At 43.1% G+C, this 526,937-nt stretch overlaps 8 protein-coding genes across 17 annotated transcripts; 4 read left to right on the top strand and 4 right to left on the bottom strand.

The window, feature by feature from the left end:
- Positions 1 to 27,283: 27,283 nt before the first annotated feature.
- PNLIP (pancreatic triacylglycerol lipase) lies at positions 27,284 to 52,091 on the top strand. The gene is made up of 13 exons (XM_073241664.1): positions 27,284 to 27,385; positions 30,718 to 30,763; positions 31,930 to 32,084; positions 36,714 to 36,836; positions 38,752 to 38,886; positions 39,616 to 39,727; positions 40,528 to 40,647; positions 40,764 to 40,883; positions 44,689 to 44,807; positions 46,781 to 46,910; positions 48,007 to 48,115; positions 48,667 to 48,831; positions 51,968 to 52,091. The coding sequence occupies exons 1-13, from the start codon at positions 27,284 to 27,286 to the stop codon at positions 52,029 to 52,031; spliced, it is 1,500 nt and encodes a 499-aa protein (XP_073097765.1). The 3' UTR covers positions 52,032 to 52,091.
- Positions 52,092 to 63,852: 11,761 nt separating this feature from the next.
- Positions 63,853 to 77,556, top strand: PNLIPRP1 (pancreatic lipase related protein 1). Its single transcript, XM_017674977.3, has 12 exons — positions 63,853 to 63,901; positions 64,450 to 64,604; positions 65,106 to 65,231; positions 66,813 to 66,947; positions 68,281 to 68,389; positions 69,898 to 70,017; positions 70,108 to 70,227; positions 71,715 to 71,833; positions 72,685 to 72,814; positions 74,681 to 74,789; positions 75,379 to 75,546; positions 77,392 to 77,556. Exons 1-12 carry the CDS (start codon positions 63,853 to 63,855, stop codon positions 77,453 to 77,455), a joined length of 1,404 nt encoding a protein of 467 aa, XP_017530466.2. The 3' UTR covers positions 77,456 to 77,556.
- Positions 77,557 to 84,232: 6,676 nt separating this feature from the next.
- Positions 84,233 to 104,695, top strand: LOC108406333 (pancreatic lipase-related protein 2-like). The gene is made up of 13 exons (XM_073240341.1): positions 84,233 to 84,292; positions 84,616 to 84,664; positions 87,219 to 87,373; positions 88,884 to 89,009; positions 90,722 to 90,856; positions 91,513 to 91,624; positions 93,052 to 93,171; positions 94,492 to 94,611; positions 96,967 to 97,085; positions 98,894 to 99,023; positions 101,042 to 101,153; positions 102,041 to 102,208; positions 104,561 to 104,695. The coding sequence occupies exons 2-13, from the start codon at positions 84,616 to 84,618 to the stop codon at positions 104,622 to 104,624; spliced, it is 1,410 nt and encodes a 469-aa protein (XP_073096442.1). The 5' UTR covers positions 84,233 to 84,292; the 3' UTR covers positions 104,625 to 104,695.
- A 9,612-nt stretch (positions 104,696 to 114,307) lies between these two features.
- Positions 114,308 to 122,330, bottom strand: SPMIP5 (sperm microtubule inner protein 5). Its single transcript, XM_017674972.3, has 6 exons — positions 121,016 to 122,330; positions 119,672 to 119,737; positions 117,131 to 117,349; positions 115,472 to 115,658; positions 114,884 to 114,984; positions 114,308 to 114,764 (listed from the first exon to the last, which is right to left on the bottom strand). The coding sequence occupies exons 2-6, from the start codon at positions 119,724 to 119,726 to the stop codon at positions 114,619 to 114,621; spliced, it is 708 nt and encodes a 235-aa protein (XP_017530461.3). The 5' UTR covers positions 119,727 to 119,737; positions 121,016 to 122,330; the 3' UTR covers positions 114,308 to 114,618.
- A 130-nt stretch (positions 122,331 to 122,460) lies between these two features.
- Positions 122,461 to 281,087, bottom strand: HSPA12A (heat shock protein family A (Hsp70) member 12A). Of its 4 annotated transcripts, none has more exons than XM_073240334.1 (13): positions 280,961 to 281,087; positions 267,384 to 267,471; positions 155,259 to 155,344; positions 153,670 to 153,797; positions 149,943 to 150,129; positions 147,823 to 147,927; positions 143,342 to 143,458; positions 136,022 to 136,193; positions 132,256 to 132,342; positions 131,540 to 131,644; positions 130,525 to 130,783; positions 127,540 to 127,643; positions 122,461 to 126,636 (listed from the first exon to the last, which is right to left on the bottom strand). In XM_073240334.1, the coding sequence occupies exons 2-13, from the start codon at positions 267,469 to 267,471 to the stop codon at positions 125,999 to 126,001; spliced, it is 2,076 nt and encodes a 691-aa protein (XP_073096435.1). In that variant the 5' UTR covers positions 280,961 to 281,087; the 3' UTR covers positions 122,461 to 125,998. The 4 variants fall into 4 exon arrangements, with proteins under 4 accessions (XP_073096435.1, XP_073096434.1, XP_073096437.1 ...); XM_073240333.1 differs by having other exon boundaries at positions 280,882 to 281,021; XM_073240336.1 differs by lacking the exon at positions 280,961 to 281,087 and adding an exon at positions 280,530 to 280,805.
- ENO4 (enolase 4) lies at positions 280,883 to 305,038 on the top strand. Of its 5 annotated transcripts, none has more exons than XM_073240339.1 (13): positions 280,883 to 281,044; positions 285,112 to 285,240; positions 287,331 to 287,521; positions 289,247 to 289,392; positions 291,023 to 291,192; positions 291,289 to 291,420; positions 292,729 to 292,782; positions 295,817 to 295,873; positions 298,032 to 298,196; positions 300,301 to 300,426; positions 301,708 to 301,903; positions 303,442 to 303,509; positions 304,028 to 305,038. In XM_073240339.1, the coding sequence occupies exons 1-13, from the start codon at positions 280,883 to 280,885 to the stop codon at positions 304,187 to 304,189; spliced, it is 1,758 nt and encodes a 585-aa protein (XP_073096440.1). In that variant the 3' UTR covers positions 304,190 to 305,038. The 5 variants fall into 5 exon arrangements, with proteins under 5 accessions (XP_073096440.1, XP_017514629.3, XP_017514630.3 ...); XM_017659140.3 differs by having other exon boundaries at positions 298,029 to 298,196; XM_017659141.3 differs by lacking the exon at positions 285,112 to 285,240 and having other exon boundaries at positions 298,029 to 298,196.
- Positions 305,039 to 305,169: 131 nt separating this feature from the next.
- SHTN1 (shootin 1) lies at positions 305,170 to 404,040 on the bottom strand. 3 transcript variants are annotated; one of them, XM_037011091.2, is made up of 17 exons: positions 403,661 to 404,027; positions 389,502 to 389,554; positions 380,078 to 380,138; positions 373,626 to 373,720; positions 368,276 to 368,444; positions 366,424 to 366,521; positions 363,858 to 363,939; positions 360,453 to 360,547; positions 357,333 to 357,479; positions 355,037 to 355,190; positions 352,987 to 353,086; positions 347,785 to 347,867; positions 342,177 to 342,286; positions 338,922 to 338,975; positions 333,785 to 333,905; positions 329,289 to 329,475; positions 305,170 to 312,145 (listed from the first exon to the last, which is right to left on the bottom strand). In XM_037011091.2, exons 1-17 carry the CDS (start codon positions 403,716 to 403,718, stop codon positions 311,932 to 311,934), a joined length of 1,881 nt encoding a protein of 626 aa, XP_036866986.2. In that variant the 5' UTR covers positions 403,719 to 404,027; the 3' UTR covers positions 305,170 to 311,931. The 3 variants fall into 3 exon arrangements, with proteins under 3 accessions (XP_036866986.2, XP_073096438.1, XP_036866988.1); XM_073240337.1 differs by lacking the exon at positions 373,626 to 373,720 and having other exon boundaries at positions 403,661 to 404,040; XM_037011093.2 differs by lacking the exons at positions 329,289 to 329,475; positions 333,785 to 333,905 and having other exon boundaries at positions 311,996 to 312,145; positions 403,661 to 404,034.
- A 90,574-nt stretch (positions 404,041 to 494,614) lies between these two features.
- On the bottom strand, positions 494,615 to 501,015 carry VAX1 (ventral anterior homeobox 1). Its single transcript, XM_037011680.2, has 3 exons — positions 500,039 to 501,015; positions 498,725 to 498,912; positions 494,615 to 496,850 (listed from the first exon to the last, which is right to left on the bottom strand). The coding sequence occupies exons 1-3, from the start codon at positions 500,277 to 500,279 to the stop codon at positions 496,275 to 496,277; spliced, it is 1,005 nt and encodes a 334-aa protein (XP_036867575.1). The 5' UTR covers positions 500,280 to 501,015; the 3' UTR covers positions 494,615 to 496,274.
- Between the last annotated feature and the right edge of the window lie 25,922 nt (positions 501,016 to 526,937).

The following is a 526,937-nucleotide window of genomic DNA, read 5'->3' as shown; positions in this document are numbered from 1 at the left end:
GTATTAGCTTATTTACTCAACTATTATGACCTTTGCCCTCTGCACATTGATCTCCTATGGAAGCAATAACAAGAGAGAAAAACCAGAAGGTTTTCACTTCTCAGTTCTGTGATTACCGTGTGTATTACTGTAAGTGATCCCATTTTGGAATTCAGTATACTTCATTTTTCCAATAGGTACAGACCTGGAGGAATACAACTGACATTTCACTCATCCCGTACACACATCCATCTATACATCAAGAATCTGTTGACTGTGAACTGTGGCCAGAGGAGCAATAATTTCCTTGAGGGTCCCAGGTGGAAAGCACCCAGGCCATGACCAGTAGATTTAGGATGATACCAACAGAGCATGGCAAATCCACTCATCTCAGGCTCATCTCTGACACTGTCCAGTGGCCCTAACTGAGGCAACTGCAGAACAATGCCCACTGATCACAAAGACAGAAGCAATTATGAAACTTGAGTCCACCATTTAAGAATAACCACAGCAAAAAAAACACTTAAAATACCTTAAGTCTAGGGGTGGGTGAGTGTGTGGAGGAAAGTGCTGCTTACATACTATTATTTCCTAACTTTTAATTCAAAGAGCAGCAGGCTATGCTTCTGGATACTGTTCACTCATACGAGACAAGACTCTCAAGCTCTTTGTTTCAATAAGAGCTGTATCCAAATCATTATGCCACATGCTGTAAGTGTGAGAAAACCACAAGTGTGAGAAAAGGGAAGTGTTGGTGATTTCCTTCTGGCTTAAAAATAAAAAGGTATGTGTATTTATAGCTTCTAGAGAACAAAAAGGAATTTCAACTTTATTGCCACAACAAAACATTTTTAAGTAAACCAGTCAGAATTAGACCTTTACAGGATGAGGATTCCTTTCACTGGACATTACATCTATATCTGAAGTTCCAGTATTCTATTAACAACATTTTTATTATGCATAATACCATTTGCTTTTGAAGGTAAAGCTAACAGGGAAAATGCAGCATTTTCTGTCTTATTTACGAAGGTTTCTTTTACCAGCACTTAAAATGCCTCATGGATTTTCAATGCCAGAAACGAATTCCTTTGGTTATCAAAGAGGAAGAGGCCCAAAGAGTCCAAAACACACAACTTGGAAAAAGAAAAATACAGAAGACAAATGGTATGTGGGACACATACTCTTTTATATCAACAATGCAGGTGACATTTTCTGAAGTATCAGAAACAGGAATACATTTCTTTTTGACATTCCACAATATCTCAAAATTTAATGCTGTGAATAGAACATGGAATTGTGAATTAGAGGATCTCAGGTCTGGTCCTGATTCCAGAATCAATTAATAAAATTGACTCAGGCAAATAATTTCTCCTCTTTGAGCTTCAGTGTGTCCACCTATGTAAAGCAAAAATGCTATTTTTGATTTCTGGGGTTGTTTTCTCATTCTGAAATCCTTTGGTTAATTAGGTGAGGGTATGTATGTATGTCCGAACGAATGGGTAGATAGCCAATTTAAATCAAATAAAATTGGTATTTTCTTGAGTGGCCATCATTCTCCCCAACCATCTAAAGCTCTAATTAGCTCCGTATTTGCATGTTTTTATGTGTGCACTAATTATACCTGTTAGTTCATGTTTCCTAAAGTTTGATTTGCTTTTTTATTGTGAAAGTCTTTCTTACTTGAGTTGATATATTTCCTAAGGTGCCCTCTAGAGAAGAATGAGCGTATCGTGCTGTCCAGTGACAACTTAGTAACAAACCACCGCACACCACTGTATGCATTTTTGATAAATCAGACCTCTATGCTATGTGCTACATGGTGAAACTTTTAGTTCTGAAGATCTCAATATCTCACTCTGATTAAAATTTTGGTTTGGAACCAATCTTGAAATTTAAGAATAATATGTATAAAGGTGGCATACCATTAAAAAAACCTCCTGACATCAATTGTTGCTCTTATAGTAACAGTGTACCCTGAGCTGTGTAAAACACGGAGGACACTTCACTGTGTTACCAAGAGCCTGAATCACAATCAGTAAAGAAAGCAGCTTGCAGTGCCAGACTCTGCTGGTGTCCTGTGTATACCCCCTAGTATGTTTCAGCTGGGACAAGGGCTGTCCCTGTGGAATGGAGAAGGTAAGCATTGACTGTAATAATGAAACTCTGGCTTCACAGAATATTTAGGGTGTGGAGCAGAAATGGCATACTGTGGCTGTTGCAGGATCTCTCAGAAGGTTTCATGAGATCTTACAGGTCTTACCAACTAACCTCTGTTTCAATTTAATGGCTGTTGATGTAATAATCAATAGATATTTCTTTCCAGAGACTGAACTTTACTCTTGGTTGAACAGCAAACCAACAGAGTGTAAGGAAAGCCTTTAAGCCATCTCCACACACCAATTTAACACAATTAACTGTCAGTTTTGTTTCTCACAGAGTGACAGAATTAACCAAGCAACAAAGTTGGTTTTTAACACATTCTACCAGTTAATTGATTTCAATTTTAATATATCAATATTCCAATTCATCCAAAATATCACATTGATTGTGTGTATAGAGAGTATTGTGAAGCAAATAAAAAGCTAGAAAGAGATATGACAACATAAATGTCATGGGGTGAAATAATTACCCTGATTAGTATTTTATAGGGTAACTTTTGATGTGTAACTTTCTGTAACTATTCTTCATATTTAATTTGGATCATGCCTCATAGCAAATGGACAGCAGACAGTTCTATGACAAATGATTTCAAAGTTAAATGGCCTTCCATTTTTATGTAGCTATGGAAAAATTCCATGACTAATGAATCTTTGGAGTGTTGCTATTGCTTGCATTGAATGGGGTGAAACCCTGCCATCTCTTTGTAGCGCTTGGCATCTGAGTGACTCATTTGCAGACGCTCTCTAAATCTTTAATCCTGACACTTTATGTCCTCTCCTTCTGTTGTTATTCTCTTGACAGTAGACTGGGCTCTCACACTGCTGGAGAGACTTAGAAGGAGGATAAATGGGGCCAGTGGGTGATTCACGGATTGGTAAAGAGAGTGGGAGCTGGAAAACATGACTAAATGTACACAGTTGTAACTCAGGCCACTGTATAGGGATGAAGCCCACTTCCCCAGCTTGCTGCCCCTGGTAACCACTGTTCTACTCTCTGCTTCTCTGTATTTGATTTTTTTAGATTCCAAATATAGGGGAGATTGTACAGTTTGTTTTTTCCTTTCGCTTATTTCACTGAGCAAATTATTTAGTTTACTTAATTATTTAGTAGGAAAGGCAGAGAAATGGGAAATAGACAACCCCACTTGAGCAGAAGATGTGTAGAAGCATTTGGGAAATCTTCTGCAGACATGGTATGGCAGCATATAGGGAAGCCCCAAGATATGGGTCTAAAATGAACTGTAATGCTCCAAAACACAAAGACATGCCTGTTTTCTTTCATTGATTAGATCAGCACAGAGCCAGGAAATTCATGAGTAAAATCTAGGGTCTGATTTTTTCTACCTGTTATCAGTGTTATCTGGAAGCAATGATTGCCAAAGTCATTCTCCAGGTGGCCTGTGCACATTGGCTTGAGATTGGAGCCGTGAGCATGTTGACTAGATGGCTATCCCTGCATGTTGCTGTGTACCTTGCCGTCAAATGGCAATATTTGCTAAAAAAAAAAAAAAATTGCATACATATCTTGAGAAAGAATATGCCTTTTATATTTTAATTTATGGATTAACTTTTCTAAAATATTAACAAGAAAGGGGGATAAATATATACATCTACATGACTACAGTTAAAAAATGAAAAGATAAACTTTTTTTAATTTAATGATTACCAGTGGTGATGAGGGGAATAGGATAGAGAGAACAGAGACAAAACTTAAATGAATGCACTTTATTTTGTAGATCTGACTTTGGAATATAAGTATTTCCCATGATTATGAAACAAAATAAATTAATAGGAAAGCAGTCCTCAAATGTGGAATGCAAAGTGAAATAAATGAATTTCAGTGTGTATCTAGTTGACTCATGGAATCTCCCAAAGAAAAACCACACCAAGTGATATTATAATAGCCATTTTACCTATGTTCCCTGTGGCATAACCCTAAAGATAAGAAGAACTTTAAAAAAAAACACACCAATTGTTTTAAGTATCATACTGTTCTTGGTAGTGAGGAATGTTGTTATTTGAGACTGGTATGTATGAATCATGGGATAAAATGAAAAAGTAATGAATTTGGTGACATTGTTGGCATAGGGAAATGATACACAGATGCAGGATTAATAAGACCAAGTAAAAACCTGTAGTATTCAATCAGAATTGGAAGTCCCAATGTGAACTCATAATCTATTTGAGCTTTTCTTTTAAGAAAACACTTTTTTTAAAACCAGTTTTTAAAAGGCCAAGAAACAATGACCAAACCTGCAGGGATGAGCTCCTCTAGCACCTGGATTTTGGCCTTTAAATGCATTTGCCACTCAAAAGAAACAAGACTCCTTGGAGCAATAGTTGATTGCAAGTGAAATAGAAGCTGGAGCATCTTGTCAGACCTAAAAGCATAGAAATTGTCAGGGGTTATTAAGGTCACGGCAGAAAGATGAAGGAGCCAGTGACAATGGGGCTCTTAACCGGTTATGGATGGAACAATATGAGCATCGATGAACAATAGTAATACAATAGGTTAAAACATTTGGAATCCATGAGTTCAAAATGACACACATGCATTCACACACACACGCACGCACACAAACACTTCATTGTTCCTCATTACTTTGAAAATTGACAAATAAATGAGAAATCAATAATTTATCCTGCCTTTCCTATGTTATCTGTAACTGAGTAGATAAATAATTACTAAAGAAGCAAGTAATAGTAGTTAGACAAATTTCTCCTTATAGAAATATTCCAGCTAAAATAGGAAAAACGAATGACATAATTAAAATACCATTATTTTCAAACCCTAATGAATTAAAGCATCTAGGTAATGGTTAGCAATAGCTGCTAGAACCACAAAAAGAAAGACAACCAGATATCTGGATATGAGAGTCTAAAAATACACGACCTCACATTACTGTGTAGAATCCCTAAGTGGCAGTTTTGACAAACAGCTTCCCCGGCATCATGCTGGGAAGGATTCAGATTTTAGTTCCCTCCAGAAGATTTTATCACTGTTGCCCAAGCTTGTGTGAATCCAAGTCATCAGAGTACATTAAATACTGGGTGCAAATACTGTCCCTGAGTGTATGATCCAATAGTTCTCAGTTGAGGAATTAATTTTTTAAAGTTCCAAAAGCATTTCTGAGGTTCAGCCAGGGATGGAAACCATTGCGTTGTGTCACTTGTTATCCCCAAAGCCTCATCTAGTATCCTGCATGGAGCAGGCTGCAGACAGGTGGAGCCCTGGGATTTTTGAGAATTCATCAAAAGGCAAGGATCCTTAATCACTCCACCTCATTGCTGGTACCTTGAATTCCACCATCAGCACTTAAAGCACTCAGTTTTTTATTGTCAAAATAACTAAAGATGGAAGTGGAAAATACATGGCCAACTTGATGCCATATTTCACTCCCAACCCAGAGCCCCACTACTCATTGATCAGCATTCTCTTTCCCACTGAAAGCGGATGTGACTTCAGAATCCTTCTCACTCCAATGCTCCAGGCAGTCCCTACCAGTTAACTGTTGTTGACACACAACTCAAAAATGATTTGTCATCCTTAGCTCAAAGGCATGGCTGTTACCCTTTGTGCACTTGAAGTAGGCAGAAAGGACAACTTGTTTGCATCTACTTCTTCCCATGCATAGGGGTCTAAGAGTACATGACAAAGTGAGGGAAGTCACAAGTAATTCATGTGTCTGAGGCTAGTAGCAGAAAATGTGCTCATTCCTTCATCAAGTATCCACAGAGTTGACATGTCCAGGTCCCAGGCTGGGCAGCTGGGTTCAAAGGAGGAAATCCAGCCATGGTCCCCTCTCCATGGAGTCATGTGTTCCATGCTTCTTAGAGGGGATTCTGTCAGGGGGTGAGCATGTGCCTTGGTATTTCCAGAGGAATAAAGGGATGAAACAATTTTGCTCGTATACATTTACAAATACGAAATGTAACATCTGCTATTATTTCCAGGGAAGTCCTGCTTACTTCTTAACAATTGTAGCCTGCGCTGTGAGGATGGAACCTGCCCTTTGGCCTCAGCTGGCATTTTACTTAACAGAAGCAATTCTCAGATTTTCACATCACTTATGGGTTTATTCTTCAGTTGAACTTGTTAATTTGTATGATTTGTTACTTCTGTGTTTGTTATGACTCCAGTCTCACTAAAAAGAATCAATGGTTCAAAAGTTGTTCATTGAGATGGGAGATCAGAGATGACAATAGTAGCAAATACTGTAGCACAGAATAATATAATAAACCTAAAACCAGCTCAGGGTCAAGTGAATCTGGAAGGATGAGAGGAACAAATTGGACAGCAAACTTTTTCCATTTTCCTTCAGGTCCCTAGTATATAAATAATTCTCCAAAAGTGGCATAAAGTTTTTGACATTCTCATGACACTTTTTAGCAAAAATACAGTGACCTCTTTGTTAATATTGAATATTTTTTTAAATAAGCAGAAAAGAATACCTTCTAGTATGAGGTGTATTAATAGGATATGAACTCAAGAATAGGAACAACCATCAGTGTTGCCCCTCTTACAGCAAGAACAGGTGCAAGTGAGAATATCACACAGGAGACGGTAAAGACAGTCTCAAAGTCAGTGACAAATATTTTTGAGAGAGCACAGAATGAGCTTTGGTGAAATTCCATGATCTGATGAAATTATTGGATGTGCACAGTATTACAGGGGAGGGAAAAGATCTCTTTCCTTTACTCTTTAAGTTCTCATCTGGGACCCCTGTAACAAAAGACAGATTAACAAGAAGAAAGGGTACAGATTTACTTAATACAAGGTTTATATGACCCAGGAGTCTTCATATGGAAATAAAGACTCAAAGAAACAGTTGAACCTGAGTGTTTTTTTTTTTTTAGAGGGCATCTCTCATATTTATTGATCAAATGGTTGTTAACAGTTAACAACAGTAAAATTCTGTACAGGGGACTCAATGCACAATCATTAATCCACCCCACGCCTAATTCTCATCAGTCTCCGATCTTCTGAAGCACAACGAGCAAGTTCTTACATGGTGAACAAATTCTTACATAGTGAATAAGTTCTTACATGGTGAACAGTACAAGGGCAGTCATCACAGAAACTTTTGGTTTTGATCACGCATTATGAACTATAAACAATCAGGTCAGATATGAATATTCGTTTGATTTTTATACTTGATTTATATGTGAATCCCATATTTCTCCCTTATTATTATTATTATTATTATTATTTTTAATAAAACACTGAAGTGGTAGGTAGATGCAAGATAAAGGTAGAAAACATAGTTTAGTGTGAACCTGAGTGTTTTAATGTTAGGTTTGATGAGGAATGGAAAGCTGTGGAAATTTGCAAAAGAGCACAGAGTATGAGCTAAGGGTAGTAAACTGGCAGAGACATTAAGTTCTGTTCTTTAGAATCATCTCTGTGTCCCTTTGTCATCAGAGGTAAGGATGCTCACTCCTCACAAGGGGGCTTATGACCTGCTCCAGGGGAAGGCCAGAAAGTCCCTCTGCACCTACTGTTTCTCAAACCCCTTCAGTTAGAAATAGCCAGTATGCCAAGGGCCAAAATGTAGGGTGGTGAGTCCTGAACCCTGCATCACAGCACACCGTGTGGAATCGCCACCACTGTGTGCGCTACAGGCCTATGACTGTAAAACCGCCCATGCGTAAAGCAGTGTGAAGAGTGTTTGATGGCCTTCCTCTTTCCTTACTGATGAAAACCCAGGCTGCAGGACGAAAAATTGCCATCTCGCTCAACGACCGAGTTGTGGGCAGTAGGATAAACTGGACAAAGTGTACTGGCATTCAGTACAAACCGTTACAGCTGTGTTTGCCCCAAATAAGCTGTGACTCACAAAAAACAAACAGGGCCCCAGAATAATGCGTGGCTGAATTCCCAAAGAGCACTTGGTCAACCAAACGCCTCTGACCCTGACACAGTGTTGAAAAAGTGGTAGGTAACATCTTGACTGTGACAGTGTGGGCCATGGAATAGGTATTCCGCCTGCTGCTTGAAGAGAAGGGGAAAGAGTTTTCACATGAAGGGGAAAAACAATTTTCATTACCCATTTTCAATACCCTGATGATGTCGAATGAGGTACCTCAGCAATATGCTCATTTTCTTAAATAGCCTGAACCTCTCATTCCTTGGATAAAACACAAATTTTAATGCTGACGATAAAATTGTAGAATTTCTAAACACAAGCTACAGTGAAAAACTGCTTGATCTCCAAGATTTCATTCTTTCCCATCACTTGATTAATTCCCTCTTCCATCCCCTGTGTCCCCTCTCCTGCCACGAATTAGGCACATTTTTAAGAAGAAAGAAGAAACCTCCTTAGCATCTTCTACTTACAATGTTAAGAATCACCGGATTCTCAGTATTTTTCATTCTCTCTGTAAAACATGCCAACTGACATCTACAGCACAATGACAAGTATGTCCCTGTACTTCTGTGTGATTGCAAAGATATTGCCAGTTGTACAGACTTAAGATAGGTGTGCAGCTTAATGAAACATTGTGCCATTATCATTACAAATGATGGTAACTCATCATTGTGCTGATATAAAAGTTCACACCAGCATCTCAGTGGGGAGCTTTAAAACCACTGACATCCGGGCCACCCTCCAGTTCAGTTAGACCAGCATCCCCAGAGATGAGTCTTACACATCAGTATATTCTTTAAAGATGCCCGAGTAATTCCAATGTGCAGCCAAGGTTAAGAAACCAAGATTGATCACAAAACTATCTCAGGGAACAGAAGGAGCAATTTGGCACATATTATTAGTTTAGGTTTTTATTTTTTAGACCACAGCTCACAGCTCACAACAACCAAGTTAGCTTCACTGGTTCTGAGAACATTTATCCCTTTCCTTTTTGATCCCCTTTACTAAGTAGTGGCATTTGGCAAGTCTTATGATTACCATTTTTGTGCTCTAGGGTGCAGCTTAGCTTTATAAAACTGCAGCTGATTTTTGAGAGACTGTGAAAGCAGGCCCTTCCCTGGCGCCCAGGAAGTCCTGAATGTGTACGATATTTGTAATGGCCAACTAGATGGAGAATACGTAAAAGAGGTTGATGGAGAAAACAGCACGGTGGGGCTGCGCTGGAAGAGAGGACCTACGGGCAAGATTTTGTGCCCAGGTGAGAATTAGTGCAGATGCCCACCTGACGCCTGCGTAGCTGCAAGGAGCATCGGTAAGGGGGGGCTCGCGGCTGCTTCAGCTTGGGCATAGGGGAGATTTGCCAGAAGCTGAGCGACGTCAGCCCTGCGTCTCCAGGGCTATAGGGACCCCACTGCCCAGCATTCTCAGAATCTCATCAGTGGGGAGACGTGTACATATGGGAAGATATAGGAACAGCTATTGGTGTTTCTGCAAGTCCTCAGTTTCTCAGACTTTCAAACTCATGCTTATGTATTCATTCACCGAACATTTGCCTGAGGCAGGAGCTCACTTGGCATGTTTGAAAAACAGCACAAGGTGCAGTGTGGTCAGAGCCAGATATGAGCAGACAGTGAGAGGAAATGACCCCCGGGAGCAGAGACCAGCTGTGTTAGACAACATAGTAAGAACTTGCAATTCATTCCAAGGAAGTTGGAAAGCCAGTGGAAGATTTGGAGCATTTCCCATAAGTCAACTCCCTAAAGCTTTTGCAGAAGCTGTTGGCTAAAGACATGTGCCAATTTTTGTGAATAGGCTCACCCTTAACAAACTCATGTAAATCTGGTGACCTTGCTAATCATGTGTGTTTCTCCTTTAAATTCCTGTGTTCTATTTAATGAGCCAGTTCTTCTGAAGGATAACTTCTTTACGACTTCTTTGAATGTAAATATGTTCTTTTCTTTCCTAATGCTTTGGTTTCTGAGTCATTCTTTCACACAACCCACGGGCCTTAGTAGGATCCCTGGGCTTAAAAGGCACAGATTCGCGGGAGCTGCTATCACTCCTGTCAGCAGCTTGGCCTGTGGGGACCTGAGCTAGGCAAGGGTGTCATTGCTGGGCTCTCTTGAGAGGTGATGCTCTTCTAGAAGAGGGGTGCTGATGGCAAGTCCTAGAAGCCCTGCGGTATGTGAGTGCCCTCTGTGTACCAGCCCCCTGGACAAATTCAGCCTCACAGAAATGGTGTCTGGGGGCCCAGGCAGCACTGGATAAATCGGGACTAGGATTTGGGATTTCACTTGGCCTCAGGCTGTTGGGAATCACAATTCCTGTGGGTATGGTAAATAACCACGGTTATACTGGAGTGCTCTAACAAATCATCAACTTCAGGTAATTTAGACATAGCAAGTAGAAAGGGATTTCTTTATATAATATAGAATTTATAATATAGCTCCTTTCAAGATACTAGAGTTATGTGCAAATGTTATTCAGAAATATTCATAAGGATTGCCATTAAGGATGTTTGCAGCCCAGATTTTTTTTTTTGAAATTTTAATGGATTTTAGGGAGAAATTAGTGAATAATGAAATACTGAAATACTCTAAACTCCTTCTGTGCTGGGAAATAAGTGGCACTCTAGAGGTTTGAATAAATCATTACAACTAATAACATTTCCTGGTATGGTCTATACTGAATGTGCACCAAGAAAATAGAATTTGTACAGATTTAGATTTATACAGTCAAATAAGGTCAGTCTATATAAAAGAATGCTCTTTACCCAACATTTGGGCAACATAAATTTAGATTATTCATTATGTAACTGCATGTGCAGTGGGTGCCCTTTGTAGATTTCCTATGAAATTGGGGAACAGAAAGCTTACATTGCTAGTAATGCTTATTATTGCCAGTAAGGGAGGGCATGCAGAATTTGTTCCTAGGCAATTTGATTCAAAATCTGTAACTTTTGGTCATTACAAGCCCTTTTTTTTCTTGTCAAAATGATATTTCCTCTTTCATTACTATATTTGATTACATTTTATTTATTTTGTATTTGATGTATAATTTTCAATTTTCACTATTGTATTTTATATATGTTTTTAATTTCTGAATATCCTGTTCGTATGCTTAGCCTATTTTATCTGTATGGATTTCTTTTTCTTTTTTGATTTGTAAAAAGTCTTTGTATATCAGGAATATTATTTTTTTTGTCTGACATACATATTGCAAATATATTCCCTGGGTTGTGATTTGTATTTTGTCTTTGTTTTTATACTTGGAGAGGTTTTTAATTGTTATGCACTGTCAGATTTGGTGTAAGAAATGAGGTTAGGATTAGCTTTACTTTTTAAAAAAAATAGCTGATTATCCAAAACTCAAAATTTCCCGCTGATGCAATGACACTTTTATATTAGATTATATTTCTATAGCTACTTAGGTTTAAAGCTACATTTTCTACTCTGTTCTATTTGTCTGTCTATTTTAGTTTCTCACCTTAGCAGTATTGATATTCTGGGACCAGATTATTCTCTATGTGGGGTCAGAGTATTGACAGGGGTAGGAGGGTGGGTCGTCCTGTATATTGGAGGGAGTCTAGCAGTGTCCCTGACCTCTACCATCAGATTGAGGGGAACACCCACCCTTCAGTTCTGATGATCAAAAATGTCTCAGACACCCCAAATGTCTTTAAGGGGCAACACTGTCTCAGGTTGAGAACCCTGGTCTTTTTCTATCCCAGTACTTCATTATTTTAATGACCTCGGCTTTTTATAGTGTATTTTAGTATCAGCTAGAGCAAGTCACCCTCTTTTTTCACAATTTCCCAGTTTAGAGTTCAAGAACTTACAATTGATGAAAATGAAAAAAATCCTGATATGAATAATTATACATCAATTAAATTATTACATTAAAACAAATTCTGTCTGGATTTTATTGGGCTTGTGTTTAACCCAAATATAATCTCATAAGAACTGACATCCTTCATGATATACAGCTGTCCTCTTCGAAACATACCTCCATTGAGATGGTGTTTTTATGATCCTGTAGTAGAGTCCTAGAGCTTTCTTTGTAAAAGTAGTCTGGCCTCGTGGTTATGATCACCAGCTCTGGTTCAAATCCTGACTCTCCTGTGTTCTGTGAATGACTTTGGGAAACTATTGAACCTTTCTGAAGCTAAGTTTCCTCAATTACAAAATGATTATAATAATAACATTGCAAACCCATATTTCGTTTTGAGGATTGCTTGATAATATAAATAATCCCTCACCCTCAACAGGTATTTGTTTAGTTATTAGTGGAATTCCTAGATATTTTGTGTGTTAATGTTTTTGTGAGTAAAATCTCTTCTTTCATGATATTAATTGTTTCCATAGAAAGGCTCTATTGATTTTTTTGCATCAAAGTTTTTTAATTGACCACCTTATGGAATTTGCTTATCATTTTCAATGGTTTTTCATAAATACAATGATAACATCTGGAAATAAGGGAATATTGCCTCCTCCTCCTCAGTTGATACAGTTTGTTATTGATTTGTTCATTATTTAGCACTTCAGAACAATTTAAGTTATAATAAGTAACAAACATCCATGTTTCATCTAGTGTAAATGAACATTCTCCTAGCTTTTCACTTTTAAGCTTTGGCTTCTGAGAAGTATGATTGGTATGTTGAGGAAGTAGCTTTAGATTCTTGATGACCATCTGTATTATTTACCTAAAAATCTGTTGAGATGGTAGATTTCATGAAGTGTTCTCACCACAATAAAATAAAAATTATATTAAAAATAAATATGGAGTAATGGACAAAGAGACCAAATGAACCAAACACGCAGACCCTGCAAATATGGCAACGATACGTCATGGAATTGGCAGATGCAGAGTACTGGGAACGGGTTGGATTTTTCAAGACATAGTGCTTGGACAGTTGGTTCTGCATAAGAACTTGGACCCCCTATGCTATACTGTTCTTTAAAAAAATCTTTAACTTCTAGGTGAGTTAAAGATTTACATGTAAACGAAAGAACTATAAAAATAAATAGAAGACAATATCAAAATTCGTTATAACTTCTGCATTTAAAAGGATTTCTTTAAAGATACTAAAATATAGATACCGTAAAGGAAAAAAGAAAAAAAATGTAACTAGAATCAAGAATTTCTGTTCATGAAAAGAAAAATAAAGTAAAAATGCCACAATCCCACAACTGGGAAGATACATTGCAATACATATAATTCACAATTTTCTATATTCAAAATACATAAGGGACGCTTACAAATATGGAAGAAAATAACCCAATAAAAAATGGTCAAGAGACACATCACAGAGGAAGAACTCAAGGACCAAAGAAAAGAAGGTCAGTGTCATTGATTCTCAAGGAAATGCTAATTGAAACCATTGCCAACAGATTGGCAAAAATGTGAGAGTGGTAACACAGGTTATCGCGAGGATTGGGAGCAACCAGAATAGGTACACAGTGCTGACGAAAATGTAAGTTGGGACAACCTCTTTGGAAATAATTTGACACAATCCATAAAGACTAAGAACAAAAGCTCCTACAAGCTATTGAGTCCACTCCTAGATCTGTAATCTAAAAAAGGTACATGATTGCACAGAGTAGTGATAAGAATGTCATACAATTTTTGCAATACCAAAGCTAGATACAATCCAAATGTCACTGAACAGCAAAACAGATAAGTTGACTGTGGTGTAGTCCAAATGGAATACTATACAGTGGTGAAAACTGAACCAAATCTTTACATGATATGGATGAACTTCAGAAACAGAATGTTGAGTGGAAAACCCAGAAGAATGCATATTGTATGATTTGTAGAAAGTCAAAAATATGCAAGACTAAACACTATATCATTGGGGATACAAATGCATATTTTGTTTCAAGGACACAAAATGTTAAGAAAAGCATGGGGGTGATAAAGAGTTTAGTTTCATGCCCACTGTTGATGGGAGAGGGAAGAGGATGGAACAGAGGAGGGTCATGCAGGGAATTTGTTCTATGCCTTCAACTGAGTGGCAGATACCAGGGTATTTGCTCATACAGGCATTCAACACATACTTATTCAGAGCCCTCCATGTATCAGGAGAGATGGCAGCAAACAGATCAGACATTCTGCCCTTTGGAGCTGAGTTCTGGTGCTTAGAGACAGATGACAAATATAATTCATAAGTAATACGTTGTATAGTGATAAATGCTAAGGCTTTTAAGCATGAAGCACAGAGGGAGACTAGGAAGTATTGACTGGGGTGGTACTGGAAGTTTTTAGAGGGTGGTCATGGAAAGGCTTCCTGTGGAAGCAGCGTTCGGGTGAAGCTCTGAAGGAAATTGGGTACAGCCCCATTGGCTGTGCCGGGAGGAGAGTGGCAGGCAGAGGAAGGACAATGGCCCGAGATGGGAGTGGTCAGCTCTGCTGGAGAACAGGAAGAAGTAGGGCTGCTGGAGCCCGGGCCAGGAGAGGCAAGAAGAAGGCAAGGTTGGAGTTGTCACGAAGGAATGGATCACTATGAAGTCACAGTTTTATTCTGAGGGAGACGTGGCACTATTGGGAGGTTTTGAGCTAAGGATTAAAGATACTGTATCATGATTCCTTATACCATACACATATTTTATAAGCATTCTTCTGTGACAATTCAATACAAACTTTTAAAAAACTGATTTAAGGAATAAAGTGAGTCTCACTCAACTTTATTCCCATGGATTTATAGAAGGGGCAATAAGTGAACAAACAATTCAAATGTTTCAATTAGTAAATAAACTTGGGAGCACCATTATAAACAGCAAACGCTGCTGTCATAAGGGATTCAATGTTGTGTTTTCTAAATAGTGACCAACTACACAGATGCTTGGCAAAACTCACCGTTGTGACAAGCCCAGACTTAGTCTCTGGCTGTCACTGAAGGGTTAGCTTGATGTTCACATGACCAAATGCTTGAAGAATTAAGACTTTGGATCTTAGAAGTTTGTGTTCTCTGATGTGTTAACCCAGTTTTGAGATAATGAGAGCTCATTAAAATGCCAGTGCAAGACTTCACAGCAGCTGGTGTGACTAAGGCCATCATACAAGATGATTTACTCTTCCTCTATTCAAAACTAATCTGACTTTTTCAGAACTAGTTCTTTTCTCTGTCTTGTGTCATTATCAGCAGGCCACTCACCAAGCCTCTTGATCATTCGTTATACACAAAGATCTCTGTGCATTGCTTTCTCTTTTCTGCACCTGCTTTCTTCTCTGAGTACTGAATCATCTTTTGTAGGGTCACATATTCCGGACTTAATGGCACTGACTCTTTTTAGCATACCATGGGGCCCTGCTCCTGGCCTCACAGAGCTTATAAACTGGTATACCAGACAGACACTGTACCTATAATCTCCAATTCTCCTCTCAAGATCTTTTCTATTTTTTTTCCTAGATGGAATTTTCTAAATTGAATCTCAGCTTAGTGTCTCTCTTAATTTCATCTGGACACCTGTAACTTATTTTCCCTTTATGCTTTAACCACAGCTCCTTCAGTTAGCTCACTTTTTCTTCTGCATTATTGCTGAGAGGTAAATTGGCCAGACACACTTTATTCTAAGTCAAAATAACACCCATTTTTCTAGAATGACTGAATTAACTTGTTGGGTTAGCAATGAAGAATTAGCTTTAATTTTCTGTTTCTGAATTTGCTGTGGGTTAGACAAGCTATACATAGAAAAAAAAAGGTGAGCAGGTAACTTTTAGTGTTTATTTGCTGGACTCCCTTAACAAGTTCTATGGAACAAAGTCCTTTCAACCACAACCTGTATATATTCAGAATTGTAGAATAAAAAAGAACTACATTAAAATAGCAATTCATTTAAGCACTGGTTGCCCAGATTTAAAGATAAATTTTATGTGACCATTTATGACCTTCCCTTAGTTGTTATTGATGTAAACTTTTCAGTGGTTAAAATTGGAAACATATCCTTGGAGCCTTCTCTTTTTTCTTATCTTCTTTCCAGGCAAATGGATACATTTACCTTTGAAAGGGGCTTTATACTCTAAAATGATATATGGAACCTCCTAAAACTGTCTGGTAAATTGGAAAAATGTGCCTCATTCAATTAGATATTACAAATGCTTTTTTAAATACATAAAATTTATTTTATACCTATCTATATGTAGATTAAGTCTAAATACATCACGCTGTGAGTTTTCTCAGTCACAGTCACTTAAAAAATCACTGTTAAATATCTTTAAGAGTTTTCTAGGTATAATTTACAAACAGTAAAATGCACAAATCTTAAATGTATGGCTTGATGCATTTTTATATATTCTGCGTCATCTCTGTCCAGATAAAAATGTAAAACATTTCCATGACCCTAGAGGGGATCCTTCTGGCCCTTTCCAGTCAGCCTTGCCCTCGTCCAAAGTAACCACTTTTCTGACTTTATCACAATTACATAGTTTTTCCTGTACTTGACCTTTATATAATATTATTGCATTAGAAATGTTCTAAAGTTTTTCAAAATTGGGTTATTAAATAGAATTACCATATGATCCAGCAATTCCACTTCTGGGTATATACCCCAAGAAATTGAGAGCAGAACACAGGAACAGAGTCAATAATAGGGTGGTTAAATAAACTTTGGTATGTTGATACAATGAATGACACACCATGTTAAGAAAGGAGGAGCTATTACTGCATTCACTAACATGAATTATTCTCACAGACATAATACTGAGTGAAAAAAGAATGTGTACCATATGATTCCATCTATATGAAGCTCAAAAACAGATAATAGTAATCAGAGGCAATCTAGCTCAGAATAATGACTCTTCGCAGTAATTTAAGTCTAAGGAAGTCTTCCTGGTTCTGGAATACTCTTTATCTCAAGTTGACTAATGGTTACGTATGCGTATACATGTAACTTATTATCTATGCACTTTATTTTACATAAGCCCTTAAGGAAAAAAATAATAAAAATTTAAAAATATAGATAATTTCAGAGAGTGATATTTGAATGTTTGGTGATCTTTAGAATCAGTAAGCCCAAGTATCATTTATAAATTTAATTTTAATTGATATATTACATTGGTATTGTTCTCGTTCTCCCATGGAATAAATATATTCTGTAATAATTTTCTTTTTTATATTGAATGGGGATTTTAGGGATGTTTGCCTGATAGGGCTATCTTTAAAATCAACTTTGTTATAAACTTTATGACTTAAAATAAATTGCACCTATTTTAATGTGTATAATTAAGCAAGTTCTGACAATTTTATAAGCTGATGAAACCACCACCATAATCAAGATATACTCCCCAAGGTTTCCTCTTGCCCCTTTGCAGACCATTCTTCCCTCCACCCCAGCTTCAGGCAACCAGCAGTTTTCTTTTTTGTGCAAAATGACTCATTTATATTTTCTAGAATATTAGATCAATGGAATAAGACAGTATGTATTCTTTTGTTTCTGGCTTCTTTCACTCAGCATGATTATTTTGAGATTTGTCCATGTTGTTGCATTTTTCAGTAGGGCTACTCTTTTATACTGGGGAGTATTACTGCACTGTATGGATATGCCACATTTTGTTAATCCATGTATCTGTTGATGGACATTTGGGTTTTTCCAGATTTGGCTCCTAGAAAGAAAGGTGCTATGAACTTTCGTATACAGATCATCTTGTAGACACATGTTTTATTTTCCTTGGGTAAATTCCCAGGAGTAGGATGGCTGGGTCACATGCTAAGTGTGGTAAGGGTTAGTGAACATGTGGAGTGGCATACCCAGAGAGGCCGTGGAAGCTGCATGCCCTTTGCCCATACCTTGCTCTATGCATCTCTTCCACCTGGCTGTTACCTGGCCTGGCAGTTGGTTGAGGCAGTCCCAGGAAACAGATACAAATGCTACAGCACAGGGACCAGCAGCTATGGGTGATGACCACTCCTACAGTGCCCAGCACTTGAGGGACCCTCAGTGCATGGTCACACAATTAGCAGGTAGCAGAGCCAAGATTTTGATCCAGATTTTGCATGATTCTAGAAGCTCCAGGGAGGCAATAGTAGCCTGAGTGGAGGGTGAGAATCTCTGCTAACCACCTCACAGGACCACAATTTGGAGCTGCTCAGATGGTTTGGCTTGGCCACTGGATTTGGGGCAGGTGCACTCAGGACCAAGGGCCAAGGCAGGAGGGGATCTCAGCACCTGCCTATAGGGAGGCAGAGCAAAGGGAAAGTTCATATCTTTACTTCGTGTCTTTATTGCTGGGCATTTCTAATGGGCATATTCATGTATTACTTCTAGAATCAAAAAGAAAAAACTGACCAATATTTTTCCTAAGTGGTTACATCTTATGACATTACTACCAGCAGTATATTTTCAGTTTCTCCATATTCTTATCACACTAAGTATTGTCAGTCTTTTAAATTTCAGCCAATTCAATGGGTGCAGTGGTGTCATATTGTGATCTTAATTTACATTTCCCTGTTTATACTAATAGGTTCAAGAGTATAAAGGAAATTTTGTCATAGTAAATAAGCATGGGAGAAATCTCAATACAGAAATAAAGAGTATAAAAAAGAATCAATTAGGAGTTCTGGCTTGAAAACATAAAATATGTGAAATTTGAAATTCCACAGGTAGACTAAGTAGAACATTGATGATGACAGAGAACTTACAGATAGATCAACAGAAATGACCCAATCTTAAAAACAGAGAAAAAGATTGAAAAAATAAAGAATAGAATCTCAGGGATCTGTGGAACAATCAGAAAGCCTAACATACTTATAATTGGAATCCTGGAAAACCAGGAGACACAGATGGTACAGATATTTGAAGAAATAATGACTGAAAATTCCCAAATTTGGTGGAAGACATGAATTTACAGATTCAACAAGCTCAGCAAACCCTGAGGGGTAAATCAAAGAAAACCACACCTGGGTACAATATAAACAAACTGCTGAAAAGCAAAGATAAAAATAAACTCTTGTAAGCAGCCAGAGAAAAACAATACCCTATTTATGATTTAAGTGGCTGCTCGCTTCTCATCAAAAACCATAAAAGCCAGAAGAAAATACAATATCCTTAAAGTGCTAAAGGAAAAGAGTCATCAAACCAGATACCTATATCCAGCAAAATGTCCTTCCAGAATGAAGAGAAACAAAGACATTTTCAGATCAAAAAAACAAAGCAAATGTGTGCCCACCACCTTGCCCTGTGAGACCTGCCCAAGGAAGTTCTTCAGGCTGCGGGACATCATTCCAGAGGGAAACTTGGAGGGAAGCTTATTGGAGATGGGAAGTACATAGGCAAATAAAAATGATGATCTTTCTACTCTAAATTTTTTTTAAACTTGGTGATTTGATTTTTAACATTGTCTTGTTCAAAGTGTAATGTCATATAGATGTAATAGGTACGATGACTAGAATATAAAGGATGGTGAGAGGCAGGAAATGAACCAGCACAGTTTCCAAGTTCTTAACATTTTATAAAAAGTGGTACAATATTAACTCAGTGAAGACCATGAAAGTTAAAGATACACACACACATATATATATATAATATCCCTAGAGCAGCCACTGAAAACATCATGCATAGAAATATAGTTAAAAAACCAATAGAGAGAAGATGTAATACATATACACAATAGAATATTATTCAGCCATAAAAAGAAAACAAATTCTACCATTTGCAGCAACATGAATGGAGCTAGAGGGTATTATGCTCAATGAAATAAGCCAGGTGGAGAAAGACAAGTACCAAATGATTTCACTCATCTGTGGAGTATAAGAACAAAGAAAAACTGAAGGAACAAAGCAGCAGCAGAATCACAGAACCCAAGAATGGACTAACAATTACCAAGGGGAGAGGGACTGGGGAGGATGGGTGGGAAGGGAGGGAAAAGGGGGAAAATGGGGCATTACGATTAGCACACATAATGTAGGGTGGGTCACGGGGAAGGCAGTATAGCACAGGGAAGACAAGTAATGATTCTATAGCATCTCACTACGCTGATGGACAGTGACTGTAATGGGGTATGTGGGGGGGACTTGATAACAGGGGGAATCTAGTAACCATAATGTTGTTCAAGTAATTGTACATTAATGATACCAAAATTTAAAAATTTTTAAAAAGGACCAATAGAGAGATTAAAAGGAGATAGTAGAATGTGCAGTCAATGAATTTTCATGATCAGAAATAGCCACAGCAAAACCCAAGGGAAAGCCTGAGACATTATTTAAGGCCAGAGACGTGTGACAGCAGAGGCACAGTTCCGTCTGCAGCGATGAGAGACACAGCATCACTGCACATACAGCCCAAAAGGCATGGGGTGTGCAGACTCTTCCCAGGACTTGAGAACCACAAGGATGGTTATTTATTCTAGAGAGGTAAATGCAGATAGATAGATATTGACAGAGAGAGAGAATATTGCTACATTAGAAAATGGTGGGAAAGGCATGAAACTGGGCTGGGGGTGGGGGTGGGGGGCTGAAATCTGGTCTAAGGGGCTATAACTGGTGCTTTGCCCCTGGGCAAATTATTTCCTGTCTTTAAGCCTTGATGTCTCCCATTTTGGCAAAATCGAGAATGCTAAATATTATTTCTAAGATTGCTTCCTTTTTAAAGAATCTTTGGAATGAGGTTAGAGTATATATAAATTAATTATTTTGTTAGTTTTCTTAAAGTTTCCATCCAGTAGTAACACTGTGAATTCTTTTTTTTAATTTTGTTTGTGACATTCCCCTCTGATCATAGACTCCCCGGCTTATAAAACCCTAATTGAATATCTGTATGTTTTCATGTGAAATAACTTTTCAATGATGTACAGTAATGTTAGACTTTTTATTTATTTTTAATGTTTTTTGCATCATGAAAAACCTTTTTCACATCCCTTCAATATATTTAGTTTAGGGGCCCTCTAGTGGAAATATGTGCATATAGCACTGTAACAGTTACTGCTTACAGATTTAATAGCCCATAATACTGTTTGGTACATTAAACAATAAAATATCTGTGCCTGTATTACAGTAAGATTCTCAAGATTCAAGTTCACAGGTTAAACTTCTAGTTTGAGTCAATATTAAAATATATGAGACTATATATAGATTATAACATTAAAATTTTTTTCTATCCCAATTATTGCTTATTGCTATTAGGTTAACAGTGTAGTTGAGAATTTATAAAATAGAGGAAATTGTATTTTATGCCCTAAAGTGTATTAAAGAGAAGACACTTGGGCTCTAAATTATTTACCTCTTTCCTAGAGAGTTCCTGCGTTTTTCAGGTGAAAGAAATGAACACATCTGTGTGTGTGCTACAGAGGAAATACACTAAGGAAATGCAGTCAGGCCGCACAGGTGGTGCTGGGAACCTATGTGCATCTTCTGCGGCTGTTGGTTAGGTGATGGTCTCCAGGTTCCATAGGAACCCGCACACTCTGCTCTCCAGAGTTTGTTTGAAAGCAATTGCATCAGCGTGATCATCAGTACAGATGCTCCTCTTCGGAGCTTTGGCTTTCCTCTTAATTGAACAGAAAAGTACTGTAAATGATAACAATTTTTAAGCTTCATTCAGAAACCAGTTTGACCTCATTTGATAGTCAATCTGCTTTAAAAATACAAACCTATCTAAAGCAATTTAAGTAAGCATTTAAACTGGTCTTTAAACTGAATTTCATCTGCGATTAGTTTCAATTTTAACAAATTGATAGAATTCATCCAAAACATCAAATTGGTTGTGCTGAAGCAAACTCATGGGACAAATGAAAAGGTAAAATTCTTTAGCAGAAAGAGAGGAAAATCTCTTAGGCTTGACTTTCATGGGGTTAAGTAGTGACTTTCAATATTAGTTTTTAAAGTATTTTTTGTATTAACAAGTTCCTAAAATGACTCATCATTACATTTAGTTCCCTCTTCATAGTAGAGCAGCAAGATAATGACCCATGAGAACTACTTTAAGAGTTAGATGTACCCTATGTTCTTATATAACTTTGGAAAAGGTTGGCTAATGAATACTGGGAATGCTTTCGTATCTTCCCTTGAGTGAGCCTACATCCCACTATTTCTCTGAAGGTGTTATTGTTACGATATCTTGACAAATCAAAGTGCTAGAGTCTGTTCACATACATTACTTTATTACTGACTCATTCTGGCATATTCTGAAACAATTTATTCTCCAAAAGGGGGTGCTCATCTTCTGAGGTTCACATCACTGAGACCCCCAGGCTCCCACTCTCCTGGGGAGCCAGGGAGGACGGATGCGGCCATCAGGCAATCACAGCTTGTCTATCCTGCAGAGAGATAGGCAACACATTAAAGAGGGAACTTCGAACCATTACGCATTGGCCTGGGGGGGCCATTTCCAAGAGTTCTTAGTTCTGGACCACATGATTAGAAATCCACAACCATGTACATTCAGTTGCCCACTCCAATGTCCCAGTTTCACAAGTGGAATTAAACTTGTGTAGCTCAAAACTGCATAACAAACAACAGCCAGGTTCAACTGCAATCACTCACTGATGCAGATATGCCAGCCTGACCCCAGGTGATTTCCCAGCAATAGTAATGGAACGAGGTCAGACTCTCCAGTTCATGTTCGCTGCTAAACGTCAGGTGGGCTGCATCTCAAGCCAGGCAGGATATCCGAGGCCAGGATGTTCATGTTACCTTGGCTCACAATGTCAGCTTTGTAGATTCAATCACATGGATGCTACTGCGGTGTTCCTCCTGTAATCCCCAAACGGATGAGGGGCATTTCAGGAAACACCAATCATCTCCCTGTGATTTCCTCTCTGTGTGGCTTTCCTAAAAGTCATCAGTTCCTCAGGAAATTCAGTTGTATTCAAATATCCTAGAAGAGATATTTGGTATTCAGGGTTTCCAGCATGTTTATTTGCTGGAGAGAAGTTTTCCATCATAGCCGAGCTGCCTTTATGGGGCCAGCATCTCTCGCCATTTGGCAAAATCATAGTAATTCCTTGGGGAGCAGCTAGTCCTCAGAGTCAGACGTCTTCAGTATTTGTGGCATCAGGCATCCTTCAGTATTTGTAGCAGGTACCACTTATTGAGCTCACTTTGTGCCAGGGACTGTGCTAAGACTTTGCATGTTCCCCACAATAACTCTGCAGTGACGTTATCATTATTGTCCCCATTTTACAGAGGAAAAAAACAGGGCTAGAGAAGTAGAAGCAAATTCTGTGAATTTCTTCCATAACATAAATGGCAGTCTAACAAGTTTCACTTCTGAAAGTGGTGACAAGATGGAGCTTCTCTTGTCCTATACTTAGACCCTTTAAAGAGCTGATGCTTATGTGCACATTCATTCTAATGATATTAACACGATGTGTAAATACTGCTGAGAAGGCAGAAATATGAAGGACCATTAATGCTGTATTTGCAGATGCAATTCCCATAATCTCCAAATGCATGGGCAACTCAACCCCAGTTCCAAGGGTAGTTGTGAGGAACTTGGTGTTCCTATGGCCAGGATCCTCACCTGAACCTAAACTACTTGGTGATGTAACTGGCCTGCTACTAGGCTACTGATTCCATACCTGTAGGCAATAAGCTATTATTGACTGAGTCACTATATAAAGAGCTCAGCCCAGTGCTCTGGGCAGAGGCAGAGGCTAAGGAAAATTGCAGATCTGCAGGCTGTTGGATGCAGATGTAATTCTAGTGCTTGACCTATCGCTGGGAGAACAAGTCAGGTAATAAACCCTTTCACCCCAAGAACATTCCATTGTCATTTCTTAGTCTCACTGAATCCATAGTGAACTTTCCCAGGGCTGAAACCCATTGGCAAGACAGTAATCATCTATTATTCTTTGCTTGGCAATCTATTACCTTTACTTTCTCCCTTTTAAAGTATATCAGGTTTTGGAATGAATCAAACGGGGCCATCCTGATCAGCATTTCTCAAACTGGAACATGCAAAACCTCCTGCAGATCCTGTTAAGTGCAGGTTTGGACTCAGCAGTGCAGGTGGCTTTTGCCTTCCTAACTAGTGAGCTCCCAGGTCATGCCGAAGCTGCTGTTTTATGAACCTCACTCTGAGCAGCAGGAATCTAGATTTCTTACAAATGGAGGAAAAGAAAATATATGTGAAAATCATTTTCCCCAAACTTCCGCAGACAGAGACCAAGTTTGGGAATGGTAAAACCATTATGTGTCTAGGGATATTTCCCTGGGAAAATGTTATGTTTTTCCAAGCTTGCTAAATATTTGATAGTATCTAGTTCTTATCTTTTTAATGCAAAAGAACTTCAAATATCATTCCAGAGATTTCCAGTGTACTGTGAGGGTTCTATTAGGGCAAGGGAAGATGAGAAACCTGTTGGAAAATTGTTTGTTAGACATAATTAATTCAGAATATCATTTAATGAGTCACTCACCTAAATGGAATCAATCATTTTCTCTAAATTTTCCACACCTTTTTCTATTTGAAATAGCTCTTAGCAACTAAAAAATGAATCATGAACTATCCTTCATGACTGTAATTATGTCTTTCAGTGGGGTTCTGATTCAATTGACAATCTATCCCATTGTTATATCCTGATCGGGATACTCACAAGAAAACAGTAAGTGTCATAAATGTGCAGTTGTCTGGTTTCACAAGACAATTTATGGTATGTAAACAGTTAACAAGTGGTTATTCTAGGAGCATCCTCAACCCAGATAGCTTTGTAGGATATCCTTGACCTTCCTGTAACGTTTAATCAAAAAAAGTATTTGTCATGACATGGCAGTGACTGAGGAATGATATCACCCATAAAATATGGGATATTATTTCCAGTAATTTTTATGACTCCTGCAATTTTCTCCTATATTTAAGAAAAACATTTCATAACTGCTTATCCAGGAAAGGATGTTTGAGAGAAAATGTAATTTAAGTTAACTTTAAACTGTATTTAATTTAACTTTAATTATCCAAATGACTGCATCATCTAAAATATTTACTTTTCCTTTACATGTTTAGTATTTACTAGACAAAGTTTTAGTCCTCATAGAAAAGATAGCATGTAAATTAGCTTAATTATTTGGTGGTGTGTTCACTGTAATTTTCTGTATGCACTATTAATTACTTGTCAATTATTTCTTAGGATCAATTTTTAAAATATAAAACTCAGGCTTGATTCTATGTATCATTCACAATTAAAATATCAAACTGTGTTAGGTATTAATCAGGTGAGATCTGGCTTAGAAGAAGGAAATGCATTGAGCTTAATTAGATGAAATAAAACAGTAAATTCTGCAAAGCCTTATAGAAACACAAATAAAATAGGAAAAGTTCATCAGAATAACTTTTAATAAGAATCATATCTATTAAGGCAGAGGCTTGAACATGAAGACAGTCAGTGCCCATTTGGACTGGCTGCCTGATAGAGTCCTCGGCTGCTCCTGCAATCAAGGCATCCAGGTGTCTCTTACAGGACCATGACCGGGATATAGGGCCTGGAGACCCCCGACAAGACAGTCCCTGGAAAATGTTATGTTTTTCCAAACTTGCTAAGTATTGGATATTACCTAGTACAACTTAGTATTCATGCAAAGACTCAAGTGGACCTCTGTGGCAATTTCTGAAACCCATCTTTGTAGCTTCCTCCTCTCTAGTACTCTCCCCTGTAAATTCTAATTCCTTCAGCCCCCCTGAACCCTGATCTCTACATCCTCAGCAAAATCAGTCTGCCTTGCTCAGCTTGGAATCTCCCTTCCTGTGTGGAGCTCCAGAAGGCCTCCAGGCATATAGCTGGACTGATGGGAGGCCTTCCTTTTCTCACTCGTCTTGCACTGCCCATTAGTCAATCTTTGAAAATCACTGCTTCAGTTATTCTGGCAAGTCTCTTAAATACTTATGGTAGAAGTTCATGTATGATACCTGCTGTTCTATCACCGCTACAAGTAGAATTTCTCAACTTGAACAATTTTTAAAATAGACTTTGCTACTTCCCTACAAGGTTGGTTATGAGATGCACGTGGTGGGACAGCCTCTGGCTTTGCCTACGTCTCTGAGGATCCTCATTATTTATAACTGACCCCCAAAACATTTTAGATATGGCACAAAAGAAATGGGTACACGTTATTAATCTTCCTTTCTTTCTTCCTCCCTCCCTCTCTCCCTCTCTGGCTCCCTTTGGCTCCCAGCTCCCAGGATCCAAGCTGTGATTGAGTCTTTGAATTTTGCTTTCTCCTTCTACTCAATGACATCTGGAAAATTTTGTTCCATTCTTTAAGTACCCTACAGTTGGATCCCATTCAAACCCCTTGAGAATTTGTGTCTTAAAAGGAGTTCAGAGTGGCTGGAATATAAGCCAAATAGGCAGGAAACAAGGTTAGAAACCTCAGAGGAGCCAAGATCTGTAAAGCCTTATTAGTAATTTTAAGAAGAGTAAATTTGACCTAGAACTGTACTATCTAATACAACAGGCACCAGCCACGTGTCACCACCAATCACTTGAAATCTGGCTTGTGCCAAATGTTGAAATAATAGTGTTTTGGATATTTTACATCAAATAAATTATTAAAATATACCTACTTCACCAATTTTTACTTTTTTTACTGTGACTGTATATTCCTACTGGGCACTGATCTAGAAAACACAGGGCAAGGGAAGGGCCCTCACATCTTAAGAACAATACATGGCCAGTTTGCATTTTAAACCTGACTGTGAGGCAGGGTATAAAGGACAGCCAAGAAAGTGGACAGTCTCAGGCAAGAAAAGCAATTAGAAGACTACTGTGATGGTCTGGGAATGAAATGACGATCAAATCCAATGTCATAGAAGTTATATTTCTATTTGATAAAATTGCCATTTGCTGGGAACCAAAATACGAATAAAACAGTTTGTCCAAAAAATGTATGTATGTGACATTGTTTCAGAAAGCAGCCAGTCTCACACACATATATACACACACATATTAACATGTCCTGCTATACCCACGACTGACCATTTTTTAGATCATCATCTCTGGACTATCACAGCCTGGGAGGACATGGCTCCTGTGGATTCACACAAACAAGTAATCTGGGGCTAGTGAAAAGAATTTGTCCCCCGAGACTTAGCTCTGCTATTTACCAGGTGTATGACCCTGGGCAGTTTGCTTAAACCCTCTGAGTCTCACTGTCTTGATAAGAAAAATAGCTAAATTTTCTACAGGTTCTGTGGGAGGTTAAATGCAGAAACTTAAAAAGTATATAATACCAAATCATTAATACTATAAAATTTTAGGGATCCTTGTTATTCTCTTCTACCAAATAAACCATCTTCATGCATAATGGAGGAGGCTTGACTATAATTTCACTTCCTGGGTGTGGGTGAACTAATGGTCCTCACGTTTGGTGGGATGGTTGCTCTGGAATGCATGGGTCAGCCACCGCCCTGGGACCCCTGCAAGCTTCTGCTCAGGGAAGTTTGGCATCCTCAGGTGAGCCCATTCTCCCTCCCACTCGTGGCCCTGACAATAGGCTGAACTGGATAAGAGAGGACGGGACGGCCTCTCTGAAGGTTAAGTAAATGATACCTTGTTTGGCTAACATGCTGGTTATCTGGCCACACAGGTGTCTCAGGGCCTTTCTTTCCCTCACCTGGGTTTGATATCACAAAGTTGCCAGAATCGGAGCCTAAACATATGTCAATATTTAACTCCTCTGCAAACATAGCTCCTGGATTAGAAACTTCCAAGTTTGGCATTTTTATTTTTAATTGTCCAAGGTTTCAGAGTCAAAGTTGAGTCATTGTTACCTAATGCTCTACTGAGTTCAGGAGAGGTGGAATTGTTTTTCAGTGAGGGCCCTCTTCCAAAGCCATGAGGCACTCCAGAGGAAGACTGCCATGCCTGTGTCACCCTTCACAGGCTCACCTTCTGCCCCCACAGTGAGGCTGGTGGAGAGTGGGGTTTGGTGGTAGCTCTGACCCACCTACCTGGAGTATTGGAGACTTTTCCTATGTATCCAGCACTCTGACCTGTTCCAACTACACATAAATTGCCTCTGGGGGCCCAGGCAACACTGGGTGATTTTTCACTAAATTCTGAGTTATCACATGGCCTCAGATGACTTGTGAAACTAGTCACCCTCAGGGACTGAACTGAAAAACACCCGTTAAGATTAAAATGCTGCAAAATGAAGTGAAGAACTGAGCAATTGCTTTTTGTAATTCAGGAAGTGGCAGGAAAGGGGACTTTTAAAACCAGTAATTAGGAAAAAAGAAAAAAGTCTGTTAAAAAGTGTTAATTGTATGCATAAGTACCACCCAAATCTCATGATAAATTTACAACCCAAGACTCAGTGTCGGCTACCTGAATTATTCTTGGAAGTAGGAGAAACCATTGTATAATAAAATGACCTCTGTTGCTTAAAGTAATGCTGGTTGCTATGACCCTGAAAGATCGGTGCTTTAAAACAGTAGGACTTTACTTCTTGCTCACATGTTCAAAATGGGTGTTTGTGATTCATGGGTAGATTTCCTCTGAGCAGGGGACCCAGGTATCTTCCATCTTGTGACTCTGCCGGCTTCAACACATGGCCTACAAGGCAACTGTACCTCTCTCTGCATCAAGCCAAGGAAGGGGAGGCACATGGAGATCGTGTGTGCGTGTTTATGAACAGGGCTGGAACTAGTGTACTTCTATGCACTCATATCTCATTGGTCAGTAACTGATCATGTGGCCTATCTCCCTGTAAGGGAGATTGGATAATAAAGTCCAATTCTATTCTATGTACAAGGAGGGCAACAATTGCCACATATTCCATAAACAGACATTCTTAAATAGCATGTTAGTGGCTTGAAGTGAAACAATGTGGTTTATAAAATTTTACAACCAGGTTTATAACCAGGGTTCAGCAAGATTGAATGTAGGGGGAAATCATTCATCCAGAGCTGACATGATAGACTGCTGATCACATGCAATTCCGTTAGCTTTTATAACACTTGGGGAAATTAAGCCTTCCCAAAACACTCTAAAATTTGAACCTATTTCAGTTTATAAAATAATTCCCCACAGACTCTGTGTCTGTTTCACAATTTGGTGAATTTTGGTCCTAATTCTATAGCCTATATTGAACAAAGGTCACTCTAATGATGGATTAAATTTTTGTACTACCTAAAACGCCAACTTAGAAATTTTGTGCAAATTATTTATCAATTCACACAGAATGTATTTTACTTCATAGTAATCCCCAGAGTGAGCACTGGCATTTTTTTTTTTTTTTGGTTTGTTTGCTTGTTGCTTGTTTTAAGTTAAAAAAAAAAGTCTTCGGAAAATCACAGTTCTTTATTGTGAGATTGTGTAGGCAGCTGTTATTGTAGCAATTATGCAAAATAATTGCTTTGCATATTCGTTCCTTCATTTGCGTGTTCACTCATTGAACGGGGATGTGTTAAGAGCCTGCTGATACCAAGTGGGAGAGATGCTGAGGTGCGACAAGGCAGAGTTCATGCCTCTCAGAGTTTATGATTCACACCTGATTATGATGGATGTCAAATGAGGGAAGTCCTCTGGGGAGGTGTTATTAGCGGTGAGAGGTAAACCAGCCTACTCATGGTTGGAGAGTCCCTGAGGAGGGGATCCAAGGCTGAGACGTGGGGGATTCGGTGAGAACTCGCCGTGGCTGCGTCCGTGGAATTCCTTTTGCCTTCTTTACCATTTCCCTTGCCCAGCTTCCTTGAACTTCTCTCATTCACAAATAATGTTGTTACTTACCCTTTTCTATACCTGTAGATTTGTCAGGGAGCTGAGGTATTATTTGACCATGTTTGACTTACAAACATCGCAATTTCATATAATTCAACCTGTATCTGGGACACTGTCAGGCTGAAAGACTCCAGTCTCTTAAAATCATGGTATCCCATTACAGCCTTTTTAAAATTTACTTTAAGCAATCACTCATCAACTGGAAACATCCCAGTCCTTTTCTATCAAATACTTCTCTTTCAGATTATTTTACCAGTCCATTTTTTTCAAGTTGAATTTTATTTTTCTCTCTTATTCACCATTTCATTTGGTGGTGGGGTCACTGATTCCACCCCTCTGCTCTTGGAAGTACCCCCAGTTCCTTTCATCAGTTCATTTATCCTCTTGTCTATGTTACTGCTCAGAAATGGACTAGTTCTATGGACTGTCAAAGTAAAATATCAACTGATTTCCTAAAAGGAACGAATGCTCTTGAAGAATTGCCTCCATTTCGTGTTTTTGAGGGTAAGACAAGGTTATACAAAACCTGCATGAGCTAGCAAGCTTTGAGTATTTATTTTCAAGACTGCTGCTATCCAAGCTTTGAGTATTTATTTCAAGACCTGCATAAGGGAATTGTAAACCAGCAAATGGACAGACTAGGACCTTCACCACAAAGAAATTATGGTGATTCTGAACATTGAAATAATCACATTAAAAAAGAACTGTTTGTATCTACCCTTTTCTCATCTTCCCACAAGTACTGTGGAAAATTTTACTGACTATCAATCTTGGTTTATTTATGATTAAAGTTAGAATACATTCTTGGAACCTCCTCTCTTTTCACACCATTTTTCATGGACCTTCTCAAAGAGATAAGGTTAACCTATAAAAGGGACTTTCAGGTGCTCTCTGGTTGTGCGCAGAACCTGACGGATCTGCCACGGTGAGTCTGGAACATGTTTCCAAGTCTAATTTATTAGAATTTACCCATTTTCCCCTCAAAGGCTTAACTGAGCTTGAATTGTGCCAGTATTTTTAAAATGTAGTTAGCCAGACTCAATCATGTTTTTAATTTTATTTAGATGCTGCTAATCTGGACACTTTCGCTGCTGCTGGGAGCGGTAGCAGGTAAGACAAAACGTGTACGTAGTGCTGAAAGAGATTCATTGCTCAACACTTTCATGAAGGGCTAAGGCCACGATGGCTAAATTCAAGCCACTCTGAGAATAAGGAGCAGGGTGAGAACGATGCAGGAATAAGAGCACAGACCCTGGAGTAGGGTTGCCAGATAAAATCCAAGATGCCTAGTTCAATTTGAATTTCAGATAAATAGCAAATATTTCAGGTAAACAACAAATACATGTCATATTTAAACTAAAATATATTCATTGTTCATCTGAAACCCAAATGTAACTCGCAGTTTTCTTTGCTACATCTGGCAACTCTAACTTGGAGTCAAGGGTGAGGTATGAACCCCGGATCCACCAGCCTAAGCAAAATTACCCTATGCAAAATTCTCAGCTTCTCTGTGCTTCACTGTCTCCCCTGTGAGATGGCCATATAAAGCCACCCCTTCAACATAGGATAATCATGAGACTTAGGTAAGACATCTCATGTAAATCATCTTGTCTAGCACCTGGCACATAGAAAGATTTCGAGAATGTGGGCCCCCACAACAGCTACTACTGTGATTTTTCTAGATTTTATCCTCCTGAAGAACCCTTCTTTTGTGTTGCTCTTTTGTGGGTTAACACTCAAGCACAGAGTTGTGTCCATCATGAATTCACTATTTGATTACTTGAGAGCAGTGTCTTCATCAGGGGAATACAGGAGGCCCGCAGAACAAGTCAGAGACCTAAATACTCAGCCAGGTGGAGATACTAAGTTGTGGCGTGTGTGATGAAACAAATTCTCCACCCAAAGCCCAAAGCTGAAAGATGGCTACAAGGAGTTGAGGGCTTCAGCCCTCTCTACCAGGGCCCAGGACCTAAGGCTGCTCCTTTCTTGGGCACCAGTGGCCCAGGCATCTGAGTTGAGAGGCTAAAACACAAGGCTGGACAGAGACCCAAGGAGAGTGAGGTGGTCCTAAGTGGTAGAAAGAAGTGGCAGCCTTTAGCTGGGATGTTTACCTATTAAAGCTGTTCTGTGAGTGTGCAGATAGGAAGATGTTTGGGGATATGCAGGAAGAAAATATGCCACAAAATGTAATTTAACTCCTATTTTGGCAAAGGGACCATTTAAAAAAAGCACTGTGGTTAAGCTAATATTTTTGACACACTTCTGGGTGATTGCAGGAAAAGAGGTTTGCTTCCCAAGACTTGGCTGCTTCAGTGATGATTCCCCGTGGGCAGGAACTGTGGAAAGACCCCTCAAAATATTGCCGTGGTCTCCAAAAGATGTCAACACCCACTTCCTCCTATACACTAACGAGAACCCAAACGACTTTGAAGTAAGGGCACTCACTGTTTTCAGAACTAAGTTCCATCTGTCTTGCATAGTAGGATACTTAATTTCAAGTGTTCTTAAGAGAACAAGTCTGACAGTGAAATTTGTATCTTTGTAGACTTTTAAGTCAGTGAGCTTAAGTATTATTTTATTTAACTTGTTTATGAAAGGTCCATTAACTTAAGATTATCTTTTTCTCATTTTCATTTAGATTCACTTTATTGTTTTTTCATTAAAGCATAATTGATGTACAATGTAATACTTTCAGGTATATAACAGTGATTTGATATTTATATACATTACAAAATGGTCACCACAATAAGTCTAGTTACCATCTGTCACCATACTAAGTTATTACATTATTATTAACTATATTCCCTATGCTATACATTATATCCCTGCATCTTACTTATTTTATTATAGAAGATTGTACTTCTTAATCCTCTTCGCCTATCTTGCCATCCTCCTGTCCTGCTCCTACCTGGCAACTATCAGTTTGTTCTCTATATCTACGAATCTGTTTCTATTCTGTTTTGTTTTTTAGATTCCATATGTAAGTGAAATCATATGGCCTTTCTCTTTCATCTAGGTTCATCTTTGTTATCATAAATAGCAAATTTTCATCTTTTTTAAGGTAGCATTCCATTGTGTATGTCTGTACATCTTCTTTATCCATTCATCTATCAATTGGACATTTAGGTTGTTTTCATATTTTGCTATTGTAAATAATGCTGAGATGAACATAGGGGTGCACATCTTTCCAAATTAGTGTTGTCATTTTTTGAATAAATAGCCAAAAGTGGAATTACTAGATAATATGATAGTTCTATTTTTAAGGACCATTCCATACTGTTTTCCATAGTTGCTGTGCCAATTTGCATTCCCATCAACAGTGCAAGAGGGTTTCCTTTTCTCCACATTTTCACCAACTCTTATTATTTCTTCTCTTTTTGACAGGAGCCATCTGGCAGGTGTGAGATGGTTTCTTATTGTGATTTTGGTTTGTATTTCCCTGATGGTTTAATGCTGTTGAGCTTCTTTTCATGTTGACCATCTGTATGTCTTCTTTGGGAAAATATCTATTCAAGTCCTTTGTCTATTTTTTAATTGGATTGTTTGTCTGTTTTTATATTGAGTTGTATGGTTCTTTATATATCTTAGATGTTAACCCCTTATCAGATACATCATTTGTAAATATCTTCTCCCATTCAGTAGGTTGCCTTTTATTTTGTTCATGGTTGCCTTCATTGCGCAAAACCATTTTAGTTTGATATAGTCTCATTTGTTTATTTTTTCTTTTGTTGTCCCTCGCTTAGGAGACAGATCGCAAAATAAATTGCTAAGGCAAATGTCAAGAAGCTTACTGCCAATGCTTTCTTCTGGAAGTTTCATAGTTTCAAGTTTTACATTTTGTTTTTAATCCATTTTGAATTTATTTTTTGTGTATGGTATAAGAAAGTAGTCCAGTTTTCATTCTTTTGTATATAGCTGTCCAGTTTTCCTAAAACTCTTTATTGAAGAGACCTTATTTTCCACATTGCATATTCTTGTCACCTTTGTCATAAATTAGTTGACCAAATAAGCATGAGTTTATTTCTGGGCTCTGTATTCTGTTCCACTGATCTTTGCATCTGTTTTTTGTGCCAGTACCAAACTTGTTTGATACCTATAGCTTTATAGTATAGTTTGAAATTCAGGAGCGCAATACCTCTAGCTTTGTTTTCTTATCAAGACTGCTTGGGCTATTCAGAGTCTTTTGTGGTTACATACAAATTTTAGGATTCTTTGTTCTAGTTTTATTTTAAAAATGCCATTGGCATTTTGATAGAGATTATACTGAATCTGTAGATTGCTTTGGGTAGCATGGACAATTGAACAGTATTAACTTTCGAATCCATGAGTTTATCTCCCCATTCAGTTGTATCTTCTTCAATTTTCTTCATCAATGTCTTATAGTTTTCAGAGTACAGGTCTTACACCTCCTTCATTCAGTTTATTCCTAGGTATTTTATTCTGTTTGATGCGGTTGTAAATGGGACTGTTCCTTAGTTTATCTTTCTGATAGTTCATTATTAATGTATAGAAACACAAATTTATATATATTGATTTTGTATCATTCAACTTTACTGATTTCATTATTAGTTTTAATAGTTTTTGGTGGATGCTTTAGAGTTTTCTATATATAGTATCATATCATCTGCAAATAGCAACAGGTTTACTTCTTCCTTTCCAATTTAGATAGCTTTTATTTCTTTTTCTTGCCTAACTGCTGTGGCTAGGACTTCCAATACTATGTTGAAACCAGGCATCCTTGTCTTATTTCTGATCTTAGAAGAAAAACTTTCAATATTTCACCATTGAGTATGATTTTAACTGTGGATTTGTCATATATAGCCTTTATTATGTTTAGGTAAGTTCCTTCTATACCCATTTTTTTGAGAATTTTTACTATAAGTGGATGTTGAATTTTTTGTCAAATGCTTTTTCTGCATCTATTGAGATGATCATCTGACTTTTATCCTTCATTTTGTTAATATGGTATATGACATTGATTAGTGGTTGTTGAAACATCCTTGCATCTGTGGAGTAACTCCCATTTGGTCATGGCGTGTAATCCTTTTAATATATTGTTGAATTCGGTTTGCTGAAATTCTGTTGGGGATTTTTGTGACTACATTTATCATGGATATTGTCCTATAATTTTCTGTTTCTATAGTTTCTATCTGGTTTGAGTATCAGGGTAATATTGGCCTCATAGAATGAGTTTGGAAATGTTCCTTCCTTTTAAAGTTTTTGGAATAGTTTGAGGAGGATAGTTATTAACTCTTAAATGTTTGGTACAGTTCACCTGTGAAGCCATCTGGGTCTGGAATTTTGTTTTGTTTGGAGTTTTTTCATTACTGTTTCAGTCTCCTTACCAGTAATCAGTCTGTTCAGATTTTCTTTTTCTTGCTGATTTGATCTTAGAAGATTGTATGTTTCAAGGAATTTATCCATTTCTTCCAGGTTGTTTAATATGTTGCATATAATCATTCATACTTGTCTTTTATGATCCTTTATATTTCTGTGGTATTGGTTATAACTTCTTTTTCACTTCTGATTTTATTTATTTGGACCCCTTCTTTTTTCTCGATGAGTTAGGCTAAAGGTTCATCAATTTTGTTTATCGTTTCAAAGAACCAGCTCTTAGTTTCATTGATCTTTTCTTTTTCTTACTTTCTTTTATAGTGTCTAATTCATTTATTTCTACTCTGATGCTTCTAATTTCCTTCTTTCTACTAACTTTGGGCTTTGTTTGTTCTTCTTTTTATATTTCTTTTAGGTGTAAGGTTAGATTGTTTACTTGAACTTTTCCTTGTTTTGTTTCTTGAGGTGGGCCTGTACAGCTATAAATGTCCCTATTAAAACTGCTTTTGCTGTGTCTCATAAATTTTTTAAAAATTTCCATTTTCATTTGCCTCAAGGCTTTTTAAAATTTTTTCTTTGGTTTCTTCATTGACTCTTTGGTTGTTAATAACTTGTTGTTTAGTCTCCATGTATTTGTGTTTTTTCCAGTTGTCTTCTTGTAATTGATTTTTAGTTTTATACTGATATGGTCAGAAAAGGTGCTTGATATGATTTCAATCCCCTTAAATTTATTGAGACCTATTTTGTAGCCTAAAGTGATCTATCTGGAAAATGTCCATGTATGCTTGAGAAGAGTGTGTATCCTGCTGTTTTGGGATGAGATACTATGCATACATGTATTATAGCCATCTGGTCTATTGTGTCATTTATGGCCAATGTTTCCTTATTAGTTTTTTGTCGGGATGCTCCATCCTTTAATGTGAGTTGTTAAAGTCCCCTACTATTATTGTGTTACTATTAATTACTGTTTTGTGTCCATTAACATTTGCTTCATATATTTAGGTGTTCCTATGTTGGGTGCATAAATATTTACAAGTATATTATATCTCCTTGTTGGATTGATACCTTCATCGTTTTGTAATGCCCTTCTTTGTCTCTTATTACAGCCTTTGTTTTAAAGTCTAATTTGTCTGATATAAGTATTTCTACCCCACCTTTCTTTTCATTTCCATTTCCATTTTTCCATCCCTCATTTTCAGTCTGTGTGTGTCTTTATATCTGAATTGAGTCTCTTATAGGCAGTATATAGATGGGTTCTGCTTTTTTTATCCATTCAGCCACCCATTGATTGGAACTTAATATTGTTCTTATCCTACTTCTTTGATGCACTTAATCAATATTCTAAATATGTATATATATAATATATGTATACAGTTATGTATAATCTTCCAGTATTAGATATAATTTCCCAGCATTTTGTATATATATAAAATACACATGCACACATATACAAAATCTTCCATTGTACGGCAATAAGACCTCTACCACCAATATTATAGCAGATATATTTTTCTGAGTAGAGCAGCTGCAAAATGTTATGACATCTGGAAAATAGCAACTTGGCGATGACTTCAAATTGCTTGGTTATAACAGGAGAATCCTTACTCACAAAGATCCTGAGTCTCAGAAGTCTTCTCCTATCTACCACCTCCCTCCATCTACTAAAAGTTCTATTGAAACTTGACTATAAGAAACTTGCCATTAAACAATTTTCTCCCTAAAATAGGAAATCGTTGCAGATCCATCAACTATCATGGCCTCCAACTTCAAAACGGATAGAAAAACCCGCTTTATTATTCATGGATTCATAGACAAAGGAGAAGAAAGCTGGCTTGCCAATATGTGCAAGGTGAGATATGGTCATTTCATAAGAGAAGGTTGTTTCTGGACTGATAATTAACACAGAGAAAGGCATAGACTTCTCAATCAGGACAGATGCCAGCTGCCATGACACTGGAGGAGCCTCTGATCCTACTAGACCTGAGTTCCCAGGGGAGGGGATAGAAGGGACCTGGGACAAGGCAGAAATTTGGCAGGCATTTGGTGACTCTGGGTAGTGATTACTTAGTAACTGTTACAGATATATTTTAATATTTTAGTGACATATGTTGCAACATTAGTTGTACTTTCAATAACTTTTCATTAGGTTTTAATTTCTATGTGATAAACAGAAATAACTCATTTTGCCTAAACTGATTATTTTCCTTTGATTTTCACTTGCTGCTCTTTGATCTCATATGATAGCAATATCTGGGAAAACAGGGGAAGTTGTCATTTCTAGCTTCTATTGTTGCAACAGTGGTGACCCTGTATTCTTTAATTTGCCTGGGGCTGCATGCCCTGTGATAATGAAGAATTAGAAGACAGAAAATCAAATCAAGCAAATTTTCCTAGTAAATTTTGCTAGTGCTTAAGGAACATTATCATTGATTCATTTAATAATCAAGCTTCTGTGGCCAGCTTGGCACAAAGATGCAGTTTTTCTTCAGGGGTCTGCAGGTCCTCCTAAACCTATATAATTTCAAACCTGTCTATGCCCCAAGCCAAAGACTGAATTGAATCAACTCCAAAAAGTATCCACTGATCCTGAAGACAGCCAAAATTAACAGGCTAGCCTCTTCACTTCACAAATTTAGAAATAATCAATAAAACCATTGTTTATCTTCTAAAATAATTTAGAGCTGATGATTATTGTGTGGAGGGTAGTAATAGATTTCTTTCCAACAGTGCAAGAAAAATATAAATGATTCTTAGCTCAAAAGAAATGTAAACTTTCAGATATGTGTGTACAATTTATTTCTGAGGTTCTGAGGTCCCAAAAGCAGGTGGATTTTCCTTGCATTTGATTAGCTTTGACAGCATTGTTGCATTATGATGGAGAAAGGAGTAGATTCAACCAAAAGGTTAAAGGTCCTAGACTCTAGTTCCGTCTCTATCCTTAGCCACAACATTAGCAAATCATTACCTTTCTTTGGATTCTTCTATCTGTAAAATGAAAGAGTTGGGGATGATTTCTAAGATTGCTTCATTTTCCTCAAATTCTTCTCAGAAAAAAGTGGGGTTACATATGAGCACACAAACAAACAAAATTCCTTCCAGATCTAACATTCATGAAACTATCATTGACCTGCATCATACAAGGCTTTCAGTAAATGTCTTGTTGTTTATGCTATTATGTAAAATAGCTCTTCAATAACATATAATGAAACATGTTCATCCAGAAACACAGATTAGTTTTTCATCATAGAAAAGTTTCCTCATTTACCTTCAATATATTTATTTAATGGTATCCTAGCATAGTGTCTCAGTCATTCATTCATTCAATAAATATTTATTGAGCACCTACTATTTGCCATAAACTGTTCCAGGCACTGAGGATCCAGGAATGAATAAGACAGTCAATGTCCTGGTGTACATTTCAGTAAGGAATGATGTAGTCTTGTGATATTTATGATGCTCTAATGAGACAACACATTATACCACATTGTATACATTTTTCTCTGAAACAAATGTCTATGCATCTGTTGCAGTAGAAATCCCAAGAATCCAGTTCCCCTTATGGTTTATAGTTTGGAGCCAATGTTAGCCTTTAAAATGGATTCCATACCCATAACAGTTAGAAGTTTTGTTAATTGCTTTGGGTTAAAAGCAAGCATGATATTGTATAGGTCAAGGAGGGAATTTATCCTGGTCCTCACATGTGTTCATTGGTAATTAATAAAGATCCTGAATTATTTACTTGTTTATTGTGTCTCTTCCACCAGAACTTTTTTCAGGTAGAAAGCGTGAACTGCTTCTGTGTGGACTGGAAAAGTGGCTCCCGAACTGGATACACACAGGCCTCACAAAACATCCGAATTGTGGGGGCAGAAGTGGCATACTTTGTTGAAGTTCTTCAGGTAAATACCTCTGGGTTATATATATACCTGTGCACAATGCCCTCTGAATTCTCTTTTAAAAAAACAATCTATAGATATGATAATTGCTAAAAACATTTCTCTACCAAGATTTTGTTGAAAAGAAAAATACAAAAAAAAAATCTAGATTTGGGTTTCATCAATATGCCAATAAAAATCAATCAGCTAGGGTTTTTTTTAAGTGTTTTTATTCAAGCCACCAGATAGGTATCAAATTAAAATTCAATTTATTGGATTTCACCAGTATTTCTTTTCATTTACCGGCTATTAAACATGATAGTATCAACCTCAAGATTAAACTAGATTTCTTAAATTTTTATTGTTTATTTTCTTAAGAGAAGCACAATGATAACAAACTAACCTAATCTGGAAACTAAAAACTTAGAAAATGTTAACCAGAATGTGGTTAAATAATTGCTTTCATTATTATTTCCTAATCCAACTCCTTTTTCACTACCTCTGGGCAACAATTCTTCCTATCCATCAAGGGCTCCCTCTACATAATAAAGCAGCAAAAGAGAGCTCTACTTCCACCAGTTTAAACTTTAAGTCATCACCAGTATCTATTATAATTGAAAAAAAAATCCATGAAAATCAATCGCTTTGAAGGGGACCCATGTCTTCTTAAAACTCAAGTTTTCTGAGGTTCCCCTTCTGTGCCCAACCAGAATTTTATTTGAAAACATTCTGAAGAAGTTTTGTTTCCAACAGTCAGCCTTTGGGTACTCGCCCTCCGATGTCCACGTCATCGGCCATAGCCTGGGCGCCCACGCTGCTGGGGAGGCGGGAAGGAGGACCAACGGGACGATTGGACGGATCTCAGGTTGGTCACAACAATAAAAGCTACGAGATTGGACTAAATGCAGCCTACATGGGGTCTAAAAGGCTGGCAACTTGGCATAGCCTGCCTTTTACCTGAGAAGACCTGTTTTTATATACTCTGAATTGGGCCACATGATCAGAAATCAGTGTGTTCTGAGGCCTTGTGGGTTTTTTTTAACCGATATCGATCTCTGGTCTACAGAACTCTGTTTAATATGGAAATAGTGAGTGTGACTAGAATGTGAATCTGGAGGACTTATTCATATCTATTTTCCCTTTGTCAGGCATCCACAAAGGACAAGTTTCATGAATAGAATAAATAGCATAAACAACAGAATAAATAATAAATAGAATTCAACCCAAAGAGCTCCAAATTATATAATTAATTATATTCTGCTTCAGTAATGATGAATAATGAGCCCAATCGTCATCAACCACAACCCAAGAGTCGTGGTGGGCAGGTGAGCAGGCTCCCCTGGGTGCCAGTTCTGCACACTGCTAATTAGATAAAAACTATCATTTTACAAATCTCAGACTGCTTAAATATTTTATTGTTGGATACTCAGGCCCTAAAACAACCCTGTAACAAATTTCATGATTTGAGAAAATTCACTTTAGTGCAAACAGTAAAGTAGACACAGATTTCCCTTCAGAAGATGATAAGGTAGGGAAGAACTAGCTTGTCTTTTCCCATGCATCGTTCATGATCACAACCAAGGCCTGCACCCAGGTACGTAACTAAGGAAGAAGGGCAAATGGGCACGTACACTGGTAGATATTAACATGACACATCTTATTTAGGGTTGGATCCAGCTGAACCTTGCTTTGAGGGCACACCTGAATTAGTCCGACTGGACCCCAGTGATGCCATGTTTGTGGATGTGATTCACACAGACAGTCTCCCTATAATCCCCTACATGGGTGAGTCCCTCGATTCATCCTCCTAGAGTGATTTTTGAGTCTATACATTAGAATGCTCTAGAGTGTACTGGGTATATACATTAACATCAACTTTCCCGTATTTTAAAATTCCTCAGGGTTTGGAATGAGTCAAACCGTGGGCCACCTAGATTTCTTTCCAAATGGAGGAGAAGAAATGCCTGGATGTAAAAAGAACCTTGTCTCTCAGATTGTTGACATAAATGGAATCTGGGAAGGTAAAACTCTTATGTGCATGAAGAGATTTTCTGGGAGGAAAATTTGTAAAAGGAAAAGAGGGCTCATGAATTCCACAGTCTGAGCAGTTTTATTGCTAAACCTGAGAGGGACCTGCCTATTCTGGAGAGCAGAACAAAGAAGGCGTCTCTTACAGGCTAAGACTCTTTTTATGGCTGGGTTTTTTGGCGAGCTTTTCAGGGGATGGGTCAGGGAAAAAGTGGGCTGTGGCTTGCTGACGTGTCCTCTGGAGGATGCATGTAGCCTAAGTAAGATGAAACCTAGGTATTTCTGAGGTGGCTTATTCAAAAGGTGGTATTCACATCCAGATTCTATCATTCCTGGCTTTAAAGAGTATAGGAAGACAGGTTACCATTCCTTTCTTGGCTATTTCCTGCTGAGAGGGTGATGAAGGGGGTTTTCTGATATTTTGAAGCAGGAAGGCCATTTGGAGGTGTTCTCGAGTAGTTGCCCCAGAGATGGCCACCATTCAGTCCTGTAAAAACCTTTGGAATAGGTTAATTAAGCAAGGAAGGAAAAGAAGAAGGAGGGTGATAAAGGCTAATAGGGCCCAGAGAGGTAGAAGGTAGCTGAGGGTTGTAGAAGCTGAGAGTGTAAGACTTGGACTCAGGCCAGAGAGAGAAGGATTAGAGCCCAGGGGCTGAGAAGTTCAGAGAGCTTGTGTGAGGGGTGTACTTGCAGGGGCTGGTGGAGGGCCATTTTGGGGGGCTTCAGGGATAAGGAGTATAGCCGATGCTAGGAACTGTAAGCAGAGAGGCCAGCTTTTTATCACAAGGTCCAGTCGTTTGGACAAATAGGCAACAGGCTGGTGGGAGTCCCCAGCTGATTGTGCTAGTTAGTAGCTCTAATAGTTGTGCCTTTTTGCTGGTTAAGAACAGAAAGAAAGGTTTATTAGGTTTAGGTAGAGTCAAAGCAGGTGCCTTGCGGAGCACTCGCTTAAGGGCCTCCGTAGATGTGTCCGGTTGCCTGGAGGGGAGAGAAGTCAAGGGAGGGGCTGACTTCCCTAGTGGGCAATCCATTGTCCAGGGACAGCATTGTCCACCATTCAGACATTACTTTGTAGGAGGCTTGGGATTAGGAAACACTTTTGCCCAGTGGCCCAGATTGCCACAGTGAAAACAGTTGCTAGTTGGTTTGGGGGTGGAGCTTTTGCAGGCTCATCAGCAGGAGGTCGATTTAGGGGGGCCAGAGTCTGATTTCCCACTTTAGCCTGTTTTCCTTCCTGAGTATTTTGTTCCTCATCCTGGTTGTTGATAACTTTAAAGGCAAGGACTTACAAGCTCTCTTGGGATGTTTGGGGTCTATTTTCTATTCTTTGGAGCCTTTTACGAATATCTGGGTAAGACTGGGAAATGAAGTGGAGGTGTAGGAGAGTAAGACCCTCAGAACAGTTGGGGCTGGTGTTTGTGTATTTGATCACCACCTCTGAAAGGGGGTTAATAAAGAGGGCTGGGTTTTCATCTGCCCTCTGGGTAATTTCCCTGAGGTGCTTCTAGCTGACCTGTTTATTTTTATTTCTTTCCATTCCTGCCAGTAGGCAAGTGATCACGTGATCACAAGTTGCCCTACCAGTGGGTATGTCCACCGGGGATTTTGGGGCTCAGCCCTGGGGATCACTTGAGCTGCCAGGCCATGATTAGCAGGGTGCTGGCGGTGCAACTCATCAGCATGATTTTCTGCCACACGCCAAATGTGTTTCCTCTTGTCATTCATGTGGGTGGATGAGAGGATGAGGTAAATGTCCCCCTAAGTGAGGTGGCCCATTTGAGTGACTCTTTCCTGAATTTATTGGGATTTTTCTGAGGAGGACCCCATCTTTTGTTCAGTACGCTTCAGATCATTAATTGAAAAGGAGACGTGAACACGCACAGGCCCTTCAATGCATGCTGCCCCACGGAGGGGCAGGAGAGGGCGGGAGCAGTCTGGGAGGTGCTGGGTGGGAGTGAGGGTGCGAGAGCGTGTCTGGGGGGGAAAAGGGGGTTTGTAGAGGGGGGTGGGGTAGGAGGCAGATGCACAGTGGGTGGGAAGGGAGGGGTGGGAGGTTGTGCTCAGGGCGCCCACGGTGGGGAGGGACTTGGACTTTGCTGCGGCGGCTGGGGAGGGCGGGGAGGCTAAGGCAGAGGGTTGTCAGCCGGGCTGAGCTCATCAGCGGAGGAGGGGAGAGGGGGTACGGGCACGAGGTTGTCAGGGCAGGGGCAGGGGGGTTGTTCCGGGAGAAGGATTTGAAGGGGGGAGAGGGAGGAACAAAGGGAGGGCTGCTCGTGGAGGGTGAGTAAGGCTTGGACCCGGGGGCCTCTGACCACCTGCCAGTCCCCTGGAGGAAGTCACCAAGGTCTCGGGGAGTTCAGAAATCGAAGGTGCTCATGCCCTCAGCTGGCCGGTGGGACCCGTTATGGAGCTTGTATTGGGGCCACACGGAAGTGGAGTGAAAGATCAGTTTTTGTTTGTTTGTTTAATGTCTCCTTGTAATCCCAATTGGGGAAAAGATGACATAGGAGACAGCTGAGGGTGTGTCGCCTGGTGTTTTGAGGGAGAGTTGCCCATTGTGGGTGACTGAGTTGGGAAACAGGCCGCCAGGACGTCTCCCTGCCGCCAGCTTCCCACCCGAGTCCATGGCCTCCTGGAGCCCGATGAGACTGTCCTGCCACTGGAAGGAAGCATCCCCCCACTTAGAGCGCAGGACACCCCCTTTTGTTGTGGTGTTCGCAAATGGAGAACAGAGAGGAAGGGAAAGGGGAAAAGGGATGGTGGTTGACTTTCCCTGGGCACAGGAGAAAGCCAATGAGGCCAGAATCTTACCCTCCTAAGAATAGGGATGGATTAGTACCTGGTGGTGGATGTGTAGCTTGATGTCTGGCAAGACGGTTCCTGGTCTCTAGTTCACAAGGTGTGTCTTGGGTGAGGGAGGGAAGGGAAATGGGGCGACACCCAGGGGGCTCTCAGGATCTAGAGTTTGCCACGACGAGCGGCCACTGCCCACTGCTTCCCAGGTTGCAAAAGAGCTTCTGCTCTCAGCTCCCGCACCCGGGTTTCGGCACCAAATAAAAGGAAAAGAAGGGACACAAACTCCACAGTCCAAGCAGGTTTACTGCTAAACCTGAGAGGGACCCCTCTGTTCTGGAGAGCAGAACAAAGAAGGCATCTCTTACAGGCTAAGTGGCTTTTTATGGCTAGGTTTTTTGGCAGGCTTTTGAGGAGATGAGTAGGGGAGAGGTGGGCTGTGGCTTGCTGATGTGTCCTCGGTAAAATGCTTGTAGCCTAAGTAAAATGAAACCCAGGTCTCGCTGAGGTGGTGGGTGGGCTTATTCAAAATGGCCGTACTCCTGCCCAGGCTCTATCAATTTGTATTTCACTAAATTTGCTAAATATTTTGGTATTGTACAAGTCTTACACTTTTCTACAACAAAGGACCTTTAATTGTATCCCCAAAATACAGGCTTTACATTTGGGGTTAGTGGGCATAAAGAGCTATAAGTAAGAAAATGTATTTATAGTCAACTTTCCAAATTCAGGGAATGTTTTACTAAGTTACACTTTTATCTATATAGACCAATTTTTTCCTTCTAAAGTTATTTTTCCATTTCATTTAACTATAGCATAACTATTTGAATGCTAAATCAGTATTGATTCCATCACAACTCATAGATACACTTTATAAATGACTGTTCTGTGACTGCCATGAGTTTATACTAATTAGAGAAATCTAGTCAACAACTACATTCTGAGAATGACATTAACTTAGAAAAATAAACTCTTGCTGATGCATAATCATGTCTGATTTCAAAGGAACACGCGACTTTGTGGCCTGTAATCACTTAAGAAGCTACAAGTATTACTCGGACAGCATCCTCAACCCCAGTGGCTTTGCTGGATTCTCCTGTGCCTCTTACAAGGTTTTCTCTGCAGTAAGTAGACTCCACCTTGCACCTAAAGAGCTTTGTAGCCATTGCTTCTCATGACTGGTATGGTTCACTGTGCATGACAGGGGTTCAGTGAATGTCACTATATTATCCCATATTATTTATACTTGTAATCCTAGATATTTATTTTCATAATGATAAGGCATTGGAGAACTTCAGAGAAATGGGCTAACAAACTGAAGTGTCCCATGTCTACCTTATTCTTTATCACTTCTGTACGTATCAGGTAAATGTTTAAACTTGTTTTAGAAATAATCCTAAGCAAAAAATTTAGTCTGTGGTAATCTGAGCTATGACTATGGGATCCTAATGAATATGGAAAACTTTTCTTAAATGTTGATGTTATAAAAGTATATAATTATGGGCATGTGGTTGGAATCTTTAAATGTGATCTTGCGTAGGACGTATCTATTATCTGTGAGTTTTTAAATTGCTTTTCCTTTCACTGTAAATTTTTTCAAATAAAAATGTATGACCTATGTCACTTAATGAAATTTTAAGTGACATACCACATGAAGTCATAATTACTAAGAAGATACACTTTAGTGATGGAGATACAAATCCTGGTTTCACTGTTAAATAGTTGCATGATTTGGGCAAGATACCTAACTACTCTAAGGCAGTTTTTTCATGTCTAAATATAAATAGTAATGGTAGACTCCATAGATTTGGTGGGAGAATTTAGTGAGATGACACATTCTGATCACTTAGCCTAGAATTTAAAATATTATCATAAGCATTCAACAAATTTTGGCTATTATGTGTGTGTAGAGGTGGCTGTATATTTTATTCACGGTACAGCTTGTATATACAAGACCCCTTCCCCCTTCTTTGGTCTAACTTTGTTTTTATTTTCTTCTCAAATTCCCCTTCTCTCTGCAGTGGGCAGAACCAACAGAGAAGCTTTAGGTTTCATCCAGTTAAAATTTAATCTGATCCAGTAATATCGATAGTCCTTTGAGGTGATGCTCAGCCACTTTTGTAAGAAAAAAATCCTTAGTTTTGCAGATTGCTCAGGCTTTGGACCCCTCATCAGCCTCTCCTGATGCTGGTATTGGGTACGGTTATCATGGTGGTGGCCAGTGTGTGTGCAGGGCAGAGGGGAGGCCTTGGGGGTCCACCTTATTGACGGGCACACAGCTGGCATCTGCAGATCACGTGTGGGCACATCTGCTCTTCTGGCTCAGGCAGTGCCCTCAGAGAGCTTTGGCCATTTCTTCCAGCTCAGTCTCCTCTTAGCTTTTGCTGAATGCAGACCCATAGACTCAGCCGGGTCTCCATGTGGTCCACTGACCCAGGGGTCCCCCACTTGTCTCCACCATCGGGCAGCCTTGCCCCTCCACAGTGGGAATCCTGATGTTTGCGCTTGTCCCTCTGACCCTCCCTCTCTCTCTCTCCTTCCCACAGTTCCTTGACCCCAAAAGAGAGAACATTTTTCCTACAAGATATCATTTCCTCCACGCCCTCATGGCTAAACCTTAATGGCCAACTGGGGCATTTTTGCTCCACATTGGGGAGATTCTGAGATTAGAACGCTTCTGACTTTAATATGCTAATTAGGAGCTAAAGAAATTCAGTTTTTGAGTGTGTGGTCCTCCTAATGGGTCCTATTTTGCATAGCAGAAGCTGATTACCACCTCCTGTTCTACCTTTTGCAATCTTTCTAAAATAAATTCTAACCATCTGCAGGCAATAAATGTCCTGGGTGAGCTGGGGCTTTGTGTGATTTTTATTAGTGTTTCTGTTAGTATTATATTATTTAACAGTGAAATTGCTGATTTATCATTGTAAATAGTGAGTTGCATTTTTAACCTTTGCTGAGACTCTGTTAAAGTCCTCTTTTACCATCAGAACAGATTTGACTTTAGAATGTGGGAATTGCAACAACGCGTGGAAAAAGATGACACACCAATAAAGAAAGAACATCCTCATTCCTGATTTATTTATTTTTTCCCCAGAACAAGTGCTTCCCCTGTTCAAGTGAAGGCTGCCCACAGATGGGTTTTTATGCTGATAGATTTCCTGGGAAAACAAATGGTGTGGGCCAGAAATTCTATTTAAACACTGGCGAGGCCAGCGATTTTGCACGTAAGTCTATTTTATTTGCTTTAAGTTCTTAATGTTACGTATTTTATCATGTCAAGTGAAAATGTGTAAAATTGCTTGTCTATACAGAAGTTTTAAACGCCCCTCCCCAAAATAGAAAAATACTCAAATGCCATGCTCAATGTGACTCTGGTTAACTGAGACCGCAGAATGGAGTTTGGAGCTTGAGCTATCAATGATACAGAAATTAATTTCTTCATGTTTGATTCTGGTGCTGAATTCAGGAGGCTTTTTCTGCTCCAACCTCTTCACATTCAGTCCAAAGTTTCAATGAACAAAATTCTGAAGTTCTGTGCAAGCAGAAAAGTAATCTCAGAGATAGAGATGGCAGAGGTTGTGGGATTGGAAAGGGAATGGCAGATTTAAGATATTTAGGATTGTAGACTCCACGGATGATGGGAATTTACCTAGAGGAAGCAGGGGTGGTGAGGCATGGAGACAGGCTCCAGGTTTCTTTTCTGGGTTATAGAGGACAGAAACTATTTGGGTGGAAGTCAGTGGGGTTAGCTGCATTGTAAAAACTAAAGCCAAATTTTAGCCCCTCCCCAGTTGGGTCCAGGAGAGCTCTAAATAGCAAAAACTGGTAATTATTGGCTAGTGTCATAAAATGGTTACCATAAAAAGTTAATATATTTCCAGTGGCAATGGGAAGTGAATTACATAGAGTTTTTAAAATAAACATGGACTATAGAACAAAAAATGGCACTATTCTAAAATTTGATGATCTGTGAAAATGAAAGAAACTGATGGAAATGCCACACTGCTGATTTTCCACAACCTTTTAATATGAAGATCTTATAGCATTAAAAAAATTATCAGGTGGAAATTGAAAGCAAAGTATCACTTAGCCCCTTGGCCTGAAGTCTACTGACTTGGGGAAGATTCTGTGCTCCTTCCCTCCCCCAGTGCCTGTCCTCACAACATCAGATAAATGAATATCTATGACTGTTTGATTAGAAGAACTACTCAAACCATATATAAATTATTCAAAATCCAACAGTAGTAGAAACCAAGTTAGCCCGTGTCCAGTGTATCTCCTCTACAAGCTGACATTTTGCAAATATTTTCCCCCACGCAGGTTGGAGGTATAAGGTAACTGTGACACTGTCCGGAAGGAAGGTCACAGGACATGTGCTAGTTTCTTTGTTTGGAAATAAAGGAAACTCTAAGCAGTATGAAATTTTCGAGTGAGTAAAATATTATAAGCTTCCTAAATGTTGGAATACTTTGTGCATATACTGTATGTTGTGATTATAACACTGTATTCATTACCAGAGTTATAGTCCTATTACATGCCATTAAAAAGAAGAGATGTTTTACTCCTACACCTTACTACATTTCAGAATTCTATTTCTATATTTTTTCTCTGCTCTTTCCTGAGAAAACCACTGATGTTTACTTTGGTTTATAATCAGTAAATAATTATTCTGACCACTATGAAAGGTGATAGAACAATGTCATCATTGATTAAGTTGTGAAGGACTGTAACCAAGCCATGTTTAAAGTGTCATAGAAGTAAAGATGACTTTAAAGTAATATGAGTTATTGATGGCAAGTGAATTACCACTAAGTTGGCATATATGTCTACATTTATTTAATACATTAGAATGGTAAATGTATGTCTAGTAAGCTGATTGATAGTACATTGTAAGCTCGTTTTAGAAACACATATATATGTACATATTTATATGTACATTTATGTATGTTCATTTCTGTTTTTATTAACTCAACTCCCAAGGGGCACTCTGAAATCAGGCAATACTTATTCCAATGAATTTGACTCAGATGTGGATGTTGGAGATGTACAGAAGGTTAAATTTATTTGGTACAACTATGTGATCAACCCAACCCTGCCCAGAGTGGGAGCATCTCAGGTCAAGGTGGAAAGAAATGATGGAAAAGAGTAAGTAATAGAAATACAAAGAATCTGAAGTATTGAGCCATATTTATAATTCTGTTCCCACTGAATGTCTACTTGTTAAGAGCCCTGCAGGGGGTCTCTCGCACTCCATCAACAGTTACTTCCTAATACCTGACCTTTTGTTAACTTAGGAAAACAGCCTTGATAGATGTGTAGATGAGTTTCCTGATACAAGTGACCCGTTAAAATGCAAATCTGGTTTCATGATTCTAGGGTGAAAAGAATGATTTCATTTAGCAGCTGTGCCTTGTGCTATATATGTGCTTAATTTGTCTCTCTCTCTCCCCAAACTTCCTGGGTTTGCCAAACTGCTACTTAAATTATCAGGAAAACATTCATCAGAGAATACAAATAGGCTGTTCTGCTCTTAGTGAGCAAGACAAAGGTCAACCCTTGGTTTGAACCATTCCTGAAGTGTGTGTGAGCCAAAGGATATTTACCATAGTGAGGTACCAGAAAAAGTGAGCAGATGATGCTGAAAATCATACCAATACCAATATTAGCTCGTGTGTTTTGAGTATAAAGGCAAAGCGTATGCTTCTCCTGCCATCATGTCAATCTGCAAAAGCCCAGAGAGGGGCCTTTTGCTTCTGGCAAAGATGGGGCGGCAGAGACCAGATTTATCTTCCCAGCTGGAACTACCAAAAATTCACACAAAATCGATAAAATAGCAATTTTCAGGACACCTGACTTCAAGCAATAAAGGAAAGTGATCCTTGAGAGACAAGAAACCAATAAGGTGGACCTTTACCACTGTTCCCAACTTACTGCCTTGAAAGTTTCCAGGATGTCACACAAGGAGGAATAATTCAGGTAGAGCCCAGTGGGCTCCCCGAGTGGAGGAAACAGAGCTAAGAATCCAGAAAATCCTAAGCAACTAGACTTCACAGGACAGAGAACTAGAGACGAGGGAGGTAGAGAATCTCAGAGATCTGGAAAATCTCTTGACTTTTCATCAGCATGCTGATCACATATGCATGAGGAAAGCAGCCAAGGCTAGTGGAACATCCATGGAACAATTAGCAAGAACAGGGCCCAGTTCTCTTGCTGGGCTGGGAAGAGTGCCCGTTTCTTCTCACCAGGCTGGAAAAGCTCATCATTAAAGAAACGCTGGGTAGAGTGTTTAGGAAGGTCTTCCTGCAGCAGTGGGAAATAATTAGCCTAGATCGACCAGGACCTGACAGGATCAAACTCTTTCCAAATACCTGCACCCTAGAACAGAGCTTGAGGAAATTTGTAGGAATACAAAATTATCCCGCAGCTAACAAGCTAAAATCCACACTATATGATATTAAATAAATGTCCCATCATATTTCTCATCAACATAAATGAGAAGGCAGTAGAACAACATCTTTAAATTCCTGAAAAGGAAAAATTATTAACCTAGAATTCTATACCCACACAAATATATTTCAATGACGAAAATGAAATACTTTTCAGACATACCAAAACTGAAAGAATTCATTACCAGCAGGTAAAAATTATGAGAAATCTTAAAGGAAGTCTTCAGGAAGAGGAAAATGTTACCGATTGGAAATGAATCTACAGAAAGGACTTAAAGCACAGGAAATTGTAACTACATTGAAAATACATGAGATTTTTAAATATTATAATTCAAATCTCTAAAAAACTTGACTATTGAAAAAATAATGGCAATTTTGGGGGGATAACATGTATATAAGTAAAATATATGATAACAATGCCATAAAGGCAGGCCAGAAGCAGAACATACTATTGTGACGTTCTTACACCGTATTCACGGAAGTATATCACTTGAAAATAAAATGTGGTAAGTTAAAAATAGATGGCAAAAATTCTAAAACAACCACTCAAATAATAAAACAAAAAGCTATTGCTAATAATCCAGCGAAAGAGATGAAGTGAAACTTTAAACAAAGACAAAAGAAAGGGGGAAGAACACAGGGGACAAACAGCAAGAGAATAGACTTACCCCTACCATGTCAACAATCACATGGAGTGAAAGTGATTTAAATACAACACTTAGAAGGCAGAAATTGCCAAATTAGGTTTTAAAAAAGCAATACCAACTGCATGCTGCCTACATAAAATGTACTTTAAATATACAAGCACAAATAGATTAAAAGTGAAAGGACAGAAAAAAGATATACCCATTAGTTATTAGGAAAATACAAATTAAAACCACAATGAGATACTACTATAAACCTATTTAAGTGGCTAAAATTTAAAAATTTGACAATACCAAGTACTGGTGAGGATGTGAAGAATCTTGAATTCTCATACATTGTTTATGGGAATATAAAATAATATACTTTGGAAAACACTTTGGCAGTGTCCTAGAAAATCAAATGTACATCTACCTATAATTCATCCATTCCCCTCTTAGGTATTTGCCCCCCAAAAAGGAAGTGAAAATGTTGGGGTAATGAATATGTTTGCTCTTTTGATTGTTGTGATGGGACGTAGGTATTATTATTATCCCATTTTACAGATAACTGAATGAAGGTGTGGTGCCAGAATTTATATGCTGGAAATTTGACTCCAGCAAATTCTTACCTACTACATAACAAATTCAGTTCACTTTTATTCATATATAAATATTGTGTGCTCTTTATTTCTTGTGTCCCTTTTCAATATTAATTTTTAAACTTTAATTTGCCATTGGCAAGTGTGGAAGCTGCGAGACCACAGGGAGGGAAATGACGATGAGCCGAGCATGACCTGTAGACTTTTTGTGTGTCAAGCACTTTACATGTGCTTATATATTTTATTACAGAAAATTAGCTCCCAAGCAAACTAAGTATTGCTCAGTATTAAAACATCAGAATTTTCACTCTGGCTGATTTCTTATCATGCTGCTGACCCTAATCTTACTCAGTTACCTTGGTTGACAATGTGCCAAGTTTTCAGTAAGTGCTTTTAGGATGTGACAAATGAACCCTCCCTGTCCTTTGGGGTGTCCAGTGACACCTCCTCACTCGGCAACTGGACAGCCATTAAACAAAATTGGGAAGGAGATTTCAGTCCCTTACACAGAAGATGTCTTCCCTTGGCCAGTAGCTGATCTCAGGCACAGCGTGTGGCTCTTGGACATGCTCAGCACACCACCCTCTACTAGAACTGACTTTTCTCTTCACAGGTTCAACTTCTGTAGTCAAGAAACCGTGAGAGAAAATGTTCTGCTCACTCTCAGCCTATGTTAGGAGCCACTGATACATGACCGTGGAGTCTTACTACTAATAAAGTCTCGTGGTTAAGCAATCTGTTCTTTTGTCTTCATAGCCATTTTTTTCAATGGAATGTTTTGTTAAGGTGATTAAAATCCAAAATTCAGAGTTGGTCTGGAGAACCACAAATAACTGCTGTGTTTTGTTATATATTATGTGGCATTTGAGCTTAGGAATATTGTGTACTTGATACTGGCATCATGGCCATTCCTGGCATAACTGATGTCATTTGACCACCTAAGGCCAGACTTCCAGGTCCAAAAGGACCCCCTCCAGTGCACACTCATGGCAGATACCAATCCTTTGCCAAGTTTTCCATCGTCTTTAAGTTCTATGTCTGATCCTAATCAGACATCTCAGGAGAGTTGACACATAAGGAGATGAGGACTGGGCAGATCTGATGCTTCCTAACTGACCTCCCTGTTCCCAATGGGGCTCCCCCAGATCCCTCTGCAGACTTCTCTGCAGACCTCTCTGCAGCCTCTGCGATCTTTCTAAATCACAGATCAAAGATCCTCCCAATGGTCCTCAGGACAGAATCCACATTGCTTAGTGAGCCTTGCAAGGCCCCTAAAGGCTTGGTAGGACTCTAGCATCATCTCCAACCACATTTCATCTGGAACTCTACATAATGGCACTGTTCCCACCAAAGGCCTTGATCTCTGATGCTGCCGGACCTTTGCACAAACTCTTCTTCTCCCTCAGATGTTCCTTTGCTTGTCTTTCTCTCTAACTCCTACTGGTTCTTAAATCTCTGTAGACATCACTTCTTTCAGGAAGTCTTTGTTCACTTCTGTTACACATACCGCTTAAAATTGGATTCGAAGCTACCCCACTACATTCCTGCTGCTCCCAGGACTTCCTCCATCTTAGCACTGATCTCTCCATATTGCAGCTGCTTGTTTACTTGTCTGTATATCCTGTTTGTAAATTATTTCAGGGGTTTGCATGTTACATGTGGCTGCTACTACATGTAGCAGTAGTAGTAGTAGCAGAAGAAATAAATATTTTCTGGATGACCATCTACCTGATGGAAAGAATGAATGATTCCACTGGAGTCAGATATTTTACATTAGACTATGTCCAATCATTAATATCCTAAAAGACAAAGGGACATCTTTGCTAAGTCTGAAAGGTTGTGTGGGGATTTGTCAAGAAGACATGGTGGAAAGAGCACTTCAGAGAGAGATGGGACAGAGTCACAGAGGCAAGAAAATGCTTCTCACTCCATGTTTCCCCAAAGTATATGCAGGTTGATCAACACATGAAGATTTGTTCTAAGGATGATCAATCTATATTAATCAGGGTGCTTTCACCTGCATGAACCAGAAGCTCTAATTCGGACTGGCTTAAACAACACAGAAATATATTGGCTCACATGATTGGAAAGTCCAGAAGTGGGAGAAGCTTCAGGTTATTGATCCAGAAACTCAATGGCTTCTTCAAGAGCCACTTTCTTTCTGTTCGCATGTTCTGTTGTATGATGACGGTTTTATACCAAGGCTGGGTTCCCTTCCTGTTGTGCCTGTTTACCACAACTGGGACTAGAGACCTCCTCTTTCACATCAAAGAAAGTACATCTCCCTTCCTATCTTTCCAAAGAACATCCCTGAGATTCCCTCTGATTGGCCTGTGGCATGGGAAGTGGAATGTGCTGATTGGCTGAAGCCAGTAAGGGCGCACTCCTGGATAAAGCAGGAGGCCAGCACCCACAGCGTCCTGTGGAGCAGGAATGAGTATCCGTACGAGCAGGAGGAGTCAAGGATGACTTCTGGAGCTCTGGCCAGAGCAACAGAAAGGATGCAGACCCACTGACTGGGATGGGGAATGCTGTGGGAGGAGCAGGCTTGTTTCTATTATGCCATATTTGAGATACCAGACGTCAAACTGGTGATATCAAGTAGGCAGTAGGACATATGAGCACAGAGTTCAGGGTAGAGGTCTTGGATAAACATGTAAACTTTGACGTCCTCAATGTATAGATGGTATTTTCTAAAACCCTATATTTCTCTGTAAATAGATTAGCACAATGCTTAATGCATATTAAGTGCTTAATAAATGTTTACAAATAAATTACTATGAATACCTCATGGAACTTTCTTATAGCATCCTAATAATCATGAATAGTGAATGATAAAAATATGAGTATGAGGATTATCTGCAAATTTACTCAAGTAATAAGAAGGATCAAAGAGGTTTATAAGAATTTGGTCTTTAAAAATGCATCTGTTAAAAACCTTTTTGTTAAAACGGCATCCATTTTCATGGGCAGTTTGCAGGTTGCTTTAATAGTTTTAAATGAATTATTTACTTAAATTACCTATTTCTCACAGTAGATTTTTACGAAATATTCTTATTTCTAGAACCCTAAATCAAATGTTTTCTTCCCTTAAGACAGGAGCTCTATTCAGTTTGAAAGGATAGGCCAGTCCAAACATAAGTGATCTGCTTTCCACATGTGATTTTTTTTGCTGAACTTCATTCCTTTTTTCTGAGTCTGGATGTTAAGAGCTCACTGCGTTCGACTCTGTGACAGCCTGCTCCTCTGAAAGGGACTTTCAGGAAGCGACTGCCTGCCTCTCATGTTTTCATTTTTGTTTTTCCTAACACATGCATTTTGCTTATAGTGTGCCATCACTCTTCTAAGAACTTTCTACATAGTTACACATTTGATTCTGACAATACTCTATAAAATAGGGGCCTTGCCATCCCCATCTTCAGGAGAAGCAGCTGAAGTGCAGAGAACTTTCCCAAGGTCCCAGGTTATTTGCTGGTCATTCTAGGTTTTCCCAAGGACATCTGGAGGTGAAATTTTCCATGTGTCCCTTTTGGTCCTGGGCTCCTCAGTGGCCTTTGGCCAACCCCACCGTTCCTCTTCTGGGATGCTAGGATTCATCCCTATTTTGTGTAATAGCTGCTGAAGTTCAAGGCTCTGCAAAGGTATTTCTTCTCCCAAATCCTCCTATCACTCATGTGCATGTGCACACATGTGCACACACACACACACATGCACACACACATTATAGCCAAAGGAAAGCTGGCAGAAATATAAAAAGCTAACTTCACAAAGGGTAACAAGTAAAAAATTAACATGTTTTTGCCCACTGTTTACATAGTTGTAAAACTCCGCTGCCTTGCACTTCCAAAAACACCTTGAAACTAATGTATGGTACAATGATAAGTATTTACAAGAACGTTCAATGCAAATAATAGTGTGAATGTTTGCCTAAATGGTGACAGACTGGGAGGATGCTATGTAGTGGGTAAATTACCAGGTACCTGGTGTCTGGTACGGGACGTCACTTCTTAAACCTTAAACCTTAAATGTTGAGCAGACCCAACTTGTCGCACTGTACACAATAGTGCTGCCTCAAGGGCTCAGAGAGTTGTCAGAATTTCCTGCCTCATGGCAGCTGCAGCTCTGACCTTCTGCTCTTCCAGGACCCTCACTGGGGAGCACCTCCTAAGGCTGTTGTATTCTCTCTGCTCTCATCTTGATTTTCCCCTCCCCTAATTTATACAGGCCACTTAAGTGGTGGTAAATTCTGGAAGGTTTGGAGAGATGGAAGCAGGTTACTTCTGAAGCAGTATGAGTGATCTGCCCCTGGGAACCTCTCACTGGTCCCTTTTCTGCAGACCCCATGTCCACCCCACTGCTGGGCATGCCCTCTCGACCCCTCCGGACTCTTCAATTTCTGCCCTACTCCCAAACTCCTTATCCTACCTTCTGCAGAGAGTCTTGGCTTTATCTTGATTTCTGGTCTTGGGGACGGCAGAGTTTGGGCCTCATCTCCTCCTGCCAAAGAGGCCCATGGGACATTTTTCTAAACAAAGGCAGTTCCTTTCCTAAAAGAAATAATGATTTCCTACCTCTTCTACTTAAATACCACTTGAATCCAAACTGATTCACTTATCCCTCCTTAAAAGATTCAAAATAATTCTTTTTAGTTTGAGACACAAAGACAACAGCAACAAAAATTACCTTCAGAGAAGGGAATCCACTCTAGGGTATGAATTGCACACATTTACAGCCAAGGGTCACCTCAGCATATGCACACTTGTATGCATGTATCACTCATGTAATAAATAATAATTGGGCCTACTCTAGGCTACTTATGAAGTTTATTACCAACTTCTGGGCTCTAAGATACAGATGAGACTTTAGCCAGAGACAGCTGGACATTGTTTGCAATTCTAAACAGAACTTTTCTTTCTCAACTGCTTGGCCTTGTCTATTTCTATGTCTATGTCAGTTGGGTCCTCTTTAAAGCAGATGACAAGATGGGATCAAATGCACAAAATATTTATTCAGGGAAATGTCTGTGAAGAATAAAAGGGGAGAAAGCAGGAGTAAGTGGTGAGAACCTTTCTTTAGACCATGATGCAGGTCCAACACTCTTGAGAGGAGGAGGGGATGGAAATATTAGGTAGGAAGACTCTCAGACCTCATCAGCAGTCTGACAAAGGTTCGGCCAGATTTGATGGGAAGTCGCCACGTGAGGGTGACCCTTTGCAGGAATCCTACTTCAGGCAGGAGTGGATGGGCTCTGGTACCCACGCCATGCTGTCTCGGCTGGGGGAAGCCAGCAGAAGCGTGGCCTCTGTGTGAGTGCCATGGTGGTTCCAAGGGATGGAAGCTGGGCTGCCAGTCAGCTCTGCTTTTGCAGCAGATTCTCCTCTGTGACTACTTCAGTGTCCCATTTTGTGCCTTTTTTGGGTTTCTCTGGAAGTGATGCTATCTTGATCACTTCCTCATTGGAACTATATTTAAATATGTTATTTAATTCAACAAAAATTCACTACATTCCAGATAATGCTCTTGGTGCTAAGAATGTAAAATAAATAAGATTCATTCCTTGCCCTCCAGGAGGTGGTGCTGAGGCTAGACAAAGAAAGCTATCAAACAGTGCCAGGAAGTATGAGTCATCTGAGGGGATAAGGAGCTGGCATTTTGTTTGGACAGAGAGGTAGAGGAAAGGGGTAGGATGGAGAAAGGCTTCATAGAGGGGTCACACTGGAGCTGAGCCCTGGGAAATAAGTGGAGATGGAGGGGTCACCAGGGGGACGCATGGTGGAAGGAGGGGAGAGAAAGCCAAGGGGCATGTCCCACAGCACGTCTCCTGGCCCACCTCTGCTTTCAGCTGCAGGTTGGAGCAAGCTCAGACCCAAACTCTGTATGAGTCAGCTCAGCCCCATAACAAAATACCACAGACTGGGTGGCTTAAACAACGGAAGTTCATTACCTGGAAGGTCAGGGTTCTGGTGAGGACCTTTTCTGGCTCTCAGAGGCTGCCTTCTCTCTGCCTTCTGTCACATGGCCTTGCCTCCATGTGCACGTGTGGACAGAGTAAGAGTGAGCTCTAGGTGTCTTTTCTTAAAAGGACACTAATTCCATTGGGTCAGGGCCACCTTATGACCTCATTGAACCTTAATTACTTCCTTAGAGGCCATATCGCCAAATACAGTCACATGGGGGTCTGGGCTTCAACATATGAGCCAGGGCAGGGGACAGAGGGACAAACATTCAATCCAAGACAAACCAATCTTGTATCCTTGCCAGCAAACCTGTCATTCTCTGCTTCTGCTTCAGGGCCTTCTCCAAAGCCATCGGCAGACGCAACTGAGGCCTGAAAGCAGAGGGAAATCAGTGCCTCCAGGGGAAAACCAGATGAGTGGAGGGGGTAGGGGCAGGGTCGGTAGCACCCCGGTCTCCCAGCCCAGGGGCAGTTCCTATCCTTTCTGTCTTCAGCATCTGCTCTTGTTTCAGATTCTGTATTCAAGGGGGCTCAAGATAAGACCAGACGGTGGGCATTCCAGGAGAGGAGACCGCTGGTTTAGAGGTATGGGGCCTGCATATGGAGTGTTTGGCCAACTCCAGTTTGTTAGGGCTTGTGGGCAGTACTCAGAAAGAGGGGTTGTAGGAGCTGGGATTCAAATGGTCTTGATTAAGCATTCATTCACTCAGCAAGCATGTGCTGAGCACCTAGAGTGTGAGGCACTCTGCTAGGCACTGAGCACACACAGTAAACAACACTTTTAAAGGAATCCCCTGTTGACTGGCACTGAGCCACTAACTGTGCACTTTTGTACAAATTAGACAGACTCAGCTGAATTAGGATAATGATTTTATTACTGTGAAACCACGTACCTCTTGCAGTGGCTGCCCAGCTCACAACTTCACCTCCATCCTTTGGGTGCACGGGGGTGGGTCCCTTTAATCAGGCCTGCCCAGTAGACCCACATCCCATTGCTAATTAACTCAGGGACAGCTCTTGATCTAACTAAGCCATAGCTTGATAATTAAGAATTCTGAGCTGAGATGCACAAAGCCTACAGCAGAATCAGGTTCAAGGCCTAAGGGATCAGAGGACCACCTGCCAAGATCTCCAGGGTCCCATTTCTTAGGTGTCCCTGGGTCCCATGGTTCAACAGCTTCATGGATTCTGTGAGATGCCCCAGTATTCTTACAATAAATCTCTCCTTTCTTTTTTAAATTTAGCTGGCCAGAATTGATTTCTGTTGCTTACAACCCAAAGAACCATAACTAACATACCTCTTAAAAAGTGACCTATGTAAATAGCTAATGTCTCTATTTCACTGTTGTTTCAGGGCTGGGCTGGGGAGAATTGCCAACATACACAAGAATTTCTGATAATGGAGTTATCAAAACATAGAAACTAGGGCAGCAACCTCCATCAACATGTTACATATACATGTAATACCTTATGTCATTTAAATTTTACTCATAGAAATGTATCCCAGGTTATACCATAGCAAAGGTGTAATATTCATTAAGGCATTGTATTTAATAATGAAAGATTAGAAACAACCAAAAATTCATCAATAGATGGCTGATTAAGTATATATCCCAAAATAAGAATACTGTGCAGCTGGTAAAAATATTGGAGCAGATCTATATATGCCCTGAAGAGGAATGATTTCCAAGACAATTTTTCAAGATCAGATTGCACAATAGTGTGTAGAATGTGCTAACCATATATATAGAAATATATATATATATATATGTGTATATATATATATATATATATATACACACACACACACATACATATTAAGGTATCATTGATATACAATCTTATGAAGGTTTCACATAAGCAACATTGTGGTTACAACACTCACCTATATTATCAAGTCCCCCCCATAAACACCCCCTTGCAGTCACTGTCCATCAGCATACTGATGCTATAAAGTCACTATTAGTCTTCTCCATGCTACACTGCCATCCCCATGACCCATCTACATTATGTGTGCTAATCATAATGTCCCTTAATCCTTTTCTCCCTCCCTCCCCAGCCATCCTCCCAACCCCATCTCTTTGGTAATGGCTAGTCCCTTCTTAAAGTCTGTGATTCCGCTGCTGTTTTGTTTCTTCAGTTTTGCTTTGCTGTCATACTCCACAAATGAGTGAAATCATTTGGTACTTGTCTTTTTCCACCTGCTTATTTCACTGAGCATAATGCCCTCTAGCTCCATCCATGTTGTTGCAAGTGGTAGGATTTGTTTTCTTCTTATGGTTGAATAATATTCCATTGTGTATATGTACCACATCTTCTTTATCCATTCATCTACGGATGGACACTTAGGTTGCTTCCATTTCTTGGCTATTGTAAATAGTGCTGCGATAAACATAGGGGTGCATATGTGTTTTTGAATCAGGGATCTTGTTTTCTTTGGGTAAATTCCTAGGAGTGAAATTCCTGGATCAAATGGTATTTCTATTTTGAGCTTTTTGAGGAACCTTCATATTGTGGAAAGCCAACTTTCCACAATGGCTAAACTAATTTACCTTCCTACCAGCAGTGTAGGAGGGTCCCCCTTTCTCCACATCCTCGCCAACATTTGTTGTCGTTTGTCTTTTGGATGGTGGCCATCCTAACTGGTGTGAGGAAATTTCTCATTGTGGTTTTAATTTGCATTTCCCTGATAATTAACAATGTGGAACCTCTTTTCATGTGCCTGTTGGCCATCTGAATTTCTTCTTTGGAGAAGTGTCTGTTCATATCCTCTGCCCATTTTTTAATCAGGTTATTTGCTTTTTGGGTGTTGAGGCTTATGAGTTCTTTATATATTTTGGATGTTAATCCCTTATCAGATAAGTCATTTATGAATACATTCTCCTATACTATAGGATGCCTTTTTGTTCTGCTGATGGTGTCCTTTGCTGTAAAGAAGCTTTTAGTTTGACATAGTCCTGTTTGTTCATTTTTGTTTTTTTTCCCTTGCCTGAGGAAATGTGTTCAGGAAAAAGTTGCTCATGTTTATATTCAACAGATTTTTGCCTATGTTTTCTTCTAAGAGTTTTATGGTTTCATGACTTACATTCAGGTCTTTGATCCATTTCGAGTTTACTTTTGTGTATGGAGTTAAACAATAATCCAGTTTCATTCTCTTACTTGTAGCTATCTAGTTTTGCCAACACCAGTTGTTGAAGAGGCTGTCATTTCCCCATTGTATATCCATGGCTCCTTTATCATATATTAATTGGCCATATACTTGTGGGTTTCTATCTGGGCTCTCTATTCTGTTCCATTGATCTATGGGTCTGTTCTTGTGCCAGTACCAAATTGTCTTGATTACTGTGGCTTTGTAGTAGAGCTTGAAATTGGGGAGCATGATCCCCCTAGCTTTGTTTCTCCTTGTTAGGATTGCTTTGGCTATTTAGGGTCTTTTGTGGCTCCATATGAATTTAGAAGTATTTATTTGAGTTCACTGAAGAATGCTGTTGGTATTTTGATCAGGATTACACTGAATCTGTATATTGCTTTAGACAGGATGGCCATTTTGACAATATCAATTCTTCTTCTCCATGAGTATGGTGTATATTTCCATTTATTGGTGTCTTCTTTAATTTCTCTCATGAGTGTCTTGTAGTTTTCAGGGTATAGGTCTTTCACCTCTTTGGTTAGGTTTATTCCTAGGTATTTTATTCTTTTGATGCAATTGTGAATGGAATTGTTTTCCTCCATTTATATTTTTAAATAAAAGAATATATACACACATAAAGTGTAGAATATCTCTGGAAAAACACACAAGCTGCTAGTAAGAGAATATTTTTAAGTTGGATGTGTAGAGGCATATATTACCTATTTACATGAATGAATAAATACAAGTGAAATAAAATTTTTTTACAGAAAACTACCCTTTGAATACCTATTTCCTTATCCTATAGCATCTGGAGCCCACACTCACTCTCACCACCCAACCCATGTGATTCCTGCAGATGAACCCCTCCTGCCCTGCGGGGATATTTCCACATTAACTTTGGTTACCTTTAGGTGGTTTCAACCATTGAACCCCTGAGGCATGGGCCTTTCCCTTCTGGTGGGCATGAAGCCCACAGATGAACTTGGCAATGAGGTGAGCTGAGAGGGAAATAGTCACGGGGTCCTGACCCCTGGGCAAACTGTAACAGACCATGTAATGGTTCTTTCTCCTAAATGTAATCAGATGTTCACATTCTCCCTGCTTATCTAAAGAACGGTATCTCTTTCTCTTAAAACTGTGCTCGCTCACCTTTTCCAACCCTGAAATTCACTCTCAGAATAAGTATAAAATGCCAATTAACTCCACTCATGTGTATGTTCATCCTTTCATGAATTCATAACCGCTTCAGTGGCAGATATTTTTCCAGAAGCTGGGGGTACGGCCGTGACCCAAAAAGATGGGGTCTCTGTCTTCATGGAATTCCATTCCACAGTAGGAGAAGCATGACTGCAAACAAATAGGCAGATAAACAAGATAGATAATTGTAACTTGTGGCAAGTGATCTGAAGGAAACAAATAAGGTGCTAGGGAGCAGGGGTCTTCAGTCAGCAGGAGTCTGGTGGTGAAGGGGCTTCAAGGGTGGTCAGCAGTGGCTCACTGAAGAAGGAACATTGAAGCTAATTGTTGAATGACAAGAAGCAATCAGCACAGTGGAGGCCTAGGGAAGAGTTTCAGACCATGAGAATAGTAAATGCAAAGGCCTTGAGGTGGGAAAAGACTTGGCATATTCAATGGAGGCCACGTGTCCATGTGCAGAGAAAAATGTTGACTCAGGAAGCAAACAGGTCGAAGAGGCAGACGTGTGACATGTTCCAACAATTTACCTATTTGTTCATTGTATTATCATAAATCTCTTCCTGTGTCTGCACTGCAGTGTCGAAGAAATGCATGAATACCTTTTGTTGTACTACAGTCTTTGTAAAGTGCTCTAGGACCTTCTTAGACCATGTGAGCAGACTTGCAAAGCTTAAATGCCTGATCACATAAGTCAACCAGATGGCTCAAGTCTGGCAGTTTAGGAAGAAATTTATTTTCTATTTTGACTTATTGTATGTAAGTATCTCCCCTTATTCTATATGATCAGCAAGTTACATTGATAATTTACTCAAAATAACTGAATGTTCAACAATTCCTTGTTTTATTCTGTATAGTCCAGATTCAAATCCCGTCTTATCACTCATTAGCTCTGTGACTTTATAGTCAATTTATTTATCTCTGTGCCTCAGTTTCCACAGCTAAAAGGAAGCAAAGAATGGTATTTACCTCATGGGGTTTTTGTAAGACTTCAATCAGGTAATACATGTACAGTGTTCTGACTGTACCTAATAAGCCTCAATAACTACTGGCTGCTGTTCTTTATTACTTCAAGCAAAGTCCTTTCCACTTTCTAAACAGGGTGACACTTCAGCCTGTACCCCAGTGGTTAGGTTATTCGGGAGTGTGAACTTTGACATGTAGGCTTATTTAACTTGGGAGTAGGGCCAGCCACCTGTGGTATTTGTCATGTGGAGGCTTATCTGCCTGTTGTGTGAACTGACCAAGCTGCTCACAGATGCACAGGTCTGTGGTTAATTCATGATGGCATCACATGGGCCTAGTCTCGTAGGACAGGTGTGCGAACTTCAGAAGGCCTGGGGAAACTCAACAGACGTGACATGGTCTGGTGACAAGACATGGTCTGGTGATGTGGGGTTTTAGGCACTCCTGAACCCAGCTATTCAAAATTATAGTGGGTAATGTAACAGTTGCTGTTGCTCTAAACCATTATGCTTTATGTTGGTTCATTACCTACTTGAAGATACCTGTAACAGGTAGTTTATGGGAATTGTGGGCAGAGACTATTGGGCTGTTGAATGTCCCCAGAGCTCATGTGCTTGGTCGCTACTAGACTGCCAGAGAGAGAGAGAGAGAGACAGAGAGAGAGACAGAGACAGAGAGAGAAGACACACACAGAGAGACAGAGAGAAGAGGTTTTTGCTTCCCTTTGCTTTCAGCTATTCGGGGGCATTTCCATCTATTCTGCGTGAGAACTATTACCCTCCATCGCGAGAGTTTGCCACTGCATCCTTCCTGGGAGGCATAAACTACTTGGTAATGAAATAGAGAACTGGAAAGTGGAGGCCACTTGGCTCATAATTACATGCACAGGTACACAGGGGCATTTCACCCCCTTTTAATCAAGCCTTCTTTCATCTCCCAGACTTGGGAAGATTTGACCCTATTATTAATCTTGTTTTATGTGTTTGTGCAGATTAAAATATTAAGTGCACACAGCATGTCCTATCTTCACCTGGTGTTTCCTTGGAGCAGCTTCCAAATGATAAGGCTCCACTATAAAAGTCAGCCTGGGCACTTGATCCAGAGGGAAGGGATGCCTGGGACGCCCGACAGGGTAAGTTGCCGTTGCTGGTCTCCCACCAGCCGTGAAGCAGACAGCCTTGAATTCCTGAGAGGCTTTGCTCATTGCTCTGCTCATGTTTGGTGAGGCTGAGCATGTCTGAATTTATTGTAGATGGTGACCATCTGGACAATTGCCTTTTTTCTGCTTGGAGCAGTCCAAGGTAGGAAACACACCTGCCCCTCAGGAAGGGCTTAAATGCAGCATCTGCACCCTGGCCAGAGAAAGCCTCAGCTGAGGTAGGACTTCCAGCAGCTCCAGACAACTCCAAGGTTCCAGAGAGAGGCAGTCAGAGTTCACACTCCGCCCTGGGGAGGAGGCAGTTGGAGGGAATCCACTTCAGAGCATCTCCCATGGCCTACCTTTGTGCCCAGGATACCCTAGGCCAGATTTCACTAGGTAAAGCATTAAACAGCTGCCAGGGTTAACATGCTGACCAGTGCCCATGAACACACTGCTCAGATAAATACCTGAGGAGCTGGGGATGGAATACGGAACTTTTAAGTCTTGATGGTGGTTCTGAGCAGAAGCACAGATGCTGTCTCTGAGGGATTAGGTGGGGCAGGTCCCAGATCATCCCGTAGGCACAAGGCAGGCAGGTGGGGTTTCCCCATCGTCTTCAGACTGTCCCCAGGCAGGGGAGGGAAGGCCTGGCGTCCCAGAGCCCAGTTCGGGAGCTCAGCCCCCAGCAGAGTCCCCCCATCTCTACAGGAAAGGAAGTGTGCTATGGTGACATCGGGTGCTTTTCCGATGCTGAGCCTTGGGCAGGGACTGCCATCAGGCCCCTGAAAATTCTCCCCTGGAGCCCGGAGAAGATCGGCACCCGCTTCCAGCTCTACACCAATAAGAACCCCAACACCTTCCAAGTGAGACCTCTGTTCATGTTAATGTCATGGTAACTGGGTGAGGGGCTGTGCCCACCGGCAAACCAGGAGTTCCTTACCTCTGTACCCTCTTCTTCCGCTGTGCTCCATCCCTCCCCATCCCTCCAGCTACCCCCAGGCCTGGCCAGACCTGGAAAGAGTAGGTCTTCAGTAAAATGTTGGCTTGGATGAATGAATGGTTCGCATCTGTTAGAACCTCTGGTGGTGTGTGTGATTCTGGTCTGGGGCAAAGAGCTTACTGTCTAACAACAACCCTATGGAAGATAAGACTGTGAGCACGATCCAGACCCCAAGGGGGACATGATTCCTGATGTGGGGAGGTGGGACAGGGAAAGGGGAGTCAGGGTGGGCTTCACAGAAGAGGTGGCTTTTGTGCAAAGCTTTAAAGGGTCATGGCATAGGAACAGGCAAAGATGGAGAAGGGAGAAACAGGCCGGAGTGGCCGAGTTATAAAAACGTGTTCCCTTTCTGCATTTGTCACAGATTCTCCTTCCCACTGATCTGTCAACAATTGAGGCATCAAATTTCCAAATGGACAAGAAGACACGCTTCATCATCCATGGCTTCATAGACAAGGGAGATGATAACTGGCTGCTGGAAATGTGCCAGGTAGGGCCGGCTGCAGTGACTGTGGACTGCTCTGTAGACCACTGCCACAGCTGGCCACTAAGTCTCTAGGTCCTGTAAGCAAACACAGTAAATGAGCTCAGAAACAGGGAATCCATACATATGGGGCACCTTTAAGCAATGCCTCTCTTAATGAAAATAAAATATCACTTTCACATTTCTGGGCTACAACTATAGCCTGAAGTAATGACGTTCACTATGTGAACAAACAATTCCACCCTCTCATCTCTGGTTAAATCAAGACCAAAGATTGTCCACTTCCATTTACAGTTTGTATTCACTGTAAATGAGGGGTTATGTTCTTTTTATTCAAGTCTTTCCCACATCCCTGAGAGTCAGAGATATATTGTTCTGACCATTTATTTGAGAAATGGAGAACGATGATTGACAGGGTGACTAGCAGGCCAGAATAGAAAATGCCGAAAGTACATGTAAGAAAACCTCTGTTGGTCAGACGGACAGACGACAGAAGAACGCACTCGCGTGTACACACACAGGCACAGGTACACGAACACAAATATGCACACAATATACCATCACCCTTTTTATAATGTGTGCACTGATTGAACCTATTTTTGTGACACCTAAAGATGCCTTAGCAGCCTGTCTTCCACGCACACTAACTCTGACCTATAATGTCAACAAGAAGTTATAAAGCCAGAAAATAAAAGTCATTCTACATTTGTCCTTAGTGTACTGGGCATCTAACTCTTCATATTTCTGTCCCATCGTTAATAAGTATCTTAATGTATAAACAGTAAGATACAGTTTATACCCTAAATTCTCCAGGTCTTAAAAGATTCCTCAAGGTAGATTCAAAAAGTCCTGAGAAAAAACTCAGTATCTCCAAATGTGTGATCACACATATTAGCATCACATATGTGAGGTGATTCTAAGTGGATTTTAAATTTGTAGTATCATTTAAACTTATGTTGCTCATATATGTTGCTCAGCAGAACTTTTAAAGATACATTAGTTCCTTTGACATCCACAAGAAGTTTTCTTTAAGAATTCTTCAATCTCTTTTAAATCAATGCAGTTTTATTTTTCAAATGTCTCCAGTGTGTGTTTCTTCCATAAAATAATGTGTTACATCCTAATTGTAAAAATAGTGACACTTCCTTAGGAAATGACCAGCAGACAAGGTGAAAAGCCCAGTAATTCAAAGGACCCCTAACCGTCAAACCCACGGAGTCATGCAGACTCTGGCCACCAGAGGACGCAGTTGAGACCTTTTGTTTTCAAAGTAGGGCTCTTTTAATGATGCGACCTCACCTCATCAACCTTGGTGAATTTGGTTAGAGAAAACCAGAGTGTGGCCTGCTTTTAATTAATCTACAAGCTAGAGAGGACATCGATTTGTCTTTCTTACAGCATTCATCCCAAGGGATAACTCCTGACAACACGATTCCCACCTAAGTCTAGTTTAGGTCAGGGCCCCAGCTAGGAAAAGGCAGAAGGACAGGCAGCAGTAACTGTTAGAAACCATTTCTGAGCCCCGGCTGCATGTGGTTGCCCGTCGTTCCCTGACAACGCCCTGGTGTCTTGTCTCTCCGACACCAGAACATGTTCAAGGTGGAGGAGGTGAACTGCATCTGTGTGGACTGGAGGAAGGGTGCCCAAACCACCTACACGCAAGCCGCCAACAACGTGCGGGTGGTGGGCGCCCAGGTGGCCCAGATGCTCGGCATGCTATCGGTGAGTCCTGGCAGGCTGGGCTGCTGACCAGACAAGCAGCACCCACCGTCTATGTTGGGGAAAGAGGCGGCTGGGAGTTACATGCTTAAGGAGAAATAGAAAGACTTGATATTTTTCTCAGTCTTACTCCTAAACCTCTGAAATCTGCCTGAATAATAACACGCCAGTGGAGGAAAAAACAGTAATAGCTGATACTTAGGAGGTGGGGAATTTTATTATTGTCTTCAGTTGACATTTAAGAAAACTTGAGGCCCAAAAAGATTGACTAGTTTGCCCAAAAGATCATAGAACAGGTAGATACAAGAGTTATGTTTGGGCCCAAGATCATCTGCTCCAGGGCCCCCCACTATGCTAGGAGGGCTCCGAGTCAGGCAGACTGCAGCACCTCCAGGGAGAGATGACTGAAACCAAAGGGCAGCACATGGAGTTGGCCCGTGCCAGCTCCACTGACCTGTTAATGTTAGGGCATGTCTTCTGCTGCAGTCAGTTCAGCTGTTCTGCCTACCTTCATCTTTCTTTTTAGGTAATTCAATAAGACTTTAATTTTTAAAATTTAAGTCACTAATTCTTTGTGACTATTTTCTACACCAGACCAAGACCCCAGCCATTTCTGCCTTATAGCTAAAGGGTCTATGCAAGAACAGAGTGGCTCTAACCACTCGGCGTCACTGAGTTTTTACTAGGCCCTGTGGACCAGTAAATGAGTACATGCGGGTCAACACCTCTGAGACCAACATGTGCAAACACGTCATCCCTCTATGTCTTTTATTTGCTCATCCAATATTCTGGGGGACAGTGTCAGGAGCTCTGCTAGGAGGTGGAGAGGATGGTTGAGGTCCCAGGTCCTGGAAAAGCCTGTGGTGAAGGCTTACAATGATGATAGAGTGTGATTAGCCTTCTGATGGGGGGACTCCAGACTTTATGGGAGCACCTCATGGGGCAGTTATTCCACACCGGAGGGCTGGGAGGGTTACGGATGTCTCCCAGGACATGGAATCTAAGTTGGGAGCTAACGGCTGGGCTGTGTCACCGTGAGCTGGGCAAGTGGCTGGGGAGATGAGCAACAACAGGAAAGGTTATCCAAACTAGACCCAGAGGCAGGAGAATTCAAATGTATTTGAGGGCCTGAAATTTCCACAAAGGGTTTGGCTAGACTAGTCTAGGAAAATAGGTGTTGAGTCAAGAAAGCTCTGAAGCCCTCGAAATGAGTTAGGGCTTGATCCTGAGTGTGGTGGGAGCCTTGGACGGTTTTCAGAGAGGAGTAATATGTTAGGTTTGCATGTTACAAAAACCACAACCCAAAAACGTCCTGAAAATAGTCTTCCCTCTCCAGAAAAACCACAGCTACTCACCTTCCCAAGTCCACCTCATTGGCCACAGCCTGGGAGCCCATGTGGCTGGAGAAGCAGGGCGCAAGACCCCAGGCCTGGGCAGGATTACAGGTAACACCAATAGCCCCCGAACATGGTGCAAGTCTGCATCCCAGCTAGGAGCTGCCCAAAGGAGTCTGTCCTCTCAGAGGTGGCAGAGCTAGTTAGAGCCTTCCAGAACATTTCAGGAAGCCCATTTTTGTGGCAGGGGAGGTGGTGGCTTGGTGACTTTGTTTCCCTTTGCTTCTCTTTGCTTCTTCTACTCTGTGCCTGTCCCCCTTCTCTGGAGCCAAGTTCCCTGGCAATGTGGGCCTCTCAGCAGGCCTGAGCACCCAGGAAATGCAGAGGAAGGCTAGCATGATCTTGAGCAAACATAATTAAGGCAAGTCCATATTGTCAATCCTTTTCGACCTGTTGTTCAAATCAGAGGCAGAACAGAACATGAAAATTATGCTCCCATTGTCTCTGCTGGTAGAAAGCTAGCAACCATCAAGTCAAAAGTATCCTTTTAACCCAAGCAAAGCCTTTAACTTAAAATAGCATGTTCTGTATCTATAAAATACATTCATAATAATGTACTACTGCGATCATTATTATACGCATAAATTGAAAGCCTACCTATCCCAAACGCTGCACAAAGTGCTTTATGCTGTCTCATTTCATCTTGAGAACTGAAGAAACAGGCTCAGGGAGGTGAGGAACTTGCTCAGGATCCCACAGCAAACCAGTGAACTGAGATTCAAACCCAGTTCTGCTGTCATTTGGCTCAAGCAAGTCTCTGCCCCATAAGAACTCCCTGTATTATTTTCAAAAGACAATTACATTTATGCCATTCAGCTGCTCTGACCAAACCTTCAAAAAATTATCGACAAATCCAGGAGCCCTGATAAGAAGGAAATATAATCGGGATGAAGCATTAATAATAAATGTTTTACTTATATACCCAGGACAATATGCAAGGCACTGTGCTAAGTGCTATATATCATCTCATTTTAATCTCATTCTAACCATGTTATTAGCCCAATTTTATAAATGGGGAAATAGAGGCACAAAAAAATATGTCAACTGATTTACCCAAGGTCATGCAACTTGCCCAAGAAATACCTGAATAGGGATTTGGAGTCAGGCAGCCTAGTCCCAGAATCTGTTCTCAATTATTATATAATACTACTGTACCCCTTATTCTTAAAACTTGGGAAAAGAAAGAGAATGTTGGAAGATATAATAAAGAATATATGTAAAGAATATAAAAGATAGAATCTGATATGGAAAAAATCCTTGCTCAAACAAAATCTACATCTCTTTGCTCATCTATCCTTCTTTCTCTGTGCCACTGAAGCCCTCTTATAATAAGTCCCCAAGATGCTGCAGCCATGAGCAGGCACAGTTATGTTTTAACCAGGAGAGCCATGCATTGAGACTCTGTGTCCCATATTTCAATATCCAGGGCCATGGCACTGTACAACTGTAGGGGATGGTGTCCCTTGAATTGGGCAACACACAGCCTGGGCAACTACACCTTGTCCTGCTGTCACCTACAGCCAGACCTGGTGTTCTTCAGCACTGCCTGTCTCTCTTAGGGTTGGATCCTGTAGAAGCAAGTTTCCAGGGTGCTCCTGAAGAGGTTCGACTGGATCCCTCTGATGCTGACTTTGTTGATGTGATACACACGGATGCAGCTCCCCTGATCCCATTCGTGGGTAAGCCCCAAGATACTGCAGCCATGAGCAGGTACAGTTATGTTTTAACCAGGAGAGCCATGCATATCATTGCTGTTCCAAACATTTCAGGGTTTGGATCGAGCCAACTGATGGGTCACCTCGACTTCTTCCCGAACGGAGGAGAGGAGATGCCAGGATGCAAGAAGAATCTCCTGTCACAGATTGTGGACCTCGATGGCATCTGGGAAGGTAAAGCCAGAGCAGAGCCAGCATCACTCCCCTGGGGTGAGCAGAGTCTTCCCACAGCAAATCTTAAATATAAAAGCACATGGCTCTTCAAAAATATACAATTTTCCCTTCTAGACCTTATTTTTGAAAAATTGAGTTATATATTATTTGTTGTATCCACTCTCCTGATTTTGAACTTCCCTAAAACACTGTTGTGGATGCCCTGGAACATACAAGAAACAGGGAATTTAACCATTGCTTAAAGCCATAACTTCAACAATCAACTGGTAGCTACCTAACGAAGAAAAGAAATACCATAAAAGTAAGCATCCCAGCTCTATGCAAGAGAATATCCCTGCCGATTTTTCCTTGGGAATCAGTGATATGGCTCAAGCTTATGTAGCTGGCCTCAATTCTGCAGCCAAAATGAGAATGTGCCCAGTCATTTCCATGGCTAAACCATTTGCATAAGAATCCCCACTCTATGTTGGGTCAGCAGTGAGACTAGATCACAGCTAAGGACAATCAGAGTGGAAACTGTGCTATTCGAGGTGGTTGTTCCTTATCATTCCTTGAGCATTCCTGAGACAAAGGGCCTCCTTCAGATACAGCTTTCATTCTGTATCTAATAAGGTCAAAGGATCTTGGGTAGATGACCATTCCAGCCAAACTCATCATTTGGCACCACACAGGTTAAAACCTTTTGTGGTCTGACCACATCTACTAAGTAAACATTTTTATTGAATTTGGTCAAAATGGCTCAGTGAGTATGGATGCCATCAAAGCAAACAGTAAGGATGTGGACTTAGTGTTTGTCTTGGACAGCCTCATGAGGGTTTGCATAGACAGGGTAGCCGAAACTCTCCATCAGCAATGACCAAGCAGACCTGGCCAGGTCAGGAAGGGGTGCCGTGACATCTGTCACTAGGCAGGGGTTGTGATGGTCGGGAGCAAGATACTATAAGTGAGGGAGCCACTGGAAGCTATTCAAGCCCCCCCACCCCCCCTTTTTATTGACTAATCACAGGAAAATGTCCTTGTCCTGGTTCTGTTTTGTCTTGTCTGGGAGGTCATGTCACATCTGTTGTGTTTTTAAACACCTCCAGCCTGGTGCCTGGGTTACTGGGTGGAACAGAGGTTAGAGGCATGGGCTCAAGCCCTGGATGGCCTTGAGTTTAATTCCAGCACTGTCATTTCCCAGCTGTAACCTGTGAACCTGAGGCTGTACTCCATAGATCTTAGGGATGGTGTGGGACCCTCCTCCTAGGAAAGGCGAGGGTTACAAGGACAACATATGTAACGTGCTCAGAGCATTGCCTGGCACAGCATTGCCTGGCACACAGAAGGCCCCCTCTGTAGGTTAACTGTCTTTATTGTGCCTGGATTTACAACTCATCTTTTATTTCTGAAAATGTCCCACTTTGGAACCAACCCACTTGGAGAGAGAGGCAGAGAAGCTGTCACAGCCCCCTGACCGCCTGTGCCCACTTCCTCATCTGCTTCCCCAGGAACCCGGGACTTTGTGGCTTGCAATCACCTGAGAAGCTACAAGTATTACTCGGAGAGCATCCTGACCCCCGATGGGTTTGCAGCGTACCCCTGTGCCTCCTACAAGGCCTTCGAGTCTGTAAGCTGTTGTCCCACTGTGGGAATGTTGTCTGGCTGTTTGGGATTTGCAGTACCTCTCACTGGTTTCTGACCATCCAGACTTGTTTGCGTTGCCCCTCCGAGTTCACGGTCCTGTGAAGTGAAGAATGAGAACACTTCAGGCAGGAGGTGGCTAAAAGTCTAGAGGAGTCACTTGTGTGAAGCAGATTGGAGAACGGGAGAGAAAAGCATCAGATCAGTGATCTAGCAAGTCTTCCTGAGGAGGCCATGTTTGGATCTGGCTTGGAAAATCAAAGAGTTCAGAAGGAAGAGAAGGAGTACACATTTCTGACAAGGGCAGGGCAAGAACAGAAAGTATGTGAGAGAAGAATTCACCCACCTGAGAGAAGGGCAGGTGGATGCCAGGCTGGGCAAAAGCCCCTGGCAGCAAGAGGAGAGATGGGAGAAGTGGTAGGTGGGAGCCAGTGCACGGCTCACCCCAGCTCCACACTCAGTGACAGCATGTTGGCAGCCTGAAGTTGGCCACAGTCAGTATTTATACCACGGAAGCTGGTCAATGGTAATCAGGGCTTTTGGTCCCCGAGTCAGCTGTAACTCGTGTACCGGCGCATCACTCTGTGGAAGGCATAACTGCGCTAACCTGGTGCCCAGACATGGGTACTTTCTAAAGGTCTCCAAGTAATTCTAATGTCATGTACATCAGGCTTGGGAGCCCTGTCCTGGAGGAAGGTGATTTAGAGATCAGCTATGCCAATCCCCTTCCTGATAGAAATGGGGAAATTCAGACTGTAGGAAAATTGCTCCCCTAGATGGGTGGATCATAAAAAGACAAATTCACACCTTACCACCTGATCAGTCTCTTCTCATTAGAACAAGTGCTTCCCCTGTCCGGCTGAAGGATGCCCACAGATGGGCCACTATGCTGATAAATTTGCTGCCAAGAAAAGTGAAGAGGAGCAGAGATTCTTCTTGAACACAGGAGATTCCAGCAATTTTGCTCGTAAGTTGCCTTTCGGCTTTCTTGCCCAGGTAAAGAAAAGTTTCTGTTACACATGACGGGCTTGTCCCTAACCAGCAATATTTGTGGGCACATTTTGATTATCTTAGTGAAAAGACACATTCACCCAAATGATCCCATTAAAGACTCAACTGAGGATTTGGAGAGTTTTTATTTCTTCCATTTTATTTCTATGGCATGAAATGAGTGGAAGCAGATAGCATAATAATGGGATAATAATGGGGTAATAGCAATTTGCATTTCCCTGTGGCTATCTACCCTGAATTTTTACAACTCCACAGTTCATTGTTCTTTTCATTTTTAAGATTATGTCACATGAATCTGTTCTAGTCATTCAACAAAAATTTATTTGGTAACAGTTCTTTGCTGGGCAGGGCTGCTTACAACTTCAATCCCCTCTTTCCCCACCCCTGTCCATGCATCCCTGATGCCCGAGGGCTGCCTTTCTGGGAGAGGGTGGGTAGGAGTCAGAAAGGGGTGATTTCTCTCAAAAAATCTGCTGAATGGACTGGGACACAGTGTAGAGACGGGGCATGATTGGAGCACATCATGCCAACCTGCCCTATGTTAGCTCCCTAAGATGTTGCACTGCAAGAAAGAGACTGTGTTTAATGGAAATGCATAAAATTGTACATGTCTTATATTGTTTTTGCAGTCATGTCTGTTGATGTATCAGTTCTGTGAGTTTTGAAAGATAGTCATGCCTATCATCTTCACAATAAAGATAAGGAAACTTTCCATCACGACATACATTTTTTTAAAAAGACATTGACTCATCAATCCTCCCACTGAGGTAGTGATGCATGAAATACTTGCCCATATTTTAAAAGAACAAATTAAACATTCCAAAATCATATATTCATTCCCTCAACCCACGTTTATTTGGGGGGCACACACTGTGCTAGACACCGGAGGTGCAGGAATGGACAAGACACTCTACGCATGAAATTGACAGCTCAGCAGAGAAGATGAAACTGAGCAGGCAGTGTCACTGTGCTGGGCTTGCCAGGTTGCTACTGTGGAACTGGGATGGAGGCCCTGGGCCTGGCCAGAGGAAGGGACAGTGACAACATCTCTGAGGATGTGGAGGACAAGCAGGAGTTTAGACAAAAGATGTGCATGTGTTTATGTATGTATGTGTGTGCGTGTGTATGTATGTGAATTTTGGATGTGTGTATTTGTATACATGTGTGAGTACATATGTGAGTGTGTGGTTACACGTGTGCAGGTTTGTGTATATGTGCGTGTGCTCATGGGGCACTGAGACAGCTCTCCAGGTGTAAATCTGGGGAGTAACTGAGCCCTGCATCCAGTGTCTGGGTGCTGCCTGGGGCACTGGGGAGCAGAGATAAGACACAGACCCTGCCCTTGAGGAGCTCCCAGGACAGCACCCCTCAGCTACCTTTCCTAACATGGGGACAAGCTCTTGTTCTTTCTCTTTGCACTTTATCCCATAGTACTGCCAGTCTAGGGCAGAGTCGTCCAACAGACTTTTCTGCAATGATGGAAATGTTCCTTGCTGACCAATGTGTTCCAGTAGCCACATGTGGCAATTTAGCACTCAAAATATGGCTAGTAAAACAGAGAAATTAATTTTTAACTGTATTTAATTTTAATTTTAATTTAAGCCACCACATGTGGCTAGTGGCCCCTTTACTAGGCAGTGCAAGTTAAGAGGGGAACCCAGCTAGATACATGCATATTTCTCTTTATAGCCTAGCTTATGTTGTTGATCAACAGGTAGAATTTCTTATCCTTTGGTCTCTTAGTGTAAGGGGCAGAAACCTGAGATACGGGTCAAATATTTTGTGCATAAATAAATGGAACTCGTTTCTATCTCTTGTGCAGGCTGGAGATACGGAGTTTCTGTAACATTGTCTGGAAGAACAGTAACTGGTGAGGTAAAAGTTGCTTTGTTTGGAGATAAAGGAAACACTCACCAATTTGACATCTTCAGGTAAATTTACTTTTCTTGCACCACATCTCACTTGATGATATATACAGCCTTGAATTCAAATCCATGCTGAAATTCTTATCTTCTTTTTATCAGTGGATTTTAAATTATTTACATGATGCAGTGAACTTAATTTCAGATCTCTACTAACAATTTTTCTTTTCTCTATTATAAATCATGGCATTTAGATCTTTCTCTTTGAACAGATCGGATTTTTAAAACAAATCCAATACAACATCAGATAAATGTTTTATGATTAGCATAGTAACTAACACACACTTGTATTAAACTAAGTGGACAGCTTGTTACTATACAAATGATTCTGCCAGAAAAAAAATGTGAAGGAATTATATAGATTTCTATAAGAAAATTTTGAGAACAAATTAACTTGAGTTTAAGGAAACAATATTTAAACAATAGTTTGAGAATGCCCACATACATAAGCTGGCTTTTCCATTTCTCCATCCTTTACTTGAAAACAAGTTTGGAAAAATAATCTCAGTAATCTAGAGCAGAAGAGAGTGGCATGGCCTTATATAGTCATTATAACTTGTTTCTATACATGACACTGTTTCTATTTCTTTATTTCAAGGGGGATAATCATACCAGGCTCCACCCATTCCAATGAGTTTGACGCAGAGATTGATATTGGGACAATTGAGAAAGTCAAGTTTCTTTGGAATAACCATGTGGTAAACCCAACCTTGCCCAAAGTGGGTGCTTCCAAGATCACTGTGCAAATGGGAGAGGAGAGAAGAGTGTATGTATCTTTGCTGGCTTGTGCCTACGTATGGCTGTAGAAATTCACGTTTGTAATGAAAACTCACCTCAGAAAGTCAGTGTTGGCTCAGCCAGAAAAGCCAAGACAACATACCATCTGGGGCCCTTTCTTCCCAGGCAAACAAACAATAGAGAATGTAAAACATTTCCACTGGGGTTCACAGCACTGCCTGTGAGGGGTACAGAAGATATGACCCTGCCTTCAAGGAAAACTAAGGAGGGAAAATGAGAAAGACCAGCAAGAAAGAATTTCTGAAGGGCATGAGGTTATAAGCATGGGCTAGAAGGTGGCTACCATTTAAAGAGGGGAAAATAGGAGAAATTTCAGGATAAAAAAAGGAAAAAGAAAGTGATTTCAGCAAAAGGTATAAAATCTGACATAGGACAGGAGAGAGTGAAGTATCAGTAGTTGCAGAACCTTCATCCTGACTAGTAGTGGCTTTGCTGCAGCACTTGCAAGGATGTAGAGTAGTGACTGGAGGTGGCAAGGAAACTGTCCTCCAGAATTGGACCCCAAGTCTGGCCATCAGAACACTCCTGCTGTGGCTTTGTTGGGAAGGGGATCCTGGGCTCTTAGTCAGTGACTGCCTTGAGGTTTGGGAGGTTAGGTGGGGTCACTAAACTTGGGTGTCAGGGAATGTCCCTTCTCCAGGCAGGAAGGATGGGTGGGCAGACTTCACAGCCACATCTCATGAGACTGCACCACCTCTGTGAGGTCCTTTCTATCCCTGTGAACCAGGGTGGGCAGAAGAGCTGGCCCAGCCGAGTGGTCATGCAAACAATGGGCCTCTCAGCTAGGGCACAGCATGGGGGAGGCCGGGTTGGGGGAGCCCTGTGCATGCTGGAGGTGTGGCCAAGTCCTCCCATGCCTGGGCCATGAGGCATCTCTTGGGTTGAGGGATCTGGACTGGGAAGGGCTCAGCAGGGGCAGCGGGCTCATGGGTAAGGGGGAGAGGGAGGGCGGGCAGGGCCCAAAGTGCAGCGAACTTGGGTGAGGCTGAGAACCCCATGCTCTTGGAATAACCCTAATGATCACCATTTATAGCTGCATTGCCTTTATTATTAATTATAAAGCTTTTTTTTATTTATTCTTATGAGAGGTTGCATTATTGACATGAGATTCTCAGATAACCTCGGGAAGGAGCCATGCCTTTTACAGATGCAGACACCAGGGTGACCAGCCCCATGTCACCCCGAAGGCAGGGAGGGGGAACCAGGGAATGTCAGGTCTACTGATGCCAGGTCTGAAGGCATCGTCAAGGGAGGTTTGAACTGTGACCCTGCCATGGAAGATGGCATCAGACAGTCCTGTGGCTGCATCTTGGTGCTTCACTTACTTGCTGAGAGCCCAGTTGCATCAGCTTTCTCTCCTGCCATGTAGGACTCAGAATACCTCCTCACACTTGTGTTGTGAGGATGAAGTTGGCACAAGTGGATCACTTAGCATCCTTTCCTGCAGCTGTTAAGAGCTCCATATATTATGGCTACTTTAATGCTGCATCCGTCCCGAGGGTGCCTGAGCCAAGAGTGAGCCATCTGTAAACTGATCTATGTGTTTATGGAGGGCCAGGAGCCCACAGTGCTGTTAGCCAGAAGAGCCAGAGACCAGGGGCCATCTGAGCAGCAACCAGCCTTGTCCCAGGGCCCGGCCACCAGTCACACCGGAAGCCCCGAGACTCTCATTTCTCCAGTAACTGGTTGAACCTATAACCCTAGGGCTTCCCACGTCCCTTTGAATTGGAAGTCAACAACTATTTGTTCTTAATAACGCAACTCTCCATGCAGAGATGCCCAGCACTCTGAAAGCCTTCATTTTTCTCCCCAGGTATGACTTCTGCAGCGACAGCACCGTGAAGGAGGATGTCCTGCTCACCCTCATGCCCTGTTAAAGCCCAGGCGCAGAGCAGCCTCTGGGGCACATCAGTAAAACCCACTGGTGCATCTGTCTACTCCCAGCGTCTGTCTCTGTGTCAGCAGGCCCCTGTGGGGACATTAAAAGTGGAATGTTTAAACATGTCCCGAGCATTTCCATGTATTTGGGTTTCCTGCCATTGAACTCATATCACACACCCTTTTCTCCCAACTTCTTTGATCCTCATGCCCGCTGTCTTCCCCTCACCTGAAGGGGTGCATGGGACAGCAGAACTGGAGTGTGGGTGCCCAGGAGCCTCCACAGAGCCATTAGCCCCACCCTCAACCAGTGGGATGTGGACTCCAAAAACACCTCCAAACACCGGCGGTGTGCTGGGCACCAGGGCAAGAGGGCAGCAGCCTTCAACTCAGTCTTACAGGCGAGCACGGAAGTAGAGAGCCCAGCACCTCAGTAAAAGCTGCTACATCTCATAGGTTCAAAAAGCAAGGCATGTCCCAGGACAGGGTGCCCCGGAGGTGGGAGGAGCAAGACGGGGAAGGAGCCACGGCGTGGCCTATTGGTTCTAGGCTCAGGCTTGCAGGAAGGTAGCCTACTGAGAGTGCAGGCTGGGAGGCCAGCTAGGAGGAGGGGACCTGCAGCTATCCAGGCAAGAGGGTATGAGGACCCTACGAGGGCAGCGAGCAGAACCAAGGCTGGGAGTGGTTGGCGGTGATGAGAGCCTTTCTCCCTGGTTGAGGACAGCCTGCTCGCTTGACACGTACAGCCAATGACTTGGGGGAAATTACTGTAAAGCAGGAAGGAAACTGAGAAAAGTTTGGAGGGAGGAAGCCGGTGGTGTATGGGGCAGCAGGCCTTCCCAAGGCTCTTGGCCTCCCCACAAGTGCGTAGCTAGGGCACTGCCCTGAGCTTTGGGGACCTGGGGTGACCTGGATCCTGACTGCAGGTGCAGAGGAGGCAGCTGATGGAAACCCCAGCTCTAGAGGGACCAGGCCCAGAGTGGTTACGGATCAGCTACCTCCTGACACTGCTGGGGAGACCAAGCTCAGCCCCACAGACCACCATGCAAACAAACATCCCGGGGCAATGTGGAGTTTGAGGCCCATTGTAGGTGGACAGGTACACCTGCCTTGTCTATGTGGCCCTGGCCAAATCTGCTCAAACTTCCAGATTTCAGGGGCTGCATGGGGCCAGTTTGATTGGACTTTGTTTTTTATTAGTTTTTAAGATAGCAAAGGTTGTATATTGTTCAGAATGCATAAGGATACAGTCTTTGGAGTAATGAAAATATGCCATATTCACATTCAGTTTATTAACATGAGATTCAGAGGGACAGACATTAAGTCTGCTGAGACACCGAGGAGCAGGCACTGAGTTAGCAATCAGGATTCTAGGCAAGCCTGGTGACCTTGGGCAATGGGTTTCCATCTCTCTGGGTCTCAGGTTTTTCATCATAAAATGGAAGCAGCAGCCCAGCCCTACTTCTGGTAGTGCTGGTATTGCTGTCTTAAGGCTCTAAGAAGAGAATCAACGGAAGGCTCTGTCCTTAAGTCAGTGTGCTGTAAGGTGAGTGGGGCAACCTAGGGAACATGGCCACAATCTCACCAAGGACCCAAAGCTGGCAGAAGGCTGTGGGCACACAGAGTGTTGGGTCCCTGGACCCATAGCAGTGCTTACTAATGGTGGCTTAACGCCCACCCAACCCAGGCCCTGCCTACATACCCCAAGGTGCATGAGGCTGGCCCTGCCCCCGGGGGCATCCGAGGGCCCAAGGAATTAGCCCAGGCACTTTCCGGGAGTGCTCAGGCTGCTCCATCCTGTCTGCAAACCAGAATCAACTGGAAACTAAAAAAAAACGGGAATGCAAAAGGGAGGGAATCCCAGTCCTCATGTGACCGATCCAAGAATGATCCTAGGCACAGGCTTTTGTTAACAGCCCCCAGGTGACACAGGTGCAGCCTGGTGAAGCTCTGCCCTGACACAGCCTTTCCATGATTCTCCAACAGAAGCCTTTGCTCAGCTCCCAGGACCCCAGGCATACTCTTCCCTGAGACTTCATTAACTGTGTGTCTTCATTTAGGTGATGATCTATTGTCTTAACCAGTTATAGAGACAAAGTGTCCTTCTTGTTGTGGCCATTTGCAGCATGATGTGCAATAAGATGAGGTTCATAGGAAGTCCGAAGGCTGTGAGACCCAGCAGGGATGACGTCCATGGGGGTGCTTGGGCCTGAGAAACCCTGCAGAGTAGGACCTGGGACTGAAAGTGTGGAAGAGACAGCCAGTGTCACAGGGTTTAAGAGCAGAGAGAGCTTACCTCCCCAGGACCAGGAAAAAAGGGGCAGGTGCAGCCTGAGAGGAGCAATGGGAATGGAGGAGGAAAGAGCCTGGGGATGGGGTGGGAGGCCCTCAGCAGGGATGAAATGAAAAAGCTTGGAAGCGGGGAGCGGCAGGTTCATTCCAGAACTGGGAGTCCTTCCATCTGAGCAACTGTAGGGTGGGAAGGCAGTTGGGGGCAGGCAAAGTAAAACGGACCAGAGGCTAGTGGGGGCCACCTCAGTCGCTGCGGGCTGCCATCACACAGCACCACAGACTGGTGGCCTGAACAGCAGAACTTGCAGTTCTCGAGGCTGGAAGCCCATGGTGCCCAGGGCTGGTTCCTGCTGAGGGCTGTGAATGTGTTCATGCCTCCCTCCATCTGGAAGGTGCTGGCAATCTTTGGCAATATTTGGCTTCTAAAAGCATCACCCCAGTCTCTTCCTTCATGTGTCCATGGCCTTCCCCCTGTATGTCTGAGTCTTTTTGCCCAAATTTCCCCTTTTTATAAGGACACCAGTCATGTTGGACTGGGACTGCCCTAATGACCTCACTTTACCTCTGTAAAGACCCAGTCTCCACATGAGGTCATGCTTTGAGGTCCCAGGCATTAGGACCCCAACATATCTTTTGGAAGGACACAATTCAACCCATAACAGTGGCCAACCATGCACACTCAGCTTAGGGGTTTGAACTCCACCTGAATTCTGTCCACCCGATACCCCGAGTTACTCTCATTAGGCGAAGCCCAAATCACACAGCCCACATGCAAGCCCTCCTCAACGTGCCTTCTCTCTGCAGCACTTCTGATCATTTGTTATTATGTACTTATTTGCAGGCGATCATGGCCTGTGCCCATGGGACCATCAGGCCCACAGGGGCAGGAAGGACAGTTCTGTACCCTGTGGCTCCTCAAGGCTGGGAAAGCGTTCAGCACACTGAAGCCGCATAAAAGTGAGCGTGAACCAACACACGGACCGTGCATCCGAGGGCGCGGAGGAGCCGCAGGATTAAAGCCGGGAGGAAGCGGCGGGAGGCTGCCCTGAAGGGGGTGATGCCCGGCCAGGAGGGAGGCCGCGCCAGCTACCGGAGGACAAGGGCAAAGGGAATAGAGGGGAGGGAGTGGATAAAAGAGGTGTGGAAGGAGAGGAACAAATACGTTTCAACAGGCCTAAAGTGCAGGAGGAAGGGGACCCAAGCCCCACCCCACCAGCCCCAGCGCCGACCCCAGAGCTACCTGGCAGCTGCTGCACCAGCTGGCCGGTCTCCCAGAGCCCTGACCTTGCTGCCTGCCAGCATGTGGCCGGTGAATGTCTTTTCCCACAGGTGCTGGCCTTCCCCTCCTTCCCAGGGCAGACCCTGGCAGGGCCTCAAGCCCCCCGAGATGAGAGAGGCTTTACTAAACTTTTGGCAAAAGACTAGTCACAGGATGCGTCAGCTGCTGTGAGGAGAAGTGGCAAAACAAATACCACGGAACTGCGGGATCCACAGCCCCTTCCTAATAAGGACAGAAATCCTCCTTAGGGTGCAGAGTCAGGAAAGGGTGGCGCCTACCACCTAACTAGTCCCCCCAGCGGACCCCTGGGCTCTGAACCTCTATGACAGCTCTCTCTCAGGGCCAGTCCAGGGGCCAGCTGCAGCGTTCAGAGCCCCCGTGGCCCACTCTAAGGGCTTCTCAAAGGGACTATCTGTGGACAGGGTTAAGGGGATCCAGGGTGCTGAAGCACCCAGGGATTAGCGGCAGCTGGAAGCTCTGATTTCTGTGTGGTCTGAAGCATCAAGAGAGGGGGCTGTTCTGAGAATCTGGACAGAGCTGGGAGGGTGGGAATGAGCTGCTTTAGCAGAGCTGCAGCCTTCATGAGAAAGGTGCAGACACTGCCCGACCACAGCACAGAAGGGAGGCGGCCCGGGAAGAAATCCTCCAGCCTCTCCTCTTCCCACAGTCTGATCTCCCGTTGGTGCCTCCCATTGGCTCAATCCAATGAGAAGGCCAAGGTCAAGTAGCCCACGGAGGCCGTCCATGGAGAGCAGATTCCAGGGCACAGAGCAGGAAGGAGAAGGCAGGAAGGACCTGGAAATAATCCAGCCCCTCAACCCAATGAGCCATTAGCTTCCAATGTCCCATTCTTTCATCCTACAGATGTTTGTTGATCACCTAGTATCTGCCAGGCACTGTGCTAGGTTCTGCAGACATAGAAATGACTCTTCAGACCCTGATCCTGCCACCAGGACAAGACCTCAACAAATAGTCACTGAAATACAATTACCAATTGGGATACATTCTACAAAGGAATAAAAAAGGATGGCGGTAAATGCCAAGAAGGTCTGGTTCCTCTTTGGATATTGACAAAGGCTTTTTTGAAGGTATAATAGTTAAGTGGAGTCCTGAGAGATACCTGGGACTGAGAGAGAAAAAGTGAGGATAGCATATTCAGGAAAAGGAAAGAGAATGTGCAAAAACCCCAAGATGGGCACTTTCAAGAAACTGAACATGGCTGGTGTGCCTGGAGCTGGAGCTTAGTGAGCGAGCCTCAAGGGGAGGAAGGGGGAGGCCGGCAGGGTCCAGGCAGCACTGCACCCTAGGGACTGTGGTAGCGAGTTTGGGTTTTCCCAAGAATGGTGGCCAGCCACTGGCACCATAGCACAGGTCTTGGGCTTCCATTCAGCCTAATGTTGTCATTCCAGGCTTCTCAGTGGAATGAGTCTTTGACCTGACCTCATCTCTCAGCTCCTCTCCGCCCCCTGACCTCCAAAGCAAACAAGCCATGTGCCATCGTAGACAGGCACCTCCACTGAGCAGCAAGCCTTTAGATCTCCCACCCCTGCCCTGCTCTGCAGTAACCACAGGGAAACCAGATGGGTCTTGGTTCCTGTTTCTGAAGGGATTTTTGAACAGGAAGCACTACAGCTTGATGTCAGCTTGGCACCTCCTGGGGCAACACTGGACTTCGGGGTCATTGAAGCATAGGCAACCCCATTCGGGTTTCATCACTTTCCTGTTCCACAAACCTTGGCTGTTCTCAAGACTGTTGGACGTAGGAAAGTTCCTTCCTTAGCATTCCTGTGGTCCACACTACTCACCTCCAGCCTTGGAGTTCTCAGGAGGGAGTTTCACATTTTTCTATACTTGAAAGCTTCAGGGAACTGCTGGGAACCTCAGTGCTTCTGGGATTGGCCAAAGGCAGGAGGAGAATGTGGAGCACCCAGAACCCTCGCCAACTGCCAGTGCGAGTTCATACAGGGGCAAAGCGTTTGGCAGCATCTCCTAAAGCTAAGCATATACCATGCATACTGCAGGACCCTGCAATTCTACTCTCGGCTATGAACCTAAGAGAAATGAGTGTGTATGTTTATCAGAAGACCTGTACTGGGCTAGAATGTTCCTAGCAGTATTGTTCCTAAGAGTCCCATGCTAGAAAGAAGCCACAATGTCTGCCAACACAGAATGGAAAGCCAACTGTGATATATTCACACAGAAATATAACAGTGTACAGGGCAATAAAAAGGACTCATACATGTAACAACATGGTCGAGTCTCAAAAATGTTTTGTATGAGAGAAGCAGGACACTAAGGAGCATGCCCTGCGTCATTCCATTTATATGCAATTCTAGAACAGACCAGACTATTCTATGGTGACAGCAATCAGAGTATTGCTGTGGGATGGTGGCAGAAACATCATAAGAGAAGCCTCTGGCTGCTAGAAATGTTTCATATCTTCATCAAAGGTGTATACATAAGTATACATTTGTCAAAAGTCATTACACTGTACTAAGTTTCAACTTTAGATTTATGTAGTTCAGTGCATCTAAATTGTATGTCAATTTTTTTAAAATGGCAGGACGGCACCTGGCTATTGCCTGAAGTTCTTCTCTCAGCAGTGAGGGAAGAAAACACCTCCAACCTTATCTCCAGGTCAAGGTACAGTTGATGCAGCTCAGAAATGCTTTTAAAACAGACTACATTTTTTTTTCTAAACAAAGCTATATTTGAACAATGTACAAATTCTTTTGAAGTTTCTGATCATCGGGCTGCCCTCTCTTATTCTGTGCCCAGGTGCTGTGGAGGACCGTTCGTCGCCACCCCAACACAGACGAGCCGTGTGTCTTCATAGACAGGCACCTCCACAGAACAGCAGGCCTTTAGACCTCCATTCCTGCCCCGCAGGAGCCACAGGGCAACCAGAAGGTTTCGATTCCTGTTTCTGGAGGGATTTTGAACGGGAAGCACTATAGCTTGGTGCCTTTCTGTTATCACTTGGGGAACACAACCTTTTGACAACTGAACCCATACATTTAGATGAACAGAGCCCTTCCCATCCCCAGAGTCAGCTTTCCTTTCCTTGAATCTCATGTTATAAACAGTCCCGCTCCCTCGGCTGAGCTGTATGTGTTTATGATAACCTAGGTTCAAAGCCTGCATGTGTAGGGCCTTATCTGTCCTTTCCCCCCCCTTTCCTGTAAGGAGTCCAAAGGATAAAGCCTGGTTATAAAAGACTGTGGCCAACCTACTGGGCGGTGAGTGGAATCTCTGGTGCCACACGGTAAGTCACAGCCCCTACTCAGGCAGGGAGCTTGGTGGGGCTGGGGCTGCCCAAGGGAGGTGGCCCAGAAGGGCGGAAGCCCCTGTAGTGGGAACACCCCGAGTCTGGGTCCTGGAGCGGTGCTGCCCGGTGCCCTCTGTGTGAGGAGGCTGTAGCCTCAGGGCCCCTGCCTCGAGGGAGAGCCCCCTGGGGCCCAGGGCCTGGGCCGCTGCTTCACTCCCCGTCCCATGTGCGCCAGGGCCCCCTGCCCTTTCTGGGGTCTGCTACCAGCCTCATACCTGTGCACATTGGGTGTCTGTATGTCTGTGTTTTCATCCCCACAGATGCTGCCCACGTGGACCATCGGCCTTCTCCTGCTGGCCACAGTCAGAGGTGAGAATGCTCCCACCATCCCTTCGGGGAGAAGGCGACTGTGTGTAGGCTGGCTTTTGGGGGAAGCAGCTGGGGAGCTAGGGACAGCAGCACCACTATCACCACGGTGATTAATGCATTATCATTATTTCAAGAAAAACAACAATCGTCAGCATTCAGGGAGGGCTGGCTCTGGGGCAGACCCAAGGCAGCATGCTCCGGGTAACCCCTGGGCTGAGTCCCTTTCCTCCCGCTAAGGCCCTGGTGGCAGTGAGGCATGAGGCAGGTGGCAGGTGGCAGGCAGGCGGCTGCGGCAGCTGGAGGGGAGGGGCACTCCTGGCAGCCCGCAGCGTCCTCAGTCCCTCGAGTGGACAAGTGCCCATCTGCTGACTGAGGGCGCATGGATGTGTCCCCCCGAGAACCCTGCTGCCAGGTGAGCCTGCCCTCGTGCCCATGGCCCCCTCTCCCTCCCCTCACAGTTACGATCTCTATCTCCCCAGCTCCAATCTGTCCTGCTCTGGCTTCTGTCAGATACCAGGTCCAGATCCCAGGCCTACCTGTCCTAAATTGGAAATGACCTCCTTTGCCACCAAAGCCCCTGGAGCCCACAGCCCGCTCACTTCCTACCCCTCACCTCCTTGCAGGTGCACTCAGGAGCCTCTTTCCCTTTCTGCCTCACCTCCTCCCATCAGTCAGAAGCCCTCCCTACCTGGCCTGGCCCCCCACACCTCTCGGAGCACACCTTCTCTGAGAGCTGACGTGGTCTGCTCAGGCCCCTGCTGGGGTTTTCTTCTGCATTTCAGCCCCTCCTTCTCGTCTTCTAGACTCGTCCTCAGCCCATTCTTGGCCCTCCTTTCCATCCTGGCCACGGAGCAAGACCCAGCTCCCAACAGCAGGGGCTGGGGTGGGTCCGGCTGCTCCTCAGGCTGCCTGACCCTTCTTGGCCTCCTGGGCTGGTCTACTATCTCCTCCTGCCCCAAGCAGGGCATCTCCCAGAGGTCACTCGCAAATGATGTCCTCATCTTTCTCTTCCTCTGGGTTTCCCCTCACCCAGCCTTTGGCTGCCCATCCTCCCGAGGTCCAGGCAGCTCCACGGGGGCCTCCCACTATGCCTCGGACTCACTTGTCCCAAACCAGGCTCGGACACCACCCCCTACCTCATCTTCCCACGTTTGCCTTAATTTCCACTGTCCTCTGAGGTTAGAATGCCCATTACCTCTCCAGGCTCAGGGCCCCCGCACTGCCCCACCCTGGACCCCTGACTCTGCCAGCTCTCCTGCCTCAGGGCCACCTGCACTGGCTCCCCCAAACACCACAGAACTCAGTGCCATGCTCCGCCCACCAGCCCAACACCTTCCGGTGTTCCCCACCAACCACCTAATAGCCCAGCTGCCTGAACCTGGCTTGAAGCCCCTGCATTTATTTACCACTAGAAGCAGGCATTGCTCTGGCCGCCAGCAGCCCCTCCTCTTGGACTCTTCCCTCCCTGCAAGAGCTCCTCTTTTTCAGGGCAGAGCTTTGCTGGATTTGTCTCCATGCCTCCTCAGTGCCTAGCTTTATTCCCAATAAACTTCTCAGGTTCAAACCTCTGTCACTGGCTGTGACCTTAAGCAGCCTACTTTGTCTTATTGTGCCTCGGTTTCCTCATCTATAAAATGGAGGTAATACTAATTCCTTACTCAGGCTTAAATGGGATGATGCTGGTGAAATGCTAGCATGATATCTGGCATGTAGCAAACATATATTAACTATTACCAGTTTTTAATGAATGACTAGCCTTTGGCACCATCAGTTTAGGATTTAAGGAAGCCAGAGAGAGAAGACTCACCATAATTCTCTGGATTTGATTAACACCCTCAGTGGCCATTTCTTGTGAAAATGTTTATGTTGTAGACTAGACAAAGGACCTCAGACTTAGATGTGGTTATGTGAGTCATCAGTTGCATGTATTGAGCCTCTACTATATACAGTATGATGCAAAATAAATCAATCCTGTTCTTAAGAAACTTATTTTTCAAAGAACAACAGAGAAAATCAGAAGTGGCAGAGACTAGTTGGAGAAAATAAGTGTGTAAAAGGATGGTATGAAGACCTGTGAGTTGGACAAATACCCACAAATGCCAACTGTGTGCATGGCCTGTGCTGGAGGTATGGAGACATCCAGAGGAGTCAGGAAGCATCTGTGCTATAGAATTTGTAGACACTTGATAAATATTTGATGCTATATGAATATATGTGAAAGACCATCTGGAAGAAGTACCTTTAAGGCAGAAGGTTCCCAGGAATTCTCAGCAATTCCCACATGGCCTGATGATTAGGATTAAACATGCAGTTCCTGGGGCTCCACCCCAAACCCAATGAATCAGAATCTCTGAGGGAAGGGCCTGAGAATGTATATATGTGATACACACCTTCACCAGGCAATTCTCAGCATCACACAGTGTGGGGAATGCTGAGCAGCAAAAATAAAGACCAGCAATGTCTAGGCTGCACCCTGCAGAGCCCCTTGTGGCTGAGATGCTCTGCTCCTTCTCAGAGTTTCACAAGTACCCTGTCTGTTGCTCTTCCTGCCCAGGAAAGGAGATCTGCTACAGGCCCCTTGGCTGCTTTTCTGATGAAAAACCATGGGCCGGGATCCTTCAGCGTCCTTTGAAGTTATTTCCCTGGGCCCCCAAAGACATTGACACCCACTTTCTTCTGTACACAAACGAGAATCCCAACAACTTCCAAGTAAGAGCAGGCATGGAATGACTGCGGTGGGTGGGTTTGGGAGCCCATATAAAGGCCTTCACATGGTTGTTCAAGGAAAATGCACTGCTTTGGAACTTTCAGGGTTATACTCCCTCACCAATGTTAGACCCAGAGCCATCTGAGCTTCGGGATCATAAAGCCCTAAAAGTGTCTGATGAAATCTATGGATACCTTACACTGTGAAAATGTTTATGTTGTAGAATAGACAAAGGACCCTTAGAGTTAGACATTCACACACTCTCATGTATAGAACTTCAGGGGCTTCCCAGCATTGCAATCCTGTTCCTGAGAGGAAGCAGGGATGAGCAGCTTTTATAAAGAACCCCAGGACTGGTGTGTCCCCAGGAGGGTCTGTCTTCTTCCTGCTCCCAGCATTGGAAGGAGAGAAGCTCCCCTGGGGTAGGTGGAGGATGTAAATCCTTCCAAGAAGACAGGTGCAGGACAGGGGACTTTTAACCACAAAAGAGAAAGGGTGGGACCCTCAGAGCAATACTGAGTTCCCAGAAGGACGGCCCAGGAGAAGCAGGACCGGCTTACTCGGGATGCCTCACCGTGACGGGGAGGACTCTCAGAACTCAGGCAGCTCGCAGCTCTGACACCTGGCAGAGTTTAGAGAGCCAGGTGTCTGTCCACAGGTCCCCTAGGTCACCCACTGTGGGATTCTGAGCCGGGGGACAAACTCCCCACTCAGGGCCCTGAGAGTCAGCTTGGATGTGGTTATTGTACTGCTTTTACTTTGGGATCTTTCTTCAGGAATCCTGCCCATGGGGCAGGTGGAAAGGGGCCTGAACAGGGCATTTAGGAGTCTGTTCATAAAACTTACAAGCTTGAGCTGCCTCTCACAGCTCCAGTAAGTGGAATCTCCCCCCAGGCCTGGTGTTTCTAGCCCGGCAGCTCTTCATCTTCTCTGGGCCAGGGACCTCCTCAGCCATCGGGGGAGGCCTACGGGCTCATTCCCAGGATTTTTTTAAATGCATAAAATAAAATACAAAGGAAACTGATTCTACTGGCAAACAGTTAACAGAACATTAAAAAATATAAATATGTAATATTGTAATATATGTACAGCTTTAATTATCTCATAAGTAACAAGACCTAGCAGTTGGTTTAATAACTACTATAATTTAAAATAGCAGTGAGTATAAATCATTTTTAAAATATCTACAACAACTGTAACATGACATGAAAATATCTGTGACTTCTATTGGTAACAGAGTATTGTTAAGACTACAGAGGATTGTTGCCTAATTGCATAAACAGAAATGCTAGATGTCAATCGGGTTAACGAAAATGGACAGTCCATGCATGAACTCGGACCTCTGAATTCTATCCTCAAACCGCAGGACAGGAATATGCCTGGTCTAGCCTGCAGTTGAATTCCAATTGCATGAGAGTTGAACCTGTGCCCTCAGTCTTACTGAAATTGCCTCTAACAGGTTAGTGGCCTAAAAAAGCCAACATTCAAATTCATCTTCTTTAATGAAACCAGCTGATCACTCCCACTGACCTAGCCACTGTCGATGCTTCCAATTTCCAAATGAACCGCAAGACGCGCTTCATCATCCACGGCTTCATAGACAAGGGCGAGGAGAGCTGGCTGTCCGACATGTGCAAGGTAGGGGCCCACACTCCTCACCTGGCCACTTCCTGGTGAGACCAGTGCCCAGAACACAGATTCAAACACTGCAGCCCCAGTGCCCCTGAGACTGGGAAAGGAATCCTCCAGGGAGAGAAGGGTCCTTCCTAAAACCACCAAGGAAAACCTGGGTTCTCAGGGGCATCATGGTGAAATCTCCCAACCCACTAACTCCTAGTGAACCATCTCCTCCTGAAGCTGGAGAGACCCAAAGTCTAATAAAAAAGTCCCAGGAGTGGAGAGTATAGCAAATTACCTGGAATTTGTCTCTGATAGTTTTAATAAAACCCCAGTGTAACATATAAACAAACTATCCTCTAAAGCACTGCTATCCAATAGAATGTTCTGTGATGATGGAAATGTTCTGGATTCCCACTGTCCAAATCAGGAGCCACTAGCTCCCCTGTGCTTATTGAGCACTTGAAATGTAGCTAATGTGACCAAATTACTGAATTTTAAATTCTATTTAATTTTAGCTCATTTTAAATAGCCACATATGGCTGGTGGTGACAGTATTGGGTGGAACAGTGCTAACGTTACCATGTAATAAATTATATTCATAACATCCATTTCCCGAGCATTTTCTATAAGCCTGACACAGGGCTAATCATTTCACAGTCTTTTTTCCATTTAACCCTCCCAGCGATGCTATGAGTTATTGTTCTCATTTTATAGATGAGGAAATTAAGGCATAAACAAATTTGATACTTGCCCAAAATTGCATCCAGAGGTAGAATGCAAACCCAGGTCTCTGTCCATAAGACACTACAATCCCATGTGTCTACAGGTTTAGCCTTTAGGAGGTAACATGGGCACAGTTCTTAGGGATTTAGTCTGCACTGGGATTGGGTGTTCATACATGCCCCCTGGGTCCCAGAGGAGGCCATGTAGACCTGGAGATGGGAGGGCAGTCCACCACGATGCTCTGGCCTCCTTACCTCAAACCCAGATGAACACAGAAATGAACAAAGAATATGGTGTGGTTTTCCTGGAAGTTTAGTTTTTCCTCTCAGGGGACCAGTATCTGTGTTTGGCCACAGATTGTGGTCACACCACTGGATATAAAGAGGCGTGTTCCAAAGAGTTGTATCCTACCTCAGTCTAAATGTTATCTTATTAAACTTGTTCCCTAATACCTTTTATCTCCCACCAAAGCATTGTTGGGAACATAAAAGCAGCACCCCTGTGGCTTCGGCTGTCTAGTGCAGGGGTCAGCAAACTTTTCTTGTAAAGGATCAGTTAATAAATATTTCAGCGTTTGTGCCTAATTTGAGTTATATGATTTCAACTCAATTCTGTTGCAGCTCTTAAACAGAGATAGACAATATGTAAACATGGGGTTGGCTGTGTTCTAATAAAACTTTATTTATAGAAGCAGTGGGCTTGGCCTTTGGATAATAGTTTGCTAACCCCTGACCTACTAAGTGAGCTTTTTGGTCTGACTGTGTTAGTAATCATCTGTGAGACCATAGACAAGTCACTTAATCCATTCCAGGCCTCAGTTTCTACATCTGTTAAATGGGACTAAGCATACCAAATTCATAGTGATGTGGTGAGGATTGGGACAAGAGTGAGGAATATTAAAGCTTTGACACAAACTAGGTGCTTTATGCATACAAATTCCTATCTCTGGAGTGTGCAACTTCTGGCTGTTAATAAATCAATTTCTCCCTCTTGTTTTTCTTCACCAGAAAATGTTTCAAGTGGAGGAGGTGAACTGCATCTGTGTGGATTGGCAACATGGGGCCCGGACAGAATACACCCAAGCTGTCCAAAACATTCGGGTCGTGGGAGCAGAGATAGCTGTCTTAATCCAAGGGCTGTTGGTAAAACCCTGCCAGGGCCACACCCGTGGGGACGCGGCACAGAGGGGGCAGGGAGGCACTGCCTTGCACCCAGAGGCAGCCTGGGTACCCTTGGTGGAGGGGCAAGGCCTGGAAGCCTGGAAGCCTGGAAGCCCAAGAAGGGCCTTTTCCAAAGAAACCTGCAACCTTCGGCCCTCCAGGATTGTCCTGATGATCTTTAGTTGAAGGAGCTGGAGCAAACTAGTTAGCCTCTTTGAGCCTCAGTTTCCCCTTTTGAAATAAGCCTTCCTTGCAGTCTTTTGTGGGAATTCCAGAGCAGGCTGGGCTGCCCAGCAGTCATCAGTTCAGAGAATAAGCCTTTGTTTTCAGATCGTCTAGGAGGGAAGGACCTTTATAGCCTCTGGAAGGGTCCAATCTGGAGAATCCTGGGGCCCTGCCCATCACCCACGCTTTCCCAGACAGGCCCAACCCCTGCCAGGGTCGCGGGGAGGTTGTGCGGCAGCGGGGTGCGCGTGGGAGCAGGCAGCGCGCTCGTGCAGTCCGCGCCGAGGCGGCCTGCAGTTGACGCGGTGGCCGCTGGTCAGCACTGTTGCCCCGCGCACGAGCCGGCTCAGGGGACTCGCGAGCCGCTGCGCCCCCACCCCGGCCTGTGACCCTGACGCGCCATCCCTCTGCAGACCGCGCTGGGCTACCGCCCCGAGGACGTGCACCTCATCGGCCACAGCCTGGGCGCGCACGCAGCCGGCGAGGCGGGCAGGAGGCTGGGGGGCCGCGTGGGCAGGATCACAGGTATCCGGGCGCGGGCACTCGGCGCGGGGCAGTCGCGGCGCGGGCGCCGGAAACCGACACGTGCACTTCCCACGGCCAAGGGCGCCCCTACTGGTCCTCTGCGAACTGAGTTTAGTTGGTACCTAGACTCGAAGCAAAAAAAATCAATCATCCATGTATTTTCATTTGTAGTAGAAAATGCATGACTGTAAATAAAAATACATTTATATTTTTTAAAGGTAAATATAACCAGTACATTAAATCTATGACTTCAGGGTTAGTGGTGCTAGAGCATAGCAAATAAAATAAATAACTGATTAAAAAATAATAATAATTTGTCACACAAATATTTATGCTGTGCCAGACAAAGGCAGAAAATGAGAGTAGCTAGCTGAGACCTGCTGCATAGGAGGTGCTCAGTAAATAATGAATGAGTGAATGAATCACTAAGTAAAATGAAAACACACAAGACAGACAAAGACTATTATTTTGTACAGGCAAATCAGTATGGAACTTCGGCAAATAGTTTAATTTAACATTTAATGAATGTCTCCTTTGCTCAGGGTACTGTGCTAGACATTGAGTGAAGGAGAAGAGACTTAGAGTTCATGTTTGCATAGAATTTTTCAGTTTGCAGTCGTGTCTCTGCACGGGGTTCTCATAATAACCCTACAAGAGAGGCAGGTGTTATTCCCACTTTCTGGATGAGGAAACTGGAGCTCAGAAAGGACAGGCATTTGACCTTGAGCAGAACCTGGGCTAGCACATAGGTCACTGAGTCCCGTGTGTCATGCTCCTTCCACCCTCCGCCTGTCTTTGAGGCTGAACTGGGCACAGCCCATGCTTCAGGAGGCAGACAACTAAGGAGGTACATAAAATTCAAAGCAGAATTAATAAATGCAAAATAATCTTATACAATGTGGTTGGCATGAGCTGAGAAAGGAGAGGCTAAATTTTCCCTGAGGAGGGGGTGCTTGAGTCAGGTCTTGAAGGGGAAGGGTTTAGATCAGAGGGGACTGGGGAACCGAGCAGCAGGCTGGGGAAGGCATAAGCAAAGACACAGAGGAATAGACAGTGTGGGGGCTCAGGGACTGGGAGGAGCTGGGCGAGGCCAGGGAGCTTGCAGTCTCGGAGAGCAGTGGCCAGGTAGCAACATCTGTGAGAGGGAAAAGGCACAAGGGAGATGAGGTGACAAAGGTGCCACCCAGGGGCTGCAGGAGGCCACACCTGGGGACTTCTAGATGTGCTTTGACAGACAATGACCGCACTTCCAGCCTTTTTGTCCCAGCCTCCTTCTCCCAGAGGACCAGAAGCTGCAGACCCAATTCCCTAAACCTGCTGGGGCCTCGGGTCCTTTGCCCAGGAATCCCCGTGGCTTCTGTGGGCCCAGAGTTCGGATCCTGTTTTGTCTTAGAGTGTGGCCTCTCTGTTCACCTCCCCCCTTTCAGGACTGGATCCAGCGGAGCCGTGCTTCCAGGGCACACCTGAGTTGGTTCGGCTGGACCCATCTGATGCCATGTTTGTGGATGTGATTCACACAGACTCTGCTCCCATAATCCCCTTCCTAGGTGAGTTCCTCACTCCGCACCCCCTGCTTTTGGTGAGCAGCTATCACTGATGAGTGCAGGTCTCCAGGGGTCATCCCCAACCTCCTTCCCTCCTCCCAGCATAAAACACACACACTGCAGCAGTGGTATTCAAAATGGTTAACCTCAGGAATAGCCTGGACACCAATCAGCGTCAAATAAACACCCAGTACAGTGCCAGTGGTCTCATCTGGCAGCCCCAGGAGGACAAACCCCCCTCGATAGCCCATGGAAGGCTGTCACTCAGTCTTCAAACCCTGCATCCTTCCCTAGTCTGCCACTATGCAGAGGGGCAGGTGTATTGATAATTCATGTTTGACCTATACTTGCAAAATGCAAAGTTAATTTTTGATTATTTTTCTTACTTCTTTTCTCAAAGCTTTGTTAGTTTGTTTTGTTAGCAATTAAATATATCCCCTTATGGATGGTCAAAAGGATATTTTTCAATGTTCAATATTCTTTCTTCAATATTTCCTCATATAACCAACTACTCATGAAATGTGCCAATAAAGGGTATGTTTTGTGACAATGATGATGATGATAGATAATATACCATTTATTGAGTGTTTACCAGGTGCTGCATTGGACATATTGTGCACATCAGCTCATTAATTATTGTAACAACCCTAAAAACTGGGTATTGTTATTATTGCCATTTCATAGCTAAGTAAACTGAGGCTCAACTGAGGCCCAAGATCATGGAGTCTGTAAGTAGAGCAAGAATGTGATTAACAGGTCTGTGTGCTCCAAAAGCCAAACCTCCTGGCCGCTAGGCTATGGTTCTCAATATAACAACATAATTTATGTGGTCATGATGTTATATTGAGACCACATAAATTACGTGTGTAATCTAATTTGATTATATTTATATAATTAAAAATATATTTTTATGTTTTTAATGTAAAATTTATATTAAATCAAAATTTATAAATGAATAAAATAATTAAAATTGCACCAGTCCTGCTATATGTCTACTGGGACATAATGGTGTCAAGGCATATGGTTCAGGACCTCCTCAAGGACAGACAGACAGACAGACACACATACAAGTACTCATGTATGCATGCCCCCAGAGCCCATCTTTCCCTCAGCAGTTCAGTTCTGCTCTCTCCTCTCTTTTTGTCTTGCCAAGGGCTCATCTCTGAGAACTTTCCGCAGAGCCAGAGGCAGGGCGGCTGTGCAGAGGGGAACTGCTAAGAAGGTTCTCCCTCCTGTTGGAAAGAGTTGAACACTCTGTGGCCATGACCCAACTTTTGGGTCATCCACATACCTCCCTGCTCACCTGTGCTTCCAATGTTTCAGGTTTTGGAATGAGCCAAAAGGTGGGCCATCTGGATTTCTATCCAAACGGAGGAAAGCAAATGCCTGGATGTCAGAAAAATATCCTTTCAACCATCGTTGATATAAACGGACTTTGGGAAGGTATGTAAATGAGAGAAGCAACAGCCGCTGCTGCACCTGGGGAGAAAGCAGCACATGTGGTCTGGCCTTCAGGACGCTGATCCTGCCACCCCTTTCGGAGTGCCTACTCTGTGCCAGGCATTTTCACAACAGTGTCATGAGACCGTTACTCTGAGTAGCCCTGTTTTACAGATGAGGAAAGTGGGTCAGCGAAGTTATTAAACTTGTCTAAGGCAACCCTAGATTTAAGCCCAATTTCTGGCTGCAAAGCCCTGAGCCCACAGCAGGGACCAGCCGCCACCCCCTAGCAGGATGCTGAGACGTGAGCTGGATGGACACACTGGCACGCAGGCAGCTCAGGCTTTGGCGCCATCCTTCCTTCAGCACCGGCTCCTTGAAGCACCGCAGGGCACAGCCAAGATTTGAACGGCTTTGGCCTTCTTGCCATTTGCTGTTATCAGGTGCGAGGACTCAGGAAGGGAACTGAGCTGAGAAGGCAAAGGAGGCTGTGCTCTATGCATCTCGGGAGCATGTGCTTGGAGCGGGAGGCCTGAGGGTCTGGGGGATGAGCCTTGTGCCGGCTTCCGTTTATCTGGGAGGAAAGTACACCAGATATTTAGGTGACCTAAACCCCATCTCCATTAGCTGCTCTTGCTCTGGCCTTTGGCTGTTACTGTCACCCCTCCCCTGAGACCAGGCTTCTCTCTCCTCCCTGAAAATGGAGGCTGTCAGGCAGATCATTTCATTTTAATATTAATTTTTCTGAGCTGGGAGTTCCCAGAGGCCAGGATCTATGTCATGGGCATCCCAGATCTGCCAGTACCCTAATCAGGGCCTAGCCTCAGTACAATCCACACTTCAGTGAGCTGCACAGCCTTCAGTGGCATTTTAATATTCTATGTGCTGATGTTAAAGAGCAGAGCTGATCAAGCTGCTGCCAACGTCTACCAACAGTACAGGAAGCTTCTGACCTCCTCCCTGTGGGCCCCACGTAACTCCAGGGAAGACTTGCCTGTCACAATCAGGGCTGCTCCCTCCCAGAAGCGACGAACAGGGCACACATAATAGAAAGGAGACCAGATTTAATTAAAGAGGACTGTGTTTCTATTGTGTGGAGATCCCAGTCACCCCAATGCTGGGCATGGAGGAACAGTGAAATCCCCTCGCTTCTCCATTATGGGATCCCTGGGCAGCAATTTTGGATGAAAGAAACAATTAAACTCAAAACAGGTTCTGTTGTCCAATAATGAGCTTTGGTGCGGGACATGCAGAATCAGCTGCAGGAAGTGGCTGGGCTCCGGGGTGCAGCGGAGCTGGGAGCCGTGGAGAGCTAATCCCTGGGCACAAAGGGAAATGTTCCTTTCTCCAGAGGTGGTGGCAAAAGCCCATTAGCCCCCAGAAGGGGTCCCCAGATACGTCCCAGGTCACTGCAGATCGCCACATGGAAGTTTTATACAAGTAGCTGGAGAAGTGAGAAAACAATATTCTAAACAAGAGAACTTTTTAATTTAAAGAAAAAGACGGCAAATCAAATGCAGTGAAAGAGTGGCCAGAGGCTATGGGACCTTGTTCTCCACTGCTTTTACCTTGTGCCTAGAATAGTAAGAAGGAGGAATTTCACAGCCTGAGACCCCAGGCACAGAAAAGCCTGGTTGATGCAAAAGGCCTGTCCAGTGCGGCCTGAGGGGCTCCAGCTGCAGCCCACAGGCAGAAGGCAACCCACAACAGCACGCGATTAGCCTTCACAGTGATTGTCTTAAAAGTAAGAATGTATTACTGTCATTTAAGAATGTTAATATTTTCATGTAAAAGTCAAGATGCTGGCTTCTCATAAAAAATCAGAGCAAGTAATCTAGGCTTCTAATGTGCAACAGCTGTCTGAATGGCATAGAATCCCTTTTAAAAGATATTGCCACCCTCTCTCCTTCCCAGTGTGTACGTGTGCGTGTGCATGTGCGTGTGTGTGTGTGTGTGTGTGTGTTACTTCCTACCTCAAGGCCCCCTGCCTCCTCATTCATTTCTGTCACATGCCTGGTCCCTGTACGATTGGACAAGTGTGCTTATTAGAACTTGTCACTCCACAACACTTGTCTAGCCCTGCGTAGGGCCTCCTCAGGGAATGGACACAGTGGTATGGATGGGTATGGAAAGCCATTCCAGCTGACTGCACCACTAAATTACCTGTTTGCCCTAGATTTCTTGCTTGCCCCAAAGTATGTCAAAACCAATAATGGGAAATTTGAATTGTGACCAAGGTTCTCTGGGGTGCCAACACCCACCTGTGAAATACAGAGATGATTCCTCCCTTAGTCAGAATGGTTCATGCTTCCAAAGGGAAAAGCTTCCTGGGAGCCTCTGTGGCCTTTGTTTCCCCAGGAACCCGGGACTTTGTGGCCTGCAATCACCTGAGAAGCTACAAGTATTACTCAAGCAGTATCCTCAATCCCGACGGCTTCCTGGGCTACCCGTGTGCCTCCTACCAGGAGTTTCAGGAGGTAGGTCACACCGGGGCCCTGGGAAGATGCTGGTGGTGGCCCTGGTGGTGGTGGTGGCTGACCCTGTGGCGTGGGACAGAACAGAGCTGTGGCCCCATGACTAACATGGTCACTGGGAATACCAAGCCTCACAGAGCCGCCTTCTTCAACGAACAGGGTGCACTGGAGGGGGACAGCACAGACCTGACTGTGCAGGGCCCTCCCTAGATCCCCAACTTTTCACTCTGGAAAATTCCCAACCTACACAGAAGTCGAAGAAGAATACAGTAAATACTCATACGCCTGTCACCTACAAGCACTAGTTGTTTACACTTCATACGTGTGCATATGTATAATTTTTTCTACATGATGCGAAAGCAAATCCAAGACATTACAACACTTTGCTCATAAGTACTTCAGCATTCATCTCCCAGAGCAAGACCATTCTCCTACAGGACAACATTCAGGAGCTTGAACATTAACACACTAAGATTTTCTGATATAAAGTCCATATTCACACTTCTCCATATATATACATAATGTCCTCTAGAGTTGCATCTTTCTCCTTTCTTTCTCCCTCCCTTTCTCCCCGCCTCCTTCTCTACCATCTTTTTTTTACATTGCATTTATTGTCTTGTCTCTTTAGCTCCCTTTAATCTGAAATAGTTCCCTGTTTCCTCTTGGTCCTGCAGCCATTGTCAGTTGTATGGATTCCAGACAAGGTGTTTGGTAGAATATGCCACAGTCTGACCTTGTTTGATTATTTCTTTGTGATTCACTGGGTGGTACTGAGTTCTTCTCAGTGTGTCACAACCAGAGGCATTCATTTAGTGATACTCTGTGCCATTATTTGATGACATATAGTTTGACGACTTGGTTTTAAGGTTAAAAATCTGCCCAATGTCTTCGTTGTAAAACTACCATTTCCCCTAAGTAATCTGTGAGGTGATATTGTTCCCTAACAACAAACTTGAATGGACTGAATGTTTTGCTTGTAGTAATTATTGTATCAGGGGTTACAAAACTTTGAAGTTTCAAGATAGTTTTTTCTCAAAAGTAAAAATAAAAACATGTTTATACTCACATGTTTTCCCTTCAGAACTGATTTTTGACCTTGACATTTTGGGGTTGAACTCAGGTTAGGACATCATATTCCATCTGCATGGTCTGTGAGCATTCATTGTGAAGCTGTGGCTGTGCCAGCTATTGTTAGGGCGTGGATAATACCACGCCCAGCCTCCAGCATTCGTCTTGTGCTTTCCAAAGCTCTGCATACCATGCAAGATGGATGTGGTGAGGGCAAAGAATAGAGGGCCAGTGAGGCTGTGGCATAAGGTGCTAGTCTAATTCTGAAGGGACCCGATTAATGAGCTACCTTTGGGGAGCTTCAAATAGGGATGGATTATATAATTCACATGAAAGCAAAGATGGTCACAGATGTTCTCTTCCTCTGATCTTTTGACATAACTTGTGATCTGTCCCATTTACTCCTTCCAAGAGATGTTTTGCATCTCCCTTCCATATTTTAATATTACTGCTTCCTGGATATGACTTGTCCTCCCAGCTATACTCCAACTTTTCCAGGTACACTGCAGTTCTGAGCACAATTTTGAGGATGGATAGTAGATAGAAGCATGCATAGATCAGTGGATGGGTAGGAGAAGGGGGGATGGCTAGTTGGATAGGTAGGCAGATGGGAGGATGAACTGAGAATGGATGGGTTCATGGATAGATAGCGAGGAGGATGGGTGGGAAGATGAATTGCTTGATTGAGTGCATGAGTGAATCTGAGGCCTATTGCTAACAAACAAATTACATTTTTTCACTAGAGTAGCTGTTTCCCTTGTCCAGCTGAAGGATGCCCCAAAATGGGGCACTATGCTGACCAATTTCAGGGCAATACTAGTGCGGTGGGACAAACCTTTTTCTTGGACACAGGAGACAGTGGTAACTTTACTCGTAAGTTTCCATCTTACTCACTTAAAAGTTCTTGCAAATAATTTTCAAAGGTGGGCCAGCCTAATTAGTCCTTGGTAACAATAGACAGAAACTCAACTTCAACCAGCCTAAGCTCTAGTAGAAGGACCAAAGAATGCCATTTGTCTTGGGTCTCATGTTCACCCTTTCAACCAATAATCCTGACCAGTGGAGTTAAGTACAATGACTGGCCCAGGCTGGGTCACATGTCCACCCACCCCTGTGGCAGAAAGGTTGGATCCATTAAGAAGAGGGCAAAGTAGGGCAAGGTCATTGTAAGTCAAGAAGTCACTCCTGTGATTATATATCATACTAGTCACCCTACACATAGTTGCATGTGCACACATACACACACCACATCTGTGTTGTTGTTTTGCCTGGCTTCTCATTGAAAAAGTACAAGAGAGTAAAATCATCAAGATTCATTTGTTGTCAGCAATAATACATTGTGGCTGAATAACAGAGCAGTTATTTTTCAAGGCAGTTTTAAATCCTATCCTGAAAGATAGCAGTTTGGCAATAACCATAAGCCTTAGACACATATTCCTTTAACCCAGCCATTCCACTCAGAAGGTAGCTGACATGTGTGCATAAGGATGCCTACTTAAGGGTGTTCGTTGCAGCACTATTTTTAACGCCAAAAGCTTGTGGTGCAGAAAAATCCCTAGTGTCCACCTACTGGTGGACAACCAAGTACTGTATGTAACCATTAAAAAGAAGGAGGTGGCTCTGGGTACTGAGGAGAGAAAATCTCTATGGCGTAGTCAGTGAAAAGGCAAATGGCAAAAGAAAACACAATATATCATACCTCAGCCAGGATCCCAACAGCAAAGAGAACGCATTCAAGTGGTTCAGATGACGAGGCTTCATGGAAGGGCCTCCTCTGAGAGGTGCGGGCAGGCTGAAAGGAACAAGCAAGGGATGCTGAGGCCCCCAGAGTCAGGGGGCTGCAGGGCTCCCTGAATGGCCCACTATCCAAAGCGGTGAGAGTTACGGCCAGACACCTGGTACTTAAGCAAAGAGGGAGTAGGAGAGAACCTACCGCCACTTCTCTCCTCCTACCTTCTGACCTCCTGCCCAAGCCTCTTACTGGCTGAAACTGACGGAAAGCCAGCAGCAAATATGGGGCAGGGGGACCTTCTAGAACACAGGACAGAACAGAGAAGGGGGTAAATCCATCTAGGGTGGGAATGTGTGGAAAAAATAGGGAATAACTTATGGGAGGAGAAAAACCTAGATATTCTCTTATATGCATATATATGTATGTGTAAATACTCAGAGACAGCTCTAGATGAGGGTTTCTCAATCATATAATTTCTTGTTGTGGGGGCTGCCCTGTGCATTGCAGGAACTTTAGCAGACCCTCGGGCTCTACCTACTAGATGCCAGTAGCATACTGCTCACCCCTGTGTTGTGACAATCAGAAATGTGTCCAGACATTGCTAAATATCCCCAGGGGTGCAAAATCCCCACTGAGTGAGAACCATTGGACCTGATTAAGCATATAGAGGCCAAACTGGTTATCAAGGAAGAACCTGGGGTGAAGGGCAGGTAGATGGTGTCTGATAAAAGGGGATTTAAATTTCATCTGGGTTGTTTCATCTATTGAGAATAGTCCATTGCATGCAAAAATACCAAAAACCTAGAAGAGAGCATTAGGTAATTTATGCAAATGTTGGAGGTTGGAGCCACAGATATTTCCCACTCCCTGTGGCCTTTCTGGTGTAGCGATGTGTACCACCTTCATCTATTAGGGCACATGATTTGTATTGACAAGGGATTGTGCTGAACGATAATATTTACTTCCTGCTGTGTCCCTCACCCCAACCTAGAACCCAAATTCCTGGGACCCCAACTTCATTGAAGGAAACCATTAGTCATGTTCCCCTTACTTCACACCCATGGGAGATTTAGAGCTCGGAGCAAGAATGCTTCAGTGGGGTCATTTTATTTTTTCCAACAAGATGAGCTAATTTAACTGATTGCATGTCTTTGGACAGGTTGGAGATACAGGGTATCGGTCACACTGGCTGGAAAAAAGAAAGTGAGTGGGTACATCAGGATTGCTTTATATGGAAGTAATGGAAACTCAAAACAATATGAAATTTTCAAGTAAGTTTGATAGCAAAGGGAAATGGTCATACTTTCCATAATAGCTTTTCCTAAAAGACTGGGTATAAACTACTTTATAAATCTAGCCATCTCTTATACAGAACCATTGAATCCTAGAATGTCAGAGCTGGAAGTCTTAGCATCTTGTTCAATGTCCCCATTTTAGATATGAGAAGAGTGAACCCAGAGAGGAGAAACTCACTATTTAAAGTGAGATGTGTGCTAACTCCTTTTGGAATGTCCGTCATTGTTTTCTGACTTAGTTTTATGAATTATCAAATTCTCCTTTGGCAAGGAGCATTTATACAGCAAGTCCTTCCCCTCCAACACACACACTCCAAACCCCACATATAATACACATGAAGGTGGAGGCCAGCTTCTTGTCTGTATCTTCATTTACCTGTTGCTGGGCACATGAGGTGCTTGGTAAATATGTGTGGGATGAATGCATAACTGTGATGTAAAATTATATGTTGTTTTTTGCACTAACTTCTACATAATAATTTTCATTGGAAATTAAATTGACAAATTCCTATGCTACATATGAGATGTTAACGAATGGCCTCTGTTGAACTACATTCATCTTTAAATATAAAACATTGCATTAATTAGCCCTGCAGTGAACTTATAGGGTTAATATGCGACCCCAAATATTTTACTTCCCTCTGGGGACAAACTAAGACAATGGAAATCTAGAGTCCAATACTTTTTAAAGGTGTGTTCATCACAAATATGTTAATGTTTCAGCAGCCCCTGATGTATATGAAGTCATTCAAGGTATTTGTAGAAAACCAACAATAGTAGCCATTGTTTAAAAAGACAATAGATTGTTATCATCTTATATATTCATTTATCCAGCTGATAGAGCATTTTGTGTCTGTTTTCAGAGGATCCCTCCAACCACATGCAAGTCATGTGCTTGATATTGATGTGGACCTCAATGTTGGAAAAATCCAGAAGGTTAAGTTCCTTTGGAACAACCATGTGATAAATCTTCTCCGACCCAAACTGGGGGCTTCCCAAATCACAGTACAAAGTGGTGAAGATGGGATTGAGTATGTACCTTTTATTCCATTTGAATTTTATTATCTGTGTTTACCTATCAATCCACCTATGCATTTATACATGCATCCAGTCACCCACCTGCCCATTCATGTATCCATTGACCCATCCACTCATACATTTCTTTCTGCCCATCCACTTAACCACTTACCTATCCACTTACCCACCCATCCATCCATCTGGAGATCTGTCTCCTCACCCTTCTGGCCATCTGTGCATCCATCCATTCATCCACCCAACTATTCATCTCAGCTCTCCATCTATCCATCTGATTTACTTTGAAAGATCAAACATCATTTTCCTTAAGCCAAATTCAACTTGGCAGGAGCAAAACATTAATTGTAAGGCATTGATTCAAGAAGCAAGCAAATATGAGGCTTTTATCTCCAACACTAAAGAAGACATCTAGCAGTACTTTTAGGAAAGTGCTGAGTCAATTTCAGGTGGGGCACAGTTATTCATATAAACTGGTTTATTTGGAGACTGGCATGAGAAGGGTATAGACTATGCTGAGATCTAGCTCCTAATGGCAAGCTCTTCTCATTCTGAGGGAACAAAATAAATCTTACTTGGCTGGAGTTGGAGAGGGCATATGTGTTTAAAGCATTGGAAGAAAGAAAGCCACCTTAAAAGAAGATCATCAGAAAATAACGGGATGTTAGACTCTGACAGAAAGTTAGACTCTCAACTGCTCTCATTTTAGGATGAGGACTGCGAGATAGGGAAAGTCAGGTGACTTGTTTAAGGCCATGTAAGGAAGCTCGAGGGAAGATTATTGGACTTCAAAATGTTTTCAAAAATACACCAAGACCTTGCACAGCTGTATTACCTAACTGGGCTGGCTGTAAACAGTAATATTCTCAATTCCTTGGCACATTGTTGGAAGAGGGGTTAGATGTCACGGTGGCTGGGCTATTACTTTGTATAATCAAGAGCACAAGCGTGGAGCACAGCATGGAGTTGGACCCAGTCTTCTGATAGCCAATCCAGTCCTCTTTCCACTGTGCCCATCCAGCTCACACAGCTGGACGTGGCACGGAAGAGTCAGTGAGAGTCAGTGGAATGCACTGTGGGACAGTCTGTATTCCACATCACGTGGTGGGGGTGGAGGGGAGCTACTGTTTTCAAGCACAGTGCAGCTCACATGCCACAGTCCCCACCCCACATTAGGGCTCCCTCTTCAAGGAGCTGCATCCTGAAGCCGAGCCCTGAGGGAGGGCTGGCTCGGCGGACTACCCTCCTTTAGCCAAAGACACCCCAAAGGAAGGAGGAAGCTGCAGTGCCCGGCGTCTCGCAGCGAGGTGGTTGCTCCAACCTGACCAGGCTCCACCCTATCAGGAGTGATGACCCTCGGTGATCTTCTTCCTCCTAAACACCCTTATTGATATATTCCCATACCATACAATTCACCCATTTAAAGTGTGCGCTTCAGTGCCTTAGTGTATCAGAGAGCTGTGCAACCATCATCACAACCAATTTCAGAACATTTCATCATCCCAGAAAGAAACCCCACACCTATTAGCCATCACCCACAATCCCACTATCCCTTTCCTTAGCCCTAAGTGACCACCAATCTTTCTGTCTCTGTAGATTTTCCTACTCTGGACATTTCACACAAATGGAATCATACAGCATGATGTCCTTTGTGTCTGGCTTTTTCCACCTAGCATATGTTTTCGAGTTCCATCCATGTTGTAGCAGGTGTTAACACTTCTTTCCTTTTTACTGCTAAATATTCTATTGTACAGATGGACCACATTTTGTTTCTCCATTTACCAGTTGATGGACATTCGGGTTGTTTCCACCTTGGGCAATGATGAAAAATGCTTCCATGAACACTTGTATTCAAGTCTCTGTGTGGACATATTTTTCATTTCTCTTGGTTATATGCCTAGAAGGGGAATTGCTAGGTCATGTGATAAGTCTATGTTTAATCTTTAGAGGAAATGCTGGACTATTTTCCAAAGTGGCTGCCAGAAGCAGTGTAAAAAGAACCCTCCATGATCTTAACTCTATAGGGAAGGTCCCCTCTGGGCAGGCGGGGCACCCGGGGTGCTTAGAATTCATTGCCAGGCCCAAAGCTGCGGCCCCTCAGAGCCTCCCTTGGTTTGGAAAATCCTTGGTCTGACAGGGTGATTCTCTCAGCTCATTTAAGAAGCCATGGGAGGGGAGGATGTGCTTTGCATGCTTTTGCTTAGTAAGAATCACCTGGCTCTGCCTGGTGTAGTTGAACCTTTCAGTCAAAGAGACCTGAATTCCAGGGGGCTGGCAAATGCTCCTCTTTCATCTGAGGTCACATTTCCACAAGCAAACGAGCCTCATACAGAAAATGTTTTCCTCCACAGGTATAATTTTTGTAGCAGTGATACTGTCCAAGAAGATGTTTTACAATCTCTTTACCCTTGTTAAAAATGCAGTGCCCTCTTGTATCTTTCTGCTAATAAACTTTTTAATACCCTCAGTTTGACATGAAGTGTTAGTTTGACATTCTCCATGTTTTGGGGTCACATTTCAGAAATGATTTTTGGGACTACAGCCAAGTTTGGCCAGAAGCAATGCCTGAAATCCCCACTGGTCCACCTCTACCACCATCTCTCTCCTTCAGGGCACGTTGTGTGAGCTGTTCTGATGTATTTTATTTCCTTAGACAATGAAGTTCTGTCTCATTTGATTAAGTTGTCATTACTTCCATGAGTCACCCACTTTCCACATTGCCGCGTAGGAAGCAGACACCGTGTCAGAGCAGACTATGGCATGAGTCAGACGGAGTAATTATCAATTGGGTTAAAATCTGCCTGTGCCATGGAGGAAGAGGGGCTTAATAAAAAAGTTAATGCATGTACATGGGATGAAATGTAAGTGATCCAGAAATGTATCCTCACACAGGGTAAATCTCCTTGCAGCCTCACTCCCTCAGTATCTTGGTTCCTTCTGCCAGAGACAACTAGCGTCCTTTCCAGGAATATTCAGCATGCCCAGCTCACATACCCCCGCCCCACCCCATCCCTTTTTTTCAAACAAGTGGTAGCATGTAGCACACACTATTCTCACCTTGCTTTTTGCATTATCATTCGTTCTTCATTCAGCTTCATAAATTCCACTGAGGGATGAATGTGGTGTGGCTGTCTCTGCTATTGGACATGTTTCCCCAGACATTCCTATTATGAATATTCAGGCGCCTAGTATACTATTGCAACATTTTTACATTATACAATTATATATGTCCACATGAATGTTTATTTTGATCAGGATTGCCAAATTGCCCCTAGTCACAAACATACCCATTTTCATTCCAGCTGGCAACACAGCAGGTTGAATCATACAAAACTGCCACTCTTGTAGGCCAAAAAAAGCCAAATATAGTTAATTTCAGGAACTGACATTCACTTCACGTCAATGAATTATGATTCATTGTAACAGGAGAGCGCTTCACACCTTCACCAGCATGGTGAACTATCTAACCTTTTGCCAGTTTGGTAGGTAAAAGTGCTTTTCCTTAAACTGTAATTTGCATTTGTTTCATTATGACTGAGGTAAACATCTTTTCAGTGTTTAATGGTCTTTGTATTTCTTTCTCTGTGATTGTCCAAATTGTTTGGTAATTCTAGGCATCTTCTTGATATAATTTTTACTCTAAAGAGCTCTTTAAAATTAAGAAAATTGGAATATTTTGTCAACTGCAAATATTTTCCTATTTATCCCTTTCCCTGGTAGGAAATGGGAGGTCAGTCAGTGGGCTCAGGGCAGCCTTTCCCAGAGCCTATGCCCAGCCAGCCTGGGCCCCCGTGCCTGCATGGACGTTTCTGCAGACACCATAATCCTGGGGGATGCCCAGAGGGCTCTCGCCACCTGAACTCACAGTGAGTCAAGGCCAGGTGGGGCGGCCAGGCCCACGTTTCCCGATTTCCTTCCTGAGCCACATATTGGCCTGCATGGTCTCCATTCAAGGCCAATGAGCAGGCAGAGTCTGTGCCCAGACCTTGGGGGCTCAGTGCCACCCCAGGCAGAGCAGATGGGGCTGTGCAGTGCGTGGCCCTTCCAGCCTGACCTTCTGCCCATGCACGGCCTCCCAGAGCCCTGCCCACCTGCACTCCTGTTCCTGAAGCCCCCATGAGTAAGCAGGCTGGTGACAGGGACAGGGTGTTGCTTTTGGGGTCTGGGGCATGATGGTGTAGGGTGTGCCACTTGGACGGAGATTGGGGTGTTCACCTCTCAATGCTTAGCATCCAGAAATAGCTTCATTTAGGATTCCATGAATGGTGCCGTAATCACGGGGGCTAGTGCTGGGGATCACACTGTAGGTAATTCATTCCTGGGGCCGAAGAGGAAGGCAGAAGGGGCCGTCCCTTCCCAGGATAGGGGTGCTCATATCTTTTAACTGAGCAAATGTCACCTTGGTATTTTCCTTTCATTCTCCTTTTCTCTCTGTATTTTCTGACTTCTTTTTCTTGAAGCCTTATTACAGCATATAAAATCCGGACCTGGTGCTGTGAAATAGGTCCATGTCTGAGACCTACTAGAGTTCCTAGATCTTAGTCATACTACAAATTATACAGCAGGTTCTCAGCCCTGGCTGCATATAAAGGGGGCTTTAAAAGAAAACCTCATGTCCAAGCCATACCCCAAACCAATCAATTTCTGGGGTGGGGCCCAACACAGGTACTTTTTAAAGCTCCCCAGGAGATGACAGACAGAGCTGAGAACTACTGTGTATGTCTGTTTCCTTCTAAAAAGGAGATGGCACTGTCTTTCTCATCTTTTACACTTATTACTTCTCTGAGTGTGATGTGGGGCTCCGCAGGCAGGCAGAACCGGCCTTGAATCCCAGCTTCTTCTCTGTTTTCTTCTGCTCCTCTTGCACGGGTGGCTGCGATGATTAAAGATCAACTATGCAAAATGCTTAGCACAATGCGTGGCACAGATAAATATCCAATAAGTGAAGCAGGAAGGGCAGGCAGGCCTGGCTTATTCTTTAAGAGTAACAGAGATAAAATGACCAAGATTACAGACAACTGCAGCCTTACAGAAAGGTATTTGAAGTGAATGCAACTAAGGATTAGTATTCAGAATCCTCAAAGAAAAGGACAGCCCCATAGAATGATGGACAAAGGGGGCTGAGCAGGCAGGGAACAGGGGGAACCTGAATAATAAATGCTTGAGATTCACCTTCACTGGGAGAGTAGATAAAAGCAGCAACATGACATTGCACCCATCAGATTGTCCAAAATATAACCTGGAAGATGGAAAAGAATGCACTAGAGTCCATATGTATCCACATGGGAAGATCCCCCAAAACTCCTGTTGAGGACAAAAGCAAATGTCAGGATACAACAGACCATTTATGTACATTTTTAGTCACAAAATACTACTACCCACTGCATCTGGGGCACAAAATATCAAAACATGGATATGTAGAATCCTTTATCAGTAATGTCATGTATTTTGGGTTACAATTGGATTTGAAGCAAATATGACAGTAGGTTAATCTTTGTGGTGTTTGTCAAATGTTATTTTTTTGTAGTTTTAATTTTTATCCAAATTTAAGAGAAAAAGAAGAGAGAGAGAGAGGTTTATAGTATTTTGGAGTTTAGAACCTACGGCTGACAGAAGTTGTCACTAGTGAAAGGTGACTGGGTGGGTTTCTGTGACCCCAAGATGGTCCCACATCTGCATTTGGATTCAAATCCTGATTTACCTGCCACTGTTCCTGAGACGCATAAAGAGCCTCCCTCCTCTTTATCTTGGGGACCTGTGTCTGTCACACCAGAACCCTCCATCTTCGGTCTCTGACAAGCCTTGCACTTGTCTCCAGTGTCATGCTGTCATCCCTGTACCAAATGGCACTACCAGTGAGGTCCAAACCCCAGACCTGAACAGCTCCCCGCTGTGGAGCCAGTCGAGACCACAGCTGGGTAGACAGCTTTATTTCTTAGCATTTACCTGCCCAGGCACAAACCACATAATTCCACAAAGGTCTCACTGAATCAAGATGTTAGTGGTAACAAAGGTGTGATACAAAGCCCTCTGTTAACAACCAGGAGTCTTCATCTTGTCTTCTCAACCTCCATAGGGAAAAATAATGAATACTTTACAAAGCTATTTCATGAAACGTTATGTTAAATGCACAACAAATTACTTTTTCTTTTACTAGCTTTTAATGCTAATAGTGCCACTTATTCCTGACCTTCAGAAATATGAGATATTTTAAATGACAACATAAAAAGAGTTCTTGTTTGAAAACGCAAGCTACTTCAGACTGCATATTATTACTTATAAGTATAGTGTGTGCCAGCATCACTCATTTGAGCGTCCCATTTGTATCTAACTGGTATATATTTCAGATGACATTTATTGTTCTCCTGCATACGTGTCAAATTCCTTAATGATGACTCTGACAAAGGGGTAGAGCTTGGTATATATAAATTACATCTGCTACCGTATAATCAGTGTTATCTATTAGAATGCTATTTGTGACAAATCATGTTCAAAATAAAAATTGAATTGATTTTTCTGTTATTTTAATATTCCGCCGCTCACAGCAAGCCTTTGATTGAATCTTAAACACTTTAATGCTCTATTTTTGTTTGAGGCAGATCAGAAATGGAGTTTGCACTATTCACAAAGCTAAAACAATTTGTAAAATAACAAAATCGAAATTCAAAAAGCATCTTTATTTTCAAGCCAAGGGAATAAATTTGGTAAAGCTATCGTTACAGAGTACACAATTTAACAACGAAAGCCTCACACGCACATTTAATTTCTATGCATCCATTTTCATCTAAATTAGATTTTAACTTTAATGCACGGTATGAAAAGCCTCTTCGAGGCCTTTGTTTCTACCTTTTCTCTCAAGCAATTGCAGGCTTTCTCCTGGTTGATCTGAGCTCCAAAACACTCACCTTTTGGATGGTGGGTTTGAGCTATGTTCTCAGTGCTCTGGGAGCACAGAAGTTTTGTTTCCCAGATCCTCCAAAGGGAACCCTCACGGGGGTACCCACTTGACCCAGATTACTTACATAATAAATCACTTATGACTAGACCCTGGTTAGCATCATCTCCTCGGATGAACTTGTGGTTTAGGGCAGGGATTGGTGAATGTAGGCCCCCTGTTTTTGTGCAGCCTTCCAACTAAGAATGTTTTTCACATTCTTGAATGGTTTTCTTAAAATTCAAAAGAAGAATACTATCTCATGATACATGAGAATTATAGAAAATTAAAATGTTAGTGTCTATAAATAAGGCTTTATGGGAACATAGCCACACTCATTCATTTACATATTGTGTATAGCTGCTTTCTCACTAAAATGGCAGAATTGAATATTTGAGACAGAGACCAGTTGACCCACAAAGTCTAAAAAATGGACTCTCTGGCATTTTACAGAAAAAGCTTTCAACCCCGGTTTAGCAGAAAGGGCCTAGGTAATTTATGTCCTTTTCAAAGTGTTGGCAACTTCAGGGCAGGAGGCTGAGATGGCACTCAAATAAGATGGCCGCATTTGTGACACTAAATCTCATAGAGAGGTTTTATAGACACATTGGCTGAAAGGGCCTCAAAATGTTCATAAGGAGATAAAAATGACAACCCCAAGCATCACAACACTGCAGATATGATAGGCGTGGACACAGATTATAAAGTCAGTCAGAAATGCCCTTTGACAAACAGCTTGAAAAATGACTTAGAGCACTCACTAAAATTGTGTTGTGGTTAAGCAAATGGAAGTGGCTTTAAGTAAAAGGGCATTGGGCAAGGGGTCTCCTGCCCAGGGACAGGGTCATTACCCAGACGTGAAGACAGGGTCTGGGGCTGTAGAAGGCTGAAGGAGAGGTCTGGGAGGGTTGCGCATCGTGTAACCTTCAAGAGAACGCATGCCAAAAATGAGGCCTGAAAAACTTGGGTGTCCAGCTCCTCCAGGTCTCCGAGAGCCTGGTGCCCCTGTTAGATGGTACCCCAGGTGGCCACGAAAGGTGAGGTGCATGCTCCCTCTCAGCCTTCGGAGAATCCAGACAATACCCGTTTGAATCCAAACATGAATGTGGGCTTTTGCTGGGGGCGCATCAACTTCCCTTAGGGGGCCACCCGTGTGGGCATCTCATCCATAACTCACAGGTATGCTGTGTGCATGCCAGGCTGGGCATGGGGGCACTTGAGATATTTGTGAGGACAAAGGAAGGAAGGTAATGCACTTAGGGAACCCACATGCCTTTTGGGTAAGAAGGAGCCAAGAGCCCATGTGCGGTGGGACAGGAGGCTGATGAGGAAGGCCCAGGGCAGGGCAGGGAGCCCAGGCCTCTCCGCTGAGCCTCTTAACTTTTGTCTTTGTGTTGGTGTTTTCTAGTGCCAAAAGCTTGGTCAAAAGGAATCAGAGGCCTCTGAGTTTTAAGCCAGCAAAATGCCATGCCGTACACTTGGTGTGCATTATCCCATTTGATCCTCTCAAATAACCTTACAAGGAAGGTATTCTTATTATTGCTTTTTTAACAGAAAACTGCATCAACTTGGAGTCATTACATTTCTCACTCAAGGACCCTCCTCAGTTATATGGCACAACCCAAACTAAGAATCCCCAAAGCCCAGCTCTCAACATCCTTTGCCCCATTCCACGGGCTCTGCCACTCCTATCATACTTCGTGTTTCTCATTTATCCTCTGACCATTTTTCTTTCAAAGTGATTTGATGTTGAAACCATGACTCTGATTCAAAACCAGGTTTGTGTTACCATGACAACATCCACAGAGGAGGCCCATAGGACATTTTGGTGTGGCATGAAGGTCAAGCGGGCAGAGCCGGGCCTCAGGCTGCCTAGGTTCAAATCCTGGCTTCGTCCTTTACTGTGATCCTGTGCAAATTACCCAACCTGTTCTGCCTCAGTTTCCTCATCTGTAAAATGAAAATATTTATGCTAAACAATATGCTAACTAAATGACACTAATTAAATAAGCTATTCCAGGTAAAGGGCTTAGGCCAGAGCCTGACACAAACATGTTTATAAACTCCCGGTGCTATTTTTATTTTCAGCCAATCAGATGTGCTCTGCCTGCCTCAGGAGAACCCCTGCAGGAAAGCTGCAGCCATGGAATGAGCCCTTCATTAGGAGCCAGGAGCCCTGGGTTCTGAACACTTTCCTGTTAACAACCCACTGTGTGGGCTCAGAGATGTCACACCCGCCCCAGCCCATGTCAGCAATTTTCCCTGGTCCCTTTACCTCAGAGGAAATTGAGAATAGTAATATTTACGGAGCACATGTGGGCCACATTTACCTGCCTAATCTCTTAATCTCCAAACCCCTGCTAGTGGGTAGGTGCTTTTCTTATCTTCATTTTACAAAACACGAATTTGAGGCTCCGAGAGGTTAAGGTCAGACTTTCTACCAGAGTCACACAGGTAGAAAACCTCCGAGTTGAGATCTGACCTCAGGGTGTCTGACTCCAGGCCACATGCTTCACAGCAGTGCTGGGGCAGAGTTACAGCCACGATGGAGATACTGTTTGGAGCCAGCCAGTCACCACTCCGAGGAACAGGGAGAAAAGACAGGAAACTGGGTATCCCCTCCTAACATTCGGCCTCTAGGGGAACTGTCAATCTCACACAGAAGGAGAAAGAAATGACCCCAAAGGAGCATTTTAATTGCCATGGAAGTCAAACTATCCCAACAAAAGGCCCCATTGTCATGAGAAACACACAAACCCTCGCCCTCTGTTTCTTCGGCATTTCCAGACCCAGGGAATTTTGTCTTATCAGGTAATGGGATTGTTTTTAGTGGCAAGCATGAGCTCATTACAGATGCAGTTTGTGCTAATAATGATAATTTGCCGTGTAGTAAAATCACCTCTCTACCTCCCCTCGACAGACAATGCTCCAGAAATTATAGGCTAGGGGGCAACAGAAAGGATGAAGATTAAGGGAAGGAATTGCAATTCGGAACTGCTTCAACAAAAGGAGTTAACAGATTGGCACCTTGAACGGGGTGATCTTAATCATGAAGTTGTAGAAGAATTAGATCTTATTTAACAATTTTTTAAATTGCCTTTATTCAATTTTGTAATTTCTGTCCTTGGGTTGTTTTTGGTTTTTGTTTTACAGCTCAAGCCATTTTTTAAAGGTTCGTACCAAACAAATCAGTCAGTGACTTAAGTATTGATTGATACACAATCTGATCCCGTGAATGAGATGAGATGAGGGCTCCTTGGGAGGAATGTTCCAGTCCTGGCACCCCTTAATTTCATGGGCAAAAATCTCAAAAACCTTGAGTTCAGAGGAGTTGTCTACATCTCTCTGGGCTTTAGAGAGGGGGCCAGGCAGACACCACTTCCACATCGTTCTTTGAGGGGCCAGCAGAGGTGCAGCAGGCTGGACCACACTGCCTTAGGCAGGTGAGGGATCTATCGCCCATCTCCTGGTTTCCGAGTTGGGACTGTGGGGTCATTCTCCCAGGGGTTTTAAGAAAACTGGAAAAAATCCTGACTATTCACTGAGCTTTGCCCCAGTCTTTTGCAGAGAATGACAACTACCCTTGGTTGAGATGTAGATTTTTTTTCTTTAAACGTACAATCTCTAAAAGATTAAAATATCTAAAATAAAGATTTTTAGAGAACACTTTTTCCTGATTATGAAAGCAATACCTGTTGGCTGTGGAAAACTGGAAAAAACATAAGAAAATAATAATTAAGGGCACCATTACCCCCAATAACCACTGTTAGCATTATGGGTTAGCTCCCTCCACCCCCACCTTTCTTTTAAACAAAAAACAGATTACAGTGTGTGTACGTGTACACAGGAGTTTGCTGTCACTGTACAGTTTTATAGCCTGTATTTTTCATGCACAGTATCATAAATATTTTCCCTCCTATCACATTATTTTTTAATAATGGAATGTACTAGAATCTCAGGTCCAGTGGGTTTGGGTTGCAGCTGCATTTTGTTCTTGTCTATTTCTATGCCAGGGACCCTCTGGCTGGCAGGTGAAACCTATGAGCTCTTCTCAGAATCACATTTTAAATGCATAAAGTAAAACACAAGATTACAAAGGAAATTAATTATGTTGAAATAGTATCAAAATATAAGAACAAAAACAATATGTTAAAGAGAGTAGATATAGTAGCTCTAGTAACTATGATAATTATAAAGTAGCAATCAACATTAACATTATTTTGAGCTGTTTGCAACACATGTCTTATGATGTGGAGTGATGTGTAATTTCTATCAGGCGAAGGTGACAGGTCTGGCTGGGGTCTGTGGCCTATACTCATACATGAAGGAAATACTAAATTTGACTTTTACTAAAAACAAAGATGTAATATTTTTTCCCATCAAAGTTCTTTTTCTCATAAGAGTCAAAGATCTGACTCCTGATTTCCACTCACAGAGCCCTGGGGATGCAGGAAGCCCAGGTAACAATTCCCACCTTGGGGAAAATACCCACAAACGCTTGCTGCATCTTTTGGCTCTGCGCATCTTGGACTGTTTGATGCCAATGGCCTCATGACCCCCTGGGCTGCTTTTGCTTTCTTCTGAGTGCCAATGACTCAGAGTGAGATCAGAAAGAGGGCCTGTCGGCGGTAAGAAGAGGTCAGCCAGTGTTATGGGTTGAATTGTGTCCCCATCAAAAGATGTGTCAACATCCCAATCCCCAGAGTGTGACCTCTTTGGGGATAGGATCACTTCAGGGGTATTAGCAAAGTTGAGGTGAGCTCATCCCAGAGAAGACTGGGCCCTCATCCAATGAGACTGGTATCTTGGACGGCCCCGTGGAGACACAAAGACACCAAGAAGTGCCATTTGATGATAAAGACCAAGACTGAAGTATGTTCCAAGGAACACCAAGGAGTGCCAGCAGACCACGAGCTGGACAGAGGCAAGGAGGGATTCCCCGTTCCGGTTTCAGAGGGAGCATGGTCCTGCTCACATCTTGAGTGTGGACTTCCCATCTCCAGAGCTATGAAACAATACATTTTTGTTGTCTTATGCCGCCCAGGTGGAGGTGCTATAACAGCAGCCCTGTGAAAGTCAACCCTCTGGGGTCTGCCAGCTGGGCTCTCCTGAGATCTGGGGCCCCGAACCACCAGGGCTGGGTGCTCATGGCATCTGTGGTGCCAGTGTTGGGAACTGTCACCTGGTTCTTCCCAAGGTCAATGTAACTTGGAAACCCCCTCAACAGAAACCTTCAGCATGATGTGAAGTATCCTCTTTATTCTCACATGACAATAAAAAGTCTTTATCATTAATGACATGCTACTGCCAACCAGTGAGGGTGCAGGCGGCAGTTGAAAGGATTCTTATTCTATGAAATTTCCCTAGTGCTCGTCAAGGTGTGGCGGGGGGGTTGGTGGGGGCTAATCCTCATGTCAGAACCGCGAGCTTTTGAGCGCCCTTATAGTTCCCTTCTCCTTGGCGTGCTCCCCACTTCTAGCCTTCCGTATACTTTGCTGAGTTCAGTGGTTCTAGATAACTCTTCCTGTTGCATGACACATTTGGCCTCTGAGCATAGCCACACATCAGTGGAGGCCTGGGGTCCTCTATCATGGGTCTTCCAAGGGCAGGACAGCTACCACCTGGAAAAGAAACCATGCCCAGGAATTGCAGGCAGATGGCCCAGATATGTGGAGAAGCAACTGCAAACACCATCCTCTTTCTAAAAATAGTAGGAAGGAAAGAAAGAGTTGTCCAGTACCTGGAATAGAGAAATCCGGATATTTTGGCAGCAGCCCTTTGTGCTGCAAAACTTTTGGAGAAGGGGCAGGAGGAGGTTGTGTAGACCTAACTCCGTATATTCTAAAGTAAGAACAAAAATCCTAGAGTTACTCCTTTGGTTAATAATGAAAAGAAGAAGAAATATAACCCATGCAGGTTCCTTGTGAACGTGGTATGTTTATTTCTAATCCTTACAATTTATCCTAAAGGTAAAGATTATCATCTCCATTTTACAGAAGGGAAAACTGAGGTCAAAGAGCCACCCTATACAGTGCCCAGCCATCTCCCTCCATAAGCACCCTTGGGCCCTATGTTGCTGCCAGGACAGGTGGCTCCATTAGATTTTACTCCCAGCCTCGCCCTACAAACCAGCAAAGACCACAAGCAGGGCATCTGGAGAAAGCTGGGCACAAGTAATGAGAGAGGGTGGCCACCTCCTGGGAAGGCCCTGCGATTATAAGCAAGGCCCCTCCTGTCAAACAAATCAGACACGAAACAACCCCAGTGCTGGGAGGGAGACCTGGGAACCCTCTGGCCCAAGATCTGCCTTTCCCCGTGCCAGACTTACTCCTCACACGGCTTCAGGTGCGCTCTCTTGGCCCGCTCCGTGATGTCCAGGAAGTCTCTGTAGCAGTTTCTGGCCATGACTGTGTACCGTGTGGCACAGCCTAACTCAGTGACCCTGGCCCTCGGCAGGTAGCCTGCCCAGCCAGGGATCGGGGGCTCCTGGAGAGGTCTCTTGACGTCTTTGCATTCTATAAAAAAAACACCATGCTGCCTGAGGGCTTTGAGGAGCCACATAGTGGGCAGTGCTCCCAGTTAGCTGGCACCCAGCAGTGAGCCCCGGCGAACCCCTAGGCTTCTAGGGGTACTAAGGGCAGCTAGGACGGGCTGGCTGATTCTGTGTGCCGGGCACCTTGGTCAGCGCTTTACATACAGTCTCTCTTTTACTTTCTCACAAACTGCATGAAGACGGCACCATTCTTACTGGAGGAGACGGATAACTTAAAGAGACTGAAAGAGACTCGGCCAAAGTCACATGGCAAGGAAGCGGGAGGGCCGCGATTCAAACCTGAGTCTGTCTGATTCTCAAGTTCTTCCTCTTAAACGGATCGATCCTGCTCCTTTCTCTGAGTAATAAAAAAAGGCTTCACAAGTTGTTCTTTCCCTGTTTGCATAAGAAAATCGAGAGCAGCGTCCAGGTCAGGAGAAAGCACATGAGATTCAACACTGGGGAACCACCATCAGGTCATGAACACCTCTGGCTGGCTGGCTGGCTGCCCGTGGGCAATTTCTAACTTGTGAGATGGAAGATTCTGCCCCACCTGCCTCCTTCAGATGCTGTAAGACTCCAAGTAGGCCACTGAGTTCCAGAACCTCAGAGCCTGAAGGCGCCATGGAGAACATCTAGTCCATCCTTCCCTAACCTGCATGAAGGAACTATAGCCCAGAGAGGGGATGTGAGCTGCCCTAGGTCACACAGCAAACAGGCACAGAGCTGGGCTAAATCCCCAATTCTTAGGCAGATGTTCTTTGCAATGGCTTGGAAACTGTTAAAGCACCAACAAGTGAGTCAGTGTGTGGCCTCGAATAGTCCCCAAACCATTACAGCAATAATAATAAAGGCAATCAGTCCATTACTTTTCCTATAGGCCTTTAGACCTTAAAAATAATCTAGGGCAAATTGTTGTGATTAACAACATTATATAATCATATCATCTGTTGTTTTTGTCATTATTGTGGTTGTTACTAAGGGTAAAACTCTTTCTCATCCAACTGGTACCTGGAGGAGCTGGTTTCAAACCCAGGTGACTTCAGGCAAGGGACAATACTTCTTTCAAAGCTTCATTTCTGCTATCTCTTAATAGGGATTAATAGCTTCCACCTCATAGGATTGTTGTGGGTGGTTAATGAACTAATGGTGCTCAGCACAGAGAAAGCTTCTAAAATGTGAAACTTATTGAGACAGCTGCCAGTGTCTGAACATTTGTGGTGTCCTGCTAGGGGTCATAGTTCCCAGCACCCTCTTCCCTGACCAGGACTCTGTCCCTCTCCCCCTGGAAATGTTTCTTTTTACATTTTAAGAAACCAAGCCTTTCCGCTTCACACTGCCTCCTGGGGATTTGCAGCTGTGCTGGGGTGTGTGCTCTCTGCGGCAGTTCAGTGGGCCTGCCAGGCCCTGCCCTTGGGCCCGGGGACAAAGGGGATGTGTGCCCAGAGCCAGTACCCAGCTCCATGGGGTGGTACTGCTGGTGGTACTGGTGCAGGGCCTGCAAGACCATCTCCTCGGAGCAGGTGGGCTTTAGTTTCTGGGCAGTGGCCACGGAGCAGCGGAGTTCCTCCAGCCGGTCTTTATATCGCTGTGTGTTCTCCTGGAAGGTTTTCAGACAGTGGGACATGTCATCCTCGACGGAGGTTCCCTCACAGCTAAGGTACGGCACGAAGCCTGCAAAAGCCAACGGAATCAGAGCCTTCAGAGCAAGGGATTTGGAGCCTGCCTAAATGCCCCACTGTGTCAGCCCCGCCTTTGACATTTCTTCTTCAGCCAGCAGCACTGCATTTTCCCAAAGGCCATTAATACAAGCAGTGGTGTTGCTCTCAATGCAGCTCGGCCCTCCCAAGGCCGCAAAAATGACCTTGGAGCTGGGGAGGGAAGGCCCGTTTCAACAAAGGCAATGACAGTAATATTCTGGCATAGCAAAGCCCCTGATGTCAGCCTGCACAGAAGATGGGGAAGGCATTTAATGGACCAAAATGATAGTCTGAGGAGTAATTGAAATTATCCATCTTTTCAGAAAAAAACGCTTATTTTCCTTGACACTTCCCAAATGCAATTTGGGATCTTTCTCGTTGGACTATCAGGAAATTGCAGGCTTATTAAAAGCAGAGACCTATTACACAAAAAAGTAAATTCATTATCTGCAAGACCACCCCTGGAACAATTTTTCACCATTTCCCACAAAATAACATATAATCATTACAATTAGTATGGGTAAAACACAACTATTTATTTAAACTGAATGCTGAATCCTTTGTACTGTAATATTGTCAGAAAAAAACATTTTTAAAAAGAACAAGTGAGGAAAAACTGCTTAAGGACTTGGTTTTAAACTGCAAAATAAATAAATAACTCTCGATATTGGAGCCCACATTTTGTCTTTGTCCCTAGGTGAAGAAAACCTGACTTAAGAGTTGAAAGCAGAATTCCCTATCTCCTGTTCCCTGCAAGAAGCTGCCTCAGGAAGAACCTAATTACTATTGTAGGATATATATGTGATCTTCAAGTTCTCCTACCATCCAGTCTCCCCAACTCTTGGGCAATTAAAAGATTCCATAATGTCGATGGTGAAACTGTAGAAACCTAGGGACTCTGCCACAGTGATTTATCCTCCATCAGGCCTAATTTGATCTGCATAGATTTTATATAATTATGTATATGCATACATACAGGAATACAAGTTCTTTTCATTGAGTCCTGCTAAGGGCCAAGACATTTTAAGTAGGTTTTGTATGTTGGCTCCTTTAAGCCAAACAGCAATCTGATGAGGAATCTATTGTTATCCCATGTAGTGGACTGAACTATGTTCCCCTAATAGGTACATCCAAGTCCTAACCACTGGTACCTGTGAATGTGACTGTATCTGGAAATAGGGTCTTTGCAGATATAATGAAGGTTTTGGAAATGAGATCATCCTAGATTTAGGGAGGGCCCTAAATCCAATCCCTGTGTCCTTATAAGAGGAAGGAGAGGGAGGTTTGCAAAACAAATACACAGATACTAGACAGAAGACCACGTGGAGTCATGCGAAGATGGAGGTAGAGACTGGAGTGACACAGCACAGCTGACAAACACCAGGAGCTGGGAGAGGCAAGGATCCTACCCTAGAGGCTTCAGAGGGAGCATGGCCCTGCAGACACCCTGATTTCAGACTTCTAGCCTCCAGAACTGTGAGAGACTGAAGATCTGCTGTTTTAAACAGCAGCCCTAGGACACTAACACACCCCTTTCAGATTTAAGTAACTTACTTACAATCACATACATAGTGGCCAAGCAAGGACCGAAGCTTCCGTTTATTAGAATCCAAAACCTGCCCTCTTAGCCAGTAGGACCAGGGTGAGGCTGGGCAATCTTGGAATATTCCTCATACACCTCCCCTCCTAGGAATACCTGCATGTGAGAGCTGAGATCCTCTGGGGACCACTGGGTTTGTCATAGTAATGTGACTTAGTAGTTCTCAGTAGCCCAGAAGCTTGAGCAGAAGGCTTTAGGTAGGGTGACCAATTATCCTGGTTTGCCAAGGACTGAGGTATGCCTGGGATGTAGGACTTTCCACATCAGTGCTAAAACCAGAACCATTCCAGGCAAAGCAAGGCAGTTGGTCACCCTTCCCTTGAGAGACACAGGATGGTACAGGACCATAAGAGCGGCCCTAGTGCAAGACTAGAGAAAGCCCAACTTGGGAAGGACAGTGCCTCGGCTCATTCATTGTGTCTATTCCCACAGCACTGTGTCTAGCCAGGTCCAAATACATTCCACGGACATTAAGTGCTTCCTGCATATGAGGCCATGTCCTATCTCTCCATTTATCAGAACCCAGTTATCAGCCATCTTCAGCCATGGAGTACTTTCAACAAGTGTCTTATAAGCTAAAGGGCCCGTACTGGTTCAATCAGTGAAGACAGCCATGGACAATGGCCCAAGGCAGGGACAGTGACCAAGAGCATGTCTCTCTAGCCAGGCACGTCTGCAGGGCACGTCACCACTTACCACTATAACCTGGTGTGATTGGCAGGTGTCTCATGAACGTCTTGGAAGATTCCATGTTTTCACTCTCTGTTAACAAAAGGAAGAAGGAATGAACTTGTCTCGTCAAACGTCCCTGCCTCAAGAACTCCCTGTGTATGAGCTAGTGCCCTAGGGAGAACAGTGACCTTGCCAAGGGGCTGGGGCAGACAGGCAGCACCACATCTTTTTTTTATTTTTTTTTATTTTTTAGGCTATATTCTTAGGAGCATACAAGTTCAATATTTTTTATCTCATAGATCTTTTTTTTTTATTAAGGTATGATTGATATACACTCTTATGAAGGTTTGACATGAAAAAACAATGTGGTTACTATATTCACCCTTATTATCAAGTCCCCACCCATACTCCAATGCAGTCACTGTCCATCAGTGTAGCAAGATGCCACAGATCCACTGCAGGCAGCACCACATCTTATACAAGACCAGTAGACATAGCTGGTTTCGGTTATAAAATCAGTGCCTGGTAGCAAGGGTGTTCACCTTTTACATGAACTTAGAACAGGGGTGCATTCTCCCCTCCCCTGGGGCTTTCTGTCCATCTGTCCAACAAGCAATAGTGAATTGTATACACACTATGGCCACCAGCTACAGCAGAGGAATATATAAAGATGAGAAGCTCTAGGAGCCCCCAGGTAAGGCTCATGAACCTCGGGGAAGGGGAGAGATGGAGTATCCTCACCCCAGAGCCCTTCTTTACCAGGTGGCTGGAATCAGGGTACAGTGATGATTTTTGCTGTCGCCACCACCACCCTCAAGACATCTGGCAATGTCGGGAGACAGTTTTGTGGTCCCAGCTGAGGGATGGGGAGCTACTGGCATCTAGTGAATAGAGGCAAGGGTGCTGCAATGCACAAGATAGCCCCTCAACAAAGAATTAGGGTAAGTTCTGGCTGGAAGGGATTGGAAGTCTCAAAAGGCTGGCATGGAGTTCAAGATGAGTGAGTAGAGGCAGGGGGTGCCGAATGGGGGGCCATGGTGTCTCCTGAGCTGTACCCCTTCCCCCTTCCAGATAGCCTACGGGGCCGGGTCCTGTGTATGGCATCTATTGATGCTGCCATGTCCGACCCTGCCAACCCGGTTCATCTCTCAAAGGGCTTCCCTGGAGGCCAGGGCGGGTGGCCTCAGGTGTGGAGGGGAGGTCCATAGTCAGGATTTGGTCAGCAACGATGGGAATTTTTAACACAGTTCAGACATTTACAGAACGCTCGCTGTGACGGGGCTGAAGGCGCTTCTGCGTTCTTGTTACATCCTCACAGCCGCCCTAAGGGTTAGCGCTTATTCGAGTCCCCATAAATGAGGCACAGACCGGCTAAGTGATTTGTTTGAGGGTTCTAACATCCAAGGAAGTCCGAGCAGATGACCTCCCGCTCCGAGGGCAGGATATGTAGCCCAGGTGCGCACCGGGGCCTGCAGACCCCTCCCGCCGGCCAGCCCAGAGGGAGGAGGTGAGTGGAGGGACCCAGCCAGGAGTCAGGGACGGCCGCGCAGCCCTTGCCTCATCCGCTGCAGCGGCGCTCACCTGGCCCGGCCTCTGCGGCCTCCCGGCCTTTGTGTGCTCACCGCGCAGCGTACGGGGCGGGGCCGGCAGATGGCCCCGCCCCCTCCTCAGCCTGCCGCGCGCTGCGGGGGCCAAGTGGACATGGCGATGCTCACCCTGCTCCAGCTCGGCATGGACCTGGGCGTGAAAGCCAGGGATTTGTCCAGCACATCTCGGCCTGTGAAGTCGGTTTAAATAGCTGCACATGGTCTCCGCGGCCGGGCGCTCTTGTCGGTGGGGGAACAGCCGGGCCAAGGGAAGGCCCTTGCCACGTCCCAGCCGCCTTTCCCACTGTAGAGGCTGCAGTTGGGCCCGGCGGGAGAGGCCTTGGCCATGACAGTTTGGGCCTCCCCCACCGCTGCCCCTAGTCTTGTTCCTTATCAGGAAAGACCGTACTTCCAGAAGGCCTGGATGGTGAGGGGGCAGGAAGGGGTGATGTGCCACAATGACAGCGGGGTGCCAGGGAAGTGGGGCCAAGGTCCTTTCTAACCAGCCTCAGTTTTGGGGGTCAAAGTGGGGGCCTAAGCCTTCCTCTCGCTGGATTGAAACCAGGATGCCCAGAGGGTAGGAGTGGCCTCCACAGGCTGCTGGGCCCAGCTGTTTCCTGCACAGAGAGAAGCCTACACCTGCCTGCCGACACCGCTTTCCCACGTTTGTTTTCCTGCACCTCCCAGCCTCCCCCACCTCTGCTCTCCTGGGAACTGAAACCAGCTGAAGGCTGATGGATCTACCCACTTGGGAAGAATCTATTACCTCCCTCTGGGTCCTAGGACCCCACCTCGGACTACGCAGAAGCTTCTAGGGCCAACTCAGGAGGGTGACCCAGACATAGAGCTGTAATACACCCAGGACTCTAGATGCAGCAGCCAGCTTGGTACGCCTACCAGGAGACCAGGGGGCCAGGCACCAGTCCCCGCCTTCTACTTTTTTCCAAAGGACTTTCATTTTAAGGACGTGGGCCACCCTGGCTCATGTCTTCTCTCCGGCCTGCCTGCTTCCTTTAGCTTGGTGGGCATCGATGCAGCCTGGGTTCCCAGTGAACAAAGGAGCCAGTCTTATTGGAATGAACTTTAATAAAGCCTGCAACACCTAGGAAAAGGCCCAAAAATCAATCTCCACCTGAGATGGGATGGAGAGGGAGGTCAGTAATGATGGATCTGTAATTCCACTGACAAAGTCAGAGTGCAGAAAAAGAAGTCTGGGCCACACTGAGATCCAGAGTTTTGCTTTATTAGACATCTGTGAAGACAGAGTTTGCGGGTACAATCTTGTCAAGTTGTGAATGGCTGAAAAGTTCTGTGAAGTGTGAATTGATCTTGTAGTGAACAAGACCCCAATGGCTGATAGTTTAGAATATAGTTCCATATTCCAAGCAGATGAGAAGTGTGACATTATGGCCAACAACTTTTATACTAGTCATTCACTTAAGCCATTTCCCAGCATAAATATGCAGCTTAATCACAGCTATTTCATCTCTACAATGTGAAATTCGATCTTCAACTAATAATGCATTTTGACTCCTGTTTATATTGATGCATGCGATTCTTTGCCACCCTGGCAATTAACCAGACCTGGACTCTAAAAGCTAAACTTGATTTAAATAACATTCTAAGGGTAGGGTGGACTCTAAAATCTGGACTCATCTTAGCCATCACTGTAAAAAGTCTTGTCTGTCTCTTCTTTCTTCTTGCCTGTCTTGTATGTCTGTGGCTTGCCTGTCACTCAGCACTTAGTAATAGCTGCTGTGGACAGAAAGGCAGCAACAAAAGAAATCCTGAGATAGTTCTGCTTCCAAGAAACATGAACATCAGATAGTACATGCCAGCGGCAACTGAGTAATGGGTCAAGACAACAGGCCTTTTAGAAACTATCTAAGGTTATAAAATGTGTCCAGATGAAATTATCCAGGGCTCTCATTCCAGAATATTTCCAGGAGGGAGGAGGTGGGATGGATTGGGGGATTCCCTTTAATAAGTTCAACTAATGGGGCAGCATCTCTGGGGCCAGGATTAAGTCCAGTAAAATTATCACCCCCTCTCCATCATCTATGTGCCAACATTGCAGATTTCAACCAGCTCGTTTCAGAGAAATAGATGAGACATCCTCAGTGCAAGGTGGGAAAGGTCCTACATTAGCCAAAAAAAGGACTTGACTGTGCCACTCACACACTTACCCGTGTACTGACACACCACAAGTGGTGGTCCACACTTTGCCCTCAGGGTGATGGCTCTGCCCCACAAGCAGAGGGTGATAACCCTACAGGGACACCGAGTCTTCATAGGTCTGTCTCTGCAGTCACACTGCTAACAGAACTAGAATGTTCAGCTCTCAAGGACTGGACAGGAGAATTGATACATTATTATGCTCCTTTAAATATAACTTGGGACCCTTTGGGAAGGAGGTGCACATAGAAGGGTCTAATGAAGCTGTTGATCCAGGTGGTCCATTTGTTCAGAATATTCTGACCCTAGTCTATTGCTTAGTCTTGCATACATAGTCTATAGCTTAGCATTGGTACAAATCGATTAGTAAGACAATTAAGAAATGAAACCATGAACAATTAAAGGCAGCAATGTCATCAACAAGATTCAAAGAGCATTTTCCTTTTTTTCTTTCCAACAAGAAAAGCGTATTGTAGAAATAAAGATTCTGTACAATATTCTAATAGTGTATGTACATAAAATTATATTACTTATAACTAAATTGAAAAGTCTTATTTGCAGAATATGGCTGGCAACACCAAAGACAGACCCCATAACGTGTAGCTTTTGAAGCAGAGCAGGCAGCAAGAGAACCCTGGCAAACACACCCTTGTGCCTGGGTGTGAGATCTGGCCACCGAGTCATGTGACTAGCATTCTCTAGTTGTGTGGTTTATTCATGTTCCACATTCAAGGAGGGCATTCTGCAGCAGGCGAAGTGAGAAAGAAGACATGTTAAAATGAACTTGGAAATGCCATTTAAAATCTGCATATGGGCTATGGTAATGGTTTCTGCCTCCAGCTTGCATTCAAAGTGAGTTCGCTCATCCTCCCTCATTCATTATTCATGCTTCCAGGGATTTAAATCGGAATGAATTCCAGCACGTGGAAAAGACAGCTTTGAAAAGATCAGGTGGGTTGCACGTCAGATTCTTTATTCTTTTTCCTCAGATGGTTCCTGAATGTTGAAGACGACCGGCTTTGCAGGTGGGGATGGGAGTGGAGAATGCAGACACAGGGTCCTCAGCCCCATCCTCAGAATACGGCCTTTGAATTTTTTTTCTCTCCAGGCCCTTCCTGTGGGGGCTGAAAGCACCATCCCCGTGCCTGGTGGAGCCCCAGCCCCGTCACAAGAAAGGAAGGAGTGGGATCAGGGCTCTTCACTTGTAAACCCTCCCCCAGGGGACCCCGAAGAGGAAGGCCAGAGGCTGCAAGCTCCCGTCTGTGCTTCATCTTTCAACAAAACCTAAAGTTAGATCTCAAATCTCAGTGGGACTACAGTCCCCTGTGGCACCTACTAAAAATGCAGATTCTGGTTCCTCTCTCCAAGACTTGACTTCATTTCCTAAAGGGGAAGAGATGGGACCCAGAAACCCGTATTTAAGAAGCATCCAGGCAGTTCCCATCCTGATGATGCTCAAATCTGCTCTGAAAAACCGTGGCTGAATTTATCAAGTACAGATCTATGAATTCCTTTTAAATAGACTTTAAAAGCTGATGATTTTAGTGAAACATTTCCAAGAACAGCTTCTCTGCCTGTGTATCTATCACCGATGTATTATTTTCAAAATGTGGGACTACATGGACCAGACTCTCAGGGAGATGAGGGTGGTCAGGGAGGAGAAAGTTAAAATTTTAAATACATATGCTTGTTAAGGTGAAGGATTGTTCCGGACTCCTGGGCTTGGTGATGTGAACAAAGCCAACTGCAACCTCATTTCTTCACAGAATCCCCCTAAGGTTAACTAGAATCCCTTATGAATTCAGAAATCAGGATTTGGCACTTGGGGAATTATGTCACAGCATATAATTTGAGATATGTCAGCATTGATTTAATAGCCATTTCCCTCGAATCAAGTTTTTCCCTGCTGAGAAGTTGAGGGGTCAGCTACCCCACTCACATAAATCCTAGTGGATAAGCCGAGGCTACCATTTTTCTTCACTAAACCTATTTGGACTTTAAATTATGAGAACCTAAAATAGTGCCCAGTGTAGGCAGTCTTCTCCCACCGGCTACAAACACTCCCCATTCCCACTGAATCACCACTTTTAATCACATGATGATGAAAAGGAATTAACTGCAGATGGGTGGCATTTTGTATTGACTGCCATCCAAAAGATGTAAAAAGGAAAGCCTCAAAGAGATGAAGAATCCCTCCCGGCTCAAGGATCTTATTTCAAATCTAGAAAGATAGCAATAGCATCCGAAGTTCACTAAATGGAGATCTGCTCGGAGCAGGCTCAGCCACTGCTGCAGATATGCATGGATCCCCTTGCTGGGTGGATGTTTCACCACTGTGTGCCTACGAAAACTAGCTGCTTTTCTAGATCTTTTCTTATCCCCAAACCTGGATCTCAAGTTCCGACAGTTTTTCTGACTCCAGTGTGCCCTCAAAAATTCCAAATTATTTCTATCCCTGGTTGTTCTCATCTTCCCTGCTGAAATTCAGGTGGGCAGAGGCAAGGGTCAAGGACAGGGAAAGAACAGTCAGGGTTGAGGTCAGCGGATGCAGGTGAGCTGGGTCCGAGGGAGCAGGTGGCGGGGTGGCTGGTTAGTAATTTAAGAAGTCAATCCCAACCTTGACACTCTTGGAGGTGGCTATATCGATGGCCATGGCCTTGATCTCGGTGTCCCCGAACTGCATGAGGGTCTGGATCTCCCTCCGGGCGGGCACGGCCGTGCCGCTGGTCCCCGTGAGATCCAGGCGGAGCGTGCCGCACTTCTTCACCCCAGGGTCAGTGATGAAGCTCACGTTGTCATGCTCAGAGCTGTAGATGTTGATGACAATGACCAGCTGGGAGGGCTTGGCCGGGGTGTAGCTACGCTTGACCAGCTCGCCCAGGGCCACCGACTGGTCAGCAGAGATGAACTTGTCGAAGACATCGGTGCACCAGCGAGTGCCGTCCTTCACCAGCAGCTTCTCAGGCGGGTGCCTGCCCTCCACGTAGCGGTTCAGCACACCCACCCCATAGGTCAGTGGGGACCGGCGCACCTTGATGACAGCAGGGTCCAGGCCGAAGAGGACAGCACCCTTGAGGATGGTGAGGCCCACGTCCTGGGGGATGATGATGCGGCACGTGTTGCCGAAGGCAGCCTGCACGGCCTGCTGCAGGAGGGGCGCTTCCGCAAAGCCACCCACCAGGAAGAGGAACTTGACAGTGGACACTTCGGGCTTCTGAAACAGGTCCCCTGGAAGAGAAGAGGAGGGACAGCTTCCAGTCACCAAAAGTCAGCAGCCAAGGGGGACAGAGTGGCCGAGAATGTGGAGAATGGACAGAACCACTGGGCCAACCGGAGGACAGGCTTAGTCTGAGCTGGTTGAACAGAATTCTTGTAGAGCTGGTCATCTTTAGAAAGGGGGCTTGCACATGGATATGCTCAGGAATAAAAAGCAAAGCTACTGCTAAATAGACACCATTCGAACAGAGAGGTGGTGGTCATTTAAGTAGTGATTTGTTAGGCACAAATGCATCTGGCACTCTCCGAACCTGTGGTCCTATTAAGTGGGTCAAGGCAGGCTGTCATCAGTATCATTCTTTGGTTTTCATAAAGATCCCATCCCTCTCCTAGGGCTTCTGATTTGGTTAGCAAGGGGTGGTAAGTGGATGTGAGGCCTGGATACTGAAGAAGGTCCCCAGTGAGTCTACTGGGTGTCCCTGGGTGGGGGCCACCGAGATAGCAGGACAACCGCATGGCCAGAGGCTGTCTGCCCCCTGTGCCCACACAACAGCTCCTTCTCCCCAGCAAGGGCTACGGTTCTGATAAAGGAAAGACAGTGTATTCCCTAGGGCCTCGAGAAAAATACTGCTGTAGAGTCTTAGCTGTCTGACTTCCAAAGGCAAATGGAATGCCTGAGTGCAGACAGGCTCCCAGCTGCTTGAAGGACCTGGTGGGAGGGTTCCAGAGCCTGTGCCCCACAGCCTCCCTCGAGTGAGCCTCCTACGTGCCCAGGCCCTGCCTACTCCTACAGGGGCTCTGGCCTGTGGCTCCCAGCTGGGACCCCCTGCACCCCACTGGCTGGTGATGCTGGAACAGTCAGTCCCCATTCTTGGCTCTACCCCGCTGAGTGGCCGAGCCCTGGCTGGTACTTACGGAGATGCTCGATGATGCTGTCAATGGTCGGCTTAAAAAGGGCATTCATCGCGTCTGGACTCATCCTCAGCATCCCCTGCGAGGACCACTTCACAAAATCCACACTGTGGGGCGTGGCACAGAGAGAAACAAGTGCTGAGTGTATGAATGATTCCTAGGCTAGTCTGCACAGACGGGGGTCCCGGCAGAGCAGCTGTCACATCACAGGGGGGCAGAGAGAGTTAGGAAAGTCCTTGGACATACCCTGAACTGCCAGGATCTGGACCCTTAGCAGCTCAAAAGCTAAGACATAAGCTCTCCAGTTCTCCTTGCTTTTGGTTGTGGCCCACCCTTCCCCTGGAACAGTGGAAGCTACAGTCTAGTACAAAGGATAGGGACATAAATACAGAGATCTCTGTCGGTTGGATGACCACATTTTGAATCCAGCAATAGGTGGAATCGAGTCTATTAAAGGTACACACAATCATCACCTGCACTGCCACTGAAGGGTAGCAACCTGCGTGCTCAGGAGCATCTCCTTCAGGCTTGGCGGGCACCTGCCCCATGGCAGTGTTGAGCCTAATCCTACCAGATGCCTCTCATTATCTCTGTCAAAAGTGTGGCGCGTCCAAAGCACTGGACAGGGAGTCGGGATTGCTGGGCTCCAGCCTGGCCTCCCTCATGCAGTAGCTGTGGGACTTTGGCGAGTTGGCCTACATTTTTCTCTGAGCTCTGGTCTTCTCATCTGGAAATCAGGAATAATGCCAGTTGCCTTGCCCCCTCACAGGGGTTGTTGTGAAGATCAAATTAAGTACCCTGCCCATGAGAACACTTTGGAAACTTTCTGACACTAAAGGAATGCTAGGGACTGTTTCGGCAATGCATGCCCCACCTGTTCTAAAGTTCAAAGGGACCAAGCCAATGGTTTTTCAGTTCCTGAAGCAAAGCACATACCAGCTGCTTCCCAGCATCACATTCTCAATGCTGCCACGTCTCCCCAGCCAGGAATTCTTTCCGTGGCCAAGGCCAAAGGACAATGCGGTGTGGTGTGGTATGAAGTGACCCAATGGCCGGCTGCAGCCAGGGGACCCAGTAGGAGAGCCGGCAGCCCCCAGCATTGTGCAGGTAGGACTTGGGATTTACTTGGAGTAGGTGCCTTTGTAGCGGACCAACAGGGTAGAGAAAACATCTAGCCTAGTAGGAGTTCAGCTAGGACCCTGTTCCAAGGTCAAGAAGACCTGGAATCAAATCCACTTTGTTTCCCACTAAAGGAAAGGGCTTCTTAGAGGAAGTGCCAATTGCAGGATTAGGGTAGGGAATACGCCAGATGAGCCTAGAGCATCTTCACATACCAGAAGGCCTAGGCTGTCAAAGACCTCAAATGTCACGTCAGTGAGACTCAGCAGCCAACGTGAAGAAGCTCCTACTGCCAAGATGAGTCAATTTGAGTATCAATAAGGATATAACTGCCATGGTTAAAATGTACCAAAATGCTTAAATCCAAGAATACTTAATGTGCCCCCATATAAGAAAAAAATTCATTTGTCTCTTTGCAGCGTGCTAGGAAATCAACAATTTTAACAAAAGATGTATAAATGGAGAGAAAGGACCAAGTGTTTGTCATGGCTTTCCAATATGGACTGGACTTCGGGAAAGTCAAACCTTTGAGGAGAAAAGTTTCTCTCTACAGAAATATTCTAGCTACTTAAGGAAGGAGTGATAGAATAATGGGAGAATCACGGGGCCACCCTTAGGTTCATGGACCCAGGCAGTGTGCATCTGTGGCCACTGATATCACAAAAGAAGTGACAAACAAGCACTATGTGTGCCCTAGTCTGATGCAATAGGAAATACTACCAACCATGAAGCAGATTTGCCAAAAACTCAAATTTAAATCTGATTGAACCTCTGGCTAAATCTCCCAATTTGTAAAAAGTACCAGGGGACAGAAGAACACATTGTGTGGGTAAGCAGTGAGCAAAGCCCAGACAGTAGGAAATTCTGGGACAAACAATCTGCTTTGTCACCTAATAAATTACAAAGAAAACACAGGAGGGGGAACCCTATTTATTAAGTGGGACTTAACAGGCAAATCAGATCACTGCTATGTATGGCTGCCAATTGGATCTAATGCAAAAAAAATGAGACAATTGGAAAAACTTTAATGTTAAATAGATATTTGATGGTATTGAAGAATTACTAATTTTAAGTGTGATAATAGTACTATAGTTATGATTTTAAGTTTATCACCTTTACAGATACATACCAACATATTTATGGATTAGATGATGATCTGAAATTTGCTTTAAAATAATTGGGAGAGGGTAGATGAGGGTTCAGACTGGCAGGAATGACCGTTTTTGAAGCTGGATAATGATGTTCACTTTACATAGTAAATGTCTGGAATTTTCCACTATAAAAAAGTTTTTAACACATCTATGATTTTTGCCTATTACTTTAAAAACTCAACTTGAAAACATCTTCCAAATATATTCTTGTGCAACAAGTTGGACTACAAACACTTGCCTGCAGCCAAGGACTCATAGTAGCAGGAAACTTAAGACTCCCATGGGATTTCATTCCACAAAACTATTTACTGAGTACCTACTCTGTATATACCAGGTTCTGTTGTAGACACCAGGGATATAACAGAGGCCAAAACAGGCAAAATTCCCTGCTTTCATAAAGTTTCTATTTTTTTAGTCCCTAGTAACAGTTAACACATTGGTAGGGGACCAACAGGGTAGAGACTTTCCAGGTCCCAGGCATTGTGCTAAGCACCTAACAGATATGAATCCATTTCATTTCCACAACAACCTTTTGAGGTAAATGGAATTATCCCATTTTCCAGATGAAAAAATGGGGGAACAGAGAAGTTGAATCACTTACCCAAGGTCACACAGCGAGTGTGTAGCCTTGGAAATCAGAATCTACCCTAGCCCCCTGCTTCCTATCAACATGATCCATTCCCTAGAATGACCTGGGCCAGAGATGAGTCCGACTCACTTGCTCTTCCTCAAGGCGTGCTCCACGCTGTGACCACGGAACTTCTTGTAGTAGTCGATGAAGGAGAAGGGCAGGGTGATGTTCAGCGGGTTAGTTCGGTCCGGGGCAGCTGCCCTCTTGCGAGACTCAAACGCAATCATTAAGTCAACCCAGGCCGCAGGACGCTTGATTTTGAATTGCTCAATAAAATCCTCTCCAAATATTTTACACAGAAGTTTTTCGAATTCATAGTCTACTCCTAAGGATCCATAGGGTCCACCTGAATCAGAATGTGAACCCACCATGTTAAAAACCATCAGAAACGGAGTCCAAACTCTGAGAAACAGCCTATCCTGTGCTCATCTCCGAAACAGAAAGTACCACAAACTTGGACCCACTTAGCAAGCAGACTGCAGCTCTCTGTTTTTACTTACATTTTAAAACTCTGTAGGTTCTCACTCCACGCAAAGACACTTGGTCCTACAGAAATCACCTGACAACAATCTATTTAAAATCAATTACATTTTAAATAAAATCAGCACATTTAACTAATGAGAAATATCACGGTATTCCTACCCAAGAAATTCAAGAACAGGAGCTGTAAAACAGCAGGTGGTACCTGGTCCCTATCACTGAGTCTTCACTCTTCATCCCCACCCCCACCAGCTTCAGAAAGAGCCTGCTCTTTGGTTTGGCAATCTTGATTCAAGACCAAGACCTCATTAGAAAGCTTAACCATAGCATCAAATCGTAGGTGACATCAGGTTACAATCACATCCTTCCAGAACTTTCAGAAACAAACTCCCTTGGCCAGGATCTGAAACAGGCTCACTTTATGCCAAAACCCCAGTCATGATTGGTTGGCGTTTTAAAGAACATTTAACAGCATTTTGTTCTCTAAAATCATGCAGGCTTTGGTATCCTGTCCCGCCAACATTCCCACATGCTGGTGGCACTGAGAAAATGAACTGCTGAGAGAAATCTGAAAGGAGAGACACAGCTCAGGTATGAGAAAATTAGTCATGCAGAGGCTCACCTGTTGCTTTATACAGTTCTTTAAGGTGTCCCTCTGGTAACCGTATCTGGTGGACTGTCAGGTCTACGGTGCCACCGCCACTGTCCACAACCACATACTTGTCACCTGGTATAAAACAGCCATCCTTTACATGGAGCGCTATGGTCACCAGCGGTCCTGAAATAAGCTGGTGGGTGAGGACTTGGTATACCTCACTGAGCACCACCAACACGTATTAGGACAATGGTTTTGCTAACTATCTGCACAGTGAGTTACTCATGACTAAGTAAATGTGGTAAAGTCTACCCTGGGGTGATGGTCAACGTGGATGATAAAGAACCCAGATGGGTGAATCTTTAAAACTAACGCATCCATATCTCACACCCCATACCCCGCACATACCAGCAGACAACTTCCTGCCAAGTTAACAGTGCCATGAAATGACCTGATGTTTAATCCAAGGCTTATTCTGGAACAGCTGGATTCCAGTTTCTACCTTTCTTCTGAAATGTCTCTATGATCATATAACATGCAAAATTACAGCTCCCCAAAGAGCTCTCCTTGGGTGAGTGGTCTTTAAAACCAACTGATTTTGAGCATTTTCCAAAAGGACAAAAGGACAAATAGGGATGAATTTTTGCCAACAGCACACACACACACACACACACACACACACACACACACACACACACACACACACAAATCCAGCAAGGGCAAAGGGCATTCAAGGACACTACCTTCCTCCAGCTCAGACCAGATTTCTCCTATGACATTTTCCACCAAAAAGGTCCGACTCTGCCGATTGCGCCGTACGTGTTCCTTAGCTAGTGGCCAACAGAAAAAAAATGATGATGGGTAAGAAAGCATGAAAAAGCGGGCAGTCATCTGCAGTCAGTGGAGGCAGTAGCTTGAGGTTTAGGGACAGAGGAACATTTAGTGATGGTTGATCAAAATGGTTACACAAATAGAACATTGGGACTTACAAAGCCAGCTGTTCCAGGGCAATCAGCTGTTTCCACCAGCCTTCATCTATGCATCTGATGGCAGCTTTGACCTGTGCCCTGGCTTGATAAAGCTCACCCTGATGACAGTCCTTTCCCCCAGTGGCATTTTTGGGGAATTGGGTTAATGAAAGAGGCCAATTTCCTGGCTTTGCTGTCCCAGAGAGGAAGCTGTCTGCCAAGCAGCCTGCAGTGTGCTTGGTTAAATAACTTCACAGCAAGAAACGCTGTCTGATTCAAGGAATGTAGGGTATGTTTTCCTAATCTGGATCCTGGATAAACTGGACGGAAGTCACTTCCTGATCCTGCTGAAGCCAATATGCTCTTCAGCCACAAGGGGGCGCGTCACCTACTAGGCGGTGCAGCTGAACCTAGCAAGCTAAGGGCACCTTTTTCGTGAACACTGTGGGACCAACAGGCCAGGGCTCAAGGTACTTAGTAGCTGTGATGTTTGCATTGGGTAACTTTCTCTCTCGCAGGCTTCCAGACAGCCCTGTGGGGCGGACAGGGCACAAGTCATCATTGTTATGTTCAGATGAGGAAACCAGGTCAAGCGAGGTTGAGGGCTTTGCAATTTCCATGACTCTGTCTTGCAGCCTGAGATTAACCCTCCAACCACAGACCCGCATGCCTCTTAGATTTAAGGATTTACAGTGAGGCCTGAAAAAGCAAAATGCGAATGTTAAAAGATGGGGAAGTGCTATCTGGGAAACAGCAGGGCATAGCCAAGATGGCAATCAGGGCAAATCACTCAACACCTCTGGGCCTCAGTCTCCTCATCCACAAAATGGAGATAATAATGCTTGGCCAAAGTCCCTCATAGGCAGAGTAGGGACTGGTTCTCTGACTTATCCTCAGTAACCAGTGTGGCACCCGACACACAGGAGGTGATAATGAAGGAAAGGCACCAGGTATGAGGTCTGGTGCCCAGCAAACGATCCCTACAGTGAACAACTAGAGCAACCCCTGCTTTCATGAATGAAGGTCCTGTCTACTACTCTGCTGCCCCAACCCACAACCTGACTCCTCACCAATTTTTTTTATCCCTAAGCTGGTGCTGCTGACTTTGAATTGCCCTACAAATCTGTGGGTTGCTGGTTATCCAATAAAAGAGCTATGACCCTCTAGCCTCTTTCAGCAAGGAGCACAGTGTTTACAAAACATCTTCCCCGGCAAACACTGGCCAGCTCGAAGCTCTTCAGGCCCCGGGTTACAGTGGAGAGGACGTCTCCTGAGTGGAGTTCTTGTAGGCCTGGGAGGGAGCCTCCAACTCAGGCCTTCTCTTCTGTTTCCAGCACCAGCTCCAGACGAACTTACACTGCACACCTTGTAGGGGGCATCTGGTTTGCTTGTATAACCAAGGTGGCTAACAGAATGGCACTCAAAAAAAAACAGCCAAGCAAGGCAATTAAAACATATTCTGAGCTCTCAAAAAATTATCCCATTTTTCAGGCAAATTAAGCCGAAGATTGTGAATAATGTATCCTTTACTGATCTCATTAAATACTTTTGTTGTAAAATAATACTGACAGCAGACCCCATGGGGCTGGGGGCAGTGTGCCAGCCCCACCCACCTCAGTAGTGTTCCCCTGGGGCACCCAGCATGGAGAAGCAGCAGAGGGCTGAGAAGGGCCTGGGGGGTCTCAGCACTGATGCCAGCCTGGGTACTTCTGATGAAGCGCTCTGCTGGGCCTCCCTAGATGGCACCCCCTCCTTCTCAGAGAGAGGTTCTAACCGAAATCAAAGCTGAGACAGAGCCACTGCCTTGCTGCCCCCGAGGGACTACAGGGCCATGGCTCAGCACATTCAGGCAGCCAACCATGAGGATTTCAAAAACCAGAAAGACTCTCTGAGCACATGAGACAACAGCAAATCCCACAAGGCACAGGACGCAGATGCGGAGCAGTGCTGGGTAGACACGTTATGTTCCAAGAAGGGAAACCCAAAACAGCTCTCGAGGAAGGCAAGCACCCAAAAACACCATTTCCCCCTCAAATGTGAGGGTTATCCTTAAGGAGTGCTAAGAAGAGCTGTACTAGAATTAGCTAATTCTGACATGAAATTTTGTTTATGAACCGCTAAGAACCAGCACGTGGGCTGCGGAGCCCAGTCATTTTTTCCAACTAAAACAATGAAAAAGGAAATTTAAATAAATACATCGTCCTGAGTGTTTCAGCGTGAATGCGTCTGATAGGGCTGCCCAGGCTGGCCTCGGCATGCTTTGGTGGGGGCCGAGCATTACTAGAAAAAAAGCAAAGGAAGCCCTCAGATTTAAAGAGAAGCCTGCTTCCATCCACCCCGAGCAAGTCAGATCTTATGTGCTCATTGATGCACAGCCCTGGCAGCTGTCCTGTGGCTGAGGTTGTCACTGTCCTGTGGCTGAGGTTCCAGACTCCTCAATCTTGGGATGAAAATGCAGAGTGGTGGCCTCTGGGGCCGAGCTACCCTGTAAAGAGGAAGAGGCGAGTTCTGGAGGGGACAGGCCAGTACTGCCTGCAGAGGGGTGTGTACCCACAAGAGGGTAAGCCTGGGCCCTGGCACCTAAGGGGTACAGAGACAGGTTATAGGTGTAGAGACCCAGGAAAACTTGGGAACAAAGCTGTAAGGGAATGACAAGTGACAGTCCTCGATAATGTCATCCCTCTCCTCCTCCTGGGCCTGGGCCTTCCAGGGCCAGATGCGGGTGGGCCTGGGACATAGGTCTCTGCCCTTGAGGCCCTCAGCTGGGAAGGGAGCACAGGGCTCAGAGCTGTGGGCACAGCACCACCCTCACAGCGCTCTGATTAGCCCCCATGCCCACTCACCTCGGTGTATTTGACTCTGACCTAGGGTGTCTGCAAATTCCCTGGCCCTGGACAGACCCACAGAGCACTGAGTCCCAGGGAAAACAGTCCTAGGGAACCAGACTGAACCAACTTGCATACAAGTAAATATGAAAGAGAAGTTCCTTGAAATACCCATCCTAGGTTTCCCTAGGCAGGTGCTCCTTCCCACAGCTGAGCATCAACCCGGTCAGGAAAAGTGAGCAATTTTCATCTGTATTTTAAACTCTCGCCAGGTTTAAGGCTAAGATACATAATGAGCTCATCACACACACAGTGGCCCCAATGAGTGAGTCAGCAATAAATCAACAGTCTTAATGGAAGAATTAATAACAAGCGAGTGGGATTAGATTAAGAATCAGTTAATAGACAAGAAAAATTAAGAGCCTAGTAAAATGCAAGGCCAAGAACTGTTTTCAGGCCACCCTCGGGTTTTTGGAAAGAATCACCTCCCCTTTGCTTAGGTATGTGGGTGGCTGATGAACCATTGCTGAGTTAATGGAGGTCTCTGGGGGGGCCAGGGAGGGGGCTGAGTACAGAGGTGCTTAAAGCCAAGCCCTCTGGGAGTATCTTGGTTCTTCAGTATAGTACTAAGTGTCTTTAAACAATCAGAGGCTGAGAAACATGCAGCGGGCAGGAGGGGAGGGAGGAGGGAGGGGGAGAGAGAGAGCAGGAGGTACCCTGTGCAAACCCAGCTCCTACTGTGTCACTGGAGCTGTACCCGTTGACCGCGGACTTGCTGCTCAGCTCGATCATCTGGGGCAGCCGCAGCTTTCGGCAGTAGATGGAGGCCGCCTCAGGCTCCAAGGCAATGATGAGCTGCTCCGAGTTATCAGGGGAGGCCAGGCCTGCCTGCAAGACAGAAGCCGAGGCTGGGACCCAGGCTTCCTGGGCAGGACCGCTCCGAGGACACCCGTACCTTGGGCTGACACCTCCACAGAAGAGACACTCACGCTCTGTTTGTTTGGGAAATTCCCTCTACAGCTCTGCAGAGCTTAAAATTGAGGTGATGGGTGCTGGGCCCCAAGCCAGGGGCTCACTGCGGAGTGGCACCAAAAAAAGCACCTAAGCACCATTGAGCAACGTGGGGCTCTCTGGGCCATGGGGCCTCTTGTACTGGGAGCTTGCTTAGCCCAGAACTGAGTAACATGAAGGAGGACGGGCCCCAAAACTTTGAAAACCACCACAGGATGGAAGAGGCATCGCTGAGCCTCAGCCCTGCAAGCATCCGATCTTGCTGTACGGGGATCTGGGCGCTCAGTGCCAGCACAGCAGGAGGGCTCCAGGCTCCGGAGCTCCAGCGGACAGGCCCTCCCAGAATCCCATACATAGCCCCACGTTTTATAGAGTGTGCGTCAAAAGGCAGCTGGCAATGATCTTACTCAAGCGTTGATCCCTTTAATAGCAGAATAGCCTCTGCTCTGCAACATCTGGCTTTTCCAGTTAGAGCCTCTCCAGGCCTTGAAACGGCCAGCCAGGAGGCCCCAGGACTGCCTTTCTGGGAGTGCTCAGAGGAACAAGCCTGCCTTGGCTTCTAACAACAGGTCCCTGCCCACCTCTCGTGGCCTTGAAATGGAGCAAAAGGTCTCGCTTGCTTATTGAAGCTGTTCACGCCCATGGGGTTTCCTTGGTTGCCAGCACGATGGAAAACAGAGACACACTCCACCCCTTGGGGGCTTTTGTCCAGCTCCTCCACTTTGTGCAGAAAGAAACCAAGGCTTGGAGAGGGAGGGTGGCCAACTAACTGTCCCAGGCGTCCTGACGTGGTCTCTGTCTCAGCACCAACACTGGGACCGTCTTAGGCTCAAAGCTCCAGTCTGTAAGTGGCAGAGCCTGGCCAGGCCCAGGACCTGAGCCTCGCAGACCAGCTCTTTAACTGGTTCTCACCCTCCTGTTCTCAGCAACCTCAGTTACTGGGCTGAGGCCCAGGCCTTTGGAACAAACTCCCTGGGTGCCTCCATTGCTCACTCAACTGGTTTAAAGGTACAAACTCTTTAAGCACTTACTCTGGGATGGTACTAAGTGGTACACTGCCTGTATTTGCAGTTAGGTCTCTGTGATACCCACACCCAAAATGGACCAATTAGGTATGTTTTAAAGAGAAATACTTAGCATGTGGATGACTAAAAATCTCCATTTCGCCAATACTGAATGCCTCACAGGGAGCAGTGGAGCCCCTTCTAGAAGACTGACTTTACAAAACCAGACAGAACCCCACATGTGCCTACATAATCCACAGGAAAGCCCCCTCCTTACTGCCTTGTACCCATGGCCGCAGTCAACCACAGGGGCAGCATTTATGCCCATAAGCTCCGTCCCTAGGCTGAAGAAGCCAGGTCTATGCTTCACACACATCACTCAACAGGCTACTGACTCAGATGCTTGACAAGATAGCCCACTATTCCCTAGTCAAGGGCTTGATGGGCCTCACTTTCCCCCAGGGTCACACGCGATGCCCTCGGCATAAAGATGACTGAGGTGTGGAGTGCCCAGTGAAAGAGGACATGGGTTACACAGCTGTGTGCCACCCGGAAATAGGGAACCACTAAACCTTAATCTCCAGGATCCCAGAAGAAGAAATACAAAATAAAACCAAGAGGAGCTCCCTTTGAAAGGACAGCTTCACGGATTGACTTTTCCATCTTCTTGGGTTTGTAAAGTCAGGAACCTCCTAGAACAGGCCTGGTCTCCACACATCAGAGCGAGGAGGGGGAAAGACGAGAAAGCTGGGCCGAAATGTTTCTGACTTTCCCCCAAAGTTCAGAATGGAATAAACCTGGGAGATTGGGCGGGAGACAATACCAGGGGCACCCAGGCACACAGCGTGAAGGAGGACAGGCAGAGGCTCTGCCCACTCAAAAGGCACATTGCTGTCATTGTGTCCCCCTGGGATGTCAACCTGCCAGGCAGTCCCCACCTGGCCAGGAAGAGCAACACAGGACCAGGTGGGACAGGGGGTCGTGAGGGGGGAAAGAAGAACAGAAAACAAATGCCCTCATTCTTCTGTACACCTTCCCTATAATTCTGAGCAGGAATTCTGATTTAGATGTGAAACCCACACAGAAAATCAAACCAAGAAGTCCAGAGGAGTGAACAGCCTTGAGCATAACTGAGCATAATTACAGAATATGCGATGTCCACGTGTACCTGGTGTGTGACTCACACAATCCAGGGCCCCCACTGGGGCACTCCCACATCCTGAAGCTGTAAAAGGCACACCAGTCCACGGAGTCTGCCCCAAACAGCATGGGCTGAAGCCCTCAGGGAAAGCCTTTCATCTGTCCCTCCCCAGCTGGGCCAGACTCCCTCCTCAGCCAAAGCTTCAGCGCACTTCCACAGGGGGCCCCCCTGTCACTCAGGAGAGGATGCGGAGCTCGGATGAAGAGGACCCCAAACCAGAGAAGAAAAAAGCAGTCAGTGAGGAGCCCAGCAATGCCTGGGAGGCCAAGATAAAACAACCATACTCCCTTGCCTGGAGCAGCCCTCACCTGCTCCCCAGTGAGGTTGAGGGGCCGTGTCCCCACCAGCAAACTCCCACGCAGGCCACAGTGGGGCAGCTGGCTCTTCACAGATCCCATCTCCCCAGGCGAGGTCCCAGAGCTGCCGTGGCCTCCAAGAAAAGGAGGAAATGCAAGAGAATCCACCAGACTCTCAAAAGTCCAGATGTCTTTATCTCGGAGCAGGAGGATCAGGCCCGGAAGTGTAAGCTTTGTTTCTACATAAACACTTGAGCCATTCTCAGCAGAAGTCCTCTGGCCTGGCAGCTGTCAGGAGACCTGGGGGTCTAGTGGCTTGGGATCAGGCCAGGGTCAACCGGAGCTGAAGGGCATCCTCTGTTTTTGCTAATTCCACCTCTGGAGCTAAAACCTCAGGGCTACCGTTCCCTCCGTCTGCTGGGACCCCGGCAAGCACTTAGCACTTAGCATATTCTGTCTCCAGATGGATGGATGTGGACATGTCTAGCCTGTCCTGCAAGATGGTATGCTTTCTAACGGCAGCAGTCAGGGCTTCTTGCCTGGTAGCACATAATAGGTGCTCAGAGGGTAGCTGCAGAATGAATGAATCAGCCATCCCTCCAGCCAGCCTTATTTTGCGATTTCCTGGCCCTCTTCTCTGAGGAACTGAAGAGGTGCCTTCTGCAGACGTGACCAGGGGATTCTACAAACAGAAAGAGTCTGAAGCTGGGGTGCACTAAACCCACTTGACTCGAAGTCTGGGCCGGCAGGTGCACCATCACAGTAGTTTTTACAAGGCTGCTTCCTGGTCACAAGCTCCACTCGGGAGGAGCAGGCGGGTGAGAAATCCACACTCTGGGGAAGCCGGGATTCAGACATGGGCATTTACACTGACAACGCAGCTCGTGAGCCCTGCCGTTAGCCAGGAAATCCCGCCAGGGACTGTGTCCACAGCTGTGAAAAATGGCCAGACCGGCTGAGAGCTCCGCTGGCCTGGTGCCAAGCGGCAAAGGTCTACAGCTGGTTCTGGGTGTCATGTCACAGAGTGGGGGTGGGGGCAGGGGGTTTCCTGATGTGATCATTTTTACTGCAGTTTGTTCTGAAAGGGAGGCAAATAGAAGCTGCGACTCTGTCTTAGATGAGATCATGGTAACAGGGAGCATCATTTGTTTAACAGGTTTCTGGAACCTACTAGAGTTACACATTTTAGGCAAAATGCCTCCAGAAATAAACTGGATTATTACTGACGCCCATCATGCCTAGCTGTGCTGCCCTCAAGACTGAGTAGAACCCTCTGCCATTCTAGGTCTCTTCTGAAGGCCTCAGAAGTGGGATCAGCTACTCTTTCTGCAACCATCTTTTCACTGAATGCTCTTTCAGGGTCTAAAGGCATCTTAAGCCTGTAAATTACAAAAGAGAGATTTAACCCAATTTTCCAAGAAGCTCTGGACACAAGAGGAGCTTTGGGGGGGGCTTCCCAGGTGAAACTGTATCCGTGTAAAGTGCTCTGTGGCCCTCTGGCAGTGAACCACAGGCCCCGGAGCCAAGGTCCCAGCACCACACAGTCTAGGCCTGCTCCTCACATGCAAGGTGCTGCCCCTCTGCCTCTGGGCCTCTCCTTCCTCCCCCAGGCTGTGGCAGGATGAAGCTCAGGCCCCACAGGAGTGGGCCGTGAACTTGGGCTCAGGGGTACCCCGCAGGCCTGGAAGGAAGAACTCCATTTCCCACATGAAAGTAGGGTGGACATGACCAGTTTCCTGGCTGAGCACCGTCCTGCCTCATCCTTCCAGCTCTTCCGCCTGATGCCAGGCTGACAGGCAGCACTTTGGGTGAAAAGGCTGGTGGGTCCTCTCAGACCTCAGAAGCTGGCTGGCCCAAGAAGTGTGGGTTTTGGTCATGTTCTGTTTTAGTCAGGCTTCTCCAGAGAAACAGAGCAAATAGGATGTATGTATATAGAGATTTATTATAAGAAATTGGCTCACATGATGATGGAGACTGACAAGTGCCCACATCCTACAGCTGGTTCTGGATGTCGCGTCATGGAGTGGGGGAAGGGGCATCAGTAAGCTGGAGAAACAGGGGTGCTGGTGACATAGTCCCCTTGCTGGCAGGCTCAAGCCCTGGGAAGAGCAGGTGACTCAGAGTTCAAAGGCAGGAAAAACTGGTGGCTCAGTAAGAAGCAGGCAGGAGGAAATCTCTCTTATTTTATGGAGGTTCATCCTCTTAATTCTAGTCAGGGCTACAGCTGATTGGATGAGATCCTCCCTCTGTAGGGAGAACAATCTACTTTACTCATTGACGGATTTAAATGTCAATCTCATCCAAAAACACCCCCACAGCAATACTCAGAATGATGTTTGACCAAATACCTGCAGAGACCACAGGGAAGTTGGCACACCTGTGTCCTTAACATGCTCTCTGCCCCCTTCCCAGAATTTCTACAGCCTTCAGTGAACCACTCAGCAGTAAGCTACTCGAGAGCCTGTCTTAGTCACACGGGAGATGAAGCCCACCACAGTCCTGGCCCCCAGAAGGCCCCCAGTATAGGTTTGTTGAGTGAATAAATGAGTGAGTAAACAAAGAGTGACAAAATGGTCCCTGCTGTCCTTAAATCCATTCAGCGACTGTAAACTAAACACAGGTATCAAATCAGAATTACAATGAGCCAAAAATCAAGCTGCCTAAACACTGCACCAGGCAAAAGTTACCTGGCATGAGAGGACAGGCCCGTCTGCATCATGTCTCTGGGCTCCAGAAAGCAAACTCCCCATGTCCATCAAGGCTGGTCACATCTGCCCTGCTGACGAGCTGCTGGCCCTTCTATTTTCTGAGGTGCCATTTTGGTTCTGCCAAACCCCAGAGGATGCCTCCCCACAAGCCTGGTTTCCTCCTTTGCCCCTGCAGTGTAGGGGGGGCCTCCCCTTCCCCACAGCCCCACCACCTGCACAGGCAGTCCCTGGAAGAGCCGCCGGGGGCCCCAGCAGCCCTGACAAATCTACCAGCCACAGCATCTCTTATTTTTTTCAGGCTAAAAATAAGAACTGGCCTTTTTCCAGGTCACACATTTGTTGCTGAAGTGTTCCTGTGGGCTGGAAAACCATGAATCTTGAGTCCCCTTCCTGCGGAAAACTCAGAACACTGGGCTGTGCCGTCTTTGACGGCTGGGTCCTGGCAGCCTGTCTCTGGACACTGCCTGAGGGCCGATGCTACGGAGAAGCTGCAGGGTGCCCAGGGCTTCTGTGGACGGCTGAACTGCATTTGTGCTTCTTCCTTTTTGAAGGAATTGCCTCTTTCTGTAACTCCCACCCTCTTCCTTCATCTCTATAAAAACAAATCTATTTTTGGCAGATACATGGACGAAGCCAGATTCTCACGCTGAACAGAGGAATGGGAGAGAAGAGGCAGCCTGGGGCGGGGAAGAAGGGGAAGGGGGAGAGCGAGGGGAGGAGACACTGCCCTTCCTTCAACTCCACCTGCCACCTGGAGTAAAGCCCCAAGTGTCAACTACAGGTCACGATCAAGGTGCCCAGGGCCATTTATGTCCCAGTGCTCAAGGCTGATTCAGTGGGAGCTTTGAAAGACAAGGGTCATACCTGTGGCCACAAACTCAACGTCAGCCCCTGGGAGAAGTGGCTGTCTCCTGAGAGGTCTGGGCAGGGGAAGTGTGTGACTTTCCCCAGCCCAGCTCAGGTGGAAGGCTCTGAAAACTGACTCTCCGCACACAGGGAACACAGGGAGTTGACCAGGCCCCAGGGGTGGGCTTTCATTATAAATGGAAATGTATAAAGCCAGGAAAATAACTGAGCCCAGGGGATTAAGTATGACAGGAGTCAGCTCTGTCCTGGGGACCAGACGGCGGGTCAGTACAGCCGGCCCTTCCTACCACGAAGTCAGACCCTCACGGACACCCCACTGTGGCACAAGCTGAGGCCAACGGCGTGAAGGCTGGAGGCCCTGAGTGGTACCAGCAGTGCCTCCCAGCACCGACGAGGGATGGGCTGGCCATCCGCACTGAAATGCTCTGTCTCTGTGGCGCCATGCTGACTGGCACCCCCCCTGAGCCTGCCACTGCCCTCATCCAGGTATCTGCCACCACGCAGGTCTGGCAGCCCTCACCCCTCTCTAGGTGACTGTAGGTGCTCCTGCGTTGCTCCTCAAGTGAACTGTGCAGAGGAAAATCCCGTTTCCTTGTTTTCCCAGCTGCCTATGTGCTTCTTTCAACCTCTACGCCAAGCAGGTCTGCTTGCTTCATGGCCACTGGACTTGTCTTTATTCCTTTATTATTCATACACTCAAGGAAGCCTCTCCTTGAGGTTCGTACTTCCATTCACCCATGCAGAAATGTCGCTGAAGCCCAGTTTGCAATCCTAGCCCCAGGGAATCTGCAGCGCAACATGGCTGGAAATGTATAAAGCCAGGAAAATAACTGAGCCCAGCCCCTCCCCTCACCAGGCTGACTTCCATTCCTCACTCACAAGAAAGCCTCCTTTGTCCCCTTGCCTGAGAGGGACCCTGGCTGCCTCCCACCCTCACCCCTGTACTCACCTGGTAGGCAGCTTGTCTCATGAACTGCTTGGCGGGCTGTTTCCAGATGGCAGGCACTGTAATGACCCATCTGACATCGGAATTCTCGAACTCCGAGCCTGCCTGGTCGCTAAGCTCCTAAAGCCAGGGAGAAGGCATGAGGTCAACTGGAAATAGCTGGCCCCCCTGTGGCTTCCCTGAGAATTCAGGCTTCCTGGCCATGACCTCCTGGAGTGCCTATTCCACAGCCTAGGGATCTTACCAGTGTCAGGGAGCAAGTAAACAGGGAGTATGACTGCAGGCGGGAGGCAGGCAGACCAGTCACACTCCTAGTCATATGACCTTGGGCAAGAGACAACTTCTCAGGTCTATTTTCTTACCTGTACAATAGGGATAATAACACCTAGCTCAGGTGCTGGGAGGATTTATATGTTTCTCAGAGTCACATTTACTGAGAGCTTACTCTGTGTCCACCTTGTTAAGCATTTTGCATACCTATCTCCACGAATCCATTTAAGAATCCTGTTAGCAAGGGATTACAGTTGTGTCCCTTTTCTACAGAGAGGAGACTAAGGCCTCGGTATGTTCAGTAACTTTGTGGACGATTGCATAGCCAAAAAGTGGCAGAAATGAAATTTGAACCCGGACCCAGGTCTTTCTTGACTCTGAAGACCAAGGTCCTGACCAAATTGTTCCATGTGGTCTTGTATCCTGTACAGTGCCCGGCCCACAGTAATAATGCCCGGCAACTGGGGGCACTTGTTGTCTGAGCTGTCACTGTCATCTACCTCACCGCAAGCCCAGCACATCTGGGCAGTTTTCCCGGCAGGATGGGAAGGATATGAACACACAGAACCTAGGCAAGACCCCTGCTGCCTGTAAATTTGGTTAAGGCTAAACGACATCAGCGGGAACCCCGTGGCTAAAGGGATGGGCGGAGGCATCAGAGGTTTCCACCCGGTCCCCACAAACAAAACATGTCTCTAGACTGGTTCTCAGACTCAGTATACCCATCTGTACAAGGAGGAGAATAACACTAAACCCCAGGCATCAGATTAAATAACAACACCCAGGGAATGTCTGGTCCAGAGGAGACGGGATAAATGCAGTTCCTTCCTCCCCACCTGCTCCTGTTCCTACCAGACAAACCTAAGATCAAACCTCAACTCATACTAACCCGCTTCTGCATCAGAGTCAGCTCTGGAGACGTGTTTCAGAAGGTAAACAAGGTGGGTAACTTTTTTTCTGAACGGTATCTAATTTTCTCTATTGTTCCAAACCGCTGTCTCAGGACTGACGCACCCTCTCACTGAACTAACTTCCTCTTTGATCAACAAACTTGTTTTTGCCTTTTAAAATTTCTTTCATTTTTCACTGTGAAAAAAATATACGTAACATAAAATTTACCATCATAACCATTTTTAAGTACAGTTCAGTTGTGTTAAGTACAGGCAGTAAACTTTTTTTCTTAAACATGTTTTAAAAATATCTCTGCTTTAGGCCAATGTGAAACAATCATTTTTCTGCTTTTGTTTTTGGTTTTTTATCATGCTTGATTTTTTTTTGCAGGTCAGCACTGGGCTTCAAAAGCAGATAAGCATGTGACATGTGTTGGGAAGGGTGACAAACAAGATGCCCACTATCATCCAGGCTGTTTCAAACTCTCTAAACAGGAAAAGGCTCAAAACATGAATGATGGGCCTCCTTGGCCATAGGTAAAGTTGTTTACATAAGCTGTTTGTTCACCCGTGGATGGAGAACAGCTTGGAAGGGAAATGAACCTGATACTAATGGAACATCTCCTTGTGTTGGGCACTTGCGCTTGTTTCATCATGAATGACAAGACTGCTGCACTGTGTGATTTCTGAGCTATTCTGCCTTGGTACACATTGTACCGGAGCTCACTCTGGTCCAGCATGCAATAACCCCCACCCTGAATCCACTGGTCCCTCAAATTCCAGCCAGCTCTCCTGGGAAGGCCCAGTTCCTATAAATCTCCTCAAACAGCTTTTCCTCCTGGAATTTCTTTCCAACATGTTCCTGCTGGATATGTTGATAGCAAGTTCCCAGAGCCTCCGGCTGAGCTGACAGGTCCACAAGCCCTGCCCACCCACACCCCTGCCTGACCTGCTCCCTCCACTGCCTCCCTCTTGGCCAACTTAAATCACTCTCCAGTGTCAGGGGCTTTCTCAAGTCCTGCATTTTCCCCGAGTCCCCATGGCTCCACCTCTTCATCCACAGGCCTCCCTCGGCTCCTTTATCTGTCGCAGACTTGCCCCACGTGGGGCAGGCAGACAGGCCTGGGCCACCAGGTGCTGAGCCTGTCTCTTCTGGGACCCTTGCTCTTCAGGCTGACAGAGTTCCACCTCTCTGCGGCCTCATCTGCTGCTCTGCCGCCGCCTGGAAGGAGCAAAGGTGCTTCCCCACCCTCCGGGCCCCAGCCGGCCTTGCTCCCGTCCCGTTCTGCCTTTGGCTGGTCACTGTCTTCCGAAGCAAACCCAGCCGCCATCTCCCTCCTGATTCCTTCCCTACAGTCTTCTCCCCCCTCCGTTTCTGGTGGACGAATTTTTCTCCAGGATCTACTTCCCTTTCCCCAATTCCCTCTTTTTGGTTTGCATGTTCCCCATAAGACCCCACCATTCTCCGAGCCTGGAGCTGCCCCCCAGACAAAGCTGCGTCAGGATCGGAGTCAGCTGCTTCCCCACAGCTTTCCTCCATCTCCTGGGACCTGAGGACCACATGGTCTCCCTCCCGCTAAGGCTATCTCTGTGGCCATGGCACGCTCCTACTAGAAATCCTTCGATGGCTCCCTATCACCCAAGAAGAGGTTCCTTAGCTTGGCATTTGAGGCTCTGCAAGATCTCATCCCGGATGGCCACTCCTGCTCTATCCCCCAGCTTCACCGTTCTCCCACTCCAAATGGCCTGTTTCCTACAGCTGTTTGCTATGTTTTCTTTCCCCTGAACTGTCCTTGTGTCATTCCACCAGCTTGAAACACCCTCCCTTCCAGATGCTGCCTGTGAGAAACCCCCAATCCACCTCCTCCAGGGAGCCTTCCCTGCTGCTTCCCATTGAGCAGAATCTCTGCCTTCACTGCACATGGAACACCTGCAGTGTTACCCCTCATGACACCGACCCACTGACTGCATACTCCTTGGTACTGTGTTTATTTCTACACTGCCAGAACTTGTATAGGATCAGTGCATTAAAAAGTATTCCACCAAAAAAAAGGTACTTGAATGGGTGAACACACTATCATGTTCTCGCTTCTTTGTCCCCCTCCAACCCTATTTCTAGAATTCACTACATTTCTTCTAGTGATCGCATAATTCCAAATGCTTCTGAAGTTCCCAATTCTTTTTGTATAAAGCTCAGTACATAGGGCTCTTTAATCATCTAATTTACACCAATTCATCACCATGCCCTTGGTGGGGGACACTGAGCAGACAGCTCTATTCCACTTAGATATCAGTCTTCTGCATTCTGAGTCCTCCTCGCACAAATCTTTTCAAGGGTGATGCAAGGAGGCCTCACTCACACAGCTTTTCCATGGGGTCTGGGAGGGCACAGAGGAAGGGGGTGGGCAGAGCAACCATTTACCAAGAGTTCACTGTGCCTGCACCAGAGGAGGCCCTTCATGTCTGATCCAGTATCAAATGACTCACAGGGTGCATAACCATTCCCTGCCACCTTCAGGATAGGAAGGAGGGGACCGGAGTGATTAAGCTCCTTGCCCAAGATCACGTAGCTCCTGCTTTTCTTTCTTTCATTTTTTCACTGAGATATAATTCACATACCCTAAGATTCGTCTTTTGAAAGTGTACAATTCAGTGGGTTTTAGTGTATCTCTGAGGTTGGGTGACTATCGGATGATCTGATTTCACCCCCCAGAAAGAAACCCATGTCCTGAGCAGTCACTTCTCCCTCCGCCTCCCCCAGCCCCTGGCAATCACTAGTCTACTTCCTGTCTCTATGGATTTGCCTGTTCCAGACGTTTCATACAAATGCAATCACATGGTACGTGGCCCTTTGCACCTTACTTCTCTACTTAGCATGGTGTTTTCAAGGTTCATCCGTGCTTTAGTCAGTATTCCATTCCTTTTTATGGCCAAGTAATACGGTATTCCATCACATGGTAGACCCTATTTTGTTACACATTCATCCACTGATGGACAGTTGGGTTATTTACATTTTTTAGTTATTATGAATAGTGCTGCTATTCACATACACGTACAAGGCTTTGCATGAATATGTTTTCTTTTCTCTTCAGTATACACTGAGGAGGGGAATGGCTGGGTCATCCAGTCAACTCTGTGTTCAGCCTTTTCAGGAACTGCCAGGCTGTTTTCCACAGCAGCGGCACAATTTCGCACTCCAGGGTGCACGAGGGTGCAGCCTGCTTTCTGAGTGCAAATCCCACACCTCCTCCCTCGAGGCTGTGCCTGCTCCCCTTGCTGCCACACACACCTCCCCCTACCTCACAGCCCCGGCATGTGTCCTACCTTCAGCGCCTGCTCCTTGAAGTACTGCAGGGCATAAGCAAAGACTTCCAGGGCTTTGACTTTCTTGCCATTTGCTGCTGTCAGGTCTGTCTCCATGGTGAGGTCCTGGAGCGGGGAGAGGATGCAAACGCTAAAACCACACCAAGGAGAGACATGCCTTCCGGCTTGGGGAGCTGCTCGGTGGACACGTGGAGAACCCTGGGAGCTCTATTTGTGTTTCCCAAAGTCTGAGGGGCAGACTAGAGGGACATGTCCTCCAGAACGGGCAGCACTGTCCCCTTACCGCGGAGGAAGCCTGGCAGCTCCCTCTCACCCTCTCTTCTCTCTCCTGGATCCTCAGGGAGTGGAGGTTTCAGGGTAGCGGCGGAGCCCAGGGAGGAAAGAAAGGCAGCAGTCCGAGTGCCAGTGCAACGGACGTACTATCTCCACACACGGACACACACGGTCACCCTCAGGAGCCCCCAGTGAAGGCCTAAACAGTCAGGGCACCTGGCCGCTGGGCACAATGCTGAACAGACAGAAAGCGTTCATCCCCATGAGCTGCCAACCACGTCACCAAAATATAAGAGCCCCTATTTCAAGGCCTGCGCTGCCCAACCTACGAGGAACGCAGCTCCTGTCGCCCCTTCTTCAGCAAGAAGCTAAAGCAGCTGCTGAGTGCGGTCCTTGGGGTCCCTGCAGGATGCTGTGTGAGAGGCTGGGTGGACGGGCGTCACTACAAAGTGACGAGAAAAGTCCCACAGGGGGGGATGGCAGAGAGTAGGGACAGACATCAGGAGGAAGCCCCACGCCTTCCAGAACCAGCAGGCTCATTACTGCATCGGGCTGCTAACCCAGCCTTGTGGAGCCTGCCAGTGGTCCTGGTCCATCTGCGCAAGCCCACTCCTCCTGACCAGCAACCTCCCCAGTACTCAGCAAAGATACCCCAGCTTTTGGGTACAGACTCCCAGGCTCAGAAAGGTGGTCAAGCACCAGGAAGCTATGGGCTCGGAATTGAAAAAACTCAATTTGACAAAATTCCTGCCCTTCCCCCTGCACAAGGCTGCTCCTGCGCGTTGGATCCTTCTAGGTGAAATGGGAAGGATGTGTTTCTAGCAGAGAGGCAGCCAGAGCAAGGAGCACAGAGCCTCAGGAGGCAGGGGGCTGGCTGCTCCGTCGCCCGTTAACACTTGTTTTCTCATCTGCAGACACTAATAGTAGACAAATGGAAGCAAGAATAATAGGAGTTAGCAAGTGACTGGAACCTGCAAAGAGCCAGCATGGTTCCAGGAGCTTTGTGTGTCCTCATCCCTTTAATTCTCATAACAGCCCTAGGAAGAAGGCACTGCTGGTGAGTCCATTTTACAGATGAGGTAAAACGAGGCACAGAGAAGTTAAGGGGGGATTAAGTATCTCGAAGGTGGCAGAGGCAGGATTTCAGCCCAGCCCATCTGGCCCCAGGCTCCGTGATCTTAAACCCGATCACTGTCCTGCATGTCTGAGTACTGATGGGGAAGGAAAATGTACAGGATAAAATGCTTAAACTGAAAGAATTCTATCCTATGGCCCAAGCGTTTCCCTGAAGCTTGGGGGAGGGGGCCTAGCTGCCTGAGGCATCTTACAGGACACAGTGGCGTGCTGGTAACCCAGCCGCTGTGGGAGTTGGGCCTCCAGTTATCGAGCACTACATTTCCTGAGCTGCCTCTTCCCTACACAGAGGGGTAGCAGGCCGGGTGTTACTAACAAAGTGCCTGAGGCCGCCAAGTACTGCCAACCCCCAAGTCCCTCCTTCAGGATCCCCTGATCCCCCAACAATCCAGCAACTGAAGGGCATCTCCAGGCATGGTAGGGAGCCCCCAGCCCTCCGGGCCTGTGCTCCAGCTACCATCCACTCCGATCAGCTTCCCAGGCACACAAATTGTGAAATATTCTGGATATCTCGCTGCCCAGAAAGTTCTGTGTATTCCACAAGAGTGTTGTGTACTCTAGGTTGTTTCTAAAATCAAGGTCAATGGATGTTCATTTCTGCTTGGGAGAAACCTGAGGGTCCCATGGGTTGGAAAGAGCCTCCCACCCAAAGCTGGAGGAACCCGGGTCTCCCAGGTGGAGGCTGTGGGGCCAGGGGTCGGGGGCTCGCTTACTCCAGTGACATGCAGCTTCATCTTGAACTTCTCCAGGTACAGCCACTGCTTGGCCTCGGTGGGATCCAGGTCATGGTAAAAGTCTCTGGCTGCATACCCAAAACTGTGGAATTTCCTCTCCGGAGTCAACAGAATGGTGGTCGGAGTCTTCTGGTTGGACACCCCCGGGTCGCCCCCTTCCCATCGCCTGCCACCAAGAAAAGGGAGAGGTTATGGGACCCTCTTCATCATCCCAGTTCAGGCAGCACCTACTGTGTGTGCATGACTGTTTTAGACATGGTGCCCATCATTAGTAGCTGCTACAGGCACAGCCTGGCTCAGCTGGCTGACCAAGTACTGACTACAGACGCCACCTCAGTTAGAAAGAAAAAAAGGGGCAAGTGCCAGGTTCTTGTTCAGTAACAAGGTCTGCTTTGTTTTTTTCACTCAACTTTTACTAGGCATCTAGTGTGTACTGGGTGCTAGTGACACAGAGGTGAAACATTTATGTCTCTGCCTTGAAATAACTCACAACAGTATAGGGAATGTTTTGGGTGTTGAGGAGGGTGGGTCTGGTTTTCTAATTTGCAAGCATTCAATAGCAGATGTACAGATGGCTTGAATCTTCTCTGAAACATTGTAGGGCATGAACAAATGCATAAATACCTGCCATATCAGGTGGAAATGTGGGGCCAGGGAAATGCCCCAGGGGCCAGAGAAGGCAGGCGTGCCATCTGGTAGGGCAGAGAGAATGCAGGGTCCGGCACTGCAGACTGCTCAGAGGTGGGCAAGCACAGGGCAAGTCAGGGGAATGCTAAGTGATTGTGTGGGTTAGAGAGAGAGTGTGTAATGAGAAGTATGTGAATAGGAAGTGTGAGAAATGAAGACTGGGAAGGTGGTTGGAGGCAGGCTGAAGGGAACACTGAGGAGTCAGAGTTAATCAGTGAGTAATGGGGAGCCACTGAAGGTTTAGTGCAGGAACATGACCATCAGAGCTGCTCTTGGCCAGAGCAAACTGGACTAAAGGGAAGGAGACAGAAGGCCAGGAGGCTGAGGAAGAGGCTGAGTCTGGAAGCAGAGGTGAGGGAGCTCAAACAAGGGTAGAGAGCCATGGCAAGGGGGGCACTGAGGGCGGACAGACTGTCCAGAGGGGGAACGGATCCAAATGGCCGTGGGGGTCCAGGAGGAGCCAAGCACCCCAGAGGGGGGAGCTGGGAGCCTAGAGGAGAGAGCACACTTTACACAGACCAGGAGCTGGCCAAGAAGGAGGCTGCAGGGAAAGTGGGGGCTCCAGGTGACTGTGCTGACCCTGAACCCCTGGGGAGGTGGGTAAAGGAGACCCCCTGGAGTTCATGGAGCAGATCCAGGCAGGAAGCAGACTGGGGCGCCTCCATACTGGGGTGACAGACACAGCAACAAGATGAGCTGGGAGCACTGCTGGGAACTCGGGGAGGCAGGGGACGCAGTCCTGCATGACTCTATGCTGAAGGGGGGCCAGAAGAGGGCAGAGGTGGGTACAGACAGGCAGGCAGCATACACAGTGGGAGGGACGACGGAGCAGCGCAGGGGCAGGCTGAGCCCCAGAGGCGTCCTTCCTTCTCTCAGATAGAAAGGAGAAAAGGAAGGACTGCGGAGAGGTCAGGCCGCCTGCTGGCTCTCCGTCCCTTGGGGCCGAAGCACAGAAGCCAGGGCTATCTACCAGACCTGGCACCTCCGCTGGCTCCCATCCTGCCAGCAGCCAGGCCGCCCCTAGGAGCGGCCTCCAGTGGAAACAGGCACAAGAGGAAGCGCGCCTCTCACCCTGGGGCGGTGGCTGTGCTCCTGGCTGAGCTTACAACCTGCTCCCAACACTGCCTATGAAGCCGCAGTAGGGCCATCATGGTCCAGACGGAGAGCCAGCCTCCACGTAGATTTGCTGTGTGGGTGGGTCTGGAACCATCCCTGGCGGGTTTCTCAGTCAGGCTCATCAGGATGAGGCTTCTACCCAGGGAGCAAAAGTCCCCGCAGTGACCCCACTGAGACACAGGGACCATCGCCACCCCAGGCAGACACCGGGCGCCGGGCCTCGGGGAGGGCTCCACATACCACCTTCCACAAATGGGCTTCCCATCACTACTCACACTGACATTTTTAACAGGTAATGAACCTCTGAGTTTTTTCTTTCAAATTTTTATTCCTTCATCCTCTTTAAATACAAAAAAATTAAACTTTCTTATTCATAACTTTGTCAGTTTGTCTCATGGCTACATTAATATGTTCTGATTGAAGTAAAATCCAGGTAGACCCTGCCTCCAAAATCTCTATAATAGTATAGAGGCCCCGAACTCTGCCAAAGCTTTGTGATGATTCTTCCCGAAAAACCTAAAGTGATTTCTGTCTTTAATTTTATTTTTTTTCTATTTTCACTGCATGACTATCCCTTCAAAATAACATTTCTTAGAACAACCACGTAGAAGCTCATAAACATTGACTTTAGCTTTTAATAGCATGCTGTTCTCCATCTGGGATTCCACCCTGGGGGACGGCAGAGCGGACCCTCACAGCATCTGACTGACCGAGGCAGAATCCCCATGGCAACTGAACGCCGAGGGCTGTGCCGTCAGCAGCGTTCTCTATGAGAACCGTCTTTCCGTTATCTCCTGATGAGATGCCACCCCCAGGTCTCTGGAGCCCCTTGGGACATCTGGTTTTCCAGAGGAAAGGCAGGGCCTAAGCCAAGACTGGGGTGGGGATGACTTGTATTATGACTTATGTTTTAAACAGCACTCCACCAAAATGCATAAGCTCTTACTCGAGAAGTGGTGACTAAATTCCACGATTACCAGCTAAAGGCAGAGCCAATCACAATGTATCTTCAGAGCCATCCTTGAATTTGGAAAATCAAGGTGATAAATCTCTGGCTCCCAAAGCTTTGCAGGGCCACAGACTCTGCAGGAAGGCCACGTGCCAGACTGGGGTAGCTGGTACTGGTGCCAGGATAGACCAGAGCCCTCACAGACAGTCAATCCCCCGTGAGTGGGGTGGACACGAGGGCCTGCCTGGCTGCTGTGTGCGTGGGGTGAGGGCACGGCAATGTCCCGGGCACAGACAGTGCCCCAGGAGGCACAAGGCCCTTCAGGGGGACCCTTGAGGTCCACTTGGCTGAAATTCACTCCACTCTGGTTCTCCTCAGGCATGTGCTTCTTGTTTCTGGTTCCTGTCATCTCATGACTTTTTCTTCACTTGGAAGAACTAATCATTTCCCTGCTTACATTTTACTAAGTGCTGATCACTTGACAGGAGATCTCATTTCATCTGCACACATACGCTGTGAGGCAGGTGCTGACAATATCCCGATGTCACAGATGAAAACACTGAAGTTTAGAAGGTTCAGCAATTGCCTAAGGTCACCAGGTAAGTGGCCGAGGCGGCGCCTGGGTCTCCTCCTTCCTGTGAGTCAGCGCCTCTCACGCAGGCTGCATGCTGGAATCACCAGGGGCCAAGTTTTACACAAACTGTCCAGGCCCTTCCCCAGACCAACTAAATCAGAACTAAAACAACGCTTTTACAGACCAGGAACCTGGAACCCAGACACCAGAAGTGCTTGCCCAAAGTGGCACCATGAGTTTGGGCTGAGCTGGGCCAGAATCCAGCACCCACCTACTGTCATTCACCTGCTCATTGAAAACCCCCCCTCTCTTTTCCCAAGGCTGCCCTGGTCTCCACAGGTACCATGACTGGTGCCAGCACAGCCCCACCCAGAACTCACCTCATCACGTGGATGCACTCCGGCTCCTTGGTGAAGCTGTAGGCATAGCCACTGGACGTGGTCCCAAAGTCAATGGCCACCACCACGAGGAACATCTGCTGCTCTGAGACATTCGTGTTGGCATCGTTCTAGAGATACACCAAGTCAGGTACAGGGGATCAGGGGGTGGCCTAGCCTAGCTCCAGAAAGAGGCCCCCTGGTGGTTCCATCCTGCCAGCTGTACACCCACCATAGACAGAAGGACATTCCGCATTCTGGCTTGAGCCTGCCACATGGGGAGTCCTCTCAAGAGGGCAGGCCAGCCCCACCCCAACCTGAGCAGCTCAGGGACAAGTGGAGGTGCTTCCTGAGTGCAGGGCCAGGCTGACCGGCAAGGGCACCTGCCCACGGCTTGCCTCCCTCGCCCTTTGTTAACTGTGCCAGAAGTTGGCTAATTCAAGGCCAGAGCCCAGTGGCTCCTGAGGTGGCACAATCTTCTCCCCACTCCCCTTCCTAAGCCTCTGTGCAAACCAGACACGGCCCAGAGCGCTTTGCCAACCACGCCTCGTGTTCCTCCCAGGTAACCACCCCACCTGCTCAGGCGTGGCATGCATGGGAGTAGGGCTCAGCATACGTGGGACCCCACCTAGTCTGGTCCTGCCATGGGCAGTCACATGACCTTAGTAAATCCTGTCCCTCCAGGGCCCAGAGCTTTCATCAGCCATCAAGTGAAAGAGTCCGACCATTCCAGGTTTTCAAACCTTTTTTTCTTAAGCAGTATACACTTTGTATTTTAACATCTACAAAATGTCAAATTATTAACCAATACATTTCAGATTGGAAGTGTACTGGTGAGAGCACAGCAGGAGTTGGAGACCACAGGACCTGGCCATAGGTGACCAAGCCCCCCGATTTCCCCAGGACTGAGAGAGTTCCAGGATGCAGGGCTTTCCATCTAAAATCCAGACAGTTCCAGTAAAACCAGAACAAACTGGTGCCCCTACCTGGTGATGTCCCTGAAGTTCTCCTCAGCATGGTCTTCTTTGTGGTTCTGAGCAGCTCCTACCAATGCCACCCTTTCCTCCGAGTACTCTGCTCTGGTTGGCTGTGTGTAGGTCCCTCAAGTGGCTGCCCCACAGTATCTATCTTTTTGGCTCTGGGTGGGAGCAAATGCCCACACTCCAGCCCCCCTCACTGCTCAGGTGTCTCCCTGGCAAGCTGTTGCAGAAGCAATTATAGCCCCTGGCTTTGGGACACAGACATTCAGGGCAGTCAAAAGCCACTGATTCACCTGGCCAGATGTGGCTGCTTCCTTCTAAGAGGATGCCTCACAGTCTCTGAGTGGCAAATCTTTAAAGGGCTGCTCCCACCCTGCCTGTTCATGATATCCTCCCAGGTCCAGGGGCTCCAGAAGCCTCGGCCACACCACAGAAAACTTTTTCAGGCCCAGAGTGGGGACGGGGCTCAGTAGGCTCACGTGGCTAGTACCAGAACAATTTAATGTCCACCTATGAGTGTGCGGAGCTGCCCAGCAGCCTGCCACGTGAGAGCAGACCCCGGAAGCAACTGTAATCAGTACCCACACCCACACATAGATATACATTTCTTACCACAATATGGGAGGGGGACAGGGGCGTTATTCCTGTGTCCCCCAGACTCCGGGCTGGAGATGAATATGCAGATGTGGCGGCCGTCTCTGAAAGGAAAGACAAAGTACATGCCTTAGAAGTGGTCTGGGCTGACCCCGGGGCAGAAGGACGGCTGAGTGGCTTTGCTCCTTCAGGTACTACTGCCTCTGGAAAGCTGGCTAGTGTGGGACTAGACTGATCCTCACCCATAAAGGTAGGGCGTCTGTTCCAGCACCCCAACATAGTTGGTATTCAAACCTTGACAAAATGAGATGCTTTTCTCCCAGTGACCACCAGGCCTCTCGCTATGTGCCATCCAACTGGCACTTAGCGGAGAAGCTGCCCAATCCCTGACTGCCTCAACTCCTGGCTTGTGCCCTCCGTGGAACCAGCTCTTAATCTGGACACCACCATGGACTAGAGGACCCTGTAGCCTCCTGAGATGATGTGCAATTTTCTGCATGCATTCTCCTGGAAGAGAATCCACCACCCTCAGGTTCCCAAGGTGGTGTGGGACCCCCAAAGAAAACAACCCCTATCATAGGACTATAGTACAGGAGTGCAACTTCCAGGAAGAACTTTGCTTAGTGGGGGCATCACCTCTTCCCTTCTGTAGCATGAGGCCCCACCAGAACATGGGGAACTCGTCTCTCTTCAGTGATACTGAAGGTTTTTGACATTCAGGAAGAAAAACCACAGCAGAAGGACAGGTACATGAGCATTCCAGGGCCCCATTTCCTGGACCCTGCAGATAGGGCCCCACAACAGACCCAAGATCAAACTGGAGAAGAAGCAATAGGAAAGCAGCATGAGTATCATTTTGTCAGTTGCCCTGCTGCCCCTGCAATCATTTAGGCCCAGACGTTTGTTCTGAAACCTCCCCAGAGCTCAGAGGCTCGCTCCCAGGAATGAGCGCCCACGGAGAAGTCGCACTGTCCCTGGGCAGTGCTGGAAGCTCCACACTGCTCTCCCTGCCCGCTGTCCAGGACCGGCAGGGCCGGCAGAGCAGCTGAGTGAAGACTGCCGGCTCCCACTGCAGACTCCCACCGTGGACACGATGGCCAGATTCTGGGCACCTACAGATCCCAGATGCCATGTGGGGTGCTGTGCAAATACTGCTCCATTTAATACATAGCCTAATGCCTCATAGGGGAAAAAAAAAATGGGTCATTTGCCAAAACAATACTTGTGGTCAGGGTAACACAGGGAGTGTGAGGGGTCTGAGAAAGACCTGCCTGCTTCTAGGGGAGCACCAGGAGAGGCTCCACCTGCCTCTGCTGCCAAATCACTTTGGTTAATCCCACGCGCTTACTGATTTTTTTTCTTCCTGCTTGGTGAGAACGCAAGCAGCATCATTACAGTGGGTGCCAAACGGGCTGAGGGGAAGAAATGAATCATGAAAGACTGAATGTGAAGCTTCAATCTGCACAGCCTCTCTGTAGGCTCACGGCCTCTCCTCCTGATGGGCCTCAATTCCAACCTCTGGGAGAAAGATGCAGAAGTAAGTAAGTACAGAGACAAATATCAATGTGCCGGCAAAGGGCTTAACACATTTCTTCAGAGAAGAAAAACAGATGGTCAATAAGCATGTGAAAAGATGCTTAACATCATTAGTCATTAAGAAATGCAAATCAAAACCACAATGAAATCCTGCTTCACACCCACTAGGATGGCTATAATAAAAATGTATACATATGGAAATAACAAATGTTATTTCCAAGGATGGGAAGAAATTGGAACGCTTGTATATTATATATCTGGTGGGAATGCAAAATGGCACAGCTCCTGTGGAAACAGTTTGGTGGCTCCCCAAAACATCAAATGTAGAGTTACCATATGACCCAGCAATTCTACTCCTAGGATTTACCTATAGGAACTGAAAACAGGGATTCAAACAGATTCTTATCTGTGTGCATTCACTGAAGCATTACTCACATTGACCAACAAGTGGATACAACCCAAGTATCCATCAACAAAGGAACAGATAAGCAAAACGTGGTATATCTATAGTAGTGAATATTTTTCAGCCATAAAAAGAAATGAAATTCTTATACATGCTCTAACATGCATGAACCTAGAAAACATGATGCTAAGTGAAATAAGCTGGACACAAAAAGACAAATATTACATAATTCCACTTACATGAAATACCTAGAATGGGCAAATGCATCTAGACAGGAAGTAGATGAAGGTTGCCAGGGGCTGGAGGGAGGGACAAATTGGGATGGATGACAAAATGCTTTAGAAATAGATAGTGGTGATGGTTGCATAACATTGTGAATGTAATTAATGCCATTGATTTATACACTTAAAAATGCTTAAAGTGGCAATTTTTATGTTATATATACTTGACCACATTAAAAAAAATTTTTATTAAAAAAAAACACTTGCTCATCTGAGAGGGGAAACAATTCCTGATTTCTACTAGCACCCATGACTCGGTGCTCTTGAAAAGAGAATGGAACAGAAGCCCAGCTCCTGAATCAGCCTATTAACCTCCACCTTTACTAATCTCCCAAAACAAGGGCACCCCCATCCATAAAAGCAGGGAGAATTTGGCCTCTCTCTGCGAGGGGCCAAGCCAGAAAATCCCTTGTACCCCTCTGCCTAAGGCCCTTTGGGAAGCTGCAGAAAGATACCATCTGCACAAGGAGCCACCTTCTCTCCACCTGCTACCTGGAAGGCCTGCAGCCATGTGTCCACATTGGCACAGAAGGTCTTGGAAGAAACCAAATGTCTAATTGCCCAGAAAATCTGGTGTTGGCAATTAGCAAACAAGCTATTATCTGTAGACAAACCATCCACCCCGCTGTCTGCTTGGTTCTAATTATCCCATCACTCAGCCCTTCTCAGAGAACGACCCACTGACTTGAAAAATAGCATGTGATGGGCCACACATTGAACACATGCCTTGGGTCCCCAGAGAACCTGAGGATATTTCAGGGCAAGAACCAAGGCTTTTTTTCAGTTCTTCCTGTGTCTCCCTATCCCCACCACCACCCTTGCTGATCACTCAGCTAAGCCTTAAGCAATTAAGCTTCATGGACTTTATCTATCAGAAATTAAAATGCAACTACATTTGCAATGGTTTTAAACTGATCTGCATAAAATGTATGGAAGGGTAACATTTTTACAGATATATGCATATCATCACGCCTACATCTACAGCTCTATATATCCCAAATCAAAGATAATTCACCAGTTAATGTGCATCAGTGCAGCACGGTAAGAGACAAAACCTGCAGTGACAACTTTGTTCTCAAGTTAATATTTCTTTATTTAGGATGATAAAGTTGAACTCAAAAATTCTTGGGGAAAAGAATGTGGAAACGCCTATTTTAGCTCCTTTGGGGTGTGTGAAGTTTCTGGTGTGCTAATAGTCCCATCCAAGCTTAGAGCTTTCATTCAATAGGTAAATAATTAGGAATAAACACAAAGGGGTCAATGGAATATTTTCTACTGGTTTATGGATATTTGACAGATCTAAGCTAATAGCCACCAGAAGACAGTTGATACGTGGAATGTCTATATGTACAAAGTATATGTTGTGTGTCCTAGCTACCAGTTATATACACAGTCCATTATCCACAATAAGAACAGTGACTGTCATTAACTGTGGCCCTGTTTATGGTTCTCTGTAAAGCCAGTACAATACCATCTGCCCATGACTGCTCCTATCTACATGATGTGCCAGTTCAGCACACCCAGAGTGACTTGGGCACGTGGGGAACAGAAAAGAAAGCCAAAGCTAAAAGCCCAACGAGAATAGAGATTTTGAGAGTGCCGACTTTGGGAGAGAAAAAAGAAGCTGTAATGAAAGGGAAATTGAGACCCATCTGTGGAGACAGGGAGAGAAGACTGATTAAAAGAGATTAAAGAAAAATGCTTTACTAGAAACGGTAATCAAGGGCAGAGCTGAGGGATCTGGGAGTTTTCAGAAATACCTCCTACACTGCTCCAACTAGATGAAACATCTTCCATTTCAACACTAAGTTACCATGAAATGCAGTAATGCAGAGGGATTTGATGATTTCACATTACAGAATCCAAAAAACACTGTCCATGTCAAGAATGTAACTATCAGCCACAGAACTACGGTGAAGCCAAGCCGATGAGAAAGAGACCCTGAAGCTTCTAGTAAACCAACAGAAAATAATCATCAGGTCTCCTTTGCTATTCGTTTTAGATAATGTAATGTCCCTTCTGTCTTGTATATTTCCTGTGCAATCTTTTTAGTTGAGTGAATATAGAAGTAAGTCGGTATGGGTGTTTCTAGGTTCATTCTAATCTAAATGAATCACCTTCCAAAATATTCTTCAATCAGATCACTTTTAAAATGAATTCTGCAGCACAAAGGGGTATATAAATGAAAACATTTTTGCAGCAAAATAGAGGATATGAATAAGTAAAAGTTGACTCAACCCACAAGTCACCTGCCACGGGATAAGTAGGATCCCAAACCAGATAGTTGAGGAGGAACTAGTTTAACTTGTTAGGTTAATACTCATCACTTGGCTTAGTGACGTAAGAATCGAAATGCGGGATTCATCAGGGTTCCTGCTAAAAATGCAAGACATGTAAAATGCAGACACATTTTTATTTCCTCCTGGCTCTAATGGCCTTAATCAAAGCAGACGTTCTTAAAATAAAAAATAGCCTTGATAAGAGAACGTCAAAGCTGGCCATAATTCATGAGCTCACTTATTGCTCTTCCCTGCTGGAGACATTAGTCAGCAAATGGCCATGAGCAGAATCGTAGACTTTCTGAGATACATAAAATCAATCCTGCTCCATAAATACAACATTTTTTTTTTGTATTAGAGGAAGACAAAACACTGGGCTGATTTTATTTTACAAGGCTCTGGGCTCATGAGAAATGACAGGGAGCTTCAACAACGGTGACTCCCCAGCTTTTCCAAACATACATTCCTACTAGCTTTCAGATTTATGTATCTATCAAATAAATGCTCAATTTCAAAAGGATTTTTAAGGTCTGGTCCTTGTGATTTAAAAGATGCAATATATATTTTTCATTTCTTTTCTCCTCCTGGCTGTGATATAACAGGTATTTGCTGACAATTGCCTAAAACACAGGCTTTTTTGTAAAAAGCTCTCCCTTTCTCTCTCTCCTTATACACACTCCCTACAGTGTCATCTCTGAAAATTGATCAGCTCAAGGTCATGTGTAGGTTACTGGGAAAGATCTTTTCCGAAGGAAAATAAAAAATTTTATTACCCTGTAACAGGCTTCACGGCTAGCTGAACTAATGCATTATTACTGTAAGTTGAGCTTCCATTTCAGTAAATAATTTATGGATTTTTTTTTAAATCACCATGGTTGATGTCCAGAGTAAATGGAAATTTTATTGGCATGAGCCAGGAGACCCTTCTGGTTACAAAGAATATAGAGTATAAAATATCTGTTCTCCAAACGCTAAATAATAATTATGGAAATGAGCATTCACAGCGGTAGAAACCACGGCAGCAGGCACAGGCTGAGTGGAGGTGGTGCAACTTCAGGTTTCTTCCCTGTTTGTTTAGGAGATGTGATACCCCAGTGAGAGAGAACTGGGGCAGCCCGAGATAGTGAGACCCCCCCAGATCCCCAGACCATGAGTTGGGGTGGTTTACAGTCCCTCTCCTAACCACAGGTTTGCATGCCCAGGTGTGGCCGGGCAGCTGCTGGAGGCGGTGAGGATGTGCTTTCTTAGACCAATAGGTCTTCCTACTAATTTTCATGAATTACATTCAGAAACCTCACAGCCCCTGCCCACTGGAACCCAGCATTTGGAGGGGCTCCACCAGATCACCCCACATACAATATTAGGATACTTTCGTCCACCTGGCTTCTCCACAGATGCTAAGCTTATCTGGGTAGAGGCACATCTTACTTCATCTGATTTCCCAGCTCCAGACATGCCACAAACACTCAGTAAATTGTGGGGTGTGTGGATGGATGGTCATATGGATGGGTGGGTGGACGGACTGACAGAAGGATGGAGAGATGGATGGGTGAATGGACGGATGGGTGGATGTTTTCATGTGTGCCCAAAAATAAACTCAGTGACTATCCACAGAACTTGGAAGGCCACTGAGGTCTTTTTCAACTGAGGCATCAACACCCCAAATCAGGGTATTAGTAATACATGTGCTGAGTTACCTCCAACAGTGTGAGATCGGCTCTCAAATCTCCCAGACCTGCCTCCTCCTCAGATGTCCCCTTCAATCAGAAGAACCGCCCCGGCTCCCAGATGGGAGATACCCCAGGCGCCTCCCTACCTTGTCTTTACATTCCCAAGTCCTATCATACCTGTGAGACATCCTCAGCATCTCTGCAACTTTACCACTACAACCTTGGTCCTGATCCTGCTGACCCTTAGCAGGACTCTCCACTCCAGGTCTGCCCCTCCAAGTCATGCTCCCCTGTAGTAGGAGCCACCTGGTCATGCTAGGTCTGCTCATATTCCTCCACCACTGTTAGAGCCCTTGATTCCCATCCCCCGCAGGATGAGGTCTAGCACACAGCTGGCGCTGGGGCCTTCTCATGCCTACCCTGCCTCCCTCTGTGGTCTCACCTCTCTCCATCGCCCCATCCATGGCCACACCAAACCTTTTCAGGCCCTGGAACATCTGCGCTTGACCCAGCTTCCAGGCCTTCACACATACTGTCCGGAGATCACCCCATTTCTGCCCCATCCTCCAGGGACACCCCCCACCTCCAAAAGTTAGGCCCTCTAGAGGAGTCATCTGCTTCCCTGGTACAGAGTAAAGAACTTGTCTGTGGGCACCTGGGATCAACTGGTAAAACCCAGTCGGGGAGAAATGCTACAGGACTAGAGCCAGGTTTCTCCAAGAAATAAGTTACAAGAAAAACATATAGGAAAAAAGGAAGGAAACCTATAGATCAGGTTCTCAAACTTTGATGTGCATCAGAATCACCAAGGTTTGTTAAAAACAATTGCTGCCCCTACCCCCAAAGTTTCTACTCCAGAAAGTCTGGGACTGCTGATAATCTGCATTTTTAATAAGTTCCTAGGTCATCCTGATGGGCCCAGAGACCAACTGCTATAGCTTAAGAGACAATAGCAACTCACAGCAATGCGGGGACCTCTACTGGATCGCAATTCAAATTAACAAAAAAATGTCTGTCTTCCTAGCTCCAGGAAGGCAAGATGGTATTTTCCTTATGCTATATAATCAATCAGAGCACCTGGCTCATACATGGTAGGTGCCACAAACATATTTGTTAAATGAATAAGCAAACTAGTACGAATATGAGCTCATTTAAATCCATGCATGTGGACTTGGAAGGTTTAGGAATATTCAAACCTGGGCCTCAGAGTGGGTGAGGGGTGCATATTCAGCTGGCTTCTCTGGGGCTGAGGCTGTTGAAATGGATTTAAATGGCCCTGGAAGGAGTCTGGATTTCATGGACCCTTGTAGACAGTAAATCAAGGGTCTGCCACCAATTAAGTAGCTCCCACTCTGGGGTGGGCTCCAGCCCAGCCTCAGATAGTGTCATCTGCAAACCCAGGGCCTTAAAGGAGGCAGAAGGTGTTCCCAGCTCACTAATGGCCCCTCCACGTTCTGAGAGGTGGGTCTCTTTAAGGACAAGGACACACCCATTTTGCTTTGTTCCTCAAAAGGGCTGGGCTCCCAAAGCCACGTGGAAGGGACCAGAAGTCTCAGTGAAGGCCTTGGCATCTTCACACACCTCCCTGCCCCCAGGAATGGTGAACTGAAAGATCAATGTCGGATGTCACGCTGCCACCCTTTGTACTAAAAGAGCAAGTTCTGAGGTCTCCAAAAAGTGGGGAGGGGTGTCCTGTGGGGGGGGTCCAGGATGTAGGCACAGTGTCCTCCATGCTCAAGCCCTGGTTGGCCTTGGCTTGGGGCAGGCAGATGTGGCAGACAGGGCAGCCAGCTTGAGCCACGGGGCCAAAGGGCATGTCTCCAAAGAATAAGGGCAGCTTAGGAACAGGAGTAAAGCAAGAGTTGGCTCTTTAGCTCATTCTTGGAGGAACACAAGGAAATAAATGGCTCCTGCTGACGATGCTGAATATGGGTGCATGGCGGAGGTGGAGAATGCAGAGGTGGCCTGGGGCAGCTGCCTCCCCTCTCTCTGGGCACATCTTCTTCCTCCGTGAAGCGGAAATGTACGTTCTCAGGGCCTCTACCACTGTTTCCATCAACAAAGAAGGTAATACACAAGAAAACCTCTGAAATAAATAACGGCCCCCAATTCCTTATGGAGTCAGATATTCACATACAGCTTTTACTTTAGGCTCTTTTGCAGGTTTATTCAAACTCGAATTATTAATTTGAAATTATTCAAAATGTACCAGCCCAGAAAGCTATCACAGTTAGCACTCACTGAATGTGAGTTTCACGTCAAGCTAAGAGGAGTGCGAGGCACTGTCATTATTCCCACTCTGTGGGTGAGAAAAGTAGGCTTAAAAGGTGAAGCAAGCAGCCCGCACTGTCAGGGTGCTGCCCAGCTGGACCCAGGGGCGCCTTGACTCTGAGACTGCACCCCATACTCTGCTCAGTGCCAGGTCCTGGGCGGGTACCGTGTGAAGTGACACGAGAGATGTCAACATGAATCCCCATTTCACAGATGAGCAGGGGGAGTGGGGGGAGGTCAGGAGGTCACTCACAGGGCACTGGCGAGCCCTAGCCGGCTGTCTCTGCCTCCAAGCTCGTAAGACCATGTGGCTCGTGCTTTCCTGGGCTCCGAAGCTGAAGAGAACTCTCCATTTTGAAAGCTCTAATGTGTCAAATTCAAAGATCAGGCTGAGGGGGGAGCTGCTGATAACACAGAGGTTAGAGGCACAAGTTCAGTGTCAGCAAAGTTCGGGCTCCAATCCTAGCAGGTCACTTCCCAGATGCACACCTGTGGGAGAGCTACTTAACAACTCAGAGCCTCTACTTTCTCACCTAGAAAATGGGATCCCCACCATTCACGATGATGCTGATACATTTTACAGGATCACGATGAAGAAATATGAAATAATGCCTATTAACACCCAGTGCACGTCAAACACTCATTAAATTATAGATGGTATCTATTATCATTACCACCATCATTATCAAATCGGTCCGACCCGTCCTGCTGAGAAAATGGCTCTATGCTTATACCAGGGAGCAGGTAGAGCCCCAATGTATGCAAGGCCAGCAAATGCATTTCCTTTATATTGAGCTTGTCCAGGCTTGTTAATTAAGAATAAAAAAATCCCACCAGACAGAAACTTGGCAAATGGAACCTTCAGGAAAACTCGTAGTGATGGGAAACATGAAGGCTGGTGCTGCCTAGGTGGGGGAAACTGGCCTGACTTTGCTACTCAGGCCATCTGAACACCCAGGGGCACTTCCAGAATGACAAAGGAGAGCTTGGGAAGCCCAAGGCCCTCCTCACCAGGCAACTGAACACAGGCCTTCCTGTCCTCTACAATGAAGCACATCTTAAAAACCAACTGGATAAATGAAGAGCTCTCTCCCACTGCAAGGAAAGAGATTCCGTCTGCCTGGGCCCCTACAAGGCCCTGGTTCAGATTTCCCAATTTCTATCGTGAACAGCCTTGGTACAGCTCGATCCACAGAGGCCACCATATAGCTGGTGCTGACTGTCCTACCAAAGCTAAGGACAGGGGCAATGTCACTCCACACTGCTGGTCTCACACTGAGCAGACTCCTTCACCTCCAAACACTCACCATCTGTCTCTGGGGAGGAGACAGGGAGAGGCAGAACTGGAGGTGAGGGTTGGGGAGACAGCTGATTCACCCCACTTCAGCTGAACCTTCCTGATGAGGGAGAGCTGTGTCACTCCAGGCAGGAAGGGGTGCCATTAGCCCACATGTACCCCAGGCTGGGGAACCTGGGTACAAACCTGCCATGCTTTGCCAGTTCCCTAAAAGCTCAGATTTGTGCACATTAAGACCCCTCTGCAGAGTGTCTTAACAGAAGAGATGTCCCAAAACAGTCATGCAGTTTGCACACTACACAAAGGTGCCCACCTTGGGGGAACATCTCCCAAGCTGGGCTGCATCCATGGGTAAGGGCACCATTTTCTTACCACAAAGGTGCCATCTGAAGCCATGAAATGAGGGGCTGTATAACCTAGAGTTTGCACTTTTTCCCAATTTTTTCCCAAAGAGCAGATCTTTCTCTAATGCATCCAAAAGCATCATTAAGGTAGCCTTTGCACTTAATAGTCAAGAAAGAAAAAGAAATGCCTGGTAAGGTACTGAGTTCTCCATCACCAGAGGAGTTCAAGCATAAGCCAGGCAACTGCTCAGCTGTAGAAGAGCATCAAGGGGTCAGAAAAACTGGGAATAGGTGGGACCTAGACTGCATAGATTCATTCACTCAACCAAGACTACTATCTGTCAAGTAGATTCATTCATTCCACCACAGACTATCTGCCAGGAGCTAGGGAGGCTGTGTCGGGTTATGCACAGGGCCAATAGACCCAGGAGCTACTGGTTCAAATCCCAGCTCAGTTACTGACCAGCCTTGGTGGATACTGCTGCATATACCCCAAATCCACTTCTCCCTTCTTAATTAAACCTCAAGTCTTCCATGGCTGGCAGGGGCAGGGGTTGATCTTCCCCCAGACCCAGGGGGGATCCTGAGTAGTTGAAGCCAGTCATGGCAAACCCCTTCCCCTGGCCAAGATGGAGATGGGAATGGGATTGTGACCCACAGTTTTGGCTAATGGGGCATGAAAGGAAATCAGCTGAGAGCTTCTGGGAAGAAACAGCCTGACTACTTAAGCAAGAGCCTGGTTCAGAAGGGATGTAGGCTCATAGGGTGTGAAACAGCATAGGGCATGTGGGCACCTTCTTGCCACAAGCCTGAGACAAAGCCACCCTGAGTGAAACTCCATCTGTCCTTGAGGGGGTCCGTGAGCTGCCAAACCCACCTGCCTTGGAGCCTGCTGGACCTCTGGACTTGCCATTCTGAGTTATTGTTAACTTCACTTTCTGGGAACATGATAAAATCTAGTTTTCCATGCTTTGCAGCTAAACACTGATTCACAGCTGTGCAACCTTGAACATGTTACTAAACTTCTCTGTGGCTCAGTTTTCCTTCTGTATTAAATAGGGATAATAATAACTCTTACCTCTTAGAATTAATGAGGATTAAATAAAATAATGCAGGCAAAGGTCTTTTGTCTCTCTGTATTCTTACAAACACCCCCATGAGGTAAGAAATAGTTAATTATCAGACCCATTTAACAGCAGAGGAAACCAAGGCACAGAGAGGTTAAGCATCTTTTTGAAATCATACAGGAATAAGTGCTGTCTCCAGTGGCTGAGCTCCTTCCCTCCACCACATTCCAGCCCTGAGGTTCCAGGACTCTGTGACTGGCCCAAGTCCATCTCACCAGCAACTTGTAGCACAGAGCCATGAAAAATTAGAGTTCTAGAGGGAATGGAAATGTGGAGTAACTGCTAATGGGCATGGGTTTCTTTTTAGGGTGATAAAAATGTTCTGGAATTTGCTAGTGGAGATGGTTGCACAACCTTGTATACTAAAAACTACTGGCTTGTATACATTAAAATGGTGAATTTTATAAGTGAATTATGTCTCATAAAAAAACCAAAGACCTGAAGGAAACCGCCGTATAAGGAAAACTGTCCCACCTGCCCTCAGAGGGCAGCTCTCCTCCCTGGGGTGGACGTCGGCCACTCCCACCCCCTCCCCCGAGGCCACTGCTTCCTCCCGCCTCCCTCCCCAGGACAGAGGCCAACCTCTGCCAGGCCATTTGCAGCAGTTCTCCCAGGACATGTCCAGTGGTGAAGCCAACCCCCAACTCTCCAACCAGGCCAGGGGCAACAGCTGGCACTGGCATCTGTCCAGATACCCTGCTCTTTGGGAGCACAAGAAGGTGGGCACACAGCGGGGTCAGTGCCGCAGTCCTCAGCTGTGTTTTCACTTTCCCCAGATGCTCTGAAGCTGCTGAATGCCCAGCTCCACCCTTACAAAGAGCTGCAGACGGAGGACTGCCTGGTGCTTCCCCCTCAGACAAGCAGCTTCAGGTATTCTGGACTAAATGCTAGGAGATGCCCAGTAACCTGCCACCAGAACTAGCCCTCAGCAGAAGTCACAGCCCCTCTTGTTGGGAGGGCAAACTGCATAAGCATTATTTCCTCTGTGTAAGGCCACTTGCTTGGCCTCAAAAGGGCCCCTGGGAGGCCATGCGAGCACAACTCACTGCTGCCTGGATGGGAACTTCTGAGGAGGCCAAGCAAGTGGGGGGCTGCCTGGGATGCTGGACACCCCTGGGAACCAAATGTCCTCTCAGCACAGGTGGCTCTGGCACCCGTACACACAACATTCCTCACATGGTGGGCAAAGGCTTCTATGTTAGCAGGAAGGAGAGAAAGTCCTTATGGAGACTTTTTAGGTTTAAAATCCCTCATTCTTACTTCTTTTACACAAAACCTTCAATGATGGATTGACATTCTTAAAAAGAAAGGATTAGAAAAGTCCGTCAAGACATTGATTAACCTTAGATTTTGCTAAGTATGCATGGCAAAATTTCAAGAATAACTACCTTGAAAGGGGTTGAAATTTCTACTGCCAGAGCACAAAAGGAGATGAAAAACAAAGAAAAGTAAAGAATAACTCCCTGAGTTCCCCAAGGACCAAATTCACTCCCAGTCTATTCCCCAGGAAGACAAAGCCCATGTAGAGGCACTTCCTGGGGAATGATGGGTTTACTTCCTCGGGCTACTCCTCAGAGCAGGTAAGAAAATACCAAGCCAGGGGATCCAGAGGGCCCCGCAGAGCATCCTGTGGCCCACCTAAGGCCAAGCAGCTGGGATGACGCTGGCCACACACACACACACTTAATATGCCATATGAATCCTAGGAAATAATACACGTTCTGTGATTAGGGTTCACAGGAAAGACACACAGATGCCCTAGCTGCCAAAATGCCCACACATCCTGACGCATGCATGTCATGCATGCATGAGTGGCCTTCAGTCCCCTCAGCCTCCAGGACCCCTTGTTTCAGCTCCAGCAGTGCTCAGGTAGGCAAGAACCAAGGGCCAGGGAATTGGACTTGGCACCCTTGCGGCCATGCATAGAGGGCCAAGTGCCCAAGCTCAGGGTTAGGAAGGATGTCTGAAGCATTCAGAAGCCCAGGTGATCTGTCTGTGGCTTTTTATTACCGCTGTCCCATAGGCCTGTCCCTCCCAGGATGTGGGCCTGCTGCTTCATTAAGTCTAACCATGTGTACAGCAGCTTCTCCAGCCTCATTGTTATCTTTAACAGCTCTGTCTGGGACTCAATTAATCAACAGCCATCTCCTCTGCAAAGCACAATGCTCCAGACAGAATGGCCAGCCTGACTCCCTGCAGGCGCACCCCCACTGAGCCCAGAATGTCCGAGTGCAGGGCAGCGACCTGCCCTCCAGGAGGTGACCACAGGAATGCCTGAGACTCGGACACGCGGGAGCTGGTCCCCGGGACACCCGCACAGGCCTGTTCTCCCCACACTCACCTCCCTGCCTCTCTTCACAGGCCTGGTCTAGGGAGGCCCTGACTATGTGGACACTACTCTGGGGACACTCCGGGTTGGTGGATGAGAGGACCCCTGGAGGCCAGCACGCAGTGGGGAAGCGGGCAGCTGGCCACAGGCAGTCACTTCAGCGATACCTGTGCAGTGCCTGAGTGGGTGAACTGGGGCCAATGGGGAAGTAGCCCTCATTGCCACCCCAGGTGTCTGTCCACACCCTCCTACGCCCTCTCCCCAGTGGGGCTGCCATTAGTCTGGTCTGGCTGACAGGCATCACATGTGTATTTAATTCAGGAGAGTCCAGCTGTGAGTTCTTCAGGCCAAAACAAACTGGGTGATTTTCATTTAAATATTGGAATTAAGAACACTGTAAAATTCTGTTTTACACTCTTTATTACACACAGTGTAAGTGGCTTTACTTAGGTAAATCCCCTAAGGGGGACTAAGGATAGGGGAGACGGCCCCAGGATGGTGATGATTGACTGGCATCTCGAAGGGCAAGCTTGCTGAGTGAACAAGTTGGGGAGGGAACCCCAGGCAGGGGGAACAGCATGAGCAAAGGCAGAGGGGTACACAGACCTTCCCAGGGGGCCCTGTGTTCTGCCTCCTGGGTGCTCCCCTGGGTCACATTCCAACCACCAATTTCATCAGGTCACTTCCAGCCTCCAAAGCAGCTACTGTGGCTCTCCTTTGCCCTTCATATCTTATCTAACTCGGTAACCAATCAGATATCTCCGTTAGCCCCTCACCACTGTCCCCCCATCATTACTGACCCCACACAGCCCCCTACACCAGCTGGGCTGTGTTCTCTGCCATCTGGGAAGCCATCTGCCATCCCCTAGGCCTGTCTCGAGTACCGACCTGTGGGGTGAAAAGGCCCCGCTGTCCTTCCTGTGGGAGGAACTGCCCTCCCAGCTGCCCTCCAACCAGGCACAGCCCTGAGCCTTTAGCCCAGGCATTGGCAGATGGGATCAAAGACCCAGGGTTAGTTGGGCCTGAGGAGGACTCCTGCCCCCACTCTTACCAGCTCTGTCACAGACAGGACTGTGTCTGGGGCCTCCATTTCCACAGCTGCTACCAGGCTAACGACTGCTCCCCCTCCCAGGGCCATGGGAGACTCCAAGGGAAGACCTTTAAGAAAACTCCAGCACTGAACTGGGGGCAGAGTACGTGCTCAAGAAGCTCAGGTTCACCAGCTATTCCAAGACCCAGAGCACAAGTGCTGGTCGAGGTTTTCCACCTGAATATCCGCCTGAGAGCCTCTAAGCCCCCTGCCCTGGACCAGAGACGATTCCCCCACCATCACATGTGCACCCCCAGAAACCACCACTGTGGCAAGCTGGGTGTTCATCAGCCCCAGGCCCTGACATTCCACATTTGTACCCAAGCTGAACTTACTCCGATCCTATGACCCAACAACTCCACCACTAGGATTCTACCCAACAGACATGAGTGTACATACACATCCAAAAGAGATTTGTTCCAGAATGTTCAGTTTTTTTCACAATCACCAAAAACTGGAAACAGTCCAAACATCCACCAACACGAGAATGGATAAAGAAAGTGTGCTACAGCTGTACAGTGAACTACTACCCGGCAATAAAAAGGGCACAAAATGCCGCACACCTGACCACATGAACACCCCAAGAGCACTGTGTTGAATAAAAGGCCCTGGACATGAAAGATGACGCACATATAATTCTACTCACGTGAAGCTCAAGAACAGGCACATCTAAGGTGCAAGATGTCAGAACAATGGTCACCTCACGGGGTGGCTCTATAAATGGAGGCTAATACCCCTGGCCCCTCAGTTTTGCAAGAGCCCATTAGCTTTGGCTCATGCCTGGCAAGTCTGCAAGGCTGAACACCAAGGGGTTAACAGGACCTGCCTCTACGTGTGGAGGCAGCTGCCTTTACTTCCTTTGGATTACATTTTCCATGATGACCAGTAATGCTTTTGGTCAGGGGAACCAAAACTATCTTTGTTTTTATCCAGTACCTCCCAGAACAGAGTGGGAAGAGACGAGATGGCTGGGTGGGGTACGGGGTGTGAGGCTGCCTTTCACCATCACTTCCTGTGGCCTTACTGGGTGTCCTGCTGCCTGGCAGTGGCGCCGGTCCTTGCCTGCTCCCCAGTCTCCTGCACCAGGACCCCCAGCCTCCATCAGCTCCCAGCGGCCATCCAGCCCCCTCACCCTGAGGGCCAAAACTCTGCCCTGCAAATCTCCCCAGAGCCCCTCTGGGGTAGGCTTTCTTTCTCAGCTCCTTCCTATAGATGAGGAAACAGAAACTCAGGGAGATTTCCAAGTCTGTCCAAGGCCTCATGCTGGGTACACTGCAGGGCTGAGCTCCTCCTGCGATGCCACAATGCCTCCCAGAGAGAGCAGAGACCAGGGACCCCCCTGGGAAGGGGACGTGGACTGCCTTGGCCTCTCAGCTTCCTCCAGGCCCAGGACAGGAGTTACACTTCATGTGAGTTGCTTTGGGCTTCAACCCCCAAAAGGCCCCAAATGGCCCCTGCCTGAAGTTTTTCCTCGGTGCCAAGACAGAAATCCCGCCACCCTGCAGGACTGAGGGTCTCTGCTTGGGTCCCAGGTCCCATCAATGGGCTCTAACCTTTCCCACCAGCCCTGCTCACGGCTTTAATTATTTACATCTGGTCACAGTCCTGGCGTTCGGTTGCCAAATTTGGGAACAAGCCCGGAGCTGACAGCGTGCATGGAGCAACCGTGTACCCCTACTGGGTGCTGGGCCCTGAGGGTTCAGGGGAGGGTCAAAGCCTTGTGGGGAGGGGTGTGGGGAGGGAGGAGCTCTGCTGGCGGGAGGAGGTGAGAGGCCACTGTCTCCCAGACTGCTCCTGGGTGAGGCACAGCGGGGGTGGGTGGCCCTCTGCCGTGGCCACTGTATTTCTCTATTTTGCAGCTTATTTCAGCCTCGCTGCGAATATTTCATTAGAATGTGACTCCGCCTACTCCCCATACACACATAGACTTTTGAGGGGCAATCTCAACAGGACCCCAGCTGCATCCTCCAGCATGTTTGCATTCTATCTTAAGGCCTTACTCTACCCAAATACATGCCCATTTCATAATGTAATCCACTGAGGAAGTCTGTTTTCCATATGAATATTAACACACAAAGTTCAGAGTAAAAAAATAAGTAAGACAAAGCACATTCTGACATTCCGACTGCTCCTTCATAAATCCCATCCTTCCAGAACCTCAGGCTCTGTCCCCCAGCATGTCTCACCAGCAAATGTTCAGGGAAGGCCCGAGCAGTCCGGTGTCGGGGCAGAATCACTGTCCATGACCAGCCAAGTCCTTGTGGATTCACGTCTGAATGAACCATATGAACCCCAAGGGAAGCCCTACCAGAAGCTTCTAACATCTCTTAGCCTCCCCCTTCCTCTGTCTGTCTCCATCTTTCCCTCTCCTCCATCTCTTGCACCCACTCTTTTTCTCCCCACGCATGTACATATACGAATACTTATGTGTGCACACATATAAACACAGACACACACACACACACACACACACACACCCCCAGCAGTCTCTCCGGACACAGGTCTGGCAGACCCAGAAAACCCCAGCAGATCAGGTCTTTGCTGAGTTTCGGCCCATCTGATCACCACTCTCCTTGTGAATGACCCCCAGAAGCTCACTGACCTAAGGCAGACAATCCCCTGCTTCCCCAGGCCCCCGCAGGACTGCCCCTGTTACGACCAGGCCCACCCAAGCTCAGTGATGCCACCCTGAGGTCCCTCTCCACAGCCTCCCCCAGCATTCCAACCCAGACAGGCAGTCTTAGCTTGCTCGAAGGGACGGAACGGCCCCATTCTGTCACTAGGCCACTGTGTGCTCTTAAGGTCACTGCCACTTTCTAGGATTCTAGGATTCTTTTTCTTCATCTGGAAAATGCAGAGCTTGGCTCACAGAGTGCTGAAAACTCCCACGAGTACCCTCCAGCTTTAACCATTTCTCACTCTGATCATCGAAGTCATACTAATTAAGTGCAAATAGCTGATAAAGACTCAAAGCTACCGAGGAAATCCTCCCTTGGATTTCCACTAATTCCATAGTTCCGCGATGCCCCTCAATTTACCAAGCAGTAAAATCCACCCCCCAAATCTACCCTATGTGGGTCTGACATAGTGTTGTCAAAAATTTTTATTTTGCCAAGGACAGACGATAGAACTTTTAAAATTAAGTTTACCATCTACTATTTTATTCAGTTCATTTTTAAAAATGGAAAATAGGACTGTATCAGTTATCCATTGCTATTAAAAAAGTAAATGTTTTAACTCCAAAATTTAGCAGCTTAAAATAACAGCCACTTGTTTGCACAGGATTCTGCAGTTTCAGTTTTTCTCACCTGGGCTAACTAACTCAGGCAGCTAGAATCATCTGGAAATCTGAGTGGATAGATGGTCCAAGACAGTCTCCCTCCCTGTGTCTGACGCCTGCCTGGGCAGTCGGGTGGGGAGCCTCAGTTCCCTGCCATGCAGTGTCTCCAACAGGACAGCCTGGATTTCTCCTGCACTGCAGTGTGACAAGCAGGCAAGTCCCAAGGCACAGGTGCTCATCAATCCTCTGCTGGCTTCACATTGGCTGACATCCTATTGGTCAAAACATGGCCAAGCCCCAGGCAGAGGCTATCTCAAGCCCAAAGGCTGGCTCTTGGGAACAGCATTTATCAATTATCACTTTCTTTCCAATGAGCCAGAGTGGCTCCAGAATCCTTCTCAGCACAGCACTCCAGACTCCTCCCAACCAGTTAAGAGATGACACTCAAAATTTAAGCACACCTGCCATCACTTCCTGCAGTGGGTTCTCTTCAGAGCAGGAGTTGCTTTGTAACAAGGACATTGGCGGAAGTCTTAACAGCAAGGCACAGGACAGCATCCTGAGTCTGCATGAGTAAAAGCCTTCCTCCTGCTGGAACTCCAGGCACCGCGGCAGGTGTGGGGAGCCTTCCTGTCCTTAGTCCACAGCCACTGGGACCCCGTTAACACTCTCCTGTGCCAAGCGATGTGCTTCCTGGGTCAATGGAGCTGACATGCCCGCACAGACCAGCAGGCACTTGGGGCCAAGCCTCATTAGCGCCCACTGTCTGGATACTTCACACAAACGAGGGCTGTCTCAGCCTCAGTGCGAGCGGGCACCATCAGCCTCTGCCCAGCAGCACTGCCAGTCTAGGGGCTGACCGTGCTAACCTGCAGCCTCTGCCCTCCCCTTCCCTGTCTATAAGGGCCGGTGGGGAAGGGCCACTGAAGTCCCACCCCTGCCCTGGCAGATAAGAGCCCCAGGGTACAGGCTGGGGTTCTGTCAACAAGAGGGCCCTGGGGTGACAGGGCAAGGTCAGGGCCTCGGGGGCCTCACCATCTGAGGCAGGGCCCCCTAAACAAGAAGGATCCTATATGCAAGATTTCTAGAGGACAAAATTCCCCCACCTTGGAAATGTTCTATGTACTGACATGGTGATTACTGTATACATTTACCAAACCTCATCAAATTGTACACCAAAAAAGTGTGTGTTTTACCATATGTAAATTATACCTCAATAAACTTGACTTTAAAAAATCTTCTCACACTATACCTGCTTAGTCAGTTCCACCCTCTTATATGACTTTTCTGAGTACCTAGTATGTGCCATGCAGGCACTTTAAATCATAAAGATGCCTGACATTGTGCATGTTTTGTATGCAGGGAAAACCCTTCACATACTTGACCTCAGTCTAGGGGCTCTAAATCTAGGACCACCCTGTGGGATGTTATTACCCACACTTTACATACATGGGGGCTCAGAGAGGTTGAGTAACCTGCTCGGTTAAAAGTCATATGACCAGCAAGTATGGGAGCTGGGACTTTCTCAAATTAGCTAAGCCTATTTGACTCCACCAAATCCCCATCCCACACTAGCTACCAGGCATCTTGTGTTGGGTGCTTTATATACTTAATTGAAGCCTAGAGAGGCTGAATGACTGGCTTGAGGTCACACAGCTAGTAAGAGGTGACACCAGGATTTGAACCAAGTACTGTCTTATTCCAAAGCCCCTTCGGCCTTATTCCCTCAAAGGAGACCTGGGGTCCCCCACTCCCCAGTCTACCTGCTAGGCCCTCTCCTCAGGGATTGTCTGGCTCCAGGTGATCCCTCTTCCCTCCTGTACTAGCAGGCATCCTGGCTAAGATACCAGAGGGCCCACTGCCAAGGGATGTACTGTCACTGTTATCCTCAAAGACATCTTGTCAGGGCTGGTCCAAGACTGGGAGACCCGGACCTCCGGGCTAAGGGCCTTCCGAGTGCACCTGTGAAGGCCAGGAACCTGGCTAATGCAGGACTGGGCCCCGCCCCTGCTCTCCCAGGCCAGGGCAAGCACCACCCCACCCTCCCAGCTCCCCAGGATTTTCTGCAGGAGAAGCTGAGGGAGCTGGTGCAGGCGGTAAGGGTCTGCCCTGAACCTTGTTCCCACGGTCTGCTCTGATGTGCCACAAGTGGGCCTCTACAGAGAAGAGGATGTAGTGACACATCCTCAACAGGCCCTCCCACAGCTGCTCACTCAGGTCTCCCTGGAGGTTCCTCTGCTTAGACAGGGCAGGTGCTAAAGCAAATGCATCCAATAATGTATGTGGCAGAATCAGACAAATGACATGTCCCTTCTCCTGCACTCTGACTGTCGGCTCAGGGAAACCACAGCTTGAGCTGATGTCCATTGTCCCTTCAAATGGGGCCTGCTGGCCAGTGCCATGTGGTCTGACCCTGGCCCAGCATGCATCAGAACACCCTAGGGTTCCTCCCTGCTGTATTTTCACAGGAGGAACCCGGTAGTCAGTTACCCATATGGTGTGACAGACTTAATATGGGAGAAAGAAAGTCTCTCCAAGAAAGAACAGGAGAGTAACACTTCCAGCAGGTTGGACAGCTGTTCTCCATTCAGATGTCCATCCTCACCTGGGAACCAGCTACCCGGCATGACTCAGTTCGGTCGGGAGTGCTGGAACTGTCTGCAGGAGACAATTCTGCTCTGACCACAGGGCAAGCCTCCCTAGAGTCCCCCTCCCAGTGAGGTGACCCTGTCTCCTGGCCAGGGTTAACTCTTCCAGGGTCAGGTAGCTGGACCATGGACCTCCTCTGCGAATCAGATTTGGAAGGGAAAGACAGACTGGGAAGCCCATGAAGTGGGCCTGCAGGGAGAGAAGATGCGGGACCAGCAGGGCAAAGCAGAAGTAAGAAATGGGGGTTGAGGGGAACGCCAGGCTCCTGGTACCTATGTTCCTTGACCTGGCAGCAGGCCTAAGCTCCAGAAGCCATCCTAGGATCCTCTCCATAAAATCTCCTTTTTGGTTTCCTCTAGCTAGAAAAGGTCTAGTTACCTGCAACCAAAAGTCCTACATAATACTCTTTTTAAACAAGCACTCTGCCAAGGGCCAGGGCACAAAAGATGGGCAAGCACCAGGGTCAACAGAGGCGAATGTAAGAAAGCAGAAGGGAAAGGAGGCTGTGCATGAGGGCCTACCGTCTGGTACAGACTGGCTCACCACCTCATTTCTCTGAGGTAAGCGTTACTTCTTCAAACACTTGTAAAGTGTAACTCCTGCCGGGAGGTACAAGTCATTAATTAATTCATGGCACAGAGCTGTAGATCCATGTGCCCTCTCTAACTGACTGGTAGTGGCAGGCTGGACTGCTGTGTTGAGAAGGATTCGGAGGTCGTCTCTGGGCTTGGCTGGGAAGTGTGTAGAGGGAGTCAGCCTTCCTGGATTCTTACCTGGCTTTGCCAAGTGGTTGGGGGACAGTCTCCTCAGCCTCCCTGACCTCAGTTTTGCACATCTGTGAAATGAGCGGGAGTCCCAGCCCAGATATTTGACAAATCCGATCTTACTTGACTGCAGGTACCACCTACAAGTTCTGTTTTTCTCAGTAACTTTCATCTTCTCTGAGAACAGGACTTCTGACATTTGTGCTGCGAACAGTTTCCTACCCCAGTCGGCAGACATGGTCCCACAAGAAGAGGAAAATAAAAGAAGGGAGTGGCCAGATGAATTCAGCCTTTAGCTCAGGGGTACCTGGAAGGCACGGAGAGGGGCAAGCCTGAGCTCCAGCAGGTGGGAGCCCTGACACTCGGATCCAGTGTGTCCTACCTAAATGGGAACCAGGAGCGTGGGCACGGGCACCACTGTGTCCAGTCACTGAGAACCCAACCAGACCAAAGGGTGTGATTTACACAACATGGAGGGCAACAAGGGAGATCACAACATTGCCAGTTTATGGGAAATGGAGGCCACGTCCCTCTGAGATCTTAGGGTGCTAAGTGATTGGATACAACAGGAGCCCCATCCTACAGAACTTGCTACTTCCAGGAGCCTGTTTTCTGACAGTAACACTGGAACATAGTAGGCAAAAGTACCCCCAAACACATGCTAAACCCCTGAGAACTAAAAGCTAAGGTGCCCAGAAATGGCCTGAAGATGAGAGGTGACCGGAGGCTCCTCCTGTCAGCTGAGCCATTGGAGGTAAATAATTTTAAATGGATGCATCCTACAGCAAACAGAAATACAAGTGTTTCTGCTATAATGTAGTGTATTCTCCTCAAAATCTTCACATTCTGCAAAACCACACACTAAAAATAATAGGATTCGTGGGAAAAGTAAGGTTGGGGCATATCACTCAACACCTAGGGAACCTTGGTATCTAATCCTTTCCAAAAACAGCAGGGGCCTTCGTGACATCCCTGGGAATAGCTGGCTCAGTAAGCCGCAGGCCCCTGGGGCCCTAACCACTGAATAAATCATTGGCTGGTACTCCTCCTTTGAGATGAAGGGCCTGGGGCAATCACTTCTGATAGAGACCTTTCTCATCAAGATTAAAGCCCTATCCAGGGTGCCACCTGCACCCACTGTTTTCTTGCAGGGACAAAGCCTTCCAGCTCCTCACCCGCCCCCTCAGCTTCCCCATTCAGCCTGAGGTCAGGGGAGGGTGGAGGGAGACACCAATCAACCACAACCTGCAGGAGAGGGAGGCGCATCCATAGATCCTCAGCTTTTTCCTTAGGTCTTCGCATTAATGCTTTTTAATCACGAGAAAACACATCCTTATCTATCAAAACATGACACACCGGGGAAAACTGCCAATAAGCCAACACGACTTCCACGTATGCCAATATCATTCCACCACTTATCAATCATGGAAACACATGTAGACCAACAAACACATCATTTTAAGTGTAAGAATACTGGAAGTTGCTTTTAAGATTATTTGACGATGAGTAACATCTAACTTACCATGGGCTGATTTCTCGACATTACACACTCACTTGACCTCAGATTTCTTCACATTCTTAAGAAGGTCTAAGCGAGTAAATCTGACTTGCAAGGTGTTTGAAAGCATAATACAATTGTTTAATGTTGGTACTTTTGTCATTTTAGTCAAGTTGACTCTGTTAGATTAAAAATAGCGACAAATGCTTTGCAGTACCTCCCACTAAGAGGTGGGTTCTACTTCTCCACCCCTCATATCTGGGCTGGCCTTGTAACTTGCTTCGACATCTACAACGCAGCAGAAGTGATACTATACCACTTCTCAGGAAGGCCTCATGAGAGCTTGCAGCCTCCCTCATCCTCCTGAGACCACCACGTAAAGATGCCCCATGTAGAGAAAGACGCCCTGGCCAATAGCCAACATCAACCTCCAGGCTCATAAGTGAAGCCATCAGATGGCTAGGGTCACCTGAGTGAACCCAGGCAGGACCTGCAAAGGACCACCTGGTGGACACCAGCCCAAAGAATCACAGGCAAATAAAATGGCTACTGTTCTAAGCCATCAAATTCTGGAAAGGTTTGTTACATAGCAAAAGCAAATACAGTGTGAGATTTTGTATACATTTCACTAATTCTCTCATAATTTAATAGTTTTCCCTACTCGAAGCCAATAAAGCTTTCATTAGGCCTTGATGATTCCATAGTTCTGTGAGAAGGAGCTAAACCACCCCAAAATGTGGCAGTGTCTCCAAAGACCCTACTAGGATTGATGAAAAGCCAAAGGCTGACCGACAACCCCAGTGCTGGGAAGGCACCATGCTCCAGGCGAGAGGGACCCCACGAACTGAAGAGGGACAGTTCCCAATCCACAGACAGCTCCTGAGGACACCAAAGGCACTCAAACACTCCTAAATCCAGGCAAGACCCCGATCTTCCTGGCTGCAGTAGGCTGAATAAAGCCCCCCAGTATGACCACTATGTCCTAATTCCCAGAACCTGTGAATATGTTACCTTACATGAGGGAAGGGGTTGTACAGAGGTGATTAAGGACCCCGAGATGGGGAGACTATTCTGATTATCCAGGTGGGCCTCATAAGAGATCCTCATACCAGAAAACTACAAGAGGGAGGCAGGGTGGCAGTCAGAGGGGAGTTGGGACACTATGAGCAGAGGCTGAAGACAGAACAAGGGGCCACAAGCCAAGGAATGCAGGTGACCCCTAAAAGCTGGAAAAGGAAAGGAAACGAGTCCTGCCCTATAGCCTCCAGAAGGGACACAGCTCTGCCCACACCTTGATTTCGGCTCAGTTAGACCCACTTGGGATTTACTTCCAACCTCCAGACTATAAAATAATAAATTTCTGTTGTTTTATGCCACTGAGTTTATGGTAATTTTATGATGGCAACTAATATACCTGATGATTCCTCCTGCCTATAACAATGTAACTTAAGACAATTATTCATAATCACAGTAACAGCTAATAATAATAGCTACCATTAATTCAGTGTCTACTTTGTGGCTGGACTTGTTCTAAGTGATTTTCCTGTATAACTCATTTAGTCCTCACAAAAACCATATGAAGAAGACTGTTATAATCCATATTTTACAGATGAGAAAACTGAGCCTGCAAGAGGTTAAGTAACTTGCCAGAAGCACAGAGCAGGCAAATGACACAGCCCAGAGATGACGCCAGGCATCAGGCTCCGGATCCCACATTCAACCACTACCTCTTCCAAATCAAACCAATGATGATGATAATCAACTGCAGCCACTCCCTGAGCACCATCCAGGCACCAGGCTCATGCTTAGCATGTATATTCTCTCGCTTAATTCTCATAGCAGCCCTCCACTGGAGAAGGATTATTAATCATCCTTGTTTATAACAGAAGAAATAGAGGGACAGCAATGAGACACCCAGATGTTAAACACATCGGCACCCAGAAGTGTCTGAGCAGAAAGCCCAGGTTTAACCACACACCGTACTGCCTCTAGTCATTCCACTTGAGGCCCAGATGGCTGGGAACAGGATGGAGTAAGGAGCACAACCACATGATTTATCTTCCAAACTGGTATCCTGAAAGTGAAAGGAGTCACTAGTAATAATGTCACGGGGACAAGAGGTGTTAAACCAGAACTGTCCTGGCAAACCAGGCTGCATTACCACCTTAAAGGTAAAGGGACTAACAGTGGAGCCCACGCTCTGCAGCTCAGGGCTCCCCAGAAGGGCACTGGGGAGCAGCCATCAGTCCACCTGACGTCCACAGCTGCCAGTCCATGGCCAAGGCTGGAGGAGATGGTGTGGTCCTGGCAGAGCTCAGAGCAGTGTCTGCAAAGCTCCAGATCTGGGGCCTCAGCACAGCAGATGGAGTCTGTCAAGTGATGGACTGGGAGTCCATCTGACGGCCAAGGTATGGCAGCCCTGGATAGAGTCCCAGGAGGCAAAGAGACCTTGAACCCCACTGGTGCTCCAGTGAAGGAACCCAGGAGGAACTCAGAACCACAGCAAAGGGCCAAGTGGGAGTCAAATAGGGCTAGCTGTGGGGTCCTGGGCCAGCCCTTCTGCCCTCTGAGCCTCCTGGGTGAAATGCAGTTGCTAACTGCCATACCTATGTCCACAGGATTCATAAAATAAATAATAATAGCAGACAACAGCAAATGAGCCAGGAGGTGTACTCAGCACTTGAAAGGAGTGATAGGAGTAAACAAAAGCCACTGTAAGGCAGGTGCTCTTGATTATTCCCACTTTACAGATGAGGAAACTGAAGTGGAGAATGCAGTGCACTAAATAACTTGCCCCAAATCCCATGACTGGTAAGTGGTAAAACAAGGATTGGAATGCAAGCTGACTGGCCCTATAAAATCCCACTGGAACATTCCCTCTTCCCCACCTGGCCAACCTAAAGCAGCACATAGGGTCCCCCTGATGGAGGCCCATTCCCCTGGAGGGCCAGAGAAATGGTCCCAGGGCTGGGTGCTAATTCTCACCAATTGCAAGACCTATTGGCAGGCTTTGCAAATACATCTCCAGGCCCCACTTCCTGGAAGGGTCTAATCCCAGGAGGTCTAGGAATGAGAATTATAACATCTTCCCCAGCTGATTCCTAAAGCTTTTCCCATCCTGCTCAAGTCCCTCTTGAGCCTGATTTCAAACAAAGAGAAAATCTCAGCCTGGTGCTCCTGTGTCCTGACTTCCTCTAAAACTCTCTGGCCTCCCTCTGTATCCAGGGTGCGGCCTCAGCACAAACCTTCTGCCTACAACAGCACCAGCCTAAAAGGCACTGGCCTTGTTTGGGCTGCACACATTTTTGCTGTGGTTACCTTCTGTTTGTGGCCAGCAACATAAATAGGCTTCCTATTTATGGAATTGATATAAATTAAGACTCTTAAAATAAATGCATTAAAAAAAACAGATCCATTTTTAAAATAATTAAGAAATCACATTTTGGGTGGTCAGTATATATGGTGGAATCAGGAAGGCAAACCCCCAGTGGCTGAAGATTGAGAACTAGTTCCCCAAGGATAAGATGTGCCTGTGGAGGCTCTCCTGGCAGCCCTGAGCTCTGTTTTAGCATCACCCCCATGAGCTTTGCCACCCTGGAGAGTGTACTTAAGTCCCCTGAGCCTCAGCTTCCCCTTGTGTGAAATCTCCCACTTCGTGGAATGTTTATGAAGATTAAATGAGACAACAGAGATGAAACATTTAACACACAGCTGGTGCTTAAGAATTCTGCTGACTCAGCCAGTCCAGCAGGGGAGTGAGGGGTGTCTCCCGCTTCCTGCCCACCCCCCACCGTGTGCTGAGGTTCTGAGTCTGAAATCTAGATGTGTGATAACTCACTGATTCTCAAAGAGGTCCTGATGTAATAGTTCTGGGATAAGATCTGGGCATCAGGACTTTCAAAAAGTTCTCCAAGTGATTTGTGCCAGGCAGCCTGGTTTGAGAATCACTGAGGATGTCTAGTGGCCAAAAAAGTTTAGCTTCTGACACATATACTCCAGGACCAGCTGGTTCCAGCCCTCATTCCTGCTTCCTACCAGTGGAATCTGCAGAGAGGGGAGGAAAGGTACTCAAGGCAGCTGACTGTGTTTGCCAGGAAGGGCCAGTTCATCACTTCCCGGGGTCTTGCTTCAGAGGGGAGTACTGAAGGTCTCGAGGCTTTAGGACCAGAATATACTCCTCGCTCAGTCCCAAGTAAGAAAAATCAAAGCAGTATTTGCCCTCCTAAAGCCTCCAAAGTAAGCAGACCAGCTGGACCTGCCACCATGCCACACAAGACAATGGCAATCCTGGAAGTATCTGGTGAGCAGAAGCAGTAAGGCCATCTCTCCCATCCCCCTATGGAGAAAGAACTCAATTAATCGAACTGTTTCCTGCCCATCTGCTACTCATTATCTCCAGTTCCCATGACAGACGTAGGCAGGTATCATGTACCCCTTTCAGGAGAGGAAAGTTCAGGTAGAGTTGACAAGCAGTCTTTGGGCTCCAAAGCCACTTTGCTCCTTTACCCTCTGCACCTGTTTCTGCACATCTTGTAGAAGAGCAGGATGGGGAGTCATTTGCAGTAAGAGGAATGCAGCCAGGATTTGCAGAGCCTGCCACGGTGCGGTCAGTGTCATTTCTGAGCAATGCCTCCACTTGGTGGCCTCCTTGGCTCATCCTGCTCATGCCCAGATCTCACAGTGCCTGCAGGTGGGACACACTCACTCCCTGCCACATGCTGCTCATTCATTAAAGCCCCTGGTTCCTCCCTGCCACTCTAATTATGCACAGCAATAATACAGAAGCTTTCTGTCTTACCAGAGGCCTATTTATGCAATGAGAGAGCATTTCGCCCCCACAAGACTAAGCTGTCACTCAAAGCCTCTTGGAATCAGTTGCATCTCTTCAGGGATTGACTGAGCCCTGCCAGGAACCCCCCACACTAACTCCCACCCACTCCTGAGCACCCACATTTCTAGAAGCACCACTCCACTGTGGGGTGGGCAGGAGGTGGATGCCATTCTACACCGCTGTGTTTCCCTCGGGGGCTGCTGCTGAGATTCATCCATACATCACAGGACATTTACGGAGCACCCACTCTGTGCCCATGGAGATGAAAGACCCAGACCCTGCCCTTGTTGGGAGAAGAGGCATTAAGAGAAAGAACACAAGTGTTTAGGCTTCATGACAGATTCGTACCCCAACTGCAGTGTTCACTAGTTGGGTGATTTGATTCTTTGGCTGAGCAAGTTACCAAATTTCTTAAAAGCCTCAACTACCTCACTGGCAAAATGGGTAATAATACCAACCCCATAGGGTTGCTGACAGAGTCAATGGGACAAACACATGTAAAATTGGTACATAAGCACTCAAGGAACACCAGTTGGGATTACCAGCAGTTAGTACTGAAGGCTTTGGAGCCATGCAGGCAACATCTCACCCAGATGAATGAGTCCAGGAATGCTTCCAGAGAAGTGACACCTGAATGGAGTTCTCAAGGATGACTAGGGGTTCACTAGAGAAAGGGGGGATGCTTCCACCGAGGGACTGCATGGGGGCAAAGGAGAACACGGGGCCCTGGGAAGCAAGGCACTGTGTGGGGAGCATGCACAGGGGGTACGTAGGGGTGACACTGGCAAGAAGCATCTGACAAGACAGGTACAGAGCTGGAAGTGGATCCCTCGGCCAGAGCCCTAGCCAGTGATACCAGAGCAGCACTTCAACCTTTCTTGGTTCCTTAGAGCCACAGATCAGTGCCCTTCTACTTCCATCTGTAGTTTGGTGGCCACAGGGAACTGGGGTGGCCACACTGTATTAGTCATGTGCTCATTCATTCAGACACTCAGTAAAATTCCCTGAGGGTCAACAAAATGCTAGGCATATGTCAGTAGAAGCTGTACAGCTTGATCAGCCCCTAACCCCCACTCTGCCCGTTTCCAGCAATACCATGCTGGCCTGGCAGCTTTCTCCTCGGTGAAATGGGGTAACAGGGCTCTTTTCATAGAGTTGTTCATTAAGTAACAAATGCAGTCAGGGCTAAATAAGGTAATTTGATATACTCAGATTGCAGCATAAATTAAGCCCTCAATAAATGTCAGTGTTTAAAATTTTTATTTTTATTATGATTAACTGCCAGGATGTTAAGAATCCCATCTCCAAAGCTCAGAGCAATGCCTTAGAGTTACCTCAACCCAGGCAAAAGCCTCTGCCTGCTGTTCTTCTCCTTACCACCCCCACTAGCAAATTCCTAGGTTCCCACTGCCTACACCTACCCTTGACTCTGTCACCCAGGTATCTAGTCCAGCCTGAACCACCCCATGTCCCCCAACTCCTGTTTGTCTCATGCTTCTAGGCTCCATGTGTCAACCTGCTCAGGCCTTGGAGGGAGCAGGGCTGACCATATCAGCTTAGCCTTTGCTGTCCAAAGCTCTAAAGATGAAAGGATTTTGTTAATTAACTAATTCAAACATTCTATTCAGGAAATTTGCAAACAAATGGAAAATAAGCGAAATGGTGATGAACCTTCACGTAGCCATCACCAAGCTTCAACAGCTTCCCAACATGCTGCCAATCTTGTTTCATGGGCAACTTCACCCACTACCCACCCCACCCCCACTTGACTTGTTGGGGAAAATGTTCTGGCCAGCCTTTCTGGCACACCCCGGCACCAGGGGCTCCCACTGCTCACAAGTGCCCTACAATTTGATGCCTGTGGCACTCATCCTTTTGCACCAAAATTATCCTCGAAATGATCCCTGGAAGTGCAACCAGTTTTATGTTCCTAATAGAATGGTAATCATTGGCCACACCCACGGGGGCTTTAGAAGATGGTGGTGGAAGGTCTGGAGCCCTGGAATCAGAGGGCCTGAGTCTGAATCAATACTTCCTAGATGTGTGACCTTGGATGGGTCATTGCCCCTATGTTTGGATTTCCGACCCAGTAAAAGGGGAATGCAGTTACCAGGTTTGTTGTGAGGCTTTAAAAAGTAAAATAATGCATGTTTATTGCCCAGCACAGAATGCACAATGAGGAAACCGTAGAAATAGCTGTGCTAGGTGGTGGGTGAGCAGGCTCTGCTCTATGAGATAATAATAACTCCCATTTTATAGGTGAAGGGGTGGGAACCCAGAAAGAAGCAGTGAGTTGCCAGAGACAGCCTGCTCTGTGTCCCAAGTCCATGTGCTGAGATTCTCACAGGTTGCCCTGAAATGCCAACCATTGGAAGTGAAGAAACTCTAGAACAGACAGGTGAGTGGTGGCAGGTGGCCCAGCACATTCCCATCCTGAGGAGAGATAATCACAATAGTAGGGGGGGGAGGCGAGAGAAGGGGGTGCGGATGCATTCAATTTTAGAAGACAATATGGTGAGGAGGGGCGCCCATCGCTGCTCACTCTTCTGAGCTAACAATCCTATGGCCAACCTTGCATTTGAAACAGCCATCACCTATTTATCCCAGCATGAGAGGCGACAGACTGGTTCACTAACTTGAGCTTCAGCAACTCTTGGAACTCCCACATCCCTCCCTATCCTAAATTGTTCTCCCCACCCACCCACCCCCATTTTAAAGGAAAAGGATGAAAAAAAAAGAGAATCCAGTTGCTGAGTGATGTTCAGACAAGGTCAGCGGCCAACCGATGCCCAGTGTTTGCCAGCCGGGGAAGGTCATCGATGGGGGCAGATTTGGGATACGTGTCTGAGCAGGGCCTGGATTCTCAACCTGGGCTCTCCAGCGTCCCTGCCGAGAGTGAGCCCGTCAGGATCTCCTCTCCGCGCACTCCCCCACCACTGCAGTACCGTGTGGGGAGGCACCTCCCAGATCCGCAGGAACAATGGGCTGGGGAGGGGGCAGGTGCCGCTCGGAGCTCAGCAGAGGGCGGGGACCGCGACCACAAACAGCAAGACCGCGAGCACACCGCCCGTGGTGGCTGCGCTGCCACCTGACTCAGTTTCCCCAGCTTTGAGGGCCCAGCAGAGCCGAGCGCTCCTTTCCTGGATGCATTTCCCATACGTCCCGGGCATTTTAATTTCGTCCTCGCCAGGCGGCTAGCCCAGTAGCTCCCGGGAGGACGCCGGCCACGCTTCCCTCCAGCGACTGCTCTTGCCAAGGCTTTGCAGGTCAGAGACGAGCTGCGCCTCCATGCGCCCAACTTTCCCCACGTGGGACTCACAATCCCGGCCAGCCTGTCCCCTCCGCTGGCGAAGCATGATTTATAGTCCTGGCTGCAAGAGTTGCTCCTACTCTTTCCCCCGCTCCCGAGTCTTCTCTTGCTCCTCACCCGGTTCCCTCCAACCCCCATTTGAGCCCTAACCATGTTCCCCAAAGACAGCGGCCCTCACACATTTGCAAAATGCGAGCGTCGGTCCTCCGCTTGAGAGCCACTTTCGCCTCTCCAGCCCCGGGAAGGAATGGACAAGTCGAGCCCCCGCCGCCTCGGCCCTTCTCAGCCCAGAGATTCCCTGGGGATGGGCGGGGAGGACAGTGGGTTACAGCTCCGCTCGGGGCTGCAGCCCCAACTCTCCGCGCGTATGTCCGATCTCGGTGGGGTGAGGGCACAGATCCAAATCTTTGACTGGCCCCCAGGCTCACCCCCTGCCTCGCTGAGTCACGGAAATGAGCCGCTGGGGATCCGGGGCCACCCGGCGACCGGCCCTTCATCCTGCAACCGCTGGAGTCCCCGCACAGCGCCCAGGGGATGGGCATGGGGGTGGTTCTCTCCCGCACTCACCCCGGGCCCCCAAAAGGCGCCACCACGCGGCGGGGACGACCAGGGTGCCCGGTTAGGGGCTGCGGTTCCCGCCGCAGTGTCCGCACCCCGGCCAAGAGCGGAGCACGTGACCCGCGGGCTGCCTCCGGCTCCCTGGATCTCCAGCCGGACCGCGGCGCTCACTGGGGCCCCACCCGTTAGGGAAAGATGGGGCGGGGGCACCCAGTTTTTCCCTCGGCCCGCAAGGGAGCTACGGGACGCCAGGCCAAGCGCGCTCCCTGCCTCCCCCGCCCAGCCGCAGCCGCGAGATCCGCGCCCTGCGCTCACCTCGGGGCCCTGTGTCGCCGCCGCCGGCCTCCTTGTCCGCCATGGTAGCGCAGCCCCGGCCCGCGAGAGGAGCCCCCGGCGCAGCGCCCGTGCCCGTGCAGGTCCCTTTCGGCGTCTGCGGCGGCACTCGGACCGGGTCTGAACCGCCGGGCAGCGGGAGAACCGCTCTGACGCCGCTGCCGCCGCCGCAGCCCGGGCTCCTCCCCGTGCTCCTCCCGGACCCGCCCCGCTCCCGGCCCCGCCCCGCGGAGCAGCGCTGGCTGGGAGAGGCCGGGCCGGCAGGCGCGGCGTGGGGCCGGGCGGGAGAGCCCCGCGGCGGCCCGGCCGACCCCCTCTCCCGGGCGTGCCCCGGAGCCGGCCGCGGCGGGGGCAGCGCTGCCGGGGCTCCGCGCTCGCCAGCCGGCCGGACGCAGGCGCTTGCGGGGTGCGGCGCTCGGCGAGTGGCGGGGGCTGGGTTTCAGGTGTCCCCACCCCGCTGGGCTTCCGCTCTTTGGAATGACGGGGGACTGAAGTCTTGCGGTGAGCACCGCGCACAACACCCCCGCTCTCTCGGGGACGCCCGCTCCAGTCCGCACCAGTTTATTTCTCTCCCCCAGGGTCCCAAGAGCAGCCAAGGGCCTCTGCAAAGGTGGAGCCCGGGGTGGGGGCTCCAGGACTCAGCCGCAGACTCGGAACTGCACGGCGGCCGCGCTCTGGACGCCGCCGAGGGAGTCGGCCTCCAGCCTGCTCGGGAAGCGAGCACACCCCGGGGGCCCGAGTTACCGTGGAGTCCTGCACCTTCCATACACGGGCTCCCGCCCAGGCGCTCGTCAAAAGTCTGAGAATAACAACATAAATAATGCAGAGCCTTGGTGGTCAATGATTCATCCTCCCTGTCCCCCGGCTCCACTACACACACACACACACACACACACACACACACACACACACACACGCACACACGCACACACACACACACACACACACACACACACACACACACACACACACACACACACACACACACACACACACACACACACACACACACACACACACACACACACACACACACACACGCACACACGCACACGCGCGCGCACAACAGGGGTGGTGATAAGAGTCCAGTGCATTACTGGGTCCTTCCCGTGTGCCTGGTACCATGCTAAGTATTTTTAAGAACTTTAATTTTTCCGTATAACTCTAAAGAGGCTGGAACCAGTGGTTCCCATTTTGCAGATAAGGAAACTGAGGTTTGAGAGATTTAAGTGATGATCCCCAGAACACACAGAGCAAGTAGTTGATGAGCTGGGATCCCCTCAGCTATCCCTCATGCCCTTGAGATGGGCCAGGGCTCCCAAAGGACACCTATGCGAAGCTTCTTAGTGCAGCCTAATTAGGGAAGAGGGGAGTAGGCAGAGGGCTGCATGGAGAACCCAGAGACCAGGTTTTTCTCAGAAAGTGATGGCATGGTGATGAGTTAAAAGGATGACTGTCCTCTATCCACCTGCATTAAAAATCCCAAATATGCGATCTCTGGCTTTGTGTGAGACCACAGTTACTTAACCTCCCTGAGTCTCAGTATCCTCATCTGTAAAATGGGTACATGGTGAACCCACTTCAAAAGACCAAAGAGGATTAGATGAGATGATATATGCAGCCTGCTTTGCTTGGGGTTGGCATATGGTAAGCAGTACAAAAAGTATGAGATATTATTGTCACAGGCACCTTTTCCATAGTGGACAATGGCCAATTATGCAGGACAGTGGGCAGTGTGGGCACATGGCAGGGTGGCAGGGGTTGGGGGGCACTCAGAGTGGAGAGCAGTGTTTTCCCACAGAGTGTCATCTCTCTACCATGGCTTGCTCACAGAGACAACACCCCACCATCTCAAAGGCAGACTCAAGAGATGGCCTGGAGGCCAGGAGGATATGGTACCACATGCAGGCTGGACAAAAGGTTGAGGCAGTTGTCCAGGTGATAGACTAGCAGAGCAGGCTCAGAATGAAGAGCAGAAAGGGCGACCCTAGCCTCGCATCAACCCTGCAGCTGCCTTCCCAGTGCTACTCATGCATCCCGGCTGAGTGAATCGGCCAGGCAGAGGCTACATAGATTGGAACAGCGGAAGGCAGGGACGGCCACCAATGCTGTGTAAACGGAGCACCAGTGTCACATGGATACATGCCTGGGCAGTGACAGCAGAAAGAGTGATCTGTTAAACACAATTCTGACCGAGTCCTTCCTGTGCCCAATACCATGCCAGGCTTCCCTTAAATACAGGAAAAAGCCCTGACTCTTCAGTGCCCCATGCAACACCTTTGACAATAGGGGGCCCCAGTCTTCCTCTTCTGCAGTCTTTCTCCCAAGAAGCCTTCCTTCCACCAGCCTTCCTCGGCCACGGTTACGGGCTGCCTCCATCTCTATGTCTGGCTTCCCTTGGCTTCCCTCCTGCCTGCCACATTGAGGCATCCTTCAGGGCCCCTCAGTCCCAGGCAGTGGCACTAGCCCAGGGAAACCAAGCCCTGGACCCCAGGCCAGCCTTGCATGGTACATGCTCACTCACCTCTCTATATTGTGCTCCTCCTCCACACTCTGTTGCCCCGGCAGCTCAGCGCTCAGGAAGCTCCCCTGTCTAACTGGGGGACACCCACCTCCACACCCAGGGCTGGGCCTTCCTCCAGGGCGCCAAACCCCCTTAGAGTCTGCCCAGGGTTCTCCCAGGCCCTTCCCATTCAAGGAGCTCATCCTCTCCTGCCCTCCCTCCTGGGGGCAGCACCCACGGGCCGCCAAGCCACCCACCTGGGCATCACTTTCACCCCTCCCTCTGTGTCTGCCCGAGGTCATTCCATCTCCAAGTCAAGTACTGCCCAGTTGACCTTGGAAATCTCCTCTCTCCGTCCCCACACCATCCTCATCCTGGCCCCATCATCTCTCACTGCCTACACGTCCCCTGGGCCGCCTTACGGTCTCCTGGCTCCAGTGCTACCCCCTCAGTCCATTCCCTGTGAATCTGGTCTGCCCTGCCCACCTCTCCAGCTCCCCCTCTCCTCCATGACAACTTTCAATGCCCCCTCTCACCCCTGCCTCCCTTATGCTTGGATTTCAAACACCCTGAAATGTGCTTGATGTTTGGAACATCTTCTAGTCCCCTCACACTGGTTGCTCCAGCCACATATCCCCAGGTCTCCAAAGGGCCAATGTTCTGCAGGGAGCCACTTGCCACTCGTTCTGCCGGGTAAACTTCTCTCCTTCTCCAGGTCTCCACTTAGGTGTCACTCCTTCCAGGAAACCAGCCAGCCCTCCAAGACACCATGAGGTCACCTCTGTCCCCCTCGCCTGACTACACACACTCCTATCATAGCACTTATCGCAACTCAGGTTTCAGAATTGTTAGATGTACGGATGACAATATCGAGGCCTAGAATGCTCACCCAGCTAAGAAGCTGCACAGCTGAGACTTGAACTCTGAAACTACAATTCAGGTCTTTCCAGCTTCAGGTTGCCTATCTCCCCTTCTAGCTACAAGCTCCCCAAGGAGGTTTGGCCATGTCCACATCTATAGCCCACAGACTCTGGCACAATGCCTGGAACAGATAACTAAATATTGAAGACAGCCCCTCAGCTTCAGGCCCTCACCTTTCTCATCCTCTTAGGGATCCTCTTCACCCACTAGCCCACAGACACCTCCCAATCCACAGCCTCCCTTTTTGTTCTTCAGCCCCAAGCAAAGACACACCATCCCGCTCCAATACTGATTCATGCAAACAGAAGCCAGAGCCCAGGCAGCCTGGACACCCTGTCCTCTGCACCAATCGCGAACTGCGGAAAGGGCTGCATGCTGGAAAGGGTGGAGAGTGGGGGCAGCAGGAGGCTGCTGAGTCCTTCAGCCCTCAGCTCATATGAAACCACGGAACATTTGCTGATACATCTATTGCTGAGAGTACTGCCCCTGGGGGCACATCAGGACGGGGAGAGGAGAAAGCAGAGAAGAACACGGGGTCACATGGGGTCAGCCAGACCAGGGCTCCAATCTGGGCTGAGCCATTCCCTGCCCCCTTCAGGTGATTTGGGGAGACACATCTCTGGGCCTATTTCTTCATCTGTAAAAGAGGCTAATAACTATAGGTATGCTAATTATGGGAGATAATATATGTAAATAGCACAGAGCCAGGCTACATATGCCGCAGTAAATGGGACTTACCATTTAATTTGCAAATTTGGACCACAAAAATACCTGTTCCTTATGTATCATAAATTACAGAATGGATCTAGGCAAAATTTTCTTGGCTAGTGAAAGACACACAAAAGAAATGGGTAAGTGGCTATTTTTTCGCGTTTACCAAAAAAATTTGTTTTAAGTTTGAGAAACACTGATACTAATTCAAATCTGAGCTTTTATGTTGGAAGCTTCCAGTAAAAACTGCTTTGGACTTCACGATTTGCCACCAGAATTTTGCCTATAAACTAAATATCATCAAAGTGTCTCCTTTATAACAGGACCAAGATTCAGTTGAGCTAAGGCAACATAAAACTTACAGAGCAAAGCAGGCAGATGTCAGGGTCCTTGACCTCAGACCTCTAGTACATTTTAAAAATCCAATCTCAGAGCCGAAATACAGTGTCCAGTTTATACATCCTTTTCCTTTGGATTTCCACCCCATCTGGCGTGAATCAGTCTCTCCATTAACATTCCAAAACATATTTCACATATACAACGTGGGCTGCTGCATCACTCTTCAAGGAGAAAAATGCAAGGGCCAGAGGAAATCACTTCTCAAAATATTGGGCCTGAAATGTAAACTTCAGAAATGCCTGCTCAGGTAATGAAGGGTTATCCAAATATTTTTTGTAAGTATTTCAAACAGTAGAGCAAGCGTTTATGGTTACTTTCTTAATACTCTCAGAAATGCTCGAACTTTGGACCTACAAGCTTCTGGTACTTATTAAGATGGGACATTCTGAAAGCCACATCTCAGGGAGAACAGTGTAAAGTTAGACGAGGCTCAGAAGGAAAACTGAAATGACTGCATTGCCAGGAAAGCTTTCGGAACGACTGCAATGAACTATAAACTTTTAGGAGACAGAAGGTTTCACATTACAGAGAAAACTCCTTGCATCTTCTGTAGTTCGCAGGCCAGTGGTTGGCTCACAGCAGGTGTTCAATAGTGTTTACTGAAGAAATGAATGAATGTTCAACTAAATAAGTAATGGAGCAGGAACTGTGGGCCAGAGAAGTTAAATCTGTTGTTCAAAGTCACGATTGGTGACAGGGCTGGGCCGAAACCCAGCCCCCTGACTCCTTGCTCAGTTCAACACCTAACACCCACCCTGCAAAAGGCCTGGCGAAGAGGACCCGTGCTAACTGTGATTGATTGCTGATGACTAACAGAGACACCGGAGGATGTGCGAAGGTCCTTTCTAATTCTGCAGAGGTGAGTGTGGTAATGATAAACAATGTCTGCCCCCTGTAGGGAGGGCGAACTGAGGCATCTGTGTCCTGATGCTGACCTCCAGGATCCCTCCTCTCTAACTTTCTAGAATTCTGTAATGGGCAAGAGAGCATTCTGCACTGTGCAAAGATACATCTGAGTGGATCCAGCCACCTGCGGCCTCAATGCCAGGAAAAGCCTTGTAAAAACAAATCTCCCCTGATTGTGTTTTGCAAAGTCACCCACAATCCTAGAGTTACCTATCTAGATGTTTCTGTCCCATTGCAGGAACATTTGCACATCCTAGACAGAGGTGGGCTGGTATGCCCTCTTGGTCTGCATGGCTGTGTGTTTTCTTCCTGATGGCAGGCCCATCGTCACAGTATTTGCCTGGAGAAGAGTGGAGTACAGCCCCAGGCTGGGGGAAAGGGGGTCTGTCCTTGGGTCACCAGGTGTCTGGGCTCAGCCCTGTGGGAGCTTGTCCCTGGGCCTCACCTGTAAAGTGGAGAGGGGCCTGTAAGTCTCCCCTAAGAGCCCATGACAAGATGTCCTTCAGTCTGGCAACCACAGACCCAGGAAGAACTGCGAAGGCCCTGAACCATGAGATCCATTGACTCCTTCCACAGATACTTACAGAGGTTTTACTACATAGCAGGCACCACTCGAAGCCAGAAGAGGAGAGAAACAGCCAAAATTTATACTCTGGGCCAGCAAGACTCTACCTTTATTCTGGGGAAAAGAGTGTCCCTCACCATAGAATTCCAGGATCTCAGCACCCTGAAGCCCAGCCAAGGACCCTCAGACCCCGGATGGAGAACCAAACTTCAAAGTCCCCATCACTTAACAACCAAACGTAGCAGTGGTATTCCTGCTGGGTGCACTGGGCAGAGGAGGCCAGGCCATGGCAGGAGCGGCTTGTGATGGCAGGAGCAGGGGAGGGTCTTTGAGGACTTTGGGATTCAGGAAAAAGAAATTGCCTGTGGCTATAAAACATCTTCCAAGTCCTGTCTTCTCCCCGTCTCCCTTTGTTTTTGACCCCTGTTGGCCTTTCTCCTCACTGACAAATGTGGGATGAGCGTCACTTCTCCCCAGGGCCACCACTGCCGTCTCCCAGCAGCTTCAGGCTCCCTGGCCCTCCAGCTGCTCCCCCTGCGCCCCCTTCAGTTCAGTCTCCTGCAGCTGCCTGACGGATGGCTCGGAAGTCTGCAGAGATCCTCTTTCCCTCTGTCTGTAACCCCTCCAAAGCCTTCCCACTGGAAATTGGGTCAAACCCAAACCTGATTCCCTGGAACACTCTACCACTATTCTAGGGTAAAGGGTGTTGCTCACCACACAGTTTCAGGGTCTCAGCATCCTGAAGCCCAGCCAAGGACCCTGAGACCCCGGATGAAGAACCAAACTTCCTGCAGGATGTGACGCCATCTATCCTGACAGGCTCATCCTGGTCACACCCCTGTCCCATCCCCCAACTCCTGGACCTCCACTAACCCATATGATACATTTACAACAATTAGAACAAGGCACTGCTTCCTCAAGGCACTTGACTTCCAACTGCCAGAAAACCAGCATATACTGACTCAGCTGAAATAACAGTCATTCCACGTGCCAGAAAATGGAGGTAAAAAAGACACATAGAGCCACAATGCCTAAGCTGCCCCCAGGGTTGAACAGTTCACAACCTGACCAACTGCACCCAGTACCTTGTTCCTACTTCGCCTTCTCCGATTCTTTGGCAGGCCTGGCTCTTCCCACCTCACCCTGGGCTGACCTCTGTCCCCACTTCCGCCTCTACTGTGTATCATCACTGTAAAGGTCAGCTCTCCAGGGAGGCCCTCTCTGGCCCCACTTGTGGTTCCATGTCATAGCAGGCCACCCCAAGTTGTGTCCGTGGCACAAACTTATTTGGAACTCATATTTCTTACATGTTTATTATGAGCCTCCCCAACAAAACTGTAACTCCCTGTGGGCAGTAGTAACAATGAACATTTATTAAACACTTGCTGTGTGCTAGACATGGCTCTAGGCACTTTACTTCTGTTGTCCCATTCCATCCTCTGAGTAATGTAATACTATTATTGTCCCCACTTTACAGACAGGGAAACTGAGGCCCGCCATGGTTACTCAAGGAGTAAGTGGCACAGTCAGAATTTGCATGTAGGCAGCCTGATCTCAGTAGCATGCCCAGGTCTACCCTGCCTCCCACGGAGTGCTGTGCAGGGCTGTGTCCCTGCACTTGTGCATAGCAGGGCCTCGAGAAATGTGTTGAATGAATGAACAAATCATCAAGTTGGAATGTAGAGTTACAGTTGACAAAACACTCTCCCATCTCTTTTCTCACTTGAATCGTAAAGCACTTGGAGGGATACACCACCATTCCCAACTTTTTTAAGATGAGAAAACTGAAGGCCTGGGGAGATCATGAGCAGCCTTGGTCTGAGGTCATAATTCTAAGGAGCTGCTTTAAGCCACTCATTTCTTTTAAATCTTGTATTTTATTTAAAAATTGCACATTTTGCATTCTACCCCATGATATATCTGCATTCATCTTCTTAACAAAAACAAATATCTAAAAATTTCTATACCTGTTCTTAAAATACCTTATTGTAGAAAATGTCAAGCATCCACAAAAGTAGGGAGATAGAATGAACCCCCAAGTACCCATCACCCAAGTTACTTGATTTTTAAAAACCAACCTTTAAGGAAATTGGCTCTCCCAGGAAGAAATCACAGTAGCTTTCATTTATGCTGTACTTGTAAAAATGTTCATGTAATCTTCAGAGCCCTCCCTCTGGGAAGTACAAAGCAATGTTGGCCTATACGTGAGATGCGGACATTGAGGGAAGCAAGGCCAAGTCACTTACTGGATGTCTTGGAGATAGAAGGGACAGAGCCAGGAGCACCCAGGGCTGGCCAGCTTAACCACCTGGAGGCGAGGTACATGCTTTAAAGCAAGTCAAGGAAATGGGTCCACACCCTCTTTCTTTTACACCTACAGTTTGCCTTAAACTCACGCCATTTCCAAAGGCATTCCACTGCCAGTCAGCCAAGACACCTGGTCAACCATCCATCCTCTCCCTTATGTGCTTTCATTCATTCTCCCATTCCATCAGACATGTGCAAGCCCCTCACTGTGCTGGGACACAAAGTTTAGCTAGACATGCGCTCAGCCCTCAAGGAGCTTCAGGGCTCCTTGGAAAGGAGAAACAGACAGGCACAACCAAAATTCAAGGCAGACCTTGACCAGTACCCAGGCACGCAAAATTTACAAGGAAAATGCTCTGAGCCTCGCCTACCCTTTGTCTCTTCCATCAGGAAGCAAGGCCCTGCAGGGCAGGGGCCAAGGAGCAGAAAGATTAAGTGGTATGCAGTTGGGAGTTGGATTATACTTGGGTTTAAATCCTAGCTCCAACCCTTCCTAGCTGTGTGTGCTTGAGTAAGTCACCTACCCTCTCTGATTGACTTGTAAAAGAGGGTTGCTAAAACCCCATGTACTAGAGTCATTGGAGCATTCATTATATAATGCTTAACCTAGTTTCTTCAACAAAGGAAGCTTTCCATCAATGTTGGCCATTACAATTGGTGATTACTCATAACCCACTCTCTGTAATGAGTCCCAGCTTGCCCGAGCAAGGCAGAAGCTTTGTAAAAGGGCGGACACATTTCCCAGGAGGAAGTTTTCCTTAATCCACCTCTCCTCAGAACATCTATAAATTGAGAAAATAAATAAAACTTTCCCTACTCAGCTAGCCAAGGGATGTCAGCCACGTGCAAGAAGAACAATCTGGTGGTCACTGGGGCAAGGACAAAGACACCCTGTAGCCTCCCAGGCCTGCTCTGGTATGCTGGCACACATTCCATGGTCCTGAAGGGCAAACCTACAGACAACAGGCCTGGGGTGGCCAGATCAACAGCTTCAGGCTCAGGCTGTCCTGGGTCTCACCCAGCCTCTCTCCAGGACCTCCTCCTAGGTTGATAAGACCAAGAAGGCCCTAGAAGGACACCTGGCACACAACATGCATTTTGCTAATAGCGGTTACACTATGTCTGTAGTGGGACAAGCACCAGACCTGGTCTCATGACCCCTGCCTCCGAGACCAGCCCTGCCACATATTTGCTGTGTAGCCTTGGAAAAGTTGCCAAGCCTCTCTGATGCCCAGTCTTCCCATTTGTACAATGCAGATAAAAATCATACTTATTCCTCCTAGTTCATCCTGCCTGCCACAGACCTGGAGTGGAATCCAGCTTTATCTTCTCCATTTGTGATCATAATTACTCTAAGCCTTATTTCCTCATCTATCAAATGGGAGTAATTGTTGCACCCACCTCCCAGGGCTGCTGGGAAGAATTAAATGAGGCAATGTGTGTACAATGCTTGGCCTGGGGGCTGGCACATAAGTGCTCAATGGTGGGAAATGGACGCTCCTTAAGAATGACTGTGACACCAGTTTCATCATCATTATTATCAGCCCCCTTCTGCTTTTGCTTATTTTATGCTGGACAGTAAACCAAGCGCTTGCCTTGGGTACGCACTTCAGCTTCCCAGGTCCCCACGTGCAATTTAGTAACCCACAGCTATGCAGATAACAGCCCCAAAATGCTCCACCAAAGGCTGTCCCATGGCAGCAGGGAGGTGGGAGGGGAGAGAAGGAAATTGACTCCTCACATAGCAAGCCTGCTCCTGGATGGTCTTCACCTGTAAAATGGGGAGAAAACACCCGTCCTGAACCCCTGGCTCACCCTGAGGACGGAACGTGCTCAGGTCTAGGTAAAGGTAAAAGAGAGCTCTTCATTTTATACCCCGCTCCAAAAGGTTTGTCGTTTTCTTCATTTCCTATTTTTCTGGTGTCCTGATAAAGTTCTAAGGCTGGATGGAGCAAGGAGAGAAGTTTTTAAAAAATAAAAATATTGAACTTAAGAAAGTTTCGTTTCTGCTTTTTTAGAAACAAAGCAAATCTAAGAGAAGAAGAGAATAGATGAGGAGATAGGTTGCATTACATTTGATCCAACAGGCATGTGAGTGTGTGTCTGTATATATGTGTGTTTCTCAAAGTCCAGAGCTAAATATGAAATACAGTCATAAAGAAATATCTCCAAGCAGAAAACAGTTAAACAAGCACACATGAAAAATTATTTATCTCATCAGCAATTTATACATGTATGTATGCAACTGAACATTTAATAAACATGGGGTAAATTGTAAAACAGGAAACAGTAATATTTAGTGGTGATGAAATTGTGTTAAAGCCTATACTTTCATACACAGATAGGTACTGCCATCATAAACTAAGTAGTTTCACACTTTGGAAAATCATATAGTAACATTAAAAACTCTAATCAATTAATCATTCTCTTAGAAACTTATTCTACATCAAAAGAGAACAACTACATTTATGCATGCATTTAAAAATGTTATTTCATGCAAGGGGCACAATTCAATAAAATAAAAAATATAAATATGAAGGTGGGGTAGCAATATGGAAAAATGTGCTGATATACTATTAAGTGAAAAAGAACAGAAAAAGTGTGCATACATGATGATTATAGGCCACTAAAATTATGCCTGCATATGATTGAAAACTGGCATGCAGAAAAATCAAACAATGTGCTAACGTAGAGGGATAATGAGGGAGGCTTTGGAACTTTCCAGATTCTCTTTAAGGATTTATTCCTTTTTATTTTTTTCTATCTGCCTATTTCCCTGAACTCTGCCTGGAGATGGTCCCTCACTTCCTGAGGAGGGCGGGGAGCTGTGTCCAGCCTCCACCAATGCTCCTACACCTGCCACGTGATTTGGTTCCTAAATGGTGTTGTTGTTTCTTGAAACTGCAGCTCTCAAAACAAGCCGGTGGCATGCATGTGAGACCAGAAGGCAAACAAACTCCAGCAAATACTTCATTAGAGCAAACACACTCAGCTCTGGGCTGGGGCCAAGGAATTTCACATTTGGACACGGAATGTCCATCCCCACAAAAGGCCTTCTGAGGTCCCACAAGTGAGCTCAGAATGTTTGCCGGTCCCAGCTTACTTGCCACGGCACCAGTGTGCACCCTGGGCACCAGCCATTCAGGGTGGGGCACACATTACCCAGGGGTCCTAAGGCTGGTGGCTGCCTCTCAGTGAGATCTAGCTCACGTGCCCCTTGGAGACTGGTGAATGCTCAGACTTTGCAACCCATCTTGAGGGATTCACAGATCTATACGGTGGGGGTTCATCCACTCATTCACTCATGTGTGCACTAAAACAAGCCTGTATGAAGGGCTTATTATGTACCAGGCAGGAGGATAAATACAAGGGTAGGGAAACATAGCCCCTTCCCTGAAGGAGAGCATGGTGTCTGGAGGCAAGCGGAAAACAACAAAATGCAATTCCAGTGAACTGCGGTTGGGCGGATCCAGGTATAAAGCTGTGCTGGTATCAGAAGCTAATGTCTATTGAGCACTGATAGACTTCAGGCACGGTACTGGCCCTCTCCCTGGAGGATACAGTTCATCACGGACTACTGTGGGTTGTGTCTAATCTACTTCATCTCCCAAAAACCCTAGACAAAGCTAATAGTATTACCCTATTACAGGTGAGGGAACTGAGGCACAGGATCAATTCAGTAACTTTCTCAAGGCTAGCCAGTAGAGCAGTCAGGCCTGTGTTCCCTGAGCTGAGTTAGCAGCAGGAGTCCCCGCGTGGCCTGCCCAGGCTCAGCCTCAGACGGGGACCTGCTCACTTAGGGCACAGCTGAATGTACCTGCGTGGACAGCCAGGCAACGCCCCCGGGCCACCTGGCCTCCCTCCAAACATTCCTCAACAGCAAAGAGCGGCAGGAGGCTCCCCAGCCTCAGGCTTACCAAGTCCACACTTGGACAAGTGGGGCTGGACAAACACAAAGTCCCACTGAGAGGCAGAATGTCTTCTAGGCTGAAACCAGAAAGAGAGTTAAAATACCAGAATATCGTAGTTAAAAGCACAGGTCTGGGGTTGATTTTTGCTGTGTGACTGGACACTTCTTGGTACCTCAGTTTGTTCTTCTGTAAAATGGGGATAATAACTGCACCTATTTTATAGGAATGTTATGAAGATTAAATGAGTTAACACATGCATAGAACAAATGGCTGACACATAATAAGTGCCAATAAATGTCAGGTACTATTGGTTATTGGCTGAGTGATCATTTAACATATCCAGATAAATGCATAACATATCAGTCTATTTATCTATAATAGCTACACATATATTTAAAAGACTAAAAGGACAGACACTACCATATTAATAGTGGTAACAGCTCTATACAATAAGACTATGAGTGATTTAAAAATGTTTAATTATAACCCCCCACCTCTTCAACAGATAATGTATTATTCTTTTATAATCAGAATAAAGTCAATAGATGAATCTTTAAAATTAAATCAACAGATGTGGATAGGCAGTTTAGATCCAGAGGATGGGGTTGCAAAGGCATGTTTTAATGCTAGGTGCCTAATGCCCTTCAGGGAAGGGGATTCCTCAATCTGTAGAGTCAGCATCTTTGGAAACTTTCAAGTCATCCTTCAAATCAACACCTGTGTCCCACCTTCTGAGAACACTGCTAACTCTGCCCACCTCGTCCCACATTTGGTCTCCTTCTCTGCACAAGTCCAGGCCTCCTCAAGGCAAAGCCTTATGACTTTTGCTGACTAAGGCTCACCTACTACGTGCCAAGCCCTGGGACAGCTAGGAGGCGGCAAGGATGGAATTCAAACCCAGATCTTCTCACTTCAAGTCCGGGGCTTATCCTACTAGACAGGTCATGATACAGAGAAGTTAGGAGTTACTGGAATACGGTCAGGGGTCAGGGAGGGGGTTTCTATTTTCTGGTTAGAATCCTTGCCTGTGAATAATTTGGGTGTTACCTAAGCGTAACTGCGTTGCTGTATACATGTGATCATGTGTGTGTTAGAGAGAAAGAAAAAGAGAATATGCTTTAAAAATGTTTTTCAAAGATGCTAAGAATAGATAGCAACACACGCAGCTTGCTTGCTCAGGTTTTTTCAGAGAATCAGAGAAAAGGAATTTAAAGAAGGAAAATTAAGAGCATAGACTCAGGTAAGTAGAAAATAGAAAGATCTGACCCACAGAAAGCCTTGGGATGGAGGCCCAGCTGATTCTAGAGCCTTGATTCCTGACAGAATCCTGGAAGTCAAGGTCAGAAGGAATGTTAGAGGTAATCTTGTAGAATCTTCTATTCCATGGAGAAATCCTTTCTGCTGCCTCCCAGACACCCAGCTTGCTTGAAGGCATCTCCAGATGGAAACTCAGCCCCTCAAGAGGTAGCACATCCCCCCAACTCAGAGTGGCATCAGCAAGCACTTCTCGTAGCTGAAATGTCTTCCCCATAAAGTCATCCTTTGGCCCGAGTTCTAAACTCTGGAGTAAGGAAGAATAAATCTGCCCTTTTCTCCAAGAGCATTTCTGTTTCAGTTGTGATACCTCCAGCTGCAAATACATAATAAAAAATCTTGACTCAATAACAAGCAATTTGGAGGTGGCACTGTGTCCATCTCTCTGGCGTTGCCCTGTTCCACTGTGGCTTGACCTCAGGAGAGCAGCAAGGTGGCTGCTGCAGTTCCCTGTACCTTATTTAGCCCTTAGGTATCAGCAGTGTCCAGAGGAAGAAAACAGTATGTCTTCCTGTGGGTCTTTTTTCCCAGAATTCCCCTAGCCAACCTCTCACTTCTCAATGGGCAGAACTAGGTCACATGACCACTCTGAAGTCTGAATCGGTCATGGGCAAGGACAAGGGAGTACCTTCATTGGTGGCTCAGGTAGACCTGGGTTTACTCCTGAGTTCCTTCTATAAGGAAGAGCAAAACCAGGGCTCTTCCAGAAAGGAATAAGGGGAAAGCACATATTGAGTCAACAACAGTGGCTTTGACAGCATTCAGTACTCTGCAGGGCCGTAGACACTTCCTGAGGTAGACATCAGTGGTTTGTGCCTGCCCGGGATCCACTCCCCTTCTTCTGTGGCAGCACCTTATTTTGATCTGAGGAATTACCTCTCCTTGAGACTCTCACTCCAAGATCCTGTCCTCTCCAAGACCTGGTTGATCAGCTTCTCTGGTGATTCTATGAGCTGCCCTCTATCCTTCTAGCACATTCCTTTTCATAGATTCAGCAGCCAGGCTCAATCTCTGTTGCTTGCAGCTAAAGACTTCTAAGCAGCTCATTAGATGCAGGGACCCTGAGAGCTCCACAGTCCACTCTGCTGGGCTGGCAGCAAACTAGGGCAGTGCAGAGACCCTGGAGTTTAGAACCCAGGATCTGGAGAATCTGCATCCTCAGCAATCCTCTGACTGTGTGTTCTTGTGCAAGTCACTCAACATCTCTGATCAGTCAGGCCCTGACATTTTGATCCCAGCAAGAATTGGCAAAACAAACATACAAACAACAAAAGAATGTGCTCATCCAACTGAAGAGATCTCACTGCAGCCAGGAGTCTTAATAATAAGCCACAAATCACCATCTACCTGCCCAATGAATTATCAAATTTCAAACCATATTACCTCAGTTTTCTCATTTGAAAAATGAGGATATTAATAGCATCACATAAGGTCTTTTGGACGATGACATAAAGTTATTATTTGTCAAAGTGCTTTCTACTTTGTTAAATGCCACCAAATGCAAGGGGTCAAAATTCCCAATATCTGCTGGAACCCTTTGCTTATTTATTCAACACATAGCAACCAAATATATGATATGGAATTATAAGGTGTGTGTAGTCTTCTCCTATCCCTCCTTCTAAAAGGATGCTTCTCTGTGCATAACTAGTGCTTGGGTTTCTATGATATTAATGGAGATAAAGGATAAAACACATGCCCATGCACACAACAGGAGGAGCCGGAGGCCAGCTGATGCATGTGGGAAAGAGAAGTATAAGTCTCACCAGAGTGAAAAAGGTAAAAGAAAAGTGGGGAGGAAAGCAGCCTTGACCTAAAAGGTGGAGATTGAAGGGGGGAAAAAAGAACAGATGTTAAGAAGAAAGTGTGCACTTCTGGAGAGGAGAGACATGTTGGAACAGGCTGCCATGGATATGAGAAAATGAGAATGGTGGGGAGGTAGGCAATGACAAGAAAATAAAGAATATTTTAAACTTTTCTTAAATGTTATGAATATCCCCCTTTGCATTTGCCTAAGAGACAGAAGGAAAATTTTAATTTGCTTTCAATTATTTTGGGATGTTTCACTGCTACTTCTCTGAAAACAACATTGTGCTAAGACTGTCCTGTGTGGTGGCCCAGGTTTGTACGGATTATATATACACATATACTCACCGAGCTCCTTGCATGTGCCAGACACGGTGCCAGACCCTGAAGACACATGACCCTTGCCCTCATGGAGCTGGAGGTACAGCACAAGCGACCTGCCCTGCCCGCTGCTGCATTCGCCCATCCTGCTGGTCGCTGGACCCCACAGAAGTCCACAGTCACTCCCATCACCCCACGGGGCTTGTCCTCAGGGGGTGCCCCTGTCAGCCTTCCCACGATTACTCTCCCAATTGTTCCCCTGTTTCCTGTCCCAGTTCCCACCCTCAGTCCATTTTCTACACTGCTGCCAAAATGCAAGTCTGATGATGGCTTGATCCTATATTAAATCTCTAAGTCTTGACGTCCCCATCACCCCTTATAGGATGAAGTCATAATGCCCACGCTCACAGGAAAGACTTGCAGGGCCTGGGTCAGACCTGACAAATGACCCCTCCTGCCCACATCCTCTGCGTCTCATATTCCTGCATTTCCACACTGTCTGGAAAACCCACCATGGTCCTCTTTTTCATCTCTTGCTTCTTCACACTCAGCTGAGCTTCACTCCCCCTCCCTGGGAATTGACCACCTTGCCCCCATTTCAGAGGAAGCTGATCTTTATCCTCAAAGACATTTCCCTCCTTATAGTCAGCAGTGATTTGCACATTCTTCCCCTGATACCCAACTGCCACCATCTTAGGGACAGTAGTGCATTACGGTTAACTCCCAGCAGAGCTCCAGGCATGGAGCAAGTGCACAAAGTTTTGCTGCTGATGGTGACAAAGATGACAAGGGACAGAAGGAGACATCCTGCATTGGGAGGCAGCAGTGCTACCAACTTAGTTATTCAAACTGCATTTATGCATGGTGGAAACTTGCTGCGTTTGAATGGATCTATTTTTTTCTATCTAATGCAACATGTGAGCCATGAGAAGTCAACGACTTTTTAATGAATATTTTAAAGTATTTTCAAGTGACACTAATGAAACATGATCATTTTCAAACAACAAAATAACAAAAAATATAAAGAAGAAAATTTAACTTTTCTGGGAAAACACCACCCAGAGATCTATTACTCACATTCTGACAATGGTCTCTGCAGACCTCTTTCCTATGCACATATTACATCTGACTGTATAGCGTGATATGATCCGGTCTCTCCATGCCCACAGGGCCCCAGCTTCCCAGAACCTGGGTGGAGCTGCCCCCCAACAGGGTGGGGCTAGGGGTCCCTCCACTTGGGGTTTTGGCCCTGGGCAAAGACAAAGCTGGCCCCAGTCCCAAGTTGGGGCCATCTCCAGGCAGACACAAAGGGGTCATTTTTCTTTTCCTCATGTACAAAGTGTGTTCTGGACTGGGTGTTTTTCTGAGTTATGAGATTCAATTCAATTGGAAAAGATCATCTGAGGTTTCCCAAGAAAGTCAAATTTAAAGACAGCATACTGAAGCTTTATTTTTGTCCAAAATAATCATGAATTATGAAAGCCATTGGCTGGAAGCTGGGGAACAGCAGGCTTTTGTGGAGAAAGAAAAAGCGTGGGTAAGATATAGATGCTAATAGGATTGTTGAAAAGACACTGAAAGGACCATTGAGTTATGGGAGGGGCTCTGCAATGAGCCTTTCTCTCTTCCCTGTGTCGTCCAGTGGGGCAATTACATAAGGAAATCTGTGACGGGGCGGCGCGGAGGGGGGATGTAAGTGAGTTAATGTTTGGATTTGCCCAATACCAGGCTGAATTCCACAGGGCCCACCAGGGTCCTCGGTTAGGCTGCCAAAGGAATGATGAATTCTTTTATAACCCACTTTGGGGAAAGTCCATCGATTGGTACGACCCTATGGAAGCCATAACTACATAAGGATTTACACTTTGACTCAGCAGTCCCACATCTAGGACTCTACCTAAAAACATGAAATAATGATGCAAAAGGTGGGATTATTTGTAACTGCAAAATACTGGAAACAACACAGATGATCATTCAAAACTAGTTGGATATCAACCACAATACATACACTCAATGAAGTTCTATGGAGCCATAGAAATGAATGAGGAAAATCCTTATGAAATGACATGAGCAATTTCCAGAATTTATACTATTAGGTAAAATAAGCAAAAAACAAAAGACTATAAAATGTGCCCTACATTTTGTGTAAGATAAGGAGAAATATATACATATATGTATACTTAGCTTTACAAAAAGAAACAGAAACAATAAATTAGAAGCTAACAAAAATGGAGGGACATGGTGAAAGGGAGGGAAATGCAATTAAGACAAGTATGAATTTGTCTTTTACACAGTTTCAATTTGGAGTCTTTCATATATCCAAAAATAAAATTAAATCCAAAGCACTTTTTAAAAGCAAGCCCTAAATCTGACATAAATAGAAGCAAATGAACCTTACTGTGCATCATGTGAGTGACAGGCATGGTGTAACTGCACAGAGAAAGTCATGAATTCAGGTAATTTTGGACACAGTATTCTGACTGTGTATCTTTAATATGACATTTTCTAACAATAAAAAGAAGGTCAGAGACATCCTGAACTTAACTGAGGAGGTTTGTTGTTGGCAAAGGAAACTATTTTGTGTGTGTGTGTGTGTGTGTGTGTGTGTGTGTGTGTGTGTGTGTGTGTGTATTGCAGGCTAGAACAAATAAGTAAATTTTTTATGCTGTGGGGACCACGGTTTTGACTGTGGAAAGGGGAGATACAAATACGAAATGGGAGGTAAAAAAAAAACTTGTTTTTGGATTTGAATTAGATATATTAGCATGTGCTCATGGTTTTCGTTTTTTTTTTTTGGATATTTCACTTCCTTTTTTTTTTAGATAATTATTTTTTATTGAAGGGTAGTTGACACACAGTATTACATTAGTTTCAGGTGTACAACACAGTGATTGAACATTTATATACATGATAATTCTAGGTACCAGCTATCACCATACCAAGTTGTTACAATATTTTGACTATATTCCTTATGCTATACATTACATCCCGGTTACTTATTTATTTATTTTACAATTGGAAGTGTGTACTTTTTTTTTTTTTTTGTGAGGGCATCTCTCCTATTTATTGATCAAATGGTTGTTAACAACAATAAAATTCTGTATAGGGGACTCAATGCTCAGTGTATAATCATTAATCTACCCCAAGCCTAATTTTCGTCAGTCTCCAATCTTCTGAAGCATAACGAATAAGTTCTTACATGGAGAACAAATTCTTCCATAGTGAATAAGTTACATGGTGAACAGTACAAGGGCAGTCATCACAGAAACTTTCGGTTTTGATCATGCATTATGAACTATAAACAGTCAGTTCAAATATGAATATTCATTTGATTTTTATACTTGATTTATATGTGGATACCACATTTCTCTCTTTATTATTATTTTTAATAAAATGCTGAAGTGGTAGGTAGATGCAAGATAAAGGTAGAAAACATAGTTTAGTGTTGTAAGAGAATGGTTTTTAAAAATAAATAGTTCCTAATTGTATTCATGAAAAGGACCTAGATGCAATGACACTCCACTCCCCAGAGGGAACCTGGGCTCCTTGGAGAAATAGCATGAAATTCACCATGTCCCTCCATTTCCCTTGTCTCTATCTTCAGATAAGGCTGAGAGAGGAAATATCTTGCGGGGAGGAAATAAAGATGTGCTCAAAGGTCAAAGACAAAAAGTCAAAAGAACACAGGAGCCAGTTTGAAGGAGTTCCCATTGGCCAAATTTGGGGCAATATGAACCAAAAAAAGAGAAAAAGAATGAAATTTACTATGATACATTGAATTTTAGATCTAGGATTCTGTAATTATATTAATAAAACAAAGATGTTTACAGAAGGAAAAGGGGAAATGAAATTAAGGACATTTATTGGTGTTTATTGTACTATTCTTGTAGTTTATCTGTAGGGTAAAGAATTCTCAAAAATAAAAGGTGAAGGGACCACTACAAAAAATTAGAGTAGTTACGTGAGATGCTGGATGTGTTTAACTTTATGGTGGAAATCATTTTGCCATATATAAGTTGTACACCTTAAACTTACACAGTGTTATACGTCAATTATATTTCAGTAAACCGGGGGGGGCGTTAATAAAATACTTATTTTTTTAAGTTGAAAAAAAAGAAACACAAACATAGTGAAGAACAAACCAGTTCAAAGATACTGATAAATGGACCAGGAGCCAATTGTTCGCAGTGGGGTAATAGCGCCCCCTAGGGAGGGTTTACACTGCAAAGTGCATTACACAGAATGTGCTCCAAGGAAGACTTCACTCCCTTCCAGAAAGCTCCTCCCGGCGCTCCTGTCCAGGCCCAGCATCTGACGTCCTGTAGTGACAGAAGAGCTTTCTGTATGTCTATGCTTCAGATAAGGCTGCCCCCGTGCCAAGGGCCCTCACGTGACTCCTGATCCCTTCGCAGAGGCATTCACGGTATAGGGCAAAGCTTCCCCAGTGGTCTTAGTGCCTGGAAATGACATGACAAATTAACCCAGATTGTCATTTCCTCCCCATGATTCAATCAGCTTGGCCTGCTCTGGAGAATCCCCTTGTTTTAATCATATTCTCTTCAAAATCACTCTTGCTAGGAGTAAGGGATGCCATTCAGGAATCCTTGGTTCAAATTCTCTCTCACCTATTCTGTTCTTATAATGTAATAAACTAACAGTTTTGTTGAGAGATTTCCTTTAAATTATATGCCAGGAGCTTAAAAAAGAAAAAGCTGACACTGGCACACCCAGGTCCCCCAGGGCAATGCTGGGTTGGCAACCTCAAGTTATCCCAGAAAGGTCCATCAGGCTGGTAGCCAGCCCTGCCCTGGTGGAGACCGGAGAGCTGCAGTGTGCCGGGGGCTGAAGGAGGGACACCGGCTGAGGTGTGCCCCCAGCTCGTGACCCTGAGATAGGCAACAGTGGGGAGGGGAGGGATGCGGCTGGATGCGGGGAGCCCTCGCCTGATCAAGCAAGTCCTGACGAGTCTTTTCCACAGCTTTTCCTCTCCTGATCTACCTGGAGGGTGACTCACCTGGAACACACAGGCCCTGCAAGGGCAGCAGAGGCAAGCAGAAGCCGGAAGCCTGGGACTGGCTGGCTGCACAGGCTGGAAGGAGCAAGAGGGCCAGATGGAAGGAGGCTGATGCGCCATCTCCCCTCCCTGGGTCCAGGTCCTAGGGACCCTTCCCTTACCTCGTACCCCTCCCCCATCAGTGATGGCAGAGATCAGCCCCCAAGACAGGGCGGACAGGAGCAAGAGCTGCTCCACCTGTCCCATCACCCCCTGGGCTCCCGTCTGTTAAGGAAGGGACACCGGCCAGCTCGGGGGTATTCCCTGCAGCTCCTCCTCCCTCGCCCTGCGGCAGCCTCTCTTGGCTCTGTGTTTCCTAATTGCACCTCCTTTCTCAGGGAATGGCTGCCTCTTCTGATCTCTTGTACCCCCAACGTCTCACAGGAAGGGCTACCAAAGCAGCTGGTAGAGACAGTTTGTCAGTCCTTGAAAAGTTAAGCCTAGAATTAAATGACCCAGCCATCCCACTTCTGGGTGTATATCCGAGATCATTGGAAACCTATCTCCACACAGTAACTAGCACATGAAAGTTCATAGCAGCATTATTCATAATAGCCAAAAGGTGTAAACAACCCAAAACTCCATCAGCTGATGAATGGATAAACATAGATGTAGTTTATCCACACAATGGAGTGGGATTCAGCAATAAAAAAGGAGCGAAGTTCTGACCATGCTGCAACAGGGATGAACCTTGAAAACATTATGCTGAATGAAAGAAATCAGACACCAAAGGGCAAATATCATACGATTCTATTTATATGAAACATCCAGGTAGGCAGGTCCATAGAGACAGAAAGCAGCTCAGGGGTTGCGAGGGGCCGGGAGGAGGAGGGATATGAGTGACGGCCAGTAGGTGTGGGGTTTCCCTTTGGGATGGTGGCCGTGTTCGGAAATTAGATTGGATGATGGTTGTACAGCCTAGTGAATATACTAAAACCCCAGTGAATTGTACCCTTTAAATTGGTGAATTTTGTATTATGTTAATTATGTCCCAATTTCTTTTTTAAAGCAGGCTGCTGGGGCCACCCTGACTTTGACTCCAGCGCAGCTTCACATTCCCTGCAAGCTTGTTCCTCTGAATCGTCTAAAATTCCTGGGCCGTCCTCTGCTTCTCAGGGGCTCATGCTCCTCTCTGCGCTGGCCCAACTTACAGGGTGTTGTCCTATCCTTGTCTGCCCCAAATACACCTGCTGTTTGGGGAGCAGACTTTCAGGAATGAGGGGGTGCCAGCCAGCACAGCACACGGACACATATAAATCAGACCGTTCAACATCCCTGTCTTTGTAAGTCCCTTGCCCCGCCACCAGCAGTGTTTCCTTCCTGACCAACCACTCTGCTGGCCTCCCCTTCCTCCAACCACCAGCCTTCCTGCGGGGCAAAACCCTGTGCTGGACCTCGAGGACCTCCTCTTTGCAATCAGAGAAGCCTAAGGTGTGGCCTTAGTGGTCACATCTTAAAGAAAGCCTTTTCCTCCTGAAATGGGGGTTTAGAGAAAGTCAACTCACTCGGTTACCAAGAGGGGAGGGGTGGTCTCCACCATAGACTCTGTGCTCCCCCACCATGGGGCTGGGGCTTAGGACGGCCAGTGCACCCAGCAACTTGCCCTTGGAAGCCAGGTCTCCTTGTCCGACTGTTACTTTTACTCAGAATGATGCTGTCAGTAAGGTCTGCACCCCCCTCCCCCCAAGTTTGCTTGGCTGAGGGCAGCTGTGCAATCAATCCCCTCATCTAAGCCCAGGACTGAGAAGCTTTTCATGGCTTTGAGACATGCTAATTAGATTTAGGCAGTAGAGCTCAATAAATTAGAGCAAAGCAGCTATTGATTTAGTTATCAACTCTCCTGGTGATGCAAGAAGCAGGGCTCCAAAGAAGAGAGGGAGAGAAAAACGAAACACCTCAGAAGCACAGCCACTCATCAAAGGTTTGTTTTTTTAGCAATTTTTTGTTTTAAGAAAATGTTGTCTGGGGGAAGACACCTTAACAGGTGCAGGCCTCAGCTCCTTGGGCTCAAAATCCATCCCCTCTCAAGTACTCTCCCCCAGTGCCAGCATCCAAGAGAGAGGGTATTCTGACACTAGGCTCATTCTGGCCATTCCCCTGCCTTGTTGAGGAGCTCAGCATCGACCTCTTTTCTATCTAGTTCAGAGAGTAGTGAACAAGCAGAGAGGGGCCACCATTTTATTCATTAAGTGTGGCCTCAGTGCCAGGCAACACGCCTACTCCAGCCCATCCTCCAATGACGGAAGAGGCGTGGTGTGATTCCATTTTGTGGATGAGACTGAGGCTCAGAAGGGTTGCTAACATGTCCGTAGTCACACAGCTGCCAGAAACAGAGCAGGGACCCACGGCTCTCACGTGATCACCCTGAGTTTGGCTTATGTGGACCCCTGTAAGCCCTCCTGGTGGACTTCAAAGCAAGTCCTCATATGAAAAGCTTCCTGTGGAACCTTCACCAGAGGCAGAAGGTGCAGCCACAGGGGGGGTCCCCATCCAGAGGCTGGCCAGGCCCCATGCAGACAGCACCTTGCTGGACCAATCAGATGCCTTCTTGGGTCTGTGAGTTTGTCCAGGATGCAGGGAAAGCAAGTGTGATGGCTCTAAGCTGGGAGGCACTCAGGTTGTGAGGGTGAAGTGGGGGTGGGCGTGTCAGGAGGCAGACCCACGAGGCAAGGGGGTGGAGGGTGACTGAGGCCAGGTAGGAGGAATCAGATGGGGGAGAGAGTCGCTGAAACCACAACACGGCCCTCCCCCAGGGCAGTGACCGGAGTGCCAGAGGGTCCTGTTTTCCTAGAGGCCCACCTGGCTGCCCGGTTGTCACCAGAACCTCTGGTCTCTCCAACTCCCTGCTCCCTAGGGACCCCCACCCCACCCCCACAGCCCTCTGTTTGAGAACAAGGAGCACTTCTCAACAGGCATACTCCCCCTCAGTAAACTTCTCCGAATTTACTTAAGACCATAAAAAAGCTTCAACAGTCTAAAAGCCTGTTCAAGGACATCTTCAGGTCGCTCACAAATCTCTCTGAGGGAGGTTTTTACTCTTAAAGAGAAGAACAACCTCTCTGCCATGTCTCTGTGTGTGCTGCAACAGGGGCCTTCAAGCGTGTTCAAGAGGCCTCGGTTTGCAAACCTCGGGGCTGTGGCTCCTGGCGAGTGGGTTGCAGGAAGAGTGAGCCCTGGCCACGTGAAGGCAGGTGCAGACAGCGGCTGTGCGGGCTTGGGACAACCTAGAGATGCCCCAGTTTCTACAGCTCCAGGCCACTGATTTCGCCCCTGCAGAGGGCCTGGATGGGCTGCCCTCCCAACACACTCAACGGAAGCCTGTTCGTAGAGAAAATAAAACTCGGAAGCACATACAAAGCACGCCACAGGCTGAGAGGCCAAGCGGGGGGAGAGGAGGAGGGAAGCCCTGACGGCCATTTGGGGCACAGGCCGGAACGGGTAACCTAGGGGTAAGCCCAGCAGTGAGGTCGGTGTCAGGCCTGCTGGGGGCAAACCTGCTCCAAGAGCTGAAACGGAACCCAAGAGAGCCCAGGGCAGAGCTGGGGTCTGGATCGTTCTCGGGGCCTGGACAGAGGATGTTTCCAGAATGAGTAAATCCTAAGGGATGGGTTTGTAATTGTGAAATCCCATCCCATCCGGTCATGGGGAACGTCGTGGGGAAGCCCAGGCTGCGAGCATGTTTGACGGGGGCTTTCAGGAAGGGAGGAGGGAGGAGGGAGGAGGGAGGACAAGGAGGGAGGAGGGAGGAGGGAGGAGGGAGGAGGGAGGGAGGCAGCCTGGCAGTTCCTCTCCGCAGTGCTCAGGGGTTTCTCTCCAGCCAAAGCAACGTGCCCCGAGGGTCAGGGCCCAAGCCAGGAGGGCTGCCTCGGGGAGGGTGATGATGGTGAAAAGTGGCTGCCCCTGGGAGCCTCGGGGACCAGAGTCACAGAGAAGGGAGGTCAGAGCGGGCGGCTGTCCCCTCGCGCCTACCCTGATGCCAGCTCTAGTCCAGGCAGCCGCCCCAGGGCCTGCGCCCTCCCAGTCCCCCATTCCCCGGTAGTTCTGTCTTCCACACTGTCCGGGTCAGCTACACTCGATGAACTTGGATGGACAATGTGGGAGAGCACAGAACCAGGACAGGCTGGGATCTACCACTGGGCAAACAGGGAACCAGAGTGGGAACAGGAGGAGTGGTGAGGACCGTGGTGACGCCATCATGAAGCAAGCTGACTGGGGGCATCTGTGGCGTGTCCAGGTGGAGATGTCCAGACAGGGGGTCTGGAGACCAGCAGCATGGGGACAGGGAGGGCCTGTGAGGTCTCTGAGTGGAGAGGCAGTCTTGGAGCCTGAGTATGGGAGAGACAAGGGCCCAGGAGAGCCCCAGGGCCCCAGTACTTAAGTGGTGGCAAATAAGATGCCCACAGAGTTTACCCACTTGCCCCAGTGGCCAGGCAACAGGACCATGGAACCAGCGGGGGCTGGCTCTGCTGGCGGAAAGTGCAGACCAGCATTTACGGAGAACAAACTGGGTGCTGGGTCCAGACCTGGTGCTTTGTCTACATGCAGGCACGTTCAGGAGATGTTTGTTCCGGCTCTTCTGCAGACCCAGAGAAGTTAAATGACAGCAAGAAAGTAGGAAAGTAGAATGTTTATGGCCCCCTCAAAAGCCACCTGTTGAAGTGCTGCCCCCAGTGGGTGAAATCAGTAGCTGGGGCCCTGGAAGGTGATTAGGCCATGAGGGTCGAGCCCTCCTGTGGGATTAGTGGCCTGCTAAGAGGAGACAGGAGAGAGAGCTTATTCCTCCTCTCTACTCCCCTCTCTACCACCCCATGTGAGGACCGAAGAGGAAGGAGGCATCTGCGGGCCAGGGGGAGCATTCCCACCAGACCCTGATGCGGACACCTGACCTTAGACTTGAGCCTCAGAACTGAGAGAAATAAACGTTTGTTGTTTAAGCCCCCCAGGCAGTGGTACCTTTGTTACAGCAGTGCCAGCTGGCTGAGACAGAGCCAGGAGCTGTTGGGGCACCCAGCCGGATTAGAAGAAGGCAGGGGCCGGTACCCCAGACACCTGCAGCCCCAGACGCTTCTGCTGACTCTACTAGGAATGAGCCAGCCTCCCCTGCATCCTCCTTCCTTCTGTTTCTTTTCCCTGCAGAGCGGCTGAAGGTCCCAGCAAGGCAACAGCAGGCCCACCCAGGCCCAGGTGTTCCCCCATCTCCCCTTGAGAGGCCCAGGAGGAACCTCCATGCCCACATGAGGCTCTGCAAAGGCACAAGGGAGGCTCATTCTGCTGAGCAGCGGAGGAGCTACAAAGGCGCGCACACAGCGTTTCACCTCTCAGAACCCTCTGCTCTGGCTAGGACCCGCAGGCAGCATCAGCCCAGCAGGCAAGGGACAGGGGCCTGGGCGCTGCGTCTGGCCCACAGCCAGCCTGCAGAGAGAGAGCGGCCTTCCCCACTCCCACAAGGCGAGAAGGGAGTGAAGGACAGCCGGCCAGGCACGGTTCCACCGCCCTCTGTGGACTCCCTGCCCCTCTTTATAATAAGTTAACCAACTGGCCACCTTCCCACCTCCTCATTCACTGGCCAGCCCGCCAAGCCCCCGGGGGCGGTCTCAGCCAAGAGTCCCCAGCTGCAGGCTGGCAAAGTCATTCTCACTGACTGGCTCCAGGAATGGATTCAGCTCAGCTAACAGTTATTAAGCTCTGGCTGGGCCCAGGCCCTGGACCAGGCAAAGCAGCAAAACAGGCCCCCTGGGGAGTCTGCAGTAGGTGAGATGATGATGATGGTGGTCATTATCATTGTGAAGGAGCAGAGGACTAGGTGCCGCAGACCTAACTGCAAATTATGACTCTACTACCAGTTTGCTGAGTGACCTTGGGCAGATCACTTACCCTCTCTGACCTTGAGCGCCGTTAGCTGTCATGCGGTGGAGGGGGGGCACAGAGGGAGCATAGTATCTGCCATAGAGCACGCTGTGAGGATCCCAGATATACTGGCCCAGGGCCTAGGTCAGTGATTCTCAACATGTGGTCCCTGGACCAGCAACATAAACAGCTCTTGGGAATTTACTAGAAATGCACATTTTCAGGCCTCGCTATGGACCTACTAAATCCAGAAACTGTGTAACGCTCAGTGTCATGCTCCTGTTAGCCTGGGAGAAAGGCCGACGGCCCTGTATCTCCAAAGACGAGGCCCTGCGAGGACCTGCCTCTGGAGGCAGGCAGTGGCCCAGCTGTATCCCCCAGCAGGAGGGCAGGTATTGAGAAGGAGGTCTTCCGCGTGCCCTCAGCTCCTGCCACCAGAAAACCCAGGGGCCTGTCTAGTAAGCTCCTCCCCCAGGACCTGAGCCTCGTCCATAGGCACTGATTGTGCTCTGCAGGCCGCTGGGGCCTTGACCATCACCTCCCTGGCCTCCGAGCCTGCAGGCCGCACTTTTGCCTCATGGCCTCCTGCCTGCACCCAAGCTGGGGCTTTGTGTTAGGGACACCGCCCAAGGCCCACATCTTGCTGCTGCCCCAACATTCCCACCTCCCTCCCTCAGGGGTCTTGGGTCTCCCCAGCCCCTCAGGCAGCTTTTTACCACTGATCCTTCCAGGCTCCTCCCCCTTGACACAACCCCCAGGCCAACTCCTCCCCAGCACTGTTACAAATGTTTGGGGGACCCCAGCATTCCCTGCTCCCTCCCTTCCATGTGGGCTCTGCTGACTCACCCTTCATTAGTGTCCTCCCAGAACCTGGCGCAGGTGCCCCCAGAGGGCTGGGCCTGAAGCCAGAAACAGCAGTTGCTGCCAGATTCAGCGCACTCACGGTGATCAAGAATGGGAGAGTCCTTTGCCTCAGCCCTCACACTTGCAAAGGGGGTCATGGCCCCGCTTTACAGACAAGTGGACTGAGGCTCAGGACAGGAAGTGATGTGCCCAGGGTCGCACAGCGTCACAGAGCCAGCAAGAGGGAGGCCTGGGGTTTAAACTCCTTCTTGTGTAACTCTGATGGGAGTCTTTATGACTGGAATCAGTCAGTATTTCTTGCAGAAATGAGACACCTAATATAGACTGGGAAGCTGTTTCTGTGTTAGGTCATCCCTTCCCCAGACCTCAGAACAAGTTCCCTTCCACCAGCCGCCTTGTGACACTGGACTTTCAGAGTGCCTGGTGTGAGGTGACAGCAGGACGTCCCTTCGCGGCATCCCAGGGATCCTCAGGGCTCCTGGGGTGAGCCCAGGCCTCCCTCAGTACTTCGGAAGACACTGAGCCATTTCACTTGCATGTTAAGGAAAAGTCTGAGCCCAGGCCAGAGCTCTTGGAGACACCTGGAGTTCATGAGCAATAGGGAGATTTCAAGATTCACCAAGGGAATGGCCTGGCGGACCCTGCAGCCCCCGGGCCTCTCTGTCTGTGGCATCTTGGGCCAAGCTCTCAAGATGGCAGAGCCCTCTCCCACCACATGAGGGCCCCGGGGCTTGCGGCTGTACCTGGTACTGGTCCCAGAGCAGAGCCAGCCTCTGTGCTGACTAGATGCGGGCAGCTGAGTGCCCTAAAGGAAGGAAAGTAGTCTTAGGGTGGCGTGGGGGAGGGGTTCCATGGGGACATGTTCTCCTTTGGGTCCTCTCTGGCCTCTAGTTTGGTCCGATTCCACTGGTCTGGGTGCTGCTGAACTGACTGGCCCACGTGGCCTTGGAGCACCTCCAGTACCCACTGCTGCTAACCTCAGACTCTACCATGGCCATCTCAGTGCTGCTTGGGGGACACCAGAAACTCCTGGGTCTTCTGTAGGGGACACATGCCTGCACGTGGGAACACTGCCCTGGGGCCATCTGCTTGGACTCCTGCCCTTCCCCAGCCTCTGGGCTTCTCTCAGGGTTTCTGATGTCTCGCTCCCCCGGCTCTTGGCTGTATCCTCACACAGGTTCATCACCTCCAAACCTCTCCCAGCAGGACAGAATGACTTCCCCTTTGCCTTCCTGTCTCCTGGGAACTTCACTTCCATGAATGCTGATTTCTTTCTATTTATGCCTTATAGGAAAACTCTACAATCAAAGCCAGAGGTCCTATTTATACTACACTACACTTCCTATTTAGAAGGAAGCTTTGGAATTTAGAAAATCTTTTCATTTCTTAACAAAACCTGGCTTTGGAGACTACCGTTTTGCCAAAGAGACCAAACAAAATAAAAAGTGAAATTTGATTGTCAAAGTTGAGCAATGAATTTATTATGTTAGCAGAAACCTATCCATTGTCTGAAGCACTTAAACCCATTGATTCAATGGCTGCCACAGAGCATCAGGAGAGGGAATTTAAAATACAGCAGTTTATTTTTTAGAATTGTCATCTCCAAATACAATGCTTAAAACTATAAAGTGGTACAATGTGGATTTAATGTAAGCTTATTAGAATTATGAACAGGATTTCGGAGTATATATGTATATTACAGATATCTTTAAGTATTACAATTCAGGGCAACGATGCTTCATAGAAATTGAAAGGATGGTAATAGGAACCTGGATTGGGTTCAAGAATGGGAGATATGGACAACCTGGACCCAGTTCAAGTTTGCTTTTAATTTGATTTACTCCCGAACCATCAAAAAAGCTATGTAAAGGATAAATGGGAGCCAAGAAAGCCTGTGGGTGGACCGTTGCTACATGTATTCCTGAGTTGCACTCTGACACCCAAGTGGTAGGAGACGCCAGCCAGTCTGGAGGAGCAGGGGCGCAGGGCTGCGGACGGCCCCTTTTATTCCTGCCTGTCAGTCACCGCTTGGTTGTTAAATCCACTCTCCCTGCCTCTGAGCCCGCACTGCAGTCTTTTACATTTCTGTCTTCTTGGGAAATTGCCTCAGGCAGCTCGGGAATAGCCCACCACCCTGACAACCAAAAGCTCCTAAGTAACAATTTAAAAAAATCATTTAAAACAATATATTTTTAAATAGTTCTTGCCTTTCTTTTCCCAACTCTTCATCTTGCAAACATTAGAAGGGGTCCTCGGATGGGTAGAGCTGCAGTGCAGCGGCCTGCCCCTTCTCCTTCCATCTGCATCAAACCTCTTCACCCTCCACCTGACCGGAGGAACCCCCCAGGCGGGCTTCCCCCTGCCCACACTGGGTGTGGGCATTTGCCCCGGGAGGGTGTGCACTCAGAAGTGGTAGATGCCGAACAACTGGCTCTCCAGGAACTGATTTGTGCAGTGCATGCAGATTCCTGTGGTGTAAACACTCCCACCATGGCCACGTTTCAGCTATCCACGTGCTGTGACCCTATGCAGAGTTGGGAAGAGATGTGCCCTATTCTGCAGTATTTCCATCATAGAGACACAGCAGATAAAAATAACTTGGAGTGCATAGATAATAGGAGAATGATTAGAGAGGCTCTGTTTTTGTTATTACCTTTGGTTTTAATATAACTTATTCAATTGTAATATTCTATCACTTGATTTTCATTAATGGCTGTGTCTAACAACTGACTCACAGAATTTCCTGTAAATCTAACAACTGGCTCTCAGGAGCTGCTACAGGCCAGGGGACCCCGGCCTCAATCAGCTGTTGCTTTTCTGTGCAACATCACAAATCAGCAGGTCATGGATGAATGTCTGGGGGCTTACAGACAGCTACAGTGGTAATCTGCCAGCAGTGAAGGTCCAGCCCAATGTAGATCTCAAGCCCATCCAGGTACCCAAAGCAAGCATGGGAATATGAGAGAAGGACAGACAACCCCCCATGGAGGAAACAGGCAAGGTGGAGCCTCCCATGAGTCTTGAGGGAGGGACAGAATTCCCTGACAGGGATGGGATTTGGAGGGGGGCACCCCAGGGCCATGGGCCCCTCCTGAGAGAATTACATCCCTGCTTCACTGCACTCAGGTGTGGACACATGACTGGCTCTGCCCAGTGAGATGTGAGGGGCACTCAGGGTGGCACCATGTTCTTGCTTCCCTTGCCTGGAGACCAGAAAGGTCCCAGGTAGAGGCTGCTCCGTCAGCCTCGGTTCCCAGATAAAAATGACCTGGAGCAGAATTGCACCCAGCCCACAGCAGAATCTGGGGGTCGTTGGTTCCCAAAGAATTATTTAGTCTATCCTGACTGACAGAGAGGCAGATGGGAGAGCGTGGGCGAGGTTCCAGAAGTCAGACAGAGCAGGTGTGTGTGCAGAACAGCACGGAGCCCGCTGTGGAGGGGGAAAGGGGTGGTGTGTGCAGGCCACGGAAGAGGAGAGAGCAAGGAGAGACAGGAGCAGAAGGTGGGGCAGGGACGGATCCGAAGGGCTCTGAGCGTGGCCTTCTCACAGCCCCCTGCCCCTACACACATGCCCACTTAGGCCACTTCGACAGCCGGTTCCCTGAGGACAGGCTCGGTGCTGGCCTGCCCTCCAGGAGCTTAGAGTCTTTGGAGAGAAGGCCGCCTACTAGTTAGAGAAGGGCAGAGACCACAACAAGCTGCTTCAGTACCAACTCGTTCTCATCCACAGGGTGGGGAGCACGTCGGCAGCAGAGCCTGCCCAGCACAGGGCATCCGGGAAGACCAGGAGTCCCTTGCATATCTGCAAAGTGCTGTCACACACGGGCTCTTCCAGCCTCCACATACGCTTAGCCTGCATGACTGAGAATGCAGATTTAGCAGCTCCCCTTGGGGAGAAGGCCCCTCACTCCAGAGCCCCATTCTCAACCGTCCCTATTCACGGGCCCTTTGGTCACCTGGGGAAACCAATGCATCCCTTCCTCATAATAATGTTTTTAAATGCATAAAATAAATCATACAGGAGTACAAAATAACTTAATTATTCATCAGCATGATTTTCAAAATACTTTTCAAAATTGTGATATAGCAATGTATGTGCTTAACACATTAAATACCAAAGATCTAGTAGAAATTCATAACAACTGTACTCTTGATGTAGGTATTTCAAAATACCCACAAAAAAGTAATGGAAGAATATCTGTGACTTCTGTGGGTGACAGGCCACAGGCATCACCGGCCCTGGGTGGTTTGTCATCTACATTCCTAACAGAAGAAGTGTGAAATTTCAACTACAAGCTAGTGAAAATAAGGATGTAAATTTTTCTGCTCTAAGTTCCCTGCCCTTTGACTCCTGGACTCACGAAGAGCTCCTGCTCTGGGCTACCCTCTGCTCCCGCTCTCCTGACCCACTCAGTGCCTCAGTGTCCCCATCAGGCCCTGTTATCATGAATGCTGCTGGGTCACCCTCAGTGACTGCACACACACCTGCTCAGGAGCGCTCCTGGCTCGCTTTCTACAGTTTGCCCTTACTGATTCTTATTGCTGCAAAATGTCCCAGTAAGGCTGGTGGAGGTGGCCCCAGAGACCCGTGGTCATGGGCCCAGGGTGGGGCCAAGGAGACACCAAGGGGCCTGGCCCTCCCACAGCCTCTGTCTGTTCCCCGAAGTCCCTTCCTCTGCCAGCCTGTGGCCATTGCTTAATTGTTGCTAAAAGGATCAAATTCAAAGCACTCAGCCTCTCTCCTGCCTTTCTTTCTCACCTCATCCAGGTTTCAATCAATCTCCCAGCCGTCACCACACAGAGGGCCCAGGGGTGCCCCAGGCTCTGCCTCCCCAGAGGCCCATCCGCCCCCGGAGCTGGGCCTGCCCACAGCCTTCAGGCCCTCGGGTCCGGGCATCAACCCAGCTCCACACAGAAGGGATTTCTTAACACAAGTCTCAAAACATGCAAACAGTAAAAGAATTCTAACATCCTATTATGTTAAAATTGGAACATAACATTCATCAAAAGACACCATCCAGACAGAACAGGGAAGTCCCACATGGGGAGATGACGTCCATTACACTTATTAAGTGACAGAAGACTGGTATAGGGTGAAAACACCCAGAAATCAATTTTAAAGGGAAAATGCATTAAAAATAATAGGGAAAAACAGTGACCAGGCCCTTCACAAAAGAGGCTGCACAAAGGGCAAAGAGACGTTTGTAGAGATGCTCAAGCTCAGGTGTGATCAGGAAAATGTAAAGTGAGGTCATAATAAGATGTAACTATACCCACCAGGTTGGCAAACATTTAGAAATGTGAGGACCCCAAAGGTTGGTGAAGCTGTGGGTGAGCATCAGGAGCCCTTAGGTACAACTGGTAAGAGGATACTTGGTCCAACCACTTTGGAGAGAAATTTGGCAATCTTTAAAAAGCTGAAGATACAGGAAGGCTGATAGCAGCACTGTTCAAAACAATGCAAACCCAGAAAAAAACAAGGTATCCTTTGGGGAATGGATAATGAATTGTGGTGTAGCCATGCAGTGGAATATTACACAGCAAGGCAAAGGAACTAGCGGCACACAGGTCCACACAGCAGCACGGGTGACTCTCAGGATTGTAATGCTGAGCAAAAGAAAACCCAAGCAAAATAAACATGTAGTTCAGATGAGGCTCATTCACATGCTGTCAACTATTTTTTAGAAAACAAGGGACTGAGTGACACAACATGCAGGATGGTGGCTACGTGGTGGCAGTGGGGGCAGGGGGACCACCAAGGCCTGGACAAGCAGCATCACAGGCATCAGAAATGCCCCACTTCTTGTGTGGGGTGGTGGGCTCGCAGTGTTTGTTTCAACAAGTCCCTGAGTGTCTGAATCCCGGGCATGTGCCGGGCTGCCTAGGAACTCCAGGAAGACACAGGCCCATCAGTGAGCAGTTGGTACTAGAAACCTCAGAAGCAGCCCTAGAGAGGCAGAGCGCAGGATGGGTTCCTGCGAGGGAGAGGGAACCGCCTAACGGTGGCTGCCTGTGGATGCCAGTTCCTGCATGGCTTGCCCATGAACTCCACACCAGCAATGTGCAGAGTAGATACCAATCATGCCCAGCGCCCAGGTAAGCAGACTAAGGCTCAGAAAGGCTGAGTCACTTCTCAAGGAAGCCCAGCTGGCAGGTGTTGAGGACGAGACATTCCAGCCCCGGCCCACCTGACTGCAAAGGTGCTGCTCCTCCACATGACCCATGTGGTGCTGTGGGGGGCGGGGGGGTCTCCACGTGGGAGGTGGCTGTGGAGACAGGTCTGGAAGGATGTGGAGGAGCCAACAGGCAGAGAAGGGGATGCAGGGAGCATATACCAGTGGGGGAGGCATGGCTTGAGCCCCTAGCTGTGGAGGGGTCAGCAGCAGGGTTCCGGGCACAGTGAGGTGGGGGGTAGGAACAGGGTCTGACTCAGGTGGCCCAGAATGTGGCCCAGGGGCTGTGCATGGTCATGTCAAATGTTGAGTGAATCAGGGTGGATGGACTCGCCCAAGCACAGGCTGCAGGTGGAAAAAGAGCCACAACCTGTCAAATAGAGCAGCCGCAATAGCCCCCTACCCAGTCTCCATTCTGCCCTCACCCAATCCATTCTTTCCCACCAGCCAGGGTGCGCTCTGGAAAATACAAATTGGAGCACATTATTCCAGATTAAAAACCTCCAGTGGTTTCTTAGTGAATAATAAAGCAAGATACAGAACAATGTGTATGGCATACCAGCATTTATGGTCTTTAAAATTATATAATTACATGTATATGTGTTTTTACTTATATAGCCATAAGATCTCTCTGGAAGGACCCAGAGGGACCTGGTTACAGGTAGGGACACCAGGCGGCTGAGTGGGGCAAAAGACTGGCCCTTGCTTGCCAATCCCGTCTCTTCTTCCTGGGCACACACAAAATGCACATTTCCCAGCTTGCAGATGATCCACTTAGTAGTGAGTCCCCAACATGTTCCTTCCCTGGGATCTTTGAGTTGAGATGAGATAAAAAGACGTTAACGTGGATGGACTCTCTCTAGGTAGGGCTGAACCTGTAATACCTCACCAGGGACTGCTGGGGGGCCTGGGAGCTGAGCACATGTCTGCAAGGGGGTGGGGAAGAGAGGCGCCCAGAGAGGAAAGGGCGCAGGGGCAGGCCCTGCTGCAGTCCTCTCTGTGGGCATCGAGGGGCTCATGGGTTCACAGAGCCAGCCCCCCACCTGGCTTAGCCTGATCTGGGAGGAGGCTGTTACTCATAATCAGGATGGTCCACTGTCAAGTAAAGGCCCCGGATGCTGGGTTCCAGAGGAGCCATTCCCTGGCCTCTGGCAGAGATGTCCTGAAAATGGCCATCATGCCCGTCTCAGCATTGGCTTTGGGGCTTGACTTCTCCATTTCTCTCCCAGACTCCCTTCTTCCCCCATCCTACCCCTCCCATCATTAGGATGTGCATAGCCTAGGGCAGAGGTCTGGGGCGACTTGGGGTCCTTGGGCAGTGACTGATATCCTGCCAGGGTCCTGCAGAGGTGGCTGGCATGGGCACACACTGTGAGCCTGGGCACCAGGGCAATCCCAGCTCCCGGAAGGGCCCTTGGTGCCATCCCATCATGCCAGCACCTGCTCATCCCTGTGGCTCAGCTCTGGACCTGTCCCCAGAAGCCAGCCACCTTTCCCCTCAGTCTGTGCTCCCATCTGAGTTAACCAGTACCCAGCTCTGCACCAGGTAACCCCTGTCCCTGCAGCCCCCGTCACACAGCATCACAATCATCTGCCACTGTGAGCTGAGGGCTGCACAAATCCCCACGGAATTTAGGAAGTTCCCCTCAGAGGCGGGTGTCAGGGAAGCCCCCCATGGAGGAGCCGGGTATTCTGCAGGTGGATGGGGGGATCCTGGCGGCTTGTGGCAGATCTCAGCAGGTGAGGGCACAAGGGTCAGGTCTAGGGGAAGCTTCAGGGAGAGCACCCAAGACTTGGGGGCAGAGGGGGAGGCTGGAAAGGGCCGGGAAGCACGCAGCCCTTCACCTGAGGCGCAGGGTCCCAGGAGGCCCGAGGACAAGCTCAGGGGGCCAGCATGCGTGCATATTCCTCTGGATGAAAGATCCGATGCTTTTGTCGGAATCTCAAGGCGCTCTTTGATACAAGAAAGGTCTAAATAATTGTTCTCAAAGAAAAATGTTCATCCTCCTTTATAACTAAAGAAATGTACATCTCAGGCAAAGAAATATTTTTCACCTATCACAGTGATGTCATCCCTGCCTGCCCATTAGAAGGTCCTAGGGAAATTTTTTTAATGCCAAGGTGTAGCTTCCTTCCGCCCAAACTCTGCCCTCCCTCCCACCAAAACTGTCCAATTCTGATTTAATCAGCGGGGTGTATGGGATAGGCATTTTAGAAAGGTACTGGCAAGCCCCCCGATGGTAAAGGGCACTCATCCTGGAGTTGTATCTCGTGCATTGGATGGGAGTATAGACTGGTTCAGAAGGTCTTTGGAGAGCAGTTTGGCAAGGAATATGAAAGCTACAAAGTGCCTGCCCCCTCTGGCCAGCCATTCTACTTCTAGGCATCGAGTCTATAGCGGATCTCACACCTGTGCTTAAAGCTGTGCACACAGAATACTAGTCACCATCCCCTGCTCCTGATAGCAAGAGACTAAAAGATCCAAACGTTGGCCCCCAGGACGGCTAAATCCAGCCTGGTGCAGCCACACAATAGAATACTCTGTAGCCAGCAAAAAGTATCTGACAGCTTCCATGAACCCACAGGAAGAATTTCTACCATCCAGAAGCTCTGGAAAGATACATATTGCTAAAACCTCTTAGCGGTTATTGCATTAGCAGGGAAAACTGAGAGGCTAGGATGGGAGGAGAGGAGACCTGGTTTTCACCCACTTTCTGTTTGTATTGCCTGAAAATGTCATGAATATGTATTGCTTTTTCAAAAAAATTTAAGAAGGTGAAAGGGAGAAGGAAGAAAGTGAAGGCCAGGCAGTGTCTGGCACAGGGACTAAGCTGCAAAGCGCTGGGGTCACGGTGTGGATGGGACTCCCCTGGAGGGGCTCCAAATCCGCCACAGCGTCGTGGGAGCGGGAGGGGGGAGGGGGGCCCTGTCAGCTCCCACCTCTCCTCACCCCCGCTCAGGTCGCGAGCCCTGGAGGCAGAAGTCGGGTCGGTTGGGCCCGGAGTGGATGTGGGGGGTGCGTTGGCCTGGCCTAAGAGTGAGAGGACGGCTGTGGGGGCATCCTGGGACGGGGGCAGTGCCGACAGATCCCTCCCTTGTGCCACCTCCACCCAACCCCATTAACGGACAAATATGTGTCATGGAGCAAACTGGAAGCCACAGGACGTACATCTCATCTCTGCTCTGGCCGTGCAGAGATGACATCCTGCAAAATTCTAGAACCTGGCGAGCCGCACGGCGCGGTGGCTCTGTGCGCAATGTTCTGCAAACACCGCCCTCTTGTGGTGCGACCGGTGAACTGCGCTCAGGTCCACAATCCTAGGGCTTGTGTGTTCGGAACTGGAGGAGAAAGTACAATGTAATTCCGAAGGGAAAAGAAGTACTCGATAAGAAAAGTACAGATCCAAAGGCAAAATTCATATTTTAAGTACAGTGCATGAATCAGCTCCCAATGAACTCTTCTCCAAGTATAAAATCGCTTTTTTCCCAAAAAAATATATATTCATATTCTAAAGAAGATTACTAAAAAGCACTAGGAGAAGAAACGTTTTCTATCAGTAGGTTGTGGTCAATAACACCTGTGTAGCACTTTAGTGGGCATTCCTTGAAACTCTCTATAAACATATACACACAGAGGTATGTCCAGGTTTGCAAGAAACACAATTTTGTAGCCTAATGTTTTTTTCTCTCCATAATACATTGCCGGTATCTGCACAATACACACATGCTACATCATTACTTTTAATGTTGTAAATTGCAAAAAGTATACTTGTGAAAATATACCCACAGAGTAACACAAATAGAATATGTTTATATGAAAATATCCATTAATAACAGATTAACTGACTCAATCATGGTATATCTACCCAGTGGATACTATGCAGTGTTAATCTAATGTACTGATGTGGCTATATGTCAAAGTTACATTGCAAAATAATAGTTGTAGAATTATCCTATTTTAGCTTAAAAAGGATATTTGTACATTTATGTATTTAAGAAATACGTGTATATATATATATAGATAGATATAGATAAATAGAGATATATACCCTGTACTTGAGGAGAAATTGTTGCATGAAGGATACTCAAAAAACTCTTCTTAGAAAATATGATTGGGAAAACAAGCATGAATGAAAATCGACCTTTCATTCAAAAGAAAAAAAAGTTTCTTTTCTCTATTGTATGATTTTTAAAAATACATCATCTTGAGGATATTATTCTAAAGTCCGGAGGTATCATGACTTAATTAAAATGATCCCTTATTGATAAACACTTTAGGTCCACAATTTTCCTACTAAGAACCACCTTGCACATGAATTATTTACTGTGCACTTGTCTGATTATCTCTCTGGGTAAATTCCTGGGTGTGGAATTGCGGGTCAGTTTTTAAATATGCAGTATCCATGATACTGACTATCAACACATCATGGTGGATTTGACATGACTGCTCTCTGCCTGACTGGGTCTTTGAAGTGCCTAATGTCTGTTTCCAGGCGGGGACAGCGTGGGCCCTGTCCTTGCTTTGTATTTCTAAAGGCTCTATTTCACCATGAGTCAGGCTCACGGGATCTTTCAGCCCAGATGTCCCATAATGTCTTGATTCCATGCACTGCTACACTTCCACAGCTGCTGTCATCCTTGCCTGCCTCAGTTTACTCTCCCCATGGCAGCCAGAGGGAGCCTTTCCTATCAGACCCTGCTCACACCCCACCAGAGGCTTTATTACACACTGGAAATCAATCCACAGTCTTGACCAGAGACCCTAAGTCCCTGCATGGTATGGCCCTTGTGACCTTCCCAACCTTGTTTCTTCCTCTTCTCCTGCCCTTACTCAGCTCGGGCAACACCGGCTAGCTTGTTGTTCCTAACGCTCCCACACACCAACCCCAGGGCCACTGCACTTGCTCTTCCCGCAGTCTGGAATACTGATGCTCTAAATAGCTACAAGCCTCTTTCCCTTGCTTCGTTCATGTCTCAGCTCAGAGAAGCCCTCCCAACCACCCTTCCTTAAGAGGCACCGCTCCCTTCCCACAGTCTTCACAGCCAATTTCCTTGTCCTTCTGAGCCCTGAGATTGTATTAAGTTATTTGTGCCCATTTGCCTGGGGTGTTCGGCCCTCACTAAGTTATAAGCTCCATGAGAGCAGAAGGCTGTCTTGATTGTTCTGTGTCCCCAGCACCCAGGACAGGGTCTGGCACACATAGGCTTCAATAAGGACATGCTGCTTGAATGAATGAGAAGCTCGTAACACACGGATGCCCAAGCTTGAATAGCCTAGATAGGCCGTTTCTCTCAACTGCTCCCGAAGGAGGTCAGGTGTATTTAAATCATCCTTTCTATCTCTGTGGAGCTTTATCAGGAAAATCTGACAGAACCTTTTTAATGCAACAATTTGGGAGAAAAATTGCAAATGGGTTATTATTCAGGAAAAATACCTTTCCTCCAAACCACAGCAGCACATCTACCATACTTACTTGCTCCTTTAGAGAATAATAGAAAGGTTAATATCGCCCCGTCAGAGGAAAGGAGCCAATTAGCGCGACTGTGATTCAGAAGAATAATAGAGGTTAATTGCTTGGAGTCCACACGTCTGAAATGCCTAATGCTATATCATTATTTTTTAGCTACATATTATTCATTTCATACACTTAAGTATTCCACCTTATTACTAATTAGTAATTCCTTATCCTTACATTTTACCCAATTCAGGCTGTCATCATAGGGCCCTTCGCAGCCCCCATTTTCCCCAAGATGTAACGGAATCATGGAGAAACTGGTGGCATTGCCTATTCGCTGCCTTCTGTTCGCCTCCAACCCCCACCAGTGTCCGCCGGGCTCGCCTCTCCTTGTTCCCTGCCTGGGTGTTCCTCGGCACCTCCCACGTCCCGGGCACTGCGCTAAGCTTCTTAGGTGGGCAAAAGCCGCAAATTGTTCCTGCTCAGGTGACCTCATTCTTTCAAAATGACCCACAATTTGGCACCTTGGACATGTTAACTCAACAGATCAGTATTGCCTGAGGATGTAGTAATAATAGTAACAATAATAATGATGATGGCTGGAAATACTTTTTGAACATTTTTATGTCTCTGGCACTGCGCTCTTGCATTTTACGGCATGATTTTAATCCATAGGAAGCTATGTATGTCCATACACATCTATCACTTAAGAAAATGAATGGAGCGAGCACACCCCAGCTCATTCTGCAGCTAGTCGGCCTGGGAGAGCTTACGCCAAAGCCCTTTTCTCGTTCAGTTTGCTCTCTACCATGGTGGGCGGGTGAAGTTGCCCCTGTCCTGTTCCCTATCTTATCCCAAGGGGCTCCCGGGTGTCTAGAAAAGTTTCAGGGCACCCCCTCTCCCTTCTGCCTGCTCTACCTGGGATTGAAACCATGCTCTTCCCATCTCCTTGTCATAGAGATGTTGGTGAGAATATGGTGGATACAAAACAAGCCAGAACCCCAGCCCTGACTTGGACTCGCTGGATGGTAGAAATTCTGCTCTAAGAAGTGACAATATTTTCAGGGTCGTCTCTGAAAGCAGAACAGCATGATGAGCTACGTGAGGTAGCTGCCCGTGTTTCTCCCCTTCTTTGGGGGTAGAAATATTTCTGTTAAAATGAGCTGAGAGGCGTGGTTTCTCTTTTTCTGGAATTAACAGACACAGACTATAAATCAAGTATGTTTACTAAAAAACAAACACGGGAATATGTGCAGGACACATGAAACTATAACAAAGACCAAATAGATTGGAAAAAGAACCAAATCGAATTTATAGAACTGAAAATTACAATAATTAAAGCTAAAACCTCTCGGATAAGAGAATCGGTAATTACACATAGCTCTAAAGAAATTATCCATCCAGAATACAGATTCTAAGAAATTATCCATCAAGCACAAGAATTGGAAAATATCAAAGGAGGTTAAGAGAACAACAGGGAGAGTGAAAAGCTCTATAAGGAAAAGAGAATGAATGTGGTGGGGGCAGTATATGAAGAGCTAAGAGCTAAGAACCTTTCAGAACTGATGAAGCTACCAACCCCTGGGTTTAAAAAGCCCAATAAATCAAAGGCAGGAAAAATAAAAAGAAATTCATGCCCTCATAATCGTGGCAAAACTGCTGAATACCAAAGACAACGGGAAGATTTTTAAGTGCAGTCAGAAAGAAAAGACAGAAGGTTTTCAATAGAATAATCTGATAACTGACTTCCTATCAGCAAGAACCAAAGTTAGAAGAATGGAATGATACATTTGATGTGCTTAGAGAAAAATAACTATCCACCTAGATTTCTATGCCCAGGGGAAATATATTTCAAGAACAAGATGAAATATAGGTGTTTTCAAATCAATAAAAAAATTAGGAAAATTTGCCACCAGCAAAACTAAAGGAAACTCTAAAAGATGAGTTACAGACAGAAGGAAAAGAATTCCAGTTTGGAGATCTAAGAGGTAGGAAGGAAGGAAATGCACAGAAATTTAAACAAATATTGACTGTATAAAACAACAATGATAATGTCTTAATAGAGTTTAAGAAAAATAAATATAATTAAAAGATACCACAACAGCATGCTAATCAGGAAAGGGAGAATGAAATAAAGTGTTCTGAGATCCCTGTATTGTGTGTAAGGAAGGTAAAGTTATTCCTTACCTTTAGAATTTGATAAATTAAGTGGGTACTTGTAATTTCTAGGGTAACCACTAAACTAATAGAAACAGGGCATATAACCTTCAACCTAAAAGAAGGGGGGAAAGTGAAATAAGAAAAAATAATCCAAAAGATAGCAAGACAAACAGAGGAAAAGAAAAAACAGAAAGCATAAAATGAGATGGGAGGCATTAATTCTAATATATCAGTGATTACAATAAATGTAAAGGGTTCAAATGCTCCTGGTAAAAGAAAAATGTTATCAGATAAGATTTTTTTTTTAATCCAATGATTTGCTGTTTACAAGAATCACAACAAAAACTTAAGGATGTAGCAAGTAGGAAGTAAAACAGTGGAAAAAAGATACACAAGGTGAGAAACAGAACATTAACAAACATGACTATGTATTCCACCATAAAGCATGTGTGAATAAATGTCAAAGAAGTGAAAGCTTACCGATCATGTTATCTGATCATAATCTGTAAACCAGAACTGAATAGTGAAAAGATAATTATTTTTTCAATCCATGTTTGGAATTAAGAAATATACTTTTAAATAACTATTTGGTCAAAGATGTGAGAATCAGAATTAAAATATTTAGAGTTGAACAATTAAAGAAAACCCTCCCACCCAAACTTACAGGCTATAGCTAGAACAGTAAAGAGAAATGTATAACCTTAATTGTTTTTTTTTTAAGTAAAAAAGAAGGCTGAAGATTAATGAGCTAAGCATCCATCTCAGAAGTTAGATTTTAAAAAAGCAAAATAAATCCAAATATTCTTTAAGCAGGTCTCTAAGGAACACAGTTCACCCTCAATCCAAAAATGCCGAATGTTCTTCTTTCACCCTGGAGGGGCCTGGTGGGACTGTTTCCCTCTCTCCCCAGTCTAGGGAGTTCCTTCCACTTCTGAAGTAGTGTTTCCCCCAAACATGCTAGGCTGTCTGCTGGTGGTATAGAAGAGGATTTCCGATGATACCTAGGCAGAGTCATTTCAATAGATTAAAAAAAAATAGTTTCCTCCTCCTTAAGGCAGGGAATGTCATTTTCCATTTAGAACAGGAAAATAGGGTTTCTTTTAAAATAAATGTATTTAGTAAGAAGATGAAATTCAAAAGAAAATATTAAATACATAAGAGCATAGCATTATTTGGCAAAAATATTCTCATTTCTAAACTGGGAATAATAATTCGTGCACTACAGCACTATTATGAGGATTGAATAAATTATACACATATAAAATAATGCTTTATGAATTAATATAACACTTGGAAGGCATCTGAACAGTCCCTGGCACTTAATAAGACTGCATTAAGTTAGAACTTAAGATGACATAACTAAATATTAGTTATCATAATAACAATGATTATTATTTGAATGCTTAAAATTTGAGAAACAGTAATCTAAGCTTCCAAAGATAAATCTCAGACAAATGACAAACCCCACAGGGCAGAGTACAAGGCGAGAAGCTGGCCTTTGTGGTTCCCTGCGCCCAGCCCTGCCTCTTCTCCCGGGAGGGCCGGCCACTCCGGGAGTCTGGGCCCCAGGCCGGCCCCCCAGGCTTTGGGCCTGCCGCCTCCTCACCGTCCTGTCACAACCAAGCTGGCCCTGAACTGACACAGATACCAAGAGTCTAGCATCAGCTGATGGGGCTTAGAATGTTGCCCCTTCTTCAAAATCTTTGTTCAGAAGGGTGGAGACCTTTAACACTAAAAGAGAAACCACCCACCAACTGTGGCCTTTACCGCATCCCAGCTGCGGTGTGGGACAGGGATTTTAGGGGGAGCCACCCAGTCTTGGGGCCACTCCTAGAAAGGACACCTTCAGACCAGCTTTCCCTCTGCTTGCGGTGGAGAACACGCTCCCAGAGCTGAGAGTCATTGGCCTTTATGATCTGACAAAAAGATCACATTTGACAAAGTGATATTTTGGGGTGTTTGAGGGGTTTTTACACTAGGAAAATTTCCAATTTTTCATTTTCAAACTCTGTATTGTTTCCCTCTCTCTTCAAAGATGATTGAAAGACTTTCTTGGGGGGGGGGTTCTACACTTCAATGATTTTATTTTCCCTGAATGAAATTGGGGTCTATTCTTGAAGTCCTGGAAGGAAACCCCACCGAAGTGACACCCACCAGGGCAGCGTGCATTTGCCGTTTCCCGCACACAAGCGGGCGGCTGACAGCACTGACTTTCTGCAGCCACCAGGGGGAGCTCCAGCTCTCCCTTTGGAGCCCCAGAATTTCGCTCCAGCCGCTCCTTGTCATTTGGTTAGCAGAATGGCCCATGGGACACTAATAAACACATACGGGACCTGTCTGTGTAGACCCCAGCTAATTCTACTCCTTGGCTGGTGCGCGGGTCTGACATTGCCTCTCTGAAAGCTGCTTCCTCATTTGGGCCCCTTAGGTTGTGGGTCACGCACTGGCCCTGGCCCCGAGGGCCTTACAGTCTGACTTGGGGGGAGGAAGGCTCCTCGGATCCCTAGCCAGACACTTGGGTTCCATAGGCTCACTTGTCAAATGTGTGCTACGAAGGAACCATCTGTGGTTTGTGAGAAGGGTAAGTGTACCAGTCACACACATACACCACGCTGCACACTCGAGGTGCTAAGGAGGGAAAAATCTGCCAGCGCCCTCTAAGGAATGGTCCTAGGGAACACATCCCGAGGACCAGGGGGACAGCCGACTTTAGGCAGAAGCCCCGACAGAAGGACAGTCCCAGCAGAGGGCATAGTTTGGGCGAAGACAGTGGCACTTTGGGTAGTTTTGATGTTTGTAGAGGGAGGGATGGCGGAGGCAGGGCCCAGATCATGCAGGACCTCCCAAGCCAGGCTGAAGTGTTTGGTTCTCATGCTGCCTTCAGGGGCTTCAGCAGAGGAGTGACATGAGCAGGCCTCTCGTCTGCAGGGTAGAGGGTAGAGGAGCAGGGCAGCGAGAGAAGGGAAGAGGCAGGAAGCTGCTTAGGAGGCCGCTGCAATTGTCTGGAAGCACAGCTAAGATTCCATGGACACTAGGGTGACCAACCATCCCATGTCCCCAGGACTGAGGGGGCTCCCAGGACTCCAGATGTTCCGTTGTCAACCTGGAAAGTCCTGAGCAAAGTGGCACAAGTTGGCCACCCTCGTGGCCACTACCCATGAACCAGCTGTGCCCTCTCCCAGCCTCTCCCAACCTTGAGATCACAGTTCATATCAGCAATTTTCAAATGAATTTTAGAAACAGAATAGCATCTTTAAACAAAATCTTACATGGAAACTTGTACAGAAAGCACACAAAGGTAGAGCCAGTGGCGTTGAAGTGGGGGGCGGGATGGGAAGGCGGTGGGGGATGGTTCTGCCCGCCGCCTCCGGCTCCTGGTTCACCACTGGGACAGCAGCATTTCACAGCCCCTGCCTCCGGGTCAGAGGGGCCCAACCAGCTTTATGACTCTACATCCACTTATTGAACTGAACACCCCACTGAACTCAAATCAATGTTTTGATCCAATTGCAGACTAAAGATTCAAATTTAAACCCACTCCAAAATTGGTCAGCTTCTTCAAACTGGAAGGAAATCCATATTGTTTCCCCAGTTATTGCTTGCAGTATAATCCAATCTGCCTATGAACTGACCTTGACCCAAATGGTCATTTCCTTCCACCTGACTCCCTGGCAATACACTGCTCAGCCAGACATCCACGCCATTCTCTCCAGCCTGGGCATCAGCAGGGAATGTGGCAGACAGGGCCAGTGGGCAGGGTGCCCACACACTGCTGGCACTGGCTGAGCCACATGCCATCTTGGGGGGCTGAACTGCCTCCTCCCACAACCTGGGTGGAAGCCTCCACCTCTCACCCATTTGTGCTCTGCCTACCCACACCCTGCCTCCAATGTGTCTAAGGATGTTTCACTATCCCCAGTTTGAAAGCATCTGGGTTCCTGGCCATGCATTTGACAGGGTTTGCCCTAACCCTCAGTCCCAGGCCACTGGTCATCTCTGTGCCTTGATGGGTCTCCAGCCCCTATCACAGAGCCAAGGGCACAGGTCTCAGCACAGTCTGAGACTTTTTCGGGTCACCCTCCCACCTGTTCAGAGCCATCCCCTGACAACGGGGGCTTCTGGTGCTTCACTAGACAGGATGTTGGGGTCCATGTTGTGGACTGAACATTGGCATTTGGAAGCAGGAAATGTGAGTTCAGGTTCTAGCTTCCCACGTAATGCTGGATGACCTGAGCAACACACACACCTAGGTCCTTGCTCTGTTCTTACAAGGCCCGAAATGGAAAGAGGATTAGAAACTCCTTCTGGAGTCTTATCAAGCCCCTTAGCTTTCAGAAATCTCAGAATGTGCTGCCCTGTCCTCCAGCGGTGGCCCTGCTGGGCCCACACCTGCACGGTGATCGTCTGTCTCTCCACAAGGGCAAGGACTGACCTTTCACCCCCGCCTCCAAATGCTGAATATGGAGCAAGTGCTCAGCATGTGTTTAATGAATGATGCACTTCCTTTTATTCAGAAATATTTAGGGAGAACTTATTATGAGCTGGGCACTGTTCCGGGTGCCAGATACACAGCAGTAAAAGGAACAGATAAAAATCTCTCCCTACGTAGCACTTTATGTATCCTGTGGGCAAATGAGTAAGTGGGTGGTGAAGGCTTTTCATTGCCGTGGTGTTGTTTGTTTTCCAGGGTATCCATTAGGAAATCCGCTTCCTCCTGCACTAATGCCATCTCCCTCCCCAAGGTCCACAATGGAAGAGGATGAAATAGAAACCCACTTCTCCCAGAAAATGAAAACAAGGGGGGGCTGATACCCGTGGGCAACCAGATTTTTTGCTAACAGAAGGTTCCAGGGTAAAGCTACGGATGGCTGTGACTCAGTCCTGACTAAATACATTCCCCCAGCAACAAGCTGGTTTTGAAAGGAAGCAAAAGCATTATGTGGAGGCCCCAGCCCTCCCACCCACTCACCCTCCAGCTCCGAGAGCGAATGACCCCCACCCCAGCTGCTCCTTCATGGGGCAGCTGGCAACACCTAAGGGTCATCACAAAAGGGTTAGACTGGGTGAGTGCTATGGTCCTCTCCAGCTCCTAAGATCCTGCTCTGTCCTGAGAGCTGGGATCTTGGCTCAGCATGAAACCCTGGCACTCACTCAGGGGAACTGAGGCCAGCTTTTCAGGCACAGGGAGATAACTTCCCAGCACTGCCTAGCTTTGCAACAACCTCCCCTGCACACACTAGGTGCCCCAGAGTGTTTCTTATCCTTTTTCTCAAGAATACCACTGGATATCAAGAAACTCAAAGATGCCTCACACCCCACCTCCAAGACTGACTTCTTCACTGGAGGACGTGGGGTAATTTACATGGCAGCAGGCACCTTGGCCCACCCTCTGGGCCACTCTCGGCCACCCTGGGCTAAGTGGGGCCCATCACCTACCAGCTCACACATCTGCACCCTTGCTTTCTCCATTCAAATGGAAGCCCTCGTGAAGATCCTACCTGAATGCCCAAAACAAGAGCACCATCAAAATACGCAGCCTTGAAAATTCTTCATTTCACTCCTAAGGTACCAGAACCTCAGTGGTTGGGGGAAGAGGGGTGCTTCAAAAATCCCATTTCCTTGCCCAGGACACTGCCTGCCTGCAATTTTCTCTGACTCCCTCTGTCTCTTTGTCTGTTTCAGAGAAATAAGAATCACAGTTAAATTCTACCATATAAACAAGCTATGTTTTAAAGTTCTGTAAAACCTACAATTTTAGAAAGGCTTGATGTGGTTGACACTAAATTGATTTCAACACGTCCTATTTCCAGACTAATGCTGGGTTCCTTTCATCAAGAACAAGCCTACTCATAATGGCTTGATTCTAAGTGAATAGATGCAGCATAAATACCTAGGAAGCACAGGCACTCACATTAATTTTCTTCCTTTTTTTTAACTAAAATGAGATGGCGTGTTTTACTTCCCAGAGATTAATTTCCCATAAAGTTTTCATGCACACCCCATCTAAGGTTTTCAGGTTTGAGAACTCATGCTGCAAACTGAAAATCCACTTCGGCATTTTCATTTTAACAGGCAACAGAAAGCCGATGCTTGCCAAGGTGAGGGGGTTGTCCTGGGTGTTAGAGCCTCTGTCACAAGGTCACTCGAGAGAATGCCAGAAAAAGTGAGCTCCCAGCATCTGGTCATCTCACACTGAAAACTGGACAGCCTGTTGCACTGTCCAGATTCTATCTTTACCACCCTCACAGTAACTCAGAAGAACACAACTGCAACAACAGCAAATTGCAGAGGAAAACTGCTTACTTCTTAAACAAACTTAATATATATTAAGTCTAAAAGATTTGTAGTGAATCTATACATGTGATAAAATTTCATAGAAAGGTTCACCAAATGAAAACAGAAGGGTGGGGAGGAGATTCAAGGTGGCGGTGTGAGAGGTGAGACAGAAAACTCCTCCCCAAACCACTACAGTAAGAAAATATAGTTAATACAACTAACCCTAAACCAGCAAAAAGAGGGAAGGTTGAACCAGACTGCATACAGTTGTCATGAACAGAGCAGACCTCACAAAGCACGGCAGCAATGCCACTCCCCTATGACCCCCAACCTCACTCTGGGGGCTGAGCAGCTCCAGAGACTAGAGCTTCTGGGCACTAGAGGGCACCACAGAGAAATATGAAACATCAAAGGAACCTGGTCCAGACCAAAATCTCTCAAACCCCAGAAAAAGGGCCAAATGAAACTGAACTGACCAATCTTCCTGAAAGAGAGTTCAAAAATAAAAATCATAAACATGCTCATACAGGTAGAGAAAAATATTCAAGAACTCAGGAACGAACTTAAGACAGAGATTCAATCATTAAGAAATTCCATATCTGAAATGAAACATACAATGGAGGGATTTAAAAGCAGATTAGATGTAGTAGAAGAGATGGTAAATGGGATAGAAATTAGAGAAAAGGAATACAAAGAAGCTGAGGCACAGAGAGAAAAAAGAATCTCTAAGAATGAAAGAATATTGAGAGAACTGTATGAACAATCCAAAAGGAACAATATTCACATCATAGGGATACCAGAAGAAGAAGAGAGAGAAAAGGGGATAGAAAGTGTTATTGAGAAGGTAGTTGCTAAAAACTTCCCCAATATGGGGAAGGTGATAGTCTCTCGAGCCATGGAGGTGCACAGATCTCCCAACACAAGGGACCCAAGGAAGACAACATCAAGACATATAATAAATAAAATGGCAAAGATCAAGGATAAAGACAAACTTTTAAAAGCAGCTAGAGAGAGAAAAAAGATCACACACAAAGGAAAACCCATTAGGCTATCATCAGATTTCTTAACAGAAACCTTATAGGCCAGAAGGGAGTGGCATGATATATTTAATGCAATGAAGCAGAAGGCCCTTGAACCAAGAATACTCTACCAGGCAAGGTTATCATTTAAATTTGAAGGACGGATTAAACAATTTTCAGATAAGCAAAAGCTGAGAGGACTTACCTCCCACAAACTGTCTCTACAGTGCATTTTGGAGGGACTGCTATAGATGGAAGTATTCCTAAGGCTAAAAAGATGTCACCCAAGGGATAGACAAAGAGTACAGAATATGATACCTAACATATAAAGAATGGAGGAGAAAGAAAAAAGAGGAAAAAAAAGAATCTTTAGGTTGTGCTTGTAATAGCATATGAAGTGAGTTAAATTAGATTGTTAGATAGTAAGGGAATTACCCTTGAACCTTTGGTAACCACAGATATGAAGCCTGAAATGGCAATAAGTACATACCTATCAATCATTACCCTAAATGTAAATGGTCTGAATGCACCAATCAAAAGACATAGAGTCACTGAATGGATAAAAAAGAAGACCCATCTATATGCTGCCTACAAAAGACTCACTTCAAACCCAAAGACATACACAGACTGAAAGTAAAAGGATGGAAAAATATATTTCATGGAACTAATAGGGAGGAAAAAGCAGAAGTTGCAGTACTTGTATCAGACAAAATAGACTTCAAAACAAAGAAAGTAGCAAGAGACAAAGAAGGACATTACATAATGATAAAGGGGTCAGTCTAACAAGAGGATAAAACTATTATAAACATCTATGCATCCAACACAAGATCACCTACATATGTGAAACAAATACTAACAGAATTAAAGGGGGAAATAAAATGCAATGCATTATTTTAGGAGACTTCAACACACCACTCACTCCAAAGAACAGATCAACCAGACAGAAAATAAGTCGAGACAGAGGCACTGAACAATGTATTAGAACAGATGGACCTAATGGACATTTACAGAACACTCCATCCAAAAGCAACAGGATACACATTCGTCTCAAGTGCACATGGAACATTTCAAGAATAGATCATGTACTAGGTCACTAAAAGAGCCTCAGTAAATTCAAAATGATTAAAATCATACTAACTATCTTCTCAGATCACAAAGGTATGAAACTAGAAATAAATTACACAAAGAAAACAAAAAAGCCCACAAACACATGGAGGCTTAATAACATGCTCTTAAACAATCAAAGGAACAATGACCAAATAAAAACAGAGATCAAGCAATATATGGAGACAAATGACAACGATAATTCAATGCCGCAAAATGTGTGGGATGCAGTGAAGGCCATGCTAAGAGGGAAGTATATTGTAATACAGGCCTACCTCAGGAAAGAAAAACAACCCCAAATGAACAACCTAAACTCACAATTAATGAAACTAGAAAAGGAAGAACAAATGAGGCCCAAAGCCAGTAGAAGGAGGGACATGATAAAGATTAAAGCATCAATAAATAAAATTGAGAAGAATAAAACAATAGAAAGAATCAAATTTCCTCTGCAATTTTCCTCTGCAAAGCTGGTTCTTTGAGAAAATAAACAAAATAGATAAACCCCTAGACAGACTTATCAAGAAAAAAAGAGAGTCTACACACATAAACAGAATCAGAAATGAGAAAGGAAAAATCACTACAGACACCACAGAAATACAAAGAATTATGAGAGAATACTATGAAAAAATACATGGTAACAAACTGGATAACCTAGAAGAAATGGACAAATTTCTAGAAAAATACAACCTTCCAAGGCTGATCCAGGAAGAAACAGAAAATCTGAATAGACCAATTACCAGCAAGGAAGTTGAATTGGTAATCAAAAAACTACCTAAGAACAAAATGTCTCTGCCAGATGGTTTCACTGCTGAATTTTATCAAACATTTAGTGAAGACCTAATACCCATCCTCCTTGAAGTTTTCCAAAAAGCAGAAGAGAAGGAAATACTCCCAAACTCATTCTATGAAGCCAACATCACTCTAATACCAAAAGCAGGCAAAGACACCACACAAAAAAGAAAATTACAGATCAATCCCTGATGAATATCGATGCAAAAATACTCAACAAAATATCAGCAAACCAAATTCAAAAATACATAAAAAAGATCATCCATTATGATCAAGTGGGATTCATCCCAGGGATGCAAGGATGGTACAACATTTGAAAATCCATCAGCATCATCCACCACATCAACAAAAAAGACAAAAACCATATCATCAACTCCATAGATGCTGAAATAGCATTTGGCAAAATTGAACATCCATTCATGATAAAAACTCTCAACAAAATGGGTATAGAGGGCAAGTACCTCAACATAATAAAGGCCATATATGACAAACCCACAGCCAACATTATACGTAACAGTGAGAAACTGAAAGCTTTTCCTTTAAGATCAGGAATAAGACAAGAATGCCCACTCTCCCCACTTTAATTCAACATAGTTCTGGCAGTCCTAGCCATGGCAATCAGACAACACAAAGAAATAAAAGGCATCCAGATTGGCAAGGAAGAAGTTAAACTGTCCCTGTTTGCAGATGACATGATATTGTACACAAAAAAACCTAAAGATTCACTCCAAAACTACTAGATCTAATATCCGAATTCAGCAAACTTGCAGGTTACAAAATTAATACACAGAAATCAGTTGCATTCCTATACACTAACAATGAACTAGCAGAAAGAGAAATCAGGAAAACAATGCCATTCACAATTGCTTCAAAAAGAATAAAATACCTAGGAATAAACCTAACCAAGGAAGTGAAATACCTACTCTGAAAACTATAAGACACTCATGAGGGAAATTAAAGAAGACACCAATAAATGGAAACACATCCCATGCTCATGGATAGGAAGAATTAATATTGTCAAAATGGCCATTCTGCCTAAAGCAATCTACAGATTCAGTGCAATCCCATTCAAAATACCAATAGCATTCTTCAGTGAACTAGAGGAAATAGTTCTAAAATTCATATGGAACCACAAAAGACCCCAAATAGCCAAAGCAATGAGAAGGCAGAATAAAGTGGGAGGAATTACATTCCCTGACTTCAAGCTCTACTATAAAGCTACAGTAATCAAGACAATTTAGTACTGGCACAGTAACAGACCCATAGACCAATGGAACACACTAGAGAGCCCAGATATAAACTCAAGCATATGTGGTCAATTAATACATGATAAAGGAGTCATGGACATACAATGGGGGAAATGACAGCCTCTTCAACAGCTGGTGTTGGTAAAACTGGACAGCTACATGTAAGAGAATAAAACTGGATCATTGTCTAACCCCATTAACAAAAGTAAACTCAAAATGGATTAAAGACCTGAATGTAAGTCATGAAACCATAAAACTCTTAGAAAAAAACATAGTCAAAAATCTCTTGGACATAAATATGAGCAACTTCTTCATGAACATATCTCTCTGGACAAGGGAAACAAAAGCAAAAATGAACAAGTGGGACTACATAAAACTAAAAAGCTTCTGTACAGAAAAGGACACCATCAGTAAGACAAAAAGACATCCTACAGTATGGGAGAATATATTCATAAATGACATATCCGATAAGGGGTTGACATCCAAATTATATAAAGAGCTAACACACCTCAACAAATGAAAAACAAATAAGCCAATTAAAATATGGGCAGAGGAGCTGAAAAGACACTTCTCCAAGGAAGAAATTCAGATGGCCAACAGGCACATGAAAAGATGCTCCACATTGCTAATCATCAGAGAAATGCAAATTAAAACCACAATGAGATATCACCTCATACCAGTTAGGATGGCCAACATCCAAAAGACAAACAACAACAAATGCTGACGAGGATGTGGAGAAAGAGGAACACTGCTAACTGCTGGCGGGAATGTAAATTAGTCCAACCATTGTGGAAAGCAGTATGGAGGTTCATCAAAAAACTAAAAATAGAAATACCATTTGACCCAGGGATTCCACTCCTAGGAATTTACCATAAGAATGCAGGAGCCCAATTTGAAAAAGGCACATGCACCCCTATGTTTATCACAGCACTATTTACAATAGCCAAGAAATGGAAGCAACCTAAGTGTCCATCAGTAGATAAATGGATAAAGATGTGGTACATATACACAATGGAATATTATTCAGCCATAAGAAGAAAACAAATCCTACTATTCACAACAATATAGATGGAGCTAGAGGGTTTTATGCTCAGTGAAATAAGCCTGTGGAGAAAGACAAGTATCAAATGATTTTACTCCTCTGTGGAGTATAAGAACAAAGAAAAAACTGAAGGAACAAAAAAGCAGCAGACTCACAGAACCCAAAAGTGGACTAAAACTTACCAAAGGGAAAGGGACTGGGGAGGATGGTTGGAAAGGGGGCATTATGATTAGCACACATAATGTAGGTGGGGAGGACATGGAGAAGGCCGTATAAAACAGAGAAGACAAGTAATGATTCTATAGCATCTTACTACACTGATGGACAGTGACTGTAATGGGCTATGTGGTTGGGACTTGATAATAGGGGGAGTCTAGTAACTATAATGTTGTTCATGTAATGGTATATTAATGATATCAAAAAAAAAGAAAAAGAAAACAGAAGCGTGCATGTAAAAAGTGGTAAAATCCACTAAAGCTTAGTTCATAGTATTGCACCAATGTCAATTTCCTGGTTTTGATAACTCTACTGTGGTTATGTGAGAGGCTAACTTTGGAGTGAGGTGGGAGATGGGTACACTGGCTAGTCTGATTTTGTGTACATAATATGTACAACCAGTGGTCATACTAGGTTTGCCATTTATATGTGAGTCTAGAATTATTTCAAAATAAAAATGTTTAAAAACTCATGTGAGGCAGATAGAGCAGAAAAGCCATGTTAGTTACACTGGTGAGGGTATAAATTGGCAAAGTCTTTCAGGAGAATAATCTGGCAATGTCCATCTAAAAGTAAAATGCACTAGCCCAGCAATTCCACGTCTAGTAATCCAGTTTACAAAACTACTTGCATGTGTACATATAGAATGATCTCTGCAGAACTTTTGTAATAGAAAAAAAATGGAGACAAACTGAATTTCCATGATTGGGGAAATAATAAGTCCATGTGGGATGCCCATGCCATGGCATACTGCACGATCAGAAAGAGAACAAGGCAGACCAACACAAGGATGCCTGCACCACACTGCTAAGGACAAAATGTGCCCACAAAATAACATGGGTATGGAGCGGAAGATCCTATTTACTTAAACTCTGGTTTATGTGCATATGCTTTATATGCTTGTATAAGCATGGAAAATATCAGAAATGATCCACTCTAAACAGTTCATAGTGGTTGCTTCTGGGATGGCCAGGTCTTAGGAGGGGTGACGAAGGGTCACTTTCCCTTTGAAATGTACTTACAGTGAGAATGTATTACTTTTAAAACTGGGACAACAGAAACATAAAAGAAAGAAAAGGAGGCAAATTGGGAGGCCATTGGAAGAGCACAAAGACCTGACTTGGGAATCCAGGAATGGCTCAGTCATAAAGCCACAAGGGTGATGGCTTAGTGTGAGTGGCCTGGGGAACTGGAGGCAGGAATTTGAGCAGAAATTTAGGAGCTGTTGTGTGATCTGTCAATTATGTTTTTCTATTCCCTTTATGTGTCCCTGGCAGCAGCTGCTCCTTCAGTCTGGGTCCCAGAATGAAGAAGACACACAGAGAGAGGCACGGCCAACTGACACCACCGTATAACACAGGTGAGAACTAAACCTTCATGCAGTAAGCCATTGGGATGTGAGGATGTTTGTTACGCAGCCTTACCTCATGAAAGCTAGTACATCAGGAAAGAGGCACCAAAAAAAGTGAGGAGACTGGTCAAGAGCTGGTGAATATTTATTGAAGCCGTATTGTGTAAAGAACCTATACTTGAGGTAAGGGGCAAAGGGGTGAGCACACACAGCGTGAGAAGCATGCACGCTATAGAGAAACAGAACATGCCACCCCAAATATGCTACATTGGCATAAGCATTATGCCATCCCCTTTAAATCCAAGGTTCCAAGAAAATACCCACCACCTAGAGATTCTGTGTGGTGCCTTTGTTACTGGGTTATGTACCTTCCACACCATACAGTATATGTACTGGGGAAATAACTCTCATACAGGCAAATATTACACATATACTTGCTCAGAATTCATGGGTCAGTGCAGGGTGGAACCAGCTGGCAGTGGGATGGGAAGAGGTGTACTGGGGAGGGCGGGGGAACCTGGAGGCCGAGGCTCAGGTAGCCTTTCTGCACCAGGGCTTCTGCCCACATGCACTCACTGAGCTGAATCAGGGCATTCTAATAAAGCACAAGAACAGTCACCAACGCTTTAATCACCGTCTCCTCTTTAAATCCAAGGTTCCAAGAAAATACCCACCACCTAGAGATTCTGTGTGGTGCCTTTGTTACTGGGTTATGTACCTTCCCCACCACACATGTAGAGAGGCTCTCAGATGATATGATCCACGTCTCTTGGAAATGATAGAAGTGTGGACTGTATTTCCAGAAACCAGCTGTTTCCCTTTTGAACAAAGTGTAATCTTGGGATGAAATGCATTCTCTTAAAGGAGACAAAGGAATATGAGCCAGACGAAGGGTATGAAGACCAAATTTTCCTGTTGTCTCCTCTTCTTCTGGGTTACCATGATTCATTCATAATATGCCTCATACAAATAGGTGGCTTGTAATTTTCTCCTCCAAATCTGGACATTTCTGTTTAAAACCTTACCCCCAAACCCCTTTTCAAGCATGACACGAGTGAGCCATTATTAGGTCCAACTCCCACCCGCACGTGTGGCCGCCTTGCTGTGTGTTAGCCTCCCCGAGAGGGCCGGGCACCCAGAGAGGTTTGCCTTCTTCCCTCCCTCCTTCCCTCCTTTCTTTCCTCTTCCCTCCAGAAATGGGCAGCGCACCTTTTTCTTTCAAACCAGTTATTGTTCTTATTTTCCCCTAGGCGTTCCTAAGACCGGCTTCCTGAAGATGTGAACTCACTTGCTTGTCAGTTCGTTGTTTCGGCTGCTGTGGACACAAAACCCGTGAACACCCACGCGCTGAGTTCTGCCAGGGCCACCCAGGTGAGGAGGGCTGAGGCCGAGCTTGCCGGGAAGCTGTGAAAGTGGATCTTAGGCCAAGGTGACATCAGACTCCTCTGTTCTCGCTTTAATGGGTGGCACCTTGGGAGAGCAGAGCCGGGGGTGTCCTGCAGGTCCCACATTTCCAGAAGGGGGCTGGAGAACCTTCATCCTGCCCTGGATGTGCCCTGAGCCCCTGGGATTCCCAGCCAACTGGTCTCACCACCCTCCCCCCTCCACACACACTTCCTACTCCTCCCCGCTGCACCCCCGGCCACCGCCCCTGCCCAGGCCCCAGCAGGACCCCTCAGCTGAGGCACCAGGCGCATTTGTGGGGAGAATGTTCCTGCGCGTTCCTCTGCAACAAAAGCAAGTGTATGTGTAGGTGTTCTGTGTTTTTACAAACTCACCTCCTTGGTTGTTATAAGATTAAAACAATTTTCTCCCTCAGTAAATGCTTCCCTTCAAAATCACTGGAGGTACATAATTCGCCAGCCCATTTGCAGCTTCTATTTTCTTGGGGCTACAAGGAAATCATGATTGTGGGGCCTGTTTCCTTCTAAGAGGCCAGGGTTGAGCAAGTGATGTCCAAGAAGAAGCGATGTTTCAATGACAGCGCCAATCAATGTTTCATTTATTTTGAAGTTCAAAGAGGATAGGTGAGCATCATAGGTCCTTTGGGAAGGCAGCGATAGTGGGTTTTGAGGTGAATTACTCTTTCAACCTCAGTAAATTTAATGGACACTTTCATTAAAACTGCAGGGAATTTTAAGGTAGTTCTGTTCCTATTTTAAAACTATAGTTGCAGTTTTTCTCTTAATACCTGGATCATTTTTGCTGCTGAGAAATTGGAACGTTTTAGAGACACGGCACATTTTATTTTCCTTAACAACACTGGGAATTTTACGCACACCTGAGGACACAGAAACATTACTGAAATACAACAGATTTCAAGGAAAATGTACACAAAAGGAGAAAATGAAAAGGCTGGCCCAGCTGATGTCAGGGGGATATCAACTTGCATGTGTCCTTAAGAAAATAAATTTACCTGTCACTGATCAATGAAGCAGTTTGCTACTGTGCTATTGTAAAAGCATTCCTACTGACTGCAAACAGCTCCATTTGGGTGACTGTTTACATAATTACACAGAAAAACATTGCAATCTTTTGGACTTAATACATGTTTTAACAAGCACTTCGACTATGGTGTAAGCTTCAGTAATCAAATCAAGTCTTTTCAATTAAAACACAATTACAAAAGGTGTCAAAGAGTCACTGTTACGCTTTGTCACATGAAAAGAGTCAAGAAACACTTTGCTGGAAATCTGAGCTAATCCAAGATGCCTGAGTTTAAAAGCCACATCAGGCCACCAGGGAGGGTGCCCAGGCTGTGGGCCTCGGGTCCTCCATGAGAGATGCAGACCATCCCCCTTTGAATGACCATTTCTGTGACTGACTGGAGGCAGAAGAAGAAGATCCTTGGTGACCTAGAGAGCTTCTAGGTGCCTGCGGCTCTGACTTTGACTCCCAGATGCTAGCAAGCATATCATGGGCCAGAAGTGGAGGGAACAAGGTTGTCAGAGAGGTGTCCACCTCGCCTTGACATTAGTGACAGCGTAGTGGGATTCTAGGGGTAGAAACTATTTTAGACATTGTCTGATCTCATGGCTTCATTTCAGGGAGGTAAAACGGAGGCTCGCAGAACATGCTTTTCCAAAGGCCGTAGTGTTCATCATTCTGTGAAACAAAATCAAAGGTGGATCCCCCTCTACTCCAAGGAGCCCTAGCTCATGGGGCCAAGGGCGGCCTTTAGAAGAGATGGCTCAGTTCCACCTGACACCCCAGTAACAAAGTCAGATGCAGAAGGTTGGCGCAGTGGCTGGAATGGTGCCCCTGCCTCCACTGCCACCAAAAAAAAAAAAAAAAAGTAAATATCCACATCAAATGCCTGGAACCTGTGAATGTTACCATATTTGGACAAAAAAGGGTCTTTGCAGATGTAATTAAGGATCTAGAGATGAGATCATCCTAGATGATCTGGGTGGGTCCTAAATCCAATGAGGATGTGTCCTCACAGGAGACACACACAGAGGACAGGACAGTGGAGGCAGAGATGGCAGTGGTGCAGACACAAGTGTGCTCCTGGAGCCGCAGGAGGCCAGAGCAGGCAAGGGAGGGTTCCTCCCGGACCCCCAGGACGGCGGTGGCCTTGTCTATGCACCTTGATTTTGAACTTCTGGCCACCAGAACTGTGAGAGAATAACTTTCTGTTGTTTGAAGCCACTCAGTACATGTTCATTTGTTACAGCAGCCACAGAAAACTAATAGAGCTGGCGAAGCGCAATGGCCACGTGCCTGCGGTGCTCTCTGCCCATGAAGGCTGTTACAGACTGAACGTTTGCACCCTCCAAAAGTCCACATGCTGAAGCCCTAATCCCCAGTGGGATGGTATTTGGAGATGGGGATTTGGGGATGTGATCAGCTTTGGATGAGGTCCCAAGGGTGGGCCCCTATGATGGGACTGGGGCCCTTATCAGCAGATGGGAGAGACTGGAGCTCTTTTTCCGCCACGTGAGACTCGGTGAGAAGTCAGCCATCTGCAGCGAGGAAGAGGGTTCTAACAGAACCAGACCCTGCTGGTCCCTGGTCTCTTACAGCCTCCAGAGCTGTGAGAAATGGGTTTCTGTTGGTGGTAAGCCACTCAGTTTATGGTACTGTGTTATAGCAGCCAAGCTAAGACAGAGGCTGACTGATATACTACATCAGTGGGTCCTTTTGGCTTCTGGCTGGGCTCAGAGGGGAGGAGGGTGAGAAAGGAAGTCTCTGGTTCCCCTCCACGGGGTCACTGGGACTGCCTGTGCCCCTCGACTTAATGGTCACAGCTCCTCTTAAGGAAGCCCTCCTGGGAGGACTCTGCCTCTGGGTCCCAGTACTGGCTCCCCTCTGCTGCCCCTGCAGGCACAGGACTGGGTCATCTCTGCTGCTCCAAGCCTTGGTCCTGCCTAAAACTGCCCATACCTTTGCAAACAGCCCCTTTATCAAAACATCCCCAAGTTAATAAGCTGAGCATGCCGTGTGTGTGCTGCCAAGACCCTGATTAATACGGTCTCTTTAAGTAGAGACACTTCTAGGTTCTTGTATGGCACTTTATTCTAGCACGTCAGTGGCTTGTCACCATTGCTCTGTGACATGGGGTGGTGGGTGTGGCTGGGCCACCACGTTGCCCATGAGGAAAGTGAGACTCCCAGTGGCCAAGTGAATCAATGACGGTTACGCTACAAGTTTGGGGCAGAACAAGGATTACAATGCAGCCCGTAAGCCCCATTGCTGGCTCCCTTCTACTCGAAGTTGGTAGGCTTGGGGTGGCACCTCCGTGGTCCTCAGGCTGCCAGGGGCTCCCCAGTCACTGCATGGCAGACATCATTAATCAATGACGACACCCTTTCAGACTGAGTCCAGACTTTGTCCTGGGATTCCTCCCAGCACAGCTTTCCGGGAAGCCATAAATCTGTCAGAATTGGTGGGCAAGTGTGTCCTTCCTGCTACAGTCTAATAGGTGTTCCTATACCTCTGGCCTTGGTGGGGGAGGGGGAAGGGAGCAGCCAGGAAATCGAAGAGCATTTTTAGGAAGTTTAGGTGCACGCTGGGCAATGTAACTTCCTCCTCTGTCAGCCACCCCTAGAAACCTTCAGTAAAAATACACATAATTATGATTCTTTTGAGGTCTGATTTTGTGTTTTGGGATGTAACATGGTATGAGGCTGATTTCCAAGCTGAGCATAATGACGGCCCATGAGCATAACAGAGGTGCTCGCTAGTCTGTTGGTCAAGAGACCTGTGGGATTTCAACACAGCATTTCCCTAAACCTGTTTATTTGCAGAACCCCTTTTTTTCATGGTTCAACTGACTCATGTCCAGTGGACATCCTAGTCCACACAGCAGTTTCTGGTGTAATTATGACAAGATCCACAATTATTCTGCCACCTTTCTTTATTCTAATCATGGTTTAAGAATCCCTCCTTTGGAGGGCAGATGGCCTTTCAGTCTCAGGTTTCTTGACTTCGGCAGCTTTGAGGCCCAGCACTCTCCTGCACAATGCGTATTTATGGGCCCCTCCTCCCCCTTCCAATGTTATGTTCAGACTTTCCTGCAGCTACATGGGGTTAGGGCTTGGTGGCACCCCCCTCCAGGCACTGTTAGGTGCTGTTCCCCCAGCAGCTGGCAGGGAGGGGGAGGCAGGTCCAGAGGGATAGTTGTGGTAGGGTGGGGAGATTCCAGCAAAACCCACCACTGGGGCTATTCGTAATTGTAGCTCTCTGCTGATGGGGTTCCGTCATGCCCCCTCACACACAGAGGGAGGCACCTCCCATCTTCATTAAGGCAAAAGCTCTGGATCATGCACACCTGGATTCAGAGCCTATCCGCTTCTTTCTAGCTAGAGTTCAGTCAACTTTCTAAATTTCTCCAAGGCTCAGTTTCCTCCTTTATAAAAATTGGGGCAAAACTAGCATTGAGTCTAAGGTGAAGATTACATGGAGAAGCCTAGTGGAGTGAGCAGCCCTCTGTTGCCTGGCACATAGCAAGCGCTCATGATGATGACAACTGATGACAACTGATGACGAGATGGTGTGGTGGTGATGGTGATGCCGAGTTTAGCAACACACTTCAGCAATGCGGTAGACCACCTGCAGAAGAAACGGTCTCACTTCTGGGATTCAGGTGTGGTCATGGTTCAGGTATTTGCTGTGCTGAGTCTAATATGGCTCTGTGCTCTCTGGTCCCCCTTCCAGCCTACCCCTGCCCCTGTCCCTGCTTTGCAGGACCTCTCTCAGGCTAAAAAGGGATGCGTAAAGAGAGGTGTAAAGACACCCTGACAGATGCTTCCTCTTGAGCGTAAACAGAACTGGGAGAGCGTGGAAAAGGGCGACCATCAGAGAGACCACGGCAGCCACCTAAAACCCATCATGGCAGGAACCTTGGGTCTAAGGGCAGAGGGTCCCTGGGCTGGGATGCAGGTTGGTTTGTGGAAGGCTGTGTGGACAAGAGAAGTGGAAAGCAACGGAAGCCCACGGGGAAACTTGGAAGAATGTGAGCCACACTTAACAAACAAAACCTCAGGCCCAGTGGAAGCAGATCACCCGTCAGGAGGCATCACAGGGGGTATCTTCTTTTGCTTTATTTTCCCCTGGTTTGTACTCTCGCTTCCTTCCTTAACCGCGAGTCTCCAGTTTTACCTTCCAAGGTGGCAAATGCAGAGCTGGCGGGAAGCGCTCCTGAAACCTCGGCTGCAGCAGCCGCTGCTGCACTTTGAAGCTTTCCCAAGGACCCGAGCCGCTGCCCTGTTCTGCCAGCGCTGGCATTTGACTGACCTTTTGCCATTATAAACAGCATCAACCCCCTCACTGACTCCATGTTAATCCTCCCTGATTTAGAAAAGGATTTTTCCTTTCCTTTCCTTCCACCACCTCCCCTTCCCTTTTAGCTCTGAAGGTAAAGTTATGTTTCAAAACATGTCTTGCATTTGTATATGCTGTTTTTATAATCACTGCACTTTCATATTCATTATTTCATTTGGAAAAATTAAAGATGAATGCCTCAGAGGACCTGCAGAGTTAATACAGTGGTTCCCAAAGTGTGACTCCCAGCCAGCAGCATCTACATTACTTGGGACCTTGTTAGAAATGCAGAATTCCTGGCACCACTCCAGACCTACTGAAACTGTCTGGGTGGGGCTTGCAATCTGTTTTTACAAGGCTTCCAGATGCTTCTGATGCATGCTCAAGTCTGAGAACCACTGCTCTAGTCAAATTTCCTCTATAGCCGCTCCCAATTAAACAGGTTAGAAAACTGAGACCCATGGTACTATGGTCAAGGTCATTCACTCATTCATTCAACAGGTATTCGACATTGTGCTAGGGGATTAGGAATACATTAATAAAAAAGACAAATGTGGTCCTGCCTCCATGGGATTTACTTTCTACTAAGAAAAAAGAACAAATATAATCATAGGTTGTGGTTAGTGCCATGAGGGAAATAAACATAAGGATAAGACTGAAATTAACTGGGGAAGAGCTATCAGAGATGAGGTGGTCATGGAAGGCTCCCTGGAGGAGGTGACATTTGAGCTGGATCTGAAGGGTGAACAGGAGCTGGCCAATGAACAACAGAGGACAGAAGTCACAGCTTATGCAAAAAGACCTTGGAAAGAGAAAGCACTTGGCCTTTTCCAGGAACAGAAAGGCTGGTATGGCTAGAGCTTGGTGATGAGGAGGAGACTGGCTGAAGCAGGACCAGAAACAGAGAAAAAGTGAGAGAAAGGGAGGCTGAGCCATGTAGGGTCCCAGGGTCCTCACAGCCAGTTCCCATAAGAGTCAGCCCAGGGCTCCTGGCCTTCTGGCCACCTCTGCTGGGTTCCTTCTGCTATCTGCATTGAGAGCCCACCTGCCAGAAGGGGCTAACGCCTGAATCACTGGTTCAAGCTCTGCTTGGATCCTGCAGGACTAGGGAGCTCATGCCCTCCCTCACACCTGAAGCAAGGTAGCTTGTCTGGCTCTGGAAGGTCCTAACTGACCTTCCTTTATATCAAGCCCAGCTCTGATTCCTCTTTCCTTTAGGTATTTACAGAAGGTATCAGACTTGCTCTCCTGACCCCTCATCTCCTCTTTGTCCAGGCTGAACATCCTCACATCTATTACGGGTGGTATGGCAGCTCTGGAATCAAATTGCTGCACCCAAGTCTGGCTCTGTCACTTAAGCAGGACCTCTGGGCCTCAGTTTCCTTATATGCGAAATAGGTATAATAGTATAACCCCTACTTTGTAGGTTCGTTGTGATGTTTACATGGCATAAACAATGTAAAGGGTTTCAGCAGGCATCAGTGAGGGTCAGCTCCTATTACAGCTCCTCCTGGGGTCTGCTTTCCATTCACGGCACCACCTCCCTAGATGGCTATCTCTCCCTAGGTGGGTGCCATTGATCAGCAGTTACCCCATTGTGGCCAGGCCAAGCCAGAATGCACTGGGACCCCTCAATGCCCTCCCAATTGGCATTTGCCTTCTGGAATAAACCAGAGTAAGAGTGGTAGAGAGGGCCTGTCACTATACTCCTGGAAAAGGAGCCCTTTTTTCTTAGGCCCTGCACATGTGACACTAGCACACATTGTATATTCACCCCTGAGCCTTAGTAAAAATATATAATCCTTAAGCCGGTCAGGAAATCTAATCGTGTCCCCTGGCATCAAGAATAAAAGGGAGCAGCTTCTGCTCCTGCCAGAGGGACTGGCTTGTGGCAGACTGTCTCACCCACTGACACCAGCAAGGACAGCTGAAATCAAACACAAACTCTCTGAATAAAGGCGCCAGAGAGGTGCTGAGACAACCAGGGCTTGAGTGGACAAAAATTGCAGAAAGGAGGGAGTTGTGTCTCCAGAGGGGCTGACATGCTACTGCCACTTTTTATTGTAGGAAATTTGCCTGTTCTGGACATGAAACAAGAGGCTGATGGCCCTGTGAAGGACCAGACAATAGACTACGAAGAGGAGAAGAAACAAGAAAAGCTTGGGGCAGTCTTACTGGAGGAACAAAAATGAGGTGTTTGTCGGGGTTGGGATCCCTCTGAAAAGGAAGGACAGATAAGTTATCCCAACAAGCTTTCTACTCTCTCCCTTGAGACATTTACCAGGTTCTAAAACTGTGCAGAACAGGAGGAGGCTAAGAAGCTAAGCAAGATGCTTTGAAAAGCAGAGTGGAGTTTTCAGCTGTTTTAGGATACTAAGAAAATCAAGATTAAAGTCAAGGCTAAGGGAAACACCTGGGGAGTTGGAGACTATCTACCAACAAGTGTACAGGGCTGAGACCCTCAGCATTATAAAGACCAGCTCCCACCTTGCCACGAAGGAAAGTGGTCCATCCAGAGCTTCTCCACATTTTATACATCATCTCTGACTTATAACTAAAAATTACCAGACATACCATAAAACTCTTAGAAGATACAGGCAAACATCTCCTGAATATAAACATGAGCATCCTGAATGCATCTCCTCGAGCAAGGGAAACAAAAGCAAAAATGAACACATGGGACTACATCAAACTAAAAAGCTTCTGTACAGCAAAGGGCACCATCAACAGAACAAAAAGGCATCCTACAGTATGAGAGATTATATTTGTAAATGACATGTCTGACAAGGGGTTAACATCCAAAAATATAAAGAATTCACATGCCTCAACACCCAAAAAGCAAATAACCTGATTAAAAAATGGGTGGAGGATATGAACAGACAATTCTCCAAACAAGAAATTCAGATGGCCAACAGGCACATGAAAAGATGCTCCACATCACTAATTATCAGAGAAATGCAAATAAAAACCACAATGAGATATCACCTCACACCAGTTAGGATGGCCAGTATTGAAAAGACTAAGAATAACAAATGCTGGTGAGGATGCGGAGAAAGGGGAATCTTCCTACACTTTTGGTGGGAATGTATCCAGTTCAACCATTGTGGAAAGCAAAAAACAAAAACTAAAAATACCATTTGACCCAGGAATTCCACTCCTAGGAATTTACCCAAAGAAAACAACTTCTCAGATTCAAAAAGACATATGCACCCCTATGTTTATTGCAGCACTATTTACAATAGCCAAGATATGGAAGCAACCTAAGTGTCCATCTATAGATGAATGGATAAAGATGTGGTACATATACACAATGGAATACTATTCAGCCATAAGAAAGAAACAAGTCATACCATTTGCAACAACATGGATGGAGCTAGAGGATATTATGCTCAGTGAAATGAACCAGGCAGAGAAAGACAAGTACCAAATGATTTCCCTCATGGAGTATAACAATGAAGCAAAACTGAAGGAAAAAAAGCACCACAGACTCAGAGACTCCAAGAAGGGACTAGTGGTTACCAAAGGGGAGGAGTGTGGGAGGACAGGTGGGGAGGGAGAGAGAAGGGGATTGAGGGGTTTTATGACTGGCACACATGGTGTGGGGGGATCATGGGGAAGACAGTGTAACACAGAGAAGGCAAATAGTGACTCTGTGGCATCTTACTACACTGATGGGCAGTGACTGCAATGAGGTATGGGGGACGGGACAAGATAATACGGGCGAATGTAATGACCACATTGTTTTATCATGTGAAACCTTCATACGAGTGTATATCAATAATACCTTAATAAAAAAATCCCCCCCAAAATTACCAGACATGTCTGTTAATAGAACTAAATAACCAAAATCTGAAAGAAAGAAAAAAAGACAAGAGAAGCAGACCTTCTTGTGATCCAGACACTGGAATTAGCAGACAAGGGCTTTAAAACAGCTATGCTAGGTATGCTCAAGAACACAGAGGAAAAGGTGGAGGAAACAGAGGGAAAAATGGAGAGCTTCACCAGAGAATTAACATCTATTTTTAAAAAGAATTAACTGGATATTGTAGAACTGAAAAACAGAGTAAGTAAAATTAAAAAGTCAGTAGATGGTTTTAATAGCACATTGGACCCCGCAGGAGAGAAAATTAGTGAATTTGAAGACATGTCAACAGAAAAATTCAGACAGAAGCACAGAGAGGAAAAATATTGGAAAAGACAGGGCACATGTGGGAACACGTGGAAAGGTCTAACCTGTAAGTGGAGTTCCCAAAATAGAAGAAGCCACCTGTGGGAGAGGGTCGATGCAGGGCACCCTCGCTTTTCTCCATTGGTCTGCAGTCTTCCTTTCTAGCATTTCTCTTATTTTTGCCTCACCTGTGACATATCTCAGCAACTAAAGGGCCACATTTGCTATCTATACCCACCTGCAAACAAAGATGAACTTTCTCTTCCATCTGACTTTGACCTGAACTCTAGCCGATAATGGGTTTTAAACTTTTTGCTGACCTGTAGAAACTAGAGCTTCTCTGCAAGCACAGACATTGCCACCATCCTGAAGACCTCTTATCTAACTGCATTCTAGTAGAAGCACCACACCAGGCCGTGGGGGTGACTGCTTAGTGCCAAAAGGGGAAGGACATTTCCGGGACCAGCATGACTGTCACTAAATAGGGACATCTGGAGATGTCACAACTACTGCCAAATTAGTATCTTATCTTTTACCACCTTCATCTTCCTGTTAAAATCTAATAACTCTCCTATTCTCTATTAAGAAAAGTGATTGAGTTTTAAATTTGTGTGCCAGGTACTGTACTGAGCCCTTTACAGGTATCATCTCAATCAAGGCTCCTAAACATCCTCTCAGACAGGTGTTTTTTCTCCAATTTATTAAAGAGGAAATGGCAACGTAGAGAAGTTAAATACCTCGTCGGCTCGTCACAGTTGGTAAATGGCATAGCAAAACCTGACTGCCAGGTGACTGTATGGCCTCATGCTTAATGAGGGTTTACCCTGCCTGGATGGTCCCTGAAGCCCCTTCCAGCTCTGAGCATCTATTCTTCCTGAAACATCCGTATCATCCAACACCTAACAGAGGAATGGCTAAGGATACAAATTCCCAAAATCATTGTTCCCCCTCTTCAGCTGGCATCTCCAGTGGCAGAGGATGCCTGGCCTGGTCTCAGGCACCCTGCACACGGAGTGGAGAATGCTGGCCACATGCCAGGCCAAGTGCTGCTACAAACTATAGTTTGATCTGTGCACTTTTAACCTTTCCTCCGAAGCCCTGGAGTTTTCAGTAGCACCAACCCCACTTCACAGCTCCCAGACCATTCCTCCAGAGGGGCGAGCAGAGGACGAGTCCTATACCTTGAGCTCCCTAGTTGCACACAGCTGATGTGACACGGAGCGACTGGAGGCATTAAAGGCACCATCCTGCTCGCCTGAGACAGCTCAGGTGGCTGGTGCAGCTGTGGGCTCCAGGAAAATCTGCCACTCACAGTAACATTTATAAAATGGAAGTTTTCCTTCCTTTCAGGTTGGCGTAAGTCTTTCTAATGAGAAATACCAAGTTTGTGGTCGCCTCAGACCCTCAACAGAGGTTTCGGTATATGGCTTAAAAGACTCCCGTTGATGCTGAAGGTTACTGAATGCTCCCAACTCCCCATTTGCTCAGCTATTTTACTGTGACTGAGTTCATTTCTCTGATGGGGAAAGCAATCATTGTTTTAAAACAATTCCCAAGTTGGTCAGTGAGGGGGGAAAAAATCTAGCACCTGAAGAAAGCAGAATTTAAACACTGTTTCAGCAATTCAAGTCACGACATCACATTTCATATCCTTCCTCCCTTATATGTATCAACTACATCATTGAATGTCACAAATGAAATCTATTGTTTGCCAGAAGCATCTGCATTGCAAACTCCATATTCCAGAGTCAGGCAAGAATAAATAATTATCGGAGGCAATTCCCTCCCTGCCTCTAACCAGATTTGTTTATTTCATATATAAATTTTTTCTTTTTTGCCTAGGGATCTAGAATTGAAACTTCCAGGGCTGGTGGCTTATGATTTTTCCTAGCTCTCTAGAAGTTTCTGAGATCTAATTATTTTTCTAATAGAGGCTTTGTCTATAACGAATGAACCCTGTGTACAAAGTCAGCTTGCTTAAAACAATGGAGTTACAGGGACACTAGGAAAGGTGCTAACTCAGTGCAGTGACTGCTAACCCCCAACACAGTCATGTGTGGTGGTCTTAGCTGAGCCAGTGCTGACGCCATCAAGATCAGGGACAGGCTGCTCTTCAATTCCTTCCTCCCATGGCTCTGGCAGAGGAAACCCAATGGGGGGTACGGCATCCTATATCTGCAAGTAGTTCATATCTGTTTAAGAATCTGCTTCTTTGTGCTCCACCACCACTAGTGATATGCCAGGCTGCCAACAGAAAGAAGAGAAGGGGAGAACTGAGACCATTGTTTGATGATCTGGGCTCATTTTCCCTCCCCAGACTCCCCAAACCCTCTGTCTCAAAAATGTGGGTGATTTAAGATAATCTGAAGAATATGCAGATGGTGTAAGACCATCTCCTTGCTTCCCATGTGGAAGCTAAAAGCTGTGACACATTTGGATGCCCAGGTCAGACACCTGGCAGTCATCCTGGATTTCACACCACATTTAATTCATCCTGGTTGACCAGACCTCCACAGTGGCACTCTCCTCTCCAGCATCTCTGCCCTGGGCCAGGTACTCTTCACTGCTCTCCTGGGTTACTGCATCAGCCCCTGTCTGGTCTCTGCCCGCTGTCTGACCCCTTGCCAAACACGCCTACCAGCTTTCTCCAAATAGGAACAAACTTGATCACATAGTCCTCTTCTTGAGAGCTTGGATGGTTCTCTGTAAGCTGCAAATAAAGTCCGAACACCTAAGCTGGCATATGAGCTCAGTCCCATTGGGGAGCCTATGATCCTTGCTTTCCTCTTGGTCCTTTGAAGATTCTGCCTCAGCCCAGCAAGCCCCATTCCTCAGGGGAAGCCCAAGGCATCCTCTGGTTCTTTATGCTGCTCAGCTGCTTGATGTAAAGCCTGACTGCAGCAAGGTAGGGAAGGGAGATCAGATGCATGTCCCCACACTGCACCCACCAATGAGTGCCACATCATGGCACGAGGATGCAATGGCCTGACGTCCCACAGGGAAACACGTACCTGTCAGAGCTGAGAAATGTTAGAACAAGGAACATGGCAGTGCACGACCCATCAATCATGGTTCTATTCAATCTGTGACTGTGAAAAGCAAAATTTGTCTTGATGAGATAGAAATTAAAAACCAAGGAAAATAATGGATGCCAAATGGTGGAGACACAGACCCCCACCATGCCCCAGTGTGCCTCCTGGAGTGGTAGTGACACCTGCTGGCAACCCCTCCAGCAGTGTAACTGGCCTGCTGACCCTTCACCTGCCGTGCCTGCCAGCCAGCTCTCACTTCCTCTGTCTGGGCCTCTTCAGTGGTCAGGCTGACTGACTACTCTGGCTCCATTCTCTCTGGGACAGACCTACAGAAAGGGTTCCCTAATCCAGGGACCCCTGAATTTTCCCAGTCTTCACAGACAGCTCCAAGTCCTATGTCTTGTGAGCCTGTATTTCACCCAGAGTGGTTATTCACTGGTTCCAAACTCACTCGCATCTTCCCAGCTCCAAGATTCTGCTTGCTGTCCTTTCTGTCCCAAATTCCCTCATCCCCCTGGTGTTCCCCCATACCTCTCTTATTTATGTGGCTCCACTTCTCAGATTTCTTGTATCCACCCTACCTCTCTACCCCCAACAAACAGAGCAGAAGTGATCCCCAAATTTCACCTATGATGGTAGGAATGAGGCAGAGAACAGCGGCAATATGGGGAAATCATTATGTTAAATTACATGTGCTTTGGAATGTACCATGCGAAGAGATCTGTATGTGGTCATATTTATTTAGAGATAATTTACATTTTAATTGGTAGAAATAGGTTGTACTGAACCAGCTGCATTAGAATTAGATACACATAGGATGATCAGCGGAATACAGAAAACCAAGGAAATGTGCAATACACTTTCTCCTTTTTGACGAACATCTTGGTCAGCAAGACGCTTGTTGATACAGGACTATCAGAGAGGAAGAAACTCACTTTGCCACTTCAGGCACCACATAGGGTTGGGAGGGCGGGGAGGGGACTTGTGCAGATGACAGTTGTGTGATCACTTGGGAGCATCCAGCCTGTGAGAGGACTTGGGGTGGTATCGACCTCTTGTTTCCATCACTGGTATGGCTGTAAAGACCACAGATACATGTCAATTCTCAGTCCTTATCAGACATGCCAAAGAGGAAACTGATTAAATGAGAGAGTATAAAACTGCAGCTGTGGTTTGAAAGACTCTTTTTCATGCTCCACCCATCCTCTGGTTTGCTAAAGCAATGATATCACTTTGTGCACAGGAGCAGTATTTCACTTTGGGTACAGTAAGTTAAACATTAAACTTACTGGTAGACATGGAGTTTCTAAGTTTCTTCCTACATTCACACTTGCTCCCTTCAATGCCTACATATGAACTTTCTCCATCGCAAGTGCAGAAGATACAGGCTAAGTAGTCATAAGACCTGGGTTCTAATGTTCCCTCCTCACTTACCAGCCTTATGCATGACTTTAATCTCTGAGCCTCAGTTTTCATCTGAAGGTCATTCTCTTATAGTGAGAAACTAACTGGCTAGTGAGTCTGGTGAGCAAGATTCAAGAATGTCTTGTTAAGAGAGATTAATGGTTTAGAATATACAGAAAGCAAGGGTCACCAGGACCCTCTGTAGGTTCACAGAGAAAAATCTCTGTCAGGTAAATCTTGTTTCCTTCTTTAAAAGGATTATTAGATCACAGAGCTGAAGTAGATCAAGTATTTCTGAATTCAGTATGGCATTTGACAAATTCAGTGGGGTTAACATATGGATTGGATGTAAGGACTGTTGAACTGGGTATAAGGACTGTTGGGTGGCTGGGGGATTGGTTGGATAGTTATTCAGAGGTTGAAATTCAATGATTTCAGAGAGAGTACCTCAAGCATCTCTCCTTTGCAAAGTCCTGTTGAACATTTTTATCACTAGAATGAAAATAAAGCCAGTGTGTTCACAACATTTGTGGATAGGCTGGAAGGCCAAGACATGTGGTCAGAATCAGCATCCAAATCAGTCTCATTCATTGACTAGAGGCAACAGGCTGAATCTAAGAATATGAAATGGAAAGGGTAATGTGGTACCTTTGGCTCCCCAGAGCTACCTGTCCAGGTACAGAATGAAGGAAGCGTGCCACAGCAGCAGGAGGCTTGAAAAAGTATGAGAGGTTTTTGTTGACATGAGTCAATGGTTGTGATGTTACTGTGCCAACCACCCCACCCTAGGTTACTCCCTCCTACAAAATCTAACTTTGTATCAACAAGTGTGAGGTGGGCATCCCACTGCGTTCAGTAAAATGTAATAATCCAAGAACACAATTAAGAAAACAATTTCATTTGTAATAGCATCAAAGGAATGTAGGAATAAACTTAACAGATGAAGCATAAAACCTATACTCTGAAAAGTAAAAAACGAAAACGCTGTTGGAAGAAATTAAAGAAGATCTAAGTAAATAGAAAGGAATCCCCTGTTCATGGATGAGGGCAATTAATACTAACAAGGCAGTACTTGCCACACTGATCCACAGTTTCAACATAACCTCTGTAAAAATACCATCTGGCTTCTTTGTAGAAATGGACAGGCTGATTCTAAATTCATATGGAAATGCAGGGGATCCAGAAGAGCCAAAACAATCTTGAAAAATGAGAACAAAGTTAGAGATACACTCTCTAATTTCAAAACTTACTACAGAGCTTCAATGATCAAGACAGTGTGGTACAGATAAGGATAGACAGATAGATCGATGGAATAGACTTGAGAGTCCAGAAATAATCCCTGACATTTAAGAGTCAATTGCTTTTTGACAAGGGTGCTAAGACAATTTAGTCAGGGAAAGAATAGTTTTTTCAACAAGTAGTGCTGGAACAACCAAAAAATACCAAGCAAATGAAGCTGGACTGACTGCATCACAGCCACATTAAACGATGAATTCAAAATTGATGAAAGACCTAAATGTAAGAACTAATACCATAAAATTCTTACTAGAAGAGACACAAAGTTAGAAGAAATCATAGATACAAATCTTTGTGACCTTAGATTAGGCAATTTTGCACAAACAAAAGAAAAAAATAGATAAACTGGACATAATCAAAAATTTAAAACTTTTGTGTTTCAAAGGACACTATCAAGAGAGTGAAAGAACAACAACCCACAGGATAGGAAAAATATTTGCAAATCATATAGGTGATAAAGGAGTTGTATCTGGAATATATAAAGAATTCTTACAAATCAATAATAAAAATAAAGAACTCAATTTTAAAAATGAGCAAAGGTCTGAATAGATATTTCTCAAAAGAAAATGTACAAATGGCCAATAAGTGCATGAGAAGATGCTAACATCATTAGGCATCGGTAAAAAGCACATCAAAACACAGTGAGATATCACTGCACATCCATGGTAGATAATTATAATTAAAAAGACATATAATAACAAGTGTTGATGAGGGTAATGAGAAATCAGAAACATATACTATGGGTGGGAATGTAAACTGGCAGTGGCTTCGGGAAACAGTCTAGCAGTTCTTCACAAGTTTAAACATCGAGTTACCATGTGATACAGCCATTTCACCCCTAGGTATATATGCAAGAGAAGTGAAAACATGTGCCAAAACATACACAAAAACTTGAATATGAATGTTCCACATCAGCATTATTCATAATAGCCAATGAATGGAAACAACCTAAATGTCCATCAACTAATGAATTTACAAAACAAGATATACCCATGCAATGGAATATTATTCTGCAATAAAAAAGTGAAGTACTGATATACAAGCTACAACATTAATGAATCTTAAAAGCATTATGCTAAATGAAGAAGCAGTTACAAAAGACCACATACTGTATGATTCCATTTATATGAAATGTCCAGAATAGGCAACTCCACGACAGAAAGCACGGCTGGGGTTATGGGGGGAAATGGAGAGTGACTGCTAATGGTTATGGGAATTTCCTTTTAGCATGATGAAAATATTCTAAAATTGAATTGGTGATGGTTGCACAACTCTGTGATACACTAAAAATCATTGAATCACACACTTAAAGTGAATTAACTGTGTGGTGTGTGAATTATAGCTCAATAAAACTGTTATAAGGAAGGAGGGCTATCAACAGACTAGATGTCAGAATGATGAAAGGCTGTAAAATCACACACTAGGGAAAAACGCGCAAGAGAGACTGGGAATAAAACAGAGAACCTCTGAGGAAGAAGCTGTTTTCAGGTATTTGAAGGGCTTATATGTAGAAAGGGAATTAGATGCTCTGTGTGGCCGTGACAAGACTCTGCTCCTCTGGCTGGGCTCCTCACCCACTGCCCGCACCCCCAATATCTCCTAGGTATCCTTCTAGACATGTTTCTGCTTAACTGCCACATCTCAGGGATGCTCTCCCCAACTCCCTCCCCATTCATCTTTGCTGGACATGCCCACAGACTCCAGAGCACTCCCATTTGTAATGACATATTTGTTTAATTATTGAGTTACAGTCTAAGGACCTCACTAAATTACTAGCTCCATGAAATGATGCTGCTGGCCTCCATTAACCATTGTCTCCCCAGAACTTACCACAGTGCCTGGCAGGCAGAAGGCACTTAGTGAGTATTGACCGAGTGAATAGATGCATGAACCATAACTCTCAGGAACTACAAGCAGACAGCCTAAGGAGGAACTCTCTGAGAATCAGAGCTGCCGACAGATGCAGTTAAGCTGCCCTGCATGTCCTTGTACCTCCCTTCACTGGAGCTGCTGGAGGATTGGGTGGGGGTGGGGAGGAACAGAGGTGCCATGGAGATCAGGGCACCCAAAGGGATGGTCAGATGGGATTTCCTCCCCTTCTGCTTTAAAATCTCATATACTCAACAGTTCATATACTCCGGAAAAATTCTAAAAGGCGTATAAAAACAGTAAGTAAATCAAAATCACCTATAATCTCTCTACCAAGTGATAGCCACTGTTAACACAGCATATCCTTCTGGATATTGGCTACATAGCACTTATTATATGGGCAAATCTACTTCAATTAGTGTGGGGTTACATGAATCTTTGGACATCTCAAAATGTGCTATCATAGATCACATTTATTGAATGCTTAATTTGTGTCAGGCACTGTAGTAAACACTTTATGTGCATTTGATTCTTTCAAAAGCCAATGAGGTAGGTGCCTAATATTATTCACATTTCATATTACAGGAAACTGGAGTTTACAGAAATCATGTAAATTTCTGAAGATTGTAGACTAGCGAATGGCAGAGGCAGATTCAGATCCCGATGATCTGACTTCAGACTCCAGTGAAGGTTCCACTGATGTTTGTTGAATGAATGTGTGTCGAACGGCCACGTTAGGAAAAACTGGGCTTGTCTTAACCAGCCAGTTGATTCTTATCTTACAAATGCTCTAAATCTCATGTGAGTCCATCTTAAGGCAAAAACTGGTGTCCTTTCACCAGCATAAAGAGCATTTCTTTGGCTCCAACTCCCACCAGCTACTGGAGAAGTCCTTCTCATGGGGCACCTCAAATACCTCCTTGGGTGAGTCTCTCTGTTGTTTCCCATGGCTCAGCCTCCAGTTACCGACAGAGCCAGCCACACGGGGCCATCCTCTCTGGGCCACTTGCAGCCACCCACCCCCATACACACAGAAGCTGACTGGTCCCTGCCGCTGAGATGCTGCTGTGTCCATGTGTCCAATAGCCTCCTGCTGGTACAGGTGCCACCGTGCAAGTACCACCAGCAAGGCTCACCACCTCTCCCGCCACTGCCAGCGTGTCGCTGAAGCTGCTGTCCACGTCACCATGGGCAGCTGGCCCGGCTCGCGCTATGCTCTCAGAACTGGGGGGGCAAGCATGGGAGCTGGGAGTTTTTTGTTGTTTTCCGCTCAAGCCCCAGTCAGTCACTGGCAGACCAGGGACAGACTGAGTGACGTCATGAAGTACAGAATTACCCTGTGCATCGTGAGATGACTCAGTCCCTCAGGCAAACTGACTCCTGGAAAGTCCGACTCATATTCCCAAGACATCTCTAAATCCCACGCAGGAAGAGTGAATGCCAGCTGGGACCTGCTTCCTGCCCCAGCCTCCTGCCTGCTCGTGGTTAACCAAGCACCTTTGCTCTGCTACTAGAAGGCTTAGAGACACATTTGAGGCTCATCTTTCAAAATTCAACAAGACCTCACGGTGTGCATCTGTGAACTCACCTTACTCTTGGCTTTGCCCTACTTTCCTTTCAGCTGTGTTTCTCAAATATATCATTCTTCATATTTTATTACATGTATGTCTGAAATCTCCTTTTGGAATAAGACAGGAAATTTAAAAAGTAAAAGACAATAAAGTGAAAAGCTGGAATAAGAACTATGTATACATATTTTAAAAAGAAAAGTCCATTTCCAAATTTCATGTTTCACTGGAGATTTTTTTCTGAAGACTTCAAACAAGCAGAAATTCTTGGCCAAATAACTTGGTAGGTCCAGGTGAAAAAGAGGGTTTTCTCAGAAGCTTTACCAAACATGAATCACAAATGACTGCGTATTTCTTGCCCGTTGGAGAAGACATTAAGAACACTGCTGGGCATGGCTGATTCCAGGCAAAGCTGGCATTTAGGGCCTCCAACCCTTCCTAACCCTCCAGGGTCATCAGTCCAGAACTTAAAATCCTTCCTTAAAGAGCAACCAGGCCCGTTCACCCTGCCCCACATAGCTGTAATAGACAAACTCATGTTCAGGTTTTAAGGCTGTAAACTCCATGCTTTGCAGTCAGAGGAGTCAGTGCAACTCAAAGGCCAGACACCTACATGATTTATGGGACCCAATACAAAATGAAAATGCAGATCCCTCGTTCAAGTCAAGAAATTCAAGATGGTGACATCAGAGCATTAAAACAAGCATAGGGACGTCACATGCCCAAGCTGGCCCTGCCCAAGGAACACGGTGATGCATCAAGGACACTCAAGGGCATAATTTAGAAAAGCATTTTTATATATAGCCACAAATCCCTATTTTTTATGGAAGAACACTAAAAACTTGGCAAATATTTAAAAAATAAAACAGAAAACCTTGAAGGCAATTCCTTTCCTGAGGAAGTACCAGTTGACTCAGCTGGGCGCTTTGTACTACTGTGATGAAAATGCATGAGAAACTCTGCCCGCCTTTCACCGTGTTTCCATCCAAGCATCCACACCCTGTCAGCGTTTTGCATTTTAAGAGAGAAGTTTGGATGCCGCAATAAGACTGCTAATGACACAGCAAAGCAGGACAGGATCAGAGCACTCCCTGTGGGCCTAAGCAATTCTCAAAGGATGAGTAGGGGCTGGGAAGGCCAAGAGGAAAGGTTCCAGAAGGCGGGCAAAGATGCAGAGAGAGAAGCAAGGGGCGCACCTGGTCAGCGGCAGGAAGAGGCCAACAGGACTGAGGGGAGGCCTCACCCAGGACCCCTAAATTACTTCAGAAAAGTCACTAAGAACCTAATAGCTTGTGAAGTTTTAGGCTCTGATTTTAAACCAAATTCCATGCTCATGAAACAAAGGGGACCCACTCACTGTGAGACGAGCACTTGTATATAAATGACACATGAACTTTTTCCCTCTATATGCAATTCCCTGAGCATAGAGTCCAAAGGGTAAATGAGAGAAGTTTTTTTGACTTTGAATTACTGCTATTGAACTTTCACCCAGTTCTCCAGATTGCACGGGTGCCTGTGCTCTAGCAAGCATTCTGGTTTCATGCTAAGACTGTCCTCTGTGCTGGCTCGTTAGGTAGTCTTGCCCTTTAAATAAGTCATGGCACTATGCAGGAGGGCACCGTGGGCACTCGTGGCAGAGAACGAAACCCCTGCTCACCCCTATTAACGAGCTCAGGCTCCAGGCAACTGAATGATGAGGAAAAGCATTGGGACAGTGTAGGGCTTGTCATCTCTACGACTGAGACAATGCATAGTGGAAAAAACTCAAAAAAGCTGTTCTACATGGCCATCCCCTCCTCTGATGGCCGCCTGCCCCACAGAATAGGATGACAGTCAGGGCAGAGTTTAGAGGGCTTCCAGATGTCTCTTCAGGAGTATTTGGGCCGAGGTACACACTGTCTCATCCACGCCACAAGGAAATCAGATTAATGCTGACTACAAACTCAGATGCAAAAGGGAAAGAGACTGCGTAATGCACGTCTGTTCCTCCAGACTGCAACTGAGTCTCTCTCCCCACCTCTCTTATTCTCTTTATATACATATATGTGTCTGCTAATTTATGCATATATGCATACTTATATGTATATGTGTGTATAACTATATGTGTATATATATTTGTATGCATGTACACATGTATATGAAATATGCATATGTGTAAAAGCCTTTAAGAGGGCAGGGAGAGAGAAAACATATACATGCATACGTACCCATAAACATGTTGTACAATTCCATTCCATTCATTTTATTAAATCCAGCCAACATTCAGAGCCTCTGCCATGTGCTGACCCTATGCTAGATGCTGGAACACAAAGCTATATAAGAGTCACCAACCTCCAGGAGTTCCCCATCTGGAGAGGAGATAGATTTAACCAAACACCTGTATCTGTATGCATGGTGGTCCCTTATAATAGGAGGCAGCATGGTTTGGTGGTGCTGGATTGAGGGGGGTTAACACACATGCTCGCCGGGCTCCGCTCAGGTGCCACACCACTGGCTATGTGACCTTACCATGTGCCTTGGGCCTCAGGGTCCTCACTGGTAAGACAGGTGTCTACAGCAGCAACTTCCTCACAAGGTGAGAATTAAATGATAAGACAAGTGAGAGCGCTTAGACTTACTGGCACACAGAAGGCACTCAATAAAACAGAACTTTTATTCTCACACTTATTATTCTTAATTGAGAGGAATGTGAACTTCTGCAGGGGAGCACAAAAGAGAGAAAGGCCAGTCTAATTTGGGGGGGTATCAGCAGAAGCTTTGGGGAGGAGGTGGCAGAATGAAGAGTTGTTTTTCAGAATAATAGGGAAAAACAGTCTTCCAAGGATAAAAAAAAGAGTTTGTTCAAAGGCCCTGAGGCATGAAACATCCTGGCAGGTCCAGAGCACTGCCAGCAAATCCACACAACCACAGTGAGGCTTCAAGGTCAACGAGAAGCCAGCGCCAGATCTGAATGGGCCACCTAAAGGCCCTAAATGGTGGAAAATGAAAAGGAAATTTGATCTGCCTTTCAAAAAGGTTTAAATAACATCCACCTCAACATGATTTCCCCTGGCCAGAGTCACCATTGTGGTGATCAGCTCTCACGAATGCCGCTGGAGGACACTGATGCCACAGAACAGAGGAATTATTGTCATTCACATGTTCTTTCCTCTGTTCACAAGCCTTTAAAAGTTTTTTGTTTCAGTTTTAATAACTAATTGGCATATCTTCCCTGCAGCTTTAGTTACTGCAGAAGGTTTTCTTTACCACTAATAATTTACAGGATGCTTGTTAAATACCCATCTTCCTTACCACAAGGCGGGTCTGAAGTGGCCACTTCTTGGCAGTCATGAGAGCCAGACAGCAGTCATTCACCCTCACAGGATGCACATGGCAACCACAGCTTTGTGGTCCAAGACTCGAGAGACAGAGGCAGATGTGGGCGGCAGAGCTAAGCCAGGGGTTAGCACAGGAACTACATCCCGGGATATATCCCACGAAATCATATCCCAGGATAAAAGCAGTATGAGTCAACAAAGAAGGTCACTGAAGAAGATGGAAAAGAACACATGCAGTGGCACCAAACGGTTGGACAAAAATGCAAAGTGGATCTTTTGAGGGATTGAGTGACAAAGGCGGTCCCTGGAGGGAAAAGTTAGAGACAGACAACTAAACTGTTTGGATACGTCTAGATTTATTCTCTCATTCATCATTCATGAGGTCAGCCTATTAGACGACTCTATTAATTCTCCTTGTTCAAATATGTCCTGGGTATTGAGAAAATAATTTGATGCCACAGAACAGTGCCTGGTCTCCTGCCATGAGGGACTCAGGACAGCAGGAAGGGAAGTCACTGCTATCGGACACCTGACATGTGCCCGGTACTGTCCTAGGTGTGCATATGTAGTTAATAATAATAGCAGATGTCCCATTGAATCTTCTTAATACTCCTTTAATAAAATCAGTGGATGTAAACAGTCTTTTTTTCCTGTCCCCAATTTCATTCACGTCCCATATTAGAGAAAATGGAGGCAGAAGGTGGGAAAGGGGCCCAAGTGAGGAAAGGAAGCTAAAAACTTAACATATCAACCACCCTTGTTTGTAAAAGAAACCCTGCTTTTTTTCAGTTCAACTTTTTCCCTTTAATGACACGCATTGCCCCAAATGCCCACGAATTAATCCTGCCATTCCTTGTCTACCAGACCCACTAACATGCTTGGTAGGTGTGTGTGTTTGTGTGTTTACAAGTGCTGGAATGTTCTAGTACACATAGGGACTGCAATCATCACCACGGGATCCGCCAGCGTGTCACATCCACATTCCGGACACAGGTGCCTGATAACTGCCACGGGAGGGCCTCTCTGCCTGTGAGTCGCCTGGGGCTCCTGAGGACCAGTGGCATTTTTCTTGTTTTAAGTTGTTAAGAATAAAAAAAGAAGCATAGGAAAAAGTGAACATAAAACATAAGATATCGTATCAACCGACCATGTGGTACTCCAAACTCATATGTGTTTTATGGTCAACTGAGAAATTCAAAAAGCATTATATGAATGATTAAAGTAAGCATGAAAAATAGCAGGATCTCTATCAATTGCGCTTTGTTTCTCAGACAATCATTTTTCTCCTGAAAAATCAAAGCAAACAATTATACATTAAGCATCTACTATTTGACAGGTATTCTATATACAAATGAACAAATACAGGATTTCTCCTCATTATTGTCTTTTCTTTAAATTATCCAAAGCGTTGATGGGGTGCTTTAACTGTTTTCTCTTTAAGCAATTTTATTCTTATGAATGTCTTCAGAAGTTTAAGACTTCGATGGTTACGCAGTTTTCTGGGTCTTTTAGGAGTTCGTTTTGTTTTCTTCGTACTGTTCTTTATTCACCTTAAACTTTTCCCTGTCTCTTCCTATTCTCTGATTTTTAGGGAGAAAAAAATCTAGCATCTGGGGTCTGAGACCACTTGAAATGTCTGGGCTGAGGACTGCTAATGACCTCCCAGAGATAACCCAAATTGCTGATTTAGCAAAGCCCATTCTTGACCTTGACACAAGACAAGACAGGCAAAGAGGAAAGACTGGCGAGGGAGCGGGAAAGAAAAAGATCATAGAAGCGCTCAGATCTCCCCGGCCCCCTCCCCCATTCAGCAAACACCTGGCTGAGTTGGAAAACATGACCGGTCCAACCTTCCTATTGGCACCAATTGAAGCTGTCAGCTCTCGGCTTGTCACTGGTTGCACTGGGAGGCCCCGAGCAGCCACAAGAGCCCTAATTAGGCAGAAATGACACTTCTACAACTGACCTGCCAGGACCTTTGGCAAACCATTTAACATCATTAGTTAACATTTTTTAAAAGTGTGAATGTAAATGAACAGCCAGCAGCTTTCAATGGAGTTTGTCGGTGGCATACCCCCTCCCCACCCCTGCTCACTCTTTCTCTTTTTACATGAATAGTCTGCTTGTTTTCCCTAGAATTGGAGGGAGGCGCTGGGGAAGAAGGAAGAAGAGGAGCAGAGACATGTTCAAGCACAAACAGGCTCAGAGGAGCGGGAAGACCGTCTCTTTCTGCCGTGGAAGGGACCTGAGCAGGTGCAAGCCCCCGGGGCCAGCAGGACAGAGCTGCGGGACAAGCATGTGCCCAGCAGGTAGACTGAAGCCAGGTGGCTATCAGAAGCCATGCTGTGAGCATGGATAGTGACCATTCTGGGCTTTGACTGGGTGGGAAACACTTTTGGTTCCTGACCCAAGGATGCCTCTGAGATACTCTCTCTCACTTCCTACCACTTGTTAGCGTTTGGGACAAGCAGATGATTTGCAGCAGTTTAGCAAATATCTTATACGTTTAAATGTACCCACTTTAAACATACCTAGTTCTTCTCTAAAGGAATGAAGTTCTGGGGTAACTACTTCCGACGCCAGTTTGATACTTACACGAATGAGTTCATTGCCTACCTGTAGCAGCTATTTCCCACCTTGAATCACACTTCATTTTGTTCTTTGCTGTACACCCACAGAATCCGTACACGCCCACACTCTCCATCTGTAGGTGGGGGGAGAAGAGTTTCACTGTGAAAATGTCACTTTGTTTCCATGCTGCTTTTAAATCCTGTGCTCATGCTGGTTGACAGTTTGAAGGGGCAGAAGGGAAGCACAGGTTTAGGTGGGCGGCAGAGGAGCCAGGTTCCTGGCGGCCCTTTGCATTTACCACCTACTTGTTGTGTGGCCCTGGACAAGGTGCTTTGCCCTGAGTCTCAGATGTTTTCATCTGTAAGGCAGGCAGAGGCAATGCTTTACTATGCGAGTGAGAAATAAATAGGTGGAAATATTGTGAGACCTGAGAAGTGCTGTGTAAAGATACAGCACAACAGACCAATAAGCCCTGCCAGAAGTAAGAAGCTATGCCACATTCTCATCTGCATGCATCATGGAGAGAGGCAACTGAGAATCTGTCCTCTTGCTTCCCAAGACACTCTGGACAAAGCCACTACACCCCGAGCATATCCCAGGTCCCTTCCTGTCACCACCCCCACCCCACCTTCATTCCTGCTTATTCTCTGAAGGGCTGTAAGAACTACAAACAAGAGTGCACAGGTACAAAACGAACTCCTAAAACCCATGGCTACACTTGCTTTTTAGCCTCTCCGCTGGATCCTAAAGAGTATAAGAGGGGAATCATGTCTTGTCCATTTCTGAAAGCCCTGAGAACAGTGGTGGGTACACAGTAGATGCACAATAAATGTTTACTGTGTTGAAATGCAGTGCAGCTTCCAGACCAGTGCTTATAGCAGTCGGAATGTGTGCTTTACAAAGGCAGCCCTGATCCTGAATTTGAAGAGCTTTACTGGTCCCTGAATTAAAGATGAGTAAAATCAAGCAGGCACTGTGAGGTGGAGAATGCCTGGAAGTAGTCATGAAAAAGAAGCAACAGAAAACAATTTTGGTTTGGGGCAGAAAGAGAGAGAAAATACCAGAAAACGTCCTTAATAACAGTAAATGGGAAAGGGAGAGAGCTTCTCATCATGATGGAGTATTTAGTGCTTTTAAGCTAAATACCTCAGCATATTAAGCAAGTAGAGAAAAGCCAGCTAGAAGATGTCAGCAAATTGAACCGAACGGCGCTCAGAAAGCTCAGAAAGCCGATAGGAGGTGTCTGGTTTGACCCCTTTTCCCATCACATGCCTGGTCCGCGCCTGGTTGTTTAGTGTTGCTTCTCCTCTCCAGCTGCGGAGCTTATTGAAAAGCTCTTGCTCCCTGCCTAGTTTTGGCACATTTTCTGCAGGTGCCTCCTACTGTGGCCACAATGGGCTGCTAGGGAGGTTTAGACCTGTCAACAGCTCCAGGGGAGGGGATGGCGGTGGTGGAGGGAGCACAGCCATTGTCTTAAAGGGCCAGTGACATTGTGCACCACCCCGGAGCCTGCAGCACCGCACCTGCTAACGAGATGAATCCTTTCTCCTGCTCCCTCTGTAATGATTTAACGGGACCACTTTGGTTCCTTTCTGGAAGGGGAATTGCTCCATTGATAATATAAAGTAATTGCCTGTAAAACATTGCTCTGCAACAACTACTACTTCCCTGGCTGAAAATGTCACAGCAATTGAAAAGCTCTTAGCCCAGCCAGTTCAAGAATGAGGTTGCTCACAGGAACAGTCCTTGCATATGTCCCCAGGCACTTGCATGTTCCTAGAGTCACAAGTTTCTGGTGTGTCTGATTTTTAAGACAGAGAATGTCCCTTCCCATAGCATAGCCTGATTTTGTGTGGGATTGTGGAAAACTCACACTAAATATTCCCTCAACCCTAGAATTAGGCTTATTTGTTCAGGATAAGAAATAATTTTCTTAATCACCCATGCCATTCTTCCCTCAGAGGCTATGAATTTGGCCCATGTGGGTCAAGTCTGACTTAGGAGAGTGTCTCCATTCTCATCAAATAAGATTGTATCTTTGTCTAGGAGGTAGGTAGTAGGGGCCTCGGTTTTGCAGGAACCGATGCTCTGTTTAAGACGTGATTTTTTTCAGACCTGTCACTTGGCGGCAGCAGTGACACATTGTGGGAACGGGGACCACACACTAACGGAGTTTTCAAAGTACTTCATTTAGTCATTGCCAGGCCAATGTGAGGGAGTAAGTCACCTGGGGGAAAATCATTTTGTCATAGATGTGAACCTGCCAGCAAAATAAATAGTGGTTTGTGATGGTTTCATTTTCCTCTGACAGGTAAAAGCCTCAGTTTGTGTCTGAATATGAGAGAGACTTTTTTTCAATTAAATTGGTGGGAAGTGCCTCTTGCTAAATGAGATGCTGCTGTTACTAATTTGGGAACAAAGCTTCAGGTGAATCACCTTCCAACGGAGGAGCCAGAAGATTTTCTGTAGCTGACGGAGTAAGGGCAGTAGACATGGTTATCACAGTACTGTTTAAAAAGGCAAAAACGTCTGTCTGCTTACTTCATGACCAATAGTATAGAGAACTCAACTACAAAAAGGCCATTTAAATTTATAAACTTGAAGAAAGTCAGAGAACTTTTTGCATCTAAATCCTTTGACAGGTTGTGGTACCCCTCCCATAACTACATAAGTGCATCGTTTTTTTCCTCAGAATTTAGGAATTTTTTATTTTAATATTGTCAGAATATACATGGTATTCCTTTAGGGCAACTACACATACTACACCAAAATATACTATATATAATAAATATTAGCTATTTTTTCTTTACCGCTAGAGTGAAGAGAATAAAAATTATTTAAATAAGCCCAGTATATAAATTGATTCCTAGATAGGAGGAATTATGTTGACAGCCTTTCACCAGAAACTGAGTTTTTCTCTATTTGCTTATATGGGAAGTTCTTTTTTTTTTTTTTTGGTCTGTAAAATGAAAGTGTGGAACTAAATGTTCTGTCTGTCTGTATGATTTTCTTATCTATAAAAAACGATTCCCATAATGGCAAATAAATGAGTGGTAAATACGACCATACAGTTATTTCTAGCAGTTTTGCCTATTAGATAGGTGGTCAAGACAGAGTCAAAGTGAGTTGAGTTAATCCCCTGCAGCCAAGACAAGGAGAGCTGGACTATCAAGGCTAGAATCCCAAGCCCCCTGTTAAGAGCTGCATGTGAAGCAGGAATGCCTGTGGAGGGCTGCACTCGAGGTGGGGGTGCGGGGTGGGGGGCAGTGCTGGCCTGCTGCTGGTGTTAGGCCACATGTCCTCTGCATGAACTCCCAGAGTGAGTGTGGACAGTGTGAACACTGTTTCACCATATTTCTGGAGGGGGAAAAAGCAACATTTGAAGAGGAGAAAAACAAGTCAAACAAGCACATTGTCAGTGGAATGAATGTCAAATTTGACAGCAGCCACAGGACTGGTTTCACTTTTGCATCCTCCTCTTTCGTTTATTTGCACATGACACGAGGTCTGAACACAGTTCCAAAGCTCGAGACGCTAAAATGGGGCTTTACATCTTGCTCCTCATGAGGATCTTTGTAGCATATTTTAAACCAGCTGATTTCATAAGGTAGAGATTAACCTTGGGTTATGCGTGCTTGAACTTCATACTAAATAGGGTTTTGGTCAAGATGTTGGGCATGTGTTTGAAAATAAAAGAATGCATTTTAAAATGCTGCATCAGTCCTACATCATGCCACCCACCTAAATGATGAAATGTACAGAGTGGTGAGAATTACCCCCCAGGTTAGTCTGTGAGTATTCTGAAAGGTAAAAGCTAAGTCTTAAGGTAAGACTTAGATTTAAATTTGGTAATTTAGATTTGTAAATTTATTTGTGCAGTGAGAGCCACCCACATTTCAACCTGAGCCCTCTATTTACTGAGTGTTTGCCTTTCTACCAACATGTATCTTATCCACTAAAAGTTAACACACAGAAATGTTAAGATCCTTTATACTTAAATAAAAAGTTAACATCCAGCTGATGGGTAACAGTACCTTTTGAAATGTTTGTATTCCATACCTAAGGTGTGCTTATTTTTCAGTTAGAAAATGTCTGTTTGAAATTTGCTTTATAGCTCCTGAATTAATACAGAACCACTGGATAAGGGAAGAAAAAGATTTTACTGTCTTAGCCCTTAGCAGAATGCATGGGATGGGTCCAAATGAACATTTCAGCTGCAGTTTTTATGACTAAATCAGACATTAGGGAGGCTATACAAACACAGGCTTCCTTCCCCTCCCCGCTCGAGAGCTTGGTTCTACTTTGTTTCCTACAATTTTCTTAGAATGACATACTGCCAAGTTTCCTTACTTTCAAAAGTCAGAAAGCACTAGGTAGCCAAACGAGGATCCCTATACTGTTCCTCCCCAGTTTGTCTGAGACAGGATCCCAACCCAACCCTAAGCTTTTAGAGTTAGAGCTTATTTTAAAGTATCCAACTGAAGTAGATGTACTTCAGTAATCACACAAGCATGACTGAAGGACTAGTTGTAAATGCCTACCATGAAAAAAGGTAAAATTTTACCTTCACATGTTGTGAAAAATAGATGAGATAGGCTGGCATGAGGTGACAGTCCTAAAGTCTAAATTTGGAGAACAAGGTGAGTCTCTCATAAACGCAGTGATCATATGGGCTGACCCTCATGTAGCAGCTGAGCCTAAACCCTGGGGGAGTCAGACGTGTGTGTGTGGGTGGGGGGAGGTGATGCTCTGATCCACCAGCCAGGGTCTAGGTGCATGCCAAGTATGGTAGTGCTTTTTTCTTAGCATTAGGGTTTGGAAAAGTGTCTGCAAAGTTCCAGGCATGCTCCTAAATTAGAGTCAAACCCAGACAATACATACAGGGGAAGGTTAAAAACATTTATTTTTAGTTTAAAAAAGCTAACAAGACATGGTGGTTTCTTTTGTTCTCATATAACAAATAATACTTGGAGATAAAGTCTATTGCAAATATAAACTAAAAGCCATCTTAGAACTTTGAGTTTTTCATTCTGATTATATTTCCTGCTTCTACAGATTTATAATTATCTCCCAAAAAGGCAACTAATTTTCCAACAATAGGTTTATGACAAATGTACAGAAAAAATTATCTGTTGAACAGATAATATTTTTCTTGTAATGGTCATAGTTAAGAATTCAAAATGGCTATATTTTTTATAAAGGAATAAATGATGCTACATAGGCCAATATTCACTCTAAGGCTTTATAAACTGATAAACATGTATTTTACTTACTGCCATCATAGCTTAAAATAAAAGTTAAGTTTTTGTTTTTACTCTACAAAAGACAGTCTTTGGTTTTGCGTTCTCAAAATCAGCACAGGAATTTTATTTTTCCCTTACATCCTGTCAGCTTGGCTATACAGTAAGCATTAATGATTAGGCAACCAAAGTTCAGGTCAGATTCACCAGTTATTAAAAATTCCACCCAGTGTTGGCATGGGATATTTTACATCAAAAGGAAATTTGGTACCAGTTTGCTCAAAACAGGGATTCTACTTTTAAAATTCAGAGGCAGAAAAATTCTTTAGAAGGTCCAGATATCCAAGACTCTTCTCTATGAAATTCCCTGCCCTGTGAGTTTGCTGCACAGCCTTCTGTATTTTCAAATGTGCAGAATGGTTTTAAGGCTAGAGTGCAAATATGTGGCCATGAGCTTTGTGAAAGATGGTTACCAAGAATAGCTTAGGGATATTTTAAATCACTCGGTTGTTCATGAATCAACTCCAATTTTTACAACAGTCTAACAGTGGCTTTTAATAAGTACAGCTCCTTCAGGGATTTTTACCAGCCCCAACAGGCCACTGGAAGGGCGGCCCGGGATTACCAGCATTGCTTGCTTTGGCCGTATCTCTATACACAAAAAGAACCGGAGGTCAGGGCAGGCACCCAGATACATCTATTCCAAACCTCACTTTTGCCTCTCAAGTGAAAGCACCAAAATCATCCTAATACACATCAGCTCTTTATTCTTGTCTGACTACTACTGTGTTAGATTCTCTTATACTTTCCTTTTCCTTTCTATCTCCAAACTGTACCATTTAAAATATAGTTACACTGACTGTAGCCCAAACTGAAGACAGTATCATTTATAACATATTAAATTATTTCCACTTTAGAAATAACGTTTCAGTCTTTCATCCTTACTACATCTCTCCTTCAAGGATTAATGGAAACATTATTTTTCTGAAAAACGGACTCTTATCATTTTTTAAATTTCTGTAATATTCACATAAGATATTGAATGCACAATCACAAAATATAAAAATAGTATTATTTAGTGAAAAGCAGGATCCATTAATCCCTTGTTAATATACAATTCTGTGTATTTTTATAAATTGTACAGAAATTTAACACATTAGATTGGCATTAGAGGTTCATTCACAAGTGTCACCTTAAATAATTTTGGAAGTACATAGGGCACCAATGGTAATCATTTATATATGATTGTCATATATGAAAGAGATGGCAGTCAAACCAAATAAATATTGAGAAATTTGCCTAACATGATTTTATTCACTGAAAATTCCTGGGAATTTACTCCAAAAATTACACTCCCCCTAAAAATTTTCTCATGTGCGTCTACGACCAGTACTTTTTAAAAATACTCAAAGAACTAAAATTCTCAAACTTCTTAAATAGGACTAAAAAAAAGGCAAATCAACAAAGAAAAAGAGAAAACAAAAACAATAAACAATTCTATACTCTGCTGATAACAAATGTAAAAAGCCAAGTCCTAAATTTTTGACAACTGAATTAATTTTAAGTTCCTCAAATAATTTTTTGAAGGTTTAACATAACCATAAGATTCATGACAAGGCCTCTAGAAATCATCAGTTATAAGGCATAGACAGTCTTTTGATTTGCTGGTAAGAAATAGATAATTCCTCTTAAGCAGATTAACCTAAAGTACATTTTCTGGGAGGCTAAAATCCCTTTCAATCAGGTTCTTAAGTTTAATTACAAAAGTCAAACAATTTGTTAGTTCTCATTCAAGTGCAACAGCAAAATAGATATGCACACAATTCTCAGGAGTCAGGAAACTAACCAAATAAATATTTTTACGGTAACAGAAAAAACATTTTTAGCCATAACTTGATAAAACATCTAACTGGTCCTCTTAACTAGAGCCTCCCTCTCTTTCTTCTTTGCTGCTCCCTATGTGGAAAATGTGTTCAACCTTCTCTTCATTCACAATAAATGCAGTTACTATGTTTATTTTGGTACATTTATATTAAGAGAAGTACAAATCAGAAAACCTGGCCTTTGTAGGCTATTTTATATGTATTCATTTTGCTTTGTTAGCCAATAATTATGTCACAAAGACACTCTTAAATTGTACCTACTTCTATAAAGTTTAAAAAGTATCTACTTAAAAATGGTAAATAGCTTGCTTAAAGAATTTCTTTTGCCAGATTTTGTCCTTTTCTCATTACTGTCTGAACTCACTGGAAAATTGCCCTACTTCCAGTTTCCTTCTGCTATATAGAAATTGTGTGTCTATACCCTGAAAAACACCAATTAAACTGCCAGCAGTAGCATCTCCAACAGTATCTTTTGGGCTTCGGTGTCAAAGCCCTCTGAACAAATGACCGGAAGGCTAAATCTAAAACAGCCTTTGACAGGATGCTAGCTTTGAACACTCACATTGTGGCTATGGCTCCAGCTCTCTGCTTCATTTGGGAAAAAAGAGAAATAACACATCAAGTTCATAATTTTGCACAAATTGCAAAGGTTAAAATAAAAGTGATACATTACCAGGAGGTTTGATTATTTCAAAAAGTCGCTAGTAATGTCTTAAAGGTCTCCCCTTATCATTTACTGCAGCTCCATCTGAACTCCTAAACAAAGCTACAGAAATATTTTCATACAAATAAGGCAAAACTGCTAAAAGTGCTACACTTTCCTTTTCCCTAATTTCTTTGGCAGTAATGGCATCATCACTATGTATTGAGCAGGGTGGGAAGACGGTTCCATGGCATTTTAAATTTAATCTCATAGCAATCCTATGAAGCTGAGAATATTAGTCACTGAGGAAATAGGTTCTGAGAGGTTAAGTAACCTGTACAAGGTCACACAGCTGGGAACTAGAAGAACCAGGACTCCTTGATCCCCCATGTGGTCTGATTCCAAGAGCCAACATTTCCAGGCCTTTGTGGCTGCATCCATTATCAAATCATTCAGGTGAAACCTTATCCATTCTCTTTCTGGTGTGATCCATGAAGAAATCTTGTAGAACAGTGGTTCTCAACCCTCGCTGCACACTAATATCACATATTTTTAAAAAAAACTCTAGGCATAGGACCCAGCCCTGGAGATTCTGATTTAATAGTGTGGGGTAGGGTCCAGGCATCAGTATTTATCAACACTGTAGCAGTGAATAAAATAGATAACCCTTTTCTTTGTGTGCTGAAGTTCTAATGGTGCTCAGATTCTAGTAGAATCCAGTAGGCTCCCCAGGTGATTGCAATGTGCAGCCCAGACTGAGACCCAGTTATCAACAGATTACTAGCATTTACCCAGGCTCCTTTCACCAAGCCTTCAATGTGAGCAGCTCAACTGGCTTCTCCAGAGAGAACGGGCAAAAGTCCAGCAAGGGGTGACATGAGACCAAAGAAGTTGAGAGGCAGTGGAGCACAGTAGGAAATGCATGGACATTGGTATTAGAGGGACCTGGGCTCACATTCCATCTCCACCATTTGTTAACTGTAACTTTGGGCAAATCACCTACATTTTGTGGTTGTTCTTCAGATTCAGTGGGATGATAAAAGGAAAGCCCCAGACACATAAAAGCACTTCCAATGGTAGTTGCTGCTGTGGTTTTTGTTGTTATTATTACTACCATGGTAATAATGACTGCCAGGAGGCATTAATAATGAAAAAAGCAAATTACAAAAACATTTTTTATTAGTCAAATCATTCCTACTTTTATTACTTAGCATTTAATCTACAGCTATTTATATTACAATTAGCCTAGTAATCACTGATTTCTCGTTCATGACAGCTGGGTGAGGAAAGGTAACATTACTCCCATTCTCTGGATGAGGAAAAGGGAACATTTCCATCTATTGTCTCCAGTTTCTATGATTCTGTGGTAAAAAGCACCTGCTATCATGTTCATTTGTTCCCTATGAAAAATGATATTCAACACAGATGGCAAATGCTGGAAATAAAGAATTAACAAGCACTTGATAGCAATTCCAAAATAACACCTAAATAATCACTCCTGAACATTTAAAGTTGAGGCAAACAAGTTCCAATTTAATAAAGATGTTGGAAAGTTTTAAGGAAAAACAAACACATTTTCTGTATCCTCATTCATTTAGGAAATAGACATAGCTTAGAAATTTTTTTTGAAATGCAGACTGAAAATCGCTGATTTCCTCTACAAACTAGCAGATAAGAATAAACTAATATGTCCTAATATTTTATCTTGAATAAGAGCTAAAAAGCAGAAGAGATCTAAGGAGAGACCCAGGTCAGTGGTTCTCAAAGTCCCTAAGAAACCTGTGGACTGTGGGCAAGGGACTCACAATTCCCAAAGTCCACAAAATACACCCCCGACAGTGAGGAATGGCTTGCCTGTAAATGTACTTTTTGTCATATGTACAGTTTCTGTGAATGAAATACAAATGCTTCTAGATACACCACTGAATTCAGTCACTATGTATAACCACTATTACATGGTGGGGTGCAGTGGGGAGCTGGGGGGGTGGGGAGGAGTCTCAATTTTTTGTTGTGAAAAAGTAATCTTTATACTCAAAAAGGTTAGGAAACACTGATCTAGTACAACCACTCATTTTATCGATGAGGTCCTAGAATATCTTGCAACAGCTGGGACACCCGTCTAAGTTTCCTGATTCCTAAACGGCCCTTGTCCACACCATATACCCCTTTCAATGAGGGTACCCCATGCATGAGAAGTCAACAGTCAGAGCTGTGCCCTCTCTAAAGGAGAGTATAGTCCTGCCTTCTTTCCTGGGATATGTTCCAGAATTTTCTATAACTCCTGAGATTTTCCTTTCCTTTCATTGCCTGACTTTCTCTCCCCTCCTCAACTCCCCAGTTTATGCCTTCAGGGTTAGCACCACTCAGTCCCTTTCCAGTCTTGCTGCTCTTTAAGTGCCCTTGGACATTTAGTCTCAATAAGAAATGGATATATATATAGTCACCAAGGTACTAAAACAAGGAATATGGTAAGTATAGATAAGGATGTATTTTACAGCCCAACCCCAATACTCTAATACCTACTAGAAGACAAGAAAATTGGAATTTTCATGATCACTTTATTTACTCTGGATCTATTCAACCTTAATAGGCTGTTAATAAACCCTTAGCATACCAACTTTTCAAAATGCTTTCATTTTGAAAGTTGTGCCATTAGAACTTAAGTGCCATGAAGAGAAGAAATGTTATCTATTTTATTCTCTGCTTTTTCCCCAGTGCCTAGAACAGTGTCTAGGCATTTCATAAATATTTTCTGATTGAGTGAATAACAGAAGTAAGCAGAAATGGTAGTTTTATTTATTTAGCCTATATGTAGCTTTGTTTTTATTTGAGAAGATGGAATGACTCTATAAGGGAACAACTGAGCTTCTAATAATCTCTTTTCAACCTTCAATTCTCCCGTAACATTTGACTTAACATCCTTTCCTCAAATATTTCTAATGTATTTTTTCAAAGTTATACAAGCATACGTTTGAGAACAATCAGATACTACCAATATATGAAAAGAACAAAAATTCCCAGCGATCCCATCACAGGATGACACAATTAACATGCTAATGTATATCCTTTCAGACTTCACACACACACACACATGCATATTTGACACATTCCCAAAACTCTCTGCCCTAGACTCTGTGATTTCTATTTTTCCCTTTTTCTCTAAGCCTATTATGTTTGCTTCTATTATAGCTCCTTACCCTCCTGGTATGTCTTAAGTATAGTCCTTCTCCAATATTTAGTTCCTTAAGAGGATTTTTTTCCCTTTTCCCTCCAGAAGATTCATCGATTCTTACTTTGACTTTAAATTCTATGCAGATGCTGATAACCTCTATCTTCAGTCCTTTTTCTCTGGGATACCAGTGCTCAAGCACCACGTCTAAAACCAAACACATCCTGTTCCCCCATGAAAGCCAGACCACTCTCCCATTTCCATCAGCTGTGATGGCATTCTACAAGTCAGCCCCCATGGAGTCGTTTTTGGATCCCCAAGCCCACACAGTCCCTCAAAATGAGTTCCATCCTTCCTTCCTTCCTTTCTGTTCTCTCACCTGTCTCTTCTATTGCTACTACATTTAGACCCTTACACCTGTATTATTTTCTGCCTGTTTCTCCAGCTTTCTGTATAAAAAAACACCTAGGAAGCTGCTCCACTGCTGTCAGTTGACTTCTTAAAAGACCATTTCCATCTTGCCTTTCCCATATGCAGAAATGGGGCTGCTTCCTGCTCTTGCAGAATAGTATTCCAGTACCTTCATCATTTCATCTGAACTATTTTTCTACCTTTCTCATTATTCCTGAAAACAAACCCTTTGCTCCAGCCAGCCTGGTGAACTCTTTATTCACTCAACTCCAAAACATTTGACTGAGGCATTTATTAAGCATTTATTATGTGTAAAATCCATTCATTCCTTCAACGAATATTTATCGAGCAACTGCTATTCTCTCAGGTAATGTGCTGATGCTGGCGATGCAATGGTGAACAAAACAGACCAGAATGAGATAGTCCCTGTCGTCATGGAAACTAGAGGCCAGTGGGTTATATGAGGGAGACTCCAAGACATGGTGGTTCCAGCCCAGGGAACTTTCAATCTTCCATTAAAATGTCAAATGAGTCAAGACATCCCTGAGGGCTAAACTTTGTGGCCCATGCTGCAAATGGGGAAGGAGTTCAGGAAAAAAAAAGGAAGTTTGAGTGAGGAAAGCTGGTGTGCAGCATGGCTTCTTAGATGCGGGACTCACTCAGCATTGAAGGATGGGTGTGCCAGAGAAAGGGGTGCCTTCCATCCAGGGGGTTAGGAGGAAAAGCCCACAGGTGCAATTTAAACATCAGTAGCAATAGCACCGGCTTATTTTGTGTGAAGGTTCATGCAACACCTATTCAGCAGAGCACATGCCCTGTCCCTGCAGAGCCCCAGGCTCTCAGTGGATGTGAATATGACTAGACTCAGCTACCATGGAGAGAAACCTAGCAAGGAGGATAAGGCAGGCCCACGATGACCTACCACACTCCAGCAAGTGAGACCTTCCATTAGAGATTGGGAGAAAACACAGGGAATTCGGAAGTGCATGTCTGGGTTTCTGTAACAGTATTTATAGAATCACATATTTTTATACATCTACAGTGCATCTATTGATAATAACTATCCTGTTTCAACGTGTTTTCTCACTTTCCTAAGTGACTTGTGAAGCAGGCAGAGTAGGTAAGACTGTTGTTTTCTGGATGAGTAGGGAAGACTGTTTTCTGGATGAGGAAAGTGCAGCACAGATGTTTTTAAGTGATCTGCTTAAGTCAGGAGCACAAACAGCCAAGAGTAGAACAAGAACACCCTGTCCATCTGGGCAGAATTATCTAGAGCAGAGGGCACACATTAAGTTCTATAATTGCGTATGACACCTGGTAGGTGTAATGGAGACAAGCAGGCAGTTTGGATTTAAAAGGGCAGGATGCACGCAGGAAGCCTCTGAAGGTTCTAGAAAAGGAGTATGACGGATGTAAATATTCCATTCTCATTTCCCCTCGTCTTGTCTGTATCACCCGCCAATCCTAGGCCTACACAAACCGTAACCATTCCTTAAGGGTCACCCCCAATTTCTTCACCCCACACTTTTTCCTTCCATTGATTTCACCCCACTAATCTCCCAGGGGAGAGCACGGTCATTTCTCTCCTGGACATCACAACGCGCCCAGCCAGCACACTGCTCTGCTCGGCTCGGGGAAGGTAATGAAATATCGGCCGAATTAATGAAGCCCTGGGCCCTCCACAGTCCAGCGAGGACATCCGGAGTGTTTACACCCCTCCCCAGAGTAATGAACCGGCACCGGCCGCCCTTGCCACCCAGAGAGGCTCGCCCACAGTGAGGAACGAGGGGGTGGGCGGGGAAGGCCGATGGCCCCGGTCCCAGGGGAAGGAATCAGGGGCGCCACCTGAGGCTCCAGTCCTCGGCAGGAGGCCGCGGCTACGCTCTCACGCTGCTGCAAAAATCGCTTCCGGAGAGCGGTAACCATCACCCCATGAGGAAACCCGCCGGGGAAAGTGGTGAAAAACGACGCCGGGAGAGGGTTGGTGTCGGGAGTTGCGGAGCCCAATCCTGGGGCGCCATCCTGCACGGAAAAGGGAGGGAGGAGGGCGGAGGAGCCACGCGCGCCTGAGGCCGCGAAGAACTCCGAGCAGAAAGCCGCGCGAGATCTGGGGTCGGGATCTCGTTGCGTTGCCTAGCGACGTGAAGGACGCTCGCGGGCCCCCGGCTAACCCCTGCTGTAGCCTTAAATCTCCTACCATGGGGGAAGGCGGCGGCTGCAGCAGTGGGCCCACTAGAGACCTGCAGAAGCTGAAGCAGCAGGCGATGGAGTACTACCGGGAGAACGACGTCCCGCGCAGGCTGGAAGAACTGCTCAACTCCACCTTCTACCTCCAGCCTGCCGACGTCTACGGGCACCTGGTAGGGACCTGGGACAAGGACCCTCCTCCCTCCAACCCCGCTCCTCCCGCCCCGCGCTGCGGCAAAGCCCTGCGCCTGCGCTGCAGAACCGCGCACGCGCGGTGCCGCCACGGGGGGGGTCGGGAGCAGTGGTCGCCCGAAGTGGCGACTGTGGAAAGGGAAAGTGGCAACCTGGGCGAAGGAATTTCGAGAGAGACTGTGTTGGACCGGAAGGAGCTGGAGGAACGCGGGCACTGGGAGTATTTGTAGCTAAGGCGACAGCTCAGGGCCCCTGGCAGGCTTCCTCAATACCCCAAGCTGCCAGTTGTCTTTTTAAACGCAAATACCGCGTAGCTCAGCTTACCAACCGCCAGCCGCCTCCTTTCTGCCACGGGATGAACGCCTTGGCATTGCTACAGCATGGCCTCAGCTACCCCGGGGCCTCATACCCTGCCCGCTCCCATTGCTACCAAGTGTGTCTCCGATTTCAAGCCTTTGCTCCTAGGCATGGGAGCCCTTCTCTGCCTGGATGCTGGTCCCCACCGGACCAGCTCCTACCTACACTTCTGATTCACACCAAAGTCTTCTCCACTTCACCCTGAACTAATTGCCCTTCAGTGTTCCTATTGCATTTCCTGCATGTATTGAAAACCTCCCTAGGCAGCTGTGAGTTCCCACGGAGAGCAGGGTCCTTTGCCTACCACATTCCTAGTCCCTCTGCTCAACACGAGATCTGGCACATACCTTAGCCTTAAACAGTGAGCAGTTGAAACAAAGGCAAACATTTTCTCCCTTCCAGATTCATAAGTACTAATCAACCTCTAGAAGGCAGTGTGCTGGGACTGGCAGGAGTTTGCACTATGGTAGGACAATGTGACACCACCAAGCAGAGTAAGTGCTGTGCAGAAGCCCACTGTGTTTACAGGGTCCAAAACCACAGCTTGTTGAGGCGGTTGATATAGAGGATGTTCTATGAATGCTTGTATTTCTCAGTCATGGCCTATACTTTAAAGGTATGGGGCGAGGGGCATTCAGGGAAGTGTTTAGCGGGCTCCCTGTGCTATGTGCTTTGTATGTTATTTCTCTTAATCTTTAGAACCCCTGAGGCAGCAAATATGATACCTGTTTTACAAATAAACTGGGGCCTAGTAAATTTAAATGATTTTCTCGAAGGACACAGTGGATGACAGAAACGAACCATGTCTGTGTCCCTACAACCCAGCAGAGGGTATGGTACACAGTGACCCTCAAGAACTATTTGTGGGATGAATGACTGAATGAGACTGATCCCATCCTCTTTCCACAATCTCTTTCTAGAGGAATTCTTGAAAACCGACTAGTCTGACTTCCTCATTTTATAAAGACACCAATCCCTTTCTCACTGCTACTTAGTTCAAAATCTCAGGCTAGAAAGTTGGACTCTGGTTCCCAAGTGTAATGTTCTTCCCAGTCTGTTAGGCAGCAAGGCCTTTGAGTTGTACAGCTCTCTGGGAGCTATACCTTGGTTAGGGATGGAAGCCACTGATTCGTACACTAACTGGAAAAACACATAAGGTGCTATATGATTGTGTGCTAGACTGAGGGACAGGTCTCTGTATGCCTGTTTAAGGAAGTTAGGGATGGGGAAGACCCTTGCAGGCCATAGGGTCTGGAAAAATTTTGGCTTTGACTTTGCAAGATGTTCAGAAATTGCACTGGTGAAAAGGTAACCTTTTCATTTTGTCGCTGCCCTAGTTTTGGCCATCCTTATTCTCACTTAGTTTTTCCCCCTATTGAGTCCATCCCACCTAATGCCAGCAGAGCAATGCTGCTCTTCCTAGATCTCCCCATCATCCTCTTGGTTAGAAACCTCCTGTGGCTCCCTCTTGCATACTATCTGCCGGTGCCTCAGTTAACGGGCTTCTGCTCCTTTGCACAGGCCCACCTCTTGTTCCCAAAACCCTGACGTTTCCCACTCCCTCCCCTTCCCTTATCCTATTCTCTCTCCCTGAAGTATCAGCCTTCGACTTCTGCTCTTGTTTTCTCTCCCCCTTGTATTTTTCCCACCTGTTGAACTACTACACATCCTGTGTTCAGCTTCTGTGCTTCTCTTTCCTATTAGAGGAATTCAGGGTTGAGGAAGATGCCTGTGGACAACAGCAATACTATCTATTCCTTCATCATACAACTTACAATTGGAAGACCTTGGGCTTGGGAATCAGGCAGATCCGAATTTCATTCTCAGCCCTGCCACATAGTAGCAGTAGTAGGCTGTTATACTGATGGTCCCCAGTGAACCACACCGCCAGTGTGAATGGTCTGATGTTAAGTCCATCCCACATCCCCTCAGGACTTGGCTGTGTGACTTGATCAATAGCGCCTTGGCAAGCATGATGCAAAGAGGCTTGGTAAGTGCTGGCATACTGACCTTGTGCTCCTAGAACACTCCCTCTTGGAAGCTAGTCATCGGGCTGCAGGCAAGTCCTGTTGCCCTGCTGGAGTGAGAGATCAGGTAGAGAGAGAGGCCCTGGCAGATGGGAGACCTCCAGGATATCCCGTGAGAAAGATGCCCAGCAGCCCCTAGATGCTCCTACCATCCTGGCTGAGACAGTGGACATATGAGTGAACCATCTTTTGAACCCTGTCAAGCCTCCAGATGACTAACTGCATAGGACACATCAGGCAAGACCACCCAAAGAATGGCACATTTGAGCCCAGCCCATACTGCAAAACCACAACCAAGTAAATGACTTAAACCACTAAATTTTGGGGTGGTCCGTTATAAAGCAGTGAATAATTAAAACATTGCTTATATTACCTCAGACAGTTTATTTCTCTGGAACTCAGTTTGCATATCTGTGGAATGGAGATGACTGCTCACGTTAATGAGTTGTTTTGAGAATTTAGTGACATAATGTATGCACAGAGACCCAGGGATGTGTCTGACACTTACTGGTTTATATAAGATTTAATTTATTGAATCCTTAATATGCCAGGCACTGTGGTATGTGATACAGGGATTAATAAGATATAGTCACTCTTTCAAAGTCCATATTAGGCTCTTAAAAAATGTTAGCTCTCTTTGCCTCCTAACACAATATGTGGTGCTTTGTAGATGCTCATAACTGACTGCATTGAACTCAAAGAATAAGCTAGGTAATATTTTTCCTCTCCTGATTTTAGTTCATTTAAGCACTGTGTGACATACAAACCATTACCCTTAAAATGCATGGGTGGCTTGAAAACTGCTCTTGCTTTCGTTCTGCTGGGGCACCACCTCTTCACTGCCACGCTGCTGATGGGTGCTAGATGACCTGCCATATGACTGAGGTCATTGGATTTTGAACTGAAAGGTCAGAGGCCTGGTCTGCTAAGTGAAACTGTAAAGGCCCTGTATTACCTGGTGATGAAGGTGGGCGCACCTTCACTTCCCTTCTCCTTCTCCCCTAGCTCCCACTCATCTGTATAGAGACACCAACTTATATCTTTTCACTCCGGTTTCTTCACTGGGCTTTCTATCTCAGCTTCATTCTCTTTCTTCCTTCCCTTTTTTGGATTATTTCCAAATGGCTTTTGCTTTTCCACACCAATGAAACTACTGTCACTCAGGTTCCAACAATCCTCTTTGAAAATGTAGTTCTGTGCATGAACTGATGGTGAGTGAAATTCAGTCTCTGCATAAGTCTTCACCATAAAAATATCAGATGCCTTGCTGGGAGGAATAAAAACTGGCCCACTTAAGGTCCCTTAAGTTTGAATGCATCAGAGTTTTCTAGAGGCCACAAATCAAAGATTTCCACATCTTTGATAGCTTAGGGCCTGCTAAAGAGTTACACAGGGCCTTTAAATTCAGAAACATGTGCTAGTTTCTGTTGAAAGTTCAAAAGATAACAAATTGCCCCATGCACCAGAGACTCAGCATCAGGCTAACTTCAAATCTCAGTTCCTGAGGGCAGTGAAGTTCCCACGCAGCTGCCAGACTGAGCCCAACATGAGGAGGGCACACCTTGAGAGGGTTAAAAGAAACCGGAGCAGATGTGAATGACCTCTGAAAGATAAATTAGATGTAGTATTGTCATTTTTGTGGCATTCTTTTGTGTATGTTGCAGGCAAACTGCTTTTCTAAACTTGCAAAGCCTCCCACCATATGCAAAGTAGTGGGGAAAAGCGTACTGGATGGACTGGGGCTTCCAACCCTTCAAGTGGAAATATTCTGCACCATTCAAAATTTTCCCAAGGTATGATGCAGCTTACATGTGTTCTTCACTAGTCATGTACACAGAGCATGATTCATGCAGTCCACCATGATGCACCTATTATGTTTAAGTGTAATATTGGTACAGACATGACACCCTAACATGAAGGTGATCCAACATGGAGAAAGGAAATGGGGTAAAAATAGTTTTAAAACTCTCATGAATGTGATGAGTTCTGTAAATCTATAGTTAGCTTTATCGATTCACATATTTACATATAGATTTAACAGTCTGTCCTTGTCCTTGATCTTTCCCATTTTAATTACTATGTGTCTTGGTGCTGTCTTCCTTGGGTCCCTTGTGTTGGGAGATCTGTTCATCTCCATGGCCTGAGAGACTATCTCCTTTCCCAGATTGGGGAAGTTTTCAGCAACTACCTCCTCAAAGTTACTTTCTATCTCTTTCTCTCTCTCTTCTTCTTCTGGTATCCCTATAATGTGAATATTGTTCCGCTTGGATTGGTCACACAGTTCTCTCAATATTCTTTCATTTTTAGAGATCCTTTTTTCTCTCTGTGCCTCAGCTTCTTTGTATTCCTCTTCTCTAGTTTCTATTTCATTTATTGTCTCCTCCACCATATCCAACCTGCTTTTAATACCCTCCATTGTGTTCTTCAATGATTGGATCTCTGACCTGAATTCATTCCTGAGTTCTTGGATGTCTTTCCCTACATCCATTAGAATGTTGATGATTTTTATTTTATTTTCCCATTTTATTGATATATAATTGGCATACAACACTATCAGTTTAAGGTGTGCAACCTAAGGACTTAACATACATATATTGCAAAATGATTACCACAGTAAGTTTAGTTAACATCCGTCACCTCATATAGTTACAATTTTTTTTCTCCCTGAGATGAGAATTTTTAGGATCTACCTTCTTAGCACTTGCGAACAAGATGATTTTTATTTTGAACTCCCTTTCAGGAAGTCACGAGGTCCATATCATTTAAATCTTTCTCGGGAGTTGTATTAACAATTTTATTCTGGACAAGGTTCCTTTGGCGGTTCATGGTTGTATCTGGCGCCCTCTAGTGTCCAGAAGCTTTAGTCTCTGGAGCTGCTCAGCCCCTGAAGCAATGTCGGGGGTGGCAGGGGAGCGGTACTGGTGCCTGGGGGTAGGAAAGAGCTGTTGCCCGCCTCCCGGCTGCTGTGCCTGTCTCCACTGCCTGAGCCAGTGGGCCCGGCACACAGGTATAAGTTTTTGTCCCAGAGCAGCCGGATATGGATCCCTGCTTTCCGCAAGCAGCCGGAATCCCAGTCTCCCCAGGAACTCTGCCTGTATTAACTTTCTAGCCCGGTAGTCACACGAAGTCCCATGAAATGTAGGTTTGTGCTCCCAGCGCAGGATTCTGGAGCTAGGTATTCAGCAGTCCCAAGCCTTCCACTCCCTCCCTGCTCTGTTTGTCTTCCTCCCACTGGTGAGCTGGGGTGGGGGAAGGGCTTGGGTCCCGCAGAGCCACAGCTCTGGTATGTTTCCCCGTTCGCTGAGGTCTGCTCTTTTCTCCAGGTGTGTGCAGTCTGACGCCATCCTCTTTCCTGTTGCTCTCTCAGGATTAGTTGAGCCAATTAAATTTTCTATTTGTATCCAGTTTTAGGAGGAAGCCTCTGTCTCTCCTCTCACGCTGCCATCTTTAATCCCTACATATAGATTTATACTTATAGGTATCTAGACCTGACCTTTTTAAACAAAAGCTTTGTTTTCATAATTTTAATAATTAATTTTAACTGCTACATATGTATCATTACAAGTAATGTTGCAATAGTCTCTGGGAGCAAAATAATTGTGATTAAATCTGTGTATCCTTTTAGCTATTTACTAGAGAGTTAGTGATAAAAATTAAGTTCAATATAAGCTTTGTATAAGAGTATTTTAACAAAGGTAATACTCTAAAATTTCCCTTTAAGTTGGGTTCCACAGTGTTTCAGCAGCTTAAAAATATCTCAGAGAAAATGACATGTTCTCATTTACCCTTTGAAACTGGTGATAAATAAAAAGCTGGATACATTTAGTTTCTTATTTTCTGCAAGAGGTAAGGGAAATGCTGAACATATTTGTGTTACTTTCAGAACATATGTTCTGTGGTGATCTCAACTCACTTCGAAGTCCATGAGAATGCCCCACCTGAGGTAGCTGAAGCAGAAGTAGCAGAAAGGTTGGATGCAGTGAACACCGCTGTGCAGTGGGTCAATGAAACCATCACCAAGGAACTTCAGGGCATGGCCCCCTCCAGCCAGGCCGAGGTAGATCAGGTGCTCAGGTAAATCTTGCACTTTGAAATGTAAGTGTCTGGCATAAATATGTCATACTTTTCTTTAATTTCACCCAATAAAATGGAACTGTCATATCTACAGGGTACAGATGGGACGTCAATTAAGCATAGGCTAAAGCAGCAAAATTTAGCATAAAATGTTGTTTTCCTGCTGAAAACCCAGTTATTAAAACTTTACCAGGTCAGACTGCACAAGGCCTAAAGGGCTCTTCATGCATAGAGCTTTCCTAGCGTTCAGTAAAGTTTCTCAGGGAAAGGTGAAGTTAAGAATCCAGTTGATGCCCTTTCCCTCTCCCCAGCTCCTCATATGCCTCCTTTGAGCATCTCATACCCTCTTACACAGTCACGGTTGGTGATGCTTATAGTCTGTCCTCCAGCCACAAACAAGTCTCAAAGCGTTGCCCATAGGCTGACTTTGGAATGTGAGTATCAAGGAAGTGTTTAGTAGGGTCATGTAAGTATCGCTCAGTGCCCAGCCACTTATGGGTTGGCATTGCTTTTCCTTTTGCGCAGGCCCAGTGCCACATCTTGGCCAGATGAAGGTCACCTGGTTTCTCTTTCTCTAAGCTTCACCACTCCCTTAGTTGTGCATAGCATCACTCTTAATTTGCTTTGGCGTTGGGTCATAGCCTTTGGACAAAAGTTTTTTTAATGGTTTTTGGTTTTCTTGGAGTTTCTGAATGCTATTCCACTTATCCCTTTTTCCCCCTTATCTGCTATGATCATATTCTTTATTTTTTTCCCCAACAGTTTTTTTTCATATAGTTTTTTTTTCATATCTTCGATCACATTACATTCCTTTTTTTCCTGGAATTTTTCCTCCCTAAACCTCCCATCTGGACTAGTCCCCTTAAGGCCTGCTACAGAGATGCTATAGGCCATCCCTTCATTGTTCTCCCAGTTCTTGGCTCTCATATCTTCCTATTTCTTGACTTGCTGGATTACATCCTTTAAAAGTATGGATGAGAAAGGGTATATGGGATGTAAAGTTTTGAGTTCTTACTTGTGTAGAAATGTCACTCTTTGCCCTCATGGTTGACAGTTTAGCTGGGTATAGAATTGTTGTTTAAAACAAATTCCTCTCAGTACTTTAGGCATTGGTCCAGCAGCTTCTGGATTATTAAAAAGTCGAATGCAAATCTGCTTCCCATTAACATTGGTCTTCATTGGCTTGTTTGTATCTGTGGAAGCTTTTAGCCTCTTTATTCTAGGAAGCTGCAATTTTATGTAGATGTACCTAAAAGGGGTTTTCCAAAAGTTTTTTTTTGACTATCCATTTTAGCCCCCTACTGCACCCCAAAAAGAAACAAAGAGGTCCTGCACATAGTGCTGTATATTTTCACTGTCTATCCTTGACTCATTTTCTTCTGATGGTCATTTATTCAAAAAGAAAATAGCCCTTAATCAAACTATATCTTCAAATTTTACTTTAAAAGTTTTTACTTTAAGTTACTTACTTCAAATAACTTAAAAAATGAGCATGTGAAAACTTTAAACATTTATTTCATGCCAAAATTAGTTTCAGCTCTTAAACACGGTTTTATAACAGCATCATTATTTTTTGGCCTTGGAAACTGAAGCTGATTTGTTTTGAATTAGCTAAAAAGTTGAGTTAATTATTGAAACATATTGGGGTCAGCACTAAAACATGGCCCAAATTACGAGTGATATTTTAAGTGTCTCATTGTGAAGTCATGTTTTCTTGCCATTAAGGACATTCTTTGAAAATAAAGTACAAGAAGATAAGGAGAAAAAAGAGTTGGAAAAGAGTGTGGAAGACTCAACAGTGCTTACACCATCATCTCTAATGCCGCCACCACCTCCTCCTCCGCCAGCCAAGAAAAAGGGACAAAAGCAAGGTCAGTGGCTTATCTTGCAGAACCTTTAATAATAAAGATGTGATGAAGAAAGTCTGAAGTTAGAGTCTCTTTGCTAAAGACCTAGGTTGGGTAACATCCATTCTCCACTCCACTTCCTCACTTGAAGCAACCACATTGGGCAGGGTTTTAGCTAATCCTACCCTTATTTTTATTTGTTAAGATAAAATTTATTAGGCAGAGGTGAACACTTACTTAACAAAGTGTACTGAACATGGCAATGCTGGGGATGGGGAGAGGAAAGGTGGCATGGAGGACCTTCAACTGCCCCTCAGAAATTCCAGTAACTCATCAAAAAGCGACTGTATGTTTAAAGATTGATCATATCCTTTGATATGGATAACTGACATTTTCTCAGTCCTGTGTCACATATTAATAAAAACTTTCATTGGAAAACTTTGCAATTTTAAAGCAAAGAAAGTTAGCGCAGCCCTCTGCCCCATGCCTTCCAATGTGTTGCTACTGTTGGCCCCTGCCGCATGTTAATTCTCCAGCTGCTGCTATTGTTTATGTGACTGTCCAGTAGAACATGCTATGGAAGGGCATGACTCATGCATCATTTAGCACTGCTAGTCCTGGCACAGTGCTAGGCACAAAGCAAACATCCACTAAGTGGGGGTTCCCATGAATAAGAAAGTACCAGAACCGGGAAGGGAACAGAGACCATGGAGACAAGGTTTCTGATTTCCTAGATCCAGATGCTGTTGTCCAGAGAGGGGAGTGGAGTTGCACAAGGCAAAAGAATCATGGGAAACCAATCTCTTGGGAGGGTGGGGATGGCCACTACTGATGTATAGGTAGAGGCCACCACCACTATTTGTTCACTTGGCAGTTGCTCTTGACTGACAGAACCAGAAACTCAAGAGAAGGGAAGAAGTAGGAGGGGAAAGGAGTTTGCTAAGCATGTATTTGTGCTGGGTGCTTACATACCTTGTCTCACTTATCTTACCTACCTGACCCAGGTCAGGAGTGGTAGGAAAGGAGAGGACAGGAAGGATGCTGGATCTTATGACGGGCTCTGTGGAACCGCATCAGCCTGGGTGGCTGAGAACATCTGAGAGTAAATATGGGCAAGGATTCTGGTGGATGGTTGGATCTGGGAGGCATTTCTAGTAGAAAAAGTCATCAGCTTGGGGTTGGGAGAAAGATAACTAGTTAGACGTGTGGCAGGAAGAATGTTCAGCATCACATCGCATATGCACGAGCTATGGTGGAGTATAGAAAAACAAAGGATTTGGAACTCAAAGACTATCCAAATCCCTTCTTTACTCACTTCCTGTTAGATAGTGGGCAAGTCTTTTAACGTCTCTAAGCCCTACTTTACTTATATGCCAACATGGGATAACAATATCTGCCACCTAGAAGTGTTGCAGTTTATGTTAAATATCCTAAAATTCATTAGACCAAATCCACGGCTAAGGATTTTTTTTGAACAGGGTGAAGGTGAAATCAAACTTCTTAGGGGTTGAAGTGGAGAATATGTTCTCCTCAGCCTCAGTTTTCCACCTTTCTTTATATCGGGATTTCACCCCTATAGGTAAAGCATTAAAAATAGTTTTATTATAGTCATACTAAATAGAAGGGAATCTCTTATCAATATTTTTCCCTCCAGGGAGGAAGGATACTCTTACAGAGAAACCTGTTAGGCCTCCAGAACCTGTTGAGCCTGTTCTCTCTGGCAGCATGGCCATAGGGGCTGTGTCCCTCGCTGTGGCCAAAGCCAGTGCCATGCTGGGCAATAAGCCTCTGTACTTAAGGATTGCATCACTAAAGCACCAGCAGGTCAGTACCTATCACACTGCATTCCAAGGGGCTCTGAGTGTCTCAGCACAAACCAACCGTTCCTGGTCCCCCTTGCCTCTGTCTGCTCTACTTCAGGAACCGCCAGCCACGCTTACTGTACCTCTGCTGATGGTCTCCCTGGTCAGCTGTGGGAAGTCATCGCCTGGGAAGCTGAATTTAATGAAAGAAGTGATTTGTATACCCCATCCTGGATTAACAGCTAAACAAGTACCTTACATGATCTCAAATGACTTTTTCTAAAAACCTACACCCCATCAATGATGAGTTTTTAGTGTAGGTCCCCAAGGCTTATGACACGAAGGGAGAAGGAATTAAATACAAAATGAGAAAAAATATTTTAGGAAATCAGGGAAGTAAGCAAAACCTCACACCAAAGGGAACACATTTAGGCCACCTTAGGTCTCTGTCTTATTAAAGCTCTGACTCGTGCTGGTAACTCCCAGAAACACGGTGGGAGAGTGACTTCTCAGGCCTTGAACACACTGGAAGGTTGTTCTTTGGGGGAGCTGAGATGTCTTGATTTACTAGTCTGTGCACTTTAGAGCAACAAGAGGAAGCTGGCACTTTCCTGGCACCCCATTCTGATTAGTAAGTACTCCAGGGCCTAGCAGACTGCCTGCCACAAAAGAGCATGTTTTTGGAATAGGGAATGAAGGAATGCTAAATTGCATCTTTACTACTGAGTAAAGTAAACTCATCCTTCTTCAGTGGCCTGAATGAGTTAATGTGCCTCTTTAAATCTTCATGAAAAGTTCTACCAATTCGGCATTAGGGAGAACTGAATGTTCATATTCGATAGTGGACCTTTTCAGAACAAGTATGAAGAAATTCCATCACCTCTAATAATACAGTGAATGATGTTTTATTTAGCTAGTGAAAATCACTTATTTTTAAATCCCAAGATGATTTATTTATGATGAAGAATTTGTTTTTAAGGAGAATAATCATTACCTCATAATTTATCAATTGTGGAAGACTAAGGATTTATATCTGGTTCACCCACCATCTGTCAGATCGTGTTCAGAGCCTGGCACCAGGATCTTTTCTGTTGTTAATATCTGTTGTGCTATTTGGGTCCCAGATGCCATTCTTTGTGTGCAGATCCCACCCTCTCCAAAGACACTTTTCTACTTCTTAAGTGACACTGGGTTTATATAATTCAAACAGTATCATGCAGAATCCCTTGGTGACCTGTGACATGTATTGCAAGAAGGTTCAAGAGACCATGAAAGAGAATGAAGTTGATCCAACAACTGAACGAGTCAGTTCTGAACAGTGAAGAGAGGATACTGAGCAATTGCCTCTCATTCACATTCAAGCAAGTAAAAATTGAGGGCTGAAAATGACCTTTAATCTTCGGACTTTATAGGCCATATTATTCTGAATCCACTAGCCAGGATGCTTATCAGGCACCCTACAAATATTCTGAGTTAGAAATAGCATGTGTGGGTATAAATTTTTATATTAAAATTTCTAGATTGCAGTTATGAAAGATCATGGTTATTCTACTTACAGGGTGTGGCAATGCTTCAGCAAATTCAGAAACATATTACCAAAACAATGGAAATGGTATGTACAGAGAATCTATGGTATCTAATTGCTAATGCTTATCTACCTTCTAGTATCCAAATTACAGTTCTTTCTGGAATTAACTCAGTATTGTTGCTACTGAAATGGAAAATGTATTAATTTGCTTTGGGTTTCCTGTGTGAGCCAAGCTTCTGTATTCCCTCATTGGATACAGATCCAGTTTCTAATGGTGCTTAACAGTCTCATTTTGATCTCTGCAGCAGCTGGCTCTTAGGATTTTTAAAGAAAAAAAGGATTCGACCCCTAAGATGTGAGAGACAATATGGTGTAACGGTTAAAATACATTAGAACTGCATCTGCTTAGAACCCTGGTATTGGGCAAGCAAGCACCCCTGGCCAGGGGAAGTCAGAGAGCTGTGTGAGTCACTGCTTGTTCTGTCACATTCCACTAAGGCAGGGCACAGTGATACGGCAGGGCTGAGGCCAGGAAAGAGACCCAGTTCTCATCTATGGGGCTTAAAAACAAACTCAAACATATACACATACATACATATACACTTTATTTTGGAATAATATTGCATTTACAGAAAAGTTAGAGAGTACAGAGAGTTCCCAGATACCCCTCACCCAATTTCCCCCTGTGTTAACATGAGACATTGCAAGGTACATTTGTCAAAACTAAGAAACCAAAATGGTTAATAATAACTAAATTCCAGACTTTATTCAAATTTCACTGGCTTTTCCATTAATGTCCTTTTGCTGTCAGAGGATTCAACCCAGGATCCCACGTTCATTTAGCATGAGGCTTCTTAACTACATTGATCAGGGAGCACTAGCCCTTCCCCAGTAGGATGGGGGCCGAGCACAATAGCCAATAGCCGTGAGACAGGAAGGGGCTTGGGCTCCAGTGCTGTCTTGCCAGCAAGAGCTGGTGACTGCAGACAGGGGGTTCCCCTGACGTGTTGCAGATGGGTGGCAGAGGCCAAGCCCTACAGTTGATCAGAACTGCTTTAAGCACCAGCCTGGAGCTACTTCCCATGGTGCTTTTATGGGTGACCAACCTGCAGAGACTCAGGCTTGGACAAATTGCCCTTTACCAGCTGTGTGACCTTGGGCCAATTACATACCCTCTCTGTCTCAGGTTTCTCATCTACAAAATGGGTATGATGAATATCCATCTTATGGGGAGATTGGGAGGAGTAAGCGAGTTGAATCTATGCAGTGCTCAGAGTAGGAGCTGGCACAGCAGTTGCGTAATGCATCGTGGGGTTGTCAGAGCAGGTGGAGGAAATCCAGTTTAGAATATTAGGAAATTAAGGATATTTGAGCTTTCTGTAATCATCCTGACTTTCAAATATTTTGTTGATTTTTTTGATTGTACAAGTAGCTCATGAACATTCTTGTGAAAATGCTGGTAGAGCTAGTCACCCCCCCCCACCTACTCTCTATCCCCCACCAATTACCACCCTCAGTCCCAGTCCCTTCTCTAGAAGTAACCACCATTAAAAATTTAGTGTATGGCCTTCCAAACACACACACACACGCACACACACAGCCTGTTTGTATTTAAAGTAATATAAAAATTACGCACAAATCACTCTGCAAATTGCTTTATTTCTTTGCCCTTTTATGGAATTGTTCATCTTTTACTGATAGCTATTAAAGTTCTTTTCATAATAAAGGTTTTGATCCTTTCTGTATATGTTTTTTCTCTATCATGTGGCAGGCCTCTTAACTGTATTTTATGGAATCATAGGGAGTTTTTTCTTTTGAAATTTTGATGTACTAAAGTGTATCAAACTGTTCTTCTAAGGTAGTGGTCCTCAACAGAGAGTGACTTTGCCCAAGGGACACTTGATGGTGCCCAGAGACACTTTGGGCTGTCGCAGCTTGGAGGAAGGTGTTGTCATGGTAGCTAGTTAGGAGAGGCCTGAGATGCAGCTGAACGCCCTCCGCTGCACAAGGCAGCCCCCCACGGCCAAGGGTCATCCAGCCCGAAGTGCCAATAGTGCCAAGGCTGGAAAACCCTGTGTCAAGGCACTGGCTTTCTGCTCCAAGCCTTCTTCAGGAAGGTCATGCTCCCTGGCTCTAGGCCACATGGGCACTTCTTCCCCAGAGGGTATGGCACTCCTACAGAGCCCCTGAGTGTCAGCTTCTGCAGTCCCCTGCCCTTACACAATGATGCCCCCTGTTTCTGCTCTGCGGCCCACACCCCATCTTCCCTGGTTGTAACCCGCATTGCCCCAAATCTTCCCCATCTTCTCCCCGGGATTGTCTTGTTCACTACCGTCTCTCACATGCCTCACACATCCATTTGCTTCCTGACTATGTGATTTTTACCAGGGGACAGAAAGTTCGGCAGACTCCATAGTGAAAAGAGGCAAGATAATTATATTTGCATATATACTTGAGTTGAACCATGCTGATTCTTGACAAATATGCCCCAGCTTACAGAGCCAGGAAATGCTGGGCATGAAAAGGCATCCATTAAAAAGCTAAGTCCTTGCTACACTATGCTATCAATACTCCCAAACTGTGCGGATCGGTAATTACCAGTACTCTTTGGAAATTATCTTTGCTTTTAATCTCAAATAACATTGCACATACCAGATTCATCAGATTTAGTGACCTTTGGTTGTTTCCAGAAGTCCAATCCACCCTGAAGGAGAAAGTGTTTGTACCTTGACATACTCAAAACAATATGTTTGGCCTATAAAAGCAAATCCCACAGTGGTGTTACTCCTTAAGGACAAGGAAGGGACTTTGTATGACTAATGATTTATATTTATGAGTAGAAATACGTGAATATGTATGTAGGCATACTCTTTCTATGTATGATTGGAGGCAGGATGTAAGGATGAACTAAAGGGAACATGTGCCTGACTCTGAGAAATTGTTAGGGGTTTATAAAAGTAGAGAGTGGCTGTCATGGTCCCTACATGTGTGTGCACGCTTCACAGCATGACTGGCTGGGCCCCAGAGTAGTCGGCAGTCCTGAGAGCCGGGGGCTCCACTTGCTGCCACAGACATACCTGAAATGCCCAAGTGACATGTTTTATCTTCTGTCCCATAGCCCTCTCCTCCCAAAGCAGAGACAAAGAAAGGGCATAATGGAGGCAAAATAAGTCAAGTAAGTATGTGTGTGTGTTTGCCTCACCTGTGTGGCTCATCCATTTATATATTCCCTGCCCTCTCTCCTCTCACGTGATCATTTTGCTCCAGGACCTGGGCTAACACAAATGGAAATTACTCCCTGATGCTACTTCGGGAGCAAGCACTAAACCAGGCAGCCACAGAGCTGCAATATCATTCTGCCCACACCTCTCTGGCAACAGGTTGTTTGTCCCTGCCAGCAGTTGTCTGTCCAACTGAAATCCCAGAGGGTCTAGAGAAGCATTTATGAGGAATTGGATTATATTTAAAACCCTACAGGTGAAGTAATGGAGAAAGGGAATCTCTCCGATGACTAGCTGAGCATATAGGATGTTTTAGATTTTAATTTTACTACTACCAAAGAGAAAGAAAGGGCACAAAAAGACAGCCATTCCTTTCATCTGGCCTCCAGAAGGCACCGAAGTGCCATTTCAAATGAACCATTGCTGGAGCCCAGACTTTGCCGGTAGAGTCAGACAAACAGCTCTTGTGCAAGCTGGCTGGCGCAAGAGCCTTGGAGACCAGAGAAACTTGGTCCGTCGCTTTGGTCTGCGGGCGCTCGGATGCTCTGTTACATGACTAGCCTTTCAACCATGTATTTAGAACAAACAATGAGAACCCTGGAGATAATGAATGAGGGCTGCTCACCAAGCAATACCTGTTCTAAGAAACGTGCAATCACTAGCCTTCCTGTGACGTCAGAGACTTTAGAGTCTGTTGAAGTCATCACATCTGCAAGAGAGGCTAGTAAAGGAAGAGAGGGCTTGGCAAAGATAAACAATTAAGTTCCTCCTCAAAACTGAGAGAGAGAGAAGAGCAATGTGCAAACAGCTTAGCAGAAAGTAAACTCCCTGACAGCCGTATATGCTGCAGTGGCCCCAATACTCTAAGGGGATGGCGAACAAGCGCTCTCCCCGCGTGCTTGCAGGTGGCTTATTGTCCTGAGAAACTCAGACCAAGATGGACCCCTCCCAAGATCAGCTTTATTACTACTCCTTTTTCTTTCCTGTTAGAAACATGTTAGATGGTAGACTGTGGAGAGAGAGTCATACCAGTTAGAGGCATGGAATCTGAAGCTAAACTGCCTGGATTACAATCTGTTCCAAGTTGCTTAACTTTCTGTAAAATGGGGATAATAAAGGTACATGCTTCCTAGAGCCAATGTGAGGGTAAATGTACTCACTTTATTTGAAGAATTTAGAATAGTACCTGGCATTTAATAAGCACCAAGTAAGTGATACCTTTACAGTGTAGAAGACCGTAACAAAACTCAACTGATACACAGAAATTTCTCCAACTACTCCTTTGCCAAATAAAAGCTCCTCTCATTGACATTAAAAATGATGGATGGTTCTTATAATTAACTAGTGCTACCACAGTAAAAATGGGTTATTTATACCTAGGCTCACATTTGCTCCTGAGTTTGGTACCCAGGCACACATACTCCTGAGGCCCCCAGAATTACTGATGTTGCTCTAGGTTATAATTGCACAGTGGCGATTTATGATGAGGGCACATGAAGGCTGACCTGGCAATAGTAGCATATGGCTGCGTTTCCCTGGGGTCATTTGGGTCCCCTAATCTCCTTTTGCTAAAATCCAGCCTCAGTGCTGCATCCTTTTAACTGAAGCATTCAATCCCTTTAAAAATAACACCCTTCCTGAAGGTCACATTTTCTTAAGTTTTAACAATTACATTCTTCTAAAGGAAAATGGAACATAGGAAAAAGCAGGTGTGGAGGAAGAGGGCAGAAAGAGGGGACAGGCAGGACAGACATTTATAGGGACAGCCTGGAGAGTCACCAACCTGGTGGCCGTGGCTCAGATTATCCCATGTCCGATGGCAGAGCTGATAAAGCAGTAACAGAGGCACACTAAAGAGAGAAAAGTGTGTTCCCAGGTCAAACTTGAAAACTTGAAGAGTAAGAAGATTGCTCCCAGATACTGCAGGGCAATTGTATGCCCAAAGGTCATGCAGAGATGAGTGGGACCTAGCAGTGAAATTAACTGAGAATCAGAGGACTTGTGTTTGGAGAGGCTTCTGACAATGAACCGTGTCTCATGTATAACCAGGAAGTCCCAAGAGCCTCGATGTGCTATATTTATATGCATCATTTTCTTTTGATCTTGCAGCAGCAGGTCACTGGCAAGATGTCCCATCTTGGGTGTTTAACCATTAATTATGACACCATAGAGCAGCCACTGCTCCTAATACAAGGAATCTGTGCAAACCTGGGGCTAGAAATGGGAACAAAGCTGCATCTGGCCATCAACTGTGCTGCACATGAGCTGGTGGACTATGTAAGTTTCCACTCCAGAATACTTTTTGTTGAGGTCTTATTATTTTTAAGTTAGAACTTAAAAGAACAACTTATATTTTCTGAACAGATCTTATTTTTCTATATTACTGTTGTTATGAGGGGTCCAAAAATATATGGAGTTGGGGAAGCTAAGTTAGCTAGTGACCAGAAAATAACATAACCATATAATTTTAAAATTAACAGAAGACATCATAGTAATTATACCAAAATTCTGTAATAAAAATGACAAAATGGGTTGTTTACATTACAATCATGAGAATAACAGGAAAATAATTTCACAAACTAGTATGTTCTGCTGGGTACATTTATTCGGTTGGTAGATGCTGAATCTGTCAAGCATGAAAAGAGAGTCAGTTGTAACTATGACTTGATAAGCCCTTCAAGACATGAGGAGTTTTGCTCTGACTTGCTTTTTAAATATTAAAATATTTCCAAGTTATTGAAGTTTATGGAGAATATGTTTTTATCCAGTTAAGCCCAACACAGTGTCATCCACACCCTGGGTTAGGACAGAGCTTTAGAGATGAAACCTAACCTGGGAGCCACCCACCCTGGAGGGAGTTATTTTAAAAAGAAAGAAAATGGAAAAGAGGTTCATTAAAAAATGTTGCAGTCCTCACTTCCTTAGGGTAACCAGCATTGCACCTTTAAACTTGGGAAACTGGTATGTTAGAAAAGTTATTAGCAGTTACCTCTCTTATACACATATAAATGCCCAGTCTTAAGTTTTGTACAATGCCCAGAATATTGATATACATTTATGGTGACTTGGTAATTAATGTCAAATTCAGGGGACCTGACCAGATTAAGATCCCACTTTAATTTGTGACTCTTTTAACTTCAAAGGGAAATTTGAACAGTACATAAGAACTCCAAGTTTCAGCTGACTTAAAAGTTCTTTTAGTTTTCTAAAGAAACTCAAGCACATAAAGGAATGTTTAATGTAATTTCCTAGTCTTCTCATAATGACTGGTTCCTAGGCATACCATTAAGAAAAATAATTGCATGTTTTCATGAGCAACGTATAGCAAGAACTATGAATATACTGACTGCTAGTGCTAACTAGAACAGGTATTTATTGCTTATATTCAGTGAAATGTATTAGCTTGGTATCAGTTCAATGTTAGTTCAAAGTCATTAGCATTTCCTTAATGACAAGATAGGTTTTTAAAGCTTTGTACTATAGAAACTAAAAGTTCTTGGTGCTATTTTAATGAGAAGAAAGTATAAAATCCTTTCAATTGCAAATTTCTTAGGAACCTGCTTAATTCCACTGGAATCCATTCTATTAGCAGCAGGAGGGCATCAGTGATCTCAACAGCCATTCTGTCCCATTCGACCTCCCAACACCTAAAGTCCCAGGTGCCATCTATGAACATAGACTTGGAAGTAAGGGTGCCGTGTTTTGCAGAGACTACACTAGTTCCTTTAGCCTGTTTACTTCTATCCTTGATGACTTGGAGGCATTGCAGACTTGGAATGACTGGGGTTGCCCTAGAATTCTACTTTCAACACAATATTGTCACTACTAGAACTTGCATGCTACCTGACAAATACCTGCTCATGAGTCACTTTATATTTCATATTTGTTATTAGTATTTCAACACCTAGCCCTGTTTTGCAATTTTGGAGGATTCACAGTAGAGGAAATAAGTTATTTGTTTACTGTGAGTTGAAAAATGGTGAGTTCTAGTGAGTGGGCAGATTTGCATTGCTATTCTGTTTGTTTTATGAATGTGTGTTATTGCCCATCTGCCCAAGTAGCCAAGTATCTGGCACCAGCTCATAAACCTAAGCAAGAAATTATTTGCCTCCTATCCTATACTCATTTTTTTGTGCAGAAGGCTTCATTTGAAATCAGTGGGAAGAGCTCCGTGGGGCATCAAGAGGAATGGATTTCCCCAGTTTAATATTTAACAGATATTTAAAGTAAAATGCATACATTTCTCATGTGAATGTGGCCGGAAAAGGATCTGTTCACAGTCTTTTATATAAAATGAAAGAAAATGAATTTGGATCACATCTTTAACATCTAAAAAATTCGTCATTCATCCTTATTTTAATGTCTTCCTCACACTTACCAGAGTAAAGGCAAGTATGAAGTGATGACGGGAACCTACAAACACGCAGCGGAGATGGTTGACCTGTATGTGGACCTGGTCAGCAAGTTCCCCTCAATTATCGCCTTAATCGATCCTTTCAGGAAGGAGGTAACAGGTTCACCTTGTATTTGATGATAAAATACAGAATAAAATCTCATTGTTTTGGATCTGTCATTCAAAATATGATATCATTTGGGCTGGGGCTACGGGGTTTTATTTCAGCATTTATGAGAAAAGGCACTGAGTAAGCAAACGAACAGCAGAAGCAGTTACTTAGGCATATGCCTTTCTACAGAATGAAACCAGCACAGAAGTGCCCGGGCATTTACACACAGCCTGACAGACGGACGCCGAGTCGGCTGTGCTGGCCGGTGCTCCACAGGCCAAGCGTCTGTCAGCTTCCAGTGCTCATGGACATAGGACTTTAACTAGGCCAAATGAGTTTAGCCTAAATCTAGTTACCACACATACATAAAAGTAACAAAGCCATATTCTCAAAAGGTGTGAGATCCTGAGGGGTTCTGATCTATTCAAACTAATGCATCTGATAAGGGCTGCTTACATGAAGACCATCTCTCTTCCTAACCCACTTAAACCCTAAAACTGAAATTCTTAACTTGAATTTGAGCACCATTAGGAATGCTGCACAGATAAGCTCTCTAAGATAAGACAGTTATGTACACTGGGCAACAAGAAGAATGCTGGGCGCTTGGCATCCAGGGCCTCCCAGGCCCGTCCTTCCTGGGCAGCACCGAATACTCGCGTGCGACTCTGAGCTCAGCCCTTCCATCTTGCAGCCCTGTCCTCTGGAGCTTGTCCTGGGCTCTGACTTCATTTGTTTTTAATGTGATGAGTTGCACACATAGGGTCTAATGGGATAGGCTGGAATCTAGTACCATGTCTGGGAAGACGTATATTCATTTTTTAAATAATAAGTATTTCATTTCATATGGGAGTCTCACCAATAAAAAGTAAAGGTGTTAAAAATGAGGGCCCAAAGCCCTTACAGGCTTATTTCTTTTAGTTGTCTGTTTACCAGAAATAATAGTAAAATCATCTAACCAGCCAGTCTTTAGCAGCAATCTAGAGAATACAATAGGTGGGAATAGACTGGCTTTGAAGGACTTCAGAACCAATATGGAGAATAGCATTTAACAGGAGTTAAATCCACTAGATTTTTAAGTTCAAATTTAATCACTTTTAAGTGTCTCTCCCATGAAGCTTGTTAATTTGTGTAGCTGTGGTACAGGTATCACTCGGCTGAAGATGCACAAGAAAACTGTTTGGTGTATCTCAGAAGGGTGGATAACTTTATGTGCTATATGATTCCTGTTGTTTTGTGATTATGTTAAATACATTGTAATGATCACTTCTTAAATATTTACCCAGGACTCTGAACAGTGGGGCAGCATCTACAGTGCCCTCGGTTCCAGGTGTCATATAATCGCAGGCACTGCATCCAGGAGCGTTTCTAAGCTTCTGGAAGATGGTAACATCAGCACCCCCAGGTCCAGTGGGCTGATCATAAAACACACAAATCAAACTACCATATCCGACTTGGTGGAAATAACCGATCTTATTGACAGTGAGTAAACATATAGATCTGAAGAGTCCTAATGAACTTAACTTGGTTATACAAGGAGCCAAAAATATATATATAACATATATATTTTTGTATGTAAAATATATAAGCTGTATATAAGTTGATAAAAAGCATGGAATAAATCTTGGAAGAAGAAAATTCCAACCATCTGTGAGATTTGGTGCTGGAAAACAAAATGCAGCTTTGGATTCATTCAGGCTGTTCCACCAACAGCCCCCATGCAGGAGGTCATCCTCTCTAGTAAGTGCTGCCACAAAAGGGTGGCTAAGGCCACTGCCCCGTCTGCTTCACATGCCACCACAGTGATCCCACTTGCTCACACTGGCTTTTTATTAATTCCTCAAAAGGTTTAAACTTTTTACCACTTTGAGGTCATTGAACATGCTGTTCCTTCAGCCTAGAATGTTTTGCCCTGCACCATTTACTTGGCTAACTACTCCTGGTCCTTTAGATCTTTTTACCTTAAATGAAACCTCTTCAGACATATATACCTTCCCTGACTTCCCCCATTCCTATCTGGTTGCTCTGAACCTTTCTCATAGCATTCTATACTTTCTCTTTGTAGTACTGGCCACAATTACTTGTACAATTACTTAACATCTGGTATCCCAACGGACTGTAAACTCCCAAGAGTACATGGGAGTCTGGTTCACTTATGCACAGTGCATGAAACCTAATCATCAACAGTAGGTCACAGGAGGTAGGCAGAAGACTGGTCTCAGGTCTGGAGAAGGACTCGGGTCTGCCTGACAGACAAGGGCCGGGCTGGTGCCGGAGGGCAGAATGGTATGCCTGAAGTCCCTGGGCCTGCAGGCAGTAGATGGCAGGCCCCAGCCCTGGCCTTCCCTCCTGGGCCTGCCACTCAGCTGTCCTCTCACTCCCTTCAGAGTGCTGCTATAGCTCCTGCCTCTAAAACACACTGTTAACTACAGGAAGAACTTTGGCATGCTTTCTTTTTAGACTTGAGCAAATTTCAAAGGTTTTATCAACACTGTTCTTCTAATAAGTAAACATTCGGAATGATAGGTTTCTTTGGATAACATTCTACATGATGAACCTTGAAATCTACTATTAAGGATATCAACTTCCCCATATGATGCCCTTGCCCTTACTTTATTTTTTTGACTCAAAGATGCACATTTTTCTTCATGTAACATGGATGAAACTGAATCATGTCTTACAGTTGGGGTCTTAAAATGTGTCAATCTAATTTGAGCATTTTCCCCCTTTCATAATACACCCCCTTTTAACAGCAGATCATACAATTTATGGTGTGTTAACTTTGATGAAGCATGCCATTCATTTGGTGTTTGGCATCCAAGCTACTGTAAAGGGATAAACAGATAAAACCAGGGTAATAAAAATATCAGTGTTTGGGTTAGAATTCTCAGGTGGTCAAGTGATTGACTTCATGGGGAAGTTTTTAAATCTCTAGTAAATTTTAAATTTTGATCCCAGAAGCTCATATATATAATTGCTTCTGTACCATCTAAAACTGAAAAGCATTCCTCTGCTTCTAGGTAACAAGCACATGGCTGTCTTTGGAAGTACAGAGGGAGAGTCGTCAGATGACAGCCTTGTCGATCTGGTAAGTGCTGAAAGCTGGTTAATTGCAGAATTGCCAAAACATTGCTTTTATCACAATTGGTATTTCAGGGAAATGCTGTCTCTGGCAGAGAAAATCATGTAACCTTTTATGAAATAGACTTGCTTCCTCCCAGACAACTACCTTTTGCAAAGAGCTAATCTTTGAACTTTTAAAAAGAAGAAAAATTGAAGTCCTGGGAAAATGATGAGCACACGTAAATGAGGGGGGGTGTGCTTGCACTCTCCTCCTAACATGACGTGGGGAAGCCCAGGATGTCCTTCGGGAAAACCAGAGTGCCCCCATGCCTAGTAAAGTGTCTGATGCATAGCGCACTATCTCTACCTCTCGGCACTCAGCTTGTAAGCAGGCAACTTTACTTAGATAAAAATCAGAAACCTGACTTATAAAAGAAAATCCAAGAGAGCATACAGTGAGTGTGTCCTTTCTCCCTGAAGAACTGTTTGTCGTTTAGCAAAATATGACGTCCCCATTTAAAATAAGTTGTTTTCCCTCTTTAGGCCGTTGGACTCGGTGTCCAGTTCATCAAGCTGGGAGGTCTTTCTCGCGGAGAGCGCGTGACCAAGTACAACCGCCTTTTTACTGTAGAGGAAGAACTCAACCAGAGTGGAGCACTGGGTACGCGCTGCCTTCTCCCTCTGTTGCCGCTGAGCCATGAATAAGAGAACAAAGACTGCAAGGGGGGCACAGAAGCCCCTCGGCAGGAGGGCAGGGGACTCCAAAGACTGTAAATAAGTGCTGACAAAAACTAGGATGGCATTCGCCACAATGTGTATTGTCTGCTTAGTGCATTCTATTTACCTGAATGCTTAAGACTCTCCCTCCTCTTCTTGACGGATAGACTATGTGATGCTGTTCAACAGAATTAATTGATTGGAATCTCCAACCTTACCTTTTGTTATGGTCTGAATTATATTTGTTTTCTGCACACTCCGGGGAAGTTAGAAGCACGTTTTCCTAATGGCTTTCAGAAACAACTCCTTTTACTCACATAGGCAGCATGTTAACTTTAATACACCTGGAAAACGCTATGGACTCAAGAGAAATGAACCAAATCACTTATGAAATGAAACCTTTGTCAGTTTGGGTGGGAGAAGCACCTCGTGGCCTGGCTAACTGGAGAAGCAACACCCCAAATATGCATTTTTACTCATTATGTTACTGTAATGGCCAAAAGTAGGTACACAGCATATGACATTTAAAGACACTAACAGTTATTGTCTTTGTAATTCTAGAACTATTTTGTAGTTTAGGATAGTATAAACCAATTGGTATATTGAAAGTGTTTAGTACAGACAAAACAGGAAATTTTCATGGATGCTATAAATGAATCTATTCAGACAGATGTATTATAGAATGTATGGTGGAGCATGCCAATTTTTAGAATGAAAGCAAGGAAGCAGGCCTACTTTGTGACTCAATATAATCATTAAAAAAAAAGGAGAAAATGGATCAAAGACCTGAATGTAAGTCATGAAACTATAAAATCCATAGAAGAAAACAGGCAAAAATCTCTTGAATATAAACATGAGCAACTTTTTCCTGAACACATCTCCTCGGACAAGGGAAACAAAAGCAAAAATGAACAAGTGGGACTATATCAAACTAAAAAGCTTCTGTACAACAAAGGATGCCATCAGCAGAACAAAAAGGCATCCTACAGTATGGGAGAATATATTAGTAAATGACATATCCAATAAGGGGTTAACATCCAAAATATATGAAGAACTCACATACCTCAACACCCAAAAAAACAAATAACCCAATTAAAAAATGGGTGGAGGATCTGAACAGACACTTCTCCAAAGAAGAAATATGTTTGGCCAACAGGCACATGAAAAGATGCTCCACATTGCTAGTCATCAGGGAAATGCAAATAAAAACCACAATGAGATATCACCTCACACCAGTTAGGATGGCCAACATCCAAAAGACAAGAAACAACAAATGCTGGCAAGGATGTGGAGAAAGGGGAACCCTCCTACACTGCTGGTGGGAATGTAAGCTAGTTCAACTATTGTGGAAAGCAATATGGAGGTTCCTCAAAAAACAAAAAATAGAAATACCATTTGACCCGGGAATTCTACTCCTAGGAATTTACCCAAAGAATACAAGTTCTCAGATTCAAAAAGACATATGCACCCCTATGTTTACTGCAGCACTATTGACAATAGTCAAGATATGGAAGCAACCTAAGTGTCCATCAGTAGATGAAGGGATAAAGAAGATGTGGTACATATACACAATGGAATATTATTCAGTCATAAAAAGAACACAAATCCTACCATTTGCAACAACATGGATGGAGCTAGAAGGTATTATGCTTAGTGAAATGAGCCAGGTGGAAAAAGACAAGAACCAAATGATTTCACTCCTTTGTAGAGTATAAAAACAAAGCAAAACTGAAGGAACAACACAGCAGCAGACACACAGACTCCAAGAAGTGACTAGGCGTTAACAAAGGGAAGGAGTTGGGAAGGACCAGGGGAGGGAGGGATAAAGGGGTATTATAATTAGCACTCACAATATAGGTAGGTCACAGGGAAGGCAGTATAGCACGGAGAAGACAAGTGATGACTCTATAGCATCTTACTACATTGATAGAGCGACTGCAATGGCGTGTGTGTGGAGGGGGGACTTGATAATATGAATGAATGCTGAAACCACAATGTTGTTCATGTGAAGCCTTTCTAAGATTGTATATAAATGATACCTTAATTTTAAAAAAACTGAGACTAATAGAAATTGTAATTATAAGTTTGTCATGTTTAACATATATAATGATCTTAAACACACCCTAAGATTCATAGGAAATGAAGATAAAATTGGGAGACTATTTCTGAGTCACAGAAGGGCAGTCAAAAGGGAATTTGTTTACTGTATAACATAAAGGCTTATTTTATCAAGCAAATAAATTTATATTGTTCCTACATATCTCTTGATTACTTTTCTAAGTCACCTTGACTTGTGGAAACCTTAGGATCCAGAAATGACCTACCTATTTCCAGCCAGACTTCACCAAAAGGCAAACAGTTGCTTCAGGGCATCAAAAGGGGTTCTAGTGCCTGGAGGCCCAGCCCCTCCCTGGATTGGATTCTGAAATGGATTAACAGATTAATGAGAATTTCTGACACTGGCAGTGGTCAGTATACATTAAGGGGACCAAACAATGGAAAACCAAATCTGTCCACTGAGAGACTGAGAAGGAAATCCTGGCAAAAGCTCAGCCATTACAACACTGCCACTGCCTGCATGGACCTGACTGGAATAATTTGTCTGCAAATGTTTACCTAGGAACAGCTGGTCGGCCACGGTTTGTGTTCCTGCAAAACACTGCCCTTTCTTTCCTCTAGTTCGTCTTCTTCCTCTTACCCTCTTCTGCTGAGCCTGTGCCCCAAGTCCACTGCACATGAAATGTCCCAGAATGTTGCATAAGGGTACAATGCAAATTGAACAGAAGTATTACACAGTTAACGTTTAACCAAAGGCAGGCTCAGTTTTAAATGGTTCTAGAATCCTTTTTAATGGTGATGTTGACAACTCTGGAAAATTCTGAAACTGATCTCCTTTAAGTAATGTGACAAATAACATCAAAATTGACACTACTGAATTAGACAGTAAACTTTATTGTTGTTTTTATAATAGGTGTCAATGAGGAACACACATTTTTTTACTTGGATGAAGTAGCCGAAAAGGCCAAGGCCCTTGAAGGGGCAGGTGCCATGGCTGGTGAGCTGCTGGCGCCTCTGGAGCCCATCTTCCCCACAGAAGCTGTGGAGCAGTCAGTGAAAACATGAGCATCTTCCAGACAGGGCTGTACACACCTCAGTTCAAGCCACACCATTCATATTGGACTGGTAGATCTAAAATGCCTTCATACTGGTTTTGCTCTAAAATGTCACTAATTTGTATACTCTTTTTATTCTTTTAATTTCATTGGTTGGTAAAATTAATGTATAGTGTTTTTGCCTGAAATTATACCCACAAACTTTGTCTTATGGCCATCACATTTCCAAGGGGCTTTTGTTTGTATGCCAGCTCCCCTGCCCATTGCGGGAGTCATAACTCAGAAGATTCCAGTACTTTTGTTGCCAATTCCACACTCAGTCCAAACACCCCATATTTTACAAATTAGAACATCTCTGATAACAAAAATCTTTTATACTAGGAGCTCTCTGTGCCAGGAATAAGTGTTTATCTTCTGTGTTTATCTTACTTCCAGGCTAGAAAGCAGGCATAGTTTTGTAACCAACCTCATGCAGAAGAAGTATGAGAGCTTCATGGATTTTTAATAGCCAAACAGCTTCCTCTTACTTTCCTACCCTTAATTCCCTTTTCCCTGATTCCTTCCTCTAAATTTTATTTTTTATTTATATCCTTGTGGGTCTCCTTAGATTCTTTTAGGAACAACACTGAATATAAATAAACACATCAGTGAACAAATAAATATTCTTAAGGTAATTAAATGCCCAATTATTTATACTACAGCATTTCATAGGTGATTTAAACGATGAAACATATAGGTTGACTGAACTGCCTCTTTTCTAAGCCAGTGTTGGGATTATAGAATGAGTTTACCAGAAAGAAACCTATTCGAACACATACCTATGGATATAATAATGGCCAATTGCTTTATATAATTTAGATTCTATTTGGTAAAACAGTTTCCATTTGCTTTTCTCCCAAATTATATACATTGCCATGTAATGACCTGCGGGGGAGTTGGCCCCCCACCCCTAAGTCTGGATTTCTGATATAGTCTATAGGTTTTACTAAGCACACTGAGAATGTCTCCATTTGAAGAGTCATTAGTAGGGGAACTTAATGGCCTTATGGTAGAGCCAAGGCCTTACTCTCAAAGCAATGGTTTAGAATTCTTGTAGTGGCAGATTCTCAGAGCACAGGGCAGGAGAACTGGTATCACTCTAGGTTGGGAAAACGGTGTCATCGTTTATAGTTGGTACCGCCTCTCCTGATGCTTAGCAACAAACAATGGGGAATGAGAAACTGGAAGGAAAATCCATTTTAAAGGTGGAAGGAACAGGACTGGGTGTTCACACAAGACTTTGCACATGTCCACACACACGCACATACACGCACACAGAGTATGGGTGATGCTATATATGTCCAGGAACTGTGTTACAGACTATAATTAAATGAATAAAACCAGAGCAAAAATAAACAACTAGGTTAATAACTAAATAACTAAGTAAAATTAACCAAAGAGATGATTTGTTACCCCAACCAGATCAGCACTTAAGTTCAACACAGAGCACAGCCTATTCACCTTTATGTCACTTGCAGAATGGGGTCACCAATGATAGCCAGCATTTTAATTCCTTTAAGTGATAAACACAGTTTCCATTTGTATTTTCTCTCTCTACATATATATACATATATATGTTATTTAATATATACATATAACACAAGTAATATGTATTATATATATGATATCTGCAAAATAGATGAAATGAAAGAAACTAGTCATATTCCACATTAAAAAAATGACTGCGGGACTGGGAAACGTTAGTGCCCAGAAGGAACTTCAAACGAGCTGAGTCCTTAAGGACTGCTTGATGATCCTTCTAAGGTCAGTGACGGTGACGGGCAGCTGTCCACTCCCCACAACTAAGATGAAAGCTCAAGCTGTTCCACAGTGAGAGAGACTGAACATGTGTAGTGGGCATCTAAAAAAATCATCCAAACCTTGTTGTAAGATTCTGTGATATGGACTATCATTTGCCTGACATACAACTTAAAAATGGCCTAGAAAGATATCAGTACTTTTTACCAGTATTACTCCATTTCCAACAAACATTTTATGGTTAATCAAGGAGGTAAGAAAGGTGGAACTACTAGTGAGTAGCCAGAGACAGAACATCCATCCCTTTTACTCAGGCCAAACAAGGCTGGGTGGTTATTGCCCTGCCTGGCCCCTGCCAGTTAAAATTCCACAGGACTCTTCATCTCCTATGGATGAGGGGTTTGGACTGGCTCAGATGCAAAAGGCTGCTAAAATTTTTATTAAGTTCTTTTTCTTGACTAGCAAGAGCACAAAGTACATCTGTCCCTTTGCCTCACTCTGGCAGTAAAAATGTTTCAACATGAGGTACAAAACTGTTGCAGGTGAGATGCAAAACTTTGCAGGTGACACGTAATTCTTATTTCCAAGACAGAAGAAAGAAAAAATAATTTTTTAGAGAAAACGGTAATAATAAGGATGGCAGTCCCTTCCAACTTTAAAACAGTTTCAGTCAGGCGTCTACAATTTTTTTGTGCAAATAGCTAAGAATGTACCTTTAGGACACAACACCAGTCTTCCATACCTTCCCATGGTCCCATTCCAGATTAATTGCTTGTTGACAGCGGCACCCCTACAGGGGCAAAACCTCCTCCAAACTGATGTGGAAAGGCAAAAACCATAGGCAGGAAAAGGTGAGCAAGACCTACATCAGATACCTTTATATCAGATTAATTTTAAATGCTTTGTGATCACGGTGAAGGAAAGGAAGCAGCTTAGAAAAGACAAGAACACTTTCAAAGTACCAGTTCCTGATTGTTGCGTAGTCCAGCTAACACACCTCACTAAATGGCTAACTTCTTACCTAGGAAATGTGGGTGTTTTCATGACTGCAATTTTCTGTTGATGTATGTAATGAAATATGGAAAAGTGTACGTATCTTTACATTCCTAAATGTGTGTATGACTCATGCCAGCAGACGAATGACAGACACAGGAAAGAAGAGAACATGAAGAAACATGGAATAAGATTCCTCAAAATAAATCATTTTGTGGGTTATTAAAAATTACTGAAGTTATAAACTCATACATTATTAAAGAATGTCAAGTTGGGGAAATGAAACAAAAATGTCAATAACCACAACTGACCTTTAATGGGAAACTGTTGGTGCTTTTTAATAAGCGTGGTGAGGAGTTCAAATCACAGCAAAACAGAAGTCACTTAAGGAGGTTAATGCAGTCTGTAGTTAGTATATCATAGAGCAGTATTACTCAGGGAAAATTACAGTTGAAAAACATTACATTTTAATTCCCCACCTGTAAAATGATAAGTAAGTAACTGTAAAATCATCACTGGAAGAACATGGAAACAATCAAGCATAATGAACCTACAGAAAGCTAATCATCTCCAAATTAGGAAGTCCATTTACCTGCCCACCCACTTCTTCAAGCCTATGGTTAGCACACGTGCAAAAATAAATTACAACTACTGCAATTATTACTATCATTTTCTTTTGCCCTTAGGTGAGAAACACCTGACAGCTACATGCTGAGCCACGCTAACAAAACTAAACCTTTCACTTTCCTTAATAGTAAAATTACCATTACGGAATCATTGTCATAAGAAAAAAAATGCATTCAAGTACATTACCACTTATTTTAAATAAACACCAATTTTGAAACAATCAACTTTGAAAAGCTCCATAAGTTTTTTTCTTAAATCCCTGATTACACTTCTATTTATTCACTGTGGTAGACTGAAACATATTTTTAGAGAATAACTACCACTTAATTTCTTTAAAAAAAAAAAAGCAACAACAGACTTGCGTAATGTAGAACAGCGGTGAGGAAAGGAATCTGTGCCTGCTGCTTATCTTCACTGTGCCTAAAAACCATGGTGAACGATGGCACTTGTGTCACGTTGGTATGTGAGAAAACACATTGAACTCATAGCACAGAGCACATGGTTTACCAAGATAAATACTCTATTAAATTCTAGGTTTGGACTTTCACCTCCATTCTGCAGTCAGGCCACAAGAACCTTCCTACCAAAGCCCTTGGGAGGCTCTGGACACAACCAGTCACGTGTCTTTCTCAACCTGAAGTTACTGATACGTGTAATTAACTCTGACGATGGGATGACTGATGCGATGCCAGCTCTGGAGTTCAAAGCTCATCTCGGTATATCCTAGAAAGTAAGTCATGTGCCATAGTGCCTAACAATTTCCATGCTACTCAGAAGATGAGCCCCAGAACAGAAGTTTGTTTTGGGGCTCTTGGGATCACCTCAGGTGGGTTAGTTCTGTTAATCCAATCGTCCACAAGTGCTGCCATTGTTCGGCCTTACATTTGCTCAGTGGTATGCATGTTACCCTAAAAGATTATCAACATCTGGACTTTGTAATCTTCTAAAAGAAGTCACATCGAATACAGCGATTTGAAGAAAATCTTATCCCTATAAAAAAAAAAACAAAACCTACAGTGTGTATTTTGCTAAACGGCTGACTTATATTTATAGGTGAACTACTTACAAAAGTGAAATCAGAAAAGAATTGGATTCTGAATACAGTGACAAGAGAGAGCCTACGGCCCTTGCCAGTACACCAGGACTAATCATGTGCTTATTGAAAAGGACTTCTAGACGCGTCGCCTTCTGGTTTTCGGGTCAGCAGTTGGAGCTGTCTGTGTCTCTTATTTTCTCAATGCTGTCATCTTTGAATTCTGGTGTAATTTCGCCCGTGTGTTGAGTTGGCTCTTTTTCAGCAACCTGGTCTTTGGTTTGGGATTCATTTGTGGAAACAGGATTTAAAACTACAACTGGTTCGGCTTGTTTTTCACTGCCAATGTATTGTCTCGCACATCCAGTGTTACTGAGAGGCCTAGGGGAAGAACAGTTCAACAAAAACATAAAAAGCAGAGAGAAAATATTTGTCTTTCATATTCCTCGATTCAGATGAACAAAAACCCCCAAATTCTAAGTCTAATCAACATACACAAAGTAGTCTTTGAGGTGCCAGCCATTTAAAAAGAAAAAAGGAGCGATTAGATTACACATTGGGAGCAAAAGGCCAGAAGAAAGAAAGCAGAAAAAGAGCAATTAACTGTGGAAGTGTTAAAAGCCAACTGCACCTACCTGCTTAGTTACATGTTCTCAGAAGTGCAAAGCTCACAGGTTCCCATGCGTACCTCCCCGACTCCTGTCCCACCTTTGGTGAGCCTCCAGGAGCCAGTTCACCCCCTCCCCTGTGCGCCTGGGTACATCTGCTTGCAGATTAACTCTGAGGAGACTGCATCCATGAGGGAAGCAAATCACCCAGCACCCACGAACAAGAGTCGCCAGCTGCTGCCATTACTGACAAGAAATCTGGTCAGGCTTGAAGCGGGCTAAGGGAAAATAAAGAATCCAGAAAATAAACTAAAATGCTAAGTTACCACAGACTTTTCCTAAAAAAGGAGAATCCTGTTTCTTGAGAAATGTCTTACTGAATTTCAAATGCAGTTTCTTTTTCCACAGAGGCTTCCTCCTCTTTTCTGATACAAGAAGCTATCACTTTCCAAGCTAGACAGGTGATAGTTTCCTTGTGGAAACAGAGAGGTCCTGGGAACACTCTTGTCTTTTCATGTGTCAGGAAATACGGCTGTTGGCCCCTAGTGTTCTCAGAAGTCATGGCCAGAAGCCATCATCTGAAAGTGCTGAGCTGCCGACCTGGTGCCTGAAGGCTGATGGGTGTGCAGCAGGCAGGGCAGGGGCTGCCCAGACTTACCGGATCTGCTTGACAAATGCTAGATGCTAACTAGCACACCCCTTCCCTTCTCTGTATGCCAGGACATGTGCTGGTGAACTTGGCCAGGGTCTGCTTATTGCCCTACCAGCCCCTTTCCAGGAGCTGAGTTCTGCTACTCCCTGACCCCAGGGCAGGGGGGATCTGCTGAGCTACACACTCTCTCACCACCTAGTACTTCTCCCATGTTGGACTTATCGTAGTTATAGTTAGATACTGTGCAATGAGGAGTTTAATGTCCATCTCTTCAAATGAAATGTAAGTGCCCACAAAGCAGGGACTGTCCAGTTTTGTTCATGGTTATACCCCAGAACCCAGTGCAGATCCCTCTGTGCAGTTAACCAGTGAGTAAGAACAAATGAACTGGGGGAGGCTGAGAAAGAAGGGGCAGAAACCTAAGCTTTGCTGTGAATAGGTCCTATACAACAAAACCCAGAACAGAAATGACCAGCTAATGAGCAAAAGTGGCCTACATGATCCAGCCACAAAGACAAAAGACAAAAGACTCCAACCAGTTTTATCACTTTCTGACCAGTACACTATCAGACTTGTCCAAATTCTTAGAAAACCACTCCATCCAGCTAACCAGTCATACTAGGTGACTTGATCATCATTGGTAAGTGACTAACACCTAACTATCTTCTCTGGAGGTGGTAAGAACAAGGAGATGACTAGGAACCTGAGAGGAAAGCCACACTGTGGTGAGGACAGTGCTACTACGTTTTTGCCATGATTTGGCAACACCCTTATCATTCGAAAACACCACAACACTTTCCATCTACCTGGGCCAAGGACCCGCTTCTCAGATGCCTTTTACTGTCATTTGGGATATAGTTTCCCCACTGGTACCTGATTTGACTTTCTCTGACCCAAGCGATACCTGGAAGACTATCCATTAGGGTGTAGTCAGAGGAGCGGAACCACTACGATTGATATAAGGGATTTTTGTAGGAATTAGACTTCAGGCAATAGAGAGCCAGTCAGGCTATCCGTGGATTCCGTTGCTTCTGCATCTGCTGCTGGACCTGAAGGCGGCAGTTCTGGCAGCTGGAAAGGAAGCTGCAGGAAAAGTGGCGAGAGACTGCAGACAAACCAGAGCTGCATCTGTCTTTACAATCCCCAAACCTGATGACACAGGACCTGCAGGAGCAACTGCAGCCCTTCCACACGGAACTGCACACACACCTGGCCCAGCATTTGGAGAAGCTGGAGGAAGAGCTGGGGAGAGCTGGAAAAACGGGGCCAGCTGCTGCCCCAGGCCAACTAGGTGATGTGCATGAACTACAGCACCAGCCCTACAGTTTCAGACTGTTAAAAAAAAGAAAAAGAAAAAGACTATGTCACTTCTGCCTTCTAAATCTCATGCAAATATCTCCCGTGGCCAACCCGAACCTACAAGCAAATGGGCAAGGGAATTGTTGGAAATAAAGTTCCAGCCTACTTAAGGTGTTATAGTGAAAACTACATCAAAGTCTGCAGGTCAGGTCACCAGCCTGGCTCCATCACCTTGGGTCTGAGCCCTCTGCTGTGTAGGCCAGCCAGTCTGCTCTGAGCACACAAAGGAAGATTTCATCTCATTCTAGGTGGGCAACTTCCAGCAACCCGTACTGGCCTTCCTCATTTCTGTAGAACTTCCATGGATGTTTTTGTGTCCATGTGTGTCTGCAGATGAAGAGGCTGTGAACACATGCTTAAAAAGCTTTCTTCATCAGCTGGAGGCTGAAAACTTCCAGGAAGTGCTCTCAGGGCTCCAAAATGGCAACAAATGGAGGTTGATTGAACTGAAAACTCAGGAACTTTGTATTTCAGGCTAAAATTGGCCTGGAATTGTCTCACCCAAAGAACTGTTTTTCTTTCCTAAAGTAAGTTCTCAACTGCAGTAATCTGTTACTAAGTCACCTGCAGGCTACAATCTGAGATCTCCCTTGTTGGTTATTGCTGAACTTGGCACAGTGGGAGATTCTCTGACTCTATGCATTGACAGCCAGAGTAACTGGTTTCTCAAGGAGAATGACCACTGACTGGGAATCCCAATGCGTTTAGGCTAAAAGGGACTATGACAATCATCCAGTCCAACTGGTCCCGTCAGTAGATGAGGAAAATGAGGTTTGGAGAGGGGAAGAGCCTGGCCTGAAATACAGATGATCAGTGACAGGGCCAGAACAAGAATCAGGAGCTCCTATCTCCCTTCTGCCTCTTCCTTGGCACCAAGTTGTCTACCAAAGGCAACTCCTCTTAAAAACATGATAATGATGCCACAGGCTAATTTTGGCATGTCTCCTGATTTGTCTCTCTCTGAATCCCTCTTTTCAGCTGCATCTTTCATATCTGCAAATATAAAGTCTCTCCCTTCAAATTACCCCTTGGTTTTTTTTTTGTTTTTGTTTTTGTTTTGCCTTTGTTACTTGTAGCTCTTCCTAGTTTGATGTCATTAGGTTCATCCAGGTTCCCATGGGGAGTTGCCCAGGGCTCCTTCTGAAATGAGGGGCTTTCCTCATTGGTTTCATTCTAGCTCCATTCCCATCTCATGGGAAGAGCCAGAGTCCCGTCAGTAATAGGGGCAGGTTCTAGAAGGTTAAATCCAAAGCCTTTCCCCCAAAGTAAAAAAACCCAGGTGCTCAAATGCAACAATCCAATAGGAGTTGCAGTTATTTCTATTCAATTTTCCCACTTTAATTCTTTATCTAAGGGGAATGACCACAAATAAGGAATTAAAATTCAGTACTCATGAAAAGTAGGCCAGATCTTCTCCAGTGTGCCGCCAAATCTCCAAGTAAAACTTAAATTTTATAGGTGATATAAAGTAAGACTAAAACATGGGAGATTCAGGTTGGAAGGGATTACTACATGAACTAGTCCAACTTTTTCATTCATCAGATGAAGATACCAAAGAAAAATGAGTTAAATGATTGGTCTAAAGGCATTACAACTTAACAGCAGATACAGAACTAGAATTGTGGAATCTTGATTGCCTGTCCAATATTTTTCACCACAACATATTGGCAGTCATTTATGATCCATGGACATATTTCCAAGTACAACTTGGGTGCCTTTTTCGAAAGCAGCTACTTTTTCCTAACTCAAAAGCCAGAATATGGGGCTTGGGCAGGTGGGGCCACTTGCTGGTAAAAGGAAAAACTTGACTCCAAACTGTACTGGTACCAGAAGAATCAGAACAATTGCAAACAGTATTGCCAAAGCTGAACTTTATAAAGGGACTCAGTGATTTCTCAGTGTTACAAGAGATGAAAGCGCAGTATTCTAATTTTTAAAAGGCACATCATTGTTTGCATTCAATGAAATTCCTTTCAAAATCAACTTTACATGTTCCAATTATATTCAACAACATTCTAGCTAACATTTCGGCTGCAATTCAAATTAACTGATGCCCAAAAGAGCCCTGATAGACGTGGTTCTGAGCTCAATTGAATACAATCAAAGCTCATGCAACGAAGGAGGAAATGGTTATTTCATGCAAATTCTGCATATCACTCAAGCTTAATTTTACTGATAATATAAAGGTGGGACATTTTGAACATTACAGTGAATGAAACTTTTAAGCGGTGAGAGTTATTTTATAAAATGCTACCTCTGAAAAGCTGATTGCCAAACAGTATAAAAATGGTTTGAAGCATAAATGCCAAGTTCATTTCTATTTCACTTCTGAGGTAACTATCTTTCAAATCACAACAGCTGGACTATTTAACACAATCTGGTGAATCAAAGTATAGTTCTTCTCTGGTCTCCCAGTGGGACGTCTGCATTAGTGTGTGGCAGCCATCCAACAAATGACGCACAGCCGGACAGTCTGAACTCTGTTTCATTTACAATAAAAATGGATAAAGCCGCAATCATATTTACCACCTTCAAGGACAGAAAACGGAAAGATTTAAATGTGTCTTTATAAAGCAGTTTCCTAGGAAAACTCCAAAGAGGAACTCAGTTCTCTATTTTCCCTTGTGTAAAAATAAGTATTACTTTTTCCCCCAAGCCTTTTATATAGTTACTACAGCAGTGAACAGTGGCGGCATTACAGCAGAGGTAGTTTCATTGTTTCTGGCACTCACCCTGTTTTTCAGGACATTTTAATACATGTGTCCTAAACTTCCCAAAATAAAGTTTCAAACATACAATGAAACTTTCCATATTTTCACCAATTCTAATACATTTAAATATAAGGAAAGCAGAACAAAGAGAATTTCTTCAGGTTCTGTGTACTTGGGAAAACTTCGTTTTAGCTCAAAGATTTTCGATTTGGGTCAGTTTCTGTTTGAGGGAGAAATTGATATATTTTTATATTATGAAAAACAGCATTGTTAAACAAAGAATACAGCCATGGTTGAACATATGACATGAGCTTCTAGGTGGTGATTTGCCCTCAGCATTAACAAGAATTCCCCTTTGGTAGAGTTAGTAATAATGTCTGGGCAAGACCCCTGTGTCCACACTCAGCCACATGTTCTTCAGCAGAGTAACCGCAGCACGGGCATCTCAGTACACAGGCTGCATCCCAGACCACGGCGCACGTACAAAGCCTTTCCTCGCTCTTTTATTCTTCCAGCATAAGCTGGACTGCAGACATTTACAAATTCAAAAATACACTGGCCCAGGGAGGCTCAGGAAACTGGACGATTCTCACCGGCAAAATGAACACTGATAAAACATAAACTAAGATTGATTTTAGTTTCAGAAAGTTTAGTTTCTCAGGCAGAGATTCTGAAACATGTGTGAGACTTCTTTTGGCTGCTTTTCAAGTTTTTTGTAACTGCACAATTTAAGTCACCACGGAAAATCCATCCAGGTCTCAGCTATTAAAAGTTAATGTTATTTAAAAGAAATATTTTAAGTGACACAAAGAGTTCCAGAAAATTCTCCATTTATAGCACTGGCTCCTCAAGAAAGCTGCCATGCGCAAAATGCTTGCATTTTCATTCTAAGTTTTCAGAATGAAATTTGTTAATTTTTAAATATTTTTCTTTAAATGTACTATATGGTATACCTTAAACTATCCTTTAAGGTGGAAGTCACAAAGAATACCGGGTGCTATCTTTCACTTAGTGAAATGACAAAGTATATTCCAAATTAAATGTGTTTATCAGGTTTCAGAAGTTAGGTCAATTTATCCTTAGATCTGAAATTGCACTTAAGTTTTAGCTACTTCTATTTGAGTAAATAAAAAACTCCCCTCTACTGCACCATACACAAATAAAAAAAACCCACAAATACTGCAGAGACCATTGAAGGATGTTTAAAAAAAATTGTTACAAAGCACCAAAAGCAATTTGGTTCCCCATGCAGAAATATACTTTATACTAAGTTTCTTAAAATCATAGGTGTTTGCAACTGAAGGTACATGTTAGAAGGCAATTAATGCTTTGAGAGGATTGAGAATTACTCAGCAGCATTTTAACAGTCATTTTCAGATTTACTCAACAGAATTTTAACACTCTGTCATACAGCCTCCACAATTAATCTGGAAGAAGTTGCCGTCTGTACAGCAACTCAGAACAGCTGTAAGACAATACAGCCAGGCGGATCTTTCCGGCAGTCCACAGGGTAACTCCTTCAGGGGAGGAAGGGGATCTCAACTTCCAGAACATCCAGTTGTTCTGCTAATTTTGTTGTTAAAACTTAATTGTCCATGTACAGGCACACATGGAGAACCTTTGTGGCAGTCCTTAGCCGAGCAGAGCCGTTTCCTGCAGTGTCAGTACACAATTCATCAGTCCTAAGATTACAGTTGAGAGCAGAGCAAATCCTTTAATTGTATAAGAGCATCAGATTAAGCAGTAACTTCCATGCAATTCATTCTGCTAGCTAGTAGTCTCCTCCAGAAACAAACGTTTGCTAAGTACAGGGAAGGTGCCCACCCCGCCTCCGCACCCTGCACACGCATGCGCACACAAACACAAAGGAAAGGAGCAGAGGGAAGGGCGGAGGTGGGAACAACAGGAAGGAAGCCCACCCTTCCTTTCCACCACAGGGACTAAAAGAATTCTGTTTTCCATTTGACAAAATGTTGACCCAAATCCCTCTTAGGGAATAGTTACATGACCAGTCAAATTAATCTCCAGTTGAGATCAATATTTGAGAGAATAACCTTATGCCAGTTTTCCCTAAAAGTCAATTAAGAATCTCCATTTCTATTTAGTAAAATATCTAAAAAGCTCAGATTCTCTAGCTCCAAACCAAAAAAGCGGTATTTTCAATTTTATTTTTCTACATTAGTTTCACACTGGAAATAATAAAATAAAACTGAAGAGAACAGTTAGAGGTCAAACAATGATAAAATCAATTTTACTTTTAATTCAGAATCTGAAAGGCAATTAGACTTTTTTCTTTCATAGAGATGTTTGACGGATCACACTAAGAGACATCTAAAATTTATCTTTTATCAACTACACTTTGGTATTCAGTTAATGGCTCTAACAAGATGAACTCTTACAAAAATGAATCTGTGTGAGGCCAAAAGTCACATGTATTTAGAGACACCACAGATCTAGAAATTAAATGCAAATTAAAATAAAAATAGTTGCATTAGAAACAGACAGTTTCCTATTGAAATTGAAGTCCTGTAATTACTGCATGGGTTTTTATTTTTTTAATTCTTCTAGGGCATAATGTGACCTGTCTCACCCTCCCAAACAAAAAAGGCAAAGCTGGCTGCCTGTCTGGTGATTAAAAAGAAAATTTTAAAGAGTTTGATAAAGCTCAGAGTTTTGGGGATATCTGGGGATGAAGAGAAGCATGATGAATTAGAGAAATGTTAAATGAAGAGTCTCTGGCAGTTGTGGCTTACAAGCATCTCTGAGAATGACCAAGAGATGAGGACATAGCTATGCAATCAGTGCAACTCACACCAATTACGATGGACCTGCAGTTCACGTTCAAACGGATTCTCCCCTCTGAAGCAAGGTGTTAGAGAAGTAACTAGATGCAATGAAAAACCATCTTTGAGGATGACTGCCATGTTTAGTGGTAACTGTCAGAAGGTAACAGAAAAAGTGAACATGGTATGACAAAAGCTTAACGCAGTTGAGTAGGGCCACTTTTCGATGAGACTGCTCAGAGAAGAAAAAGGCAACATGGCAAGAACACAGGATAACCTTGGGCCTCTGCCTGACTGTGATGCAGAACTCCTTTAAGATCTTCCCGTGTCCTCCTCCATACTGAAGGCCCACCTGTCCTGCCTCTCTTTATAACAGCAATGTCCTAAAACAAGATGGCCAATGGACACTTAAAGCTCAAAGGAGTTAACCAGTAACAGGCCAAAGATGGAGCTGTCTCAGAGGGACAGCATAAAATGGACATGGCAAAAATCTATTTCGGGCTATAGAATGTATGTTTTTGAAATAAATGAATTCACAGTGATTCACCCTTATATTACTATGTTATATTAGCGTTTAGTAAATCACCTTCCTATGACAATGATTAGAATCAGATGATTTCAAGATATTTGACTTCTGGGAGTAAACTACTTGTGGGGGCCCGGCCTACGGCCGAGGCTGAGCCCCACTCTAGCTGGACAACGCCCTAAAGATGGCGCCTGCTTCCTGCTCACCACCCTTTCCCCTCTTCCCTGTTGGGGATTGGCCCAGCAGACTTCCGTACCCGTGCACAGCTCGTGCTGCCCGCTTAGAGTGGTGCGTGACACCTATCCGCTTAAAGGTCACGCATGATACTGTCCCAGATTGGTTGGGTGACTGAATATAAGGGAGCCCGCCGGGAGGGAGAAGAGCTTCCCGACAACTGCTGTAACCACCGTGACAGATTAGACAATAAAGCCTAGAGAAGAATCAAGACTTTGGGTGTGTTGCTTAGGTCCCTGAAGGGTCGTGACAAGTGGTGCCGAACCCCGGGAATCGCTAAACCTCGTCGCGACCTGATCCGCTGACCCTGGCGCCTGCCGATGAAGTAGAGCTTGTAACTTTCAGGAACGTCGCTGGACGCTGTTCGGTTGGCTGGCCAGACTGGGAGAGGGAACTGAGGAGGGTGAGTGGATCGGCGAGTAAACTGAAAGTATACATGGCAGGGCAGACAGCAGGCAGTTGCGGTGGGTGTTTATGTGTAGTGTGTGTGTCCTGTTAGTGTTTGTGATATTATGTGTAGTGTGTGTGTCCTGTTAGTGTTTGTGACGTTGTTTATTATAATATATGGAATGAGGAGGCGCCAGTGAAGGTTCGCAGAGCAGCGACAAAATCAAAAGGTTCGCAGAGTGGCGACGAAATCAAAAGGTTCGCGGAATTAGCAACGTAGTCCATCTAAATCATAACTAGGATACTTGCCCCTTTAGAGAGAGGATGGGGACGGAGGCCTCTAGGGTTAGGGCCGAGGAACCTCTGAAAGCGCTCCTTAGAGCTAATGGAACCCCTTTGAAAACGAAGACTGCCAGGGCATTCCTGAACACTATACAGAATCATGCCCCATGGTTCTTAGATGAAGGAAAAATCACCAGCCCTTTATGGGACAGGTGGGGGGATGACCTACGCCGGGCAGACAAGAGGGAGCCCCTTCCACCAGGGACAATCCCTATTTGGGGTCGAGTAAAAAATTGCCTGAAGGGACAGAAGCCAAGCTGCCGAGAGGCCATCCAAGAGGGGGAGGAAATATTAGAGGAAGTACGAGAAGAGCGTGCCTCCACAAAGGCATCGGAAGGGGGATCTGAACAGGGACTGCCATCTGATGAGGATGAAGACGGGGAACTTTCGGGGGATGAGCTAGAGAACAGGTTTAAACAGTTTCCCCTGATAATCATCTATCATTATATGGATGACATCCTTTTGTGTCATGAGAGCAGCAGGGAGCTAGAGACAACCCTCAGGGTCAGGGTATGGTGGAACGCACCCACCTCACCCTCAAGAATGCCTTATATAAACAAAAAGGGGGAATAGGAGAAGATTTTAGAACACTGGACAAAAATGGCCGCAGTGCAGCAGAGTGGCACGGCCAACAATCCAGTCCAAAACACATGCCTAAAGTTTTGTGGAAGGATGTGTTGGAAGGAACATGGAAAGGCCTGGACCCAGTGATAATCTGGACCCGAGGCTCGGTTTGTGTTTTTCCACAGGACCAGCAGAACCCCGTTTGGGTGCCTGAATGTCTGATACGCAGAATGGAAAACCCCGGAGCAGAGGTACAAGATGATCGCACTGCTTCTGCTCCTGCCGTGGATCCTACAGCAGGCGAGGGCGGAGCCGAGCTGCAGCTGCAGCCACTGCTGCGCTGACTATCACCATTCCTACGGCAGAGACGCTGAATGGTCTGTCCCAGGCCACTGAACCTTCTTCAAGAACAATTGGACCTCTTGGGGGAGGTTTTGTCTGTGGGCTGTGTATATGAGGGTGTATTACTGGTATTCCTTTTCATAATTATTCTAAAGCTGCCAAACTTGTCCAGACAGTTAGGCAAGATGTTAAACGCCACCAAAGCCTGGTCAGGTGTAGGTGTCATAGGAATATTGCTAATTGTGGGCCTCCTCGTGCTTGGGAGGAAAGTCTGTTCCATACAAAAACAGCAACGGGGAGAACGGAAGGTCCTGTTGCAGGCCATGGCAGCGCTAGAGGAAGGCATCTCCCCTAGAGTATGGCTTAATATGCTGGATCAGTAGTCAAGGACGGGTAAGATCGGGAGCTGCGCATATCAACCTAAGACAGGGCGCAGACCTAAGCTGTCTGTTGCCTGAGGACGGGTAAGAATGCTGCAGACTCCGGACGACCTAAGACAGGCATGATCCCGACAGCCCTTTGGTTATAAAACAATAAAGGGGGAGATGTGGGGGCCCGGCCTACGGCCGAGGCTGAGCCCCACTCTAGCTAGACAATGCCCTAAAGATGGCGCCTGCTTCCTGCTCACCACCCTTTCCCCTCTTCCCTGTTGGGGATTGGCCCAGCAGACTTCCGTACCCGTGCACAGCTCGTGCTGCCCACTTAGAGTGGTGCGTGACACCTATCCGCTTAAAGGTCACGCATGATACTGTCCCAGATTGGTTGGGTGACTGAATATAAGGGAGCCCGCTGGGAGGGAGAGGAGCTTCCCAACAACTGCAGTAACCACCGTGAGAGATTAGACAATAAAGCCTAGAGAAGAATCAAGACCTTGGGCGTGTTGCTTCGGTCCTTGAAGGGTCGCGACACTACTCTTCAGTATGTTTGAAATATCAATAAATTAAAAATGTATAAGTGAAACTTATTCCAAAGACTAAAGTAGCTCAGGCTGGTATTCTGATAAAGTGATTTACAATGTTTACTTGTGAAGCATGTCTCATTACTGGACAACTGACACAAGAAACTGCACAGATTGGCTTTTCAGAATTCTCTTATTAAGTAACATTTTCTTCCCACTGCAAGAGATATCTTAGTTGCTTAGTTAGCCTTAGGAAGGAGAGAAGTGATCACTAAGACTAAATCACAGGACTAATGGAGCAATTTATTGCAGAATCACTTCTTTCTATAAACGAAACCTCATGGTCATGTTCTTGCCTCCCGTTCCTCAAGCTCTTAATATACTCCACACTATGGTTCAAAAGGATGGACTTTGGAGACAGCATGAAAAAGGCTCAAATGAAATCTGACCCGACTCTTGATTAGGGATAGAATTCTGGTCAAACTGTTTGCCTTACTGAGCCCCAGTTTTCTCATCTGTAAAATGAAGATATGTCCAACTGTACATTTGAGAAAGTAAAAATAACATATGAAAGTACTCGGCTTAATAAATGTTAATGAAACACATTAACAACAACAAAACATCATGGAAGCAAATTCTAAAACCCTGAACCTCTCAAGTGGGAACTGGTTCCATTATCCAAAAGCTCCATCTATAATCAACATACACATTTTGACTGTAGCAATTTAAGAACATTTCCTTTTGGATAAGTAGTATTACAATATGGATCTATATTAATGAATATTGATGAAGAGTAATAAAAAATATTAACTGAAAAGAAGAAAAACACATAGAATGGGATGTTGTAGGCTTTCTCCCCCAAAATGGTTTCCCAATTTATCTCACCTATATAAATCAAATATATTAGAGTTCTGCATTCTGTTGATAATAGATAACATGTTTTGGGTACCTCACACAGGATGAAAATGGAAGACAACTCACCCATACCTAGGTAAATTGTGTTTTCTTAACTACTGTTCAACTTATGCTTCTGAAATATTAATTTCCCAGTTACTCTTTAATCAACACCACAGAATGTGTACATTTGGAACTGGTCAACCTAACTGGCATAAAAGAGCAAAGGTCAGGCATCGACCAGCTCTGGCCTGACTGTATACCTTATACTTTTCTGTACATGTGTTTGGGAGGCATGTCAAGTGTTCATGTCATACTCAAAAAAACACATCTGCCATGGTGGCAACCTGATGGCTATTTCCAAAAATTGAAACCACTTTCAAAGGCCAGAGTTATTTGGAAACATAAGTTAAATCTACAGTGGTGACAGAATGGGCCATGTCATTTTTTACCAAAATAAATACTGATACCAACAAGGATGAGCAGAGTGGCTCTAAAGCACAAAATTTCTTCTCACTTTCTCTGCCACAAAATAAAGAGATAGGAAAGACCGTCCAATTCATTTCCTCTGTCATTAAGTATCTCAAATCCAAATAGGTCTAAAAGTTTTGCGGCAATCCTGATCCCCTAAGAATACTACCCTGAAGAGTGACAATCATTTTGATTTGCATTTGTAAGTCATGATGATGTAGTTTAAAAATGATTTTACCTTTCTAGTAGTATTTTACTGTAAATCTACATTGAGAGGCATGTTGTAGGTAGAAATATGCATGCTTAACCCTTGTTTTATATTTTAACTGTGAATATCTCTACCAAGCAACCACGTTTGGGAGAAATTATTAGGGTTCTAGAGCTGAAAGGGACTCTATGTAGAAGAGTCCCTAATCTACTGGACTCAATTTTAGATAAGAAAAAATACTAACAAAAGGAAAATAAAACAGAGGTTACATGACTTCCCCAAGGAACCCTGGTCTGTCAATAACCCAGGTGTCCAGTATTCAAGCTCCCAATTATGCCTTTTGTCCTTGATTATCCAGAAATGGCCCAGTGTTATAATTTTAACTTAAGGTAGGAAAGGAGTTAATAGAAACTCCCCTCATATACTATCTAATTTACATGACAACTACAATGTAGGTGTTATTACCCACATTTTCCACATGAGGAAAGAGTCACAGATGAAATAAGTTGCCCAAGGTCATAAAGATAATAAACAGCAAACCCAAGAGCCCAACCACTAGCTTATCTGATTGGATAGCTGGAGTTCTGGAAATAACCTGATGCCTGCTCGCCGCCCTGCGCATGTATGAAAAGGCACTGTTTAGAAAACCAATCAAACTGTGTTTCCTTGCTACTCTCTCCAGTCTATAGGCTTTTACTGGTAAAAATACAAATTCTTCTTGTTTTTCTGACCCTGTACAACATTCAGCCTGTTTCTAGGTACTGTAGTGCTCTGAAAGTAGTAAAATAGTTATTGCTTAAAAATTCTATAATTTTGAATTCCCCTATTTTATACTGAGCATCCCATCCACTGATTGGCTTGAATCAATGAATCTTACATATTTTACCACTGACAGACTACTCTATATTAACAGGAAAGAACATGAAAGCAAAAATCAGGCTTATACACTGTTCATTGGCTTGGCCAGCTCTTTACACCTCATGGCATATGGCAGGGTTATGAGCTAAGTCTTGTCTGAATTGTAACTAACCACAATTAAAGAAATTCAAATTTAAAAAACTGTTAGATTTAAGATATTAAAATAAGATAGTATATGCTTATCAGAAATAATTAACAGGAACCAATTAATTCTAAAGCTACTATTAAAATAGTAAGCTACTATTAAAAGAGCCTAATACTAGGCTTCTCCAGGTCCCAATTTTCTTTTCCTTCTTTTTTCTTAAAGAAAAAAAAACAACTTGCTTTGCTTAGGCTGGTGACAAGAACGTTCATTTTAATTAATCCTTGCAATTATCTACTAACGGTGTCTCTTGCCTTTTCATAAATCCCTAGGAAATAAAACCAAATTTCTGGCTATATAATTTACCAGATAGGAGTTATTCAATTATTTGGAATACAGAGATGTTGCTTTTAGGAATTTACTAAAAGAAAAGAGAAACTTTCCAAGAATAACTTGATGTAATTTAATTTTCTGGTTAAGTGAAGATCTTATGCAACAAACATCTTTGTTTCACTCTTAAAACCTTTCTTAGTGGGGTCACAAACTTTCCTGTCCACCTGAGGCGAATGAAGTGAGCAGAGCTGGATCTTTCTTTTACAGTTGGGTGTTCTGTTGTCTCTGATAAGTTTAGCTTGAGTAGGTACACAGATGCAAAAGATATGCAAAATTAAGCTGAATGTAAATGACTCTTGAGCATTTAAAAAGCCAAATAAGCCCACCAAACAACAAACAAAAATCTCTAGCATTTGTGTATATGTGTGACTGTTGAATAATGGGGGGGTGGGAGTGCTGGTCAAATGTGTTTTCTAATTAGTTGATAACCTGCTGTTTTATTGATATAAAAATGTACTCATTCATTCATTTATCCAACAAGTATTTACTGAGAAGCCTATGATAACGCAGGAATTCTTCTAGTGAAAATTTTTTGTTGATACTAGTGAACAAAGCAGACAAAAAATTCCTACCCTCCTGAAGCTTACATTCCAGCAGGGGAAGAGAGAAAATAAGCAGTAGATACAATAAATAAGTATATCGTATGTTAGAAGATAACTGGTAGGGGGAGAAATGGAATAGGGTAAGGGGGAATCAGTTTAGAGGAAGACGACTTAAGATTTTTAAATAGGATGGTCAGGGTAGTCCCCATGGAAAAGATGACATTCGAGCAAAGAAATGATGGAGGTGAGATAATAAGTCATGGTGCTACTGGGAGAAGGGCAGAGGGCAGAGCAAAGCAATGGGCTAAGGTGGAATGACACCTGGAGGGAGAGGGGAGGCTAAGAGTGGCAGACACTGGGGGCGGGGTGTGTGTGTAATAACATGTACTATAGACTACTGTACTGTGATGGACATCCTCCCTTGACTTTGATTCCCTGTCAAGAGCCAAAAATGCCACTCACCTGAAACACTGTGGTGGTGTCGCCACAGATCAAAATACAGATGCAATTGCTGGAGTGCAAAGACAGTTTAAAAAGCAAAGGAAACTGCAGTTTTCATTGCTGATCTGATTTCAAAGTGCATCAGCAATTCAGGTCTATGAGTTAAGACAATGTGGTTGCCTCTCCCTTATGGCTATGAACTTACTAGTCAAAGTGAGCTTATTAGTCAAAGCCAGCCCTGAAAATAGCCCTTCTCATTCTCAGCAGTTAGACCAGTTTCAGGGAATCCTGGTAAATCCACATGAGTTTTTACTTTTCAAGCTTACGTGTAACTACATTAAGTTAAACTTCTTTTACTCATTAAAAAAGCTAGGTTTAAACATAAATGAATGATGTGTGCCTGTCTGAAAAGCAAATAATTACCATGTACATGCACAAAATACTCTGATTCATTTGGATGGTCTAACTGTACTTAAGAAACAGATTTTTCAGAAAGGCACTCTTCTTTGCTAAATGACTGTCAATATGAAAATACACAGCATTAGTTATTTCAGCTAAAGAATGTCAAGAACTAAATAATCAAGCACTGGATTACAAAGTTTAAAAGTTAATACAGCAGCACAGAGTATTTGTATTAGCGCTTTAAGTAGATAAATTAAATTGAAATGTGTCTCTTAAGCAGTCATTGAAGAAGCAAGATGAGAAATAAATTGAGCTTCACTTAGGCCTTTATGGCATCTAACAACTGTGTCTGTCAACACATGGATCCTTTTCACTGTCAATTCAACACACATTTTGCAGACCTTGGGCCTGCAATTATTTCATTTCCTTTCTTGGAAATGTAATTTCCACTTACTTTTGCAGAATAAAAGGCAGACAAAAGGAGGAAAGAGTTGCAGTATTTTCTGATTAAGATTATCTGTGTAAAATGGTAAAGGAAAAAAATCTATACACACACACTGAAGCATTTCTCAGAAACAAACTTGCCTCAGCCAAATTGCTTTTGTGTCTGGATATTGGTTCAAATGTAGCCAGATTGTTGATGTCAAATTAGGTGTTAAACAAATTTAATAGGAAAGATGAAGAATGAATATAGATCATCTTTCTATAAGAACTGCTCAAATGACTCTAGTCAAAAGGAAGGAAACACATGACTGCAGGAGAAAATGTGCTTTAATTAAACACAATGACATTAGATAAAATTGTAAATCAGCAAAGAAGGCCATTCATTCCAAAAGAGGAAAAAAAAATAGTTAATAGTAACAAAGAGAGAAATGCAAGAATGGAAAAAAATACCAGTTGCCAAAAATAGATCTAAATTGAATTTCAACTTCATTTGTCCAGGCTTCACATTTTAAACTAAGACAGGTAAAGCTACAAAAAAGGGTTCTTTCTCTCCTGATAGAACAGGAAATCAGAGGTTTAATTAACCATGATTACAATATTCGGCTGATCTGATTTGTCTCACCTCTTCCTTTTCTCTAAATGACAAGTCAGCTGACATTCTGGCAAGAGAACTAAAGCAAAACTAGACTAATTTCAAAAAGAGCTTAACATTGTTATAAAACAAATTGACCTTCTACCACATCTGTCTGAAACACATTCAATAGCAGGATTTTAACTCTGACAATCAAAGTGCCACTTTAAAGCAAGTCTATATAGATAACTCTTCACATAGTCTCTTTTCATTCCCAGGATAGAGCAATATTAAGGCACATCTTTAATTGAAGACCAGAAAATAAGGTTGTAAAAATCTTCCCTTCAAAGTACGTTTAAAGATCTAGTATCTTCTAAAAGATCTAGTATCTTCTTTGGCTGCTCATGAACCATTAAGAGAGATGATCTAAGCATTTAGTCTTAAAAGAATGATTAAGACTTCTGATGCTGAAGAATTATCATCCAGGTTGATTCTTCGAGTAGAAGAAAAACCTGATTAGCGAATCAGTTTAGGGGAAGGAATTCACTTTATACACTTATCTGTTCTGGATCAGAAGAAGACCTCCTCTATGCTAGAAGCCTAGAATCAAAAGTTGGCTTATCACACAATGGAAGAAGAGTATTTATCGGCTAACCAAATTAAAATCTCTCTAAAGAGAAATAAACCAAAGTAACAAACAAATTAGTCATCACAGATTCTTCACACACTTAGTAAAGAGCATCATTACTTACTGAAGTGTAACCTTGGAACTTGTGTATCCTTCCAATTTACACGGCCCTTCACCTGGCTCAGGTGTTGGGGGGTTGTTGAATTCTGCCTCCAGAGTTTTCTTGTTCAAGGCTGTTTTTGTTACACTGGATACAGAACCCAACACTGGCATGGATTTGGACTCTGAGGTGGCTAATATCCCGGATGGACCTTAAAACCAAACACATACCTCAAGTTTAATCATTCTGTGTGATGCTTATTCATATGGTACTGACAAACAGATTAGCTGAAAATCCCTCAGGAAGTGCAAAGGCCAAGTTTTGTTAAAATTTCAAGAGCATGCCAAGAAATGTTCCTATCAGAAATTTGCCCTGCTTTGGTGGTAATACTGCTTTTCACTGCACCAGACTTATGCTGAGAAATGGTGTGCAGACCTTTCAGAAACCACAAAACCTCAGGCCATGGTCCTGACCGGAATCCTCAGTAGGACTGGAATGGGGAACTCTCTTCTCACAGAGCATGGCCTTCTGACAGCCCTGCTTGAACCATGTGGCCTCTCAGGAGTTAATTCATCCCAAAACTCAGCTCTGCATTTTAAACAGAAAATGGAATGATGTCAAAAGGCTCTTTTTAAAAGGCTCATGAGGGCTTCGTGAACATTAAACACCTTTATGAACATTTTCATTTTAATGTGATTGAGAAGTAAGTGGATTTATTTCCTGTTAAAATACAGACACAGGATTATAAAAATTAAGTGGCAAAGACTTTGGCTGTTTACCTTTTGGACTTTTCTGCACTTCAGGGTAGGATTAAAAAACCCTAAGAGGGCCTGTTACTGAAACTATTGGCATATCAACATAAAAATTCCAGGCATTTAATCTAAACTCCATCATTACTTTTTTTCTATCTGTAGTTACAAAGATACTATCCTAGACAGTTTTTTTTCCTTCAAAGGAAAATTCTAGTATGTCTTTCTTGAAACTTCAGGAGGAATACTTTTAAAACAAAGAGATTTATGAAATGAGTCAAAAATGAGAAATAAAATGGCAACTTAAAAAGAAAGCTAGACAGGTGTCACTAAGAAGAGGACAAAACTTGGGGGTCTCTTAATCCTTAAGAAATGTTAGATCATCTCTACAATGGAGAATACTGGTAGGTATAATCCAAAATGCTAGCTAATCCCTGGTCATTAATATTAAGCTCTGAGCTTTTATTCTGACATTTGTGTGTGCATGATGTATCACAACAGTGTAACATATCAACTCCAAAATGAAGTGCTGATTTGAAATGTGTAAGAGCTGCAAATAGGTAACGGCTGCAAAACTGTTCAGCCATTGTATTGTTGCCCTGCCTTTAGCCTTATTCCACGTGGGACATAGACCCCTCTGGTCTAGTGGAACGCCTCAGGCCACAAAGCATCAGTGTCAGCCTATCTCATTTAATTCATCCATACCATCAGGGCAGACAAGATTGTGATATTATTGAGCATTCTGGTTCAGAAAACCTTTCCTTCCCGCCCATGATAAGCCTCCTATTGCATGCGCATGTGGGAGTAAATAGGGCAGAAAGATCAAGAAAAAAAGTGTCTGAAAATACAAAATGAAGTTGAATTCAAGATTTGCTTCAGAGCAGCGCCATTCTGCCCTCGGATAACTGTGGACAACAAGACTAGAAAGCTTTAAACAATCTGTCCTTGGAGGAAAGCAAGATGTGTTTCTGAACACACCTACGCCTGCTGCTTGTTCTGCAACTGAAGCCAATTAAAAAGGGGCAAGAGGGAGTGAGCTGAGCCACAGCCCTTATTTGTCTTATATATAAAAATAAATAAAGAAAAATACATAATGTTTATTATTATTATCATTATTATTACATCCTGTTTAAGCTGTCCAATATTTTCCGAGAGGTACTTGCTGCTCCTCAAAATGTTACTTTGGTAGACCACGAGTTTAGGTAAAACAAGGGGGTATCAGTTAGGTCCGTAAGCAGAATTCTGAAGAAAAAGGTGCTTCACTGGACCTCGGGGAGGTAACAGCTAACCTCAGCTCTGAGTTCTGCAAACTTCAGGCTGCCTCTGCCTCTCTAATGATGCTTCCTTTCTATCTCATTAGCTTGTCCATAAGCCTGTGTGTGTAGAAGAAAAAAATCTCAGATTCAAGTGTACCTGAGGCACGAACCTACCAAACTCGTCTCTGCAATTTGCTCCTGCTGTGCAGCTGCACTGCTTTAGCTTCTGATGCCCTCTCCCCGTCCCCAAGAATTGTCACTTTGTCATTCCATGACCTTTATAAAAAGATTGACATGGTAAATACCTCTTCTAGTTTGATACTAGGAAAACACTGGCACCATCTTAAAAAACGGTATGATTTCCTTTACTAGATGACAGTGTTTGTAAGTTTGTTTCCTCCCCACCCCTCTTATTTATTTTTTTTGCTATGGCTACTAGGAAGCTCAAAAGAACTTTCTGCTCTACTACCCTCAGTATGTTTCCTCTCCACCTGCCAATTACACAGTTCTTATTTCCCTATCCAAATAGTAATGAATTTCTATCTCTTATTCTAACTTTCCTCAAAAGGTACATTGAATATATTTATATATTGGTGGAATATAATAAATAAAATGAAAGGCTCTCACCATACCTATCTAATGTTTTCCTATTTTGTATATCCACTCTGAAATTTTCAAATTTCCATGTTGACTAACATGAAAATGTTCCCTCATTTTTCCCATTGAAAACTAACTCTCAAAGAAAGAGTGCCTCCGTAGCTTACATGAATTACTAATCACAATAGACTAGGGGAAAGTTAAAAATTAAATGTTAAATGGCTACTATTAGAAGAAATAATGATATTTACTTAAGGGTAATAAGCTGAAATTATGTAAACTGAGCGAAAAAGGGATGTATTATTCATAATTTTAAAAAATGTTCAACATTATGAAAACTGTAAGAACATACAAAAATAAAGACCCTGCCGCTTGATGTCAGGAGATGTTACAACTTTAAAAAAAAAAAAAAAAAAAAAAAGAAAGAGTGCCTCCTGTGTGACCCAGTTCATGAGTGAAGTAAGAATGTTTCTGGAGGAACAAAAAGGCCTGGTAAAATACAAAATGTAAATGAGAGAGCACTAAAATGACATCCTCTAAGTCCTAAAAAAATGATGGCTATAAGAGAACTTTGAGGAAGTTGGAAGAGTTGATTTGAGTCACTGACTGAGTCACAAAAATGAATAATGACTCTGTGGAGGCTGGTAAATGCTTGTAAAGCAATCCTAAAAGAAAAAGATCCCTTATGATGCCCCTTAACTTTCCCGAGAGGTGGTTAAATGTTTTTGTAGGGGAGGGATTTTTACAGGATATGAACAGCTGAATTTCCAGACAAAACCAAAAACTGAATTTTTTTTTTTAAAGAAGAAAACAAGGGTTTCATCTTTTTTATCATAAAGGTTTGGTTAGTATTACGCGGTTTTCAGTTCAAAACCTAATTACTCAATTGTTTGAGTAAATGCCTATGTGGAAACTAGAGCTTGATAATCAAAACCCCAAACCCTTAATATTCTAGCAACTTAGACCTGGAAACATGACTCAATGAAAATTTAAACTATTACTATGGACTAGGTGGAGTTGACTGAACTGTCTAAAAGATTTCAGCCCATTAGCTATGGCTGCTGATTAATTTTACTTTAGTTTGGGAAGTCAGCCTCCTGGCCACCAGGGAAAAACCTCATAAAGACTTCTAATAATTCCTGTGACCAAGCTGATGGAAGAAACCTGAAGATAACAAAGTTAGTTTTGGAATAGATTTTGAGGTCTAATGCATATTTTGCCACAAATGTACACTGGGAGCTCAAGAATTGCTCAGGTGGTCAATTATGGTTGGTAACAGAGCTAAATTTATCATTCACTTAGTTCACAGGCAGAAACCACAAATAAGATGGATATGAAGAACAGAGACGATTTCTTTGCATTTGTAACTGATGTGTAATCACTACTACTTATTCTGTGCTGACTTTGTGCCAGGGTGCTAAGTACTTTTCACAGGTTGACTTACTTAATCCTTAGAATAATCCTATGAGGTAGTGCTTTTATTATCCTCATTTTATAGCTAAAGAAACTGAGGCACAGAGAGGCTGAGTAGTTTGTTAAGGGCAAGCAGCTAGTAAATGACAGGCCTAGGATTCAAACTCATGTCGTCCAGTTCCCGATCCTGTACGCAAAGCTATCCTGCTGCCAAAGCCCACCCTCAATGTTGCGACACAAGGGCATCTTGCAGTAAGGAAACCAGATCTATAGATGTCTGATTACCTACAAATAAATAAACAGCAAACATACCAATAAATAAAAAGTACATAGGAGTTTCTTATGGAGTTCCATAATTATGTACCTTTGCCCATCCAATACTTCTCACTCACAGTAAAAAAAATTTAATAGTAATTTTTAAAAGATCATTTCATGTTTAAAAGGACTTAAAGGAAGATGTTTCAGAGAGGAAGAGTAGAACTATGGAGAATTCAAACCAGCTTACTACTTCTATCTGCTTCTGTTGTCACCTTTCTGCGACGCAAAATCTTTTCTAACTCAGTTTCACTGTTTTCAGTGTCAAGGGATTTTAAGCTTCTTGACCTAGTGGATTTGTTAAGTGTCCCCTAAAGTAAAAACAAAACAAAAACAAAAACAAAAAGGTTAATGTCTTAATACAATATACAAAAGAATATAAAAATCAAACCACTTAAACATTACTAGAATTAGAATGGAATTAGGAAATAAAGGAACTTGCTATATATACATTTTTTTTTAATGTGTATCTTCAACAACACATAGTGCTGGATCATTTAAGAAGATGCTGCTGATGTAAGATGTTAGATTTCATGTGAAAAGAACACTACAAGAATACCTCTTGATGAGCTAACTCTGTGAAATTCAGTGGTTGGGAAAGTACTCGCACACTGATGATTAAGATTCTGATACCTGTTGACTGATCATGGGGAGAAGAGAACAGATATATTGAACTCACCTTAGAAGGTTATCTTGATACGTCAGCCATGAGCTACTGAACCCAAGACCTTGTGGCACTGAAAAATGTATGGCTGATTCTTCAGAGAGAATGACCCTGGCTGCACAACTGGTGACAACAGTGCTGTGGCTGCCAAAGGAGGTATGTTAACACTCCCAGTGCCCTACCCAGAGATGTGCTGCACTGAGCACACCTTGACATCACTGTGAAAGAGGAACAGTTATAACCGTACAGGCAGGCAAGGAAGGGTCCAGCCTGGTAATGCATATTCCGAACAAGGAGGCAGTGAATGTGTTACTCAGGGCCTGGAAGACACCGAGTGAATCAAGAGATGCCATAAAGCTGTGCTCCTGCTGAAAGTGGTACTGACTGTCAAGATGATGGAGGAAGACTGCTTTAGGAAGTAGGTCTTGGAGGGAGAGCTATGGCTTTCCATCTCCATTACCAGTCAAGTGGTTTTACAGAACACTGGGTGATGTACTGCTTCTTAATATGTAAGGATTTAGCACCCCACCATCCCAAGTGTCCATTTTCTTTCATAAGAAATGTCCACTTCTTTTTTGAAACAGTCTTCCTCAGCTGTGCCATGGCTTGGGGAAGGGGGGAGGTTAGGAGAACCACAATCTTTTGATCAGAGCAAATCAGAACTTCGAGACTGGTGTAACTTGCCAGACTTCATGCCAGAGTCAAAAAGCAGCTTTTGTCTACCAGTCTAGCAACCAGGCCAGCCTTTGTCATTTCAGCTCACCGTGGGTTGCCTTAAGCCTGCTCACTGCCAACTTCCTGAAGGATTCTAAGAATTCTACTGGCTAAAAATGGTTAACTCATGTTTCTTTTCAGCCTAGAAAACAAAAAATGTAGCTTGTAAAATAAGGTAGCTACAAATCTCATATGATACAGTTATTATGTTGTTTTGTTTAGAAATTTTTTTCCCCTTAACTGCTTAGAATTTCTGAAAAGCAGCCTGTTATCAGGGAGGATACTAAAAAGATTATATTCTTTTGCTATCAGCTGCCAAACAAAAACTGACATGTAAAATGCTCATATAAGGTTCATATTTTAATCAAGCATAGGATACTCTCCCTCACTGGAAATACCTCTTTTTGCTATTCATTTACTGAAAAAATTCATAAAATATATTCAAAGGAAAATCACATTACATATAACACCATAATAGCTTATTTTATAATTTAACAATAAAATCACATTACATATAACACAATAATAGCTTATTTTATAATTTAAAAATATGATGATATGGTATACTAACTTGACAGTTAGCAGTAAAGATCTGTACCTACTCACCAAAGAATTAAATAGTAAGGTAGGATCAACACTACTAAGGTAAATAGAACTAGGGCCAATTTAGATAAATTTGAAAAAAACATATTAGAAAAACTATTCCCAAATCACTTGTGTTTATAATTTTTTTAACTTACCAGCTCTATTATTTGTAAAAAGATGTTTGAAAAACTTATGACCGTTACTATTACAACCCATAAAACTAATACATTTTTTAATGTCAAGGACATTCTGTGTGACTTTCTAAATGGCTGATACACATACACACATACACCCTCCAAGGCTCTCTTTTACTGAAAAATTTATCTTTCACGATATTCTGTATTTTTCATTTACATAGTAGCATTACTTTCCCAGATTCTGACTGTGGTAAGCTATCCTCTTGTCACCGAAGGAATCCATTTTCCAAGTTCTAATCCTTGAATCCCAAACTGTTTTCTCCATTCACTGACTGATATGTTTGATTCAGCTAATATATAATAGATACGGAGACAATTATGGAGAAAAACCTTCCGCATGACTCTCAACTGAAATGATCAAGGAGTTCAGCTAATAAAGTACCAAGACTGTCTTCCTCATGTATTGATATTATAATCATAAAATTGAGTATCAGAAACTAACTTGGAAAACACGTGGCATATTACAAGTCCCATACTTTGCAGAGAAGAGAATTCAAACTCAGGGAGCCTCTGGGTCTGGGCCAGGCCCCACAGTGAGCTGGCGCAGCTGCACCTTAAGCCCAGCTCTCCCAATTCCCAAACCAGTACTCTGTTTTTGCTTCAAACCACTTTGATCATTTAGCAATTTTAGTTCCCATATTAGTTAAATATTCATAATACTGACTAACAGGTGGCAAAATTAACTATTCAACAATGCTTGGGTACTTTGAAAAACCGAAGATGTCCAAAAAAAGACCTGAAAGGGAAGTTTTTTTAAAGCTGTTGTTTCTTTGATTTAGAGGTAACTGAACTTTAGAGGAGACCTTCAGATTAATTTGTACTGATACTTTCTTCAGAAACTGTTTCCACTTAAACTGCCTTTTATATGACTTGTGTGACTCAAGAGGTTTCCAAACCCCTCCCAAAAAAACCCTTGTGCGACCAAGAGAAATTAACTATATATTTTTATCTACAAAATACACTGCTTTGAAAAATTAAGTGTAAACAGGCTGAAAAAAATAAGTCCAGTCAATACTGATACTTTAAAAATTGGCTTAAAAACTGTACAACTCAAAATAAAATGAGGTTTTCCAACCAGCTCCCCTAAACCAGAGAACTATTTTCTATTCACATGCTAACTTTCAGCAACAGGCCAAACTCTGTGTTCCAGATGTCCCTGACAACTCAGGTCACATTTCATTTTAGCAAAACACCCCACACTGAGTTTATTCCTGGTGTCTGTTCTACAACAGAGCTGAACATGGGCCTTCCTGGTTTCTTGGCATCTCTTGGTACAGGAGCTGGCTTCCACCTCTGTGCCCAATGCGTCAGCTTTCCATGTCTTTTGCACGTTTGTTTCTCACATGCCATGACTGTGAGGTTGGTGTCATGTGCTTTGCTGGGTACTAACTAGTTCCGATCATCCTAACAGTCTGAACTCCTACAAGAAGCACCAATAAAGCCCCATCTGGGGGGCTTGCTTCCTTTCTCTGCCTCTTACAAGAAGGCCTATGGTTTCTTGGCCCCAGGTGACTGGAATTACAATCAATTGGCCCTCAGGGAAACTTCGGTAGCAGTGGTGCTTAGTTTCCATTTGGTGAAGAGCAGGAGACAACATCACAAGTTCCACTTTCAAAAATCACTTAATGTGAAGAAATATCATCACCAGAATAACAGCTGTCAGTGAGACACTTATGCCAGGCAAGGTAGAGAAACCTACTGATAAATCCAGGACAAGGAGGATAGGGGGCAATCTGTGGAAAAGAAAGATGTCTTGACAATTTTTACAGTTTGTAGATAATTTCACAAAAATCTGTTCCACAAATTTCTCTCCTTGATGTGGCACAAAATTATAGTGAATACAATGCATAGTGAATATGACCTTTAACAGCAATGCTGTAGTTTAGTAAACTTGCGATCATCCAGCATCATCAGAGATGGACATCCTGAGTAACCTCACGTTGTATGTATCTCATAGAGATGCCTGGTTTTTCAAATAAACCTAACGTTTAAAAAATCAAACTCAGTATAGTTTGCTCTTTCATGGATGATCAGAACTATACCTTGCAGTGCCCAAGGGACATCTTCGTGAGCAAGAGTTAGTATTCTAATGTAGAGACAACAAAAGAGGCCATCATAGGGAGTTTTCCTTAATAAGACACTAGGTAACAAAATGTTCTCATCAAAGAATCCACTAGATAAGTACATACTTTTTCAATGGTTTTAATGCTATTCTGTACGTAGACCACCACTGTTGGCACTATACCTCTCCTGTACAAACTCCACTCACCTAAAACTGAAGCAAACTAATTAGGCCATTTGGGGTTAAGTCTGCTGTTTCATGCTTGATGAAAATAATTTTATGACAATTATGTGGCTGTCTACATGCAATGCATAATTAGCGCAGTAATAACAAACATGGGAATTTTAGTTCTGTACCTCCGCCCCCATGTTCACTGACTCACTGAGCATAATAACTGGCATTGAGACTGTAACAGGATCTGAGAATAGAGCTCTTAGTATCTGAAACATTTTTTAAGTGAGGCGTTTGTCTCTGACAGCAACTGTTGGACAGAGCAGTACCTATCTATTCTGCTGGCAAAAGCGCATACTTTGGAAAGAAGAAAAATGACTGGAGATGGGCACTCAGCATGTTCTCCAATGGATATGAATTACTTGTAGAAAAATGAAATTAGTAACACAAAGAAAGGGACTTTTATTTTGTTCTCAAACTTATCATCAAAATAATTTTTTTAAACTATGAGAAAAAGCAGACTGTGACCTTGATACTAATGTATTCTTGGAAGCACCACTTTCAAGCCCCAAAACTAAGCACTATCTCCATAAGACAGTCTGCTATATTTCTGTCATTAACAAGCATGTGCTGATTCTCCCGTCTGTCCAGAAGCTTTATCTTCAAGCTGTAATGCAAGGATTGGGCAAGAATAGGAGACAAGGACTTTGGTGAAAAGTGGAACCATTTTTTAAAAGAAAAGCAGAGTACTGATTCCTTATTAACATGCCCAGTAGAGAAGTCCATGGGACAACCAAGTAAACTATCAAAAAAATGAGGCTTACTGTAAATAGAAAAGAAAACATATCACAACCAATTATTCATAAAAACAGATTTTAAAAAATACTCTTTCATTTTCCCATTAACTAAATAATAAACTGAGATCGGTTCTTACCAGTATTCCTTTTAGTTCATTCACTGCACTTTCAGAGCCTTCTGAAGATTCTGGCTACAGTTTTAAAAGGAAAAAAAAAAATTACTAATTCAGTTTTAAATACTGAACAAAGATTTTTACATGGCAAAATGTTGGTAGCCTATACTGACTATATTTTTTTCAATTAGGTCTACGCCTTATGATTAGGAAAAAGCATGAGCCATGTTAGTCCCCCCAAGTAGCAGTTAAATAGAAAATTGGAAGTAATACTCAAAGCAAAAGGACATAAGCTGCCATTATATAAATATTTTGTTACCTCTTGTTATCATCATACACAGAAAAGATCTGATAAACCTCAGATTTGGAAGATTTAATTCCAAATTATTCAGAACTTCTTACAATAAACTTCTCCATCCACACTGTTGGACTTCTGCCAGCAAGGGAGGGAGGGGAAGGCAGCGGTGCAGAGCAGGAAGCAAGCGACAGGGCAGAAAACCTCTCTCAGTTCCCTGAGCTCCAGGCGAAGGCCAGCTGACAGGGGACAGGTGTGTCTTGTTTCATGACTTTCACAACAGGATTGAGTCAGGAGCAGAGCCCGGCAAAGAACCTGGCTTATGGGAGAATGTTGGCATGACTGGCTGTCAAAGCAAACATCTCACAGGGTGTGCAGTCTAAATCCCTTCATCTTACTTAAGGGGAAAAGTTACACTCTGAGGAAGGTTGTATTTGAGTCCGGTGTCTTCATTACAAGCCCAGTTCTCTTCTGGCTACACCATGAACAAAATAATTTGAAATAAAGTTCTGGGTACTATTTGCCTGTCCCACAATAGGTAAAAGTCTGCATGGATCCCTCAACTAATTTAATAGAGGGAAAATCTAGCATAAGGTCCTCATGAAAAAGAAAATTAAAAAAAAGCTTCTGATCACTCCTGTACCACTTCCTTTCACAAAGGACAGAGATGAAGAGAAAAAACTGCCAGATACCAGGAAAGGAACACCTGGGACCTCTCCTACCTAGAAAAAGAGGCAAGGCTAATTTCTCTCTTACCAAGAAATGGGAGGTGATTAATAGCAATCTATAATCTTTTCAACTCAAAAGGTAATAAAAGAAGAGATACCATTCTGATTTTTAAAAATGGACAGTGAGACAGAGAGAGAGAGGGAGAGAGAGAGGTTTGCTGCTCATGTACAAATTAGACAAAGGCATTCAACTTTGATAGCCTAGGTTTTCTGTGACATAGACATGCCATCAGTGCCAGTCGTAAGTGCCAGTCAAAAGCTCTAAGACACTAAGTGTATCCACACCAGCACCACCAACAATATGAGACCATTTAGAAAATATGCAGTTGAAGTAGTATTCTCAAGGCAGGCTTCACTTCTGCAGGTAAACTGTTCAGGTGACAAGCTGTGACTTCTGAACAAATGCCCTGCCTAAAGGCACACTCAAAAGTGCCACCATGCCACTCAAGCTACCCTCTGACTGCAAAAGCCTTTTGAAGCCTGACCACATACTCATAACTTGTGGCATTTCTGGAAAGCACTGCTGGTTCTGGCACGAGTCGGTACTCAGCATGCAGCAGCCATTGGCTTTAAAGGTTACGGACCAGGTCATTCAGCACTACAGCTACATGGTTTAATGATTACCAGAGAAAAACCCAGTCGTCCACTCATCCTTGTTCAGTTGTTTTCCAGATTTTGGACTGACTTTAAATAATGTGTAACTGTTGGAAGAGTCATGGCATGAAAGAAAAAGGACAAAGTGATATTCTGAAAATGAAAGTACATATGGAACATTGATTGCTTATGATTTAAGCAGTTTTCAACATTTTTCTTTCTAAACTGATTTTGCGGCTTTATGACATTGCATTTTTCTCTAGAAATAGTCTGGTTTTGCTTTTTCTTTCCAGAATAGTTGTGACATGAAAGTCATAGAAATGTATTCTTTTCAAAGGTCCCACTTAGACTCTGCATTTTAAAGCATTTTCACATTTTCTTCCACTTGATCCTGACAACAATGCTGTGAGTCATAAGTCAGACAGGGCAGGTGAGACCTCCATTTGGTGGAGAAAAGTCTGGGAAGCTGGGTGGCGGTCAAGCGCCCCAAGTCCAACAAGGGTGCTGCTCCCTCACAGCTGTGCCAGCCTGTCCACCTGCTCAGCTTCTCTCTCAGTTCCACATTCTGTCCCTTACTTGGAAAACTGCTCTCAGGGTGCTGGCACAAGACTGAATTACTCTACAGAGCTGCCGGAAGCTTCCATTTCACTAGGTATTAGATCTCCTGGTGGAGGTACGCAGCGCTCTCTTTCCAAACCCCTGCCCACGGACAGCCCACCCCACGGCCATTCCTGCCTTGCCTGGCTGTCTGGCCTGCCTGTGACCAAGCAGCAGCTCTGACAGCCCTGCAGAATTTGTACTGAACAGTCATACTTTGGGACACTGAAGCAGCTGAAGAGGGGCATCCTTGAGAGTGAGACAGAAGGCCATAAAGTTTGGCTTAAAAGAAGAAGAAGAAGAAGAAAGAGATCCAATCTGCTGATGTCTTATCAAAGGAAAAAATATTTTTTAAGAAAAGGGTCATACACTATTATCGGGTCTATTGAAATGGGACAGACATGCAAAGGGAAGGGAGAAATGCTGAACTAAACTCCAGAGAGAGCCTGGCACTCACTCTGGTCTAGTTTAGAAGACAGCTCAGGATATATACATACAAAGTTTTCTCCTTGAAGTGACCTGGAATAGGCTTCTGAAATTAATGAAAATTATCATATAAATCTCGCTATTTTCCCAAAGTTGTCTTAGGTCTGTTCTGACATTATTATGTGACTCCACCCCTGGGTCCTCCTCCCCAACACACTCAAGTAGAAGCCACAAGAAGGCAAAGATTTTTGTCTCTTTTGTTTATTGCTAAACAGTGCCTAAAACAGTAGCTGGCAAATAGTAGATACTCGATAAATACTTTTTGAATTACACAGAACCAGCAGTTAAAGAAAAGAAGATGTAATAATTGTTATTTGTTAGGTGCAACATACTACATTCATGTATCCTCGAAGAGATGTGAGCACCCTGCAATAGCCACACTTTCTAAAGTGATACAGGTTTACAAGGGTCAGAGTCCCCCTGAAACATGCTTACATGAAAGTAAAGGTTTTTGTAACACATTAGCCTTATCCTGAGATTTGACAGTCAGTTTTGATGCAGCTTTCATCAAATCTTAAATTTTCACATTTGAAAAAGGAAACATCAAGGGGAGGAAAAGCCTTTAGTCATATTCCATACCTTGGCCTTCGATTTAGCTGTCTGATTAACTGGTCTAAGATGAACACCCTTTTTAATTCTATCCATCATCTCTTCAACTGCTTGCCTCTTCAGATCTGTGACTTCTTCAGCTATTCAAAAAACACACACATAAATCATGTTACAAGAAATCAGCTACTTCCTACTTCTGGTGACTTAGAAAGACTGCACTATGTAATTAACCACAGTCATCTTTCAGGCAGTCACAAAGTACCAAGAATTGATTAACAGCTACCAGGTCATAACAATTTTTTAGTCAAAAAAAAAATCTTTTAATAAGATATCTGTTTTGAAAAATAAGAGTTATAAACTTTAAGGTCTAATGTGTAGCCTGGAAATCCATATTGGTTCATCCTTGTTAACAAATTAGATTCTGTTCCATTTATTAGCATAATTAGACAGACCTGAATTTCTCCAGGTCTTTAAAACCCAACTTGGTGCCTAACCCCAAATAATCACTCATTCATTTTTGCCTCAAAGATGTTTTTATGACTTCTAGTATATCCTATGTCAAAGAAATCTGCTCAAAGGAGGAATACCTATCAAAAAGTTATTTGAAAATAAAAGATCAAAAACATCTTTTGCTTATTGGAAGAAATCCACAGTTAAAAAATAAGAGCAAATTGGTAAAATCTATTCTTAAATCTCTATCTTCTGTTTAGGAATCACACAGGTAGGAAACATTTAAGTAGGTTCTTTTTACATCTTTTAAAATGATCAATGTTAAAAGGAAACATATATCCAGAAATAACTGTGATTAAATAATTAAATTTGATTAAAAATTTCAACTGCCTAACCTTTGTGCTACTTTGCTGCAAAAACAATAAAACTGTTGAACTATGTTTCCATTAGATGAATGTACCTGAGGTGAGCTGAAACCAGTTGATCAGAATTGTGCAATCTGTCTCTCTTGCAGAAAAGCTTGAACAGAAGCACTCAGTCACTTTGGGAACATGTAGCACCATTCTGGATCTTGTGTTTACCTCCATCTAACTCACTTCCACCAATATGGGTAAATTTAAATATCTCATGAAGACCTTTCAATTAGCATCTTGAATAGACTTCATGCCACAGAGCATATGGTGGGCACTCAACAAGTATCAACCTACTGACTTACCTGTTCATGTTTTGGCTTTAAATGACTACTAATATTTTTACTATTTGAGCAGAAGTAACTTGGATGGTTTCTGAATGTAGACAACCATAACTACATCCCCAACAACACCAGTGTCGGGCTTTGTGCTAAGGAAGCCTAGATCATGGCTTCTTTTTCTGCTACATGGCAGAACTTCACTCTAACACTGGGTAGCTATTCCTCTTATACACATGCCTAAGGAAGCAACTAAGAGAATCTAAAAGGTTCCATCACACAGGCCACAGGGCTTTTGCTAACCCTATTCAAAATCAGGAGAGATAAATCCAAATCTGTCATGTAAGCACCTGGTATGGGTAATGGAATTCATTCCTGGGGATTTTTTTTAAATCTTCCAAAAACATTAGATTTTCATAAAGGCTGCCATTTTGAGTGAGACTTGGGAAGAGCGGCATGGCAACGGGCACGCAGCCTTCAAACAGATTGGCGCTCTGTGAGGAATGACTGAGACCCAATTAAATGCACCATACAAAAACTAATTAAGGCAGGCAGATGGAGAATTATGGTCAACACCATTCAAATCTGCTGCAGCATCTAACATAGCAGGAATTTAAAGTAGTTTCTTATTTTTGCTTGCCAGAATCATAGTGATAATTCAGAGAAGTGCCACTATCTGTATTGTGTACAGATTATAAAGTAGGCTTTAATTTCTTAGGCTTTTTCAACTGTAAAAACTTAATTGGTTTTAAGGAAAAGAAATCACTCTTATCAGATTCCCTACTCAGGCACAATACAGGGGCAATGCTAGGTTAGCTACACAAGCTTTCTCCCTCCCCAACCCTGTTTTTGAACTAGCAAAAAGCAATCTATATGAACTTCTAAACTATTAAGTAGTTCTAATAAATCTGCAAGAATCACCTACAGAGAGCTCATGGTATGTTTTGTAATTCTTTTTGCAATCACGCAGTTGGTAATTGTCTCACAAAAGCATGTAATCAGGGGGACAATAGAAATATGCAGGATACTGGAGATTAAAGAAAAGGGACAAATGGAGACAACAGGTCTAATATTATTGAACTGCCACAGGAAAATAAAATCAAATGTTCTTTGAGTTAGTGCTTCAAGGTCAGTCTTGGATCAGAAAGCTACATGTAATTAATTGAGGCTTAAATTTTAAGACCCACTTGAAAAATAAGTTAGTTCCTCAAAAAGAAAAAAAAAAGACCCACAGACAAAACCATCACCTTGTTGCTCATTAAAAACCTTTTCCTATTACCTAGAAGAAACTAAAATGAATTTCTAAATTCCCCAGGATTACTTTTCTCTTTCATTAACATTTTTCAAAGGGTATTACAAAAAATCTTGTGCCACCATGATGTACAAAATTTCCAAAGAACACATCATGGTTGAGTAAGTTTGAATTTAACCTAAGGTCATAAAGTCAAGGAAATTTCCTTAACTACACTGATCACAAGAGCCTGCTGAACAAGGACTCCAGCCCCTCAAAGGGTGGTTGGTACTTGGTCCTTTTGTTTTTTAAGTTAACCTTTTGAGTATTTGCTACGTGCTGGGTACCACTCCAACTGCTTTACGTGTTTTGAAACTCAGTAATCCTCACCACCAACCTATAAAACAGAATTACCATGATACCCGTTCTAGAGATTAACAAACTAAGGTACGAAAATAACAAAATAATGGCCTAAATATATGGTAAATACAGGAAGACTTCTGAAATCTCAGAACTTATGCAACAAAGGTGCTTTCATCGAAATTAGAGTTATTAACTTTAAAGTTGGTAATGACTCCTTACATTTAGACCTTAAAACTACTTCTAAACTATTCTACAGACCTTCCCTACAATCAAACTTTTTAAGATCCAGAATGTAGTAATAAAAGTCTGTCCATTCATAAGCTCTGAAAAGAATACCAAGTACATAATAAAAGCCATCATAAAATGTTAACAAGGAAAACAATGTGGTGGTAAAACTGGTATCTACATTACAAATGTCAACCCCAAGAGTCACAGAAGACCCAGTATTTGATGCTCTACACTCATTCATAATGCATTTAATCACATTTGACTTATTTATTCAACAACTAATATTTAGTGTAAACTATCAACTAGACATTATTAGTAACTATGTTGCCAGAGAGACAGAGGCTCAAATTATGTGTGACTATGGTACATGTCATTTAGGGCAGTATGGTTTTAATTTAAAATCTTATAAGCAACTTCAGTGTCTGTAACTCTACTTAAATTCTCAAAGTTGTTACTTAAATTACTTAAATTCTTAAATAACTCTACTTAAATTTCTCAATTTCCAAAGGCTGAGGGAAAAATACTACCACATCTCATGAATTGTAAATGAAAAACATCATTTTCATAAGGAAAACTTTATGGTTTCTAACATTGGGGGTTAATAAATTCTAGAATCTTTAAGGATGCTGTCAAAGATTACAAGCCAATAATGTAACTTACTTAGAAGGAGAAATCATTTTATTCTGACTGCCCTGCCACCCCTTTAAGACTGACTAACTGGCCCAAAACAAGTTGGAAACCAGGTTTAATTACAGTGTCAGGGAAGGTTAATAGCAATGACCTGGGAGCAGCACTGCCCCGCAAAACCCCCAAAGGCAGGGCTTCTGAATCCTGCGATGCCTTGTGCAAAGCAGAATGTGCCTTTCAGCAACATTACTATTCAGAAGAATAGGTTCCAAAGGGCTGGAGGAGGCAGGCACAGAAAGTCAATTCATGTAGAAGAAATCAAACAGTTTTCATTGGTAGTAGTGCTATGAGGTTCTTCCTAAGAAAGAAAAGACTAAGTCAAACCTTCGAGTCATTCCACAAGCATGAAAGCTATGGGAGGCTGCAGAGAACAGTAAACCCTCAAGGAATTTGCCTGTTCAGGCGGAGAGATGTGGAAGTAACTCAAACACCAGAGCAGAGGCTGGGAGAGCAGGACATGAAATTCTTACACTAACAAAATTTGAAGCAAAATGTTACAGACACATTCATTTTGGATTATTAATACTAATAAATAAGAGGAAGAGCCTGGAACATACGATTTTTGCCTGGGACCTACAAGGGAGGTATGGAATCAGAGCAGCACCTTGCCTGGGAAAGCTTTGCTGGAGGAAGGGCAGGAGGGCAATTATGGACTGAGCAAAGGTAGGTGCAAAGGCACTGGGGCTTAGAGGAAGTGGTCTGGCTGTAACGTGGAGCAGATGTATGAGAAATGAGGCTGATGTCAAAGCAGAGAACCATCAATGAGCATCCCGCAGGGTTTGGATTCTATTCTGAGGCAGTGAGAGGCATAGGAATGCTGTTAGCTGTAGGATGTAACTAGGTGGAGATCTGAGAATGCCACACTGCCAATGACAGGAAAATGGCTGGATCGGAACAATGAACCCAGACTGGGAAAGGAGCTTAGAAGTTTATACCAGTCTGCACTTGAACCAGGCACACCGTTCATGCTTGGTACCTAACAGGTGCTGAGCAAACAGTGCTGACTTTAATTTGGGTTCCACAGTTCTCAGGCTCAAACCTGGTGCCAGCATTTCCAGCTCTGCTCTCGCCTGTGGCTGCACACCAAACGCCCTGCCCTGACCTCGGCCACTGTCAGCATGCACCTGAACAATCTCCCGCATTCTTTTACAGTCGGCTCTGTTTTCTCACTGCAGCCAGTGTGATTTTTAAAAAAGACAAATCTCATCATGTGACACCCCTACTTAAAACTTCTACTGCCCTTAGGATAAACCTCACAATCTCGACCATCACCTCCAGAATCTGGCTCCTGCCTATCAGACCTCCTCTCTTGCACCCCATGTTCTAGTAATACCAACTTTCTTCCAGCTTCCTAACAGGTCTAGCTCCTTCCTCATTTCAGACCTTTGAATCTGTCACCCCCAACCCCCAGCACGTGAACTACTTTCATTCTAAATACCCTCAACCCACTTCCTAAATCCACTACTACTCAGCTTAAACATCACTTCCTGACTCTTGAAACTTGTACATTTCCTCCACAGTACCACTCAAAAACTGTATTTGAATAATGATATATCTAAGTGGATAATTACTTACTTCGTCCCCCATTCAAATGTACCACGTACGTCTCGTCTCTCCAGTACCCAGCACAAAAGTAGCACATGGCAGCGGCTTGATAAAGGCTCAGTTCACTTGCTTTCAACACTTTTCAAAAGAGCCTTTCCCCAAAGCCTTCATTTGTAATTGCTCCCTCTTTCCTTTACACCCCAAAGTACCTTGTTCCTTAATGAAAACACATTTCCCAGCAGACCTCACGCTACAGGGGGATGCGTACATACGTGTTTATCTGCTCTAGACAATAAGCTATGTGAAGGCAGTGACTATCCAGTTTGTTTACAGCTGCTCATTCGCATCTCCCCACCAACGATCCATTCATGGTTAACAGATGTGAGTACTGTTGAGAAATTATGCACCGAAACCACTTGAAGTGAACCAAGGGGGCCAAGAATTACTTGTTTCCAGTTGAGCTGCCTTTTCTTTCTTAGCACCACTGCCGCTGGGGTGGGATCGCTTCCGGATCATGGACATGAGGGATCTTTGGGAAAAAGAAAGAGATCAACAGGACATTACTGGCTGCCTTGCGATCCAAAAAGTAAGATGTATAATTCTGAATAATCAGCAAAAATCCATTTCTTCTCTAGGTGCATGAGTGTATAACTAGAAATTAAGTAGTCTGCTTTCCACTTTTAACAAATCAGCTTTTCATCACTTTAAGGGAAAGTGCCTCATCCCTTTCTGTGTGAAACCAAGCTAATTATTAGAAGAAGGGGACTACTATAAATACTAATGCGAATATAATACCAGGCAAAATAGATACAAAAAATTTCAATATCCACATCTAAAATTCAGAAACAGCTATCTACATAATATGTTTGAGAGAGAAGGATGAAAGATTTAGGGGATGTTTTTGGTAAATATCTATTTGTGTGAAGTATGGGCATAAAAACATCTGGATCTGTGTGACACAGACCACATATCTAAGGGATAAAATCAATTTAGACCAGTGTCTCTCTGGTCCATGTTTTTAAAATCCATATAAACCAAATCATGATAAATTTGACCACATCAAAATTTTAAGATCTCCATATATTAAAAGCACCATGAAAAACAAAAAGAAACTGCAAATTAATGAGAAAAAGCAGACAACCCAATAGAAAAATGGACAAAACCCTGGAAACTCCATAAAAGAGGATGTCCATATTTCCTAAATACATACAGAAAGGTGTTTAGGTTCAAGAGGAATTAGGAAAACACAAATGAAACCATACTATTTCTATACACTCATCAAATAGGCAAGAAACTTTATGTCTGAGAGTGTTGGTAAGACTGTGGAATAACAGGAATTCTCAAACTGAAAAAAGTATATAAATGTGACGGTATCATTTCAGAAAACAACCTGGCGTTATCTAGTGCTGCTGAAGATACACATATCCTATAAGCCATGATTCCACCTTGATGTATCTCATAAATATACAAGTGCATGTGCACCAGGATACATGTACAAGAATGTTCTTGTAAAATTTCCATAATTTCCCCAAACTGGTAATAACTCAAATGTGTATCAGTACCACAATGGATAAATGCCCACATTTTGGGGCATTCATAAAATGGATTATGTATCAATAAATATGAATGAACTCCAGTTACATGAAATAACATGGATGAATCTTACAAAGTAATGTAGAGTGAAAAGAACAATTATATATAGTTATTTTTTAAAAGGCCATATATATATTCATAGTATTTCAGGGATATATATGTAGGCAAATATGTATTTTTTTTTCTTTAAAAAAAGGATAAACAGAAAGGGTTCTAGGTTACCAGCATTGTTTTATTTCTTGATTTGGTTGGTGATTATATAGATGCTCACTTTATATATTTAAACTATACATGTGCATTTGTGTACATTTCTACATACAGTTATCGTTTCCCCCCCAAAAAAAGTTTGCCAAAAAAAAATCAACCAAGAATTCTTGAATTACTTCAGCTACATTATAAATGTCCTCAGTGTTGTAAACTGAATTTGACAAGAGACAGTCCTGAGGAAGACAAGCTGGGACACTGGCAATAGAGAAGAAAGACTATATTGCCTCCAAAAGACCCAGCAACTAGATACACACGGTAACACTTAGAGGACAGAACTCGGTGTTTCTTAATCACTATAATCTTTAGACTTTATACTTCTCACTTCTAACCTCCACTTATACTATTAATCCCCTCTCTAAGTGCCTTTTCTTAAAATTCCCAAACACACTGAATAATCTCCCACAAGGCACAGTGAACAGGAAGCCCTACATCTTGCTCTGCGCAGTGAAGTTTCTACGACTTACCAACTGGGAAACAATCCCCGGGCTTTTGACTTCATCTACTTTGTTTTATTAGGGCTCATAGTGACCCAAAATGGAATTAAATTATTTTCACCAAAGTTAGAAATGCTAATTTACACAGAGCTTTAGAAGAAGAACATTTTATTCCAGAAGTTGGGAGGAATAAAATAATGCAAAATTTATTTGCTAGTTTTTTTTCCCATTCTGTCAACTACCAGCAGGAGTACTCAATGGCTAGTGGTTAACATTCCACAGGAGGGTGGGCCTGGGGAGGGTTCTCACTAATCACAGGCCTCTCCTTATCACCCTCATAACATTCTGCAGTGACTCCACCTCTGGTTCTGAGAGGAAATCCTGGGAGTGCATATATTATTGTACATGAAGATTATGAAGCAGGAAGTTATTTATACAGCTCAGAATATTTACATTTACAATAAATGATGTCATATTGTTCATCATCGTAAATCACTTAGGTAGGTGAGAGAAACTGCTAGCTTTAAATATTTTGAATTGAAGCATATGTTGGAGACTGATACAGTGCCCAGAGAAAAATCATCCCTAATATTAAAAAAGAACCATCTGTTAAGATGGGCCTTAGACCACAGAGAAAATAGATAGAGTGGGTCTCACAGGACAGATGAAAACACCGTGATAAGACATCTGGGACCAGTCGTCCAAACTTCTGGCTAAAACTGCCCTATTTCAACTGCATGAAAAAAACAGCCATTTCAACTGAATGGATAAAAGCTTCAGGGAAGTGTTCCCCCAAAGACGGAACAGTTCAGTGGAGAAGATTCACCTTGAAATTCTTCAAGAAGTGCTCTCCACGCCCACTGTGACAGCTCATTTATCAGTCAACTTGACTGAGTCACGGCGTACCAAGAGAGGTGGTCAGACATTGCTCTGGGTGTTTCTGTGAGGATTCTGGATGAGAGTAACATTTACGCGGGAAGCCTGAGTGAAGCAGATTGCCCTCCCTCACGTGCCCGGGTCTCACCCAACCAGGCGAAAGCTCGAATAGAACAAAAGAGTGACTGCTGCTCCTCTGACAACAGCAAGGAGAGACCTCCTCCTGCCTGACTGCCTTGAAATCAGGACACGTGCTTTTTCCTGCTTTTTGACTCAGACTGAAACACTGCCCCTTCCTGGGTCTCAAGCCTGCTGACCTTGGGACTAAGGCGACACAGTCAGCTCTCCGTGGTCTCCAGCCTGCTGACTCGCCCTGACGATCCTGGGACTTGTCAGCCTCTATAATCATGTGAATCAATTCCTTAGAATAAACCTATTTTGATATAAATGTTTATGATGTATACTGCACATGCAATACACACACACACCCTATTGGTTCTGACTCTCTGGAGAACACCCACCAATACACTCATAGACTCTGCCTCCCTCCCATGAGCCGCAAGACCTGTCTGCCTACTTCCACTCCCACTAATACAGAATTACTATGGTACGCCTTCTTCCTCTTTCCTCTCTCCCACCTGTCCTCTAGGTCAAGTGAACAAGAAGAGGAGGAAAAAGCAATAAAGATCACTTAAAGAAGCCACAGACCCTAGCCTTCTTTTTTCCCACTTTGGTTTCTATCCATGAGCTACATGGGTAAAACAGATGGCTCTGGAACAAAGTTGAAAAGCCCTGATTAGTGGATCCAAAGTCCAGTGAAAGTCAATATATAAGCATATCTATTTATTTGGCAAGAAAGTACTTCCTACCCAAAAAAAATCTCTTTCTACTGAGAAATTATGTCTTATACTATTTAAATGCATTTTAAAAATCATTCATGTTCTTCAATGAAAATTTTCTAAGTTTTCTTTAACAGGCCTTATAAAAGAGTTCATGCTTTAGACTCACAGTCTGAATCCCACATTCATTTCTCTGTATAATTGTTAAGTGCTCTTTGGGATAATATTCTATTTAAGTTATCTTTTACTTTTAATTCTAAGGGCTCTCAAGATTTCTGAGACTAAAAATTAAAGGCCAACAGCAATTATAATTGCTTTTTAATAGTTCTCCCTGCTCATAGACAAAAGTGACCTTTCTTATCAGCTCAAAATTCTAGACCTTAGAGAAAGATCAAAGTGATGAATTCCTATTTTAAATGTCAAATTCAGAATATCTCCTACAGATTTAGCTACCCAGGAGAGAAGAATTTAAAATACCTGAAATTCTTTCAATTGATTCTTGGATCGATCACGTGTAAAAATTATTTTGCCTTAACTACTTCAATGACTTAAAGTAGATTATGTCATACCTTACTCAGAAAGGAAAACTAATGAGAATCTTTTTAAAAGGCAAAGTCCTATTTTCAAAGTCATGTGGGAGGAACATACTACACATTCTATTCAGATGGATCAGCAAAGGCGCCAAGTATGAATAAATGACCTCTCTGTGTGAAAGGATTAAACAAGTCACACGAGTTAATGAAAGGTAAAGATCTAGCAAAATTTTACATTCCATTTGTAAAGAAATTATACAGAAACAGCTAACATCATGACATGAGGTAAGTTGTCTCCACAGCAAGCAGGATGTCTTATGTAATTGTGGATGGTGGAACAAAGTACCACAAAGTTGGCAAAATTTGACTCTAGATCTCCTGGGTGCATTGTGCTTAATTCATGCACTCAACACCATCAAGTCACCTTAGGCTTCAGAAAAGGTAGATTCTTGGCTGCATATATGACTTCCTGTGTCAAGAATTTAAGCATAATTTATTCTTCTTATGGAAGGATCCTCTCTAAGCGTTACTAGGTTTAAATATGAGGTTAAGGATAAAAAAAACAATTATCACTTTCAGTATAATTGCTAGTTTATAACAATTTGTACTGTTTAGTTTTGTTTGCCACTTTTTTTTTTAAGATAATTGAACAAACAAGAGCTTTTCCGATTCAAATTAGTGAGAGAAAAAGATGAAAACGTTCCAGAGAAGCCCAAAATTCTATGGCCTTCCAGTTAGAGGAAATCCTGCTGTCATGGACTACAATTTTAAAATGGAAGTTTCCAAAACTTCTTTATTTTTAAATGCCTGCCTCCTGGATTTGGACCATGCAAATGGCATGTGAACCTCTATACCAGAAGAACACTATAAGCCACAAGAATGTCTCTGTCAGGTATTTTTTTAAGTCCTTTTCTATGTGTTACAAGAAGGGTATAATTCATTGGCCTTTAGAAAATTTTCTGAGAAACACAGACTAATATTTGGTACTTTTTAACCACCCCTCTACTGATGCAATCTAAGCCAGTATTTTAGATACCACCAACATAAACTTCGGGCCCTCTGACAAGGAATATTTGATGCAGCACAGTCTTCCTGCATGTGTTTACCTGATGGGGTTGGGAGGAGGTGGGGGAAGAGGTGGTGGAGGAGGAGGTGGTGGAGGTACTGAATTCTCAGACTGGTTCACCCGTTTCTGGAGCTCATCAACTGCAAGAGAGGAAGTGTTCAGAAAAGAGCTGAAAAAGCAATGTAATGGCTGTTACACATGTAAAGGAAAGAACAAAACCTCTTTCAAAATCACACTCATTTTACTAAGGCAAGGTCAGAAAGTTCAATAAGAAACTGCAGAACTTTTTTAACTCAGTATTATGCAGTCTACTATATACACTGGCAATAATGTAAAAGAGGCCATACACACATACAAGAAAAGGTACCATCCTTTTTGCTGTATAAACAACTATAGAAAAGGGGAAAAAAAAACCCTCAAGACAAAGGCTGGATGGGTGGGTAGTAAGGATTGAGTAGGATGAAGAAATATTTGTTAACAGTGGAATATACTAAACACTAAGAAATTGTTAATACTTGACTTTTAAAGCATACAGACTAAGAACTAATTTTAAAGATGGCGTTTAGTAATGAATTTTAATAGCATACTTTCCTCCTACACTTAATTCCCTTCAAAAAGTTTCCTAGAGTTGATTTTAACCAGACTCAGACTCTCAAATATCTGTAACTAAAGAAACTTTTTGCACTTTGGAAGAGCATTCTGGAAATACAATTTATTCATTCAATTCATATAAGTCATTAGTGAAGCAGGTATTTACGAAGCACCAACAACGTGCAAGAGCCTATGCTTGGTGCTGCCCAAGACACTGTCTGACTTTAGGAGCTCGAGCTAAACTTCCATCACAGAAGGGAATAATTACCTCTGACCTGGGCTCTGATGGGCTGGGCTGTAGGAACTGAATACTGTTTGCACTCAGGAATGGCTCTCCCTCTCTACAGGCGTTCCTTTTCTATGACTAACTGTCTCCACAAATATCTGTCCATTTGTTTTTATTCTGAACACGTAACTGAGCTGGATGGACTATGCTCTCTGACACTAAGAGTCTTCTAGACATTTCCCATCCATGTGTCTATCTTTCCAAAGGGAGTTTGAGTTTCTCAAGGACAAAAGGCATGGTTTCTTTTCTTCTAGACTTCTGACAGTACCCTAGAGTACAGCTGGGTACACACACAGCAGATACTAAATAAAATGTGTTTGAAATTTGTACCTCAAGTATTTCTAGTGTCTGTCCTTCCATTTATAATAAAGATGGCTTTGGCTACAGGCTGCCCTGATAGTCACCAAAAAGAAGGGAATATTGCTTGATTTTGGATTTTTTTAAACTGTAATTTTCATTGTGGATTAGAAAGCATTGAATATTTCTTAAAGGAAAAAAGTCTACTTGATTCTTCTGTACAGATTTCAAAATTCTAGTATAAAATTAACCAAAAATATCTCATGTGAACATTGAAGCTGTTGAATAATTAAGGCCTCCTTAAATTACCTGCCTTCCAACAGAAACTTACTACTTATCCCTGGGTAGTAATCCAACTCACATTCCTCTTGAGGCTTCCAGAACTGAATGAATGAATTTTTTAAGTATCCCCTGGTGTTTTAAAAGTTCTTCCACTTAATACATATATTGTTGCCCATTTTATTGTTAGGTGTGATACTGAAAGTATTATTTCATGCATATAACTAGATGCTAAAGATGAAGGTAGTATGAACCTAAAAAGTTTAATTCTTTTAAAAAATGTGCCCTAAAATGAACAAAATTAAGTACTCAATGGAAAACTCATTTCTCTGAAGTTCTGAGAAATGCTGAATTTTTGGTCTTCCCATATTCATGGTATCTTTTCCCTAATTCTACAAGTGATGCTCACAAAGGCTCTAAGTCCAAAAACAACATCTAAATATTTGTGAATCATTTGATGACAGCAGCCATTCTACTGAACTGCAATAGTTAGAAACGAAAGAACTTTTAAACAAATCTTGATATTTTTCAATTGCATCCATACGTGTTGTAGACTAACCATATACCGGGCTTCGTACTTTGCACAAGAGATTCACAGATTAATAATAAGATATGGTAGCCTACGCAATGATTTTACCGGAATGCTTTAAATTTCTCGCTTTCTCCTCAGAATTCTGGTATTTCAATTCCAATTCTTTTTTATCTTCTTCTAGAAGCTCCAGCTGCTGTTTTAGGTTGTGTATCTCTTTGTGGAGTGTTTCATTTTCTAGTTGCTCTTTTAGTTCTTTGACCTGTAAGTTATAATTAGATCTGTATGGGTGATATATTTTTTCCTTCGTCAAGGGAAAAAAATTAATGTTGCTCTTTCACTTTGAACTTCACAGCAAAGAGATTCCAATCTACCTAAAACCCCACACAAATTCTAGGATGTAGATATACTTAAAATTATTATCAGCTATTTGATTCAATATAAATTTACTGGATACTTATGTACCAGATAATTTAGTTTTTGAACGTGAGTCAAAAAAGTAAAATTATACGTAAAATTTTCATTTAAGACAGATTAATACTTTCATTACCATTTCCAAGAGAAAAAAAATCACGTAATATTAAAAATATTCCTTGAGGGTACAATTTGGTAGCAAGTATTGAAAAGCTTAAAAAAAAAAAAGCCCCTTTCTTTGATTCAGTAACACTGCTTTTAGAATTTGTGTTAAAGAAACAGTAAGAAAAGTATCCAAATATATTCACTAAAGTGAATATTTTCCTTGTTCTCTGTAAAAAGGAAAAATTGGAAATGACCTAAATGTCCACCATTGTTGATTTTATAAATTACGGTGTATTAAGTGAAATACTATGTAACCATTGAAAATCACCTAAGTCATTATATACTGGCATTATATATGTTATCAATTGGAAAAAAATCAGGTTATAGAACAGTGTGCCTGATATGATTCCACTTAAACTATATTCATAAAACTATACTTAAAGTTTGGATATGCACCAAAATATGGGATTTGGGGGGAATCCTAATTTTCTTCTTTAACATATCCAACATTTTTAAAATGTGTTTTGTAGAAGGAGCATATGTTATTTTAAAATTGTAAAAACAATACAGCTTGTTTAAGAGATTAGCTGAATCTACAAGGGAACTTTCAGACAGGCACGAAATATTTTAAATCACATATATGAAAGATCATACAGAAGAACTGTACAATATTGCATAGTATCTTGCTAACAATTTTAGAAGTACTGACGGCTATAGTTTCATTCATAATTTTCATCTAATTTTCAGTACCTCTTCCCCAGGCAGGAACACAGACAACAATTTAGTCCCATACTTCAGATCAGTGCAATAGATTCTAGGTATGTTTTATTTACTAATGAGTTAACTGCAAGCAGTAGAACTTCTCAGAACTGAAAAATTCTAGCATAAGCTAAATAAAAATAAATATTCTTTTTCTTTATTTGAAATGGTGATTCCTGCATAAAGGAACAAAAAAAAAAAAAAAAGGAAATTCTTCCCCTCCCGTCCTACTCCCCAGGGACAACCACTGTTAACCACCTATTCATGTAGTGGTTCTCTACGCATGTGCCAACATTTCTTATTAAGGAAAAAAGAGTTAATTCTATCTCACAATCAACTTTGCAAAAACTTCAGAAACTTCCAAGGATTAAATGTCAATGTTGCTGCTTAAAGAGACTTTTAGCAGATGATAACAACAGCGGCTCAACCTCTTTCCTTCACAAACTAGGTGCATTGTAAGTAGTATAAATATTGATGTAATTTTTCTTAAGTGGTTTCTTTACCTTCCAAGCCTTTGTTCCACTTCTTCACCTCTCCTCCTCCCCGCCTTCTCCTTCATACCTACCACGATGACTATCCTTTCTGCCCAGCACACAGAGGTAGGCTGTGTCAGCTGGAATAGCGCCACTCCAACAGATTGAAATAACCACTTAGGAAGTCTTTAAACATACACCTTTGTGCAAGTTTACGAAATCAGAAATTTTCCCTAAGCAAACAATTACCACCAACACGGACTTTTCCTCCCTCTTTGCATAAAACCTATGCCCTCCAACAAACAATTTGAGACTAATGCACTCTCCTAGGGCAATGCGGTCTCCAAAAAACATAGTCAACTCACAGGTCCCAAACTGTGCCTTCTGTGCATTATCTTTTGGAGTTGTCTCTCTCTCACTTTTTCTGACCTTTTGGACAGTTTAAAGATCATTAGAAAGTCTACAAGAGCGCTGTATAAATTTTAGTTGGACAATAAATTAAGTTCACTTGGTAGCTAGTTTTTCTAAAAAGTGGAAATACTATAAAGATTCAGTTACTTAGTAAGGCCAAATATGGAACTCTAAGAGACTAAACCAACCCCTCTTGCTTTAAGTATTTGTGTGTATTAAGACTCCAGAAGAAAATCTGTTACCTTTTGTTGATGCTGAATTTTCTCCTCTTCAAGGAGCTGGATGAGTTTTGCATTTTCATCTAAAGCTTTCAGAAGCTGCTGGTCAGGAGCAGAGCTCTGAAGCAGAAGATGGCTTTGTCTTTTTAGCTTGTTTTGTTCAATGAACATCTGAAAAAGTTAATTATAAAAATGTATAATAGCCATCAATTCTGCCTATCTCAACAGAAACTTGAGCAAAAGAAAAGTATGTGGAGTTATTATTAAACAGTTAAAGGCAATTTCTGAACTGTAGAGTATAACAGTTTTAGAAGTAATGACTGCTAGGATTCATTCACAGCTCATACCATCTTCAGTATCTCTACTCTTGCTCCAACAAGGTGTATGTACAATAATTTAATCCTCTACCTCAGTTATTAATATTTTATTATGGCTTTAAAATACATTAATACTAATAGTAGTAGCTAACATTTATCATGAAATTATGCCAGGTACTCTACTAAATATTTTGTACACATGAATTTAATCCTTACTTCAATCCTGTGAGTTAAATGCTTCTGCTATGAATAGCTAAAATTTACTCAACACTATGTGAAAGATATGGTGGTAATCATTTTATATATATTTCATTGTGTGATCCTTCGAACACTATCAAGTGCTACTATTATTACTCCATTCTTACTAACAGGGTAACTAAGGCTCAGAGAAGTTAAGTAACTTTCCCAAGGACATATGTAAGTGGCAAAACCAGGATTTAAACACAGATCTGTCTGATTTAATAGCCTAAGCTCTTAATCGCCTTGCTAATCTCCTTCCTCTGCTATTTACTATTTACTATTGTTTTAAACCAATTAGTTTTTCCCCCGATGATTTAAGTCATTAATCTTAACAGAAACATAAAGAGAAGGGAAAAGGTGTACTAATATTTACAGAGCACTTCAGTAAGCAATTTACATATATTATTCACTTGATGTTCACAACTTTATATGCTTGAAAACAGCATTATCTTCTCTTCACCTTTATTTCTTTTCCTTAATATTTTATACAAACTAGCCAACAGGTGATTCAAGCATGAGATGTTTTACAAACTCTGAAGTTAGCTCCTTTCTATGGCAAAGCTTCATATTTTCATTCCTAACAGCACTTTAAAGTGAAATTTGCATTCGTCTTCCATCTGACTCCTCTTTTCTGTGTGACAATGAGAACACACAGGGTAAATGAATGTGTGATGATAAAGCTTAACTTACTTTATACAAAGTAAATTAACTTTAAAAATTGATTTCTAAGGCTCTAGACTGTGAGCTTTAAAAGGACAAGGATCACATTTGCTTTCTTCGCCATATTCCCACTATTAGCATAGTGTCTGGTGCAATAAGATGTTTGCTGAGTGCACTAAGGAACAAAGTGACATTTCTCTTGTTTAACCAAGTCATGTGCCTGTTAGCAGTAATTATGAGTTGAAAACCTGAAAGTTTGTAAACCATGAAAAAGGGAAAATATACCACTTCTCATCTGTCTTCATTTTTAAACAATCATTTTCCTTTCCCTATTGTGTAGATCCAATCTAGATGCTGTGACATCACTGAGCATCAGGGCAGGCATTTACACTGCCAGGGACAAAAGCTCAACTGCTCTTGTTTTTCCTCCTCAAACTTCTGTCCCATCACTCTGGGTTAGCATGTCAGCATCATTGTTTCCACCAATCACTACCACGTGAATGGCAGAGTGAATCATTCATTTTCATATGTCTGGTGGAATCTTGCTTCCTCCGTCTATCTTCTCCGCTACATGTGCATGGCCTTCAAGTCTTTTCTTTGAGCGGCTTTGTATTCTTAACATTCTACAAACTGAAAATGTCTCTCAAAAAAGACGCTGGCATTCGGGTCAAAATCAGCCAACCTTTGCAGTTTTGCAATGGAGGCGTCTTCATATTCCCTCTGCTCTCCCTCCCCCTCAACTGTTTATTTAGTTCCATTATCTATATTGCTGCAGTTTTTTCCAGAGGGTGCTGACATACTTCAATTCTTCTTTTTTTCTTCCAAGTAAGAAGAGAATGATATTTACTCGCCTTTCATTAAACTCTCTGAATAACATGAATCATAGTATTTCAAACCAGATATTCTTAAACTAAACCTTTTATATAGTTCATTGCTAGCTCAGCTACATTCAAGCACAGAAAGACTCGTGCACAAAACCTTAAACTAGTTTTCAAATGTCATTCCCATAACCCCATTGCCTTGTCTTCCTTCTACACCTTGGATACGTCCACCTAAGAATGTTCTGAATCTCCTTACAGTACTCACAGAGATTCAACTTACAGTATATACAGAGATTCAAAATATTTATTCATGATGGAACTCTCACAAGTTCAGCTCCACATCATGAGATGTTACAGTTCAGCCAAATTATCATTTCCCTGGAAACCAGCCCCAGAGCCATGGAATACCTGGTGTCTACATGTCAACAAAGGTAAGTTGGAACACGAGAAGTCCAACACTGAGCTCTAACACGAGAGGAAAACCATTTCCCTGCTGAAAGGCTGAGGTAATAGATGTGCGACCTGGCAATGTTCCACAGCAAGTGGAAGAACTGACTCACATAATGAGAACACTGTATAGTAGCTGGAGAGAAATACTAGTACCATGATACTGTTATTTGAGATGGTATATGAGAAGCACCTTGATTCTTAAAGCTCTGAAACACAAAATCCTGTACTCAAGCTGGGCTTTCCATCACAAGTTACGGATATCCTTAAGTGTAATATCTTTCCCCTATATAGCCTTTTACAGTTTGCAAATACTTTTGAAAAATTATGCCATTTGATTTTAAAATCCACTTGGTTAGGTTGGTATCATCACCCATTTTACAGATCATAAAAGCAGAGTCCCAAGAGGCTAAGGAACTGCTCTGATGTCATACAACTAGTAACTGGCTTGACTGACATGACCAACACTTGAACCAGATCATCTAACACCAAGTTCAGTCGACCTGATGCTATCCCACAGCTGCCTCCCTAAATCAGCTGACCCTTAAGTCAAAGTGATTTGTTGTTGCTTAACCTCAGAAAATATTATCCTGTGTCGTCCACAGAGTTCTTTAAAAAAAATAATAAAAATAAAAACTAGGTCCCTGCAAGACACTCACCTCTTGTGCAAATGACTCTGCTTTCTTTCGAAGGTCCTTCTCCAAGTTCAAATTCACCTGCATTTCCTCATACTCTTCTACTGCCAGCTTGGACACTTAAGGAGACAAAGAAAAGAAAACAGACCATATGCCATAGATTATCAGGAACATGAATGAAAAAATGGGTTGAAAAGATTCTTTATACAGGCACTCAAGGAGCCCCATCCATTGCTGGTTTGCATATAAACTGATAAAACCTTTTTGGAAGGCAACCTGACAATGTGAATCAAAAAATCTACAATCATTCATACCCTTTGACTCAACAATTCCACTTTAAGGAATATATTTATTCTCTTAAGAGAACAAACCATGCACATATACAGAGATTTAGCTGCAAGAGTGCTCTGGGCATCACTGTTGAAAATACTGAAATAATCTAGATTGTCTAACACTGAAGGATAGGTAAAGTATGATATGTACAAGAAATACTATTCTGTCATCAAATTATATTATAGAAGCATATTTATTGAATAAAAAGACATTTGATAAATTTTTAAGTGAGTCCATTTTTGTTTTTTAAAAGCCACAAATAAAACACATCCAGGAGGCATGGAACAGAAGAGAAAACACGCGAAAAGCCAGGAAATATATGGGAAGATACTCATCTTCAAGAGTAATCAGGGAAACAGAAAGTAAATCACACACCTTTTCAGGCTCACCAAAATAACTGGCAAAAATTTTAAAGTATAGCTGCATCAAGTTGGAAGAGGATATGGAACAATGGAAATGAATATATTGCTAACAGGAATGCAAATTTACAGATCTACTTAAGAAGTAATTTGGCATTAGGTAGTGAAATTGAAGAATTTTACATCTGACATGTATCTTACCGAAACTGTTTATGTATATGCACCAGAAGATGTAAGAATTTCCCTAATGGCATGACTCAGAACAGCAAAAAACAAAAAAAGAAAGAAAGAAAGAAATGGAAAAAACTCAAACATCCACCAACAGGATACTAGATAAGTGAATTCTAGTACAGAGATGATCAATGAAATATTATACAGCAGTGAAAATAAACATACCACAGCAATGACCTCCAACATGAATGACCTTACAAACACAAAAAGCTGCAAAAGGACATATGCAAAATAATGCTATATACATAAAATGTTCAAAAACATGCAAAATCAAACAATATGCTTTTCAGGCATATATAATGTATTTAGCAAAACTGTAAATTAAAAAAAATGATAAAAATCCAAGGGAGGGGATACAAGTAGAGATAGATGCTCAGGGGCTTGTAAGGTGCTGATGGATAAAGATAATTTCTTTTTCTAGTATTTTCTTTGTCTTCCATATGTTAGAAACATATTTAACAAACAATTTGGTGTATATAAAGGGTTTATTTTTTTTAGATAAGAAGAATATACACTAAAATAGTGCTTATGCTTATCTCTGGACTGTAAAGGTTGAGGGGTTTTTTTCCCCTTTTCCTGTATGAATGTATACTTTCCACCAAAAAAAGTATATTACCAGAGTAAAAAGAAAAAAATACATATGTAAGTTATTTTTAAGTGTTCTCCAGGCTTACAAAGAAACAGCCTTGGATTCTTTCAAGCCCAGAGTCACTGTAGGATAGAAATCTTCAAAGAGAAGATCCTATCAACTAAAAGCAACATGAATGCTTTGCTACTTTTTGACAGTTTGTGGTCTATGCTGTTATATAATGATACAGGCAGGACAGAGTGGGTGATGACGCCATTACAAATTAGACACGACATAAGCAGGTATCACAGTAGTCTCTCCATCGGCTTCTGGTGGGGTACTTTCATTCTTGAGCTGAGTCATATCAATAAAATCTTTAAAAAGGCTTTCTTAATGGCTGCTTTCACACAGTGTTTCACCAGGACACTTCAGCCCTAACTGAGTAAGGACAGGTTTGCTGTGTAATGACATAGAATTTCAAACTTCATACTCTAAATCTACTGCCTGCTCAGAGGAAAGACTAACAGTCTTACTCACGTAGAGCAATATAAATGGTGGTTTGTGATGTGAATTTTAAGTCCCTGAGAGCTAAATGATTTTCAAGCCTATTCAAAAAGAAATTTCATGTAGAAAACAAGACCATGACTATCTGAAGCCTGGGAAAGCTAACTGGCTCTCTTTCTATGTCCACAACACTATATATATATAAAAAAAATAGTGAATTTTCACATATCCCAGCCCTTTTACTTGGATTCTGCAAGAAATTAGATTGGTCCCCATTATATATTTATCTACATAATCTCTGTCTCTTCTTAGATAATGGGCTCTCTGAAGGCAAGATCCACATGATTACCACAGAACACTGCTTCCAGCCCAGGGCATCAAGCCTGAAAAACTCTTCGACACCTTAAATGTAGAAAGAGTTGAGGAAATGTTTTTAAACTAGTGCATCTTCCACACTTAACTACAAGGTCCTTTATTTATTCAGAAATCTCAATTCATCAGGGTTGCAAAGATGGAGACCTATTTCCAATAACAGGGAAGGCCCTGCCTTTGAGAGACTTCCGTTTAGTGTTGTAGCTTCTGAACTAGGAAAGAGACCAGATGAGGGGGGAAAGGAGAACAGAAAGCACAGTAAACCCCTCAGAATATGTTTGCAGAACTGCACTCCGCCATCACTTCTTGTGCTAAAAGAGGGAACATAAGAAGACACAGCCCCATGAGACTTGATGATAAATTTTACAACATGGATGTTAAGATCAGATCGTACGGTTTTCTCTAGAGGTAGCCTTTGGAGAAATTTCCTTCTCACCATGAGACCAGCTCTGCTTCTCCTGATCAATAGGTTCATTTTTATGTGATTCATAGAAATGATCATGAGTCTCTTATTGCACTGGCTCCTAGATACCTGGGAGCCAGATTTCAGGCACACAGGCAGGAAATGTGCAAGACCTGAGAGCAAGTACACACTGTGTATATCAATATATACTCTCGCTTTCCCTGTGTCCCATTTTCCGTATTGTCTTACTTTAAACTGTTGTTATCATGTTACATGCATTTATGTAGATATCCTAATATCTTCTGGATTGACTTTACTAAATAACCTACCAAATATACAAATACTGAGGGAACAGCCAATATGGCCACGGTCCCAGGATACATCTAGGACAGAACTTCAGTAGACAGCATTTAGCTTCAGAATGAGTGTGTCATTGAGTTGAGTTTCTCAAGTGAAAGCACTTTTAAATGTTCTAAGACTACGGTGGGTGATAAAAAAAAAAAAAAGTAATGAGAGAGACTCACTGCAAAAAGTTAGGAAAACAATACAGGAGGAGACTCTTGGCTATAGGAATCCTAGGCACAGGTTAAAACAACACAACATTTATGTAGACAAAATAAATGACCTGTGGATTGAGAAAAAAGATGGGAAACACATACCTCTATTGCATTTTTCTAAGACTTTCCTTTGTTCAAGAACTTCTGAATATAAAGCATCCTTTTCTTGTTTAACTTTATTTACCTAAAAATGTGAGATTTCAAGGGAAGAAAACACCCAAAACTGTAAAACATGACATATGACGGTGTGTGATACTCAAACTGCTGTTCAACATTCAACATGAAGTTACGATTTAAAGTATTAACTGGCTTCACTATGTCAGTCTTTTACTAAGCCCTTCTTAAAGCCTCAAAGGTAGCTATTAAGTTAGGATGTATATTTGGCAGGGAACTTACTGACATATTCCAAGTGGCACTGGCACTGGGCCCTAAATGTGGCAGTGTTCTAGCCATTCAATGTAAATGATTGATATTTTTAATGCAAAAATACAGGTACAGAGCACGTAGCAAATACATCAGTCACTTAGTTATCCAATACTTAATTCTGGTATTCATTTTTAACTGAGATGATATTTGGCTTAAGTAAAACATACATGATTTTTTTAGTTTTTTTAACTTAAGTATAGTTAATATACAATCTTATATTGGTTTCAAGTATACAACACAGTGGTTCAACAGTTACCCATATTATTAAATCCTCTGCAAATTGTGCAGACAAACATAGAAAGATGTTACAGAATCATTGGCTATATTCTCCATACTGTACTACCATCCCAGTGACCAACTTATATTACAACTGAAAATTTTTGTGCCCTCTTATCTCCATCCACCCACCCACCCCGACCCCTCCCCGATGATACCCACCAGTCACTTCTCAGTGTCTATAAGTCTACTGCTATTTTGTTTACTTTGTTTTGGATTCCACAAATATGTGAAATCATATGGTATTTGTCTTTCTCTACCTGGCTTATTTCACTTAGCATAATACCCTCTAGGTCCATCCATGTTTTTGGAAATGGCAATATTTCTTTCTTTTTTATCTAAAGTGTCCATCAGTAGATGAGTGGATAAAGAGCTGTTAAATATACACAATGGGATATTATTCAGCCATATGTGATTTTTTTAATAAAAATAATTTGAACTTTGATGACTTCTGACTTAAATAAAACACATATAAAAGCCATACCAAAAAACTTATATTTGTGAAATAATTTTTGGCATCAATAGGAGACTATCATAAGAGTTAAAAAAAGAACATAAAGTTACATGTATCAAGGTGGATAGATCTGAAATGCATTCTGTTGAACAAATAAGCAGCTATGTTTATATAGTTTAAAAAGACAAAATGTACCAAGAATTATAGCAAAAAATATAAGTATATATATTGGAATGACAAAATCCAAGTTAAGAATAATGGTTGTTTAGATAAATAGTTCAGGGAATGAAGAGAATACTATTAGGAAGAGACACACAGGTTTTTCAATACTATGTTAATATTTCACATATTAAGCTAGGTAGTAGGCATATGGATATTATTTTGTTTTTTAGACTTTTCAGATGTCTGAAATAGTCATAATAAAACTAACTTCTGAAATGACTTCTAATAACACCTCTAAGTGGGAGGGAGAGAATCACCAATAAATAATCACTAATTGAGGAATAGGGTACACCAAAATGTGTATGTCTGTCTATGGTTATATGCAAGAAACAAAGAGATGGCCTTAAAAGGGACTCTGAATCCATCTGTAACTGCAGATAGTCTGTGGACTGATTTCTTTTAACATGTTATATTTTCATTTTTGGTTTAAATTAATAACTGTTATGGTCTGTCCATCAGGAATACCACTTCTAAAATATCATCATCCCTCTTCCCATCACAATGTTTTGCCACAGTAAGAAAAAGTAGCCAGGGCTGGGGAGTTGGTGGTCACTGTTTCCAACCTTTGTGACATTATGGCCCCTAAGAAAAAGATAATACATATATGGGAACTGACATAACTGCAGGAGGCTGCTCACTGAAGAGGTCAATATGACATGCTTGTAAGCCATGTGAAGAATATCAAGGTGCTGTAGCACATGGGTTGGGAAGCTGGGCTACAGAATCTGAGAACCACTGGTAAAGTTAAATCAAGGTTGCAAAGGTAGATCCACGAAGCCTCATGCAAACAAAGGCAATTACGTGCTCCTGCTCTCAAAGACAATTCAAAAGGAAAAATAAAAAGATTCCCCAAGTACCCACTTGAACCAGTTCTTCCATCTGTCATGTACTCCTGTACTGGAGGCAAAAAAGGGTTATCAGCCTTCCCAGCTGAGCCAGACATCCACAGGAGGAGCAAAATACTTCTTCACCAGCAGCAAAAAGCGTATGACTTAAACTGCAGACGTCATTCTTACAAATTTACCTCACATAGTGAAATATGGGGGACTCTAGAGGTCACTTCAATGCTATTTTAGTGTTTTGCTTATTGAGCTAGGCAGTGGCTATATGAATGTTCATGATCTTATTTTCTATACCTTTTTGTATTTCTGAAATAGGGGGGAGAAGATTAAAATTGGCACACGGTTCTCATGTCAGAAATTAGCTGACAAAAGCAAGTTTTTAGCTTAGCCAGTCCCCAGACACCTTGAAAGCACTAAAGGGCTTGCCCTTCAGGCACAGGATACCTACTTCTTCAAGTGCTTTTACAAGTTTGCTCTTGAGATTTTCAAGTTCAATGGCTAACATCTTCTTTTCCTCCTGAACGGATACAATCTGATCTCGAAGTTCTGCATTTTTAAAGAAAAAAATAAGAGGGGAAAAAAACAACACAGATAAGTTTATTTTTAAAAGAAGAAATGAATCTTGTCAAAAGAATTGAAAATGCCAGTCCGTATGTAGCCTATGGTCAAGGTTGCTTAACAATTAAAAGGAAAATAAAGCAGCAAAGGACAATGGCAATCTCATTTCTGTGCCCCTCCTCACAGTCATGGTCATTAATAATTTTGTATCGGGCAATCTTACCATGTTAAATGTACCAGATCATGTTTTCTTTGCATGCTATCAAACCCATATTTTAGAAAACTATCTGGCATTTCAGAAGTAAAATTTTTTAAGCTTTCATCATTGCACTAATGTCTTTTTTATTTTAATGCCATGGCTCTTTCACAATACAATATAAATAAACATTTGGACAGTTAATAGTTTGGAGATTTTGATTTGAAGAAAAAAAAAACTTCCCTTGCTGCCAATTTATAGCCCTTAAATATTGTTTGAACCAACTCAAAATATAACCTATTTGAAAAAGGATTAATTCTAGTAATTTTCTCTCCAGAGTTGTAGGTATTTTGTTTCTTAATTTATTTCATGATTCTTATTATTGAGATTTAATGAAAATTGTGTTACTGGAATGAAAATACTAGCAACTTTAACTGCAAAAGCTTCTGGTATTAGACTGAAGTTATTTCTACCTCAAATGTTAAAAAAAAATACACAGATTATCAGAGAGTACTTCCATTTTTACTCCGGCCTATGGTTTATGCCACTTAGTTTTAACTGCTTTTAATTTCTTACCCTTCTCCAAGGACAAGAAACCTGCTGTGTGGCTATTTATAAAGTTAAACTTTGTACATAACCCGGCTTGAAGGAGTTCTCAGGGACTTATTTCAAAATCACTTTCTCCAATGGCTGACTAATCCGAAGGAAGAACAAGAAACTATCATTTGAGACGCCACAGGATGATTACGAGTAAAAGAAAATCCTTTAAACTTCCTCTCCCTCCCCACCAACATAACTACTATTTTGTCTTAAGTTAAGGGGATGGAGAGTCAGATGAGGATGACTTTCTTTATACTTCCAGTTGAAATTTTATTTACCAAACAAATAACAAGTACTGCTTTTGACATGTGCACTAGGTTAAAATGCCCTGATAGTTATGGAGCCAAAGACTGATTTTCCTACATCTTTAATATAAACAATGTCTGTATATAGTGGTGAATTAAATTAATGTGTATTTAGAAGATTTATCACGTGACTTGCCTACCAGCACTGTCTGCGGGCCATCAGCACTGTTGTATAATACTGAGAATTGCTTACAGTTCACTGCCTAAATCAAATGAGAAGTTCCTTGAGAGCAGCGACTCAACAATTTCAGGAGGAATCCTCCCCAAAGATTCCAACAGAGAACCATACAACAGGAGGTGTTGGCTAAATATATTTTTATTCATTCTTTCTTTCATTTAACAAAAATATCTTAACATATAGTTCATATATTCTTAAGAAGTTTACGAACTACTGGCTGTTCCTGTCAAGAGAATGCTTTCAAAAGCCTAATCCCAAACAAGAAAGTAACTCAGGAAGCACGAATGTTATGCCCTATCATGATTCTCAACCAGGCTACCCCCCAAGACATTTAAATCATAGTTTTTTCGAGGTAGGACCCAGGCATCAATATTTTTTAAAGTTCTTATGTGATTCCAACGTGCAACCTAGGTTGAGAAACATTAGAAAAAAATAAGATCAGTAATGAAGTCAAGAGTTCCACCTTTGATTTGCTTTTGACACTGGACTGAGGCACAGGTCTTGCTAACACCCTCCGGGTCTGCCGCCGAGTCTTCATCGTCAATGTTGATCTCTTCAGTTATGACATCTGGTCCGAGCTTGGCCATGTATAACATGCTGATTCTTTTCAATGTTTTATTTTCCTTGTTTAGCTGAGGCAAAATATAAAAACAGTTATTTTAACAGCAGTCAAATGAGTATCTTAAACAATAGACAAATTAAGTGGATTTTTGTCTTACATATTCATCAACACTCACAGCATGTAATAAAAACTAGTGGATTCATTAAATAAGGTTTTATTCAAGCTTTTTAACATTAAACGTATTACTTTAAGTAAGACCTGATGCTTGGATTACAGCCAGCAGCATGTGAAATGCTAGTTATAACTGATAAAATGTAAGAGGATTTAACATAAAACACCAGTATAGATTTTATTACTTTAAGTAAAACCTGATGCCTGGATTGTAGCCAGTAGCATGTGAAAATGCTACTTATAAGTGATAAGAAATATAAGATAAATTAAGATAAAATACCAGTATAGATTAACTCAAATTTCAATTTATTCACAGTCATTAACAGTCTTAATGAAGGCACTTAATTTCTAACAAATGTTTTCTCTGATGCTGTGCTGGGACACCTTTTAAATATTTGTTTGCCCAGCACCCCCTCTTTTCTGCGCACTGCCTCTCCATTGCCCCACAAGATTTCTTTGGGCAGAGTTTTTCCATGTTCCCCCAAAGCATACATTATCCCTTGGCCACAGCTAATTAGTCCAGGGATTAGACACATGACCCAACCTTGGTCAATAGGATCCCTTCTCTAGAAACCTGGAGGCTGGAACAGAGAGATGATTCTGTGCATCTAGATGGACAGAAGCTGCTGGTAGCCAGATTCCACTACTGAACTGAGGAGCAAAGGAAGGTGATCTGCAGCAAAGCCAAAGATGGATCTGATGTGTAAAGAGAGGCAGAGAAGAGGAATGGAGATAGGTTTTCCCACAGCGCTCCAGTCCATCCCTGAAATGCTCCCAGCTCTTGAGTTCCATATTATTCTCTAATATCCCTAACAACTTCCTTTTCTTGCTTAAGCTACTTCAAGATGTGTTTCTATCTGTACATGGAGCTCTAATAATACACAATAGGAGAAAGTTCAAGATATGTTTCTGTTATCTCAATTTAAAAAGTTTTAATTCATAGAAGATAAAAGGAATCCCAATTCATTAATGTATTTGTTATTCTCTAATGTAAAAATCACTTGGTTTTTAGTTTTAGTACTCAATTATCATTATCTTCTTTACTCATGAGTTTATGTGCATATGACAAAGCACATAGATTAACCTTGGTCCAATGTCCACAGAATTAAAATACGGTTTTGCCTTTGGTTTCTCTTCTCAAGACTAAGAAATAAAAGTCTTCTCTTATTGGAGTACATGAAAGTATTTAGAAGATTGATTTCTGTAGTATCAGATGTTAAGATACAGAAATGCAAATGTATTTCCCTTTCTAAGGGCCACTAACCATCAAGGAAAGCTCAGAATTTAATAATTGAAATAAATAAAAGTGGAAACAGAATTCATTGGAAAGCTAACTGCCCTTCTCTACTGTAAACCTTACACCAGAATACAATGTTTAGTCCGGTACTTGCCTGGCTCTGGACCTTCATTTGTGATCATAATTAGTACCCCTCAGGGATTTTCCGCAGGGAAAACCCAGTCTGTTTCAATCTGAGAGATCTGATTCTTACCCCAGTAACACAGAATCTAAATATATCCCAAGTAACCTGGTCTGGCGCACAGAGCTTTCTGACCTCTGGGGAATCAGGAAAAGTCTCTTACAAACGGCTATGAACCCCTCCATGAATTCTTCCTGGGAAGCCTGGTGAGCTCTGTTAGAGATTCAGACACAGCCCCTTCATTCCTGTCCCCAGCCCATAGCTCCAGCTTCTAGCTCTCCACATTACATTAGAGGGTCAGGAGCCGATACAAGGCCCATGATTTCCCAGCCACTCTTGCTTAAGATGGGAAATTCAAGTGAACACTGCTGTGCGCTCTCTGAACCACGAATGCTGAAGCATGGCCCTGGAGGCTCAAGGGTCCTTGTCAATGCTCAAATGATGCCATCTTTTCCGAATGTTAGCAGAAAATAACAATTTAAGAAAAAGTGAAAAAACTAGACTTAATTTGTTATTCTGCCTCCTCATATTTAAACAAATGGCTCCCAACTCTGCACATTAGAATCTCTAGAGAGCTTTTTTAAAAATTCCAATGTGCAGGCCCTTACCAGACCAAAATCTCTGGCAGTGGGGCCCAGCAGAGTACTTTTCCAGAGATCTCCGGGTGACTGTAATGTACATCCATGCTAACAATCACTGGTATACATTTCTGTAAAACCACACAGCAGAGTGAGGAACGCAGCTCTACACTCAAATTGACTCTGCCTCTAGAGTAACATCATCTTTCAGGGTCACAGTTTTCTCATGAGCAAACTAGGATAAAAATAGTCTCCATTACAGCATAGGAAGATTAAATGAGATATTACATATAAAGTGTTTAATATAGTGACTGACATACAGTAAAAATTTAGTAAGTGTTATCTAGCTACTAATAGTAACAAAGGATTAGTTTGTGTGTCTGGTTTTCCTGTGGAAATCATTTATCTGCTGGTTTTCTTCAACCAATGTATTTATCTATGCATTTTTTTCTTCCTCTTGGTACTCATGCAGAAATGAAAGTACTAATTTTTGCCCTATGGTGCTTAATATGTTACTTTCCAGGCCACCTTCACAATCATGTGTAATAACCTGATAGCTTACAGCTCTGCCCTCAAAAGAGTTTAATGTCTACCAAGCCTGCCACCAAAATCCACCAGCTACTATCTTGCTGTAATATCACTACTATATATAACTAGGATACTAACTCAAAAAAAGCCAGACAGAAAATTTCAAAAGTCTTCTTGGAAACATCATTTTCACATTTTGAAAGAAGAAATACACAATTTATATACAAAAATATCTTATGACCATACTAACTGGATATTTTTGAAAATTCTTGGTTCACAAATTCTGGCTAAGTAATTCCATTGCAGTTACTATTCATCAAGATGTATAGGTTAACGGCATGCTACTTGTTTTTTGGGACTTTTCTAAGTCAGAAGGCAAAAATAAGCTTTTATAACACTACAGTAACAGAATCTTCTACTACAGTCAAATTTAAAGAGTTTTACATTGGGCAAAATTTGATGAATAAAGACACAAAGTAAGCAAGTTAAACAAATCTGGAGCATACAATTTAAATAAAATTCAACTATATTTATCAATTTAATAAACACATTTCAGCAATGCAAAGTCCACACTTGCTTTTAAGAAAATTGTGCAAATTGCATCATAAAAATGAAACATTTCACTTGTCATTAATTTGAGGGCAAGATTTAGAAAAATAAGAATTAATTTGCAGAAACTTTGCTGCTTAGAAAATGGAGCCTACTTTCAAATGGATCTTACACATTCCACATCCAATGGGCACTTCTACAGTGTCTGACTGAAAAGGCTTTTGGTTTGTTTTTTTACTACAAGCCCCATGAGTTCATAATGTATCCTAAGAAACAAACCATATGTCCATTTCTAAAAAGACTTCTGAAGGAACAAACTGTACAAATTAAGGATCCTATTGCCAAGACTAAATCACGATCGTGACCATAGAGATGAGTGACACAGTGATTTGTGACCAGGGATGTAAACAGTCGTCTGGCAGCTGTTTCAGCATACACACGCTTGGACCACACTTCCAGAGCCAGTGGGTCAGGTGTATTCTCAAGACATCACCCCTGCTCTACCCTGACACTTAGGACAAGACAAGTGTAGCTCAGAGGCATGAATTCTCCTGCTCCATCACCTGTTTAACTAAAAAAAAAAAGTGGGAGGGAGGATAAAATAAATTTTTAAAGGGGGCCATAAACAAACCAATGATTAAAGCGTGTCTTGAACAGTGTGTCTTATTCTCACTCCAGTCCTAACTCTAGCCCATCCTGACATTTAAGATGAAACAATAGCAGTCCAGGGAACAGAACAAACTTGCCCGAAGTCATGTATGCCCAAAATGACAGAACCAGGACTAACACCTGTATGTACTGCCTCCCAAACCATGCATCTCCATTACCTCTGCCAGTCCTGAGAGGTAGGCGGTGTTCTCACTGTGGGTGTTCTCACTACTGCAACAGGAATACTTGCTAATTAGAGAAAACAGAGACTGCCCTTAGCCACTACAAGATTCAGAGTATAGTATACTCCAAGTACAGCTTTCTCCTACTTGTTCCAAAAGAATAAATAAAGGAAATAAGAAGAGAATTCACACATTACTATGAACCAGAGAACTCCAATGATGTGCAGCAGAGAAATGCTGTGACAGCAGCCACGTTATCACTGTTGTTAAAGCAATTGCCTGTACTGCTATGTGTTCTTCAAATAACAGAAGAGAAGTTCCAGACACATATTTATGTTCTTATAGTTAGATTCTGACTGCAAATCTTATAAATTCTCATGTAGTGTCATTACACAAACAATTAAGCAACATCATCTCTAGCAAGCACACTGCTAATGCAAACAAATTAAACAGATAGATGCAGAGACTGAGTGATTGATTGATCTGTAGAATTTCAGTCACATCCAAAGAAATAGAGGCAGTTGATAGGGGAAAGAAGAAAGAAACACAGCCAGCATTACTAATGAAATTTAGTTGACAATTGCTGTAATTCATTTTCTGATGAAGTGGCTCAGATACATTTTACCCAGTGCAAAATATGTAAGACAGAGATAAGAACAGTCTTTAATAATAATGTACTTCTGATGAGATAGAGTATAGAAAATCACACCGTTGGTAAATCCATCAGCGAGAAGCGATCAGTAGGGCACTGAGGTCACCTCCAGCATGCCCTCACTTTGCTTTTGCAAATAATCACCTGAAATGCAGGGCTTGAGGCTGACTTTTTCATTTGATTCAAACACTCATTGCTCTTTTATGTCACACCAAGTTAGTTCAAAACTTGGGTAGCATTTTAACCAAAAGCACAGCCATTTGGAAAGTCCAGATCAACAGACCATTTTTCACAGGCACAAAGCACAAATGCCAAAATGTACACATACAAATGCTCCTTTTACCATCAAAATTAGCTTTGCATTAAGACAGACATTTACATAATCATATTCCATGATTCTGAGATCTTACACTTTCCTCATCATCAGAGTACACAACTGATTAGAGAACTAGAAAAGCAAAAAAAAAGATAAAAGCTACTGCTGAGAAAAGCAAGGCGAAATTTTAAAAAGGCAGAATTCCTCACCTTTGTTGCCAAAGCTTCAGCACTTTCTCGGCAAGTCTTCTCTATTTCAAGATGGTTCTGCATAAAATTAACTTCCTCTATAACCATGTGAGAAACTAGGAATGAGGGGGAAAAAAGTCTCAGCATTCAAAAATTAGTCAGCTATTCCAGAAGCCCACACTTCTTGTCCCATGATTAAGAATATTTCAATTCTTTAGCTAGCCAGACCTTTAGCTACATTGGAAAGAAAGTTTTGAAGACGCTGCCCTGATTAAATCTTAGCTAATATTTGAATGTAGGAGGAAGAAAGAAGGAAGAGCCTTTATTGCTATTACACACATTTTAAGAAAGCCATTTGGGGCTTTTTAAGTGTCCATTTTCTGTGTGGCTGTATACATAGCCATAGAAAGGTCCACTCATTTAAACAAAAGAACACCTCAGAAATAAAATGTAGCAAACACGATTTCCTTTTCCTAGCAGGATATAACACATGGATCTAATAAGAAATACAAAAATAGATAAATCTTAAGTTGGTCTCATAACTGGAATAGCAATGTGGCAGCTTAGCTAAGGTCAGTATTGCAATAGCAGTCTTCATTACTGACAGAGTAGTTACTATTATTTAGTAAACTTCAGGGTAGAAAACTATTCTAATGAAATTTATGTACTATATGATGATGAAAGTAGATGCTTCTTGCATCGCCGACTGTCAGGATGAAGAAAAATAAAAGTTCATTTGATATTTTATTTTTGATACCAATGCTTCCAAAATAGTAATTTTCAGATTTTTTTGGGTGGCTGGTTTACATAAACTATGATTTAAAGGTACAAAGTAATTTAGAACTTGAATTATACTTTGAAGATCCATAAGAAACATGCCAATCCCTTTCACCCACATTCCTGGTTCTAAGAAAATGCTTAGAATCTCAAATGGAACTGTAGAGACATATACTTACTAACATTGGTTTGGCTTAAAAACAGAAAAATTAAGGACACCCAAACGTGAAACCCAACAAAGTTAGGCAAAAAGCACTGGGCTCACATAACACAAAGGGAGATTACTTTTGCTTCATTTAAGCTTAATTAACCTGCAATTATGATTAAACTTTGGGGGGGGGAATTTCTCTTCAAATTAAATACAAAAATGTATTACTTCCTAAGTCTGTCCCAAGTTCTTATTATGTTAATATTCAAATTCATAAAGCAGCACTAAATGGCCAGAAACATCTCTAACCTTGACATTTTTTCAGGGGTAATAATAATCTGCAGCAAATGCAGGCCAACCAAAAACCACTTAACTAATTAGTAGTTGCAGTCACCGAGAAAAACATGAATCAACACTGTTATTACAAGTGGCACATTTGAGTGGCATCTAATTATGACTTGATGAGCACGATACTTGCATTATCAACATTACTACTACATCCCATCAGGGCCTAAAAGCTGCTGATGGCATTGACTTTGAGAAACTCCCACTCAATGGTACTGCAGCACCCAACAATTGGCTTGGCAGGGCCCCCCTCACTAAATGACACGTTAAGCGTAATTACTGGTAGACATTGTAAATAAACAGGATTGGAAGTGAAAATTGTACCAAGTGCATAAGACACAATCTGACACATTGGAAGTGGCAGCCTTAATTGAGAGTTTCTTTGACTGCTCAAGATCATTTCAACTGCATTTCTCAGAGGACAGTGATTATAACTGTGGAGACAGACGGCATAATGGTATCAGCACTGCTGACAGAGCAGTGAATTAAATTGTATCTGCTGTTGTGTGAAAGCCTTGATGAGAGGTACAGATGCCTTAGTGGTCTTATCATTATAACACAATGGTCATGTTGTCATCAACCTTTCTGGCTCCAATTGAAAAGAAATGATTGTGTGTTGAGGCTCCCCCCACCCTCCACACCAACCCCCCTTCTCCTCTTCTATCTCTTGTTCTGAATAGAACCAATTTTCAGAGAGCTATGAAATCACGCAATAGGTCCTAAAATGCAGCTGCTTGGCATACAAACGGGTCCCCATTAAACTGGAATCACACACAATATGTGTTTATGCCAGAAGAACAAATAGAAGCTGAACACAGGCCAAGTTTATTCACACACACAAAGCCCATGTAGCTCTTCATCAATATAATTGCCTTTTATATTGTAGTTTAAATAATAGGCTCTATTATTTCCTTAAAATCCTAATATTCCTGGCATTTTATCACTATGTTTACAAGGTGGGTTCTTCAAAAATGTGAAGGAAAGAGAAAAGAAACCTATACAATTTTTTACAACATCAAATATTACTTTGAATTTTTAGCCTTAACTACTTGACATCTTCTGCCACAATTCTGGTATTTCCACTATCATAACAAAAACATAAACACTCTGCATATTTCATGGGAATTTTACTTTTTATTCAACAACATTCTCTTGTATGGAAGAGTCGGGAAAATCATTCCACAGTAGTTAAGTTTTAGGCCTAGGGGAAAAAAAAAAAAAACACATTCTCTAAACATTTTGTAAAAAGCTGTCCTGTAATTTAACTTGATAAACTTAGCTAGGTAGCACTAGCCCACATTTTCTCCAATTCTGATATGGTATACTCCATCAGGTAGAGATTTCATTTCTTCTTCTAAGTAGAAATTCAAAATCATGCTTCAAGTTTTAGTTGAAATAATTATCTCAATAATAAATTGGCAGCATAGAAACCAACTAAACAACTTTGTAGACTCAAAAGGGAACATATTTCAAAGGGCATTTACATCTTTAAAAAGCATGCCTCCATTTCCAAAACCAAAAGTTAGGTACATGACACAAAACAGAATTTTTTTTTAATACATGAATATGTATTTGCACTTTTCAAAGGAAAAATGTTTTAAAATTCATTTTGTGATTTGCCTTATGGTCTTGAGTTTGGGCTTGTCTCAAAATTCCCAAATCTGAGATCACTACACTCAAAGCACCTATAATTTGGATGACATAAAGGTTTAAAAAATTTTTTAAAGATGAACTTTAAATACAGTGACCCAATTACTGCAGTTACATTTAAAAAAAAAGAAACCTAGTATTTTAGAAATACATACTAAAATATTTTATAGATAAAATATGATGACTAGCATTATTTTCAAAACAACCTGAAGTCAGTGAGATTAGGTGAATGGATATACAGATAAATGGAGATTGCCCGTGAGTTGATAACTAGTAAAGCTGTGTGACAGTACATGGGGATTCATTATGCTATTCTCTCACTTTTGTATAAACGTGAAATTTGCCACAATAAAAGGGTTGTATTAGTGACTCTGAGAACCCAGAAGTATAACCTACAAGTGTAACCTATTGCTTCTATCAGTTTAGCAGAATTAGTCTGTCTCTCATCTCTGTAACCCCAAAACACGCTTAGATACTTGCTATCAGAATACAACACATTGTTGAGTAACTGGTTTGGAGGGGCGGGGCAGTAGTAGGGGTGTAGGTTCTCTTGCACCTAGCAAAATGCTATGCACAAGTAGGTACTCATGTTTGTGTGTGCTTCAATGACTGGAAAAATGTATCAGGCCTAAGTTCATCTGGGAGCACCCTTTTTCGAGAATGTTCTGTGTAGTACAGAATTGCTTAGGAAACACCACCATCCATCTAATGGGCCAACTGTGTGTCCAGCCTGTGCTAATAAACCCTTTAAATGTATTCTCTCAGAAATCATATGATATAGCTATTATCACAGCAGTTTTATCTTTGAGAACACTGAAACCTAGAGAAGTAAAGTAACATCCCAAATGACATTGTTCTCACTGGCAAAGCCCAACCAAACCTATTTCCAGGTGACTCAATTTTCTATGTTCCTTTCTAATGCATCATATTTAAAAGTGGTATTGCTTCCTGAGAAAAACTCCTCTCCACCCAGCAGTACATAGAGGCAGGTTGTCTCGAAAGTGTATGTGGTAAACATACCTTAAGTCCTTCTGCAACGTCAGACTACGCAGAAAGGTTTTCATGCAGTATGAAAATAGCCATGAAATCTGGCAGGTATGCAGGTGTGCCCTAAAAACAGACCATTCAGGCTCATGTTGTGGCCTGGAAGACATGAAAAGGCCTCTATGTGCTTCTACTTTCACAGGCATGTCTTTCTAGGGAACATGATCTGCTGTGTAGTGGTGCTTCCTGCACAGAGAAACAGCAGAAAGGCTCAGGAATTGCTGGTAGAGGGCCACGAATGGCATGGGCATGTGGCAAAACCAGCTGGGAAAAGCATGCTAAGCCAGGAGAACTCCATGGCCTAACGATGCTTCTCCCAAGCCTCGATCAGCTGCTCTTCTTAAACTTCGAGAACTAGGCCAAGCAGGTAAACATTACAGGGAGGATTTACCATTTAGCACCAAAAAATACTTCCCCCAGAGCCATCCAAAGGTGGAGACTGGCGTCCAGAAACTAACCCACAAAAGGTAAAGGATATGAACTCAATAATTGAAGGGCAGTCAAGCACTGGATGGCACAGACTGTGGTAGCAGCGACTAATCTTTATTGAACATTTACTACAATGCCAGACACAGGGTTCATCCCCTTTCACATGGGTGATCTCATTTAATCCTCAAATAGCCTGAGGCAGGGTGATTTAGCCCCATTTTACCAATGCAGAAATTACTCAGGGCTGCATGTTTTTAACCAAATGGTGCTTTTCACTGGTGATAACTGCCTTTTCCCCTTTCAAACCTGAAGTCCTGTCCTCTGTTCAAAAGTTGTGAACCATTTATCTCAAAGACAAGTTTTTAAAGTTTTCTTGGTCCCCATTTTCTATTCTTTCGAAACTAAGTGAAGTTAGCACTCTGTTCTCCTGCCATCTAAACTTTAATTAAGCAGACTTACTAAAGATAGAAAGTAAATGAATACAACAATAAAGATTGCTGTGGTAACTTTTCAACTGACTCAGGCTCTGAATTCCTCTTAAGGAAAAATGTACATTGTTAAAACTATCAAAAGGTATTTAGAGGAAGAGACAAAGAAAAGAAAAAAGACACAGTAGATGAAAGTGAAGTTTACCCAGTACTCTAAAGGAAGGCGGATTTGCAGGTAAGTTGCTTCCACTTCTGCTAATGCAAAAGACAAAATCCCTTCTACCTACCTGGACCAAAATATTTTATGATAAATCTAACAATAGAAACTTGAACTATTCCCTGTGGGCACAGTAACAATCCACTATGAATAATTAATTCAAGTACATTAACTGGTAACAAGTCAATGATGTAACTAATTCAGACATGACTCAGTGTCAGCACAACGTAAGAACATTCCACTAATCCTGCTTAGGGAAGGAGAAAATCCTATGCAATTGCAATTTATATGTTCACAAGTAAAAGCTATTTCTGTCATAGCATACTGGCCTCCAAAGATAGTAATATCATTAAATTCCTTTTAGATTTTCTCTGTTGCAGCCAGATACTTGGGGAAAAAAAAAAACTGGCTCCTGAAATTTAACTCTAATGCTGCATTTTTATGGCTGTTTTACCTTCAACAAGAATAAAATGGGTTGTTATGTAGTTACCAAGTCAATACTTTATGATATAATCAAACAGCCTGACTAACATGGCATCTGCAGAATGGTGGAGAAATATCCTGCTTCCAAAAGGGTCACTTTGCCTGCTAAGGTCTGCCCCTGTTCCCATGACTTATTTCCTTCTGATCTTTCTGAGTGTAACCAAATATGTTCTATTTTACCAGATAAAAGTAGCAACAGATTACATCACATAAAACAGTAACATAGCAAAAATTGAGATTATTTCAGCTTTTGTCGGAATATGACTTTCCTTGGTGAGAAGGCCATTTCAAAATCTTAAACGTGTAACTTCTGTGAACCTAGAATTCCTTTTCTATGAATTAACCTAGGAACTAATTAGACCTCTGTAAAGATGTATGTATAAGAATACTTACCATAGCATTATTTCTAATAGGTAAAAACCAGAAATAATCTATCACTGAAGAAATGTTTACATAAATTATGGTACTTCCATATAATATGTTTATAGGCAACAATTAAAACTGATATACATCTCTACTGACCTGCCAAGATGACCATAGTATACTGTTTGCTAAAAAAAAGCAGGCTAGAAAACTAAATGCAAATTATGACAGTACTTTTTTTGTAGGTACCTACATTACACAGATAAAAGACCAGGAAAGGAAAACTATAAAATACTAACACTGGCTTTTCTCAAAGAGTCAAGATAACAAATAGTGTTTGTTCTCCTTCAAATGTTCTGAATAGTAAACTTTTTTAATAACAAGTCTGAACTGTCTTTACAGTAACACACTTTTATAAAACAATGCTGCTAATTCCATGCTAGTGCATTTTTTTGGTAACTGGGAAGACAATTCCTGCTTTCTTGGACACCCAATATATCAGCAACTAAACATAGGGTACATGTCTATCCACACAATCCCCAAACACAGTAATGTGTGTTGCAGTAATTCCACAGAAATGCTTACATACTTTTCTGAAGCTCCTCCAGTTTTTTAACAGCTTCATCTCTTTCTTGTGTAATTTTGTCACACTGAAGGAGAAAACACAGAAATATTAAATTTGTATCATTTGTTTGAAAAGGCAAGAAAGAACAAACATATAAACAACAGCAATTTTATGAAAATGAAACAAAAATTTAAAAATTGAAACCATTAATGGTCATGTGGAATTTGTACCACTCAGCGAGCATGGTATTTGTACCATTTATATCTGGCCAATTTTCTGGGACCTTCTAATATAATGAATCACCTTACTACTTGTAAACTCCTCAGTAACAGACCAACTTAACTTCCTCAATTAAAATTATCCATTCTTTAAGAGAGTCTTTGTGCCTGTTTTTAAGTAGGTACTTTGCTAATACAGTGAACACACCACTCATCTGCAAGTCAAAGTCCCTGAAACTGGAGAGAGCTTCAACTACCCAGAATGCTGTGCACAACTGGTAGGGACTTCCACGTGCAGACACTCTGCCGCCCCACACCCCATGCACTCTCTCATTCAAGAGGAAAAAACATCCTCGGATCCCTAGAATTATGGAAGAGAAGTCAACAAATTAAAAGGGAAAAAGATAAAATATTCTACAATACACATGTATCATTTACATAAACTGATTTTAATTTTAGAAGGTGGGAGGAGTCAGTGAAAAGACCTAAGTAAGACCATAAAAAGCAAATATAACTATTAAAGCATGAGGACTTTTTAAGGCATCTGACATAGAAACAAGTATCTAATATTTTAATAGGCCCTGAAAGGATTAATGAATTTTTAAAAACCTAATGTCCATCATAAAAGCTGAATCCAATTTACCCTGAATTTCATAAAACAGGGAAGTATAACACATTTTGGAAAGATTTTCATCAGAAGCATCTAAAACATTAAAAAATGATTTTAGTTATCAGTGACACATGGAATTTTAATTTGGTGGGAACACCATAAAACTGTAATAACAGGACCACTCTAATTTTAATCCTACCATATCCAATAAATATAGAGATTTCATGCCTTTTGATATTTTTCATTTCAAATTTCAATGGCTAAAATATTATAATGCCACTGATTTTGGAAAACCCAAATTAAAATAATGATATATTCTCATCTAATAGACTGGCAAAAACTAAAACAGCCTGATAATCAGGGGATGGAAATTCTCACATACTGCTGGTAAAGTGCCGACTGGCTTCACTACTTTGGAAATAAACTATCAAAATGGAAAATGCACAGACCCTATGACTCAGCAATTCTACCTTAGATTCTATCACTAGAATCTCTAGCAGTGTGCATAAGATGATCTGCACAAACCGGTTCAGCCCTTATAATAACTACTATCATGGTATATTCATATAATACACTGCAGAGCAGTGAAAATGAATGAACCAAAGCTGTACCAACATGTAAAAACCTCATGATGTTGAGTAAAAGCATTTACAGAATATGTATCAAACAATACCTTAAGCACACAGAAACCTTTATATATTTGTACCATATATGCATATTTCATGATACATATGACATACATAAAAAACACAAAATAGAAGGATACACACAGAATTTATGACAGTAGTTGTCCCTTAAAAGATAGGGAGGGGAAGGGACTGGATTGGATTACACAGGGGATCTCCAATTTTATATGCAGCATTCTTTTTTTATTTTATATTTCAAAACAATAACAGTTAGTTCTACGTGGCATGTATTTGTTATATTATTCTCTGCCCCTCTCTGTGCTTTAAGATATTTTTAAAATAAAAAAGTTATGAAGCAAACAACTGTTTTCCCCTTTAATCTTTCAAGAACAGAAATTTAGAAAAAAAACCCTATCCTGTTCATTTGGGCAAATCCATTCTTGCAAGAGTACCTGAAACAAGTACAGTGCTAAGTCAGTATAGCTGTTTACTAAATCCTGGCCTAGACCCTGCACAAGACAGGCGGGGCCTGGACCAGCTCCTCAAGGAGAAGGCACATTTTTTCACCTAAGCTCTAGGGGAAAAAAAAAAAATCTGTCTAATATAGTTTTAACTTAACAGGTAAACTGCACTTACTGTTTTTTGGTGTTTCAAATTCTAAACACTAGAGTTCTGCATTCTCAAATAAGCTTTCTGAGATCCACACCGGACAGTTCAGCACCTGACTTTGTGAGACTGCTAGCCAGCTGATTCAGGAACAGTCCTCTTGTTTTCTGGAATGTGGCTTCTGCTTGTGGTTTCGTTCGCACCACTCTGCCCCTCTGCCCACCCCACCGTCCACAATGCACAGGATAAACCCCAAGAAGAAACAACTTCTGACTAGACAAACACCTGAGCTATAATTCCCAAATGAAATATATCTGTGTTTTACTTTCAAATTAATTTCATGTTTCTTAATCTGGCATTTTGGAAGGTGTGAGATGCCCTGTGAAAAACTTTATCTAAGAGTTGGTGTTTTTGAGTGTTGCTCCTGATTTAATGTGCTTGGATTCTTCTATATACCTCTCAAAGTTCCACCTGAAGGAATCAGAGGCTAATTTAATTCCTGCTCGTATTAAACAGACAGTTTTCACTGAGGCTTCGCACAGCAAGAGCATTAAACAGGGTGGTACTCTACTCAGATCTGGAAAAGGCCACCAACTGACATCACACACAGGCCACCAACACAGCTACCATTTACTTACTGGTCATTAATGACACATGAGAATTGTAGGTTGGGTCATACCAGTCCCCCAAAAGCAACTCTATGCCCCTGCTCTGTGCTCATAAGGCCAAGGTAGACAGGCTTTGGTTAATAACAGGTCTCAACATCACAATCTTATTCCAACATGAGTAGCAAGTCTCTATAGCCCAGCTCCACGTGTGCACACTTAACCTCATAGTCATCACTGGCAGGTTCGAAAGCTGTCTTCCAACCCCAGCTGTGTTCTATCAGGGGTCTTCATATTGCTTTGCTTTCTATTTTCTGCAACCACATTATGACAGAACTGGCAGCCACAGAATTTACCATCTGCAATGGATACTGAAAGGGGGAAGGGGGAGGAGGACCCACACAAGCTGCAAATGCAGCTTACGTATTCAGAACCAGAGCTGAAAGAAATGGGAAGGATGCACCCGTTTACTAAGCAGAAATCCAAACATCCACTTATTTAATCATTTTAGGTGAACCCCAAAACTAATCTTATAACCCTTCTCTCATTCTACCAACAGAGAAGAGTGAGCAAGGCTCCTGGGCCTTTTTGGAAGAACATTTTTATGTCCCATGGAAGCCCCTCACCCAGCCTACCCCTTCCTCTACCCAGCTCATGCAGCTGCACCATTTGTAGAAAAAGCTTCTTTTTGTGTGAGAATTACTCGCAAAGACTTTGCAATAGCAACAGATGTTCTTGGGCCCACATCACTTAATTACGATGCCCAACAATTCTCTGTAGCTCAGGCTGCGGTAGCGCCCAGAGGCAGACTGCTGCCTTGCTCAAGCAAGCTGCACAGCGCTACATCTATCCTAGGGTCTCTATTTTGGCTCCTGAGGAAGCAGTGAATTGAACAGAGGTTGGTCTTGCTGGTTTTGAGTATGAGAAGTCGTACTCTTATTCTCAGAAACCCTGGTTATTATCCAGCTCTCTTCCTTGAGCCTCCTCCAGATAGATCCCTGACTTCTGAAACTAAGCCGGCATTTCAAAGCAGTGGAGGACTGATTTGCAGAGGAAAGCCTTTCCAGTGTGAATCAGCGTCATCCCCAACACCCCCAAACGGGGCTGCTCCACTCTTTCTCCCTCGAATATCATCTACTATTTATATAAAAATGCCTGTTTAACAGGGCTCAGAAGACATACAGGTAACTGATGTAGACACCAAGAGATCTTTATATTTTGCTGTGTGTATTTTATACAGGAAAAACACCAATATTCTGAATTATGTCTAACTTCGGCTAACATAAACACTCATTTTTACTTTTGTGGTGCACAAATGCAGTGGAAGAATGCCAGCCTCTAGTAAGGCCAGTTTGGGGCCCAAGAAGTGTACATATGCACTGCATACACACATCAACAAAACACACAGTCTACACAGAGGTAAGTACCCTGCAGTTGGCGGAATAAGCAGGTATCTATTGTACTCACTGAAGGCCTCTTCCTCTGAGCATTGAACAAATTATTTATACAGCACCTACACAGGTCAGGCACTGTGTTAAGCCTGGGGAACATCATAGACAATGTGCTCTCACAAAACTTATGATCTACCAAGAAAGAGCAACAGTGAAAAAAGCAATTTATAAGAACACTCACTGTAATGCGAGAAATACTATACTACAGGAACAAACAGCAGAGGCTATTTGTCCAAAGAAGCCTCAGCCCTACACCATTTTTACTTATTTTTCCTGAAGTTCATTCCTTTTGTGTCCAGTTACAATATTTAAAAATTTAAACATGCATCACATCAAAATAGTGCATATTTACCTTTTAGAATCTCTGGTGATGCAGTGAGAGGACCATCAAGTCGTTTTTAATAATAATCGACAATTCTATTGTTCCAGCTATGTAAGTTTGGCTAGAACTCAACTGTGCTTATCCTTAAAGAACACAATAAATTAAATCATTCCCACTAGGATGGAATTCCTTTCACTCTTTCTCTTTGGTGGTGTTCTTTCTTCCAATTCAAAGTTCTTTCCCTCCAATTTTCACAGGCGATAAAGTAGTAGCTGTCCCCTAAAGCTGTCTGATAGCATTCTCCAAATTCTAGGTATTGTGTGTTAGATGGAAACACATGTCATCAGAACAGAGATCCTTGCTCTTTGTTTCTGGATAGATTGCTGTTAATAAGAGACTCATTTTCACTTTCAAACTGCTAAGTAATTACTTTTTCTCTGGCACAACCACTTGTCCCTCTGTTCTAAAGAAACTCCATGTATGTGGATGTATTATGCATGAACAGTTAGCATAATGGATGCATATCTTTCTCTTTAAAGTAGCTTCTTTATTGATTTTTTTTTAAATAAAATACTTTGGGACCTTCACCTCGGAAATCTATACAAGAGGAAGAAATTTTAACAATAGAAAACAAAGCCAGGATGCAAACAGTATCATATATCTTGCTTCTTGAAACATAAGTCTTGGAAAGTGTCTCATTCCCTTTTCATTCATTGTTCCTGGCAAGCTGACAGAATAGCCTGATGCACTGTTAGAGCGGTTCACCCAAACGACTTCTAATCAGCCACTTAAACATTTATTCATTTCAAAACTCTATCTCAGGGCATAATATTAAACATAAATACTTACTGTTTAAAGGCAGACATTCTTCTATTACACAGATTTCCTTCTTTTATGCACACTCCACATACACCCCCGCCACCCTGAGAAATGTGAAAGCTATTCCATTAAAAGCTCAGTGAGGCTTTGCTCCCCATATAGGAAAAAACCCCAAACAATTATGACAAAGATCCTGAATGAGTCATAAAAGAATGCCCTTCAATGGTAGAAGCATGACTAACATTTGAATATGGTGATTGCTTTCACAAAGTAAAACATTTTATTTGGTTGATTCCAAAATATATAGTCTTCTATTTTTCCATTTCCCAAAAGAAACAGATTTGGGAGGGCTGCTGACTTCAGCTGACAGGCATTCTTACTTTTAACATACTGTTGATAAAGCCATTTAGAAACGAGGCAGAAAAACAACAGAGTGTAGCACCCCTTCCATACTCTCCACTTACCTTGATGTTAGAACAAAACACAAAACAAGTTTTTACATTTTAATCCAACCTATACAATTTATTGTGTCCTACAAAATATGTCAATAATAATGAACTTGGGTTGAGAAAATGTGACACAGTGCAAGAAAATATACAGATGTTTTACTACAAAGCAGCAGATAATTCTGCTGACACTGGAAAAAAAAAGTCACATATAAGCCAAGCATTAAGAGCTAATAAGCATTTGTCACAAAGAATTGAGTAGGAACCTGGTCTTTTTGTCCTTTTCCCATCCCACCCCTGAACTCTCGGCATTCACTTGCAACAGCACAGTTTATCACAGTTATTTGTCAATTTGCCTGTGTTCCTCATTAAAGTGGTTTTACTCACAAGGGGGACCATCATATATTTTTCTTTCTACCTCAGTACCTAGAAGACAATCAACAAAAAGTTTTCCCTTCTATAAAGTTTTACTTATAAACTCAAAGAGATTCTAATTCCATCCTCAAGAGACACTGATTAAAACCACAAAATGTTCAGTATTATGCTTTTCTTAAAAAGTGAGAACTGCAAAGGAAAAGATCATTAAAACATTGGCCCACCTTCACAAATCTCTTACTCTTATCCTTGAATTCATTATGTCGGAATATCTATGCACGCATATGCACACACACATGTGAGTTTTTCTGACATAAGAATGATTTGGTATTTAACTTACAGTTTTTTAAATATAAAACCATAGATGACAAACGATTCAAAAAATATAATAAGTATGATAATCTGCTGTGTAAAATTCATGTGATAACATTAAGAATTAAGAACAAAACCAAGACTTTTGTGGAAAGAGTCAGTTAACTTCCTTAAGTTTACCTGCTTCAAAAAGAGCACTTATGGTCAGAAGACCCATGTTTGAATCTAGACTTTGTTAAGCCCTGAGGTCCTGTTCCCTGTGAAATGGGTCTGACACAGGGCTGTTTTGAAGCATCAGATGAGAGATAAGTCAATGTACACAACCGTAGTAGCTTCTTAATAAACACCCCTTCTTAAGCAACTGCCTCCTCTGAAGAGATTCATGTCCTACACTTATCTCGACAGAGGAGATTCCAAATAGGGCATAAAGGGCTCTTCACCAAAGGAATCACACCCAGTATCACTTCCCACTGATGGGCTCTTCCCATTGATAAAGAGCTAGCAACCAAGATAGGTGGGCTCAATGTGGACATGTGGAAGAGAGAAATTACTGGCAATTTTTTTTTTGTCCCTTCCACTCACGTAAAGTTTCCACACATCAAATTAACTTTGTAGGCAACAGAAGTCTTACTTGCAATTCCCATCCTTGACCGATTTAGCTCAGCTCTGGTCTGGGGCCAGGAGGCTCTGGATGGCCATGCATATTTGCTGACATGGACTGGACAGAGCTCACCCAGCCAGGCACAAGAAAGTGCTCTGCCAGAGAGAATGGTGTTCTCCATTCACCACCTCCAGAACTAAAGCTGCTTTTACTCCTTCTATGCTGCATAAAAGGCTTTTATTATATGCTTCCCTCCTTTGTAATTCAGCCTCCCTTTTCGGGGAAAAGTCTGCAGTAATAAGCCTGCTAGTCTTTTAACAGAAGATAAACAGAGTGCAGTGAACTTAAAACCACTCTATTTGTTTCACCCAACCACATGGCATTCCATATTGCTTTCTTTTCTTTTTCTTCCATTTCCCTTAATAGTTATTTTTAAAGAATTAGAACAGATGCAGATCAATAATGCATACAGATGCCATAAAAATATTAGGCCATACTCTCTGTAGAGAAACATGTAACACTTAATGGCTAAGGTAGTTTATAATCCTTCTGTTACCAAATGGATTTTACCTACAATTCCACTTGCATTAACAGATGGTTCACTTAAAACCTCACTGTAGAAAGTGGCTCTCAAACAACCATCATCATCACCGACAACAGATGTTTGCAGAACATCTATTTTTAGGGCAATGCTGGGTCTAAAAGTAAGCAAAAATTAAAGGAGGAGGAGAAGAGAAAACAATTACCCTTCTTCCTCTTACGCTATTCATTTTCTTCTATAGCCTTCCTTGTCTATCAGACAAAGACACTTGTTTACTTTCCCTCTATCCCCTACATTAAGTCAAAGAGTTCTTATGAATCAACCCTTTCAATTTGTTTTGTTCTTTCCTTCCTGGGCCAGGAACATCTGTGAAAGACATTCACTTGACTGATAACTCTGCTCTTTCTCCTACAGCTGTAAGATGGTTGGGTATCGTAGGGAAAGAGGCTCAAGCTATCGAGCCAAAGCACCACCCCTTAGCTTCACTTTGAAATGTGGGGCATCAGGGACCCAGGATTTAAGCACAAACTCCCCACTTGCTGGCATCCTCAGAACATCTGTGATTCTGGTGTTAGAATTAGACATCGTGTCAAGCTATCATTAGAGATGTATGTACCAGCCACCCTCACGCATGGATAATTTCATCATCCCACCTATCATTCCCTGAATCACCAGACAAAAGAAAGAGAAGAAACTCAAGATTTCAAAGACCAAGAATTTATTTACAAATGAGCAAAGGAGCCTTACAACTGGGTAGAAAATAATGACCTAAAAATCTATTATAATCTGCTTTGAACTTGAATACTTACCATTAATATCACCAACTATACTAAAGCTATAAAGGTAGCAAATTAATACAAGTGAGTAAGTTAGAAATAACCCTTAAGAGCCCAATAAATACCCCCAAATATGCCACAAGTTTTAAAAAATATTTACCTCACTGCCAATTTTCATTACAGCTCTTTCTATGAAATTTTAAAGATGAACCATGATTCACAACGACAACCACCTTCTTTAATAGCCACCCACAAAGGACCTGTTTTATTAATTTTACACCATGGACATTATATTTTGAAACATCTGATCAAACAAAGCAATCTAAAAGTAAATTTCATTTATATCTAAACACAATAATGGATAATTCTGCTCTCCCTCTCTGACTTTTCACCTTATATCAGTCCCTCTGCTTTTTAAAATTAGCCTTCCCTTCCATTGTCTCCTCCTTAAATTTACAGGGAAAAAATTTATGTAAACAAATATTCATAAATCTTAAATAGCCATGCTAGAGACAAAAAGGTAAACAGTCTGTAAAGGTAAGTAGATTTCAATTATTTAACACTTTAAAAATAAAACTGCCTGAGTCTCTGAAAATAGTCACCATGTTTTCCCATTTCACACTGGGTGTTGTTCAACTTCCATATATTAATAAATATATTCTATTACAGTAATTATAATATAATAATAAATATATTCATGTATGTAGAAGAAGCAAAAATACAAAAGTTTATGGGGGTGTTTGGGCTAACACCAGTGATTAATTCCTAAGAGTTTTCTCCAGAACCTAGTATGTCTAAGCCCCAAAAGTAAGTGTCTCAGGCCTTTAATTCCATCACTGGACTCCCAGACCTGACTAGTGGGGAAAAGTTCCATTCTTGGGGGCTCGAATTGCTTGGCCTGCTGCCTTGCTGCACATTTAGCTGTGTAGTTAATCTCCCAGGGCAGCGCCCACTGTGGCAGGCCTGCTATTCTTTACCATCTGGAGCCTGGAGTTGATATTAGCTTGAACCACACATGCAGGAGAAAAGAAAAAAAAAATCCTCTCATTCACATTTAACTGAAATTGGTGGCAGAACAATGCACCATGCCGTCTAGGCTTTTACACATGTAAGAAAGGGAGGAAAGGGTAAAATACAAACCTTCTCCTTTGTTTTCTGGTTTTCTGCTCTAAGGTCTTCATATTCGCCTATAGCTAAAAGAGAAAAAGCAAAGCAACATTATAACACTATCAGAAGTTTACTGTAAGAAAATCTGCAACTCAACCAACCCTGACTGTCTACTTACTGGGTTGGGGGTTGGGTAGGGAAGAAGCCACAGAAGGCTTTGGCTTTTAAAAGTAAGGAAGAGAGAGAGATGATAGCAGACGTGAGCCTAGCAAATGGAATTTCAATTCTCCAAGTTACCAGAAAGACCTATGAGCCATAAGTGGCCTATGACAAGTCACTTCTCCTCTTTGATGCTCAGCACTTGGTCTTGTGAAAGCAGACAGGTGAGTGTTCCCTGAAGTTCTCTCCAGCTGTCAGTCGGTGCTACTGTCACCCGGAGGTTTATCTTTACAATCAGCCTCCAGAATATAAATTCAGCTTACGCATTCAACTCAATGTCACCAGTGAGCTCTATCCACAAAGCAAAGAGTTTTTGCTATGAGCATTCAGCTAAGAACTATTTTCAGGCACTGTAAGGTCATCCATCACCAAGCCATGACCAGATACCTGCCAGATTCACTTCTCTGTTGGAAAAATTTATGAATTGTTGGAAATATTTCCAACTATGTGGGAAAAAAACAGCAGTTTTCTACTTAAAACTCTCGATTGCTAGAAAAATAAAGTAACCCCCACATTCATCCTTTAGCCAATGCACCGTTTTAAAACATCCTCACAGTTGAGAATATGATGTTTACAGTGCATGATGGGAAGAAAGAGAATGGTCCAGTATTAATGGTAGAGGAGAATATATAAGGTGGGACTGACACAACTGCTGCCCACTCCCAGACCAGCACCTTAACTGGCACCAGAGTGCCATGGAATCATCAGAGTGGATTCTAATACTTACACTTTTTAAAAAACTTCAGTGGGATTTATCTACAAAAACCTGTTTTTCTTAAAACAAACAACAGAAATAGACAAACAGAGCTTCCTATTTCTATGAATAATGCAAAGACAAATAAAAAATTTGAAACCAGTGGCTGTAAGAACATCCCAGAAAATCTGGTCATACAAAAATAGCCACAGAGCTTTCTATTTCTATGAACATTCCAGAAAATCTAGTCATAAATTCTAGATGTGCATGACTCTAATGTCTAGAGAAGAAAACACCTCAAAACAGACAATTCACATGGTTAAGTACATACTTTGTTTCCTCCAATAGTGATCCAAAGGGTTTAGAATAGCTACTGTAATGGTAGGACCAAAATCTTAAAGTCCAATTCAAATGAACAAATATTTATGGGATTATACCACCAATGCCCAGAAGTTTTATTAGCACTCCATGACCATCTAAAGAAGAATTAATGGACAATTGATTGAAGCCACTCCCAAAAAGAACCCTTGAACATTAGCCCATAATATAGCTGAATGTATATATATAGACACAGCAGTTTTAAAAATAATTACATTTTCAACAGAAAAGATTTGATTATGGAATGAAGCCCTCCGCACACCCCTCATCAGCCTTCAACACAAACCCCAACCAATGAGTATAAACTAAATTGTCCTTGGTTCTAAAGAAGTCAATAAAATGATGTGCCCCCTCCAACTTTTTTAACAAAAATAAGAACTAAAAGATTCTAAAAATATGTACTTATGCATTGAGTAGTCTATGGTCATGGTCCCAAACCTTATCACTATATTTAATATTGTTTTGAAACATAAATATGTATTTTATTAAGAGACTGCTGTAGTTTACTTGACATGTAAAAGTATCTGTAAATGAAGCTGGAAAATCAAAATCGATCTATTACTCTATCCCTGATCACCTATTTAACAAACAAAACAAACAAAAGGCTTGTAAGACCAAGATCTCATATTGACATTAAGAAAGTTTTTTCTATTGAAAACATCAGATAAGAGATTTGAAGCCTTTTTTAAAAATACCGATACTATTCTTCCATTATCATGCCAATAGAGTCCAGATGAAACACTGCAGACTCCAATTACTGGGTCTTTATGAAAAGCGTTAACTGAGAACCCTTCACCTATTGTATCTTAATGGAAACGACAAAAAACATACTTTCTTGTGACTATGTTCAACTTAAAAAAATAAATAAATGAAGCCAGGTATAGGGAGAGGAGAGAAAAAAGTTGGGGAAAAATTCAACCCTTGGTAGAAGGAAGGAGGCATTTGGAAGACAGAGCATAAAAGTGGGAAAAAAAACACATTTACTGATATTTTTATTTATTTGAAGTTAAAAACCAAGCTCACTGCCTAAGCAGTATTTACACACACAAAACACACACACACACACACACACACCAGATATATATTATAGTGAATATGTATGTAACCCCATACTCTCAGCAAAACTGGCAAAACCCGAAGTGACTATATTGCTCAGCTACTTCTGTGGCAATGCTAAAGGATCAGAGAGAAAACTTTATTGCTGCTTCGGAAGTGGATCACAGTTTGAGACATTTTTAAGTGAGTTGCACAGCTCCAGAGATTTGATGATAGAGATCCTCTGAATCTGAATTTAATGGGCCCAGTACAAAAAATGCACTGAACCAATGCAAAAGAAAAGATGAATTTGACCAATTCTCTGCCATATGAAAAATATCCATGACTTGGGAAGACTTCATCTCGAGTTTACAGGCAGAGTATATTTCACTGTATTTACTATAAAGCCAGATAGCACAGTAATTGAAAAGTGCAGTCTAATCCCAGCCTGAGCACTTACTAGCCAGGCAACTGTGGACAGACTGGCCAATCTAAGTCTCAGATTTCCTCATCTGGAAAACAGTAGTAATAATTACAGCTGACTCTTGAACAACTTAAGTTTGAACTGAAGAGGTTCACCTATATGCAAATTTTTTTCAATAAATACATTGGAAATTTTTTGGAGATTAGTGACAACTTGGGAAAAAAGCATTTTTTCTCTAGCTGACTTTCCTGTAATATATATATATACAGTGTATAATATATATAACACACAAAGTATGTGTTAATCAACTATTGATGTTTTGGAAAAGTTTCCAGTCAACAGTAGGCTATTAATAGTTACATTTTGGGGGTGTCAAAGTTATAAATGGATTTTCAGTTGTGCAGGAGAGAGGAGTCATTACCCCTAACACCCATGTTGTTCAAGAGTTAACTGTTTGCATCTCTCATAGTGTAACGATTGGGAGCGTACAATTGTGAGCATACAATATAAGAGTGCTCAGGCCTATTAAGTCTTCAATACATGTTGGCCATGATTATTATTACTAACATAGCCAAGTACATCAAATCTTATTTGCATGACAAGAGATTAGGGTGCTCCCTAAGGCCTTCTGTCACACATGGTCTGAAAGAGGGCAAAAAAACAAAATCTCTGAAATCCTAGAAACTCCTATCCACCAAATAAAAGGAGAAAGGGGGCTAAAGACCACCTTTAGTTTGCAGTTGTACAAAAGCAGAGGGCAATGAAGGAAAGCAGGTCCCAGAGCTGTACTTTTCAATCTGGCTGCACATTAGAATCACCTGGGGAGCTTTTAAATCATACCAATATCTCATCCCCTCTCCACCCACCGCCAACCCAAGACTCTGATTTAACTAGTCTAGGGTGGGCCTGGGCATCCTTTTTTTTTCTTAGAAGTGAGCATCCCAGGTGATTCTAACATGCAGCCCCTGAGGGGAATCACTACTTGAGAGTACAGAATGGGAGGAGAGAGAGATGTGGAAAAAAACAAGGAAAATATCAGGCAAAGCACGCATTTGAAGAATCACACTGGTTCTCTATTTTCTAACTCCCTAATGCCAAGAAAGGGAGTTTTCTTCCCAAGATGTGAATCATGACATTGCCAGCCCAGAAAGCTGCTGAGTACATACGGCTGTTTCAGGAACACAACAACTGAAGTTCATGACTACAGGCCAATAACCCTCTGGCTAAGGTGAACAACAATCAGTGTCGGCCTCGGCCTCTCCCAGTTTCTGCACTGATGAGTCCAGTGTCCCCGGAAACTCTCAGTCCCAGGTAGGCTGATCACTCTATCTCTAGCATTAGCTGCGGATCAGTATTCCAACCAATACTTTCTAGACCCGTACTGTCAAATATGGTAGCCACTGGCCACATGTGGCTACTTTTAAACTTATTACAATTAAATACAATTTCAGATTCTGTTCTTCAGTTGCAGTAGCCACATTTCAGGTGCTCAAGAGCTACATATGGCCAGTGGCAACCATCGTGGACAGTGGACACAGAACATTCTACTGAAGAGCACTATTCTGGACATCTCTGTCCAGACACCCTACAGGCACCACAAACTCAGTATGTCAGAACTGAACTCATCGGCTCCCTTTCACCCAAACCTCTTACTCCCTGTAGGCAGAGTCTCCTTTCATTGGTGTCCTCAGGCTAGTACCTCAGGATCATCCTTGATTCCTCACTTTCTCCTGCTTCCAAAGGGTCTTAGAACTGCTCAGATCTCTTAAAATGAATTTCCAACCTGTTCTTCCTCTACAGCCAGTATCTCTACCCTAATTCTGACTTGCAATAATGGCAAAACCCCCTTAGCTAGCTTCTAACCTCCCGTTCATTCTCCCCTTCCAAGTTCATTCTTTACAAAGTAGATAGCTTAGCAACGAACCAACCTATTTATTTAATTCTCTTAAAAGCCCCCAAAGACATTAGCTTCACACCCAGGGACCCCACTCCCACCATTCAGCCTCAGCGACCACTCCCTTCCCACTGGACCCAAAGCCCCAGTGCTTCCCTGAATCCTCTGAGACATGTTACACCCAGGTGCCTTTACAAATGTTTTTCCTTCTGCCTGCAAAGTCTTTTACTCCCCATCTTCCCTAACTCCCCCTTTTCAATGCAAGTCACCTTTCATTTCTTCTAGGAACTGCCCATATACTTCAAGCAAAAAATTGGCACTTGTATTTCTAACATATAACCAGAGTACACCATTGATACATCTCTATTAGAGCATCCATGTATAACAAACTATCTGAGCATAGGTGTGTTTTGTCTTTTCTCCCACTTAATTCACTGCTATACACTTTCCCCTAGCAGAATACCAAGCACAGTATCAATGCCTATATGGAATGAATGGCTGGTTCATAGAAATCTGTGATGTAGACCAATTAAGCCAAACATTAACATCCCCATTTTAAAATGAAAGCATAAATGCACAGGGAAGTTAAATCCTACAGAGAGAAATGGTGGGGGAAGAACCAGACTACTGATTCCCAAAGTCATTCGTGTAAAAATCATGACAGCATTACTGTGTACAATGTGCTAAAGCATCAGACAGAAAAAATCCTCTCGGGTAAGGATTATGTCTTTCTGCATTCAGATGTCCACATCTAGCACAATGCCTGACATACACTAGGCGGGTGAATAATGTGTGTTAAATTAAGGAAGGAGGAAGAATGAATCTAGGTCTTCACATGAACAAACCATGAAAGAGCATATACTCTCCTCCCCATATTAAAGGGTCTCTTAGATCATATGTTACTACAGGGTACTTAATAAAAATGAAGCCTTAAATAGCCATCAAATATGACTAGAAAAACACTGCCACCTGAGATCTCTGAATGTAGTGTCTCATCCATTGAATCTGCATCTTTGAGACTCATGGAGCCTTGAAACACCTCTTACTAATGGGGAATGAGGACATGAGTCATAACAGATAATGTTCAATTAGGACATTATTCCCTTCTGCGCACATCCCAATGGGTCCTGCTCTTAAAGCCAGAGTAGAAAAAGAAGTCATTTATACCTTCCTTGTTAATTAAAGCATTAGAAAAGCCAGGGAAAACATAGCTGGAAAGCCTGATCAGAAAACAGAGATGACAGATTTCACATCAGAAATTACAGCAAGTCTGAAATCCACTCATCACTTGGTGGAACACACAGCTCAGTGTTAATGAATTAATGTTGCTTAAGAAATACTCTCAACAAACTACACTAATGACTTCAAATCAACCAACAGAAAGGAAGGAAACTGAGTAACTTTCAAATACAAATATAAGTCTGGTTTCTGGTCTAGCATGTAAGAAGCTTGTAAATATAGGTATTCATACTTTTACACCATCCTCACATAAACAAAAAAGCTGAACAAACCAAAAATCATCAATGCTTTTAAATCCATCAGAGAATAGATGTCAGAGACAAATCACTACTTCAAAAATTGAAGAGTCACTCAGGCAGACACAGAGGACCACAACTCAGTGGACCAGAAGCCCAGATGCAGAACCTCTTCAGGAACCAGCACCAAGATAGGAAAACCTAAACTGTAATTAACAAATTGCTGGAGATTCAGTTCTAACCAGTTTATGAGTTGAAAATTCCAGAAGTCGGGGGGGGGGGGGAGGGGGGAGGCACTCATAGGAGAAAGCCCACACTTGGTGAATTTTACCTCCAGGAGTGCTACGAGGTCCCTATGATGAATATCAGAGAAAATGTCCCTCCTTCTGGCAGCGTGGGGAGGAGCCCTGCTGAAATATGCCCAGAGCATCCTGTTCTCCTCCAGGCCTGCCCTCAAGAGACGTTGTCTTGCCAGAGCCTAACAGACCTGAAGGAAGGCAATACCCAAGTCCAGTCCCCTCTAGCCTTCCTATCTGACCTAAGGGGGAAGAAAACAAAATTGAGAAGCACTTGTGGAAATCACAGCCCAGAGGCACAAGCTCACTGAAGACTGAGACTTACAGGACTACAGAATGCTTCCCTTCCCAGTACCTTACCATTCAATGAATGCTTATTACAGCTTTATTTGTAACTGCCAAAACTTGGAAGCAACCGCAATGTTCGTCAACAGGTGAATAGATAAACAAACTGTGGTACATCCATACAGTGCAGTGTTACTCCGTGATAAAAAGAAATAAATGAGCTATCAAGCCATAAAAAGACTTGGAGGAACCTTAAGTGAACATTGTTAAGGGAAAGACGCCAATCTAAAAAGACTACAAACTGTACAATTTCACTTACATTCTGGAAAAAGCAAAACTATGGAGCCAGTAAAAAGATCAGTGGTTGCCAGGAATTCAGGGATAAGGAGGAAGGAACGAACAGGCAGAGCAGAGGAAATTTTTGGAGTAGCAAAATTATTCTGTATGATAATATAATGGTGGGTACACGTTGTACATTTGTCAAAACCCACAGAATGTCTGATATAAAGAATGACCCTTAATGTATACCACGGACTTTAATTAATAATAATGTGCCAACATTGGCACAATTCTAAAGAAATGTACTACACTAACACAATATTAAAATAGGGGAAACAGGCAGGCTAGGGGAGGTGAGGGACTATGTGGAAATTGTACTTTCTGCTCAATTTTTCTGTAAACCTAAAACTGTTCCCAAAAAGTCTTATTTAAAACAATCAAAAAGATATATAACGGAAATCATACCCTGATTTCCACAGAGGACTTAACATAGAAATCAAGTAACTAAAAGGATCCTAATATTTTACTGTTCATTATACTGTTCAAGAATTTCACAACACATTTTAACATTTAAAATGCTGAGCCAATATGGTAAGCAGAGAAAAACAAAAGCCATGTTCCTTCTATATTTTAAAGCAAAGCCTGGCTGTGTAACTGCTTTATAAAATAAAATCTATGGCAAAACAAAGTTTAAAGTACACATACTTTTTGGATCCAACAGTTCCACTTCTGAGAATTTTTCCTAGAGCTGTACCTACACATATGTATGCACAAGGATATAAGCAGCATTATTATTTTTAATATACTTTAATTTTATAATCTTTAGATTTATAGCAAAATTACAAAACTGGAATAGAGTTCCCATACACTCTACAGTTTCTCCTATTATTAATATCTTACATTAGTATGATACATTTATTAAAGTTATGGGAACAATATTGACACATTATTATGAACTGAAGTCCATACTTTGTGTTTCCTTAATTTTTACCTAATGTTCTATTTTTTTCTAGGATTCCATCCAGATACCACATTACATCTAGTTATCATGTCTCCTTAGACACCTCTTGGCTGTGACAGTTTCTCAGACTTTGCTTGTTTTTGATGACTTAGTTTTGAGGAGTACTGGTTAGAGTTTTGTAGAATGTCAGCTGGGATTTGTCCGATGTTTTCCTTATGATCACACTGGGGCTTTGGTTTTATTTTGGTTCCAAATGATAGGGCATTACTATGCTCACCTGTGAGTGCACATCCGTTGTCCCTGTCTGCCCAGCCTGCATTCTTGCTGAGGCACACCAGTCGTTTCTGGACAACTATTCCAACCCACTCATGGGGGCTGCCAATCAAGGCGCCCTGCACCTCTCATGGAGGTAAAGTGCCATTTTCATCACTCCATAACAAAAGTACATACTATCAACAAGGCTTAAATCTCTACTGAAGTCGACCTGGATCACCTGGCTAAGGTAGTGTCTGCAGGTTTCCTCACTGTAAAGCTACTCTTTATCCCCCATTCTATACTATCCTCTTTGAAAGGACATTATGCACAGCCCACGCTTGCAGAGCAGGGCATTTTGCTCTACCTCTTTGTGTGGGAATATCTACATAAATTATTTGGAATCCTTCTGTATTGAAGCTTTATCTCTTCTCCCTGTTTATTTATTCAACCATTTATTCATATCAAGATGAACTCATTAATATTTTTTATACTTTGGGTTATAATCCAATATTTTGTTTTTCAAATTGTTCCATCTTTGGCCAATGAAGTTCATTCAGTTGGTTCTTGTATCTCTCTGTCATGATTGTGGGCGTATTTGGGCACTTTCTTACTTTCTGATACTACAAAATGCTCCAGGCTCACCTTGTGTATTTCCTGCCCTGGTCATCCCAGTCCTAGAATCAGCCATTTCTCCCAGAAGCCCTGACCCTTTTACTGAAGAATGGTATTAGAAGCCACATTCTGGAGCTAGATGGGCTCACTGGCACATCTAGGCTCTCAGCTGACAGAGCAAGGAAATATGTGTGTATACTAACCCTACATATATGCACACACACATACCTATAAATGTTTCTGTATGTAACCATCTGTATTCACATTAAGTTAAACATGAATTCACACTGATGCCTCTACCTCTCAGCTATTATGAGCATTATTTTTTATAGGAAAAAAAAAGAAACACAGAAGTGTCCATCAGAGGACATTAACTACACTGTGAAGATCCATACAGTGGAACACTAGCCAATCAATTTTTAGAGAATTGATTCTATATGTACTGATATGAACTCTATAATCTATATTAAGTGATAAAACATAATTTATGGAAGGAAATAGAACAAAAAATTAATAGTAGAGAACTCTGAGGAGTGGAAATGGAGTTAAGAGCATGTATTGTCAAAGGGGTGATACTGCCCTCAAAGAGGAAAAAAAATCTTAGATATTAGAATGGTGTGTAGACTTCCAAAAGACCATGACACATAAAAAGATGTACAATATATCTATGGTAATATACTACTACACTACTACTCAGCAACGTAAATGAACTACAACTACAGGCAATGAGATTGATAAATCTCATGCACATAAGGACTGAAAGAAGTCAGAAGCAAAAAATACTTTATGATTACAGTTATGCAAATTTCCAGCAACTGGCAAAAGTTATCTTTAGGGACACCGAATATCTTTGGGAAAAGAAAGGTGATAGACATTAGAGGGACTATAGAGGGGCTTCAGGAAATCCTCTGGTTTAAGTGTTGTTAGAAACTTTTAAAAAAATAATTTGCTGACATGTTCATTTATATTTTGTGCACTTTTCTTAATCTGTACTATATTTTGTTGTAAAAGCAGAAAAATCTGAATATAAATTTTACAAAAATGCAACCAGATGAAGAAAAATACGTTTACCAGTCTCCTTCTCATAAATAAGTGTGTGAGTACATACATAACCTGGTTATTCAGAGTTTTCCTCTGGACCACACTTGGAAAAATACTGGTGTAAAGACGAGTCTGCACTTGACACCAAGGCAACCATGTAGCCCCAAACTGCTTTCTCCTGATGACTTTGTATGGATCCAAGAATGGCAAGGGTTCAGTTTTTGCACACTGATATAGTCATGCTGACAGGCAACAGTTTTGATCCCTTTTGCCAAAATAATGGTCTAGCTACTTTCTAGCCTAGGAATCCAGGGAACACTTGAAGCCTCCTTTAATTACTAACTCAGCTCTCAGAATAAGCTTGACTTAATTTCCATCTGAACCCTAAGCACTCTCTCAATAATCATGGGGAGAATTATACTAACTCTGAAGATGAAAGGAGATTACTTTGCTTTAAAACCAATTATCTCACCATAGGAAATCTATTTGCAATAATGTCAGCCCAAGAACAGTCCACAACTTTTGACTTTGTTGTTGTTACTATTTTGGTCTTATGTTAGAACATCCTTATTGTTAAGTGGCAAATCACTCTCCTCAAAAGTTCCTCAACAAGTTCCAAATAACAGGGCATTACTATGCTAATCTGTGAGTGCACATCCGTTGTCCCTGTCTGCCAGGCCTACATTCTTGCAGAGGCACACCAGTCGTTTCTGGACAACTATTCCTACCCACTCATGGGGGTTGCCAATCAAGGTGCCCTGCACTTCCCTGGCCAAAGGACTTAAACACATGACCCAAACTAGGCCAGTCAGACACTCTTCCTGAAGTGTCTACCACCATATATATGCCTACCATCTCTAGACTATGAGCTCCTCTGCATCAGCAGAGACGAGGTTTTGTTCATCTCTCTCTCTCTGATGCCTAGGACAGTGCCTGGCTATGAATATTCAGTGCATGTGTGCTGAATGAATTACAAAGAAAATCACGTACTTAAATAAATGCTGAGCTATGTCTATCATTTCCCAACAGAATTCTAGAAGGGGAGCAAATTGCATGATGTTCTGTAAGGAAAATGTACACTTCAGTAGCTAGGAAATATGTGTCGGAAATAGTATACCCAGTTGCCATTTCTCAGCACATTAAAGATGTCAATCAGTCCAATAAAATAAAGCCCCAAAAAAGACAAAAGGAGAATTACCTCATTACCTCAACATCTGCTTGAACATAAGCAATCACACACTGGCTAATTTTTTTTAAAGGGACATAATATAACTTTCTAGAAAGACATAATATAGCTAATTATACCATTCACTAGAAGGGAACATACAATGTTTTGAAGTAATTCAGAAGTGGGTGTGATTTATAAGACATAGAGCTTAGGGGATGGTAAGTATAAATTAGATTGTTCATATTATGACAGACTCCGTCATTGCATTTCACAACTTCTGTCAAAAGCAACCTTATTCACCACACCAGTGAGGGCTTCACATTAGGGAAGGCTGCTGTCAGCTCTGCCATTTGGAGTAGACAGCAGCCTTCTTTCTGAGCACCCTCCTGGGGTAGGGGTTCAAATTTCAGACTTAAAACTCACTAAGAAAAGAACAAGATGATGAAATCTAAATGGCCTATAAACATGTAAAAAAAAATACCAACTTCACTACCAGACAATACAAATTTTTGAAAGATGCTATTTTTGCTCATCGATTGGCAAAAATTAAGGAACTTGGCAAGCTGCCAAAACCAATAAAGACTGCTGTTGGTCAATGTTGACCAGTGTGTGGGGACATGGACACAACTGGGGGTGGGGGTAGGGGATGTGAACTGGTACAGCCATTTGGGGGGGACACATACAATGTCTAGCAAAACTTTATGTGTTCAGGCCCTCTAACCAACAATTCCATTTCTAAGAAACTATCCCAGAAAAAATAAATTTATAACTGTGCAAATTTATTTGCATGATTATTTGATTAATAACTACTAGACAATAAACTTGGTGAAAACAAAGGTTGACTGCTTCACTATCTCTACCTACAGTGCATAGCACATGGGCCTCATATATGGTAGGTACTGGTAAGCATTTGTTAAAGGGATAAATGAATACGTCTATTCAGTGTTAAGGAAGGAAGATAGAGTGTCTAATTGATAATAGTTCTTCTTGTTTACATTAAATAGAGGGAGTGGAATTATTCATGATGCTAACAGGTAGTAAAAAGTATTGTCAATTTTTAAAAATCAATCATGCAATCAGCTTAAAAATTAATCATAATATTGATAAGAGGTCAAACATCTAGTTGCCTGTTCTTCCATCTCAAATCTCTAGCTTTGCATTTCCAGTTAGTTTCATAGATGAAACAGTAATTAAATATACTTCAATTGCTATCATGGTATATGATCCAATGACAAACAAATGCCCTGGTTTTGAGAAGTATAAAAATCACACTTTGATCTGAAGAAAATCCCAGCAACTATGTAACCTAACTCAATATCCTTTAAAAAAAAGTGAACTTTCAAGAAACACAAACTTCGAAGTCGGACTGTTCTACTGCCTTTGATATGCCCTTAATCAAGGAAATACGGCCTCTAAAAACACCAATGTTTTCTAATACAAAAAAGAACAAGAAACTTTAAGAATTTTCCTTTTTTCAGCTCTCAAATATAACACTGAGATAGAGACTGTGTTCCAAAATCAAACACAAACAATTTATGGATTATCTGTATTGTTAACCTACCCTTGAAATTACATACAGAATGAAAAGGAGTGAAGTTTTTTATGTTATAATTATTGCAAACTGGCCATCTATCAAAAGATCTGGTAGGTAGCCACGAGTGATACTACCAACAATGAAAGCTCCAAGAGTTTAGAATGAGTACGAGTCTTTATGTTATCGGGAATGTGGGTGTTATTACAAATAAATTACTAATAGAATAATCCAGCCCCTCACTAACACCTGAGAAATTCCAGATAATGGCATTCAGCCCACCCACTAGATTCACTGATGCTTGTGACTTTCTGATCTTAGGCTTTTTGAAGACAGGAGTTGAAAGCACTTGGAAGACAGAAGTCATTGCCATTTATCCAACACTTTCTAGATGGTGAATACCACAGGGATGTGTTCTGTCCACTTCAGTGAGGTTAATTTCAGCAAAGTTAGCAAATAGTACTGTTGAGATTTGTTTCCAAGAGTGTGGGCTCCAGAGGGATCCACACATCCTTTGTGAATGGTGTGTTTGTACTTTCAAGAAACAAGAGGTTGACCAGGCAGGACCTCATGAAATCACCTAGGTTAGCCCTTGCCTGAAGTCAGGTGAGGCTTCATTAACTACAAGACTGATGAAGGGGAAGAGACTCTTCCAAGTTCACAGAGTTGGTGAGTTAGGCAAAGAGAAGTGAAAGAGCCAGGAGTAAACACCCAGATCAGCCTCAGAGCAGGGCCCCTTCCATTATGAGATCATGTAAGCAAGTTATTGAGAAAAGCTCATGTTCTTACACATTTTTACTTCCTAAATCTGTGTAGTTCCTCCCTTTCTTGACCCATATTCTCAAGCCATCCTTGGTCAAGTAATATTAATTTTAAATGTAAAAAAGTGTTTGGTTCACATTTGATCGTGAATTTGACTTTGTTCATAAGTGTGATAAGTGATAAAAATGATTGGAACAGTTCTTTATTATGGGATGATCTCATTACCAGGCAGTGCAGAAATGCATGTACATGGCCTAGCTTTCCTGCAGACTGGAGCCAAGTGCTAATTCAGAAACCCGACAAAAGCAGGGTGCTGACTCCCTGACTAATAAATAAATTGCTAAACTGGGAGGTGATAAAAACACATCACGGCCTGAAAATCCTGGTTAGGTAAGAAAAAATGAACTAGACAAAACCAGAATGAGAAGCGCGAAAGGCTGTGCGGCAGCGCTCAGGCCTCCCAGCGCCCAAGAGATAGGGTGGGGCCAAGGCTAGAGAGCTAGGCCGGCGGAGCTCCCAAACCGCCCCTCCCAAGACAGCCTGTCCCACCCGCTGTTCCCGCGTGGAAGGTGGCACGGGGGGCTCCGTCCGCGCCGCATGCTGGGCCCTTCCCCCCGCCCCGGACCGCCAGCTAAAGCCAACGGAGGCAGCGCTTCCCGCACTGCGGGGCCGACACTCCCGACACCCGCGCTTCGCCCTCGGCTCCGGGCTCTCCAATGCGCCCGGCGCGGAGGGCGCTTCCCCACGGGTGACGGAGCTAACGAGGGTGACCCCCGCGGCCGCAGCCCCCTGCCCGGCTCGCCCCGCCGCAGCCCCGGCGCTCCGGAGCAGCCCCCGCCACGGGCCGCGGCTGTCACCACCTGGCCGCCGCGCGCCCGCCTACCTTGCTCCTTCAGACTGGTGATGAGCTGAAGCTGCTGCTCCTCATCCGAGCTGTTCATTTCGGCAGGTGGGGCCGGGAATAAACGGAAGGGAGGGAGAGGCGAGCGGTACAGCAGGAGGCGGGGGAGAAAACGCAGGACGCCGGCGGCGTGCGGCTTCACTACCCGGAAGTGGGGCTTGCTCCCGCTCCCGCTCCTCCTCCTCCCGGCGCGGAGCGCGCGCGTGAGATCATCCCCGCGCACCTACCGGGTGGCCCCGGCGGCTGCACCTGCAGGCGGGGCGGGGCGGGGTCGGAGATACGGGCGACGCGCGGATCCGCGCCCTGGGCTGCGGCCGCCGCGGCGCTGTGCTGCCGCCTCCGGGCCGGCGCCGCAGGGTGCGCCTCGGGGGGCGTGCGGACCTGCTCGTCGGCGCCCAGCCCGCTCCTGCACCGCTCTCTCCGCCTCGGCCCCGCGGACGCCGCGGGGCATACAGGAGAAAATTGGCCTTGGATCTGGGAACCCCACTTCGAACGCTGCCCAGGGCCGCTCCCCTGGGGCCACCGATGTAGAGCGGGACGTAAAGGGCAATCAACAGCCAGACTTCTTCCCCAGTTCTCTCGTAGTGCACTCTGGGGCCAGGGTGGGAAAACCTAGGCACCCACCAAGGTCAGGGGCAGGCCCAGTGGTGTACGTTTTGCACCTTGAAAAGCAGACGGGCTGAAACAGGCCAGCCCGGTAAGCTAACCCACAGCTAGCGAAGGACCACATGGTAGCCAGCAGTTCCCAGGGCCTGGGCTGGCTCTCTCCAGCCCGCGGGATTTGAGGGATGGTCAGAACCTGGGCCCTGCAACACGTGGGTCGCCGTGTCTCGGATCATCTGGTTGGCAGTGATAGATAGGACCTGCTCTTTAGGGAGGCTGCCATTGCAGTCCAAATTCCCAAGGACACATGGCTGCCTGGCAGTAGAGGCTGGCGGAGTGAAGCCCAGCATCTGTCCCACTTCCCTGCCCTCTGCACTGTGTAAACCCAGCTTGGGGTTAGACCCTGACTGGAAGAGGGGAGGCAGGCCTGCCAGATTTCAAAATGGCTCTCCCAACCCCCAGTTGCTAATGAGTCTTTGGTCAAGTCTCCTGACCTCTTTGAACTTCATCTACAGAATGAGAGTAATACTAATACCTGTTCCCCAGGAAGAGTTGTAAGGATTGAACAAGGAGAGAAAGATACACGAACCACCAAATCCAGAATTGGACATTTAACAGGTGTTCTTTTTTTTTTCTTTTTCTAAATGAAGGTTACAGATTGTGAAACTGGGGTTGTGGATGTTAATTATCAGCTAAAATAGACACAGTTCTTTACGCTGATCATTAGCCTTCCAAAATAAATCCAAATTAAATTAGATTTACTGTACATCCTGATTTTTCTCATCACCCCACAGCTCTTAGTGTGGGTACTACACCCACACAGTGCTTCTCTGCTTATTCTTCACTTGCGATTTTATGCAAATGCCCAACTCCATTTACTAAGTGTGTCCCCATGATAGAGGGAGCTGGGCTATAGGTAAATGCTGTAACTAGTATCTGTCTGATATTTCTACTAACTACTAACTCAAACTTTGAGAAGACGATAGCATTGCTTTCTCTGATTCTGAAAAGGCAGTATCATTTTAGCATGAGTGATTCAATGGTAGAATGATCTAAAAGAGTGGTATAGTATTTTTAAATAGAGTACATTAAAGTTTTGAAACTTTAATTTTGGTATGGGGTCTTATTATTTCAATCTTTTCCTTAGTTTTTATTAGATAGTTTAAGATAGTTGCATATCAGTTGCCATGAAGATCCCTAGGAGATAACCAAATGGCCTCTGCCCTGAGATTACACCTTAATACTCAGAGTTTAAAGAAGGCCCAGGAGACATTTCAGACTCAACTACATGAAAATATCAATGATATGTGCTAGCAGGTATTATGTATAAAGAGAAATCATTTCTTTCCAGAAAAAAAAACAAGAGCTTTGGGTAACAAATCATAGCCATCTAGCTTCTGTAGTACAGCCAGGAAACCTGTTAAACCTGGTCAGTCAACCTGACTGCTGGACAATGCCCAGAGGCCTCTTCCAAATCTAAATAATCAGGAATATTCTCTCATACTCTACCAAATATCAGAGTACCCATTAAATATTTGGGGTATTCACAAAGTTCCATTTTTTAAATGGCTGATTTAATTGTCTACTCCTTTAGTACAGTAATTATGTATGACTTTTGGAGTTTATGATTGAGTTAATTACCAAATCTATAATTAAATGGAGACCTTTGCTCCCACACTGAATTTGCAACCCATTGAAATTAACCTGTTTACCTTCCTTGAAATTCAAATAGCCTCCTGAAATACAATATGATATTATCTTGAGGGCATAGAATAAATTATTAGGATGGCTATTAGAGTCACTGGGATTCAGATCTCCCATTACACTATGTTTTATTTATATGATATGAACATTGATGGAAAGGATAGAAGTGATATAATAAGTTTTTGTTCTGTTTAATATTGCGTATAGGGATTTATGTTACATGCATCATAATAGATTTATTAACCTCCATATAATATACAATCAAAAACCTTCAAAAATGTTTGTCTATACATATACAGAGAGAAAGGAGGGACTTCTTCAAAACAAACTGAAAGGATATTTACCAATTCAGGACAATGGCTGCCTCTAGGGGTAGAAAAGAGAGGGTCAGTTCCAAGGGGTGAGGAGTGCAATGGGCGAGAACAGTGGTCAAAAGATTTTCTCTTTACTGTTTGCATTTTCAGAAAATTAAAGTAAAATCACATTATTCGTGCCTTTTTTTTGAGGCATATGATAAACTAAATCAAAATACAATAGGAATAAAAGGTTCATTTCCTTTGATCTACTAATTCAGTATTAGGGAATCTGTCCTAAAAGGCCTCATATAAAAATAACTCTTTATGTAAAGAGCTAATTATTATATAAAAGTGATAACTTGAATATTATTTAAAAATAAAAAGAAATTAAGTATTGATATGTGCTATACCATGGATAACCTTTGAAAACATTATATTAAATAAAAAAGCCAGTTAGAAAACACTAGATAATGTAATATTCCATTGACATGGAATGTGAAGAATACAGAAATCCGTAGAGAAAGCTGATCAATGGTCATTTAGGACAAGGGGCTTTGGAGAAAATGGGAAGTGACTGCTAATAGGTATGGAGTTTCTTGTTAGTGTGATATAATTTTTCTAAAATTGATTGTGGTGATAGTTGCACAACTCTGTGAATATATTCAAGCCATTAACATTGTATACTTTAAGTGTACACTTTGCATAGGAGAATTCTATGGTATATGAATTACAGCTTAATAAAGCTTTTATAAAAAAACATTTTCAGAGGAAGAAAACTTTAACCTTAATACACTTAGGTAACTCTATTAAATTTTTAACTTTCCTATACAAATCTTTTTCATTTTTCAAATCTTTGTATATATAATAGTTTGTTCTACATTTTACTAAACATTGTCTCATGTATACTTCATCTTGTACCAACATAATATATATATTTACTCAATATTCAGTATAGCAATGAACACTTAGTCATTCTCAAATTCTTAGGTATTTGAGTTGCTAATAATATATGTCTATTTGTAAATAGTGCAGAAAGAATACAAGGGCCATGCATAGGTATACCACAGTCGAACTGTTAAAAAACAAACAAGATTCAGGCCTTAAAAGAAGACCTTTTTTTTTACAACATTATTATTATTTAATGCTGTAATCATTAAACGATTACAACCAAATTCAACACTGAACAATGTAAAATTCATGGTATCTAGCATCCAAAAATTACAGTAAGAAGCAAAGAATAATATGACCCATAAAGAGGAGAGAAATCAGTCAATAGAAACAGACCCATCAATGACTGATGAAATTATCAGACAAAGACCTTATAAGCAATATTATGTCTTATAAATATAATCAAAGATATATCAAAGATATAAAGGAACCATAAATAAGATGACAGACAGGAGATATAAAAAAGCACTCCAATAGAGCTACAAAAGATAACAAATACAATATCAGAAATGAAAAATAAAATACACACACACATCAGATAGGATTTACTAGAAATTAGGTAATGCAGAAGAAAAGATGATTGATAATCTTGCAGCACAGCCATACTATCCAAAATGAAACTGGAAAAACAAGATTTTTGAAAAAGTAAGCAAGCATCACAGACCTAAAACAAAGTACCAGCCACTTTAACACACATGAAATTGATGACCAACAGCTTTTTTTGTAGCAATGGAAAAGTTACTCCTCAAATTCATATGGCATTGCAAGGAGCCCCAAATAGCCAAAACAATCTTGAAGAAGAAAAAAAATTGGAGGACTCATGCTTTCCAACTTGAAAATTTATTACAAAGCTCTTGTATTAAGAATGTAGTATTGGTCTAAAGACAGATATATCAACCAATGGAATAGAAAAGAGCAACTAAAATAAATCCTCGCGGTGATGGTCGAATTTGATTTCAACAAGGGTGCCAGCACTGCTTGAATGGGGAAAGGACAGACTTTTCAACAAATGGTGCTGGGGAAACTGGATATCCACATGCGGAAGAATGAAACTGGACCCTTGCCTTCCACCACATACAAATTAACTCAAAATGGATCAAATACTGAAGTGTAAAAGCTAAATAAATCTAAACTCTACTGCTGATATATGACATTACCTCACTAAAAGGGGTGGAGGGGAAAAGAGCTGACCTGAGTAACTATGGATAACAATATTTTGACTAGATACTGTAAGACTAAAGATAAAATGAACTGTACACAAACACAGCCCAAGTTGACAAATTTGCCTTTTATGGGGGATGGGTTAGTAATTCTGAAACTACTTAACATGATACTAGATTTGAATAAGTAAATAAATTGTAGATAATGGGAGGTAGGTTTCTGACTGTCAGAAAAAGAAGTTACAGTCAGTTCTGTTATATGACATGTGTTTTTAAAAATCATGCTGAGCAAAATTGCAGAACAAAAAGCATATATTTTATAAGAAAAACGAGTATGGGACACAACCAAAACCTTTGTCAGTATATACATAAAAAAAAGATAGGAGTCTAATGAAAATGGTAGCACAGTTTTACACATGCTAAATAATAAAGAAACATATGATGCTACAATTAATATGGCACCATAAGGGCTGCAGCTTTTGAGTTGTTGTGAAGTGATAGAAGAATGGTTATCTGACATCCAATGACAACATTTCATACCACATATGGGTGGGGTGGCTCAGTGTTTTGGTGGTGGTTTGGCAAGTGGCCCTGAATATCACAAACTTAAATCCTGGACATGTTTTTTTGCCTTTGAGATGTGTATCTCTCAAGGAAAGCATTTATAATAGAAACCCATTCCATAAAACTTAAATTTTGATCCAATAAATAGCTTTTTTCTTCAATTAAGTTGTATATCACTGTTAGAAATTCCTTTGCAGTTTTCTTAGTGTACTTGTCTTTCTCAGCTGGACAATGTCTTTCCAGACAGCTGAAGGCTTTGGAAATAGTAGTGATGTTTGAAACCTCTGAACTAGCCACTATCAGGGCTAAAAGGAACCACTTCCACAGGATTTTGTAGTTTCCATTTAAGGTCCCCATATATAGTGCTTTCTCTCTGTGAGAATAGATGATTCTGATTTTTTCTGTTTAATCTTCAATTCATACACTCAACAATCTTTCTGCTTCTCCTAATTCCTTAGGTTTTATTCTTACTGACTTCACAGCACTTGAAGTTGTTCCGTCAGAGATGTCTTTTTTATTTTCACAGCATTATCTCAGATAATCCTCAACATGGATCATTTTATGCCTGATGCTTAAAAGATAGCACATGTTCCCTTGTTTCGTTCAAAACCCTTATTTCATGCTTCTCCTCAATACTTAGAGCTTTCTTTTTGCATTCATTTCTTGCATTTTTGAGCCAGGACACTTAGACATGTTTGGGATGCTCAAAGAGTGTTTATATATATATATATATACACATACACACACACACACACATATATATATATATAAGTTCACAAAAGGTAAAGAATAGCAAAAACCTTGTTGGATAGTACATGCAATCTACACCTCAGATATTTCAGTTGCATATGTGTGTGTGTGTGTGTGTGTGTGTGTGTGTGTGTTATGTCTCCCAATATGACTTGATTGGCTGAGTGCAGTTTTGTCTGTTCATTTAGTGTTCCTCAAGTATAAAAATCATACAAGAGAAAACGGAAATTTACATCATGACCAAATTACTCCTGAATATGACGACTGCATTGAAACAAACTCATGTTTTGAAAACAAGCATTATATCAGAATCAACTATACCAATAAACAAGAAAGGAAGCCTAGAATGAACCTGATGGTACTGGAATGGAGTCGGACGTGTTAGTATCAATTCATATTTATTTTAATACAAATACAGATAATTAGGTATATACATATAGGCATGTGTTATACCTACATGTTATACCTATACATGGGTTAATATACATAATTTCTTTCCTAGTTTTGTCCACTAAGAAGGCCTAGAAATAGTGACATCCTGGTAGTGTCCAGATCTTGGTTTCTAAATGCTGCTGTCTAAGTAAAGGTATCAGGGTTCATTGGAGAAATGGCTGATTCTAAAGCTGAGGCAGGAAAAATACAAAATGAGCCTAGAGCATGTTATAGCGCCAGAAAAAGGGAAAGAAGAGAGGAGAAGGTTCATGTCAAAAGGATCAGAAGCAACCTGTAAGAGCACCCAATTTGAGCAACAAAACAAATAACATTACTATTGAATTCTAATTCAAATATTAAATAAGTATCCCTGAGTCCACACTGATATAAATAAATGATTAACTAAGTAATAAATTAGTGAGAAATAAGGAAAAAGGCTTCCTTTTAGAATTTACCTCTCCTTACATGGAGTGTATACTTTGACTGAGTGACTTTCATCTAAAGAAAAGAGGATGAAAAGGAAAAAATAGTTACTTTAGAGTATGGAAAGCTAGGATACTGCACTTTAATGAAGTGATCAGAGGTGATCAAGATTAACATCAACAGTGATAAGTCATGTTGACATCTTATACACAATGATACAATGCACTTCATCATAAGCATTTAATCAAAAGCACTTCACCTCTGTGGTATTTTTCCTAAAGCCCATAATTCCATTCTAACAATGACAAAACATGAGGCTAACACATTTTAACAAAATATCTAGCCAGTACTCTTCAAAATTCTTGACATTGGAAGATTTAATACAGTGAAAGTGCCAGATTTATCTATAGACTTAATGTAATTTTAATAAAAATTCCAGCAGGTTTCTTTTTAACTGATTCTAAAATATATGGCAATGAAAAAGGCCTAGAATAACCAAAGAAATCTTGAAATAAAACAGCAAACTTACCTCACTTATACTAAAGGGATTAAAGACAACTACAATAACCAAGACAATGTGGAATAGCGTAAGGAAAAACATACAGATCAACAGAACAAAATGGAGTCAAAAATAAGCCCACACTCACACATTTTATTTTCAACAAACACACCAATAATCCAAGAGTGAAAGCAAATTCTTTCAACAAATTGAACAAATGAATACCTGTAAAGGAAAGTATCTCAACTTCTACCCCACCACATAAAAAAAAATGTTATTCAAGATCTCATGCACCTAAATGTAAAAGCAAATCAATAAAGGTTCTAGAAGAAAACACAGGAGAGTATCTTCTCAAACTGGGAGAAGACAAAGGTTTACACAATAACACAAAAGAATAAATGTGATAATTTAGACTTCATAAAAATTAAAAGGTTTTACTCACCAAAAAACAATATTAAGAAAATAAATATCCTCAGACTGTAAGAAAATATTTGCAAGACACATATGTAAAAATAGCATCCAGTATATGTAAAGAGCTTCTACTCTTTAGAAAGTGTTCAATAACAAAGATGAAACAAAAAATGAGAGAAGCTGGGTACCGGATGCTAGAATATCTAGGTAGAAGTAAAATGTAAGTCCAAGTTATTTTTGTTGGTAATGCCTAACAGACAGAAATATGAAATCTCATTCTTGCCTTACATTATTTTTAAGGAAAATCCAAATTTGCCAAAATTTAATTTGCTAAAAGAAGAAAGGATATTTCTGAGTGGTTTATATTATTTAAAAATCCAGCTATTATATTTCCTAATAGTTTAGCAGAGTTTAATATACATGTATGTGTGTCTGTATATATATATGAAGTATTTCTATTATCAAACAATTAATCTTTTAATTAAAATTACCAGAATATACTACCAAACATTTCCAAAATCTAGAAAATCCATTTTTGATAAGGTGACAGTGCTAAGCCTTTCTAGAAGAAAAGGAAATTTGCATTATTTGAAAATTAGGTAGTGTGTTAAGAATATTCATAAAAATAATATTAAGTGAAGTAAGCAGGAATGGCAAAGTAACAAACTCTAGAAATCCTCTCCTCCATCAAAACACTGAGAACATTGGCAAAAATTGTCAAAATCAACTTTTTCAGAACACTAAAAATTAAGCAAAAGTGTTCAACAATTTGGTGAGTGTTCAGTTAAGAAAAATAGTTGAATTATAGTAAGAACAATGGGGTTTGTAACATTTCAACTTGCCCTTTTCCTATTCCTCTGCCCTCAATTCTGTGTCAGCCTTGAAAATTCAGTCCTACAATTACAGTGAAAACTGGCAGCCTAGAACCCTTTAGAAGGGGTTGAATGGAATTGGAGCTCCACCACAGCCCAGGTCCCAGATAAGTGTCATTATCTGATCTGTCAATTCTTTGGAAAATCTTCAAAAGACTTATCCTTATTTGGCCTGTCTCAGAGCTTGCCCACAGAGGCATTTGTCAAAACAATTAGTAACAATTGTTTAACATTACAGCTGCGTGGGACAGCACAAACAGGGTAATCAACAAACTGACCAAAACATGTAAAAGGAAAGCTAGGAAATGAGAGATTCACACAGGGCATTAAAAAGCTCTGACACATTCTTTTGGAATATAGAAGGCCATGTGCACGTACAGGGCTGTGTACGTGACCAGGAAAGACTGGCAAAGGCCTTAGACTACCATCTTTGGCTGACCTTGAGGCTTTGAATAATTAGGAAGTGAAGGCTAAGGCAGGGTTGTAAATAGCCTGCCTGAACACTGAAGGCATGCTCCAATAAACACAAAGAGCCCTTTGGCAAAGGCTAGAAGACTTAGTGGTTTAAGTCATTTAAGGAAATCTATGCCCAATCATTAGCTGACCAATAAACTAACAGAGACTTTAATGACTACACATAACAAAGAATATAGCCTTTACAGAATTAAAGTCAGTAAACAAACATCAACAACAATAACAACTACAAACAGCAACAATAGTAAAACTTGAGGAAAAGGAGGGATCTTTCTTACAGAGTTAACATATTATGTTATTTTAAATGTCAGGATTTCTTTTTTAAAAAATTATAATACAATCAAGAAACACAAAAGTATGGCCCATAATTATGGATGTAAAAAACAGTCAACAGAAATTGAACCTGAGGAAACCCAGATATGGAACAACTTTTAATCTGCTATTTTAAATATGTTCAAAAAACAAAAGGAAATTGTGTCTAAAGAAATATGGCAACTATGTATCACCACATAGAGACTATAAATAAAAGATATATATTATTAAAACAATCAAATAGATATTCAGGAGTCAAAAAGTACAATCACTGAAATTTAAAATTCACTAGAGGCACTCAACTGCACATTCAGACTATTAAAAAAAGATAATAGAAAAGAAAAAAAGAATCAAAGAACCTAAATATAGTCAATGGAGTGCCTCCAGTCTAAAGACAGAAAGAATAAAAGAACAACGAAAACTGAGCAGAATTGTAGACACCTGTGGGACACCATCAAATGTACAAACATATGCATAATGAGAGACTCAGAATGGGAGAAGAGAAAGGGGCAGAAAGAATATTTGAAGAAATGATGGCTAAAAACTTTCCAAATTTGAAGAGAAACATTTACACATCCAAGAAACTCAACAAATTCCTATTAGGATAAACTCAGATATCCATACCTAAACACATCATAATCAAACTGCCAAAATACAAAGACAAAGAAGAAATCTTGAAGCAGCAAGAGAAAAGCAACATATTATGTATGAGGAATACTCAGTAAAATTAATGGCTGATTTCTCACTAAATCAAACACAGTGGGAAAACATACTCAGAATGCTGAATGAAAAACATTATTGGTGATGAAGTAAGATGGCACAATAAGAGGTCCCTAGCTTACATTCCTCTACACAAACAACAATATAGAAATCGTCCAGAGACAAAAGTGTCTTTGTGAGAGCTTTCACTTTTTTTTATTAAGGTATCATTGATATACAATCTTATACTCAGGTTTCACATGAACAACATTGTGGTTACTACATTCCCCCCTATTATCAAGTCCCTATCACATACCCCATAACAGTCACTGTCCATCAGCATAGAAAGAGGTTATAGAGTCACTACTTGTCTTCTCTGTGCTATACAGACTTCCCTGTGCCTCCCCCTCTATCTTATGGGTGCTAATAATAATATCCCTTAATCCCCTTATCTCTCTCTTCCCACCCACCCTCACCACCCCTTTCCCTTTGGTAACCACTAGTCCATTCTTCGGTTCTGTAAGTCTGCTGTTGTTTTGTTCCTTCAGTTTTTGCTTTGCTGTTATACACCACAGATGAGTGAAATAATTTTATACTTGTCTATCTCTACCTGGCTTATTTCACTAAGCATAATACCCTCTAGATCCATCCCTGTTGTTGCAAATAGTAGGATTTGTTTTCTTCCTATGGCTGAATAATATTTCATTGTGTATATGTACCACATCTTTTTTATCCATTCAATCAGGTTATTTGCTTTTGGGGTGTTTAGGTATGTGAGCTCTTTATATATTTTGGATGTTAACCCCTTATCAGATATGTCATTTATGAATATATTTTCCCATACTGTAGGATGCCCTTCTGTTCTACTGATGGTGTCCTTTGCTGTACAGAAGCTTTTTAGTTTGATGTAGACCCACTTGTTCATTTTTGCTTTTGTTTCCCTTGCCCAAGGATATGTGTTCATGAAAAAGTTGCTCATGTCTATATTTAAGAGAGTTTTGCCTATATTTTCTTCTAAGAGTTTTATGGTGTCATGACTTACATTCAGGTCTTTGATCCATTTCAAGTTTACTTTTGTGTATGGAGTTAGACAGTAATCCAGTGTCATTTTCTAATATGTAGCTGTCCATTTTTGTCAACACCAGTTGTTGAAGAGGCTGTCCTTTCTCCATTGTATGTCCATGGCTCCTCTATCGTATATTAATTGGCCATATATGAGTGGGTTTATATCTGGACTCTCTAGTCTGTTGCATTGGTCTATGGGTCTGTTCTTGTGCCAGTATCAAATTGTTGATTACTATGGCTTTGTAGTAAAGCTTGAAGTCAGGGAGTGTAATCCCACCAGCTTTATTCTTCCTTCTCAGGATTGTTTTGGCTATTTGGGGTCTTTTGTGGTTCCGTATGAATTTTAGAACTATTTGATCTAGCTCATTGAAGAATGCTGTCAGTATTTTGATAGGGATTGCATTGAATCTGTATATTGCTTTAGGCAGGATGGCCATTTTGACAATATTAATTCTTCCTACCCATGGGGATGGGATGTATTTGTACTTGTCTATCTCCACCTGGCTTATTTCATTTGTTGGTGTCTTCTTTGATTTCTCTCAAGAGTGTCTTGTAGTTTTCAGGGTATAGGTCTTTCACTTCCTTCCTTTGGTTTATTACTAGGTATTTTATTCTTTTTGTTGCAATTGTGAATGGAATTGTTTTCCTGAGTTCTCCTTCTGCTAGCTCATCATTAGTGTATAGGAACGCTACAGATTTCTGTATATTGATTTTGTATCCTGCAACTTTGCTGAATTCAGGTATTAGTTCTAGTAGTTTTGGAGTAGATTCTTTAGGGTTTTTTATGTACAATATCATGTCATCTGCAAACAGTGACAGTTTAACTTCTTCCTTAACAATCTGGATGCCTTTTATTTCTTTGCGTTGTCTGATTGCCATGGCTAGGACCTCCAGTACTATGCTGAATATAAGTGGGGAGAGTGGGCATCCTTGTCTTGTTCCCAATCTTAGAGGAAAAGCTTTCAGCTTTTCACTGTTAAATATGATGTTGACTGTGGGTTTGTCATATATGGCCTTTATCATGTTGAGATACTTGCCATCTACACCCATTTTGTTGAGAGTTTTTATCATGAATGGGTGTTGAATTTTGTCAAATGCTTTTTCAGCATCTTGGAGATGATCATGTGACTTTTGTTCTCCTTTTTGTTGATGTAGTGGATGATGTTGATGGATTTTTGAGTATTGTACCATCCTTATATCCCTGGAATAAACCCTACTTGATCATGATGGATGATCTTTTTGATGTATTTTTTAATTCAGTTTGCTAATATTTTGTTGAGCTTTTTTGCATCTATGTTCTTCAGGGATATTGGTCTGTAATTTTCTTTTTTTATGGTGTCTTTGCCTGGCTTTGGTATTAGAGTGATGCTGGCTTCATAGAATGAGTTTGGAAGTATTCCCTCCTTTTCTACTTTTTGGAAAACTTTAAGGTGGATGGGTATTAGGTCTTCTCTAAATGTCTGATAAAATTCAGCAGTGAATTCACCTGGTCTGGGAGTTTTGTTCTTGGGTAATTTTTTTATTACTGATTTAATTTCATTGCTGGCAATTAGTCTGTTAAGATTTTCTCTTTCTTCCTGGGTCACCCTTGGAAGGGTGTATTTTTTTAGAAAGTTGTCCATTTCTTCTAGTTATCCAGTTTTTAAGCATAGAATTCTTCATAGTATTCTCTAATAATTCTTTGTATTTCTGTGGTGTCTGTAGTGATTTTTCTTTTCTTATTTCTGATTCTATTTATGTGTGTAGACTCTCTTTTTTTCTTGATAAGTCCAGCTATGGGTTTATCTATTTTGTTTATTTTCTCAAAGAACCAACTCTTGGTTTCATTAATTCTTTATATTGTTTTATTCTTCTCAGTTTTATTTATTTATTCTCTGATCTTTATTATGTCCCTCCTTCTACTGAATTTGGGCCTCATTTGTTCTTACTTTTCCAGTTTCATTAATTGTGAATTTAACTGTTCATTTGGGCTTGTTCTTCCTTCTTTAAATAGGCCTGAATTGCTATGTACTTTCCTCTTAGAACTTCCTTTGCTGTGTCCCACAGAAGTAGGGGTGTTGAGCTGTTGTTTTCATTTGTCTATATATATTGCTTTGTCTGTGTTTTAGTTTGGTCATTGATCCATTGATTATTTAGGAGCATGCTGTTAAGCCTCCATGTGTTTGTGGGCCTTTTTCTTTTCTGTACACAATTTATTTCTAGTTTCATACCTTTGTGATTTGAGAAGTTGGTTGGTATAATTTCAATCTTTTTTAGTTTACTGACTCTTTTTGTGGCCCAGTATCTGATTTATGCTGGAAAATGTTTCATATGCACTTGAGAAGAATATGCATCCTGTTGCTTTTAGGTGGAATGCTCTGTAGATGTCTGTTAGGTCCATGTGTTCTAATGTGTTGTTCAGTGCCTCAGTGTCCTTCCCTATTTTCTGTCTGGTTGATCTGTCCTTTGGAGTGAGTGGTGTGTTGAAGTCTCCTAAAATGAATGCATTGTATTCTATTTCCCCCTTTAATTCTGTTAGTATCTGTTGCACATATTTGGGTGCTCCTATGTTGGGTGTGTAGATATTTAGAATGGCTATATCCTCTTGTTGGACTGACCCCTTTATCATTATATGATGTCCTTCTTTGTCTCTTGTTATTTTCTTTGTTTTTAAGTCTATTTTATCTGATCAAGTATTGCAACTCTTGCTTTTTTCTCCCTGTTGTTTGCATGAAATATCTCTTCCCATCCTTTCACTTTTAGTCTCTGTATGTCTTTGGGTTTGAAGTGAGTCTCTTGTAGGCAGCATATAGATAGGTCCTGCTTTTTTATCCATTCTGTAATTCTATGTCTTTTGATTGGTGCATTCAGACCATTTACATTTAGGGTGATTATTGATAGATATGTACTTCTTGCCACTGCAGGCTTTGGATTCATGGTTACCAAAGGTTCAAGAGCAGCTTCTTTACTTTCTAAAAGTCTAAGTTAACTCACTTATTACATTATTATAAACACAATCTGAAGATTCTTCTTTTTTCCCTTCTTTTTCTTCCTCCTCCACTCTTTATATGTTAGGTGTCATATTCTGTACTCTGTGTATACCTTGGTTGACTTTGTGGTTAGCTGATTTAATTTTGCATTTGGTTAGTAATTAATTGGTCTACTTCCTTTACTGTGGTTTTATTTTCTCTGCTGACAGCTATTTAGCCTTAGGAGCACTTCCATCTAGAGCAGTCCCTTTAAAATACACTGTAGAGATGGTTTTTGGGAGGTAAATTCCCTCAACTTTTGCTTATCTAGAAATTGTTTAATCCTTCCTGCAAATTGCAATAATAATCTTGCTGGGTAGAGTATTCTTTGTTTGAGTCCCTTCTGTTTCATTGCATTCAATATATCGTACCACTCCCTTCGGGCCTGTAAAGTTTCTGCTGAGATGTCTGATGACAGCGTGATGGGTTTTCCTTTGTAAGTGATCTTTTTTCTTTCTCTGGCTGCTTTTAATACTCTGTCCTTATCCTTGATCCTTGTCATTTTAATAATTATGTCTTGGTGTTGTCTTCCTCAGATCCCTTGTGTTGGGAAATCTGTGCACCTCCATGGCTTGAGGGACTTGTGTTGGGAGATCTGTGCACCTCCATGGACACATTGGGGAAGTTTTCAGCAACCACCTCCTGGATGTGGCCCATGACCTGCTCAGTCACTATCCCAGATACAGTTCCATCCACCTGGGGAATTTAACAGAAACCACACATGCCTACAACCCCAGTAATAGTCCTGCCAACTACAGACCCTACTGCAGGCATTGCAACAGACACAAGACACAGCTCCAGCCCCACCTGACTGAGACCATAGAGGCAGTCTGTTAGTCTGGTACCTGATGGGAGAAAATCTACCTGCCAAAACGTGTATGTAAAGACAGAACGAAGTGTTTTCTTCTTCAAATGCACAACCATCAACACAGAGCTACACAGATCAAGAATAATCAGACCAACAGGATTCTACTGAAGAAAACTAATGAAGCTCTTTAAATAATGCCAACAAAATGTAGATCTACAAATTGCATGATAAAAAAATTCAAAATAATTGTCTTAAGGAAGCTCAGTAAGTTATAAGAGAACATAGATGGACAATGCAATGAAATCAGGAAAACAATACATAAACAAAAGAAGAATTAACAAAGAGATAAAAACCATTAAAAAACAGAAATTCTGAAGCTGAAAAATACAATGAAGAAAATGAAAAAGGTAATAGAGAGCATCAACAATAGATTTGATCAAGCAAAAGAATGGATCTGTGACAGGTCATATGAAATCATCAGTAAGAGGAAAAATAAGAAAACTGACTGAAAAGGGATGAAAAGGCCTTAGGATTTATGGGAAACAATCATGAGAACTAATATACTCATAAGGGAATCCCAGAAAAAGAAAAGAGGAAAGGGACAGAAAGCTCAATTAAAGAAATAATCACAGACAAATACATAAAAAACAGAGAGTAAAATAGTCATTACCAGGGGAAGGGAGTGGGAGATAAGATAGATGTTACTTAAGAAAAAGAACTTGCAGCAAGTAGCAAAGAAGTTCTAGAGATCTAATGCACAGTAAAATGAATATAGAACAATATTGTATTACAATATCAGATTTGTTAAGAGACTAGAACTTAATTATTCCAACCACTAAAAAGAATGGATAAATATGTAATGTGATAGGGGTGCTACTCACTAAAATGGCAATTATGTTATAATATGTAAACATTAACTAACATTAACATATATACTTTAAATTTATGCCAAATCTATTTCAGTTAAAAAATAAATAATGGCTGAAAACTTAGCAAATCTGGGGAGAGATATGGACAACTAGATACATAAGGCTCAGAAGTCTCCAAACAGATTGAATCTTAAGTCCACTATAATCAAACTTCTAAAAATGAAACACAAAGAATTTTAAAGCAGCAAGAGAAAAGCAAATTATCACATAAAAAGGAACCTCCATAAACGCATCAGTGGATTTCTCAGCAGAAACACTGTAGGGCAGTAGAGAGTGGGGTAATCCATTAAAACTACTGAAGAAAAGAAACTTCCAATCACAATATTTTACCCAGCAAAGCTGTACTTAAGCAATGAAGGACAGATACTTTCCCAGGCAAACAAAAAAAAAGACAAGAAAATAATGGTCAATAAGCACACAAAAAGGTGTACAAAACCATTAATTACTAGGGAAATACAAATCAAAATCACAATCAGATACTACTTCACACCTACTAAGAATGGCTATAATCAATAAGGGAGAAAATAACAAGTGTTGGATGAAAATATGGAGAAATTGGAACCCTCCTACATGGCCAGTGGGAATATAAAATTGTATAGCCATATTGGAAAACAATTTGACAACTCCTCAAAAAATTACACATACAGTTACCATATGATCCAGAAATTCTATTCCTTTGTATAGACCCAAGACAACTGAAAACACATCCACACAAAAATTTATACATGAATATTCATAGCAGCACTACTTGTGATGGTCAGAAAAATAAAAACAACCCAGATGTCTATTATTTGGTAAATGGACAAATTACAGTATGTCCATAAAATGGAATAGTGTTTGGACAAGAATGAAGTATTGATACATGCTACAGCATGGATAACCTTGAAAACATTACACTAAGAAGCCACATACTGTATAATTCTATTGATATGAAATATCTAGTAATGGCAAATCATAGCTACAGAAATTAGATAGTGGTTGGAAAAGGGCTGGAGAAAGGAGGGAATGAGGAATGGGCTTGAGGTTTCTTTTTATAGTGATGAAAATACTCTGAAATTAGACAGTGGTGACAGGTGCACAACTTTTTGAGTATATTAGAAACTACTTAACTGTATACTCTAAAACAGTAAATTTATGCTATGTAAATTGTATCTCAAAAATATTTTAAAAATCAAATTTTATAACTGTGTGGTAATGGATGTTAATTAGACTTATTGTGATGATTTTTTTCAATATATACAAATATCGAATTATTATGTTGTATACTGAAACTAATGTCAATTATATCTCAAAAAAATATCTAGGGCAGTGAATGACCCTATATGATGCTATAATGATGGATATATGTCATTATCCATTTATCCAAACCCAGATAATGTGCACCACTAAGAATGAACTCTAATGTAAACTGTAGAATTTGAATGATTACGATGTGTCAATGTGCATTCATCAGTTGTTATAAAGATACAACTTTGGTGGGGGATTTTGATAATAAGGGATGCTGTGCATGAGTTGGGGCAGAGGGTACATGGGAAATCTCTGTACCTTCCTCTCAGTTTTGCTGTGAACCTAAAACTTCTTAAGAAATAGTTTTTAAATATGAAAAAATAATTAAAAAAGAATAATATTTGTTATTTGACACTGAGACATTATTAAGCAGCTACCATGTACTAGGCACTATTAGACTTGATAAGTGATTAATACGATAAAGCCCTTGCTCTCAAATAAACCAGTCTGTTAATGAAAGCAAACATATCAAAAGATAATTATAGTACAGTGCGATGGGACTATGATGGCATTAATGTTCAGATACGGTAGGGAGATAAAGAGGCCGTGATTAACTCTCGGGTGTGCTTCCTGGAGGAATGTAATTTCAAGGCAGGTCTTTAAGGATGAATAGAGTTTGCAGGGGATATGGAGAGAAAGAAAACTCCAGACACTGCAAAAGCATATGCAAATACATGAAGGCAAAGAAAAACAACTACTAGAAGTCACTCATTAGCATAGTCTTAACCAACCTCCTGACACAGAACTAAGTTGCCTTCCTTGAACTAGATGTCATCAAATTAGTGTGAACAAACTACTGAAAATCACGTTTCTATGAGTGGAAATGTCTTTTGCAACTATAAAACATTCTTAGTCCTGTGAAAGAGGGGGAAACCATACAATCACCACATGCATAAACAAACCCTAATGGTAAACACCATAAACAAGTGCATGGCAGTAACTCGTGGAGTATATAATTAACATTATGAATAAGATTAAGTGGATCTAGGTGCTGAGGTAATGTAAATATCCCCATCAACTCAATCAGACCCAAATAATCTAGCATAACTTCATGGGTAAATAAAAGCTCTTATTGTTTTCATAATCTGAAAACTAAATAATCAACACTCATTCATAAAGAAAACAAAACTATGATTAAATATAAATTCCAGATAGGAAAGATTCATTTTACAACTTTCCTCGTTGATTAGACACATCAGCACAATCTTGTTACCTACCCCCTTCTCTGAGGCAGACTTCATCAATCTGGAAAATGAAGGCAGACCACTGATTGGAGGGCAAACCTGAAAAGGATTAAACACTTAGCATGGCATTCTAAAATACTGTAATTACAGTGCAATTAACCATACTGCATATTAAACGTGCAACTCTGAAATGTGTTCAGACTCCCCAATTATAACTAGTTATTCTTCAAAGAATTTTGCCGCCCACATTGAATTTTCTCTAGTGCTTCTTTGTTATAATTCAGGTGTGACAGTCACTAATATATCTAAAAGGACAGTTAATAAAAAGTAGGCATTCTTTACTGTAAACCTAACACATGCATGCCAGGTAATATCCAACCATTAGCACTAATAATCATGTTTCAGACAGGCAGATCTATTATACAATTGGACTTTGCTCTCTTTAAAACATATTTAATGACCAGTTATGAAGAGGCAGTGCAATTGAGGAAACAGTAAAGGCCTCGGTGGAAGTCGAGAAACTTGTATATGTTTTTTTATTTTCCCAACTAGGCAAGTCACTTGGGCTCACTAAGTCTCAATTTCCTTATCTGTCAGTTGAGGCTTATATCTGTCCAGAAGTTTGGTGGTGATCAAGTGGGTTAACCGACAAGAGAACTCTTAAAAAGTTTATCTTTCCACCCAAATTTAAAGTACTACTCTATTATGCGCTCAGATTGTATTCTAAAAGAATGGTCACTGGAAAGGGACAGACAGAGATGTTTGCAATTATAGTTCAGGCCAGGGATAATACTCAAAATATTTAACCACACCCCTACCTAATCAGAAAGAAGCCATCTTTAAGCAACTGGTAAAGCCTATAGAGTGCTGACCAGTTTTAGATCATCCTAGTTTAAAACAAGCAGAGAATTTTGAAAATAGGGTAAAAAATGGCAGAACTTGTTGGGTAAAAAATTTTTAACTAACAGCATTATAATATAGCTTTGTGTTAATAGCAGTAGAGTTTCTATGATACAGGAGATAGTGGTCACCTTTGAAATTTCTTTTTTTAATGATTTATCTTCTCTGCCGGGCTGAGTAATGAAAAGATGCAAGGTATCTGTCTTAATCATCTCTATATTCCTAACCAGCACAATGCCTGGTTTAGGAATTCACCAAATATTTGTTGAGTGAAGAATGAGCAAATGAATGAACAAAAAAAGGAATGAACAGACATTCCTGCTCTATTCTTCAATGGCCAGACCTATCCAAAATTCTACGTACTATGATTTAAGAGAGTTATGGATAAAGGAGAGAAAGATGAAACTAGAGGCCACTAGCCTAAATACTGAAGATTCCATGATGAAATTTGTATCTTAAAACTTTTTTCTGTGGAAAAATACAACATACCAAAGTATGTGAGACACAGCTGAAGTAGTACTGAGAGCAACATTTATACTGTTAAATGCTTACATTAGAAAAAAAGATCTCAAATCAATTATGTAAGAACTATCTCAAGAAACTAACAAACAAACAAAAAAGAGCAAGATAAATCTAAAGCAAGCAGAAGGAAAGAAATAATTAAATTAGGGGAAGAACCTAATGAAATGAAAAACAGGGAAATAATAGAGAATATCAATAAAATGAAAGCTGCTTACTTAAAAAAATCAGTGAGATTGATGTACCTCTAGGAAGACTGAGAAAGAGAGAGAGAAGACTTAAGTCATTAATACTAGGAATGAAACTGAAGATATTACTATAGCCATTAAAAATACAATATGAGGTTAAACAATCAATAAGTTCAAAGAATATAGCACAATACCTTGAGATGAATGGAACTGAAAATACAATGTAGCAAAAGCAGTATTTAAAGGGAAATTTATAGCTATCAATGCCTGCATTAAAAGAGAAAAAAGATCTCAAATCAGTAATCTAACTGAACATCTTAATAAATTAGAAAAAGAAAACAAAACTAGCCACAGCTAGTAAAAGGAAAGATAGTCATGATACAGTAGAGCTTAAACTAGATTATTTGAAAGACAATAGAAAGAAATAGTAAAGCTAAAATTTAATTCTTTGAAAAGATCAACAGAATTGGCAAATTTTAGCTAGCATACCCAAGGAAAGAAGAAGATTCAATTGCTAAAATGAGAAATTAAATTGTTAAAATGAGAAATTAAAGTTCATTGTTACTGAATTTACAAAATAAAAGGGATTACACAATGAACTACTAGATGCCAAAAAATTAGGTAACCAGAATGAAATGGACAAATTCCTAAATTACCAAAATGACAAACTACCAAACTATCTTAAGAAGATATAGAAAATCTAAATAAACCTATAATAAGAAAAGAAATAAAATCAGTTATCACAATTCACCCAAAAAATAAATACCCAGGAATAGGTAATGCCACTGGCAAATTCTGCCAAACTTTTAAAGATGAATTAACACCAATTTTTCTCAAATTCTTAAAAGAAATAGAATAGTGAACATCTGACTTATTCCATGAGGCCATTATTACCTTGATACCAACAGAGACATCATGAGGAAAATATAGACCAATGTCCTTTATGAATATAAAAGTAGAAATTCTCAACAAAATACCATCAGACCAAATCCAGCAGCATAGTAAAGGATTATACATGGGATGGAATGCGATTTATCCCAGGAATGCAAAAGTGTTTCAACATGAAAGTCAATCAAATGTAAGACACCATGTTAATAGAATTAAGGGAGGAGAACCACATAACCATGTCAATAGAGAAAGAAGAAATATTTGACAAAATCTAACATCCTTTCATGATAAAAATACTCAATATACTAGGGATAGAAGGGAACTTCCTCAACAGGTTAGAGCTCATTTATGGGAAAAACCACAGCTATGTGCATATTAAATGGTGAAAGAGTGAATCTTTCTTTTTAAGATCAGAACACAACAAAGATGATAGTTCTTACAGCTTCTATTCAACATTGCACTGGAAGTTCTAGCCAGAGTAATTAGGCAAGAAAAAGAAATAAAAGACACCCAAATTAGGAAGTAGTAAAATTATTCCCAGATGACATGACCATATATACAGAAAACCCTTAGGAATTCACCAAAAAATATTACTAGAGCTAGTAAATTAATTCAACAAAATTATATGACACAAAGTCAGATCTGTTGTATTTCTATATACTAGCAATAAATAGTAAAGAAAAGTAAGAAAATAATTCCCTTTATAATAGCATTAAAAAGAATAAAGTACTTAGGTGTACATTTAACCAAGTGGAGGTAAGATTTGTACATGAAAAATGAAAATTTGCAACGGCATGTGAATTTACAATTATCTCAAAATAAAAAATGTAATTTAAAAATATATAATTATTTTTCATTTAAAAATGTCATATGTGTTAAGACACAGTAAGTTTCCTCTTATTTTTAGTGAAATAAGTATGTTTAAATTTCAGTTTTAATTTCTACTAGAGTAAATGTTAATAGATGTAACCCACTTAAAGAAAAGCTCTTTGGGGTCATCCATAATGTTTTTAAATGCAATCAACCATTTGCGAACTGCTTCTCTGCTCTAGGGTCAATAGATTTAGAATTCTTTCTCCATTTATGGAAAGGCATGAATAGTTGCATTTAACTTAGAGGCACAGGTGACTTCAAAAACTTAAAGAAAGCAGCTGATATGTGATGTCTTTCTAACCTTCTTTATCTATGCAGCAACCGCTTACAGTAAGCCAACCAAGCCCACAGGTCAGAGAGGTGTGTAATATACAAGAACCTCACCATGAGTAGATAACATGGAACACACAAATGGAACAAATTTCAAGCAGATGATAGTATTTTCATAATAACTATATCACCTTGAGGTTTGTCTAATAACGTAATAGCTTTTTCCAGAATTCATGTTATGGAAAGCTTATGCTGTTTTAAACTGTTTATGTACCAGAAGTAAGAGGAAAGGGACCTTAGGAATGGTAGCACTTCTAACAAAATTCTCATGTGGCACAGTGCATAGAACAGGACACCTCTGCAGGGATGATTCTGTTACAGACCTTGGTCACTAATGTTAAAAGCAAAAAGAAAAACTAATGTTGAACTAGCACAGAGTCCAATTTGGAAGAAACAACAACACATTTTTAAGAGCCATCAAGGTTAGCTGGCATTGCTAATATTATGTTAATACACTATTATTATATTCAAGATGAAATCTACTGTGAATATATTGCCTGAATCTTCGGTATATATTTCTATACAGCTGTTACCTTTTCAATAGGTTTTACAGAAAGGGCAAGTCACTCTACTCAAGCTTCTAAGAAAACTAACGATCAGTAGCAACCAATCGGCCTACTTCTACAAAATACATTCCATGCTATACTTTAAAACAGCACTCTCACTAATGTCTGCACGGTGTTTCTCTCTCTCAGTTGAACTGCAGGTAAAGTATAATGGTATTTCATGGGTTTTCTTCAGGTTTAAATGATCTCCAAACACTATGTCGCTTTCACATTACTACTAACCTTAAAAAAGAGACAGATAGGTATTAATAAGGAATTTCAGCTCTTCCACCGGAAGTATTCTTTTCCTTTCAATCACCATGGCCCCATCAGATTATCTGTGTAACATTCCACACTGGTTTATCTCTTAGCTAAACTTTGTGTTCTTAACAAAATAAGCTGATTTAAAAATGGAGCACTTATTGAATACCTTTTGGTGAATAGCTGCTAAGTTGTGGCACATTACAATGTTTCATTTAATCCTATAACAAACTATAGACTGAGGGGGAAATAAACCTTATGACACGTTTGCTATGATGAGAACTATGTGATTTACAGGTAAAAGTAGGAACGTTTTCCCTACAGTACAAAAAACCTTTCTTGACCATAAACTTTAAGTATCATTAGTAAACAAGTTCAAGACACTAAAGACACTGAGTGCTGTCTCCTGGCAACTTAACACAGAATTCCCACTGGGAATCCTCTCGCAGGTGAGAAGAAACTGAACATCAGAGAAGTAATTTATATTTGGAGGTTCATAGTAAGGAGTTCATCCCAAATTCTAGGCTGGATACCGAGCTGTAAAGGTAGGAACATAGGCTTTGCATCAGAAAGCCTTCATTCACACATAAGTGATGCCATTTATTAGCTTACCTCCTTCAGTCTCTGTCACCTATGCAATGTGGAGATCATAATAGCAGCCAGTCTGTAGGGGTTTTTTGTAGGATTAAATGAAACATTGTAATGTGCTATAACAAGGCAGCTATTTAACAAATGATATCTATTATAGACCCTCTTGTATAAGTCATAGGTATCTACAGGAAAGAGAATGTAAGATCAACTGGCTTTAAATTAAGCAACTGGGGAATTCACTAAATACTACTACTCATAAAGGGAGATGACATTGTAAATCCTAGGAGGGAATTGTCACTAACATAATATCAATCCCTCCCCAATGCAAGGATTCTTATGCCCTCCTCTCATTTAAAACTTGTACTGACTCAGACTCTACTGTCTGTAACCCACCATGTTCTACTCTGTTCGACATCTACCCTTTTCTACTGTGTTCCATAAAGTTGTAGCTAGGAGTTTGTATATTAGCTTTTGTTATTTTGCAGGACAGCAGAAGGCAGAAGGGGGGGACACTTTCTCCCTCTCTGTTCTCTCCCTCTCTGCTCATGACAGCAACTTTCGAAGTGGCCCTGTTCTTTGGTGATCCTATCTCCTACACTAAGACCCCACTCCATCCTACTCCATGGTCCCACTACCTTCCCCCAGAGCCCTTTAGGGCACTCCTGGGTTCTACCAATGCCACCAGTCCAAGGGGGTGGAGACTGCTAACTGCACAACAAATATCAGGTTATCTCAAGGAACATCCATTGCTCTTTCAGCCCTCCAGGCTGTGTGTAACCAATTTTCTATATCACATTCCTTTAGTTGAAATATGTGCAGAGGTATCTGTAAAAGTACAAAAACATTGTTGTGTCCTCAAGGCCCTACATGATCTTGTCCCAACCCCCCTCCCAAGCCTCAGTGAGTGGCCCTTTCCCTGACTGTTCAGGGCCTTTTACTTCCTCAAATATTCCATTTGCCATCTTGCCCCATTATCTCCACACATGTGGTTCCTTCTACGTGAAATATTCTTCCTGACACCATTCACCTTGGCAATTTTTATTCATCCTTCAGGTCTTAGTTTACATGTCACTTTCCCATGGAAGTCTTTCTTGAGATTCCCAAATCAAGTTGTACGTTACATTCCCACTTTTCCTTCATAACACTTATCACCATCATATTAATACAATCTTGCGTGTTCTTATTTGCTCAGTATTCATTTCAGCTTTAAGGGACACAAGAATAGAGACCAAGTCTGTTACTGCTCTGTCTTTAGTGTGCATAAAATAAAGCAAGTGACCAATAAGTATTTGTTAAATAATAATGAGCACCCTTTACTTGGTAAACAAAATGCTTTCACAGCATTATCCCCTTTAATCTTTACAGCTTTGTGAAACAAATCAGACAGGTATGAGAAAAGGATGAACACCAGTTTCCAGAAAACAGAAGTCAACTTGCCCCTCACTCAGCCTGTAGTGACCCAAATCAGACCATACTGGGGCAGACAGAGCTGTAGTATACTCCTGAGTGACATAAACAGAGGCCACTGGCACACAAGTTTAACACAGAAGGAAGAAAGGAAGGAAGCAAGCCAGCCAGCCAGCCTGTATACTAAGTATTGAAAATCTAAAATGTGCTGGCAATTCCCTGTTGCCTATTCCTCTGCTCTTCTACCTCAGGTCCCAGGGGGAAAAAGTTCTCAGGAGCCCAGGACGGCTTGCAGCTGGCTGTGGATGGTACACTGTTAGTGATCATGACCCTTCCTAGACCATAGCCCATCTGCTGATCACCTCCTAAGGTCCCTTCTAGAAAGATCCAGAAAGGTGAGCCCAGGCCCAGAGGCACTGCTGCACCAGGATGCCTGGCACGGCAACCATAGCAACCTTGGGTTAGTCCCAAGATTAGACCTTTTGTAACAGAAAGGACCTTTCCAGCCTAGCTCTTCTCCAGGTTCCGCTCTCTCGGAGTCTTATAGCAAAACCAGAGACTTATCTTTTAGTGTCTCATTTCCTCCTAAGATCCAGTCAGAACATCCAAATCTAATTATTAGTGCCTCAACTGCTTCATTATACTTAGAGGAACAAATTGAATAATCCCAAACACATTTCTGGCCAAATTTCACTGAGTGTAACAGAGTTAGTTCTGATTCATTATATATTTTAAACCACAATAAGGAAAATCTGATGGCACCTGTAAAACACCTACTAGAAATAATGAGTGAGTTTAGCTAGGATGCAAGCTACAAGGTCAATATACAAAAATCATTTAGTAATCTTATATGCTAACAACAAATCATAAGAAATCAAGGTTCTAAACATGCCACTTACAATAGGATCAGAGAATATGAAATATCTAGGGATAAATCTGGCAAGACAAGAAAAATCAGAAGACTGAATATTGTTAAGAAGTCAATTCACCCCATGTTCATCTATGGGTTCAATGTATTTTCAGTAGTTTTTTTATGCAGAAATTGACAAGCCAGTTCTAGAATTCACACAGAAATGTAAAAGATCTAGAATAACCAAAAGAAGAACAAAGTCAGAGGACTAACACTACCTTATTTTCAAGATTCACAAAGCTACAGTAATTGAAACAGTATGGTATTGTTATAAAGATAGACAAATTAATCAGCGGAACAGAATAGAGAGTTCAGACATAACTTCACGCACATATGGACAACTGATTTTTGACAAAGGTAATGCAGAAGAGAATGGATAGAGTTTTTTCAACAAATGTTGTTTGCACTTTTGGGTATCTATATCCCCCCAACACCACCCCCAACCACTGCCCTGCAAAAAAAAAGAACTTAGATTCACACTTCACACCATAGATAAAAATTAACTAAGTTTAAGATCTAAAACTATAAAAATTCTAGAGAAAACATAAGATAACATGTTTGTGATCATGGGTGAGGCAAATGTTTCTAAGATGTGGCACCAAAGTCACAATACATTTAAAAAATTGATAAAATGGACTTCACCAAAATTTTTAAACTTCAGCTCTTCAAAAAAGTACTGTTCAGAAGATGCAAATGGAAACCACAGACCTGGAGAAAATACTTTCAAAGCACATACGTGATAAAGGACTTGTATCAGAATGTATAAAGTACCTTTAAAACTCGACAAAAAAAAAAATAACTGAATTTTTTTTGAATGGGAAAAAGATCTGAACAGACACTCCACCAAGAAAATATTCAGATGGCAAACAAGCACATGAAAAGATGTTCAACATCAGTAGTCATTAAATAAATGCAAAGTAAAACCACATGAGATACCACTACACACCTATTAGAATGGCTAAAAATAGTAAGACTAAGCCACACCAAAAGTTGGCAAAGATATGGAGGAACTGAAATACTCATGTAATGCTGGGAATGTAAAATGCAGTTTCTTAGAAAGTTAAACATATACGTACTATTTTGTTATGGACTGAATGTTTATGTCCCCCCAAAATTCATATGTTGAAACCCTAATCCTCATGTGACAGTGTCTGGAGGGGAGACTTTGTGACATAATTAGGTTTATGTTAGGTCATGAGGGTGGGAGCCTCATAATGGGATTAGTGCCCAATATTAGAAAATAAAAAGATAGAGATCTGTCCACAAGCATGTACCAAAGAAAGACCACGTGAGCACACAGCAAGAAGGCAGCTGTCTCCAAGGCAGGAAGAAGGCCCTCACTGAGAACTAAATCTTCCAGCAGCTTAATCTTAGACTCCCCCACCTCCAGAACTATGAGAAAATACATGCCTAATTTTTATACCACCCAATCTGTGGTATTTTGTTATACCAGCCTGACCTGACTAAACATGGCTTAATCATTTGATCCAGCCATTCTACTGCTAGGTTTTTACCCAAAGAAATATATACTGATATGAAGACTTGTACACAAATATTAAGAGCTGTTTTGCTTGTAATAGCCAAAAACTATAAAACAACCCAAATGTCCCCTAGCCGGTGAATGGATAAACAAGTTGTGATATGTCCATATGATGAATGGAACATTACTCAGCAATAAAAAGAAACTGTTCATGCACCCAACCACTTGAATGAATCTCAAAATAATTACAGTAAGTGCAAGAAGTAGACAAAAAAAAAAAAAAAAGAGTTCCATATCTTCCTTTCATCCCTTTGATGCTGTTATTTCCCTGGGAACTGTCTTAAGAAATCTCTCACATCCATCCCAGATTCCTGAGCCCTTTATCAATATACTGACACCTTAACCTCAACGGGTCTCTAAACTAAACTCACTGTCCTACTCCTAGACCTACATCATTGAACACTGGCATTAAGTAACCATGAAACTAAAGGATAGTCATATATTCCTATTCAATTTCAATGAGCTACATAAGACAAATGTTTTGATTCAAGCTGGCCTCACAAGTAGATGATCCAACCATGAGTTTATTGTGGATACCAGATGGGCACTGTGATACTGTGACCATCCTTGGACTATATAGTCACAAGGGTTAGAAAGAACTAAGGAAAGTAATTTAATTTCAAGTTTCATACCTTCTCTCAGAGCTATGAACTCTATCTTGCATCTGAGAATAAAGCTTCCTACCCTCACTAGAAATGTACTTTCCTATCCTACTGCCTTTCCAACCAAACCTCCCTCCACTTCCTCCCCCCATTATTACCCAAAGTCCCACACAACCGACGGCATTAAGAAATCCAGTGATTCTTAGAAAGCCAAATTGAACCTTACTGGCTGTTCTTTGGGCTAAATCAGTTAGCCTTATAATAAGCCTCTGAAATAGGTTGAGATATACAAACTGTTGTCTCTCTCTTTTGTTAAAAGGTTTCTTTCAGGAGGTTCCCTGATTTCCTTTCTTGCTCATTTACACCTCAAGCAGAGCTTTCTTCTTTTTTGGTTCTGCTACTATCAGCACATGCTTATCACTTCATGTAAGCAAGATGGTCCAGTGGGGAGTGTCCATGAAACAGTTCTCCACAAACCCTATAGAAAAGGAAAATTAGGACTAGCACAGAGAGAAGCAACACACGAGATCCTCAGTAGGAACAGTCCTACAGAGGGTTTACTTTGGAAAAAGATTACCCCTTGGGAAATAAGCTGGTCGTATCCCCTTATCAGTCCTAGAAGTATATCATCTCAGCTCCTATAGTGCAAAATATTGGTAGTGTTGAGGCTGAGTAATGGATCTATAGATTAAATGACTATCTCTACTATTATGGTTGAAAACATCTGTAATAACTTTTTTTTAAGTCATCTACCTATAGAAGCAATGGTGAGAAATGGGTGAAATTGCTCTAGAATGAGAAGAAAAAAGAATAAAAAGGAAAGTGAGGTGAGCAGAGGATAGCATTCTGAGGAACACTGTTTAAGGAAGGGGCGTGAGTCACAGAAGACTGCTCAAGAAATGGGAGAAGACCCAACTGGGGTGATGCCCCAGAAGCCCAGGGAAGAGCTGTAAGAAGGCAAGAATAGCCCATAGCACCAAATAGTACAGAGATTTGAAGGAAAAGGACTGAAAGGGACTCAGTGCGCTTATGAGGTTATAAAGGTTACTATGGCTTTTGCCATGTTAGTCCAGTACAGTGGTGGACACCAACCTTGGATATCAGAGAGCTGAAGAGTTAATGGGGTGGGAGGAAATAAGAAGAGCAGTACCAGCCTCTCCTAAGTGGCTTAGCTCTGAAGGGCAAGAAAGAAGGGCTGTAGCTAAAACCCTTTGGGACTGAGAAAGGGATTTGGGTTTGTAAGATGTAAAAAGACTTGGACTTGACTAAAGGGAAGCAGGGGTAACCTTCTCACTTACTGATCATGAACTTGAATAGGCCACATTTGTAAAAGGGGATATAATTAGGACAACCCTTCAGGATTTAAACAAGATAATATTAAGTGAAGGTCTCAGTAAACTGTCAAGTATTACATATGTTACTATTATTAAGTAGGTAAATGATTCCAAGAAATTTATCAAATCCAAACAGCTTTCCCACTATGCTCTTTTCGTCTCCATAGCCAAAAGCAATGTATCTTCACTAGCATGGAGGAAAAGAAAGAAATTAGAGCAAAATAGCTATTGAGGATTAACAGGAAATAATGCATGCCATTTTTCTGTTGGGCATGGACAAGGTTAGTGATTTATTCTGCAAAGCAAATGAATCAGCAATGATTTTTTATTAATGGTAAACAGGAAAAATATTTAAAGCCTAGCAATATGTAGCCAACAGGTTGTACATATTACAGAGGCAAATGCAATATAAAGGAAGTAGAGCTCTATAAAAATTAAGTAATGAAAATGGTATTCAGGAACCCATTAGCAAGGAACTATGATGCTAGGGAAAGTAGCACTTTCTACATAAGCAAAGACCTTTGCTTTTAAAAACCTTAATGAAGATGAGTCCAAAAAATAGTACTAAATGCTATGGGGAAGTCTTGAAAATCAAACTGTCAGAAAAAAAGAAAATCCAGGATGCTGTGTTGATGCCCATAATGGACCCTCAAGTCAATACCAAGCATGTTAAATGGCTGCAAACCACCACTAAGTGGATATGTGAGGTATGTGTGTGTGTGTGTGTGTGTGTGTGTGGTTTGTCTCTCTTGTTTAAATCAAGGCCTATTGCTAGAATGAAAGAATTTCAAAACTTCAGATTCTGGTCTAAAACCACAGCCAGAGGAGATTTCCTTTTGAGCTCCCTATTGATTTTTTTCCTCTGCGTTTCTCTTCCTTTTTCATGTTCCATATTTTCCTCACCTTTTGTATCTTCAGCAAAGCTACTGCCAAGAATTTAATGAATTACAGTCATTTACTTTTTTAGCATGGGGTTTAGTCTCCTGTCCCAAGAGGCATTTGTATTTTCAAAGCTATTACTAATATTTTACTATTAGGGAGTCTCCAGATTCTGATAAGCAAATGAAACACAGATTCTCCTTTGCGGAAGGACTGGGATGCTCAGATCTTTGGAATGGCATCCGACTGGCTGCGGCAACCTGAGTACAAGTAAGAGATCAGCATGGAGTGTGTCATCCCCACCAGCCCACGGGCACAGGGCCCATCATCCCCACCAGCTCACGGGCACAGGGCCCAGAGTCAGTTCCACAGATGTTGGTTTAGTAAGGATACAGGATAGACTTGGAGACTTCTTTTTTCTCAAAAAAATATTTGGACAAATCAGTACTAAAATATAATATTGATTTATTTTATTTTAAAAGCATTTTGTTTTCCTACCTTCTTGAACAATAAAACAGCAACTATCTTAACATGAATAAAAATACAATATAATAAAATGGCATTTTACAAAACTGAAGCAAAATGAATGTTTGAATTATCTTTTAAAAGTAATTTGCTGTGTGCTCTTGCTGTCAATTATTGTACAGTTTCCTCATGCTTGGCATTTTGCATTGGCGAAATAATCAGATTTGAAAGTGTATATTCAATACTTCCTGTGTAACTGTATTATCAAAACAAGCTTAAAGCAGGAGACACTCTCTGTTTCATGGCCTTGTAAGTGGTAAGTAGTAGTGAAGAGATGAACTTACTGTCTGCCAGGAAGTATGCAAGGTCCTCCAACAGCATTACTCAAAAATGAAGAAACTGGCCCAGGACCACACAGCCAGTAAGTAATAGAGATGGGATGAACCCGTGTTCTGTCTCTGAAGTCTCTGATCCTTCCACATTTGCTGATGTACTGAGGAAGCGATTTAAATCATGGGGTTTTTGGCCCTTGGTCAGCTATCAGAGATGGGCTTTTGGGGCCTCAAATAATACAATATAGGCAGCCAAGGCCTATTAAATCAGGGGTCTTTATACAGGATAAGAGTTTTCTATGCTTCTAGAAAACTTGGAGTTGCCTTGATACCTACAGTTCTGTTGTAAATCCTACTGTTGTATATGTCACAGTATGTTTACATATATGTATACATATATACATATATGTATTTATACACAAATGTATTTGAGCTAACTGGGAGCATCTGATAGTACATAAATCAAAATCCCTCATGGTTTTCTTATGAAAGACAGTAATTTTTTTAGCTTAAATAAGATGCAGACCCTGTCTGAAAACTTAACATCTAAGTTCATTCTATGAAATTAACATCTAAGACCTTTCCCCAGCAAGACGTTCACAAGTCATACTTAACTATAATAAATAAAGAAGGCTTTAGTTCAAATACATAGGTGATTTTACCTAACAACAGAACAAGATAGGACCCCAAAAAATGAGTTGATAGCTAAACCAATCACTCATTTATTCATTCATTCAAATACCTGTAATGCACTAGACCCTGTGCTGAACCAACCCGAGATACAATAATGATAGCTAATATTTACTGAACACTTTGCCGTGAATCAACCACTTTCCAAAGGCTTTACATATAATATCTCATTTCATCATCATAACAATCTATGAGTCAGTGGCCTGTTTCTAATATCTGCCAGGTTAGAAACAAGACTAACATAGAGGACCCAAGCCTACGTCTCTTCTCTTCCCACCTGTAGCGTATCTTGCATCCAAGCTGTGGCCACCTCCGCACTCTACAAACAGCAGGTCCTCAGTTACCATAAGGTTTCCGGGTGTGCACTCCTGTGACACAGCCCACTGTTGGGAGGATGGACATGGAGGAAAGGCCCGCGTGACTCTGAGAGCAGGAGTCCTGGGATCTCAGGTATTAGAGGCAGGTCTAGGAGAAGCAGGCGCAGGCATGCTCCTTTGGCCCTGCAGAGCGCTTGCCCACAGGGTAGGACATAGTCAGAAGGGAGTTAGGGCAGGGCCCTCTAAAGCTTAAAGGCCAGGGTGGAAACCCCAGTTGCCCAAGACTACAAGGCAGTACCAGTGAGTAAAGTGCTATTATTATCGCCCATTTGAAGATGAGAAAACTAAAATTAGAGGTGAAATAACTTGTTTTAGGTCACAGAGCTGATCAGCGGCAGAGGCAGGATTTGGATGCAGACAGGCTCTAGAGTCAGACTGCATGGGTCCCAGTCCTAGCTGTGCCCAGTAGGCTATGCTGTCTGCATGGATCATGAAGAAAACAGTTCTCTTGTGATAGGGTTTATTGTGTAGTGGGAAAGGCAGATAATAAATAAGGTTATGAAACCAAGCAACTATAGAATCATATACTTTATAATACATAAATCATATAATTATAACTTATAAGTGCTATGAGCAAGGGGCAGTGATAGAAAATGTAACCAGTGCGACAGAAGCAAGAAACCCCATTTGGAAAGGGGTCATTATTGAAAGTCTTTCTAAAGAAATAGAGGTTACACTCAGGTAAGAGCTAAAAGATGCGATGTAGTCAGTGGCCGTGCAAAGACGAGGAGAAGCACAGTCCTGCCAGGGGGTCTAGCACATATAACAGTCCTGGAACCTCATCCAAATTTATCTAAAACACCTATTTTTCAGCCCAACTTTTCTCATTCTCTCATTTACTCATCCATCTATTCATTTATTTGTTGATTCAAAAAGTACTTCTAAAATCCCATTTTATGTTAGCTCTGTGGTAAAAAATAAAATAAAAAATAGGATGCATCAGGACAAATCCTGACTTTTGGAAGTTTATAGTCAGCCTAGTAGGGAGGCATGGATGCCCGAATAGCTACAGAAATGGGGAACATTTATTAACTGCTTACTGGCAACAAGCACTGTGCTAAATCCCTTTCCAGACATTACTTCATTTAATTTTCACAATAACCCTATGAGATACATACTATTATTGTCTCCATTTGATAGATGAGAAGCTGAGCAGCTGGTTGACTTGCAGTGGTCACACAGCTGCTAAGTTAAAGAGCCACGAGCCATTTAGCTACTACATTAAAAAGCATTTCTAATATATCACATCAGTTACAGGGGACAGGGCAATTTGCAGGCGAGGAGAAGAAAAGCAGCTCTCCTTTCATATTTCATTGATTTCCCTGACATCTAGATCCTACTAACACCAACATAAGGGTGATACCAAGTTCTCAGCAGTCCTGCGGCTTCACTGGACTTGCTTTGGATTTTAACTCTCTTTCCCGAGCCTACCATGGATCCTGAGGGTCACTGGCTGGAAGACAACTCAGTAAATCCTCTCAGGCCCCAATTTGTGTCCCCTACTCCTGTATCCTCAGGTGAGAACTAGGAGATCCACTCAGCCCCTGCCAGTTCAACGGGGACTATTTTACCTGGTCATGGACCTTAAGGTAGCCATCAGTATGAGTACCGCCTAGGCATTATCCCTCTCCTGAGCTTCTGACATACACAACGTCAGCCATCCACAGCCCAGGAGCCCTCTGGTCATTTCAGAATATACCAAAATTTGGGGAGTTGGGTGAGGGACAGAAGCAGTGCAAAGTGGAGGAGGGGGCAATGGTATATATTTTTTTAATTCCCAGCATTTTTGAGATACTAGTTTAAAGCAGCACAGTTTTTCCCCTTTTAGCTAACTTCAGCTTATTCTCATTTTTCTAATTGTATATCCACATAGTTTCATTAGAAAACTAATGATATCAAACCACTCTCCACAAATACCAAATGATCTTATTTTGTAGTCCCTATAGCCTATGTGGTGACAGTGTCGTAATAAAGTACACGTCAAATTCTGTGGTTGAGTGCACATTTTTGAAATTAGTTTCATTTTAATGATAAATTCATAGCCATGAGCATCTCTTACACTTCTCATCCCACATTACCCAAATCTTAGAATTTAGGAAAGTTCTTCAGTAAACATATGCCACAAAGGTCCTTAACCTATAGTTCATGAACGCTCTGAAACTGTATGCAAAATTGTGAAGTGTGTATGGGCATCTTTCTACGGAAAGGATTCATAACTTTCATCAAATTCTCAAAGACTCCACAACTCACAAGTTAAGAGTTATTGCATTTCAGTGATACCACCACCAGTCTTAGTTCCTCTCTTGTGCAATTTTGATATGTGAACATTTATTTCTGTATTATTTTGGGGAACTATTAGGATTTCAATTTCAGTAATTTGAGCTGTTTCTTTTGGGGATAATTAGAAGAATAGGGAACTGAAACTAGGCACAGGAAATTCAGCAGTTGGCAGGGAAGGGATACAAGTTTTTATAATACCTTGGGAGAAAGAGGTGCAGGGAAAATAAACCTGCTTTTGCACTGCCCTCCCGTGTCTGCACGGAGGACAGACAGACAGCATGGCTACAGCTTGGCCAAAGTTGAGGTGGGAGGAATTAAGAAATACTGAAGTCCTCCATGGGTTCAGTTCCTCAACACCTCCTGGGAATTTGGGAGTGGAAAAAAATTATGATCTTGTGAAGAAAAAGACCCTTTTGTATTTTCTAAAATAAAACAGTATGGCCATAGTTAACTGAATTTTACACATCTTAAATGAATAGAAATGGAAACTGTTCCATTATATCCCATTTACTTTTCCCTGATTGGTAGAAATGTTCCAGGATTTCCTTTCCTCAGAGTTTCAACAGAATACTTAGAAATCTTCTTCATCTGGGTGTTCTGCATCCTGGGAGTCACTGTTTCTCAAGCCACACAGACTTCCCCCAGGCTTCCGATTCAGTGAATCAGAGCTGGTCATTCCTGTCCTGAGTTCCACCTCCTGGATCCTACAGTGATTCCAGTATGAATTACAGAATAATTTGTGCATTTGAGATGGCCAGTCTGTCACACAGATCATAGTTCCTTCATATTTATTCAAATTCACCAAATAAATTCTGGGCCTACCTTATTCATGCCAGGCATTCTGCCAGGCGCTGAGGATGCAACAGTGCCTAAGATGAGCATGGCTTGAGCCCTCATGGACTTTCCAGCCCAGTGGGGGACATACACTAGTAATTAGAGGTGATTACCACGCACTGCGGTATGCGCTGTCATGGGGTGTTCTAGGAGAAGCACATAAAAAGGGCCTTTAAACTCGACTTGGGGGAGACATAGGTAGTAATGGCTCAGCTAGGACCTGAAGGAAGAGTAAAAATTAGAAAAGAGAAGACTAGGTCAAGGAAGAATTGAAGACACATATGACAACCAACGGTTAAGAGCAGTGACAATAATGGTGACAGCACTACCAGCGCAGGTAAGAGGGGAGCGGCTGGAGGCAAGGTAGACCGGTGGCCAAACCATTAAGCCTGTGTAAGTCCTACTACAACAGTTAAGAACTTTTTCCAGAGGGCAATGGAGAGACACTGAAGGAGTTGAAGCAAGAATCTGATAGGATGATTTCTATTTTAGAAAGATAACTTTGGGTACTAATGAAAACCAATTGAATGGACCAAGACTCAAGGAAGAAAAACCAGTTTTTTTTTCTTTTTTTCTCTGAAGGGGCAATGATGGTTGCATAATTGAGGAAAGTGCAGCAGGGGTAGAAAGAAGTAAATTGATTTGCAATATAATGACATCCTTAGCGCTTCCTGCTGGAGTGCTGATCTAAGGCCTAGGTTTTCTTTGCTGTAACTTTGTCTCCCTTTGGAATTCACTGGAAAGACATCCACACCTCCTCTATCAGTTGCTGACCGCTCTATTCAATTCCCAAACCCACTGCCTGACAATACCAAGTTAACTACATTGGAGCAAAAATTCTGAAGCTTGCCCAAAAAAAGTGCACAAAATATATATATATATCATAATTTCATATAAAGTGATAAATTACTAGGCTTACTCACTTGCATTGGATAGACTAGATGAAAGTCATCAAGAGATTTCATCATTTCAAGCATCCAAGGTTATTCCGAATCTCTGACTCAGAGTTAGTGCTTTCAGAAAAAAAAGTCAGCATTAATTCTGATTCTGATGCTTAAAACTTTTAACTCTTGGAAAGAAACAAGACAAAAAATACCTTTCGCTAATTTGTCCAAGATCATACAGAAGCATGAGTTTGCATGTTATTTGCATTCAAGTAAAACTGATTTACAAGTTTCTGGAGAAAAGAGTGGCAAATGGACAGTAATTGCAGAGTACCCATTATTATTAAGTTAATATGTATAAAATTTCATTGTTGCTTTATTTTAGTGGAAGGATACTTGGTAGGTATTCAATAAGTTTCAGCTTTCTTCTCTACCTTCGAATTTTGTTCCCTCCCAATAATAACCAACTGAAGGAAGGATCATCTAAAGAAGATGTAATTATGAATTCCTTGCTGCCTCATCAAGTAGAAATTTAAAGGAGTTATGAAATTGACGGTAAAATTGCTGACACATATCTTTTAAAGCTCAATTTTATGTCTTAAAATTCTGGCTTTGGTTTATACTATGGACTATTTTTTTCATATACAACTTTATACAAAAACTTTTATTCAGTTAACAATACATTTCTATGATTTCAATATTATTTTAGTATAGGTAGGTTTTTGCAAGTGTTTTAAGTTTAGGGGAAATTTTTAGTGAAAGGGGCTTTCACTGCTGCACTCATACCTCAGTACCTCTCATCTTATTTTACATATGAGATTTTAAGCTCTTCCAGCACAAAAGCCCACACAGTTAAGAAGAAATATGTCATTACAAAGATAAAACTGTCTCACTCTTAGGAATAGGTTTCTTTAATTGGCAAAGTGTGTCAAGAGTTTCATAAGGACTTTCCCTAAGCAGGAAGTGTGGTGGTATGTCAGCTTTTCCCAACAGCTGATCAGAAAGAGGTATTATAGGAAGTTAGAGTCTTCATTCCTTTACATTATAATAACTTTGCATGGTGATAGATGGTAACTAGACTTATGGTGGTGTTCATTTAGTAAGATGTATAAATGTCCAATCACTATGTCCTACACCTAAAACTAATATAATATTTATGTCAACTATACTTCAATTAAAAAGGGAAATTAGATTCTGAAGTGTTTGCATTTTGGCAGAAGTCAATGGAGCTAAGATGGAAAGACTCAGAATGGCATGTATTTTCTGACCTTGTCAGTGGTATGTGCATAAAAACAACTCTATCTGGACATTTATGGAAAACAGGTTTTTCACTGACAAGTTTGCCCTCAAGGCAACGGATAAAGGACAACTAGGTATTTGGAGCAATCAGGCACTAAGAAGCAATCATGGAAATCTTTAAAATTATTATTTAGGTGGACAAATCTCCCCTTTGGAGGAATTATCAGCTGTATTTATTTTGATCACTATCTGCCCAAAAGGAGAACAAATTGCAAAAGAATAAAAAGTTCACATCATTTTTTCCCTAAACTTAGAACACCTGAAAAACCTACCTATACTAAAATAATATTGAAATCATAGGAATTTATTTTTAACCACGTAAAAGTTTATGTATGAAGTTGTATATGGAAGAAGGACAATCCATAATATAAACCAAAAGCCAGAATTTTAAGAGCACATTTTTAGACATAAGATTGAGCTTTAAAAGATATGTGTTAGCTTACCAACTTTACATCTCCCTGTATGGCCCTGGAAGATGACTGGTTAGCCAGAGACGGGTAAGATTCCTCAAGGGAGGAACAACCTAAGGCAGGCACAGTCGCAGGAGAGCCATCAGGTGAGAAATTGGGGATCAACAGTGGTGAGGCTTAGAACCTCACCCTCCCTGTTTTGAGAGAAATCTTCTGTATCCGTGGATGTTTTGTTGCCCTTGTCTAGCTTGGATTAATACTTAGTCCATAGGCACACACCTGATCATCTACAATTGCTCTTACAACACTAAACTATGTTTTCTACCTTTATCTTGCATCTACCTACCACTTCAGCATTTTATTAAAAATAAAAATAATAATAATAATAAAGGGAGAAATGTGGGATCCACATATAAATCAAGTATAAAAATCAAACAAATATTCATATTTGACCTGATTGTTTATAGTTCATAATGCGTGATCAAAACCGAAAGTTTCTGTGATGACTGCCCTTGTACTGTTCACCATGTAAGAACTTATTCACTATGTAAGAATTCGTTCACCATGTAAGAACTTGTTCGCTATGCTTCAGAAGATTGGAGACTGACGAGAATTAGGCTTGAGATGGATTAATGATTGTGCATTGAGCATTGACTCCCCTGTACAGAATTTTATTGTTGTTAACAACCATTTGATCAATAGATATGAGAGATGCCCTCTCAAAAAAAAAAAAAAGATATGTGTTAGCAATTTTACCATCAATTCTGTATTTCCTTTAAAGTTCCACTTGATAAGGCAGAAAGGAATTCATAATTACATCTTCCTTAGATGATCCTTCCTTCAGTCAGTATCATTAGGAGGGAACAAAGTGGGAAGGTAAAGAAGAAAGCTGAAACTCATTGAATACCTACCAAGTCCCACGAACGAAATCCATTATTTCCTTTAATCTCTCCAAAAGATCCCTGAGATAAGTATATATCCATTTCACAGATGAGGAAACAAGTTCAGAAAGATTACATAATTTGCAAAGTGATACAGCTAGAAACTGGAAAGCAAAGATTTGAATTTAGATCAGTATGCCTCCAAAGTTCATGATCTTAACCACAAGTCTATACTTTGAAATCCTAACTAAAGCAGCAAGTCTCTGATGAAAAACTAACAAGAGGGATAAAAAGACTTAGGCATCAGGTCCCTCATTAGCCGGGTTAAGAGCCTTTTGTCAACCTCTGTTTATAGACTCTAACAAGTCTCCCAGCCTGTCAGCATTAGGTCTGCATTCATATGACGCTGCTCCTAACAATAAAGCACTGAGAAACGCAGTCCTGGAATGCTCAAGAGATACATATTTTAAGACCCTTTTGGGAAATTCACAAGACACATTAGCATAGCAAAAAAACATCAGAAATCCCACATTAAAGAAACCTATTGTGTATGAGTCCCAGCAGGAAATATATATCACACCCAAAAAAGTAACTGAAGAAAGTCTAATGAGGGCTGTTTACAAAGTTCAGACAGAGTTCAAAGAACCAGTTTGGGACAAGGAATCATCCTGGCACTAACCACAGTGGGAAGCCAAGCTCTCTTGAGGGATGAGGGCCATGCATTCAAGTGGCCAGATATGGAAACTAACCTGTTGAGGGGAAATAACTTTATCTAGGTAAGGCTGTTCAGACACCTGTTGCCCACCGCTATTGTGGCTCTACTGTTGAATGTATAGGTGGTATTGACATTTTACATGACTGCACCATGAATTCTCATAAAATCCAAGGGGTATTTTCTCAATCAAAAAGAGCCATTTGAGGGGTGGAATCGATGTATAACAAATCAAGAACCATGCTTCCAATTCCCTCCCATGCTATATAAAGAAAAGAGAGAAAGAGCTTTAGGGAAGGAAAAAGAAAGCAAAGCCTTGATTAAGGATGTAAAGGCAACAGGGGTCTTGAGAGATGTAATATCCCAAGATGACAGCCTTGTGAGGCCAGTGAAAAGGCTAACAGGAGATGAAGGTTACATGGGTTACTATCACCTGAATTCAGGTGGATTCCTGTGGGTATCCATAGGAATCCACACCCTGGCAAGACAGAATGGAACAATGTTCCCAATTGAGCTAATACAACCCATGTGGCCAGCATCAGTCTTCATTTGTCATCAGATTCAGCACAGCAACCTTACCAACAATCCAATGGGCTCAAAAGATAGGTCTCCATTCATTTGTAAGACAAAGAAGCTGAAATGGTCTACAAGGATGGTGGCTCCTGTCAGTTGCCTTTCTAAAGGTGAGCATCTTCATGTTCCTGGCATACAGACTGTATCAGGTCTCTGCTACAGTCCTGTGGCCACCACTGGTGTCCAACCACCTTAGATACTACACAGTCTATGGAAATGCCATACCTGTGAGAAGAGGGTAATAATCCTTGAGACCAAGAGCTGCTGTAATATGGGGAACAGGACACCAGGTTCATGTTCCTGCCATTTACTCTGCCATGAGTAATAAACTTCCTTGCTGTGATCCAGTATAAATCTTGTCTATTTTTGGCTCCTATGGAGTTTTGCCTGCTTGCCATCCTCTGAAAGGCTGGAGTTCTTCCCCCATAAAAAAGTTAACAGAATTGCTTCCAGCACATGTACACACAGACCTCTAGTAGGAGTACTATTCGGCAGAAGGAAAATGACTCCAGGTGGAAGCACCAAAACACAGGAGGGAATGTAGACAACAAAAGAGTAAAAAGTAGCTAGTTAAATATAAATGAATATATACATATGTATATATTTAAAAGCTGTAGGTCTGTTCAATATCTATTTCTCCTTGTGTGACTTTTGAAAGATGGTGTCTTTCAAGAAAATGGCCCGTTTCATTTAAGTCATCAAATTGGTGGGCATAAAGTCATTCACAATATTCTTAAGTATCCTTTGCTTGAGGTATAATTGACATATATCATTGTATTCATTTCAGGTGTACAACATGATTAGATACTGTATATACTGAAAAATGGTCACAATAAGTCTAGTTACAATCTGTCGCCATACAATGTTACAAAATTTTTTTTTCCTGTGATGAGAACTTTTAAAACGTACTCTCTTTTGTTAACTTTAAAACATGCACAACTTAATTGTCCTTTTAATATCTATGGGATCAGTATAAGGGCCCCTCTTTAATTCATGATAGAGTTGTTTGTTACCTTCTTTCTTTTTCTTTTGGTTAGCCTGGATAGAGATTTATTGATTTTAATGATCTTTAAAACAAAAACAGCTTCTGGATTGATTTTCTCTACTGATTTCCTGTGATTTCTGTTCTAATTTTTATCTCTTTTCTTCTGCTTACTTTGGATTTAATTTGCTCTTCTTTTTCTGGATTCTCTAAGTGGAAGATTATTGATTTTAGGTCTCTCTTCTGTTCTAATATATGCATCATTACTATAAATTTTAATCTAAGCACTGCTTTCACTGCACCCCACAAATTCTGACAACTTGTATTTTCATTTTCACTTATTCAAAGTGAAGTTTTAAAATATTTTAAAATTTTGCTTGAGATGTCTTTGACCCATGTGCTATTCAGAAGTCTGTTGTTTAATCTATAAATATTTGAGGATTTTTCACCTATCTTTACTACTATTTTCTAGTTCATTCCTATTGTGGTCTGAGAGCATACTTTGTAAATTTTCTAAGATGTGTTTTATGACCCAGAATGTGGTCTATCTTGGTGAATGTTCCCAGTGAGCTTGAGAAGAATGCATATTCTGCTGTTGGAGGAAGTATTCATTCATAAATGTCAATTAAATTCAGTTGATTGATGGTGCCATTTAGTTCAACTATATTCTTACTGAATTTATGTCTGTTGGATCTATCAGTTACTTATAGAAGTGCACTGAAGTCACCAATTACATTAGATTTGTCTACTTCTCCTTGCAGGCCTATCAGTTTTTACCTCACATGTTTTGATGATCTGTGTCAGATGCATACATATTAAGATTGTTACAGCTTTATTGATATATAACATTGTATAAGTTTAAGGTGTACACTGTGCTGCTTTGATATATGTATATGTTGTAAAATGATTGCTACAATAAGGTTAGTTAACATGCCCATCACCTCACATTGTTATCATTTTTTTGTGAGAGGTAATTACATTTAAGATCTATTCTCATAGAAACTTTCAAGTATAAAATGCAGTATTGTTAACTATAGTTACCATGCTGTAAACTAGATCCCCAGAACATATTCATCTTACAACTGAAAGTTTATACCCTTTGACCAACATCTCCCCATTTCCCCTACTCACCAGCCCCTTTACTATCCACCAACCAATTTACTCTGTTGATAAGTTTGGCTTTTTTTGGTTTCACATGTAAGTAAAATTATGTAGTATTTGTCTTTCTCTGCCTGACTTAGCATATTCACTTAGCATAATATCCGTGATGTACAAATGGCAAAATTTTCTTCTTTTTCTATGACTAATTAATATCCCATTGTACAGATGGATGGATGCATACATCACATTTTCTTTATCTAATCATCCATTGAAGGACACTTAGGTTGTTTCCATGTCTTGGCTATTGTGGATAATACCACAATGAACATGGGAGTACAAGTATCTATTCAAGATACTTATTTCATTTCCTTCAGATATATATCCAGAAGTGAGATTGATGGATCATATAGTAGGTCTGTTTTTAATGTTTTGAGGAACCTCCATACTGTAGTGGCTTTACCAAATTACATTCCCACCAACAGTGCACAGTGTTCCATTTCTCTGCATCCTTGCTAGCACTTGTCTTTTTTAGAATAGCTATTCTGAAAGGTGTGGTTTTAATTGAAATGTCCCTAATGAATTAGTGACTCTGAGTAACTTTGTATATGATTGCTGACCATCTGGATGTCTTCTTTGGAAAAATGTCTATTCAAATGCTTTGCCCATTTCTAAGTCAGATTATTTGGTTTCTTTGCTTTTGAATTGTAGGAGTTCCTTATATATTTTAGATATTAACCCCTTATCAATCCAGGTGGCCCTGACTTATGATGGTTTGACTTATAAAATTTCAACTTTTTGATAGTGAGAAAGCCATATGCATTCAATAGAAATTGCATGTTAAATTTGGAATTTGGATCTATTCCTGGGCTTGCAATATGTGGCCTGATACTGCCTCATAATGCTGGGTACAGCAGCAAGCCACAACCCCTAGTGAGCTGCATGGTCAAGAGGGTAAACAGTCAATACATTTACAATCATTCTGTACCTATACAACCAGTCTGTTTTTCACTTTCAGTATAGTATTCAATAAATTACATGTGATAATCAACACTTTATTGTGAAACAGGGTTTATGTTAGATGATTCTGTCCAACTGTAAGCTAATGTAAATGTTCTGAGCATGTTTAAGGTAGACTAGGCTAAGTTCTGATTTTCAGCCGGTTAGGGATATATTAAATGCATTTTCAACTTATAATGTTTTCAACGTAAAGTGGGTTCATCAGAGTGTAACTCCACTGTAAGTTGAAGATCTGTAAATGGCTTGCAAATATTTTCTCCCATATCATAAATTGCCTTCTCATTTTGTTGGTAGTTTCATTTGTTGTACAGAAGTTTTTTAGTCAGATGTAGCCTCAAATGTTTGTTTTTGCTTTTGTTGCTGTGCTTCTGGTGTCATATCTGAGAAGTCATAGCCGAGACCGATGTCAGGGAACTGTCTCCCTATTTTCTCCTAAGAGTGTTATGATTTGGGGTCTTACATTTAAGTCTTTAATCCATTTTGAGTTAATTTTTTTGTAAGTGGTCCCAGATAGGGATTCAATTACATTCTTTGGCGAGCGAATATCCAGTTTTCCCGACACCATTTAAAGACTATCCTTTCCCTCATACTGTACTCTTGGTTCCCTTTTCAAATGTTAGTTGACTGTATATGTGTGGGTTTATTTCTAGACTCTCAGTCTTGTTCTACTGCTCTATGTACCTGTTTTTTTGCTACTAGCTTTACCATATTGTTTTGATTATTACAGCTTTGTAATATAGTTCCAGGAAACGTGGTACCTCCAGCTTTGTTCTTTTTTCTCAATATTGCTTTGGCTATTTGACATCCTTTGCAGCTCCACACAAATTTTAGGATTTTCCATTTTTGTGAAAAATGCTATTGGAATTTTGGTAATGATTGTATTGAATCTATAGATCACTTTGGATAGTAAGGATGTTTTTAATTATTTTGACCCATGCACACAGGGTGTCTTTCCACTTATTTGGGCTTTATTCAATTTCTTGCATCAGTATCTTACAGTTTTCAACTTACAGAACTTTTGCCCCCTTGATTAAATGTATTTCCATATTTTATTGGTTTTGATGCTGTTATAAATAGGATTGTTTCATTTCTTTGTCAGGTAGCTCATTGTTAGTGTACAGAAATATGTCTGGTTTTTGTATATTTACTTTGTATCCTACAACATTATTGAATTCATTGATCACTTCCAATAGCTTTTGGTGAAGTCTTTAGGGCTTTCTATACATAAGATCATGTTATCTGCAAACAGAGACAATTTTACTTCTTCCTTTCTTATTTGAATTCCCTTTCTTTCTGTTTCTAGTCAGAGCAAGGATTTCCAGTACTATTTTGAATATAACTGGTGGGAGTGGGTACCTTTGTCCAGATCTCCTTTCATTCTATTACTCTTTCTATTAATGTGCTGTATCACATTTATTGATTTGCATATACTGAACCACTCCACATGATCGTGGTGTATGATCCTTTCAGTGTGCTGTTGAATTTGGTTTGCTAGCATTTTTATGAGACTTTTTGTATCTATAATTATCAGAGATATTGGCCTATAGTGTTCTTTTCTAGTAGTGCCCTTATCTGGCTTTGGTACCAGGGTAATGTTGGCCTCACAGGGAAGGACTTCTTAAACAAGACCCAACATTAACCAAAAAAGAAAAGAAAAAAAGATTAATAGAATTGTCTACATTAAAACTAAGAAAAGTCAGGGATTTCTGCAACATATTTAACTGCAACAGACTAGTATAATGGGTATATAAAAAAATCTCCTACAGAAAAATATACACCCAAAAGACCAAATGAAAAATGAGCAAAGATTGGAATTGGCAAGGTACTGAAGAAGAAACACATTTGGCCAGTAACCAAGTAGGAGAGATGTTCAATCTTGCTCGAGTCAGAGAAATGAAAGTTCAAACCACATGAGAAAAAATTTCATACTTTTTGGTTGGCAAAAATAAAAAATTTACAGTACCAAGTATTAAAAAGCACAGTCAGATGTTATACTGTTTGTTGTAAAAATGTGAATCTCTTCCAGTACAATTAATAAGTTAAGAAACAGTCTGAGCATAACACGAATTTGGCATTTGATTATGCACAGTTTCACTCTGATAAATAGCAGGTAAATGTAGAAAACTGTACCCAGCTAAACTGAGCAACATAGGCATACACATAAACACACATCTCTAACATCTATCAGTGCATCAGCTCCATGGTGTTCCTTCCTATTTTGGATAATTCCTTCTGTTATTACACAATAACTCATAAGCTGCAGGCCCTCCCAACACCCACTTCCACAAGAAAGTTCAGGTGTTTTTCAAGGTAAAGTGCTATACTTATTGTAACTTTCATGTATTTCTTAACTATTTAATATGTGTAAAACTGTGCTACTGTTTTTATGTGCCACTGACAAAGTCTTTGTCTATATGTTCTTCCTAATCCCATTTTTCTCTTTTTTTCAGGAATAACCAATATCCTAAATTTTGTATTTATTGCTATCTTGCTTTTAAGTTGCATTACACACACACACACGCACACACACACATATAAGTGCATATATATGTAAGTATATATGAATATATGGTGATTATGTTTCTAGTTCTTGAGCTAACTTCATAGATATCCATTACATTACTAATCTAATTTGGTTTATTTAAGTTCTACATACAAAATTTTAGAAAACCATTGTGTTTGATAACAGAAACAGCATGTTTTAATGCTTTCCAATGTAATTAACATTTGTTTTTAATAACTTAAACAATTACGGATAAATTGTTTCATTCTTAAAATGAAAAATTTCCTTAATCAGGGCAAAATGGTAGCATTTCATAGCTGATCAAAGTTTAAATATGTTCCATTGTAAGACACTGACTAAATCTTAATATTAATAGAGTTGCTTCACATAAAAGCTACTTTTCAAATTACACTTTCTATTTCCTTTGAAGGAAATTTTCAATAGGCCATAATGTTAGAAATAAGCACAAAATATCAATGTGTCCAGTAGAAAAAGAAACTGAAATTACAGCTTGAAAGGAGGAAGGAGCACAGTCATTCCCAGTAAAATGATGGAACCACAGCTTTCAGAGATGCAATTTCCTCCCCCTAATTTGTCAATTTCACGGTATCCTTTAAGAAATTGTTAAGAAGTCAAAATATCTGTACTCAGCAAGTCCTCCAGCACAGGTGTGTAGCTAGCAGATGGCAGCACCTGTAATGTGTAGGCTGTTTCTTTTGCAAGAATTTTGTCCTTGGCTTTGCTGCTTGTGCCTGTGGAAAGTATGTGATCAAATTCACTCAGGTGCTGACTTGAAGTCTGCCATTAAAACCAGATGCCTAAGGCCCACTTTTAGGCACATTTCCCAGACCACACACACACATCGGAGACTTGTCTGGGGGTACCTTCAGTAAGGCGTAAGAAGGTAGTTCCTAACAGACCATGAAAACTTCACAGTTAAGGTTACACAGTACCATGTCCTATTCCTCTCTGCATCCCTATGGCCTGACACGCATTATTGATGTGCCCTAGTGGTAAAGACAAAATGAAATCCTATTCCTGACACTGACACATGAATAGAGCTTGAAAAACTCACCAATTCAGGTAAATTCAGTGCCTGATTTAGAAGTAGGTAGATCAAAACCTGAGTTCTGGTCCTACTGCCACTGTGTAACCTTAAGCAAGTCTCCCAGTCTTCCTGGGTCTCAGTATTGTTTTCTTTTTAGTGAAGTGGTTGGACTTAATCTTCATCTTAATGTCACTGTAAATCCTCTCCCATTTCTAAGATTATAGGATTAAATGAGTAGAATTCCACTGATTCCATCAGTTCCCATTAGTTGATCAGTCCATAAATATGGAAAAATACCTTAGTAGGTATTGTGCTAGGCAATGTGGGATGACATGAAAAGACTGGACATACTCCTGCATCCAAAGAGCTCAGAGTTCCAAAATTTGCATGGATATGCAAAGGATCTAGAATATCCAACACAATTTGAAAAATAACAAAATGGAAGACTTTTGTTACCTGACTTCAATACTTAGTACAAAGCTATAGCAATCAATGAAAACAATATGTTGCTGGCTTAAAGATAAACTTAAATAGATGAATGGAATAAAAGAGAGTCCAGAAAAAGACCATATGTCAATCGATTTTCAATAAAGATACAAAGATAATTCAATGGGTAAAAGGCAGTCTTTTTAAGAAATGCTGCAGAAACAATTGGATAGTCATATGCAAAAAAAAACCTCTCATCCTTACTTTATACCATACAACAAAAACATACAACTCAAGTGGATAACAGACCTACATTTAAGAACTAAATTTATAAAACTTCTAAAAGAAAACAACACAAAATTTTTGTGACCTTGGAATAAGCAAAAATTTTAGATAGAACACTATAAGCACAAGCCATAAAAGAAAAATAAATGGTAAACTGAACTTGTCAAAATTAAAAAAAAATTCCTCTCAAATAATACTATTAAGAAAATGAGGAGTATTCTGGGAAACTAAAGGATTAGGAAACAACAGGAATCTGTCTCCCCTACCTAGACAACAATTGCACTGGCAGAATCTGTCTGATATAACTGTTTTGGAAATCTGGAGTCTATTGAAGGCTTGCAACTTTCAGCAGAAGAACTGTATGTAAATTGAGGTTAACTTCAGTCAATTTCAGCTCTTAGCACAATAGCAGCTACCCATCTCCCATCTCACACTCCAACCAAGCGGCAGACAGCCTTGCACCAGGAGCAGTTTGCATACAGCCTGACCCTCAGCACAGATACAATGACCAAATAGGAGTTATTCTTGCAATTCAGGTTCAACATACAAAATTTAATCAAGGTAATACACCACATTAACAGAAAGAAGAAGAAAAACAAAAACACTTGATCATCTCAATTAGAATAGGAAGAGCATTTGACAAAATTCAACACCCTTTCATGATAAAAAATAATATTTTAAAAACTAGGAATAGAAGGAAATCTCCTCAACATAATTAAATCCATATATGGAAAACATAGCAAAACACCACATTCAATGGTGAAACTGAAAGCTTTTCCTCTAAGATCAGGAACAAGGCAAGGATGCCAGCTTTCACCACTTCTAGTCAGCACAGTACTGGAAGTTCTAGCCAGAGCAATTAGGGAAGAAAAAGAAGCAAAAGACATTCAAATCAGAAAGGAGGAGTGAAATTACCACTGTTTGAAGATGATAATGGTTTTATATGTAGAAAACCCTAAAGATTACACACACAAAAATATGGTTAGAAATGATAAATGAATTCAGCAAAGTAGAATATAAACACAAAAATCAGTTGCATTTCTACACACTAACAATTGGCAATCTGAAAAGGAAATTACAAAAACAATTCCATGTACAACAGTGTCAAAAAGAATAAAACAGGGATTAATTTAATCAAGGAGATTACAATAAAAACTATAAAACATCGCTGAAAGAAAATACATAAGACATATAAAAATGGAAACATCCCATTTTCATGGATTGGAAGGCTTAATGTTGTTAAAATGTTTATACTACCCAAAGAAATCTACAGATTCAATTCAATCCTGTCAAAATCTCAATGATGTTTTTTGCAGAGATAGAAAAACCCATCACAAAATTCATATGGAATCTCAAGGGGCCCTGAATAGCTGAAATAACCTTGAAAAAGAAGAACAAAAGTGGAGAACTCATACTTCCTGATTTCAAAATTTGTCACAAATTTACTACTACAAAATTTACTACAAAACTACAAAAAAAATGACTACAAAATTTACTACACATTACAATGTACTAAGTGTAATCAAAACAGTGTTGTACTGGCATAAAGACACACATACAGACAAATAGAACAGAATAGAAAGCCCAGAAATTAATGTTTGCATATATGGTCAAATGACTTTTGACAAGAGTGCCAAGACCATTGAGCAGGGAAGGAATAATCTTTTCAACAAATGGTGCTGAGAAAACTGGATATTCATATGTAAATAATGATACTAGGTACTTACCTAATGCCATATATAAAAATTAACTCAAAATGGAACAAAGACCTAAATGTAAGATCTGAAACTATAAAATTCTTGGGAGAAAATATATGACAAAAACTTTACGACATTCGATTCCATTGTTAATGGCAGTGGTTTCTTGGGTATGTCACCAACCGCATGGGTAACAAAAGAAAAGGTGAGCAAGTTGGACTTCATAAATTTAAAAATTTTGGCTTCAACAGAGTATCAGCAGTGTAAAAAATCAAGCCACAGAATGGGATAAAAAAGGCACAAATCATATTTCTGACTAGGGACTAATATCCAACATATATGGGGAAACCAACAAAAACAAACCACCCAATTCAAAGATGGCTAAAGACTTGAATAGACATTTCTGCAAAGAACATTACAAATGGCCAATAAGTATATGAAAAGATGCTCAACATCACTAGCAATCAGGGAAATGCAAATCAAAACTATGGTGGATACACACACCCATTAGGATGGTTAGTGTAAAAAAAAAACAGAAAACGCAAGTGTTGACAAGAATGTGGAGAAATCAGGACCCTTGCGTGCTGTTAATGGGAATGGAAACGGCACAACTGCAGTGGAAACAGTATGGCAGTTTCTCAAAGAATTAAAAACTAGAATTATCATATGATTCAGTAATTCCAAATCTGGGTATATACCCAAAAGAATCAAAAGCAGGGTCTCAAAGAGATATTTGTATGCCCATGTTCATAGTAGCATTATTCTCAATAGGCAAAAGATGGAAGCAATCCAAATAACTACTGAGGAATGGATAAGCAAATGTGGTAGATACATATGCAATGGAATATTATTTAGTCTTAAAAGGGAAGAAAATACTGATACATGGTACAACATGGATAAACCTTGAGGACATTATGCTAAGTCAAATAAACCACTCACAAAAGGACAAAATATTGTATGACTCCACTTATATGTGGGTACCTGGAGTAGTCAAATCACTGAGACAGAAAGTAGAATGGTAGCTGCCACAGGCTGGGGGAGGAGGGAATGGGGACAGGCTTAATGAGAACAGAGGTACGGTTTTACAAGATGAAGAGGTTCTGAAGATTGGCTGTACAATAATATGAACATACATAACACTACAGAATTGTACACTTAAAAATAGTTAAGATGTTAAATTTTATGTTCTGTGCATTTGACCACTATTAAAAATAAAATAAAACAAATCATCATTGAGTGGGTTCAAATGTGAGTTAAGAACTTAGAAGAGCAGAAGGGTTCTCTCAGATGGCTGTGCAAGCTGTCTTACACAAGGGCACCTAGCCATGGGTTTGAAATCCAACCCACCCAGGTCTCCAAGCAAAGCAATCTAACTTGTTAAAAAGGAAGGATAAAGGGTTGGAGAAAAGGAAGAGAGAGAAGGAGATACTAAGAGTGTAAAGTGGGTGGATGAAATAGGTGAGAGGGATAAAGAGGCATTCGAACTCAAACATAATATAAATTAGTCCCAGGGAAGAAAGTACAGCATAGAGACTATAGTCAATTCTGTAACATCTGTGTATGTTGACAGATAGGAACTACACTATACAAATGGGGTGAGCATTTAATTATGTAGATAACTGTGGAGTCACAATGTTATAAACTTGGAACCAATATAATACGGTGCATCAACTATACTTCAATAAGAAAAAAAGAAAGTAAAAAATAGGGTTGGGAAGGGAGGAAAAAAGAGCAAGACAGTAGAGCCGGAGGTTAGGGGTCAGGGGTCGAGGGAAGAAAATATCTGCCCAGTGGGGTGAATTTGTTCTCAGGACATATGCTCTAAAAGCTTCTGACTTTGTGAGAGAATAGCACAGGCTGGCTCAGAATAACTAGGCTCTGTGCTTCCCTTTCAAACTGCAGTAGGCACATAGCACTAAATTTCACTTTAGAAGATTGAAAGGAAAGAACTGGATCACCTTTTCCTAATTCTCTCACTCACCTCTGTTTCCAAATAGCAAATAACATCTGCTGGAAAATTCCACCATTTATCTCAGTTAAATCCTGAAGCCTTCTGAATGGAGACACTCTGGGACAGGCGAATTCATCAATATTAATATTTATTGAGCTTTTTCTTTGAGCCAGGGACTGTTTCAAGCACTTCATGTGTATAATACCACTTAATCCTGAAATATCCCAGATGAGTTGAATACTATTACTATCCAAATTTTCAATTTTATAGGTGAAGAATTTGAGATACAAGTTAAATAATAGCACAAGGTCAGACCGTGGGTAAGGAAAGTTCTGGAAATCCATGTCTGACTTTTTCTTAAATGACAGGCATGACTTTTCCCCATAAATAACCTTACCTTTCAGAACAGAAGTTAAATTAGAGTTGACATTCTTACCACATCACTTTCTAAAGGAAGCTGGAGCCTCCTGAGCTCCCTAAGCCTGAAGGAAGTAAAACCAAAGAAAGGCAAAAACAGGGCCTGCCCACTTCCCAGCAGCCTCTCTCACAGGTTAAATCCACCCCAAGGCTTTCACATCCCTAATAACACTGAGATTCTTTCCGTTTCTGGCATATACCATGTTTTCTTCACTGTACATTTGCCGGGACTTCCCTTCCACCGGGAAAACTTGGTCCTTGCCCTCCTTCTCCTGAATGACTCTGCGTCATCCATCAAGGCTAAATGTAAGTACCATCTTCTCCAGGAAGCCTTCCCGAAGCCACTTCTTCCCACCCTGCCAGAATGAAATTGATCTCTTTTTTGTGTCTGTCTCCTCCATTTAGGAAAGAGACTGTCTGACTAATGACTACCACTTAATAAGTGGTCACTGTTTCCATAAATTATTTCATTTAATCCTAAAAACAATCCGGTGATGTTCCCAGCCGGTTTAGGTCATTGAGAGAAAAGGATGCAGACAGTTCATATACTGGAATAAATCAAGATGAGCGAATAGCATTTTCTGGAGAAGCTTGGACTTATTTCACACTGTTGCTATTTTTAGAGAAGAGAATTTGTTTTTAAAGTGATGGAGAGACTGAGGCTAAAGGGTTTAAAAGAAAGGAGGATGGGTTCATATGTAATACTTTCTCAGCCTCATAGATATGAAATTGGTTGAAGAACTGTTTCACTAGTGTCCCCTAACAATGATACATGAAGAATCTGGCAGAGCTGAAATTCTCCCAACAACTCTGAGAGCTTCACAATAAACATAACATAACAGCTTATATTTATAAAGTGCTTATTTTTTTTCCAGACTGTGTAATACACATTAAATGAGATAATGCGTGTTAAAAAAAAAAATACCCTAGCATAGTGCCTGGCACTGAGTCCTCCTTCAATGACTGTCAGTAGTAGTCATCACATCTATTATTAACATTACCACCAGCAGTTCACTTACTCCTCACAATACTATGAGGTACATACTATCATCCCCACGTTACATCTGAGGAACTAAGGTTAGACAGACTGGATAACAAACTTAGGAACCTGGAAGGGGCAGAGCCCAAGGCCTATAAACCCTAGAGCGCAATAGGGGCTATTGTAGTAACAATGGTAACATTAATAGCACAGCACTATAGGTGATCCTGAAGCCGAGCACTTCACAATCATTATCTTTAAATCTCATACCAACCCTACAAGGCATTATTACACTTTTTAATATGAGAAAATTGCGTTTCAGCAAGGTCATGCCCAAAGGCTCTCTGCTAGTGAGTAGCAGACACCAATGCTATACTCAGATCTCCCTGACCGGAAAGGCTTTTCCGTGGCACTGGACTCTCTTTGGCCCCAAGCCGTGCTGTAGCACATCCCCTATGAAAGCACTGTGGACTCTGTATCAGACCCCCGCATGTTGCGCATCCACCATGTGGATTACACTTCGCAGGTGTTGTTGTGAAGAAGGCATACAGGAAGCCAGACACTCAGCGATATAATTTTCTATGCACGACTCCAAGTTCAAAAACGAATGCTTCCTATCAGGGGTAGTCGTGTGTTCAAGTGGCAAGCCTGGATAATAAAAGGTTCAGAGGAAAACTTGAGGCTCCCAAGAGAAACTATTTTGGGGAGGCTAATTTTTCAAAGAGGTTACTTTAAGGAATCAAATATGATACATTTTCAACTCAGTGTGGACCTCCAGATAATGTGGGCTTCCCTAACTCAAAAGCTTCACAGACAACCTACAAATCGCGGAGTATCTCCTCTCCTGGACACAGCTCTGTTGCGCTGCCCAGACTCAGGCATTGCATGGCTCAGATGAAAAATGTGTACTGCCCAGAAAAGAGCTCAAAAATATCAAAAGGGTCAGAAACCACAGTATCTGCCTTGGCTTATTTTGGGGTCACCTATGTTGCTGCACTGTGCACACTGTATGATAATATTTGCTGATTACACGAACAAGTCACATGCTTCATTTGGGATTGATGTATCATCAGCATTGTAGAAAACAGGGCTGACCTTGCAAAAAAAAATATTTAATTTCAGTACAGTCTGTCAGTTCTTCCCAGGGTTTCACTGTCCCCAGTTTTCCCCTCCTCAGGAAAAAAAAAAATCTTTAAAACCATTTCATAGATAAAAATCGGTTTGGAGTTTTCCAGGGGTAACCTTGTCATTTTGTGCTCGTTGGCTCTTACCCTGTTCCTTTAGAGCACTTGGGTCAGCTGTCTAATTTGGAAGGCTCTGCTGACACCTCAATGTATTAGTTCTAATTATTGCTTAAACCCCTCAAAAGAAGGTTCCTAGAAGATAAGCCGACTTTCACAATCATTTCCCTGGTTTGAACTCAAAAAGAGATGTAAATATATGTTATCAGTCAATGAGTTGTGATTTTAATTACTGAAAAATGTTATTAATTCTGATAAGAATTATTCCAAAGATAACCAAGATAAAAGCTGTCAAAATTAATTAAGCACATATTCATTAAGTCCAAGGTAGCTTCAGTTTCTTTATTGCACAAATACAATTAACACTTAATCTGAATCTCGATAAGTTACATAATCATGTGACTCAAAATAAAGGGAGGATACAACCTTGGCCTTCTCCGTTTTACATGGGAAAACATTAATGACGATGACATCGGAGACAATTAGACGGTGTCAGCCAATTGTTTTTAGCCAGCTTTCTCTCACATCTGTGGTGTCTACAAGCAAGAAGGCTCATTGTTTCCACGGGCCTCCTTCGGGCCTTGGCTTTTTGTGTAAACCGTCAATCTTTTGGCGAATATCAAAGCCGTGAGGAAATTAGAACAGACCAGCTCTGCTGCCCCACACTAAAGCTTAGCAGGGTGCATCCACTATGCTACTAATTAGGCAGTGACCAACAAAATAACCTGTCAATGTCCGCTAGCCATTTCCCACACACCTGCATTTCATACCCTAATAAGCATAGAGCACGAGAGAAAAAAGGATAACTGCTGAAGTGTGAAAAATGAACAAAATATAACAATGTTGCCATCCCCACCTATACTTCTGGCAATTACCACTTAACATTAGGGGGACTCAACATGTCTGAAGACTCACAATACAGTATCTGAAACTAAAACCCAGGGGGGAAGCCACACATTGAGACTATATTAAGGTTTGCTTCGAAAATATCACACTAAGAAGAAACTACAGTTACGTATAAAACCCAGGAAACTGAAAATGACCATGATTTAGATTATAGTCAGGAAGCTGACTTTTTAAAAACATTTTCCATTCAAGCCATTGAAAGAGAAATGTGTACTATTCTCTTCATCGTTTCCGCCCATAAGACAAAAATATATCATAGGACGGGGAATAGATTACTAGGTTGTTGCACTTTCCCTTATACTTCCTGACTCAGTAAATCTGTGAACACCGCCATTCGTTTGACCTTCCATCTATTAATTAATTTCTTTTCCAGGTCTCTATTTTTTCCCATGGATTCTCACTGTAAATTCTGAAAGCAGCATTTATTTTTTTCTAGTATTTTCAATCACACAGAAGGCTACGTGCCCTGCAGCTGAGCATATAAAAAGGTGTGACATTAAATGGGTTGAAAACATTCCTACTTTGCCCTTGAGCTTTAAAATGTGTTTGAAAACTGTTATCATCCAAGTGTAGAAACAGGTTCCATTACGTCTTTAGCAACATTATTCTTGATAGATTCCAACTAGATCTCTTAAGACTCTTTCCAATTACTTGGGTCACAAAATCTCTTTAACATCTTTATTGATTCCAGTAATTCTGCACTCAAAAATGTGTATTACCTCAAAAAACATTATTAAGGTACCAAACAAGAACAATTTAGTTATTGTGATTAAAATGAAAACAAAAATAACTTGACCCCTCTCAAATTAAAGGGTTAAGAAACAAACAAACTTGGCACAATACCTCTCTCCACTTTATTTTGCCTTAAACAAAGATTTTGTGGTACAGGTATCCATATGAGAGATTCTTATGAAAAGGCTCCTGGCTTTTAAGACCATATATCCTTTGGAGCAGCTCCTTTTGTGCCTAGGGATCCAGCTGAACTTTTTTAAACAGAGAACAAGAGAAATGTAAGGACAAAATTGTTATGTGAAGAAACAGCACCATCTCAATATGTGCCAAGGAATAGGCTATATTGTGAGAGAGCATCTTGATAGAACGACATACAATATAGACCAACATTCAAATGGTATTTGTTAGATACTTCTGAACACTACTTTCCTTTTCATTAGACTTTATCCAAAACCAGCATTTTCAATTATAAATAAAAACTTTCTCCACCTCTTCCTACTTGAACTCAAGTACAGAAGGCCCCTATTTAAAATGCAGCTCCGGAGCCGCCACCAGGCTGCCTGTTCAGCTGCCAGTGGCTTTTGTGTACAAAGATGTTAATTGGTCCTAATCCCCTCCTAGAAGCTGTTTTGGTAGCCTGACCTGGCACCCTGAAGAAGGACACCTTGGTGTGAAAAACTAAAGGGTCCATTGAGGAGGGAGTGAAAGGCAGCCAAGCATTCCAACACATTTTAATTTCAGGAATTAAAAAAGAGGAACATCATCGTGGAGATCCTGGAGAAATCTTACAAAGCTTTAATAACAGTGAAGTAAGTCCTACAAACACCCAAGCTGCACACACACACACACACACACACACACACACACACAGAGAGAGAGAGAAGGAAGCTCCAGAGTGGCGGCAAAAGGAAATTCAGATTCTCAAATTCTCCATTTTATTACTTCAGTTTATAAGCTGGTTCTCTGAAATTGAAAGACCGGACTTGACTAGCTGAGATATTTATTTTTTACATCCTAGTTTACCAAACTGATATGCTTGTGAAAAATAGGTCCCTGCTCTGTTCAACCCCCACAAAGATTCTGCTAGAGTATATGGTTGCGTTTGGTTGAAGTATAGTATGTATCTCAATAACTTCATTTAGATTTGTATTACAACTCGCAGTTTCTGGAAGAAAACGTGAGGCAAAAGAGTAGTAATTCTTATGGCAAACTTTTAATTCACTGTACTACATGTCAAATAAACAGTCTTTTCTTAACACGCTGTAAAATAGTATCTACACTAGGTGCCAATTTAGAGAACATACATGTACACCCTGGGTGGCAAATTATGCTAATGACATGCATGATCTACAGCTGTGGGGTTTTGAATTTTTTGACAGAGTTCACAGATCAACTTCATGGGTCAAAGGAGTTTGCCTTTCATCGGATAAAAGCAGAAAAATATGAAGGTTATGGATTACTAAAATTGTACCAAATGACAAACTTTCAGCCATGACCTAGTTTATATTTTAATCTCTCAAACTGATTTTGAAGGTTGTTGTGGGGTTTTTTTTTTCCATTAGCACATCTGACACAGATAAGGGCCAAGAGAGTCGGAGGGCTGCCTCTAGTTAGGACATTTGTGAGGTGTGTCATGTAAAATGGAGTAGAATGTCACCAAAGCAGCTGAAGAGGCACAGAGAGGGAAGGGGAAGCTTTTCTGGCAGTGAGTGGTTATTCTTGGAGCAGAAGGAGGCATCCTCGTATGCTTTGGAAAAGCTGACATTTGAGATGATCTAGCCTATAGAATAAGAGATTTCAATCACCGAGATGGAGTTTGTATAATATAATCAGAAATTAAGACAATCCTCAAAGTTACAGCAGTCCTATTTGGATCATAAACGTCTTCCCCACAGACCACTTAACTTCTCCTGCTACATCTTTTTAGATGTTCACCAACTGTAATAACCGTTGACCAGGCCAGAGCCCACTCTGAAGATGAGTGTTACACATGACCAAAATGTGGGCCTTACTAGTCACTGTCCCAAAAGATGCCTTTGTCACTTAGCAAATAAAGGGGAACAAAGGCAGGACTTGAAAAGTCATGCACTTTCAAACTCAGTATCTATATTTCTTGAATCTCCTCCAACTTCTTTTTCATATTGGTGGAGACAGTCAATTAACATTCCATCATACCAGCCAACTTCTTAAAGACAGACCAGCCCTGAATAGCTGCCTCCTTTATATCCCTATTTTTACAAGTCTTAAAATCCATAAAGACCAGATCAGTACCTAGTAGAGAAAAATCTGAGGAATATAAATAAAAACTGCAATGTCCCTTCCAATATAAAATCTCATTTAAAAGTTATTTCAGGGAGGCCTGCCACCAACCAGTGTCACTTCATCTGATTCACTGATACTTAGGTCAGAATGTAAATAATGTCTGCAAGTTCACAGAGTTCTTAAGTAGTGAAGTTTAAGTCATGTCTGTTTCCAAAACTCCCTTTCTTTTCACCACACCATGATGCCTCCCCAAATCATTTTAAAATCATAGTAGGTAATCAGAGAGAAGTGAAGTATAAAGATGCTGGTCTCTTCAAATGTCTAGCATTCCCATAATCATATGGTAGGTGCTCAATAAATATTTGTTGAATTAAACATTATAGGTCATTTCCCTTTCCTTATCTTTGAAGCCCAGGATAGAATTGTAATTATTTCCCGTACTAAGCTAGGTGGCTCTAGACAAGTTCTTCACCTTATGAGCCTGTAAAATGGATAAATAATTGCCTTTCAGATTGTCATAAAAAGTAAATATGTGTAAAGCATCTTGTACATATCAGGTCAGGGCCTGGGAAACAATAATCAGCAGTCTACCACCACCTGTTTTTGTAACTGAAGGTTTATTGGAGCACTGCCATACTCATTCATTTATACCCTATCTATGGTTGCATTCAGGCTGTAACAGCAGAGGTGAGTCCAACAGACACTGCATGGCCCACAAAGCCTGAAACATTTACTACCTGACCCTTTTACAGAAAAAGTTTCTCAAACCCTGAAGTAAGTAATCAATAAACGTATGCTTCTTCACCCTTCCTTTCCTTTACATAGTGTGGTCACTTCCAGCTGAGTGAACTATATTTTTTAAATATGTTTTAAAGACCCAGGTAGCATAGTGTCAGCACCCACTCCTACATATCCAGCCTGCATATAATGGGACCTGCTTATAATACAAATCAGCAGAAGGAACCACAATAAGAGTTGGACACCCCTTAAAAGCACAGGCTGAAGGGGTGGCTTGTGCTTATTTCTAAGATATAGGACTAAATTTGGCTCCATTAATTTATCTAGGGCATTTCTTCCAAGTTACAGAAGAACTTCTTGAAGAAATGGTATCTGAGCTGAAATCTAGAGATGAAGAGTTAGCTGGGGAGAATAGAGGGAGTAAGCATTTGAGGAAGTGGAAACAGCTTATACAAAGATTCTGAGGTGGGATGAGTCCTACGAAATGGCCAGTGAGCCTGAAGCATAATGAACAATATAGAAAAAGGGAAAAATGAAGCTGGGAGGTAGTCAGGATGGAGTCACATGAGGGAGGAGCTTGTAAGCCTCAGTAAAGATTTTGCATTTTTGGCTAAGGCCTATGTGAGTTTAGAACCCCTTAAAGGATTTTAAGTAACATAATCCAATTCATATTTTAAGATCACTTTGGCTATTGCATAATGATTAAATGAATAGATGGGAAGGAATTGAAATAGGGAACCTCTGTAACCGAGAAAAGGCTAAAATCCAGGTCTTTTAATTCTCAGTTAATTTTCTTTCACTACTCTGGGCTGTTATGGAGAAAGCAGCTCACATGTCATTGTATCTGGGTCTTCTCCAAGCTTGGACTAGTTACCCTGAAAGGGGCTTCAGGGATACTTAGCTACACGGACCAGTAATCTGAGTATGAAGATTTACAGGACAAGGTGCTGGATAAAGATCTATCATAAGCCTCAGAAAATGAACCAAATGGGGGAAATATGGTTCAGATGTCCAAGGAATAAGAGAAAAGCTGGAGAATGTGTAGCCAAAACTCTGGCCTTAGAGAGTGAAATGTGGTTGCATCAAAAATAAGAGGAGGAGAAAGGCAGGCCAATGCAATGGCTCAATTCTTAATGCTGACAAACAAGTAAAGAATTTTCAAGTGGCGGAGAGACCAGTTGTGTTCTCTAAAGTCCCAAGAGGACAGAACAAGGGCCAGTGGTGGAAAGAAGAGAACAGTATCCAAAGGGTGAAAGAAAGCAAGTGGAAGACATATTTTTAGCTCACTTTCTAACACAAAGTTTCCCAAAGAGACAACAGCCTGTTCCTAACAGGTTGATTCAAATCCCTTCCCTGTGTTCCAGATACCAAACAGAGTGCTGGAGTAGGCTCCTTAGCACTGGATGTTTTTGGAACACTTGGCTAAATTAGGTGACTATACAAGTCCCCTCCAACAGGGGACTGGATGGTTGCCACAACACCTGAAAGTATCCATGTGTCAAGGTAAACCTTTCTTCTACTACTAACTACAAAAAGAAACAACCATAGCTATTTGTCAATGGTAGAAGTAAAGCCATCAGGAAAATCAAACCTTTGTCCCTTTTCACCATGAAACGTTTTTTAAAAAATGACCTGTGTATACAGCCAGACTAGGCTGACTTCCCATCTCCAGCTAAGGAACAGGTGCTGCTGTAGCTCAGGGATCAGGATGACCTGTTCTGGCCTAGTCAGAGCCCCTAGTGTCACAGATGAATGTGACAGGGCTTACTTTCCAATAAGGATGCTAATACAGCTGTCCTTTTAGATTCCTGTAAAAATCTCAAATACCAAGGTTTTCAAAAACTTTGTGAATTCTTAGGCAGAGACTACGATTAATTCTTTATTAGGCTTCACAAAGACTTAGGCATTGCTACTCAAACCTTACAGGTTAAAATTAATTCAGTCAAAATGTTCAGGGACTTATTTTCCTCTCACTTCAAATACCCGAGGAAACGGGCTGCCAGTGGAAAGCCCTGCATTGTTAGAGAATCCGAACCACGGCATGCTTCCTGGGATCTGAAAATTAGCAGGAGCTCACCTTCCAGCTTCCTGTCCCAGTGTTTGCTTGCATTTTTTTCTCTCAAACAAGTGGATCTAGTTACATTTGTTTCACCTCTCAGATATTTTGGCAATTTTCCTTTTTGAACAGAAGAATTCAGTTCCTTTCTTAAGACTCCAAGCAGGAAAGGGAGGTGAAAAAGTTAACTGAAAAAACTAACAGTGCTGGTACCATAATTACCCAAGGAATATAAAGCTCTATTCTCTCAGTGATGAAAAAGGGGAATTACACATGTAACTTCCATTAACATTAATGGGACTCACCTCCATAAATCCCTTAAGTATCAATGGGCGGAATGGACTCTGTCAGCTCGGCGCTTTTACTCTTTCACGCATTTCTGTTATTTGATTAAAAGGCAAAAAGACGGGTGCTCTGCAAACTAGAAGCAGGTGAAGCTTCACTCTACTGAGTTCATTGTCACCTGCCTCTTCAGAGCCATTTTGGTGGAATGATTATAAAAATGGAGACCTTTATTTCATTCTTTCCTTGCTCATATTTTACCTGATGGAAACAGAACCTAACACACTGCATGGGTTTTTCTTAGATGAGTTTTTCCTTAGTGTTACGGATTTGAGAGTTACCACTGTTTCTGTCCTAGAATGCAATTATCAGCAAACTTCTGCTGAGCAACAGTTCTTAGCTGGATGTATTGCTGAGAACAGCCTAATGGTAGGAGACACTCTTGCACCCAAATAATTAAGACACAAAGCAGCAAGTGTGAAGTATTGCTGCACCAGTACAAACTAAAATGCGGAGAAAGAAAAAGCTTCTTATCAGGGATGAGGGGAAATGTTATGGAAGAGGTGGTAATTGAACTAGGCCTTGAAGGCCAAGTTAAATAATCACTAACACAACCTTAGGACCATAGATAAGTGCAGGAAACACTTAAAGAACAAACAAGGAGGCACAAAATAATGGTAAAGATGGTGGGTTTAATGCCAAATAAACCTGGCCTTGACTCCTGGGTCTGATTAGCTGTGTGACCACATCAAGCCTCAGTTTCCTCATCTATAAGGTGGATATAAGTACACCTACCTCATACATAAGGTTGTTGAGAAATGTAAATGAGGCAATTGTGGAATTTACTGAAAGTATCAGCCTTACATTTGGTAATATTAATATAATATTAATAACTGACCATTAATTGGTTACTCTTTTTTTCTTTTTTTGAGAGGGCATCTCTCATATTTATTGATCAAATGGTTGCTAACAACAATAAAATTCTGTATAGGGGACTCAATGCTCAATGTATAATCATTAATCCACCCCAAGCCTAATTCTCATCAGTCTCCAATCTTCTGAAGCATAATGAACAAGTTCTTACATGGTGAACAAATTCTTACATAGTGAATAAGTTCTTACATGGTGAACAGTGCAAGGGCAGTCATCACAGAAACTTTCGGTTTTGATCACGCATTATGAACTATAAACAATCAGGTCAAATATGAATATTTGTTTGATTTTTATACTTGATTTATATGTGAATCCCACATTTCTCCCTTATTATTATTATTATTATTTTTTAATAAAATGCTGAAGTGGTAGTTAGATGCAAGATAAAGGTAGAAAACATAGTTTAGTGCTGTAAGAAAGCAAATTTAGATGATCAGGTGTGTGCCTGTAGACTAAGTATTAATCCAAGCTAGACAAGGGCAACAAAACATCCATGGATGCAGAAGATTTCTCTCAAAACAGGGGGTGTGAGGTTCTAAGCCTCACCTCTGTTGATCCCCAATTTCTCACCTGATGGCCCCCTGCGACGGTGCCTGTCTTAGGTTGTTCCTCCCTTGAGGAATCTTACCCGTCTCTGGCTAACCAGTCATCTTCAGGGGCCATACAGGGAAATGTAAAGTTGGTAAGTTAGAGAGAGGCAATATTGTTTGAAAAGGTTAGCTTTTTACTTCTTTGCAGATTTATGCCCTGTGGCTTTTATGCCCAGTATTTTTCTTGAGGTATCCTTACCACTTGGAAAAATTATGATACTTGGTAAATTCGATATGAGGCTTTAATTCTATTTAAGGGATGTAATTAGGAAGGAAGAATAAAAGCTGTAGAAGTAGCAGACGGAAGAAAACATGGGAAGATTGATTATTTCTTTGACATATCTTCTTGTAACTTAAGCATGTATAGGTTTTAAACTACTAATTAAATTGTGCACACACATTAACATAATAGGAATACAGTTACATAACCAAAGCAGACCTACAATTACCAGCCATTTCCAGTGAAACCAAGAAAACCAGTTAGGCATCCTAGGCATTTGTGAAAACTTATCTATGATATGATGGATATTGTCTAACTGAATTTGAATAGTTTGAGAAAAATCAGACAAATTAAAACAACACATCCTGGGAACTGGTCACATCCCATATGTTCTTTTAACAGTAGATAGTCTATAGTCTCAAGATTTTGGAGCACTGCAACTTGCACTTCTCCTAATTCTTGGTTGAGTTCCAACAGTATAGATCCAGTGAAACCTGTTGTTTTACTGTATGCACAGGCCAGCTTAGATATCTCCTTCTTCATTCTAATGTCAATTCCAGGAACCAGTGGGATGAATACAGCTACAACTGCAAGAGCGCCAAGATCTTTGTTGAAGTTTTTGATGATCATCTTCTGGAATGACTCTTCCAGAGAGTGCTGATGTTGGAACTTCTTCTTCATATCGTATCTTAGCTCATTTTCTGGGTAGCCAAATTAGGCTTTGATCCTCTGTATAAACACAAACAGACCCTTTGCCCACACTTTGATATGCCCTTCATACCATTGTGAAGAACTTATTGGAGGTCACCACACAGGAACTGCTTTTTTTTTTCTTTTTTTAAGAGGAAGGAATATTATCAGAAAAATGTACTTCCACAGCTGATCATCTGACACCCTTTAAAGGAACAAAATTAAGGATATTTAAAGCATGCATTAATTGTTCATTTACAGTTAGTTTTATCCTATCAGGGAGTAATCCCCCTTTCCTGTCTTTTTTTTTTGTTATCATTAATCTACAATTACATGAAGAATATTATGTTTACTAGGCTCTCCCCTATACCAGGTCCCCCCTATAAACCCCTTTACAGTCACTGTCCATCAGATTAGCAAAATGCTGTAGAATCACTACTTGTCTTCTCTGTGTTGTACAGCCCTCCCCTTTCTCCCACCCCTCCATTATGCACGCTAAACTTAATACCCCTCTTCTTCTTCCCCGCCCCTTATCCCTCCCTACCCACCCATCCTCCCCAGTCCCTTTCCCTTTGCTACCTGTTAGTCCATTCTTGGGTTCTGTGATTCTGCTGCTGTTTTGTTCCTTCAGTTTTTCCTGTGTTCTTATACTCCACAGATGAGTGAAATCATTTGGTATTTCTCTTTCTCCTCTTGGCTTATTTCACTGAGCATAATACCCTCTAGCTCCATCCATGTTGTTGTAAATGGTAGGATTTGTTTTCTTCTTATGGCTGAGTAATATTCCATTGTGTGTATGTACCACATCTTCTTTATTCATCTACTGATGGAGACTTAGGTTTCTTCCAATTCTTGGCTATTGTAAATAGTGCTGTGATAAACATACGGGTGCATATGTCTTTTTCAAACTTGAGTGCTGCATTCTTAGGGTAAATTCCTAGGAGTGGAATTCCTGGGTCAAATGGTAAGTTTATTTTGAGCATTTTGAGGAACCTCCATACTGCTTTCCACAATGGTTGAACTAATTTACATTCCCACCAGCAGTGTAGGGGGGTTCCCCTTTCTCCACAACCTCGCCAACATTTGTTGTTGTTTGTTTTTGGATGGTAGCCATCCTTACTGGTGTGAGGTGATACCTCATTGTACTTTTAATTTGCATTTCTCTGATAATTAGTGATGTGGAGCATCTTTTCATATGTCTGTTGGCCATCTGTATTTCTTTTTTGAAGAACTGTCTGTTCAGTTCTTCTGCCCATTTTTTAGTTGGATTGTTTGTCTTTTGTTTGTTGAGGTGGGTGAGCTCTTTATATATTTTGGACGTCAAGCCTTTATTGGATCTGTCATTTACAAATATATCCTCCCATACTGTAGGGTTCCTTTTTGTTCTATTGATGGTGTCTTTTGCTGTACAGAAGCTTTTCAGCTTAATATAGTCCCACTTGTTCATTTATGCTGTTGTTTTCCTTGCCTAGGGAGATATGTTCAAGAAGAGGTCACTCATGTTTATGTCTAAAAGGTTTTTGCCTATGTTTCTTTCTAAGAGTTTTATGGTTTCATGACTTACATTCAGGTCTTTGATCCACTTTGAATTTACTTTTGTGTGTGGGGTTAGACAATGGTCCAGTTTCATTCTCCTACATGTAGCTGTCCAGTTTTGCCAGCACCATCTGTTGAAGAGACTGTCATTTCCCCATTGTATGTCCATGGCTCCTTTATCAAATATTAATTGACCATATATGTTTGGGTTAATGTCTGGAGTCTCTAATCTGTTCGACTGGTCTGTGGCTCTGTTCTTGTGCCAGTACCAAATTGTCTTGATTATTATGGCTTTGTAGTAGAGCTTGAAGTTGGGGAGTGAGATCCCCCCTACTTTATTCTTCTTTCTCAGGATTGCTTTGGCTATTCGGGGTGTTTGGTGTTTCCATATGAATTTTTGAATTATTTGTTCCAGTTCATTGAACAATGTTGCTAGTAATTTGGTAGGGATTGCATCAAATCTGTATATTGCTTTGGGCAGTTTGGCCATTTTGATTATATTAATTCTTCCTAGCCTGAGCATGGGATGAGTTTCCATTTGTTAGTGTCCCCTTTAATTTCTCTTAAGAGTGACTTGTAGTTTTCAGGGTATAGGTCTTTCACTTCTTTGGTTAGGTTTATTCCTAGGTATTTTATTCTTTTTGATGCAATTGTGAATGAAATTATTTTCCTGATTTCTCTTTCTGTTGGTTCATTGTTAGTGTATAGGAAAGCTACAGATTTCTGTGTGTTAATTTTGTATCCTGCAACTTTGCTGTATTCTGATATCAGTTCTAGTAGTTTTGGAGTAGAGTCTTGAGGGTTTTTTATGTATAATATCATGTCATCTGCAAATAGTGACAGTTTAACTTCTTCTTTACCAATCTGGATTCCTTGTATTTCTTTGTTTTGTCTGATTGCCGTGGCTAGGACCTCCAGTACTATGTTATATAACAGTGGGGAGAGTGGGCATCCCTGTCTAGTTCCCGATCTCAGAGGAAAAGCTTTCAGCTTCTCGCTGTTCAGTATAATGTTGGCTGTGGGTTTATCATATATGGCCTTTATTATGTTGAGGTACTTGCCCTCTATTCCCATTTTGCTGACAGTTTTTATCATGAATGGATGTTGAATTTTGTCAAATGCTTTTTCAGCATCTATGGAGCTGATCATTTGGTTTTTGTCTTTCTTTTTGTTGATGTGGTGGATCATGTTGATGGATTTTTGAATGTTGTACCATCCTTGCATCCCTGCGATGAATCCCACTTGGTCATGGTGTATGATCCTTTTGATATACTTTTGAATTCGGTTTGCTAATATTTTATTGAGTATTTTTGCATCTACATTCATCAGGGATATTGGTCTGTAATTTTCTTTTTTTGGTGAGGTCTTTGCCTTTTGGTGGGGTCCTCTTAAGATTGCTTTTGCTGCATCCCACAGAAGTTGGGGCTTTGTGTTGTTGTCATTTGTTTCCATATATTCCTTGATCTCTATTTTAATTTTTTCATTGATCCATTGATTATTTAGGAGCACGTTTTTAAGCCTCCATGTGTTTGTGAGTATTTTTGTTTTTTTTGTAGAATTAATTCTAGTTTTATACCTTTGTGGTCTGAAAAATTGGTTGGTATTTGGGTGATGTTGGCTTCATAGAATGAGTTTGGGAGTATTCCCTCCTCTTCTATGTTTTGGAAAACTTTAAGGAGAATGGGTATTATGTCCTCTCTGTGTGTCTGATAAAATTCCGAGGTAAATCCATTCGGCCCAGGGTTTTGTTCTTGGGTAGTTTTTTGATTACCGTTTCAATTTCTTTGCTCATAATTGGTTTGTTTAACTTTTGTGTTTCTTCCTTGGTCAGTCTTGGAAGGTTGTATTTTTCTAGGAAGTTGTCTATTTCTTCTAGGTTTTCCAGCTCGTTGGCATATAGGTTTTCATAGTAGTCTTTAATAATTCTTTGTATTTCTGTGGAGTCTGTCGTGATTTTTCCGTTCTCATTTCTGATTCTGTTGATTTTTGTTGATTCTCTTTTTCTCTTAATAAGTTTGGCTAGAGGCTTATCTGTTTTGTTTATTTCTCAAAGAAACAGCTCTTGGTTTCATTGATTTTTGCTATTATTTTATTCTTCTCAATTTTGTTTATTTCTTCTCTGATCTTTATTATGTCCCTCCTTCTGCTGACTTTAGGCCTCATTTGTTCTTCTTTTTCCAGTTTTAATAATTGTGATGTTAGACTATTCATTTGGGATTGTTCTTCCTTCTTCAAGGGTGCCTGGATCGCTATATACTTTCCTCTTAAGACTGCTTTTGCTGCGTCCCACAGAAGTTGGGGCTTTGTGTTGTTGTTGTCATTTCTTTCCATATATTCCTTGATCTCTATTCTGATTTATTCATTGATCCATTGATTATTTAGAAGCATGTTGTTAAGCCTCCATGTGTTTGTGAGCCTTTTTGTTTTCTTTGTAGAATTTATTCCTAGTTTTATACCTTTGTGGTCTGAAAAATTGGTTGGTAGAATTTTAATATTTTGGAATTTACTGAGGCTCTTTTTGTGAGCTAGTATGTGGTCTATTCTGGAGAATGTTCCATGTGCACTTGAGAAGAATGTATATCCTGTTGCTTTTGGATGTAGAGTTCTATAGATGTCTATTACGTCCATCTGTTCTATTGTGTTGTTCAGTGCCTCTGTGTCCTTACTTATTTTCTGCCCGGTGGATCTATCCTTTGGGGTGAGTGGTGTGTTGAAGTCTCCTAAAATGAATGCATTGCAGTCGATTTCCCTCTTTAGTTCTGTTAGTATTTTTTTCACATATGCTGGTGCTCCTGTATTGGGTGCATATATATTTAGAATGATTATATCCTCCTGTTGGACTGAGCCCTTTATCATTATGTAGTGTCCTTCTTTATCTCTTGTTATTTTCTTTGTTTTGAAGTCTATTTTGTCTGATATTAGCACTGCAACCCCTGCTTTCTTCTCGCTGTTGTTTGCCTGAAATATGTTTTTCCATCCCTTGACTTTTAGTCTGTGCATGTCTTTGGGTTTGAGGTGAGTTTCTTGTAAGCAGCATATAGATGGGTCTTGCTTTTTTATCCATTCTATTACTCTGTGTCTTTTGATTGGTGCATTCAGTTCATTTACATTTAGGGTGCCTATTGAGAGATATGTACTTATTGCCATTGCAGGCTTTAAATTCGTAGTTACCAAAGGTTCGAGGTTAGCCTCTTTAGTATCTTACTGCCTAACTTAGCTCACTTATTGAGCTGTTATATACACTGTCTGGAGATTCTTTTCTTCTCTTCCTTCTTATTCCTCCTCCTCCATTCTTCATATGTTGGGTGTTTTGTTCTGTGCTCTTTTTAGGAGTGCTCCCATCTAGAGCAGTCCCTGTAAGATGCCCTGTAGAGGTGGTTTGTGGGAAGCAAATTCCCTCAGCTTTTGCTTGTCTGAGAATTGTTTAATCCCGCCATCATATTTAAATGATAGTCATGCTGGATACATTATCCTTGGTTCAAGGCCCTTCTGTTTCATTGCATTAAATATATCATGCCATTCTCTTCTGGCCTGTAGGATTTCTGTAGAGAAGTCTGATGTTAGCCTGATGGGTTTTCCTTTATAGGTGACCTTTTTCTCTCTAGCTGCCTTTAAAACTCTTTCCTTGTCCTTGATCCTTGCCATTTTAATTATTATGCGTCTTAGTGTTGTCCTCCTTGGATCCTTTCCTTTGGGGGTTCTGTGTATTTCCGTGGTCTGTTCAATTATTTCCTCCCCCAGTTTGGGGAAGTTTTCAGCAATTATTTCCTCAAAGACACTTTCTATCCCTTTTCCTCTCTCTTCTTCTTCTGGTACCCCTATAATACGGATATTGTTCCTTTTGGATTGGTCACATAGTTCTCTTAGTATTGTTTCATTCCTGGAGATCCTTTTATCTCTATGTCAGCTTCTATATGTTCCTTTTCTCTTGTTTCTATTCCTTCCATGGCCTCTTGCATCTTATCCATTCTGCTTATAAATCCTTGCAGGGTTTGTTTCACTTCTGTGATTTCCTTCCTGACATCTGTGATCTCCCTCCTGACTTCATCCTATTGCTCTTGCATTTTTCTCTGCATCTCATCCCATTGCTCTTGCATTTTTCTCTGCATCTCTGTCAGCATGTTCATGATTTTTATTTTGAATTCTTTTTCAGGAAGACTGGTCAGGTCTGTCTCCTTCTCAGGTGTTGTCTCTGTGATCTTTGTCTGCCTGTAGTTTTGCCTTTTCATGGTGATAGAGATAGTTTGCAGAGCTGGTATGAGTGACAGCTGGAAGAGCTTTCCTTCTTGTTGGTTTGTGGCCTTCCTCTCCTGGGAGAATAGCGACCTCTAGTGGCTTGTGCTGGGCAGATGTGCGCAGACAGGGCTTCTGCTTCCTGCCCAGCTGCTATGGAGTTTATCTCCGCTGTCGCTGTGGGCATGGCTTACCTCGGGGTGCTGCTCCAAAATGGTGGAGCCCCGTTGGAGGGGGAGCGGCCAGGAGGCTATTTATCTCTGTAAGGGACCTCCGTGCTCCCTGCTGCCCAGGCAGTTAGAGTGCCCAGAGATCCCCAGATTCTCTACCTCTGGACTAAGTGTCCCGCCCTGCCCCTTTAAGACTTCCAAAAAGCACTCACCAAAACAAAACAACAACAAAAAGTTAAATAAATAATTTTTTTAAAAAGCTGCTCACTTTTCTTTTTCCTCAGGCGCTGGCCTCAGGCACCCACTCACCGGTCTTGCTGCCCTGTTTCCCTAGTACCCAGCACCCCACGCACGCACTGTGTCTGCACTTTGGTGCAGATGGCTGGGACTGGGTGTTCAGCAGTCCTGGGCCCCCTCTCCCTCCTGCTCCAACTCCTCTCCTCCCGCCAGGAGCTGGGGGGAGGGGCGCTCGGGACCCACCAGGCTGGGGCTTGAGTCTTACCCCCTTCGCGAGGCGCTGGGTTCTCGCAGGTGTGGATGTGGTCTGGATGTTGTCCTGTGTCCTTTGTTCTCTATTCTAGAAGAGTTGTCTTTGTTATATTTTCATAGATATATGTGGTTTTGGGAGGAGATTTCCGCTGCTCTACTCACACCACCATCTTGGCTCTAATTTGTTACTCTTAACATTGAAGTTTTTTGTCTTGAATAGCTCCAAATTATTTAGGACTAATTGCCTCCATAGTAGAAGTATGATGTGTGTCTGACCCTCCCTGGGAATGATGTGAGTTGGATTAGATTCTAGTGAGGCTCATCTCCCCTCCCTTCAACATGCCCTGTTTCTAGCACTACCTCTCCCACCTTGATCACCACACACTCTCCTTACCTCAGATGCACATCCCCCCTCACAACCAATTTTCCCCATCCTGCTCAGCCCCGATCCACAGCTCCTGCCCAAAAAGCTGCTCTAAACCACCTGAACCCTAAGTGATCTCTGAAACTTACCTGGTGAAACCCCTGCTAGGTATGTAGATTAGGAATCCTTATTGTCATTTATAGAGGAAATCACCAAGGTCCAGAGAGCTCAAATCATATGCCAACAGTCCCCTGGCTAATATTGGGCAGAGCTGAGGCCAGAATCTTGGTGTTTTGATGCCTAGTCGCCATTTCTTGTGAGCACAATGCCTTAGTCCAATGATAAACCGACTATGATTATAGTATAATTTTTAAACAAGGTGAGAACAGTTAGGCATAGGACTGATTTTCAGTCTTTTGGACTTGGGCTTATCACTAAAAAATGACCATGGTTCACTAAAAAATGACCATGGTTTTAAAACACCAGGTCAATGAACTGAATTAAATAACAAAACAGTTCTAGCGATGCCCTACACTGAGCCACTGAGGGACAGCAGAAACAGAGCCATTCCTAGGACTCTACTTTTGTACACAAATCTTTAGGATCAGCAACCAGGGAGACAGCTGGGAGTAGAACAGAAGCAGCTGCTGCTATAAAATATAGTTAAGGCTTCCTAACCTGAACTCCAAATCAAAGAAAAACAAGCTCCCATATACCTTTTAAACCTCACCTTTACTACTCCCTTTCAATTTTGGAGGGTAAGTTAGGCAGTTAAAAATTACCATGGATGCCCTGCATTAGGTTAGAAGATATTAGCTATGTGGCACTAATAGGAGAGGGAAATAGGTGGGAAGAGTCTGGCCCTGTACAGACCTGGGTTCATATTTGGGCACTACAAATTTTTCACTATATGCCTTGGGCAAGTTATGTAATCTGAGCTCATTTTTCTCACCTCAGCAGTAAAATGGTGTGTATGTAATCTCCCTTAGAGATTCCCAAATTGGATCACAGAGTCAGCATCACCTGGGAACTTGATAGAACTATAAATCTTCAGACTCATCAAATGAGGATTCAATCCTCACACAGTGGGTAATGTGTTTTCACAAGCTCTCCTAGTGATACTGAGGACTAATGGTTGACCTTATAGCAACTTTTTAGTCCTGACTGTGCACTCTAATCATCTCAACGACCTTTAAAAAATACTGATCCCTTGGTCGTACTCCCCAGAGATTCTGATATAATTAGTCTGAGGCATGGGCCCCAGACTCCTAAAAACCACCCCAACCACTGCTCTGGGTGATTCTAATAAGTAGTCAAGCTTGAAAACCTTTGCCTTAAATCAGTAACAATTAACTGATTTAAAATATCGTTAGTAATTAGAATGCTTTGCACACAATAGACACTCAATACATGCAAGCTTCCCTCAATAGAAAATATCTTTTGATTTCATTTTGTTTTTGTTAGAGTATCAGATGAGAAGGAAATACACTAAAACACTCACAGTAGTTTTCCCTGAGGGACAGGATTACGGGTAACTTTAAAATTTTCTTTTTTATATGCTTCCAAATTTTCCAACTGTATTAATATACATTATATTCATAACCATAAAATGAATGAAACTAAATTTTAATAGAGAAAGGAATCTTTCTTCTGAGGCTCCTGACATATAAACCTGATCCTACAATTATCCCATCTCTGTCAATTAATCAATGGTGAAAGCACATCATTTTCACTTAAGAGATGGGAAAACTGAGTCATAGAAACAGGGGCTACCTGAGTGTATACTGAAGTCTGATGATAGTTAAGGTGAAATAACTAATATCAATGATCACAACTAATTTCTCTTTTCTGGACATCTTTCATATGTCTCAGAGAACAATATTCTCTCTTAGATGACACAAGATGGGCACCTGAAGTTGCCAGTGCTGAAGCTGTTCAGATCCACTTGATTCCTAAGAACTATGATGAGTCTCCACTTCCAACTGATCCATGTAACACACTCTCACCCTTTCAAAAACAATTCCAACTGCACTCACAGATTGCTCCCACAACCGAAGAGGTGATCATTCACTACCGTGCAACTTGGATTTGAAAGGACCACTGCAAAATGTGGTGTCATGGAAAAAGCAGCAGCCAGGAAGTTTGACTTTTGTTCTAGTCCCAACTCCATAGATAAGAGTAGCAATGTAGCAACAGCTACTATACATGCACTGTTTACTATGTACTAGGCACTAGGTTCAGCATTTGACACACATGTACAAAATGCACCTAGGTTATAGTGGAGGTTCTCAAACCATAGAATGCATCAAAATCACCTAGAGGGCTTGTTAAAACACAGATTACTAAGCCTCAGCCCAGGGTTTCTGATTCATCAAGTTTGGTATGGGACCCAGGATTTGCATTTCTAACAAGTTCCCTAGTAATGCTGAAGCTACAACTCAACCACACTTTGAGGACCACTAATTAGATCATCAATACGGTGCTTTCCAGCTCTGACACCATGTTTGAACTCAAACCCCAATTCTTTCCCTATGGCCCCACAGTGAGACTGAGAACTGAACCCTGAACATTCTCAGTGTCCTAATCACAATCCCCTAGACCTCCACTTGGCCCAAGTGAGAGGTTTCTCTTTAGATGTGAATTCAGCAGTCAGTACGACAGCACCTGAGGCATGTGCCATTGGGAAGGCACAGACCCAGGCCTATCTCCCCACACACATAGCAATTTTCTTAATAATAAATTCCTGATCATCAGAAGCAGGGCCACTAGTCAATCACAGACACACTCAACAAAGCACCCTAGCCCTTCATTAACGTCTGTCTTTTCACACTACACAAAGGCTAATATTGTACATTAAAGCCTTTTCCTCCCACCACCGACAGAGGGCCTGGCCTGCTATGATAAAAAAAAGAAAGCACAATACTGAAATGTGTTAGGACCTTAGAGTGCTTTAAAATTTACAAAGCATTACCACACCCACAGTTTCATTAAGGCCTCATAACAATACTCTAAAGCAACCATTATTATTCTGCTTTATAGCTGAGGAAACAAAGGCTCAGATGGGTTTAGTGATTTGGCTAAAGCCCCAGTTACTAAGAAACAGAACTGGGGCTAGAACTCAGTTTTCCAGTCTCCCAGCCTAGGCATATTTCCACTGCCTCTTGATCCAAATTAGGGAAAAGTTCAAATTAAAATTTCTTTTCCTGACTCCTTCTCCCTCAGCGTATTAGCAAGAATGAGTCATTATGGGTAACTAGACGAAGAACTCTTAATTGCAGGTCTCTGGAAGTAGAGGTTTAATTACATAGTTACTTATGTGATTTATCAACCAGTTTTGATCGTTGACAATTCTCTTTAAAGAATTCTTTCCCTCTAAATATTAAAATAATATATTTTTTAATCTGCCCTGGGATGCTTTGTTTTCATTCAAATAAAGAGATGACTATTTCTTATAAGTGTCATGATTTCTAGGCAATTGGTCTAATGTCAGACAGGCATTAATTCCTGGTAGATTTATCATAATCAGGTTGAAACTACAGGGGACTTATCTAGAAACAAAATACATTCTCTGGACAAAGCTAAGTAACAGAAACTTCTCTGGAGGGATGGGGCCTTTCCTTAAGAAACCCTAAACCTTTCATCCACAACTCTCTTTGGGCTGGAATCTCATCCAAATACTACCCATCTTGAATGATGCTGGTATCAATTTGGTTTTTCCCTGGAGAGGGAAAAGCTGAAGGGCCATCACATCCAAGGAGAAGAAAATGTCAAAGTTCCCTGGTGTTACTGGCGGGCCAGGAATGAGCAATGAGCCTGATGTTCACAAAAGCAAGACTGAGGGTTTGAATCCAGACTGGGTCTCCAGGACTCTGGCCAACCTCTGGTGCACGCTGGAGCAATGGTGCCGGTCTGCCTCCACGTTCCCCAGGAGGGTCAGGTTCCTGCTGTGCCTTGCCCCCCAGCCCCAGGAGGACCTGCTTGACCTCATCAAGACATCCTTCTATTTTCCACTTTACCAGGAAACCATAGGCATTATTGCTCAGAGAGGTTATTTACTTGTTAAAATAACACTGCTTGTAAGTGGTGGACTCAAGATTCAAATCCAAGAAGAATCTTATCCCTTTATTTAGTCAATAAATACTGGTTAAAACTTTCCAAGTGCCAGGTGCTGAGCTAGATAGTGGGTAAAATAAAATGAGCTTTAAAAGTGCAGTGAGAAAAGAGGAAAATTGGCTATGATTTCAGGCTCAGAAGAAGGTGGGGCTACATACAAACCTTCACAGAAAGATTGAACACAGAGGGGATATGAATACTAATTTCACTTCTAATTTATTTATTTATTTAGTCATCATTAATATACAATTACATGAGAAACATTGTGGTTACGAGATTTCCCCCCATTATCAAGTCCCCCCCCACAAACCCCATTACAGTCACTCTCCATCAATGTAGCAAGATGCTGTAGAGTCACTACTTGTCTTCTCTGTGCTATACTGCCTTCCCCGTGCCCCCCCTACATTATGTGTGCTAATTGTAATGTCCCTATTCCCCTTAACAATTTCACTTCTTTATGCTAAAGCTGCACCTATATGCAGAAAAGTTTCTGCTGGTGCAGCAAACAGCTTGTCCTTTCTCCTTTCTACTACATCCTCCTCAAAGGAGGCTGGGTTTGCCACAGCCCAAGCAGGACATCCTCTACCTGGGGAGGAAAGTATACACTAGGAAAGAATCAGGCTCTGGGATAGGCGAGTTGCTCTTCTGTACTCCAGAACTTGCTTTAGAGCAGTCACTAACGGCACCCTGTGAAGCGGCAATTTACCAAATAGCAATTTAGAACGTGGTCCTTGAAGAGTTAACACACCTCACTCCAGAGGTGCCTAACTGACTCCTTGCCCAGACAGTCTAAAAGCAGATCTGGTCCAGCGCACTATAATTCTTGCAAGCTGCTCAAGGCATCTGCTGTCTTCATGTCTGGTACCAAAAAAGGAGATGCAGTGGCCTGGGGGACAAGGAGACAGAGCAGTAGCACTGGCTCTGACACTACGGTCACTCTGTAATAAATCCTTTCCCCTTCCTGTGCTTCAGTTTGCCCAGTTTACTCTGAAAGGAGGGCAATGAGACTTTACTTTCTAAGGATCCTTCTAACTCTAACAGCCTAAGACAATGTTCTATTTGGGGGTCATAGCTTCCTTTAAAAATCTGCTAAAGGACTATCTCCTCACAAAACTGTGCCTGCAATTTCTTATAATTCATAGAATTCCTAAAGTTCAAACTAATATTCCTAGACCAGTATGGGCTCTGGAGTCAGACACGTTTGAGATTAAACCCTTTCTCTCTCTTTCTCTTTCTCTCCCTTCCATGCAAAAGTCTTTTACCTTAGAGCCTCATCCAGAAAAATGGCATCTATAACACCTACCTTGCATTATTGCTTTGAGAATGAGAAATAATTATAGACCAGCGTCTGCCCATACAAGATGCTCAATAAAGGGCAACTAAGAAAAGATAATGGCACCTGTCACGAGTTAGCTTTCTTTCCTTCCCATTACCAGCACTTACCTGTGTACTTCAGGTGTTGCATAAATGTTGTCATTCGACTCTCAATGCTCTCTTAAAATTCCCTTCTCCAGCAAGGTGTTCAAGCAATAGAGGATATTTCCTCATACTCGACTGGACTCTTCCAAGTCTCCAAACATCTCAGAGTGCCCATATCCTACCCTACTCCATATCCCACCCTACTCAGCACTGTCACATTAATATTCCAGAAAACAACACTTAAATCGTGATTTGTGCCACAGTTCACAAACTTTTAATAATCTACCATGTGTCTAAGCATTTCACTAAGGATTTTGTCAAGTGAAATAACAATGGCAGCTCACTTTATGGAGCACTTGGTTTATATCAAGCACTTATCAAGTGAATATGTTATTTCATTTAACCCTTTCAGTGGCTCTATAGGCAATTTAATATATAGAAGGCTGAGAGTGTAATCTCTAAGGTTCGCTTGAATTTGACTCTGATTTTACCATTTACTAGCTATATAATCTTGGACAAACCATTTAATATCTCTGTTCCTCAGTGTCCTCATATGTGAAATGTCCTCACATGAAAATGGCTTATAAACATAGGTAAAAATCTCTTGGACATAAACATGAGTAACTTCTTCATGAACATATCTCCCTGGGCAAGGGAAACAAAAGCAAAAATGAGCAAGTGGGACTATATCAAACTAAAAAGCTTCTGTACAGCAAAGGACACCATCAATAGAACAAAAAGACACCCTACAGTGTGGGAGAATATATTCATAAATGACATATCCAATAAAGGATTGACATCCAAAATATATAAAGAGCTCACGTACCTCAACAGACCAAAAGCAAGTAATCCAATTAAGAAATGGGCAGAGGAGCTGAACAGACAGTTCTCCAAAGAAGAAATTCAGATGGCCAAAAGACACATGAAAAGATGCTCCACATTGCTAGTCATCAGAGAAATGCAAATTAAAACCACAATGAGATATCATCTCACACCAGTAAGGATGGCTACCATCCAAAAGACAAACAACAACAAATGTTGGTGAGGATGTGGAGAAAGGGGAACTCTTCTACACAGTTGGTGGGAATGTAAATTAGTTCAACCATTGTGGAAAGCAGTATGGAGGTTCCTCAAAAACTAAAAATAGAAATACCATTTGACCCAGGAATTCCACTCCTAGAAATTCACCCTAAGAATGCAGGAGCCCAGTTTGAAAAAGACATATGCACCCCTATGTTTATTGCAGCACTATTTACAATAGCCAAGAATTGGAAGCAACCTAAGTGTCCATCAGTAGATGAATGGATAAAGAAGATGTGGTACATATACACAATGGAATATTATGCAGCCGTAAGAAGAAAACAGATCCTACCATTTGCAACAACATGGATGGAGCTAGATGGTATTATGTTCAATGAAATAAGCCAGGTGGAGAAAGACAAGTATCAAATGATTTCACTCATCTGTGGAGTATAAGAACAAAGAAAAAGGAACAAAACAGCAGCAGACTCACAGAACCCAAGAATGGACTAATAGTTACCAAAGGGAAAGGGACTAGGGAGGGTGGGTGGGCAGGGAGGGATAAGGTGGAAAAAGGGGCATTACGATTAGCACACATAATATAGGGGGTGGGCACGGGGAAGGCAGTACAACACAGAGAAGACAGGTAGTGATTCTATAGCATCTTACTATGCTGATGGACAGTGACTATAATGGGATATGTGGTGGGGACTTAACAATGGGGGGAGTCTAGTAACCATAATGTTGCTCATGTAACTGTACATTAATGATACAAAAAAAAAAGAAAATGGCTTATAGAGCTATGAAGATCAATAGAGATGATACCTGGCAAGTACTAAGTAGATTTGACCTATCAAAGTTATTATTGTTCTGCTCATTTTATAAATGAGGAAACTAAGTCTCACAAAAGTTATAGAACAGCAATGCCCAGTCAGTTACCCCTTCAAAACTGTGTATTGAAAAACTGATGTTTTCTCTGATGGTTTGAAGTATTTGACCATCATTCAAAGATTTCCAGAATCTAACTCTAACTTACATGGTTGGGTACTTACACAAATTCTTCCTTCCCACCTAAATCTAGTCTCCAACTTTTGAATACCTCAAAGGCAGAGACTAGGATTGTCTAGTTCATTATTATTTGCAGTACCTAGTAATGCCTATAGTACCCACCTCAGAGCATATAGAAGCAGCTCTGTTTAACAAAATTTAAATATTCATTAAATTAAATTACAGCTCCATTCAGCATTTCATTTGACTCTTAAAATTTCACTAGCTTACAATGTCAATTACCTTTTTTTTTAGTATTTGTATTGTGCTTTTTCTTATAAAGCATTTCAAGCATGCAGAAAAAAAACAATATAACGAATACCTATCTATCCATCACCCAGCTTTTACAGTTCTATTATTTTACACATATTTGCTTGTCTTTTTTTTGGTATCATTAACATACAATCACATGAGCAGCATTGTGGTTACTAGATTACCCCCGTTATCAAGTCCCCACCACACCCCATTGCAGTCACTGTCCATCAGCGTAGTAAGATGCTATAGAATCACTACTTGTCTTCTCTGTGCTATACTGCCTTGCCCGTGCCCCCCCCATGGGTCAATTACCTTTTTTATGTATTTCAGCAGCCAATAAATATTTATAGAGCATCTGTCATGTGCTAGGTACTATATTAAACACTATTTCTTATATTTTCCCATATTATCTAACACAGTACATGCTACCTACTAAGAATTCAATAGATGTGTGGTGATTATAAGATTGAACCATCCTCTTCCTCAGACATCATGAAAAGACAATTGCAACTGAACATCACCTATGAAGTATTCTAGTTAAACAGGTCTAATCTCTAGTTCACAGAAAATATGGAGGAGAGAGAAACAAGTTAAATGAAAGCATAAGGAAATAAACAAATCCACAATGCATTTCATTCAACGAGGCAGTTGGCCTGGACTTCCAACCAACATCATGGGGTGGAGGGGTGGGGGAAGAAATCAGACACTGCTCTAGATTAAAAGAAGCAAAAATGATATAATAACCAAATATAATGCATGAACCCATATTTGACCTGGATTAAAAAATAAAAAAATTCTAAGACATTATTGGGACAATTGGGGAAATTTAATACATAGTGGGTTTTAAGTAATATTACAAAATTATTATTAATTTTCTTAGATGTGCTAATTGTATTGTAGTTGTGTAGGAGAATGTCCTTAGGACATTCTGAAGTATATGGTGAGGAAGTGTTATCTTGTGTGCAACACAGTTTCAAATGATTCAGGAGAGGGCAAATGGATAATGAAGTACATAGAGAAAGTAAGAGTGATAAAACATATAAGAAAATGTTTTATAAAAGGTTTATTTTTGTGAGATGACTTATGAAATCAAAGGGATTCAAATACACTGCCTTAATGAACTAACTTTGTGACTTCAGTCAGTCAACAAAATGTTAAAGTGCCTACTATGTACCAAACCTAGGAATAACAATCCAGTTAAGACAAATTCAAAAGAACAGTCAGAACTCTCAATCTTTCTATATATTGTTAAATCTAAGAATAATAATTAAGGCACTTTAGTACATTTTTTTCATTTTGATATCCTTAATATACAATTACTTGAACAACATTACAGTTACTAGACTCCCCGTGTTATCAAGTCCCCCCCACAAACCCCATTACAGTCACTGTCCATCAGCGTAGTGAGATGCTATAGAATCACTACTTGTCTTCTCTTGTATATACTGCCCTCCCCATGTCCCCAACCCCCTATATTATGTGTGCTAATGGTAATACATACTTTTTAAATGCAGCTCAGCCAATCGTTCAGGGAAAATGGCTGGGAATGGTGATCTTTAACTCTCACAACTCAAGAGAAAAGTGAGAAGCGAATCCAAGTGGTGAACATTAATAGTCATGGGATCACTATGTGGGCACCTTAAAATGTGAGGATACCATCCCTCTCCACTTTTTCTCCTTTCTCTGCTGGTACCTGGATGGATCAACTCAATTCCAGGTGGGAAAAAGGAGACAACTTTGAGAGTCACTTGCTGCCATTTAAATTTGGGATCCTCTTTGGCACCTTGTTTTCAGTTGATTTGAGCAAGAGTAGTGAGTGATCAGCAACCCATAACCTCCAATGCTGACATAAATGGCCTCTGAGGTTAGGGCCATTCAGCATCTCCCTGCATCCCAACGTATCTCTACCTTACTCTTCATGTCTGATCACTGTTCCACATCCACCACCACTGCTAAAGCTTCAAATGTCGCATTTAAGGTCCTGGCTCCAACCAGGGTTAATAGACTTCAGGCAATGAAAGAAAAGGACCCCAACTCAGGAAGAAAGCTGGAGGGTACAGCACATTTGACAATGCAGCAAAACTCAAGAGTTAAATATAATATTCAGAGTGGTACTTCAGGGTTCAGGAGAAAAAATGTTTAACTTACAATCCTCAAATTCTGCATCTTTAAAATGGCTATGCTTTGCTTTCCTCATTGAATTATTCTCTTTCTCCTCATTTACTTATACATTGTTCAAAGAACAGAATGTGGGTGAAGACTGGGGAGAAGTGAGTTAACAGCAAAACACACTCCAGACACAGGGAGCAGTTTGTGGATAATTTGAAAATTATTTTAACATCCATGAAGATTGAACCATAAAGTATACACAATAAGATAAGGCAAAGTCTGTTCATGAAAAGCCTTGTAAGCAATGCTAAGGAAATTGAGTTTGATCCTAGAGTCAATGGGATATCACTGGAGATTTTAGGCAGCAGCGTAACTTGGACTACATCTACATTTGAGAAATAGCTCTGTGGCTGAAATATGGAGAATAGGTCCGAGGGGAGAAAAACTAGAAATAAATGAGACTTTCACAGTGATCTAGACACTGAGACAACGGTGGCCTACACTGGAGCGGAAATAATTGGAACAAGAAATAAATACCCTCTCCTCAGAGATTTAGAAGGTATATTTTAAAACCTACTATTGTCCCATTTTCACTGAGTTCTGTGCTGCCGCTTCTCACCCTGCAGGGAGAATTTCCCTGCGTCATGCAACATTTTCCTCTGAGAAACAGCTTGCTGATCTAAAAGGACCCTAACTCCTAGATCACAGTCACAATATTATAACCACAGGGCTATGAGCTACTTGTCTCTAGCCTAGGTTTCCATGGTCTTAGGGAAGCTAGGTCAGCAGCTTTCATTAAATAACTAGAAAATGGAGCATTTCACATTAAATTTCAGTCATTTTTGCTCCATTTGAAAACAGCATTTCTACATTCTAGGGAGGGAGGGAAAGTAAGCTCATTTCATTCTTCAGTAAATCCCAACTATTCTGTTCTTCATGAAGTGCCAAAACTCATCTTGAAAAACTAATAAATGACTCTCCAATACACAAAACACTATTGGAACTAATAAATAAGTTCATCAGAGTTACAGAATGCAAAATCAATATAGAAAAGAAGCAGTTGGGTTCCTAGGTCAACTCCATCCCCAGCCCTGACAGAAGACCACCCTTCTGCCACCTCAACAGAAAGCTAGAGGGTTTTCCTTTTGTCCTCTGGATATAGTGAACCAGAAGGACTCTGAACTGGAAGACACAAGACACAACTAAAGGCAAAAAAGAATAAGTGAAAGTCTACATACTTGCCAGTGAGACTCCTACCCCTCCTTCTATGATTTACCACCAAAAATATCAGCCCATACCCCTTAGTTAGAAGAAGAAAACTTTTCTGTGAAGAATCTGACATAAAAGAAAGGACCTAACTATACTGATATTCAGGGGTCCCTAACAAAACATCCTTACCAGTGGTAAATCTTAATAGTCAACAAGCCCCAGCTATGCACAGAAAGCTTTTATTCAGGTTTTTCTGAAATATTAACAATCTAACAGAATAAAAGAGTTTAGAAAAAATTTCAAGTTATCATTATTATCCTCAGAGAGATAAGAAAAGACAATGTATTCTTAAATAATTAAAAGATATTATATAAGCATTTAGAGCAATGCTGTCCAATAGAACTTTCTGTGATGAAGGAAATTTCTCTATCTGTATTGTCTAATATGATAGCCTTTGGCTACATCTGGCCATTGAGCACTTGAAATGCAGCTAATGTAGCTAAGGAACTGACTTTTAGTTACATTTAATTTTAATTTAAACAGCCACATGTTAATAGTGGATACCATACTGGACAGCACAGACTTAGAAAATTAAACACAGCTCTTAGATATTAAAAACCTAATAGCCAAAATGAAAGTCTTTGTGGTATATTAGAAGATAAAGTTGGCTGGACACTTTCTTAAATGCTTTGTAACATATTAATTCACCTAAGACACCAACTAATCGAATAGGAAAGGATTTTAAAAAATTAGATCAGCCAAGGAGATCTGATATACAGATAGTAAGAATTCCAGGAAAAAGAGGGAAAGAAATTATCAAAGACATAATTCAAGATAACTTCCCAATAAGGAATGAGTTTCAAACTGAAAAGGCCCACTGAGTACCATCACAGTGGATATAAGAAGACCTATCCCAAGTACATTTTTGTGAAGTTTCAGAATAGCAGGACAAAGAAAAGATCCTAAAAACTTCCAGAAAAAAATAATAGTCACATATAAAGGATCACAAATCAGAAGAGCATTGGATTTAACTGCAATACTGGAGGCTAGATGACAATAAAGCAGTATCTTCAAAATTCTGAGGAAAAGCACTCCCAAACTAGAATTCTATTCAGGTAAATAATCATGTAAGTACATGGGTAGAACAGAAGTACTTTCAGACATGCAAACTCTCAAAAAAAAAAAACAGAAAGAAAGAAAAAACATCCAGGTACCATGTCTCACGTAAGTGCTCTATTAAAACAAGAGCATAAATCATCAAAGAGGAAGACACAGAATCCAGGACACAGGGCTTCCAACCAGGAAAGGAAAGTGATCCTTCAAAAGTTACTAAGGGAACAGCTGTGTCACAAGCCTGGAAAGCCAGCAGTCTCCATAAGAACAGGACAGGAACATCAAGACAGATGTCTCCAAAAAGAAGGAGCAGGGAGAATATCTGACACAGATGAGCTAACTGGAAGATACACACTCATAGCAGAGTTTGAAACGAATTAGTGATCAGTACACAGAGAACCAATCAAACAAAATTTAAGAAAACTATTAACTCCAAGGAAAACAAAAGTTATATAAGAAAATAAATGGATTCATAACATATGCAGTCCACAGCTCAACTGTAAATAGGGTTTCTGTTGTCATAATAATGTAAATAAATACTAAATGTTGGTCTACACCACCACCTCAATAATGTTAAGTTAAACAGAGTATTGGAGGAGAGGAGCTTCGAGTGTGTAAAGATCAGTGGGAGGAATTAAGAAGTAAAGGAAAAAATTCAAAAGAATAGAGGGCTTACTGCTTGGGAATGAGGGCTGGGGACTGCGGTTCCATGAAATAAGCCTTCAAAATGTAACTTTTTCTTGCTTTGACAATAAATATTTAATTGTAAAGGTTAATCAATCCAGGAAAGAGAAGAAAAAACTGTGTTTTTGCAGTAACTTCAGGGAATTTATAACAATTTAAAATATACCTACTGCTTGACCCAGTAGTTCCACTTTTAGGAATATCAGTATAGATGTACAAAGGCACAAGAATGTTCTTGGAAATGTGTTTGTAAAGTTAAAAAAAAGGAGGAAGAATACAAATTTCCATCAATAAGCAAATGGTTAAATAAGTTATGATACATCCATACTATGAACTATATACAGTCTTATGAAATAGGAGACCTAAGAGTAGTGACATAACAGGATCTCCAAGATACACTGTTAAAGGAGTCACAAAACAATATGTATACTATGAACCTAGTTATGTTGAGGAAAAAAAAGGACCTTCACAAAATGTATGAGTGTGTGTGTTTCTTTAAATGTATTTAAAAAATGCTGTGGAGACACCAAACTGTTGAAAATGTATCTCCTTCACTCTACCAATTTACAAGGCAGGCTCCCCTTTCCTATCCTGTCATGTACTCCACATCCAATATGTCAGTGAATTGTCCCAAAAAATCGCAGTTCTATAATTCTGCCCAGATGAAACTTAGTCAGAAGTTGATACTATGGGCTAAAGACAAGGTTCAGTTCAAAATGGAAAGTAAGGGGATAATCAACATGTGTTGAATTCATAAGTTGAGTAATTTGCATCTCTATTGAAAAAGTAATATTTGTGTTTTACAGATGAGTATTCTGATATTTGAAAGGGGTTGAGTAATCTAAGCTCACATGGCTAATAAAAAGCAGAGAAAGAATTTGAAGTCCAAGTCTTCTTAGTGTGGCCATATTGTGGGAATATATGTGATGACTGGGAGGCCTATTGCCCAAACCTTCCCTGAAGTCCTTGAAACAGCTCCGTGCTCTACTACAACCTTTCCAGGCTAAGAAAACCTGCTGAGCCCAAACTGGACCATTTCTTACTCAGAACCTAGAGTGATGACCACAAAGTCACTTATATTTGTCTCAGAAAACCTCTCGTATGACTATGACAGATACCACTGATCATCAGTACACTTTTCCACTGAGCTTGGATGAGGTCTCAGAATCTTTTCAACCGAGTACCCCTGGCTGCCACCACCAGTCAATCCAATTTAGCCCCAGAGCAGAAACTCATTTGCCATCTTCCCTTTTGCCTTGGAACAGAGAAGTTCATTGTCTCTGAATAGGGATAGGAAGCTCTGGAAGAGAACCTTAAAGTGAAATACTGCTTCTGTTTACAAAGGAGTGCTGGGGTCCATGTGTTAACTTACCCCTAGCCTCCATCACTTACCCACCTCCCATTCTCCCTACCTAGAACCTAATTCCAGACCTCAAGCCCTAACCTCAAGGTTCACTAACCTTTTCCCCTGTCTGCAGCTCTCTGATGCAGTAACTCAGCTTTCCTCCCATCACCGACTCACCCCAAACCTCCTCTTTGCCTACAGAATAATGATTTTCAGCTTGGTATTCAAGACCTTTCTTGTTCTGGCTACTTTTCCAGCCTCATCTTTCACGGCTGCTCATTGTGTACCCCTAATTTCTTTCACTCCATTTATTTTGACCTCTACTCTCCCACTCCTCCCTGGATGCCCTGGCTAAGGCCTGAAATACCTTCCTGATCATCTCAGAATCCTACATTCCTTCTCTAAGGCTCTCTGCCCGCTCTCAGTCCCCTGTGCTTGCTCTCCAGAGCATCAGCTGGCATCTGGGACAGAAACTTAAACTAGCATTGAGCTCTTCCCTGGAATGGACTAAGTCTCACCCTTGGTGAAATAAACTGGATAACTTACTGGCTGCCTAGCTAACAAAGGGCAGTCTTATCTAACAGATGAGAAGAAAGGAAAAGAAAACCAACTAAAACCGGGGCACTCACATCCCTCACATCCCTGTTCTCTCCGTCCAAGAGGTGGCCCCAGCCGGTGCTGTTTTCCAGAGCCCAGAGCTCTGGCCTGGAGGATGGACAGGCAGCCTCGGGCCCACCTCTCTGTCCTTTCTGGCCAGCCGAGCAGCTGGGATGAGAAGCCCGGCAGAGCAGGCTGGGGTGCTGGAAGGGGCCTCCCGGGGTCGTGGCCGCCCCTGTCGGTGCCCGCTGCCCCATACACCTGGGTCACTGCTGACCCCTCCAGAGCCCGCCCTTCGAGGAAGGCATTTCCAGCGCTTCCCTCGCTCGTGCCGCGCCACGGGCGCCACGGCAGTGCGGGCTCAGCTTAGGGCAGATGCCGGTTGCCAAAGCGGCAAAGCGGGCCCGACTCTCCTTTCCGCCTCACGCGACTGCGTCCCGGGCGGGCGTGGCTGCGGCGGACGGTGTGAGGCGCGGGGTTCTAGCGCTGGGCACGCGAAGCCCAGTCGTCCAGGGAGCGCAGCAGCCTCTGACGGCCGCCGAGCCCTCGGGCCGCACGCTCCGCGCGCGGAGAGGGGCCGCGAGCACCTGCCGGCTCCCGCGGAGGCGCATGCTCCGTGGGCTCCTGGCGCTGGCCTTCCTGCCTCCGTCCAAGGCCTCCGCGGCGCTCACCGCTGCCGCCCCAGCCTTGGAGCCCGCTCAGCCCCAACCCCATTTGGAGCCCAGGCTCCGGATCTAATTCCCTGTCTGGCTCAAGGAACATGATTTCAAGGTTCCACTTGGAGCCGATCTGGAAATCAGTGCCACCACCAGTCACCTCCAATTGATTACTAAGGTCTGTTGATTTTATCTCAGAAAATGCCATGAACCCATCCTCTCTTCTTTTCTGCTGCTAAAGCACCAACTGACACCCACCCATCTCGCCCCACCCCTCCCCTCCACACACACACACACACGCAAAAACATACCTGTCACACTATCTTGTCCCTGTTGGAATGAACTCACCAACTGATGTCTGCCTCAAAATCCTTGAGCTCTTGTTCTCATTATTACCTTCCCTGGGATTCTCCCCCAAACTACCAGAAAGATCTTTCACAATGCAGATCTTCGAAGATTCCATCATCTCCTTGGGAGAACCTTTCAGTGGCTTCCCATCAGCTTGGTAAGTCCCAGTGTCATTAACATGGCATACCAGGTCCTGCCTGCATTCCTACCTCTTCATCCACCACTGTCCTCAGTCATCCTATGCTGTAGCTCCACAGCCCTTGCTCTCCATTTCCATCTTTCAGCATGCTCTTTCCCCTAACATTTGATCCAAGTTGAATTCCCTGAAAAGCAGGGAGACGAGCATGCAGGAGGTTCATTAGGGAGTGCTCCAAGTTCAACAAGAGTGGAAGGGAACGGAAGGAAGCAGCACGGGGCAGGAGGAGAAGTCAAGCTCCCTGGAGTCTCAGCAGCACCTCAAGCAACCATTCAGGGAGTTTGGAAGACGGAATGGCCCTTCAAAACTATCCAAAGTTGGGGTGCAAGGACCAGGCTTATCCCCATGTCTCTCATTTATTGCAAGCACGAGGCATGAACTTGGGTGAGGTGCCTATCTTCAACTGAGGCAATTCCCAAAGGAGACTGACAGCTGAAGGCTATCTACGAAGGCTTTGAAATAATAATGTATCATTTTGGGCTAAAAATGCTCTGCTTACTGATGGCTGTGGTGTCCAGAATAAAGGCAGAGAATAAATTCCAAAGACTGACTCAACCATGCTGCCAAGTCCTTCCTCAGCAAAGGACTCTAGACCAACCCCCTTACTCTATAAATAGGGAAACTGAGGCCAAAGAGAGTCTCAGATCATCAGCTACCACATTACAGTCTTATAATAAATAGCTACTGTTTGAATGTTTATACTAGGTGTGCCAGATGCTTTTCATGCTTTACCTAATTAGCTAATCATGAAAATTCTGTGACGGAGCTGCTCTTATTATCTTCATTTGACATATATGGAAGCAGGTGTGTACAGCAACCCACTGAGTAATTTGTCCAAATTATGCAGCTATTAAGTGGTGACTCTAGGATTTGACAAAGTCACTCTGACTATAGAGCCTGTGATAAGTAGCCACTGAGATGAATCGCTTTTTCTTAGTGCAGCAAACCGTTGTCCTGGGCCTTGTGAGACTCAGGAATGTGGGTGTGCTCTTGTTATTTCTAAGAATGGATACATTGCCACATAAAGTTCGCATGTATTTTCTATTTTTCAGGATAAGAGGATAAGTAAGTGTGCTTCCAGACAGAAAACAAGTTTCCTATCAACTATAAATCAGAGAACGTGGAAGTAATCTTCAGCATCCATGAACATTCCATGCCAGTTTCTCTGGAATGGTGGCCATGCTTCCTTCCATGGCTCTGATGTCTCTCCAACAGAAACTTTCAGTTCGAACAGAGAAAGGTGAGGGCTTTCAGCAAATCTAGAGGTTTCTTCTCCTGCCCTTCCCAAACTCCCAGGTCTGAAGGGGAGCAGCCTGCCCAGCAAAGTGGTCCCAGTTGGATTTATAAAAGATCTTCCCTGATACCTGAGAAACCACCAAAATCTATCCATCTTTCCTCTCCTGCTTCATCAAAATGAAACCTATTCAAGTAAAAAGACCCCAAAATGTAAAGATTTCCCATTGTAGAAATGGTGTTGAATTACAACAGTATGATGTGAAACTCTAAACTGTGTCAGAAAATGTGGATTAATTTGTTAAACAAACATTCATTGTGTTCCCACCAAACAGCAGGCCCTGGGCCAGAAGCTTGAGGTTGCAGTGTTTGGAGAGTTTGCCATTTAGTAGAGTAGTTCTCAAATGTTAGTGTGCATAAGAATCACTTGGGAAACTTGTTAATAACGCACATTCCTGAGCACCACCCTCAGAGTTTCTGATTCCTCAGATGGGGCTGAGGTTTAACAATCTGCATTTCAGTCAGTCCCCAGTGATTCTGAAGCAAGTGGTCTTCGGTTGTATTTTGAGAAGCCCAGACTTGGAATTTAAGTTTTGATACGGTGCTTAACTTAAGTCACTTGAACTCAGGACTGCAGGGGGTTTGGAAGAAATACTTGATTTCTGATTCCTTCAAGAAGCCTTAAAAAGATTTCCTGGAAAGGTTATCTGTGCAACTACAGCACACCAGTATGACACCACTGCTTTTCAAACAGGAGAAAAACATCGTGTCATCATGTGGCCTAAGGAGAGAAGAGTTTCACTGGGACAATTCAAGAAGTGTGTGTGTGTGCAAAGATTCATCAACTGTATATGTAAGCTTGGTGTACTTTACCATATAGACGTTTACTTTCTAGATAGAAAATAAGTTTCAGATCAACTGTAAATCAGAGAATATGGAAGTAACTTCCAGCTTCCATGGCCATTCTATGCCAGTTTCTCTGGAATGATGGTCGTGCTCCTTCCATGGCTCTGATGTTTTTCCAACAGAAGCCTTCCATTCTGTTGGAACTGAAATGAATGTTATACCTCGAGTTTTTTTAATTAAGGGAGTGTAAGGTAAAGAGGGTGAGAGGTTTAAAGATGTCCTAAGGAGGAAGAAGGAGTTGGGAACCAGAAGGAAAGAAAACAGCAAGAAGGGAGAAATTCGGACTTCTTCATGAAGTCACCAAGTAAACCCTCAGCAGCTGGAGGAGAAAGAGGGCTGGAAATTGAAGTTGGCAGATGTGGATGCAAAGAGGCTTAAGAGTGCAGGCACCATGAGCCAGACAATTTGTGGTAGGAAAGAAGGAAGGAAGGGAGGGCAGAGGAGAAAGAAGCAGAAAGAAGAGGGCCCTGGCCCTGAGGGGAGCTTATAGTCCTGTGGCTCTGACTAGCTATGTGGCCTTTAGCAAGTCATTGATGGCACCAAGCTTGTAGGTGGCCATCTAAAATGAGCTGGACCTCTGAAGTGAGGCGTGTAATAGGAATGGTGTGTGAAAGACTACTTATAAACTATAAAGGGCTGTGAAATGCTATGTATTATGAATTATGAATACACTCTGGCTCAGGGCCAGGTGAAATGCAAGTGTTGGTATGAGTGTGTGTCCCAGTTCAGCTGCCCAAGTGACTTCCCACATCTTCCTGACACTTGACCACCAAACTCCTAGGACTTTGGTGAGAGGTTTTCTTTCTTTTTTCTTTGTCTTCTCTGAGCTAACTTGGATGTTGCTTTGTGCAGTCCTGAGCATGAGATTCCTTTCAGTTCTCCCCCGCCCAACACCCCACCCCAGCTGTTTTCCTTGACCTCAGGAGCCCCTTCCACCTTCTCCCAGGCAAGGCCAGCTTTCATCACAGAGGGCACCTGCCTCCTCCTTGGCCCACCAGTGACCAGTTAGAGGCCAGAGGCCTCATCAGAGGCCCCCAGGGACCAAGGCAGCTTGCTCCAGGCCCTTGGAGAAGGACAGGAAACTAGACAGGCAGTAAAATTAAATAGATTGTCTATAAATGTTTTTTAAATTAAGATTGTGATCTTTGTTCTATGCAGAAGAGTCTCTTTAAGAACAATTGCTTTGCCTGAGTGGCAGCCAAAGAGCTCAGCAGCTCTTTACCCAAAGCCAGTGAGGAAAGGGAGGGAAGAGCAGAGAGGAGACTAGGGTAACTGGCTCTTTCCCCTTTTGGGGATAGTAAATCAAAAAGGAAAAAAGGGGATGCTGTTAAGAGATCTGCCTGGTGACTCCCCAGGCTGAGGCTTCTGGGGGAGGGAGGCTGAGCTTGTTGGGCACCTTGGAGCTGGAATTTTGTGTTTTGTTCCATGAAATTATGCCACCTTCTCACTCCCTTCTCCCCCTTGCTGCCCCAGCCAGCAGCTGTGAAACCACAGCCAGAGCCACCTACGTGGACCTTGGGGCCACCAAGACTGAGGAATCCAAAATACACAGAGGGAGGGAGGGAGAGAGAGAGAGAGAGAGAGAGAGAGAGAGAGAGAGAGAGAGAGAGAGAGAGAGAGAGAGAGAGACACTATGGAAGTCTCTAGATAGACAGAAAGGAAGGAGGAGGGAGAGGGTACGGGTAGGGGGAATGAGAGAAGCAGAGACAGAGACAGTCTGGGAAAAAGCGATGAAAGTGGGGAGAGACAAGGGGCCAAGCTGGAGAGCTGCAGGGCAGAGACCTTCAGAGGGTCTTCGAGAGAGAAACGAAGAAGAAAGGGGAAGAGGAGGGTAAGCAGCTTCCAGCAAAAGAAAGAAGGGAACAAGGACAGGGAAGGGAAGAGCCCGGAGGTGGCGAAGCTAAGGGATGTGTAGTGACTTTGAGAAACAAAAGTGGACCGTCTGGGGGCTGTAGTTGTCCCCAGCAAACCGCCAAGCTCTTGGCGAAGGTCCTAAACCCTGGAGCGCAGAAACTCCGCTGTCCAGTCCTGCCGCCGCCGCCTCATTTCAGAAGCCTCAAACTTGTGATTCAGGCACAACACACTCAGACAGGATCAAGGGGCCGGGCTGTGTGGCCCCAAGGGAACTGTGGGTCCCTGCATCCTCCAGGTGTGTGCGCACTACGAAAAGGAGCGGCTGGGCCACTGGGCCTGGGGTGCAGCTGTGCCCGGACCGCACGCCTCCAGAGGGTATGTTCTGGAGCATACTCGCCAGCCCTCCTAGCTCCCCCAGTTTCTGTTTGCATCGAATACATCCATCACCACCGCAGAGGTACTGGGGGGCTGTGCAGGGAAGTTCTGCAGGAATTAGTATCTATGTCATTCTCTTGTTCCTCAAAGTTTCTCTCTGTCGGCGGAGAAACTTGCTCTAAATCGAAAGGAAGGGAAATCTTGCGCTGTGATTGCCCAAATCCAAACGACCGCTGGCATTGAGAAGCACCTGGAAAAGTCTAGAAACTAGGAGCGTTAGGAGGCAGGAACTTTAGAGTGTGCAGAGACGAGTTCCTAAATAAACCAAGAAACACGAAGTGGGAGATCTAGGGGAAGGAACCTGAAGGTCTGACACCAACGAGACAGAGTCGGCGAGTGAGGTAACTCAGTGAAGAGGAACCTACATTGGAGCCAGGCCTCTCTGTCTCTCGAGAAATTCTCCCCAAACCTCACCCCAGGCGCTCAGGATACCAGCTGCAAGGCCCGGCATTGCCGGGGCTGCTACCCTCTGCCCCAGGCGTCCCTGCGCCGACATTCATCATTTGCTTGGTTCTTTCTTCTTTTTCTTCTTTTGTTTTTGTTTTTTTATCCTTCAAATATAAGACAAAAATACACCCATTTATCATCATAGATATATATATTTCACTCTCACCACATAAATACAAAACATCCAAATATCCAAAACATTCAGAACAAAGTTAGTAGCCAGGATTCAGTGACACCTACCCCGTTTGAATCGTTCATTATTTCTTCACTATTTCCTTAAAAAAAAAAAAAAAAAGGAAAAGGAAAGGAGCTTTTGACGTAAATAATTTACAATAAAATTACTATTTTAAAAATGCTCTGCGCTCGCTTCAGGTGGAAGAATACATTCTAGACACTGCGGCACCTCGCCGTCTGGGTCTGTGGTTTTGGTTAAATTGCGGGTGGCGGTGGCTGCGGGGACGACGGTGGTCGCTGAGCCGGTGAGGGCTGAGGCCCTGACTGCGTGGCGGTGCGGGGTTACCGACTTGGGCCCATGGAAAAGAAACCCTGGGGTTTGCTTTGGAAGAGGGTTGCAGAGGTGCGCCTTTCCTATCCACGCAGGCCGCTGATCTGGACACCGAGACGGCCGGCAGAGGAGGCTGGGCCGCCTTGCTGTCCCCAGCTGCGTCCCTGCCTCCCAGTCCGCCAAGAATTGCCCTGAAATCCGGGCGTTTCCTCCCTGCTGGAACGGTTTCTGTGAATCCGGGAGTCGGGGAAAGGATCAAATGGTCACGATTCATTTCCAAACCCAACACTGTGCCCAGAGCCACGCGTCTGGGAGACGCGCCGGCGACCGCAACACCGCCGGGAGGACCCTGTGGGCTCTTTCTCCTGGAGGAGCGTGGGGCTGCCGGCCACCGCCCGGAACAGCCTCGGAGAAAAGGTTTTGAATTTTCTTTCATTAGCGGCGCTGGGTTTTCTTTTGTTTTTCCCTTTTGAATTCTTGTTTAAAGTCGTAACACCCAGAACTTTAATTTTGCATTGCCCTGCGGCTCATTCTTTATCCTGAATTTTCTCAAACCTTCCAAACTCCATTGTTTTGAATATTTAAAAACTGGTTCCACTTCATCTTGTTTTACGTGGTAGCTGTTACTCTGGTTTATTGCTCGTTAGATCAACTTTATTACCACTGTTGCCCACCCTGATGTTTGGTTCATTGTCTGCTGAGCTCGGGATGGTTCTGATTGGAGTTGCTGTAAAGAAGAGACAACCCCGCAGGATTTGTCCAGCCAGCAAGCTGCGCGTGCACCGGCTCTCCCGAGAGGCCCGCAAAGTGGGGCCCAGGGGCTTCCAAAAGCCCTGGTTTTTCTGGCGAGAGGAAGGAACGTCCTTCTTTTTGGGCTAATGAAACCTGCCAGCCTTTTCAGCCCCTGGGGTCTGCGTGAAGCTTTCCTCTTTCAAATATTCATAGTAATCAGTGGCAGCAGCAGCCGATCTAGAGCAGTTGTCCTGTGCTTTGGATTTATAACCAGTCTTTTCCCTCCAGGGCCAGTTATTGGTTGGGACATCAGGTTGGTTAACTCGGGCATTTCCCCCAATTCTTTGGATTCTCCTGCTTTCAGAAGGAAGTTGGGGCAGAGGGTTGACACGGAGGAAGGGCAGGGAAAAAAATAGCCCAAATGAAATATATTGGTAGCAGAGTCTGGTAGGGAAGGAGAACTGTCGGAGACCTCGAGGGAGGCTGGGCGTCGGGACTCCAGCGCAGGAGACTCGGGGCCTAAAGCGCATGAGTCCATAAATATCATCACCACAATAGATACTATAAATATAAATACAGGGAAATACTTAAAATCAGTCCAGCGCTTTTTTCTCGGCCCCTTCTTTATTGTTGGTCCGGGTGTAAGGCTCGAAGGCCGAGGAGCTCAGGTATCGCGCGGAGAGTTCTTGCAAATTCCCGGCCAACGAACCGGCCATTGTCAAAGGGGCGGAGGATAGGCGACTTGCGACCGAGCCAAGCAGTGAGGGCACCGGCAGGCTGAAGAGGCCGTGGCCGGCCGCCGGCGCGCCTGCGTGCAGTCCCCCTGGCCCAGCCGGCCCGGCACCCGGGGCGCCACCCACGGGCGGCGGGTGCGGGGACGCGGCGCCGGCGGGACCTGGGGCGGCGGCAGCCGCTGCTGCCGCTGACCCTGCGGCGGCGCCCGCGCCCAGGGCCGGCAAGCTGGGCCCGCGCAGCGCTGAGCCGAGAGCGCTGGTGGCACAAGGCGGCAGCAGCGCGGGCAGGCCAGGCGGCGACAGTAGGCGGCCCTGCTCCAGCAGCCGCAGCACGCTGCACGTGGCCGCGGTCTCCGAAACCACGGAGCGCAGCTCCGAGTCCTTGCCCTGGTCCTTCTTCTGCTTTGTGCGCCGATTCTGGAACCAGACCTTCACCTGCGCGCCCGTGCGCGGGGGAGGATGGGAGAGACAGGGGAACACGGGCGTCAAAGGGTGCGGGCTCCGGGACCCTTCCCCAACCCCAGCCCTAGCCCCAGGGCAGTCCCACCCCGCAGAGGGAGAGATCCTCGCCTAGGAGTTGCCGAGCGAATCAGGACCACCGTAAGGGGGACACAACTACGCTAGGCTACGAGTCCCCATCCTGGAAGCAGGTCCAAGCTGCCGAGGTTATAAATAACAAAGTACTAAAAATTATCACGACCCTAACTCAAGGAAGACCAAAAGGGGTTACACTACGGGCCGCACTACCCGCAGCCCGACAATGGATCAGCGAGGCTCGAAAGCCCACATTTGCAGAAGAGACTGTGAAGCCTGGAGGATGCTATGTGGGGGGTGGGGAGTGGGAATGGGAAATAGGGGTGAGTGGGAGGAGTGTTGCTCTGCCTTTCTGGACCCAGGTCCCTGGCCCAACGGGCTTGATTTTAGCTCCTGCAGCACTAGCCCTGCTGAAGGCTTCAAGAGGCTGCTTCTTTCTTGTTAGAGTTAGACTTGACCATCAACTAGCAGCAAGCAGGGATAGTGGGTGTGGAAGGAATAATTTGTGCAGGATGGACTTTACAGACCAAACTTTCCCCACCTCCTCTCACTGCCAGCCAGATTGGAGGGTCTGAGTGATACTCTTAATTTATCACTCTGCTGCTTTCTATCATGAACTGTAAAATCATGGGAGGAAGTCAGGAGACTGGGGTGGACTAAATTCTCTCCACCAACTTCCTCTTCTCCCTCTGCTCCTCTCCAGACCTAATGGGTGGCTCAGAATGGAATTTAGTAGCTATAAAGAAAGGTTATGCTGTCTAGACTTTGTAAACTAAGATGAGTAGTAACAGAGAGAATGGGGAAAAGCTACTATGCCAATTCAAACTCAAAAAGAACATCCAGTATGTTCTGTCCTCAGTTCTCAGCTTTCTACCCAGATACCACACCTAAAATGCTCCCCACCTGTTTCATGGTTGGCACAGGGAAAGGGACAGACCCTCAGAAAGTCTGCCTCACATGGGCCAAGTTAGTGCCATGCCCCGGCCAGGCCCAGGGCCTCCCCAGGGCAAAGCTCTCAGACCCTAAATGCCTCTGGGCCCAGAGCCCACATGGCCAGCTCCAGTAACATCTTATGGATTTCATGTAAGGGAAAAGACCTTAAGTACAGTTGGCAGCGCAAGCTCCCAGGGCCTCACATCTGCTTCCCATCCATACCTGACATCATTGGCACAGAAGACAGGGCCTTCTAGGAACCCAAAGTGGGTGTTTAGGTCTGGGACCCACTCAGGGCATGGGAAGCCTTAAGGGGTAGGGCAGGCTGGTACACACAGACAGATCTTGAGAATGTGCACCTTTCTAACCCCTAATTGTCACCCACAGCACTGAAGCAGGGGGCTTTGGCCCGTAGCCCTGGTCTTGCAGAATGGCCCTGGACGTTGTATAAGGCTGGAATCCCTAGAAGGGGTGTGCCCAGAAACCTGGCCAAAATGGGGTGGCCAAAACAGGGGTAAACATCAGTTCCTTGTAAAATAGAGGCAAACATGGAATTCTCAATACTGGGGTCCAAAAATAATCCCAAAAGGACAGGGTTTGGGGCCTTCTGGGCTAGGCCAAGGTGGGCAGAGCATGGACCCTGGAAGATTAGGAGATGTAGGGGGATAGAGATGAGTTATGGAAGGAGAGAGAGCCTTAGGCCTCTCTTCCCCACCCTCCCTATCTTCTCCACATCCTCTGGGAGAGGCTTTCCAGAGCCAAGCTAGTTGATGAGAAAGAGCTGTCTGGGGTGGTGGGAAGAGATGCTGGTGCAGAGTGTGTGCAGCCTGGCCGCCTGGTACCTGGGTCTCGGAGAGGTTGAGCTGTCGGGCGAGCTCGGTCCTCTCGCGGCCCACCACGTATTGGCAGCGCTGGAACTCCATCTCCAACCGGTAGAGCTGCTCCGCGGTGAAGGACGTGCGTGTCCTCTTGGGCCGATCCAGGTCCAGGCCCTTGGGCAGGATGATCTCTCGGATGGACCCCTTGGCATCTGGGGAATGGGAGATGTCAGCCTCCAGAACCCTTCCGTCGCCCTCCACCCCCTGGTTGAAGCTGGCTTTGGGGACACAGTCGCCACCAGCCTGCAGTCCGGAGGTGTCAGGGTGGGGGTGAGGGTGCATCTGGGAAGCGAAGACTGAGAAGCGAGTGGGCTAACTCCACACTGCTGACGGGAAGGGGAACCAGATTTTGCCTTTGCAGAGCTCTCTGAACAGGGGAGGGGGGGGGAAATCAATTCAAAATCTGCTGATGTTCCTTCTGGCCTGGAAGCTGCCCGGTGCGGGTCCTCTGTAGCTTGAGAATCTCAGAATGGACCAGTCCGGGGCCTGCGGGCCCGACCTTTGGTGCGTGAGGACCAGACCACGCTCCAGCGATCCCCACTCCCACCCCGGGGTCCCTGTAGAGCCCCGGCAGCGAAAATAGAGGAGACCGAGTCGGGCCTCCAGACCCCGGCGATCTAATAGCGGGGGCAGTGCCCGGCCGCGGCCCGGCCTCGCCCTTGCTGCAGCCAGAGCCAAGCGCACACAGAGGAACAGAGCGGGGCCGAGCACCAAGGCGGCATCCACGGCCCCGCAACTCAGTATGGCTTCTCCCGGCGGCAGCGGCCAGCCGCGAGCGCGCGCCCGGTCCCTGGGCCCAGCGCGCCAACTGGCCAGGCCGACAGCTCACGATCGGCTGCTGCTCCCCGGCACCCGCGCTCGCCTTGGGTGCGCTCGACCCACAGGGCCCGGGACCCCGCACAGGCAGCCTCCCGGCAGGTCCTCCGGCCCGCAGGGCGCGCGCACATCCTCCGGAGTTCCCTGCTCTTCCCCCGTGTCGGAGGCCGCAGCCTTGAGCCTGGGCCCTCCCGACCAGCCCCGCGGCTCCCCCAGCCGCCCAGCCGGCGGTGCCCCTCGGGGTTTGGAGGGCCGGGACGCCTGGAGAGTGCGCGCCCCGAGTGCGAGTCCCCAGAGGCCGGCCAATCGCGGCAGACAGGGCGGTGGGGTGGGGGCGATAGCAACTTTCTCCTAAGTCCCAGCCTGCACCCCCTCCCCGCCAGCCCGGGTCAAGGCAGCGCGCGGGTCGGGCCCCAGAGTCAGCCCCAAACAACGCGCCCCGCAGCCCTGCCCCGTCCCTACCTCGGACCAGGATCCGGCGGCAGTAATCCGGGTCGGCGGCGGAATTTGCTTTACTTTTGTTGCAGTCTTCCACTGGGCCTGACGCCGAAAAGGCGCCCTGCGGCTCCTTGAGGAAGGCAGCGGGGAGGCTCCCCTCCGCGCCCTTGCTGTCCCGGCTCTCCCTGTGGGCGTTCTTCGACACCCGGGCAGCCTCTGCGTCCGAGTGGCACCGAACGTCCATTTTGTCTGGTTTCCCGAACATAGGAGAGGCAAGAGCAACAACAACAAAAAAAAAAAAAAAAAAAAGAAAAGAAAGAAAGAAAAAAGAGAGGGGGAAAAAAGAGGGGGAAAAGAGGCAGAGGGGGGACAAACCCCCTACAATGCAGCCCCTGCCGCCCAGCCCGAAGAGAGGCAGGCGGCAAGAATGAATGTCCCCGCGGGGAGGCTGCGGCGGCCGCGGGCGGGTCAGAGGCGACCGGCGAGTGGCGCGCTCGCGGAGAGGCAGAGGGTCTGGTCCAGGATCCCGGTGGAGGAGCGGCGAGGCCACCTCGTCAGCACCCGCGTCCTCTGAGCACGTCCAGTGTCCCCAGCCAGGCGATCAGGTAGCGAGCAGCGCAACTCCAAAATGCTGCGGCTCCCGCCTGTTACTGAGACGCGAGTTGTAGTTGTCCGACACCCGGGGGGACGCACACTCGCTGTTGCAATTGATTACGGGTAATTTCGCAGCCCCCACGTTTCGGTTACCTCATGAATACACTAAATTGTTTGGATAATATATCAGATCGTAATGGATGGTTTCTGTCCTTGTCCCCAATCAAGTAGGGGTTTAGCCAGTGAATAAACGGAAATGATTGGTCTTGCTTTCAGGAAACACACAATCAAAGACCACACTTCCATAAAAACTTTTGACAAGATTCATCCTGAATTGTTAGTACCATTAGCAGGCATTAGTAACTTTCCCTTTGCCTTGACCCTCCTGCTCACATACTGGCTGGAGGGGTTTTCTCCACACTCGACAGACAGAGCTGAATGGGGGTGGAGGGGGAATGAGGGTAGAGGGGGGACACACACACACACAAAAAAAACACCCTGCAGCGGAAGAAAGCAGTAGCCTCTAGGGGGAAAAAAAGAAGGGAGGGAAGAGAAAAGTTTTCCCAAAAAGTATCTCCCCCACACTCTAAAAAGCCAAGCCTTCTTCCCAAACAAGTCCTTCTGAACACACCTCGACGCTGACAGCCATCTTAAACTGCCGCCTCTCTTCATTTAGTTCCAGTTGGATTTTTTCATGCCTGCACCTCCAGCAGCCCTGAGGCAGCCCATTCAAAGGGCAGCTTTGTACTCAGAGTCCAGAAGGAGAGAGAGGGGGGAGAGGGAGAGCCGAGAAAATCTCAACTGTGAGATCTGCTTCAAAAAAAAAAAAAAGTTTTCCCCTAGCTATTTCATTGTCTCTGCTACAATATCTTTGAGAAAAGCAACAGCCAGTAATCCAATAAGAGCATTGATTAGGCTACAATGATTCAATTCAAGCGCATGGCCTTGTGCAAGGAGCATGCTCCAGCCCTTCTCGTCACCTTGCCGGGGCAGAAGCCCTCTCCACGCCGCTCTCCCCATTCATTCCTTTATGGGAAATGCGGAGCAAAAGGAGTGAAAGATGGCAATTATCTAATTGGACTATTAACAAACAGTCCTCTGAGTGCGGCGGTCTGGCGTGGCTCCTGGGCGGGGGAAGGGCCGTGTTCCCTGCCCTCATTCACAAAGAGTGCAGGGGCTGGGGAGGAAAGGGTTTTTTTTTTTTAAAGGGAGTTGGGGGAGATGAGAGAGGTGGGAGGTTTGGCTGAGAATTTTTCCACACAATTCCAAGAATGGGGGCGGAGGCGGGAGGGGAAGAGGAGGGGCTGCGGCGGGGGTCGCGGCGAACGGGTAGGACGGAGAGAGGGAGAGAGGCAGCGGAGGGGTGGGGGCGAGTGTGTGCGGTGGGCTCCGAGGGGCCCCCGCTTGCGGCGCAGAGCGCTCCGCCCGCCCCAAGCCCCTCCGCCGCCGCCCCAGCCCTGGCCGCCTCGCGCGACCCCGTCGAACCTGCCGGGACCGGAGGGCCCCCACCCCCACCCCGGAGACCCCCAGAAGAACCCCCTCTCAGTGCGGTTCCGGAGGGCGACTCTGGCCCTGGAGGCAGATTTTGGGGTTTTACTTAATTTCCGTGTGTGTGTGTGTGTGTGATTGTCCTGACTGCTGTCTGCAGGGCGGTGAGTTTCCCGTGTCCCTGGCAAACGGGTGGCTTTCCTCGTTCTGGCCCACGGGTGGAGGGCACATTTGATTGCCCTTCTCCCGGATGGCGCGGTGGGGGCGGGTGCAGTGGAGAGGGAGAAGGGTCCTCGAGGCCACCCTGTTCTGGGGATGTAGAGTGGGATTTAAACAAAATCCAGCCGACTCTCTCGCCAGTTGCTTCCTGCAGCTCTCAAACGCCCAGGCTGGCGCCTGAGGACCCGCCGCCCGGTCTTGGCTCCCATTCCGCTGCAGCCGGTGCGGATCCCTGAGCCAGGCAGCGTGTGGGGCCCTAGGTTCCCCGTAGTGCTTGGCCCTGGGGCCGCCGCGGGTCCCAAATCCCGGTCCACCGGCTCTTTCCTGCCACCTGACAGTGTGAGGGTCATACTCTTGGACAGCTGGCCCTAGTTGGGCCCTTGCCCCAACCGTTCTGCGTACCCAGCTCAGGAGGATTTGGAGTCCCTTCACCCCCTCAGGAGACCTGCGGGTCGCAGAGATTCCCAGACCTCAGCCCTGGCCAGAATGGGGCCACCTCGGAGTGGCTCTTGGTCCCTGGCCTCACCCACCTCCTCAAAGCTCCTGCTGACACCTGTGGCACTGGGTCAAAGACCCAGAGGAAAGTTTCTAAAAACTGCTCAACCCATGACCTCTTTTTTTTAAGTGAGAAGGGGAACTGGCCAGGGAGGAAATTGCTGCCCTTAGAAAGGACTCACATGTGGGCAGTAGAGGCCCCAGGTTGTCAGGGGCCTGAAAATCCCTGGCACCACAGGATATGCCCAGCTGTGGACAAATCCCTAAGACCGATTTGAATTTGGGCCTCAGAGATGCTTGCCTCTCCCCTATCTTGTAGAGGAGTAACTGATACATTTTGTTGTAAGTGAGCAGTCACTTACTGGGCACATACTCATTTAATTTTCTTCCCAGGTTTGTTGATGAAAAAACAGGGGCTCAGGGAGGTTCAATAACTTGCCCAAGTCAGAGTCAGCAACTGCAGAATATGAACTCAGTTCTGCCTGATTTCAAATCCTAGTCATCCTCTTCTTTAGCAGCCCTATAGGACTCTGCCCCTTTTTGGTTCAAAACCTATCCCTGCTTCAACTTTTTAGAATCTCCAGGTCATCAGGATGTGTGTCAGAGATACAAAGTAATGACCTCGACGATAATGCCAGGAATCCTGATTATTAGGCATCAGTTTTCATGACTTTTATCCAAACAACACTAAATACAAATGGAAATATGAAATTCTTGTTTCTGATCATGCTATTTATTTCTAGCCATGAGCATTTCCTAGGAGTCCATCACCCTCTGGTATTAAGCTGTCCTGGGCTAAGTAAAATGCAGTTTTCTGGATCCAAACCTACTGAATGAATGTCTGAGAGCATGCATTTCTAGCCGCCGCCCCAGGGGATCATTCCGCAAGTTGAAGTTGAAGACCTTACCTTTTGAAAGCTGGATAAAGTTGGGGGAATCTGCCAACCTTACTGAGGGACCTTTTCTTCCCCACTTACTGGAAATGCAAATACTTATTGGAGAAGGGGGGAAAAGAAGCGATGTTATAGGAAAACACCTAATTTAATCAAACAGCCATTTAACAAGAGCCTGGAGGTATCAAGACCTGGGGCAGGACAAAGGTGGGTGCTAAAGCGTACAGGACTCCTCTCCACAGCTTCAAGGACAAACCTTCACTAAGGGAACTCATTGGCCCTAGTCATGGCTCAAGGTTAGCAGCACAAGCTGTGTTGGAGACCAATGTCCCTCTATGTTCCAAGCCCTTGAAATAACCAAATTCAATAAAGAAACCACCACCCCATAACCTGGCTTTGGTTTTGCTTTTTGTTATGCATAGTACTGTGTGTGTGTGTGTGTGTGTGTGTGTGTGTGTGTGTGTGTGTGTGCGCGCGCGTGTGTGTGTGTGTGTGTGTGTGTGTGTGTGACTGGATTAAAATTCTATGGGCATCCATCCAGAAAAACCATGACAGGTTTCTGAGGGCACAGTGGAGGACGAAAGCCCTGGGATAGAAATTTCAGAAAAACAGCTGCTGCTCCCAGAAAAACTAAAGCTGTGTGTCCACTGGCAAAGAAAGGAAGGAGCTCAGTCAATTATTTGGATAATCTGAGACAAGCCTGTACTACACAACATGTTTGGACACAGGGCTGCTCTAGGTAAAAGTGTTTTATTCCCTTGGCTACATTTGCCTCCCTCCCCAGTACCCTTCCTGCCCCCATATCACTATGTGCAGGTGCACACAGACCCAGAATAGAACTGTAGAGCTGGAAGGTTTTATAGAGACCATCTATTCTATAACCTTCATTTGACTTGTCAGATGAGGAAAATGAGCCTAGAAAGACAAAGCAACTTGTTAAGGATTAAACAACTAGTTAGTGGGGGATTCTGTGCTACAATCTTGGTCTCCTGACTTAAAGCTACATCCCCACCATCACCCAGTCTTCCCAGAACCTGAACAAGATGAATTCTCTCTTGGGGATTGGGTAAAATTACACCATAGAAATTAACTTAATCACAATCAAGAGTGTTAGGGGTGTTTTTCATATTCCCTGCCTGTGCCCTGTCACTGCAACAGAAATCTGGATCAGAGATAGTACACGATGCTTTCCTTTTCCATCATCATTTTTATTTCAGAAAGATGTAGGAGGGGAAAACATGCCAGCAGAAAATTTGAGATCCTCTTAGATTATGAATGGTTTGGGGACAGCATAACTTAATTACCTGAGACATCATTTTGAAAAGAACTGCATCAGAAAAGATGATACAACCAGAAATTAAGTTTCTGTAACAATGAATCAGGACACCTTTTAATAATGACTAACTAAAAACAAGAATATCTAACCTTTATATAAAGATTTTCAACCCAATCAAGTTGCATATGGTGATGGGTTCAATCTCATCTAATTGTTGTTATCTCCATTTTATAGGAGGTAGTCTGGGCACTAGAGAAGCAAGTGAATTAGAACTGATACTGAATATTCAAGATGAAAAATAGTCATGCATCAAGACATTTCCTTCCCATTAGCTAAAGATAGAGTATTAGCCAATGTGCACAGAGCTAAATTCTGAATTAATGTGACTTCATTTCAAGCAAACAATCCCATTGGGCTCCATTTCAAATTTGTATTTTGTACCTGGAAGCCAAGTTCCTTCAATTACTTTGTGTATTTTGTACATAAAAGCAAAATACAATTTTTGATTTGGAAGGGACCTTGGAGTGATATAATAAACAAACAGGGTTTTGGGGTCAGCCTGGCTTCTGCTTCCTACATTGCTATCCCAGCCCCACGATTTACTAGGCGTATGACTTTAGGCTGATTGCTTTTTTGGTGACTTAGTAGCCTATCTGCAGAATGAGGTTAGGCCTAGTACCCACAAGGTTATTATGTAATATACACAAAGTGCTTAGAACATTGTTGACATATAATGAACACAATCAATAAATATCTACTATTGGTATCTTTCTTTGAGCATCTTTGAGCTATCCCAGCACTGTATTAGATAGGAATCAAAAATAGCAAGAAGGAAGGGACAGCCAGGTAACTGAAAGGTCCATATAGTAGATGGCAAATCTGATTGGCTTCATACTGATTCAATACAGTATAACAGTAATAAATAGTATTTATTAAGGACTTACTGGCTGCTATTATCTCATTTAATTCTTATAACAGCCCTTTAATAAAAGAAAAATTATGTATACCCATTGTGTTGGATTAAAAATGGCCATAAATTCTTTGCCATTCCTCCCTTCAAGAAGTGAAGTCTATTTCCACTTGATATATTTGGCTGGCTTCATGACATTCTTAGATCAGTTTGCCATCATACAAATAGCAGAAGTGACACTGTGCCAGTTCTGGGGCTAGGTGACCTCTATTCCTGCTCTCTTAGAATTTAGCTGCCATGCCTTAAGAAAGCCAGTTTTCTCTACTAGAGGAAAAGAGGCCATATAGAAAATTGGGTTGCCCCAGCTGATAGCACCAACTTCCAGTTCTGGGAGTAAGGCCATCTTGAATGTTCCAGCCAGGCTGAATTGGCAGCTAAATGCAACCTTATAAGGGATTCCCAACAATACCATGTGAGGCAGGTATAAGCTATCCATGTTGAACCCTGTACAAACAGATTCTTTAAAACATATACGGTTGTTGTTGTTTTAAGCTACTAAGCTTTGCATGTTTGTTATGCAGCAATGGTAACTGAAATACCCATATTATGGATGAGAAAGTGAGGACCAGTGAGGCTAAACAACTTGTCCATGATTTCACAGCTAGGAAGTGGTACAGCCTGGATTCAAACCAAGGACCATCTCATACCCAACCAAGTCCATGATCTTGACCAATGAGCTATATAGTGCCTCTTACGGAATTAACCGAATTTTAAAGAATAATTGATGTTTGTTTTTGTCCTTTCTCTATTTCAGGCATTACACAGTATAGGCTGGGCTGATAAGAGACATAGCATGTTACTCTTCAGACCACACAGAATAAAAGTGTTAGAACTGGAAATGGGATAAAGGTGGCCTTTGCCAAGATCTTCATTACTTCTTCAAAATCAAATGAGACCACTTCCCTGGAAGGTGAGTACAGAACCCTGAGTTTCTTTCTTTAAAAAAAAAAAAAGATCCAAATGAACATGTTCTGCTCTCACCCTTAGAAAAACAGATACAGTAACACTTAGGGTAATGAATGGAAAATGACAACAGGTAGTTGTTTGGCTCTGAAATTCTCCACATAAGGCATTTTGGGAGAACAAAAAGAAAGGCTGATTTTATTACAACGTTTTCTGGGTCACAGAGAACTTTGAGGTTTTTTCAGGAAACATGGCTTATAAATTTGTATCTTAATAATAGCAGTACATTTGTGTTTCAAAGCATCTTAACCCCATCATTTTCTAAAATTCCTCACTTCCTGAAAAGCTGCTGGAGCCATTTATTCAGCAGGCTGGTACTGGCACCTACTCTGTGCAGGGCTCTAAGAACTCCCTGTATCAAAGCCGTGAGGTGTTTTGATTTCAGTGTGCAGGAATGTTTGCGCATAAGTCACTTATTCTATAAACCTTACCCCATCTAGAAGAAAGCTACAACTGAAAAGGGATGGAGACAGGGCCATTGAGAAGTGAAAATGGTATATCACAGACTCTGTAAATTACAACTGGGTGCTTTGCTCATAGGAGAACTTCTCAGTCCCTCATTCAGAGCCTACTTACTTTTATTTTAGACCTTCTTCCAATGAGCCTAATGCTCCTATTTCCTAGCTTGCAAAAGGTTAAGAGTAGCAGACGAGAAAGGAAAGTACTGCTTGAGGTACGAATCTTGGTGAGAGAGAGAAAACAAACCAGTAACAAAAAATATCACAATCTCAGGGGACTTAGCTTGGACACAAGTAACTGCAACCTTAAGTGCTCTTGATGGAGGGCATGAGAGCCATAGAATGCAATGTGACACCGGATATTCAGGGAAGTGAGCTTCAAAAGATTAAAGTACATTTTTGTTTAAGAAGGCAGAGAAGCACATAAAACCTTTGAGAAACATTTGAATATAAAATAAACTTAGAAAAGCTACATATGTGTCACACCATGTCCCTTTACAATGAGAGAGAAGTCACTGTCATTCTGCAAGGCAAAACTACACCTGTGTGGAAGCAGTGGAAGCAGCATAGACTTCCTTTCATTCACTACTTAAAGGTGGCTGAGGTGAGATATGTTGAACAGGAATCTGGAGCTGAGTGTGAGCTCTATCAACCCCAGATATTTTCTGTTAGTTCCCTTCAACACAGGTGCAGACAGATGAAATGACTCATCCTAGGTCACTCGGCAAACCTTTAGCTCAGGCAAGAAAAGGGAACCAAGAGGAAGAGAGTGCCTGGTACATGCTGAGCGTTCATTAGTATTTGCCAAAGGAGGAAAACAAAGCGGGAAGACTTTTAACTATTTGCTAGAAACATTTGTTCTAAGAGAAGGCCAAGACTCTCAGCTAAGAAGAAGCAGAGAACTGTAGTAACAGGGCCACAGATAACTGTAGTTGACCCTGGGGCCCAGCAGGATCCCATGAGGCAGAAACTCTCTCCATGGAATGAAACAGTGGTCAGAACTAACACTCATCCGATGAGACGGCAGGGGTGACATTTACGAGAGGAAGATGTTAGAGTCAGATTGCGGAGCACCTCCTAATACTACGATTGCTTCTACAGCGTTTTCCCTCTTCAAAAGCACTTTACAAACATTAATTAAACCAGCATGACTTCTGGAAGGGAAAATTGAGCCTTTGTAATCTGTCTGAATTCTGTGGAAAAGCTAATAAAATTAAGATACAGTGTTTGTGAAGAGGAACACAGAACTATAAACAGCTTTTGCTAAGGATTAAATGTCGAAGTGTGGTGGTGGCATTTGATAGCGTCAGAAGCTGTTTATAGCAATGTTATGCTATGCCACAATACTGCCAACTGAAGACCAAGAAGGGGACACCTGGAGGAGCGGAGGCTCTCTCTGCAAGCAGCCTGCGTGTCTGCAGCTAGCTGTGGTCTCTCCCCACAGGTTCCTTCTTCTCAGACTTTTCTAACCCTCTGGTACATGGAAAGAAGAGGAAACCTACTACCTACACCCACCAAGCTCTGTCTACTGTCTCTACAGAAAAGGCCTTTTAGAGAGATGCAGGGGGCGGACACCCTCCCGGTGCCCTGTGCCAACCAGGGGACAAATATTGATGTTTAGGACACTCAGCCCTCCATTCAAACATTTGGTTCTGCTGCCCAATATACAAGCACTTAAAAAGATCCAGTTTTGAGGGTACAGTGCCGCTCCCACTGCATTCTTAATCTAGACAAATTATTTTGCTTGTTTTTACATATTGCCACATTTGTCATAAAAGGGAGATGTTTCTCTTGGTAAAGAAAAAAGAAGCAATCAGATGAAAATATACATAAGAGTGTTTTAATTTGCCATCTAAGAAAGCCGGCCCTGATTTTGTCTTCTGCCATTAAGAGCAGACTCCAGTACTGGCTGCTCATTCAACCTACCCTTCATTCTTCAGTGGCTTGAAATCCCAGTGGCTCAAATGAGTGGGCCCACACCATTTCTCAGATGAATATATTTAGGGTTGAAGCAAAGACAATTATTTTATAGCTAGAGATGGAACCTCTAGGAAAAGAGGAATAAAATAAGATCAGAGTTTGGGGGGGCTGTGCTATTGCTCCGATACAGTCACTAGACAAGACCCTACTCCGTCTGGCCTTCACTTTCTTTTTTGCTGAAGAAGGAGCAGACAGGACCAGCGACCCAGCGGGAGCTGGTGGTCCCAGCTCTAACATTCTCAGATTCTGGGGCCAAACATGCTAAGCCTAGGCGAGTTGGGTCCTTAAACAGAGGCTACTTGTTTTACAGCAGAGTCGTCAGGCTGTCCGATTTGACTGCTACTGGGTATCTAGACAAGGTCCCAGGAAAGATGCAAATGAGTCGGAGAGAATGGTAACGCTGAGTATTTACCAATTTGCCCACGTGGATTCCTTCAAGCAGAGGTTGAAAACCTGAGCCAAATCCAGTCTGTGGTTTGTGCTTTGTTTGGTCCACATTGTGTTTCTTTTTTTGATTTCAGTTCATTTTCAGTGTTTTAAAAATAAGCGTATTTCACCATAACACGTGAATGCCCAGTTTCTCTTAAAAAGTTAGATGCCCTGGTTGTACCTGGCTGATTTTTCCACATCAACAATTAGCTGCAGATAAGAAATGACCTCCCTACAGGATGGGGCCCGTGCTCCCCAGTTCCCCACCAGGGTGGCCCCTTCATTCAGTTTACGAGCTTGAGCTGGGAGGCATCTGAATCTAAGATGATGCTGTAGGGAACAGGTAGTCTAGATGTGTCTGTCAAGCACCAGAAGCTGGGGGTGTGGGCTGCCATTTCTCCCAGGAGCTAACAAAGTTGGGGGGCCTCAGGGGCAGTCTCAGATTCTCACTTCTTGTTGTTCCTAGAAAACATCACACGAAGCCGCCCATTGGGGTTTACGCCATCAGTGGAGTACTTAGAAACCTGGGTCACATCAGGGAAGCCCCAGGCTGGGGGAAGGGCCCTGAAACCCACTGAGTCTCATCCCTCTTCCTCCCCAATTTAGGGATGGTGCCATCACGAGGCCAGGAAATATGAGAAAGCACGTGGAAGGCAGGCACTGAAAACAGTGGGAATGGCCGCATCCACCCAGTGACTATGAGTTGGTAAGACCTTTTGCATTGACCCTCCCCACTATCTAAGCCATTTTACAGATGAGGAAACTGAGGATCTGGCTGCCCAGAGTGACAGGGTTGTAGGAAGCAGAAATAGTCAGAAGACCTGCCCTTTTTTGTTGTTGTTCCTAGGCCCTCGTTCCCTCTCCTGCCCCCACAGAGTCTGAGGCAGAGACTGCAGGCTGATGTTTACTCTCCCAGATGGACGGCAGTGAGAGAACCCTGCACTGTGTCCGGGATGCAAAGGCCGGTTCTTCAGCTCTGGGAGATGAGCATAGGAGAAAGATAATGGCAATGAGTGACCAGAAGGCTCCCCCCTCAGCCCTGCTTCAGCTCTGTGGGAAAGGAGGATTGAAAACAGTGAAACCAAATAAAAATGATTCTGGTTGTCTACACAAGACCAACTTACCTGACTGGAAATTGAGCATTAGAGTTAGATGCTGTTTATAAAACAAATCTTTGCATGCCAGAAAGGGAGGGAGGGAAACAGTAGCATACTTGGGACTGCATAGCATGGTGGCTAAAAAATGAAGAGGTGCCCAGATGCACCAGGACATTTGCTCTGGTGGGCATTTGGAGAACAGGAGAAGCGGAGTGTGCCGACAGCTGGAAAAAGCATGGTGCCGGGGAGGGAGAGAGGTGACAGCTGATCATGGGCAGCCAGGCAGGGCCTGTTGACAAACCTGAGGAGGTGGATAAGGGGAATGCAATCACGGTGAAAAAAAAGAAGCTCAGAACATCTGCTGGCCTCTCCTTTGCCTCAGAACACTGGTGTTTTTGTGCAAATGAAAATGGGAGCCTCTCTGCTACAGACTCCCTGGCCAAGCCAGACTACCCTCCCTGTTGCCTGAGTATATCACTTAGTCCCTCCTCCTCGCCTGTCTCCCCCTGAATCTGCCTATTTGTCTAGCACCCCTTCAAGCGATCTCTTTCCTCAGGTGACATTTTCTTTTCAGATATCCTACTTGGGAGTTCTAAAATTTTGTGCATTTTTGCCGTCACTCACGATTTTAACTGAGCCTGCTATTACAAATACAAATAGCTAACACTAATACAGTGTCCTAATGGCCTCATGTATATTAATTCACTTAAGCTTCACCACAACTCTAAGAGGCAGTCCCATTTTATAGAGGGGGAACTAAGGCAGGCCGACTCATCCGAGGCCAGCAAGCTAGTTAGTGATGATGTGTATGTTAGTCAGCTTGGGCTGCCAAGCAAAATACCACAGACTGGGGTGCTTAAACAGCAGGAATTTCTTTTCCCAGAGCCCTGGAGGATAAAAGTGTGAGCTCCAAGTGCCATCAAGGCTAGATTCTGGTGAGACCCCCCTTCTTGGCATGTAAGCAGCCACATTCTCACTATGTCCTCATTTGGTCTTTCCTCTGTGCTCTTTAAGGAGAAAAAGCTCTAGTGTCTCTTTCTCTTCTTATATGGACACCAATCCTGTTGGATTAGAGCCCTACCCTATCACTTCATTTTAATTACCTCCCTAAAGGCTCCATTTCCAAATATAGTCTCACTGGGGGTTAGGACTTCAGAATATGAATTTGCGGATAGGGTGGGGTGGGGGGGGACACAATTCAGTCCATAACAGTATGATGCGTTTTTTTTTTCTCACTCATTCATTTCCGGACACTCTGTTAGTTGTTCAGTGGTTAGAGACACAGCAGTGAATAAGGCAAACAGAGGCCTTGCTCATTAGACTATAAGCTCCGAAAGTCTGTGGAAGAAAGGGGCAACACAAGAGGAACACGAAAGCTCATTAATCAACTAGACGATTTTAGACAGTGGTAAGTGCTGTAAGGAAATAGTAATAGGATGAGTTATTGGAGCTATTTTGGCCAAGCATGTACACAACCAGGGTAAGAGTTTCCCAGGTAGGAGGAAGACAGTGCAAATGTCCTGAGGTAGGAATGCACAGTGTGTTAGAGGAGCAGAAGGAAGGCTGGTAGGCCGAGCCAGGAGGAGGGTAGGAGAGAAATTAGAAAGGACAATGGACCCAGTTCATAGGGAGCTTCACAGGCTGTGGGAGAGAGTTTTGTATTTATTCTGAGCAATGGGCAGCCTTTTGAAAGTCTGCATTCCGATTTATGTTTAAAAAGACCCTTCAGCAGTGTAAAGAATGATTCACTGAAGTGGAAGAGTGCAGAGACCCCAACGAGGACACTCTTTACTGTTCACCCCACAAATATTTCCTGAACATCTGCATGCTAGGTAGTGTGCTGGCACCTGTTCTCAGAGAGCTTAGAGCCTCCTGCATTGCAGGAAGAGATTCCAGGACATGGTGGTCCCAGCCCTGGGAACTTTCAAACTTGCACTGAAATGTCAAATGAGTCAAGATGTCCCTGAGGGCTGAACTTTGTGGCCCAAGATGCAAATGAGGAAGGAGTTCAGAAAAAAAGGAGGGCTGAGTGAGGAGAACTGGTGTGGAGCATGGCTTCTTAGGTGTGGGACTCACCCAGCGTTGAAGGATGGGTGTACCAGAGAAGGGGTGCCTTCCATCCAGGGGCTTAGGAGGAAAAACACACAGGTGCAGTGGAAAGATCAGTAGCAATAGCACCGGCTTATTTTGTGTGAAAGTTCATGCAACACCTATTCAGCCCAGCACATGCCCTGTCCCTGCAGAGCCCCAGGCTCTCAGTGGATGTGAATCCGACTAGACTCAGCTCCTACCATGGAGGGAATCCATCCAGCAAGGAGGATAAGGCAGGCCCACGATGACCTACCACATGCCATCAAGTGAGATGTTCCATTAGAAATTGGGGAAAACTTTGAGGGACATGAGAGGAGTGTATATGGCTGTTATATATAGCAGTAACTGTGGACACATGGATGTACACCTCCTAGCTATATATGCATATAGAAAGAACACCTCATACTCCCCAAGTACCTCTGGTTTATCCACATAAAGGCCTTTTGCAGTAGGAGGTATATACAGGTGTGATGGTTACTTACGTTTTCTATGCAAATAAATGCAGCTCTTTGTCAGCTAGGACCCAGCCAGGAAACCTGGAGCCACAGTCATGTGCATCCGTCTACCTATGCTCCTGCTCCACTATCTGGGAAGAGCTGCTGGGGAAATGCGCCAGAATATGGGCAATGGCAATGGAGAGAAGTGGCCAGACTCAGGACATAGTTACAAGGAATTGCTCTTGGACTGAATATAGATGTGAGGGAAAGAGTGGAATCCAGAATGTTAAGATTTACAGAGGACAGAGGAAGTACAGGTCAAGGGGGAGGAGAAACAATTAGGATACAGCACAGCTTAGCTACCCAGGGGCTGCTTGATGCCAGGTATGCATTTCCTTCTCTAGGCCTCACTTTCCTCATCTATGAAATGAATATATTTAGACCCAATAATGTTTAAAGTCCTTTGTGTCTCTAGCCACCTTTTAAGGTTGATAATAACATGTTATGCTCATGCATCTTATGATTTTGCAATGCCTCTCACTTTTTTTTTTGTATAATTGAATTGTGGTTGGCAGAATGCTTACACCCATAGACCACCTCATCTGTTTTTGACTGAAGTCCTGCAGGAGAGGCTAATAATCATGGGGGATTAGCTCCAGCTCAGATGAGCAAATGGAGGTCCAGAGTGGAATATGCCATAGCTCTTATCATCTGGACCACATTTTGATCATATTTTATGTCTTGCCTTCTTCTGTTAGTTATCTTTCCTTGCACATTTGTACCCATAACTAGACTATATGTTCTTGAGAGCAGGGATCTCTTCCTTGAAGCTATGACCAGTGTGGTGAGGTTATAGAGCTCAGGCTTCAGTCAAAGAAATAGCGACAGAAGGAAAGCAGCCCACATGATGGAGAAGCCACGTTACAGCTTCTAAAGCCATAGGTAACTCTGATAAGGGATGTTGGAATATATAAAGAGAGGAATGGGGCAAATAATGCCCAGTGCAACAATCAAGAAAGAGCTTAACTGATCAGAACCCATGACAGAGCATGCTAGGCACAATTTTTCTCTTACATGCCAAAGCTCTGATATTTGAAAGCAAAATAAATGAAGCTTCCCTTGTCCATGATGACAAGTCTCCAGTGATTTAGGAGTAAAACATGACTGCAATATCCAGAGTGGACATTCTTTCTAATGACAGGGACAAGACTACACGGTTGGGTCCTGGATGGGCAGTGCTGTTTATTGTATATACTAACAGCAATGGTGACCACTAATGTTGAGGACTGAATATTTTACGTGCATCTTGTCATTTAAGCTTTCTAACACATAATAGAGCACTATTACTTCTATTTCCTCTGTTCTCACAAATAAGGCAACAGCAGCTCAAGAGTGGTTAGCAGCTTGCTCAGAATCACTAAGAGAGCATGTGAGAGACTTAGTATTCAAACACAGGTCTGTCTGTCTCCAGAGCCCCAACTCCTGAGCATTTTGCCATCTCATCTCCTACAGAACCTTGCTTATTCTCTAATAGGACCTGGGCTCTAAACTGCTTCTCTACTAGCCCTGTTGAGGGTAGGTTTGCACAGATCCCGTCAGTGGCACTGCTAGAGACAAGAACTATTCATTCCCAACTGGAGTAAAGCAAATCAACATATGACCTTGGCCTCATTAACATGAGGCTTAATCGCCTCCGGTAGCCAGTCTTGGCCAATTACATCTTTATTATGAGCAACTGCTATATTTGTGCTACCCAGGTTACTCATAGCTAAATAGGACTAATAAGGTGATAGCAACTACTGAGAGCCTGGCTCTTGCCTTAAGTCCAAGGGCAAAACACAGTCTTCAGCATCCTAAATACTCCTTAGGTCTAGAATGAAAAAGTTTTTCTTCTAAATCCTTAAGACCTGCCTTAAGCTGCATAATATTTTCCAAGTGAAAACCCTTAGGACTGGTGGCCTGTGTAGGTATATGTAAAGAGAGAGATGGCTTATGGCAGATCAGCTTCCTTCCTGTTCTGTGGGCTTGTTGTACTTTTCTGGAAGACCTCAAGTATGACACAATAGCTCTAGAGAGTTAATGTTCATCAACATTTGTCATAAATGTTAGAAATCTTGACATGTCATAACATACATTATATATATTTACACACATACAAAATTTATGTATATATTTAGAAAGAAGTAAACAGGAAACACCAGGGCCCAATTGAGAATAACAGATCTTGTTTTCTAACCTTTTGGTGTTTGATATTCAACAACACAATATTGCAAAACCTTTTAGGGTGTGCTATTCAATAGTACAAAACAAAAAAATAAGACAACTATAAATAAATCCTTTCTAGCTGATTTAAATTATAGAGCTCATGCAGCTTGACCAAACCCTCTTCCCTTAGCCATGGTGTGATTCTTCTTGATTGAGAAACTAGTTTCTGAGCTATTTCTCAAAGAATGAAATAACAAAACACAAGATAGCAGATTTTTAAAAAAACTGTCGCCAGGTATCCCTGCTGGATATGCAGTGGCTGGGTCAGAAACTCAGTCGGAAACTCTGCATAAGGAAGAGCAGAACAAATCCTCCTCACCTAGGAGGCCAAACACAGCATTGTTTTAGTTCCGTAGGAGATAATGACAATGGAACAGAACATTGTCCCGGGTAATGGTCTCCTGCTGGTGGGGAAATGGGGAGGCAAAGCCTAGGTGCTCAGCAAAAATAAACAAGGGGCTGAACTACTACCTTCTTTTTAAAGCAAAAACTGTTCTCCTGGAACTGAGCCCCTCCCAGCAGCTTCCATTCTATCATAGGAGCCTTGGGTTTGGGGTGTTGCTGGGTGGGGGCAGGGTGCAGAGGCTAACTGAGCCACAGGCTTCAGAGATGGGCTTTGGGGACCAGTGTGAATGTCCCCAGCCGCTGGGCAAAACAGGCTTTTCCTGAAAGCACTCCCTGCATCCTGCTTTAGGACCAGCAGAGCTCTCCCTCCCCCACGCCCTACCCTCACCCCCACCCATGCTATTACTGCTCTACACACTGACAGACTTGCATTGGTAAAATTCTGCATTTGTTGAAGAGTAACCTTTATTTTGTAAGTATTCATTGGGGATGCCTGAAGAATGAAACCGATAATCCATTTATTAGACACAGGAGGTTGGTACCTTCCATTTTTTTCTTTTTTCCTTGGGAAATAATATTAAGTGAAGGGGCTCTTTAATGGGTATCTTGAAGCAGAGTTTAAATCAGATAAAAATTTAAATACAATAAACATTTAAACAGAAATGATCTAAAATTTGAAAATTTGGAAAATAACAAATATCCATTCATATTTGAAACAAATGAAAATTCAGGACCAAAGTCGTCCTTCGGCCAACTGAAGGCTTTGTAGAACACAGAGCTCAAACTCTGCCACACAGATGGAAAATAGTCCGAATGCAAGCTGGCAGTATTCTTTTATTCCACAAACTTCTACAATCTCCATTAGGGCTGCATGGCATTGAAAAGTTGAGATCCAATTCATCTTTGCTGTTAATGAGACATTTTACAATTGTATTTTCTTCTTGGGAAAAAATTTGAATTGGGTAAAACAAATGGGAAGTGGATATTTCAGAAAAAAACAAACTACTGCCTGGACTGGTGATTGATTTGCTTAGAATTCACTGGGCGAGCATTTAATTTCCTGATAACTGCTATCTCCCCTCCCATTCTAAATTTTCTCTCCTTGGGGCTGACATAGGACATTAGAAATACAATCTGTGTTGCTGGAGTTCTCTTCATGTATTTCAATAAGAGAATTATTTATCAGCTGTGAGGTTGTCCCTCTAACTTTTCCTTTTCCTCTAAGACCAGATTTTCCTACAAGGAAGGGTGCCAGATAAATTGTTACTAACAAGAATCAGGCATGTAGCGTTAGACACACAACTTTCTGATGTTTCGCATGGCCACTATATGTGCTTTTTAGTGTAACAGCAGAAAAGGATCTGGGCCTGAATACCTCTTGGAGGATGGCAATTCATATTTTTATTACAGTAAATAATCAAATCAGATATTTCAAATTTAAAAGTATTCATTTGGGGGGAAAAAACCCAACTCGATGAGTTGTTTTGTCTTCAGTTACTGGTATGTGATTATCTCATTTTTCTCCCTCACCTTTCTAGGTTGATAAGAGCTCCTTGGTTAACGGCTCCTCCAGTGGGTGATAAAAGGCATTCGTTAATTTTGAAGGTGCTTCGGAAATTTTGTCGGTAATGTAAATCACCATCAGAGAAACCTCAAGCGGCCAAGAGAATCAATGGGGAGAGTAATAAGGAAGAGCTAGTTTGAAGCACAGGAATAAAGTCCGGGGGGTGGGGAATAAAAAGTAGATAAGGACAGAAAAACTTTAATTTGAAGATTTAGTCTCTAAAGAACAAAATTAAAGTATAAGAATTTGGATGAGGCAGGCTCAGTTCCCGTTGTGACTAACAGTATGGGGAGAAACCAAAGCAAACGGTTAAGTCCCCAGGTACTCAGCACTGGCCAAACAAAACGAGCTACAGAAAAGGGATGATATTTAGTAATAAATGGAAAGGTACACAGATACTTTGGACAGTTCCTATCTCAGTGCCTCCTATCCCTCAACTTCTGAGTGAATTCATGCAAAATAAGGGACTGTTTTGAATTTTGGCCCCATAATCCATGAATCTGACCAGGAGGTTGTGCGTCTCCCTCACCTTGTAAGCACGCCCAGAATATTTGCTGAGTATTTGGATCCCAAGCCCAAAATCCAGTCCACCCAGATTTGGTGAGGGGTGCCTAAACTTGCGTCACTTCAGGACTTGCCACAGAGCAGAGTTCTCCGGGAATGCAAATTTTCCAGCCAGAGGAAGTTCCAGGCACCCAGAGATACGCTCAGCTCAAAGAACCTGGCAGGGAAACTGGTTGTGAAGGTCGTGTTCCAACTCTTATTTTTCAGAGTCCCAGAAACTTAATGTTCAGTGTGAAATTTCTCTAAGAAAAAGTTCATGGGAATTATTTTAAAGTTTAAGGGAAGTCTGGTAAGGGTGGAAAGTTTTCAACTTCAGAGACAATTTTTTAAAAGGAAACACATTTCAATCACTTTAATATGCACTTTAAAGGCAATTTATGGTAACTGCAGACCTCCAATGACTCAGGCTACCCTGAACTTGCCAACTTGAAACATTCATCCTTGTATTCAGGAAAAGTCCTCCCAACAATTTTGAAAAATATTAAAAGTATGGAAGCAATTGTAAAATCACTTTCACCTGCGCAATATCCCTTTTCTAACTGTCTCCCAATTACATTGCTAGGGTTACAGATTTTCACAAACGCAGTTTCACTCCAGATAGTTATGTGGCTGTAATTCCAGGCTGCTATTTATTTCACTCTATTGAAAGGTTACAGAGCTATCTTTCTCCCCTCTTCTTCCTGTTGCTTAAACCATCCAAGAAAATGTCAGGAAATTAAGTAAGAGCAAGGGAAAACAGGAGGTAGAATTTTTAAAGGACTGAAACCCACCACATGAGAAAAATTAAATTGACAATAATTGTGGTTACCTCCCTGCTCCATGTCTTCCATCTGTGCAATGGGCTAACGTCCCTGCGCTGGGGATGTCTGAGGATAGAGAAGTTCTCAGCCGCTGCAGAGATGCTAGTAGCCAGCTGTCTCCTGACTTACCAGATTTGAAAGCTTCCTAGCCTGTCTGAGAAAGCTGATCCAAATCACCCGGTGTCAATTTACCTTCTAGAAGCGACAGGACACGCACATGGGTCTGGGCAATGCTTATGTTTTTGGCTTATTGGCTTTATGGGGGTTCTTTGGGGAGCTCTCTGCGATAAACTGTAGAAGAGTAGGGGGCGGGAGGCCAGGAGAGGAGAGTCGCAGATAAGCAGGGTGATAGAAACCCTGGGAGGGAAAGGAAATGTCGGAGGCAGAGAACACAGCCAGACTTGGGATGGGGAGAGGCTGTGTCCTGAGCGAGAGGGTCCGGGCTGGGCTCTATTTGAGGGCGCTAGCGAGCCTGGGACGCGCGCTCCGCAGCCAAGCTGGGTCCCTTCGCCGCCGGCCACTGTTCCCTGTCTCCCCTTCTCCGCGTTCCTTTCGGCCGACTTAGCCGGCGATCCTCACCTAGCCAGACTGAACCAGCGGGGACAGCCTGGGCCGGGTGGCGTACCAGGTTGGGTAGGCTGGGTGCGTTTTACCGGAGGAGGCATTTGCAGGAGGGGAGGACACAGCTCCACCGGGGGCCTCCCTGAGCACCGCGGGCCGGGTACGGCGGGGCTGGTGCCCGGAAGTGAGACTGCAAGTCGGGCTTTGAGTTTTGTCTCTTGCTGCTGGCGGCCGAGCGCGAAACTCAATCGCGCTGGCCCGCCTGCACGCCCCCTCCCTCGGTCGCGGCAGTCCATCCTCGGTGCAGGGGAAGCGCCCACGGGCCCGGAGGCGCGGCGTTCCCCGGGTCCAGGCGCGGACCTGCACGTGCGGCCTGCCGCCGAGCCGGGGGAGAGGCTGGCTCCGAGCCTGGACTTTCCGCGCGCCGACGGCCCGGAGCGCAGAGGCCCTGCGGAGGGCTGGGATCCCCGCCTGCCCCGCGACCTCACCTCCGCGTCCAGCCCCGCCTCGGGCAGCGAGGGTGGAGGCGGAGCGCGGACTCCGTAGCGGCCGGGTCCCCCAGAGCCCAGAAGGGTCGTCTTGCCTTTTCTTCCCCCACCGGCGCCCTAAACTCCCGGAACCCCGCGAGGGAGGGGCGGAGAAGACAAAACAGTCGAAGCTCTCCCGCCCATGGCACCGGAGCAGCATCTCGGCGGAGCGCCAGTCCCGGAGGTGTTGTCCCCACCCCCGCCCCCGCCCGCGCCTTGCGGGGGTGGATGCCAGACTGGGCCTCTTGACAGTTTCACGCCTACTTTATCATTTCTCCTTAGCTTTGCTCAGAGGTGGCTGCCTCCCCGCCGTGGATAAAAAAGGCCGCTCCTGCACCCAAAGGTAACCCTTGGTGACCCTGGGAGAGGGGCGATCCAGCCTTGGTGCATGTCTGGGGCCAAGAGTTAGAGGTTTCTGTTGCATGAGAGAAACTCGGCGGCATTAAGGAGAATAAACTTCCAATAGGACTTGGCCTAAAATTAACTTTAAAAAAATTGTAAAGAAAGGTTTCAAATTGTCTGGTTTGCCCGGTTTGCCTTTTTGCTTCAATTAAACATGTTAGGAATGATTTGTCTGTGGTAAAGAGGGGATAAAAGGTGGCGATCGGATCGCTCTATATCGGCGTCTAGTTTGCCTTCATTTCCTTCGTTTCTCCACAGTTGTCTCAGAAGTGTATAAAACATTTTCTGTAGACCCTTGCAATAAAGTCGGGTTTTTCTATTTGGATGGTTCTACGTCACAGATGGTCAACAGCGGCGCATGGCTTTGCCAATGATTAACGGGAGGACATTTCCTACAATAAGGTTAGAGTCGTGCAGTGCCTACAAGCCATTGATTTCCATTCCTGTGTCATCAGCCTGTTGTTCAGTTTCTCCTAAGATACAACAATTATCACCACCATCATAAATACCAGGAGGCAAACAGCTCTTTGCAAGTGGTAACTACCTCTTCTTGGAGGTGAAACACACACACACCCTATGGACTTACGTTTTATTTTTGCCAGAGGAGCGCAGATAGCACAAGTTAAAGAATAAATGATCTATTTACAGACTTGTTAATGCCTCCCCAGAAATCCTGTTTATCGGCCCAATAGTTGTGACAGGGTTAGAAAACCAGTTTAAACTGTTAATCGGCCACAGAAAGGGTCCCAGATTGACGCCTTTCACTTACCTTTGAAAAGCTATAAAAGCGAGACCGTACACTGGGATGAAATTAGCGACAAAATCATTACCTTGACTTCCCACAATAAAGACAGCCTCCTTAAAGAGGGGCATTGATGGTTTCAAATTACGTAACGGTGGTTTATAAGTTCTTCCACTGGGCTCACCGAAAGCAATTTTAAAGTTGAATTCTTAAAGAACAAACAGCTACTGGGTTTCAAACACCGATGTGCAGCTGCCTTTTAATTTTATTTATGATGAAGCGGGTATGAGAAAAAAGGAAAAACAAAAACAAAAATCCCAGCAAAAGCAGGCCGAGCCCGTGAAGAATCATGTCCGGTTCACATTTCACCAAGGTCCCTGGGCTCACACTTGGCCCCAGAGCACGGAGGGCGCGCCCGAAATTTCCTCCCGGGCGCGACTGGCTGTAGAGTTCCTAGCCCCGCGGGTGGGAATAGCCCCGCGCGTGTCACCTGGTCCTGGAACTTGGGATTTTAAACCCAGACACAGCCTCCTCTAGGCTGGGGATAAGGCATTTCCCAAACACAGCGCCGATTCCGGGGGCTGGCCCTGGGGCTAGGTGCCAGCGGAAAAGGTCAGCCCTCTTCCACCCCCGCCCCTCTGGGATGGCGCCAACCTGGCTGAGGACCGGCCTCCGCCTTAGACGTTTCCTGGGACGGATTTCTACGTAAATCCGCTAGGCGACCTAATGCAGACGGCGCACGTCGGGTGCTTTCCTTTGCTTTAAAAGGCGGCGTTTTCGCCCGGCAGAGGAGCTCCCTTCAAACCGCATCTTCCAGGTAACCCCACCTTTGTGCGCACGGCCTGCAGAAACCTGACAGAACGCCCAGCCGCCCCAGATTCCACGTCTCTAGGGCCAAGTCAATGATCGAAAAACAACGAGGTGGCGGCTGTCTTTACCCAGCAAAGACATTCAGAACGCCAGCACAGACTGCTTCGCGCGGAAGGAAGGGAGAGTGCCCCCTTTAGCGTGTTAGGGAACGAGGTGTCTTTTGAGGGTTAGGAACACGCTAGGAGCAACTTTGCAGCGCACTCGAGAGGCTGGAGGGGAACGTGCTAGTCTGGGCGGCTGGCTGCGGCTCGGCCGCATTCGCTGCGCAGCACTGCCCCCTGGCATCCGGCGCCGGAACTGCCCCTCCTGGGCAGCCAGGACAAACCTTTTCTCCTTTCCGGCCCGGCCCCTCCTATCCCTGAGGCCTCAAGAAAGACCTCAAGACGAGCCCACAGCCTTCCCCCGCCCTTTCTAAGCACTCACCTCCCCAAAGAGGACCCAGGGCTCCAGCTGCCTGAGGCAAGCCTCCAGCGTGGCCCACGCCCTTCTTGATTCCTGCTCCCAAGTCCTGACTGGTGAGGGGACTAGAGATTTGGGGGGCTGCAAAGAGGCCTCGACTACAGACAGGCCCAGGCTAGGGGCGGGGAGGTTTTTGCACACAACGATTCATTGGGGCCTGGGAGCTATCATTCTTTGAGGAAAACCAGCTCCCAGGGCATCTTTCCTTGACTGGGCTTTCTGGAAAAGAAAAGGAGACAAGTGGCAGAGCCCTGCCCCTCCTCGCACCCCGCAGTGGGAAGGGTAGGCAAGGTACTTGGTGCCTCACTCCAAGGTCGGAATCAGCAGGGTCGCTACCGCGGAAGGGCCCAGGGCCCAGTCCAGCCCACCCCTTCCCATGGGTCGCGTCTCCTGCTGACTTCCTGCAGGTGCCTGAAGGAGGACTGCCCCCTTCTTCAGCCAACCCCGGGCACTAGATTACAGTGTGGACAGATGAGCCCCAGCCTCAGGACACCTCCTGCCTTTCCCTCCCAAACTGGATGGATGATTAGTCAAGCTTGGGGGCTGGGCTTGATGGAGAGAGAGGTATTAGAGCACTAGACTCCAGGGAAACTCTTGACTTGGACTCCGGAACCAGATGGGGTTGGGGCTCCAACTCGGCCAATGGCTGTGTGACCTTTGAGGTAGTTGGCCTCTCTGTGTATCATTTTCCTTGTTTGTTTTTTAAGGGATGTTGTGAGAATTGAGGGAATGTCCTCATGGTGCTGGCATGTGCTCAGCCAAGTCATTGATGATTGTAGAAAGCCCCCAGCAAGCATCCTAGAGGGTAGGGCGTTTTGACCTCCAATTTTCAGGAGAGGCAGATACAGAGCTGTCAGTCCTGCAGGCTGTGCAGGAGAGGCCCCAGCTGCTTCCACTTCCTGCGTCTTTGACAGAGGCTCCGACTAAACAGGAGGGGAGGACTTCGCACACTTTTTTTTACCTCTGGGAAACTAGTCATCCTCACTTTCGACTGCATCTGGCCAGGACAGAGATGAGAACCCTGGGCCTAACTAAGCCTTAACTGGCACAAGACACAGGGCTAAGAGCCCTGCATTCACTATACCATTTCCTCTTCACAACACCCGACAGAGTAACTGTTTGTTTTAAAATCAACTTTTTATAGAACAGGGAATTGAGACTCAGAGAGATTAAGTAACTTGCCCAAGATCGCACAACTAATAAGTGGCAGAGGAAGGATTTGAACCTCTTCTGGCTTCAGAGGTCAAGCTCTGAGCCACCCAAGAAGTGTGACGTCAGAAAGGGCAAACTTTTATTCACCGGTTTCCATCCATTCTAAATGCTCTAAATTGCAATTTCCTCTTTCCTGCGTTGTGCACTGGGGAGAAGCGGAGATGCGCTTCCGGAAATCAGAAATCAGGAGCCGTGGCGTGCATTTCCACCCGACCAAATAGTTCCAGGGGCGTCCTGAGACTCTGGTCGAATCCCATTTGATCTCTGGTTCCCTCGGCAGCTTCAGGTGGAACTGACCCACCCGGGCACCAGCCGGGCGCCAGGACAAGGTCGCGGGAAGAAACCTCTGTTCTCTGCTCCTTGGAGGCTCACCTCGCCATGTAAGATTGCAATTGAGGCCACGCCCGCTGAGTCCACGCGGAGGCGTGGAGGGATCCGGAGCCGGGATACTTCGGGGCCCCTCCGAAGCCCAGTCCGCACAGCGGCTCCCTTGCTCTTTTATGTTTGACCGAAGCTGGCAAGGAAGGACCTGAGCCGAGTCTGCTGCGTGCTACTCCTGGGTTCACGGTGCAGGGCACCCTCACAAGTAGGCCGTCAGTGCGTAGACTTGGCTTTGGGAATTCCGAGCCAGCTGCTTCCTAGAGCGGAGCTCCCCAGCCGTAAATACTTGGTGAGCGTCTACTGGGTGCCAGGCCTGCACCAGCCCTCTCCCCCAGTCACTGTCAATTTCCAGGCCTAGCCCAGGGCCCCCACTTTCTGCACTAACCCCTGCCCTTCCTTGGGGTCGAGCGGAGGGCGCCCCAGCGCTTCTTGCAGTGAGCCTTCGGGTGGGGCGCCCGCATTAGCTCCTAGCTGGGGCGCAACATGCCGGCCCTGCACAGCCACGTCCACTGGCCGCAGGCGCCCCCTGGCGACAGGAAGCCGAGAACACGCCTCCCCGCCTGCAGTCGCCCGCGCCAGCCAGGGCGCCCTCCCCTGCCTCGCCCACCCTCTCAGCTTCCACCAAGATGGCCAGACTTGTCCCCAGAGACCGTCAGAGAGTCGCTTGAGGCTTCCCATGCCTCAGGCGTGCCGCGTTCCAGCAGGGGGCCTGGGTCTCCCTGATTAAGGACCGCCCATGCCAGGTAATCATCCTCTTACTCTGCCCGGCTTCAATCCCACACGGGGCCGTTGGCTGAGAGGCCAGCGCTGTGGTTGAGAAAAGAAAGAAAAACCACAAACCACCCACACAAGTTCAGAGGTGAAAGAGAAATGTAGACATCCGGATTTTAAAAAAATCCCCCACCTAAACCACCACAAACACTCGTGTCCACCACCTCTTGCCCATATCTATGAACCAGAAGGGCAGGGATGCCTCAGCCTTCGCGGTTGCACACTTCCGTGCCCACAGGCCATCAGTTCTCCCTTGAAAACCCCTCTGGGCGGACGGATGGAGGGAGAGGGGCTCCTTTGGAGCAGAATCAGAAGAAGGCTTCAAAAACCCGGCAAGCAGGCGGGAAGCCAGCACCACCCAAGCACGCGGTTGTAGCCCTGGCACCTGCTGGGCTAAAGCTCTCAGTGACCCTTTGAGGGGTGATTGTTACCACACCCTCCTCCCCACTCTTTTTTTTTTTTTTTTGCAGCTGAGGAGACTGAGGAGCCGAGAGAGGTTAATTAACTGGACCATAGTTGTAGAGTTACTAAATCAGAGCCTTGGAATCGGAATTCTGCTTTCTGGCCTTCAGCGGGACCTTAACTGGCCTGCTGGTCTGAGCCTCGGTGGGAGTGGGTTTCTGTCCAGAGGAACGCGCCTGCGGGATGTGCTGGGTACTATTTATGGCTGGCTAGTCGGGTGCTGGGAACTCCATTGTATCTTTGATGGTTAAAATTCTTGCAGCAGATCCGTACAGCTTCTGATCCTGGAGGAACATGCAATTGTGACATTTTAGGGATTGTGGAGATGAAGGAGTTGGGACCCAGGACCCAGGGCAGGCCCAGGAATATACTTGTTCTGTAAAACATTTTATAGAAAATTTCAAAAGTATGCAATGGAAGAGACAATTTGATAATGATCCACCATGTACCCACCCCCAACCTGAGAATAATAAACTGTTGGCCAATCTCTTTCCTCCCCTCCCCCAACAGGCTCCTCCTCCTTCACCTCCCCCACCCCCACACCACATTCAGAAAGATTAGAGATTTGGAAGCAAAACCTGGACATCACAGTATTCAATCTGCAAGCATTTTCAGCACATATTGCCAAAAGACCACCACACGCAAACCACAATGCCATCAACACAACAGCAATACCAAGATACTCAGAAAATTCACATTCCTAAATGTGGAACATCAAGTCATTTAGAATTTCATTTTAACCAAAATCCCTGGTTTTCATGTCTGCTTCAGCTTTAGGGTCGAATGACCTGGATTGAATCTTGATTATGTTACTTAATAGCTGAATGGTGTAAATTACTAATCTCCTCTCTGAGCATCAGTTTTCTCTCCTGTTAGACTGTTACCTCACTCATTGTTTTAAAGATAAAAATAACATATGTAAAGAGTTTGGCACAGGCCAGGGAAGGGTGTCTTGATGATTTCTCCTAAAGGTAGATTTCAGTGAGACTTTAGCTAATGAAGGTTTGAAACTTGGGTTTGAGTTGGAGCATCACAGGTTTTCAAATAGCTCAATGACATGACTGGAGACGGAGACATTACTATGAGGTCAGCTTTGAGGTCAGCTTTGAATCCTGGGACGGTTGAATGCAAACTGAACCATAGGTGTGGAGGAAGCCCACATTGGTGAGAATAAGTAAGGCACTGGAATTAGGAGCACAAGGTTCTCCCGGCCTAATAGTTTTCTTGTACTGGTCTTTCTCCCCTGTATTCCCGCACCCAGCATGGGCCCAGGCACTTGGGGGGTAGTGCTGCCTGCCAAATGAATGGTTGATTGGAACATCCCATCGTAACCTTACACAGGTTAGTCCCTCTCCTGGGACATTTATACCTTTTTCCTTTGCTTATTAGCTCTGACCCTCTGAAAAGGTCAAATTCCCATGTCATATGCTCTCAGAGGACCACACACCTTCTCTTCAAAGGACTTATCACCGTTAAAGCTGCATTTCTTCATGTGGTCATCAGATGGTCTTCCTGTGCAGTCAGCCCCAACAGGGCATGGGCCACGGCTCTTTTCTCATCACTGTATCCTCAGTACTTGCCACAGTGGCAAGTACTGTGCCTCCAGTG

The sequence above is a fragment of the Manis javanica genome, chromosome 7 (assembly GCF_040802235.1).
Source record: "Manis javanica isolate MJ-LG chromosome 7, MJ_LKY, whole genome shotgun sequence".
NCBI classification, from domain to species: domain Eukaryota; kingdom Metazoa; phylum Chordata; class Mammalia; order Pholidota; family Manidae; genus Manis; species Manis javanica.
Note: the sequence above shows the minus strand (reverse complement) of the source record. Positions and strands in the feature narration are given on the sequence as shown.

Excerpts from the sequence above, each read along its gene's own strand:
- HSPA12A (XM_073240336.1), bottom strand. The coding sequence starts at position 280,610 with ATGGTTACCGCTCTCCGGAAGCGATTTTTGCAGCAGCGTGAGAGCGTA. Across the intron at positions 150,130-153,669 it reads GAGTGCATCCACGTGATGAG|GCGATGGGAAGGGGGCGACC; the intron begins GTGAGTTCTGGG and ends TCTTGGTGGCAG. Across the intron at positions 136,194-143,341 it reads TGAGACAAGCTGCCTACCAG|GCAGGCCTGGCCTCCCCTGA; the intron begins GTGAGTACAGGG and ends TCTGTCTTGCAG.
- SPMIP5 (XM_017674972.3), bottom strand. The coding sequence starts at position 119,726 with ATGGAATCTTCCAAGACGTTCATGAGACACCTGCCAATCACACCAGGT. Across the intron at positions 114,985-115,471 it reads CACCTGAAGCCGTGTGAGGA|AATATACGGAGTTAGGTCTA; the intron begins GTAAGTCTGGCA and ends TTCTTACTTTAG. Across the intron at positions 114,765-114,883 it reads TCCGGATTTCTCTATTCCAG|GTGGTAGCTGTCCTGCCCTT; the intron begins GTACTGGACAAC and ends TTTCTTTTCCAG.
- SHTN1 (XM_037011091.2), bottom strand. The coding sequence starts at position 403,718 with ATGAACAGCTCGGATGAGGAGCAGCAGCTTCAGCTCATCACCAGTCTG. Across the intron at positions 342,287-347,784 it reads GGCAGCTCAACTGGAAACAA|CTGAAGAAGTCACAGATCTG; the intron begins GTAATTCTTGGC and ends TTTTTTGAATAG. Across the intron at positions 329,476-333,784 it reads AACAGAAGCAGATAGAAGTA|GTCCATCCGGGATATTAGCC; the intron begins GTAAGCTGGTTT and ends TTTGGTTTTAAG.
- PNLIP (XM_073241664.1), top strand. The coding sequence starts at position 27,284 with ATGGTCCTCACGTTTGGTGGGATGGTTGCTCTGGAATGCATGGGTCAG. Across the intron at positions 38,887-39,615 it reads ACTTTGTTGAAGTTCTTCAG|TCAGCCTTTGGGTACTCGCC; the intron begins GTAAATACCTCT and ends TGTTTCCAACAG. Across the intron at positions 39,728-40,527 it reads GACGATTGGACGGATCTCAG|GGTTGGATCCAGCTGAACCT; the intron begins GTTGGTCACAAC and ends CATCTTATTTAG.
- VAX1 (XM_037011680.2), bottom strand. The coding sequence starts at position 500,279 with ATGTTCGGGAAACCAGACAAAATGGACGTTCGGTGCCACTCGGACGCA. Across the intron at positions 498,913-500,038 it reads CCGCCGGATCCTGGTCCGAG|ATGCCAAGGGGTCCATCCGA; the intron begins GTAGGGACGGGG and ends CCCATTCCCCAG. Across the intron at positions 496,851-498,724 it reads TCAACCTCTCCGAGACCCAG|GTGAAGGTCTGGTTCCAGAA; the intron begins GTACCAGGCGGC and ends ACGGGCGCGCAG.
- ENO4 (XM_017659140.3), top strand. The coding sequence starts at position 280,883 with ATGGGGGAAGGCGGCGGCTGCAGCAGTGGGCCCACTAGAGACCTGCAG. Across the intron at positions 289,393-291,022 it reads GAAAAAGGGACAAAAGCAAG|GGAGGAAGGATACTCTTACA; the intron begins GTCAGTGGCTTA and ends TTTTCCCTCCAG. Across the intron at positions 303,510-304,027 it reads ATGACAGCCTTGTCGATCTG|GCCGTTGGACTCGGTGTCCA; the intron begins GTAAGTGCTGAA and ends TTCCCTCTTTAG.
- LOC108406333 (XM_073240341.1), top strand. The coding sequence starts at position 84,616 with ATGCTGCCCACGTGGACCATCGGCCTTCTCCTGCTGGCCACAGTCAGA. Across the intron at positions 91,625-93,051 it reads CCGCGTGGGCAGGATCACAG|GACTGGATCCAGCGGAGCCG; the intron begins GTATCCGGGCGC and ends CCCCCCTTTCAG. Across the intron at positions 97,086-98,893 it reads CCTACCAGGAGTTTCAGGAG|AGTAGCTGTTTCCCTTGTCC; the intron begins GTAGGTCACACC and ends TTTTTTCACTAG.
- PNLIPRP1 (XM_017674977.3), top strand. The coding sequence starts at position 63,853 with ATGGTGACCATCTGGACAATTGCCTTTTTTCTGCTTGGAGCAGTCCAA. Across the intron at positions 64,605-65,105 it reads AGAACCCCAACACCTTCCAA|ATTCTCCTTCCCACTGATCT; the intron begins GTGAGACCTCTG and ends CATTTGTCACAG. Across the intron at positions 75,547-77,391 it reads ATGGGAGAGGAGAGAAGAGT|GTATGACTTCTGCAGCGACA; the intron begins GTATGTATCTTT and ends TTTTCTCCCCAG.